We start from the raw sequence: 551353 nt of genomic DNA on the forward strand, positions 1-551353 counted from the left end.
CAAGATGTCACTTGGAGGCACAGTCATTTGAAGCCTTGGCTGGGATGGAGGATCTGCTTCCACATTCACTTACATGGCTGTAAGCAGGAGGCTTCAATTGCTCAACACCTGGGCCTCTCCATAAGGCTGCTCATGACATGACAGCTGGCTTTCCCCAAGTGAATGATCCAAGAGAGAGAGAAACCAAGACAGAAGCTACAGTGTCTTTTATAACCTAATCTCAGAAGTGACATACAATCACTTCTGCTGTTCTCCACGGGCCACACAGACCAACCCTGATACAAAGTGGAAGGGACTACACAGGAAAAAGTACCAGGAGGCAGAGGGACTATAGCAGGCCATTCTACCTGAGGCCAACTACCTCAATATGTTTTTAGGAGTTTGTTTTGGTTCTTTCAATTAAAAGCCATTAATTAAAACCTCACTTGTCTCGTCTATAGAATGCGAGTAACACTTATACAAAACCTGCCTCATCTTACAGTCAGATGGGTAGAACTCCAAGCATGCAAGTAAAAAGGAGAAAGAAGACAAAAGAACAATAGCATCACAACAGTGCTGCCATCCTGAGGTAGAAGCCAGCTGTGGACTGCAGAAGGCCAACAGAAGACCATTCATCTAGTGAAGTTTCTAGGAGTGCATGAAAGCCAGGAATTTCAACAGGACAAAGTAGCCATGGTGGAATTAGCAGCAGACCCCAAATGGGCTGTGTGCAGGAGAAAAGAAAACCTGAGCTTCAAGTGACCTCTCCACACAGCAGTGTAAGCCCAAGGGGCCCATCCACAGAGCCAGACCAGGATGATGGTTTATTAAAAGTCCAAATAATCAAATACGAATAATCTGCTGGTGCAGTTCATAGGATTCCAGGAAGCTGTGGTGATGTGTATCATTCCCTGCCTCTCGAACATATGTGCTTAGGGTAACCTGGCAATATTGTTACAGTGTAGATTCTGAGCCAATAGATCTGGGGTGGGATAGAGATTCTGCATTTCTAACAAGTGCTCAGGTGATGTCACTGCTACTGGCCCACAGATCAAATTGAAGAGCCAGGGTACATACCTGTTCATGTTAGGAACAATCAGGGCATCACTGCAGGGTCTGGAAGACAGGAGCCACCTAAGAACATCTACTCAAAGTTTCAGAATCATTTCTCTTCATCCTGGCTGCCAGCCACCCCTGAGCTAATACATTGGATAAACAAGTCCCTGTAGAGTGTACTGATTCTTCAATCTTTATAAAAACAGGTTTTAAAAAGTAGAAAAAAGTCAAAAGATTAATCCTATACAAATAAAATCTGGTTTCAGAATAAAATGCTCACTCATACTGGGTAAATAGCTCCTTCAAGGCTAAATGATTCCCTAAATGGAACTTCCTTTTTTTAATCTCACATGTCCCTTCTGTCCTTGGAACTGCTTTCCCTCAAGGGAGTATTTGATTTCTTAGAAGTGCGTCATATTTTTGATCTTTGATTCAGTCTGAAGTTAAGCTAAATGTTTAAACGTGCCATAAATATTTAAGTAAGACCCTCAAATTTTGTATGTACACAGAAGTCAAGTATTCGAGTTGCTAAGAGCAATTAATTTTGGGTAGATATGAAGATTACAGAAAATTTTAATTTTCTTTTTTGTGTACATCTATGTATTCCAAATTCTCTAAAAGTAGAATGAGTTATTTTCATATTAACAACCATATAGTTATTGTATATGCAACTAATTTTTCTGGTCAAGCCATACAACCATCATCATATTTTGTCACCTCCCAAGATCCAGACATTCAAGAAATATTAATTGGTTTCTACTATGCTTTAGACACAATACTAAGAACTGAGCATGTGTACACACACGCACACACACACACACGCGCACACACACACACACACACACACACAGTCCCTGTTTTTAAAAAAGTCTGTTCCAACAGACCAACCACAAGCACTGAAACTGAAACTGTGATTAAAAATCTTCCAACAAACAAAAGCCCAGGACCAGATGGCTTCACAGGCGAATTCTATCACACTTAGAGAAGAGCTAACACCTATTCTTCTCAAACTCTTCCAAAATATAGCAGAGGGAGGAGCACTCCCAAACTCATTCTACGAGGCCACCATCACCCTGATACCAAAACCAGACAAAGATGTCACAAAAAAAGAAAACTACAACAAAATACTAGCAAACAGAATCCAACAGCACATTAAAAGGATCATACACCATGATCAAGTGGGGTTTATTCCAGGAATGCAAGGATTCTTCAATATACACAAATCAATCAATGTGATGCACCATATTAACAAATTGAAGGAGAAAAACCATATGATCATCTCAATAGATGCAGAGAAAGCGTTTGACAAAATTCAACACCTATTTATGATAAAAACTCTCCAGAAAGTAGGCATAGAGGGAATCTTCCTCAACATAATAAAGTCCATATATGACAAACCCACAGCCAACATCGCCCTCAATGGTGAAAAACTGAAACCATTCCCACTAAGATCAGGAAGAAGACAAGGCTGCCCACTCTTACCACTCTTATTCAACATAGTTTTGGAAGTTTTAGACACAGCAATCAGAGAAGAAAAAGAAATAAAAGGAATCCAATATAGAAAAGAAGAAGTAAAGCTGTAACTGTTTACAGATGACATGATACTATACATAGAGAATCCTAAAGATGCTACCAGAAAACTACTAGAGCTAATCAATGAATTTGGTAAAGTGGCAGGATACAAAATTAATGCACAGAAATCTCTGGCATTCCTATATACTAATGATGAAAAATCTGAAAGTGAAATCAAGGAAACACTCCCATTTACCACTGCAACAGGAAGAATAAAGTATCTAGGAATAAACCTACCTAAGGAGACAAAAGACCTGTATGCAGAAAATTATAAGACACTGATGAAAGAAATTCAAGATGAAACAGATAGATGAAGAGATATACCATGTTCTTGGATTGGAAGAATCAACATTGACTCTACTACCCAAAGCAATCTACAGATTCAATGCAATCCCTATCAAACTACCACTGGCATTTTTCACCGAACTAGAACAAAAAATTTCACAATTTATATGGAAACGCAAAAGATCCCAAATAGCCAAAGCAATCTTGAGAACGAAAAACGGAGCTGGAGGTATCAGGCTCCCTGACTTCATACTAAACTACAAAGCTACAGTAATCAAGAGAGTATGGTACTGGCACAAAAACAGAAACGTAGATCAATGTAACAGGATAGAAAGCCCAGAGATAAACCCACGCACATATGGTCACCTTATCTTTGATAAAGGAGGCAGGAATGTACAGAGGAGAAAGGACAGCCTCTTCAATAAGTGGTGCTGGGAAAACTGGACAGGTATATGTAAAAGTATGAGATTAGATCACTCCCTAACACCATGCACAAAAATAAGCTCAAAATGGATTAAACACCTAAATGTAAGGCCAGACACTATCAAACTCTTAGAGGAGAACATAGGCAGAACACTCTATGACATAAATCACAGCAAGATCCTTTTTGACCCACCTCCTAGAGAAATGGAAATAAAAACAAAAATAAACAAATGGGACCTCATGAAACTTCAAAGCTTTTGCACAGCAAAGGAAACCATAAACAAGACCAAAAGACAACCCTCAGAATGGGAGAAAATATTTGCAAATGAAGCAACAGACAAAGGATTAATCTCCAAAATTTACAAGCAGCTCATGCAGCTCAATAACAAAAAAACAAACAACCCAATCCAAAAATGGGCAGAAGACCTAAATAGACATTTCTCCAAAGAAGATATACAGATTGCCTTGCCAACAAACACATGAAAGAATGCTCAACATCATTAACCATTAGAGAAATGCAAATCAAAACTACAATCTTACACCGGTCACAATGGCCATCATCAAAAAATCTACAAACAATAAATGCTGGAGAGGGTATGGAGAAAAGAGAACACTCTTGCACTGTTGGTGGGAATGTAAATTGATACAGCCACTATGGAGAACAGTATGGAGGTTCCTTAAAAAACTACAAATAGAACTACCATACGACCCAACAGTCCCACTCCTGAGCATATACCCTGAGAAAACCATAATTCAAAAAGAGTCATGTACCAAAATGTTCATTGCAGCTCTATTTACAATAGCCAGGACATGGAAGCAACCTAAGTGTCCATCATCAGATGAATAGATAAAGAAGATGTGGCACATATATACAATGGAATATTACTCAGCCATAAAAAGAAACGAAGTTGAGTTATTTGTAGTGAGGTGGATGGACCTAGAGTCTGTCATACAGAGTGAAGTAAGTCAGAAAGAGAAAAACAAATACCGTATGCTAACACATATATATGGAATCTAAGAAAAAAAAAAGGTCATGAAAAACCTAGGGGTAAGGCGGGAATAAAGACACAGACCTACTAGAGCATGGACTTGAGTATATGGGGAGGAGGAAGGGTAAGCTGTGACAAAGTGAGAGAGTGGCATGGATATATATACACTACCAAACGTAAAATAGATAGCTAGTGGGAAAGTAGACGCATAGCACAGGGAGATCAGCTAGGTGGTTTGTGACCACCTAGAGGGGTGGGATAGGGAGGGTGGGAGGGAGGGAGACAGAAGAGGGAAGAGATATGGGAACATATGTATATGTATAACTGATTTACTTTGTTATAAAGCAGAAACTAACACACCATTGTAAAGCAATTATACTCCAATAAAGATATTTTTTTTTTAAAAAAGGCTGTTCCAGTCAGTGCTCTATCACCAGGTACAGTGGAAACACAGGACAATGCTTACAACAGTCCAGCAACCCAGGAAAGTCTCGAAGAAAAAAATCAGAGTTTGACAAGCAGAAAAACAAGGAGAGGACATTCCAGGCCGAGGGAAGTGTCCATGAAAGACACCTTCACTGCCTAATTTTTCAGCAAGTCTGATTTTAAAGCACATTATCCTCATTAACTGGGTAGTGCATGTCAAATCTCTAAGGGTTATTTCTGTGAACAGTAAATCTGGTTGACTAGACTTTGATGTTAATGAGAGCCTCATGTTAATTTGATGGCTTGCCAAAAGAAAGTGCACAGAGAAACTAGGGTGAAGAACCCTAAAAGACTTTAATCCCAGCCCATAATGGCATTCTGAGACAGGCAGTCCCACGAATTTATTCTCTGCTGCTCCCGAGAGCCGGTTTTTGAGGCTGTCTTTAGAAAAGTCATTTTTCCTGCGGCCTCCCCATCCACAAACACACACAGGCACACACTCTCCCCATCACCCCCAACACCACCCAACATATGCATATAACACTTAACTTCATGGAAACCAATAGAAAGAAAATTAACTGGTCAACATAAACCAGCTCCACTTCTGAATGGAAAAAAAAACTCAAAATTATGCCCCATTAATATTGGTAGAGCAGCTTTGGTTATCTCTTCCTTTATTCATTTATTTAACAAACACCTACCAGGTACTAAGGATTTAAATCTGACTGAGACATGGTGTTTTCCCTTAGGAAGCTACAAATCAGACCATGGCACAGTGCAGTCAGTGCTGTGATGGATGGATGGAGATGGACAGTGTGTTAGAGGCACAGGTATAGTGCATCTAAGTCGTCCTGGGAGGATTTGTCCTGGAAAGTTGTCCGGTTCCCTGGGAAACTGCAGAGGACTACAAATTGCTCAATACTGCTGGAGCCAAGGTTGAATGTGAAGGAGTGTGGGCGATAAAGCCGAACATATAGAAAGAAATGGGGTCACAAAAGCCTTAGATACTAAATGAAAGAGTTTGAACTTTCTCCTTGAAAGCTGTTGGGAGCTACTGAAGGATTTTAAGCAAGGAAATGGCATGATTAAAAAGATCAGTATCACAGCAGTGGGGACAGATTGAAGGGAGGCCACACAGAGGACAGGGAATGCAGTTAGGGGCTATTGCAAGGATCTAGAGATGTTTAGTGAGTCCAAATCAGGGGAGCTGTGTGAACAAAGCGGAAGGGAAGAATTCAAGAAATAGTGAGGAAGAGGATGTTCACAAGAGAGTGAGTCACCAAGGATACCTACCCCAACTCCATGTATTTAGTGTAAGGCGAGAAAAATTACAGGGAAAGCAATAATCTCATCTCAGGGCAGTTTTCAGTTAGAGTAAAAGGTGAACGGAATATTCACAGAGGAGATTGAAGGTGTAAGGCAGTTTGTTAGTGATAGGTCATGAGTTCTGGAGGTCCCAGTGGAAAGTTCTGGAAGGTCAGGTGGGCGGCGTGATGGAGCAGGTTAGGAGAGACATAGAGCAGCTAAGAAATGAGCATTCAGGTAAAGATAGGTTATCCAGAAGTCTTGAACAGAGATGTGGGCTTGATGTTGTCAATCTCAGATGTTCGAAGGATGTGGTATATCCGTGTTAGTCAAACTTACCTGACTGTGAAATGTTTTTAAAGTTATAATGTATTGCTGGAACATCAAAAAGAGTTCATGAAATATGATGAGCTCTTTGATCAAAGTAGGTAGTTAAAATGGTCTTAAGGGGGCTTCCCTGGTGGCGCAGTGGTTGAGAATCCGCCTGCCAGTGCAGGGGACACGGGTTCGTGCCCCAGTCTGGGAAGATCCCACATGCCATGGAGCGGCTGGGCCTGTGAGCCATGGCCACTGAGCCTGCACATCCAGAGCCTGTGCTCCGCAACGGGAGAGGCCACAACAGTGAGAGGCCCGCATACCGAAAAAAAAAAAAAATGGTCTTAAGGATAAATTAGTTGCTACAAAAAACGATCAGAAAGCTTTTATTTGTGTCATTTCAGTGTCTAACAGAGGGAAAAATTAGAGGAATCAAATATTTTTGTTTTTAGTAAAAACGGAAAAGAAAAATCACAGGAAATGATAAAGATAGAGGTCTTTTGCAGCACAGGGGCCCTCCTCGCATATGCCCAGAGGTTTACTGTGATGCCATCCAGGCTAGGTAAGTTCTCACCACAGTGTCCCGGCCCTTTTCCCTGGTTGGTATCAGCCTTTTAGTTTCCTCAAAGGAATTAAAGCTGCAAAAGCAGGTTTGAATTTAGAATGAGTGGACTTTTGGAGTTTTGTACTTGAAGCTGGTGCGGAGGTAACCTCCAGTCCTGGCCCCAGTCCCCAGGCTGAAATCCCTTCCTACTTCCAAGCCCAAGTTTCCCTCCAAATCACCAGGGGCAGCAACATGGTCTTCCCCATTAAAAAGTCACAATCAGGCCCTTGAAGTGGGCTCAGTGTGGTTGGTTGGGGCATTCTAGGGACCAAAGCAACCAGAACACAATTTAGATGGAGGGGGAGGGAAGGGCAGCAAGGGTTTCAGTTCAGCCCATCCTCTTGGGCCCACAAACTCCTAAACCTCAGGGGAGGAGCCCTGCAGGAGGAGGGCCAGAGTGACATCTTCTGAAGTGCATGATTCAGAGCAGGGACCTTCCTGCCCAGGTGAAGTGAGGAGCTGCACCCAGAAGTCAGAAAAGGCAGAGTTACTTCTCACCATGTGCAGACTTCACCAGCAAGCCATAAGAAAAAGAGTAACCGTTGTTAAAAGCAAGACAACAGGACCAAAATGAAGTCACTTACGCTAAGCCCCACATAACCAACCTGAGAATTAATTACGCAGATAGCTGCTGAGCCCCTTGTGCTAGCCACCTGCACACTGCCTCAGATGTGGGTGAGCCCTTCTAGGATCCTAGCAACACAGCTTTCACATTAGGACATTCCAGACTTTATTGGAGCATTTCTTTTTCCAGACTGGGTCCAGAAACCAGTATGAGTCAGACTGGGTCCAACTTAAAAATCAGACAGGGTTCAGAATTGGACGGGATCCAACTTAGAAACCAAACTGAGTCCAAGGTTAGACTAGGTCCAACTTAAGCAAGGCTGCATCCAGTGTGAGGCCTCAGGTGAATAAAATCTTGTTTGAAGGGGAAACAAGCAGGTTAAACTTACCAAAGATAATCTTGAATTACAGTGGCCATAGTGGAGAAAAATTCTAACCTAGATAAGTTTATCCATTTATGAGGTGTCTTAGAGAAAAGGGGGTGTCAGCCAAGCACTCACCATTAAGGGTGGAGTGAAAATTGTTTTTCATCCTCTACAGTGTCTGGTGACCAGGCTGAGAACTGCTGGGACAAGCCACTCCATCCAGAGCCTACAGGCAGAATCCTAGGAAAATTGGCAGAAGCCAGCAAAGGGTGAGAATTCTTACCAAAGTCTACTCTCCCAGATCTGCGGTGCCTGATTGAGAGGGGGAGGTATAATTGTATAATCTTTCCTTTCCAAATTCACATTGGCAGGCAAAAAACATTTGTAAGAATTAAATCTTTGAACTGTGACATTAATTTGCTGCCAGGTACCCACTGGTGGCCAATCCTTTCTCTCCCAGGGTGTTGTCTGCTTGTTTGTCTCATTTCATGTCCTGAGAACTTGACTTGGCAACCATCAAGTTATGGTTCCCCCAGAATACTGGCCAGACAGAAATATGGGATGCACCTTACAGTGGCTACCTATTGTTCCCAACAATTTTCTAAGAATGTTAGTTGAGTGTTGGCTGCCATTACAGGAGAGAATTTTTCTAGTAACGTGAACTAAAATTTCCCCCCAATTTCATTCAGGCTTCTATTTTAAGTAACCAGAGCATAATTATATATCTGGAAATTCAGAGTCAGAGAAAATATAAAATGCTCTTTTAATCTTTTGTTGTTGCCAAGGTTGACATTATACTTGCCTATTCTTTCCAAGGACATTGAAAGCTGTGGTTAAACTTTGTCCAAACTTTTCTTTTTTTAATTCTCTAATGAAGTCTGATGGCAAAACAGATGAAAAGAATGTATCTGACTATGACCTCGGTGATTTTCTCCCTAATTTATATTTCCAATAATCTGATTATCTCCTCCCTTGCCCCAGTTGGCTGAAATTCTAGAATGAGAGATAGAATCTCTGTTTTCTGGAACTATCGCTCAGATTTGGGAGTAAATCTTCCAAGTAAGTAAGTCAGTAAATCTTCCTCCACCCTCCACCTCTTTTTCTGAATATGTCTACCACTTCTTTGCCCTCACTCATGATTCTCCCATCAGGACTCCATGTTCCCAACAGCCTCAGTGTCAGCAGCTGGGATCAAGGTCTCTTCTCCCATTGCCATTTCCAAACTATTCTTCTCCATCTCTGCTTAAACGATAATAATATATCTACTCCCAGGGAATGATGAACACAAGTTCAGGAAGGTGGTTTTCTTAGAGTGGGGTTGGCAGGTGAGCTCCAGACTGCCTACTCAACATCCCAACTTTCATGTCAACTGTTCATGTTGACATGAACAAGCGTAACACTCCTCCACAGATTCATTCTTACTTTCCAGATGTGGAACCAACTATCATTTAGTTGGTCAAGTCATTAAACCCAAGAAGCCTCCCTCAGAAGCCAAATACAAAAGGTTGTGTTTCCTTGCTGCCTTTGCTTCCTATAGAAACCTTGAAGCCATCTGCTTTCTTCTATCTCCACAGCCTCTGCTAGTACAACCACCGTCATCTCTAGCCTCGTCAGGTACAATATTTGCCTAACTGGTCTCTCCACTCTAATCCAGTACCACCACCCAACCTGCTCTCCATCCAGAGCCCAGAGTATTCTTTTCAAAATACTAATCTGATCATGCCACTGCATAAAAAGATTTCAATGGCTCTAAAAACTTGTAGGGAAAAAAACCTCCCAAATCTTTAGCAAGGCCTTGCATCATCCTATGTCTACAACACCGTTACCCTATGGGCTCCAGTCACAGTGGCCTTCTCTGTGGTCCTGGAACATGCTACATGCCTGTTCACCACAGGGTTGCTACACAGACTAGTCCTTCTGTCTGAAATACAAGAACAATTTCTCCCACTTCACCCTACCTTTCCCAGACCCCCAAACCCCAGTCCATCATCCCTCTGTTTCATCATGACTTTCTCTTCATCAACTCTTACGTTTCATTCAAATCTCAGATTCAATCACATCTTCAGAAAATCTTCTTTGATTCCCATGGGTAGATGAGGTCTATTTCTTGTATGTTACAAGAAGTATGTTTTTCCCCCTAGAAGTATGTAATTTTATTAACTACTGTCTCCTCAAATCAACTGTAAGTTCCATGAGGTCAGAAATCATGCTTGGTTTTGCTAATTATTATATTCCTAGCAACTAGGTTAGTACTCAGGACATAGTAGGCTTTCAATTAAACGTGTTAAATTGTATAGCACAGTATATTCATTAACTTTTGCCTCATAACAAACAACCAAAAAAAATTAGTGGCATACAGCAATAAGCACTTTTTTCTCACACTCATGGGTTTAATGGTAACCTAGTATAGACTCAGTTGGGTGTCTCCACCTTAATCTCATCTGCACTTGCTTTAGGTTGAATATTGCACTCAGGTCTGCTTCATATGTCTTCCCCAGGACTGATCTCATGGCAAAGTCAGAAGCGCAAGATCCAAGCCAAACCACACAAACAAACTTATAGCCTCTGCTCATGTCAGGTCCACTAGCATTCCTTGGCCAAAACAAACGTCATAGCCCATCCCAACACTGACGGGGCAGAGAAATATATTCCACCCAGAAGGGGAAAGGGAGGGGAGTGAATATTTGCAGGGCAATAATTCAAACTATCATAGATAGTTACAGAACTTACTGTAATTCAATTTAAAAGGTGTTAGATGACATAAAGATGACATATTAATAAAGGTCAGTGTAATTCAGTGAAAAATTTTTTTAAAAGGGTAGGGCATCATAAAAGAAAAAAAGTTTTATGAAAGAAATTTCATTCCAGGTAGTCCTCGAATAATGCAAGCATTTGAACTTGTGGAGACAGAGGTCCGTAGATATCTCAAGGGGCTGAAACAGCAAAAGTAAAGGCCTAGAGATAGGAATGTGTGAACATATTGAACTATTAAAAGAGTAGGACACATAGAACCTGTAGGGCAGTAGACATAGAAAATGCACAGTGATTTTCTTCAGCAGTGGATAGCCAGTAATGGCTTTTAAGCAGTGGAGTGACATGGTCAGGGCTGGGCTTTGGGACTATCAGTTTGGCAGTAACACACTCATGAGACTTTTTGGAGGAAAAGAGATTGAATAGAGGCAGAACCATTAGTAAATTCTTAGAATGTTTATGAAGGTGTGACAACTGCTTGATCCAGAAAACTATTAGTAAGAAATTGGCAATTAGTTGACAGTGGAGAGTTAAAAGAGAAAAGCACCAAAGATACTTGGGATTTTTTAATTTAAGAGACTTGGATAAGAGTAGTAAAGTTATCAGAAATCAAAAAGCTCTGGAAGAAGAAAAAATTTCGAGAAGATGAACAGTTAGCTTTTGATATATTTTTCTTGATGCCTCAGCATGAACATCCAGATGAAGATATCTGACAGGTGTGGAGATTAAAAGTGAGACTAGGCTGAAGACAGATACTCACTCATCCATTCAAGAACTGTGTATTACTATGATCATTTCATGGGTCACCCCATCTTGTCACCATTGGATTTCTAGTATCTAGCAGGTTCCTGGTTTAGTACAGGCTCTTGGAACGTACTAATGGGATGAATGCCAGGCAATGAGCCTGCGAAGGTGAGGGAGATACAGACCATGCTCTCAGTAAGTTCACAGACTAGATTTGAGTGTTATCATAGTAGAAGTTATGCTGAAGCTATGAGAAGAAATATAATTGCCTAGAATCCTTTACCCAACCTTAACTGCCCCAAAGTAAAATCTTGGTAAATATGAACATGCAGGGATGGAGGGGGAGAACAAGAAGGAAGCTGGAGCCATCGAAGGAGTAATTACAGAAAAGAAGGAAAGCAAAACAACCAAGTCTTATAGAAGCCATGTTAAGAGAAAACCACCTTAATGTCACAGAGGTGAGGATTAACAGAACTTCTAATAGGATAAAAAATACTAACATGTTATTAGACTTGGCAATAGCAGGTCCATGATGCTTTTTAGGAGTTGAACAGCAGGGGCAGAAACCAGATAGCAAGAACTTAAAGAAACAGTAAATGCTATATGAGTCAAGGCAGTAAGTTCAGTCTCAACTTTTAAAAAGAAATTTGGTAGTAGTTGGAAAAGAAGGAATAAAACAGTAGTTCAGGAGGTTCTCAATTATTGTACTAAAATAACTCACAACCATGCATGAATGACTAAAATCCTTTTTTTTTTTTTTTTGGTTCCCTGTTCAGTTATTCCATAATCCATGCCAGGTAAATCCCTACGTCTAATCTTGTGACTTTCTTCCTCATAACATTTCCATTGGTCATTACCTCTTAAAGTCCTACATTAGATTTTTGCTTTGGTTAAGTGCCAAACCTGTATTTAAGGCATTTTCATCCAGGTCTTTTCCTTATAATATGTATTCTATACTCCCAAAACATTGAATAATTTTCTATCCACTCCTTCCATTAAAAAAAATTATTCTTATGCAGGTAACTGTTCATACTCCTACTTACATTGCCTTATTCTTGTAATCTTCCTTTCCCCATAAGGCAACTGATCCAGGAAGTCTTTGTTAGTCTCCTCAGGCCACTGTCTTTTTCTCGTTTCTGAATAGAAAGATACAAATACCAAAATAGTGAACAGAGGCAAATAAGTACAGACACACAAACATTTTTAAAATAATAAACAGATGAGTTGAACAACTTCTATGTTAAAAAATTTAATCTAGATTAAATGGACAAATTATGTGCTCTACCAGAACATAAAATGCTGATATTTATGCAAGAAAATATAGATACCTCAAACGGATACATAACAATGCAGTTAAGCTCAGACCCAGAGGGTTGCAGGTTAAGTTTAAGAAACTTCAATGAACAGGTAACCCTGTATTGTACTAGCTGTTCCCTAATTTCAAACATGGTTGGAGAAGGAGTTGTCTAACAGATTTTAGGATGCAAGTGTAGCCTTGATTCCAAAATTTGTTTTGAACTATACAAAAAAAGAAGATTATAGGATCATTTCACTTATGAATATAGATGCCGAAGTTTTAAATAACATATTAGCCTACCAACTCCAGCAGTGTATTCTTAAATGACAATCAAGGAAAGGTTAACCCAGATTGAAAAAAATGATTGAATAATGGAAAATTCTACCAATCGTAATTCACCAAATCAATGAATGCAAAGTGGATTACCATGTGATTTTTCCAATGATACAGGAAATATTTGAATATTTATTACTTAAAAACTAAAACAAAGCAAAACATTTCCTGAGACTAGGAATAGAAAACTTGGAACTTCCTTAATTTGATAAGGCCTGATCACCAAAATTCTATACCAACATAAAAATAACATCTATTAGAGCAATTTCAATAAATCAGCAAGTTTTATAAAATCAATTTGAAAAAGTAAAAGCTCTCCTCTCCACCAGCAATAACCAGCTACCAAATGGAGATCCATTCACAAAAGCAACATGAACTGGAATTAACCTTATAAGGAAAGCCCAAGAACTTTATGGAGTAGATACTCCACATTCATGGTGGGGTGACTTAACATCTATAATTTCAGTGTCATCTCAACCAAAATTCCAGTCAGATTTTTCAGACTTTTAAAAATCCTCCCCTCTGCATCACAATTATATATATGTACACTTGTCTTCTTTCCTCTCCTAAATCCTAAGTCATTTGAAGACAGTAATGTCTTCTCCATTTTTAAAATTCTTCGGCATGCCTAATAACACAGAGCCTGGAATGATAGGTGCTTAAAGAAATATATGTTGAAGAAAAAGGAGGAAAAAGACTGTGAAGGTACCCTTCCCAGTTTTCATGATTTGTCCTAGGAAGAGTTCTTAAAAGAGGTATGTAAAGTAGACATCAAGGTTGAAAGGCTTCTCAATTTCTTTTCTTTTCCTAAAGTTTTTAATATTACGATCGACTCTATCCTAAACTGTCTGAAGTTCTAATAAAGGTTTGGCATATTTATATATCACTTTTTATATTTTAAAGAAATATTTCACTGACAGTTTCACATTGATTTCGAATCCAATTTCCCTTTGGATTCTCATGTACCAGCTATTTTCTTGTAATAGAAGCTTTGGGGAAATTATGTCATTTAAAAAAATTATTTATATTACTGTTCCTTCTCTTTTTCACAAAAAAAGCCCCACATACCTCTACTTTGTTTCTAAATTACTTATCAGTGTCTCTTTAAATAGCATATGAATCAGGCAATGCATCTGGCAAATTACTAGCTTGTATAATGTCCAAATATTCCTCAATAGAAATAGAACCAGAATACTCACCAATTATCCAATGGTATGAAGATTGTGTCTATTTTATGAACATTTTTAAATTCTCAGGAGATTTATGAGCCCTGAACCATAGACTCATAAATATTAGACTCATAAATATTAGAACCTGAAATTGATCTCAATAATTAGATGAGGAAAGAGAGAGGTTAAGTTAGTTTCTCACAGTCAAAAGAAGTTGGTGAAAGAAAACACAGCAGACACAATCAATCAATCAGTTATTCACTGACTGCCCATACCTTTTTGTTCTTATGACACTGTTATTCACGGCAGGGTAAATTTGGACAAAGTCATATAGAACAGCCAGACCTGAACGAAATTGTGAGGTCATGAATATTTTCCTTTCTTTCACAAATTTCTCTTCAGTGGAATACCAGTTCCTCACTTGGAACCATTACCTTGGAACCATTACTTAACCTCTGTGAGCTTGTTACCTTACATGTACACTGGAGATAATGCCTATTCATAAAGCTGTTGGAAAAATTACAGGACAAATGTAAGTCCTTGCTTCATCGTAGTTGATGAAGAGCATTTTTTCTTCCTTCCTGTCTTTAAGACAATATGGTTTCTTAGTCTCTTAAATTTTACTTCTGTGAAAACAGGAAAAATAACTCAACTTAACTTACTTTTTGATGAAACTAATTTATATCTTTTTCCAAAAATATTTCTGTTATTTTATTCTAAAATAAAAATTATGATGACTATATAAAAGAAATATTGGATGGGTCATTTATGTGAACTCCTTCTTTGTGTCTATATATCATACTGAAAAACACTTATTTATATCCTAAAATTTGACGTTAGCTTTATTACAAATTTCTGACAATCCAAAGGGAAGGTATGGTAGAAAGAGCACTAGATTAGGAGTGAGGAAAACTTGCCTCTAACTCTGGCTCTGCCATTATTAATCATGTCATTTGGGGTGAATCACTTAATCTCCCTGACTGCTCTTCTCCCCATCTGCAAACTCAAGGAGCTCAGCTAGGTGATTTCCGAGGTTCTTCACCCCAGAAGTGTCTCTATTTCTCAGTGCTTTTACAGATGCTCTAGTCTCCCTGAGATTCCTCATATACTTGCAACTTATACAAAACTACCAAGGACCTTACCACTTCTCTGAGATTTGCTCTTGGAAATTGGAGATATAGCCTAAAAATTAATAATAAAGGAATATGAAAACATTATTATGTTTAGGCTATGCTTATGGTTACACAAATGCTCAGATATATGTAGAAGAATATTAATCTATTATCTCACCTGAATTGTTAGAATATCATAGCAGTTTCCCTCAGAATATGTGTTAGAAGTAAAAAGAACTTGAAGGGTAAGAGTACCTACCTTTTGCATTTAGAGAATGGAAAAGGCTAGGCCAATTGTCAAAGTTGATAGCATACGTAATTACCGTACTGCATCTCCAACTTGCACAAGATACTTGAGGTACCCTAAATTTTTTTTAATTCCCTAAGTATGGTTCTCTCTGAAGCCACAATTACCTTCTGCTAACCTAACTACAGTTATCTGAAGAGAACACTTTTCATTCATTTCATTCATTTACACACTGCCTCATCTATTCAAAAGCAATTTTAAAAAAATTGAATCCCTCCACTTATGCACTGGATTCCAACTCTTTTATCTACTCAAGGAAATTGCTGCAGCAATTCTTCCCTAACCCACATAAATTTGTCATCTTTCCTGAGTATTTCCCATCTGTATAAAAATGCTATAATTTTCTCCCATGAAAATATAAACCCCTCTGGACCTCACAGCCCCTCTAGCTTTTCTTCTCCTTATGAAAGAATTCCCCCAAAGAACTGCCTGTATTTCTTCTCTCCAGTTATTCTCCTTCATTTTCCCTTGACTCCTACCCTAACTAGGCTTTTGCCACCACTGCTTTACCCAGATAGCTCACGCCAAGGTCAACAATTACCTTCGTGTTGTTAAATCCAACAGCCAGGTTTCGGTTCTCATTTTAGTTGACATATCAGCAGTACATGCTGTAGATGATCACTTTCTTTTCCTGGAAACAGTTTCTTCATTTAGCTTCCAGGATAACTGTTATAAAAACAATAATAATGACTCACACAAGACAGCACTGTTCCATTTTGAAGTTCATCTGCATCTAGCATGACCCATCTGGTTTTCCATAAAGGTGAATACAGATGAATTCAACTGTGATATGATGAAGACTACCACCCCTCCACCTTGTGAGTCTCTTGTAGGAGTCCTGTAACTCCTCTTGGATGGAGTCCTGTGGTACTATGATTTACTACCTTAACCGAGAGGACAGGGTGGGAGTTAGGAGTTAGAGGGCAATTTCAGAGGCTTTCACTTGCTTAATTGTCTACCAAGGCAGTTACAGCACCTCCACCTCTTTTACTACATCATTGTTATCTCCACAGTTTCAAGGAGTGAATAGAGCAGCATGTTAGGACCAGATCCAGGTGTTATTGCCACTACGTTAAACCCTGAGTCATGAAAGCATCTCCACAGCAACAAACCCTTCCCTATCCAGTTTTATAGTTTGCCCCACTCCTAACATATACTATTCCCATACATGCTCTCCCAGTTCCTGTCCATTTTAGCCACATACTACAGCTCTTTAAGTAATAATCCACTTCCTCCAATCACGGAAACCGTACTTCTTTCTTCCTTTCATGCTAAGACTTGACCCCAGCTATTGGTCTAGAAACAATAAGAAAAGGTGTAAGCAGACCTTGAGGAGGGCAAGCATCATCTTGGAAGTCCTCAGGTGAAGTCTTTGCACAGCTTCCAGGCAATAGGAGCTGCTAGCCCGAGAGAAGGGCTGCTTCTGCTGAATTTTAGGGTTCCTGGAAACCTCATAATAGCAAATGCTGCATGCTACCACCACCCCAATTAGTATCAGCCATTGGGGTCTTTATTTTATCTGACCCAGAAAATGATCAAATTGCAGACTCTCATTCTAAAGGTCTTCTTTCTAGGACCACTTTTCATTCCAATTGTTTTAGATTGGGTTTCCTAAAAAGCAGGATCTGAGTCAAGGATTTGGATGCAAGTAGCTTCCTTGGGAAGTAATTCTAGAAAGCATGTTAAGGGTGTAGGGAATTGTGAAAGAGAATGAAGGAAATCAAAGAAGCAGAATGGTAAAGTGCAGGTTTTCACAGTAAGCAACTGATATTCTCTGGAAAACTACAGAATACACCTCAGAATTTTCCCACCAAGGGGCAAAGAAGTTGAGGTATTTATCCACAGCTCCTGACCGTCACTGTTGCTGGCTCATAGGAGTTAACTCTCAGCCCCCTTCTGGCCCATCCCCAGGCACAGGCCAAACAAGCTCCCTCGGTCAATTAGGCAGAAATAGTGCATTTGTATAACCCATAGAAGCTGTAGGAGATCCAGGTAGGTCAAGGAAAAATGATGAGGTACTGACAGCACCTGCTACATACACTACGCTATACTGAAAACCTGTCTCTCCTGCCTTAAAAAGAAGGTGTCAACTACATTTTTTAATACACACAAAAATAAATATTATTTTTAAAATTTTTATCCATTTCCTACCTAAAAATCTTGTTTTATTCCACTATTAATATGCACTCTGCAGATTGGAAAAGATTGTAATGAACAACCACTAAAGAATTATTTATGGATACAACAGATAGATAGATAGATATAGATATCATAATTATGGATATTTTATATAGATATGGATACAATTTATATATAATATATAGTACTCTGTGTAATAGAGATGATGAATTGAAAGAGAGAAAGAATACATGCATGTGTAGGGAAACCAGCTGGGAGGCTATTATAATCTCCAGAGCATTAACCAAGGCAGTAACTATGGGTGGAATGGAGAAAGGGACACTTTTGAAAGATCTTAATGAGATGTAATTTGTAGAACTCATTGACTGATAGAAAATGGGGATTAGATGAATAGAGGAATCAAAATATAGTTAACATCTATTCCCACCTTTTAGATATGCAAGTAAAGTATTGCATTGGCCAAAATGTTCATTTGGATTTTTCTATAACATCTTACGAAAAACCCAAACGAACTTCTTGGCCAACTTAATACCTAATAGCAATCAAGTGAAAGAGAAATTATAGACATCCTCATAAAAATCTAGTAGAAATCCTCATACTGAATTTTAAACTAACTCCTCAGGTTGTTTTGATACTTTCCAAAGTTTGAGAACCAAGGCCTAATAGGATACTACTAGAATTCCTTCTTAAGAGATTTGAGTGTCTTTAACCATCCTACAGGTATCAATACCCAGAATATCATCTATTTCAGGTGTTCAAAGTTTCTATATGGAAATTTACAAAGTCATATTAGTCATATCATAAACCCAAACAATTTAGCTGTACATCTATCAGACTTCCAGTAACTACCTTGACACACATAGCCAAACGGTGTGTTAACCACTGTCGGACACCATTCTGAGCAGAAACTTCCAGCAAAAGGAGGTGAACTGGGAGAAACATTGAAAAACAAACAAACAAAAGATCCAAATAGCAAAATATAAATGCTTCCTACTCTGTTTGTAATAAGCACTGAGTGAATATCAACTGAGGCAGCTCCAGGATGAAGCAGGATGGAATCATGACTGGCCGTTCTAACTTATTAATTGCCCTGTGTTAAACTCACAATATGGTACAATCTGGTTGCCATGTCACTAACACAAACCAGCTGTGACACATTCTTTCCACTTGAGAGACTGATTTAATGCACCATTCAACGGAAGACTGTATTTCTTTCAACTTTGCATGAGGATTTCTTGTAACAAAAAGAGGCCAGTTTTTCTCCAGCTTCCTAATGACTGAAAAGGTTAAAAATCTCACCAAATTTCAGCAGAAATAAAAAGCATAGGTTTGGTATGAGAGGAGTTATTGAGGTTTTAGGGATAGTGATGGTAAAATATATATCCTGGAAAGATCTTCAAGAAAAGTGGAAACAAATGTTTATTTCTGACTGGTTTAGTACAACTTAATGCATTCAACAAATATTTACAGAATGTCCATTTTATATTTGACTGGCACTTTCTCTGAATGCTGGGGACATAGCATTGAATAAGATAAAGTGTGTCCTATGAAAACCACAGTGGTAAATATTTAACCACCAGCTCTCCAGAGGGAAACGTTCTGATCTGTAAACTTCACTGATTCCTACAGTGTAAATACTCCGATCATGGCCAATTTCAAGCTACTTACATGACATCACTGAGGAGCTGGGAAGTTGGCTTTCAGGAGCCAGTAGGAGCCAGCCCCAGCACACCTCTGGAGCATAGGGACAATGAGCTTTCTCAGAAAAAGGGGTGGTTGATTTATGTAGAACATATTAGTTCTGAAAAACACTATATCCCTTTATTGTATACTCTATCCTTCTCTTAGAGGTGCTCCAAACACAGCCCAATAAAAAGTCCCACAGTAAAGACTCATTCAGAATGATCTAGCCCGTGTTTCTCAAAATGATATAACCACAGAACTAGCTTGCCAGCCTGGTAATCTTTAAACTACATAATCAGCCCTTGAAGTTGGCGCATCTGACTGTGAAGGACTTAAATGTGAGGATCTCAAAATCCTCAGGACTGGCAGGGGCAGGTACACCTTAATGCAGCCAGAATGACATTTCCCAAAGTGATTGTGTACTCCAAATACATGGAAAATCTGCTCCAGACATCATTTGGTTCTCACCACCAAGACTTGTTTCAGTCACCATTTACATATCTATTTCTCAGTCATTCAGGGAATGGTCAGGTTATATCTTTGTTTGTGAATTCATAAATCCTTCATTTCCTTTTCCTAAATTCTTCCTTGTCATCCATTTAAGGCTGATAGGATAAAAAAAATTAAAAGTCAAACTAAACCAGTAATTTTATTTGATAAGAACTTGACAATAAAAATAACAGCAACCATAACTTAGGCTTCAAAAATATTGATTAAAAGACTATGATTGGATCAATAATTGAGACTTTTTTCCAACCAGCAGAGATAACTGAGAAATTGTGATAAATCACTTATACTTTTATGACAAACAAAATTATGGAGATAATTGAACATTGATTTTTTAAACTTCATATATTAAAAAAAAGAAAAAAACGCTGAGACCCAGAGCAATGATGTACACTAGAAAATATCTAGTAGTGATTTTGTGTTGCAGGTTTGGAACATGTATAATTCTGAAAACCCAAATTCTATCACATAATGTAGTTTTCCATTTGAGGCTTTAAGAAAATTCCAAAATGGTGAAAGCCTCTTGGAAAATAATATTTCTTTCTATCTATCTACCTACCTACCTACCTACCTATTTATCTGAGTTTTGTGGTGGGATCAAGATACTAAAAGACACAGTATGTTTACATACACTCATGAAAATATTTCTAGACATTCTTAAAGGATTTTGGATATATTTAGCCTTTTTAGAAAATTGTCCTAAATATCAGTTATGGAAATTGCAATGATTAAGCTTCAGACTCCAGAAAATGAGGCTTCAAGAACAACCTGGATAAATGATAAAACATGATGCTAAATCAAACAATATTTGAATTTAATTCAGTAAATTTTGACTAAGAACATGCTACGAAAGAGGGCCTGTGCATGACAAGGGGGAATCAGTCCTAGCTGTCAACAGTTCGCGTCTGTCAGAAGCTGAAGTGTTTTAAAATCTTTTGATGATAATTTGTCCAAGGGGAACATTGACAATGAAATAAACATTTGCTGCATAAAATAGAAGATCAAGTTAATAATCTAAAGTCATTTTAGTTAAATTAAAGACAATCCATACAAATCTGGCTTTATCAATAGCGATGAGTTTAAGCTGGAGAGTTAAATTATTGACTCCACTCACACAGTTTTTGTCAACTTATGAAATGAAATCGCTGTCTAGAACAAAACCTACCAAATATTGTAGAATGCTGACCTCACCCATCTTGGTAATGATAGTTATTCTGCAAAATCTTGTGGAGCAATTGATTGTGGCCTTCTTAAATTCTGTTTAAAAGGTTTCCTGTTGTGAAATAGATGAATTTGAATGAAACATTGCTCTTATGCTTTCTGACCATTATTTTTCCCATATAAAGGGGAAATTTGTTATCTACATCCTCTCTGGTTGCTAAGATACAATGTATCCTTAAGGTTGCTAATACTAGTAGCAACAACAGCTGTTGAATCTAATTTGCATTCAATGAACAATTCACAACTATGTCCTTCAAGTCCCAGGGTGCTCCTGAAGGATTCTCTGTGCACCAATGCAGTAGTAGCTGCAAGATGGAAATGAAGTCAATGGTACAATCTAAAAGCTGCATCAGTTAATGGATCAGTCACTCTATGAAGGGCTGCTGATATATTCACAACGCTTTTGAAAAAACAATCATCCCAAAGCTAATGTCAGATCTCCATGCCAGGCCATCTTCTTATATTTCAGGCTGTTCATGGGTTAATTGCAGCATGACTAGAATTGACCTGAGTTATTTCACCACCTAATAGGGATACCAAAAATCCTTTATCCCTGGTCAAGGCAGGAAACATATGATTATAGTGTTGCCCTGTACCCTTGTGTCCAGGAAATTTCAGAGAAGTTTGGACCAACTTGTTGGCATTGTTTATTGGTAACAGTGCGACTGATGATTTGTACCTAATCTTCATGAAACCCCTGAAGGTCTCTGCCATTGGTGTTGCCAGTAGTGACAGACAGGTTTCAATCGCTAGAGAACATTCCCAGGACCCAAAGTGACAGTATTTTCCAATCTACAGTTTTCCAAGAAAAACGTACAATATAGCAACAGCATTAAAGTGCCACTGGTGCTCGTCACACAGCAAGACTATTGCTATGTGACCAGCAGATATAAGAAAGCATATTCCTTTTAGTGTTTTTGGCTCTGAAGTGGTTCTTGATCTGAGGGAACAATTGCATCCATCTAGCCTTTACAGAGGTAGAACAACTGGAACTCCTACTTGCCACTTTGAACTCCTAATATTAGTGAGACAGCTATGGACTGTGATGCATATTCTAACTTTAATCCTTATTTTAAAATTCTCCTTAATAATCACCTTTAAAGGAATCACCGTTTTTTTGTTTTGGGGTTTTTTTGTGTGTGTGGTACGCGGGCCTCTCACTGTTGTGGCCTCTCCCGTTGCGGAGCACAGGCTCCGGACGCGCAGGCTCAGCGGCCATGGCTCACAGGCCCAGGCACTCTGCGGCATGTGGGATCTTCCCGGACCGGGGCACGAACCCGTATCCCCTGCATAGGCAGGCTGACTGTCAACCACTGAGCCACCAGGGAAGCCCCAAAGGGATCACAAATTATTATCTGCTTATCAAAAACTTAGAAACTATAAAAAATTCCACTGAACAAAATTGAAGTTACTCATAATCTTACAATTGAGAAATAACTATTAATAGTTTGAGTCCTCCTTACCCCTTCCCTGCCAGATTTTCTCTTTGCTTTATTGAGAACTTGTACTGATAAGAATTCTGTATTCTGCTTTTCTTCAGGTAGCCTTTATAACATTAGCATAACACTTAGTAATGTCATTTTACTGACTACATAATACTACACCATAAGGGTATCACATCATCATAAAAAGAGCTGTAGAGTTGAAATTTTCATTTACTTTTATTTTTCTTCTTGCCAACTTAAAGACAAACACACAACATAAGAGCTGTGAGTTTAAGTTTTATTCAAGGTCTTACTGAGGACCATAGCCTGGAGACAGCTCTGAGGAACTGTCAGAGCTGTCTTAATTTCCAAAACGATAATATCTATGTTTACACTCACAAAAATTGTATGAGTACTTTGCCAATGTAGTCACATATTTTGGAAATATTTATCCCTTCTCCATTATATCTACTGGAATAAATTTTGTTTGTCTTTTATGTTTTTGGCATATAGACATTTTATGATTTTATATAATCAAATCTATTATCTTTCCTTTCTGATTTCTTGCACTACTTTTAAGTCTGCAAAATCTCTCATACAGACATTTGATAATGTATTCTTTTTTTTTCCTAGACTTTCTACAATCTGATTTTTCACATTAAACTCTTTAAGCATTTTAAATGTTTCCCCAAATCATAAACGAATTTTTTTCTAGTACCATTTATTGAAAAACTTTAATATATGTTAATATATGTATCACATGTTGTGGGAAAACAGATCTTACCTGGATTTCTCAGTGTTCTTGCAAAGTCCTAGCCTCCTGAGCCATGGAAATTGATACACCATGATTATTTTTATTTTCACTGGAAACAAAATTGCTTTTCACTTGCCTGAGTATTAGATATTCAGCCAGCTGTCTCCTTAATGGTGGAGCTTATTGCTCCTATGCAAAGGATCATAAGACTTTTATCCCTAAGAACCAAAAGATTCTATTCCAGGACAGGCACCTGAATTAAAGGAAAAGGAGACTGAGTAAAGCCTAGACCACCAAAGGGATTTAGAGTATTGTCTTTCTATGTGTTTACATTTCAAAAGACAGAACCAGAATCCTGGGTTGTAAATGTTCAGAACTGGTCTTATCTTCCCCCTAAAGAGATTTATTTGCATTCCAAAGTTAAGAACCCAGAGTCCTTCCCCGCTCCCAGGAGGAGGGGCAGCTACAGTCCCCTTCTGTGTAGGGGAGAAATTCATAGTTCTGGATCCCTAGCCAGACACAATCCCACAGCACATGTAGGATTTACCCATCTACCTCTAATCATGTCATCTGCGGGTTTAGGCAGGGAGCAGTGGGGGACCGACTCTGGGGACAGTTTCAGCTGTGAGTGAAAAAAACCTCTGATGTCTAACAGAGTATCTGTAGATGTTTCTCCGCTCTCTCCCTCTCCCTCTCCCTCTCTCTCTCTCTCTCTCTCTCTCTCTCTATATATATATATATATATATATATATGTATATATACATATATATATACATATATATATACATATATGGATATACATAAAATTATGCGAGTAACACCTCAGAAACTTCCCAGTTTTCGACAACATATATTACATTTTTAGGACTCTTGAATCTCCTTCTGGACTATTTTCTATCTATCATTTTCACTCAATTATTTGGGCTTTATAATATTTTCTAATGTTTGATAAATTTCACGTAATTAGTGGGGTTTTTCCCAATTTTTAAGCCTCTCTCATCCTTTCATTTCTTCCTCAAGAATTTAGAATCCCTTCATCAAAATCTAAAAAGAAGTTGAAATTTTTACTAAACCCATAGCAATTGGTAGATAATTAACATCTTTATAATATTTCATTTTCTTATCCAGAAACACAGTATATTTCTTCATTTATTATAATTTTTATATCTCAGTTTTGCAGTTTTCTGTATATAAATTCAATAATTTCTATTTGATATAATTATCAAGAATGTAATGTTTCTGTTGCTGATGTGTATGTAATCTTATTTTTTTTACTATACTTCCCATCATTATTGATATGACTATAATCTCATATTCAGTCTTTTTTTAACTCATTAATTTTTACAGATTTTCAGCTGATAAAGTTTCTTAACTATCCAATCATAACTGCTGCATATAACCATTCAGTTCTGTTTTATGTTTTTTAGCATTGGAGAGAATTCCTAAAATACATTTAATAGTAAAAATGATTTGTCCAACCATAGAACTAAAATTTTTTTCTTGTTGATCTAGTCATGTATCAAATATATTCATCATGAAAATCTGTAGTTATCAGGTACAAGAATGCCAAATTTTGTAAGATGACATAATCATGGCCTTGAGGAAGGTCACAGCCTACTAGAGAATAGAGTAGCTTCCAAGGAAAACTCTAAAATGTATTCTATACACCTTTACATCAGCTGCAAACTTCAGTCACCAGAGAAAGGAGATAGCAAATGATCAAGAAATAGGCAGACAGAAATGTTCTTGAGTCTATGGGCTAAAATTCAATCAATATAGCTTATTACATTTACTGAGTTCAAGACAATTGTTTTTTAAAATTATTGCTTTAGTGAATTTTAAAATGCATAATTTTAATTTTTAAAGAGAGGAACAATTTTTTTTTTTTTTTTTACTCATTTTTAACTCGGGTCAAGGCATATACAGTTCAGTGAAGAGTCTAACAAAACCTAGGTGTGGCAAAGAAGAAATTTCTTCCCTATAAAAGTACCACACCATGATTCAACCTTTCTGAAATCCTAGGGGCCTTTGGAATTTAGTTTCTTAAATTTAAAGATTATTGGTCAACGTGAATTATTTCCGATTTTTTGAGTTTGTTCCTACCATGTGTGGATTTATAGCGGAGATTAGAGAAAACATATAAAAGTAACTAGCCGAATTTCTGGCCCAAGGAAAATTCATAATAAATATTAGTTTCCCATTACTGTGGTGCGTGTGTGTGTATGTGTGTGTGTGTGACTTGAATTAAACTTTTAGTTTTACTAAACTTGGACTCATTTTATGGTGGAAATAATCTATAATTTTTCCAAAAATGACTTGTGAATTTTTACTATCAGCTGTTAAGAATTCTAATTTTGGTAGTTATCAAGCAAAATATAACTTTCGGTGCACAGCAACCAATTTTTATTTGTCACAGAATGCAAAATTAAAACACCAGATCCCTTATAGAAATATATGCAAAATAAAGTTGATGTAAAGATTAATACATTTTCTTTTAAATTCCATGTATTGTTTATTTCTATTATACCTAAAATTGGGATTTTCTAAATTTAAAATAATCTTGAAAGCTCTTCTGGGGTTCTTATATTTGCCATATATGCACCTCTATTCGGATTGAATTGACTCAAGGGAAATGGATGGGTGGATAGGTAGATAGATGATAGATAGATAGATAGATAGATAACAAAGAAAGAAGAGAACAGAGAAAATTTTCCATGATACGTTTATAAATAAAAACTGTTGCTTCTTGGAATCCAATTAAATTATTGCAAAGTTGAGGTTAAAAAAAGTCACTCATGATCTAGAGTATAAATCAAACAGCTAATCCAGTTACTGCCCATTTCACCAACATTTTCCACCTTATCAAGGATTGATTTACCACAAATTTCCAGGAGGAAAATTTGTTTCCCAGTCTATTACAAGTATTTCTATTTTCTAAAACTTGGATATTCTCCTGGGAAAATTTGAGAATAAGAGTAAAAATTAATAGAGTCTGTTCTTCTCAAATGCTTGTTTTGAAAAGTACAAATTTGTTCCAAGGTAATTGGCATATTAGGGAACAATTTGGGCATAATGGAACTTCACATTTACTTATGCATGATTTTATCTGCAGAAAAAAACTACATGAAGGTAAAAAAATTGCACCCAACTGAACTGAGTCAGAACGCACAAAACACATTCACGCAAACACCTTAAACATCTGCTAACTACCTCTATTAATGCATGGGTTAAATTGCAAGGATTTTTTACTATTCTTTTGCATTTGTAAACTTGTTTTATTTTTAATCCAGCATCTTCAATATATCTAGATGGTTCAAAATTCCAACCTATGCATGTAAAAGGAAAGCTTTAAGGAATGAAGAGAAGCTTGAAATGATAATGCGTTTTGAAAGAAATGAGAGAACGTGTGATACTTCCTGAGCAACAGAGACAACACTGGGAAATAAAAGGTTATGGTTGAAACATTTCAAATGCTGAAAAGTCAGTAAGAATAAGGCCTAAAGAAGCAGAAAAAATAGAAAGATTGTTAAGCATATGGATTGACTACCAAATAAAAGTAAATCAGAAACAATCTTCTTCACAAAGAGAAAGCACTATCTATATACAAGGACCTTCAGCAGAAATCACCAAACCCTGAAAATGACCTCTTAAATCACAGCTTTCTTTTTTTGCGGTATGCAGGCCTCTCACTGTTGTGGCCTCTCCCTTTGCGGAGCACAGGCTCCGGACGCGCAGGCTCAGCGGCCATGGCTCACGGGCCCAGCCGCTCCGAGGCATGTGGGATCTTCCCGGACCGGGGCACGAACCCATGTCCCCTGCACCAGCAGGTGGACTCTCAACCACTGAGCCACCAGGGAAGCCCTTAAATCACAGCTTTTAAACACAGTGGTGCGGTTGGTGGTTTCAAACAAGGCTGGCATTTCCAAAGCCTTCAACTGTTGGATGAAGACATAAGCACAAACAAGAAAGGCACAAAAAATTTTTCCAGCAGTGATACAGAAGTTAATTGAAGAAAAAGACTATGCTTTAGATCAAATTTTTAATTTTGAAGAAGCAAGTATCTATTCTCTTGTATGCCTAGAAGGACCTACACCTGAAAGGCAGAAAAATATGCCCTGGGATTTAAGGTTGTGAATCGTTTAACTGTGATGTGTGGCTCAAGCTCAATGAGCCACACTTACCCAAACTTTCCATCTGACTTCAGGTATGGTACTGCCACAATTCACAACAACTCACAAGTCACAACACTTCTGATGCCCACTTCCACAAACAAACTTCAGGTCCTTCTCAAGATTAAGTGCCATATTTACTGTAGTACTTACGTATTAATCATTTAACATGTGTAAAACTATGCTACCATTTCTTCTTCTTTTTTATATATTTATAAAGTCACTGATGAAGTTTTAGAATACTGTGACCCACTTTTCCCATAAACTGTGTGCTTTTTATTGCACAATTTTCATAGCTTTTCCATTTTGAGGAATGCATGTATCTTGCTATAGCAGAACTGGCTGTATTTTCCTTTAGAGAAGGTCTCTAGCTTTCTACAAATACAACTCATCTATACTTTATACTTAGTATGACAACTATCCAGAAAGAGTCTAGTAAATAAGATTAATGGTTTGTCAATAATGAGAAGCAGGGGTGATGGTGATTTCATCTCTATGCTGACAACTCCTAAATTTATACATTGAGCTCAGATCCTTCTTCTGGCCTCCAGGCTTACATAATCAGCAGGTACTTGACATTTCCTCTTAGACATCTTGCCACCATCTCAAATGCACTTCATATGTCCAAAACTGAACTTTTCATCTTCTCTTGAAAAATTTTTCCTCCCCCAGTTTCCATCACCTGAGTAAACTTCCCCTCTGCTCTTGTTCTTTCTCCCACTCGTGCCTGAATCCTGGTCGTTCCAAACAACTCTCTCCGCCACCCCCAAATACAAATGGCATCTAAACCATCACCAGACCTGTCTGTTCTACCTCCCAAATGCATTTCCACTCTCTCCCTTCTCTCTGTCTGCACTGCCCCCACCTGGTCTACATCTCCCTGGGACCCCCACAGCCTCTTCCTGGTGCCCCTGCTCTAGGTTCTTTCCAGAGTATTTTGGGGGGAAACTAGGATCAAGTAACACCTCTGACTAAAAAAGTCAATGGTGGCAGAAGACCTAAATGGACATTTCTCCAGAGAAGATATACGGATGGCCAACAGACACATGAAAGGATGCTCAACATCACTAATCATTAGAGAAATGCAAATCAAAACTACAATGAGGTATCACCTCACACCAGTCAGAATGGCCATCATCAAAAAATCTACAAACAATAAATGCTGGAGAGGGTGTGGAGAAAGGGGAACCCTCTTGCACTGTTGGTGGGAATGTAAACTGATACAGCCACTATGGAGAACAGTATGGAGGTTCCTTAAAAAACTAAAACTAGAGCTACCATACGACCCAGCAATCCCACTCCTGGGCATATACCCTGAGAAAACCATAATTCAAAAAGGGACACGTACCACAATGTTCATTGCAGCTCTATTTACAATAGCCAGGTCATAGAAGCAACGTAAGTGTCCATCAACAGATGAATGGGTAAAGAAGATGTGACACATATATACAATGGAATATTACTCAGCCGTAAAAAGAAACGAAATTGAGTTATTTGTAGTGCATGGACCTAGAGTCTGTCATACAGAGTGAAGTAAGTCAGAAAGAGAAAAACAAATACTGTATGCTAACACATATATATGGAATTTAAAAAAAAACGTTATGAAGAACATAGGGGCAGGACGGGAATAACGACACAGACGCGGAGAATGGACTTGAGGACACGGGAGGGGGAAGGGTAAGCTGGGACGACGTGAGAGAGTAGCATGGACATATATACACTACCAAACGTAAAACAGATAGCTAGTGCGAAGCAGCTACATAGCACAGGGAGATCAGCTCGGTGCTTTGTGACCGCCTGGAGGGGTGGGATAGGGAGGGTGGAAGGGAGGGAGACACAAGAGGGAAGAGATATGGAGATATATGTATACGTATAGCTGATTCACTTTGTTATACAGCAGAAACTAACACACCGTTGTAAAGCAATTATACTCCAATAAAGATGTTAAAAAAATTCAACAGGAAAAATTGTTAATAAAATGTTTAAAAAAAAAGTCAATGGCTTTCCATTGCAGGTTCTATAATCCACAAAATTTCTTAAATTTGACATGGCATGGCCCAGACTACCTTTTAAATCTCATCTCATACTATTCCTCCTCACCACCCCCATTCCCTGCATCCTGAATCCTGGCTTAAAGGAGCCAGCTTCTTCCTCACACCTCCACTCAAGTTGTTCATTTTGCAGACATTTCTGTCCTATTTAATTTCTACTCAGCCTTCAGATCTCCAGCAAATATCACTTTTTCAGAAATACTTTTCTACCCCTTACTCTAAATTAGCACCCCTCATTCTCTTTCTGATCTTACAATTACTGTCTTTCTTAAGACTTATCACAATTTTTATGTATTTATTCATTTGTGTAATTATTTGTTAAATTCTCAACTTCCCACTAGACTATGGATCCCATGAGGTCAGAGAGCATCTCTGTTTTGATCACAATATTGCCTAATACATGACTGGCACCAAGTATACACTTAAAAATATTTACAGAATGAATAAACTCCTTCAGAAAATGTTTATCATACAATGTTTTGGACGTTGGATTAAGCTCTGGGACTATATCTAAGAACATATGATCTTTTGTGGGAGACATTTAATCAGATAATCATCATAATAGCAATAATTAGCATTTTGATGACTCGTGTTGGGTGATGCATTATCAAAATCCACCTTGACAACAACTTTATGAAGTTTGATACAATTGTATTATTATGCCCAGTTCACAGAAGAGGAAACTGAGGTTCATCAAGGATAAGCAATTTGTCCAAAGTTACAGCCAATCAGAGGCAGAAGTTTAATCACATGTGCTCTAATTACTCTCTACAGGGGCAGGAAACACCTACCAGTCCCTGGGGAGTTGGGAAAGCTTTCACTAAGAAGTGACATTTCATCTGCATCTTACAGAATGAGTCAGAGGTTTCCAGATAGAAGGAGGTGAAGGCACACTGGGAGGAAGAAAAAGCAGAAGCAAGTGTGTGAGGGGGCACGGGATATTTGTTGCAGGGCAAAGGTTTCAGAGGAGCTGAAGTGCTAAGTCACAGGGCAGAAAGTACATGGAAAGGAGGCAAGAGAAATAGGTTGGGACCAGATTGAGAAAGTCCTGTGTTAACTCTAATCTGATCAAGGGAAAGCCAGTGGTAGTTTTAGTCTAACAAAAATAAAAATATTCCAGGTAACTTCTCACCTCTTAAAATGCTATGTCCATAGAGTCTATCAAAGAAAAACAAAAGTGCCCGACTTACTAAAACATATGGCTAATTAAAGACAAAATGTTAGAAAGTCTTACTTACCAATAAACCAACAGGTCTTTTCCTCTTCCCTACTTCCTTTCCTGGATACATCAGTCCCAGACTATCAGGTGTGGCCAAGTGTGGTAGGAGTCCACCTACGAACAGGAGAGTCACGTGGGCCCAGAGTGGGATTTTGCAGCAAGAGCAGGGTGAGATGAGTGTCCACCCAGGAAGGCAGCCAGGGTGGGATGTCAGCACTCAAGTGGGGTGAGAAGACCTCCATGTGGGCGGGCAGCCAGGCACATGACGTTGAAGCCTGAGCATTTCCATGGAAGCTTAACCCAGGGTGTGATAGCTAAGGAGGGGTAAGGAAGGATCCAAGAAGGAGGGTGCCTGGCACAAGGTGTCAAAGCCCAAGCGGAATGAGGAGGGTGTGTGTGTGGAAAGGGTGACCTGGGGTGTGGAACTGGAACCCAAGTTGGGTGAGGAAGGAGGTCTGGGTGTGGGGATGATTCATTGCAGAATATCAGAGCCCAAAGTGGGTGAGGAAGGTTTCTAGGTGGAAGAGTGGCCCAATGTGGGGTGTAAGAGCCCAACTGGAGTAGAGAGGGTACCCATATGGGGGAGGGAGCCATGGCAACAGCCTAGCATGGGGACTTAAAACCTGAATGGAGTGAGGACAGTATCTCTGGGAGGAGAGGGGCAGGGTCAGTGATGAGAGTGAATTACATACATGCAGATGAATCAATAAATTAGTATATTAAGGGTAATGGTGCAGGTTTTTCCCTGCCAGAGAATGGAGTTACCAGTATGGAAAGATACCCTATGGTGCTGATTGAAATTGAAGGCTTCAGTGTAATCTCAGTGTTTTACAAAATTATCTATATGATAGATAGAGAAATAAGTATAGGTTTAAGTGTGTGTATGCGTGTGTGTGTGCTTGCATACATGTAATTCCCAGTTCTGTCCACTAAGATGGCATGATAAGGGCAAAAGCCATATGCACACCTAGCACTCAAACCTTCCTCTCTGAAGACCTTTATCCACTGGAGACAAGGCTTCTATGAAGAAATAGCTGATTCCAAGGCTGAGAAAGAAAAAATATAAGATGCGCCTAGAATATTTTATGTATCTGAAAGTGAGGAAGTATTAAAAAATTATGGGGACTTGTCAAAAGCCAGATTCAAGGGCTCCCACTGGCCAAGTCAGGGATAATGTGAAGGTCAAAATAAATACACAGGAACAGATTACAATCAATTAAATGAAATAGAATCATAAGAAATGTACCACTCAGGTAGGGGATGATGATAATGGAGGAGACTGCATGCGTACTTTCTGCTCATTTTTGCTGTGTACTTAAAACTGTTTTTTTTTAAAAAGCTTTAGAAATAAAATAGAAAATCATGAGTCCATATTAATATAAGTAATTGAATAAACAAATAAATTGAAAGTATGATGAGAAAGAGGATTTCACACTCTCAAAATACCTTCCCATAGGAAAATAAAAACCTTATTGACTACAAAGAGAAAAAGAGTAACTTCACAGTGAACAACGCAGGCAGACACCACCTTACTGAAGCAATTAAAGTGAACACCCCTAACAAGAGGAAAATGAAATCATGTCTCACCTGATAAAATGCAAAAAGAAGGCAGCATCACTTTTGCAGTATTTCTGCCAAAGACCCACAACCTGAATCTAAAGATAAGGAAATATTAGACAAGCTCCAACAGAAGGACATTCTCTAGAGTAATTAGTCTGTAATCTCCAAAAGTGTCAGGATCATCAGTCAAGGAGAGACTGAGGGGCTGTTCCAGATTGAAGGAGGCTAAAGAGACAAGACAACTAAATGCAACATGGGATTTTGAACTGCAGCCTTTAACTATGAAGGATATCACTTCAGTGTGGTCTCAGGGTGAGATGGGAGTACGGCATCAGTGTTCATTTCCTGATTTGGAGGGTTGGATTGTGGTTATGTCCTTCTTTGTAGGAAATACACATTCAAGTATTCAGGATGCTGAAGCAGACCAGCAATCTACTCAAAACAGATTCAGGAAAAAAGTTCTTTGTACTTACTGTAATCCAACTTTTTGGTGGTTGGAATATTTCTTTTAAATAAAGAAGCAAACAAACAAATAAGAATATCAGACTGATGTCAGCTCAATTCTCCAGAACTCAGCTTGAACTCAAATGTAATACAAGAGGATCTTCATCATTTAACCCCTGGCAATATACTGCTTCCCTTAGCAACGTACTAGACATCACATTCATTCTCACTTTCCTGAACAAATTATACTTGGCTTTCAATCTTTCCTGCCAATTACTTATTACATCACCACTATTGAGGCTGACAGATCAAAGACTACCAGGAACACACTTGAGAAAAGAAAAGAAAAAAAAATACCGGTGAGTTTATTTAGCTTGTACAGAAAGGGAGACTGCAAGCCCTCGGGAACCACAGGAGCGTCTCAGCAGAAGGAGCTGAGAAAAGATTCTTATGGGGTTTGAGCTCACATTGGAGGATTCTAAGGAGGAGTTAAGGAAGCAGGGACCAGTTCTGGATTGGAAGCTCTCAAGAAGCCAGTGAAATGCAGTGACTGGGAATCTTAACACATTTCCTCTAAGAAGTGGGAAGATTAAATAAGCCTAGTGTTGCCATCGCTAAAGAAACCACAATCTTTCACGTTAGTCAGAAGAGAAGGGTGTTTACTCATTTTTGTGGTCACATACTGGCCTTGTCTATGGCTTGTTCTCAGTATTGTTTATGTTCTATTAGGAATACTGTGGTCTGGTTGTCAGCAGGGCCATTTTTCAATTTCTCACCAAAGAAGTAGAATAAGGACATAAGTAGTACTATAAGGGGCAGACACAGTGTAAACAGAGGAAGTAATCACTGACTACCTGTTATTAAGGGAAGAGTCAAAAAATTAAAAACATGGAATTAAAAGAATAATATTAACAATAATCAGCAGCAGCAGCAGCTCACTGGCTGCCGGTTCTAAGGCTTTGCATAGGCTGAATATGTTTAATTCTCAAAACTACACAGCAAATTAGCTAATATTATTATCTGTATTTTACAGATGATAGATTAATTTGCCCAATGTCACTCAGCTAGTAACTAGCAAAGCCAGGATCGCTATATAACACAATGGTGGGTTTATACATCCAACGGCCAAATATTTACTAAAGTTACTATATATAAAGTATCATCTGGACATTCCAAGGAATAATAGGATGTAGCACCCTCTAACATATTCCTTAACCTCTCTCCCAAACATTTGCTACTCTCATCAATCCCCCTGCCTTACATTTTCAAAGGATATAATCTAGTCTCAGATTTCATGATTGAAATATGGGATCAATAATAACCTCCCTTTAACTTTGACATACCCTCAACCCAGTCCTTTATCTCCTTTCACTCTTTTCTCCATGCTTACATTGTTCTCTTTTTTGAACTCTATTGTCTCATGTATGCTCCATGCGTAGTCTCGCAACCTGTTTATGTATCTGCATCTTAGGAGACACATTTTAGCTATGGTTTTGTCTGTTCAGCATCCTCATTTCCTTTTGGAGAATTACTCATACCCAGTGATAGGTTGATAAATGTTGATAAATGTTTTCCTGGATCTCCAGGAAAAAAAATGTGAAGATAGATAGATATTTTATATATATATATATATATATATAAAACTATGTATATTTACACACACTTTTTTTTTTTTTTGCGTTACGCGGGCCTGTCACTGTTGTGGCCTCTCCCATTGCGGAGCACAGGCTCCGGACGCGCAGGCTCAGCGGCCATGGCTCACGGGCCCAGCCGCTCCGAGGCATGTGGGATCTTCCCGGACCGGGGCACGAACCCGTGTCCCCTGCATCGGCAGGCAGACTCTCAACCACTGCGCCACCAGGGAAGACACACACACACTTTTTATTATAAAGTTTGCTCATATAAGGAACGTGTAACAATTTATAAATAATAAAATATATAATACTCTATCTCTTAATTGTAAGTTCCATAGAGCCAATTTATTCTCACAACAAAAGAATGCTTTTGTTGATATTTTGCCAAACTCCTACAGCCAAACTACTGTTGTAGTTGATGAAAGAATGTAGTTATAACTCAAAGGTTGTTGAGTTTTTTGTGTCTATGAATGAGTAAGGCAACGTGAAACAACAAAGATGTATGTCAGAAGGTTCTTGTTCATCAATGACATAAATGAGTTCTTTGCTGAATCTGATAATGCTTTTGAAAATACTGGAAGACCATTTCCTCAATTTTTTGTGCTCTTTCACAATGTAATGGCTACAGGTGTGACACAATTTTAAGCTTAATCTGCATTATTTACATTTCAACACAGCAATAAATCAAGCACTTCTTTGTAGCACTTGCGAATCTCTATGGTATAAAACAGTTCTACCTTGGCCAGTTTTGAGCTACCAACATGACGTCACTTAACACAGAGCTGGGAAGAGACATGCAGGCACACCCATGTATGATATTTCTACTCTACAGCCATATTAGATGTAAATAACCTCAAGAACATAAATAATAGTAAAATAGTTTGGAAGTTGTAAGTCTTGAGTATTTATTACCTTTGTTTTAAATTTTATTTAATTGTAAGCTAGTATCATTGAATTTTAAATAATTACTATATTTACCAACTGGCTTATAAACTTTCTGAAAATTTAATAATTGGCTCTAGTGAGCAATACAAGACAGTCCTAACATACAACTGCTTCTTCCCCACTCATCTTAGCTAGTGTTGGGTGGGAGGGACCACTTTCTAACTTCCATAAAGGAGACCAAAGGAAATAGTTCAGTGTGTCTCCCCTCCACACTGAACCAAGGGACAGGCCTGGAACCTAAACTTGGTCCTTTGTGAGCTCTCTCATGGGGCTCTGAATCTTGACTGAGACGTTAAAGGAGGGAAGAAATAGTTGGAGATCAATCACCCATCATGGTGGTAGTTGCTAACCAAATAGCTCCTGCTATGGGACTGTGCCTGCTTCCCTTTCTACTGTCCAGAGTGCCTTTGGTTACTGCTTCTTTCTACACCTATTCTCAAGCCTGTGATTCTCCCATGTTCTTTCCATAAATTACATACAGTATGTTTCCATTGCTCACAAACAATAAATCTAACAGTTACTGTGTTTCTTAGGAAAAGGGCTGGATCTTCTTCCTATTTCTAAGCCTTGCACCTTACACGGTTCTAGGACCAGGTATTTTTCATGGAAGTCATACCAAACTAATTTGTATGTTATCAGAAACAGTATTTTTTTTACCCTTTACAAGTATAAGACCTACTTACTAATCAATCAAGATAATTGTTTTAGAAAGGTGCAGAGATTTAATATTCATAATGATGGTGCTGACTCATCAACAAAATGTAAAATTATTTCTACTTTCCTTTCTATATGACACCATTATATTTTCTAAGGTTTTGGAGCTTAATGATATAAACCTCTCTTATCTGGGACTACATTTATCAGGAATGAAACATTTCCATATATTGCTTTATAAATAATACATCTCTAGCTTGGCAGACTTTTCTAGCTTTCAGGTTTGGAAGAAGCATGCTTTTCTTATGTTTTCACAGAGAGAAGCATGACTGACTGGATGTTAATACTGAACATTGATAAAACCTGGGAAATATTTATGGATTGTGGAAAGTATTTCAGATTATGGAATAAAGAGGGTGAATTACATTTAGTGCTTTTCTGTATTGATTTAATGCCTCATTACTTATTCTGGATCATAAAGAGTTCCCAGAACACTCTGCTAAAGGCTCTCCTTCCCTTTTCACCTTTCCATTGATCCATTACCAGCCAACTGTGCAAGTGGATGAGCCACTGTTACTCTAGTAGGAAGGAGAGAGACGTGCAAAGGATGAAAGTACAGGGGAGGCCAATATGGCGAGGGCTGTGAGCTGAGCCAAAATGAATGAAAAGCAAGAGACTCTCTAAGGGGAAAAAATTATTTTAATTCCTTCTCCCATAACCCATACTTAAAATTCAGCATACAGGGATTATTGGATGATATTGATATCATAAGCAGAAATTTTATCTAAAACTGTTAGGATAGGAGGTTGGGACACGGGCATATAAACAAACATCTGTAAGCATCTGAGTAACTGCTACTTGACACCAACACAGCAATCACTGGTCACATTTTCTAAAACACCACCCTTAAACCCCTGAGTCACAATATATATTTTCTAAGAAAAAAAAATATTTCTAAGGAACTCTTGAGTCAAGTTTAAGTGTATTGCGTAAAACTGATTTAATCAAATAAAGTGTCTACCATAGAAACATAATACTGTGGAATTCTTTGATAATAGCAGAGATAGAAAAGTGACTTCAGCAGAAATGATATGATGTGGTAAATATATCTAGATATGCAGACCTGGATAAACTTATCTGGGTATCTAAATAAGCAGACCTGACCTGGAAAGCACGTGCTGAAGAGTCACAAGTCCATTGTCTACATGATCTCAAAAAGGCCAGTCACAAAATGTAAAATGTATAATACATCTCCCAAGGGATTGTTGAACTTTTTACTCGTTCCAGATTGAAGACAGTAAAGTTTCGGATATCCCACTATTTAATTTGTTTGATGTGTTTATAAGAATTTGGGGACCATTCTTTAAAGGGCATGTGAGAATGTAAATTACTCTGGGCTCCATCGGTTTGAGTGATGTGTGTGTGATGTGAAATAATTATATGATTTATTAGAGAACAGTAATGAGATTACTAGTTAGTGATTATTCAGGTGCTGGATCACTTTCATTTGTTCATCAATTTTTAATATCAGTTAAGGTATTTACTCAAATGGTATATTTAATTAACACAGATAAAAAAGAAATAAGTCATCAACAGAAAAAGAAGTGGCCATTGGGGGTTATCTAAATCACTATCTAGGATGATAGATGGAAAGTAACCTCATGCTGGGTTCATTAATAACCAGCCTTCATATCTAAGCTTCCAAGACTACTCTGAAATACAAATGTGTTCCTTCTTACCACAATCTGTGCTGCTTTTTCTAGTCTGCCAGTGAGCAGACTGTTTCTTTCCTTTATCCTTTCTTGATTTCATGCTTTTTTCCTTGTATTCTGAAGAAGTATAAGGGTTACATAAAATGTAACCCTACTTTATGTTACAGTTTGTCAAGAAGGTGGAGCAGATGGAATGGAAGAGGAAAGTCAGAGGCCCACATCTGAAGCAATGGACAGATGTTTGGGCATGATGTTCTGGAAAGTAAGGAAAAACCTATCTTGAAAATTCAGATACATATTACAAACAACTAACTCTAAAAGGGACAAGGGTCTGGATACAGTAAAAAGTTCTGGAATAGTTGACATTTACTAATAAATAGGCAATGCAATGCACAAGTAGGGCTTTAATAGGGCAGTACTTAATTATTACCAAGACAAAACCCAAACCAAGAAACCTTGGAGTCTACCTCTCCACCTGAATCAATACAAGAACAAGAAGACGGAAACACTAATACAGTTTCTCTACAAATGAGCAAATACACCAACTTTGGATAATATCCTCTGTATATGACAGCAAACCAGCAATGTAATCACTACTATTGCTCTCAGAGAAACTAGAGATACCTTTCCTTGCCTGTGCACAGATTTGGGTGTGCATGTGGTCTGGTGGAAAGAGACATTGAATTTAGACATACATGCTGACCACTGACATGCAATCTTGGCAAACTGCTTAACCTCTCTGAGAACTAGTTTTTTCCGTCAATAAAGTGAGGATAATAATAATATCCAAAAGAGCTATTTCCGAGGGGCTACTCACATTTGGAACTCGTTCCAAAATTTAAAGTAAAAAAATGCACTTAAACATGACTTAGTAGATAGATTCTTGAGGAATGTTAGTTCCAGTCTTTTTTTTTCCCTCCCCTTGTACCTATTTCCCTGTTCACAGTCATCTGTGGCATAATGAACAAAGGAGACAAATTAATCAACAACCACTTAGGCAAGAATGGTCAGATATTTGGACATTTCAACTCTGCCAAGAAGCCCCATAGCCGAGGAGCTGGGGGTACTATTTCTCCCCCTCCGCCAGTGGCACACTTTCAACAATTTCATAAAACTAATAGGTTGACATAAAGGATGAGAAAGAGTAAAGTATGAGAGCAAGACCTCCAAACTGGAGTTAGAAGGCAGTCAAGGGAATCTTTCCTCTCCAATCACAGGGGCAGATGAGGCCGTTGAAGCTCATTCATGCCCAGGCTCGCTCCCCCAAAATGTTAGAACTAGAACCTCTGTCAAGGCAAAATTACCCAAAACTAACATTAAAATTCTGGCCCCTCTCAAAAAACTAAAAATAAAATTACCATATGATCCAGCAATCCCCCTCCTGGGCATATATCCATGGAAAACTATAATTTGAAAAGATACATGCACCCCAATGTTCTTAGCAGCACTGTTTACAATAGCCAAGACATGCAAACAGCCTAAATGCCCATCAACAGATGAATGGATAAAGAAGATGTGATACATATATACAATGGAATACTACTCGGCCATGAAAAGAATGAAATAATGCCATTCGAGCAACATGGATGGACCTAGAGATTATCATACTACGTAAAGTCAGAAATAGAAAGACAAATACCATATGATATCACTTATATGTGGAATTCAAAATATGACACCAATGAACTATCTACAAAACAGAAACAGACTTACAGACACAGAGAACAGACTTGTGGTTGCCAGGGCAGTGGGGATGGCGGGAAATGGACTGGGAGTTTGGGATGAGCAGGTGGAAACTATTATGTATAGAATGGATAAACAACAAGGGCCTACTGTATAGGACAGGGAACTATATTCAATATCCTGTGATAAACCATAACGGAAAAGAATATGACAAAGAATGTGTATACATGTATAACTGAATCACTTTGCTGTACAGTAGAAATTAACACAACACGGTAAATCAACTATACTTCAATAAAATTAATTTTTTTAAAAGTTCTGGCCCTCAAATCCTTTTCTTAAAACTAGAGTAACAAGATGGACCTTTATGGCAGAACATTGGGAAACACACAGGAAAAACATATGGACAAGTGCTAACTTTCCTGCTCTAATGCAACCCTTTTAGATATGACTTAAAATCTTTAAATATCCTGTTTAGTACAATAGCAGATCTTCCCTGATCATTAGTGATCTTTCTTGTGAATACCCAAGATTATCACAAAACAAGTCATTCTTGTCACGTACTTCAACGCAAAATGGGGAGTGTAGAGGTGAAATGATTCAAACAACAGGTTTAAGCATAATTAAACATACGCTGGCAGTCTACAGCTGTATCTCCGCAGCAAACTTGGAAGGCCAAGTTTCCACAATATTTTCAGGAAAACAGATACTCTATAACCACAGTCTTATGCTGTTCTCATAATGATTTCATCAAAGTCCTCCAACCCTCCTGAAGTCTGAATTAGGTAAATCACGAAATCTCTTAAATTTCAGTTTTTAAATCAGCCTCTTATGAGCGGAAAATAATTTTAAACTATTAGGCATCATATACATAATAGTTGTTGGTAAAATTTATGTATATAGACCTTGCCACATATAAGCTTACCAAATAAAAACCCAGAAGCAAAAATATCAGCACAGAATGTCAAAATCACAAAGGTAATAAATGTGCACATATATAGGCCATAAGATCTACTAGTGTCAAAGTTGACGTATGAATTTGCCTACAATATTGTTGAAAGCCAAAGTGAAAGGGAAGCATTCAGTTCAACAAATATTTAAGTTGTTAGTATCTGCTATGAACCAACCATTGTTCTAGGTGCCAGGAATACAGCAGTTAAAATAGAAAAACGTCTTGGTTGTTCTGGCACAGAAGAGTCAATTATTTAATTCTCTTTGATAAGAAAAAAATAGCAACTCTTTAAGGGAAGTGAAGCCTTCCCTGGTGTATAGCAACAATTTCACTTGGAGCTTCACGTATGCAACACTGCTGTGCTATGAAGACTCTTGTCTCAATGACATACCTATGAAAGTGCAATATTAAATTTCTTCTTGCATCGTTCAGTGAAAACTGAAGACAAGACACCAAAGTTTGTCTCAGTAAAATCAACCCTGCAGGAAGTCAACACAGCCTAGAGCAAATGTGTAATTTTTAGCTGATCTAACTTAATTCAAGGATAGAACCTGGATTACTAGATAGAACCTATTTCTCAGAATCTGCATCAGAGTAATCTTGGAAGCTTCTGAATATTGTAGATTCTTGGACTGCACAAAATCTTAGTGAATCAGAATCTCTGAAAATGGGCCTAGTAGTCTGCATTTTGAAAGAGCTCTGGGATTTTCTTTTATACACCTAATTTTGAGAAACTTTAACTTTGAGAAAGAATTTTTAAACTGTTTTCATTCTTCAGGGGTTGTGAAATCAACTTAGGGGGAAAGAAATTTTCTATGAAATAGATTAAAATAAAATGGAAAAGTAAATATTAAAGTGTATTGCACTTTATTTAAATGTTTACCTAAATATTACTGATAGTAAGCATAAGAATATTTTATGAAATTTTTGCTTTTATGAATACATAGAGTATAATAGGTTATACATATATCTTACTCTTTCAATCAAAATACTATGAAAACACTAATCAAGAGGTATATATTGACTTCAGATCTTTCAAATATTTTCTGAAAATATCAGTCTTCTCTGGTATATTTGAGAATTAAAAGCAAACAGTGGCGGGTTTCCCTGGTGGTGCAGTGGTTGAGAGTCTGCCTGCCGATGCAGGGGACACAGGTTCGTGCCCCAGTCCGGGAAGATCCCACATGCCGCGGAGCGGCTGGGCCCGTGAGCCATGGCCGCTGAGCCTGCGCGTCCGGAGCCTGTGCTCCGCAACGGGAGAGGCCACAACAGTGAGAGGCCCGCGTACCGCAAAAAAAAAAAAAAAAGTAAACAGTGGTATTATTATATATTATATAAAACATACAGTTGCACATAATATATATTATATACATAATATGTATCATGTGCTTTTGTTCTAAACACACTAGTGAAGGAAAACATCAAATATCCTTTGTCTACTATGGTGTCCATCCATATTTTTTAAAATATGTATTGTTAGAAGGGTTGAGATGTCCCTGAGGATTAAACACTCACATACAAATTCATTACCACCAGCAGAAACTTCTGGCCGTATCCTGCTGAGATGTTTAGAACAAAATAGCAATAAAATTTCCCTAGACATTTTTATGTTCTTGATTTATTATTTCACATGAAACAGTAACTCATCCCAATTTTATTTATGATATTAGAAGATAATACTTGGAACATTTCAATGCATTGACTCTTTATGATTAATGAACCTAAATTTAATTTTCCATCCAATTCTATAGAGTCAATTCTCTGTAAATTGATTTTCTCCCCCAAATTATGATGCATGTCCCATTATAGTGGGTACTATTTCAGAAAGGGCAGATGTTTCCCTTAGATTCAGTGGTGTAATATGAATGCACACGAACTTTGCAGAAAACATACCTTTCAAAGCTTCACCGAGCAGAAAGTGGCTTTAGTACCTCAGTATTTCAATAAATAGATATTGTCAGTTCAGAAGTAAAACTACTAAGGCCGTACTTTCCATCTGAATAAATCTTCATGGTAAGCAATTTAGTTAACTATTAAACAATCTTTATTGTTGGGAAACTGTTCTTTAGAGCAAATGTTTTTAACATAGAATTTGTAGAAAAGTTTCAGCATGTTTGTGAAGTCCCTGAAATGCCATGAAGAATTCTGTGTATACTGATATATAGATTTCTCTAGGGAATGGATTCATAACTTTCTGCAGTTCCTGAAGGCGTCCATGGCAAACAAAAACATCACAAAACAAATTTTACTGCTTTAAAGCCAATCCTTATTCTCTCATTCCATAATTTAAACTCTAGAGCTTCTCCATCTGTCTTCAGACAAGCTCGAACACAGTTTTTTCCTTGTATTTGTACAATTTATTCTTGAAAGCTTTCATTAGGTAACAACACCCTGACATTCTCTTCTTCAAGAGAGACAAACAAAGCTTCATGGGAAAGAATAATAGTTGAGAGGAATGGTCTTAAAGGAAGTGAAATTGCCAGAGTCAAAGTCTCTTTAGATTTTTTTGTCACTCTGGAGCAGTAGAATAAAGTACCCAAGTTGCTGTTAAACAACGTGTAACTTCCATAGTACTAAATGGAATCGCAATGGAATGTCAAGCCAGGTAAGTCATCAGGAAAGTACCTTTGTTAAGTCAACATTTCCTTCAAATGGAGGAGGTTAATATTAACATGCCTTCCTAGAAAATGATCATCTCTTTACCATAAAGCACACAATAAATGCACAACAGAAGTCATTTTTGAAATATCTTTTAAAATATGTAAACAAGGAAGTGTAAGTATAGTAAAACATAATGTGTAGTAAAAGATACATGGCAAATTTCATAAAATGGTGATATTCCCAGGTAAAGCTGCTCTTCTTCCATTAGGCTGAGATAAATTCAGAACATGGTAACCTTATGTGGATTTTTATTAAGGAAATCCCAAATCTGTAAGAGTATGTCAGTTTTCAGAATTAATGCAAAACCGAAGTATCCTATGTTCAATATAAGTTTTATGAGACATTTTCAAGGAAATGTCAGAATTTTTTTCATTAACACTAAGTTTTGGTTTCAATATATATGGCAATAGTTAGGAGTGATACTTTGGTTTTCTTGTTCTTAAATCACAGAAATTAATCAATCATTATCACATTGTATCCCAAATGCATTCACTGAACAATCATCATTTGATGCTTATTGTGTGCCGGACACTGCCCTAAGTAAGTAATGGTACCTAAGGGCATGTAATGATGAAAAAGAACAGGAATGATTGCTTAACTAAACATGAACAGAATGGATGGTAAAAGAGTAAATCATATTGTCTTGGACAGGCACGGACAGTGATTAGGAAATCTGGATAACCAAAAGTCAGATATGAAAAAGTGAATTGTTTTAAACAATAACAAAATTCTGTATGCTTATTAAGTGCCAGATATTATACTAAGAAATTGAACGAGCTTACCATATCTACACTGCACAGAAACCCTAGGAAGTGGGTATTTGTAATAGGACTCTGGATCACAAGGACAGAAACCCAACTCACAGAACCCAGTATTTAGAATATAGTGAGAACTCTCAAACCACTGGCTCCAAACCACTGGTTCTAGAAGAACTGTTCAGGTTCCTTACTCTGTCTTCTCTGCTTCTCTTTGCAAGTCTCCCACACTATTCTTTCCTGGTCTGCAGATGGGTTTCCTCTGGTCCTCATGTCTATATGACAGAAAACAAGACCACTAATAACTCAACTCTTAAATTTTTAATACCAAAGAAAAGCTATCCTTTCTGAGTTGCAATTTTAATATTCCTGGCAAAGGACCACTCTTGGCCAAGGTTTATTCAGATGCCCAACATCAGACCAGCAGTGTTCAGGAGGTCATGTCTGTTATATCAAGGTAACAAGATCTTAAAATGTCAATCTTTCAGATTTCACTTTCTTTCATGCACTTTCATTCTTCCCCCAATTGGTCAGAGGAATCTAGAAACTTTAGAATTTTTATACAAGGAAAGTAAAAAGAAAAAAATGCATGTACTTTCATTTGTAGGTTTGGTTTGGTTGGTGGTGGTTGGCTTTGTTTTTTTTTTTTTAATGCTTCCTAACTAGTCTCTTAAGACTCAAAAGGAAGTCCCTGAAGGAAGTGGATCAAAGAGTTTATATAACAAAGATTGAAAAGCAAACAAGAGGGAAGGAAATGACTCCAACTCCCACACTTGGAAAAACGATGGTTGAGCGTTAACTGGGATGAGAGAAAGAGGAAAGGGAATTGTGGTGCCAAGACCTCAGGACAGAATTTCCAGACCAGAAGGGTCACAGGGGAGTTAGGGATGAGAGGGAAGTATTAGCAGGGAAATATGTCTAATCATCAGTAAGTGGCCAGCTTTAGGAAGCAGAGTGGAAGCCAAGATATTTGACTACTCTTATACTTACAGAAAAGCCATTTCAGTGACTATCAACACTCTTGGGTAGAGGATGGCTGCCATTACCAGCTGCCTCCACCTCTATCTGTGCTCTAAACTTTGCAGAGTCTCTTGTGGACACTATCTCTATCATCAACCCAGGACACTTATAAGTACCCCAAAAGAGAGCACAGGAAACTTCACCCACCATATGACAGCAGTGGTGGGAAAGGGAAAGCCCCAGTACAGGTATTTGGATGGGCTGAACAGTGGAAAAACTCACCCTTATTTCACCACTCTGGCAATTTCCAGAACAGTCATGTAAATGACAGGGTAGGAAGGGGAACATTTCAGGAAAAGTGCTGGCTTGCATTACAGGGCAGATTAAAAACTAGGTATCTCCTAGAACATAACTATTCTCATTTGACACATGAGGCAACTGATTCTTACAAATTTAAGTACTTAACCAAGATCACATGGCCAGGAAATGCTGAGCCACAATGCAGACCAAGCCAACGCCCTGAACCATGATGCTGCAGTGCCTCAACACTCAAATCCCTGTGGCAGCTTCTTTAATAAATAAAAATGAGCAAGAGGCATTTGTGAAATCTTTTTCAAATCACAGTTTCAACTCCTGGCACCATAGGAGGCAGATAGCTATCTGAGCAGCCTTGGAGACAGATGGTTCTAAGATATCGTGTACAGTATTGGGAGAAGGGGTTCATTTTTTTGCTTGTTTTTTGAAGAAAAATGTATTTATTGCTATCCATTATTTCTTTATATCTACACATCCTGAACTCAGTTGGGATCTGAGGTTATTTTTTGTGGGAAGTTTGTATATATGTGATTCCATTTTGATGAAAATTAATATATATATAGACTGGATCATTTAGCACATTAAAAGACGAGTTTTCAAGGAACAGTGGGGAATTCAAAAGCCATTGAAAATGTGCAACTTTAATCCATATGCATTTTTTTAACTTTTAAAAATCTTAAATAAAATTTATGGTAATTGAAGAAAAATCTTCAAATATGAATTATTATGCTTCCAAATCATCATCTTAATAGGTTTACAGGATTCTATTTTTTGAATATGTCAGATATGTACTAAATGGCAAGTTGGAAAAATTGTTGCTCAAGTTAACTTACGCAACAGATGGAAATTCTGGCTCATGTAGCTGTAAAAGATACTGAAAATATGATGATGTCAATCTCTCTCTCTCTCCATTTCACATCTCTCCCAGTCTCTGCTGGCCCTCATTCTGTCCCTTGAGGATGTTCTGAGTTTATGACATCACAGCTCATTATTCAAGAACAAAGAGAGAACTCATCTCCATTGTTCACATACCAAATTCCTTAGGGAGACCTTGATTAACCCAAATGGGTCACATGTTTACTCTTGGACCCATACCTGAGGCAAAGGGATTGAGCGCAAGGGTTGGCCATGTCTCATTCATGTGTCTACCTTCTGTGTGAGTGTTGCCAGTATCAGCCCCACCAAAGTTGGATAAGAGATAACAGTGGAAGGTGGAGTCAAGATGGTGTACTAGGAGGACACAGAATTCACTTCTCCTCACAACTAGGGCACCTACCAGGCACCGGTAGGAGACCAGAGACACCTAAGGGGACAGGAGGAACCCCCAGCAACTGGTGCAACACGAAGCTTGTGGGATCTTGGTTCCCAGGCTGGAGGTCAGGCCTGAGCTCCTGTGATGGGAGCTCCAAGTCCAAACTGTTGGACTAAGAGAGAACCTCACACCCCAAGGAATATCAATTGGACTGAGGCCTTCCAGAGGTCCTCATCTCAGCACCAAGATGCAGCTCTATCCAACTGCCTGCAAACTCCAGTGCTGGATGTCTCAGGCCAAACAACCAGTAACAGAATACAGCACCACCCATCAAAAAAAAACAAAAAAGACAAAATAATTTGTTACAGGTGAAGGAGCGAGGTAAAAACCTATAAGACCGAAAGAATGAAGATGAAACAGGCAACCTACCTGAAAAACAATTCAGAGTAATGATAGTAAAGATGATCCAAAATCTCAGAAAAAAAATGGAGAAAATACAAGAAACATTTAACAAAGATCTAGAAGAACTAAAGGCAAACAAACAGTGATGAACAACACAATTACTGAAATTAAAAATACTCAAGAAGGAATCAATAACAGAATAACTGAGGCAGAAGAATGGATAAGTGAGCTGGAAGATAAAAGGGTGGAAATAACTGGCAGGGAGCAGAATAAAGAAAAAAGAATGAAGAGAATTCAGGACAGGCTCAGAGACCTCTGGGACAACATTAAACTCACCAACATTAGAATTATAGGGGGTCCCAGGAGAAGAAGAGAAAAAGAAAGGGTCTGAGAAAATATTTGAAGAGATTATAGTTGAAAACTTCCCTAACATGGGAAAGGAAACAGTCAATCAAGTCTAGGAAGCACAGATAGCACCATAAAGGATAAACCCAAAGAGACACATGCCAAGACACATATTAATCAAACTACCAAAAATTAAATACAAAGAAAAAATATTGAGAGCAGCAAGGGAAAAGCAACAAATAACATACAGGGGAATCCCCATAAGGTTAACAGCTGATCTTTCAGCAGAAACTCTGCAAGCCAGAAGGTAGTGGCAGCACATATTTAAAGTGATGAAAGGGAAAAACCTACAATCAAGATTACTCTACCCAGCAAGGATCTCATTCAGATTCAATGGAGAAATTAAAACCTTTACAGACAAGCAAAAGTTAAGAGAATTCAGCACCACCAAACCACCTTCACAACAAATGCTAAAGGAACTTCTCTAGGCAGGAAACACAAGAGAAGGAAAAGACCTACAATAACAAACCAAAAACAATTAAGAAAATGGTAATAGGAGCAAATATATCGATAATTACATTAAATGTAAATGGATTAAATGCTCCAACCAAAAGACATAAACTGGCTGAATGGATACAAAAATAAGACCCGTACATATGCTGTCTACAAGAGACCCACTTCAGACTTAGGGACACATACAGACTGAAAGTGAGGGGATGTAAAAAGATATTCCATGCAAATGGAAATCAAAAGAAAGCTGGAGTAGTAATTCTCATATCACACAAAAAACACTTTAAAATAAAGACTATTACAAGAGACAAAGAAGGACACTATATAATGATCAAGGGATCAATCCAAGAAGAAGTTATAACAATTGTAAATATTTATGCACCCTACAGAGGAGCACCTCAATACACAAGGCAAGTGCTAACAGCCATAAAAGGGGAAATCAACAGTAACACAATAACAGTAGGGGTCTTTAACTCCCCACTTTCACCAATGGACAGATCATCCAAAATGAAAATAAATAAGGAAACACAAGCTTTAAATGACACATTAAACAAGATGGACTTAACTGATATTTATAGGACATTTCATCCAGAAACAATAGAATACACTTCCTTCTCAAGTGCGCATGCAACATTCTCCAGGATAGATCATGTCTTGGGTCACAAATCAAGCCTTGGTAAATTTAAGAACATTGAAATCATATCAAATATCTTTTCTGACCACAACGCAATGAGAGCAGATATCAATTACAAGAAAAAATCCATAAAAAAATACAAACACACAGAGGCTAAACAAAACATTACTAAATAACCAAGAGATCACTGAAGAAATCAAAGAGGAAATCAAAATATACCTAGAAACAAATGACAATGAAAATACAACAACCCAAAACCTATAGGATGCAGGAAAAGCAAAAAAAGTTCTATGAGGGAAGTTTATAGCAATACAATCCTACCTCAAGAAACAAGAAACATCTCAAATAAACAACCTAACCTTACACCTACAGCAATTAGAGAAAGAAGAACAAAAAAATCCCAATGTTACCAAAAGAAAAGAAATCATAAAGATCAGATAAGAACTAAATGAAAAAGAAATGAAGGAAATGATAGCAAAGATCAATAAGACTAAAAGTTCTTTGAGAAGATAAACAAAATTGATAAACCATTAGCCAGACTCATCAAGAAAATAAGGGAGAAGACTCAAATCAACAGAATTAGAAATGAAAAAGGAGAAGTAACAACTGACACTGCAGAAATACAAAGCATCATGAGAGATTACTACAAGCAACCCTATGCCAATAAAATGGACAACCTGGAAGAAATGGACAAATTCTTAGAAAAGCACAACTTTCCAAGACTGGACCAGGAAGAAATAGAAAATATGAACAGACCAATCACAAGCACTGAAATTGAAACTGTGATTAAAAATCTTCCAACAAACAAAAGCCCAGGACCAGATGGCTTCACAGGTGAATTCTACCAAACATTTACAGAAGAGCTAACATCTACCCTTCTCAAACTCTTCCAAAATATAGCAGAGGGATGAACACTCCTAAACTCATTTTATGAGGCCACCATCACCCTGATACCAAAAGCAGACAAAGATGTCACAAAAAAAGAAAATTATGGCCATATCTTTGATGAAGAGAGATGCAAAAATCCTCAACAAAATACTAGCAAACAGAATCGAACAGCACATTAAAAGGATCATACACCATGATGAAGTGGCATTTATCCCAGGAATGCAAGGATTCTTCAATATACACAAATCAATCAATGTGACACACCATATTAACAAACTGAAGGAGAAAAACCATAAGGTAATCTCAATAGATGCAGAAAAAGCTTCTGACAAAATTCAACACCGATTTATGATAAAAACTCTCCAGAAAGTAGGCATAGAGGGAACCAACCTCAACATAATAAAGGCCATGTATGCAAACCCACAGCCAACATCATTCTCAATGGTGAAAAACTGAAACCATTTCCTCTAAGATCAGGAACAAGACAAGGTTGTCCACTCTCACCATTATTATTCAACACAGTTTTGGAAGTTTTAGCCACAGCAGAGAAGAAAAAGAAATAAAAGTAATCCAATTCAGAAAAGAAGAAATAAAATTGTCACTGTTTGTAGATGACATGATACTATACCTAGAGAATCCTAAAGATGCTACCAGAGAACTACTAGAGCTAATCAATGAATTTGGTAGAGTAGCAGAATACAAAATTGATGCACAGAAATCTCTTGCATTCCTATACACTAATGATAAAAAATCTGAAAGAGAAATTAAGGGAACACTCCCATCTATCACTGCAACAAAAAGAATAAAATACTTAGGAATAAACCTACCTAAGGAGGCAAAAGAACTGTATGAAGAAAATTCTAAGACACTGATGAAAGAAATTAAAATGATACAAACAGTTGAAGAGATATACCATGTTCTTGGATTGGAAGAATCAACATTGTGAAAATGACTATACTACCCAAAGCAATCTGCAGATTCAATGCAAACCCTATGAAGCTACCAATGGCATTTTTCACAGAACTAGAACCAAAAATTTCACAATTTGTATGGAAACACAAAAGACCCCGAATAGCCAAAGCAATCTTGAGAAAGAAAAATGGAGCTGGAGGAATCAGGCTCCCTGACTTCAGACTATACTACAAAGCTACAGTAATCAAGACAGTATGGTATTGGCACAAAAACAGAAAGATAGATCAATGCAACAGGATAGAAAGCCCAGAGATAAACCCACGCACCTAGGGTCAACTAATCTATGACAAAGGAGACAAGAATATATAATGGAGAAAAGACAGCCTCTTCAATAGCTGGTTCTGGGAATGCCAGACAACAACATATAAAAGAATGAAATTAGAACACTCCCTAACACCATACACTAAAATAAACTCAAAATGGATTAAACACCTAAATGTAAGGCCAGACACTATCAAACTCTTAGAGGAGAACATAGGCAGAACACTCTTTGACATAAATCACAGCAAGATCCTTTTTGACCCACCTCCTAGAGAAATGGAGATAAAAACAAAAATAAACAAATGGGACCTAATGAAACTTAAAAGCTTTTGCATAGCAAAGGAAACCATAAACAAGACGAAAAGACAACCCTCAGAATGGGAGAAAGTATTTGCAAATGAAAAAACTGACAAAGGAGTAATCTCCAAAATCACAAGCAGCTCATGCAGCTCAATATCAAAAAAACAAACAAGCAATCCAAAAATGGGCCGAAGACCTTAATAGACATTTCTCCAAAGAAGATATACAGATTTCCAACAAACACATGAAAGGATGCTCAATATCACTAATCATTAGAGAAATGCAAGTTAAAACTACAATGAGCTCTCACCTCACACCGGTCAGAATGGCCATCATCAAAAAATCTACAAACAATAAATGCTGGAGAGGGTATGGAGAAAAGGGAACCCTCTTGCACTGTTGGCAGGAATGTAAATTGATACAGCCGCTATGGAGAACAGTATGGAGGTTCCTTAAAAAACTAAAAATAGAGCTACCATATGACCCAGCAATCCCACTCCTGTCCATGTACCCTGAGAAAACCATAATTCCAAAAGAGTCATGTGCCACAATGTTCATTGCAGATCTATTTACAACAGTCAGGACATGGAAACAACCTAAGTGTCCATCGACAGATAAAGAAGATGTGGCACATATATACAATGGAATATTACTCATCCATAAAAAGAAACGAAATTGAGATATATGTAGTGAGGTGGATGGACCTAGAGTCTGTCATACAGAGTGAAGTAAATGAGAAAGAGAAAAACAAATACTGTATGCTAACACATATATATGGAATCTAAAAAAAAAGAAAAATGGTTCTGATGATCCTAGGGCCAAGACAGGAAAACAGACACAGACATAGAGAATGGACTTGAGGACATGGGGAGGGGGAAGGGTAAGCTGGGATGAAGTAAGAGAGTAGCATGGACATATATACACTACCAAATGTAAAATAGACAGCTAGTGGGAAGCAGCTGCATTGCACAGGGAGATTAGCTCCGTACTTTTTGACCACCTGCGGGGTAATAGGATAAGGAGGGTGGGAGGGATGGAGACACAAGAGGGAAGAGATATGGGCATATACATATGCATATAGCTGATTCACTTTGTTATACAGCAGAAACTAACACAGCACTGTAAAGCAATTGTACTCCAATAAAGATGTTTTTTTTTAAAAATGAGAGAGATAAGAGCAATGGTAGCCTGGAGCCAGCTATGGCCCTTGGAGTTGACTGTATGTATCTCCTCCCAACTCCAGACAAAAGCTTGAAATCAGCCATGGTGGGAATATTTACACAACAGAAATAAGCATACATTGCAAAGCATACACAAGCATGCCAGGACTTTTTTATTTTCCCGGGGACAGGTTGTTAAATATTTATCAGAAATTCTTGAACAGGAGCATTTCCCCACAGCACTGTGGTTAAGGAGACAGAGTGCTGGGCGGAGACATCAGTATGCTGCTACCAGATCCACTTGTTCTCTATGAGTGCAATTAATAAGTAGTATTTATAAAACCAGCAGATTTATTAACATTTACAATGATTTTTCATGAACAGAATGCTGAGATTAAAGAGGTCTTTTAAAACCTTCCACCTGTTTTCAGACTGTTCAAAGCAGAGTTTTCAAACTGTTTTTTAACAGCATCTACTCACCTCTCCAGTGTTCAAATACAGAAAAATAGACTTACAAGTTCCAAGAAAAGAAAACATACCATCTACATTCCAATAATTCTGTAAAGACATAATCTGTAGACCATGGTATTTTGCTTGAAGTAAATTCCACATCAGCCTTTCCTCAGATCATTTATGGAAAAATAACCTTGTTGTTGAGTCTGTCTTTTCAAAGGGAAGTATTATGCCCTGATGCATGCCACCCACAGTAAATAATGTATTTCGATAACTACTTTCAAAACTTTTTCAACGACCCACATGCCATGCAGTAGCATTTATTTTACAAATATTATTTGACCTCTATCTACATACCAGTCTCCGGTTTCACCTTAATGCAAGAGTGAAAGTTTCCAAGAGCCAACTTCTATGATTCTCTCTCAAAGCTGATTTTTCTAAGATTTTTTGGAAGTTGTTTGTAAAATGGCCTATGATCATGAGCTCGGCTGCCTATTTGAGCACATTTTTCCTAGTCAGATAATACACAGTGCCTCCTGGTTTTGCTTCAGATCTTTTTTTTTTCCAGATCTTTTTTCTTCCTTTTGTTAAATTTATTATTATTATTATTTTTTTTCTTTTTGCAGTACGCGGGCCTCTCACTGTTGTGGCCTCTCCTGTTGCGGAGCACAGGCTCCGGACGCGCAGGCTCAGCGGCCAGCCGCTCCACAGCATGTGGGATCTTCCCGGACCAGGGCACGAACCCGTGTCCCCTGCATCGGCAGGCGGACTCTCAACCACTGTGCCACCAGGGAAGCCCGGGCCTTTTGTTAAATCTAAATGGACTACACTCATTGAGCAACTATTAATACTAGCTATGGAATAACTAATTGTGTTAACACAACTAATATTTATTGAACATTTACTAACTTGCTAGGCACCGTGCTAAACACTACTTTCATCACCTTATTTAATCCACACAACAGCCCTATGAGACAAGGAAATCTTATCCCCATTTAACGCACAGGGACAGGAGATGGAAAGAAGATGAATAGTTCTCTCAAGGTCACATAATAATTGAATGGCATTGCTGGGAATCAAACCCCTGTGTGACACCAAAATCTATGCACTCAACTACCTGAATATACTGGTCACATCATGCACTGAGGTGCTTGCAATTCCAACACATAGTCTCTGTGATGGGGGTTTTGTTATTCTCCTTTGCAAATGATGATACCATGGCTCAAAGGGTTTAAGAAATATGTCCAAATTTCTGAAGCCACAGGTAATAACTGCCTGAGGTGGATCTCAAATCCAAGTGCAACTTCTTATCCAGAGTTTTATCTACTATGATACACCTCTCAGCAGAGTCAAACTATTTGAATGTGTTTTAAGTTTAGTATTTAAATTTTTCAAGGGAACAGACTTTTAAATGATGAATGTATCGGTGTTTAGCTATATTAAAAACATAGCATTTATTCGAAGTCTTAATTCTATTACAGTTTGGGGTAACAACAGATATTAAGGACTAGAATAAATCACCAACACCCCACAATTTTGTGGGAAGGAGATGTCGGGGAGGAATCTATACTCCAGAAGGTGTAGAAATGCATCAGTATCAGCCAGTAGAAATAGAAAGAGTTGAACTACTAAATCCAGGAGGCACTGTGCCAGTCAGACAGAACTTGAGGATACAGAGAGAGAAAACAAGGAGAGAAAACAGGTAGAATCATTTGTATTCTTTAATCACAATAGTTAGAGTAACCAAGAACAGAGCAAGCTGAGTTAAATGTCCGTCACAGCTACACTGCACAAGTTCAACTCTCAGTCATTCCAGCCTTGCACCAACTCCTTATTGCAATGACTTCATAATGAGACGACCACACGCAAATGAAGTAAACAGTTGTTGGGGGCAGAGTCATAGACGTTTATTACCTCAATTTTGACGTATCTAGGGAGGATTTAGGGTGATGGTTTGCAACGCAGAACAAGACTGATTATCACGAAATGAAAGAATATGACAAATAGAAGAGTTACCTAGAGCCTGTGAGCCGAAGGGAAGGAAACAGACACTCTGGGTCCTGCCAACTTGTTGCTTCTCAAGCTGACTCTAACAGGAGGAAACCTAAGTCATGTATATATCTGCATTGTCTTGCTGCATGATCGTTGCTGCTTGGAAAGAAACCCTAAAAATCAAACAATCAGCCCGGAAGAAAAATTGGGAAATTACACCATATTTCTCTTAGCAGAATCAACATCACAGAGATATCAGCTCTCAAGTTGCTGGGAAAAGCAAATATAGTGCCCTCTTTTAAGGCAGGTACACAGAAAGCCAAGAACTAGGCCACTTTTAACCACCTTAGAAGCTTGAAATTACAGAGGGACACTTAAAGAGAAGTCACTAGTAAAACAAAGGTAACTGATCAGTAGGGTCCCTGAACATAGGTTGGGGAGGAGCTTAACTATCAGAAAATTCCATTTCTCAGTAAAAATTCGAACAAAGCAAAGAAAAAATATGGTAGTTAGGTGGTGGGAGGGGTGAGTGGGTGGGGGTAAGGGTGCTGTGGGAGGAGTTTGGGTGCAAAGAAGCCTCTAGAATTTGCAACAGGCTTTAGAAATTTTCAGGATCTATATTTAGATGCCCATGTACACTAGCAGATTCATGGACAAAGAAATGTGGAACTTGTGTTTGCTTTTAGGAATAATCAAAGATGGGATGCTTTCCTACACTCCTCCAGGCTGGATGAAGTGTCACTCCTTAGAGCTCAGGTAGTAGCTCTTACTCCATGGCCTGCTCAGATCTTCTTCCCCCACTAGATGTCCAACCCCTCACTGACAGAGAGGTCTCCTAACACAGCAAGGGCTAAACAAGTATTTACTGGGCTCGGCAACTGGAAAGTATAAAAGCCTACTTGTATTACCCTAATCTTAAAATTGTCCACTAGGGAAGAGAAATGGCAAGCGACTAGCTCCTACGCAGGCATTCCTTTCCTTTTTAGACCCAAATGAATTTAAAATCTGATAATCTAAGTTTTGAAATTTCTTTCTTTCTAGGGGAAACTGTTGCCTGTTTGAGTGACCCGGTTCGTTGCTGCCTCATGTATCCTGCTCTTAACTCTAGATTAGCAGCCAGAGTACTACAGTGTGGCTACCACTTCTCACAATAGGAGTGGGAACTGCATGGCCCAGGCTGCCCTTCAGCTGTATCATAAAATAACTGAAGTGGGACTGCCTCCCTCTCACCTCGTCTATCAGTGACCCTGATCAGGAAAACATCTTGTACATTTTCTTGGAACCGCGCCACTCCCATGAGTCTTTGGGGACCATAGTTTAAATCCATCCTTCTATTTCCTCATATCCCCGTTGACGGTACTGAGACTAGTCTAAGGGTTAACATGGCCACCTCTGTGACAGGGAGGGAGCAATGGACTCCAGGAAATAAGGAGAGAGAACACGAAAGTAGGTTACAGCGCGCATACCCAAGCCTGAGGTCTGCACACTTGCTGGAGTAGGATTTTGAGGGAAATGTAAGAGCAAGTGAATCGAAAGATAAGAGATAAAATGAACCTGGTAATAGGTTAATGACCTTACGATGTGTTCTGTGTGAGAAGGCAGCATCACTTCATTCAGCTCTCTGCTCCTGAGCCCCAATGCAGAAGCCTTCTGACTCTAGCATCTAGAACAATACGTGTCCCCTTGTCAATCCCACTCTCCTTAGCCTGCTCTATGCTGAAACCCCACATGGGCTAGTGATTAAGGGCCAGACTCCAGCCCCAAACTTTTTGGATTGAATTCCAGCTTCCCCTCCTCCGCTGCTTTATTAATTGAGTGATATCAATTTATTAAATCTGTTTTATAATTTTCATCTTTAAAAGGAGGGATAATATTATTTCATTGTATTGTTGTAATGATTAAATGAGCTAATATGTGAAAAGCACTCAGAAGAGTGTCTGGCACATAGTAAATACTATATACGTTTGTGCTGTTATTCTTTTTTTTTTTTTTTTTTTTTTTTTTTTGCGGTATGCGGGCCTCTCACTGTTGGGGCCTCTCCCGTTGCGGGGCACAGGCTCCGGACACGCAGGCTCAGCGGCCATAGCTCGTGGGCCCAGCCGCTCCGCGGCATGTGGGATCTTCCCGGACCGGGGCACGAACCCATGTCCCCTGCATCGGCAGGCGGGCTCTCAACCACTGCGCCACCAGGGAAGCCCCTGTGCTGTTATTCTTCACCACATTTATAACTGCCTGATTTTTATATTTGTTTGTTTGGGTAAGAGCTCTTAATATATGATCTACCCTCTTAACATGTTTCCTTCCCGTTTTATTGAGATATAGTTGACATACAGCACTGCCTAAATTTAAAGTGTACAGCATGATGATTTGACTTACATGCATCATGAAATGATTACCACAATAAGTTTAGTGAATATCCATCGCTCATATAGATACAAAATTAAAGAAATAGAAAAAATTGTTTTCCTTGTAATGAGAACTCTTTGGATTTACTCTAATTTTTTAATGTACAGCCATATTAATTATATTTATCATATTGTACATTACATCCCTAGTACTTATTTATCTTATTACTGAAACTTTGTTCCTTTTGACAGCCTTCATCCAATGCCATTTCCCCTCATCCCCACCTCTGGTAACCGTAAATCTGATTTCTTCTGTACGTTCGTTGTTTCTAAAGTATAATTGACCTACAATAATATATTAGTTCCAGTTACACAACAGTGATTTGTTATTTCTATATATTTCAAACTAATCACCACCATGACTCATGTGTTTTTGCAGCTGGAAGTTTGTACGTCTTTCTGTCCCTCACCTATTTCTTTCTTCCCCTATCCTCTCCCCTCTAGCAACCACCTGTTTGTTCTTCGTATCTATGATTCTGTTTTATGTTCATTCATTTGTTTTTTTAGATTTCACAAAAGGTGAAGTCCTACAGTATTTGTCTTCTCTGACTTATTTCACTTAGCATGATACCCTCTAGGTCCATCCATGTTGTTGAAAATGGCAAAATTTCATTCTTTTTTATGGCTGAGTAGTATTCCATTGTGTGTGTGTATTTATATATATATACCACGTCTTCATCCATTCGTCTACTGATGGGCACTGAGGTTGCTTCCATATCTTGACTGTTGTAAATAATGCTGCAATGTGCATAGGTGCATACATCTTTTCAAATTAGTGTTTTTTTCTTCAGATAAATACCCAGGAGTGGAATTGCTGGATCATATGGTAGTTCTAATTTTTTGAGGAATCTTCATACTGTTTTCCATAGTGGTTACACCAGTTTGCATTCCCACCAACTGTGCATAAGAGTTCCCTTTTCTCTGCATCTTTGCCAACACTGCTATTTGTTGTGCTTTTGATAATAGCTGTTCTGACATGTGTGAGGTGATATCTCCTTATGGTTTTTATTTGCACTTCCCTGTTGATTAGTGAGGTTGACCATCTTTTCATGTGCCTGTTGGCCATCTGTATGTCTTCTTTAGAAAAATGTCTATTCAGATCTCTGCTCATTTTGTAATCAGGTTGTTTGGGTTTTTTTGATGTTGAGTTGTATGAGTTCCTTGTAGATTTTAGGTATTAACCCCTTATCAATTATACTGTTTGGAAATATCTTGCCCATTCAGTAGTGGCCTTTTCATTTTGTTCATAGTTCCCTTCACTGTACAAAAGCTTTTTAGTTTGATGTAGTCTCATTTGTTTATTTTTGCATTTCCTTGAGTCTTACAAGTACTCTCCTCTGCCTTCTGGTGTTTAATGTTTTTATGACAAAATCTGAGGTCAGCCTTATATTAGTTTTTAGTGATTCTTCTAAGTGACTTAATGTTTTGTTTGTCTGTTTTCCTGCCAGGTTATTTCCATCAGAGTCCAATGAGAAAAACAAACTCCTTTAGGTGTTCCAAGCAACACTTGCAAAAGTGCTGGCAGTATTGGAAGAGGAAAAGAAATTAGATGGTGATATCCAGAGATCAGGAACTGCAGGCAGGTGCAGAGGCCTGCAGGAGCCTGCAAAACTATCCTTGCCATGGATACTGCTGGAGCTACTGCTCTGCACTGACCTGAGGCTCAGGAACCAGCACTCATTGCCATTGCTACTGAAGCCCAGTGTCCCTGGAGGAATTGCTGCTGCTTCTACCTGCTTCCGGCCTCCAAATCTCACAAGTGGCTCCCATCAGCAGACTCTAACTGAAACCTCTGGCAAAGGAGATGGAAAATGTGGCATACTTCCCTCTAGCACCCTGCAATACACAAGAGAATGGCTTCTGGGTAACAAACTATGTCTGGCATATTTCCCAATGGAAAATGGAAAAATTATCAAAGGACTTTCCTTTGAAGTCAACTTTACTAGCTATATATTCCAGCATTAGTTATTTTGAGTCAGTTTCCATGGTTCAAGATGTACTCTTCCAATATACAGACTCAAGTTTTATTTTATTTCAAGAAAGTTTTCCTGCTTGCATTTGTGAATATTTGTCCCAGTCCATTATTCTGACTTTCTTTTGGGGAGTTCCAATTGTATATATCTTGGATTTATGTTTCTTATATATCTATACTTTTTTCTCCATTTTTCTGTGATTTGTCCTTAACTTCATTTTATTTCATTTCACTTTGTATTTTTCTCTACTTTCATTGTTTTCTGCAGTGTCTATTCTGCCTTGTGTTCTTCTCAAATGTATTTTAATTTCTATACAAATTTTTCTTCTCTTTTTTTTTTTAGTTCACATTATATCTTTTCATGTTTTCACCACTTTTTCTCTGAGCTTTTCCATTTTTCCTTTGTGGTTTTCCACTAGAGTAAAACATTTAATCAAAATTTTCATCTGCAACATAATATTTTTTATGGTTAGTGTTCTTCTATTAATAAGAATTTATTACTACTTTCTCTACTTCCTTTTATTACTGTATCTTAGCATCTAAATTTTACCAGTTCCTTTTTATTACTAGCCATGAATACCTTGGATTTTGCTAGACCAGCTGTTTTCAATGGTCCCCTGGCCAAGGATAGATTGTATTGTTATATGAAAAAGTCCCTCCTATTTTTCAGCTACAGAGACAAACTGCTTCCAGCAAATATAGCTTTTCTGTGCAATTCCTTGGTAAACCTAGTATCTTCTGCCTCTTGGAACCAAACCAGCTCCAGGATAATTCTATCACATAGGTCACACAATTCCCACCTCTGTGGTCACAAAAAAATGTTAAGTCCAGAGTGGCCTTCATGAGCTGCTACCACTGGACTTCCCACTGTTAATATTTCTCTCAATTTTTTCTGATCTACATTTCTTTTCAAAAGAAATACGACTCAATCCTGAAGGCCTGTTGCGGCCCTTATATGTAACCAAAGAGCATACCTGTCTCCTATTTTTACCATAAAAGGTATTTTTACCATAAATGGTATTTTCAGAGGTTTTGATCCTTATTATTTAATCATTTGTAGGAGGCTCTTGGGTGGCACCCCGCAGGCCTGCAAGCCCTGTAGTTGCCCATCCTTGAAACTGAGGAGCCCAGAAACAGTGGCAGAGACATCAGTGGTTTATTGGACAGGGAATCTTACACATCTGAACTGAAAGGTCCTAGAGCAACAACCCACGGTGAATGGCAGACAGCAGGCAGGACTTGGCAGCCATATTCACTACTGGGGGAGAAGGAGGCTACCATTTATAGGGGAGAATTGACATCAGGTTGGCTCATCGGTTACCAGGGAAACCGGCAGCAGGGGCATGTCCCTCACAGCCCCTCAGGTTAACGACCATCACGAGGGCAGACGTTTCCCTTTAATCAACTAGCAGGTGGAGCCACTCTGGCCTAAGGATTGGAACAATCACCAACCGGAGCAGGGGAAAGCAAAGTTAGGTGAAGCAGACACTGGTCGAGCAGGAGATGTACAGAGAGCAAGAGAACAGCCATCTTGAATGGCCTGACCGTACACTCCACCCCTACAGACCCTGCATGACCTTTATAACCTTGGTCTGCCCGTCTTCTGCGATATCCCTGGGATCAGGTATGCAGAAGGGCACTGCAACCAAGTACCACAAATGCAATATATTCACCAGCATCTAAAGAGTATCATGAGTCCCAGAGGTGGGCAAACTTTGGAGCCAGGCATTTATCAGGTCCATTTTTCATGGAAGTCCAGAGGAGGACGACAATGGCATCTTGCTGTAGACCCAGCAATCAGACTCATTTCTCAGTGAGACCACTGTTGTTGACCAGTCGGGAACGATTCCCTTCGCTCTGACCAGGGACATATGTTAAGATGTTTAACGGGCACAACAAGGGAAGTTCATGACCATAACGCAAGATACAAGCAGTAACAGCATTCTGAGATAACACCACCCCTGCCTGTGATTTTTGTCCTGGTCTGCAGTACCATATTGCTTGTCCATCCTCAGTCCCCAGAGCCAGTGCTGAATACTGGACAGGCGGTACAACAACAGACCACAGGGTTAATACAGTAGTGTCTTTTTCCAGTAGGGGGCCCGAATTAATTGTCTTAGTAGCCTTAGATTTCACCTGTCTTCTACTCAGCCCCACTTGAGTCCCTGTCTAAATCTACTGGGGACTTACCTGCCCGTCCCAGGGCCATTTTATACTATGTTCTCCTCGGGGTAGATCCTGTGGCAAGGGCAGAAGTGAGTTATTGTCCTGACCAATAGCTGGCAGTGGTCCCAGCGGTCAAGAGTTGATGCTGTTGACTAGTTAGTTGCCTCTGGGTTAACATAGCATAGGCACTGGCATAGGCACAATTGCTCCTGGGATGTTCATTTATAGCTCTTAGGGCTTGAGTTAGGCTTCTGGACCATATGTTGAGAGAATGACATTTCCAGTCTCAATTGTTTGTTAAACAGTCCATTCCTCCTTTCAATTAGCTCAGCAGCAGTGGGGTTGTAGGGCAGGTGGAAATGCCAGCGTCTGTTATTTTTATCAGCCCATTCCTGAACTTCATGGCTGGGAAAGCGGACACCTTGATCATTATCAATGTCCTTGGGGGTCCCTATGGCACGCACAGCTGACCTAGACCCCAAGTAATAGTTTTCTGCATTGCTCGACAACATGAGTAGGCCTTTTGTAATATCTTCCACCTGTTGTGACACACTGTAGACTGTACACAGCTGTTCCATCACACAGTATTGTTGCTCTACCCCCTTCATAGCTAGGACCAGAAGCCCAAGGGTGCTCTATTTTGCCATTGCCACAGGTCCCAACCATACCCTTCCAGGTAGCCAGCCACGTCCAATTCACAAGCCTGTCTCTGAGTTAATATCCCTAAAGCCCATGTCTGTAATTATTCAGGGGTGGTGGGTCAGAGGTATGCTTTTCTTACCCAGCTAGATAACACCCAAGTATCTGACAGATAATCCAGCTCTTTGCATTTTGCCTGTATTCACCAGCCTTCTCCGTGCAGTTAGATGAGCCATGAATGCAGGACTGCTACTTTTTATTTTTGCGGTACCCGGGCCTCTCACTATTGTGGCCTCTCCCACTGCGGAGCACAGGCTCCGAACGCGCAGGCTCAGCGGCCATGGCTCACGGGCCCAGCCGCTCCGCGGCATGTCGGATCTTCTCAGACCAGGACACAAACCCGTGTTCCCTGCATCGGCAGGCAGACTCTCAACCACTGCGCCACCAGGGAAGCCCAGGACTGCTACTTTTAAACTGGAAACAGACTCTGAGACTCTCAGGCCCCACGTGCTAGTGGACGGCCACCTTGGGATTACCCCCCACACCCCCACCAACTCTCTGTTCCCCGTCCTTATTTCCCGACATCTCAGCACTCATGGGAGTTTCTTTGACATCCTGGCTGGCCAATTGGCTCACCAGTTGTTGGGCTATACCCCACAGGCCTACAAGACTCACAGTTGCCCAGCCTCAAGCCAAAATAACAAGCCCAGAAATAGACACAGAGACATCAATGATTACTGGATAGGGGATCTTACAAGTCTGAAGCAAAAGGTCCTGGGGCAACAGCAACACCCTCATGGTAAACAGCAAGCAGGACGTGACTTTACTCCTTTACTCCTCGGAGGAGAAGGAGGCTACCATTTATAGGGGGCAATTGACATCAGATTGGCTCATCAGTTACCAGGGAAACCAGCAGCTGAGGCACGTCCATCACAGCCTCTCAGGTTAATGACCATCACGTGCACAGATATTTCCCTTTAATCAACTAACAGGTGGAGCCGTTCTGGCATAAGGATTAGAACAGTCACTAGCTGGGGCAGGGGGCAAGCACATCCATGAGAGTAGGGTGTAGGGGAAGCAGGCACTGGTCGAGCAGGGGATGTACAGAGAGCAAGAGAACAGCCATCTTGAGTGGCCCGACCGTACAGAGGCAAAAGGGAAAATGGCGATTTATGCATCCAGGTTTATATATGGAAAATCCTTGTGCTGGTGACACACACAGTTACACAGAAAAATCTTATATATTAATTGCCTACTTGCTATGATACAAGGCAAAACATAGTAGGTATCAAATAAATGATACAAAAAAAAGAGTCATATCAAGAATGACACCAGGGAAAGCTTCATAAAGAGGGAGGTAGCATTTGATATGGGTCTTCATGAAAAGCCTAGTAGAAGGGAAGGATTTGGGGGCAGAAAGAATGCCTCCAAGGCACAGCTTGGGGAACTATGAGGCTAGCTTGGCTGAGAAGAATGTACACGCAGGTGCGTAGAGGGAGATCCTATTCAAAGAAGCAGTTTATAATAATCCCAGCACTATTTGGGTTTTAAAGAGGATTACTAACCCTGGAAAGTTAGATGGTGACACACCCGGGTTGAAGAGATATATATATATATATATATATATATATATATATATATATATATATATATATATATTGTCTGCGTTGGGTCTTCGTTGCTGCGTGTGGATTTTCTCCAGTTGCAGCGAGCCGGGGGCTACTCTTCATTGCCGTGCGCGGGCTTCTCATTGCGGTGGCTTCTCTTGTGGAGCACGGGCTCTAGAGCGCAGGCTGAGTAGTTGTGGTGCGCAGGCTTAGTTGCTCTGCGGCATGTGGGATCTTCCCGGCCCAGCGCTCGAACCCGTGTCCCCTGCATTGGCAGGCGGATTCTTAACCACTGCGCCACCAGGGAAGCCCCTGAAGAGATATTTTAAAGCAGCAGAAACTTCAAATGCTACCACATAGATAAATGTCTATTTTGACCAACTCTAAGATATATCTGTTCACCCTTGAATTATATTTAAAAGTGAGTCTCTGACTGAAGCCAAAGAAAGCACCATTAAGCAGTGGATAAATGCAGTAATGAAAGCAAATGAAAATCTAACATGGACATAATTTTAATTTATTTCCCTTCAGACTGAAAGCCCCATGAGGGTAAGGACAGCAGCTATTTTATTCAACAGTATTTATTAAGCGTATACCACAATACCTGGTAATATGCACTCAATACATAAAGGCTTCATTGTGAATAAATAAATTCCCTAAGTGCAGCTTCTGAGAGTTCCAGTTCTTTCTCATACTGTTTTATCATTTGTAATTTTTACTGGGATATATTAAAATATACACTAATTTGAAAGATTTTAAACTTGGAATTTAAAAATAATAACTTTTTCTCATCTCTCAAAATAGTTGCAGTTAGCCAGAATCACAAAGTCAGAACTGGGACATCACTGTTACAGGTAGTTATGCCAAAGAGATTTATATACTCTCTTAAAACTCTTCTTTTTAACCTTCAAAATGAAGGGTTTTCCTTTGTGAAAACTGTGCATGTGAACAGATGTACTCTGGAGAAACAAAATTTGATCAATATTGGCCAGAGAGCAAAGGGATTCAGACCCGAATGATTTCCACATGTGACCACTGCATATCAGTCACAGGTGACAGCAGTGACTGCTGTGACAGAGAGCTCTACTGATTTCCGTTAGACATGCTTCCACTAAAATAGATTAATTCTTAGTTATCAGAATCTGATTTGGGCACAACCTTAGCAGGCTAATTTTCAGCCTATGGGAATAAAGTCATGGTAATTTTCAGATCATTTAATGGAAGAGAAACCAGCAAAGATAAAAGAAAGACACCACACCAAGAGGCTACCAATGGCAAACATTTCCTTCCTCTCTGGTGCATTAAACATCATCTGATTAGGGTTTATTTTAAAGGCATAATTTCCCTGATAATTACTAGTGGTATAGTTTTCAGGGTGTATAATTTACCATTAGAAAAAATGTCACTGGAACGAGGTGAATTAAATCTTTTCTTTCCATCACAGTCTAGCGCTGGTTGCTATAGTTGCCTGTGATTTGAAGCAGTGTTCTTGGGCTGTATTTTACTTCCAAAGAAATATAGTATGTTTTAGAGCAAACAGTAAACAGAAAGGAATATTCCAGTGGGAACTTGATTTTTAAGGAAGTAATAACTGGTGACTACTTTTCTTCACTTTATTTCTTATATTGAAACGGCTATGCTCAACTACATAACCAACTTGGCTCAAACACACACATATTTATTAAATTTATGCATGGCTTCTGGAGGCATTTTGTCCAATACTGAACACAAAATAATGAAGGTCTTGCTTCTTGGTGCTATGTCACGTTGATACCATGTATTCCTGATCTGAGGCAATGAGGACAATTCACCTCTGTGATATTCTTCCCCCAAACTCATAATTCCAGCTTCATCATGAGAAAACATCAGGCAAATCCAAATTGGAATTTATTTTACAAAACACCTGACCCATTTTTAAAAAATTGTCAGAGTCATGAAAAATAAGGAAACATTGATAAACTGTTGCAGACTAGAGCAGGATAAGGAGGCATGACAACAAAATGCAATGTTGTGTCTTGAACTGGATCCGGGAATAGAAAAGGGACATTAGTGGAAAGATTGGTGGAATGTCAATAATGTCTGTTATTTACTTAATAGTATTATACCAATGTTAATTTCTTGGTTTTGATAAATGTGCCATGGTCATGTAGGATGTTACTATTAGGGAAAACTGTATTATCTTTGTTACTTCTCTTACTGAAGCTCTTTGTAAATCTAAGATTATTTGGTCAAACATTATTCTGGGTGCTTCTGGATGCGACTGACATTTGAATTGGTAGACTGAGTAAAGCAGACTGCCATCTCTAATGTGGATGGGCCTCATCCAATCCGTTGAAGGTCGAATAGAACAAAAAAACTGACCCTCCTGGGAGAAAGGAGAACTCCTCCTTCCTGACTGCCTTTGAGCTGGGATATTGTTGTGGTTGTTTGGTTGTTCCTGACGTTGAACTCAAAGTGAAACTCTGGCTCTTCCTGAGCCTTGGGCCTGCCTGCATTCAGGCTGGAACTATATCATTAGCTTTCCTGGTTCTCAGGCCTTTGAACTTGGATTGGAAATACACCATTGACCCTAAGAGGTCTCCAGCTTGCCAGCCAGCTCACTCTGCCCCTCTCAGGACTTGTCAGCCTTCATAATCACATGTGCGAATTCCTGATAATCAATCTCGCTCTCTCTCTCTCTCTTTCTCTCTCTCTCTCTCCAACCAATTGGCCCTACTTCTCTGGGATACTGGGACACCCTAACTAACACATTGATGCATACCATTGTAGTTTTTTTTTTTTTTTTTTTTTTTTTGCAGTACGCGGGCCTCTCACTGTGGTGGCCTCTCCTGTTGCGGAGCACAGGCTCTGGACGCGCAGGCTCAGCGGCCAGCCGCTCCACAGCATGTGGGATCTTCCCGGACCGGGGCACGAACCCATGTCCCCTGTATCGGCAGGTGGACTCCCAACCATTGCGCCACCAGGGGAGCCCCCCATTGTAGTTTGTTCATTTACTTTTCTGTATAGAATATATTCATCTAGGAGCTCCAGTGGCACAATTGGTTAGTGTGCCGTACTTATATAGAATATATTTACCTATTTTAATATTGATAGGTATTCATTTTGTTTGGGATTGTTATAATACCAATTTGGGGATTATTATAAATAATACTGATATGGACACTCCTATACATGCGTCCTGGTACACATGAGCATAAATTTCTCTTGGGTGTAAAACTAGGAAGAAGGTTCCTGCCAGATCTGTAGATTCAGCACAACTGTAGTTTTTTAAAGCTCAGCAAAAAGGGCTTCCCTGGTGGCGCAGTGGTTAAGAATCTGCCTGCCAATGCAGGGGACACGGGTTCGAGCCCTGGTCTGGGAAGATCCCACATGCCGTGGAGCAACTAAGCCCGTGTGCCACAACTGCTGAGCCTGTGCTCTAGAGCTCGCAAGCCACAACTACTGAGCCCATGTGCCGCAGCTACTGAAACCCACTTGTCTAGAGCCTGTGCTCCGCAACAAGAGAAGCCACCACAGTGAGAAGGCCGTGCACCACAATGAAGAGTATCCCCCGCTCGCCACAACTAGAGAAAGCCCACGCACAGCAATGAAGACCCAATGCAGCCAAAAAAAACTCAGCAAAAAAAAAGAAAAAAATTTAAGAAATTGACATGCTTATTCTAAAACATATATGAAGTTCAAAAGATTAAGAATAGCCCAAACAGTTTTTAAAAAGAAATTAAACTACCTGATTTTAAGAGTTATTATAACACTACAGTAAACAAGATAGTGTACTATTTGTATCAAGATGGACAAATAGATCAATGCAACAGAATATAGAGCCTGGAAATACACCCACACCCAAGATGCAAAGCAATCCATGAAGGAAAGACAGTCTTTTGATAAATGGTGCTGGAACAATTGGATACCCACATGCAAAATAATGAACCTTGACTGTTACCTCATATAATATGCATATTTATCTTGAAACAGACCACAGAACTAAATGCAAGAGCTAAAATTATAAAACTTCTAAAATCTCAATTATCTTAGGTTTGATAAAGATTTCTTATATACAACACAAAAAGCACAGTATCTAAAAAGAACAAAATCAGTAAATTGGCCTCAAAATTTAAAGCTTTCACTCTTCAAAAGATGCTCTTAATACAATGAAAAGGCAAGCCACAGATGGGGGGAAAATTTCCTAGCAATTTCATTCCTAGGTTTATACCTAGGAGTCTAGATTATAAATGACCACACACAAGAATGGTCATGGCAGCTTTACTCAAATACCTTCAAACTGGAAATAATCCAAATACCCATCAATGGAAGAATGGATAAATATATACATGATCTACTAATTTTACTCTTGGAATTGCATCTTAAGGAAACAACGAAGAATAGGCAATGTCTTGATAGAGGCTGCTCCATCAATCTATATTCAGGAATGAAGATAACCTGGTACAAGGCCATATTGGTTTGTAGCCTGAGAAACTAATCTTTGATGTTATAATCCACCGACATTTTGAGGCTATCAACATAGCATAATTTAGCCTAAACTGATTTATATACAGAAACTGGTACTTAGAAATGCAGCGCTACCCTAACAAAAACCTAAGCTATGTGACGTTGGTTCAGGGGCCAGCCTGTGCGTGGTGAGGAAGCTTTGTTAATGGAGTCTGGAAAGATGACAATCTATGCATTGGTAAAACATTTGGTAAAACTGTTGCATGCATTAACTTGGAAGACAGTTAATGTGTTGAGTGATCTTTGGAATTCTGCATAGAGGTTGGTAAACAAAATTAGTGGTACTCCTTCCTTCCTATATATTACAAGACAGAGATTAATTGGTTCAAGGGAAAAAAGTAAATTTGCAATCAGAGATGAGAGGGAATAGAATTGAAAGATTCATTTATTTCTCTTCCCCAAACGTAAAAGGCAAAACTAAGAGGGCATTTGACCTACAAAAGGACAAATAAAATTCACCTCACTCCAAGGACCAAATCAAATATGACCATAATGTCCTTTGTTAAAATTTTTGAATTAATTAAGATGGAGTCCTTTCATTTGGATGAAATAGCTCATGGATAAGAGATTAAAGGCATGAATCTACCCCACCTCCAAGAAACCTGATTAGCTCAAGTCGCCTGTAATTAAGTTTAGAGAAAGAGGCATGTCTTGAAAAGAATTGCAGATGAGTCTATAGGCACATGAAGCTGTTAGAATCAAGTAAATTAAATAGCCTTATTCTGAGAGTATTGTGTTAGTTGAGACTAAATACGATTGTAGCTGTTCTTGACTAAAAATTACCATTGGGGTCCTGAGTATTCCATGTAGAGAAAGTAGGCTGAGAAAGCTATCTAGTCCCAAGGAGAACATACTCCAATGTCCTCTTCAATTGTGGCTAAGAAGGATATTGGGGAAAGAAAATCTTTCCAGAGAGTAGAGCCAAGAGCCACGGAGGATGACAGACTGGGAGCTTATTCTCTGGGAACAGAAGAGGGGTTTAATCAAGGAGTATTCTTCATCCTCAGAGTAGGGGTGGTTCTTGAAACAATGACTCAGTGTGATTTCAGAATTGCTTCATGCCTCTCATTATTTCCCTTTCTTCCTGAAAGGAAATATCTGTTGTAATGAGCCTCGCTGTCTTCCATCATTGAATTGTGGATGGGAATTGTGGGGTCTCTTGAGAAAGAGAAACCATACTCAGACCTGACATAGTAAAGACAATCACAAAATTGTTTACTTTCATCTTGATGCTACTCCTGGACTTTTGGATTTTTCTCCTCTGGGAAAGAAATGAGTACATTTTGTGTGCAGTAGAAAGGGAAGCAAATATTTGTGAATAAGTTTGGAGACTGTGCTAGATTGTATTTTGTACTATTCTTCATTGGCTGTCTTTCCAATGTGGGAGGATTATACATCCCTCCCTGATGACCTAAACTTGGTCATGTGGCTTGCTTGGGACGATGAAACATAAGCAGAAGATTTAATAGCCATCAATGGTTCTCTTGTGCTCTCTTTTCCCTCTGCCATGAGTTCAGCTATATCCAGATGGAAGTACTCCATCAACCTGGGTCTTGGTGCAAAGATGACATGGAGCAGAGCTCCAGCCAACAATGGACTTGTTGCAGAAACCAGAAATAAACCTTTGTTCTTATAAGCCTATACGTTTTTGAAGCTTTTGTTACCTCAACATAATTTTGCCCAAGCTGACCAATATGGCTTTTCTCTCCCTCTTGAAGTTTTGCCAAACATACTGACCTTTTGAAAGATGTCCTTGAGCATTTATTTGAGATGTGAGTTTCTAATGTAGTCTCACCCCCACCAAACAGGTGTTTCAGCTGTTGGTTGGGAGCACGAGTCGCTCTATTGTGTCACAAGAATAAGTGCCAACATGTCATGTTGGGGGAACTAGACTTGCCTTCTCGTGTTCCTGTGAGATCACTGAAGTTGGGGAGAGACCTGTGGAAGCTGAGCTCAGTGGGTTTCCACTTGGGCTTGGGATCAGGATGTATTCCTGGGGAACTGCACAAGAGAGAAAACCCTACTTTAAGAGATGAGAAGGACCATAGGCATAATGCCTATACTTGTTTTGAACTGGAAAACTGAAGTCACTCTCATGGTGTCACAGACCCTCACAAGGCTTGAGTCCCTAAGAGGAATCGAGGAAGCCTGTATCGCAGAGCTAGTTCCCCATTTATTGGTTTCTAAACTCCCACTAAAAGTATATATTTATCATTCTCAGTCAGATAGCCTTTGTGGAGTCCATTGGCCTTTCATTGCAGTGAGACTTAGAGTGTAACTGACCTAAAAGATCTCAGAACTTTTATCCAGAAAAGAAACAAAAACAACTTTGCTTGTCTGATTAAATTGGGAGGAGGGCTGGATTCCTGAGAAATCTGTTTTATAGAATATTTCTGAAGTGAAAACTTGTACTTTACGAAGCATATTATTGAAGTGAATTGTTATAGTAACAACACCCATGGTTTAGTGGTTGGGGGCAGGGGTGGAGCGAGAGATCCTGGAGCCACACTGCTCCGGTCAGCTTGACCACTTATGAGCTGTGTGATTGACTCAGGATGGGCTCCTGGGAAACAGGCCACAAAGCAGAGATTTCCCTGTAGGAGGCTGGTCCGGGGTGGTGCTCTGGGGATCACCACTTGTGAGGGAGTGAGGGGAAGAGAGGTGAGTGGAAGTAAATGTTGGACTATGATGTAGTTGCACAAGAGGCCTCAGCTTGTCCCCATGGGGAGCTCTAGAACTGGAATGGCCTTTCAGAAATGCCCTGAATTGAGGTAAGGGACATTGGATGTGGGTTGTCCCTGAAGATGGGAATAATCTTGGATGAAAGCAGCTCCCTGTAGCCAAAGGAAGTTTCTGGGGAGGGATTCACCTGTGACTGTCAGCAGCCAGCACACCTAGAATGAGAGCCTGGGTCCTGAAGGAGAGCTGGAAAGTGCATCGCAGCGCTGCACTTACCACGGGCAATCCCTAACTTCTCCAGCCCTTGGTTTCTACGACTACAAAATGGGAGAAATAATAGTACCTCTCTCACTGGGTTGTTATGAGAACAAATTAATATTCGTAAAGCATCTGGAGCATTGCCTACCACACAGTGAGGCTACATATATGATTGTTAAATAATTAATTGTCCAGGGGAGGCTGTCAGGGACTATGGCTTAACAAATAGTTAGGCAAGTTTTATAATTAGTCTATTAAACTGTTTCTGTGAGGATGGTCACCCTGAAAGTGCTTTGATATGTTTGAAATCAGTTAATTCTGAAATAGTTTAGAAGTTCTGCATGAAAATCTTAAGCGTTAATTTGCTAGGAATCTACATGTTAGCAATCATGCAAATATAAAATTTAACTCAGGCTTTAGTCAAATGATTACAGATTTTGAATTGCTGGAATATTAATCAAAGAAGTATTATTTCTGACAGGAGCTGTACTAAATATTCTACGTATCTTAACTTCTTTTCTTATGCCTCATTCCGACCACCTTAAGAGATAGATACTATACTGTTATTACTTCTAATTACAGATGGGAAACTGAGACTCAGAAGGTTTTGCAAGGCTGGAATTCAAAGCTGACTCCAAAGCCTCGATGCTTAACCGCTGTACTCCACTTCCGTCCCTATAAGTCACCCACATACTCAGCTGTTCTAAGAAGTCTTTGAAATATGTTCGATCTCTTAAGGATTGCACTAAAAAAAAAGTAGCCTGCCAGTAACTCAACAGCATCATTTTGCAGCTTCTTAATGGAAGACTCAAGCCTCCCATCTCAGATAATAAATAATTAATATCGTGAAATGTTAAACCTAACTTGTTTTCATAATGAAGATGTCAGCTTGCATGGTATTCTAGAAGCACTATATAAAAAGACACTTTTTGTATTAAATTGCATATTTAGTATGAGGATATGTATCATGGCATCAAAAACATACTCAGCACTTTTCTAATTATAGCTGCTAATCACAGTCTCACCCTTCAAAAAGCTGCTCCTTTAAAAACAGCTTATATATAGTCACCAATCCACTAAGTCATAGTTACTTGTGGCTCTGCCCAAAGTTAGCAATTGTGTCTGCCAGTTGAGAAACCTAATCAATAATTGAAGCTCCACTGTGGCTAATGCTCAACTGATGCACCCCCTTGATAATTCTCTCACCGAGTCTCAACGTTTGAAATAACCTGACTAAGCTCAATTTTTACCAGGACAGCCTGACATTCAAGGTCGGGTGAAATAGGGTAAAAGAAGACAACAGCACTGCAGATGCTGGAGAATGGCTTGTTTTCGAAACAGAAGATATCACCATGCTTCTGCTCCTTTCAACACCCATTCTTTCCACCCCTTGACACCAATCCTGATTTGTTTAGATAGTAGACTGAGATACCCCAACCCCAACCTAGCCCCAGAAGATGCTGATCAAATTCCTTTTAGACAGTGGTTGATCTAAATGTGGGGAGTAATTCAGACCTACCCAACGAGACACAGGGGAAGTCTGCTGGGCAGAGCTCCCTTTCCCAAACGTGAAGGCGAAGGCTGGCTAAGAGAAAGTCCTTAGCCTGTCTACCTGCTTCTTCCTGCTTTGATATGATGACTGAAAGTACAACAGTTCTCTTGTGAATATGAATGAAACAACAAAGAGTATCACAAGAGATGCCAGCCCTGACAGCATCTAGACACTGAACAAAAGCCAGAAGCTGCCTAACCTCAGACTATTTAAGCCAAAGTTAAAATTTTTCAGTTCTTCCAAATACATTGCTGACATACTGTGTTCCCACACTTCTCTCAACCGTTTCTCTCTCACTCTTACTTCCCAACATTCTTTCAGCCTCCTTTTATGATGTCAAGGTTAATCTCATTTGCATGTGTTTCTCTAACATTTTTTGATGTCCCATGTTATTTCTATGGGTTGGTTCTGAATGTTGAAACCAATAAATAGTGTTTCCATTATTATGACTATGGTTAATATTCTAATGTTAGCATGATGGCTATCTTTTTAAGAATAATATTTAATAAGAAAATAATAATAACAAGAAACAAAGCTATGGGGAGTATTCCCCTCTATGATTTACACGGAAGGAAGTCCACAGAATCCACAAATCTCGTCTCAGCTCAGGGCACTGCGGACATTCTGCAAAGCACAGCGTTAGGCCCTTAGCCAGGGCCTATACAGGTCCAATACGTTCAGACATTAGGTATGATGGCTGTGTTAATATTCTAGTAGAGCCAAGTAGTGGGGTATAATTACAAATTCAATATAATTACTTACACCTGAGCCACTCATAGGAAAATGTCAAGTTCAAGTAAATTCTCCTTTCTTCCATTCCATCAAGAGTTCAAAACAAGTCTACTACATATTTGGAGTATTTACTGCTCATACAGTATTTATTTTTCCTGAAGTTTCTGATTGCTTTTGTTTTCTATTTGGGAAAATAAACACATGCCTTCTTCACCATATCCCCAATATCTTCCAGATTCTTACTCTAAGAATCTAGTGTATTCTTTTCCTTGATGTCTTCTAACTTCTATTCCAATTGGGACTGGTTTCTTAATTTTTAGACCATGACTTTCTTGTGCAACTTTTCTCTTTCCAGAACTTTCTAATTGCCCTTTTTTTTTTTCAAGGCCTTTATCTTACACTCAAGTTTTCCAAGTTTCCAGTCATTTTAACCATTCCATGGAGTAGTTTTTTAATGTTCTCTCCCAAAGCCCTCTGTCCTCTCTCATTAGTTTTGATTGGTCTCTAGGCCTGATGTAGATCTGTTATTCTGTGACTTGACTATTCAGTAAGGTTGGATCAATTGCTTTTTGTGACCTTGACTCTTTGTCTCAGTTAAATCCCTCACAGCGAGGTACCTTCTTAAGTAATTTTCTAGAAGCAGGTGAACAGAAGATAAACTGTTTGGAATTTGTTGATTTCTAAATATTTTATTCTGCCTTACACTTGATTGATGGGCTAGTTGGGTCAAAAATTTTCGGTTTAAAATTATTTTCCTCCAGAGTTTTTAAAAAACATTGCACTAATGTCTTCTAGCCTCCAATTTTGCTGTTGAAAAGCAAAATTGCTGTTGAAAAGAACCTTGGTTTTTATTTCTCTGTATGTGGCCTTTTTTTCTGGACAATTTAAAGATATTCTTTTATTCTTATGTTCTGAAATTTTTATTCTTGGTAATCTGAAAGCCAACAGTGCTATGCACATATATTTTAAATTATTTGTTCAGAGCTGTTCAGATTTGTATATGAAGATATGTAACAACCTTCATTTCTGAGAAATTTTCTTCACTATACATTGGTACCCTATACATTTTTTTGACTATTTTTCTTTTATTTTTGATTCTATATTTTGAAATATCTCACAAGCTTTATCTTCCAACTATTCTTTAATTCTTTTAAGATTTGGAATGGTATTTTAAATTTCCAAGTGTTACCTTTCATTCTTTGATTATTCTATTTTAAATGATCCTGTTCACATTTTGTACAGGTGTTTTCTCAAATGTAAAACAAATTACAATGATTTTTCTCAAGTTATCTCCCAGTCTTTGAAATGCTTGTTTTCATAGGCTTGATCTTTTCTACTAATCTCAGTCTTTCTCAGTAACGCTTAAAGGATTTCTTCAAACATATTGTGATTCTTATTGTCTACACATATCTACAGGGTGCTTTATGTCTGTGGGTGAGTCTTGTTGACTCTCAGGCCTTGCCTGAGTGTACAGAAAGATAATTATTTATTAATGTCAGATGAGGAGAGTTTTTTAACAGGAGCTCCCAATTTTTCCCAAGGCAATTTGTTCTGTTATCTTAGAGAAAAACCCTCTGATTTTTTTTTCAACTTAAAGATAAGAGCTTGGTATTAGGCTTATTAGCAAGCAGAGGCGGGAAAGGGGATGTGTATATATATATATATATATATATATACACACACACACACACACACACACACACACACACACACACACAACCTGTTAATATCCATTCTCAGCCCTCCACTTCCCATTCCCATCCTTGGTCCTACCTGCAACATCTGAGTCTGAGCCTGGCTGAGATTCTCCTGGCTGTCCATCTATGACCTTAGTGCAGGCTGCTTCACACGTGTTCTAGGCTGCAGCTTCCTACGCTCTGCTTCAGCATCCAAACTTGCATTTACCTTTCGTCATTAGAATTTTGTGGGAGTTTCTGGTCTACCTGTGCTACCTTCCGTATATATATATTTTTATTCCTTTACAATCACTTTAATGGCATTTTAGAGAGGAGAAGTCTTAGTTCACTAATACGCACAAACGGCAGTTTTACATTAAAATAAAATGATCCTGGAAGCAAGACAGGGAGTATATATTTCCAACAGGCAAACCTAGAGGAAGAGGCACCAGTGGGAGGCTAGTTCACTAATCCAAGTAACAGATGATGGAGTCTAAACTAATGTAGTGGCCATGAAGATATTTATAAAAAGTTAATTATTTAGATCTACTAAGGAGATAAAACAGAAATAGTGATTCACTGAATGAATGAAATGAGGAAGAGGCAGGAATTACGGATGACATTTAGGCCTCTGGCTTGAGCAGCTATCTGGCTGATGGCACCACCTGTTGACACAGAGAACAAGAAAGAGTAAGTTCTGGTGAAATAGGTGGATGGTTCAATTGGAGTATGTTAACACGTGTTATTTAAAGACAAATATTCCAAAATCAGTTGCGTATATAAGTGAGAAGCTCAGGAGAGCAATCTGGGCTGAAAGCGCAGATTTGGTAGTTATCCACACACAGATGCTATTTACTGCTTACCAATGGTTCTTTTTCCTCCCTCCTATTTGCTCCCCCGACCCTCCCCCCTCCACCCCACCAGCATTCTCTGATTATAAATTAAGACTGAACTGAAATTTCCTAGAGGGTTGTAAATATTACATGGAACCCTGGGGAGTCTGTGTTATGTATCTTTTGTGGAGCACCATTCCAGGATTGTAATTTGAGTAATTTTTAATAAGTGCTTATATTTAGTTCTATTGCTTTGAGAATTGATGAACTACATCAGTATCATATAAAGAGTCAAGAAAAATGGCATTTTCTATTTCACTAACTTTATAAAAGAAGAATAACAATACCATCTTCTCAGTAAACCATTTTGTTGATCTTAGTGGACATACTTTTTCTTGCTTTGAACCCTTGCATGATAGTACTTCGTTAAGACTTGAATAGCTATTCTTACAATTTCTTATTTTACATAACTTAAACATCTATTTTATCCTCCTGCCTAGCGTGATGAAAAGCAATCAGAGGTAGGGACTTGGACTTATATTTGTATTCCCACCAGCACCCAAAGACGTAAAATAACAGGCGCTTAATAATTATTTGAAGAGTTGAACAGAAGCACTTGACACTCATAAATGCATAAAGTTACTTTATTTTAAGTATACATTTAATTTTGAAAAATATAAATGCTAAAATATCTCATCTTCTTCATCTCTTAATTCCATAAAAGTCACAATAGAAAGCTTCATAAAACTGTAAAATACTATAATGTTATAGGAATTTTAGGTTTTATATTGGAAAAAAATTATTAGTAATATATTGAAATGTTCTGTACTTTATCATTTTGTTCCACCATGTTGATCTACTTCACTTAAAATAAAAAGATGCATCACTTCTCCAAAGTTAATAAAGACTTAAGAGAATAAAAATAAGAGTATCTGAAAGTGCGTATTGATTCTGAAAAGTAATGTGTACAGATATGTACCAGCCATAAAAATGGCTAAAAAGAGGCAACTATTCATTCTCTTCACATTGTAGGACTGGGACAAAGTTACTTATGGCTCTAAAAATTTCACTGGATGACTTTAGCCCTGAGTTGCAATATCTGCCTAAGAAACAGAATTCAGGATTTTTGTATGTACCCATAGAGCACAAAGAAATGAGCCAAAAAACAGAACATATCCAAATTCCTGGTCAAAACGCAACTTGACTGGTTAGCATATACCACAAAGCTTTTTTATTTCAGGCTGCAATGAAGCTTGATGAAATCATCATCTAAAAGCTCCCAAGGCCCAAGCAAAATATCATTTGACTGTATTCAGCCACTTGGTGCCACTGGGCTTCATGCTCATGCTGTGAAGAGGGGATGTGAAATCTCATGGAATAAATAAGAAAATCTCAAGTTCCTGCACCAAAATCATTAAGTGGTATGAAAAGGGTTGAAGAAAGCTTTGTCCCATCCCCTGAACAACGTCAACCTCTGTAATACAACTCAAATCGTTTTGTTTTTGTTTTTTAAAGATAGTCAGCAGTCAATACATTTCAAGTACTTAACACAGTTTAAAAAAAAGAAGCAAAAACTTGGAAGACAATCATTCTCTGTATTAAACACCAATATACAGCTGATAAAAGATTTACTCTGTGTGTGTTGGTTGCATGTGCATAAAAATACATACCAACTGAATTTCTGGCGGCAGACAATTGTTTCTCTTTCCCCCTATTAAAGGTTTGTTTCCCTATGTCTCTGACTTCCTCCATCCCCCAACCCCACTCCACTGCCTGCCTGGACCACAAAATGATTCCAGTTCCCAGTATGGAACACAAAATGATTAGGATTCCAAGTTGGTCACTGTTTTACATAGTAGAGTGACGTTGTTCAAGGAAAACAGTGTCTCCAAAAGATTTTCTTTCAAATGCAAAACCATGGGCCTTTCTGCTCTGATAAAGCAGACTCTTGACCTGGTGATGCTTTCCTTCCAATGGTTAAGTCTGTACTACCACAGGACTTCTAGTTAACAACTACACTTACTGCTTTACTTCTAACAACTTGAATCTCTTCTCTTTGTATTTACATCAGGAAGAGACACTTGGTAAAAAATTTACTGTTGTATTCGGTGTCCAGTTTACAGAGAAACAAAACCACCAAAAATCTGGTTAGTTCTTTATAGTGTGTAAATTCAGTTAAAATACAGATAATTCGGTGGCTCTGTGTGGACCTCAGGGTTTGTTTGTTTGTTTGGTAACTATCTGTGTTCCTCTGAAAGTAAATGATTTTTAAAATACTTCTCTGGGTTCCAAAATATTGAAAAGGTTTGATACTAACTGTTCCTTTAAGCAAATACAAAGTGCCACTCCGCATTCATATCATGAGTATTGACCTTCTGTCACAGAATATGGATCATAAATGAAGGTGCAGGTAGCTTTTAGATATACTCAAAGGCTGAAATACTGAGCTAAGTTGCTTCAGGAGTTCTTTGAAAGGGAAAGAGAGGGGCATGAATCCTCAAATACTTGATTCATGATCAGAAAAATAAATTATTCTATTTAGAGCTTTTATAAAAGTGAACAAAAGTGTTTTTAATTTAACAAGATCCTAGGTTAGACTAAATTTAATATGCATGGCTTTTATAAAAGTGAACAAAAGTGTCTTTAATTTAACAAGATCCTAGGTTAGGCTAAATTTAATATGCATGGCTTTTAAACATTTTATTGATGCTCAGGAGAAACAAAGAGAAAAACTTCATATAGTTTTATATTAAGGTAATGAAAAACTAGATAATACAGAGTAATCATTTTAAGGATAGCTCTAAATACAAACATGATGCCAAAATTTGGCATGTGAGGTTTTAACAAATAACATTCACTTTGCCACCTTCATTTTAATGAAAAATATTGTAGGTCATTTGTGTCTAATTTGTATAAAATTTGAAGTTTTAAGATTATCAGATATAAAAGTAACAGTTAATTTAGAACAATACAATTTTTATAATCAAAATTTCAACAGGACAGAATTGTAATTTAATTAATATAAGAATGAGTGGGAGTCAATATGTGCATATTATGAAACCAAAATAAGTGGTTTCGTTCTGCTTCTAGTACTCCTCCAACGACCGTAGTCAGCATATATCACAAATATAGTTATAGGAATCCAAAATGATGGATTCAACATTTAAAACGCTGTTTTTAATGCAGATTCATAATACATAATGCAGCCTATTAAAACACTACATTTAGATAACATGCTAAATTTGGTTAAAGATCTAATTTTCTTTTTTCTAACTTTCAATATGGTACTTTGAAATACACATACACACACGTATAAAGACATGTATATTCTATATGCCTCAATCACAAAGAATAATTGCCTTTCAATCTTAAAGACAAGTGTATTATTAAAATGTATATATATATATATATATATATATATATACCTCTGCGATCCAACTGCATTCTCATAGACACTTTATAAATGTAAAAATGGTCTATCACAGTCCTATGCATTTTGTATTGTAAATAAGGGCTATTGTATCAGTGATGGTGACTGCCGTCTGGGTAATAAAGTATATTTACCCTCATCTGCATAACAGTAAGTCTCCTGGACCTCTGGTGGATTTTTCATATGTGGTTTGGGTTTTACAAAAACTGACATGAGAGGCTAGATAACTTTGCCCTTCACCTACCATCACTCTGTCTCTTTCTACCCTTGCACATATGTGTACCAGCCACACACAGAGTACATACACAAACACACAAATGTTTTCAAAATGAAAAAAATGTCTAACAATACTGCATAGGACATCAAAATGGTAATACAATCAGCATCTTTGCCCGGATACTACTATTATCAAAACATCAGTTATTCCCATTACAAAGGAGCGTCTCCCTCCTCCCCCAATCTCCTTCATAGAACAGTTAAATTTCTCTTAAAGAAAGGGAAAAATAGATGCTTAGAAACATGGTGTTTTTAATCCGATCTAGCCCTCTGGCATACCCTAGAGGTGGTGTATCTGTGTATGTGTGTGTGTGTATGTTTATGTAAAAATCACATTATATACAATACAATTTTTACAGAAAGCCTGGCAGCTACAAATAAGAGGTAGAACTACTCAAAACTATGTTTCCTGCTGCAGGAAAAAATTCATTTTCTTTACAGTAATTAAAAAAAAGTTTAAAAAATTGACAAAAAATAAGTTGCAGGTTAGGCCCCATAATTTAAACAACAAAATCTAGGAAGAAAAATAGTCTTCAATGTACTCAACAGATAAGTTCATTAAAGGGTTAAAAAAAGTTGCATAGGAAAAAACGGACATTCCAGCATTTGCTACAATGATGGCAATAGTTTCTCTAGTGGGAGTAAAGTACCTTTAGTTTTTCTTCTTTTGATAACTCTTAAGAGATTAGTGTTTATAAGCAAGAGCATGTTAGAATAGCAGCACTTTTTCCAGTCCTGGAGAGTGCTATAAGCGAGAAGGGACTGTCTGGAGGTCAAGGTTTGTTCAACCAGACAGAGGGACAAGCCAGTAAGCACAGCTCCAAAGCTCAAGGGGGAAGTTCCTTCAATATTTTAATAAAAGGTGTTATAAAATCCTTAATACTTTTGCCCTCTGCTTAATAAAGGGAAAGGACAGGGTCTGTGTGTGTCTTGAGTGACAGAGGAATTTGGCTGTCAGAGGACACATTTGAAAGTATAAGAACAAATAGGGGATTCTTCAGATGTTGTTTTTAAGGAACGGTGCACTACTGTCTTGATTTTACCTATGCAAGAGAGAAGCAGAGAGAGCACTGTATTGTTTGGCCAGTGACCAAAACAAAACAAAAATTAAAAAATAAACAATTAGACAAAAAACAAGAACATAAACAACAAAAACTGTCAGTTGTAAGAAAGACAAACAGGTTACAATATAGTTTCTGTTCCCTTGCTCCTCCAGAAATAATCATTGTCTTCAGGCTCAAGTTCTATTCTAATTTGAGGCACAACTTTTACTGGAGTTCTAGAAGGACTAGAGAAAAAGAAAAAAGAAAAAAAATAAAGTAAGTAACTCAGAATTCCTTTACCGTCTGTCAAATGTTTATGCATTGTACAGAAGTCAAATGGGTTCTTCTTTGTTCTCTTTAAATACTTACTTCCTCTTTCTGTATTAAAAACAAACATTTTTTAAATGGGATGAAGTTACCAAATAGAGTTAAGAAATTCAAGTAAAAATTTCATAAGCTCTCACACCTAGGTTAGAAAAAAAAACAATCAAGGAAGAGGACTTCCAGGTGGGTGACACTGTCAGAAGTTGAAGGACAAAAAGACTGACATGAAGAAAATATTCAGAGATTTCACGATTTTGAAAATCAAGGAGGATCTGAAATCTCTAGAGTTGTGTTAAGAGGGAAGAAAACTATTGGAGAAGAGGCACCAGGAAATGCCAGCTACCCTTAAAACAGAGATGATGCTGATATGACAAGAGCTAACACTGATCCTGGGCTTTACCTTAATGATACTGAAAGATTCCATTATTTCTAAGAGTAAGTCGAGTAGGCCTCTTAGAATGTTTTCTACAAGTAAAAGCTGGGATGAGGTCTGGTGACTAGATAATTTATTTAAGAGAAATTGTAGAGGACAGAGAACGGGGCGTTCTGCCGATAACCCGCCATTGGTTCTCTTTCTGTGGGGCGATCATCCCACAGAATAACATAAAATACTGGGCTGTCCTTTACCTTGGTATACCGAGTGACTGAAGGAAAGGAATTTTATCAGCATGATGTGTGGCGTTCAAGGAATGTTGGTGATTTTTCCCCTAAAAAAGAAAAAAAATTTTTCAAATCATAAATAGTCATTGGTAAAGTATAACATTAGAATGAAAAATTTTTCAATCTTCACAAAAATGGATGCATCTTTCACAACTGGAAAGAGTAAGAAAGACAAGTTTAGATGATTTCAATAAACACAGTATCAAGCTAAGAATCTAAGTAGTGTGATGAAGTCAAAATCACTCAGTCTCTTTTATTCTAGGTTTTCTAGAATGGGCCAATGTTGTTCTTTGCAGCGAGGGGGCAGGGTAAATCATTTCTAGAGGGTGATAGCGCCTACTTAATGTCTAAGCCTTGTCCTTGGATTTCCTGCCATCTTTAGCATTCATAATTTTGTCCTGCTGTTATTCATGCAGGTAAAAAAAAGAAGATTTTGAGAAACTTACTTATACTGCAACTCTACTAGCAATTTTGTTCTTTCATGGTTTAATATGATACTGGAAAAGATTTTAGAATGATCATCGGTATTCTGCTTAAGTAAATTTCTAATATCATATCCACTACTTTCAATGTATCCTTTTAAAGCGTTTTTGAGAAAATGAAGAACAACTAGCACTAAATAACCAACTTGCCACAGACTTTTTCCAGGAGCCTCAAATTCTAGCTGATGATTTTTTTTTTAAGCAGCCTTTAAATTGTACTTAGAAGAGCTGTGCTAGGTTATGATGCCAACAGAAGACATCCTTTCATAGTCTCTTTTTGCTATTTAATGCTCTAGAAATGAAAAATGAAACCAGACAATGGTTTGGGGAGCTTGAACTTACAAAGAAAATATTCAACTAAAGCCTGTTGATAGGATTGAGAAGAAAGTAGCCTCATCACAAGTTACAGGCTACAGACTGGACACCAAAGGTGAGATTGCCTTAATTCTCTTTTCTTTAAACCAGCCTCCAAGATGGCCCCCAATGCACCCTGCCTTCTGGTATTCATGTCCTTATATAATTTCTCCTCACACTGTACCAGGGTTGGTTTGTGTGACCAATAGAATATGGCAGAGGAGATGGTATATGACTCCTGAGATCTGATTATAAAAGACTGCAGTTTCTGTCTTGGTTTCTTCTCTGTTATCACTAGCAGCCATGTCATGGGCAGCCCTAACAGATGCCCATGAGCCAAGGAACTAAAATCTCCTGCCAACTGCCTTGTGCTTGAGCTGGGAAGCAGATCCCCAGTTTCAGTCAGTCTTTCAGACTCAGCTCCAGCTAAGAGCTTGACTGCAATCTCACGAGAGCCCTTGAGCCAGAATCAACCCAAATCAGCAGCTCCTAAATTCCTGAACATCAGGAACTGTGGGAGGAGATACAGGTTTGTTGTTTTAAGCTGCTGAGTTTTGCGGTAACTTGTTACACACCAATAGATAACTAAAATACCCATTTTTTCAGAAATAGTCATTCATTTCAAACTTTTCTTGGTAACTTCTTATTGAAGTTGAAGTAGCACTATCAAACAGAAATAAAAGTACTTCAACTGTCTTTTCCTGTAACAAATCAGTATACTTTGAAGTGCATGTGGATCTAAAAGAATGTTTTCTTCAAATAAGAACTCAAAGTAAAGTAGTCTGGAGGCACTCGCTGCTTGCTATTGGTAAAGCTTGAGATATTCACTAATGTTACCACAGAGGTTTTTACCCTTTTCAAATGGCCTGTTAACTCAATTACAAAAGCAAAGATGACAGGTCAAAAACCATTATACTTTAGCCACCAGGCTACTACCCCAGAAAAACCAGCGCAGTTACAAAGATAATTTTGAAACAGCAGAAAGGGAATGAAGAAATTAGGAAGAAAATGCAAATATCTTATAAGCTATACCCAAAGAGTGGTTGTTAATATTTTATGATTGCCAATTTAATTGAAAATAACAATTATTCCAAATTCTCAGTATTAACAATTGATTCATTGATCTTTGAGAGACCCATTATGCAATTTCTCTTTTGAGCTGATTTGGTCATTGGTGGAAGCCTAAGGAAGACAAACAGTAACAGACAGTGATGTAGTACTAGAAGCTGCCATTCTACATACCAGCAGAAAAAAGGGAAATCAATTAAAAACATGGTTATGAATTTAGCAATTCAAAGGAAACGGCGATAACTTGGATCAGAGAAAAGATGACCAAATAAAAACTTAAATGGTTATGGATAAAAGAAAAAGGTAAGGAGTGAAGGTCAAGGAATGTAAAAACGAAGTTTCATAATAATCAATGTAAATCTTCACATAGAAAAAAAAAAAGAAAGAAAACAGAGGAAAAGTTAATGAAGATGACAGTCCTAAAGTTTTTTCTCTGTAAGTGCAAATCATATTCAAGCTGGCATGCAAGAGGTTAGTTCTACTCACTGTCGGAAGGTTTGCTATCACTTAGGAAAGGTTGCTGTTCCATGATGTCCATTGGAATTTTAATACTTGGAACTTTTTCTGAGTATGGGCAGTCAGACTGTGAAAGAAATTTATAACAGTTTTTAGAAAGCGTTTACTATACAGACCTCCCTACCTCCCAGTACTGATTAAACCTACCATATTGTCATTTACATTGTACTAAGGAGAACAGCCTTAGATATAATCGCTTCTCCTTTGCTGACTTTTCAAATTTTATGGCATCTTCCCCTCACATTTGTTTTCTTCTCTTCTGAGTTAAGGAGATTAAGTCAATTAAAACTAGAACCACACCAAATTGAGATCACTACAAATTAAACAATTGTAAAGCTTTCCATAAGCTGGATTTGCAATCAAATATTTATGGGTTAGTTGTGTGTGTGTGTGAAGGAAATAATCTCAAACGTGAAAGACCGTAATTTAGGAGACTTCCTAAACTATAATATGGTCTTGAAATTTTTGTTTCATTTATGCTTTCTGATTCCACCTCCAGGAATATGATGACTTATCTTTCCTTCCAAGACAGGTAAGAAGACATTTTCTAATATCCACTCACAAGGGGTCATTTACATAGACTTGAAAATAAACCATCTCCCTTACTCTAATATTCCATCAGAACTATTTTGTAGTTTAAGGCTCATCTCAATTTGCTCACATCAAATATATTTGGAAACTTAGCAAAACATGTCAAAAGGAAGGTGCCTATGATGGCCAGGTAGGCAGAGAAGAATCATAGCCAAAATAAAATGATAAAACCAGGCAGCTAATCATGAAGCTTCTTAAATTAGAGACCACCTAAGCCAAAACTGTAACGTATTTCCACAGGATGATCACTTTACTGTTTTTAGAATTCATTATATTGAATCTATGTCTATGCCTAGACTCAAAAGATGGAATTCATCTCTTAACTGAAAGTACCAAGGAGATGATGACCTTTAGCTGAAAGGGAAAAAATAGGAACTAGGGGTGAAAGGAAGTAAGAAAAAAGTGAATCTTAACATAAAGCTACTACGCACATTGAAAATTTCTTTATGATGAATCTAAAGAGGGTAATGAGCCACAATATTCTTTTCAAAGATTAAAATATTGCATTTTACTTGAAAAAAAATGAAGATGCCATGTGCCCCTACCTTTGTAAGAATGTCAAGGACAAGTTTTATTACAGTATTTCAAAGTTTCCCCCAATAATAGCATTTATAGATGAACAGGTTGGCAGCCAACCCTTAATCATAGCCTACTGGGCGGGTTCAAAAATGACTGAGCAGCTCAAAATATTGGCAAGCCATATTTTTCACTAATTCTGCTCACATATATTAGAGTTGGAACTCCCATGCCCTTGTGTGGCTCCCTACATCCATGGATTCCCACACCACACAATGACCAGGTGAACATCACAACAGCTACATTTCAAATGGAGAACCCCAAATAATGGCCTCAACACACAGAACGTATTACACAGATACACTCTGGCTGGATTCACTGTCTAGGATAAATATATAAGCTTGTTTGTTTGTTTGTTTTGGTGGGGTTGCGGGAAGAAGAGAAAGAGGAAAAGAAAAAAACAGGTATCACACATTATCTTCAAGAAATCTGTTGGAGATATGGATTCAAAATTATAAATATTATTAATAATATAAGAATAGCATTATTTAAATAAAATATGATTTGTTGAAAATCAAATCTAAGACTTAGAAGACCTTCTCAGGAGCTCATTTGATCCAACTTCTGACACTAGAGAGCACTAAATTTAAAACCTTCTTAAAAGTGGATATTTTATTACTATTTTTTTCTTAAAAGCCATTAGAGAAGAGGATTCTATAATATTATTTCATACATTTGTAATGTATAATGAATTTTAAGTTTGATGTCCATGTACATAAACTGAGGTACTTGTTTTGAAAATTCAAGATGAAATACTGCTTTGGGCTTCCCTGGTGGCGCAGTGGTTGAGAGTCCGCCTGCCAATGCAGGGGACACGGGTTCATGCCCTGGTCCGGGAAGATCCCACGTGCCGCGGAGTGGCTGGGCCCGTGAGCCATGGCCGCTGAGCCTGCGCATCCGGAGCCTGTGCTCCGCAACGGGAGAGGCCACAACAGTGAGAGGCCCGCGTACCGCAAAAAACAAAAACAAAAACAAAAACAAAAAAACAAAGACTGCTTTAATTATCTCAGTATTTCAGGCAGGTTTTTTTTTTTTTTTTTTTTTTTTTTTTGGTTTAGATTATCCTAGAAATTTATTTCAAATTTTGATTTCTATTCAATGTGTAAACGCATCGTTCTTTTTAATACTGCATCTTAATCTGTTCTGCAGTTTAAGCACATTCTCTCTTTTTCTGTCATCATTGGAAACAGAAAATCTATATACATGTTCTCATTGAAGATGGATGGTGACAGTCACAAAAGCTCCCTCAGACTCTTTTTCTCTTTAGCTAAATGTGCCTCATATATTTAGCCTTTTCTTATTGGATCAATTTATCTGAAATCCAATTTTGTCTGTTGCCTTCCTTCACTGTACTGTTTCCAAGTTCTCCAAAAATAATTCAATCAGACAGCCTGACCAATCGAAAATAACCAGACAGGCCTGGATGAGAGTTTTGCCTTTGCCAATATGTGTACACTTAGAAAAATGACTTAACATTTCTCAGTCTAAATTTCCCCGTCTGTAAAATAGGAACAAAAATATACTATAAAGAGCTGCTTTAGCAATTAAGAACAAAGTATGCCTGATCCATCAAAATGATCAAGTACACAGCAGACACCAAAAATTAACTAGACTCTCATGTTAGAATGAGATACTGGGGATTCCACTAGAATGGGGATACTGCACTGTGTAAAATCTAGAACAAACCTACAAATCTTCATATAGAAGGTGTCATTTTGGCTGTCCTTTCAAAAGGCTACTGAGATAAGCTATTGGGGTGTTTGTGTGTGTGTGTGTGTGTGTGTGTGTGTTAAAGAAAAGCAAATCCCAGATTTTCTCTTAGCACTGATCACAGACCCCTACTGAAACACCAAGATTTCTGTGAAATGGCTTCCTAAAAAGTGGACATTTTATTTCTCAACTTAGTTATGTGATTGCAAGAGGATCACCTAAATTATGACACTGACTGCTACAATTATGTAGAAAGACCCCAAATTCCAATTTCCGTTCCTTTTTATTGAAAGGTTACAGAGAAGTGATCTCAAATCATGTCAAATCCCAATGCAAGGATAAGTACAACAGCAGAGAACTTTGGTTGAGAGCCCACTCAAATAGATACACAGATCACAGGAGGTGAGATCACCAGCATTTGCCCACATTAGGCTTAAAATTATGTAAAACTGAGTTATTATCTCAAATTTAAATCCTGGATTATCAATAATAAACCCAATACATTTTATAGCATTATGAAACAAGCTTCCTTTTTATGTATGAGATCAGAGATTGAAGTTTTTTATATATGGTGGGCTTTGTTTTTTTAGAAGTCATTATATCATTATCAGTATATTCACAGTTACAGAAAGACTTCAGAAAATACTTAAAAAAAAATAAAGAGACAAAATAAAGGGCAAAGGAAGGTGAAAAGTGACAAGTAGCATGACCAGGTAAACATCCTTGAAATTCAGTCATACATCACACACAAGGGTTAAAAAAAATACCATTTTCACATTTGTTTAACTAACTTTGGAATTTTACTTCGGAATTTTAGAAAGCTCCTTACATCATCATTGTCACTGTCCAGACTTCCTTTCTTCTTTTTCTTTTTCTTCTCATCCTCCTTCTTTTTCTTATCCTTTTCTGGAATGACATCATCGAGGAAGCTGAGGTCGTGCTGGGAGAAGAGGTAGTCCATGCCTTTTCTGACAGCTACAAGTGCCAAGATCTGGAAGAATAAATATAAAAAGTAGGAAAGAACCCATGTCAGAGAAGTCAGAGTGAGTATTAATACTGCCCTAGCAAAGTCAGTAGAAACCTATTTTGTACAAGTCTAGAGTATGACAGAACTCATCTTGCTTGTATGGACTTACATTATGTAGACCATTAACATCTGCTTTATGGAGGAAGTTGGTTCATAGAAGTCTTACTTTAACTCACTGTATTTTGTATTTTGCTCACTGTACTGTATGATCCCTTCATTTGGAATTTCCATATGAAAAGATTATTTTTTAAACCATTTTCTTCCATGTCAGATTTTTAATAAAATAACTGGAAGTTTCAAGGGAAAAAACAGCCTGTGTATGATTTCTAATTATTCAAAATTAAAACATTACACAGGTTTTTGAAAGTCAAGAAAATCTGTACAACGCATAGTACACTGAGACATCTTCAAAGTATTAATAATGAGGGTATTTGAGTTTGCACAGACTATTTAATCTGCTGGGGCAACTTCAATCACCACCATTAACTGAATACTTATCTTGAGTCAGACGCTGTGCTAAACTCTTAGACAATATTTTCTCATTTATTCCCACAACAAACCTGAAAGGTAGATGTTAGTATCTATCCAACAGCAGAGGAAACTAAAGCTTAGTGACATAAGTAAGTTATCCAAGATCACAAAGCCAGATAAAGGAAGAATACAAAGGGTCCCAATTTTCTAACTCTAACCCCAGTATTCTTGAACTCTGTATCTTTGCTTTTATGAATTGCTCTTGAAGGTATGTTAAAGATGTCTTTGCTCAACGGTAAAATTAGTATGCAGTAGGACTCAGAAGTCCTGGCCCTGCCTCAAATGAACAGTTGTCTTTATCCATATTATGCTCTATGCCAGCCTCTTCATCTCTTAGAGAAATTAATAACAACTAACCTATTGATATTACATGATTCTTTTATGATCAAATAAAAGCTCTGAAAGATGAAAAATACTTTATAAAGGTAAAATATTTTTTATTATTATTTAGCACAAGCAATAAGTGATTTACTGGATATATTTCAAATTTATCCAGGTCTAACTTTGTTTTTCCTGGCTTTAGCAAAACTAATACATGGGTAGATTATATTAATAGGCAGATGGAAGTCTTTTCTCATACTCAGTGTGTTTTCCAATAAGTTAATAGAGTTCTTTTTCAAAAGCAGAACATAAGGGATCATCAAGAGTAAAAATCTGATTCCACAAATACTGTTAATATTTGACACCATTTTTTTCTGCTTTCCTGGAGGAAAAAACAATTACAATCAACCAGTATACATAAAATAAAATAATAATTCTGGATAAGAGTAAGAAAATTTTTGTAAAAAAAAAATATGGTTTGTATATTAAAGTTGTATTTCCAAAGCTACAGGGGAGACAGAGCCAGACCTGAGGTTGGCTTTGTGACTTGTTTCAAGCATATGCATGTGCATTTTCTTGCAACAAATGTAAGGCTACAGTAAAAATTCAATGATTATTCAAAAAATAAAGTCTTAATTAAAAAGAAAAATAAATAAAAATAAGCCACCATAGCATTATTTCACCCACACAAATTCAATGATGAAGCCAAATACAAAGTTATTGTTTCCTTTTGCCCTTCTTTCACTTGTGATTCAGAGTGCAATGTTAGTTGTTTCACTTTCTTTCTCATCGTAACATGGCAAGGAGAGAGAGCCCAGACTTATCCTTAAACTTAGCAGGATACAAAGGAGAAGAACTGCAAAAAATTAAGCTTCTCTCTCCATTTCTTCTATTCACTGGATGATCTCTCATAAGTTGCCAAACTGGTGCTCTATTATTTGGCCTGAAATGTGCTGTACTCTGTTATTTAGACAAATTCCAATGTACAGCAGTATTTTAAAAATAACTAACGTTATGTGCACTTGTGTCTACCATGTGTCAGGCATTGTGCTATATACTTTATATTCATTATTGATGCTCAGAATGAAAACAAAGATGCCGCTCTCATTTTACTGATGAGTTGATGGGAGCTCAGGGAAGTTCACTGATCAGCACGAACCAGAGCCAGTATCTGAACTCAGCTGTCTGACTCCAAGGTCAAGCCTAGATAAACCACAGACCTGGCAACCTTAAATTACAACCAATCAAACTGATTAGGTCAAAGCTAGAAAAAAACTGGAAGCCTCCATAAAAGACACATGTGTCATCAATATTACAATAACCACATGATATTGGTGTGACCTCATGGGTAGGTTCAATTAAAACAATCCATACCATGACTGGAAAAATGATAGCAGCCACAGTTGACTTGAGGATCCAGAGCAGGGCTAGACAGAGCACCTGCAGGAAAGTGAACAGGTGGACTCTGCGCAGGGGGACATGGCGCAGGTAGATAAAGTCAGGCTGATGCTTCAGGGGCATCAGAAGCAGCTTCAGACGATCCATGAACTGGAAGAAGAAAGGGCAAGAGAGGACAAGTACATTACTTCAAGAGCTGCAGCACCAAGTCATCTCTTTCTGTCTAACTAACCACTAGTGATTTATATTCTACAATTTAGGCAAGCGATGTCCTTGTTAGAGGACACTGGCCAGGGAGTGCAGAAATATAGTCTAACACAGTTAAGACGTAGTATGAGTCTTCCAATTTATGTTATTACTTTGCAGGAATATTATGCAGCTATGTGAGATAAAGTGGCCACCAAAGACTAAAGTTTCAAAGCCAAATATAAAATAAAGATGCTCATCTCCTACATTCTACTTGTATTGTCTGCATCTTAGGAGAGAAGATCTTGTGCCTATTATTCTAGTAATAATATGCTGAAGGGAGACATCAAACTCATGTATCTAACTGTGCCGCAGCTGTCTTATCTGAAAGAAAGAGGAGATGCTACGTGTCATATATATTTCAATAATGTTTCAAGGATATAAAGGAACTATCTGACTTGAAAATGGGAATGCATTGGTATTTTCATAAATTCCACATTATTTATCTATGGCATAACTTAACTAATACATTTAGCAATGAATTAGCATTTCTTTTCAGAGAAAAGCCACATGAACATTGCAGTGAGTTTCACAGCGTCAACAACTAGATACCTGATCTAGGAGAGGCTATTACACTGTCATGTATAAACAGGTACTAAAATGACTACTGAGCACCTATGTGCCAGGTGCTGTGCTTCAAAGAATAACCGCTGAGTTTACATCAATGCTGATGATAAGGATGATACTTAAGTACCTATCATAGGAACTTTCAGATGTAAGATGCTCACTAAATAGCTGTTGAATTGAATAATTATGTAGTAAGAACTCTGAAATAATATCTCTACTTTCTTGCTGGAGGGAAGAGAAAAATGTAAAAGTAAATAGACTATCACAATCTTCTCTGAAGTGATTTCCTATCTAAAGAGTTTTCTTTCTTCCTCCAGAGCTATTTTTGACTGGTAGAAGTATTCCCATTTATAAAGACTGGAGTAATAAAATTTTTTGCTAACTCAGATCTTGCCAAAAAGGTCTAAAAGAAGAAGAGTCAAGAGAAAAGTAAAGAGAAAAGGTGATAGGGCAGCACCATGGCAGAATTTAAGAAATCCACTAGCTGTCCCTTCAGCAAGGGATTTTTTCCCCCATTGTTATGGAATTGCTGATTTTTTCCCCTTCTATTTAACTTAATAAACGTGTACTAAGCTCCAACCATCTATTACACACCTAGAACACGTAAAATCAAACTTCTGATCTAGACTGACTTATTTAGGCCAAACAAAAATAAGAACTATTAATTTGGGGACCATATTTGTTTCATATTTTTCCATTTAAAGTAATAAAGAATATTTAAAACGTCAGGTAAAAATATTTTTACACATTTATACTTCCCCAAAATTTCACGGGCACAAATAAACCCACATTCACATTCATCTAGTCCCATCTATGAAAAACCATCTTGTATTTTGTAATAAATATCCAAATGGTGAAGAACTCTACTCAATGGACCTAAACAAGAAAAATAAAATAGCCTTTCCTCTTTTTGAGGGTCTGGCCAGTTGCCCAGCTCCATCTGACTCTAAAATCAAATTAATCTAAATTCAATAAATAAAAGCAAGGACTATTACGAAGGGGTTTAAATAAATTCTTATGATGTTCACAGAACATGCAGTTTTTTCCCATTAAAACATCACTAAGTGCTAAATAAGGCTACAGTTAACAAGGTGCCAGAAAGCAGCAGCAGTACTTCCAGTTTCCTGGTGCCAATTAAATTAAACCTCAACTGAAAGACAAAGTCTCCCTTACAAAGTTTCCCCTAATGATTTTTTTAAAAGAGGGCCAGTTTTATCCACGATGTGACAGCTGAAGTTTTTGACAAAAGTAGCACATTAACCACATTGACTTGATTCTTTTATTGGTGCAAAACTTTTGATCAATGATCTCAGCCATGCGAAAAGCACATCAAATAAGAATAGCCTGTTCTTAGTATAAGGTAAAGGCAAATGGATAAACAGTATCTCGAGCACACTGAAAGGTTAGATTTCCATCAAAGGAAGGAAGGGAGGAAGGTCAGAGATAGCTCTCTCACTTTCCTAGCCAAATGGCTTCTAACAGCTTATTTCGAGAATGGGTATGTATGATAATATTTGTTAACACAAGCTAACTTTACTAATTAAATCAGAAACACAGGTGAATGGTGGAGAAAGTAGGAAATAAATGCATTTTAAAAACTCAGCAGTTAAGGATTAGCACTTTTCTTCAATGACCTATTATTGGCCTGTTTTTAATACTACTAGAAAAATATGACTCTGCTCAGATTGCTATGGAAAACTTACCTGCACACCATTAAGAGATGCTACCCCCATATACAGGAAGACGCCATAGAGTACAGGCATGGGAATAAACTAGGATGGAAGAAAATTGGAGAAACGTTAAAAAACAATAATAATAAAAACAGTAAGAGAGAGCGATAGTTTAAGTAAAGGCTAAATCTGAGACTAAAAGATAGGACTTAATAATACAGTGACCACTGATCAGTGTGCTTAACTCATCATTGATAAACATCTAAACTCTTTGTACCAGAAAGCAACAAAGGAGGGTGAAGGAGACTCAATTTTCATTTGATTCTTGTTTGCATTTTTTTAACAATTAGAATGCATGACCTTAAAAATAACTTTTTAATGGGAAAAGAAGTCTCTTTTAAGAAAGGAATGACCGTGTGAACTAAATGCTTGCGTGGACTGTGAAGCAGAAAGAGAGGCAGAGGGTTGCCCCACTCCGGAGACCAAATTTCTTTCCCAATAGTCTGTTGACTTTTCTCTAAATAATTTTCACCAAATGATCTATCAGCTCGGTGTATAAATGCCTCTTTCAATTAAGTAAACATCAAACAACTGTCCCCTTTCTTCCTCTTAGGAATATTAAGAGGACTAATTAATGAGAACACTGCTTGAAAGGAGCATGGAGCATCTGGAAGCAATTAATTACACACACGGATTAATACACATCTTTTAAAATGGAACTAATATTTAAAATGGAATTAATACATTTCATGCATTAATTAGCAAGAGTCTTGAACAGTCATGTGAAGTGTTTTAACAATGGGAAGTTCCAAGATGATGTTCCTAAGTTTTGTCTATTCCTAGACCTTTGCAATGTCTCTAGTACTGTGGAAACCAAGCAAATCAGGGATGACTCTGTTTCTGGGAAGTCTTCTATCTGAACAACAATAAAAAAAAATGGGTTCTCAAGCTTGGATTTTGAAAAGAAATTCAAGTTCAGGAGTTTTCAAAGCTCAAATACTAAAACCACAATCAGTTAAGTCCAATCTTACCAAATCTGCACAAAGGAGACTACTGTAGCCAGAAAACAGTATAACTTTAGAGTAATTTTTAAAGAACTATCACATGTATTAAGAAATTGAAGCACAGTTTCTATCAGCCTTTCCTTGTGATCACCTCAAACAGTTCTGTATCTGAGACCGTTTGGCTACTACTAGAGAAACAGTAAATTCCAAAACGGGTCACAACTGCCTCTAATTGTTATTGGTTAGCTGTAAAAATTGTTAAACGTATATGGAATAAATACACTTCTTTATATAAAACATTGCATGCTTCTTCTAAAAAAGACTAACAATTTTAACATAATTAATTTGATCTTGAGCTCAGAAAAAAATAAATGATATTGAATGCTGAAGGTGGTGGGAGGGACAGTGTGAGTGGCAGGGAAGCCATGTGGGCTGTAATACCCAACAGTCACCACAAAGAGGTGAACACATTACATCCAAGCCACTTACGCTGGGACATGTGCCTTTATTTCCTTTAAGAATGTGCGTGTTTCCATTCCCTATGATGCCTCCGTACAAATTTACCAAAAAAATACAACAGGAAACTAACAAAAAGACCCTTCCATAGTTTTGACTTATTTCTCAATTTTAAAAATATCTTCTATAGACAAGGCCACTTCTATTCTTCCTTAATATATGAAGATTTCTTATCATTTCACTTCTAATTTCTTGGGAAGAAATGAAAGGTGGAAGGGGAAAAAAGAAGTATAGAGTTCATGGGAAACTAGTTAGAAATCCTGCAGTAGTTATTTTTTAATTTGAGTGTTTTTCTGACTTGAAAGAAAGTAATCACATAGATGATCTTGGACCTTAGCCCAACCCCTCACCTAAGCTTAGTTAAGTATTTTCTCTAATGTAGTTCTAATGCCAGAGTGAAGGCAACTTGTGCCTTGGTGCCTAGGTCTGTTCTCTCTGAACGGATGATGACAGGTTATTTGCCAAACCAACCACAAAATAAAATCAGAAGGCAGCATTAACTCAGAATGGGGAATGGGTAGGAGAACAGATTTAGATATGATAATGTTTTAAAAAAAATTATTCTTTGGTGAAAATAGTACATATAAAGGAGGCTATTAATTTGATTTTTAGCCAATTTCAAAGTGATACAAATGTCTTATGAAATTCACCATTTTCTTTATGATAGTGTAGTGTCTCAATAAAAATCTTCCAGTTTGGAAATTCTGATGAAATTTAACAGAATTACTGGGTTAGAGGATACCTTTTATTGGATTTGGTTCATGAGTCATGTTAGGAGGTCAACCCTTAAAAATTCATCACAATAGAATCATTCATCACAATAGAAATTTCCCAAAGGAAGGAAAAGAAGACTGTGATTTAAAAAGGTAGGATCCTACTTTAAGTTAAACTAGTATAATATACATAGTAATAGTAGGTAGACATTTTTATAAAGCAAGACAGGAGAAATTAAAATATAAAAAACACAGGGTAGGGCTTCCCTGGTGGCACAGTGGTTGAGAGTCCGCCTGCCGATGCAGGGGACGCGGGTTCGTGCCCCGGTCCGGGAAGATCCCACATGCCACGGAGCGGCTGGGCCCGTGAGCCATGGCCATTGAGCCTGCATGTCCAGAGCCCGTGCTCTGCAACGGGAGAGGCCACAACAGTGAGAGGCCCGCGTACCGCAAAAAAAAAAAAACAAAACACAGGGTATACTAGGTTCATAGGCATATCAAGAAGTGCCAAATGATAAAATTATGCAAAAAATTATATAAATAATCAATCATACCCAGAAAGCCAAAAAGCATAATTGTAAATAAATATTACAATGCTTTTAATAAAAATTAAAAATGAAAAAATTAAGTGCTTGATCCTATAACCAGGCAGAATAGTGAAACTGAGATGAGGTCAATATTTAACATATTCAGACTATGTTACCAAATTTTTCAAATTCTGGTGACTTAACCCTCCGTTTGATTTTCTGATGATGTTAGAGTATTCTCAAAAAAAAAAAATGTAAAAAGGGTTAATTTAATAAAAAAGAGAGGGTGTAGCATCCACAGCACAGAATTCAGTATAAGTGTGAGGTCTCCCAGCAGAATCATAGTCAGTGTGTGGGTGTGTGTGTATAAAACCCAGAATGAGGTCCTGATAAGATCGTGCGCATAAAAGTTAGACAGACCTGGGTTCCAATTCTGGCACTACTGATTGTGCAACTCAGAGAAAACGATCAACTTCCCCTATCCTCAGTATTCTCATCCATATAGTGCTTATGATAAAGATTACATAGAACAAACATTTAGTTCAGTGCCTGGCTCATAACAGATACTTTATAAATGTGGCACTGATGTCATTACCATCAGAACTTTTAGTAATAAGTCAAGAAGCCTACAAGTGCAAAGCACCACTTTCTTTGGCCCCTCTGTGGTGGGTTTGGGTGGCAGGAGTTTAGGACAGAAGGATGGCTACAGAGGTCAAACTTGAAGGCTTGGTTTTATCTAGGCTCTACAATATTGCTTTTTCAACTATAACAACTGTCTTCAGGAATATGGTATTAAAATAATATCCTAATACCCTTAAGCCTTAAAAATCAATGTAAGGAAGCTTCTGACTTGCAATCTGGTCCCTAGTCACAAGAAACTGTGGAGTGAGCTATGATGAGCAGTTTGTAAAAATGCCATCCTTCTCACTACATAAGAGAATCAGAAATCAGACCAGAGAAGCTGGGGAAGATCATCTCATGAGAAATGAAAATGAATAAGTTCTTAGAGGGCAAATACTGTTTTATTTAAAAGGTGGTAAACCATGATGGATATGAGATCAGGCTTTGGAGTCAGAACTGCCTGAGTTCAAATCTTGGCTCTACCATTTAAGAACTTTGTGACCCGGCAAGTTACTCATAATTTTTCTTATCTATAAAGTGGATTCAATCATAAGTAAGTATACTTTTTGGAGGTGTGACTGGAGAACTAAATATAAAAAACCTGTGCAGAGCCCTTAGTCCAAGGCCAAGCTCAATAAATGGAAGCTTCTATTACAATCAACTTCAACAATATCATCAGCAGCAGCATCTTCATTATCATTTCTCCTTGTTTTTCTGTTACTGAACAGAGTGTACGGCATACAGCAGGAGCTCAACAACTGTTGTCAAATACAAATTAAACACTATCCTCTACATTTTAGAACACTGAACAAATCTGAAAGATAAATTTTGGCCACTCCTCATGTTAAAGATAAACTAATTCAAGCAAAGGGAACAGAAGTAGCAGTGAACTTTTCTTGATCTTTATTTCTTTGGACTTGCCAGTAGTATGGAAAAAGTAAGCTCCAGCAACTGTCTTTCATCTATTTGCTGCTCTTTGGTCTACCGAGTCTCCCCATACAGAACACTAGCTTAACAGGCAGTATTTCTGCTGCAGAAACACAGGTCTAAACTATCCAGCCAGCCTAGGAAGCCAGTTATTCCTGCTTCCCAGCAGTTCTGTACTGAATCAGTGGTGAGATTTGAGGCATGCGCCACTGTTGCTGGCCAAGGTCAAGGGGTAGCCTCAACTTAAAGCTAGTACACTATGGTTCCTTACATTCTTCTATGTAAAAAGACAGATTTTGGCAAAGAGATCAAAACACAGGTCCATCAACTTCAAAGTAATCAATGTTCAAAGTAAGTCTGCCCAAGTAGGTACGGGGAACAACTACCCACACTGCTTAATGCATGGGAGAAAATAAGTAGCATCATTGGAGGCCACCAAACCTGTGATGGATGCAGGGAGTTAGGAGGGAAGGTGTTGAGCCATCTCATTTTTAAAAGTCACATGTTTCTCTTGATTTCATTCATTTGATCGGCCTTTCAAAGGCAGCTCTTTTAAGTAAAACCGTTCCCTAAAGTCATCACCTGTTTCTTTAAAACACAGTCACACAGTGGAGGAAAAATGATTCCCTCCTCCAAGGTAACTCATGACACCACTTTCTGAGTGAATTCTGAGGTTAATTGTTAATCTTGACTTCTTCTTAGGCGTAACTTAGGTTTTAGTTAAACTACTCTCAACATCTGCTTCTTCCTGTGTTGACTTTTCAGATGAGCTAACAAGGGTTCTGTAGTGAAAGCACATAACTTACCAAACTTCGATGCTAAGAAGGGCATCTGATCTGAAATTGGCTGACCTTTTCAGATGTGATTCCTGAAGTAAGGAATAGCCTCACTTGCTGAAGTAACATACCACAAGAGTCAATGCTAGACTATTTTACCCTTGTTGTTTTTAAATCCAGGTTCCCCACAATATGTTGGAAACTACACTAACTAAACAATTTCATTTCCCACAGTTTGGGCAAAAGATGGCCTAACAAAAATGTTTGCTGAACTGCCTTCTCCACTGATGCTTACACTGACTCTTTGCATTAACTCAAAGTTGCCAGGTAGAAATAGCCACAGTTATGGACACTAGTACCTGAATGAGGGTGAGCCAGAACATGAGTACTTAAGGAAGGTCAAAGCAAAAGCAAGTTCATACTCACTGATCCCTTACATCTATCTTTTTCCTTTCTCTGTATTATAATCTGTTCCCGTAGATACTACGGTGCTTTGCATATCAGGGGCAAAAAGAATCATTGTAAAATGAAGAACAAAAGTGCTTTCAGCTTTAACTCCTCTGCAGCCATAGTTGGGTGAGAAAACAGTTAGGAAGAGGCCTTGCAGCTCTTCCTAAAAATAGCAGTTTATACACTGTTTGTTCTCTGTGTCCCTTTGGAACCATGCATGATCATTCAGTTGACAGATTCTCCAAGATTAAAGCCAATTTGCTATAACAAACAAACAAAGAAGAATTTTAAAACACATCTGACTTTTCTGAGTTAGGATTTTATACTGCATTATTGCAAAGGAATAATATAAAAATAAAATTAAAGAAAGAGTGGGTGGTGATGAGTACATACGAACTGATGGGAAGATTTCTATTTATCTCTTACTAGTGGCTTAAGAACTAAGAGACCCTATAAAAGAGACTTGGCAGTTGTGTCGTGTGAATCCACCTTCAGGGGTCCCAGGGGCAAATTCCTTCCTAGGAGAGCCTCCCACAATGTGAGGTCATAATTACCTACAATGATCTCTACAAGTTGATCTGTCCAGATGAGGTCCCATTGCCTATGCGGTAAAAAGCTGTCATTAGACTTTTCCACCAGCTGATGTGCTGGCGTCTACGGGGCAAGAGAGGAACACAGAGCACTTTGGAAGTGGATTTGATGCTGTGAAACTCACAACAACTCGAACCTCCCCCACAATTCGCTCTGCACTGGCCAAACTGACAACAGATTTCCCTCTGTCCTCACAGAACATAAGATCTGTCCTTTTCTAAGGTCCTCTGTATATAACCAGAAACGAACTCCTTGCAATTACTTTTAGTTTTACTTCCCCACATATTACATGAGATACATATTCCTTCATGATTCCAGTCAGAAATTAAACCAGCTAATTGACACTGTAGAAACCAGTGACAAAAGATGAATATTTAAATCTTTTAACTGTTTACAAAGTATTTTGTGCATAATGTATGCAGTAATCTAAATACTCTGAAGGCAGAGTCAGTCCTAGCTATACGTTAAGAAATTACAGTTCTATTTTCCACAAATTCATCTGATTGGCAATTGACATATAAATGTGTTAATGGGAAAGAAATGGAGAGCTTTTGCCTTTCACTGTACTTCTGTATTCTCTGAATTCTTTCCAAGAATGTACTGCTCTATTACTTGTGTAATTAAATAAGCATTCAAAAAACCTTTTGAAAAATTAAAGTTGTTTAAAGATACACAAAAATTTTTAGAGAAAAATTTGGAAGGATATTGCTAACAGTGGGATTGTTGATAGCTATTAGGTGTATAGGTGATATTCATGCTTTGTACTGTGATGCAAGCATAAGATACAAATTATCAATAATTGGCTAGTTCTGTTATGTAATAAAAAAAGAATAAAATATTTGTGTCACAAAAGAAAACTGGAAGCTTCAATGACAGATATATGTTAATCTTTTTAAGTACTATCTCTACTTCTAAATATGCTTTCATATATAGTTTATATTTATCTATTAAACATTCACCCTGTCAATCAAACCTACACATTGACTCCTAACTTTCTAAATAATCTGCCATTTTTCTTTTTCAAAAGTTCATTTATAAAGTTTTCTAGTTACAAATCAGTAATTTTTTTCCATTCTTTCTTTGTGGCTATTAGGCCTTTTGATTCAAAGAATACAGAAACACAGTCAGCAGTAATTAATAATAAGAGGACAATTACAAAATGATCATTGTGAGTCATTCATGTTATCCAGGAGTCCAATGTGAGAAGGGAGGGCAGGATTTAGGGACAAGTAAATGGGAAGTGATGGGAAGAAAGGATGTAGGGAGACTAGGAGAGTGAAAAATGTCATGGGGAGTGGAGATCAGTTAGTTAGATTGAACTGTATGAAACTGCCATATGCGTAGGTCCAAAAATTTGAATAGTGGTAATTTAATATGGTTCAACCAAATAACTGCAATAATAATAATAATAATAAGAGAAGGAGTGAGAAGGAAATCAAGGTAGAAGTTTTTAAAGTCTTCATTCTACCTGACTCCTGCTTCCTTCAGTGTGTATGGATGTGATAACAATCTTGCAGATATTTCTTAAGAAATTCTACTGTTCACATATCCAATTATCTGTCAGTGTTCTGAGAAGGAGGAAGAAGTGAGTATTTCACATATTTACCTTCAAGATGGGAGCCATAAAGACTGACAGACCAGTCAGAATAAACACAAGGGTTCCAGTGACTCTTTGTTCCCTGAAACCAAATCAAAAGATTACCAATCTACCTTTTGTTTTCATAAACATGCTCTTGTCTTTTCACCTTCAGAAAATACTATACATGGATAGAATCACTGTTTGGCTAAGACAGCAAAGGTATGGATATCATATGTAATTAATACCTCAAGGACAGCATATAAGCTTAACAGAACTACAAAATTCTCTTAAAACTATTGCAGTATGTGATTTGAATTCATCAAGAAAAAGGTGATTCTGCTAAATCCTTTGTCCTTTTAGAATCAGGAGAGAAAAATCACTTGCTCTGGTTCCACCAATTACTGGCCTACTTGAAGCCCTTATTTTTTAAACAACTTGTACTGTTGTGTAATTACACCTTCCTTCATAGGAGATAGTTATTACATTGTTCCACATTCTAATTAACGAACAGCTCAGGGAAATTTCCTAAGTGCAGTAAATCCCATCAGTCTCATTTCCAAATCTACAACAACAAAAGTACTTTTTAACAAATACGATTCCCATACAACACCCCCTCACCCCAAGAAAAATCACCCACTGTTGTGGCATGGGAAACGATGGCTCTGTCATGTGAGCTATTCACCCAAGCTCTTAGGAGCAGAGTCCGCTGCAAAGCACGCAATAAGGTATAAAGGTCTCATAAGAGCTCTTCATGGCTACCCAGATTTAACTGCTGGAGGTCAAGGTTTCTCAGTGCTTATGGGACAGAAAATGAACTGGAAAATAAGAATTCCTCTCCTTTCACAGAATCTGATTTTGGCCGCGCGGCTTGCGGATCTTAGTTCCCTGACTGAGGGTCGAACCTGGGGCCCTGGTAGTGAAAAGGCCGAGTTGTAACCACTGTACTGCCAGGGAATTCCCTCCTTTCATAGCATCTTGAGAATCATAAGCAGACTCAATAGTTTTAGGGAGTCTCAACAGAGCCAAAAAATTAAAGGGTCTGGTTATATATATATATGATTGTGATTGAGTATGTACCACAGCACTAAAATGACCTGCGCATTGAAGAAAATGAATGACCTGTCTGCGTTTTTACTCTGCAAAATTTAGTCTGCTGTTAATCAAAGGAAATGTATATAAGATAAAAAGTGAACTCAAGAAATTATGGAAGACTCTTTCAAATGAAAATTTAGTCCTTTCTAGAACATCAAGTACAGGAATAAATTATTCATCACCAGCCCTTTCTCCTCCACATTTGTCCGTTTCTTTCTGACTGACACATAGATGTGAGCATGGTATGTTTTATAGAGCCATTTTTCTCTGACGTAACACACCTCACTCCTAGGAATTTTGGTTGTTCTCCAGGTGCAGAAGTCTCTGTCTCCATCTTCAAACTGTCGATGTGAGCAATGGAGATGACAGTAGCAGCCACGTACCACGGAAGGGCCATGAAGGAGCACACCACCATGAGGATGGCCACCCAAAAGAGATCCAGGTGATATCCAGCTCCTTTCTGTAGCAAGAGGTAACAAAACCATGTGAAGAAAGCACTCATACTGCTATCTAGTCATATTTCCAGATGGGAGTTAAGATTACCCAAAGAAACCAATTCGCTTTGCTTGATACTCGTATCTACCAGACGATGAGGTCCTTGAATGAGACGTCATCTTCCTCATACTATCCCCCTAACAATTAAACGCAAAGCTGCCACATGGCACACCTCCTCTAGCTTGATTTAAGTCACAGCTTATTAGTTGCTTATTGTTAATTATCGTCTCTGCATCCAATTACATAATTGGAACAATGGAGATATAGAACTACCTTGAAGAGCTACTGACATCCTTCAATGAAGTAATTGAGGCAAATCACCTTGTAGGAACTTAAATGGCAGTGATAGTTATGGAGTAGAAGCTCAATAAATGGCGACAGTAGCAATAGTAATACTGGTTGTTTTTAACATAAACAGGATAGGTACCTTAAAAACAGGCACGATGCCTTCTCTGCTTGACTAGCAATGTGCTGTTCACCCAGACAGTATTCAGCACATGTGGACTAATGATGTGAAAGCAACCTTAAGAAAAGCAACCTTAACACTTTTATGTGAAATCTAAGAAAATGATACCAATGAACTCATTTACAAAACAGAAATGGACTCACAGATATAGAAAACAAATTTATGGTTACCAAAGGGCAAAGGCGGGTGGGGAATTAGGAGTTTGGGATTAACATAATGCTACTACCTATAAAATAGAGAACCAACAAGGGCTTATTGTATAGCACAGGGAACGATATTCAATATCTTATAATAACCTATAATGGAAAAGAATCTGAAGAAGAATAGATTTATATATATAAATAAAAATACATATACAAGTATATATAAAAAATACATATACATTTTAAAAAACTGAATCACTCTGCTGTACAACTGAAACTAACACAACACTGTAAATCAACTACACTTCAATTAAAAAAATAAAGACAAAAAAGTACATAGAAGACCATTTCTCACCCTTAATAGTAGATGAAAATAATTGTTTAACAACATATGAAACATTATAATTAAGGTAACTGTACTTCCCTAATAAGAACAGGCTGATTTCAAACATTGCCAAATAGTCACAATAACATTTACTGACTGGAAGAGCAGACACTGTAACAAAAGGTCTAGCTCTTTTACTCACTAAATAAATATTGTCAAATGTGTCCACAATGTTATTCTCTGGTTATATTTCTCTGTTCTATTTATGAAGAAATCAAATACCTAATACCCCTATGGAGCCTGAGAAAATAGAGCAGTCCATTTTCGCAGCATGGAAGCAGCAGCGCCAAGAGGCTGAGTATGACCAATCTGAGGAAACAGAGAGGTTGGCTTTAAAAAATGAGAATGGTCTTTACACTAGGAACCCAGTGACTGTTATCATTGAGATCCTGTTACAGTTACTCAGAATACTGCTCTCTTCTCACTGAAACGCCAGGATTTCACCCCTGGCTTGCACACACGGGTCTAATCATGTTCTCAGAGAACTCATCACAGCTGACACAAGAAAGAAAAGCATATTTTTACTTAGTCCAGGTTTGGCTAAGAACGAAAATCTCCTTGAGAGACAAATAGATTGATACATATTCATAAAACCAGTTCACTGCAATACAAATGGTTTGAAAGCATAAGGGTTTGAATTGGGAGTGGGTTAAGGCAGCGGAAAGGGGGCCAAGGTGAGGATGAACTGAAGTAACTTGTTCAGTAGTGACTAATGTGGTGAATATCATGCTACATGTGGGGTCTCAGTCATTCATTCTTTCAACAAATTCTGACTGCCAACCTAGTAACCAGTACAGTCTTGGATGTTAGTGACATATCTGCAAATAAAACAGACAAAAATTCCTGAGCTCATGGACTTTACATTCTACTGACAGAGACAACAATAAACAACATAAACAAATAAACTAGACAGTATCTAAAACAGTAGTAAGCACTAAAGAGAACTATGAGAAGTTGGACTTGTATTCTGAGGACCGTCGGAAGCCACTGTAGGGTTTTAAAGGGAAGAATGAGATGATCTGCTTATGATCTAAACATCACGGCTGCTGTGTTAGGAACAGACTGAAGAAAACAGTAACCAGTTCGGAGGCTGGTGCCATGACCCATGCAAGAGACTGCCATGGTTAGAACCAGGGTGGTAACAGTGAACATAGCAAGAAGTGGGTGGATTCTGGCTACTCCGTCAGGTGGAGCATACAGGATTTGCTCACTCCTGCCTGTGGATGTGTTGGCCATTCATGATCTGGCCTCTGTTTACATCTGCAGCCTCATCTTTGACCTCTGCCCTACCTGGATCCTATACCACGGCCAGTTTCAACCATATGCAATTCCTTGAATATGTCTTACTCACTAATGCCTTTTGTGTCTTTGCCCATATAGCATCCCTACCTGGAATAACCTCTCTTTTCCTTCTTTCCTTGGGCCAGTCCTACTCATCCTTAAGACTTAAATCAGCCACCTCTTTTTTTTTTTTTTTTCTGGTAGTTTTTCCTTCCTCAGCCCAGGTGAGATAGGTGAGTTTAGTTAGGTTAGATCTCCTCCTTTATGTTCCCCTATTACTTTACACTTTCCTCTATCACAGGACTCATCACACTGTTTTGAAATTGTAGATGTGTTTATCTGTCTTTGATATCAGACTGTAAGTAACATGAGAAGCTAGACTCTATCCTGAATACCTAAGCAGAGTACATGATGCATAGTCAATGCTCAATTAATTAAAAAGTGAATGACAAATAGCATGTATACATTCTTGAGTGGCAACTATAAACTCTTAATTAGCTACACAAAAAATTAAAACTCATTTGTTAATTGGTAGAAATGTGAACCTTTTGGAGGGGGAAGAGGGGAGGTGAACAACATCTGGAAATACCACATAGTTTCAAGCCTTATTTAGACTAAATCACTCAAGACCATATTAGAGGTACCAACATAGTAATCAATGGGCAGGATCCCCAAATCTTGTCACCAAGTAAACTGTAATAACCTAAGGATGTGCACACTGGCCAGATCAACGGGTCAAAAGAAGACTGACTGCAGCAAAGTCATGCATGTTACCCCGAGCCACCTCCATGCTTTCTTAAACTATTTCAAGTAAAACAAGTTTGAGCTAGATATGCTGGAGACTAGCAAAAAGGGGCCGCATAATACCAAAGAAGGTGGAATGAGGATTTTAGAAAGTAGAATACAAAGGTAACCGCAAAACCACCAGAATAAATAAAAGTTCTGGGGCAAAATAATTACAGACATGTAATTAGTCTGCCTCTTGACATCACTCCCTTCAAAAAGTCTTCCTGGGCTTCCCTGGTGGCACTGTGGTTGAGAGTCCGCCTGCCGGTGCAGGGGACATGGGTTCGTGCCCCGGTCCGGGAGGATCCCACATGCCGCGGAGCGGCTGGGCCCGTGAGCCATGGCCGCTGGGCCTGCGCGTCCGGAGCCTGTGCTCCGCAATGGGAGAGGCCACGACAGTGGGAGGCCCGCGTACCGCAAAAAAAAAAAAAAAAAAAAAAAAAAAAGTCTTCCTTTCCCTCAACCACGCTGAGACTATTTGATGCTCTTAAAAGGAAGGGAAAATTATCAACTTGACCTGAAGGTCCTGCCTGATTTGCCTCTGCAGAGCTCCCTCTCCAGACTCAACCCTCCCTCTCTCACTGCAGCCACACTGGATTATTTTGGTCATTCATTCTTGCCAGGTTACCGCCTCTTATAAAGCCTGTTCATATACAGTGATTCCTGTGCCGTCCTGTGTTCCTCTTCCCACCCAGTCTCACTCAGCTAATCCTACTGTTGTGTGAGATCTCAGTGTTAAGTGCCACTACCTTGGAACTCCCAGCACCTTGGAACTCCCAGCACCTTGGGACTAGGTCAAACCCTCTCTTATAGACTCTTAAAGGACCATCACTTGTCTTTCGCGGTACCAGACACATTTGCAATGTCACATTTTGCATGATTATTGGGATGATGTCTGTCTCCCTCAGGGACCAGAAGCTCCATGAGGACAGGAACCATGTGCGTTTTTGTTCACCACTGAAGCTCTAGCACATGGCACTGCGCCCACTACTGAGTGGACACTAGACAAATGTTCATTGGATAAATGAATGCATGTTAATTCATCGTTCAATGGCACTCTGCTAGATCCTAAAAGTATAGCTAATGACACAGTCCTTGCCCTCAAGTTGCTTACAGAGTAGTAGTAGAGCTGGACAAATCAATAGGCATTCTCAGTACCACAGTGTTAAAGGTCTACAGCAGGGGTGAGCACCCAGGAGGGGCACTCAACTCAGCCCTAAGTCAAGGATAGTTTGCATAGGAGGTGGTATCTAAGCTGAGTCCTAAAACGTAAGCCATAACCAGCTAGGAGACAAGATATGGAGATGCAGGGGAAAATAACAGGCAAATGAGCTACCATTTTGAGAAAAGTAAAATAGAGTTGGTGCTTAGGAGGAGATGGGAAAGGTGGAAAATAAGGCTAAAGAAGTTAAGAACTTTGATGTTTTGTTGAAGGCTTTGGAATTCTTTCTATCATAGAGCGACAGGAAGCTACTGAAGGGTTTTAAGCAGGCAAGTGATGTGATCAGATTTGTGTTTAGAGGGAGGGCTCTGTTGGATTGTAAAAGACGTGTTGGAAGAGGTCAGGACTGAAGGCAGAGACGACAACACTGCCATAATCCAGGCTTGAGATGATGCAGTTCAAACTAAAGGAACAGTAGTGGGGAAACACAAAGGACAGATGGGAGAGATTTTAAGGGGACTGAGTCCAAAGAGGGAAAAGCAATGAATTTATTTTGCCTAATTTCAATGCTTAAGGCTTACAATGTCTAGTATGGTGTCCTACACATAGTAAACACTGGAGATACGTTTGTTGAACAAAATGATAAAAGCTATGCTCAAAAATTCATGGTGCCCCAACTATTGCCATAAAGACCCCAGAACGCAAATGGTTATGTTAGAGAAGTTGTTCCTGCAAAACAAACCTGTATGTATGAACATGAGCCACTTCTAAGGTATCTCTTTTAGCTACAAGTGTCTGAATAACTAGATTGAATGGAATGAAAATAATATTAAAATATCTGGCACTTCTTAATGGAAGTAATACTGTACGAAATATAGAAAACAGCATTTTTTCGAAAATGCCATGTGACATCTTTGCTTCTCACCCCTCCTCCCTACTGCCTCTTGCCTTCTTCAGATTCTGATCATCTCTCTCCTGGATTACACAGCAGCCGCCTAACCACTCCCTCCACCCTCCTCCTCTCTTGTACCTCTCCCATCCGTCCTTACTGCTGCCAGAGGGAGGGTCTAAAGTACAGCTGTGATGCCACCCATCCAGGCTGGCATGCTGAGGAAGCAGGGGAGGCCAGTGGGAGATGAGTAGCCCAAGCAGGATGGAGCAGGTCCCACGAGCCTGGCTTCCCACGCCGAGTCTCCTGCATCTGAGTCTGTGATGGGGGCCCTCACAGATTCCTGAAACGATACCGTTCCCTAAACGTGTCCTGCACATTATGTGCCACTCTTCAAACTGGCACTGTTTCTGCAACTTGACATCTGTTTAAATCCATCCTGTCCCTTCAAGGTCCAGCTCAAACTCCGAGGCCTCCTTCACATCCACTCAGCAACCCTCAGCTCTCGATGCCGCTCTGGCCTCAGAAGCCCCTGCTTTATTCTTGTCCCTGACAACCCACTCTCCTCATTGCTTTCCCTGCCCCAAATCCTTCAGTGGCTTCTTGTTTCACTTAGAATAAAACCTAAGCAGTGTAAAATTATCCTTAAGGTTCTACATCGGTGTTTCTCCCCAGAACTATTTTGCGCACCAGGGGACACGTGGCAATGTCTGGAGACATTTTTGCTTGTAACAACTTGGCGGGAAAGGGTGCGACTAGCATCTAGTAAGTAGAGGTCAGAGATGCTGCTAAATACCCTACAATACACAGGACGGTCATGACCAACAAAGACTTATGCAAAACGACAATAACGCTGAAGTTGAGTGATCTGGTGATCTGGTCCCACTCCCACTGACCTTATCTTTTTTTTTTTTTGCGGTACGCGGGCCTCTCACTGTTGTGGCCTTTCCCATTGCGGAGCACAGGCTCCGAACGTGCAGGCTCAGCAGCCATGGCTCACGGGCCCAGCCGCTCCGCGGCATGTGGGGTCTTCCCGGACCGGGGCACGAACCTGCGTCCCCTGCATCGGCAGGCGGACTCTCAACCACTGTGCCACCAGGGAAGCCCTGACCTTATCTTGAATCCCTGATTCCCCAAGGTTCCAGTTACACTGACCTGTTATCTGTTCCTCAATACACCAAGCTTCCCACCCAGGTCCTTTGTACCTGCTCCTATCTTTGCTTGGAAAACTATTTTTTAAATAAACATTCATTGAACACCTGTGCTAGGCCTTGTGTTAGATAAAACAATAAGAAAGGATACCTGCCCTTAAGAGGTTTACAGGTTATTAGTTGAAGTCAGGTGTGGAAGCAAATAATTTATTGTATGTGAAAGATACAAGGCACAAAGAAGGCAAGGTCATTTTCAACCTAGGGGTGGATATGAGTGGTGAATAGGGGAAATCCACTAAACTCCTTCAGGGCAGAGACCATAACTTAGAACAATTTTTATCTTCAACATCTAACACAAGTGTTCCATACAGAGCAAGGATTTAGTGAGCGCTCAAGAGGTTAAGTATGTCCTTTAAAGTTTATAAAAGTCCTTGTCTTCATGGATATAAACCCAAAAATGTCCTACTTTCTGAAACTGGAGATTATTTTAAGTACAAGGATAGGAAGTGAAACTTTACCTCCTTTTGATATTGTATATGATTTGTTAATACAGAACAAAGGTCATTCAGGAATAAGTCCACAGAAATCAAAATCTATGAGAGACAAAGATTAGCCTCACAGTTTACATCTGATAAATAGATGATAACAAAGGAGTCAGGAGCAGTACACACACACGCACAGACACAGAATAAACATTTGTGCTAGGAGCCCCCATGATTCAGAGAACAAGCTGGTTTATGGGGACACCTAGAACCATGACACAGTTTCTCCCACCAAGGGAGGGGACACAGATTTGCACACAAATTATAATGTATTTTAAACAGAGATTCAAAGAGGTTTGAGAAAGACACCCAAGAGTACAGAGTGTTTAGCTACGTCTAGTGTGAACCCACAAAATCTTCCCGCAGTGATGCCATCTAAACAGGGCTTTGACTAATACAAGCACTCACTATGAGAACTGGAGATGGGCAGGCAGGTTCTTCGGTTATCACCCACCTCATACAGTGCAACAGCTCTGAGAACCATGTGGCCACAGCTAACAAAATTCTTCAAGATGTATTTACTAAGTCTACCTTATGGAAATCATTGTGATGGGCCACACGAGAGCTGGAAAGAGGCCTAAAACATGGTCCTTGCCTTGAAAACGTTTGGCTCAGAAAAGAAAATAAGGTAATTACACAAAAATACTACTGTGCAAGACATTATGTGACCAATGCCACAGAGTAATACAGTAAGTAAGAGCAAAAACAACAGCAATAGAAATAAACATTATAAGTGAAGGTTACGCTGACAAGTTTTTATATTTGGAGGATCTTAAAGGATGGGGATGATTCTCATAGGTGGTAATCATTGAGGAGTGGAGAGGAGAGTTGGAATAACCAGCAGAAGAAACTGCGAGGTGAAGAAAAAACAACAATTCATTTGACCAGGGCATTGTATATAGTATGTGGAAAGAATCATCTTAAATTTTGGGTGAGATCGTATCGCAAAGAGACTTAAATTCCAAGCTAGGGCAAATGGACATTCTTCAAGGGGAGAAGGTGTAGAGGGCCAAGGTATAAAAGTTTAAGAACTACAGGACTGACATATCAAAAAAAAAAAATGCTTTAAAAAATATTCCAGCTTTTGGAATGAAGCAAGGGAGACTGGTTATTATTGATAACTCATGGTTAAACCATTACAACAGTCTAGACATGAGATAAAAGGACTGAATCTAAGGTATCATAGCAGAAATGGAAAGGAAAAATTAAAACAGGGCATGTTTTGTTTTGTTTTGCGGTACGCGGGGCTCTCACTGTTGTGGCCTCTCCCGTTGCGGAGCACAGGCTCCGGACGCGCAGGCTCAGGACGCGCAGGCTCAGTGGCCATGGCTCACGGGCCCAGCTGCTCTGCGGCATGTGGGATCTTCCCGGACCGGGGCACGAACCCGTGTCCCCTGCATCGGCAGGAGGACTCTCAACCACTGTGCCACCAGGGAAGCCCCAGGGCACATTTTGGAGTTATCCAAGAAAACACACGCAAATTAAGTGTTTTACCATAGAGTTTAACAGAGAAAATCTATTGCTACAACGACCTAATATCTATTTCTGGATACCGATTTCAAGCAATTTTTCCCTCCTGCGCCCTATTTTTAACACTTAAAATCACTTCCCTTGTGAGAAGTATCCCTTGCTTTGAAGCCTGAAGCTCACACTCTCTTCCTGCCTCTGCAATGACTCAGGGAAAGACCTTGGAGAAGTCATGACCTTGCTGAACCTGGTTTGCTTTTGAGTGCTCTGCAGGGATAAAGTGGGACACAACTAACCAAAATGATGGCCAAAAAAAGCCAAGTGCCTTGGCGTTCCTCATCAGTACAGAGCTGCTCAGCAGAGTGGGAAGGTGGATCCCATCCTAAACAGAGCAATCAGCCAGCCAGGGCCATCTGACACAGAGCCAAAGCCAATGCCACCCAAAAACATGTGTGCTTTTAGTATCACAATGCCTCCACCTCTCTCACTGTGTCAGGTTTCTCTTTTGAATCAATTTCATAGCAGTCAGGGCCCTTAATAATTTTAGATAGAATCTCCAGTTTTCACATTCCACAGCCTCTTTCCCTAATGAAAAACAAAATTATTTGAACAAAACGATATCCAGTGTGAAAAGCCTTTGATTCATGATGATATCCCCACTGGTATCTTTAGATTTGTGTCAAAACACTGGCATTTATTCTATAACTACTGATATTCAAAGGAATGATTTCTAATAAGCAATTCCAAAAGTGATGAAAACATTTTTTATTTCCTCAACTCCTATTTTAAGAGGTAAATCCTAATATGCCTTGATTTTCTAATGTTTTCTATAGGGAGTAGAATAAAATTTCAATATTTTATCAACCCCAAATTTGCTAAATTCAAAATTCTGAATTTTATTAGCAAGAAAACTTAATGAGCAAAAAGAATAGGCATTTGCCTTCAAGGACACATAGCAAATCTGACTAACTATATATCAAAAGTAAGAATATGTTTCCAAATTTTTTCAGAATAAAATATATTAGTCAACATCTATTTCCAGCCTTTCAAAAGCAAATCAACATTGAATTCCTCCCAGTAAAGAACATCTAAAAATGCTCAACAAAATACAGAAAATATCTTACAGAAATCATGGTTTATCTGCCAGAAAGTAAGAGAAATAACCAGAAACGAAAAATAATGGCAACAGGAAAGAGTAAATCTACAATGTCAGTAAACCCTTGAGGCCTGGGCCTGCCCAGCAAGACTATGCCAATCTTTGGCGGGGTAAGGCACGGGGTAGAATGACCATCTGAACTCTAGGGACAGGACACCAATCCTAGGGATATGGGGGTAAGGGCATAGATGCGAGACATCCCCTGAAATAAAACTAGGATACTCTAAACACAGCATACCCATTTGGTAGACTAGGGGGAAAAAACACCCTACAGAGAGAGACAGTGGGGATACATGCCTCTCTTGGCCTTGCCACTAGATGTAATGCCATTAAAAAAAAAAAGATTCTCCAAAGATATTTCTAACCATAAACCTACAACTGAGTTTGGGGCTGGACTTCACATTACCTCTGCAGTCTGAAAAACCTTAAGCTAAAAGTGTAGTGTGAATTAGTCCTAGCCTCCTATGAATTAGTCTTGCCACCACACTCTCAAACGCTGCATAGATATAGACATAAAATATTGAAACTATATTTCATCAAGCTTCTAGGGAAGCAGTCAAGACTACTGCAAATTCTTCAGTACAGATGTGGCAGATTTTACTTTCCCAAAATGGCTGGGAAAATATCTCCTGTCCCACATATTTTCCTACAATGTAAAATTGCCACTCCTCCGTCAAACAGTGGAGTCCTTCCTTATCTCCTTGAATGGAGGATGGTCCGATGACTATTTTGACCAGCTGACTCTGGCAAAGTAATGAAGTAAAACTGTGCCAGTTGCAGGTGTAACCACGATATGGCCTAATTTTTCACTTCTTAATTCTTGGAAGTCAGCTGCCATGTAGTAAGTGCAAATAACCCACTGCCATGCTGTGAGAAGCCTACACCACACGGAAAGACCCTGGAGGATGAGATGCCATGTGGTGAGAGGGGGAGAGGGGAGAGGAAGAGGGAGGGAGGGGGAGGGGGAGAGGGAGAGGGAGAGGGAGAGAGAGAGAGAGAGAGAGAAAGAGAGAGAGAGAGAGAGAGAGAGAGAGAGAGAGAGAGGCAGGCAGACACACCAAGGAATATCAAGGTATGTGAGACATGTGAATCAGTCCGGTCAACCCTTAGATGACATCAGCCCTGGCCACTATCTAACTGCAACTGCAGGAGAGACCTCAAGCAAGAAGTATCCATCTGAACCCTGTCAACCCAAAGAAACATGAGAAATAATAATAAATTGTTGTTTTAAGTTGTTAAGTTTTCAGGAGGCTTGTTATACAGCAAAAGATAAACAGAAAAACAACCTGGTTATCTTCAACAAATAAATTACAAGGGGAAACAAACAGATAGATGGAGGGGAGAATCTATGGACTGATAGTTTATGAAAGACTTAGGGGATTCCCTGGTGGCACAGTGGTTAAGAATCCGCCTGCCAGTGCAGGGGACTCAGGTTCAATCCCTGGGCTGGGAAGATCCCACGTACCACAGAGCAAATAAGCCCGTGTGCCACAACTACTGAGCCTGCACCCTAGAGCCCACGAGCCACAACTACTGAAGCCCACGTGCCTAGAGCCCGTGCTCCGCAACAAAAGAAGCCACTGCAATGAGAAGCCTGTGCGCCGCAATGAAGAGTAGCCCCAGCTCGCCACAACTAGAGAAAGCCCGTGCGCAGCAACAAAGACCCAATGCAGCCAAAGATAAATAAATAATAAATAAAAGTTTATGAAAGACTTAAGATAATGTTTGAACTTTATTTGGATCCTGATTTAAACAAATACATTATGTTTTTAAAGTTTAATATATATATGACACATTTGCAAATTTAAATATTGACTGGATTTTTGATGATATTAAGGAATTTTGTTAACTTTTAGACTGATAATGGTATTGTGGTCATGCCTTTCAAAAGAGATCTCAAAAGAGATCTTATCTTTAGAAATACATAGTCCAAAATTTATGGATAATATGGAATGCTGTCTACACTTACTTCAAAGTATTATAGGAAGGGGATAAGATCATGGAAATTTAAATGATACAAGATTGGACAGGAGTTGTTAATTGTTAGAGTTGGGTGATAAATACTGAGTTACACTATTCTGTCTTCTTTTGTGTATGTTTACAACTTTTCCATAATAAAAGATTTTTTCATGGGAATAAATTTTTAAAAAAGTGTTCCCAGGTTGGTTGGACTCTCCTATATCTCCCAGAAGCAAATAAAATCTCTGGAAGGCTCTGAAGCATTTCATAGGAAGATTATTAGCTCACATTTTTTATTTTTTAAAAAGAAAAGCACTAAATACATGACGAAGAAAGACACTACGGGTAAGAGCTGAGAAAACAAAGTTCAGAATCAAACCCACAAAGACAGCAAATATATATATATAAAATAAAGAGTATATGGAAGAATAATAAAGAAGGGGATTATCAAAATTGAACAAGAAGATTTGGAAGAGAACAAAACAGAACTTCTAAATATAAAAAAATTTATAATTCTTGAAAGGAAAAATTCAATGGAGTGGTTTGGTAGTAGAATACAACCAACAGAAGAATTAGTAGAAAGATCTGAAGAAATTATCCAAAATATAGCACAGATACTGAAGATAGTAAATGTGAAAACAAAACAGTTTAGTAGAATTGGGGCACAAGATGGGGATGTACAATAAAATTCTACCTGTAATTCCAGAAGGATGTGTTAGAGATTGAAAGAGTCAAAGAATTACAAAATTCCATAACTGATAAAAGACAGGAAGATTCAGGAAGCCCAGTAATCCAATAATAATAAAAAGAAATCTGTGATTATGTAAGTTATAATAAAACTCCAAAATAAAGACAAAAAGAAAATGCTACAGCACCCAAAAGAAAAGAATGATCACTTACAAAGCAATGAGAATTATACTGACAGTTCACTTTTATGGAAGTCAAAAATAATTGAAAATAGATTCTAAATGCTGGAAAAAAAATAGCTTTCAACCTAAATTATACATCCAGAGAAACCACCTTTCAAGAATGAGGGTGAGAGAAACATTTTCAGGCAAACATAAATGAGAGAGTTTACCTCCCAAAGACGTTCAAAGGAGAAAATTTCAAAAGTCTGGTAAACTAGTACTGTTTAAGGGAAATAATTCAGTCTAATGAAAAATATTCTGAAAAGGAAGGTCTGAAGTGCAAAAAAAAAAAAAACTTCTTTGTAATTCTAAAAATCTTGACCATGTCTAATTAATTGGATTTTAAAATTCAGGTAGCAATAAACTCTGGGTATTAACAGAATATGATATGGGAAGGAATATCAAACTTAAAGCATTCCTTAGCTCTTAGCATTATTCAGGAGAAGTATAAAAATACTGACTAACTTTGGAACTTAAAAATGCATATTAAAATATGCAACATAATCACTAAAAGATAAAGTATGTAACTTCCACCCTAACAGAAAAAAATGTAGAAAGCAGAAAATATGAAAAACAAACCTGTACCAACCTAAAACAGGACAAAAAAGGAGAATAAAAAAGAAAGAACATAAAGTTATAGAAACAGAAAGCAAAAATAATGTGCTAAAGATGAATCTGAATCTATCACTCATCACCATCAATTTTAATGGATTAAATTTAAAAGTAAAGATTGTAAAACTGGATTGTTTTAAAAGTCCAACCATGGGTTATCTACAGACGCAAGATACAAGGTATATTGAAAATAACAGAATGAATATACATAAGGTACCACAGATTTATTAGTACAAAATAAATTAATCTTTAAGGCAAAAAGCATTACTAGAAACAAAGAGAGTCATATAAAAATTCAATTCACTAAAAAGATAAACTATAAATGTAGATGTACTTAATAACATGGTTTTAAAACAAAGCAAATATTAGCAAAAAACAAAGACATAGTATAGAAAATCAATATAGTAAAAAATTGTTTCTTTGAAAGAAGACCAATAAAATTAACAAACCTCAGGCTAGATTGATCAAGAAAAATAAGAAGGACAAATCAATTATATATATATATATTTTTTGTGGTACGCGGGCCTCTCACTGTTGTGGCCTCTCCCGTTGCAGAGCACAGGCTCCGGACGCGCAGGCTCAGCGGCCATGGCTCACGGGCCTAGCCGCTCCGCGGCATGTGGGATCTTCTCGGACCGGGGCACGAACCCGTGTCGCCTGCATCGGCAGGCGGACTCTCAACCACTGTGCCACCAGGGAAGCCCAATAATATTAAGATTTTAAAGGGAAAAATAACAGATTCAGATTACAAAAATGACAAATGATAATGTTATAAACAACACTGCAATAAATTTTAAAATAGAAGAAAAAAGGGAAAATCTAAAAAGTATAAGTTACTAAAATTGAAAAATAGAAATTCTGAATGTCTCATAGCCATTAAAACATTTTGATCACCAGTTTTACAGTTCCATACAGAAACCACCTGGCCCAGGTATTTTAACAACTTGTCTGATCATTCAAAGAAAAGATAATTGACATATTATACACAATAAAGAGACTATTATATTCTATTTCAGAGAATGGGATGGGAGTGGAATAGAAGGAGAAATACTCTCCAGCTCATCTTATAAGGATAGTATATTTCTGATACCAAAACCAGACAGGGACAGTATAAGAAAGGAAAAATGCAGGCCAATGTCACTCTTAAACAGAGATGCAAAAATCCTATATATACACACACATATATATATACATATATACACATAAATATGTACATATACATATATAAGCAATATATATTATATTACATATTATAATATATATATTAACAAACCAAGTTCAATTGTGTGTAAGAAAGAAACTATATATCTGCCAGGTTTCAAGGTTGGTTCAACAGTACAAAATCTATTAATATGACTCACCAAGTCAACAGGTTAAAGAAGAAAACTCAAACTTTTATCTCAATAGTTTATCTCAATAGTTTCAGAGAAAGCATTTGTCTTTGTCTTCACTAAGGACAGTTACCGTATTAAAATCAGATGAAGGATAACAGTGGCTGAGCAGTAAACAGTTTATATTGCCCTCTCAGATGGTGAAGAAAATATGATTTGAAACAACTTTTTCAGGTTTAAATGAGGTCTTCCAAAAGTATTATATTGAGAAGATGTGTCCACACAGGATGATCTATGACTCTGCGAAGTCTTTAAAGAACATGAGCTGTAATTCCCATAAAACTATCTTGATTTTGAAGCATTTAATATTTTCAAGCACCAAAAAAGAAAGTAGAAGGCAGTGATAACCATTATTATGAAGATTTACCTTGAGTTTATGTTCTTTCCTGTTTACAATCACAGCTGTGATTTGCTGGTCCATGAAAATGAGAATGGTGACCAACAAAGCAGGTATAGCAGCTGCAAGGTACACCCACCAGGGGTTTCCTCCAAATGGTGGAACAAACCAACCTCGGTTTACACTTGTTGGCTTTAAGTAGAGAGAAAACATTTTTTAAAACAATATTAATACATACTACTTGGTGAAAAATCAGTGGGGGAGACACACTTTTATATATGGAGAGCCAACATATTAAAAAACAGAGATAGTTTTACTGATAGCTTGTACAAAGATTATTCAGCAAGAACTTCCTAAAGGAGGTTATTTTTAAGGCAATGTTTTAAATGAAGGAAACTGAGAATATAGAGTGATGGAAAAGAAGTAAATGCCAATTTTCACATTTAGGATGCTCCAAGATAAGAATCAGGATGGAAGAAAGTGATTTAAGTTTAAGGGGTAGCCATAAGAAAAACCCAAATGTAATATTCAGTAAGGAGGTAGGCAAGAAATTACAAAACAACCATGAATTTTGTTCATGGGTTTTAGCAATTATACAGAAGTTGTTTTTACTACTGCCAAATTGCAATCGTTTCATGATATAATACATATAAAGCTACAAATATTTTATGTTATAATTAAGCTTATTTAAATACCCTGATCTTTCTTATTTTCATATTTTCCTATTCTTTTCCTAATTTTAAACAATATAAATAAACTAAAACAGAATCCTAACTATGAATTATTTTCTCCACAATTAGTATGAAGAAAGCTTCACTTTTCCTCTGAAGATATTTCTGTCTCACTTTGCTCATAACTCCATCACTGAATCTGTTCACATTTTACTACCTTTACCAGGTTGTGAGCTTATAAGGAAAGGAACTTTGTCTTGCTCTTCAATGCATTTCAAATTCCCAGTATAGGGCTTGACTCAAAGCAAGCATTCAATAAATATTGACTTAACTAATGACTGAATAAATGAGTACTTACCTTTGCTAATAAATATATCATGGCAGAGAAAATGCAAAAAACATTTTGTTTGCTATAACACAGACATCCCTTCCTCATCAGGTAGTCATTAAGCTAAAACTGCAGTTCGTTTAATTTTTCTTAGCAAATATATGGTTCTCAGTGATGGAGAGAGAGGTTAGGAGTGTTCTAGAAAATAAGTGAAAGACTTGTGGTGAAAAATTAGATAGGGATATTTAAGAATGAATGAAATGTAAATATTACCCATTAGGCTTGTACATACCCACAGGTTTATAAAATGAATAATTCCTATATCTTTGTAATAATTAAAATGCACATTATATATACACATGTGTGTATATGGCAGGTAGTTTGGTGGCAGGAAAAGAGCACTGAATTAGTAATGTAACCTTAGGTATTTTACTTAATTTTTATAAGCTTCAATCTCAACTTCATAAAATCAGGATGATGGTAGTTACATTGCAACCTAGAATTATTATATGGGTCAAGGTTATAAGTTGATAACCTTGAAATATACAGTTGAAAATACTCTGGATATTTTTAAATACTCTAAAAATATAAAGCAGAGTTTATAATGTTACCATAAGGTATTTCCAATAAAAATCAATATAATGTGAACCTTGCATTTAGTCCTGGTCAGGCATTTAATTTTAGTGAAAAATAGACAAAATGTATATATGCACCTAGCAACTGATCATTTATAAAATAAAGAAACGGACAATTGTACAAAACTAACTCAAAGAGAAATACAACAAACTAGAATAGGGGAAAGGAAAGAAAACCGAAGAATTCCAGGAATGACCAAAAGACAAGTTCACCTACCTTGAACTCACTTGGCACAATCAGTTTTGGAGTATCCACACCTACCAGGGCATCTATTACACAAAAGATGAGAATGGACAAGATAATGGCGAAGTCACTGATCAGTTTCCTTGCCTGAGAAAATAAAAAAGAAACCAGGGACCATTAGGCACTGGATATATATATCTGCCTCTGTTTGAAGTGAATGAAGAATTCTATATTTCCTAACAGTTTATACTAACAGCTTTATTAACAAATTAAAGGAGGTGTCGTACTGCAGAGAGATTATTTTTAAAATTGCTTTTGCATCACTTTCTTACCTGGCCAGAAATAATCTAATTGCACAGAACAGGTGAGAGAGAGAGAGAGAGAGAGAGAGAGAGAGAGAGAGAGAGAGAGAGAGAGAGAGAGAGAGAGTGTGTGTGTGTGTGTGTAGGCAGTGGAGGGGAATCAAAGATAATATATCCTTGAAGTACTGTACAAACACTCTTCCTGTATGCAATACAAAGGAGACCGGAATAAGGATGAAATCTCAAGGCATATTATAAAATCTGCACAAAAATTCAGAATTCTGTTTATTACTTGGGAGGTAGCGTTGTGAGTACAGAGCAAGATAAATTCCACGGGTAACCTGAAAACTCCAAGAGCCTCCAAGAACCAAGCAGGGAAAGTGTTACAGTTCCAGTCCAATGAATGGGCTTAAAACCTCAGAGAAAAAAAAGTGATGAAAGACAGAAATCTGATGGTTTCACTAACTTTGCCAAAGAAAATATTTTTCACTCTACGCTAGTGCTTAAAATCTCTTGTATGTGGAGCATCTCTTTCTCCACCACTTCTTAAGTGTGGTCACCTAAACTTCCTAAGTACCTGCCTCTGGTCAGGACAAGGGCTGGGTTTTATGGGAGTGCATTAAACCCAAACCTTTCCCATGGAGTGGGTGCAGAATGGCCATTTCTGTGTCAGTACTGGAACATGGGACCATTTAGTTGGTTGGCGGTTCCTCTGCAGTGTCTAGCGGCACTGACAATGGCCTACGAGCATTACTATAGCACAGACAGCTGAGTTTCTCTGTAAGGTATGTACACATGGTTGTGCATAATTTGATCATTCAACAAAAATTTACTTAGCATATTCAGCCCTCTGTATTCACGGCTTCTGCTTCCGTGAAAACGGAGGGCCAACTGTAAGTACCTAATACTTTGCTTGGCACTAGGGATACCACAGTAAACAAAACAGACACAATCCATGTCTTCATGAAGTTCACAGTCAAGTCATACATGAGGAAGGCTGCTCCTAAACGAAATCAGGATTTATTCAGCAGTGATACCGTAATCTCAGAGTAAGCAGTCAGCTTTCTGGTGCTGCTGGGTGAAGAGAGATCAGTGATGGGCTGAGTGGCTGCACAATTCTCAGGATAGAGGGTCTTTGGAAAGAGTAGTAGGACTACTGCAATCAGGTGTTCAATAGAAACTGAAGTGGAGAATGGAATTACTTGGAGATGTGGGTGTGAAGGACATGGTAAAGGACATGGTAGTGCTCAATTTTTTTTTTTTTTTTTTTTGCGGTACGCGGGTCTCTCCCGTTGCGGAGCACAGGCTCCGGACGTGCAGGCTCAGAGGCCATGGCTCACAGGCCCAGCCGCTCTGTGGCATGTGGGATCCTCCCGGACCGGGGCACGAAGCCGTGTCCCCTGCATCGGCAGGCGGACTCTCAACCACTGCGCCACCAGGGAAGCCCGGTAGTGCTCAATTCTTGACTGTGACCAGGTATCAGGAGCCTTGGGTACTAGCAGCAGGATCAAAGATGGCCATTTGGCCAGAAGTTCCTTTCCCTCTTGGAGGACTGGTTTAGCTTTCTGGAGAAGTACACATAGAGGAGCAGAGAGCCAGCTATGGGACTTTTAGGGGCAATTTAACACCAAGCACAAATAGATGGCAGGGATCAATTTGGGGAAAACATATAGTACAGCAGTTAGAAGCACACAGTTTCTATAGTCAGATTACCTGGGTTGGAACTCCAGTACCATTATTTCCTACTTGTAAATACTTATCCTTTCTTAGCTTTAATTACTCCAACTGCAAAATGTAGCCAAGATAATCTCTACAACTTCATTGGTCTGTCATAAGAATTACATAGGATAAGCCATGAAAGTGCTTTTTAGCATAGCACCTGCAGCATCACAAACTCTCCTAATATACATTAACTCAGGTTATTTCAAGTTCCACAAAGCCTCTTTGGCTGCAGAAACCACTGGAATAACTAAATAATCTACTGTCAGGAGGTCTCTGAAAGAAATCTTGAATTCCAAGAAACAAGAAATAAAAACCCAGTAATAATATGAAACTGCCACTCAGAGCTCATTTTGGTTGGAAGTATCTGGAATCCCTGCAGAAAAAGGATGCTTCCCAGGGGCTCAATACGGGAGGAAACACCCATTTTCTTAAGTTTTGTGCAAGTAAATTTTCACACGGGCAGCTCAGGATGGTCTGGCAAGAGATGGTCATTGTTGAAACAGGCTCAGGAGTATATTAAGATGTTACAGCAGCCTCTCTGGTCCGGTAGGTCATGAATCACTGCAAGACCAGAGGTCACTGCCAAGGCAAAAAAGAAGTTCTCTCTTCTTTATCACCCTCCCAATCCTTACTCAGCAGATCCAACTTGTTGACAGCTCAGATATCCTACAAGTTATTCTTTCTAAAGAGGGTAATGGTTATTAAAAAGGCACTGCTCCTCCTTTTTTCCCCCCATAAACAGGAGAAGGGAAGTAGAGGGTAGCAAATGAATCCAATTGGCCATTTCTTGGTAGAAATGCCCCTAGGGCCCGCACCTCTGGCCCTTCTAGGGGACAGATCTGCCTGACAGGAATCACTACCAGGCACCGGGGAAATGCTGCTTCTTTACTTAGGAGAGGAGTCATTCTCAGCCTTCCATAAACCAAGCACTGAAGCCCTAAACCTGCTCTTTCAGTAGTTTTCTTCATTTTAATTAACGGCACATTATTTTTTTCCTATCGCTTAGGCCCAAAACTTTGGACTATCCATGCAACTCTTCTCTTTCTCTCACATCCTACATCCAACAGGTCAGCAAATTACGTTCAAAACATATCTGGGATCCTGTCTCTTCTCATCACCTCCACTGCTATTCCCACCCTTATCTAAACCACCACTTTATCTCATATGGTTCCTGCTTCCTGTCTCTATACTCACCAACTTGAGGACACTGCCAAGGTATCACCCAGAATAATCATGTTAAAATTTAGGTCGGATAATGTAGAAGGCAGAGTAATTCCCCTCTAAAGATGCCTAATTCCTGGAACCTGTGAATATGTAATGTTACACGGCTAGGGAGAATCAGAGTTGCCGACAGAATTAAGGCTACTAATCAGACGACCTCGCGATTAGGGAAACCATCCAGGACTATTCCAGTAGGTCCAGTGTAATCACAAGAATCCCTGTAAGTGAAAGGGGAGGCAGGAGAATCTGTGTCAGAGTGATGCAGCGTGAGAAAGACTTGACTGGTCACTGCTGGCTTTGAAGATGGAGGAAAAGGGCCAAGAACCAAGGAATGTGGGCAGCCTCTAGAAGCTGGAAAAGGCAAGGAAAGATAGTCTCCCTCAGAGGCTTCAGAAAGAACACAGCCCTGCCAACACCTTGATTTTAGCTCGCTGAGATATATTTCAGACTTCTGACCTCCAGATCTCAAGACAGTAAATGTGTTGTTTTAAGCCATCGTGTTTGTGGTAATTTGATACAGCAGCCACGGGAAACTACAGATAGTTTGGGCTTCCCTGGTGGCGCAGTGGTTAAGAACCTGCCTGCCAATGCAGGGGACACGGGTTCAAGCCCTGGTCCGGGAAGATCCCACATGCCGCGGAGCAACTAAGCCCGTGCACCACAACTATTGAGCCTGCGAGCCACAACTACTGAAGCTCACATGCCTACAGTCCGTGCTCTGCAACAAGAAAAGCCACTGCAATCACAATGAGAAGCCCACACACAGAGACGAAGAGTAGCCCCCGCTTGCTACAACTAGAGAAAGCCCGCACGCAGCAATGAAGACCCAATGCAGCCAAAAATAAATAAATTAAATAAATTGAAAAAATAAAATAAAATAAACAGTTTAAGTTTAATGATTAGTTTCACAAATTTATATATAATATATTTATATTATATATAAATTTGGTAGAACCCCTTGGCAATGGCATTCTTGTCAAGTGTGGCACAATTATTATACTATAGGTATAACAGTAGCTAAAAAGTCAAATGCTAATAATTCAGGATTACATTTCTTAAAATTATGGGAAAAGAAAGATACTCTTAATAATATTGCTTAACCTTATTAAAAATCACAGCTAGGGTGATATGTTCTGTACAGTTATACTCACTTCTATTTCCCCTTCCTTCCCCTTAAATTGTACAATACAGTTCAGGTACATCAGAAATCACTCCTGAAGAGTGTTTATTGTAAGACATTCATTTCTAAGATAGTGGATCTGGTTTGAACTTCATAGTCAAGGAAATTGATTTTTCCCAGGCCACTTTTGTATTCAACTCTAAATCCTCTAATTAGCGAAGGCAGGTAGGGGTGCTATTTTAGCAGGCTCTTCAGGTCTTACCCTGTACTAAAATTAAACTTTAATTTGAACTGCCTGAAAAATGTCAAGCATTGAGTATACAAGCTTACTAGATACACTCTAGGACCCAGGTACAGTAGCGTGGCATCGGACTTTAAGGAAGTAAGAATCACTCTATTTGGGTCCTTCTTACCTTTCCAAACACATTTAGCAAAAGAAACATGTATGAACTTCCTTTCAGTTTTTAGTTTATTTTATCTTCCCTTTTCATCAAACTCGATCTCTTGCAAAAACTCCACAACAGTACCCTTTTATGTGTCAATATATAAATAAATCAAATTAGAAACCCATAGTCCCTACTTCCCTACTAGCTATTACTGGTAATGATTAGAAGTGCCAAAGTTTTCATGAGAAAACTGTTCCCACAAGATTTCATGCCCAATCCTGTGGATTCAGAGGCCTCAACTTTAGCTTGGACAAACGTCATAACTAATGGGTCCATCCAATCAAATGCTAAGTCTCTCTAGGCTCACACTTCAATATCCTAAGAATATAAACTATCACAATCTAAATGAAACACAAGTTAACTAATATATATCAAAGACTAACTATAAAAAAGTTTGCTGGTTTTTTTTGGAGTGGTACACAGATGTGCTATGACATATAATAATTCCTACCTCCATTCATGAATGGGGAAAAGGAAAGTGTGTTTCAACTAAGATTCTTATATACCAGAATGGTTTTGAGCTCTCTTATTTTTTTTACCATTTTTTAATTATAAAATTGGAGAGGAGAAAAATATTTCTGTCCTCTGCAGAGTTACAAAATATCTCAATCTAATAAAAAGCAACCAGCTTAAATATTTAAACTATCAAAGCAAAGAAGAAATTAAGTGGATGGGAAGGGAAATTCAAATAACTATCTAATAAATCTATTATACACATACTCTTCATGAAGGATGGTACCGTATTAGTTATTAAGAGAGTCATAATCGTTGAGACACCAACAGTGAGAAGCTAGTTAATTTACAGGGGAAAAAAATGAATTGGGTTCCTCTGAAGCCCCAGAGGATATTTGGTTTTCACTTTGCAAGGACTGCAGCTGTTCCTAAATTAACTGGGGGGAAAGGCTGTGAGCCTGCAGAGCAGTTCTCAATGGATGGAGCTGTTATAAAGAGACAGCTACAGCAGCAGGCACTCTGGGGGTTCTCAATAAATATTAATTCAGGATGTCAATTCCTCGCATGATCACCGTGCTTGGAAAAAGCTAAACAACAGTGTAAAAACGCATTTATTCTAGATGAAAAAAAAATGTGTCAGACAAATATATGTCTTTGGCAGTCATGAAAAGGCACAAAATACTACGAAAGTTTAAAAATTTGATCCCCTTCCCCCCATAGCCAATGCTATACAGCACTATAAAAGAAATAAGCATTAATATCAGTACAGCAATCATAATACACCGTATTTTGAATCAATAATACCCACTATAATTAGAATTCAATAAAAGGAAAGTCTGATTTAGACTCCAGGATTTTAATGCCATAAGCTTGAAAGTCAGAGAAATTCAGGGAACAAAGAAGGGAATTGGATTGGGCAATTTATCTAGGCGGGGCTTAAGAGCCAGTGAAAGTCTACTAGAAAAAAAAAATTGTTTTTCCAAGCAGGGAACAGAGGGGAGTAGGCCTAATCAAGTGGTTCAGCAGGGAAGGTAAGGAGACTTTAGCAGCCATGGGCCTCTTCCTCTATTCTGCCTCAGACTGAGCAGTAGAACAAAAGACCCAAATGCGTGAGTGCCAGAAGCAAATGAGTAAATCACCTGGGAAATACTATGTCCCAATCCGGTCACTATATTCTAAGTAGAAACTGAAAATCTGGAGCTGACTCAGAGAAGGATGGCCAGTGGAATAGGAGTCCAGAAATCACATCTCATACAAAATGATAGGAGGCCTAAAGAAGCTGTAGGGAGAAACTGCCTTCAAATACGTGAAATCTGTCATAGAAAAGAAAGACTAAACTTGTTCTGTGTAGCTTCAAGGGCAACGGCAGACCCCGAGGACGAGGCTGTGGAAAGGCAGGTTTGTGTTTTCTATCAGGAATGCCTTCGGAGATGTGAAGTTCCTGTTCCGGGAAGCGTTCGAGCAGCGCACAGATGAGTGCTTGTCAGAAATGAAGAGGCAACGATGGACTAGATGGTATTCAAAGTCCTAATACTAAAATTCAATGATTAAGACCCAAGTGTCAAAATTTCTTGATCCTCTAATAAGGTCTTCTTGGATATAACCCCCCAAAACCATTACAATAAAGGGCTTTAAAAGGAAGGTGGTTTTATAATTTACATTAAGGTACAAAATTTTAAATTTAAAAAGAACTGGTAAGTCATAAGTCAGTCTAGAAATGGAGCAGGAGATCATTTTGTGTTAATGGATAGATTTCAATGCTGGTGACTTTTGTATGGTGCTTCTGACCAACAAGGTACCACGGTCAAAATGACTTCTGTCCACAGACTACCTCTATGCTGACATTAAAACCTCTCACATCACACAGCAAAAGGGACTCTGCAAACAAACAAAACTCTCAAAAACACTTTGGCCAAACAATGCTCCCAACCTTTTTTTTCTTTGGGCTCAATTCAGGTTGACTGTATTTTTTGTTATACATCCACAAAAACTTAAGTATTTGTAATCTTTGTTGAATGTTGAACAGATTGGATTGTGTTCAGAACCTATTACCCTCTGTCATTCTTAAGAAAAAAAATATGAAAGTGAGTTTTGAATTAAAAACAAATTTGACTTTAAAAATTATTTTCCTTGGTACAAAATAACACAAGAATTTGAAAATCTGATTCCCTTTCACTGACAAGCAAAGTCATTTTCCAAATGAGCTTCAATGGCAGGATGTGGTCTGATGTTTCTGCAAGAACCAGCCAAATGTCACCTAGTATTATTAACACTAGGATGGGACAAAGAATACAGGCCCACTATTTCTTCCTCATATTTGGATACATTATTTGTTTCAATTTGATAGTTTTTACCATTCACCAAAAAAATTTCTGAGAGAAAAAGAAAACAGAGTAGGGATGCTACCTGATTCTTGTAAAGAGTTGTTTATAAACTAAACTAAACACATCCAACATTAATAGAATTGTCACAGGCCAAAAGGCCAACTAAGAATCCTGGTTCCAAAAATACAGCTAACTGTAGAATCCTAAACTGTGTTTTATATGGATAAAAACTAACGTGTCACCTAACTAAAATGCTCATTGTGTTTTCACTGAAATTCCTGAAGCCCTACACTTTTTTCTCACCCATAAAGCCAGCTCCTCAAAGACCACCATCAATTTACTTAGGTCACATGAAGTCACCAAAGTGTGATCCTACAGTAGACAGTAAGCATGAACAGGGCAGAAGGATCAAAATGAATCATCCCATTTAAAAACTCAAAAAATCTAACTTATTCAACAAATACATATTAAGTTTCTACTATATTCCAGGCCCATGAATTACTTGTTTTTGTAGCCTTACCATCCAGTGTTGTATCAAGCACACATCAGACTCAAAATAATTTTTTTCAATATTGAATGAATATACTAATTAACTATAGAATTTAGAATACTGTTATTTTTTTAAGAAGGATATCAAAGAACATTCTGCTCAAATGTCATCTAAATAAACCACAGAAGTTGCCAAAGTTATTAACAGTACCTGGCACTTTCTGATCTTCTCTATTTAAATGACAATAACAACCAGGAGGATATTAAAGAATCTTACCATTACATCAATTCATGGGCGTGTTAGAACTCTTACTTTTTCCAAAGGGAGGAAAAAGAGGAAATTAAGTAGATCCTTAAGAAAAACATTTTCATGCCAATTACATACATCAACCAGCCACACTGCATCTGACTATATTAAAGTATCAATAATTCTGCCTAATTCAGAGGCTCTGTGGCTTTATGAGTTATACTAATCACAATCCTGCTCCATCTTCAAGCTGACTGCTTTCATTTTGCCACTACATATTGCAGTGATGGCATCTCTGCTCCGTGAGCACCACCACTTGTCGGTAGGGGACTCTGGAAGAACATTTCCTGGTAATACCCCAGGCCATCTGCCACAGAAGACCACAGATTATGCTGTGATGCTCCTTCAGGAAGTCTGGATGCCAAAACACTGGCAAAAGACTTGAGGCCGATGTAACAGAAGAGTAAATGTATGGGATAACAGACTAATGCACCCCTCTAAAAGGGGTGGGGAGCACAAAGGGGGCAGTCAGTGGGGTACTGTACTCCAACCTGTTCCACTGAGCATTAGGGCTCTCTGGAAGTGCCTGACAGACAAATCAAATTCCTGATGGACAGGCTAGCAAATGCAAACTGTTTCATCTTAAGTGTTCACACTTATGGACTGCCAGTGGCTTCATGAGGGAGGGGAAGAGTGGATAACCAACCCTGGTCTAGGCAAAGGCAATGAGAGACTGAACTAGGGGAGCATAAGTGTACATATAAAGGAGAGCGATTATAGCAGGATAATCGAGGGTGCTGACGAGTTTAACTTGATAAAGAAAAACTTGGAAAGGTAAATACGATGGATATCATCTTCTATCATACCAGATCCATTTCTACTCTTTTCCACCAGGCTCTCTGCCTTGGGAGGCTGACCTGTGTGGTCTACAATAGGCTCATGTGCTCTCCAGATTCCAGAAGCCTTCAGCCTGGGCAGGCCATGGGGGGAAGAGAGAGGTCAGAGCATTGATTCCCAAAGCTATATCCCTTTGAGGTTGCCTCAGACTGGCTAAACCCCTCAATCCAAAGTCATGGGGCCTTTCAGGAAAGCTCTCTCTACCATTTTGTCTTCCCCAGGTTCCAGCAACCACTCCTTTTCCACATTCTTTGAGTGAGGGATAGTAACAGTCCCACTGCTACCAGACACTACACTCTCCCTTGCTGTTTCCCTAAACCTGATCTCACCTTTGCAAATGATGCTTTCATTAAACCCCTCAGACTATCCTAATTTGAGTGTATAATTTGCTTCCTGCTGGGACTCTGACTGATACACCAAGTATGATTTTAAGATTTTGATCTTGGGTGGCTGTGAAGAGAGGTGATATTATTAGCTGAGGTAAGGAGTACCAGAAGATAAGGACGTTCCACTGTGGAAAGACAGCCCCACGTTTTGAATTTGCTACACGGCGACTGTGGATCATCCACAGAGAGAGGCTGGCAGCAGCTGCAAAAGCAGACCTGGCATAAAGATGGAGAAGATAATGAGCTTTTGGGAACCTGTAAGTCCTGATCATTGCTATAAGCACAAGTTGAATACAGAGAACTTATTTTAGGAGATGGAATCAGAAAACTCTCTTTAAAAGTATAGAATACTAGAGTTTAAAGGATGTTAACTGTCATCTATTAATTTCTTTAAGTCTCTCCCTTTACGCGTGTGCACTAAAGTCCACATTTAGCTATCAAAGGGTGCACTGTTAGTTAATGGCAGTGCTGGCACTAGCATCTACTGCTTCTGGGTTCCTACATCTGTGCTCTTTCCATAAATTGCAGCATTTATCTCTACTTGACTGGTTTCCACTAGTCAACAAATATTGAGTACTAGCCTGCATCCAACCTGGTGCTAATTGATGTGAGGAGTAAAATAAAAGTATAACAGTTTCCCAGAAGTTTACAGTCTTCATCGACTAACAACTCATGCAACAGTTTGGAAATGAGAGTGCAAGATAGCAATGACTGTGTAAGTTAAAGGAGAATCGGACATTTTGTACGGCAAGGACACTGCCATCCAGTATTAGCATTTTGCAATTTTAGAGGTTTCACGTAAACTTTTGGTGTGAGCGAGGAAGCAGTAACAGTTAGGCTTGATTACTGTCACAGTAGTCAAGGACTATCTAACTTACCATGTTTAAGCATATGTTTTCATTGTAGAATATAGTATACAAGTATAAGAATCTATAAACCTATGTGCTCCTACCTATAGAGACCATCCTTTTAAATGACAGTTTAAATGAAAACATGTTTTGGCAAATGAGAGGAAAAAAATGCTCTTATTATTCATGTATGTATGTTATGAATTTACGTATGTATTATTATTTAGCTATAAACGTGAAGTAAGTAGGGGAGATGACAGAGTGAAAGCCTACACACTGAAACATCACTCCTTAGAAATCACATATATTTTCTCCTGCCTGTTTATTTTATAATTTGGTGTAAACAATTGTAAACAATGCGAGAACCTTCTCAATAGGAATTGTAATTAGAATGCTATCATTATTCTATTTTCACATATTCAACATTTTTCAACATTTCTCAATTGCATTTATCAATGTCTAGAAATTACCTGCTTGGGCTCTTTATAAGGGGTAATTTCTTTTAGTCTAAAGAGCTATTATCAATTTGGGAATTACTGCTGGAAAAAAAAGGTGATGTCTATTAAAATTCATCACTATTGGGCTTCCCTGGTGGCACAGTGGTTGAGAGTCCGCCTGCCGATGCAGGGGACACAGTTTCGTGCCCCGGTCCGGGAAGATCCCACATGCCGCGGAGCAGCTGGGCCTGTGAGCCATGGCTGCTGAGCCTGCGCGTCCGGAGCCTGTGCTCCGCAACGGGAGAGGCCACAGCAGTGAGAGGCCCGCGTACCGGGGGGGGGGAAAAAATTCATCACTATTCATCTTAAGGTTGAAATTATTTTGCCAACTATGATTTACAAGTGCTTCACAAATTTTCTACCTTTCTACCTACTACTATGCCTAAATAATATCAGACTTTGGCAAATGAAAGATATAAAAAGGGTGATAATTCCCAAAGTGTGAGCCCCCCCAAAAAAAAACAATGCCCCATGAATTAATAATTAAGAAGGAAAAACCTCAATAGAGAAGAAGAAATCACCCTCAAAGACCTCTACCCAGGAATCTGTTCTACACGTAATATACCACTGAAGAGATGGATCAAGTAAGCACATTTCCCAGTGCGTGGACTGGTGTCACAAGCTCAAATGTCTTCAGGGATAGGCACTTAATCTGAATGTGTGAAGCAGCCAAGTCTTAGACAACAGAGAGTCGTGAGGACAGTAACTACCTGCAAAGGACAGGTTCCAGCTAAGCCTCCAAGTGTGTATGTGTGTGCATGTGTGTGTTTACAAACTGTGAAGTAAACAAAGAATGTCTGGGGGCTGAATTCTGCCTGTGGACCACCAGTTTGTGATGTCCATTTAAGGCAGACAAAGTTGAACGCTTCTTCCTACATTTCACTTTGAGGAAATGTTTCATTCTTTGGGCCAGCTAGCTCGGGACATTTCATTACAGCTGTGGTCTGAATGTTGCGACCCTCCAAAATCCATATGTTGAAATTCTAACCCACAAGAAGATGATATTAGGAGGTGAGGCCTTAGGAAGAACATGAGGATGGAGCCTTCAGGAATGGCATTAGCGTTCCTATAAAGGACACTCTGCAGAGCTCCCCAGCCCTTCTACCTCCTGAGGGCACAGTGAAAAGGTGCTGGCTAGGAACCAGCAAGAGGGCTCTCACCCAACCATGCTGGCACTGATCTTGGACCTCCTGGCCTCCAGAGCTGTGAGAAACAAATTTCCGTTGTTTATAAGCCCCCCAGTCTGGTATTCTGTTATAGCCATCCAAACAGATTGAGACAATCATCAAACCTTCCCTTTATTTTCCATTTTAAAAGAAATATCAGAGAGTCAAAAAATTTCCTAGCTGAAAGTGAACGTATTAATTGTCAGTTTCATTTCCCAGGAATTAAGAAAAGGAACTTTATCGACTGCATCTCATGTCTTCCAAAGTTCTCCTGCTCCTTCTACAAGAACACAGGAGGAGAGATTCATGAGATTTCAGCTGTGGAGAGCAGCTCATTGATAAAAATGAGGTATAATCAACAATACTAAGAAGTATTGACACCCTAAACAGTGAGAACTGAACTGTAAAGCAAAGGATTAGTTTTGTTCTGCAGGTAAAAACACAAAATGCCATTAACTAAATGTTGGTCTTATCTTGTAGTCTCTCAAGGAACCACATTTTTGACTTTGAGCTCACCTAAGCATATTAATGGGAGACGGGGTGTCTGCACAACTCAGCTCAATTATCTGTGTTTCCACAGTAGGGCGTTTGTCACTATGGGAAGGAAAGCTTGGCTCAGATGACACTCATATCTTACACCCGTACTAGTGTAACACGGCTCAAGTTTACTCCTACGGTCCATGATTCAACTACTCAGTTACTCTCATGTGCAGCTGATGAACAGAGTTCTATGTCAAACTTCCTGATTAATATGAAAAGAGTTTTGGCTTAGGTACTTAAACACACTACGGATTTAGAAGGTCTTTTCTTAACTTGTGCGTTTTTGTATAGAATACACCCCACTTTTTTCTTTCAGTACGTTTGGAATTACAACAGTCAGAATTTAGGGTAGAATTATGTGAGCAAAATCCTTGGATGGTTTTTCAAAGCTAGACTACAATTATATTAAGAATATGTAGGCACACAGACACAGACTGGAAAGCAATTTTTTAAACGCACAAATTTATATTGGAAAGGTTGAATTACAGGTGCCTTTTTCATTTTGTAAAGCTGTATTACTGTTAATACAGTGGGAATTCAATGAAAATTACTTAAAGCTCAGGTACTTACCGTGGTTGGAAAATAACGACTAGTTTTGAATTTTTTCAGAGCCATAGAAGAGGTGTAGGTGCCCAAGAAAAGGATGAAAGACATGAGAGTGATATCAGGAACAAAACCACAGTTGTTGCCCATGAGCTTTCCTCCATATTTCAAACACTCCTTCGTCGTCAGAAATGCCCAGTCAAAGGTAGCATTATGGTGCTGAAGAAGAAAAACAGGAAAATTTTTCTAGGGAACACTGTGCCACAACAAAAGCAGCTTTTGATACTTGATGGGCTATATACGGAATTATGCTAAGAGTCTCTGTAAAACAGCCTGAGGGTAAACCATTGGAAGGTGACACCTGAGGAGGTGTTAATGGAATAACAGGTAAGGGGGGGGCCAGGAGGCTATCAATTATTGAAAATACAATGAGAAGGATGCAATCCGTTACCTGGTTTGTGCTACAACCCTACAATCAACCATCTGTTCAACAGAAACAAACCACAAAGTCTTTCTTTCCTGTGAACCTTCCTGAGAGTAAACCAAGACACAATAATATCTTAAGTCTCCAAACGTGAGACTCTCTGAAACACCTTTGTTGTTCAAAAAGTAATGACTTCTGATGGGGCTTCCCTGGAGGTCCAGTGGTTGAGACTCCAAGCTCCCAGTGCAGAGGGCACGGGTTCAACCCCTGGTTGGGGAACTAGGATCCCGAAGGCTGCATTAGGCAGCCAAAATAAAAAAGTACTGATTTCTGTAGTGCACAGATTCTTGTGCTTCAAGCTGATGGCCATAGAGTTAATGCTCTCAAGGTTATATTTGGTTAACTAATTTACCCAGCGCTTTCACAAATGAGCTATTGCTTTTCTAAATAACTACAGAGATTGGTGACTTCAGGAACTAAACTATAAAAATGTTGGAGAGCTCTGCTTTTTTCAATTGCATAACCTAATAAAATACAGCTTTTCTTGTTGACTCCAGGTCAGTGTCAAGAGAATCCATTATTGGAGAGTGCTTTGATGGGCTGTGGAGTTGGGTATGGGATCTCTAGCCCTGTGTTACATGGCCTCAAGCTCACAGGTCAATTTTCAAATTTTCTTCTGGCTCGTGAACTGCTGTCATGTTGTCAGTGCTGTATTTCTTGACAGGAGCTCACTCCTGTTTCTGTTTCCAATATGCAAGAGAATCCTTTTGCTAGCGTAGTGGATAAGGCCTGGGCACCCATCCTCCAACTGCTGAGTTTTAGCTGCTATCAGCTCACAGCTGTCTCCTTCTCTAGAAAACTGCCTTTTGCTGCTTAAGAGCAGCCTCACCTGGAAGGTTATGCCCTCTTGCAGCCAGTTACTCACCAACGCTAATGGGGTGCTACTGTCTGAATATTTGGGCTCCCCTAAAATTCATATGCTGAAACTTTATCCCCTATGTGATGGTATTCGGAGGCAGGGCCTTTGAGAGGTGATTAGGTCAAGAGGGTGGAGTCTTCATGAATGGGATTAGTGCTCTTGCAAAAGAGACCCCAGAGTGCTCCTTGTTCCTTCTGTCACATGAGGACACAATGAGAAGACTGTCTAGAACCAGGAAGCAGACTTTCACCAGACACTGAATCTGCTGGTGCCGTGATGTTGGATTTTCTCTTAGGTGCAGGGCTAATGGGTATGTCATGTGCTAACAGAAGAGTAATTTGAGAATACCTTTCAAAGAAATATAGAAAGAAAAACTTTTCCTGTCCATTGGAGGCAAGAGTTGTCCCTCTCACGAAATGCATCAATATCCTTTACTATTCATGAATTCTCTTAATATAAGTCATCTAGTCATAAAAGAAGGTCACACACATAAAAGAAGGATCTCTGACCAGAAAGAGTTCATATTTTTATAGAGCTCAAAAGGTAAAGTTCTTACATAAGTCAGGAAAAAACCCCCCCAAAACTCTAGATCTTTCCCTGAAATATTAGTTTCAACTTGTAAACAGCTGAATTGCACAATTACTCTTTTGTTAAAGTCTGTTTCTGAGAGGTGATTAATCACATCTCATTCTGTTTTTCAGATTTCTGCATATGAATATTTTTTGCACAATACCTTTAAAGTTTAGAGGTCATAACAGGTAACAGATTTCTTTGGTTTAAAACCAGCAAAAATTTACCAAAATTTCACTTTATTTTCAGCACTTTAATATCAGCAGAATCCTTCTTTATAGCTGCAGCTCCCAGAAGAGGTAAGCTGCATTAAAACAACCCCAACAGGCAGTTTTATTGATTTTCTTACAGAGATTCAGGTTGAGGTGAAAACTATACAGATGTGCAGGACAGACATGGTTTCTTGTTTATATCAACTTAAAATGCCAGTAACACAATTTTGTATGCCTCAAACGATCCTTTGTGTCATTGTACAGAAATTTTAGCCTCCAACACCATCTTTCACTAAGGGCTTCAGTATAAAAACTTTAGGCAGCATGTATTTATATCAGTATCTGTACCTTAACACACAGTTTCCCACTCCCATAAAACAAACTAGCTAAAAATAATTCTACTTAAATATCACTGAAAAGACATCTATATTATTTGTGTTATTTCAGTGTTACTATTCTGCATAAGCTGGTATCAATGAATCTTAATTCTGTAAAACTTCAGGCAAAAGCCATATTGTAAACTAAACATTAAGACCAAGCATGACTCATTATTAATGATGTATATAAGTAGAGTGTTAGATAATTAGCTTATGATTTAATCATCACATATATCAATTTATATAATTTTTACTATCACATATCTCATTTTGTTATCTATGAAACAGATACTTCTGCGTAGAAATAACATCTTTTGCTTCAGAGGTCAATTTTGCCTTACCTAAGTAAAGGAAACATTAAAAACAACAAAAACTGCACTGATACAAGTTGCCACTTGCTAGAAGCTAATGGTTTTTAAATTTTTATCATCAGTGAAACATCTTTTTCATGTAAAATTTACCCAGGACCCCAATAATTAAAATGGACAAAACTGAGCTATTCTGCCTTTACACGGTTAGGAGGCCTTGAGTCTCTCTGTCTCTCAACATCCCTGCCTACCGCAAAGCAGCTCCTGACTCATCTCTCTGGAATCCTAGTTCAGTCTGAGAGGAGTTTGAGATTAACAGATACACCCTACTATATTTAAAATAGATATATAGCACAGGGAACTATATTCAGTATCTTGTAATAGCCTATAATGGAAAAGAATCTGAAAAAGAATAGATTTGTATACATATGTATAACTGAATCACTTTGCTGAACACCTGAAACTAACACAACACTGTAAATTAACTGTACTTCAATTTTAAAAATTGTCATCATCTTCACGGACAGCACTCTTTGCTCCAGGCTGTGCTCTCTTCACACCGAGTTCTCTAACGACAGGTTAGGGGCATGTGACGTGAAGTAAGGATGAGAATGGAGAAAGGTCCAGATAGGTCAACGTAAGGATGAGAACGGAGAAAGGTCCAGATAGGTCAACTTATTCCACTGATTGGGGCGATTATTCAACTAATCATTTTGAGCTCCATTCTGGGCTGGGTGCTGATACAGAGAAGTTCTAAGTGTAGCTTCTGCATTCAATAAACTGAAATCTACTCCATGTTCGTGGACACAAGAAGTTTTCTATGTAGGCAGCCTTAGGTCAGCAGCTTTAAAGCAAAGTAGGTGAACCTTGGAGGGAGGCCCGTGCTGAGCAGAATTATCTATCTACCTATCTGTTTATCTATCTACCCATCTCTTATTAAAAAGTTATCTACAATTACCATGAGTAGTTTAATCTAGGACTCAGTAAACAACATTTCACTGGCCAAATACAACCCACTACCTGTTTCTGTAAATAAAGTTTTATTGAAACACAGCCATGCTCATTCATTTACACACTGTTCATGGCTGCTTTTTGCTACAGCTGCAGCATTGAATAATTTCAGCAGAGACTGACACACAAATCCTAAAATATTTACTATCTGGTTCTTCATAGAAAAAGTGTGCCTACTGTGGTTTACTCTCTTGTCTAGGACTCCTATGTTACTTTACATTATTGTACTAAATAAAAATCTCATGATTTCATCAGAATAGTACATTACACATTTTTGTTTGGCAGCCTTTTATACTTATTATTTCATGAATGGTGTTTGTGATGCTGGTTGATTCACTGTAAATAATTCTGGTTTTGATCATTTGCAATTCAGTCATAGAATAAGCAAAAAGATGTAAATGATTCTTCTTTAGTTCATGGAAATACTGAACATGTATCAAAGCAGCCGACTGGGAAAACACCCTCATGGGTTTTAATCTCAACTCTATCACCGCTCAGTTGGAACACAGAAAAAAGTAACTTCACTTTCCTGTGCAACTACAAACAGGACTTTTTACTTAAATAGCTGCAAAAGAGTACCATGAAGATCACCGTGCTCCTAACTTTGGAAAATGCTCTAAAGTGAATAGCATCCTTCACGTGAAAACCACTTTGTTTACAGTTCAGTAAGTCATGGCGGAAAATGTACAACCAAATAACACTGGTTCCTGAAAGAAGGCAATACTGTGTTGGACACATCCAGCGTAGATGTCAAGTGACATGAAGAAGAAAGAAATCCCTCAATCCGCTGAAATATGTAAAACATTGTGTGTATGTACATTTATCTGGGAAGAGCGACCAACGATTTCATTAGAACCTCAAAGGAGGCAGTGATGCAAAGAAGCTTCAGAAGTACTGCCTTCGTGTTGTTATAACTGAGATAATTCTGTCCTCCTAATACGACATTCTCTGTGTATTTCAACCACACTCCAATTTTCATTCACTCTAAGAGCAACTTCCTGCTTTCAGGATTAACAGTGATTTCTTAATCTCTCAGCAAATGTTCTCCAATTCAGAGAAAGATTAATCATTTTGTACCTACTTCTTAGTAAACTATTCTACATCCGTACTTACATCCTCAGAGGCATGTTAAACTTAACCATGTTCAAAAACTAACTCCTAATCTTCCTCAAACCTGCTCCCCCTAGGGTCTTGCCCATTTCTGTTAATGGCAACTTTATCCTCCTCGATTCTAAGAACAGAAAACTTGAAGTCATTGTTAATTCTTTTCTTTCTCGCAAGTCACATTATGGTGAAGACTTTATATTAAAATACATCACATCTCACCCATAACTATGGCTAACACTCTCGTTCAAGCGACCATTGTCTCCTCTGAGCTTAATGCAGGAGACTTTTATCTCGCCGCTCTGTCCTTTACTCCTTATAGGTGATTCTCATTTCTCTATGGCTTTGATCTTTATCTCAAAAGTCTATGCACAGGATTTAAGTGATTAAATCAGAACTTTAATAACAAAACAGTTGGGAATATAATCTCAGAAGTCCTCTTTGCCTGTCAGAACTGTCATAGCACATGATCTCTAATTCTCACGATGTTTCTAACCTCCTATTGCAAGCACAGTGTAGCTCCCTTCAATGAGACCATCAGTGTTATAAGGTGCAAATGCTCAGAGAGATGTCCGGTGGGTCTGGTGACCTGCATCTAGGAGAGATATCAAGTTTGGGGACATCGACTAAGGAGTCAGCTGCAAAGAGCTGATCACTGGAGTAATAAAATTTAATAAAACTACAAAGGGAAAGTGTGCTAGAAGAAACGAGCGTAAAACATCTAGGGTACCTGCAATAGAAGTAAAAACACCACAAAAGACTTTGAGAGTGATGGGTAAAAGGAAAAGTACAATCACAGTGTTGAAAATCAAAGGACGAGAAAATAGTAATATCTGGGGGAGGGTTGATAAGGGTCTAATGTTGCAGAAATGATAATAAGGGATGAAGACTGAACAAAATCCATTGATTTATTTTCATTGCTTTTTTTGTGACTAGAATATTTTTGGTAATTTCTTGAGGGGAGTTCAAGTAAGGGAAATGAGTTGAGAAATATGTGAGGATGAAAAACTGAAATGGCAATTCCAGACAATTTTTAAGAAATACAGTAACAAAAGGCAAGGCTAGAGCATGCGAGCATTACAGGATCAAGGCAAGTTCTTTAGGGCTGGCGAAGACTTTTGAGATGCTTGTGGTGGATGAGAAAGAACCCAGTTATGGGTATGGAAGGAAAAAGGGGGTGCTGGGAAAAACAAGAATGGAGGAAGGAAGGTGAAAGATTAAGATGCAGAGAGAGAAAGGGAGATTGACAAGGATTTGGCCTCTTTTGACAGGATGGGTAAAAGCCAGAAATGACAAAAGTATAACGCCTGCAGACCAAAGGGACTGTGTGTCACCAAAAAATAAGAAAGAAGAGCAAAGACAGGGGAAGAATTCAATTTAGGATACAGCAGGTGCCAAAAGAAATGTTTGTTAATTGAATGAATGAAATCACTCATCAAGACACAGATATTTGACATATTTAAGGAAGATATCTATCAGTGTATCTACTCTTTCTATCTGGGGAACAAAACTAAAGTAAAAAAAATGTTCAATTTAGATCATCAGGTAAAATCCAGTATTCCCAGTTACATATGAGTTTCAAATAAACTGTGAATAATATTTTTAGTATAAGTATGTTCTATGTAATATGTAGGACATACTTACACTAAAAAAATTGTTCATTATTTACCTGAAATTCAAATGTAACTGGGACCCTATTTTTTTTTTCTAACTCTGGTGATGCTATTTCAGTTAGCTATAGGCTATTTTGAGTAACAAAAGAGAAAGTAGAAAAATGTGGCCAAAAGTAAACAGAAAATGCACTGGGCCCCAATTACATGACTAACTAAGATAAGCCTTAAGGGAACAATAAAGAAGAATAAAAACAACAACTTTTAAAAGTTTTATTGGAGAAATAAAATATGCTCACTTAAATATTAACTAATAATTCAAGGCATCAAAAGCAAGTGTCTAAATGAATGGTACACAGATGATTAGATCAGAAGAGGGACTGATTAATTTCACTCAGCACAGGGAAAACAAAAGTTAAACTGCACCTGGAAAAAAGAACTGGTCTTTGTAGAACTCTCATACTCAAAAGGCAGTAGGAAGAAGTGTGGCAGGACAACAAAACTAGAAAGGAATGACAGAGAGAGTAACAAAAGCCAATGAAGAGGGGAATAAAAGTGACAAACTTTGGGTGTATATTTCTTTCTGCACTGGCAGAAACAAAGAGGTAAAGCATTAGATGGAGAGACACCATGAGCAAAGATGCGGATTCGGGGACATATGATGCTTCATTCACTCATCCAGTAAGTCCTTTAGGCACCACTTATTGAATGCTCACCATGAGGAGGAACTCACAGTGAGTGCACCAGAGCAGAGTGTCTGTGTAAATGGGCAGTGAGAAAAAAGGTGCAAAGGAAATGGGACCAAGTTGCTGATGGTCTTAACTGAGGTCAATCTCATGAAAAGAAATTTCCACCTATTTTTATGGATCTCATTTTCTAGAGGATGACCCTATTTGTATTGAGTGAATATGTTTATAAATCTTAAAAGTAAAATGTATACTGAAGGATTAATTTTAAAATTTAAAACACCATAGTAGTCTCCGCAAAGACAAAAGTGGGGGATATATGAGAGGCAGTGGGAAAAATTTTGACAGACATTGAAGCTAAGTGATGTGTACATATGAGGATTTATTGTACTATTCTATTTTAGTGCGTGTTTTAAATTTTCCATAATATTTTTAAAAGTAGGAACATGTACTCTTTAAGGAGATTTAAGGACAGAATAGTTTTTGCACTTCACTTTCTTAATGAGAGAAAATCACAAGGATGCTATGCACAAGAAGATTAATATGACATTCCATTTCCCATGAAAATGAATGTTAGCTCCTAGAATCACCCTGAAGGTACATCAAATCAAAGCACTTTTACTTCCATGTCTGACTGCCAAGCGGTGTTTATGAGACTGTAACAGGCCTTAGGCCCATGATTAACAGCATCTCCATGTAGACTATCATGATATGCTTCATTGGGTAATACAATAAGCAAAAAAATTCAAAAATAAAAATTAAAGAGTCTACATTGCTCTCTTTGAGTATCAACTGGTAAAATATAAGCCTTTAAACACACACACACACGTATATTTATATACAAACATATATATAAATGAGGGTAATGCTACAAATAAAAGTCTCAAGGTTAAGTGGTTAATGTACTCATTTAGGACTTTTTCCCTGCAGTGGGTAAGCCAGACTTGCAGTGATCTGCAATCTTACTTTATGGTCTACAGGATGTATGTGAGCTGTGACTGTAGTTACATATACTGTTGTGAAATATCAAAACTAACTGGTTGCTTACTTATGATTAAGATATAGAAAGTTACAGGAGACTGTTAGTTGTGCCAACCTAACAATAAAAGCAAGCAGGATAAGCTATAAAATCATAGTTTAAAAAATTCCACCAGTGAGATGAGGATGCAAAGAAACCTAAATAAACTAAATTCCAAAGTTACAAGACCTTCATAGGAGAGAAGAGATCCATGGCTGCCTCATCCCTGGCAGAGTAGCAGGTGGAAGATAAATGCACTGTAGATGGAGGGATGGAGAAATAAGCCAAATCTTTAATGAATTTTTAATGGTTGCCTGTAGTCTGGGGTGACACGTTGGAATTCTGTGGAGTCTCAGGTGTCGACAAAGCCTGCGTCCGTCCACGCAGCAAACTTTCTAATGGTCTTTGTCAAATGCACAGATAGTTCAGAAAAGCCTGGAGATTCAACAGAAGAGCTGAGAGAAACCCCTCTTAGACACAGAGTCTCTGTCAAATGCAAGAAAGCCACTTTCCTAAGATGGGAAGCAGGGCAGGAGAGCAGAGAGAAACCCCTCCGTGGCATTCAGCTACTTCTGAAAGGGCTAAGGCATCTGCCCTCTGAAGGCGGCGGCGGCGGGCAGAGCAGTTTGGCAAAGAAAGATCTCCCAAGGCTCAAAAAGCTGGGGCATAAAACAGGAAATAGAGCATTTCATAGCACTTTCTGGGAAGATGGAAATGTTCTGTATCTTGTTTTGTGTGGTGGTTACATGAGGTAAAAACTTGTCAAAACTCATTGCAATGAGCACATAAGAACTGTGTCTTTTAAGGTATGACTCAATTTAATAAAAAACGAAAACAAAAAGGAATCTAACATGAAAGACAAATACTAACCGATCCATTCTATCACATCTTCAGAAGAGAAGCTTCTGACATTAGATTTTGAAATCTGTTCTCCCCCTCTAAGAGCTGGTAAGTGGAAGCCAGCAAATCTCAACACTAGTTGCTTAGATACAGTGTGGATAAGCTGCGGCTGGTCTCAAAGATTTACAGAGCCCTTTTAAAGAGCTGTGTTTTGCAGGCTGAAGTGAGAAATCAATGGGAAAACTGATGAAGGTGAGAAGATTTAAAGACACAATGATTCCAACAATAAATGCAAATAATGGAAAATCTGGCTTTTATCTTGAAGGGTGGTTATTCTTGAGTTCTAACTTCTGTCCAAATGCTCTCATGTCCCGTTTTTCCTGCTGTTTCCCCCAGAAAACAAACCCATACCACAAGGAAGAAGAAAGCTTGTCTTCATGCTAATGAAGCTGAAAAGAAAAGACCTTCCTTCCTCTGACAGAATGTTCTTAGGACCTTGTGAGAGGGCGTCTCATGGGTGCCCAGGGGCTGCATGTCACTCTTATAGCACCTTCTTTCATGATCTAATTATGGCCAAATGAAAAGAAGGAAATAAAGTCCTGCTGACTGTAGGTCTTAGGAAAGGCTCAGGGGAACTGAGCTAGTGTGGCCAAACACACAAGAGGACCCAGTAGGTGGTCAGAAGCAGTGGCTTTCAATTTCTTCTCTCCACCAGCCTGAGTTTTGGTGACAAACGGCCCAGTAGAATGATAAGAACACCTAAATAGAATAAAAACAGCACCTAACATTGATTGAGAGACAAGTATGTGCCAGCCACTCTGCGAAGTTTTGCCTATTTATTAATCTGGCTCTTCTAGCATCTTTGAGGGAATACTCTTATCATCACCATTTTATAGATGGGAAGCTGAGAAGGTTCCACAGCCTGTTTTTAAAGTAGTGGGGCACTGCGTTTGCAACTAGTCTGACATGAGAACTAAGTATCTGTAAATCCTTCTACAGGACATGCTATTCTGCTTCCCCCAAAGAATGGAAATATGCAGATTTTGGAGTTAGAAGGCCCTGAGTCCAAATTCTGGTTTTACTATATACTGGTCATATGGCCTTTGGAAAGTCAGCTAACCTCTTTAAGCCTCTGTTTCAACTATAAAATACAGGTAACATCGTAACTCACAAAGGTATTGTGAGGATTATAAACAATCGATGTAAAGAGCCTGGCCCCTAGTAGGTACTCAATAGTAGGTGCTATAAGTGATGATAATAAATCATATTACCTCTCTAACACTCATTTTTGGATCACATATATGTGTGTGTGTGTTTATGCAAAGTATACATAAAGGAATAAATACAGAGAGAAAAGGAGAAATAAAGAACAGAATAAAAGTGGTCCTTTATAATTACACACACACACATTATATATTTTTCCCTAATTTCTTCTCTAGAGGTGCTGGACATAGCAACTTAACATTTTAATTAAGGTGTGCAACTGATACACACATGAGGGGACTGCTGCCCTGGAGTATAGAGCATTCATAGGAACTAAAAAAGTAAACAATAGCAAACATTCCAATTTGCAAACACTGAAGCATCATGGTGCATTAGCAATAGCACAGGTCGTGGAACCATCCAAACTTCAGTTCAATTTTTGTTCTACTAACTTATCGCTATGTGACCTAAGCAAGAAAGGTTATTTACCTTCTGGAGCTTCAGTTGCTCTCATTTATAAAGTGGAGATAATTATGCCCAGTAGGTTGTGTTAATGATTACAATACATATTAAGGTTTATAATGATGATAATATGTATAAAACACCTGGTCTCTTGTAGATGCTTTATAAATGGTAGCGAAATTATCATTATTGTGCCTTTATGTCCTCTATCATGGTCGTACCAGAAGTCAACCACAACTTCCATTTGTTTTCCATGAAACTTATAGTGACATCTTATTATAATTACATATCAATTACTAGAGTCTCTCCAGGGCTTGCCCAAAGACAGGGCTTAAAAAATTCATTAATTTTAAAGCTTTCCTTGATTAGTTACAAAAACAAGTTAGGAAACAATCTCTTTTTAAGTCATTGGAAGTATTTTATTAATTTTTATTGCAAATGAACTTACTGTTTTAATTAGTTACATATATATTTTAAATTTTTAATTAGATTTAAATTCCTTAAAAGTCTAGAAGTAAGTATTTTTCTCTGTGTTTTAGTCACATCCTTTTAGGCACTAGGCTGGCTGACTGGCTTGAAGATTGAAAACTGAACTCTCTTCTATATGTGGCCTTTAAAACATATACATACTCTCTTTCATATACACATACACTCTCTCTCTCTCACACACACACACACACACACACTCTCTCTCAAACATGGAAGAAACAGAGAGGCAAAGTTTGGAGAAAGTCAGAGAAAACAGTAAGGAAAGAAGTCAAGAGAGCCATTGAATATGAAAACAAGAGAGAAACAGGGTCAAGTGAGAGTTGTCCAGGAAAGATACAAAGCATCATCTTTGAAAGGGATGTTGTGGGCACTGATTATATAATATCTGCAGAAGTGTTCTGGTCTCCTGAGAGATGGGCACTCGATCAATACAAAGTATTATGTATGGGTTCTGTCATTATAACTGAGAGATTGATATTCTTTGGTAAGATTCCATATCCAGTGTAGAAGGAACACAATTACAAGTCTGAAACAGCACTTTCCCCTTTTTCTCTAACACAAAAGTCTTCTTCCAGTGTGCGACCTTCCATGCAAAACAGCTCATTTTTAAAGCTTAGTTCCAGTCTCTTAAAGATCCTTGGTTACAAGCCATGGGAAAGGATATCATGTGACAGAGGCACGGTCCTTTCTAAGTGACACGGGAAGTGTCCTGCTACAGTCACCCTCAGTGAAGGGAACACAGCACCATCTGGTAGTCAGAAGAATTCGTAATCGTACTAGAAACAAAGAGAGAATACTACGCTCTCACTTTGCAACTTCGCTCACTTTCCCTTGTGAAAATATTTCAAGGTGACAATTAATGGACATAACAGTCAAATTCCTGAGAAGGTCTGAAAAGTATGTTGCACTTTAAGGGCATTTAAGTTTAAAAGAAAAAAGAAAAGGAAAAAAAGCTGACTAGAGTACAGAAAATGTTTTTCTTGTCCCTCTACCATCACTGACTATTAAATATGTGTTCAGACTAGGCCTGCTGAGTGGTGGGAGAGACATCATATTATGAATATTATTAGAGTGTACAATATGCAAATGATCTGAAATACTAAGCCACTTACTGCGTCAGTAGAAGAAACAGTTGGCAAATCTTCAGGAGCCAATGTGGTATCATTTGACATGGAGATATTAACTGTAAGCAAAAGACCATTTTTTACTGTAAAAATAAAATTAAAGTGACCTATATGCATATTTAGGAATCTAAACAGGCAGGCTTAGGCATTAAAAAAAATGTCTTCAATAACATAAAGGCACAATAAGTCTTTCTTTATTATAACTGTATTCACCTTTCACCTACATAAAACAACCAAAAATTTGGACATGTCTTTTGTGCTCTAATCTGATAAGAAACAACGACAAATATTTAAGGAGATGATATTGTACTTTGTTTCAGGTTTAAAAACAAAAACCCAACTCTTCTATGTTACTAAAAGGCACTCAATATATTTTGCCTAGTGGAAGAAATGGCTGTTAATAAGTGAGGAAGTTGATCACTGGCTTCACGCACAGTCAAATCTCATGAATTGAAGCTTTACTAATTAAGAATCAGCTGATTTTGGAACTTTGGAAATTTGGAATTCATATGAGAGTATATCTTTGTAAAATGTGTGAAAACAAAAAAGTGCTAAATAATCAATTATATATAATGTATTATTATAGTGAGCATGAATATTTAATCTAATTTTAAAATTATTTTCATACAGTTTGGCATCATTTGTAGATTTATGAAGATGTCACTTGCAGAACCTAGTTTATTTATTAAACCAACCCTCCTCTTTGAAATATTTCATTGTTTCCTTTCTACTTATGAGTCTAAAATTAAAACATAGGATTTTAAAAGTATTCTATAATTACAAGATTTTTCTTTATCCGATAAGCTCTTTTCCTATTATTTGAAGCTTTATGTATTAGAAAATAAATTGTTATGCAGAGACTATCCCTCATTTATGGAAATATTATGAAACAACACTTACCAAGTTTTTGCCTTTGAGGCTCACAAAGTTCATTTAACATCCAAATTGCTAATTATTGTTTGGTCCCAGAGTGCCCCCCAACCCAGCCCCCAGACCTCTAGCCTATCTTCTTAGTTTGCCATGTTTTAGGTCTCACTTATATAAACTTCTAAGAAGAAACAAACAGGTTTATTTGACTGTTTCAATTTAGAATATAAGATCCCTGAAGGAAGAAGAAAAGGGGCATGGCTTGTTCACTGCTTTTTCCCAGAATCTGCCTAGTTTGGCACTTAACTAACAGGAACTCAAAAATATTTGTTAATTATTCAACCTTAAAAAAGAAGGAGGGCTTCCCTGGTGGCGCAGTGGTTGAGAGTCCGCCTGCCGATGCAGGGGACACGGGTTCGTGCCCCGGTCCGGGAAGATCCCACATGCTGCGGAGCGGCTGGGCCCATGAGCCATGGCCGCTGAGCCTGTGCGTCCGGAGTCTGTGCTCCGCAACGGGAGAGGCCCGCGTACCGGAAGAAAAAAAAAAAAAAAAAAAAAGAAGGAAATCCTGCCACTTGCAAAAGCATGGATGAACCTGGAAGACATTATGCTATGTGATATAAGTCAGACATGGAAAGCCAAACACTGCATGGTATCACTTATAGATGGAATCTTAGAAAAAAAAAAAAGTCTGGTGGTTGCCAGGGGTTGGGTGGTGGGGAAAACAGTCGGTAAAAGGGTACAAATTTTCAGTTGTAAGAGAACTAAGGTCTGAGGATCGAATTATAACATGGTGACTGCAGGTGATAATACTGTACCAAAGAACTGAAATTTCCTAAGAGAGTAAAATGTAAGTGTTCTCACCAAATAAAACAAAATAAATATGTGAGGTGATGGATATGTTAATTAAATTAGTGGGAATCCCTTCACAATGTATACACATAAGGAGATCATCATGTTGTATGCTTTAAATATAATTTTATTTGTCAATTATACTTCAATAAAGCTGAAAGACAATTGTTTACTGTCAGTAAGAGAAGCTAGGAAAGGGGTCATTCAACGACTACAAATGAATGACAGCAGATAAAGGCAAAAGAATTGAAATAAGGAAAACAAAAGGGGAGAAAATACTTAGCTTCCGTCCTAGTTTTTTGCAATCCATTCTGATCTTTGAAGGCTCTGGAATTGTTAAACTTTTAACCTCTTGCTAGCTGCCGCCAGGGCTTCCCTAATTCATCAGTAAAACAAGCACACGTGCAGACTCTATTTTCTCATTCTTTGTGTTTCATTATAGGTCACAGAAAGAATCAAAATAGGATAAAGGATGCTTGGCCCAAAGAGTAAGACAAAACATAAATCCCTGAAGGAAGAAGATGTTAGTAAATTATTAGTAGTAAAACCTAGAATCTTATTACTATTTTGTTCTAAAAAGCTTAAAGTACATTTTCTTACATTATTCCATCTGTTCATTTTACAACATATAAGAGCACAAAACAGGTATACCGTCTTTTTGTTTTTTTTTTTTTACCGGTACGCGGGCCTCTCACTGTTGTGGCCTCTTCCATTGTGGAGCACAGGCTCCGGACGTGCAGGCTCAGCAGCCATGGCTCACGGGCCCAGCCGCTTCGCGGCATGTGGGATCTTCCCGAACTGGGGCACGAACCCGTGTCCCCTGCCTCGGCAGGCGGACTCTCAACCACTGTGCCACCAGGGAAGCCCCAGGTATACTTTTATACCCATTTTATGTTGGATGGGACTCTGAGGCAAGATATGCCAGGTTTCTTGCCCAGGATTACAGAGTCAACCAGAAGTAGAGCTGGTACCAAAATCTTGTCCATTATTCTTCCTTTTCCTACCCAATATTCCTATTCATCAAAATCAAGATGATTTATGTGGCCACAGAATTCAAGGTGGGAGATAACGATTCACCAACGTTAGATGATGTGGATCTCTCTACTATAAATAGAAATGTCTGACCTGTCTAAGCATTTGAAGGAAAACAGCACATGAGAAATCAAAGGCAGTATTTAGAGGGTGTCTGGGAAGCTGCCTTTCCTGAGCTAGATTCTTTGATGCAATTTTATGAGCTTCCTGTCGTAACAGAGTGAAGGTCTTTTTGCAACACACTTTTCTGCCTAGTGTGAAACAAGTAGTGAGGAGGGAGGAGGAAGGCATTCCAGGCTCTTTCCTTGTGAAATGAATGACAGATAATAAAGACCACGAGTTCCAATCCGAACTTTTAGTAACCACTCTCGAGTTCTGGATACATGTCAATTTGCTCATCCAAGTTTCTTTCATCTTTTCAGTATGCCTCTGAGACAAGCTATGCACATTGGCTCTCAAAATCCCAAAAGACCAGTATCAAAACAAAAGTAAGAAGTATATACTTTTCCTACTTATTTTAATAAGTAGCTGCTTCAAGAGAAAGACTTCCAAATAAATATATAAACAAGCACTTCTATAAATAGACATATTGGCAGGATATGGCAGAGCCCATAAATAAGATTAAAAGTAAATTTCTTTAAGCTCATAGAAGAGAGAATGATCAATTCCAATTGGAAGCTTGATCTACAAGAGCCCTTGGTCACCACTTGGATCCAGACACATACAATGCAAATATTTTGTCAACCAAATGCAGAATGATCTTGTGTATAGAATCTGTAATATCCTTAATTAGGATTCTGGAAAGGTGAAATGGAAAAGCCAAAAGACACTGCACTCTGTGTCTTCACTATTTGCTTAGCACCATGGCTTATGAAGAAAAGAAACATTTTGCGCTCTAGGAACCTGGTTAATTTAGAATGAGCCAATTGTCACTGGGACAGCCTGTGTCCCATACTTGGTTTCAGGTAATTTACACAGGTTGATCATTTTACGTTCCTTGGATTTTCACGTCTTGATCCTCCTTTCTGTGTATCAAATTCTAGCTGATCCTCTGGAATGGAGGAATGAACACAGTACTAGATGTTTAAAAATGTGTCTGTCATACAGATGGTCAACAGGCACATGAAAAGAGCTCAACATCACTAATTATTAGAGCAAATCAAAACTACAGTGAGGTACCACCTCACACTGGTCAGAATGTCCATCATTAAAAAGTCTACAAGTAACAAATGCTGGAGAGGGTGTGGAGAAAAGGGAACCTTCCTACACCGTTGGTGGGAGTGTAAATTGGTGCAGCCTCTATGCAAAACATTTTGGAGGCTCCTCAAATAGCTCAAAATAGAGTTGGCATATGACCCTGCAATCCCACTCCTGGGAAAATATCCGGACAAAACTATAATTCAAAAATATACATGGGGCTTCCCTGGTGGCGCAGTGGTTGAGAGTCCGCCTGCCGATGCGGAGGACGCGGGTTCGTGCCCCGGTCCGGGGGGATCCCGCGTGCCGCGGAGCGGCTGGGCCTGTGAGCCATGGCCGCTGAGCCTGCGCGTCCGGAGCCGCAACGGGAGAGGCCACGGCAGTGGGAGGCCCGCATACCGCAAAAAAAAAAAAAAAAAAAAAAAAAAAAAAAAAAAAAAAAAATATACATGCACCCCAATGTTCATTGCAGCACTATTTACAATAGCCAGGACATGGAAAAACCTAAATGTTCATTGATAGATGAATGGATAAAGAAGATGTGGTACAGGGCTTCCCTGGTGGCACAGTGGTTGAGAGTCCGCCTGCCGATGCAGGGGGCGCGGGTTTGTGCCCTGGTCCGGGAAGATCCCACATGCTGCGGAGCGGCCAGGCCCGTGAGCCATGGCTGCTGAGCCTGTGCGTCCGGAGTCTGTGCTCTGCAGCGGGGGAGGCCACAGCAGTGAGAGGCCCGCGTATGGTAAAAAAAAAAAAAAAAAAAAAAAAAAAAGGATGTGGTACATATATACAATGGAATACTACTCAGCCATAAAAAAGAATGAAATAATGCCATTTGCTGCAGCAAGAATGGACCTAAAGATTATCATACTAAGTGAAGTAAGTCAGAAAGAGAAAAGACAAATACCATATGATATCACTTATATGTGGAATCTAAAATATGACACAAATTAACTTACTTATGAAACAGAAACAGACTCACAGACACAGAGAACAGACTTGTGGTTGAGAAGGGAGAGGGGGAGTGGGGGAGGGAAGGCTCAGGAGTTTGGGATTAGCAGATGCAAACTATTATATAGAGAATGGATAAGCAACAAGGTCCAACTGTATAGCACAGGGAACTAGACTCAATATCTATAATGGAAAAGAATATGAAAAAGAATATATATATATGTATAACAGAATCACTTTGCTGTACAGGAGAAATTAACACAACATTGTAAATCAATTGTCAATAAAATAAATACTAAAAAAAGAAAAAATGTGTCTGTGACTTTTCCACCTTAAGCTGGCTTTTAGTCTTTGTGTTTAATGAGAGATCTAGAGAAAGAACAAGCTGCAGGAACTACGAGGAGAAAAAGGAGGTGATATACACACATCAATGATATAAACCTCCTACGTAGAGCATATCACCTGTACTGTTTAAGGCTGTTCTTTATCCTCTAGTGACCTGGCACCAGGAACTACCCCATGAATCCTCCGCTTTACATGTTAGCAGAAATGGTACCATCAGGAATAGGCACCAAAGCTCACTTGAGGCTAACAGGTCAAGTAGAAGCAACAACCGGCCAACGAGGCAGATTTGCCTGCTCTGAAGCACCATCACCTCACAGTATAGAGAAAGGAGCCCCAGGAGAACTGCGCTGGAATGCTGGCTGCTCCACCTTCTGAAGCACAGTGGCCCCAACTCCCTTGCCACATAAACTTGAGAACATTACCTCACTCCTCTTGACCACAGGTTCCGCACTGGTGAGATTGGATTTGATAGCATCCACCTCATAAGGTTACCGTGCAGATTAAATAAGGCAATATAGGCAAAACTGCTAGCACAGTGCCCAGTACCAGGTAAACTCTAAATAAATATAGCTAAGATTACTATTAGCTTCACCATCCAAAGATACATATATATTATTAAAATATTATATATATTAAAATATAGTTTATTAAAATCCAGTAGTAAAATGTCTGGCATTTGGATGGTGCTTAATAAATGTTAGTCAAATCTGAATTTATACCTTCTACATAGCTTCTTAGGGTGGAACTGATTAACCTGCTCTGAATAAGAAAAAATTTAAGAGTATTCTCCATGATAATAAACCTTTAATGTTTTATTCCATTCTATGTAAGCAACATCTTAAGGCAACTAAGTAACTGGAAAATAAATAGAGAATAAAATTTAGAGTATCTTGCCTGCATGGTCATGTCAGATGTATTTAAGGATTCTGGATAACTCGAGCACACGAGTGTCTCTTGATAAAGTCAAATATTTATGCTTTAAGTTTCCAGATCAATAAAAGGACAAAAATGGCTTTTGTAGGGATGACAAAGTGAAGGAGGAAAACTTTGGAAGAAGTAGCTCTTGGGAAATTACCTGCCACGATCTCAGCCTTAAGTCTTAAAACAAGCAAAATTAATAGGAAGTTTTTACTCACTATTTCTTGTTATTATCTTTTTTGTTTTCCTAAGTATGTTTACCAAAACTTCATGCTTGAGATTTCCACTGTCATTAGACAAGTTCAAGGTAAGATGTTCTTTAATCCGTGAACACTCTATTCACATGCTCACCTATGATGCTGCACTGGAGCTGAGCTATTAACTGGTAATAAGGTGGATATATTTAGCCACTACTTTCACAAAAACTTCTCTTCTATACCCACCCATCATTACACTTAGGATGTGCATAGACATTATTCTCGGGGACATTTTCCAAATCTGGGTTTTATTCAAACCCAAAGCTAGAGAATTACCCAGGTCTGGTAATTATCCAGATACACTGCTTCTCCTTTTCTGATCTCTGCAAGCTTTATACAGAAACTGCTAAAATATAGGTTAGGTCAATAAAAGGAAACTAAAATGATGGGTCTTTCAAATATCCATGGTTATCTCAAAAGACCATGTTACCATGAATGACAAAATGTCAGCTGCGCTGGTAAAGTATCTTGGCAAATGCAAGTCTAAGCAGTGCTACAGCAGAAGGCCTTGCACCTCCTGTTCAACCCTCGGTCTATGACTTAAACCCACTGTATAAGCAAAAGAGGGAATGACATAAAATAAAAATAAAACTGCATAGAATATGATGCAGGTCATGGAAGATGAATTAGGGTTATCTTTTATGTCCTAATTTTCTTTTAATGGGCTAATTATGAAGCACATATTGACTATAATATGGGACCACAGGAGACACGATCTAGCAGTTCTTTTTAATGGTTATGACATGCTGGTGCATAGAATTTATTAAGATAATAGAAAAATTATATACAAAAAAAGGTAATGAAATTCCACTCTAGTGACGATAGTTTTAAAGCATTTGGAAGCCTCCTCATGTTGTAAATATAACCAAGGTGTGGAAATGGAAGCCATGCTTACTTCCAATCACTTGACTTGGTCTGACAGTTTCATGCCAGGAAAAAGGCCATGTTTTACTTAGAGATACTACAGACAGTGATGCACTCGGTGCCTGAGAAAGGCTTTATTCTTCTTAATCATTCATCCATTACTAAGCATGTTCTTCCTGGAACAGTCAACACTGAATGGATAAGATATATCCCTGCTGTTAAGAGTATAGTGTCTATCCCCTTGAGGCAATTTTCCTTGCTTTTCTAATTTGTTTATCATATTTAGCAAGCCTTTTTCCCCTCCAGATACAAAACCAACAGCTGGTCAGAAAATTTATTTTGACCCTTTCCAAATAATAACAATGCCCTTGAGTATACAGTCACTGCAACCCTGACATATTAGGCAAATGAACAAAGGTACTAGGGTAGAAATTTACTTATAAAGTCTACGTCAAATGAATTTCTGACCTTATTCATTCAAAAAGTAATTAACACTAATTAAAAAACAACTCACTTTATAAAAAGCAGTGTGTATATATGTGTGTATGTGTGTGTACATGCATGTGTAAGTGTGTGTTCTGCTTCACTGCAAGTAGCACAATTCTTAAAAAGCAAAGAACTGCACCCTCAGTAAATTTTTGTTGATAGCAGAAGGGGAAGAAGAAAAGGCAGGAGAAGGAAGAGAAGGAGAAGGGGAAAGAGAAGGAGGAAAGTCTACCTCCTGTTCCCTATTTACAGAATTCTAGCATTAATGTTTTGTGGTTTTTTTTTTTGCGGTACGCGGGTCTCTCACTGCCACGGCCTCCCCTGTTGCAGAGCACAGGCTCCGGATGCGCAGGCTCAGCGGCCATGGCTCACGGGCCTAGCCGCTCCGCAGCATGTGGGATTTTCCCGGACTGGGGCAGGAACCCGCGTCCCCTGCATCGGCAGGCGGACTCTCAACCACTGCGCCACCGGGGAAGCCCGCATTAATGTTTTTGAATGAGTTACGTAGATAGACTCTTCTTAGAAGAACTAGGTATCTCACCTCTGGGACTTTAAAGCCTTTTTCTACATGACTGTGTATAGTGTACAACACTTTTGTAGTCTTGAGATTCCGGGGTACAGTATTAAATGATCTAACTATGATACACTGAACTCCTTAACATTTTTCCCTTTAAATACCACTTCAATGTTTCATATTTATCTACAACAGTACCTTGGTTTTTGTTTGTTTGTTGGTAAGCTTACAGTGAAGCCTAGTCAATATCTTTTCCTAGGAAAATTTAAATTGAATTTTAAAATGGAAATTTAAATTTAACTTCCATTTCTAGGGAAGTTAAACGTGTGAATCCCTTTAAAAGAATACAACTAAAAGACTTAACTGTTGGGGCATCTTTTGTGGGACAGTGAGAAATGAGAGAAGCAACAAATTTTTACTATTAGGTGCCAAACAAGTTTACATATCCTATTTCATTTAATCCTTATAGTAACCTCTAAGAGTAGGTACAATTACTAACCCAGCTCACAGATTATAAAACAATAACATTAGGAAATCAGCCTGGCCCAAGGTCACACTGCTAACTAGAGCTAAAATTCAAACTCAGTTTCCTTTACTCCAAAGAACTTATGGTTTATATTTTATCACACTAACAGTTTTCTAAATTGGCATGTTGGTGATGAATGAAATATTGTGAATTGTCCTTCAACTGGATATTGTTCAGTTTTCATTCTGGGCTTTTGAACTGAATCATCTTCTTTCCTATATACCCTCTGCTATGTAACCATCAAGGCATAGTGGGAAATAGAACATCTATTACCTCTATTAATACATTAATTAATAACTATCCTATTTCTAGGAAAAGAGAATTCTAGCACAAAAACCAGGTGCTAATAAAAACCTGACTGATATGTCAAATTTCATGGCTAACTTTCCTAGCAATTGCAACTGAGCTTCCTTAGTTCTTCAAGAAATGAGAACCTAGGTGTATGACGGGTTACTGAGCAGCAGATGGGGGCAGGAGGAAGGGACGAAAAGGTGCATTAAGAAAAGGAAACTCAGGAGATGATGAAGTTTTATGAAAGCAAGTAAGAACAAGAAAGATCAGGAAGGGGGGAAGAAGAGTTGTCTTCACAAAGCACCAAAAAAGCCACAATATTATTGTGGCCATGGATATAGTTTTCTTAGAGATTAAGTGACCCCTATTTCCTTTCCTGTAAAATCATTCCTCAGTTTGCAGGATCATGACTCCATCTGCGCAGTTGCTGGTTCATCCTTACATACTGTCCCAGTGTTGAAAAACAAGTCATCCGCCAGTTTAAATATTATTGGCTCATTGATTGAATTCTTTTACTAGGAGTGCATGTTGCGATGAAAGACTAGTCTTTTATTGTTTTTAGAACACGTACTCTAGCTGTATATACAACTGTATTATTCTCTCACTATTGGTTTTCAGTTTGTTGTCATGAAGAACTAAATTTATGGTGGGTCTGTGCAGTCTTCTTTCAAAAAGTATTAAGGTTATGGGAGAAATATATGATCATTCATCTTAAAAAGGGTTTTGTAAAACATGAGATTGTCCTGAAAATGCAAATATCCATTTGCCTTTTTGCATACCAGAAACAGATCTCATCTCCATGGATTAAATAATCCCTCACATTCACATACATAATCTTCTATGAGTGCCACTCGTCTGAACGACTCTAAAACTAAGGGGTGCAACCAACAGTCTTGCTGCAGAATGAGCCAGCTGCCCAACAACATTTGCTTAGAATGGAGGATGATGAAGTCTGGTTTGCTTGTCCTGTCATTCATACTTATGAACCCTAAATTTTAATAAATAACAACAGCAATAATAATGGTTGTTATATGGCTAACATTTAATTACTTACTAGAAACTGTCCTAAATGCTTTGTCTGTAAGACCTCATTTTTTTCTTCAAAACAATTCCTTAAGGAAGGTACTATTATTAACCCCATTTTATAGGTAAGGAAGATGAGGCAAAGTTTCCTTGGGTAAAGGAACTTGCCCAAAGTCACGCACTGGGCATTAGCCAAGAGGGGCTTGAATACAAGATTTTCTGACTTCAAAGCCCTGCTACGCTGCTTTATTGGTAACCCCTAGAGTTAGTGGAACTGTCAGAATCCTTCCAAGACAGCTCCTAGCTATTTAGGACAGACTTTTTATACAACCTAGGGAAAACAGGTCAAAGGAAAAGTTATCTATCACCCCCTCAGCCAGCACTTGCTATGCATGGGTAAAATCGGTTCAAGCCTCAATATCACTTTCTCAAGAAAACAGAAATCCTTCTTGGAAGGAAAATTACATGTAAAATTTTTGTTGTACTTTTCACAATGAAAACGCATTCAGATATGTCTTCCCTGGTTTCAAATTACCTTCTCTGCCAGCATCCAATTAAAACAATGAATGCAAGTTTCCAATAGCCCCAGGTAGGTGTGGGGCTGACACTAGGGAGATCTTTGTGACAGGTGTGCTGACAAAGTCCTCATTTGGTTCATGAACACTTTAAACCTCCAAACAGCTGGCAGTATACTTTTTCCTCTAGAAAGTCTTAACGTATGATTACTTAGAATGCCTAAGAAGTCAGCACACAGACTTTTCCACAAATAAATAAATATATAGATAGATAGAAACAAATAAGTAAAAAGAAAAGTTCAAAATCCCACAATTAAATATGTCTGTGATCTGATATTTTGAATGTGTGTAGTTTGGACTTCCCCTGCAATGTCCAGGATGCACGGTTAGAGAGAGTTTTACCCCCTTCTCTCCCAGGAAGAGTTCTAGGAGTTGTGTAATGGCAACACATTTTCTGCATCTCTCTGGGGAGGATATTTAATTGGTTCTAATCATACCTGTTATGTATTAAGTGCTTACTCTTTTCCAAACACTTCTTAAATTTTGAAATATTTCTAATCAGTATACATCTTAACAATAATAGGTCTTTATATCTACGGCAACCATGTTGCCTGAATCTTCAAATTTCCACTTTTTACCTGTCTCTGCTTGCTTTTAATAAGCATGGGATTTATTTTAATGTGAGCTGATTTTCCTTAAGCAAGACAAAAAGAATCCATAAGTGCAAAACCCAACAATGCCCCATCTTTTCACCAGTGTCACTGACTGACCCATTTTTAGGGAGATACTGTTCTCTTTCCTCTCACCTCTCAAGATGCATATGGGTCTTATAAGACTTCTCCACCAAAGTGGCAGAGAAGGTGGCAGATATACCAGCAAAATAGCCAGGAGTCATCTGACACAGCCTGCACAAGCATTACAATTCTTCATAGTTCTTGCTGAGCTTTTGAATTAAGCATCTTGCATTCTAGTCTGTAACAAAACCATGTTTGTTTTACTGTAAACAGTAAGTGGTTTTTCCTTAGAATGTATAGATAAATGGCTGTTACATGAATGTGCCCTATGTTTAAGCCCAGGTTTACACAGGCCTCAATACGCTGCTGTGCTTCTGGTGCTACAAGACCTTAGTCAAAAAGTATATCAATTTTTATTTTAAGGGACGATGACCTGTAGCTAATGTTACAACTAGGGATTACGAGCACTATTAGCATTTAATTGTCTGACACAAATGTCTACCCCTCATTCTACCAAAGCAGATGTAAAGCAACTTTCCCCAAAGTAAATCTTTTTTTCCCCAAATGCCTTCCATATTATAAAGTGATAATGAATTACTCCAAGAAAAAATTGCAAAGATCAAATTGAGCACTGTTCTGTGACAAGGTTCTGAGGCTGACCCAGGTTTAGCAAGATGGATGTTAAAGTGCTAAGATGTATAGAATCATATTCCTTACCAACAAGTTAATTTTATGTCTTTCCTAACCGTAGAATATAAATCTTCTCCAAGAACATAATATTCCTTCTTTTATTTCTTTCTTTTGTTTCTTCCTTTCCTTTCCTTTCTTATTTACGTGGTCTAGCCCAGATGAACTATAAAGCTCTACTTTATCACTAGGTGGCTCTAGTCTGAATTTCTTTCTTAATTTCATGCTTCAAATTATATAAAGTGAATTAGTATCTTGCTTCTTCTATAAGTTTAAGATAATCTATTTAGAATTTACTTAAGGAAGAGATCCCTACAGCAAAAAAGAAGCAGCAAAATAAGGAACAGAAGTTCAGAGGACTAGGTTGGTATGGTCCTTAATATGTTATATAGATAGCTGGTTTCCTCACCTATCAGAGAAGATCAAGAATAACGTACCCAAAATTTCCTTGCAAATACTGTAGCTTGAGTTAGTTTCAAAGCACTGAGCCAATTATGTTCACATTCCAAAGCTCCTGATTTCACTTCCTGGTTGAATCACATGGCTAAGATACCTCAGGCAATGAGACTATAAATTCAGCAGGATGATTTCTCAGAGAAAATAAAACCCTTTCCTGAGGATCGGGATACCGTGTTGAAAGTTTGCATGCATGGAGCCTACGGCTTCCTCCAAACACAGGGTAAGCAGAAATACCATAAGCATGCTGTCCTCACCTGGGTTGGGAGGCATACAAACACAGGAAAATTGAGTATTGTAGCCCACTTTGAAGTTGGAGTTGATGGGGTAGTAATCAGCTAGCTTGATCATCTTCTTGAAAGCATCATAGATAAAGATGAAACTAATCAGAGAAGAGAAGCCCTCTTCAGTGAAGCGAGTGAAGTACTGAACCAAGAAGCTGGCATCAGTGGCCACCAAAATGAGACACATGAAGGCTGACCACAGGCCAATCCAAAGGCGAAACTCCAAGTAGTCAAAATTATGGTCCCTGGAAAGAAGGCAGAAAGGCATTTAGACTCCTCCTCCAAGGAACACAAAGAATAACACAAAACTACCAAATGACTATAGAATGATTGTTAAAAATACAAGATCTCTTTTAGCCACTATATATAAAGCTCATTCTTGATTTTATCCAGAAAGTATTACCTTTAAGGATTTGGTCTAGTGACATTAGGCTACCACTAAGAAATAATTCCAGAAGTTTGAGAAAAGTACATCAAAAGTGGTCATAACATTTGAATGTAAATAACTCATTAATTTTCTTCTTGTATTCATCCTTTTATCATTATACAGTGTCCTTTTTTACCTTTCTTTATGGCCTTTGTTTTAAAGTCTATTTTGTCTGATATGAGTATAGTGACCTCTGCTTTCTTGTCATTTCTGTTTGCATGAAATATCTTTTTCCATCCCCTCATTTAATTTTCTCATTCAAAAAAGACAATCCCTGCCTTTAAAGAATTTACAGAATAAACAATTTGAAAGCATAACACTGGTACCCAGCATGTGCTCAATAAATATTTGTGGGCTTTCTGCTTAAGGAAGATGCTAAGATAAATATGTTCTCTGTCCCCAAGTCATCAAAGTCTACTGAGGAAGACAAACTGATAAACATAATCACACTATAAAATACTAAGAGACACCTAAAGTTCCCACAGAGTGTCACAGAAGAAGGAGTAACTAATTCGGGCTGGTGTGGGTTGGGGGACAGATAAAGTTGCAGAAAAAACTCAAGGTATTTAAGGATAAGCGGGAACTTTCTGGATAGACCAGGGAGGGCCAAGCCAGGAAGAGGAAAGAGTACTCAAAAAGGCAAATGGCATGAAACTGCGTGCAATGCTCCCTGTGGACCAAGTGCCACCAACACAGGGAGATGGGATCAGATATGTAGGCTGTAGTTAGATCAAGAAAGGCTGCATTGCCATGTTACCACTAGACACTACCACTCCTCTTGAAGCTCGCTCACAGGCATGATAACCTTCTGCTGAAGCTGTGTGTGAAGCACAGTTTTAGAATAGGTTGCCTCCATCTAAGTGGGCCATTTTTTTTTCAATGCCCTTTCCATTTCTTACAAGTAAATTAGTTTAAGATTCACATTTAGGAAAAGATGGGTCAAGTGTTGACATTTTACCATTTCATATTGATTCTTTCAAAATTATGTGGAGAGTGTTTTAAAATAGTTTTTTTTCCTCATCATTTGCAATGCAAAAGCAGTTACTGGTAATCTCATTTCTTGTGTGAGAAAAAAATAAATCAAGGATCATGCATACTTGAAGCTCGATGGCCTTGCTTTTAGACAATGAGTTTCTGATAACTGACAGCCACATATTTTAATACTTTCCCAAAGACATCGTATCAACACTTTCATCATCAACATCCCAGCCTGGGCCACCAAGAAGTCTTTGATTGATTCTTATTAAGAACCTCCTTACTAATATCCATGCTTGTCCTGCTCAAAGCCATTTTCCACATCACAGCCAAAATGACCTTTTCAAATGTAAATCAAACGTCCCAGTTTAAAATCTTTTGGTGGCTTCTCCCTGCTCTTAGAATAAAATTCAAATTCTCTACCTAGCACAGTGCCCGGAGCATAGAAGGGTTCCAATAAAGAGTTGGTAGATGAATTAAGCCATGCCTGCAGGTTACCACTTGACAGAGACAGTTACAGTACTGTCATTGGCTGATGACCTATCACAGGTAACCAGACGATGACCAACTAAAAATTTTACTAAATATTAGAATTAAATTTGCTTAGAGTTCATGTGTCAACTTGACTAGGCCATAAGGTGCCCAGATATTGGGTCATACATTATTCTGGATGTTTAAGGGTGGTTTTGATCAGATTAACATTTAAATTGGTAGACTTGAGTAAAGCAGATTGTTTTCCATAATGAGGGTGGGCCTCATCCAGTCAGTTCTTCAACTGAATAGAACAAAGAGACCAGCTTCCTTCAAGCAAGAGAGGACTCTCCAGCAGGCAGACTGCTTTTGGACTTGATTTGTAGCAAAGGCTCTTCAAGCAGACAGCCTTGGAACTTGAACTGGAACATCAGTTCTCCTGGGTCTCCAGGTTCTGGGTCACCCTGCAGGTTTTGGACTTGCCAGCCCTCTATAACTGTGTGACCCAATTCTTTATAATAAATCTCTTATATATGTATACACACATCCTATTGGTTCTGTTTCTCTGGAGAATCCTGACTAATCGCCAACTGGTCAAATATGCCTCATTTTATAGATGAGGACACCAAGGCCAATGGAAACTAAGTCATTTATCCAATGCCAAGGCTTTTTTTTTTTTTTTTCCCGGTACGCGGGCCTCTCACTGTTGTGGCCTCTCCCGCTGCGGAGCACAGGCTCTGGACGCGCAGGCTCAGCGGCCATGGCTCACAGGCCCAGCCGCTCTGCAGCATGTGGGATCTTCCCGGACCGGGGCACGAACCCGTGTCCCCTGCATCGGCAGGCGGACCCTCAACCACTGCGCCACCAGGGAAGCCCAATGCCAAGGCTTTAATGGCAGAGCTGGACCAGAAACCAAATCTCTGTACTCTTGGACTGCTCCTTTTAAAAATTCCAGCACGGTTCCTCCTGTCTAATTTATATTTAGCTCATGGTAGGGTGGGCCTTAAAGTCACTGTCCTCTGTTTCCTTCTCACCAAATCACACAAACTGGAATACATTACCAAAGCAGGAGATTAGTAACACTTGGGTAGAAAGTTATCTTCTATAGATTTCCTGAAATCTTTCTGAAGACATCATTGGCATTCCCTCACAGTTCCCTTTACGTCTGGAATCCCAGTATTTAATCTTATGCATGTCTTTCTGAGATAAGTAGACTCAAGAAAAAGCTAAATTCTAGGAATTTGAGATAATTTACATTATCACACAGTGAGTCAGAGCTCAGAAACAGTTTTATTACTTCTGAGCCAACAGACTTTTTCCTTAAAATAAAGTTTTAAACAATTATCTAGTTTTGCTTCCCTAACAAGATGAAAGTTAGAGCCATCTTAATTTGTTCTAAGAATGCTAATGGTTGTTTACAAAATTGATGTTTACAAACAGGAGGAGAAATAAATCTAATCACCAGCTAATGGTCAGGAACACTATCAGTCTGAATACAAAGGGGAAACAAATGCATGTATAAACTTAAATCTTAGGACCTGAACAATATGCCAAAATAGCTCCTCTAAAATACTTCAATACTCCCAGACTGGCTCTGTAAGAATAACCCAAATAAAATCACTAATACCAATCACTCCATTAGTTAGGAAAGTGATATGTTTACAGCAGCAAGAAGAAAGAGGAATAAAAGATGAGGAACTTCTTTAAACAAGCCGATCAACAGTAATGACTACAATAAAAGGCAATGTTACATCCAATAAGACTAGCAGTCCCCTTGGTGCCAAGTTTAAATAGCAGTTAAGTTATAAAAAGTTACAAGCTCTAAAAAGGAAATGATAGTAGAGACCAAAGAAGCTATAGTGAGTGAGAAGGAGAAAATGGGCGCATATCCTTTTGGTAACACTCAGTGTTTCTAGAGATTTTAAGTGATAGTTTTGAGCAGCATAAACCCAAGAGTACAGACAAACTGAAGAACTCACATTTGAAGCATGCTTCAGAAATCAGCCACTGACAAATAAACTCCCTAAACTAAATGATTAAATCCAGGAACTGAATAGAAGAAAATCATAATTTGAAGGCCAAAAGTAAACTGTTCATAGAATATAAGAAAGAAATTATTAAATGACCAAATGACAATTATACAGGCTAAAATCCAACTTTAATTATGAAGTTTCTAAGTGGCTTAGAACACTGTTAAAACCTCCTTCAGATCCTTCCTGAAGAAAAGGAAAAGGAATCTAATTCTCTATTATTGGGATAAACGTGTAAAAATAGTGCAAAAGAGACAGCAGAACTGGGGAAACAAAACTACATGTTCTCTGCAAAGTTGTGAGCTATTCCTTCATTCTGTTACTAATTTTAAAAGGTGACAGCATATCATTCATATGCCTTTATGATTCCCCAGTTTATAGGGCAAATATTAAAACCTGTATTCCACGTCAGAGATAAATCTGTGGATTATGTGGAGTTACTGTTTGAGTCCACTGAACTCATAAAACAAGGATTTACCTATTTCTCCCCAAAAAAAAAAAAAAGGTAAAATATGATGGGGGAAATCAGGGCAAAACAGTTTCTTTACTGAACGACTTCTCAGATCCCTCACTACGCTGAAGTGTAAAGTGAATGACCAAGAGGGGGATATAATATAATGTACAGCACTTCCCAGACTTACCGGGATCACAGAAGTTGTTTTTTCATGGGGCATCTAATGAAACTAGTAAATGATGAAACACACTTTGGGAAACAGTGATCTAAACAAATACTCTGTATCTGTATAAAATGTTAGCATTGCTGTTATGATATGTAAGCAAATGATATAGTATTGTGAATTAAAGAATAAGGTTTGCCACATAAGTGTCACATGTTGCCCAGTGATGGATTTAAAACACAGTTTCTCAAATGTTTCTTGTTGCTTTACAACCATTTGAAAATAAATCACTTGAAACTATGTTTAAGTTTCCAAATATGATGAAACAGAAGGGAAAGTGAGAAAGGAACTTTCTTAGTGAAAGGAAATAATCTCTATCCTACAATTATCTAAAGCAAACCATGATGCAAACATTTTCTGTAGATTAAGGCTCTGATCACATTGCATCCAATAAATCTTTCTGCAAAGGTTGCACATGTTTGTTCCTGTTTATAGTACATGCCTGTTTAATCTTTCCACAAAGGCTTTCTTGTCTCCCACAATATTTTCTTAAATATATATAAACTGTTTGACTCTTTCTATAAACTGACATGAGCAGAATTCTTTCCAATGGTCTTCTGAGAATTGATGGAGTGATTTGTAGTAATGATCTACAGAAAACATAACACTATTTAAAATTTGGGACTTTGAATTCTTGGAAGACCCTTGCTTTTCTTTTCAACCCAGTTCTCAAAACACTCATTTCAAATTCTCATCCCCTCCTCTCTTGTGATCTTTTTTGATGGCACACACAGTTTCAAAGGCATTATATGAGTCTTTATGTCCATGAGGCATTAAGTAGGTAATGACATTTCTAATATTAAAATCCTAGAAATGTATAACAATAGAAGTATATTTAAATTCCAACAAGGAATGTTAGCAAGTCGTATGAAATTCTGCCATCTGTCTGGGTATTGAAATCTGCCAGTAAAGGCAATTCTCTCTCAGACATATTAAGTTCATTAGAAAGAGATCAGAATTCCCAATCTGATTTTGAAACTATTTGTGTGCTATTGTGGTCACTTGGATAATTTGCTTAACTCAATTTTCCCCTTCTTAAAATGATCCATCAACTTCTAAAAGAAAATACTGGTATCACAACTGTCATGCCCAGTAGTAACGTCTAGTGATTCCATAAAAGGCGTAGGCTCTGGAGTCAGAAAGCAGGAATTCAAATCCCAGCCCTGCCAACGACTGGTGATGCAACCTTCAGCAGTTTGCTTATCCACTCCATGCCTGCTGTCTCATCTATAAAACAGGAGACAGTCCCTACCTCATAGGACTGCTACAAAAAATAAATGAGGGAGTGCCTGTAATGTGCTTAGGACAATACTTGGTACATGGTCAGCACTCAATAAGTGTTAGTTGTTACTCATTTGAGTCTAGAAATGTATCTTTAGTTAAGAACGCTGGAATGGGGGTTAGGAGCAGTGGACCACAGGAACACCCAGTCTCTTTCACAGACGAGCCACGTGACCTTGAACAAGCCACTTCATTTCTCTAGTGTGTCAGTCGGGATCATGGCAGGAAACAGAAGCCAATCTCCAATGCGATTCTGAGGAAAACTTAACACACGGACTATTTACAGAGGTATGAATAACAAAAAAAATGGCAAGTACTCAGGGACTAGCAATATCAGGAAGCCATTTCTGACCCCTAGCTTGAAAAGGCCAAGGAAGTAAGAGTCACCAGAGCCTGGTGAGGGCCAGAGGCAGGGGGGAGGAGCCACCTGACAGGGGCTACACTCAGAGGACACAGGCACACTGCCAGACTGCCTGGTGAAGCAGAGGCAGTGAGGTGGGAAGCAGACACGCCCTGACCTATCTGCCTGCCTGTGTTCCTGGGGCTCTGCAGGAAGCCAGAGGGCAAAGGAGCCTGAGTGCTGCAGTCCACAGCGGCCAGCTTCCAGAGGCACAAAGCAGGACAACAAGGCAGAGAATCATGGGGGAAGGCAAGAGGTAACAGAACATCGCAGCCTCAGCTGAAGCAAACGTAAACACGTGCTGGAGGACTTAATCTCTAAGGGCTTTTCAACCTCCAAATCTTACAATTCTCGTATTCTGTTATGCCTAATTACTACTCTGTGCTCTACCTAGACTACGAATGGTCCACAATTAAACAATTCTAATTTATAGTTAGATATGTATATACATACTTGCTGAAATTAAATAGAAGCCTCTCAAAAACTAGAACAGGTCCTGTGCTGCTCAAAATAGTGAGTGGTTGACCAGCGAAGAGGCAAAAGACGGCTCCAGAGACAGCGGTGCCCAGGAAACTCTCCAACACGCCCTAATAGAAAGAAAATATAGGTGTTAAAAGAAACTTGTCTTGTTTTCTTTTCATGTGTGATGTCACTAGGGGAATGAAGCCACGTGAATATGCTATTATGATGGCTATCGTAAACATATCAAACATAAAGAATAAAGATTCTTACCAATATGAATATTACCTTTTATTTCACCATACATGCGATGTACTCATTCCTGCCTACTCCAAGGGCTGAACTGCTCCAAAGAACTATAATGACTGTAATGACTAGCGGTTGATTGCAGAAGGCAAAGGGTGACTCTGATCTACTTTTAAAAGTATTAATTGAAGCTTCTGTACATAAAATTGTATTATAAAATCCCACCATGTGCGAAGAAGTGATTTAGTACTTTTGGTGGCATTTTTCTCTCTGTGGTTACTTTCAGTGTTTGTTTTAACCAGATTTCACCTTGCACATAGCAGGTACTTATAAGTAGCTACTTTTTTTTTTTTTTTTTTGGCAGTATGTGGGCCTCTCACCGTTGTGGCCTCCCCCCGCCGTGGAGCACAGGCTCCGGACACGCAGGCCCAACGGCCATGGCCCACGGGCCCAGCCGCTCTGCGGCACGTGGGATCCTCCCGGACCGGGGCACGAACCCGTGTCCCCTGCACCGGCAGGCGGACTCTCAACCACTGCACCACCAGGGAAGCCCAAGTAGCTACATTTTATGCATAAAAGCTATTTTCTACAGAGAAAAGCTTTTTTAGTGAAGAGGGAGCAAAGAGGAGACAAAAAAATGATTTGCCTTCTACCTTGCAATCTCTAAGACACCAATTCCAAACAAAATTTCTTAGTACATATTCAGTGTCCAATGTAAACTTATACAAGAGCTTCAAGAGCTACTTTAGAGGAAATAAATGCACGGGGACACGAATAACTAAACCTTTGTGGCCACATGTCCCTGAAGGTGTATCTCTGAGAAACAACCTATTATTTCCCTTTAGCATAACAAGAACAAACAATTTATATGTGTGTGTGTATATATATATATATATATATATATATATATATGTGTGTGTATATATGTATATACACACATATATACATATATAAAATATCATATAATATACACAAAAGTATGATAAAGAAATTGGTTTTTTAAAATCAACTTACAGAACTAAACTAAGTGCTATCCCCACTCAAAGGTCATCCTAGGAGAACCTTATTATAATGATTACTTGAATTTTTGTTTTTTAGGCTAACAAGAACCCTTCATTCAAAGATCAAACATCAAGGGGAAGAAATATGTTCTGTAACACATGCATATCCCCACCCCATGCCCCGCAAAAAAAGCATAAGCAATAGGATACATATTTTCCAAAAATTACTAACAAAGAAGTTAAATCTTTTCACCTTGAAGATACTGCATACACTAAAAGAATGCATCACTAAAGACTGAACAAATTAAAGAAAAATGTCAAAATATTGAAATATTTTTTACATGGCTTCAAAGCCAGCAATATTTTCTTTAGAATGACATTAGCAATAGTATATCCTCCTCTTAAGGGTAGGATTCAATTGGGAAAACAGGGAAAAATCCTTTAGCACAGCATTATGTAATAATGGGGTTGGGATGGCGCAGAAAAGCAAGAATTGACAAGTAATAAGACTGGCTCCCCACACAGTGAGCAGACACTTTGTAAACAACTCAGTACAACTACTTTCGTCCTCAGTGTCTAGGTCTGAAGTCTGGCAGGTGAGTCTCGTAAGTGGACCCCATTTATATACTTGTGAACTCCACTGCATGTTTGAATGGTGCCATCTCGTTATTTTATAGCCATTCCACACATAATCACTGTGTCCAGCTCATTCTTCCTCAGGGGGGCAGCAAGCAGAATAACAAGCAAGGCTAACAGAAACAGGCTGCCTTTATGCAGAGAGAGAGAAAGAGGCTCCCCTGTGCCCCCAAAATAGTATTAGTCTTGATCTCTTATCCGTGAAGATACTGAGTTTCAGGGGGTTAAATGATATGAACAAATCCACACTCACTGTGGCACAAGTCTTTGGAGTATGGTTACCTGCCCAACTACTACCACACCCTTGGCAAAGAGAAAAGGTATACCTTCGGCTGGGATTTTCTTAGACTTGCAGTTTTTTACCTCCTGTGCATTGACATTGGGCTTTTTATGTCTTTATCATTTATCTTTCTTTTTCATGACTTATTTTAGTGTGTGTGACATGAAAGGGTAGGGACTGGAAGGCTCTGCGTGGCAGGACAAGCCACACTCTAGGGACACGTGATAGGCAAAGTTTCACTGCATCATTCTCTATCAAGCATGGAGGAGTGACTATTTCTCATCACTACTGCAGGATCAAATTACAGCACAGCCTGAGTGTAAGAGAGAACACGAATGAAGAAAGGAGGAATGCAAGGTTAAGAATTCTCTACTTGGTCTGACGTGAGGGGCCAGGGCAGGGTCTCTGGTGTCATCCACGTTTCTCTCCCTCCCACCATGCTATACACTATCCCACCACATGCTCTGCAAGCACCCAGGAAACACTAAAGGAATCCAAGAAGACGCCCAAATCACACCCTACATCCTGCTTATCAAAGGCTAACAGCCATCACTGCTCATTCAGTAAAGATAACAACTCATCTCTTCCAGAAAACGGCTTTGATTTGTGGAAGTCATGTGACTGTTAAAAAAGTAGAGTACTTTTATTTTAGTACTTGCTCCTTTGGTAAGTGCTACAGTTTCCACTCTGTTACTGACAATTTTACTTTATATTATTTTTATTATTATTTATTTTTTTGCGGTACGTGGGCCTCTCACTGTTGTGGCCTCTCCCGTTGCGAAGCACAGGCTCCAGACGCACAGGCTCAGCGGCCATGGCTCACGGGCCCAGCCGCTCCGCGGCATGTGGGATCTTCCCGGACCGGGGCACGAACCCTTGTCCCCTGCATCTGCAGGCGGACTCTCAACCACTGTGCCACCAGGGAAGCCTGTTACTGACAATCTTAAAACAGAGACAGGTGATTTATTATACACATTGCACTGGAAACTTGCTTAAACTCAGAGATGTTTCCAGTGTTTTTGAGAAAAGAACTATTTTCACCACATTTTGACATGTTGCTCTTGACAGTACAGAAATTAAAAAAAATAATCTCATGAAATGAATAACTTTAACTGTAACTAGAATTTAAAGCAATTTACAAAGTGAACTATCAAAAACCCCTCTTCTGATTTATTATAGTCAGTGTTCACTAATATAAAAAAGGAAATAATGTGTGGATGTGTGTATTTTTAATAGCTATAGCTCATAAAGACACTTCTACACCTGATTTCCCACAGAGGAACAAACTCCCTAGCAATTCATGAGAATGTAGATGGCTGAGCTCTGAGGGGTGGCAGAATCAGGTGCCACAAAGCACTCCAGCTCCATTTGGATTTGGCTTTTATTTTATTCCATTTCCAATTAGGTGATGTCCACTGTGGAACAGAAGAAAGAGCTAACAACTGGCCCTCAGGAGACCCAGAGTCTAGACTCTGTTCTGTCACCAAAGAGCTGATGATCTTGGGAATGTCACTTAACCTCTGTCCATTTTGATTTCTTCATGTAGGAGAAAAACATCAAGGCAGTTCAGTATAACAATGGACTGTGGGGTCAGACCACCTCAAGTTGATATCTAGACTCTATCGTTTACTCCACTGATGACTTAAGCAAGTTACTTAACCTCTCCATGCCTCATACCATCTGTGTGAATATTAGATTAGATAATGTGTGTCAAGAGCTTAGCACAGTCATTGATAGATATGTTTTTGATGAACAGCAATATATACATAATGTATCTCTAGATATGAGATGAGGAGGCTGAACTAGGTCTCTTCCAGGTGTTTCAGCACAAAGAGCAGGTCTTGGACTCAGGGATATCTGAGTTTAAATCTCAGCTCCACCAGTTATCAACCTCTCTAAATCCTAACTCTCTCCACTATAAAATCAATGGCTATTTCACAGGATAATTATTTGGACTGAATATGACCATACTATAGAAAGACCTAAGAATAAAGTAAAGATGCAATAAGATGCTGGTTCCCTTCTCTTCCTGTTTCTCATCTCCTTCTTCCCAGTCTGCCTTTATTACTTCTCTGTCCTTCAAAGGAGGAAGGAGATGGAGAGTGACAGTCAAAAGGAGTGATATGAAAAGATGAAGATCAGTCCTCAGAGGAAAAGGGGGAGAAAAGCCTCTTTATAGATTCACAGTGTTTCGCAGAGCAAAACTCCAACTCAACAGAAGCCTTAGAGGGCGATGGCTACAGCCATTGATTTTGTTGCTTTTTTTCATTCCTTGTGTTACTAAACACATGGAATCAACTACAATGAAACAAAACAGTTTTACTTTACAGCAGTGAAGTCAAAATCCACATCTAAAACAATTTATGAACATTTTTCTGCTCACGTGAGGGTATGATGTTAAACCAAAGATGGTCCTTGTCTTACTAAAGAGCCAAGAAAATCAACCCAAGTCTCATAATAGAAAAATCAAGCATAAAAGAAATCTGACCATAGGAGCAAGGTTCTTTAGGAAAAAAAAAATCCAACCATGATTGGTAACACCAGCATTTTGTCTTTGAGCTACTTGTGACAAGGTCTGCCAGGGCCATCATGCCTGTCATGGCTAACACAAAGCAAACACATTCAAAATGATAAAACGTTAAAAATTTATGCTGTCTACTTTGACTTTATTGCAATTTAGTATCTTTAGTATCTTCATATAACACTAAAGAATGACCTTTGTTGTTTTATGTCCTTCTTATTAAGAAATGTATTACTTGGATTAATAATTAATCCAAATGCAAAACTGCCTTAAAAAACAAAAGATTTTCTATTTTTTTGACAATTTTCAACCAAGTAAAACTTGAGAAAAAAAATATTTTGGTGGCAATAAATGCTAAAATATTCACCAACACTACCGCCATATTTCAAGCCTTTTTAAAAAAATTGTCTTCTAACCATAAAAAGAAATTTCGGCACGTGTTGGTTGTAATCTATTCAAACTGTGTAGAATGTTGATTAATTAAACTTCTCTAGATGAGTTTTTGAATCTGAAATTTAGCCAAGAAAAATGATGCAGCCTAATGCCATTTAAACATGGCCACTGGAAATAAGCAGACAAATCTGAATTACCTATAGGAATTTTGATGTCAGATCCCCGACATAAATTAGCCAATGATCAAAAATAAGTGGAGAGATGATGCAAGTATCTAAATTAAATTTGAGTCACAGGAGAATTATCTGAGAAGGTTTTTTTTTTTTGCTTTGTTTTTTGGAGTTTTAAAAAATAAACAAACAAAACGTTCTTTATCTCTACTTTGAACAATTAAATCAGGATCTCCGAAGATCAGGTCTGGGGAATTCACAGTTTTTCAAAGTTCCCCAGGTGATTCTCATATGGTCCAAATCTAAGGTGCAGCCATTCAAGCAACCTCCCTTCCTCTATCAAAATAAGAACCACCTGCTAGCATGGTTAATGATCGGTGGTTACACAGACCATTCATGTATACTAGGGAAGAAGACTGGATATACAACCCTCATTTTTTACTTTACCTGTGTAGCTACAGACTATAAATCAATGATTTCTGTCCTGACAGATCACAGCTGCCAAGTCCTTAGTGTGCCATCTTCTCTGCCTGAAAGTGCTTTGTTGTCATAAACAGGATTTCTGTTTACACTGCCCAGCAGGAACAGCAAAAAGAGGGAAGACTTGAAAGACGAATTATCTCTCTGCTTGAAGAAAAGTATGAGCCAAAATCTTTACCAAAGAGCTTCAATTCCAAGTCCAAGAAAATAGATGAGCAAGTAAGGGAGGCTTTAAAATACTGTTTTGTTTGAAGAGCTGTGAATATGTATCTAGATCATCTGAAGCGTCCAAACATCAAATACCAGTATAACCTTACACAAAAATCAATTCCAGATGGATAAAAAATGTAAATGAAAACATAAAAGAACTAAGACATGTGGGCAAATATTTTTCTAATCTTGGGGTGGGGAAACCTCTCTAAATACATCACGAATATAAGAAACTGTAAAAGACTGAAGATTTTGACTACAGAAGAATTGAAATCTTCACAGCAAAAGAAATCATAAATAAGGTTAAAAGATATGGCAGACCTGGGCGAAAATGTATCTGTGATATTTCTGACAAGCAAAGGGAAAATATCCTTATTATACAAAGAGTTCTTATAAGTCAATGAGAAAAAGAAAAGAAAAAAGAATGCCCAAAAGGAAACTATTCCAAGAGTACAAATATAAAGATGCATAGGTAAGCAAGAAAGCGTGTAAGGATATTAACTCTCACTAAAAATCAAAGAAATTTAAATTGAATATGAATGAGCCATCATTTTTTCAAGCCACAGAATGACAAAAATGAGAATATGAGACAAATCCTGTTCTTGCAAGAGTGTGAGCAAGCCAGCACTCTTGTCATTACTGGGAGAAGTATAAATTGGTATAACCTTTGTGGAGTGTAATCTGAAATAAATAACAAAAATAAAATAGGTATATCCTGCAATCACATGCTGCTAGGAATTTGCTCTAAGGAGGTAATTAAGAAGAATGAAAATGTGGTTAAGCACCAAGTTTGTTTACAAATGAAAAAACTGAAAGTCTACTAATAGAGAATTTATTAAGCAGATTATAGCACACACATCATGTGTATAAATAGATGCAGCAGTTAAAAATGATGTTCAAGATCGTATTGAAGTGGAAAGACTTCCATGAAATGCTAGTCATGTATATGATCACATATGATCTCATTTACATAAATCCTGTACACTGATCTATCTGTTTACACATGCATTGCAAGACATACGGAAAGATATTCATGAAAAGGTTAATAATGGTTTTTTCTGGGTGATGGATTTAAGAGCAAAATTATCTATGCAGTGTTACTGTATTGTTTGAATTTTCCACAATGTATAATTACATCTCATTAAAAATAAAGCTACTTCAAAATAATTTCAAGCTAAACACAAAATAATTTTAGAATTTAGCATCATTTGGGATCTCCACTGCTGCCCAAATGACTATCATTTTCTGATCACCAAGAAAACAGAGTTGACAAAGGTCTTAATTAAAAAAACAACCAAAAAGGTTTCTGGCAAATGAAATTTGATAAAAAAATTATTTACCCTTCAATCAAACAGGTTTAATTCAAAACTTGTAAATAAAATGAAGTAAATTATCTAAAGTTAAAGTTCCTTCCAGGGAAAAGGATGACCAATATCCGTTGGAGTAAGCAGTGCAGCACCCTTTGCTTTGTCATTGAATACACATTTATTTTTTCTTACCACAGCAACCTAATTGGATCATTCCAACAGACTATCCTACCTAACTTTTTGAAACTAGAACATGTTTCTGGTACAGAATAACATGTCACCTTCTATTTCCACTTCAAGGAAGAAATGCACTTTGGTTCCAAAGTGCAATATTCGGGTAAGGTGAAATTATTGTACAGTCCCTCATGTAGTAAAGCAATTATCAGCTGCTTTAATCCTGCTGTTACAAAGAAGTATTTGTCTTATCAAGGAATATCATATATAAATAAGAAATGATACATTTGCATCTTGAGTAGATTGATCAAATATTCTCAGCACAGCAGTATGTTAAAATAAAGTCTCAAATTTGGAGATGCCAAATTTATATTTATAAATGTTCCTTATTATGAAACAAGTTCCCTTAAAATGTGCTCTGTTAGGCTCCATAAATATCACAAAACTCAACACAATTCTAAAAATCTTACTGTATTCTTTTACTAAAAGGTTTGTGAAAATAGGATTATATTTACTCCTGAAAAAAATTTAAATGACTTTCTTCACTCAGTCTTCCCTCTAGACTGTTCTCAGTAATTCACAATCAACAATGTCGATTTAAAGTAAAGCACTTTTCTGCGTTCCATGAAGCTCAAAAGAAGAACTTTTAAACAACATAAAGACTTGCTATAAAGCATCAAAAAACTGTTCCTTATATCAGTATCTAACCCATAGACTAAGCTATCCATAAATATTTGTTAAATCAACATTTAACAATTTAAAGCATCTAAATGAATAGGACAACCAAGAGTAGTAGAAATATAATGCAATGAGTTCGCATGAACGGTCACAGAGAGTTTAGTTGTGAAAAAGACATGTTTTTAGGACAGTGAAGATAAAAGCCCTTGTTTACTTGACAGTATGGCAAGGGGAAAAGAGGATTATTACAGTGGGACTTACTGAAAAGGACAGTAAGAGAACTGCACAGTTCTCAGACCTCAGAAAGCCTATGCTCTGGTCCTTTGTCTTTAACTCTAAGAACAGGGAACAATTACAAGCCAGGGATAGATCTCAGACAAATATAAGGTCAACTCTTGGCAAAGCAGTTCAGTTACTCCCAGAAGCCCAGGCTGCCCACACTTAACAAGGAATCCATGCATACCCACACTGGAAGACTCAGAGTCCTCTCAGAGAAGCATGATGGCCCAAATGTATGTGGAAAGCTGAAAAATACATACAGTTATCTATGTTACCATTATAATTTGATTATATTTAGAGCCACTGTAGCCTCAACTGTTTTATTTTGAACACAGTTCCATGGGAAATGATCCATGAGGCTCCCAAAATCTGCTTCTAAAGAGGTGTGTGTATATGTATATATACAAACACACACATATAATGTGTGATACATATATCATTACATATATATGTAATGATTACATATATATGTATGATTATTAAATATCTTTTATTATAATATATAATTAAATACATAATATACAAATATGACTCAGAATATATGTGTGTATACTAATTACATATATGTGCATATATATAATATATATACTTCTGCTCTGAAATGAACACTTAAATGTAAATTCCTATCTCTGAGCAGGCAAGACCTCCTGAACAGAAGTTGGCAGAAGAGTTTGCTTAAACAACACCAGTGCAGTGACTCATTTGTGTTTTCACAACATGCTTCTACCCAGCACCCATGTCTATTTGTAGCCTCAAAATAAAGGCTATGTGAACCATCTCTGAGCTGCCTGCCTTTAAAAGCAAGGACACTGTTCTCAGTTGACTCATTTGAGCTGCCCGTGCTTTTGAGAATAACCCACTGTCACATTTATGAAGACGTGATATAATTTAAGATTATTTCAGGCTGTGCCAATGCTTTTCTGCTTAGTCTCGACCTAATGTTTAGAAAGTCAAATTCACCCCCCTAATTAAGCCCACTACAAACCACTACTGGTATCTCTGGGGGGTATAAAAAAGATTGCTTTATCAACACTCTAGATTGTAAATACCATCAGAATAGGGATTCTTACTTATTTTGGTCATGTTATCTGTATCCCCAGCACTTAAAATAGTGTCTGGCACATGGTAGACACTCAATAAATATTTGCAAAGGAATGAACCAACCTCTGCCTTAGACCTGTGAAATAATAACCTGGGTCTCAGCACCAAATCCACAAAATATTTTGTTGTCCTGGTGTCCAAGTCAAGAAGACATCTACCGCCAGAGCATCAGAACCTCTGTACGTGTTATACAGATGGCCAACAGGCCCATGAAAAGATGTTCAACAACACGAATTACTAGAGAAATGCAAATCAAAACTACAATGGGGTATCAACTCACACTGGTCAGAATGGCCATCATTAAAAAGTCTATAAGTAAAAAATGCTGGAGAGGACGTGGAGAACAGGAAATGCTCCTACGCTGTTGGTGGGATTGTAAATTGGTGCAGCCGCTATGGAAAACAGTTTGCAAGTTCCTCAAAAAACTAAAAATAGAGTTGACATATGATCCAGCAATCCCACTCCTGGGCATATAGTCAGAGAAAACTATAATTCAAAAAGATAGCTGCACCCCAATGTTCACAGCAGCACTATTTACAATAGCCAAGACATGAAAGCAACCTAAATGTCCGCTGACAGATGAATGGATAAAGAAGATGTGGTACATATACACAATAGAATACTACTCAGCCATAAAAAAGAATGAAACAACACCATTTTCAGCAACATGGATGGACCTAGAGATTATCATACAAAGTGAAGTAAGTCAGAAAGAGAAAGACAAATACCATATAATATCACTTATATGTGGAATCTAAAATATGACACGAATGAACTTGTTTACAAAACAGAAACAGACTTGTGGTTACTGAAGGGGGGTAGGTTGGGAGAGGAATAAATTAGGAATTTGGAACTAGCAGATACAAACCACTATATATAAAATAAACAACAAGGACCTACTGTATAGCACAGGGAACTATATTCAATATCCTATAATAAACCATAATGGAAAACAATATGAAAAATGTATATACATATATAAAACTGAAACACTGAATCACTTTGCTGTACACCAGAAACTAAAACAACATTGTAAATCAACTATACGTCCATGAAAAAACAAGACAAAAAAAAAAAAACACCGCTGTATGTTAAAGTACACCCTTTCAGTTTTTTTTTTTTTTTTTTCTTTTTCTTTTTGGTACGCGGGCCTCTCACTGCTGTGGCCTCTCCTGTTGCGGAGCACAGGCTCCGGACGCGCAGGCTCAGTGGCCATGGCTCACGGGCCCAGCCACTCCAAGGCATGTGGGACCTTCCGGACCGGGGCATGAACCTGCGTCCCCAGCATCAGCAGGCGGACTCTCAACCACTGCGCCACCAGGGAAGCCCCCCTTTCAGTTTTGAGATACCCTTCAACATACTAATTCACCTTATTCCCTGGTCTTCAAAATAGATAAAACCAACAGATACACCAATCTAAGTCATCTACCATTGCAGGAAAACCTAATTTGATGACTATAGGTAAAATTTTTCCATATTTAAATACTAGGATATGTAAAATTACTATGTAACTATTGAGCTAGGTATGTGTGCACACACTAGTCCATTTATATTTATATATATTATTTTAGATCTATAAACTCAGCACTTGGATCTATGAACCCATTTACTAATAGCATTATTCCACCCTAAAGAAACTGATAATAGAGTACTCAGTTCAACAAATATCTATTAACGGTCATTAATTTTTTATCCCTGTTTTTCAGTGTTTCTGCCACTCACTGAATATCAAATTGTAGCATTTCATCAATGTATTTCTTAAAGAAAAAAGTCTTCAGAAATGAAAGGAAAATATGTCCATCACTATTTTCATTCAGAGAAACATTTAAAATAATGAATTCAGAGTTTCAGTGAAACTATCAATGGAGGTTACAAAACCTATTAATAAAATGACCAAACTATGTCTAGCAAATTGTCCTCATAGGTTTGAATTAGATACTTTGAATTAAGTCAACTCCCAGGAGTAACATCCAGCCAAAGGTCATTTTAATGGACATCTTGACACACTGAATGCATTTATATTTCTCCTAAAATCTTGAGAACCCAGAAGGAAGGATCACCAATAGACTTTAACAGATTTCTTCCTGTCTCAGATGCAGTGTTTTAAAGCTAAGTCTTATGAAATTGAAAAGGAGTTAAATTCAGTTTTAAAAGGTGATAAACTAACACATAAGAAGTGTCATACTGCCTCTGTCTCAATGAGAACATCTTTGAAAAAAAATGTGTTGAAAAACTATCTTCACAAAAAGTCTCTCTATATTCTGAAAGACAGAAGGAGGTTTTGTTCTTGCCGCCCTCTCAAAATCACATCATTCTTTGATTTTTTTAAAGATCTTTATTGGAGTATAATTGCTTTACAATGGTTAGTTTCTGCTTTATAACAAAGTGAATCAGTTATACATATATATATGTTCCCATATCTCTTCCCTCTTGCTTCTCCCTCCCTCCCACCCTCCCTATCCCACCGCTCTAGGTGGTCACAAACCACGGAGCTAATCTCCCTGTGCTATGCAGCTGCTTCCCACTAGCTATCTATTTTATGTTTGGTAGTATATACATGTCCATGCCACTCTCTCACTTTGTCACAGCTTACCCTTCCCCCTCCCCATATCCTCAAGTCCATTCTCTAGTAGATCTGTGTCTTTATTCCCGTCTTACCCCTAGGTTCTTCATGACTTTTTTTTTCTTAGATTCCATATATGTGTCAGCATATGGTATTTGTTTTTCTCTTTCTGACTTACTTCACTCTGAATGACAGTCTCTAGGTCCATCCACCTCAATACAAATAACTCAATTTTGTTTCTTTTTATGGCTAATATTCCATTGTATATATGTGCCATATCTTCTTTATCCATTCATCCGATGATGGACACTTAGGTTGCTTCCATGTCCTGGCTATTGTAAATAGAACTGCAATGAACATTCTGGTACATGACTCTTTTTGAATTATGGTTTTCTCAGGGTACATGCCCAGTAGTGGGATTGCTTGGTCGTATGGTAGTTCTATTTGTAGTTTTTTAAGGAACCTCCATACGTTCTCCATAGTGGCTGTATCAATTTACATTCCCACCAACAGTGCAAGAGTGTTCCCTTTTCTCCACACCCTCTCCAGCATTTACTGTTTGTAGATTTTTTGATGATGGCCATTCTGACTGGTGTGAGATAATATCTTACTGGAGTTTTGATTTGCCTTTCTCTAATGATTAATGATGTTGAGCATTCTTTCATGTGTTTGCTGGCAATCTGTATGTTTTCTTTGGAGAAATGTCTATTTAGGTCTTCTGCCCATTTTTCGACTGGGTTGTATGTTTTTGTTATTGAGCTGCATGAGCTGCTTGTAAATTTTGGAGATTGATCCTTTGTCAATTGCTTCATTTGCAAATATTTTCTCCCTTTCTGAGGGTTGTCTTTTGATCTTGTTTATGGTTTCTTTTGCTGTGCAAAAGCTTTTAAATTTCATTAGGTCCCATTTGTTTATTCTTGTTTTTATTTCCATATTTCTAGGAGGTGGGTCAAAAAAGATCTTGCTGTGATTTATGACATAGAGTGCTCTGCCTATGTTTTTCTCTAAGAGTTTGACAGTTTCTGGCTTTACATTTAGGTCTTTAATCAATTTTGAGTTTATTTTTGTGTATGGTGATAGGGAGTGTTCTAATTTCATTCTTTTACATGTAGCTGTCCAGTTTTCCCAGCATCACTTGTTGAAGAGGCTGTCTTTTCTCCACTGTATATTCTTACCTCCTTTATCAAAGTTAAGGTGACCATATGTGCATGGGGTTATCTCTGGGCTTTCTATCCTGTTCCATTGATCTATATTTCTGTTTTTGTGCCAGTACATACTGTCTTGATTACTGTAGTACAGTCTGAAGTCAGGGAGCCTGATTCCTCCAGCTACGTTTTTCGTTCTCAAGATTGCTTTGGCTATTCCGGGGTCTTCTGTGTTTCCATACAAATTGTGAAACTTTTTGTTCTAGTTCTGTGAAAAATGCCAGTGGTAGTTTGATAGGGATTGCATTCGATCTGTAGATTGCTTTGGGTAGTATAGTCATTTTCACAGTGTTGATTCTTCCAATCCAAGAACATGGTATATCTCTCCATCTATTCGTATCATCCTTAATTTCTTTCATCAGTGTCTTATAATTTTCTGCATACAGGTCTTTTGTCTCCTTAGGTAGGTTTATCCTAGATATTTTATTCTTTTTGTTGCAATGGTAAATGGGAGTGTTTTCTTGATTTCACTTTCAGATTTTTCATCATTAGTGTATAGGAATGCTAGAGATTTCTGTGTATTAATTTTGTATCCTGCTACTTTACCAAATTCATTGATTAGCTCTAGTAGTTTTCTGGTAGAATCTTTAGGATTCTCTATGTATAGTATCATGTTATCTGCAAACAGTGACAGCTTTACTTCTTTTTTTCCATTTTGGATTCCTTTTATTTCTTTTTCTTTTCTGATTGCTGTGGCTAAAACTTCCAAAACTATGTTGAATAAGAGTGGTGAGAGTGGACAACCTTGTCTTGTTCCTGATCTTAGTGGAAATGGTTTCAGTTTTTCACCATTGAGGACGATGTTGGCTGCGGGTTTGTCATATATGGCCTTTATTATGTTGAGGAAAGTTCCCTCTACGCCTACTTTCTGCAGGGTTTTTATCATAAATGGGTGTTTAATTTTGTCGAAAGCTTTCTCTGCATCTATTGAGATTATCATTTGGTTTTTATCCTTCAATTTGTTAATACGGTGATTTGCGTATATTGAAGAATCCTTGCATTCCTGGAATAAACCCCACTTGATCATGGTGTATGATCCTTTTAATGTGCTGTTGGATTCTATTTGGTAGTATTTTGTTGAGGATTTTTGCGTCTATGTTCATCAGTGATATTGGCCTTAAGGTTTCTTTCTTTGTGACATCTATGTCTGGTTTTGTTATCAGGGTGATGGTGGCCTCACAGAATGAGTTTTGGAGTGTTCCCCCCTCTGCTATATTTTGGAAGAGTTTGAGAAGGATAGGTGTTAGCTCTTCTTTAATGTTTGATAGAATTCGCCTGTGAAGCCATCTGGTCCTGGGTTTTTGTTTTTTGGAAGATTTTTAATCACAGTTTCAATTTCAGTGCTTGTGATTGGTCTGTTCATATTTTCTATTTCTTCCTGGTTCAGTCTCGGAAGGTTGTGCTTTTCTAAGAATTTGTCCATTTCTTCCAGGTTGTCTGTTTTATTGGCATAGAGTTGCTTGTAGTAATCTCTCACGATCCTTTGTATTTCTGCAGTGTCAGTTGTTACTTCTCCTTTTTCATTTCTAATTCTATTGATTTGAGTCTTCTCCCTTTTTTTCTTCATGAGTCTGGTTAATGGTTTATCAATTTTGTTTATCTTCTCAAAGAGCCAGCATTCAGTTTTATTGATCTTTGCTATCGTTTCCTTCATTTATTTATCATTTATTTCTGATCTGATCTTTATGATTTCTTTCCTTCTGCTAACTTTGGGGTTTTTTTGTTCTTTCTCTAATTGCTTTAGGTGCAAGGTTAGGTTGTTTGAGATTTTCCTGTTTCTTAAGGTAGGACTGTATTGTTATAAACTTCCCTCTTAGAACTGCTTTTGCTGCATTCCATAGGTTTTGTGTCGTGTCTCCATTGTCATTTGTTTATAGGTATTTTTTGATTTCCTCTTTGATTTCTTCAGTGATCACTTCGTTATTAAGTAGTGTATTGTTTAGCCTCCATGTGTTTTTTACAGATCTTTTCCTATAATTGATATCTAGTCTCATAGCGTTGTGGTCAGAAAAGATACTTGATACAATTTCAATTTTCTTAAATTTACCAAGGCTTGATTTGTGACCCAAGATATGATCTATCCTGGAGAATGTTCCATGAGCACTTGAGAAAAATGTGTATTCTGTTGTTTTTGGATGGAATGTCCTATAAATAGCAATTAAGTCCATCTTGTTTAATGTATCATTTAAAGCTTGTGTTTCCTTACTTATTTTCATTTTGGATGATCTGTCCATTGGTGAAAGTGGGGTGTTAAAGTCCCCTACTATGACTGTGTTACTGTCAATTTCCCCTTTTATGGCTGTTACTATTTGCCTTATGTATTGAGGTGCTCCTATGCTGGGTGCATAAATATTTACAATTGTTATATCTTCTTGGATCGATCCCTTGATCATTATGTAGTGTCCTTCCTTGTCTCTTGTAATAGTCTTTATTTTAAAGTCTATTTTGTCTCATATGAGAATTGCTACTCTAGCTTTCTTTTGATTTCCATTTGCATGGAATATCTTTTTCCATCCCCTCCCTTTCAGTCTGTATGTGTCCCTAGGTCTGAAGTGGGTCTCTTGTAGACAGCATATATACAGGTCTTGTTTTTGTATCCATTCAGCCAGTCTGTGTCTTTTGGTGGGAGCATTTAATCCATTTACATTTAAGGTAATTACCAATACCTACGTTCCTATTCCCATTTTCTTAATTGTTTTGGGTTTGTTATTGTAGGTCTTTTCCTTCTCATGTGTTTCTTGCCTAGAGAAGTTCCTTCAGCATTTGTTGTAAAGCTGGTTTGGTGGTGCTGAACTCTCTCAGCTTTTGCTTGTCTGTAAAGGTATTAATTTCTCCATCAAATCTGAATGAGATCCTTGCTGGGTAGAGTAATCTTGGTTGTACGTTTTTCTTCTTCATCACTTTTAATATGTCCTGCCTTGGGGCTACCCTGGTGGCCCAGTGGTTGAGAGTCCACCTGCCAATGCAGGGGACATGGGCTTGTGCCCCGGTCCGGGAAGATCCCATATGCCGCGGAGCGACTAAGCCCGTGAGCCATGGCCGCTGAGCCTGCACGTCCGGCGCCTGTGCTCCACAGCAGGAGAGGCCACAACAGTGAGAGGCCCGTGTACTGCCCCCCCCACAAAAAAAAAAAAAAAAAAAAATATATATATATATATATATATATACCCTGCCACTCCCTTCTGGCTTGCAGAGTTTCTGCTGAAAAATCAGCTGTTAACCCTATGGAGATTCCCTTGTGTTTTATTTGTTGTTTTTCCCTTGCTGCTTTTAATATGTTTTCTTTTTATTTAATTTTTGATAGTTTGATTAATAGGTGTCTTGGCGTGTTTCTCCTTGGATTTATCCTATATTGGACTCTCTGTGCTTCCTGGACTTGATTAACTATTTCCTTTCCCAAATTAGGGAAGTTTTCAACTCTAATCTCTTCAAATATTTTCTCAGTCCCTTTCTTTTTCTCTTCTTCTTCTGGGACCCCTATAATTCGAATGTTGGGGCTTTTAATGTTGTCCCAAAGGACTCTGAGACTGTCCTCAGTTCTTTTCATTCTTTCTTCTTTATTCTGCTCTGCAGTAGTTATTTCCACTATTTTATCTTCCAGGTCACTTATCCGTTCTTCTGCCTCAGTTATTCTGCTATTGATCCCTTCTAGAGTATTTTTAATTTCATTTATTGTGTTGTTCATTGTTGCTTGTTTCCTCTTTAGTTCTTCTAGGTCCTTGTTAAGTGTTTCTTGCATTTTCTCTATTCTATTTCCAAGATTTTGGATCATCTTTACTATCATTATCCTGAATTCTTTTTCAGGTAGACTGCCTATTTCCTCTTCATTTGTTAGGTCTGGTGGGGTTTCACCTTGCTCCTTCATCTGCTGTGTGTTTTTCTGTCTTCTCATTTTGCTTATCTTACTGTGTTTGGGGTCCCCTTTTCACTGGCTGCACGTTTGTAGTTCCCGTTGTTTTTTGTGTCTGTCCCCAGTGGGTAAGGCTGGTTTAGTGGCTTGTGTAGGCTTCCTGGTGAAGGGGACTAGTGCCTATCTTCTGGTGGATGATGGTGGACCTTGTCTTTCTGGTGGGCAGGTCCATGTCTGGTGGTGTGTTTTGGGGTGTCTGTGGCCTTATTATGATTTTAGGCAGCCTCTTTGCTAATGGATGGGGCTGTGTTCCTGTCTTGCTAGCTGTTTTGCATAGGGTGTCCAGCACTGTAGCTTGCTGGTTGTTGAGTAAAGCTGGGTGTTGGTGTTGAGATGGAGATCTCTGGAGATATTCGCTGTTTGATATTACGTGGAGCTGGGAGGTCTCTTGTGGACCAGTGTCCTGAAGTTGGCTCCCCCACCTCAGAGGCACAGCACTGACTCCTGGCTGGAGCACCAAGAGCCTTTCATCCACACGGCCAGGCACATGGGGAGTTTCTTGCCTTTTGGGAGGTCTGAGGTCTTCTGCCAGCGTTCAGTGGGTGTACTATAGGAGCAGTTGCACGTTTAGATGTATTTCTGATGTATCTGTGGGGAGGAAGGTCTGATTTTCTTTATGTGAGGCTGCCTGTATTATCTTCTCCATGCTGGCCTCCAGGTGCTTTTCCCATGCTTTCTTTTCCATTTGTTCTTTTGAATGATGTGCTTTAGTTATCATTATGCTCTCATTTAGATGAAGAATAGCTGCCCAATTTGAATACAGATCAGAATTTATAAAAAATACCATTCTGACAACACTGTTACAATTTAATTTATTCATTCTTGTCTTATGAATGAGGAATAAACGTGGGAAACACCCTCTTCATATACTTCATCTCTGTGTCCTACCATGCTTGGTTTCGATTCCCCATGCCTGGGGAATGTGCTTTCTGGGCAGAACAATGTAACTTTTAAAATGTTAATCAGTTGCCAATATTTAAGAATCACCAGATTTCATGTAAGCAATCGAATTTTCAACCTCTCTTTGAAAATCAGAAAATGAAGGAATCCTGAGTGCACATTCACATGCGAACTAGGAAAAGTCATGTGGGGAGCCCTCAGTCCCCAACTACCAGACATCCCAGCCTAGGCACCAGTCATGTGACTAAAGAAGTCCTCAGGCAACTCCAATCTCAGCTGTCATCTCACTCACAAGTCTATGAAGACCCAAGAGAACTACCCACCTGAGTCCACCAACCACCAAAAACATGAGAGAGAATAATAAAATGGTTGTTTGAAGCCTTGGATTTAGGGGTAACATGCTTTACAGCAGTAGATAAAGGCTAAAAGATAAAAGCTCTCTTAACAGACAAATTACAATTGTTTAAAGTAATGTCTCCCTTTTTGCTTGGGTCAACATAGATGTCATAGAGAGTCTCCATCTTAATTTTGTGTTTAAGCAGAAATCTAAAACATGAATGTGCCCTGGGGAGAAAACAGAAGTAGAAGAAAAGCAATCCTTTGGAATCAGCTGTATTTTTTTTAAAAAAATAAGCTGGTTGGCAGCACTTATGAATGTCACATAGGTTAAACAGTAATAAGTAGTAACATAGAAGGACAGAGTTTGAAAAGGGCTTGAATCCGGTTGTTTTCAGCTTCACTCGCTACTCACTCAGCACCTAGCACAATACCTATTTTTCCCTAATGACTGGATCAACTAAGAGAAGTTTTGTACATATTTTTCTGATTATGGGAATTTAAAATATCTTCTCTATAACTAAAGCTTCAGCTATTACTGATACAAAAGGAGGGTGAATGCCACCTGCAAAGTAACCAACAAATTGTGGTTTATACAAAATAAGTTAAGCTAGAGTCTACACAGCTTAATGAGAGGCAGATTCAGGAATAGGAAAATCAACACCTAGCTTTTATTCCTTAAAGCTGAGCTCTACCGATAGAGATGTAAATCCAATCTTGAGCAAATCACTCAATCGCTTGCTCACACGAAAAAGGAAGCTAACCAGGCATTCCCCAAAACTTGATATATCATCAAGTTTAATAGTATGGTCCACACACTCAAGGTAATAGAAGATCTTAACCTTATACCCAGCACAAAACTAAAGCAGCTGATATGCTTTTGCCCAAACAGAATTGTGTATCCTCATTTCCTTCCCTTCTTTTCCCCACTTGTGACTCAAGCCAGATTTCATCAAGCTATTTTTGTAATTACTAAAATGCTGGAAATACAGCAGCAGGCCAGAAGCAAAGTAAAATGCAGCATCTAGCAAAAGAAAGAAAATCATGCTGAGTAACTGAAAGGCCATCTGCTTCTAGCTGAGCTGTAGGGGTGAGGAAGGCAATCTGGGCTGTACTATTTGTGTCTTTCCCCAAACCAAACCCACCTGCATGTTGTCAGTGGCATCCCCAAGCAGTCCTCCAAAAGTGATAGCATTAGTTACTGTTGCCAGATAAATGAAGAGAATTGCTGAAAGAGCCTGAATATTTAAAGCATCATAAAAATCACTGGCAAAAAATGGTGCTTTCCTCTTTATGTCCTTAATTAGTCCACCACAGAACCTGCATAGGGAGAAAGCAAACACGTGACAACATAAAATAAATTACCATCAAATTAACCAAGAGATAACTTAGAGATAATTTAACCACAAAGAATTTGCATTTAAAATGTTTGAATTAGAAGATACTCTTCAACTACTTAAGATTAAAACCAGAAGACTGTGAATAATAAATCTTCTTCTGTCTCTTTTTTGGTCACCAAATTAGGCATCACGTTCCCTAAAGACTAGACAGTTGGTCTTTAGACGAGAATGAACTGTGTAGATGAATTAAATTTCTCACTGTCTGAAGAAAAACATCCAAACATGTGAGCAGATCATATAAGGCCCTTTATAATCTTGTCATAGCTTCCCTTCCAGCCTCATTCATTCATTCACTCATTCATTCACTCCACAAATGTTTATTGGGCATCTGTGACACGCCCAGCACTATTCTGAGTGCTGGAAAAACAGCAGTGAACAACACAGGAAAAAAATACCCACCTTCATGGAGTTACTTTCTGCGTGGGGGAAACAAAATAAGTAAAATGCATGGTGCTAAAACATCAAAGAAAAAATTAAGTGGGGAAGCAGGTTATTAAGTGCTAGAGTGCTATGCCTGAAATTTAGAGTGGCCAGATCAGGCCTCCCAAGCAAGTGACTTTGGGGTGAGGATTGGAAGGAATTAAGGAAGGGAACCATGCAGGTGTGTCATGGAAGAGCATCCCAAGCTGAGACCCATCACATTCGTCAGCAAGTCAGCTGACTCATGCATCTGTCAACTCACTCCCCCACCCACCCCGAACCAAACCTCACTCAGCCTTTCCCATGCTGTGCCTTCTGCCTATGATGCCCTCCCTCAGAGCTCAACAGCCCTCTGAGGTCTTGACCCTCCATTCATAGCTCAGACATTCACTAGGGGCTATCACGTTTTCTCAGGATTGCCTGTCTATCTTAACTGCACTCAGTGCCCTGTTTCAGTTTTCTTGGTATGCACAGGGCTGTGCATGGTACCAGGGATACTGCAGACATGCAATACACTTAGGGAAGGTAAAATATGGAAGAAGGAAATAACAGTCTGATTAAATTAAAAAGTTAAATCCCCAAAATTATATCTGTATAAAAGGAAAAGTATATTCCTAATGGAAATAGTTTGTAAAGAACTAGTCAGAAAAAAAAATGGGGGAAAGAGAAGGTTCTACTCTCTATTCTTTTTTTTTTCTTTTGCGGTACGCGGGCCTCTCACTGTTGTGGCCTCTCCCGTTGCGGAGCACAGGCTCCGGATGCGCAGGCTCAGTGGCCATGGCTCACGGGCCCAGCCACTCCGCGGTACGTGGGATCTTCCCAGACCGGGGCACGAACCCGTGTCCCCTGTATCGGCAGGCGGACTCTCAACCACTGCGCCACCAGGGAAGCCCCTACTCTCTATTCTTTAAGATGGAAGAGGAGAGAAATAATGTCCTCTTAATTTGGGAGAGAAACACAAGTGGGTCATCAGGGGAAGAAAATAACAATTTCATTCAGATTTGACTGCATATTAAAATGACTTGCTTTTGTGTTTTCCAAAAATCTGCAGTGTTTTTAAAAAGCCATATCTTCATAAATGAGTATCCTACTTAAAACTACAGTTAACCCAAAATGAAATGGAAAACCTAACCATGAAGGAAATCCTAATGTAAAGAGACTTAACCAAAGCGATCTGGGAAACTGGAATTCCCCACTGCAGGCCCAGGAGATGGTAGCCTGGGAGTTACTCATTTCTGTAACATGTTACCTACTTCTGAGTAAATGTACCGGGGAGAGAGGGAATCATGAAAGCCAAGTGGGGAAGACTGGCACAATACTCAGTCTTCCTGCAACACCCACCCACGAACTCTCTTTCTAACACCCCTCACTCATGGTAATACCTAATACCTTTCTTCCATCACAGAAACTCCCTACTTCTGCTTTATTTTGCCCCATAAAACCAGATCCACATTTCGTTATTTGCTCATTGTTTGTCTCCTACCACTACAAGGTAAGACCCATAAGGAAAGGGGTTTTTCTTTCATTCACTGCTGCATCCCAAGTGCCTGTGACTAACAGATATACCATAAATGTGTGCTGGCTGACCAAACAAAAGTACAAACAGGTGAATAAAATGCTGACAGAAAGATGAAGGTAAATTCAGATTGGAAGAGAACCTCATCATGAACGACAGACGAATCCATAAGTTACCTTCCAGTGCGCTGTAATTCCTCACAATCCGCGTGTCCTCCTCCTCCATGGCCTCCATCATGGGGCGTGTCCCCGTTCATCTGAACATTTTCTCCACCTGAGTACATATTCTTTCTAAGCAAGACAACAGAGCCCAAAAAAAGATTAGTTTATTTCATTCACCTGCCTCTTAGCTGGGTCCTGCACTAGCTGATAAAGAGATGGACCGAAAACCCTTTGGGAGAAAGATAATTATTTCCGGCTGCCATCCTAACAAACAACTTTTGAAATGTTCTGTTGAGAGCCAAGACAAATGAGTGGATGAACAGAAAGTTGAATAACTTGTATGTTGTATAAGAGGGAAATAGTTTCACCTGGAAAAACACAGATTTCTAGAAAATGGCTTCTCCTCAATTATCTCATCCAATCTCTTAACCTCTTAAATCTACAGGGAGTCATCTTGAGTAAACGAATCTTTCCACATGTACAAGGAGTCCCCGAAACAACCCAAAAAAATCTCTACAATGTATTCCAATATCATAATCTGAGATCTCTAATTTGTCATCACTGATCACAACATATAACATTCATTTTACAGTGTCAACGAAATGTCAAACCAAGGCACATGTGTGATTCATTTGAGATAATACCTCAAGTTGAATGGAAACCTGAAAATCTTAGGGCAGTTGGCTGAACCTCTTTCCTTTTCTAAACACAACCTCCTTCTCAAGGATGAAAACTCCCAATGGCCTGAAAATTTTACCTTTTGTCAGATGATGGAAGACTCTTAGGGGGCTCTATCCTGATCGCTGGATCCCATTCCCCGGGTGGAAGGACAATGACTTCATCTAGGAACTCGTCAATGCCAGCAATCAGGTCCTGCCTATCTTTTGCTTTATAAGCGATGTCATGGAACACCTAAAGAATAAAAAGAGATGTGCTGATCCAACAAGAGATCTCTCCACATGCCTCACATCATGTAGAGCCTGAAGAATGCAATCCATAATCCACTTTAATATAGCCCCATATTTGCTATTGTTCAGCTTACCCCAAAATATTTTGGTATTCAGATTATGAACCCAAAGAATATAGGCAGAGGCATGAGAACACAGCTGTGTTTCTTTTATATGATTTTTTCTATCAATACCATAAAACAACATTGCCTTTCATCTCCCACTAGTATGCACCATTACTGATATAGTTGTGATGGAAGCCAGATGAAAATGGTTTAGAGAAATATACTGAAGATCATTCCCCAAAATAAAAACTACTGCGCCAAACCAATGCTTATAATTCAAGAAGGGTAAGTTCAAGCTGATTGTTAAGACTGAGTTAAGACTCAGACACTGTAGCTCTCAAACACAAAAATAATGTGTGTTAAAGCAAAGGGCTTTAAGTAGGTGATCATCTGTCTATCTTTTAGCAAGGCAATAACTAAACCATCCAAGGCAGCAAATGTTCTGTCTTTTATGCAAATATCCAAAGAAGGAGCCTCCAGACGTCCATAATCCTCTTTGTCAATCGCTCCATTCCTCTAACCTGGCTGATGATCTGAAAGTCCTTTACACATAACCTAAGACTTTCATTCCTCGTTAAGTCAAATTCTTTAGTCTCCAGGAGAGGAGATGGCCCTTATTTGATACCCTTACTTATTCTTAAAGATCGCTACTAAGACTCTTCTCCTCAATTAGAATTTTTAAAAGCTATCAAGCAAACAACACCAATGGTCTGGGGGTTGTGGGGTTGAGGGGAGGGCAATACAAAGTGCCAGCATATCATCTGTAGTGGACACAATTGGCCACCGCCTTATTTTCTCTTGCTACTTCCCTTAGTAGAGGCTGGAAAGTCGTCATTTTCCCAGCCTACCCTGATGATAAGGATGGGCAATTCTGACCCATGAGATTAAAAAAGAAGGGGGATTGGGGGTAGCTTTTGAATACCTGTTAAAAGAGACAGACACAGCTAACACTTCCCTTCCTCCTTCCTCCTTCCTCCTGGCTTGCATACAGATGACGTGACTGGAGTTGACGGTAGTAGCCATCTTAAGACCACAAAGCAAGAGCCTTGGCACTTGATTTTATCATTAAGCAGTTAAATTAAACCAACTCCAGCAACCACCTACCTCCAAATTTCCTCATATGTGAACAAAATAAACCCTAAATTGTTTAAGTCACAATAAGTCAAATTTTCTGTCATTTGCAGCCTAAAGCATTTCTAATTGACACGTCTTAGGAGGAATCATATTTTTAAAGAAATCATAAATATGCAAAAATAAATGAAAGAACCCACTGAGATGCTTAGTTGCCTCAAGGGGAAAAAAACAGCATTGCTATTCATCAATGCTCTCAGATTAAGTAACCATCTGGTAATCACCATATAGAACTGCCATAGCTAAATGCTCTATTCTCCACTTAACACATGGAGAAGCTAACATATCAAGCAATGAAGCAAAAACAAAACATTCGGGAAAATAGTAAGCTACAAAGATGCAAAAGCAGAAATTAGTGCTCCTATATTCTCATAGTGTTTCTCCTCCTATGAGGCCAGTTTGGAGTTTCGTCATGTCTACAATGTGTGTAATGACATTCAAGCTATTAGGAGAGTATGGTCATAATTCCAACGTACTAGATGCTCTGCAGTAACAGTTGCTAATGCATTTTAGTATATGTATCATTCCTTCCCACAAAATAAGAAAACCACAAAAACAGGTACTTTCTGATACCTAAGGGAAAAAATGCATTATCCATTTTATTATGCATTATTTTATAGAACCCATCATTTCTGAAACAACACAGTATATGGACACAAGTTTCCAGAATTAATATATTAAACACTTTAAGAGATTAAGTTAATACAATGTCTTGAACCTTTTATATAATATTTAACATACCTCAGTTTAGAGGAAGAAAGGAAAATATGACTTATTCTAACATAAAATTTATTTTTTGAAAACTATCAAATGCAGATGTCAGCTCATTTGCATGAACGACTGTACCTCATGTTTTAAGAAGGTTGGTAACTACATAATTCTAACTGAATAAATTGTGACAGCCAACTCACAGTATGAAAACACAAGTAGGACATTCACAGATCACCATCTTCCCAATTCCCTACCTCATCAGACATCAAGGTGGCAATGGCTCTGCCAATCTCATGGTAGGACTTGGCTTTCCCCTTAGGACCTAAGAGAATGAACAAGAACCTAATGGAAGAGGAAAGAAGCAAAGGCTATAACACACATTTCATCAAACTCAACACACATAACACTGAGATACATTTACCCTAATTCATAAAACGGTTAGGTCTAGAATTCACCTTTAAAACAAAGGTAATATTCTTGCTAATATGAAAGATACTCTTTCACGCTGTTGTGAAACACAAACTGTTTTTCATTTATTTGGAAGCAAGGGAGAATTTAGCATGGAAACCTGAGAAGCTTCTTCACAGAGAAGGAAAGGTTCACTTTATGAGTCATTCAATCTTTCTTTTCTAAACCTTCTTCTCTCTCCCTTTCTTCTGACTCTCAGAATCTTTGGAGAAAACCCATTAAGCACAATAACGAGAAAGACTTAGTACATCTTCAGATTTCTCTGACGTTTCTTTACCCAATACAGATGATGACAAATGATCCTCTCCATATTTTTAAGAAATATTTCTACTCAGAAGTGGCTGGGAGTCAGCAAAAACCAAGTCTTCTGCAAGTAAGCCACATGCTGACAGCCAAAGTAAAGAAAGAAAAATATAAGAGAAATTCAAAATAAAGCACCATGCACAGCTAAAATTCTTTCATGGGCGCCAACAAGTTTCTTTTCCAAACTTGTTTTCTGGATAATGCACAAAGCACTGTTCCATAGCAAGCAGGTCCTGAAACTCGCAATAATGAGCTTATCTCCACTTAAGTTCACCCCTTATCATGTTGGAAGGAATCCCTCACTGATCATAAGGGCAAAGATGCATGTCTCAACTGGGGAGCAGGAAACCCGGTAAGTAAATGAATTTAAAAACATAGACAAAAGGCAACACCAGATAAATCCCTTCCTTGCTTATTTATGATCATGTCTTACCTAACATGGAGATAATGAGGACAATAAAAATGATCATATCCTATGTTTGCACAGCTTTTTAAAGCCTGTAAATCATTTCACATTCACACATCATTTAAACTCTTACTAGCCTCTGCAATAAGGACAGGTATCTTATTTCCATTTAATGGTGAAGAAACCTAGGTTCAAGGAAGTTATGGACGAGCCCAAAGACTGTCCCTAATAAATGACAGAGTAGATAGACAGGACTTCTTACCTCCTGTTTTTTTCAGCACACGGTTCTGCTTAATAATACCTGCCCAACCTATATACCAGAGTTGTGACTTCACAGAGAAAACCTATCCAACTATGACTTCCATACGTCACTCTGGGGAAAGATGTTGTGGATACTTAGCTGAAGACAAGAAAACTTCGGTAAAATTTTATGGGACCAGGAATGGCTTAGGACTTTTCCTAGTAAAATTTTATTTTTTTACTAATTTATTCCTATACACCTCATTTTAAATAAGAAAGGACTGATAGCAAGCACTCTTCAAGGTATTAGGGTCTGTTCCCAAATGCCCTTGAATAGGTAGTTCCTTTTTTCATCATAAAATTCAATCCAAAGAGTGAAGAAAAAGAAAAACCAAATTGAGAATGGAAGAAGGTAAATCTGAAAGTCTGAATACCCATATTTTATACCAGAATAACCATAAAACCATTCAGTATTTATTTGCTTAGAAACCAGTTCTGGAGTGGAGCGGTACACTCGCTTTCAAGTGTTATCACAGTAGAAGAAACAGCAAAAGCAATCAGCAGGTGCGAAAGTCTGTTCAAGTATGAAGGAAGTCATTATTAGAATTGGATTTTAGTTCTTCTAACTAGAACTTTTCTTCTTTTGAAGCTGGACCTAATTTATATACCACTACATACAGTATTATAAAGTGTTTTTTTATGGACAGTACAATGCACTTTTCTGAAGGGGCGGATCACTGATTTGAGTGCAACACCCGAAAAAAATATTTAACCACTACAGTAAAATATAAATCTCATTAAGAAACATCTACAGTGCTGGTCACATGTCCCAATCCTATTTACCTGTCTAGCAAGGGCCAGCTGTCAGGCAGGACAATAAGCCCATAGTTTTAGGCAGAAGAAGGCAGATGTGGTGCAGTAAGAGAAAATACATAACACCTGGATGCTTTACTAAATACATTTTTAGATAACGGATTTCCTTTGCTCGTCATTTTTTATTATTTCAATGTATCTAAATACTAGTGTCTAAGTAATACGCAATATCTAAAACCTTTCCAGAACCACTCTCTACCTCTTCCTACCTCTCCCTAGTATCTCCATCATGATTATTTTACATTTAGAAATACACATTATAGAAATGCACATTTATCAACTGACACATAAATTAATGATCAGGTTGACTAAATGGCAACAAAGCCAAAATAGTGTCTTGTTAGAAAGTGAGGAAGATACTCTCAGTCATTAACAGTCCCCAAATAAAAACTTTGGCAGACAATGGGTAACCAGTCCAAGAACTGATAGAATAATGGATCCTCTAACTTAAATACTATAAGATGAGGGCATACATTTTCTACAAGTTTTTACTCTGCTCTTTACTAAATAGTACCAAAGAATGAATGGCAGTAATAGACCAGTGGTGACCATAACATTTATTATAGCAATAAACCCAGCATATGAGAGCTATAGTGTTTTACTAACCTAGATACAAAGGCACAATTCCCCTTTCCTGGGAAATGTGATTTTTATTTAAAAAAATTATATATATATATATATATATACACACACTCATATATTATTATAAGTATATATATTATATTATATATCATATATATTATTGTATATAAAATATATTATAATTATTATATATATTATATAATATATATTATATATATACTTATATATTAGATTTTATATAATATATATATACTTTAATGGAAATCATCAAGTGCCAAATAGAAATAAAATATTACATATCAGTTAAAATTTTCACATTACTCCAGGCAGGAACCATTCAGTAAATCCATCTCCTTAAAATGATATAGAGAGGAAATCTGGACATCTACAAGTAGTAGGAAACATCACCTCTGGTCAAGAATTTCATCTGTAGGAAATCAGACCCTTAAGAAGCCTCTAATTTGAACTGCGTTGTTGAAATGGGGATGAGCAATCTGGGAAAACTAACAACACAGAAAAACGCATCAAGTTGAAGTTCCCTCTGCCTGAAACATGTTCTCTCCTCTTTAACCCTCAAAGAAGCAAAAGCTGTCACAACTTTTATGAAGTACCTCTTGCCAAACTCAGCTTTTATAATGTACTGAAAACTTCTTTCATGACTCAAGCTGTTTTTTGTCAAGGGACAGATGTTTTTTTCAAACAGAAGCTTTTTTTCTTTATTAACAAATTAGAGTAAACATCAAATTTGTGTGGCTGAAAGGGCACAGCTCATGTTGATGGCTTGGGGGAAATAATTTATGTTGCTGAGTTGTTTTTATTCACTTATAACTAGAAACAAGTCATAGTTAGAATTTTTAATAGTGCCTGGTTGTCTCAAGAATCTTCATGGGGCCCTTCTACTCTTATGCGCTCGCTTTTCCATACAACTAATTGTGCCTGGGGAGGATGTCTCTAGCATTCTCCACAACAAAAATCAGTACCAGATGATCTGTGTCCAGAACCACTGGGCTATACTCACATTCACAAAATAATTATAGGCAGAAACAGAGCATAATATCAGAAAAAGAGCCAGCCTTCCTAAACCACTCAATCTTTTCAGAGAGGATGTGTACCCCCATCCTTCCTGACATATCACAGCTATTTCTTTTTTTTTTTTTTTTTAAAACATCTTTATTGGGGTATAATTGCTTTACAATGGTGTGTTAGTTTCTGCTTTATAACAAAGTGAATCAGCTATACATATACATATGTTCCCATATATCTTCCCTCTTGCGTCTCCCTCCCTCCCACTCTCCCCATCCCACCCTTCCAGGCTGTCACAAAGCACCGAGCTAATATCCCTGTGCCTTGCGGCTGCTTCCCCCCAGCTATCTACCTTACTACGTTTGTTAGTGTGTATATGTCCATGACTCTCTCTCGCCCTGTCAAAACTCACCCTTCCCCCTCCCCATATCCTCAAGTCCGTTCTCCAGTAGGTCTGTGTCTTTATTCCTGTCTTACCCCTAGGTTCTTCATGACATTTTTTTCCCTTAAATTCCATATATATGTGTTAGCATACGGTATTTGTCTTTTTCTTTCTGACTTACTTCACTCTGTATGACAGACTCTAGGTCTATCCATCTCATTACAAATAGCTCAATTTCATTTCTTTTTAAGGCTGAGTAATATTCCATTGTGTATATGTGCCACATCTTCTTTATCCATTCATCCGATGATGGGCACTTAGGTTGTTTCCATCTCCGGGCTATTGTAAATAGAGCTGCAGTGAACATTTTGGTACATGACTCTTTTTGAATTTTGGTTTTCTCAGGGTATATGCCCAGTAGTGGGATTGCTGGGTCATATGGTAATTCTATTTGTAGTTTTTTAAGGAACCTCCATACTGTTCTCCATAGTGGCTGAACCATTTCACATTCCCACCAGCAGTGCAAGAGTGTCCCCTTTTCTCCACACCCTCTCCAGCATTTATTGTTTATAGATTTTTTGATGATGGCCATTCTGACTGGTGTGAGATGATATCTCATTGTAGTTTTGATTTGCATTTCTCTAATGATTAATGATGTTGAGCATTCTTTCATGTGTTTGTTGGCATTCTGTATATCTTCTTTGGAGAAATGTCTATTTAGGTCTTCTGCCCATTTTTGGATGGGGTTGTTTGTTTTTTTGTTATTGAGCTGCATGAGCTGCTTGTAAATTTTGGAGATTAATCCTTTGTCAGTTGCTTCATTTGCAAATGTTTTCTCCCATTCTGAGGGTTGTCTTTTGGTCTTGGTTATGGTTTCCTTTGCTGTGCAAAAACTTTGAAGTTTCATTAGGTCCCATTTGTTTATTTTTGTTTTTATTTCCATTACTCTAGGAGGTGGGTCAGAAAGGATCTTGCTGTGATTTATGTCATAGAGTGTTCTTCCTATGTTTTCTTCTAAGAGTTTGATAGTTTCTGGCCTTACATTTAGGTCTTTAATCCATTTTGAGCTTATTTTTGTGTATGGTGTTAGGGAGTGATCTAATCTCATACTTTTACATGTACCTGTCCAGTTTTCCCAGCACCATTTATTGAAGAGGCTGTCCTTTCTCCTCTGTACATTCCTGCCTCCTTTATCAAAGATAAGGTGTCCATATGTGCGTGGGTTTATCTCTGGGCTTTCTATCCTGTTCCACTGATCTATCTTTCTGTTTTTGTGCCAGTACCATACTGTCTTGATTACTGTTGCTTTGTAATATAGTCTGAAGTCAGGGAGCCTGATTCCTCCAGCTCCTTTTTTCGTTCTCAAGATTGCTTTCGCTATTCGGGGTCTTTTGTGTTTCCATACAAATTGTGAAATTTTTTGTTCTAGTTCTGTGAAAAATGCCAGTGGTAGTTTGATAGGGATTGCATTGAATCTGTAGATTGCTTTGGGTAGTAGAGTCATTTTCACAATGTTGATTCTTCCCATCCAAGAACATGGTATATCTCTCCATCTATTTCTATCATCTTGAATTTCTTTCATCAGTGTCTTATAATTTTCTGCATACAGGTCTTTTGTCTCCTTAGGTAGGTTTATTCCTAGATATTTTATTCTTCCTGTTGCAGTGGTAAATGGGAGTGTTTCCTTGATTTCACTTTCAGATTTTTCATCATTAGTATATAGGAATGCCAGAGATTTCTGTGCATTAATTTTGTATCCTGCTACTTTACCAAATTCATTGATTAGCTCTAGTAGTTTTCTGGTAGCTCACAGCTATTTCTAAAATAAACTCAGTATGTATCAGTCCTTTACTTCCTTCCTTCAAAACAACAGTGAATCAAATAACCCAGTGCTCATATTTAGTGGCTTTGGAAAATGTGGCTAAACTGTACCTTCCACAATAAATTCATGAGGACCGCAAGCCCACCATAACCAACCATATTACAGTGAGCAACCGGAAGACTGTCACACAAGACAGAACTGAACTAGCAGGACCTCCGTCCCAATTCCTCTAATACAATTTTTTATAGTTTTGACAATTAGGCATAAACAACGGCTTTTAGGCAGATCGTTATTTATAACATAAAATATATATTAACTTACAGTGATATAAAGGGGTAATAAGCATTCTAATTTTTTAGAGGGCTAGAGCTCCCTGAATAACTATTTGCCTTAGATGTGAAAATCAAGGTCAGAAAAGGACAAACTGATCAGGAACTTTGATTATTCTTCATGGGAAAACGCTCAAGTATTTTATTCCAATCCATTCTGGATATCTCCTTAGATTTTCCCTAAAAGCCTGGCCTCAGAGTCAGAAGTCTGCACTGGTAGTGAGTCGTCCCTGTGCCTCCACCTCTCAACTATGAAATGGGAATTATGTTCATCTCCATGTGGCCCCTATAAATGACTGAGTGGCAGCCTCTATGGACAGGTGTAAGATGATAGCAAGCAAAGTATCTGCAATATGCTAAGAAAATCATAAACGTATCCTACCAAGTCACCAGAGATCAAAGGACAGAGTTTATTTGCTTTCACATGGACGGCAAGAAGGGCCCCTACGTGGAGAACATCCATCCAGTTGGTAGGAGTCCAGCTGCAAGCAGAAAGCTAAAAGAGATCAAGCCAAGAGCAGAGTAGATAGAGAAACCTGTGGACTCTACACAAAAGGAGCAACTACCACCACATTTCCTAAAAGATGCACGGTAGTAATGCTGTTTATGATAAATAGTAATAGTAATAATAATAATAATAAGCCAAAGAGCCTAACATTCCTCCACCTTCAAAAGGAAAAATGACCGTTGTTACAAGTTGTGCACAGAAACAGACTTCTCGGGTCTCCCTGCAGGACAACAGGGAGGTATGCATGTTAAAGCACATGGCTGAGTGCAGAGGCATCCTTCACAATAACTACCACACTCCTTGTAGGATTTCCTTTATTGGATTTCACAGGATGCAGCCACTGTAAATGGCCCCATATTACTCATACACAAAAAAGCTAATGAGACTCCCTACTCAGTGATTACAGCTTGCCCTGGTTCAGAGGACAGCAAATGGATAAGACTACTTCCTGGAAAAATGTTAACACGCTAGGATATATTATTCAGATTACTGCCCTGAAACAGCTTTATGACATTATTGAATTACATTCCCTTGGATTGCCTGGGCTCCTTTTTTCTATTCAAATGATGCTGGATTGTACCCCTAGACTAGTATCACCCTCCAGTACAGAAGAAAATGAACCAGACAGGAACAGAAGATTAGAGGGACACAAAAATAGTCCTGACTTGCTACTCAATGAACTTCTATTATTGTTAAACAAAAAGCCTTTAAAAATATTTTTTATTTGTAGCTTCTAGAGAAAAGTAATAATAAAAATGAAAAAGCAAGAGAAATTTAACACTTCTGGGCACACTTTTTTTTCTTTCAAGCTCCAGTAAAGTTAGTCCAAAGAGACAAAAATAAAACCATAGGGACACACAAGCTGGACTTCGGCCACGATCTGAGTCAGCTAGCTGTTCGCCAGGTGATTGCTCAGATAGAACTGCAAGGCTCTGCTGGAATGTTTTCAAGCAAAAAGCTAAGTTACAGAAAACACAAATCATGATAATCCCATTAATTGAATATGATCATCGCCTTTCCTCTGCTATTTGTCCAATGACTGCTTATATTATTCCTATATTGTAATATGACAAATATTATTCCTATTTTAAGTGTCTAAGAAATATAAAAATGGAGTAAAAATGCCTGTATGATAAGAATGGCCTGTAATCTATAAATTGGGAGGCCATAGGAAATGTTCTCCTAATTTGCCTCCTAAGTTGGCTCAGAACAAACCTTGACCCCCTTGTCTTGTTGGTTGATCACACTCAGATCATCTGAGGTCACTGAGCATTCACAGCCCTTCCTGCTCATGTGGGAAACCTAAAGAAAACTCCCCTGGGACCCACAAAAGGCACGCTCCCCCAAAAAAAGGTCCTATTTATATGATAATTTTCTAATGTCAACCTGAAGATTATAAACTGCTCTTTAAACTCTTCTTAAGCACAAGTTTAAGTGAAGCATTAAATTCTATTGACCTATTGCACTTCGGAAGTCAAGCTTCCTAACTCCTCTACTGGGCTCAGTTACAGAAGGAAATAAAAGAGGATGACTTCTAAAGTATTGTGCAGGGTAATGAGTACATGATTGTAATAACAGTAATATGCTTCCTCTTAAAACTTTATGAGTCATAACACATAACAGTAAAGTGTGCCAATCATTTTTACATATGTGTATATATATATAATATACATATAGACATGTCTATATATGTACATATAGACATGTCTATATATATAATGTGCATATGCATGTATGTATGTACCCACTACCAATTTTCTAATAAAACAGAGAGCAAATGAAAGCAACTCTGACCTTTGAATCATTCACCATCTATATGATCTTAGAGAAGTTACTTAAACTTTCAAACTCAGTTTCTTCATCTATAAAATCCACATACCTATAATCGTTATGAGGATTAAATAGACTAATCCATAAGAAACTCTCCTGTAGCCCAATGAATTATTATAATTGTTATTATTATTACTACTGTACAAGTGCCAAGTAATCTGATAGCATGAAAATCAGACTGAACCATTATTTTGGGTTAAACCTTTCCAATATGCTTGCTTTGGATGTACCCTCATCCTCTTGGTTCTCTAGCCTGAGGAAGAGGAGCTGTCCCTATCACCACATTGTGGACCCCAGCGGGTCAGGGAGCAGCTTACCTTGTGGGCACAGGGACCTCAGTCAGGGCACCCAGCATGACGGCCTGCTGCAGCCGAACAAAGGCAATGAAAGGAGAATCTAAGAAGTTGACCTCGCCAACAAGCACGTTGGAGGCTTCGGCATCACGTGGCAGTTTTTTCATGAACTTATTCTTCAGCTGCACGGGAAGAGCCAAGAAAACACAACTTATTTCCAGAGAAGGGAACTCAAAGAATTTCCTTTATATGAGTCTACACGCAACAGGCAAGCCCTGGCTAGCTATTCTTCTATTATGTTTAACCATTCTATCACAATAAACATTTCTCTGTACTTTGAATTCAAAAACATTGAGAGTATAGTCACATGGTTTACATGAGGGTATAGTCACATGGTTTACATTGTTTTAACAATATTTACATATGTATCAATTCATTTACTTATTCACTCAATAAATGAGTTGAGAGTATCCTATGAGCCAGGAATTGATCTAAGCCTTAGGGATAAGGGATGCGTCAACTAATTACATGTCCTCCTTGAGCTCATATTCCAGCAGGGGAGAAGTAAAGTATGATTTAAAGTAGTGATAAGTGCTGAGAAGGAAAAATAAAACACGTAAGGGGGTACTTCTTTAGGCAGGGAGGTCAGGGAAAGCCTCTGAAGAAATACATTTGACACTGGAGAGAGGGGACAAGCCAAGCAAAGATCTGGGCAAAGAACACTGTAGGCAAAGAGAGCAGCAAGCGCGAAGCCTCTGAGACAGGCAAGAGCTTGGCAGTTAGGGGAACAGTAAGTAGGTAAGTGTGGTGGGAGCTGCAGGAGAAAAGGAGAGGAAAGGGCAGCAAATGAAGTTGCAGAGGTTAGGCGGGACCAGGTGGTAAAGGAAATGAAGGCCACAGAAGAAGTTTTGGATGTCTTAGACGGAACGTACCTACTAAAAGTCCAAGTGGAAACGTGGAGTAGAAAGACATCAATTCAGGAGATACCACCATGTAAGAAGTATTTAAGACCATGGGGTAGGATGACACAACCTCGGGTGTGAGTGTAGAGAAGAGGGAGAAGATCTAAACCCCAGGCTACTCTACCTTTTATAGGAACGGGAGGGGATATCAGCAGAAGACATTGAAAAAGAGCAGCCAGTGAGGTAGGGAGAGAACCAGGACTTCATCAACTGTCGGGTGAAGAAAGGGCTCAGTAAGGAAAGGGTATCAGCTGCTGAGTCAAAGCCTGCTGGAAGTTCAAATAAGATGAGAACTAAGAAGGAAACAACGAATCTGGCAAGGTGGAAGGGCTGGGTGATCCTGACAAGAGCTGTTACAGTGGACACCAGGCTACCCAGTAAAGAATGAGAGGTGAAGAAGTAGAGACAAGGAGTGGAGAGAATTATTTTGAGAAATGTTGCTGCCAAGAAAAGCCAAGAATTAAGGAGGTAGGTGAAGGAAGGCATAAAACAGGGGATTTTTTAAACGGGAAATATGATAACACTTTGGAGTGTGCATGAGGATGATCTAGTAGAGACAGATTATTGCTATAGGAGAGAGGGGATAAATACAAAAGCAGCTCAAGCAACCGTGAACTACTGAGATGATGAGATGATGTCCACAGCACAGGTAGAGGGATTAACTTCAGGTGGAACACAGACAGCTCATCAATCCCAGCTAGGGAAGGCAGGGTACAGATGGGGGTGATCTGGCAAGTTTGTGGGGTGAAGATGAGGGCTTCTGAGGACTTACATTTTTGCAGTGAAATATGAGTGATCTGATGGTGAGGAGGAGGTGGGATGTACATGGGAGCTTGAGGAGAAAGGTAAAGGGGTAAAGTGGTTTTCTTGGAGAGTAAACGTTGCTTAACAGTCACTTTGAAAAGTTATCTTGTAGCTGTTATTCGTTCATTTCCCCTCCTCCCCAGCTCCCACTTAGAGTAGGATTGTTCAAGCACCCTTCAGCAAGTGGGAAACATCTCCCAAAAGCTCAAGGAGAACGTCTCAACAATCATAAAAAGATGGAGATAAGAATTTTGCAGGACCTTATGAAACACACAGACTTCTAGGATACACTTATCATCAATATGAATGTCTCTCCCCTCAAGTCAAAAAGTTAACAGTGAACTTTTTTCGCCATGGATTATTGCTGATATGGGAAGTGGGAGATATGGCCCAATTTTCCCCAGTAATGAAAAATTATAGTAACATTTAATTTTCAATTTCCATTTAAAGAGTTCTTAATTAGGGAAAATAAGCATCATGACAGTTAATTCCCCCAAACTATGACCCTCAGTAGCATTTTTATGAGATTCTTTCATTTGGTACTTCATACAAGAAGAAAGATGTGAGTCAAAAAAAAAAGGAAGTTGGGGTTAATCATTTAGTGGAACCAAAAAGAAAAATAAAGCAAAGGCAAGATATATATTTTTAGATGTCAGAAACATGACTACTTCTAGCAGTAAAAGACTTTTCCAAAGTTTACACCATTAATCCTTCAAAAAATACTAATATTTCCAAAAAATCTGTTTACGTTCTACAGATATGAAAAGAGCAGCCACGGGAATGGTCTAAAAACATCAAATTGTTATTATAGCCTAAGAAAGTTACAGTAATGAATTGTTCTCTGTAACACAGAGTAGAGTGCGGGGTACAGTCAAGTGACACAAATGCGTAACAAACTATCACTGCAAGAGTAACCTTCTTCCACCTCTTTCCAGAGAAAGCTCCCATTACCAACACAGTGCAAGAAGCTCTATAGTAATCCAATTCTCTCCAGCACTCTTTGCTCTAGTTAGGCAAGCAATCTGATCATAATCTCCTTCTGTTTTATGTACTTAGTTTCCCATACTTAGGATCAAAAACTGTCCTTTCCTCATTTCTACCTTATCTAAATCTTCAGAACTCAGAACAAGCCTTTCTACTACTTCAGTGCTCCTCCTTGGCAATTCCAGATGCATTCATTTCTGAATCACACGTTCGCCGAAGGTGAAGTCTTTCTCCTGAGCTTCCTCAGGGTTAGGACAGTTTATTCCCCGTGGTACTAAACACTTACTTTGCACATAATTCAGCTGTAATAAATATTTTGAATGGCAGGAATGAACTCTGTAGCACTAAAAATCAGACCACAAGACCACCAAATGCCCAGGAAAGTTAGAGAGGTTTTAGATGCTCATTCTAGACCATACTAACTATGTCTGGATCTTCTATCACTAAGCAACTACCTGACCCACAACACACAGAGAATATTCCGCAGTCAACTATTTTCTTCCACAAAACGCTTTACTAGGACTATGGTACCTTTACTGAGATGACTGTACCATCTTGGAAAATCAGAAGTATACATTTACAGCTAAAGGAACTGTATACTATGTGCTCTGAAGAGAAGTAGTTATAAAGATATGTTCCTTTAGATCAGCATACCTCAAACTGTGTTTGTGGAATACTAGTGTTCTTGGACAAACTAATAGCTATTCTAAAACAGAAACGTGTGGCGCCTGAGGTGCCCCAGAACTAAGTCCTTTGATGGCTCTTCTCTTTCTACACACACTCCCTGGGTGATCTCAATCAAGTCCCATGCCTTCAAATACCATCTACATACTGATGACTCACAAATTTATATCTTCAGCCAGGACCTCTTCCCTGAACTCCAGTCCTATAACATCTCTACTTGGATGTCTAATAAGCATTGCAAAGTTCACAAATCCAAAACTGAGCCCCCTAAGAGTCCCCTCAAACTAGCTCTTCCTGGAGTCTTCCTCATCTGGTTAATGGCAGCTCCATTCTTCCACTCCTCAGGCCCAAACCTTGCTGTCATCCCAACACCTCCTCCTCTCACACCCCATGTCCATCTTATCAGCAAATCCTGTTGGATTTATATTCAACGTATATCCAGAATCCAACCATTTCTCACCATCTTCACTGCCACCACCCTGGACCACATTACGAGCATCTCTCTCCTGGGTTATGGCGTTGGTCTCCCGGCTGGATTATCTGCTTCTGCCCTTGCCCCCCAGTCAGTTCTCCAAAGCAGCCAGAGCAATCAAATCAGGAGTCAGATAAAACCCTCTGTTGGTCCCATTTCACTGAGAGGCAAGACAATATCTTTATGACAAGCTGCAACCCCAGAATCATCTGGCTCCCCGTCAGTTCCCTAACCTCCTTTCCTACTGTCTTTTCCCAGTCTTTTCCTGACCCCTCACTCTAGCCTCCAAGTCCTCCCTAAAACTCGCCAGGCACACTCTTACCTCAGGGCCTTTACACCTGCTGTTGCCTCTGAATGGAATGTCTGCAGGGCTTCCTCCCTCATTTCCTTCAGATCTTTACTTAAGTCACTTTCTCATCAGTCAGAATTTCCCTGGCCACATTAGTTAAAATTTCAACCTCCCTCTCCCCACAGATTCTTCTTACTCCTCCTTCCTGCCTCATTTTTTAGTTCTTTGTATTTATTATAGTCAAGCATGTTGCATGTTTTACTTATCTTCTTTATTATCTCCCCACTAGACTACCCACTAGAATGTAAGCTCCCTAATAGTAGGAATATACATTTCTTTTGTTCAGTGTTGTATCCCTAATGCTTAGGAGAAAAGCTGAATAAATATTTGTTGAATGAATGAATGATGGTTATTATTTCTGCTCTTCACAATAAGCTTTTCTAATGCTTCTTTTAAAGTAGTACGTACTGGGCATCCCACCACTAGCCAAGCCATCTAAGTGGACAAAAGGCCTAGATATGGCTTATCTTAGTAAACAGTGACTGGTAACAGTGTTACCATTCATACAGGGACCAAAATACTTTGGAAAATTAATACTCAAATGTGTAAAAACCAATATTTCCCTTTCACCTGAGGTTGTTCCCCTCTTTGTTGAAAGGGCCTTTCACAGTACTGTCCACACTAGGAGTGAATGAGGTCAATACCCAAAATGAAACACACAAAATCAGGAGAGAAAAACGGATGAAAAGAGAGACTGCTGAGTCCCCAGCCCAGGCCCTGAGGTCCTGCAGCTTCTCCATTCTGTGAACTCAACAAGAATTCTCACTAGTTATATAAGCCAGAAAATTCCATTTAGAGTTTATATTAATTTGAGGTGATTTCTGTCTACTGAAGTCCAGACCCTTCAAAAAAGTTTATTTGTCAAATAAATTTGAGGAATACCATGTTAAATAGAATTAAATAACTTTCTATACTATACACTCTCTTAGAGTTTTGAATATGCCTATACGCCTAGGAATGCTTTATCTCCCACTAGGAGATAAATAAGGCACATTTTGATATGAAAACAGATTTTAAAATGCTGTTTGAGACAGAAATTTTCTCATCTCCCATTTAATTCTACTCTCAGCTCCATTTAATTCTCTTCAAATTTAATGGGTGCCTCCAAGGTACAAGGCCTGATAGTGGGCACTGCAGAGAACAGACAGACCCTACTCTCCTGAAGTTTATAGTCCAACAAAGAGAAGCAACTATAGAAATAGCTCTAATGAAAGAAGAAACATGAAGCAACACGAAAGGTATATTGTTCAACGGAGGTCACAAAACATAGCAATCACACCCGGCAACAGAGTTCAAGGAAGGCTCTTCTCTGGATCAAGGTTTAAAGATCCCTCTCATAAAGGTGGGCTCATCAAATACTGATTCATATGGGTTCTCTTTTCCAAGTACCTCAATAATATTTGATAAAGGAAGAACTAATGACTGAAGTATAAAAACCATTTCTGGGCTTACACAATAAAATGTGAACAATAATAAAGTACTAACAAAAAAAGCCTGTCAGGGCTTCCCTGGTGGCGCGGTGGTTGAGGGTCCACCTGCCGATGCAGCGGACATGGGTTCGTGCCCTGGTCCGGGAAGATCCCACATGCCGCAGAGCGGCTGGGCCCGTGAGCCACAGTTGCTGGGCCTGCGTGTCTGGAGCCTGTGCTCCGCAGCGGGAGAGGCCACAACAGTGAGAGGCCCACGTACCGCAAAGAAAAAAAAACAACAAAAAACAACCTGTCAACATTACACAGAATGGTGAAGAATAACCATTCTTTTATTGGTTATAAAAGATAATGAAAAGATAATGAAAATAAGAACGGACTTTAAGGCTTTCAAATCAGGTTGAAGATCACCCAATAAATTCATCTGGATTGAATTCCAACGATAAAGTTTGACATTCTTTTCTTATGAATCATTAGCTGATTCTCCAAGGGATACCCAGCCTGGATTTTATGCAGGACCAACTATGAGAACACACACGGTGGAAAAAAATTCCTTTAGCCAAAGTTGATTCCAAAGAAATGGATTTCAAAGGGCTGCCATGTGGAGGTACAATTGGTAAAAAGATACTTTGGCTAGCTCAGCAATTTGGGGACACTTTTTTGTCTTTACCAGGTAACATCACCAACTCTGTGAATCCAGGGGTGTACATCTCAGGTTCCTTTTATATTAGCCTGTATTCTTTCTTCCAAAGTAAGGTCTTGCTACAATTACTCAGAAGTATACAGCTTGCCCTCTGCCGTAAATATTTACTCTTAGAATTTCTTAACCTTCCTTACTTTCTGAGCAGTTTTCTAACAACCCAGTGATCAGAGTACTAGCATATCAAGAAACTAGAAATTATGAAGGGATAAAGCAGAACAAGTAGACTGATTATAACAGAGATCGCTTACTTGGGATGACCACCCATGTGATGATGGGAAAGTTACTCATACACAAGCAATATGCATCACATATAGCTAACTGAAAAAAATCAACCTTCCATAGTCCACTCAGGTCTTAGATTCTCCTGCCCTTGCCTATGAAAACAGTTTGTATTACAATTTTAGGTTTTCTATATGGGACCTGTCACAATGTAACTGTAATCAATCTTGATTGACTGGGATACCATTATGGCATCCTCGCCTTCTTGCCATCATCCTCAGACCTGCAGCATCACCTGGTAAGTAGGTCCAGGCTATAATATTATTCCTCAGTCACTAGGCAAGTACCTAAACCCTACCTCTTTTTCTTTGCCATTATTAGCACATGTTAAAATAAGTGTAATCAAGTGTCATTTATAACCAGGAGTACTCACGATTTGTCATTTGAGTCTGATTTATTAGAACAGCCTATAGGCTGTTCAATGCCCTTACTACAAGTGTTATTTTAAAAACCATTTAAATTTGAGTACACTTTTTCATTATTTTTCCAAAGCTTACATCTACCCCCATTCCATACATTCTCATTTCCTCTCCAGAAGATTTTAATCTTCTAATCTGTGCTTATTCTCAATTCACCCTGCCTAATGCCTCATGTCAACAGGCTAACAACCACCTGCTTTCCTGAGCAAAGAGCTTATTCCCGGCTTCCTTATTGGTGTTCTTTTCTCTCTTATTTTCTTCTTCTTAGCTTATTTTCTCTTTTTCCTGCTGATTTCCTCCTTTCCATTCTCTTTGAAAATTTCCAGCTCTTATTGTTTCCCAAACAAACTCATCTGGTAATCTCAAAATCATTCTAGGTCACCCTAGTACCATGTCCTTCCAGTGCAAAGGTATCTGTATTAGTGGTAAAATAGGGTCACCATAATTATCAGTTTAGTGATACATATGACAGCCTCAGTTTACACCACTGTCTTGGTGTAATTATTAATATTACCTTCTTTCATTCTCAAAAGTGTTTTGGGCTAAGGAAAAAAGTTATATGATCACTCTACATTTTAATCTCACTGAGGTTGACTCCTGAGCAGTGTCTAAGATATGGCGTTGGAAAATAATTATATGCTATGAAAACTTAAGATTCAAAGAACTCAAAAGTATGAGGGATTGCCTGGATCAAACAGCATCTTAGTAAATTATGCTCTCTGAGTATGAATTTATTCATCTACTATATGCTAACAATATTAACTGTTAAGATAGGAAGAAAAGTGTTCTCTCACTCACCATAAGTGAAATGATTCTTCCTCTGCCCACTCCCTTTTTCTACACCTTGGGAAAAGTGGCCAATATGATGAATAAAGTTTGACAAATTCATTGGGATTTTTCCTCATGAAAGGGCTGCAATGCCTTGAAGACAAGAAGCAAGCTATTTTCTCTTACAGCAAGACAAATGAATGGATAAAAGAGACTTTACTTCCTAATCCACATGGCTGGTTAAATAAGAAGATTCAGAGTCAGTTTCCTATGCTCAATTATAACTCCATCATAACTCATGTTTCCTAAGTCTGCCAATCCCAGAATTTAGATTCTGCATGGGTGGTTTTAGACACGGAGCTGTATATTTGGTAAACTAGAAATTTCCAACCTAAATAATGTTTCTGAGAGACTTCAGTTCCAGTTATTGTAAATTAGCTTCCATCACACCAACCCGTCCAGTAAGAAAAACTGAAAATCTGGATTTCTATAAGCTGTTTAAAGGAATCAGAAAGTTACTATGACATTAAAAACCTAAGGAGCCAATGTCCCTGAAGAAGGAAACTGCATAAAGGTGAGGCTAAATTCAGCTCACCTTTTTCTTCTAAAGGCATTTGATGATTCCTAAGTAGCTGAAGAGATTCAAAAATCGAACAGAGCCTTCAGCAGTCTCAAAGTGATGGGCAAACATGCCAGGCATTCAGTTGGGATCCCTAAAGGACAAGACTAAAGGCAAAAGGGCAAACTAGTAATAAACCAACCCACATAAAGACTGAAACCTAGCTTCCAATCAGCTCAATTCCAGACTAACTATTAAGTTGGTCTGCCCCCAGCCTAAATGCCAGCCAAAAGCAAAAGAAATAATCTCTGAAGAAAAATAACATTATCATGTTATCAAATATCAAACAGAATATCAAATTAGCTCTATTATATATATAATATATATGTTATATTATATATATATATAAAACATATATACATAATATCTGACATTCAATCAGAAATTGCTAGGCATACTAGTAGACAAGATCAATTGACTAGAACCCAAGAGAAAAAAAATAGAAATTAGAAACAAATTTAAAGGAGCTACATATTATAGTTATCAGAGATAGACTTTGAAATAATCATAGTTTTAAAACACCGATGAGATGGAGACTTTCAGAAGAATCCATTTAAAAAACAAACCAGATGTCCTAGAGATTAAAACATGTATCAATGACTAGTTAAAGTCAGTATTATTCATAATTTGAAAATAGGATGTATCAAAATTTGTGGAATGCAGCTAAACAAGTGCATGAAGTAAAATTCATAGCCTAAGTGCAAACATTTCCAAAGAAGAAAAGCTAAAGTCTGACGATCTAAATACTATATATCTCAAGGAATAAGTATAAAACAGCAAATGAACTCAAAGAAGGTAATAATAAAAATAAGAGAAGAAATCATGACATTAAAAAACCAAACGTGCTATGCTGATCATGTGTCCATATTGTAAAAAAATATCAAGTAGATTTTATCACAAATATGTTTCACTTTAATAAAACAATTATACTACAATGGGTGTCTTAATAAACAAACGGTTATTTCATTCCAATTCTGCTTACATGTAGTGCTCCCTTGGCAGGAAACCTTTAAAGGAAGTCAAGGATGGTGAAAAACTAAAACTGTATTCCAAAGTCCTACCTCATATGTCAAAGGCTTTTGTAAAGATTAGAAGAGATAAGATGTAAAATGCCTAGCAAGATACAAAAACATGTGGGGCTCACTCCTCCCCCACCTTCTTTTTAGTTTCTCCAACATGGAAAGTAAACCTTTCTACTGCCTTCTTTCTTCCTACCATGCATATCCAGGAGACCACCTGATTGTGCTATGTCGGAGGTGACATATTCCTGCCTTTACCTTCCAATGGTATACAAACTCTAATCTCTCACTACTCAACATAAATATAATATAACCTAACCCAGTATACTTCTCTCAGGTTAAAATTAGCCTCCAACAGGGGTGGGAAGAAAAAGCAGTCCATCAAAAGCAGCCTCGTGAAAACTAATCCCTGGGATAATTTTGAAATAGATTTGACCTACCAAGAACTATGTGTATATATTTGGAACAGACCTACCATCTCAAATGCTGGGGGTCCTAGAGTATGACAGGTGGAGACCAGTGCACCTGCCCCCATTTGGCCCCTATGGTTAACTGAAGACTGTCCCTATCGTCCACCCTCACCCAAGTTTCCAGCAGCCCTCTCATCCCACATCCAAGGAAGAAGAGGACTGATCTGAACTAATCAAATTCTAAAAGTCAATTCGTTTACACTAGCTTTTCTCAGGTACTAGGAAAATAGTTCTTTTCACTGAAATCTCTATTCTAGCCTTTCTTTGTAGTAGGGGGTTGTCAGTGCAAAGAGCAGGCCTACTCTTGAGTTCCTAGTACAAGGACACTCTTTTGCTTCTAGGCTCTTCACAGCTACCAAGATGAGGCAGAAGGCTCTGCCTAGGTCACCAGGGTTCTGCTATGGTGTTTGCAGTCAAAGCCTCAGTCAGTAAGAAAGAGTTCCTTGGCCTTTGATGCTCTGTGTACATATTTCCTGGCATGATCTTCTTGGGAGTGTTGGGCTGAGAGCAGGTTTGGGTGTTCCTAAGTAGCCTAGACAAATACCATCTTAAACACACCCCAGCATTCCATTCCTAAATCCCACTTCTTTACTGTAAATTGTGTGGTTGCCCAACAAGGAAATGTCAGAACAAGGAAAAAGATAGAAATTGCTGTTTTATAAGCTTAATCGGGTATTGCTTTTTATTTTAAGAATATGCAAGAAAAATTATCTCAAAACTTTCCTGTTAAATAAAGACAGACTTTACTCATCCAGTAAGCAAATTTGTGGGATAGGACTTATTTGGTGTGATAGAGAGAACTGCCGGAATAATTACTTTAAACGTTTTTTGTATTGTCTTTATTGACTGACCTTTAGGTTACCTTCAAGCTATAATTTAGAAGAATATTTTCACTGGCTAAATTTAAAAACCATCAGCCCAATGTCTAAGAGGCTAAAAAGAGGAGCTATTGCTTGATTGCCTAAAGAATCCAAAATTTAGACAATCACTTAAGAACTTCTACGATATGGTCTGAGATTTCTAGAGTGTATAAAATATGAAAGAGGGCAAAGTCATTAAATAAGACAAAATGCCAAAAGGTTCTGTGGCTACGTGTTTTTACTTTCTGAACACTATTCTACTTTCACTTATTCCATTTTTTAAAATACAAAATGAAATCAGTCCCCTGAGGGTGATAATTTGATTTCCTAATTTTTCCTTCCAAATATAGACATCTCACCACCATTAATGCAAATGATTCTGCAAAGCAGCACATTCACAAATGGCTATTAAACTAAATATAACATTAAGTACAATCCATCAGTTCTGATTTCCTAAATAGGATGAAATTTCAAGTGCTGACCTAGTTTTTAAAAATCAACTTGTCAAAATCTCTAGTCACATTTTTTTGTCTTACATCGCTAAAAAATATCAATATGTTTATAGCTATTTACAGTGTTTAAAACATTTTCACATTTACTGTGTTACTTGAATTCTTACAGAAAGTTTACAAGAAACGTACTATTTAACCATTTTACAGGTGAGGGAAACAAAAGTTCAAACAGTTTAAAGGACTTCAATGAAATTCATACAGCTAAATGGCCAAGCCAGAATGTGAATCCTATCCACTTCACTACACTGTGAAACCGTTACATTTCTGATGCATATATTTTACTACCTGAAGTTTACAAGATATTGTCCTGAAACTTCTAAACCTTTTACATAGCAAACCAATGTTAAGCATCTGCAATGGTTTAGGTGCTGTACAGATATGCTTTAAAAATTTTAGGAAGCACATTTTAAAGTATTCAACAGGATTTAATTACATAAAATAAAATGAGTCACAGAGAGAGAGAGGGAAAGCAGAAAATCCATATAAAAAATAGCACTTTAAAAAGTATTTAAAGAAAATCAAGAACCTGCAAATTTTAGGTGCTGAGTTGGGTAACGTTTTTAAAGGTTCTTTTTCCTCTTTCATTGTTGTGTCATGAACTCCACCATACATAAAGGCAGGTCAGGGAAGGAAACTCGAAATAATCATTAATCTATCTGGTGGGAAATGCCCTCTACCCAGATGTCCCCTTAGATGCTAACTACAACCCTATGCCTCCAAACTCTAGCCAAGCCTGACCTGGACTGCCCCAACCTTCCCTGACTTTGTTCACAGGACCCTCACCTTCCCTCTGAGGTTATAGACTTATCACAATGCACTGATTGACTGGCTTGGTTGTGACTCTTCTTAGATGATAAGTACCTTTTAAAAAGCGTTCTAAAGTACCCTACGAAAAGAAACTACATATTATTCAACTTTGTTTCCCCAAAGCCTTATAAAGGCACCACCTTGCAGGAAATGTTCACTACATGTTTCTTAAATGCCTGGAATCCATGTGATCATGCCTGTGTTGTGGCATCTTTACATTCTGCACAGATAAAAGCAAGGATACTGAAGGCTCCAAGAAAAGTGCTCCATTTGGTGGAAGCAAATTTAAGAAAGGTCTCTGGTGAGAAGCAAAAAGTCTTTATCGATTCCAAAATTTATGAGCATAGGTCAATGAAAAATAACTTTTATTTTTGGGCTGCATGGTAGCTACCATTCATTGTGGCTTTTTTTTTTTTAAATCCCTGCCGAAGTTCCGTAAAGACCTACCTTCTCCAGGATTTATCAGTGAGATTTTGAAAGGGAGTCCTGCTTTTGGAGAATTACTGCATGTTGCAACCCTTCCTAATTTAAGATTTCAAATCTCTGATTAGTAAAACTGCACTTTAAAGGCATTGTTGTTACCAAGAGGCACAAAAGTCTCCAATAATAAGTTCAAATTATTAGTAGTAATACTAACGATTACTAACACTTTTTAATCAACAGGCACCAGACCAGGAACTTTGCATGCGTTATTTTATTAAATTCTCATCACTTTTCTACAAGCAGTTACTGTTGTCATTGTTTACACCAGAGGAAATGAGATTTAGAGATTACACAGCTTGACTAAGATCAAGAAACTAGGAAAGGCAGAGAGGATTCAAAGCAAAGTCTATCTGTTTGCAGAGCCCAAGCTTCACCATGCTAAACTTGGAGATTATACAGACTGCCAATAAACACAGGAAAAGATGCTCAACATCACTAATCATTAGAGAAATGCAAATCAAAACTACAATGAGGTATCATCTCACACCAGTCAGAATGGCCATCATCAAAAAATCTACAAACAATAAATGCTGGAGAGGGTGGGGAGAAAAGGGAACCCTCTTGCACTGTTGGCGGGAATGTAAATTGATACAGCCACTATGGAGAAGAATATGGAGGTTCCTTAAAAAACTAAAAATAGAACTACCATATGACCCAGCAATCCCACTACTGGGCATATACCCTGAGAAAACCATAATTCAAAAAGAGTCACGTACTACAATGTTCACTGCAGCTCTATTTACAATAGCCAGGACATGGAAGCAACCTAAGTGTCCATCAACAGATGAATGGATAAAGAAGATGTGGCACATATATACAATGGAATATTACTCAGCCATAAAAAGAAATGAAACTGAGTTATGTGTAATGAGGTGGATGGACCTAGAGACTGTCATTCAGAGTGAAGTAAGTCAGAAAGAGAAAAATAAATACCGTATGCCAACACATATATATGGAATCTAAAAAAAAAAAAATGGTTCTGAAGAACCTAGGGGCAGGACAGAAATAAAGATGTAGACATAGAGAACGGACTTGAGGACACAGGGAGGGGTGAGGGTAAGCTGGGATGAAATTAAAGAGTAGCATTGACATATATACACTACCAAATGTAAAATAGATAGCTAGTGGGAAGCAGCAGCACAGCACAGGGAAAATCAGCTCGGTGCTTTGTGACCACCTAGAGGGGTGGGATAGGGAGGGTGGGAAGGAGATGCAAGAGGGAGGGGATATGGAGATATATGTTTATGTATAGCTGATTCACTTTGTTATACAGCAGAAACTAACACACCATTATAAAGCAGTTATACTCCAAACAAAGATGTTAAAAAAATTAAAAAATTAAAAAAATAAAATAAATTAAAATCCCTCGTTTCTCTTTGATTGACGGTTCTAGCCCACAAGATAGTTATCTTGTCTTTCACTGAACTGCTGCAGTTTATTGTCAGCACCACACAGTTTATCTGGTCTCTCCAACTCCAAGAAAGATGTTAAAAAAAAAAAATTAGTGGAGAAAAAGAGAATGAGCTTTGGAGTCAGAGTTATCAGCAAATCTCAATTCTTCTTTTTCCTGGCTGTGGTTACCTTGGGCAAATTACTTCATGTCTTTAAGCTGAGTTTCCTCATCTGTAAAATGGGCATAATAAGTGACCCACTCATGGAGTTAAGAGGAGTAAATGAGATGATGTTTGAAAATGTTTCAGCTCAGTGCTGAGCAAGTAATAGACCTCTCAATACATGTGTTAAATGGGGGAATATTATGAGACTCTGAGCCTAAAAAACATCAGTGGAGACAGAATGTTGAAAACAGATTTGAGAAAAATTAAAAGGCAGAATATACAGGACTTGCTGAATACCTGGATAAAAGCAAATATTTCACCAATACTGAAGAATAACGGGTACACCAGTGAGAATCTGGCTGAGCACTAAAAATATCTGTGTCCTCAATTTTTATTGTATTATAACCTAAGCAACAGTTGCTGAAAAGATCACAGTAACTTATCTTCTGCATTTAGCCTCTTCATCTGTAAAGTGAGGTTGATAATAATACATCACATGTTATAAATAATATGTAAAAAGCTCCTAGTACGGTGCCTGAAATAGCACAGTGGATATTCAATAAATAGTAACAATAATTATGATGTCAGAGTTTTAATGTAATCCTAGGATCTATGGGAAACAGATGATTGGAAAAATAATAAAATTTCTCTCTCCCAAAGGAAAAAAGTAGTTATGTTGGCACCACATTTAATTCAGATATCCAATTCTCTGAATTTAGATAGAAATCTCTCTGCCCAGTCTGTATCATGGACTTAAAAACATATTCATCCAGTACAGTACCTCTCTAGGTAAGTTAATTCTACCAAGTGAATCACTGCATGAGTTTTAACTTCAAAAGTTTGCAGAGCTATTTTCACCATGGTACGGCTAGAAAAAATCAGATACACTGAAGGTTTAGGTGAGCGTGGGTGTATCAGTGCAGCTATACTGTAAAACAAGTATAATGGCTCACAGTAAGGGCACCATTTTATCTGCATTCCCTCAGAATGACACACTTGACCTTGAATGACTGTGTTTTCAGCAGGAAAAAAAAAATACATGACATGCTTTACTTCTAACTCTCACTCTAACTATTAATATCTTAAAAGCAGTGTCTGTTTACAGTTCTCCTTCTCCCACCCCAAAAAGAAAGATCCTAAACCCAGGGCTTCTTTCATTCTTTCTGCTCCACAACCTCCAGCTACCATTGGGAGAGAGGGATTGCAGAAGACAAAACAAACAAGCAAACAAAAATTAGCAGCATAGAGTTAGTGACTTCAAGAGAAAATTATAGTTTAAAGGGAAATGTTTCTTGTGCATTCTTTTCTGCACGCATCCCAGTCGGGGTAGCTAATAAAAAACATAGACTGCTCTTTTAAAAACAAAAAGTTCAAGACATGCGGTGGGGGGGGGGGGTAGGGTGGAACCATCAGAGGCAACATAGGCAACCAAGAGTCTAAAGTTAACGGCTTGGCAAACACCCATGCAGGGTGCTTTTCCTGCACGGGACTGAGCAGACACCGTCCGGTGCCCGCAACATCTGCTCCACCCCCGTGCTGTCCAGGAGCCGCGCAAAGCTCTGCTCTCAGCACCATGTGAACCTCAGAGCTGGTGGTCCAGGCTTCTCTGTCCCCAATCTGACCTGCAGTTCCCTGCATTTGGAACAAAAGAAAAAGGCAGGGCTTTTATCAAAGCACAGAGCAGCAGTTCTGAACTTGGGGTCCTTGGTAGGGACCCAGGGAGCCCATGGACACTTTGAAATTATATGCAAGCTGTTAGGCCTACACATTTATTGTGCATTTCTCTGGTGAAAGCGTCTGTTGTTTCACCACAAACTCAAATGGATTCTTGACATGGAAAAAGCTTAAGAACCACTGCACTAGAGAGTCTGAACTGAAAACAGTATGTAAGGAAGGCCCAAACTGTTACTCTCTGAGGTGTAGACCTCTACACAGTGTTCCTACTGAAAGACTTTTGTGGCCCAAAGAATGGAAAATTTGGAATTTCTAAGCAATAGGGAAAAAGACACACAGAATGCCACAGTGGGAAATGGAAAGACTCCCCTCTACTCTAGATGTGTGTCCTCAGCAAGAACGTGGTCCACAGCTGATTCTCGCAGAAATTTGAAACTGGAAGGGACGTAGAAAGGCCAGTTCTGGCTCTCCTGAGGCCCAGAGAAGCTAAAATTCATTCAAGGTCACACTCCCAGAATGGAGGCAGGGGCAGGACAGATGCCCTCGTCTACTCTGTTCCCACCACACCATTGGAACAGAAAATAATTAAAATAATAATCCATTAAAATACTTTTTTTAAAAAAAGCCATTGAGTGAAATTGTATAAATGCAGAAGTACCTTTCACTTAGCATATCCAATGTGGTAACAAAAATCAGCCTGTAAAACTAACAAGTAGACATAACTCTTAAGACCTGTCTGGGTGGGGTGCTTTAATATCTGATTACTTGGGGTCTAATAAGAAAGTATCAATAAAATGTCCATCTCCAGAGAGACAACAGAGGCAAAACACACTATCTACTGACTTCCAAACGGCTGCTGGCAGTTCCCTGAGAATTCAATACTATCAGCTGGGAAGCATTTAAACCAGGTCCTTCCAGGGCTGGGATGTACAAGGGACCATATGGTCCCAGCAGAACACTTCAAACAGACAGCTGTATAGCTATAATTAAATCTGTAGTAGTCATGCTATTATTTATTTAGCAGATTTTTTTTAATGTACCCTTCACTGAGGTCTCTGAGAACACACACCAAATTAGAACAATAGAAAATACTGAAGAAGCAGAGAAAGAGAATCAAGGGGCTGACAAAGGAGCAGGCAACAGCTTTCCAAAAACTTCCGAGGTTCCTCATTTGTACCTGATGAGCTCTGACTGAGCACCCGGAGGTGATGGTCACTTTACTGACATGAGTAATGAACCCGAGGATCAGCTCACTCCTTTGTTCCATGGTACACTCCACTGCAAAGCTCTACCTCTTTCTGAATTTTGAATTTTTGAATCCCTATCTGCCATTCATTTGACATTCATCGAATCAGAAAATCTTAAAAGAACTCTAAGATGATCTAGTCCAATTTCCCCCCCAATAACTATATTCTTAACATCGAGTCATTTGCTTCTTCTTGAACATGACTGTGAAAGAAAAAAGCATTCAACTCAAGAATTAATTCAAATGTCACTTCTGCCCAATCCCCAGCCCCTGGCAGAACTCATTCTCCCTTCTCTGGTCTAAGATATCTACCACCCTATATTATTTACAGATTTGTCTCACAGTCTATAATCAGAATCCCTAAAAGGCAGAGACTGGATCCTATTCATTTTTGTAGTCCTGATCCATTATATAATACTTACTGCAAAGGAGGACTTCATAAATAACTTAGTGATGAAGCTCTATTCCCTATCCAATTCTTACTTATATTAAAATAAAAACTGCTCCATGAAACAAGCACCCACAACCACAAGTTTATGTCTACAGCAACAGACGGTAAATCTGTTCTCTTTAACTGGAAGGCAAGCTTCATGAACTTTCTACCCCTCAAACCTTCTCATCTCTGAAAGTTATGGGTGAGGGACTTCCCTGGTGGTCCAGTGGGTAAGACTCCACGCTCCCAATGCAGGGGGCCCGGGTTCGATCCCCGGTCGGGGAACTAGATCCCACATGTATGCTGCAACTAAGATCCCACATGCCAAAACTAAACATGCCGCAATGAAGATCCCACGTGCAGCAACTAAGACCCAGTGCAGCCAAAATAAATAAATAAATAATTAAAAATTAAAAGTTATAAGTGAGTTACTTCAATTATTCTTCTCAGGCTAGTGCCCAGGTAGCTCACCATCCTAGTTCCCATAACCACATCCCCTCAACTGTTTTTGAAAATGGACACCTTTGGGGATTCCCTGATGGTCCAGTGGTTAGGACTCCACAGTTTCACTGCTGAGGGCACGGGTTCAATCCCTGGTTGGGGAACTAAGATCCTGCAAGCCGCACAGCGTGGCCAAAAATGATAATAAAATAAATTTAAAAGAAAGAAAATGGACACCTTTGAAAAATCTGAATCTGATGAAAGTTGTAACCTTTCTGTCCAAATAAAGTAAGATTTTCCCCATCATTCACTTCATGTTTGAACTTACACAAGTGCACATTTATTCTTGTTAAATTCTTTATGGGTTCAGGCTGTCAAGATCATTCTCCATCGTGATTCTATCATTTAAAATTTAGATAGCTAACCATGTCCACTTTGTGTCCTCTGAGAATCTGACAAACATTGTATCTTAATCCAAATTGCTAATAAATCTGTTCAGTAGGACAGCTAAAAAGTGCCACGGCATTAGAAATTCCTTCTACATTTACATTGGTTATTAATTTATACACTTGAGTGCAATTATTCTCTAGCTGAGAACCCCTGATGGTCATAAGCTCTCAGCTCATCCTAGCGCTTACAACTATATCATCATGGACCCTATGGATGCCTTACTACAACCAAGTGGCCTGCTCAGAAAAGAAAATGTGATATATAAATATACGTGTGTTCTTCTATTTAATATATAGATCAATAACTTAGATCACAGGTTGGCAAACTTTTTCTCTGAAAAGCCAAATTAGGCTTCGCAGGCAAGATACAGTCTCTGTCATACGTTCTTGTTTTTTCAACAACCCTTTAAACTTAGCTTACCAACCATACAAAAACAGACTACCAGCAGGCTATGACCCCAAGTCATAGTTTGCCAGACATCATCTCTTCAACTTTGAAGCAAATGGCCTATTGGTGAAGACAAACATTTAACCAAAAATTAAAATGGGCGTTATTGCATGACAGCTGGGTTAGGCATCACGATGGAAAAGCATAACGTGCAACAAGAGTTTACAACAGCAGGCTCTCTAGCCTAAAACAGGGAAGGAATCCCAGGAGACTTCCCTGCAGAGGTGACCAGTACTGAGAAATAATGAGTGAACCCCAGTTGCCTGGGTAGGAAGAGCATTTCAGTCAGAGGAAACAGCATGTGCAAAGGGCCTGGGGCAGGAGAAAGACTGGCACATTAGTGGATCTGGAAGGACACGTGTGTGGTCAGAGTAAAGTCAGAGAACAAGACAGAGAGCCTTGCAAAAGGACTCTGGAGAGAGACATTAGGCAGGATAACACAGGGCTCTGATGCATGCACCCCAATGTTCACTGCATCGCTATCTGCAGTGGCCAGGACATGGAGGCAACCTAGATGTCTGTCGACAGAGGAGTGGAAGGAGAATATGTAGTGCGTATGTGCAGTGGAGTATTACTCAGCCATGGAAGGGAATGGAATAATGCCATCTGCAGCAACATGGATGGACCTAGAGATTGTCATACTGGGGGGAGTAGGTCGGACACAGAAAGACAAATATCATGTGATGTCACTTAAACGTGGAATCTAAAAAGAAGGGTACAAAACAGAAGTAGAGTCACGGATGTAGAGAATAAACTTATGGTTACCAGAGGACAAGGGGGGGAGGGATGAATTGGAAGATTGGGATTAACATATACACACTACTATGTATAAAATAGATAACTAATAAGGACCTACTGTATAGCACAGGGAACTCTACTCAATATTCTATAATGGCCTATATGGAAAAAGAATCTAAAAAAATGAGTGGAGATATATATACATATATATATATATATATATATATATATATATATATATCTGATTCACTTTGCTGTACACCTGAAACTAACACAACATTGTAAATCAACTATACACCAATAAAAACTTAAAAAACAAACAAACATGGGGCTCTGAAAGCCATGCTAAGGATAAGGATTCTGGGGTCACTGCAAAAATGATTTTAAGCCATGAGTGATACCCTCTGTACAGTCCTTCAGTGCAGAGCCTGTCTTATAACATCTCTATACCTCACAGCACTTTATCAGCTTCTACATTCAAAGATTTAAAAATCCCAATGGTTTGTATGAATGTAAAAATAATTCTTAACGTACTACTACAGAAGACGGGCTAGTAGCTTGTTACTTTCAGGAAAGAAGAGAGGAAATAGAAAACACCACCGCTGTAAAATCTTACCTGTATACTCCTACGGAGACTATTTAATATAGAATCATAAAATTTATTCTAATGAGAACTTTTAAATTCCCCAGTGTTCTATTTTGCTACTTTCTCTTGAATCACTTCCCAAATTACAAATATGTTGCCTCATTTATTTCACTTGCTCCATTTTCCCCTACTTTGTTTCATAGTTTATCCTATCTTGTATTCACAAGGAGGCAGGAGAAAGCAGGTGGGGAAAGGGAAGTAATATTTTTTAAGCACCTAATTAATCTGTGCCTGAAGTACTTCACATATGTTACCTCTTTTTATTCTCAGGAGAACATGAAAGATGAGTTTTTTCTTTGATGAAAATCCTTTTCTCCTATTCTTTCCACACTGAGGTATTACAACTTGTGAGTTTAGATCAAGAAGGCACAGCTAAAATAAAGACAATATAGCCCATAGCATGTTCAGACCAGGATGGCACAGATTAAGAAATATACAAGCACAGGAGCATACAGCCCCTAGTATAACATTAGAGAAGAGAGAATCTTCTAAAAACTTTTTATTTTCATTTATTCTTGATTTTAATAAAACCTACATATTGTACTACTTCAGGACATCTTTGAAAAATGAAAAACAATACACAATTTTAAAAACTAGAAACCAAAATGTGACATGAATCAAGGTCTTTAAAAAGAACTAATTGCACTCCATTCCCTCAGCAGGACTTCATTTAGGGACTCCCACAAAGACAGGTGGGAATAAGAACAACATTGCCATCATCCCGCAAAAATCTCTTTATGACACATTTTTATGGATGTTTTCATAATGTCCTAATGAAAAGAGCTACTTACTCCCTGAGAATTCCACACTTTGAAAAAGAGTTTCACAACTATTTTAAGTAGTAGTTTCAATTGTTATCTTTCTAAACAAAGTCTTCCTCCAGAGTGAGTGCCTGGGGATGCCTTCTTAGAGACCGTAATTCAACAGGCAATGAATTATGCACCAAGTTTTTCTTCGAACAAAGCTTCAATGTGGAGGCTACTAATTGAAATGTCTCAAATTCCCTTTCCTTATTTCTCAGTGTCATAAATAAGCTGATATGGAAAACAGGCTTATCCATAAGTTTCATTTGAGAAACAATGAGTAATGCAGCCAAAGACACTACGAGAAGAGATAAACGTCTTTCATCTCTGACCAAAAGGTTTTTCTGAAACAAGTCATCCTAACAGATAGCTGGATTTCAGCTTGACTTGTTCCAATAATATACTTGGGTCTTTACCATAATGCAGTCCTTGGACTCAAAACTATAAGAAAAATGTAAAGTGAAACACAGTTATAATAATGTATAGAGTACATATATACAATGGAATATTACTCAGCCATAAAAAAGAACGAAATAATGCCATTTGTAGCAACATGGATGGACTTAGAGGTTACTATACTAAGTGAAGAGAAAGACAAATATTATATGATATCACTTATATGTGGAATCTAAAATAATGATACAAGTGAACTTATGTACAAAACAGAAACAGACTCACAGACAGAAAACAAACTTATGATTACCAAAGGAGGAAAGATGGGGAGGGATAAATTAGGAGTCTGGCATTAATAGATACACACTACTCTATACAAAATAGATAACCAACAAGGACCTACTATATAGAACAGGGAACTATATTCAATATCTTGTAAAAAAATAATAATGCATCGAACTAGTAAATTCTATAATAAATCACATTTAATGATAAATCCTTCCCAAGTCTGATTTGCCTTACTTCTAATTTCACACCATTTCATATCATACAAAATGAAGTAGCTCGCATCTAAAAGTAGAATGTTGGACAGTACCTGATTTGAAATGTGCCATGCTTGGGAAAACTTAGCAATACCATGTCATCTTGCAATAGAACATCTTTCTGTGCTTGACAGTTGACTTTTCCAATATGTCCTTGTGATACACTACATTTTGTTTTAAACAAGTTAAAAAAAAAAGATTCAGAGTTTTCTCTAAGCTATGTCAATCCGCCAGGAAACTATGTTCATTGACCTTTCAATTATGAGAAAAAATGTATAAATGGATTTTAACAAATGAAAGAGTAAACTATATTTCAAATGTTAGCATTCACATGATTGTTCCAGCTGAAAAAAAATTTTTTTAACACATGACATGGGCAAGAATGTTCATTTCAAGCAATTGATTAACCTAATGAAACACTCTATCAGTGCCCATAAGAAACAGTAATTTTTAAAGCTGCCAGAATTATAATCATAACTTATTTATATAACTTATTTATATATAATTTATATAACTATAAATTATAAGACTTTAACAATACTTTCAAAAATCACCCTTCTCTGAGAAATGCTCATAGTCACAGTCATTTTCTCAGCCTTTAAAAGAAGATTTTTTGAGAAAAAGGATAAGGAGAAGCTGATTCTCCCCAATTAGTCATTATTGTCATTACATCAGCAACTAACTTAAAAGACTCCTATCCCTCCCTCCACCCCAGACCCTCTGCTGTCCGGCCCCCCCACCCCAAAAGGAACATGAGACATACAAATAAAAAACAATAACAAACAAGTGAGTCCCTGTGAAGTGACAAACAGTAAGAGCTTAGATGGTGTTAGAATTTGAGACAGGTGTTAATTAACATGAGCCAGAATGTCCAAAGACACGTGTAAGGCAAAAGCAGCACTTGACTTAGGTCCTGAAGAAACGGTAGGAATCGGAAAAGTAGAGAGAAAAAGAGATATTTGGGTCCAGTGGAAACGTGCATGCAGTACCACTATTCATGGAAGGCCTGTAAGACACGTTTCATGAGAGCGCAGGCGGAGTACAGAAGAACACAAAACCCCAAAGAGCCAGATTAGCAACGTAAATCTGAGAAGCGAGGAATGACATCTAAAATGAAATTGACCTCCATCCTACCCAATCTTCCTGCAAAACAAAGCCAAAAATAACAAGCAGTAGTACATTTAAATAATGAAAATGACAGTGATAAATTAAGACTCGTATAATATTTAAAGTGTACTAATCACATTCCTTTTCACACGGAAACCCTGTGGAGAAGGCAGTTCAGACTGAATTATATATAAGACCTGTATTATGAATCAGGTTCAGAGGAGTTAAGGTTTAACATGTTTACTTAAATCTTCAAAGCTATTCCTGTGATCAGCTTAAAGAAAAAGTTCAATAATAATTGCTTTTTCTTCTTACCAGAAAAAAAAAAAAGTTACAATGATGTGTATTTATCAGACTTAATGACCTAGAAGTGAATATATATCTGTAGCAAGAACAAATACTGAACAAATACTGAACTGAACTGAACTTGCCCTTAACTGAAAGTTAAGGGACTATGGGGTGTTTCTCAAAGTTCAGGTAAAATTTTGTAAATCAAGTGAGTATCCACCATAGTCCGTGGACAAGTCAACAGGCTAATTAATCTAATCTACTTTTGCTAATTATACAGGTAACTCTAATTTAAAAATAAATTTTAATTGAAACCCTGTTGTATTTCATCAAATTTGGGGGATTACTGGCCATTATTCAAAGAATTTTAAAAGTCACAATATTTTCCATTTGTTGGATAAATCAAGTCATTCACTTGTATTGTTAATCTGCAGAAAGTTACATTCCAATTTATTTCACACATTTCCTACCTAACTCTTTCTCCAAGGAAGAATGCTTTATTTGGCTAAAGCTCTTATCTTCTGTTATTTACGTTCTCTAAAATGGAAAGATGCTTCTAAAATCCTTCGTTTCAAAATTGAGTTATGTGTAATGAGGTGGATGGACCTAGAGACTGTCATACAGAGTGAAGTAAGTCAGAAAAACAAATACCATATGCTAACACATATATATGGAATCTAAAAAAAAAAAACTTCTGAAGAACCTAGGGGCAGGACAGGAATAAAGATGCAGATGTAGAGAATGGACTTGAGGGGGAAGGGTAAGCTGGGACAAAGTGAGAGAGTGACATGGACATATATACACTACTAAATGTAAAATAGATAGCTAGTGGGAAGCAGCTACACAGGGAGATGAGTTCGGTGCTTTGTGACCACCTAGAGGGGTGGGATAGGGAGGGTGGGAGGGAGATGCAAGAGGGAGGAGATATGGGGATGTATGTATATGTATAGCTGATTCACTTTGTTATATAGCAGAAACTAACACACCATTGTAAAGCAGTTACACTCCAAATAAAGATGTTTTAAAAAATTAAAAAATTAAAAAACTAAAATAAAATAAAATCCCTTGCTTCTCTTTGATTGATGGTTCTAACCCACATAGTTATCTTGTCTTTCACTGACCTGCTGCAGTTTACTGTCAGCACCACAGTTTATTTGGTCTCTCCAGCTAGATATAAACTCACAATCTGAGACCATATTTTATGCTTTACTTTTATTATATCAGCCTCTTCTCATTGACCTCCACCAATACCACTCAGAGTATGGACACAAAACAAACAGTTGATTCACCAAGTCTTTTAATCACTGTGGCAGCAGAAACATCCAGTCACCATAAGACCCTTAAGAATTTTTTAATTGTTGGTTTATTTAATAACAATTCTGTAGATTAGCCTATTCAGAACGATGTGTGCCTCAAAGACAAACCTAAGGTCTAACTATTATTAACCTAACTATTAACTGGACACCTGGGGATTAGGACCTAAAAAAGACCATAATGCAAATAGGCAGAATTCACCATACTCATTAAGAGCACAGGCTCCAGGGCCAGAAAGCAGCTCTACCACTTAGATGCTATTTAACTTTGGAAAAAATTACTTAATGTCTTTGTGCCTCAAGTTTACCAATATATAAAACACGGTTGATAATACCAACCAAAGCACTAGTGTGAAAAAGTGTCCAATGTATGTTAGTCATTATTACTTATTCTTTATAAAAGAAAAGGCTCAATACTTTCAGAGCCACTGAATGATCAACAGTGCCGCTAATACTGAACTTACAATGGCGTCCTCTAAAATTACTTGGGTTAGTTTCTAGCCTCTTGTATGCATATGCATAGAACACTGATAAGGCAGTAATGTCGACTGGGTATGATTAACCACTGGCTTTCGGATTGCAGAAAAAATTACTGCTACCATTTTAACATGGTGGCAGAGAAAACGGAAGTATGATTGTTTTCACTTCAGTTCAGTTCTAGGGAGTGAAACCAGACGATTGGTGGTAACAACAGGAGAAATCAGTAAGCTCTGCTGGCGACTGATAAGGTCATGAGATTCTACAGAGGCAAATAAATCAACTAGCCACTGGATCAATCAGACAAGTGACGTGGAAACAGGAGGAAGCCCTTCTCTTTCTGAAGAAGAGCAAGGAAAACTTCCTCCCATGGCTTGGCCTCTTCGTAACTCTACTCTGCAGAGACTCCCTGTTGCAAGGGAAGTAGGGAAGCAGAAAAATCTGCAAATATCTCCCAACATGTAATTAATGGTTCGCTGATCTTTTTATCAATTATCCTAGATGAAACACTCCATCAAAGCTCCTAATAAAGGTATAAACTTTTCATTTAACTAACTTTACAGTATGTACGTAAGTTCACTTAGAATTCTCTTGAGGGTGGAGGACTGGGGAGGAAGGAGATGCAGGGCCAAGCTGCAAATGTGCTGGATAGTGCTTCAAAGAGAACACTTGTCCAACTCTTCTTGTGATTTTCCTTTTTGTTCCAAATGCTGACCACCAAGAAGGGCTCTTAAGAGGAAGCCATTTTTGGTTGCCAAGGAAATTCTCACAAAGCCAAAGGATTTCTCTCAGAGCTGAGAACAGCCTCTCCTTAAGCAGAAGCAATCAGAAACATACAGGTGGCCAAGTCTACGACCACTGGACTTTTCACCTCCTTACCTCAAAATATAGGCAGATTAGCCAGCTCAGAGATCCAATTAGACCAGGAGAATAAACCCAGTTTTAGCCTTGATATTTTAAGCTTCTGAAAAAAGCCCCCAAAGTGAGCTGGGAGGCAGATGCTAGTGACTGTGATTCTTTTCACGTTAACTGAGTTGCTAAGCTTTTAGTGGAATGAATCAGAAAGGAGAAACTCAAATCTGACTGGCAAACAGTATTCTAGCAGTGGAGGAGGATTAATTAAAGTGTTTAAAAGACCTAGGACACAAATTGATATAATCTTTTGAGGAGGTAATTGGCAATACATGGTGACCCAGCAATTGCACTTACAAAATTTCTCCTTCAGAAATACTCATGAAAGAATGCAAAAAAAAAAAGTTACAATGAGGGCATTTCTTAAAGGCCTGTTTGTCTAACTGCAAAGAAATGAAAATAAGTAACTATCTATTAATAGAAGACCATTTAAATAAAATATGATTCATGTATACCATATAGCCTTCAAGGAAAATTAAGGTAGATATCTGTGGTATTGTTAGTTTTTTTAAAAATCCAGTTGCAGAACAATATGATCCCATTTGTATTTTATATAAATATATACATTTTTATGCATAGAAAAAGTCTAGAAGACTACATCAACCTGCTAATAGTAGTTATATTGAGGGTGAGAATTTGTGAACTTTCACTTTCTGTTTTATTCATTTTTCCTTTGTTTGAATTTTTACAGCAATTTTGTATAATTATGAATCAGAAAAAACTAAAGTTTAAAAAACGTCATAGATAATAAAATGTTACTACAGAAAGTAAAGAATTAGTTCATGTTTATAGTTAGAATTATTATAAAGGTTTTTAATCATGCCCTTAGGGTGTTTACCACAGGTGCTGCTGCTTTCTGGTTTGCCACTTCTAAGGGGAAAAAAGTGGTTTTTTTTTTTAAAATGAAGTTCTGGTCAGAGGTAGGTAACGTGTGACATGAGGGCAGACATCCATTAAAGATAATTGTTGATGGCATTCTACTACTCTCTGCAATCTATTCTAAGTATATTTATGGTATTGGGATACAGGCAGACTGCTACATACTAGAAAGAGAAAAAAGTGACATCAAACATAAATCATGCTAGATAAGACATGCCATTTAAGACATGTAAACCCTGCAATCTCTTATGCTAAATGTTGAATACCGAACACCCTGTGGTGCTCCTGGAGTTCGATTTTCCCAGGTACCGGTGAGAGTGTGGCTCAGGACCCCACGGGGCGGTTCTGTCCTCCACCTACACATTCCGATGCCCCTTTTGGAACAATAAGGACTAAGACACTTGTCACTGTTCCTTAGAGAGACCTCTGGTGAGGGTTTCATGAGTCATGACATCAAAAAGAGAACTGCAGGTAACAGATATAATCACTCAAAAGCTCAATCTCACTACTCTTGGTGACCTACATCCATTTCTAGTGCATTAAAATATTTTATTTTTAATAATATTAATTAAATAACTATTAATTCTAACTAATAGTGCATGGAAAATATTTTAACTCGGAAACTCATTTTCTTTCTTACAATACTTCAGTGGAACAGAAGAGCTCCCTTTGCCGACAGGAATGAGGTCTTGACATCTATGTCAAACACATTAAGAAATTGGCTATTGGGTCTGTTGAGCTGTTTAATGCACTGCGGTGCTCATCCAATGTTTAATTATAGGAACAACACCAGATGATCCAAAACATTAGCAAATTCCTCCATCTCATCACACGCTATCCCCAGTGATCTTTTTTCAGTGTAAATCACAACACACAACTCTCCAGGTAGAACTCCTAAAATAGTGTCTCACTGAACATAGAATAAAATTAAAAGGTCCCCCTGGGGCTTCCCGGGTGGCGCAGTGGTTGAGAGTCCACCTGCCGATGCAGGGGACACGGGTTCGTGCCCCGGTCTGGGAGTATCCCACATGCCGCGAAGCAGCCGGACCCGTGAGCCATGGCCGCTGAGCCTGCGAGTCCGGAGCCTGTGCTCCGCAATGGGAGAGGCCACAACAGTGAGAAGCCCAAGTACCGTGCAAAAAAAAAAAAAAGGGTCCCCTGTATGAAAAGGTCACGTGGCCTTATGTACCTCTGCATACCTGCTACCCCTGCTCCAGCCACTCTGGATTTTTTTTTTCCTTCTTCCTCTGTTATGAATATACCTTATTTATTCCTGCCTCAAGGCTATACTCTTGCTTTTTGCTCAGCCTAGAAACCTCTTCCCCCAGACTGTCTCTTCTCTGGTTAATCTTCTTACCTAAACCAGCTTTCCTGTACCTCTCCACATTATCCTACTGTATTTTCTAAATAACAACTATCATTGTGTAAAATTAACCTATTCATTTGTTTACTTGTTTTTTTTGTTTACTGTCTATCTGTTCCCAAAAGCACGGAAGCTCCTTGAGTCCAAAGATTTATCTGTCTCATTCACCTCTGGAACCCTAGCACCAGGAACGCTTTCTAGTACAGAATATACTCTTTAAATGAATGAATGAATTCAAATCATAGCAGCCTACAGTTATGGGGTGATTTAGAATTTAACATTTGTTGCAGCTTGTTTTAAATTTTACATGGTTCTAAGTTTTACAAAAGACTCCTGAAACACCTGAAAACACAAGACAGAGCTTAGATTACCTGAGATAAGTTAGACAGAGCTTAGATTACCTGAGATAAGTTTATCTCCCTTCACTTTCAAGCTGACACAAAACCTGTTTTTAAATGAAGGCTAGTTTTCTGTTCCAGATAAATGGCTTTCACAGGAAGTATATCATTATGAAAATGGTAAAATTCAATGAGCAATTTCAACTGAGACCCAGGTCTAAGAACACAGGTTCTTGGAAATCACTATGAGTATCAGTGTTTCTCAAACTCTATTAATAAGTATTGGTTGTGAATTCTTTAAAAATATAGGAGGGCTTCCCTGGTGGCGCAGTGGTTGAGAGTCCACCTGCCGATGCAGGGGACACGGGCTTGTGCCCCGGTCCCAGAAGATCCCACATGCCGTGGAGCGGCTGGGCCCGTGAGCCATGGCCGCTGAGCCTGCGCATCTGGAGCCTGTGCTCCGCAACGGGAGAGGCCACAACAGTGAGAAGCCTGCATACCGCAAAAGCAAAAAAAAAAAAAAAAAGGAATATGGGAGAGAGCATAAGGTGGGAGGAGGACCCTACAAAAAGTCAAATTTCTTATACAAAGGGAAAAGGAAGGACAAGGCAGTTTTGTTAACCATCTAAGCAGCAAGCTAACCCCCTTGGAGCGGGGCTCCACAGATAACCACTGCAATGGCTTCACCAGTTCCCATCAAGGACTCCTGGCCAAAGGAAAGCTGTAGCCACTGAACCACAGTTACCAGTTGCAGTCACCAATACTGCAGTGACTAAGGACACCTAACGACTGTAACCTCCTCCTCAACAACATGCCTTTCTTATCAGGTTTTCACAGATGTGGTTCCATCTGGATCTTTCCTGACACAGCAGTGTTTCAGCAGGCCCTGAAAAGATGCTAAAGACAAGTATCATAACCTCAGCAAATACGAGCCTTTCTCTGCCACTGCGTCTTCTCTGAGTAATGGAGTGAGACCACTCGGTGACCAATGCCAATCGGAGGGTTTTCTGGCTGAGCCGTGAAAAAGAAAAGCAGGTGCTATTGTACTCTTCCATCACTGTGAATATGACATAGCTATGAATGCTAAGGGAAGCTGTATGTGAGCCTCAGGATGAAAATCGAAACGATGAAAAAGTCATCTCAGCTGAACTTAGTTGACTCACTCCTGTATTACACACATGTAAGAAAAGGATTAGGAGGTCGTACAATCACAAAATGTTTCTTTCTAGATTTCACTGTAAGGTAGTCATGGCTGAGCAGTTTCAAACTTCTACATGGATTACTGATTTCATCCTCTTACTCTCTGACAAAAATATTTAAATTTAGGTCTATCTCTACAAAAGACCAAGATTTCAAAAATAGATATTGAGACAACCAAGTATATTTAAAGATAACAGGCAACAGATAGTGTGAAAAATGATTACCATACACTTTAGAAATTAACCTTAGGCCAAATTCCACCAGGACACCAATGGATAGGTTCTCCGATAAGCTGGCTAAATAACGAGTATCAGGGAAGTGACAACCAGATAAAAAGTTACAAGGTTATATAAGTGCAAATGTCTCTCTAAGAATCTTCAAGGGATTTCTACATTTACTGCATTCACTACAGTCTACAGACTGCAATTTCACTTAAGGTTGGTCATATAATTGTGAGATGGTATTACATTATTGATAATCTTTTTTTTTTTTTTGCAGTACGCGGGCCTCTCACTGTTGCGGCCTCTCCCGTTGCGGAGCACAGGCTCCGGACGTGCAGGCTCAGCGGCCATGGCTCACGGGCCCAGCCGCTCCGCGGCATGTGGGATCTTCCCGGACTGGGGCATGAACCCGTGTCCCCTGCATCGGCAGGTGGACTCTCAACCACTGCGCCACCAGGGAAGCCCTATTGATAATCTTGAAAAGAAAAAAGAGCCCCTTTAAAAAAGCCATTGTACCACTGAGCACAGTATTTCCTCCAAAGAGTTAAAGCTATGAGGTAAAATAATAAGATTTTCTTATCCTCATAGCTGATTCCATACTCACATGAAAAGTAGAACTAACCCACTGCATTTGATAAGCACCCGTGGCAGTTGTAAATTTTTTCAAGCACAGAAAAGAAATAAAAGGTGATAGAAAAACAAATCAATCTAAGGTAATTGGGGAAGATAACTGGATAAAGAAGAAAAAAAATCCTCCATAGCAACAAAATAGAGGAGATTATTTATGTCCATTTACAAGTAGATGAGCTCCAGATGTATTTTCTAAAAAATCTACTTCTCCCCGGGTGTTTTTTTGCTTAATAAATATAACATCCAAGTTGGAATACTGTTGAAGCATTGAATCACCTAAATTTTGGCGATGCTCTTTCTTCTGCTGTTAACTATTTTGAGCTATTTCTCAATAAAGCAGCCGCTACTGAAATCATAAGTACATAGGCTTGGCACAGCCAGAGAGAGAAAGTGCAGTCCACGGATTTGTTTCTTCTGTTTTCCCAAAACAGAATCTTATAAAAAACATGCCCTCAAATTTTGTCACTATGTAGCTGTCAGAAAGAGAAATTCTGCTCCTCTTCATATCTCTGAACATGAAACCCATTTCTTGTGCTACTGGGAAGTTATACAGCTCCAGGAAGTCGTGAGGCACCATCGCAACTATTCGAATTGTATCCAGGCAGAATAATCAATCAGAAAACTTCAGTTCCCGTTGGATGGAAGTTTCTTGGGCCAACTTGGAAAAGCATACAGAACAAGTTTGACTACTGCCAAGATCATTTCCAGGACATTGGCTAATTAATTATAAAAGCTTTTTCAAAACAAATTTAAGCCTGGCAACCTTTTTTGCCTACCCAGACAGAGAAAAAAACAGGTTAAAAAAGAAAAGCCCCAGTTTATTGTGTGTGTGTGTTTTGGGGTTTTTTTTGCCATGGCTTCATCTTCTTAGCAAGCCCATTTTCTTCTTCTCACCCGAAAATGATCAAGGAGCTTTTGTATTTGAAGTTAATAAAATTGTTAAGTATAGAAACAGGAAATAATTAGTTTGAATTTGTACTCTACCTTTAGTTATAGAGGAGATGAATGGGTCAATTACAAAGCTTCTCTTCAAACTTTTTGGTGGGAAGCAAAGAATGGAGTTTCTTTCTCTTTGGAGGAATGAAGGGCTCATTGGATGAGCTATGCCTATTGTATTAGATAAATGAAGATGGACAGTCGCTCTTGTAATGATATACTCATCAACTACATCTTCTGGCTTTGAAAACAAAAAGAACAAACCTCCTGAATCAAATCTTCCTGGTTTCATCTTCACATGAACCTTGATGAATATGAGATGTCGGTGACAGGCATCAGAGATTCTGGTTTTAAGGACCACAAAGGCTTTATAGTGTTGACTTAAAAAATGCACAATGTGAGAGTTGCGAGTTAAGTTTTATCTGGGGCACAATGAGGACTGCAGCCCAGGAGACAGCAGTTTCAGATAACGCTGAGAAACTGCTCCAAGGAGGCAGGGGGAGGAGCCAGGATATATAAGAGTTTTGCGACAAAGGGCAGGCAGTCTGAACGTCACAAGATTACTGTTAATTAAAGAAAACCAGACATCTCAAGTTAAGGAATTTAGCACTTTTCTATATATGGGAAGATGCAAGAGTCAGAGCTCACTGAAATCATTCCTTTGATATGCACCTCAGCTATCTGGGGCCAGGATCCTGTTTTTTCACATCCTGAGTTTCCTCAGGACTCACCTTAGGGAGTCTGTTGGCTGCTAGATGGCAGGTGTTCTTTTCAGCCCTGAGTTTCCTCAGGGCTCACCGGCTCACGATGGAGAGCTGCAATCCTTGATGACTGTGGCATCCTTTGTTTATTAATATGGCACGAAATATTCCATTTATAAATACCCCATTCCATTTATAAATACTCCATTTATCAATAGCAAAATCAACACCCTAAATCATAATGTTCTAACCTATTTCTTCTAACACTGGAATCACAATCTCATGTAATACACATCATAAGTCATCAAATTTCTTCTGCATATGCTCAGATATGAAGACACCCAAGAAGGTAAGAAATTTCTCTCAGCATTTACCAGCGGCAATTGACAAACTCCTGACAAGAACTGTCCCCAGTAAAAGAAGCCTTCCTGAAAAAGTGTCAACCAGATATTCCTGACTCTGCCTTATCCAAGCCCCTGGCAAATCTCACGATCAGAATGTCGTTTGGTAAATGCTGTATGGAGCCAAAATGTACAAAATAGTTTTGAGGAAAATTCTCAACAAGTCCTAGTGGACTGAGGTTTCCCTTTCACTACTGGTATGAGCCTGCCAATGAATCCAATATTTAAATGATCTTCTCAGAAGCCACTGCAATGAGAAGCCCTCGCACCACAACGAAGAGTAGCGCCCACTCGCCGCGACTAGAGAAAGCCCACACGCAGCAACGAAGACCCAATGCAGCCAAAATTAAATAAAATTTAAAAATTTATTTAAAAAAAAATAAATTAAATAAAGGGTTTCCCTGGTGGTGCAGTGGTTGAGAGTCCACCTGCTGATGCAGCGGACATGGGTTCGTGCCCCAGTCCGGGAAGATCCCATATGCCGTGGAGTGGCTGGGCCCGTGAGTCATGGCCACTGAGCCTGTGTGTCCGGAGCCTGTGCTCCGCAACGGGAGAGGCCACAACAGTGAGAGGCTCGCATAACGCAAAAAAAAACCCCAAAAAAACCCAAAACACATTTCTTTAAAAATAAAATAAAAAATAAAAGTGAATGTAAACTGCCTCCAGGAAGCAATAAATAAATAAATGATCTTCTCCCACAGTATTTCAAGAGGTAGGCCAATGGTAGAGAGGAGAGCTAGCCATATTAGCATTTAAGGTGGGGGGGGGGGGGCAGCTGTAAAAGTCAAGAATTAATCTCAGTGCAGAGGTGGAGGTAATTAAGCCAAACCAAAGCAGAGTCTCTCTTCTGGGAAACACATGTAAGTTATGATGAGAAAGATTACACCAGATTTCAGAGAATCTTAAAAGTCCGGATAGTCTGAACTTCACTTGATATAAGCCATTATAAGCTTTTGATCCAGGGGAGAAATATAAGAGCAATGATATGAAAAGTGTATTGAATTGGGAGAAAATGGGGACAGGATTAATTCCCAAGGCTTTTCTAGCAATCTGTTCTGAGATAATGAAGGCCCTACTAGGGTGCTGTTGTTTAGAAGGAGAAGGAAGAAAGAATCCAAAAGCCATTTCACAAGAACATAATTTCACCTTCCCTGCACTTTTGAGAGTTCACCAAGGTCTAAAAAACCTCTGTCAGTTAAAGAAGAACATTGTTGTAAACAAGGCTTCATTGTCTTAGAAATATATAATTCAGATTTCTTTATTCAGGTAGAATTTTCAACCAATTAGTCCAAATAACTCATTTCATTTTTTAATGTAAAGTGCAAAATTATACCCACTCACCATTTTCTACTAGTTTCAAGCCCAGATACCCACCCAACTAGGAAAATGGACCAGTTTCTACCATATTCTTTTTAAAAGAAAGCAAATCGAGATTCAAAACCTAATTACTTTTCATTGCAAATAGGTTACTTCCTATATGCTTTAATAGACAAACATACAGCTAACAAGACTGTCATTACCTTTGCCTGAAATATCCCCTCAAAGTTAACAACTGCCAGCATTTCCTAGCCCTTTACAGTTTACCAAACCAGTTTTTTCCACAAATCATCTTATTTAACCATCACAATAAACTTGAGGTAGGAATTAGTATTACTATTTTAAAGCTAAGAGAACTGTAGCTCCAAGATTTAAACTGCCCAAGTGAATTCATCTATAAGAGCTGGAGTAGACTCTTATCTTCTGGACTTCAAATCCCTTCACACACTGCTTCCCCTTCCCTCAGAGAAAGTGAAAAAAACAAAACAAAACAAAACAATCTACACATGTTGGTTCATTTTAAGTTAGAGGACCATCATTTCTAATCTTCTCCCAGCATCTTCTAGATATACATTTAGTCTTATATTTCAAACAAGCAGAATTCTTTGCTTACCTGGTCCTTCTCTGGTTTATCAGAGATGTCATTCAGACTGGAAGAAGTCAGATTCCTGTGGGCCATGGCTGGGCTACCTGGAAAAACAGAAGTGAACCCTAATTAAAGACTTCTTGTTAACAATACAAAGAGTTTGGTTGTACATTTCATGACCACTAGTAGATGACGATGGGAATGGTGATGATGTTTAAGCTACATTAGGATTCTCCTGAACAGGTTTCCAGAGTTGAAAAGTTAGTTTAGAGCACTAACATGGTTAAATGAAAAATGTATAAAATCCCATATACTTTCTTTAAGTCTTCTGGCTCCATTTCAAGATAAGTTACACTTTCAAAGAAATGTGTAAAACAATAAGCATAAAAATAAACTCACTCCTGTTTTTGGTTTGCCTTTTGTTACGGCCCTTTACACACATCCTAATCTACCTATTTCTATTGCCTATAGAGATGGGCTTTTTCCTCCTCTCAGTAGAGCCAGCGCCAGGGGAAAAAAAGGCCTGGACCTCCTCTCCCCCAGCCTCTGCAGTCCTTCCTAGGGCACCAGTTGCTCTGATCAACCCAAAAAGCCATCTGCACTCCATTCTCTGCCTAACACTTTGATCAAGAATATTTCTCCGTAGTGGGCATCTGATCCAGAATCCCCATTCTTTGCCTCAAAGCAGTGTTATCACAGCTCCCCTTATTTCCTGCATTCCCATTTGCCAGACTAAAGTAAGTGTATCCCTTCTTCCCCTTAACACGTCTAACTTCTTATTAAAGTCAAGCGATGGATTTCATCAGGAATACTCCATGGGAACCAAGCTCCCCCCCGGCTGTAAAGCTGCCGTAGGTAAAATCCATTGGCAATCCAGCCAGTGACTTCAGACATGGTTATATGAGAACAGAGAGGAGGGACATCTAGAAGAGGGATAGACCATTTTCAAATAGACTGGTTAATCAACAAAATACTGAGCTTTCATTCTGCAGGTGAACCTGAAATTTCCAGGCTTACTAAGCAAAAGAGTAATTCTTCAAAGCCAGGGTGTTTAACCGCCCCCCCACCCCCCGCCGCCTGCAGGGTGCTGAGTAATGGGTTCACCATTTAATCCCCTGTGATCTGACTCAGGCTGGTCTTCACACCAAGAGGACAAGGGTTGAAAAACAAGCATCAAGGTTCGAACACAGCTTCACATTTACTTCCACATAATTCTTTAGATTACAGATTTCCATTCCTTCAGACCAAACCTTCTACACATAATTTTGCAAAAGACTCAAATCTACCCCCTAATAATTTAATGTCTATATAACAGCAGCACTTTAAATAATATATTTGTCTTTAACTACTAGATCAATTTTCTTGAGTTGGCAAAACAGGATATTTTCCACTCTGCTGCATTTCATTGAGTAAGCATGGCCTAGATCTCTTAAACACTTTACCTGGTAGGATGTTTTATTCTAGGAAAATCTGAGCACAGGGCATTCTTCAAAGGAAAGTAACATGTGAAAAACTGCTTTATGAGCAAAATTAAAAGAAGCTCTTTGAAAGCCACATTTTCTTCTCTGAACCGCGTACTAGGTTTCTAGTGTCCACTCAATACAAAAGACACCAAGACACCAGGCCCAAACAAGAATGCCTCCAAATAATGCTGGGCTTGAAACTAAGGAAATGATGAGTACATACAATTTTATACTTTACATTAGAAAATAAAACTAGTCTTTTGGACTAAATGGGTGAAAATTCTACCTGCATAAAAGTCTGAACTAGATATTCTTAGTGCAATGAAGTCTTAGCAAATCCTTAATCATAAGTTAAAAGCAACTTATGTAAATGAATAGATGAGATTGATTTCTAATTATTAAATCAACTGTACATAAGCAGCAATACTGAAATGAATTTGAAAGCAATTTTTCATTAAGTAATTTAAATTTCCTGGGCAATATTCTAAACTCCCTGATTTGCTTTGGAAATTCTTTATAAATACTACAAAGGTACATTTCAACTCAAGCACTGTCCTAACTGCTGCAAAATATGAATAAGTAGAAGCCAAATGAATGAAGTTTCTGTTATAATGGTAATCCTAACTGATGTCACAACTTCTCCAAGAAGCCTCATATACTGTCTCATTTCTCTCATTTCTGAAAGACAGTTATAGGATGGCTATCTATTTTCATACTATATGGGGGAGTAGGGAGGCACAGGGATAAGGAAGTTGCACGAACCAGATGGGGAAGAGGAGGCCAAGGTTAAGAAACAATCACATCTATTGTTCCTCCCAACCTTATCTGATTCTCATTAATAAAAGTAATATTAACAGCTTCACTGATGTTTAACTTTGTACTACACTGAAAGAATTCAGAAGTCAACACTTTTAGGTAAACCTTAAGCAAGATGATCCGCATTCTTGCATCTTTTCCCATCTCCCTCCCTATCAAACTCTCCACCCCTACCCTGCAACACCCTGAACCAGGGACAAAAGCTTCCCAATGTTCTAAATCAGTGGTGGCCAAAGTGTGGTTCCCAGACCAGCAGTATCAGCATCACCTGAGCACGTGTTAGAAATGTAAATTCTTGGAACTCACCACAGACCAACTATATCAAACTCTGGGCAAGGGGTCTAGCAAGGTGGGTTTTAACAAACCTTTGAAATGATTTTGAAGCAAGCTAAAGTTGGAGAACCACTGCTCTAAATAAATCAGTTATCTTAACCGGAGGCTGTGTCCAGGTCAGAACTGAATTGAAAGAAACATATAACTTGATGTAGCAAGAGAGGTAGCTTTGATAAACTTGTCCTCCTCCAAGCCACTGCTCCAAACTATCATATCTCAAGCAAATCATTAAGTTAGCACCCTTGCCACATAAACACACACAAAAAGATCATACATGGCCCTTCCTCTAAATCCTCGCCTACACAGTCAAATAAATAACTTTGTTAACAGAACTCACTGTTTAATCAGACTTTTCCAGAAACATATCACCCAAATCAAAGAAGACAAGGACAAGATATTACAAACCAGATTATATCTGGGAATCAGAAATTTCCGTGTGGCACTTTAGCAAGCCTGGGAAACTTACACAACAGGACCCTAACAATGTTCTACTGTGGATATTTTGCACCTAACAGTCAACAAGACACATTGTCAGGATAAGTCAGTGCTTTCTAGAGTTTTGGCCTATGATGTGAACTCATTATACTGCAATCTTGAGTGAGTGGGGGTAGCAGAGGCAAATGTCACCTTGTAACAAAAAGGTGAAATACAAGCCTACCCCAAACCATACTACTTATTGTGCAAGTGATGATTCACCTACTCAAAGCTACCACTAATAGGCCTTTTCTATCTAATATCCAGGGTGAATGAACATCTCATAACTGGTCTCGGTTCAAAGGAACTTTGTTTATTTATTATTGTTGAATTTTATTTTATTTATTTTTTTATGCAGCAGGTTCTCATTAGTCATCCATTTTATACACATCAGTGTATACATGTCAATCCCAATCTCCCAATTCATCACACCACCAACCCCACCCCACCGCGGCTTTCCCCCCTTGGTGCCCATACGCTTGTTCTCTACATCTGTGTCTCAATTTCTACCCTGCAAACCAGTTCATCTATATCATTTTTCTAGGTTCCACATATATGCGTTAATATACGATATTTGTTTTCCTCTTCCTGATTTACTTCACTCTGAATGACAGTCTCTAGATCCATCCATGTCTCTACAAATGACCCAATTTCATTCCTTTTTATGGCTGAGTAATATTCCATTGTATATATGTACCACATCTTCTTTACCCATTCATTTGTCGATGGGCACTGAGGTTGCTTCCATGACCTGGCTATTGTAAATAGTGCTGCAATGAATATTTGGGTGCATGTGTCTTTTTGAATTACGGTTTTCTCTGGGTACATGCCCAGTAGTGGGACTGCTGAATCATATGGTAATTCTATTTTTAGATTTTTAAGGAACCTCCATACTGTTCTCCATAGTGGCTGTATCAATTTACATTCCCACCAACAGTGCAAGAGGGTTCCCTTTTCTCCACACCCTCTCCAGCACTTGTTTGTAGATTTTCTGATGATGCCCATTCTAACTGGTATGAGGTGATACTTCATTGTAGTTTTGATTTGCATTTCTCTAATAATTAGTGATGTTGAGCAGCTTTTCATGGGCTTCCTCGCCATCTGTATGTATTCTTTGGAGAAATGTCTATTTAGGTCTTCTGCCCATTTTTGGATCGGATTGTTTGTTTTTTTAATATTGAGCTGCAGGAGCTGTTTATATATTTTGGAGATTAATCCTTTGTCCCTTGATTCATTTGTAAATATTTTCTCCCATTCTGAGGGTTGTCTTTTTGTCTTGTTTCCTTTGCTGTGCAAAAGCTTTTAAGTTTCATTAGGTCCCATTTGTTTATTTTTCTTTTTATTTCCATTACTCTAGGAGGTGGATCCAAAAAGATCTTGCTGTGATTTATGTCAAACAGTGTTCTTCCTCTGTTTTCCTCTAAGAGTTATATAGTGTCTGGTCTTACATTTAGGTCTTTAATCATTTTGAGTTTATTTTTGTGTATGGTGTTAGGGAGTGTTCTAATTTCATTCTTTTACATGGAGCTGTCCAGTTTTCACAGCACCACTTATTGAAGACACCGTCTTTTCTCCATTGTATATCCTTGCCTCCTTTGTCATAGATTAGTTCATCATAGGTGCATGGGTTTATCTCTGGGCTTTCTATCCTGTGCCACTGATCTATATTTGTTTTTGTGCCAGTACCATATTGTCTTGATTACTGTAGCTTTGTAGTATAGCCTGAAGTCAGGGAGTCTGATTCCTCCAGCTCCGTTCTTTTCCCTCACGACTGCTTTGGCTATTCGGGGTCTTTTGTGTCTCCACACAAATTTTAAGATTTTTTATTCTAGTTCTGTAAAAAATGCCACTGGTAATTTGATAGGGATTGCAGGGAATCTGTAGATTGCTTTGGGTAGTAGAGTCATTTTCACAATATTGATTCTTCCAATCCAAGAACATTGTATATCTCTCCAACTGTTTGTATCATCTTTAATTTCTTTCATTAGTGTCTTATAGTTTTCTGCATACAGGTCTTTTGTCTCCCTAGATAGGTTTATTCCTAGGTATGTTATTCTTTTTGTTGCATTGGTAAATGGGAGTGTTTCCTTAATTTCTCTTTCAGATTTTTCATCATTAGTGTATAGGAATGCAAGAGAATTCTGTGCATTAATTTTGTATCCTGCTACTTTAGCAAATTCATTGATTAGCTCTAGTAGTTTTCTAGTAGATTAGCTCTAAAGAATCCATCTTTAGGATTCTCTATGAATAGTATCATGTCATCTGCAAACAGTGACAGTTTTACTTCTTTTCCAATTTGTATTCCTTTTATTTCTTTTTCTTCTCTGATTGCCGTGGCTAGGACTTCCAAAACTATGTTGAATAAGAGTGGTGAGAGTGGACATCCTTGTCTTGTTCCTGATCTTAGAGGAAATGCTTTCAGTTTTTCACCATTGAGAATGATGTTTGTTGTGGGTTTGTCGTATATGGCCTTTATTATGTTGAGGTAGGTTCCCCCTATGCCCACTTTCTGGAAAGTTCTTATCATGAATGGGTACTGAGTTTTGTCAAAAGCTTTTTCTGTATCTATTGAGATGATCATATGGTTTTTATTCTTCAATTTGTTAATATGATGTATCACATTAACTGATTTGCATATACTGAAGAATCCCTGCATCCCTGGGATAAATCCCACTTGATCATGGTGTATGATCCTTTTAATGTGCTGTTGGATTCTGTTTGCTAGTATTTTGTAGAGGACTTTTGCATCTATATTCATAAGTGATATTGGTTTGTAATTTGCTTTTTTTGTAGTATCTTTGTCTGGTTTTGGTATCAGGGTGATGGTGGCCACAAAGAATGAGTTTGGGAGTGTTCCTTCCTCTGCAATTTTTTGGAAGAGTTTGAGAAGGATGGGTGTTAGCTCTTCTCTAAATGTTTGATAGAATTCACCTGTGAAGCCATCTGGTCCTGGACGTTTGTTTGTTGGAAGATTTTTAATCACAGTTTCAATTTCAGTACTTGTGATTGGTCTTTTCATATTTTCTCTTTCTTCCTGGTTCAGTCTTGGAAGGTTATACCTTTCTAAGAATTTTCCCATTTCTTTCAGGTTGTCCATTTTATTGGTATAGAGTTGCTTGTAGTAGTCTCTTAGGATGCTTGGTATTTCTGCGGTGTCTGTTGTAACTTCTCCTTTTTCATTGATTTGAGTCCTATCCCTCTTTTTCTTGATGAGGCTGGCTAACGGTTTATCAATTTTGCTTATCTTCTCAAAGAACCAGATTTTAGTTTTACTGATCTTTGCTCCTATTTTCTTTGAACTTCCCTCTTAGAACTGCTTTTGCTGCATCCCACAGGTTTTGGATCATCGAGTTTTCATTGTCATTTGTCTCTAGGTATTTTTTTATTTCCTCTTTGATTTCTTCAGTGATCTCTTGGTTATTTAATAACGTATTGTTTAGCCTCCCTGTGTTTGTGTTTTTTAGGTTTTTTTCCTTGTAACTGATTTCTAACCTCATAGCATTGTGTTCAGAAAAGATGCTTGATATAATTTCCATTTTCTTAAATTTACTGAGGCTTGATTTGTGGCCCAAGATGTGGTCTATCCTGGAGAATGTTCCATGCACACTTGAGAAGAAAGTGTAATCTTCTGCTTTGGGATGGAATGTCCTATAAATATTAATTAAATCTCTCTGGTCTATTGTGTCATTTAAAGCTTGTGTTTCCTTATTAATTTTCTGTTTGGATGATCTGTCCATTGGTGTAAGTGAGCTGTTAAAGTCCCCCACTATTATTGCATTACTGTTGACTTCCTCTTTTAGAGCTGTTAGCAGTTGCCTTATGTATTGAGGTGCTCCTATGTTGGGTGCATATATCTTTATAATTGTTATATCTTCTTCCTGGATTTATCCCTTGATCATTATGTAGTGTCCTTCCTTGTCTCTTGTAACATTCTTTATTTTAAAGTCTATTTTATCTGATATGAGTATTGCTACTCCAGCTTCCTTTTGATTTCCATTTGCATGGAATATCTTTTTCCATGCCCTCACTTTCAGTCTGTATGTGTCCCTAGGTCTGAAGTGGGTCTCTTGTAGACAGCATATATATGGGTCCTGTTTTGTATCCATTTAGCAAGCCTGTGTCTTTTGGTTGGAGCATTTAATCCATTCACATTTAAGGTAATTATCGATATGTATGTTCTGATTACCATTTTCTTAATTGTTTTGGGGGTTTTTTTGTAGGTCCTTTTCTTCTCTTGTGTATTCCACTTAGAGAAGTTTCTTTAGCATTTGTTGTAGAGCTGTTTTGGTGGTGCTGAATTCTCTTAGCCTTTGCTTGTCTGTAAAGCTTTTGATTTCTCCACCAAATCTGAATGAGATCCTTGCTAGGTAGAGTAATCTTGGTTGTAGGTTCTTCCCTTTCATCACTTTAAACATGTCATGCCACTCCCTTCTGGCTTGCAGAGTTTCTGCTGAGAAATCCGCTGTTAACCTTATGAGAGGTCATTTGTATGTTATTAGTCATTTTTCCCTTGCTGCTTTCAATAATTTTTCTTTGTCTTCGATTTTTGCCAATTTGGTTACTATGTATCTTGGTGTGTTTCTCCTTGGGTTTATCCTGTATGGGACTCTCTGTGCTTCCTGGACTTGGGTGGCTATTTCCTTTCCCATGTTACAGAAGTCTTCAACTGTAATCTCTTCAGATATTTTCTCGGGTCCTTTCTCTCTCTCTCCTCCTTCTGCGACCCCTATAATGCAAATGTTGTTGCGTTCAATGTTGTCCCAGAGGTCTCTTAGGCTGTCTTCATTTCTTTTCATTCTTTTTTCTTTATTCTGTTCCACAGCAGTGAATTCCATTCTGTCTTCAAGGTCACTTACCAGTTCTTCTGCCTCAGCTATTCTGCTACTGATTCCTTCTAGTGTAGTTTTCATTTAAGTTATTGTATTGTTCATCTCTGTTTGTTTGTTCTTTAATTCTTCTAGGTCTTTCTTAAACATTTCTTGCATCTTCTCAGTCTTTGCTTCCATTCTTTTTCCGAGGTTCAGGATCATCTTCACTATCATTATTCTGAATTCTTTTTCTGGAAGGTTTCCTATCTCCACTTCATTTATTTGTTTTTCTGGGGGTTTTATCTTCTTCCTTCATCTGGTACATAGCCGTCTGCCTTTTCATCTTGTCTATCTTTCTGTGAATGTGGTTTTTGTTCCACAGGCTGCAGGATTGCTGTTCTTCTTGCTTCTGCTGTCTGCCCTCTGGTGGATGAGTCTATGGAAGAGGCTTGTGCAAGTTTCCTGATGGGAGGGACTGGTGGTGGGTAGAGCTGGGTGTTGCTCTGGTGAGCAGAGCTCAGTAAAACTTTAATCTGCTTGTCTGCTGATGGGTGGGGCTGGGTTCCCTCCCTGTTGGTTGTTTGGCCTGAAGTGACCCAACACTGGAGCCTGCCTGAGCTCTTTGGTGGGGCTAATGGTGGATTTTGGGAGGGCTCACACCAAGGAGTACTTCCCAGAACTTCTACTGCCAATGTCCTTGTTCTCACAGTGAGACACAGCCACACCCTCGCCTCTGCAGGAAACCCTCCAACACTAGCAGGTACGTCTTGTTCAGTCTCCCATGGGGTCACTGCTCCTTCCCCTTGGTCCTGATGTGCACACTACTTTGTGTGTGCCTTCCAAGAGTGGAGTCTCTGTTTCCCCTGTCCTGTCAAAGTCTTGCAATCAAATCCCGCTAGCCTTCAAAGTCTGATTCTCTGGGAATTCCTCCTCCTGTTGCTGGACCCCCAGGTTGGGAAGCCTGACGTGGGGCTCAGAACCTTCACTCCAGTGGGTGGACTTCTGTGGTATAAGTGTTCTCCAGTTTGTGAGTCACCCACCCAGCAGTTATGGGATTTGATTTTATTGTGATTGTACCCCTCCTACTGTCTCATTGTGGCTTCTCCTTTGTCTCTGGATGTGGAGTATCTTTTTTGGGGAGTTCCAGTGTCTTCCTGTCGATGATTGTTCAGCAGTTAGTTGTGATTCCAGTGCTCTCACAAGAGGGAATGAGAGCACGTCCTTCTATTCCACCATTCTGAACCAATCTCAAAACTTTGTTTCTTTAAATTTTATTCTTATAAAAAAAAGAAAAAGAAGAAGAACCAGCCTCGAGTGTATAATCATAATTAATTTCTATATCAGTGTATTTGGGCCATAAGAAAAAGAAAGGTTTTGAGAAGTACATTTTCAAGCAGTTTCACACAATCAAAAACAATTTCATTTTCAAAGTACCCACTTGGCAGGTACGTACTGTCTTCTATAAACATTAATTGCATTCTGTACTAAGTTTGAAAATCATTGCTATTCTTTAGCACACGTGTAGCAATTCATAAAGTCCTTTGCAATTGTATCTATTATATACAATAAAAAGGAGTAAGGAGAATGTACAGCATAGAAAGGTGATGATACTTGTATGTGTACGTATTGGGTAAAAATATAAACATGTATGCCATGCAATGCACATAAACTGACCCCCCATCTCATACCCTTATAATGAGCCTATACAATATATTCTCTGTACCCCCGCTGACTCACTGATACTCTTTTCCCCCTTTGTTGACATAACAAATCTACTAGAAAATGTGTATACCTAAGATTAAGGGTCAACTCATCTTTTTGAGTATAAGTACGTTAACTTACATTATCTTACTTAATCCTCACATAAACACTTTGAGATTAGTATTATTATTACCACTTTATACATAAAATGAACTTCAAGGAGGTTAAGTTCATGATCACACAGCAAGTGGTAAAACTGTAATTTCAATCTGTATCTCATAATACCAATCCCACTACCTCTGGGCGGGGGGGGGGGGGGGGGTCTCTCTATGTTATTTACATAAATAAACATACAAACATCATCATTTCTAATGAAGAGAAAATATAATGTATAACCACAAAGAATATATTCTATTTCCATGCCAATTACATGCAATATAAAACCACCAAGGATGTTTAAGGCAGAAATGTTCTTGGTTTCCAATTTAGCTGTTCCCAAAGATGGAGTTTGCATATCTTTACTTTTTCATTTTCATAAAGAAAAGGAGAAAAAGATTGAACTCAGCTAATCTGCCTGCCAGAGTGATTAAATAGTAGCCCCAAACCACAGCTCTGTGACAAAGAAGAAAGGGTGCTAAAAGCAATAGCAAAGTAATTATAAAAGCAATAATGCCACATGCTTCTGAATGTCCTAATTCATAGTCATAGCCAAGGTGTCTGTAAAATTCCACAATGTAGATACAGCCAATTCTCCATTATTTCCATATTAGTTTTCTACCTTTCAAAGTACTCCAACTGCAATTTCTTCCAATTTCAACCACGAAAAGCAGGAATATAATGCGACAAGGAGAATAAATCACTTGGGATACTCACAATGAGTTTGACTGAGAAAGTCTAGAAGGAATGGCTGGGATAAGCTTGCGTTTTGTCAGATCAGTTTTCTAGTCTTCCATAGCAACAGACCATCAAGAGCTGTCCCCACCAAAAATAATTTTAAAATAAGCATGTCATCAAGACCTCCAACCCAGTGTCATTGCCCACCTCTAAATAAAATACAGAAATATTTAAAATATAAATATTAGGGGGCTTCCCTGGTGGTGCAGTGGTTGAGAGTCCGCCTGCCGATGCAGGGGACACAGGTTCGTGCCCCAGTCTGGGAGGATCCCACATGCCGCGGAGCGGCTGGGCCCGTGAGCCGTGGCCGCTGAGCCTGTGCGTCCAGAGCCTGTGCTCCGCAACAGGAGAGGCCACAGCAGTGAGAGGCCTGCATACCGCAAAAAAAAAAAAAAAAAAAAAAAAAAAAATATATATATATATATATATATATATACACACATATATATATATATAAGTATTAGACTAAGGAAAGTTTAAAATATTACCAGAAAGAGCTCTTTGAAAGAACTTCATAACTAACAGAAAATCAGTTTGGATATTTTTGCTTGTACAATTTTTAATTATTTTGTTTTATTTAGAGGCTTTCTATTGTTTGTTTGTTCATAATTTAATATAATATAAACTCCAAGAGTCCAGAGCCAAGGCCCTTGGTTTGTGTTGCTCACAGTTATAGCCTCAGAGCTTGGCACTAGTGGCACTTAATAAATATTTGTGAATGAATGAATAATAGCAACTGGGTATCATTTTACTTCCATTTGGAGTTACTACTATAAACACTACTGTTCAAACTCTATTTGCTATGGAGGGAGATGCTGTGTGCACACTCCAAGAAACTTTAGACTTGGAAAGCCTTAGAGTAAATAAGGAAGAAGTCTGTAGCTGGCCCAGAACTAACAGAATGGAAAGGCCCTGCCAAACTGGCTAACAGCCTGTCAGTCAGTCAGCAGTGGGAACAGAGGTAAGAAGCAATGAAAGGGAGAATAGGAAGCCCCGTGTGCAAGAAGAATCAGATGAGAATGAGAGGAGAAATACGAGAAGGTGTCAGGACCTCACTGAAAGGAAAGGAGAAGCTTGGGAAAAGAAAAGTCTGGGGGAACAGAAATAACTCAAAGAAAGTGATCAGCTTGGAAAGTAAAGCAAATTTGGAGAAAGGAAGAATACATCAAAAGATCCAGATAACTATCAAAGTAGTTGGGTCAAGCTCTAATCAAAAGCTGAAGTCATCCCTAATATACGGGGTAAGGATGATGGAGAAGACATCCTTATAGAGAGAGCTGGAAGTGTGCAGAGGCCAGACCAGAGCAGAGCAAACACAAAGACTATTCTCTTTCTTAAAGACCATTCTCTATTATTTTGAGACCTCTGCTGTCCACATGGCCCTTTGTAATCTACCCATCCTCAACTTCCTTGATCCTATTCTCTCCTGTTTTTGAATTTTCTGAACTACTCTGTGGACTTTTCCCAAGATTCAATGTTAGGTCTTAGACATCTCAATGTCAAATACGCAACATTCATCTCTTATAAGTCTTTTCAAATTTCAACCAGCAAAAGCAAAATGCTCTAACCCTAGTGACTCCCATTCTAATAATATTGCACATGATATTTAATTTTTATTATGATCTAAAATAGGAGTTTAATTTTTTAAAGGCACTTCATTCCCTTTCTGTGCACACACAACACACACATACACATACACATAACATTTTAAAAATCTCTACTCAGCTGAGGAAAAAAGTTCAGAAACAAACAAGGACTAGAAAATTTATTAAAATAGGAAAGTCCCCATAAAGGACTTCAGGGAATCTGTGGTCCTTGTGATCACATACAGTATTTGTAACTCTTCGTGTGTCACCTGTGCATGTGTGCACGCACACACGCACAATATAATACTATGAACCAAAAGTTATTCTGTCTAAAGAATATAGGTGGAAGTATATAAAATAATTTGTGACCTTATCTCATGAAAATAGAAAAAGAAAAGAACAATGCCATCGCAAGACTATGCTAGTCAGTAAAAGGGTAAGTGAGAAAGACTGATGGAAGATTATGACAGAACGAAACAAACATCTCACTGCCTTCATTCCAAAAAGGCATTGAACCAAAGTGATTTTACTAAATGTCCTTAGGCCAAGTTGAGGAATCTCAATAGGTCCCCACAGCCGCATCATTCCAAGCACAGGTACCAGTGTCTGATTTCCTAATTTGGGCCTATTCTCTTGAATCTATATGTTAATACCTGATCCAAAATATAGTAAAAGTTCACTAAGTCAGATTAATGGAGAAATTCTCTGAATTGATGAAGTGTCTAAATTTAAAACAATTTAAGAAGGCTACCAGTTCAACTAAGTATATAACTTGGCAAATGAGTTTATCCCTCTCCCTTCCTAGATACTTTTAAAATAATAGGTTAAAAAGTAGTGAAAACCAAAAAGTATAAAACCATATCAATTAAAAGAACTGGTAGAAGAACAACAGAGACAAGAGACTTCAAAAACTTTCTAGAAGAAAAAGAACAGATAAGAGTATTAGACCCTGATACTATTTGCACTATACAGAAATGGCAGTGTAAAATACACACAGAAAGGCATGGAGTCAAAAAAGGGGTCTTCCATGCAAAACCCTGAAGAAGTGCCACACTGGAAGAGACTAAGTACAATGGAGGCCCAAGTAAGATGCAGGCGGAAAGGGATGAGTTCTTGGAAAGTCAATATGCCAAAAGTTTACTACGACCCCAGTGGGCAGCACACCCCGCAGCTGAGGCACCACAGGGCTCTCTGCTGCAGAGAGATTCAGAAAAGACCGGGCAATCAGTGCAGGAGTTTGCACCTCACAGCAAAGTCTTCTGAATTCTAGAATTTAGGGGACACCTCAGGATGACATTTCCCGCTCACTCTAAAACAAATCCTCTTACTTAAATACAAATGGACAATTGAGAATCATCAGACGTTTAAGAGAGGAAGCCCAAGACTAAAACACACACACCCACACAAAACCAAAACACCACAACTTCAGTAAAAGGATTACAATTTAGAACATTTAAATAAAAATTCTTACTGGTTTGTGAGATTTGAGAAGATATTATACCCATAAAACATGGATAGGATGTTAAGAAAAACAGAACAAGGAAAATGCTTTAGAGTTATACTTTTAAAGACTATATATGATTGCAACATATGTATATATACATGGGTTAGAAAATAAAATCAAGCAAATCTTCCAAAGAAGTAATGGTCGAGGGGGAAAAGATCCAAAAAATATGAGATAAAAGATCAGAGGTACGGAGGATCAATCCAGAAGGCCAATTAGGAGGGCTATTAAGAGTTCTACTAAGCCAGAAGAAGGAAAATGAAAAACAGAATATTATTAAACAGAATATCCTACAAGTAAATAAAGGACATATTTCTTCAAATCACAAGACTGCCTAGGGAAAAATAAACAAAACAAACCACATACAAAATCCAGCCCTGTATGTAAATGAATCATTGCATCACTTCACAACACCAGGAACGAAGAGACTACCCTAAAATTTCCTATCTAGAGAGAAAAGCAATAAGAATTGCACTTTGGAATTCTCTTAATCAACACAAAACAGAATAAGAGAATGGAATTACGCTTTCAAAGTTCTGGAAGAAAAGTTATTTTCAACCTACATTACTATACTCATCCAAACTATCAATCAAGTGTGAAAAAAACAATAAGGAAACTTTCGGCCAAAAAAAAAACAACCCTAAAAAATGTCAACCTTTATATGTCCTTTCATACAAAGTCACTTGAAATGCAATTTGGAAAAATGAAAAAATAAACTAAGAAAAAGAGATACATGGTCTCCAGCTCAGGAGAGCAATGAAAGTAAATGCCAGAAGTGCAGCTGTGCAGCAGGTCTGGGGGCAATGGTGTCTTATGGAGCAGAAGGGTAATGTAAGGTAGAGAGGAGACAGCAAGGAGGGAGGGACCTGTGAGAAGGAAGTATCTACAGGGTTTATTAGTGCCACTGAGGTATTGAAAGAGCTTGGGAATACAGTAACAATAGGTAATTTGAAAAAGAAATGCAATTTAAAACTCCAGGTTAAAAAAAAAGAACTGTACAAGACAGAAAATGTAATTATAACCCATGATACAGCTTTAAACTATTTTCATATCGTCATAATAATATAAATATTATTTATGAATTTCTGACTTTAGATTCAACTGATAAAGCACAGAATGTATTTCTAGATAACAAGGATGTAAATCTAACCAATATTTACAATAAATAGAAGTACCAGTGACAGAAATCTGAAAGTAAAATTGGTGAGGAGAGGGCCAAGGAAGGGTAGGGAAGCCAATATCCTTTTCTGACAAGGTAAGAAGTCAAAAGATTCTGTCCATACTTGCTACAAAAAGAAAGAAAACTTAGATCTATTACCTAAAATTGCAAATGTAATTAATAATGGAACTAAGAATAATGACACAAATGTATTTGGAGGAAGGAAAAACGTTTGTAGAAAATAAGTAAAATCTTTTCTAGCAAAGAAAAAATTAATAGGAAACATCTAAGACTGATAAATCAGAAAAAGCAAAATAAACCAATTATATGAAGATAACCATGACAAAACTAAAAGAAAAGAACAGAAACAACTTAAAGGGTTAAAGGTGACTGCTACAAGGGCAGGTCTGGGAACAAGGAAGATGAAGCAAAGGAGTTTCTTTTTCATTAGAAGTCCTCTGTGCTCTTCAATTTCATAATCATTTGCACGCAGCACTTTAGTAAAAAACATAATACATATGTCTATTTATCATAGGATAATGTTAATTAAATCTACTTTTATTATTTTGAAGTACCTGAGATTAAGTTGAAACATTACTGACTAGTAGACAACCTTGGGAATTTTCATTAAATCAAATTTTTAATATAAACATGGAGATCAAGATTTTTTTAAGAGTTTAAAATCAATTTTTGAGTAGTTTTAACATGCTCCATGAAATAATATTTACACTATTTTTTTTTTTAATGATGGCAAGGAAAATCTTCCTGAAGGCTCTGTGTGATTATCAAAGATTCATTTCAATAGCTTTAGTCAACAAAAACCCTTATATCAAAAAGTCTATGCAGGGGAAAAAATAGTATGTGCAGAAAAGCAAGCTATTTAACGTAGTCCTGCCTCTGCAGCCAAATAAATATATAGATGTGAATGTTGCTATCAATGTTGATACAGATATAGTTTATTAGCATTATATATAGACATAGATACAGATATAAAACTTTAAAAGAGTAATAGACACATTCTCTGGGCCTCCAGCTACAAATGCAGCCCCTCCTAACTACTCCTGATTTACACTCACAAAATGTGACCTGGAGAAAAGCCATTCAATTAGCTTCCTGGTGCGGTAACTCCTCATGGCCTTGCTGATGCACATCCAGTTAGCTGATACACATTGGGCAATCGGTGGTCACAGGTCACCCACAACTCAGAGGACAGCCTCTAGGAAAGAAGGGAACAAGGACCTTTGGGGCCCATCATGTCCCTATCACAAGTGTGGCCCTGAACACTCTACACATTTGAGTGTCTCAGCAAGAGCAAAGGCACAGTGTGTAACAGAAGAACAAAACTGACTCCATACTGGATCTATTGCTTTAGCTCTAACCTTTGTGCTCTGTTGCTTGTGCTTAGTCATGCTGGGTCTGCACTTTTGTCTAGTCAAACAGTAAAAGAATGTTACCTATAGCCTGAAATATACATAACAGCAATGTCAAGCCTCTGCCTCCCAGGCTGGACCTTCAAAAGCATAACACTTTTCATTCATATAGAGGTAATAAGTTGCAGAACAGAAAATAACATTTGTCTTGTTGAAGGTTTTCACGGACAGTAACCAGACCCTATATGGGCGGCTGTAAGAACAAAAGATGATCACACCCGCTCCAGGGTCTGGCCAGCACCAAGAGGTCTGCAAAAACCAGTCATCCCCCTCTCCCCTTTTAATATAAAAGAAGCCTGAATTCTAATTCGGGTAAGATGGTTCTTTGGAACACTAGTCTGCCATCTTCTTGGTCTGCTGGATTTCTGAATAAAGTTGCTATTCCTTGCCCCAATGCCTTGTCTCTCGATTTATTGGTCTGTCGTGCACCACACAGTACTAGCTTGGACCAGTAACAGGTATATCACCTTTCCCAGTGTGCACTGGCTCATATACTCACTTTCTCTGCCTTGGAGAGGTTTATTATGCAATTCAGCCAAAGTGACATCTAGGTTTCAAATGATGGGGCCTCAAGTAATCGTAGGGTTACTCTGGGGAATTCTGGTCAGAACTAAGATGGGCCCAGGATTTCCTTCTTATTGGAAACCTCAAGTTGAACTGAACGTCTACAGTTCTGAGTTGACAGTGTCTCACTCCTAAATCTCATCTAGTCATCTTGTTCTAAGAAATCCCAAGGGTGAGAGTCTGTAACTCCATGACACAGATTTGCATGACACCAACTGCCGCGGCCATGATTTTTCTGACTGGTGGGTGGGGTGTATGTGGTGGTAACTCACACCTCACCCTCTCTCAGATGAACCTAATGGGTCCATAAGGAAAAATATAAAAGGAACCCAAGAGATAACCTATGTCAGCATAATATCATGGAAAGAAGACAAAGGTAGAGCAAGAAAAGATTATAAAATAGAATAATAATCGCTTACAGAATTGCTGTAGGATTAAGCAAGGAAACACATGAGCAAGTGTCCTGCAGAGATGTTCAATAAATGTTAGTTTCTTCTCTTTCCTTTTGGCCTATAATCACATGCATACATCCCCTCTGAATTCAAGATCCTCAGAAAACTGTGAACTACAAATTGCAGGGTAGGATCTTATCATTCATAATTTTCCAGCCTAAAAGATCGTAGCTGGGGGTTAAAATCATCTGAGCTGATTCAAGAAATGACGATTGAGGCCCAAACATAGGTGTTACTCATCACACAGAGGGTATGCAGTGACCTCAAGCAAACCAAAGTTAGAGAGCTCCTTGCAAAAGTGTTACATGTCTCCCTGAGTGTAGAGGTCATTAGTAATTATTTACTTGAGAAACCTATGTAATATGTACCTAACTTACTTATGTGTGTTCCATCGTGCTGATAGGAAATTCTTTAGGTAATCACGAATGTTTTCTGAGAACACTGTGGTCTTAGTTCATTCTAGCACCTATCATTCTGATTTGAGGGCAATATATGCCTTTCTCTATTTCCTCCTGAAGTGGAATGGAGGGTGAACTGGATGGGAAAAGAGACAGTGGTAAAATATATGAACACTTGAACAATAACAAAAAATGATACAGACTCTAAGAATACTCCACTGGGTCTAGTTATACTGTTTAAACATTGCTTAAATCAGTGGGCAGAGGTACTTTCTAGAAAATCCACTTTCTGCTGAATCAAGATGAAGAGGGGAAAAAGCAGAGGATGAAAAAAACTCATATCAGTAATAACCTGAATCAGTATCAAAAAGTTAGCTTCAGAAATTACTTCAGTACAGTACTACTGGAAATTTCTCACTGTTATACATATCTCTTGCAGGAAGATAATACAGAGGGTACAATAAGTGCAAACACCCCACAGGGTAGATATTCTGGAAGGCTGGCTATGTTATTAGAGATGTGGCTCAGAGAATCACAGAGTTAAAGGACACCAAGAGCACTAACCAACTTCTCTCCCAAGCAGTTCTTCTCTTATAACAAACAGACATAGCTAGTCTCCCAATGTCTGTTTATATACTTATGATGACAGGAAACTTGCCACTTAATGAAGCGATCTATTTTATTATAATTAAGCTCATTCTTACATGCAGTAAACCACTTCAATTTCCCAGGGAAGCAGTAGCATCTGGATGGACCAAGAGACAGTGAGTGCCAACCAAAGCATATACATGCTTAGAAAGAGCTGGCTTTCATTTAAATACACAGAACTTCTTAGAAATAATGTACATTCTCATATGTTCCCAGACTTAACTACGGATTTTCATAATAGAAGCCCTTGCTTTAGAAGCCCTTGCTTTACCCTTTACAATTCTCTAGCACTGGGGAGTTGGTCCCTGCAGCCCTCATTCCCTCCCAAGAAGCTAGTAAACAAAGGTCCCTTGATGAGAAAACCCTGCATCCTCATACAAGAGGAACAGGACTCTATCCTTGCCAACAGGGCCTGAACCTGGATCAAGTCACTGATTCTTTGAAAAATCATTGAAATTCATAAATCTTTGAGTCACGAAAATGAAAATTACACTCAAATCCTCATCTAAAACATTAGGAGTCCAAGTCAGTATCTTATTCCCTAAAATATTCACCCATAGGGCCTGATTATTCTTTGAAGCAGCAGAGCAAACTCTACTTTCCTCTGTGTGTTTATATTAAGCCCACTCTCATGAACCAACTACGTTGCCTTTCTCTGATTCCACTCATCCACACTCAGATGGCCGAGGCACATCCCTCACTATCTAATCACATCCCAGATGGTTTCTAGGTTCTCAGTCTCTGCCTTCAGATGTGACCCACCCTTCTCTACAAGCATTTCCCACTCTGTTCAAGAGAACCAGCTTATCACCAACCTCACTCTCCCTTTGGTAAAAGCAGGTCTACTTAGGAGGTCTCTGAAGTAGGTGTCTGCCTTGTTCACTGTATTTTACCAGGACTAGCTAAGCACTGGCCAAAGAGTGGTACTTAAAAATATTTAAGTGGGGCTTCCCTGGTGGCGCAGTGGTTGAGAGTCCGCCTGCCGATGCAAGGGACATGGGTTCGTGCCCTGGTCTGGGAAGATCCCACGTGCCACGGAGCGGCTGGGCCCGTGAGCCATGGCCGCTGAGCCTGCGCTTCCGGAAACTGTGCTCTGCAACGGGAGAGGCCATAACAGTGAGAGGCCCACGTACCGCAAAAAAAAAAAAAAAAAAAAAAAAAAAAAATTAAGTGAATGAATGAATTGATGATTTGAATAAATTAATGTAACAGCCCAAAACTCTATCACTGCGACTTCATATAATAAAATTATCACCACTATAGGGGAAGGGATACTTCCAATCCAAGGTAATAATAATCATTCTTACAAAGACAATAGTTACAGCTATCACTGAAATTATTACAAATTATAATAACAACCTACACAGCCTAAGTCCCTAGCTGGTTAAAAGGATATGCCACTTTCATACAGGCGCTAGGCACTTACCTAGAAACACAGACAAAAATTATTCAAAGATGTCCTTTGGAAACCGGGGAAATGATTCACCCGTGACATCTACAGCAGTTCCTAAAAAGAATATGCTACAAGAACTGATTTTTAAAAGACTTTTATTGAGGGAAAATTTTGTCATTATAATTAAATTTATCCTGTTCTTCCTCCTCAAAAGGATGCTGACATTAGTCTCTCCACTACATGCACCTAATGAGACTGTTCTTTGATTTGTAACCATGGTTACTACTTGCAGAACCCATCATACTGTATGGCTCTTTCTGAAGCAAAAGCTGATCATGGCCCATAATAGTCTGTGTGATCCAGCTGCTTCCTGGAGTCGATAAGAATCGGCCTTAGAAAATAGAATCATTCCAGAAAATTACACTTCTGAATGCTGACTTGTTGCCTCTCATTGAGAATCACCAGGAATTTCATTTTCTGATTTGAAAGAACAAAGCCAAGTCATCAGTGTTCACACCTCTCGTTAGCAGACAACAGCACTATCTGTGGCTAAAAGCAGTGAGACCTGAGGGCAGAAAGAATGAGAAGCAGAGAGGGAAATAAAAAGGAACCATGTCATCTGGAGTCTACACACCTGAGTTCAAACCCTGGTCCTTCACTTATTGTGTGACCTCAAACATTCCCCAACAGACAGGCAAGGTTATAGCAAAAGAACAACCTCAGATTCTCATGGCTTAAAACAACGGTGATTTATTTCTCTCTCATGATAATAATGTCCACATGGATTTGCTTGGGTTTTGGTTCTACATCTCTGTCCTTAGGCCAGGACCTAAATGCATGGAGCAGCTCTCACTAGACACACTGCTGGTTTGAGAGAAAAGAAACTAGTAAAATACGTACTGGCTCTTAAAACCTTTCCCTGGGAATGATACCCATCACTTCTGCTTATGTTCCATTGGCCAAAGCAAGTCCTGTGGTCACACCTAACTTCATGTGGGTGAGGAAGTAGAGTATTCACATACACCCAGGAAAAGAGAGAGTACTCATATATGCCCAGAAAAAAAGAGAGCTGCAACAGTTGTGAATAGCCCTAAAGTACTATGGTAGCATAAGTACTTAACCTCATTGAGCCTCAGCGATTTCATCTATAACAAGAGTCAGGGATGCTTACTTCATAGAATGTTTTGTGGGGATTAGCTGGGACAGCACTTGCTTGAATAAATAAATGACAGCTGGTAATAGTCGCAGTTGCCTTGGTAGTGGTATCTCAACCATGGACAGAATGATCTAGTCAGCAAGAAATGGATGCCCTAGCCAAGGAATCCAATTCTCAAATTCTATCAATACTGTCAGCAGCTACAGAAAAGCAGCAGAGCTTCCCATGCCAGTAAAGCTGGTGAGTTGGGTATGATATGAAGACTATGATCTGACAAATTTAAAACAATCATTCCTGTTCTACGTTTTCACATTACCTCTCTTTTCCATCTTTTTTCCCATTTTCAGGTTAAGTGTTCAATTAATCAACAAATATTCACAAAGTGTGTCAGGCACTACATTAGCCCCCTGAGTAAGAAACAAATCAGTTTTCTCCAAAAGAACCCCAGTCTAGGTAGGAAGAATCACCATTTATGGTCCAAAAACAGCCTGCACACCACCAGCACCCCTCACCAAAAGGAAAAAAAAAAAGTTAAAGAAAACTAAGTCATACAAATAAGGAAATGTAGATATATTTGAGAAGAGTATCCAACAGTCAAAAACAAAAAAGGAACTACCTATTGTTCAGAAAGTTTATCTCAAGCAAATGGATACTACACATTCTGGTTAAGTAGATGCTACGTATTCTATTTCCTTTCTTATTTGTTTTCAGATCGACTAAGCTCTTAAAGATGATAAGAGCATATCCTGTCCATACCAACCTAATGGGGACAAAGGAGATACAAGTGTGACTGACAGTGTATGGTTTGCAAATAATTTACGCATGGCAAGAGCTGGGTGGATAAATGAGTCCAGTCCAACGTTTACTAAACCTCTACTAAGTGCGCAACATTGTGCTTGGCAGAGGGGATTGAAAGATGATGGGATGTGGTTCAGGCTCTTTGAGCACCTTGCCAACCGTGAAGGAAACATATTTGTACCATGGTGTGGTGATAAAGTAATGGCAGGGAGTATGAGAGCAGAAATGAGGAAGGGGCACATTGGTGGGAGGGAGGAAGGAGAGAGAAATGAAATAGAGTCTCCTGGAGGAAATAAGAGCTTCAAGGATAGATTAAATTTAGAAAAGTGGGAGAAGCTGCAACAGCAAGAATAAGGGACAGAAAGACTGAAAGGCATGTAATCTAAGTATATGAGAATCCATATATTACTGGAGCTGGTAGTACCAGAGTAGAAATGTCAAGAGATGATTACAGAGTTAAGCAGAGACCAAGTCAAGGAGCATCTCACAGGTTAGAGAACTTGGGCTTGACCTTCCCAACATGAGCAAGGCTATGATGCTTGGGCTTGGGCGTACAAAAAATAGGGAGTAGCCACTAATGGTTTTTTCTTTGCGGTACGCGGGCCTCTCACTGTTGTGGCCTCTCCCGTTGCGGAGCACAGGCTCTGGACGCACAGGCTCAGCGGCCATGGCTCACGGGCCCAGCCGCTCTGCGGCACGGGGGATCTTCCCGGACCGGGGCACGAACTCGTGTCCCCCGCATCGGCAGGCGGACTCTCAACCACACCACTAATGTTTTTTAAGCAGAGGGAGTGATATGTGTGCATCTGTGACTTAGGTAAGTCCTTCTGGCGGTTGTGAAAGATGGATTTCAAGGGGCAAGAATGAAGGCTAGGAAAGGAGGAGGATATTAAAATAGTTCACACAAGAGATAATGAGGATCCAAAGTAAAGCAGTTGTAATGGAGAGTCAGGGAAAGGCAGGAATGAATAGGAAGGAGATGAAGGATGAAGGACAAGAAGGAGTACAAGATGATCGGGGATTCTGCTCTGACAAGGGATGGAAGAGGGGCTCCTGAGGGGGAGGATGCATTAAGAGGACTAGAATTGGGATCTGAATTACCAGGACAACTCTAAACACCATAAACATTCAGTTTACCACAGAAAGAAAAGCCATTATTACTGAAGATTCTGCCTGTAATTTTCATCAAAGTAAAATTCTACTACGTGCTGCCAAGAAGAAATTTCATTATCAACTTTGAAATTGACAACTGCAGCTAGAATATTACATTTGCTTTTCCTTCAGTCTCTCTCACTCACATGTGGACAGACACACTAATTCAAGTAGTTAGATCTTCAGTGGTCTCCAAGAATTAAATCCAGACATTGTTTGGTCTAATAAGAGTGGTTTACTATACATCTGCATGAAAGACCCTCCATTAGTTTCAAATTAATCCCGTCTAATCTCAGAAGTCTCCCATAAAACCACAGCCCCAGCAGTTCTTTGGGAGACCTTGAACAGGTAACCCTAGTCCTTCCTCACTATGAGAAAAGCTCTCTTCTTCCGTCTATACAAGTAGGCAGGAGGAGAGTATTTTCTGCACACCAGCCTTGCATAGCGTCACATGGTTCTCAGCATTGCCCAGAAGGGCACACTCCAAAGTCAAGGTTACAATTTCCATTATAACTGGGTGGGAGCCATTGGTGCTGTCCACCAAATAGCTCTGAATCTTTACCTTCTGGGCACATGGTAGGATAACAATTCTTTGAAGTTAGGTGTGGGCATATGACCCACTTTGGTGAATGAAATATGAGTGAAAATAACATGTCATTGCTGGACACAAGTTATTGAGGCAGCCCAGGAGTCACCTTAACTCTTTCCCATGCTACAGTGACTGTGGAACCATGAACCAAGATAAGGCTTCCGTTCGCCTGGATCCTGTATAAGGATGATGAGCATGGCTCTCACAGTTCCACATTAAGCATGTAGTAGTTTAACAGAAGCTTCTGTGGTATTAACTGAGATGTTTGGGGTTAGCAAAATCCAGCCCACCTACTAGTTGTCATGAAAGCAGTGAAGAAAGGTCAGGAAGACCCAAAACTTAAGAGTGTTTATTTATCTGGTTTAGACCATGTTAGGAATTAAAAGTAAAGTTTTAAAAATATTTATTAATTTAAAATAACATAATAAACCCATTGCATGTTAACATAAGTAATGTATTTTATGAAAAATAACTGTATTTTCCAAAACTAAAAATTTGGCAAAAAGAATGGCATTGTTTCACATTTTTACAAATATCTTGAATGTATGGCTTAATGAAAATACACCTGGATTCTCATGTCTGCTTCTATGTTCAATCTGTTGAGATATGCTGTTTTGGTTGAGTGATATAAAGAAAAACCTAAGACCTTTCAAACTCCAGGGGTCCCCAGTCCCCACTTTGAGAACTAGTTCCGTAGTGTAATTGGTCAGAAAACTTTTTCTGTAAAAGGGGCAGATAGTAAATATTTTAGGCTTTGTGGGCCATACATTCTCTGTTGCAACTATTCAGCTCTACCACTGTAGCATGAAAGCAGCCATAGACAATACATAAACTAATGAGCATGGTTGTGTTCCAATAAAACTTTATTTACAAAACCAGACAGTATGTCACATAGGCCTTAATTGTCCATCCCTGCAATGGAGGATACCTAAGTCAATTCGACACGGGTCCCGCTTAAGAAAGGTATAGCTAGTAGAGGGAATAGGACGTACCCACACACTACAACTCAAAGCAGAATGAGATAAAGGTCATGGGAGGAGGCGCAAAAAAAGGTGCTTTCAGAATTCAAGGTCAGTAGAGAGTACTTCAAGTTGGGAATGTTTCAAGGAGAATGTGGGCCTTGAACAACTGGCAGAATTTTGACAGAAAGTCTCAGGAGAAAGGAAAGTATTTCAAGTGGAGAGACTGTTCAGGGCAAAGACACTAACAGAGGGAAATATCCAGCAGCTTCAAGTAATGATAAGTAGCTTCTGAAATGTGTAGATAAAGGGAAATACAACAGCATGAGATGCTGCTTCCTGAACTTTAGGTCACTATGCAATGGGCCTTGAGTGCCACGATCAGGGGGTTGGATGTGACCTGAGATGCACTGAGGTGCCACTGACCATTTCCACGTGAGGATGTCAGCTAGGAATGATAAGATTAACTGGAAGGCAAAGTATAGGATGCATTTGCCTGTGCCCAGCTATAAGCAGTGACCCCAGATAACAGGCCAAGCAAGAGGAAATAAAGACCTGAACAAAAGCAATGAGAGTTAAGACCAGAAAGGAGACAGAGGCGAGCAACATGACAGACGTACCATTGAACAGATTTAGTCCTTCACTGCGGGTGCAGGGGAAGAGAGAATGCATAATCAAAGATGACTCTAAGGTTCCAGGTCTAAAAGAGGGAGAAAGATGGTAATGGACAGGAAAGACAGGAAAAGGCACAGATTTGGTGAGGAGGAGAAGACTTCCATTGTGAACATATTCCACATATACCACCATTTGGCCAAATACAAGTTTGAATGCTCACAATTCCCAAGCTCTCCTTGCTGGGGAAAAAAAAACTCTTATTTCATAATTCCAGCAGATGGTCACAATTTTTCGAAATCTGTGCCTCTTAAAAGCTCTTCCAAGTTCCCAGTACTCTGAAATACAACAGAATTTCTAAGTTTTTATTCTTTCTCCACCTTGATTCTTTCTATTAATAACTTCTAGAGCCAGCATCTACTTTAGTCCGCTGTAAATACCATATTAGATAACAATGAAATAACTAATGAGCCCTTCGTCAGAAGCTCAGGATAAATAGTAACTAACACCCCCTTTTTGAAAGTGGTTAGGACTGTCTGTATTTGAAGAATGTTATAATTTATTCTTGGATACCACATACGTTTTCTGAATGTCTTATGTTAACTAAGAAGTCTGAAGGTAGATGTGAGGTTGCTGAAAGATTTCATTTCCTACAGTCTTTTCATAGTCTTTCACTATGAAAAGCTACAGTGAGAGAATTTTGAAAGTTATACTTGGATTTCCTTTTTGCCCTTGAAAAGACCAAAAAGTATATGTGAGAATGGTACAATAAATGACCCAAATAATATTCCCAATCAAGAACAAGCCCACATCTTGGACACAGGGATGGAAGGTGAAATGCTGGGAATCAAGATGAAAATGATCTATACTCACTAGTTGCCTAAAGAGAGCTGTGATGTGGTGGTCATTCTGCACCCCAAAGACAGGTTTAAATGGATCCCCAAAACTAAGGTGAGAATGTGCTAACAAAGCAGAATTCTAAAAGAGTCTTGGCTCATGATACACAATCTAACCATCTCCTAGTCAAATGGATCTTCAAAGATGGTCCCAGCAGGCATGAAAGGGGCAGAAATAGGGACTGTCTTGTTTCTGTAAACCCCATCACCCTTTTCTATGACAGGTTTCCTACCACCTCCCTGGTTGCAAGCTCAAAACCTAAGGCATCCTGGATTCCTTACTCTGCGTCCCCTGACATTCAATGGGTGCCAATTCCTGCAGATGTCGTCTCTACAACACGTCTTGCAATATCCCCTCCTTTCCATTCCCACAGGCACAATCCTAGCCTGGATGCTCGTTCTCTTCAACTGGTCTCCTACAGTCACCTCCTAACTCTCTCCTTACCTTCAGCCTTTCCCCCTCCTAACCCATTTGAAACCACTGGCATATTAATTTCCCTAATACACAGTTCTGACCAAACTACCTCCTTGCTAAAAAATGTTCACAGACCTTCCACAAAACAGCTTAATGATTTCGCCACCTTAACACCCACATGTTCCGTTCTTATGCCCTCTCTGCTAATTAAATGTGTTGACTGACTCTATGTCACACAAACTCTTCTCTATTCTCAAAAACCTGGTTGCTTGTACACTTTTCTCTCAGCCTAGTATTACCTTTCAATGTCTCACTCCTGCTTTTACCACAACCTCCATGTATGGAAGGACAATCTACCCTTTATGGCCCATTGAAAAGTCTGCCTCCTCTAAGAAGAATTAATTCCCCAATATTTTTTTATGCCCCACTATCCATTCTTCTAATAAGCATTTTCAGAGAGTATAATGTAAGCTACTCTGTTACACGCTGTAGACAAATAGGTCCCTCCTCATACTCTTCCGGGGGCTCTGTCTCTCTCAAATTGTTGTCAGCTGTGAACTTCCCTCACCTCTCTCTCTCACTGGACTATGGAACTAGAAATGGAAGGGCCCAGGGAACATTCGTTGACTTGAATGTGTTAAAGTGAACTCTCTGGGTTCAAGACTTTCCTAAAGAAGTTTAAGTACTCTTTAAGAAAACTCATGAGCCAGAGAAAATTATAATTTTTATTGGGTCAGTAAACTTTCCAACAGTTGAAAGACTTGAATTGCTTAATTCCAGAAATGCCCCAAAAGAAAAAATACAATTTTTTTTTCCTAAAGCAAAAGAGTCCCACTTGCATTTCAGTTCTTTCAATTCTAATGTTAACTGTGTAACCTGGTTGTAAGATGAAACAAGAATCTACAGGATTATACCACTGTGGTTTCATTAAAAAAAAATAGTACTATCTAATATTAATACTTGGGATAGTAATAATATCACACACCGGATAAGTACCTACAAAACAAAACAATACACTGAACTGGACCGGGGGTCCCTGCTTGGTAGATTTACAAACCAGACAGAAAGACACAATATAAAGCCAAGTGATGACGGATGCTGGAATGTGCAGAAGATGATAGGAAAAAAAACCCTAAACCTCATTTTCTTCTCTGAAGTTCAGACCTAACAGTCTGAAGCAGCTGATTTCCACTGCCAATAACTGCAAAAGGACACAAGTGTTTTCTAAGGGCTCAGAGGATGTGGGCTGTTAAGATGTCAAACTGAATTCACAGATAAGCGCTCAGAGTGAAGAGCCATTCTGGATCTACCAAGATAGGGCACACACCTACGCTCTAATAATGGCAAAGCATTTAGGTGGGTATTAACTTGTCCTGAAAAGTAGAGGTAAAAGCTCCTTTGTTCTCAGTAGCCCAGACTGGTTTTAGATGTGCCGGTGAGATCTCTAAGAGGAAGTCATTTTTGGTTTTGTTCCAACTTCTAATTCAATACCGTGGCAGCATTTGAAATGGATAAGAGCTGTAAGCTCACATCTGCTTCAGGTGACAACTAAGATAAGAAGCACACAATGTAAAAATGGTGAGAGCTAACTCCCCAAAAGCAACTTTAAATGTAGCTTATTAGAGGTAGTAGTTACTTCAAGTTAACACTAAGTCTGAAAATATCTTGCTGCGAATACTAAAAGATAAGGAACCTTGTCCATAAACCTGTTTTTTAGGTGATATTTTGGGTGGTGTTTCTGAAAAAACAATTCCATGTAAACTATTAGAATAAACTGATGACAAAATTCATCAGACTGCAGTGAGCAGAAATACAAGGAAATAATTTTTCCAGGTAAACAATATTCACTTCTGCTTAATAGTTTACTGTGGTCAAGATAGGCCCTAAAGAAAACTGAGCTATTGGTGTTTTTAAGGAAATGATAGCGTGTCAAGGATTAATAAATATTTCCTGTACAGCTCCTATGTTCCAAATACCTACACTGCACTGGAAGAGACACAAAAGCATGAGATCAGGCTCCCGACCTAAAGGAGATTTTCTATACAGTGGAAATGAAAAAATACAAGTCATGAAACATCAGATGGCAACATAAAACAACATACAGCAAATCCTCCACTGTGAGACACAGACAATAGGAACTAGGAAATTTAGGACCTGAAAAGATCTTTTATGTTTATGAGAACAATTTTATAAAGGAGATGGGACTTCATTCGGGCCCTACTGAATACTTTTGCATGGGCATACTTGAAAAGGTGTTCTTAGAAAGGCAAAGGGATCAAGGCACCCACAAAACAAACCAAAAGAAAAAGGACAAGCTGCTTAGACTAGAGCTTCATACTGAGAAGAGATGAAAATGAGGAATAGGTTGGTAGGACCAGCAGGACTTAACACCACTTTGCACATCTTCATTATTTTATATATTATGTATATTAAGTTTATTGAACTGATGTGGTAGGTAATAGGGAGCCCTGGGCTTCCCTGGTGGCACAGTGGTTGAGAGTCCGCCTGCCGATGCAGGGGACGCGGGTTCGTGCCCCGGTCCGGGAAGATCCCACATGCCGCAGAGCAGCTGCGCCCGTGAGCCATGGCCGCTGAGCCTGCGCATCCGGAGCTTGTGCTCCGCAACAGGAGAGGCCACAACAGTGAGAGGCCCGCGTACCGCAAAAAAAAAAAAAAATAGGGAGCCCTGGGGGAGGTGACTGAGATGATACATCAAAGTCGTTTGTTTAGGGAAAGAATATGTCATATAAATAGACAATGAGAAGAATCATCTCATGACTAAAATGTGTTTTCTTAGAAGGATTGGCCCAGGGTGTGATCTTAAGTTAATTTCCAAATAGGTGCCATATTTCCACAACATGAGCAAACTGAACGTTGTGGTCAATTTCCTCGATACTTTATCCACAACAGTCTATCAATGTCTAGATGTCTGACATGGAATAAATAAAACTTTAAAAGGATAACAACAGCTACATTTTCTTGAGCAATTCCTATAAGCACTTTCCTAGTAACGGTAAATGCTAGATTTACTGAGTGCTGAGCAATACACTAAACACTTTACATATTTCTAAGTTAATTCTCACAACAATCCTATGTTGGTAAGATTAACCCAGTTTTACAGTTGGGTTTTATGTAAACCCAGATTTCCATTAGAGAAGTAACTTGCCCAAAGTGAAGAGGCCAGTAAGTGGTAGATGCAGGATTCAAATCCAGTTCTGCCTGACTCCAAACTCCAATGACTAAACTTTGTACCTGAATTTATTTTTTCCCTAAGAGGCACCACTGAGAAAAACGTTTACTGAAAGAAATGGATGATTTTTGCAGAGAAAATCATGTGAATGCTGAAGGTTCACTGCAAGGTGAGTAAATCTTTCTGGCAATGTAACCATGTGAGTTTCTTACACTTTAACTTCAGTAAGACACTATTTGTCAAAGTTACAGATGAAACTACTACATGATGAAGTTCAAGTCCTGCCCAAGACACTTAATGATCTGTTATTAAACCTCTCTAAGCCCCATTTCTTCACCTGTAAACTGTGGATAACAAAAGCCATTTCACAGGATTGTTCAGAAAATTAAATGGTATCCCATAAAGTACTTAGCTCAGGGTTTGTACCAAAAAAAGTGATGAATTAATGTTTGTAACTCTTACCATTATTCAAGACAAAATTATTATTCAAGCTTCTTAGACCTACTGTACAGCAGAAATAATTACAAAGTTAGTAGTTCAATAAGTGGCCCTTCCCCCCCAATTCTCCTGTCACCAAATTCTTACTTTTCCTTTAAGATTTAGCCCCAAGATCATCTCCTCCAAAAGCCTCTTCTACCATCACAACTCCCAGGCCCAGCAGATGTTTTCGGTACATGTTCTTTTCTCTTCTGGTTTTAGGTATATAAATCTTGTCTCTTTAACAAAACTCTTTATTTTATAAAGATTCTATCTTATGCTACATTTTCATTGTCTGTATCACCTACTGCCTTTTTGTCACTTAACAGGTACGGGGGGGAGGGGAGATTTAGACCACTAACTTAGTTTTTCCTCTCATCCAGCATCTGAATGCTTTCACATCACCTTCAGAGACCTCATCTTTAAGAGATCTTCCTCCCAATCCTCTGAAGTAAGAAGATCTGGCGTCATCACCACCACGAGGAAACTGAGGTTCTGTAAGTGTTCCGTGGAGGGAGCACTGCCAGTGCCAAGCCCAACCCTTAGTCTCCAACTCTTTCCAATGCCTTACAAGGTACTTGGCTTAATGCAGGATGGCAGACCACCCAGAGAATGCACTATTACTGTCCTCTTTGCTAACAGAAGAAACGAAACCGTAATTGTGAATTTAGGAATCTGTGAGCCTTACCCTTCAGGCATTCTTGAGGATGCCCTCCACTCAGTAACCATGAGCCCCATCTTCGTGCCCTCCCACGCCCACCACTGCCACCATCCTTGCCCTTTCCCGGTCATTGACTTACTCAGCCATCCCACGCTGGGAAAGCGCCGCACTCGGGGGTCATCGTCCAAGGTGCGGGTTGCTAGGCAGGGCACTGAGTTCTCAAGCGGGCTGCGGGCTTTAGTGTCAGAAGCAGAAGACAGGAAGAGGAGGAGGACACATGAGCAGCCACAGCAAGGATGAGGATGAAAGCATTAATTAAGAAGAAAAAAATACTAAAGCAAATCACACAAGCAGGTTAAAGGAGAACAATGACATATTACATTGACACACACACCCCTCCCATGACCCTGCATCCTTAGATGGAACAAATCCCAACACAGAATTTAAAAGCCTAAAACAAATTACATTCAATCATCATAGTTCCCCAAGTACCAGTGGATGATCCGCCCTGAAGTTCTAACACAAAAAACATGGATTATATCCAGAGGAAAGATTTACATAATGAACACTAATCTCAAGATGTACGATCAAGACTGTTAATAACCTTGCACCACATGAGCACACACAGAGGGAAATTACACACACTTTTGTAAAGCACGGGGAGCGGGGTGTTACATTAGTAACGCGCTTTCTTGTGATTTACCCAACAGACCCTTTTATGGATCTTGTACACAAAACAGAAAGCAACATTTCAGGGCTTCCCAGGTGGTGCAGTGGTTGAGAGTCCGCCTGCCGATGCAGGGGACACGGGTTCACGCCCCGGTCTGGGAAGATCGCACATGCCGCGGAGCAGCTGGGCCCGTGAGCCATGGCCACTGAGCTTGCGCGTCCAGAGCCTGTGCTCCGCAACGGGAGAGGCCACAACAGTGACAGGCCCGCGTACCACAAAAAAAAAAAAAAAAAAAAAAAGGCAACATTTCATACTCTGACTTCGGAAATATTTTCCTTGATGAATACAGAACTGGTTTTCAATTCCCTTTGCTTCCTGTTTTTCAGCCCTTTGGGAACATGAGACTAGGATACAGACAAATCAACCAATACAAATCAATTTAGAAATGCATGTTATTTCTCATTTTCTGGTGCCCTTTAATACTTAATTTTACTATAATTTTAAAATGTGGTGTACCCATGCCAAATGTTAGACCACATCAGAGACAGAATAATGATGTAGGCTAAATATACAGCATGGTGCCTCCAGATATTTTTAATCAACTGGAGAACACCATCAACTTCAGCCTGAAGATAGTTCCATTTGGGTTTCATGTCATCTGTTTCGCTATTCTCATCAAACGCCTCACTCCTGGTAAGACAGGCAGCATAATTATCCTTCAAGGAACAACAATGAGGTTGGAAATAACTAACCATCAGACTACATACATTTGACTTGAGAGAGTTTTTTTCTCCTAAATAATATAGTCATTAAATGATCAAAGCAACAAACAAAAGCATATCCAACCGAAAGCAAAGATTATCTATTGACACAAGTGTGCAAATGACAGGGTAGACAAATAGTCCTCTTAAGGCTATTAGTGACTGGGGAGGTCAAGTTCTAAATTGAATCAATTATAAATTAATGTAAGTTGATGGCCAAATTTAGGCATTCAGCACATTATAAAATCTAGAAACATTTTTGTCAATTTATCTGTCTGTGTTTAAAAGCTGTAAATAAAGCCAGGACTTGTGAGCGGGCCATCTGTGCCAGCACCTGTTTGAGGCAAATCTGATGTCTTTTCTTTGCAATCTGAATTTTTGTTTCCCATAATTGAACTTCTTTGCAAGTTTTTATTGCACTAAGAAAAATGAAAAAGGGAAATGAACCAGTTGAGATTATTCCAAAACTGCTTTTGTTAAGAGGGAGGCATTTAGAAATATATATTATCATACGGGCCAATTTTCACCTCCTATTTCTTTTGACAACTGAGGGACCTGCTTAGCGAGCCAATATTCCTGCAGGCTTAGCTAAAGGAAATGGAAGGGGTTGGACAACTGGCAGCCATTTATCTAGGACCAAGAAAGGACCAACTAAAATTCCAGATCAGTGAGAACAGAGGGAGGTTAGGAATGCAAAGTAAACTCAAAAGAGCCTTCACATTCTTCAGCTGCTGAACAAGTACAAAGCCACCCAAATTCTATCACCAGTACCATGGCTTGCTCCTAAAATGAGTACAAGAGGTCAGCAGCTGCTCCAAAACTCAGGTGCTGATGACTGCCGTTCCCCAACAGCTTCTCTCTCCTCTACACACCCCCCCAACCCCGCCAACATGTCAGTGCGTTATTTGTTGGGAACTAAAGCTGGGAACTCCTTTTTGCATATACAGCCTCCACTGATGCTAAGCCTCACCATCCAGGGGACAATGGAATGGAGCCCGGCACACACTGGCAAAGAACCTGGCTCCAAAGACAAGCATGAAAACGAAACTGCCCATAGAGACTTGGCACCTGTGTTTTAGTAAAGCTGATTGGAGCCATCTGGCTGCTTACCCTCATGAAAACTGGAAGGCTCACAGCATCCATTACTCATATTGGCAAATTCCAACATTTTGATTTGTTAGACCTCTGTGTACTTCTGTGCAGGAAGAGATACAAACTCTGTAACCTTTTCATGCTGCTTTTCTTCTCTTCACAAATTTACTCCAAAGATAAAATGCTGAAAAGTCATTCTTAAACATGAAGCCAAACTTTCTATGATTATAGATAGCATAGTAATGATATATTGTGTAAGCCTTTTCCAAATAATGCTTTCACTGTACCTCTTCTACACTTAAGCTACAAAATAAATAGCTTTGCTACTATCCTACATATTCTCTTTTAAATCACTTTTGCCTGACTTCTGGCATAAACAAGGTAGAAACTGGTTTATATTATTGTGACTTGATGAGGAGACATAGCTCTAAAGATTTTCGGGTGATGGTTTCCAATATCTAGACTGCAGAAAAAGGTGTTGTGAGGAGGATTTTGGGTTGGGGGGGGTGGGAGTAATGATTCATCTTTCCCTTGAGAATCAACTTGTTCAAAACCATCAGTCCTAAATCTGTTCAAGTAAGGGTGTCCCTACTTGAATCAGGCAAATAAACCAAAAAGAAAAAAAAACAAAAAAACCCTATCAAAAAAACATTTTCTTAGCAATCCTATTAAGAAGAAAACAAATTTTACTCGTGCTAAAAGTTTAGGACTCTTTCCAGATTGCAATGTTGTACGTTCAAATAGTTATTCAGCACGTACTATGTGTTCCACACTGTTATTTAGCCAAGAAATTTAACTCAGGAGTTTAGCAATATTTCACCTGTAAACACATGACATGTTGCCTAGAAATCTCCATTTAGAAAGCGAATAAAGACATCCGACTGCCATGTTTGGCATGGATTCCTGCCTAGGCACAGAATGACCTCAGAGCCCTTCAACAACACAGGGTTACACAAAGTAAGAGCTGTGGAATCACTGATGTGTGGGAAATAAATTATGGTTGAGGAAGCTCATTACCACTGTAGCTGAATATGAATATTGTTATCAAGGGCACTAGGTTCCCCCACTTCTCTATCTTGAGGAAAGTTATTTTACATTTCTGAGCTTCAGGTTTTTCTGCAGTTGGAGATAATGATATAGAAACATTAGAAACATCACAGGAAACAATGCCTGGTGTATAACAGGTGCTCAATTAATGGGAGGTATTATTGTTGTTGCTGCTACTACTACAACCATCGATGGAACGATACTTCCTTTGTTCAACATCCTGAAGGGTGATGGAAAACATGAAAGACAGCAACCTTGGCTTAATTTGATGCAACTTTAATATCAAAATGTGATTTTTAAGAAATCAGGTTCATAAACCTGAAAAAAAAATCTCCTTTTTGTCCTTTGTATTTATACTGAAACAGGGTTCAAGTAAAATGAGGCATGCTTTATCATTCTTGGAAGACTTTGATTTTCTTCCCCCTTTTTTCTTTTGGGAAGACACGGCAAAGAGTCCACAGTGCTCACGTCTCATGTCTCTATTTTGCCTTCCCTCATCCCTCATGTTTTCTTGTCCTTCCCTCTCCTCTCCTCTCTATTTCTCTTTCATAGAGACCAGGGCAGGGAGTAGGATCTACACCTACCCTCCTGTCTGCTCTCACAGCAAGCTGAGTCTGGGAAAAGCAAGACTTCACAAGGGCAGCTCTATCAAGGATCTCAAGCCTGGGAAGAAGATTTACTCGAGGCTGGCAGCAGAAAATCAGTTAAGGGCTCTTTTCCAGAGAAAGAAAGAAATGGAGAAGAGAATATTCATATGTGGTAAGATACGACAATGAGAATCATTACATTCCTTTACTCCATCACAGACCGTGGTTATGTAAAACAGACTGGCAATTAGTAAAATTTTTAAATATGTTTATTTCATGGTAACATCCTGCTATACATATATTATTTACTGATAGCTAAGAACTGTCACTGCTCAGACATACTAATCAATCTTTATACTCTAAGTTAAAAATATTATAAAGCCCATGAGTGGCACCTCTTTATGTATTATTTGGATTCTGTAAAGTTGATAATGAAAGTTGTGCTGTTTTAAAAATAAAACTCCAAGAATGTTTTCATATATGGAGTGGTGGGGGAAAAAAATTAAAAGACACAGAAAATGAGAAAATACAAAATAATGGTGGGGAATTGAAGCTCTGTCTTCAGTTTTAAATCTGAAAGGCACTAAATTTTCCCCTTAAAATATTTCTGAATAATAGCTGTTCCTTACAATGACATCTCACATTATGATTATTAAATACTTCTCACAAACGTATCTCACTTACTCCTGGTTATATACATAGAATAAGACATTAGTACCCTTATTTTACAGATATAGAAACTGTGGCTCAAGGAGATAATGTAAATTGCTCAAACTCATACTGCTACTAAGTATTACTCCCGGATTAGAATGAAGCCTTTGGAAAAGATGGTGCCATGTCTTCAAGGAGAAGATTGTAAAGTAGGCCTTCAATATCAAAAACTAAATACTCACTTGTGTTATATCTCTTAAGACTGACTCTTCATTGCCATAAACAGCAGACTAGACTAGCAAATACTGCAAGGGCATGACCCTTGGAGAAAAAATGTATTATTGTTTATTTAAAGATCTGAACATTAAAAATCTTAGAAGATCAGTCACCTGTCTGGGGAAAGAAAAAAAAATAAGAATAGTATCTGATAGATGATTTAGAAACACTACAGTTATTAAGGAATACTTTTCTTCAGACATTTTTCTAGAAACTTTCCATGGATTGGTTCATTTAATCTAAGACTGAGAAGAGCTTGCTCATTCACTGAATTCTAGCCAGGACATTCATCTGTGCTGTGCAAATGAACGGAGAATTAGAGTTCTGAACAAAACAGATGGATGTGTGCTGCTGGTTTTTGAAAAGAGCTGGTTATACGCAGAAAGGCACCTGGGAAGATGACTCTCCTCTGAAGGTGATGTGAGCCTGTCAGCTGACCTATCTCAGAACTGGAGAAGCACAGTAACCTGCTTCTGGAACAGAATCTTTGAGAGAAGTCAGGGAAATGTCTGCCTTACCCACTGATTCAGGGAGCAGGTCTGAATTCAAGGGTATGGGGGGAAAGGGATACTGCAAAGTAGAATAACCAGCCAGAAACAATTGGGGTAAGGTGGAATCCAAAACAGACAAAAGTTGAGAATGTCTAAAGTGACTGAGAAAGCTGCCAAAACTGGCAATGGTCCCAGCCAGATCCACCACATGCCAGTATCTAGGCAGCTTGATCTAATACCCAAACCAAATAGCTGGAATATGCCTAACCTCCAATCGGGTGCAAAGCAGCAAGAGCCTAGCTAATCCTACTTACATTTCAGTGGGACCTAGAATTACTACTAACGGAAAAAACATGATTTCTTTTCATTGTTTGTTCTATGTTGCTAACCACTATCTATGTTATTATAGGTAACAGCAATAGACTACACTTTTTAAAATACCTAAAGGTGTTGTGTGCTAATGCCAGAAACAGCAGTGTGGGAAAGAGTTAGGAAGCAGCATCCTGCCTGGCAGATAACACTGAAAAGAGGAATCCGGGGAGAAAGTAAAGGGTGGGCAATAAATGGTGGGAGCAAGTGGACTGCATTTCTCATACCTGATAGACAAACAGAAAGTGGTGAATTCAGATAAAATTTGGAGGTTCAATCAGGAGCAGGCCCTGAGTCCCCATAACTACAGAAGAGGCCAAAGTGCACCAGGAGAAAGCCTGGAGGAAGCAGCACGAGGCCCAGGAGCCAGCTGCCCTGGCTTGGAGCTGCCACCTTTTCCAAATCCTCATCCACCTGCTGCAGTGGCTTTAGGTCTTCGATTCTCAGTGTGGTTTAGGGTTTCCCTGATAGCCAGCAAAGAGGAAAATCAATGATGCGGACAGACTATTCTGTAAGAGGGCTGTAATGAGAAAGGGCTTCTTCCTCTCCCATTGCTAATGAAATGGTATTGGTATCATTTATCAAAGGGCAGAGAAAATAAATCAGCACTATACCCATGAGATTCTTCCAAAATAGTTAACTTACAGAGCAAATAGCATTCCAGAAAATACTCTTACTCAATATGAGATTTTTCTTCCTTACTTGTGCCTAAACTTATTACATATACTTTAGTATTATTTGTTGAGTGATTACTATGTACATTTACCATTCTAAACATTTTACATTTATTATCTCAGTTAATTTTCATTATCTCTGTTTTACAAACATAGAAACTGGGTACTAAATTACCTTTCCAGTTTTTTGCTGAAAAAACTAATGAATATTGGGATCATAAAATTGGATTGGGCAAAATGAAATTCATAGTCTAGATGCAGTTGGATAACTAAAGTCACTTCTCAGTAAAGGGCATCTGTACTCCCAGACCACGGAAGGAAAGGATTTTTATGATAGTCTAGGGGGAAAAAATGAAGCCACGAAAAGACCAGGGACAAATTCATAATGTCTTCGCCCAAATTTCCATAAAGGGAGTGAGAGCCGAATACTCGAATTATGGTTCTTGGTCCTTAAGTTGGGTATTACTCATCTTTTGTAAGATTAGACAATGCATATCAAAAGAATCCATTTAAATGGTAAATTATACTTTTAAAAATCAGATAATCCTATAAAACATGACTTTTTAAAACAGAGTTATCAGGTAACCTTGTCAATTTATTGACTGAATACAGATTAGGTATAAACTTTACTTTCACTTTCTAATAAAACATAAACTAAATACATCTTATTTGATTTTTAAATACTACCAAGGAATGTTCCTAGGCTTCAATGTTATTCTTTCATAGTAAACTAAAATCATACAGAACTATTATCTAAGTATCTCTGACCAAATTATTAAGTAGAACCATATGAAATTGCCGATAGTCAACTTTATTTTACCCACAAAAACGGCAATTTCATATGGTTCAACCTAAAATAGCTAAACGAAAGTCTAACACCAGAGGAAATGAAAACTTCATTAATTTCTTCATGCGACACTAACTCCATAGAAATGCCTCAAGTGATATATTGAGAAAATATAGCACTTGCCTAAAATTTAGTACCTGGCAGACATGCCCACCAGAATTCACAGATGTCTTGGATAAGTGGCAATTTCACAATAATTAACACCTTGGAAGCTAGCCTGATTCTCCCCTGATTTATTAAAAATAAAAATGTTTTTCATTTCTTTTCAAAATCATTAAATCATCTGGAATCCAAAGCCACATCAAGACCCAAAAAATTAGAGTTAACCTTTGGCCATGGCTAGACAGTGGTGGGCTGTAGTGCATGGGCTGGTAAATGTTTGAAAACCAGCTCTCTGGTGGAAAAATGTGTGTGTGTGTGTGTGTGTGTGTGTGTTTGTGTGTTTGTGTATGTGTAGTAAACTTTACTGCTATAAAAGATGCGCAGCACACGTACAAATAATAAATACACAATGCTCCACTGTAAATTGCCTACAGCCAGTTGATTCTCACAGAAAGCTCTTGTTGATTTTTACCAAACTCTTCTATCAGTAGCCAACTTATGGTTTCAGCTGGCAAACAAGCATAGGCCCAACATCCATGTTGAACATCCAGTATCATATATGTTAATGAGTAAGACAAAAGTGAAACAATGAAGATATATGTAAGTATGAGTGTACTGACTTCACTCAATCATCAATGATGTGGGTGAGTCCTTCGCTAAACTGGATAATATCTTTTGAATACTGAAAGAATATTTCCTCAATTCTTTGTGTTATTCACATTTTAACAGCTGTTATGGACTGAATGTTTGTATTCTCCCAAAATTCATATATTGAAATCCTAACTCCCAATGCAATGGTATTAGGAGGTGGGGCTTTGGGTGCAGAGTCTTCATGAATGGAATTAGCACCCTTATAAGAAGAAACTCTCTACCACGTGGAGATGGAATGAGAAGGTGACCATCTACAAACCAAGAAGAGGACCCTCACCAAGAACCACATTTGCTTTATCTTAATCTTGGACTTCCCAGCCTCTAGAACTATGAGAAATAAATGCTTGTGTTTAAGCATTTATACCAGTCTATGGTAACATGCTATAGGAGCCCAAGCTAAGATAATGGCTATAGACACTACCTACTTTTAAGTTTAATCTGCATTATTAGCATTTCCTCTATCCCTTTTTTAAGTCTAGAAACAATTGACAAAACAATATATCAAGTCCTGATTTGCAGAGTTTGCTGATTTCTATGGTGTAATACTACCATCGTGACTGAGTCCAAGCTTCCAATATGAAGTCCCTGAATACAGAGTTGGGAAGAAGTTTTCTACTTCCCACTATTTTGTAGCAGAACCCTATTGTGTAGCATTTTGACTACACCGACACAATAGATGTAACCTGAAGAGCATAGCCTATAGTAAAATGCAGTAAAATAAGTAGGAGATAATGAATTTTGAGTATTTATTACCATTGTTTTTAATAATATGATCTAACTGTATATATTTATGTAATTTATTTTTAATAGTAGCTGTGTTTTACAACCAGCCCTCAAAATTCCCAATAGCAATTGTGAGTACGTAAGAGGTAGCACACTACTGGGGAATGAAAAAATTTCCAATTCTACAGTATGTCCATAGATTTCAGCTATTAATTGCAGTGCTGCTATCATAACTAAGGCTGGCATCATCCTGAGTCTATTTTCTAAGGCTGTGATAGAAAACCAAGGTGACTTCAGTTTATCTAGGAGTTTACATGGGGGTATTAGAATCTAGCTTCAACTACAATCGATATATTATTCTGATTTATTAAAGTAGTAGCAAAAGTTCTATAATTTTTTATTTTAGAATTTTACTTTAAGAACATTTCTAACTGTATAAACTTTCAAGTTAAGAAAAAGTGCCTCTAGATAACCAAAAAGTTCCCATCTGATACTTTATAATAATGTACCTTGGAGGCACATGAAACTCATTACTATAGAATCTCTTAGAGCCAAATCTTGCCTCTGGATATTTAAAAGGAGTTAGGTAACACAAATGCCAATAACATCTTTTAAAAGGCCTAATCATATTCCATGCTGTAGGGTGTAAGCTGAACAGCTGAAGAGTCAGAAAGAAAAAGAACTGCCTGCCCTTCCTACTTGCTTTCTGCCCAGCATCTGTGGCATTTCACATGTGAGAAGGTGAGTGACAAATGCAATTTCAACTTTCCTCTGAAGTACAAAGATCTACCGATAGGATAAAAGATTGAATGACCGAGCAGTATCAACTCATTAGTTGTATTCCATGTCCAAATGCTTTCCCCTAAAGCACAAGATTCTGGCTTCCAAGACCCATCTGTTCCTAATTTCTCCTCTGCCTATACTTCCGTGAAAATGAAGCTCACCCTCACACCACACTGGCAGAAGGCACCCTTGCTCTACAATATTCATTCCTCTTCTCGTTGCAAACACAGCAACATTTGAAAACAATGCACTTTCTTGCTTCTTTATACTACCACCAACTTCATGATAAAAAAAGTAAGTCTCCAAATCATAAAATTTCATTTTATGTGAGAAAGAGGATAATAAAGATATTAAAAAACAGACTTGTACTTTAAATGCCATAATTTTTAAAATGTGAGTTGTTTTTAAAATTATTATTTGTGACATCAGTTTTAACAAACTGTTTATCACATAACATTTCCAGCCATTAAACTCTTCAAAATGCTATTTAAAAAATAAATAAAACAAGAGAGATACAAAAATCAAAACATTTCCAGTCAGCCTCAATATTCCAGGTAATGGTAGAACCATCAAATTGTCACAGGAATGTTCTAGATTAGATTCTTCCTTTTGTGAATGTTTTTTATAAAGAACATTTTAATGTTAATTATTTATTTATAACCTGTTGTGCTTCAAGAAAACACTTACAGCAGCAATTAAATCAATATAAAAGTCGCTCAATAAAATTGAACTTTTCATTTGGTTCTGCTTAAGGACTAGACACTCATTTAAAAAACTACATAGAATGGTTCCAAAATATAGCAAAGTTTGCTAACAGTAAGCTCTCTCCCAGCCAACCATTAATTTTAATATTAAGTCAGAAAACCCGATTTCCAGAAATGGAGTGGCTGAGTTAGAGTTCAGTTTATACACTTCACTTAGTCCACCTTTTCCGTGACAACATGCTTTATGTTATTCTGAAAGTACAGCTGAGAACAATGAATTAGAAGCTCCCTTATCTACTCATTTCTCTTAATACTAAAATGACTGGGGGTGGAATGGGAGAGACCTAGTTTTACCAGCCCAATGCCTAGCAACTCTTTCCCCGCAACTTCATTTTCCATACCTCATGGAAATTAACTTCTCCCTTAGACTGCACCAAATCATGAAATTTATTCGAAACAAAGACAATGATACAGAGGATAGACACTTTGCAAGAAACTCTGGTAAATGCAAGAGAGTATAAATAAAACACAGTGCCTTTCCTATTGCTATATAATGGGATTAATATCCTACCTTGAATAATTATTCTCACATCTAACTATCAGTATATAACAAAAGAGTAGATTGGTCTTTTAAGCAGTAAAAGTAATACTGAACCTTACTTTTATGAATGATCATTTACAGGCTGGACACCAACTCAGTACCAAGCAAACACTTCATGATACGCGATGTCAGAGTATCATATCTTAGTCTATCCTCCTAATTCTGACAAGCCACCATGTCAAAAGCACTTTCCTTGATGTACTCAATAATCTACAAGTTTGCTGATTCATTGGAAACATTCAGTTGTTTTATCATAGTGTTATCATAGCGTTATTACCAAACCCTCTCAGTCAATCAGAATAGATGTGTGTGGAACAAGCAATGCATCTGCAGCCTACAGTAACTGCTGACATCTTTCCAACAGGACTGCAAACCTGCCCAATTGGATAAAAATTGTCATTATGAAATGGCTGTGGCATATGAACTTGAGAAAAGAAGAAATAAGAAGAGGGATTTAAAAAAAAATAATAAAGGTGACAAGAGGTGGAATAAAGGTGAGTGAGGCAGGTAAGAGAGAGCAGCAGCCAGGCGGCCCCTGCATTACCATTATCAGGGTTGGTAAACATCCTACTTGCACTGGAGACTGTCTTCCCAATGTCAGCCAGGGATCGAAGGTTGGATTTCTTGGTTTGATGCCGGTGCTTCCGGAGCAAAGTATAGGTCACCTTATCCTTAAGGTCAGGTTTCAATAGGCCTGTCTCAATCTGATGGTCAACAATCATCTCTGATACAAAAACAAAGCAAAACAAAAGCAAAAAACGAAACTCAGTCACAAGACCACAAAGTTCATGTTTTACTGTAATTTTATGGATGTCATCCTCAAATTTAATATCAATATATTTATCTTCCAAATTTCTAACTTTCCACTGACTGTGAAGGTAAAGATACAGGGTACAGTGCTATTGGCATTAAAGAGAGAGTTATAAATATTCTGGTATTAATTACATGTTTAGAGAGGAAGAACTGTCTTGTAATTTTTTTTCAATCCCAGTTAGTAGTGAATTCACATTAATCACATTCTTCTCTTAGTAACACAATAAGTCATTTATATTTTCCAATTGTTTTGTTTAAAAGTAAGATTAGAAAATTTCATGTACTCTTATCATAGCAACTGTGCCAGAAATATAAATGATATGAAAAAATCTTGAAGAGAATATGCAAAATTTAACATTACGACATTATTTTTAAATCTGCTTTCCCAAATTCTTCTGTAATGTTATATTTTCTTTATAATAGGACAAAGTAAAGAAAAATAATACCATATCAGGTTATTTGAACACCAATTAATCCAATGAAAGAAAGATTAAAGTATAAAATTATGCCTCAGTCTTTTCTAAGAAGGGAGGTTTATTCTTCTTGTTTAGATCCAACTAAAGCCTTTCCAATATATTAGTCATTTAAAAGTATAACCTGATCAGAATTTTCTAGAAATTTTAATATATTAGTCTTACTAAAAAAAAAAAAAAATCACTAAAATTTCTATTAGCTTTAAGTCACTTTCTTACACTATTTACAAAAATAAACTCAAAACAGGTTAAAGATGTAAAGGAAAGACCTGAAACCGTAAAACTCATGGCAAAAACATAGGCAGTACACTCTTTTGACATGTCTTAGCAATATTTTTTTAGCCCTGTCTCCTCAGGCAAAGACAACAAAAGCAAAAATAAACAAATGGAACTACATCAAACTAAAAAGGTTTTGCACAGCAAAGGAAACTATCAACAAAACAAAAAGACAACCTATTGAATGGGAAAAGATATTTGAAAATGTTACATCCAATAAGGGGTTAACATCTAAAATACATGAAGAACTCACACATCTCAATATCAAAAATACAATCCAATTTTTAAGTGGGCAGAGGATCTGAATAGACATTTTTCCAAAGAAGACATACTGATGGCCAACAGACACACGAAAAGATGTTCAACATTACTAATCATCGGGGAAATGCAAATCAAAACCACAATGAGATATCACTTCACACCTGCCAGAATGGCTGTTATCAAAAAGACAACAAATATCAAGTGTTGGTGAGGATGTGGAGAAAAGGGAACCCTCCTACACTGTGGGGAATGTCAATTGGTACAGCCACTGTGGAAAACAGTACCGGAGTTGCCTCAAAAGATTAAAAATAGAACCACCACACAATCCAGCAATTCCATTTCTAGGTGTCTAGCCAAAGAAAACAAAAACACTAATTCAAAAAGATAATATGCACCCCTATATTCATTGCAGCATTATTTACAATAGCCAAGATATGGAAGCAACCTAAGTTCCCACTGTAGATGAATGGATAAAGAAGATGTGATATATACATATGTGTGTGTGTGTGTGTGTGTGTGTGTGTGTGTGTGTGTGTAATTGAGTATTACTCAGCCATAAAAAAGAATAAAATCTTGCCTTTTGAACATGGATGGATCTAGGGGGTATTACACTAAGTGAAATAAGTCAGATAGAGAAAGACAAATACCAAATGATTTCACTTATGTGTGGAATCTACAAAACAAAATGAAGAAACAAACAAAACTGAAACAGGCCCAAAGATACAGAGAACAAACTAGTGGTTGCCAGAGGGGAGGAGGGGAGGTGGGTGGGTGAAATGGATGAAGGGGATTAAGGGGTATAAACTTCAGGTTATAAAATAAGTAAGTCATGGGATGTAATGCACAGCATAGGAAATATCATCAATAATATTGTAATAACTTTGTATGGTGACATAATTACTAGACATTGTGGTGATCAATTCATAATGTATAATAATGCCAATTCACTATGTTGTACACCTGAAACCAATATAATATTGTATATGTCAACTATACTTCAATAAAAAATAATAAAATAGTCTTAGAAAAATCTTTCCCAAAAAATTTCTATGAGCTCTTTTTTTCAGAATGGTTCTAAGTAGAAAGGATGACTGTGCTTCACAGAAATTGCTCCATGAGTGGGTCTGCTGAAGGATATGTTTTACTCTAACAGAAAACAAAAAGTCCTCTTTCTCACAAATCAGCATGTCTGCAGTATGACATAAGAGTCTCCTCTAACGTCACATCACAGGTTGACATATCCACTGTCCAGAATGGAGCACAGGACAAAATATCACAGAATCTGTGCAAGATGCAATGGCAGGGGACTTCCCTGGTGGCACAGTGGTTAAGAATCTGCCTGCCAATGCAGGGGACACGGGTTCCAGCCCTGGTCCGGGAAGATCCCACATGCCACGGAGCAACAAATCCCGTGTACCACAACTACTGAGCCCATGTGCTGCAACTAGAGAAAGCCCAGGTGCAGCAATGAAGACCCAACGCAGCCAAAACAAACAAACTAACTAAATAATAATAATAAAAAAGATGCAATGGCAGGACAACACCTCACTGTCTGCAGATAGAGCTTTGTCCCTGGCAGAGAACTAGAACAATAGCTCCCAGGCCCACCTGTTCAGGCACATGGCTGCATCAAAACACGTCAATATTTTCCTCTTGCGCAAACTCCTCCACATACAAAAGTGGAGAAGAGAACAAAAGCTCTTCTTTTGCAAAAGTCTGAAAGAAAATTGATGGATACTGATAGGATAACAGCATCTCCCAAACATTCCCATCTCTTCGTAAAGTGAAGTTACAGATGTTCAAGGGGCTTTGCTTGGGCATGACTGCACCTCTCATTAGTCCATCTTTTTAACAAGCAGTCATGGAACTGGTCTCACAGCCAGAAGCTGACGATTCACACAGTGTACAATCAACTACCTGGGAGCCAAGTAGAGGCTGAATCCAGGATTTTCCGTCACATGCCTTACACAGATGCTATAAATGTCACATAACACTGGACCACTTGGTAGAGAGCCTGGGCAAAGCAGGAAGAGTTTCTCCCATAGGAATGTTTTGGTTTGAGAGTGGCCTTTAGCTCTGAGTATTTTTAACTACACAAACCTTACTCAGTAAAACTCTCAGAACGGATTCTGTAATTATACTTAACCCTCTGTTCCACAGTGAAATAATTAAGTGCTACTGAATACAACCCATCTATTTTCCCTGTAAGTCTTAATGAAAGTGGAAAGTCCATTTTACAGAAGAACCATAAAAATAAATAGCCCTGGCATATCTGCTGCAAGTGTTATCAAACTCCTACTCTAATTCCAGGGTTGTGGATTAAAGTGTTTCTTTATCTACCCTTCCTGGCAGGGCCTCCCTCTATTCTTGACCTCCCCTGTAATCTCAAACCAATGCATATATATGCACAGCCGGCCCTCTGTTACTAATGTCTGGAAATCACCAATTAGAACAGGTTACAACATCTGTGTGGCTTATGCCCTTCATTAGGTTTCCATAAAAATGGCCCACAGGGATCTCTTTAAGCATAAACTACAAAACCCTTCAAGGAAAGTGGAGGCAGTAACATTTCATAGCTACACTAAAATTAAGCCTTCAGTGTTCAAAATCCCACAGACGTTACCCAATTGGGAGAGAAAGTGCCAGCTCAAGATGACCGCAGAGCTGAAAGGAATCTCAGGAAGCATCAGGTTCAAGCTCTTGTTATACAGATGAGAAAAGAGCGCGAGAGGGGAGATGCTCACCGATACAGCCTAATTAAAGGCAACACCCCCCCACAAATTAAACCAGGTTTTCTGATTCACTGTTTAGATCTTTTTCCGTATCACATGATATTTTTCTTTCTTTAAGAAGGAAACTCTAGACCAAAAAAAAAAAAAAAACCTTGAAGAGAAGATGGTCATGCAACCCCCCAAAAAGGTCAAAGGTAACATTCTTTTTTTTTTTAAAACATCTTTATTGGAGTATAATTGCTTTACGATGGTGTGTTCATTTCTGCTGTATAACAAAGTGAATCAGCTACATGTATACATATATCCCCATTATCTCCTCCCTCTTGGGTCTCCCTCCCACCCCTCTAGGTGGTCACAAAGCACCGAGCTGATCTCCCTGTGCTATGCGGCTGCCTCCCACTTGCTATCTATTTTACATTTGGTAGTGTATATAAGTCCATTCTTAAAAGAAACACAAAAGGCCCAAGAAATATTCAACTTCAAGACTAACAGACAATTTAATCAAATTTATACAAATTTCACCAATTTTATGTTAATCTATCAAAGTGGCAAAATTTAAAAGACCAGTCTCCAGTGACGTGAATGTTGTATGCAATAGACAAGGCCATATACTGATGATGACAGTAACAAACAGGACAACCTTTCTTGAAGGCCACTTGGCCAATGCAAAACAAAGCCATTTAAAATTTCAAACCCTTTGAATATTTCACCATAAGAAATCTATAATCAGGATATAAGCAACTTCACAAAAGTATAACAAAAATGTTCATTTCTTTTCTTTACGATAAAAACTTGAAGGCAACTTAAATGCCCAACTATAGATTATTAACTATTTTGCAGCCATTAAAATGATGTTTATACTTATATTTAATAACATGGAAATATTCATATTATGTTTTTAAGTTAGAAAGGGCAGATTAGAGGGTTATAGTATGATCCCAGTTTGTAAAATAAATTTCATGTGTGTAAACAGAGATGTACCGAAAAACTGCTGGGAGGATAGCTCTGAAAGATGAGATTAGTGGTATTTTGACTTCTGCGTGTTATATTTTTCTGCATTACCAGAAATGAACATGTTTTAGTTTTGTGATAAAAAAATAAATATATTACCATTTTGAAAATATAAAAGGTGTTAAAAGCAAGAAACAACATGACTAATATATCTGCCAACATGCACAGCCCAGGAATGCCTTTAAATATAAAAATGAGAGAGAGCTCCAAAAATAGAGCTACATTTTCCTAATCCATTTCCCATCATAATAAAATACCTGAAATGGCTTATAATTGTTTTTTAACTAAGGAGGGGAGAGAAATTCTCATGTACTTGGCTTCATATGTGAGTGATACTTTAAATGTAAAATTGTAAGATGACAGCAATAATAAAGTGATTAAAATAACCTATAAAAATGATGTTTTATCCTTTAAATAATACACATTTTCTATTAGGGTTCAGAAGGGGATCTTCATGAAGAAAACTAGGAGAGGTCCTGAGGAGAATCAGAATGAGGCTGAATTTTTACACAAGTGTGAGAAGTGACACCCCCTTAGACAGCGGCCCACTGCTCATGGGCCCCCATGTGGCAGTGGCTTTGCACCTGCAAAGGGAGGGTGCCCCTCGGAGGCCACTGAGAAGGAGCAGCAAGTGGACTGCGAAAAAGGAAAGAAATCGTGCTATTGTTTGTTGGATATAATCACACTCATCATGATTTCTTTTTCTTCTTGTTTGTCGAAATAAAAGTCGGGTGAAGGGGAAATGCATCTTAAGACTTAGCTGCATGTAATTCTCAAGTCTGAATAACACCACCATTCAGGAAACAACAAATCCACTGCATCCTCTGCTAGAAAAAGATTTTTTAATAATCAAGTAATGACAGTAACTGAAGTTACCATGCCATTTTACCACTTGAAATCAGGGCAGTTTTTTTTCTTTCATTTTTTTTAACCTGCTGTAAGGATTTGACTCTTTCAGAGGATTTTTAAGTATTTCTTTTCAGCCACTTACACTCTCTCAAACATGCTCTTCTCCCCACTCCTCCAAATCTAGTCCATTTTTTAAAAATTTCTTTGTTTTGCTTGTGATGTGTGTTATTTGCCTCTGAATTGTTTCTCTGTGTTATCAGCTCCAGAATGACAGCACTGGCTCCCTGCCTGCTTGCCTCAGGGATGGCAGAGCAAACACAGTACTGAGTGATGACACCTCAAAGTGACCTAGTGGTGTCCAATTTTAAAATTTAATGACATTATTAAAGCAAACGTGTGGAGGTTAGAGAAAAAAAGCCACAGCTGATAATAAAAAGTAACGGAAAATTAAACTGAGAATGTAAAATGTTTGATGAACCTTTCTTAAATGTAGTAAATACCAGAACCTCTCTCTTTGGCCATTGGCTAATGAGGCTCCAGTGTAATGTGGGACTCTGTCTTCTACTACATGGAAAGGGTCAGTTAGTTACTGAAGACCAGAAATGCCTTAAGATGGCTCTTTCTGGTGCTGAAGACCTCGAAGACAGTTTTACAGAAAAGCCCAAGTATATACTTCAACTTTAACGTTCATCACCCATCTTGACCAGCCAGCTCCAGGCACAGCAAAGAAGCTGTGAGGTTTTTTTCTAGCTCCATCTACTACACCTTTCAGAAGTTTTCCCCTGCTCATGAAGTCCCTGAGCATCTCTTGACCTGACTCAGTCTACACTCAGCCCCTGCTAGGTGACATGAGAAAGATCTGGATAAACTCATTCATACTGGGATAGTCATCAAAGTAAGTACAAGTACACCTGAGATCCTCATTCAATTCTAACGACGCCCTGAGAGGTCTACCTTCATCCACTTTTTACGGATGAGAAACAGAGACTGCGAATAAGTTAAGCAATGTGCCTTGTCTGTGGTCACACGTGCTAGTAGGGGTAGACTTTAATTAACCGCCACCCCCACTTTAAATCCACCATTATTTCTACAACACCACTCTGCATCTCATGGAATGAATATATATAACATCTGCCAAAGAGTATGTATATTTTAATATAAAACAAACCCTGGGTTCAGTGAAATGAATCTCCAAACAGTGGAAGTTCAGGCAGTAACCATGGTCTATGGTAGGACTTTTTTTTTTTCAATACAGGGAACTTCCCGATGACCCTTAAACCACAACACACAGATTGCGATCCATTGCCCAGTCACAAGTTTAATTCCCATTTTGCTTTGCACTTAGGCACTTCTGACTTCTAACTTCAAACATCTTTGCTCTAGATTAGTTCTTAAAGCCTGAAAATTGCAAATCTCGCTCAGAAACTGGACTGATTTTTGCTAACCACGATACTTTTTGGGATAACAATCTCTCTTGCAGCTTTAACAAATGAAGAAAAGTCAGTGAAACAAATAGCCTGGAAAACCATTCATTCCCTTTGCTTCTCTCTGTCTTCGTAGATGGGCTTCATCTTCCCTGCATTCAATAATCCAACAGCTCTCCTCATATATCAGGTGTCCTTTTTCAGTCTCACCTGCCTTGTCAAATACAAAAAATTCTATGTAAAGCAGTATTTCCAACATTATCTTCTCACTACCTATGCGGACATGGATTTGTGACTTATCCCATTTACAAAGTGGTAGATTTGCAAACCTAATTTCAGGGCCTAGAATAGTGTCTGGCTCATTGTAGAAGGCCATGTACCACTGCTGAATAAATGCATAAACTACTTCATTCTGTCCACCCAGCATCTTCACATTAGTCTTTCTCCCTTCTCCACTTGTACCTTAAGCACTTCAGATGCAAGGAAAGCATGGAGCTGCTTTGTAAATCTAACTAACAAGCTCTCTGAAGAAGAAACAGATGTGTATAGGTCAGCAAGATATATGCCTGATTTGAGAACGGATCTTCTCTTCCAATACAAATACTATAGCCTTCCCGTTGTCCATAAAGACACAGATGCCATAGACAAGCTCTCTGCCTACAGATATTCAAAGAAATTTCAAGATTACACAGGAATTTTACACTGGTCATCAGGGCCACGAGCCACATCCTCTCCTCACAATCCCAAAGTAGGCCCACTGCAGACCCTTAAGAAAGTGCAGTCATGCAGTCACCGAGTTATGGAATTTTCCTAGGAATAATAAGCAGAGCCCCTGCACCTCTCCTTAAGGAACACATGATCTTTAGCACACCAACCTGAAGGATAATAAGGCAGCTTAGGCCAGTCTCTTGCTAGAAAATGAAAACAATAACCTCTCTTTGGAATGTAGCGACGTGTGCTCAAGGTGTTCAACATGGTGAGTTGACATTCACTACACAACACTAATTACAAAGATGCCAAAGCTGCTCTGCACCATGAGGTTCAGTGACTTGTCCGGGGTTGTACAAATGATCCTCGGCACCACCATGACCTGACTCAGTCATTAATCCATAACGTTCTGCTGGCTCCTTGCCCCCACCCAGTTTGCTCTACCTACAGCGAAAAGAGCTTGACTTTCACCTACAAAATCAGCCCAACTGAGGGACTAGACCTAGACCAGTTTCCTTCTTACAGAATATTCAAACTGTATTTTACAGATGACAAAACTGAGGCCCAGAGAAGCTCAGTGCAATGTCTAAGGTCAAGGAGTTCTAGAAATCTAGTGTCCAGATTTCCAAGGACGAAGGGGGGGGTGTTCTATTTAAAATATTAATCTTATGCTAATAAGTGGAGGAATGCAAATCTGTACATATAAACATGGTAATTTTTAATATAACATAAAAGTGAAAAGCATAAGAGAGAGGACTGAGAACCAAAACTGGATGGAAATACACCAAAATGTTAACAATGGCTATGTCCAGATGGAAGTATGATGGATGATTTTTAATTTTTTTCTCAATATTTGTATTTTCCAAATTTTTTGCAATAACCCTTACTAGTTTTATAATATAAAAAAGAGAGAGAATAAATCTTATAGAATATTCAGCTCCGCTTACACTAGAAGTCATCTGCATTGAAAGAGACTCATGGAGAGGTAGGTAGAGCAGAAAAAAATGATAGGAACTTAAGACAACATACTTACCCACCAACTGCGGGAGAGAAGAAGCCTCCCTGTCCAGCATGATGGATCCTTTCTCCATACATGTCCTCAGCTCAAATAAGCTATGAAGGGACAAGGTGGCCACGTGGGGCTTGCTCCATCTCTCCCCACCCTGTTCCACTTTTTCTTCAAACTTAATCCACCTAGAAACATGAGATTAGTGAAGAACCATTAGAAGTGTTCTCATCACCTCTGGAAATAGCAACACCAACCCCCCAGATCCACCCCCACCAGCACTTCCAAAATGTCTCCTTTTGTGGAGTCTTAAAAGCTTATTCTATCATTAACTGCATTACCTTTATAAATACACCAAACAGACTCACTAGACCGCTCCTCCCCCTGACGTTAGAGAGAAAGAAAACAAACCAAAAGGAGCCAACGCCTCCTTGGTTTTATATCTGTCTATATGTAACCATGAAATCCTTAAGAATGACTACTGAACCAAATTTTTCAAATAATGTAGGAAAACTATGCATTTCAAATTCTCCATGTGGGTAGAGTCTACAGTGTGTAAAACAACCACCACTGTGAGAATTCTGTTGTGACTTCACAAGGCACGTTTATATAAGGTAAAATATCAGCATGAATCGATGCTGATCTTAAATATTTGAAAGTATGGTGCGTGAAGTGGTCAGACAAATGAAATTCCCTTTTCATGCTTAAAGAGTGCCAGCATGTGTTGCTGTATCTTACTTTAATACATCTCTCTCAGTTGACACATGTTCCCCTCTCATTGAGATGCTAATAGCTTTACCCCTCATGTTTGGCTCCACATGTGTTTAAAAATACACAAGCTCAGGGAACAATGCATCTACTCTGATAATAACAGATCTCTTATTAACCTTAGTAATGGAACAAAAAACCCTCTCTTATAGTTTCTTCTTTCTAAGATTTGTAGGCATTTTGATAACTTAGCAATATATAGGAATGAAAAAAGTTTAATGGAAATGAGAGCGAAACACATTTGACAGTCTGTATCCCACATATTATACATACTGACTCTTCCTACACTGGTAAAGGAAAACAAGAAAGCATTATCATTTTGCTATTCATCAGGACCCAAAGAAAAATGCTGCTTTCTATCACTTCAAACCTCTGAAAGATACTGAACAAGATAAAGAGGGGGTTAAAAATTGTTTTCCTACATTCTTCATGCAAAGGTTTAATGATTGAAAAATGTTTTCCTAGAAAAAGCTAAACACTCACCCAACTCATTAAAGATGAGAACAAAGGGCAGAGATCAGAGGAAGCTCTACATAAGGTATTATTTATAGACCGCTCACCACCCCCAGAGGAAGAAAAGAACACATTAGTAGAACCATGAGTGAAAATAGATCAACAGATCAGCCACAATGTCAAAGAAAATTCAGAATTTTAATCAAGCCCAACACTCATGTGATTCATAAGTACATGAGCCATATCCCAAAACTCCCTCTTCCCTCTCCCGGCCAGGAAACTTCCACACTTCAATGGCAACCTTAGCCCCAGCTTCACCCTCCACTTTAAGACCCTCCTCCTTTCCCCTGTATCCCAAAAAATGTAGGGAGTAGAGATTTTTACATGTTTTCCTCACATTAAAAAGCCAACACCAAAGAGGTTCTAAAACTTCAGAACTGGACCTTGTTTATTCTACAAAAGTGGTTGTGAAACATTCTGAGAGAAAGACCTTTAATATTCTTGTGTGTGTGTGTGTGTGTGTGTGTGTGTGTGTGTGAATTAGTAGTTCTTCACCTTGGTTGGTATTAGAACCACAGAAATAGAAGGAAGTGAGAGAAAAATGACAACTTTATATTACATTCTTATAGAATTCCATGGATTTGCCAAAACAATAAGAGGTAATTGGGTTATTTTGAGGGCAATCATTTTATGGAGTATATTACATAGGCTAACTTTAGGCATATTATCTTTTCAGGCTTATTCACAGAACCTCTAACCATGTTGACTGGGAGCTAGTATATGAATCATATTTACATCTGATGTTACAGTTTTTTGCTCAAGATGAGACTCTAGAAGATCCCATAGTATATGAAACCTAGTCAGGGTTACATATAATTATGTTATTGATAAAGAGTATAGTGACCTTGTTTTTATTCCTAGGAGTATTCTTATTAGCTGAGGGATAGAATCTTTAGTCACAGAATTTAAGTCCAAGATGAATGACAAGGGCCAGCTAGAAACTCAGTAAATGGGAGTGTTCTATACATACAGCCTTCATTTCCCTCTTCTCTTTCCTAAATGATAACCAGTTGCCCTTCTATCAGTCACCATCAATCTGTATGGCCAAATCCATTTTGTAAAAGAAAACTAAGCCTCACTTACATACGGTATGTGACAGTAGCTCTTTTCTGCTATCATCTTCAACTGTCCAAACAATATAAGTTTAATAAAATGTTCTTTAAGAAAAGAAAAAAAGGAACAAAACCATTGCATTCTTCTGTGACCAACCTCCTCTCCACAGTTTATCTTAAATATGACTTTGAACAAGTTTTAGAAGTACCTTTAGAAATAATAAATCCCAACTAGCTTGGATTTAGGGAATAGTATTACTCACCCTCCTGGATTATACCAGCCAAGATTAGGTCAAGCTTTAACCATAATGGAATGGGAATGTAGTCTCAAAAAGCCAGTTCCTTAGAATCTACATTCCTAAGAGACAAGTATTGTCTCATAGTTCAGTTTAAGCATCTATTTCATTTTGAGTTCAGTAAATATTGTATGTTGAGATGATGTCATATCATAGTATAGCTAATTGCACAAGGTAACTCTGGGATAATGACTATTAAATTACTTTAAAATACATTGCTCTAATTGTTCAAGGAACTGACTATACTTCCAATATACACTTTTACTCAGAAAGTAATGATTTACCCACTTAAACAGATTGTTTGCAGGTAGTTTCATTCCAGAAACTACACATGCTATGTCTATCCTCCTCACATATCAAGGACAAATTTGGAAAAAACTGAAAACGACTCAGTTCAAATCAGAACCCATTAAAGAAAAGGCTAAGGCAAAGGTACCAAAGTTCAGGCTATTGGAGTGTCAATGAATTTGTAAAGGTGCCTTAGAACCATGTAATTACATTTTTTTAAAAAAAGACATTTTTACTGTAAAATGTACTAAAAGCTACTATCTACCCTTCATAACTATGAATAACCATGTATTTGCAATAAGTTTCCTACTTTTCCTTTTGTCTCAGTACTTGACATGTTATAAGAAAATTAATTTCAGAAGCTGGCTTTTTAAATGCTGGCAATTACAAAACTGTTGTAACCTTGAAGGAAGAGTTTATTAGGTGAAGTTTATTTATTCCAAGGTCTTTGAAGAATAATGATAAAGTACACTGCACTTTAACCCACTCTGAGTGACTGCCAACCAAACAGCATTTCACTCATTTGTTGAAGAAATAGAAAGTCCACTGGGAAACACTGGATTTTGCAACTTTCCAATCATATGATTAAATATACTTAAGAAAAGAAAAGACCTCTAACTTTAAAACATGCCAGTTTTACAGTGGAAAATAGACATGACTTTTGTCTTGGAATATAATCCAACTACGTAAAGCTATTTTAAAGCAATAATAAATTTCTTGCTAACTAGTAAGTGCCTCATCGCACATAAAAGAAGCCAACGCTAGTGTGCATCTGGGATAAATGATGTTTTTAAGGAGAATTCTTAAATATCTAGATCAACTGTGAAAGTTATTGCAAAACAGTGTAGTAAGCACATATAATTACATAGATGATTAAATTCCTTATTCTTCAGACTTTTTCTTACAGAAAAAGTAAACCTGGTCTAAAATGGAATTTTCCAGAGCCATCCAGTAGAGGAGAGATAGAGGGGTCAGGGTAGATTGGGAACAGAGAGGGACCTATGCAAAGCCCCAGGGTAAGTGCATGTGGCTGTGTTTGATGGCCAGGCCCCGAAGTCATGTTCTCCAGAGGGAGGCAGGGTCACTCGTGCTGTCCCACTAGAACTGAAACATCAGTACCCTTTTCCTTTGTTGGCTTGTTGGGTTTATTGAAACTTGTGATGTCTTTCCTTTTTACCCAGGTTTGGCCGTAAAATTTGAATCGCAGGGAAGAGGGGAAGTGATCTTTAACATACATTCTTATAACAGTGATAAATTCCAACATGGCCCACCTGAATATTCGCTGTGGGAAAACTGAAAGCCAATAACCATGTTTACAGACATCACTGACTCAAAGGAATACAAGCGTTTGGAGTGGTAGTGATAGCCCTTCTTCCTGGCTTTGGGCCAACACCAAAGCTGGACCATGACTTATTCTTCTACCAGTCTTCTTCATGAATCCATTAGCTAACGCCTAGCCACCTAGAAATTGTTAATGAGAAGCATAGGCTCGTTCACTAATACCAAATATTCCATTATAACTACTGCTACACCACTGAATGTCAGTATTCTAATGACCTAACACTGAGAATACTCCTTTGAAAAAGAATATTCTCTGCATTCCACTGATTATATACATTTCTCAGGTCTGATCATTCTACCCGTGGGAGAGTCCGTGAAAATTCAAAGTTCTGACTTTCAGGAAAGGGAACAGCAGGGAAAAGATGTGAAAAAAGAGGGTGGTAGAATTGACTTCAAACTTCACGTAAATAAAGATTTCCCTTGTTTATAGTTTTACATGACTACTGTGCTTTGTGAGACTTCAATGGGGATATTTTTCCTACCACTGAAAGCATTTTCCTTATTTTTTAAGACACACAGCTAACCTGAACTTCCTGAAGTAAGACTAAAACTGCAGTAATGCTGAGACTCAATGTATGATATTCTTGGTCAAAATCAAATCATTAGTCAACTGAAAAAAGTATAGAACATGAAAAGGGAGAGTACTAAAGAGGGTACTGTTGTGTTCTATGGGGTGTAGGCTCACAGTAGAAACTACACTGAGCTTGAGAAGTCTGGCAGGCTAGTTCTCTATGGAATAAAATAGTCCATTTAATTGGAGTTTTCACAAAAAGCAAATAATTCTCCATTTTATGCTAGCCAAAAGAATATTCATGCTGCATTTTCATATGTAAAATGAGCTCCTTCTAAGCACTAAACTTTTATTAGTCTGGTAGGTTTGAGAGCTTTTCATGGGGAAAAAAAGCCCTATCAGGTCTGGAAACTGGACATCATAAATGGCAGTCAGAAATTACTGCAAAAAACATTCAGAAGCAGAGTTACGTTGCAGGAAGTAAAAATCACTGTCAATTTGAATCATTTCTGGAGGCACAACCACCTCCAAACTTTCCAACAGAATTTAGGTAGAACAGTAAACTAAGAATCAAGGTTCTATTTCTCTATTCTTTCATTCTATAAGCACGTATTTCTCGATTGTAGACTGTGTGCCAGGTAGTTGTAGACACTAGGAATATAGTGGTGAACAAAACAACCAAAAATTCCTCCCCTCATGGAGCTTTAATTTTATTGGAAAGAGACAATAACAAGATATGTTAATATGCTAACTGCTGATAAGTGCCAAAGACAAATAGAATGGAGGATGAGGGATAAGAAGATTTGGGGAAAGTTTCTATCTTAGACAGGGCAGTCACTGAGAAGGTCATATTTGAAAAAAGACCTGAAGGAGGTGAGGAAATGAGCCAGGGAGATGACTGTGGAGTACAGCAAGGAGAGCATTTCAAGTGCAAACCGCATTTGAACAGCAAGTACAAAGGCTCTGACACAAGAGTATGACCAGGCCAGTGAGGCTTGAGCAGAGTGAACCAGGGGGAGAGAAGTAAGAGATGAGGAGATGAAGTCAGAGATCATAGTGTATAGTTCATGAGGGAGGCAAGGGCAGGTTCAGGGAGATGGACTAATTAGGAAGCATTTGCAGTAATCTAGATGAGAAAGGATGGAGGCTTGGACCAGGCTTGTGGCAGCACTGAATGTGAGATATGGTGAGATTCTGAATATCTGAATAACATTGAGGGTAAACTAAATAGGATGTGCCAGTGGATCAAGTAAGGGGTGTAGAGAAAGACAGGAGTCAAGGAAGACTCCAATCTTTCTGGATTGAGCAACTAAAAAAATGGAGTTGTTCATTGTGGTGGGTAACTCTGTAGGAGGAGATCTGCAGTGGGTAGGTGAGAAGCTCAGTTTCTGACACGTTACTTCGAGATGCCTACTACCCAACCAAATATTTGTTTTCAATCAAACAAGGCAAGAAGTCTGGGCTAGAGATCTAAACACAGATGGCATCAGCATATTGATGAATTAGTTGGAAACATCAAACAAAGGTCCTCTCTTGGGCTTTATCAATGGTGTACTCGGTAACTTGGGTCTGTCATTGAGCTGTCCATTAGTCAGAAAGAGATGGATTATCACCGAACTCCAGCTTTGATCACGTAATATTTCTAAGAAAGTATTATATTTAGAACAGTAGATTCTAAGGTAATGAGTTCTCAACTAATCACGCTCAGCAAATGTTACTGAGCACCTATTACGTACCAAGTGCTGCAAAGCACTGGGAATACAGTAATGAAAGACAGACATGGTGGTCTCTCCCTCTAGACAAACTAGTGTAATGAGGGAGACAAAATGAAAACAATACTATCACATATATGATTAATTAATTAATAGTAATTGTGGCAAATCCTATATGAGAAGTTATAGAAGGTAGACTATTTGTGAGTATGTTTCTTCCTGGACAACTTCCCCCGATACATGGTGTACTCCCACCGTACTTCCTCTCCAGCTGTACATACAGTCTCTCAGGGACCAATGACATCACCAAAATGACACATATGTTCCTAAGGAAATAGTAAGTCTTTAAAGATGGTAAAATATTCATGACCATCTTAACCTTTAAGAACCTTAAATGAAAATACTATGTCCATCTCATTCAATGTTGAACTACCTATACAATGAGCTGTGATCTCTTCACATTTCTGGGACCAGGGGTCACATAAAATAAAGTGTAGTCTGCATTTGGCTGAAAGAGAAAACAGAATGCTACACCTGAATTCTACTCTATATAGTTACTCACACAGAATTTTAAGATGAAAGTAAGAATCAAAGGAACTCTTCTAGTCGCAGCTGACTACACAATTATACGCACAGGGATGGAACTTTAGAGCTATAAAATATGCATGATGTTAGAGAGGATGTAACCCAGTATGACCCTCATTTGATAGTATAGAAAACACAAGCTCAGGGAGACTACATGACTATATAACTTGCCCAAAGTTAAACAGCTAGTTAGCAGCAAAGCCAAGACTAAACCAAAATCTCCCCAACACTTAACTCATGCTGCACCAGTATAATTCTCACTCTGTTTTTTTTCTATTAGAAAGAATGAAATGGAGATACTGGTACAAGTTTTCACTTTGAGAGCCTTCTTTTGGAGAATGTTTTATGAACTGAAAGTATACTTTATGAAGGACTTTTAATATCCAGGTTATTGGTGCTGAGAGGGGAATAAGAGACAATTACTATATCATGGAAAGTGGCCCCAAAAGAATAAAGAGTGAAGAGCTTCAAGTGGCAGCCTCAGAGATGGAGGAGCAGAAACGAGTTGTTGCCCACTTCTGTATTCCCAGTACCTAAAACAGTGCCTGATGTGTACTATGCATTCAGAACATAGTTGTTGAATTTAACTGATCTGAATTAAATGACTATAAAAGGCATATGTTAACATTATTTTGTTTGTGAAAGTCAAATGCACTGAATCCCCATATAATGATGACAACGAGAGACCAATAACTGTATTATATCAACGTCTTTATGGTACACAATTTTTATATGTTATAGAAGATTTAGTGTGGCATATATAACTAAATATAATGCAGAAAGACAGAAAGAAAAGCTCTTATTGTGAGATTAAAGAAACTTTAGATATTTGTGCAGTGCTTAACAATTTACAAAGCATTTCCATATATATACCTGTATGTATGTATATAAATATCCATGATATAATTCGATATCTAGTAGAACCTTGTATTTACATATTATATATCTTATATCACATACATATATGCAATAGACATTATTATCCACTATTTGTTGATGATGAAATCAAAGTTCTGAGAAACTGTTATGCAGCCGGCAGGTGACAAAAGTCTGAAATAGAACTCAGGTCTCTAACACTTCCAATTCAAGTGAACCTTCTATTCGCTTTCACTGGATGTTTAAAAGATGACAGGTTTTCACCTGAAATAACGGCAAGTTTGTGTGTAACAGTCATTGTCTTTGCAACCTCCCTCCTAACAGGGAATGGGTAATATAAGTCAGACATGGTTTCACAAGATACCTTGGCATGTGGAGACTGTGAACACATATCACTAGGCTATCATGTTTAGGTGCTGGAGTTTCTCTCTTTTAAATATTTTACTATTCAATAGCATACAAACGGAGATTTACTTCTAATTCCTTATAAAGGTTAAAATTATAACAATGCAGATCAATGACTTCAGCAGTGAAATAAAGGGTGTGTCCTGCATCCATGTCAATGTCAAAGTCGAAAAAGAATCCTTTTACTCCTTAACCCAGCCAACCTCATGCTCATCAATCATCTGGGCTAGAGAAAGGAGCTCACAGACAAGAATCCTGCCCTGCCCTTATTTCCCCACGTCAGTTCTACACAGTCAGCTATGGCTCACCTCGCTGTCTCCTTCCACTCCATCTCCTGTCCATCCACGGCCAGCAGCTCATCCAGTTCCGTGAAGAGCTGAGGGGGTGCTGGACTGTCATCCTCCTCGCCCAAGATGAATCGGATGCGTTCTGCGGCAGGAGAGACTGCAGAAGTGAAAATACTGTGGTTAAACATTGGCTGGACAACCCTGAGGAAAGTGTAACTCCGAGCTCTTCCTCCGTCCCCAAAGCTGATGGGCTTCCCTTCCACATTTTCAGTGGACATCTTCCTTGCTGAGCCTTCCTTGTCCCCAGTCTAAAGACAAACAGGAATCCAAGGCCTTCTCTAGTCCTTTAGTTCTGAACTGTGTCTCAGCTCTCCACCACTCTCCAGAAGGACAGTGCTCCAGTTCTGTGTGGCGACTGGCAAAGAACCTTTAGCCCTCTGATGAGCTCAGGTCCAACCACATGACCTTCCCTCCTTCCCCACTGATGACCCATCCAAAAGTATAAGACAGAAACCAGCTTGAGCCAATCACTTTTCCTACAACAGTGGGAGGGGGCAACAGAGCACCCCAATGCTGGGTTTCCCCCAGGCCCCCGCCTCCCAGCCACCCTCCCTCTGTCCAATGCCCAAAGCAGCCCACACCCTCGCAGGTTCCTCACTGCCCATAACTGCCTAACTGCAAAGCTGATGAAGGAATATTTAACAAGATGGAGCCTCTTCTTTACATAAGGGCAGTACCCAAAAATGTTTAGTCACACTTCAGTGCACTTGAAAAACAAGCCCAAGTAAAATATTGTACACACGAAGGGAAAAAAAATTTCCAACACACTCAAGCACATAATTGAATGCCCTACTAGCTCCTTTTGACCCCATCTCCTAAAAATCATGTAATGAAAAATTAACTAGAATTTCCCCCAGGTTGTGGGCTATTTTCTCTTTCTTTAAAAAAATGGAAAGCATTTGGAAACTGATGGCTATATTACAAAACTAAGGCCCACAGATACTCCTTATAATCCCTGGGTAAAACCAAGAATATACATGTAACTGCAGTCCGAGTACACAGATTTATTCATATGCAGAACTTTGTAGAAATATATGTACTCAACCTAAAAAAACAAAAAACTTCCTACCATCTGAAAACCACTATAATCAGGACAGAATAAAATTCCGTAGATGACAATATATTTACTACAAATAAACCCATGAAAAAATATTCAACCTACCTAGTAATCAATACTAACTATTAAAATAAAATACATGTTGTACCTATAAAAATGGCAAAAACTGGGCTTCCCTGGTGGTGCAGTGGTTGAGAGTCCGCCTGCCGGTGCAGGGGACACGGGTTTGCGCCCCGGTCCAGGAAGATCCCATGTGGGCCCGTGAGCCATGGCCGCTGAGCCTGCGCGTCCAGAGCCTGTGCTCCGCAAAGGGAGAGGCCACAACAGTGAGAGGCCTGCATACCGCAAAACAACAACAATAAAAAAAAAAATGGCAAAAACTTTAAAGAATGATCATCTCAATGTTGGCAAGGGTTTAGGACACACGTACCAGCACCTTCCAATTTATGTCGCTGGTAGGAGCCTAAATGCGAACATCTCTCTGAAAAGGTATGGAAATGTTTTTAAAGTTTATCTATCCTGTGAGTCAGCAATTCTACCACTAGCATCTACCACTAGCAAGATGTTCATTCTAAACACATAACAGTTGTTATCACAAAGTCTTAACTACAGAGGTGACCACTACAGCATAGTTTATAATTGAGAGAAACAGAAAAAGCTTAAATGTCCAAAAAGGAGGATTGGTTAAATAAACTATATTACAACCATTCAATCAAATACCACACAGTCATAAAACATGAAGATGAGATTATTGTTTTTTGACATATATATCATATAATATTAATTGAAAAAAATAAAATTACAAAATCATATGCATAAAGCAATCCCATTTTGGTAAAGAAAAAATTACACGTATTCCATAAAATAGTCTGGAAATGAGACAGCCCTCATTTTGCATGGCTCTAATGAGTGTGAATTTCAGCTACCACAGTTTGGTTAAAGAACACTAGTCCCCCAACAACACAGTTCAAATTTCAGCTGGATGGTAAATTAACTGTGAGTAATTGCATAAAATACAATTACTGTATTTTATGTACTGTATTTTACGTATATGTACGTAACATATATGCATCATGATCGTGACCAATCATAGTGCTCCTTTCGAAGTCTGCCAGTGATTGGTCACTACACATTTGTTATCCAGTTCATGCACAGACAGCAAAGTGTGTAGCTGTGCTGCCTTCTTGTCTTCCAATGATAAATTCATATGACATGAATAATCAAAAGAGGAGCTAGCCAACAAAGATGAAAGTACAGCACAGAAACAAAAAGTACTAACACTGGAAGTGAAATCTATGTCAAATACGAATGGAGTTACAGAAGACCTAGCTGATTATGGGAATGTAGATAATGCTCCCGTTCCCCATTTGAGAGACTCTAGATGTACAGTCAGAGGAACTTAGTGAAGGCGAGCTCATTAACATCAATAGTAAGGCAAGTGGTTGTAACAGGATGCTAACGATGTCCCAGAGGGAGTGATGCTGGCAAAAATCTTTCATGTTACAGGAACCCTCAGAGACATTCCCTAACACGGAAAGCGCAAACGATAAAATGTTGGAAGCTGATCCAGACTTAGAGAGGAGAATGACAATTGCTCTGGGCATAGAAAAGATGCTCACTCCATTTCATGAACTGTACTGTAGGAAAAAGGCAAACTACTTCCGATAAGATTTTACGAAGAAATCAACCACTTTAATCTCAATGTTTCTAATGTTTTAAATTAGCAAATACTAAATAAATAACTAGTTTTACTATTTTTTTCACTTCCCTATACCTTTATAGCCAATAGTAAGAGAGATTTTAATGATTTGGCAAATTTTTTTAAAGGTCAAAGGACAATAATAACTCTTCCCATTGATCATTAGGATTGTTTTGTATAATTTCAGCTTGTATAGTCATTTTTATGGTCCTGCGCTACAGTGTAAAGCGAGGACTGCCTGCATACATACCTTTTAAATGTTATGCAGTTTGTTTCTAGGACTTCTATTTTCTTCCTTTCACTTTCCTATCAATTTTAAAACGTGCACAACTCATTCATGTATTCATTCAGCAATATTTATTGAGTACTGTCTATGTTCTAAATAGGCTCTGCTTCAGGCTTTGAAGATAAAGCAAAGAACCTGACAAAAAGGTCCCTATTCTTACTGAGTTTAAATGCTAGGAGGGAAAACAAACATTAACTAATTAATTAATTACTTAAGTGAATAAATAAATTAGTACATAAACCAATAAACAAGAAAAATATCTGCAAACTGTTTTGTGTTCGCAGAACATTAAAATAAGGTAACCGAATACATATTAATATAAGATACAATATGTTTTACTTTTGTAATTAGAAAAAAAGCTTTGAAATTTCTTAAATCTCCAGGAGAAAAAAATCTAAAGTTCCAGGATTTTTATGTAAAAACATTTGCAATGCCTTTCCAATCAAGAAATGGGATGTGGGCTTCCCTGGTGGTGCAGTGGTTGAGAGTCCGCCTACCGAGGCAGGGGACACGGGTTCGTGCCCCGGTCCAGGAGGATCCCACATGCCACGGAGCAGCTGGGCCCGTGAGCCATGGCCGCTGGACCTGCGCGTCCGGAGCCTGTGCTCCGCAACGGGGGAGGCCACAACAGTGAGAGGCCCGTGTACCACAAAAAAAAAAAAAAGAAAAGAAATGAGCTAAATACAAGACACAGTATTGCATTGAGACTCTGGAGCCAAACTGTCTGGGTTTGAATCCAAACTCTGCTGCTTAATTGCTGTGTGATCTGAGAAAAGCTAGTTAACCTCTCTGTGTTTCAAGTTCCCCACCTGAAAAATGGGATGATGATGATCACCATAGTAGCTAAAATACAAGGTTTAAGTTCATTAAAAAATTGTTGACCCTTACTAGCAAAACCTGCCTAACTTCTAAGAAAGAAAGCTCTCATAGATATTAGCCTTGACAACCCTTATAGGTTGAAAATATATAAGGTAAGAAAGAAAATAGCCCAAAGTTCTGCATGTTTTACTTCTGCATGTTTTACTTCAGTGAATTAAGTGGCTTCAGTAATGAGAACACAAAGGTGTGTGTTTTAGGAAACAGCCAATGAAAGAACAAGGGGAAAATAAAGAAACCCCTTCCGCCTCACTTTAATACTGGGGGGGGGGCAGGTGGGGGGCAAAAACATCAGAAAATCAACTTGCTTTACGGATGAATAGATTATGATTCTAAGTAATACCTAATCTAGTTTCATCATAAAAGAGAACCTGGAGAAAAAAATAAGACAGGGTGACACAGAGGAAAGAAAGGAGAGAGAGAAACTCTCAAATTCATCCAATCACCTTTGTCAGAACAGAAGGCCCCTAGATCAAAGTGAAGTTAATGTCTCTAACCTGCCTTGATTTTTTTCTTTTTTTATTCTGCCCTCTGGTTAAAATGTGTTTTGGCTTTTTTGAGTAGCTCTAGAATTTCCTGGAGGGTCCTATATCAACATGGTTTCTCTGACCCAGGTCCACCTGTTGGCAGACCACGTGATGGTCTGCAGGGCTTGGGGACACCCAGTGCTCCCAAACCCCCATTGCCAACAAGAAGAAAGCAAATGTAGGGCAGGGATGCTGTCCACACTTACTGCTGCCACCAGCTACTGCAGCAGACATCACTTCCACACCCGCACTCTATCTCCTGTGGAACTTGAACTTGGCCTCTGCATTTGCCTTTCATGTAACTCTGGCCTCAATCTGTGCATTCAACCTTTTCTCCCACAGCAACCCAGAAGTGTCTTGTGACGAAATATACCTGCTCATTTTCAGATCTGTTCCTTTTTCCAGTCTAGAATATTCTTTTCTTTCCTCTCTAACTCTGATTCAATTTCTAAGGCCCAGATGGAGAGTCTTTCTTTTCCAATAACCTATACTAACCATTCCCAGAGACATGAATCTCTCCTTTATTCAAACCATAACAACACTTTATGTCTGAATTACTCATTTAGGCACTAACAAATATACAGCTTGCTCATTAGTCCCTAAACTTTTGTAGATGCACCTTCTCTCTCCAACTAGGTCACCAAGGCCCTGAAAGACAGGGTCTGTATTTTATGCACCCTCCTTAAAGACCAACACAGTAGTGTGCACCTAACAGTCACTTTGAGTATTAATGAATTAGACATGACTAAATAAAACTTGGACATTTTCAAATACACAAACTCACAACCGCTTGCTTGCAAAAAGCCACTTACATTAAGAACTCTGAAATGGAAAATAAGTTTGGAAAACTGTCCTTATTCTACTCTTCCCCTTAATCCATCTTTGCATGAGCTGCACCAAAATATAGTCGCCATTCCCGGTACAGAAAGTCACAAATAAAAGAATGAATACTTCCGGTGAGCTATTTTCCTCTGCTAGATGCAATCTCCTCCTACCCTGAGGGACCACAACATTTAATGTGCACATCTATTAAGACATTTAATATCCACTGCTTGGTGTGTTATTCATTGCTGTACTTTGTCTTTGCAGCTTTTCATGCCTTACCTAAACTGCTCTTGGCACCTATCTTGGGCACAGTGAAGTTATACAAAAGAGAATGGATGGAAAAATGAGTAAAAGAATGAATGAAACAATGAATAATATATATTCTGCCCCAGTTCCTCACAAGCTATCGTTCTATGCTTCTATCCTCTACCTCTTTTTAAGCACAACTAGGAAAATGACATGATGAACAAAATGAAAACCCTGGAGGCTTAGCAATATTTGAAGTATAGTTCCTACACTCTCATTTGATAACTTAATTAATATTAAGGGCACACAAGCTATCGTTCTATGCTTCTTCACAAGCTATCGTTCTATGCTTCTATCCTCTACCTCTTTTTAAGCACAACTAGGAAAATGACATGATGAACAAAATGAAAACCCTGGAGGCTTAGCAATATTTGAAGTATAGTTCCTACACTCTCATTTGATAACTTAATTAATATTTATTAGTTTTTATTGCATGCAATACACTATGGTATTTGTTGAAATGACACAAAATGTTTTTTAAGATAAGATCTCTGTCCTCGAGGAACTTAAAGCTGGAAGATAACACATAATAATGGGGAAAAAATGCTATCAATAAAAATGTAACACTCAATAACTAACATTTTTGAATTGTTACACTGTACTAGGCATTGTGTTTAGTACTTTCCATTTACATCATTTATTTTACACAAGCCTGTGAAATATCCTCTACTATTATTCTCTTGTATTACTCTCACATTACAGATAGGGAAACCGAGTATTAAGAGGCTAAGAGACTTCCGCAAGATCACACAACTAGTAAGTGATATGAACTCAAACCCACTTGTGTTACTTCCAAGCCCATTTCTTGGCCACCATACTCTAATGGATGATCTCACTTTTCAAAATGGTCAGATTTCCATATGAACAGTACAGACAGTAAATGTACTGGATTTCAGAAGAGGCAGAAATCATAATGGCATATGAAATAGTCCTAAAATAAATTAATTTAACATTTGGTTCATTATCCACTGAAAGGCAATTTGCGAACATGCCCTTTTATTTTTGGTCTGCGAAGCATCCCAATGTGGTCACCCTGCAGGCTACCCAAGAAAAAAAATTTTAATAGAAATAATGATCATAACGAACATTCATACTGTGCATGAGAAGCTTACATGCAAATTCCCTTCTGTGGGTTAAGTGAGGACTTCTGGATTTTGTATTTTCTCCTTGTCAAAGTCCACCATCTGGTAAAGTCTTAGATCTCAAACCAAAGTATAAAAAGAAATAACTATTTGTTTCTTTAAGTTATTAATGTGCTATCACCAACTGGTTTACACAGTTATCATTTTAAGGATTCATTTCTCTTCTTCATTCTGAGATAAAAGTTTGTAGGTAGATACCATGGTTGTTAAAACTTCCACAATTTATCTGATTATTAGGCCATCGTAGTACTCTATAAATGCACTTAAATGTATATATAAAATCCTCAAACTTCTTTTCCCGTTCATAACTATAAGAAATGATAACTAGCTAAATGAATAAATCTCCATATACATATAAATCTTTAACGTACATCCACACATTTTAGTGGCATCTGTTACTCCTGCCCACCTAGCAACCCTAACCTCTTTTTCTGATAACAGCACCCCATTTTCCTTTGGAGAACCATCTTTATCCTTGTAAGTCCACCAAGGCTGAATTACCCACTGTGACACAGGCCTGGACAATGAGAATATCACAACTCTTGGCCACAGCAATTAATTTTCGAGTGGACACTTCATCTAATCCAGGCCAATCAAAATGAAAAATCATCAGCTGTTTGTTGGAACTTCCAGGAAATAAATCTTCACTTTATGCTAAGGTGATAAGATGGTAACAAAATCTTTGAGTGCAGTTGGTCACCTTGCAACCCTAAGGGAAAAGCCTGCCTGGGAATAAGAAACTCAGAACCAAGACAGAAACAGGCTCCTGATGCCATCATTTAAGCACCTAGGTCCAGCCATGCCTGAAGTCAGTAATTTTTCAATGCTATGTAAGGATTCCCTTCTAGCTAAAAGTAATGAGGCAATTTTTCTTGTCACTTACAACCAAAGATTTATGATATAGACATCTATGATTCCATTTGAATGAGTTAGGGTAGAACTAACTTATATTAGCCATCCACATATCAGCATCTTCAAAATAATTGCATTGAAGAACCTGTTCTTTTAGTGGAGTAATCTGTACGAGTTCACCTAGAGTTTCTCCATGCCCTAATCTACCTCTACTTCAACATATCCAGAAAATGACTGCTGACTTACATGCTGGCAGGCTCTAGACAGGTAAATTAGATGGTTACTTTTTCTGTTTCAAGTTACCTAAGAAATTGAAACAGCCAAATAGTATTCATTTAGATGGATAATTTTAAAAAATACTTAGGTATCCATGTATTAATAAGCTCCCACACATGAAAAGCTGTCAATTATCACAATTATCCTTAATATGCCATGAAATTATTATGCAGCCATAAAGAGTCAACAGCACAAAGACCCTAGATTTCAGAATACTACCAAGCAATCTTACTTAGGGGCAGAGTAAGCTCAGTTTCAGCCAACAAGAGGTGATAAAAACTGGAGATCGCTGAGATATTTTTGGAAAATACCTGTGTCTTAGGCTTTCATCTTCAAAATGTTGAAAAAAAAATTTACCTACAATTTACATTACAAAAATGTTATCAGAACTCAAGTCACATTTACAAGATTATTCAGAATTCTTTAGAACAAAAAGGTGGTAGCCCTTACATTCCCCAATTTACTCTTTCTCTTTCATAATTTCTGCTAACACCGTGGGTTGGAAAAATTAAAACTAGGCTTTTCAGTGGTGTTAATACATGTACTTAAAATGCTGCTAAGCCATTCACAAAGAAGTAGTCCCAGTGATGGTCTACCAGTCAAATAAATTTTATCTATGAAACTTCAGGGCACACCATATTGAAACATTGGCTCAAAGACTTTTGGGTCTGCTGATGCTTTTTATTAATCATTCCAATTATATTAATTATATTATTAATATTATTCCAATATTTCAAGAATCTCTATCAGAAAGACTTAAAATTCTAATCAGTCATTTTGGGGTTTAGCAGCCTCAGTAGGGACCTAAAGTAAGTAACTATTACAGACTGAATTGTGTCCCTGGCAAAATTCATGTTGAAACTCTAAGCCCTAATGTGATGATATTTAGAGATGGAGCCTTTGGGAAATAACTGCGTATAGATGAGGTTATGAGAGTGGGCCCTTCATAATGTGATTAGTGCCCTTATAAGAAGAGACACCAGAGAGTTTGCTTCCTCTTTCTCTCTACCATGTGAGGACACAGGGAGAAGGCTGCCATGGAACTGGGCCCTGACCAGGGAACCTAATCAACTGGTACTTTGAGTTTGACTTCTCAGCCTCCATAACTGTGGTAAATAATTTCCTATTGTTTAAGCTACATAGTCTATGATATTTTGTTACAGCAGCCTGAGCTAATACAGTAACTAAACTAACTAATGGTGAAACTAAACTTTTTGGCTTTTTTTCTGGATTTTTCTCATCACCATATCATTTTCCCTACTTCATTTAATCCAAGTTTGCATGATATTCATGAGCCCTTGGGGGGGATGGGCTCATAAAACAGTAATAACCCAATTTCACTGACATTGCCCTAGTTGCATATCATGCGACTGCACTCCACTGATAAATCTACTTCCCAAGTATTTTCCGGGTCCCCAAGGGATGTTTCACACTTATCCTTTTGGCTCCAGCCCCACTGTTGCTGCCCTCTGTCTGCAAAATCACCTGCAAAGGGTACCACATTTTAGACACTGTCACTAGGGCCCAGCATGGCAATGCCACTACCCTGCCAAGGAAGTCAGCTTCCAAAGTTCCCAAGGAGGCAATATCCAAGGTACCAAAGCAACACAGTAGTGAAAAAAAAAAAGCAGGTGACCAAGAAGTCTGGTGGAATATCATAACAGATAATGTGGATTTTGATGAGTCAGTACATTGTTCAGAGTGTTGTCTGGCCCCTGCTTGAGTCTTAAGTTATGTCTTTTGACATCTACCACATGCCAGAGAATTTACAGAAGAAAAATGATTCAAGTAAGGAAGAGAAATTCCTACAACTATGTCTATTCACTCAAATTTAACCACCAGGGTGTATCTGCCTTGTTACAAGGTACCTAACACCTTACATATCTGGATAAGCATTAACTTTTGGTTCTTATTTTTAACTCCCTTCTAGTCGTTTGTTCAGATCAAATTCCCTTCCCCAAAGAAACAGCTTTATCCTGACCTTTCCTTCAGTGAATCAATAAATTCTGTTTTGCTTATTCCAGTTATAATTGGGTTTCCTACACTTGCAACCAAAGGCTAATTTATATAATATATATATATTAAAAAAAAGAACCAAATGTTAACAATTACTATCCCTAAATGATGGAATTATTGATTATTCTTGTTTTCCTCATTTTGCTTACGTGTAATTTCCAAATTTTCTAAAATTAACATTAATGTCATTATAATAAGGAAAACAAACCTATTAAGGTATTCTTAATTGCTAACTTGAGGACAGTCATGCCAAATTAGTGCCAGACACTTCCCTACCGTACTTGAAACTACAGAATCTCAATTATCTTTCTCAAAAATGTCCAAAAGAAGCATAACCCTCATGCACTTGCCTTAACAGCTGTCTAGGGATTCAAACAGACAGTTCTGAACCATATAACAGGACTGGCCATGGTTCTGAAAGGCATACAGGCCTAAAAATAACTCCATAGGCACAGAACAATGGAGACAGGGTGAGGGGCTTTCCATGAAAGTGGCATGGAAAAGTAAGATGCTTTCTATAAAGAGGAACTCATCATTTAATTAAGATGGTGAAAAATATGGCCACCAGCAAGCTCTTCCTAAAAGACTGAAAAGTTCCTAACGCATGTCACAGTTCCCATTTCCATTTTCCTTTAATTTCTCACTCCCTACTTCACTTCTCTTTGTTCTGCCAGAGCTGTCCATGATAAGGGTTATATGATGAATCACTCTGCTTAAGAGTGAATACATCAGCATTTTCTCCAGGCTCAACTCAGAACAATTATCAGCACAATTTATACCCTAAGGTTTCCAAAGTCAGACTCAATTCTCATCAACATTAGGAAGTCTTCCCGATTCCCAAAATAAACTCTACAGACTTGCTGGAGCGCAACTCTCTTCTATACAAAGTAGCTAAATTTACCGCTCCAATATTAGTGTCACAACCACCATGCTAATGCTGCTATTAGATGCCTCCACGTACAAAAGAAGGCATCCTCCTTTCTGTAGACTGTCGTTCAAAATGCCTAGGAATATAAAAGCACCAAGCCTTAGAGAATCTTTAGGACTCCATCCCCACATGGCCAAAATATTCCACCCATCTTTCCTGGATAGCAATATTGAGAAATGTGATTCAAAACATAATCCCGTTAAAAAGGGAGCGTGGGGAATAGAGACATCAAGGAAACATTACATAGGTGCTGATTTTTTCTAAAGAAAAAACAAGTCACATTCCCCACAGATATATCACTGCTCTAAAGATTTTGATAGAACTCTGAACGCAATACAGAAATGTCAGCAAGATTCTACAGTAAGCTTTTCCGCCTTAAGTCTGCTCTGAGTTGAAGATCCAAAATTAGTGGCAGTGATCCCCCAGTTCTCTGAAGCTTAATTACATTCTCGGCAAAGAAAAATATACATAGCAGGTCCTCCAACACTACCAATTTGACATTAATAGTTTCACTGTTCTCAGACAACACGATGCTTCATTTGCCTTGTTTTATCTACCCAGAAGGCTCTGCATTATTGAAACCAACCAGCAACATATGTCCCCTGGCCAGCAAAGACCTCAAAACCAGGCCAGAATCTTAAAGACCACTTGTAAAGCCTAAGAAATGGCACATAGATGACAAGAGTCTAATTAATATAAACAGTAAGTTTTCATGCTATTTCATTAAGTACCTTCCCAAATTATCAAGATCATTTAAAACATGCTAAATCCATTTTCAGTAACAAATAAAATGAAATCAGCTAAGTTTTTAGAACCATATTTTAGAAGAGAGAAGCATCATTTGTTACAGAAATAGACTTCCTTCTAGCTTATCCATACAGCTAAACCACACAAAGCTGATAGAAAACATAGATCAGACTGTACATGTGGGCTGGTTAGGGACTTTGACTTCATTAAAGTCTGCTATGAACATTCTATGTATTTCACAGAGTATTATCAACAAACGTAAGGAAGTCACCCTTTTCAACACAATATGTTTTCACTATAAACTTTCCATGCAACATTTCTTTATCCCTTATATAGAAAGTGTATTTACAAGACTTCAAGTCATCTGGAGATAACCTCAGTTCATTAGAGGGAAGTAAATGAGCACCACTTCAGAAGTCATTATTAACAGCTTCCTGTTCAGAAAGAAAAGGCAGAGAAAGTATTTAGTCACTTCTAAGGCTTGTGGTGATGTGTAAGGCATGGCTATTCCTTAATTGGCTGCAGAATTTCCAATTAATTAAATATCAATCACAAAATTTAGAGTTCCTTTGCCTTCTCAGACGGTCACCTTTTCTTTAGATCCATCACGGGTCAGTTTAAGCTGGTTTAGAAATACTTTTGTCAAAATCTGTCTTTCCTAGAACTATGTTCATAAAATGCTTTAGTAACTTCATAAAGTAGAGATTACGCATTCACCAGAAAATTGTCCAATTCCTCTGTCACCTTCCTTATGCGGAGGGGCAGAAAAGAGCCATGAGCAAAGTGGGATATCTGGGACTCAGATATAGAGGGATATATAAAGAATGAGACAGGGAACTCCTAATAAGACAATAGAAGGTGCTCTGGGTATGAAAAATGAGACAAACCAAAATCTCTAAGAGGAAGCTAAGATCAAATGCCAAAGCCAGCAAATATAAACAGCAAACCTAAAGGAAGCAGAAGGAAGAATCAAGATCAAGTTACCAAGTTAAGAGTGAAAAGCTAGGGTAAACTGAGATAAAAGCAACCCAATGTGGATATGTAGGTGAGTCAGTAGGCCAAGGCAAATATTAAATATAAATACTCAAGTTGTCTAATAATGTGAAAATGAACTGAAGAAGTATTATTGTTTTGGGGGCTATGATGAGAGGGGGGGATTGTTCTCAATGCATTTTAAGGAGGACTTATGTAAGATACTTAAAGACCCTCCAAACCTTGCAGATATGTTGGCAAATTCCCCCCATGTGATCAATGAAGTGTTCACAGGAGCTCGTTCTCACTTCAGGGAAACAGGTCTTTCTGACTTAGGAAGCATTCATTGTTCGGATGGAGTTCTGCACATGCCCTCCTGTCTAGTGATAGCCAGGGAATTTACTTCTTGAGACAACACAACCCTGAGTAAACAATAATCATGGGTGGGGTGATGGAATCAGAATTGTAAGTCCTAGATCCCGCGCTCAGCTCCAATCCCAAATGAGCAAATCCCCCTTCACCCTCTGGCTCAGGTTCCCCACCTGGCTGACATATAAGAACAACAGGAAAAAGGAAGAAATTACAAGACACATCCATGGATGATGGAATTGAATTTTACTCTTCTGCCTTACAAAATCTATTCAGAAATACAAGACAGTGCTATTAGATTCAATGATCTACTAACGTGCTATTCATTCTGTCATTTTTGATCTCATCTTTCATTTGAGAAACAATACCTATCAACAAATTTTCAAATGCAAAGACTAAAAAAACTGAATTTGGCATTTTTGGAGGGAAAAACTAGTAATCCTTAGCAACATTCTCACCCTTTATTTACCCTGCTTTTCAATCAAAGATGTGTAGTGAGCAGTAACTAGGAGTATTTAAAAACCAGCGATAAAGGAGTTATAAAATGAATGAAGATATTTACTCTTCTTTTTTCAATGAATTTATCATCAATTGTGGTAACAAAAATAAACCTCAGTGAAAATGACCTAAAGAGATAAAGGCACATAACCAACTCCAGAGACCGAAGTGAGCAGGAAATATTTAAGATAATTTTTAAAACTGAAACTTCACTGGAAGAAGAATAAAGCACGTGAATAAGGATGACGGATTCCAAACACAGAAAGGGAAAGGCATGCATGATGGTTCACAGATTAACAAAAATACACGGTAAAAGGAAGTAAGCTATGCACAAGGGTGACTTACTGAAATGAATGTGGAAATTCTATATAGAACACATGTTTTGATGTACAGGTCCTACTGACAACCAGCTACTTTTTCTCTTCGAGTAGTGTCTGTCGTCAAAGCAAATACACATCAGCAACCCAAGAGATAATAAATGTTAGACAACATTGGTTATTTCTGAGCTGCACCCAAAACACATACACATGAAGATTATTATACCCTTAGGTATACCCACTCAGTCTCTACTCTTGTCTAACAGAGATTTTAGGAAGTGTGATTCTCTACTACAGTAGAACAAAACTCATGTTTTGTCACCATGTTCCTTTAAAAAGTCTTACTTTTTCGAAACAAGAGCCCAAACAATTTTACAGATTCTATTGTTGGTTTACATAAAAATAAATTACAGTTATTAAATACACTCTGAATTTTTGCCTTATATACTCAAAGAAAAACTGGCCAATGCCCAGTTCTTACAATGTTATATTCATCTAATCCTACATTAAACCACACCCCAAAATGCCATCTAATAGTTACTTGTGATCCCAGCTAAATAAATCCCCTAAACAGCATTCTGAAAGTCAGTTTCTAATCATTTTTCCTGGCTACTAATATAAAATAGACCTAAATATTAATATTTTATTTTTTGGACATTAAATTGGTGGCTACTAAATTTTCTCCTACAGAGTAATTCATCTGAGTCATACGGATGGCTATGTCCAAGAATTCACTTCAGAAACATCAACTGCAACTAAAATTTTTTCTGAAATGTTTGTATGGTATGTCCTGCCATGAATGACAGTCAGTTCATTTGCCTATGAAATTAGTATGCTCTGAGTCCAAAAAAAAATTTACTCTTCCACATGCTGAAATCAAGCTCACTTCAGAAATGAGTTTCTCTTCTCTCTTGAATCTATTACTATTTTAAGTGATCAAAGACTTTGAGAACAATAACTTGGCTTACAATTCATTTGGGATAAAATCGCATGTAAGCAAACTGGGCTACACACCCACTGCAGTCTTTTCTTCCAAAATTTATACTTGTATTTTCCAGAATCACAAGATTTCATTCTTCCTCTGTCAACTGATCACCACTTGCAAGCCTCTTCAAAAGAGAGTTACTAATATGGGGTGTTCTGAAGAGTCTTCAACTTGCTTTCCATTTTTTCCAGCCAAGCAGTATAAACTGTAATATTTGCATTAGTTAGGGTACCTGATTGGAAATATTACTTAATAAGAACATCCATCAGTAAATAGCACAAACTAGGATGATATTATCTCTTTTAAGAACACTCCTATAACCTAAGTATTATTATCTCTATATTCATAAATGAAACGTGTTCAAGGAGGTTACATACATTACTCAGATCACAAATCTAGTAATGGAGGAATCTAAGCTTTAGAATGCAGTTATGTGGATTTGGCTGACTATAAAGTCTGTACTTATTTTATTATAGTGTGTTTCCCCCTTCATTTCCATTTCTACTGTATTTCTTAACACAGGGTACCCCTTCAAGAGCCCATGAACCATTTCTCAAAAACATATCTGGCCACTGACTGAACTTTTTGAAAGTGAGTCATGTTAAAATCTTGATAATAACAATGTTTATTTTTCTCTTTTTAAGTAACCAAGCACTATATACTACCAAATGCCTTCCAATGAGTGCTAAACTTTTGTTACACTAAGCTTGGGATTGAGCCATTATTCCTTTACTTTTCACCAAGCCATCCATTCTATTGCTTTTAATTTATTTTCCTCTGATTATAAATGACTTTAAGAGCTGTCTAAATTCATTCCAGAGCTCAAACAACATAGCCTATAAACTTGTCAGTTTTAACTTTGGGGGTTACAGATCTGTTTGAGAGTTAGATGAAATGTGTACAAACACATACAAGCAGAGTTTTGTAAAAAATGAACGCAGTTGCTTTGAAAAGTAATTTTCTTCAAACTCATCAAACAACTTTCAAAAAATATAAAGACGACATTCATGCCAGGGAATAAACTAACCTCCTAGGGTTGCATGTGCCTAACTTCCAGTGATGGGTGTACACTGGAAAAAAAGAATAAAATTAACTAACAGCACAGACACACACACTCATAAAATCTTAGCGGATTAAAAAAAAAAAAAAAACAGTATCCCATAAAAATTAGCCAAGGACCATTACAATCTTTAAGACTAACTGTCAGGGGTCAATTAGTGCTTATAATAATTCAGTACATTAACTGAAAAAGTACCTTTCCATTTTACAGCTCTGTCTAGAGAACTTTAAAAACAAATGTGATCTGTGTTTTAAAATGGCCTGTACCGGGCTTCCCTGGTGACACAGTGGTTGAGAGTCCGCCTGTCGATGCAGGGGACACGGGTTCGTGCCCCGGTCCGGGAAGATCCCACATGCTGCGGAGCGGCTGGGCCCGTGAGCCATGGCCACTGAGCCTGCGCGTCCGGAGCCTGTGCTCCGCAACGGGAGAGGCCACAGCAGTGAGAGGCCCGTGTACCGCAAAAAAAAAAAAAAAAAAAAAAAAAAAAGGCCTGTACCACCATGGTGACCAGCTGACCACTCTGCTTTATGGACTCATTTCCCTAATCTCCACTACGGTGAAATATGTCAGACAGATGTTTCAAGGCGCATCTCTAACCAACATATTCAGGTCCAATTAAAAACATCTGCAGATCTACATTACAAATGCTTTCAAATAGAATTATTCGCTAAGGTCCAGAAATGTTAGAGGGAGGATTTTCTTCTCTACTTCAAGTGCAGCAACTCTTGTTTCAAAAGTCAGGCTGCTGGCGAATTAATTGAAGCCCAGTGGATGACATTCTGTCAAAACAATCTGCAAACGTTTATTTTGCTGCCACAGTTCAGCTGAAACCAGTTCCTACTGCGATACTGACACTGCTATAATGTTGATTCATTCTTTTGTGTCTTCAAAAATTAATAACCATAACTTTTGTTTTTTAAATGGTTTGCAATTGCCAACAATATGCTACCTCCAACTGGCTCTAAATAAAGCAGTTCATGATTTAACTTGTTCTCAAAAGCAGGAAGGCATCTCTCTCTGAAACTCTGGGTCCTAACTGGTTTCTCATGCAACAAAGTGAACCTAAAGATCCTACCGCTGTCCTTTATGCCCAAGAAGTGGTGAGAGAGAACTTCAGAGCCATCAGCAAAGAAGTCAAAAAAGACTTTAAAATGTGCACTTTCAGTTGAAAATTTCTATGTTACGATCATTAAATCGTCCATGTTACAAACCAGTCCTCTCATCTAATGTGTGTGTTCTTCAAAACTTTAATCAGAGGGGATAACTGAAGTAGCCATCCAGCCTCAATGTATCTCGGTAAATCTCTATGCTCTGTCTTTAAATTTTAAACAGTCTCATGAATTTTGCACTTAAAATTAATGACTTTATGTTTATTTTATTATAAAAATATTTCTTTCCAAATATCCAAGTAAAAGTAATGCCTTCAGGTAAATATATATTTATCCTGTGTTCCGTACCACTCTATCTCAAGAGCAGGTGCAGCCCAGTCTGAGAAGGAAGTTTTCTCTGTGTCCATTGAAGAAGGTCTAAGTCTATGTCAGCACATGGCTCTGCAATGGCTCGACACCCATCCAGGTGACTATGACCAACTCTCAACCATTCTTTTCAGTTCCTCGTCATAACCAAACTGACTATGATAAAGTAATATAATGACTATCCGAAATCTCGTCTATTTTTGTTTTCCCAGGAAACGCAACTCAAGTCCAAGTCCTTATACACCTCAAAACACTTACTTGCCTTCTCAACCTTGATGAGGTGTGATTTTGGACAGGTCAGCTCTGCCTAAATCTATGGTATTTGCATGAGTTTTAGGTTTGATGCTGTTGGACACAGACGAGGGAGAAAAACAAAGAATTCCATGGGAAAGGGAGGAACCTAGAAAGTCAGCCAAATTTCCAGTCTCTCAAGATTCAGATAGTCATTGTTTGGCTTGATAATTTTATAAATTCCAAGAAAATCAAACATACTATTATTTAATATGGTTGGCTTATTCAATCTCCCTTCAACAGCATGGATAACTAACGGTTGACCGTGAATGTGCAAAGTAGCTGTAGTCTATGATCCTATCAGGCAGGCTATTGATTCATTCACATTCATAAGTTTCTACATACTCATATGTATACTATATACATTTAATGAGTATACTCATCTATATACACGATAGTACTCTGAGTGGGCTCACATCCCACAAGGGGGAAAGACCCACATGTAAACAGATAATTACAGTAATTGTGTTAAGAGCTTTTGATTTATTCATTCATCCAACTGACACATTAAACATCTACTGTGTATTGAGCCCCTAGTGGGCACTATGCTAGGGGCTCTAACAGAATACTGTCGTTTGTTTTCCTTAAAGCATTTTGGAAGCCTACAGTTCAGTGTAGCTAGAGCAGAGAGCATGAAAATGTGGTAAGAGAAGAAAGAGGAGAGTATAAAAATAGTATGAGATAAGTTGTGAATGGCCCTACATATTTTGATAAGGCATTTAGACTTTATCCTCTAGTACCAATAGGGAAGTATTGAGGGCCTCAAGCAGGGAGTGGTAACACCAGCTGTGTGTTTTAGAAAGTTGTTTACGGCAGTGCCATAGTTGGTGGGAGGGAGGGTAGCCAGCTGTTCTTACCACAATGAACATACCTATAACGCTGTGATAGGAGCTGTGGACACCTATTCAAGTTCACTAATTTTTGTATCTCAGCATCTTTGTTTTCTTAGCTGCACACACCTTGAGAATGCAGCGGCTGCTTCTGCTTGCTTCTAACAATTTAATGACCTGTGGTTAGGCTACGCTGATTCAAAACTGTACTCAGCATTTCTTTTGCCAATCTGTTCATAAACGCACCACTTCCACGTATCAGACAACATCTGATAAGCTTACCTTATTTTCATCCATACTCTTCACCCACGTAAAAAACCTAAACTAACTTGTGGCAAACCGAGACAACAGTTCCTGCTGTAGTCAGATAATGGTGGTGTGGCTTCCAATGTCAATGGCTTAGGAAGGTGATCCCAAACTCAGACTTCATTCTCTCAGCTACTCTCATTCTACATTAACCACTATTAACCCTTGGTAACCAATTACACTTGAAGTATCTTTAAGTGCTTTTTCCGATGGTTGAAAGCAAAAATCTAAAGCAGGCTTTTAGCCAAGACAATACCTGAGTTGTGTTTTCCAAACAGGCCTGATCATCAATTCACCTGAGGTGATTAAAAACACAGATTACAGGGTTTCCAGGTCTCAGTAGGTCTGAACAGAGGGGTGAACCAGGAATCTGTATTTTTAACAGATCTCCTGGGTGAGCTTATGAATTAGGCTGGTTGATGAATCCCAGATCAAAGCTACCTTAATGAGTTCCTTATAATTAAAGCAGCATTACGCACATATTTTTCTCTTAAGTACTTTAATGAAACTCATGCAATCACTTTAAGTAATTGCCACCCATTTAATGTTTACTGAAACAGTTTACAACTAATTCCCATGCCATTTTCTAAACGCTTCAGGCTTACTTGGCTTTCCTACTGCACATTAAACAGTTTGTTAACTATTAATAAAGAGTGAAGAGAAATCAGAATCTGGAGGTCATTTCAACAGTTAAAGGGGCCGCCAAGAAGCATGATTTGTAATTAGCAAAGCACATGTGAGATCCTTGTGGCATTAACCAGGTCCTTATGATCAGGGCTTTAAAGCAAGAGCAGCCCACGAATAAACAACTCACTTCCTAAAATAAGTCACTTTCTCTTTTTCTCCCGGTCAATCAAAAAACATACAGGAATATTAACATATTGAAGGAGAAAAAACATATGATCATCTCAATAGATGCAGAGAAAGCTTTCGACAAAATTCAACACCCATTTATGATAAAAACCCTGCAGAAAGTAGGCATAGAGGGAACTTTCCTCAACATAATAAAGGCCATATATGACAAACCCACAGCCAACCTCATCCTCAATGGTGAAAAACTGAAAGCATTCCCACTAAGATCAGGAACAAGACAAGGCTGCCCACTCTCACCACTCTTATTCAACATAGTTTTGGAAGTCTTAGCCACAGCAATCAGAAAAGAAAAAGAAATAAAAGGAATCCAAAATGGAAAAGAAGAAGTAAAGCTGTCACTGTTTGCAGATGACATGATACTATACATAGAGAATCCTAAAGATTCTACCAGAAAACTACTAGAGCTAATCAATGAATCTGGTAAAGTAGCAGGATACAAAATTAATACACAGAAATCTCTAGCATTCCTATACACTAATGATGAAAAATCTGAAAGTGAAATCAAGAAAACACTCCCATTTACCATTGCAACAAAAAGAATAAAATATCTAGGAATAAACCTACCTAAGGAGACAAAAGACCTGTATGCAGAAAATTATAAGACACTGATGAAAGAAATTAAAGATGATACGAATAGATGGAGAGATATACCACGTTCTTGGATTGGAAGAATCAACATTGTGAAAATGACTATACTACCCAAAGCAATCTACAGATCGAATGCAATCCCTATCAAACTACCACTGGCATTTTTCACAGAACTAGAACAAAAAATTTCACAATTTGTATGGAAACACAGAAGACCCCGAATAGCCAAAGCAATCTTGAGAACGAAAAACGGAGCTGGAGGAATCAGGCTCCCTGAATTCAGACTATACTACAAAGCTACAGTAATCAAGACAGTATGGTACTGGCACAAAAACAGAAAGATAGATCAATGGAACAGGATAGAAAACCCAGAGATAAACCCACGCACATATGGTCACCTTATCTTTGATAAAGGAGGCAGGAATGTACAGTGGAGAAAGGACAGCCTCTTCAATAAGTGGTGCTGGGAAAACTGGACAGCTACATGTAAAAGTATGAGATTAGATCACTCCCTAACACCATACACAAAAATAAGCTCAAAATGGATTAAAGACCTAAATATAAGGCCAGAAACTATCAAACTCTTAGAGGAAAACATAGGCAGAACACTCTATGACATAAATCACAGCAAGACCCTTTTTGACCCACCTCCTAGACAAATGGAAATAAAAACGAAAATAAACAAACGGGACCTCATGAAACTTCAAAGCTTTTGCACAGCAAAGGAAACCATAAACAAGACCAAAACACACCCCTCAGAATGGGAGAAAATATTTGCAAATGAAGCAACTGACAAAGGATCAATCTCCAAAATTTACAAGCAGCTCATGAAGCTCAATAACAAAAAAACAAACAACCCAATTCAAAAATGGGCAGAAGACCTAAATAGACATTTCTCCAAAGAAGATATATAGACTGCCAACAAACACATGAAAGAATGCTCAACATCATTAATCATTAGAGAAATGCAAATCAAAACTACAATGAGGTATCATCTCACGCCAGTCAGAATGGCCATCATAAAAAATCTAGAAACAATAAATGCTGGAGAGGGTGTGGAGAAAAGGGAACACTCTTGCACTGCTGGTAGGAATGTGAATTGGTACAGCCACTATGGAGAACAGTATGGAGGTTCCTTAAAAAACTACAAATAGAACTACCCTATGACCCAGCAATCCCACTCCTGGGCATATACCCTGAGAACACCATAACTCAAAAAGAGTCATGTACCAAAATGTTCACTGCAGCTCTATTTACAATAGCCCGGAGATGGAAACAACCTAAGTGCCCATCACCGGATGAATGGATAAAGAAGATGGGGCACATATATACAATGGAATATTACTCAGCCATAAAAAGAAACGAAATTGAGCTATTTGTAATGAGGTGGATAGACCTAGAGTCTGTCATACAGAGTGAAGTAAGTCAGAAAGAGAAAGACAAATACCATATGCTAACACATATATATGGAATTTAAGGGAAAAAAATGTCATGAAGAACCTAGGGGTAAGACAGGAATAAAGACACAGACCTACTGGAGAACGGACTTGAGGATGTTGGGAGGGGGAAGGGTGAACTGTGACAAAGCGAGAGACAGGCATGGACATATATACACTACCAAATATAAGGTAGATAGCTAGTGGGAAGCAGCCGGGTAGCACAGGGAGATAAGCTCGGTGCTTTGTGATGACCTAGAGGGGTGGGATAGGGAGGGTGGAGGGAGGGAGACGCAAGAGGGAAGAGATATGGGAACATATGTATAACTGATTCACTTTGTTATAAAGCAGAAACTAACACACCATTGTAAAGCAATTATACCCCAATAAAGATGTTTTAAAAAAAAACATACAGGAAAGTACTATTTTTGCTGGTTACAATGAGTATTTGTGAGGAGACATTAGAGATAAATGAACTCAGGGCAAAGATATGTGTAAACAAAACACAAAAAATTGCTAATGGCTACTAAGTGATTACTATTCTTTTTTTTTGGGGGGGGGGGAATTATCAGACCAGGAATTTATTTACTTTAACATCTTTATTGGAGTATAATTGCTTTACAATGTCGTGTTAGTTTCTGCTGTATAACAAAGTGAATCAGCTATATGCATACATATATCCCCATATCCCCTCCCTCTTGCGTCTCCCTCCCACCCTCCCTATCCCACCCCTCTAGGTCATCACGAAGCACCGAGCTGATCTCCCTGTGCTATGCAGCTGCTTCCCAGTAGCTATCTATTTTACATTTGGTAGTGTATATATGTCAGTGCCACTCTCACTTCATCCCAGCTTACCCTTCCCCCCACCCCATGTCCTCAAGTCCATTCTCTACGTCTGTGTCTTTATTAATGTCCTGCCCCTAATAGCCAAAGCAATCTTGAGAAAGAAAAACAGAGCTGGAGGAATCAGGCTCCCTGAATTCAGACTATACTACAAAGCTACAGTAAGCAAGACAGTATGGTACTGGCACAAAAACAGAAATATAGAACAATGGAACAGGACAGAAAGCCCAGAAATAAACCCACACACATATGGTCACCTTATCTTTGATACAGGGGGCAAGAATATACAATGGAGAAAAGACTGCCTCTTCAATAAGTGGTGCTGGGAAAACTGGACAGCTACATGTAAAAGAATGAAATTAGCACACTCCCTAACACCATATACAAAAATAAACTCAAAATGGATTAAAGACCTAAATGTAAGGCCAGACACTGTAAAACTCTTAGAGGAAAACATAGGCAGAACACTCTATGACATAAATCACAGCAAGATCCTTTTTGACCCTCCTCCTAGAGAAATGGAAATAAAAACAAACAAATGGGACCTAATTAAACTTAAGAGCTTTTGCACAGCAAAGGAAACCATAAACAAGATGAAAAGACAACCCTCAGGATGAGTGATTACTATCCTTAATGCTTAGTCTTTGCATTTAATTTTTTCCATTTAATAATGCTAGGTACCATTATTATCCCCATTTTATAGATGAGTAAACTGAGGCACAGAGTAGTTAAGTAACCTACCCAAGGTCAAACAGCGCCAATAAGTAGCAGAAATAGGAACTAAAACCAGAGTCTATGCTTTTAACCACCCTGGTGTACTGATGGAAAAAGAATTACAGGCTTGAACTGTGCTTGAGAGAGGTACAGAGCTATGACCAGAAACACGGGAAGGAACAGATCTTCAAACCAATTCAGGCTTGCAAATCAGTATCCAGTTCACTACTGGGGGCCTATTATGTGTCACACTGCACTCAGTACTTTGGGAAATATTAATACAAGGATGAATAAGACATAATCTCTTCTCATTTTCGATGCATGATTTAATTGTCAACACTTTCATAAAGCCTTCTCTAACTCCAGATAGAATTAATCAGTGCCTTCTGGAGGTGCGCAAAGTACTGTGTGTGTCTCTCAAGCAGTATGATATCACTTTTCATACTGCATTATAATTAAGTCTTCACATGTCTGCTGCTCCTCCCATTAGGGTTGTAGGTTCCATGGCCCAGGCTGGGAATAGGGATCATGTCTTAGCTCCTTCTCCAGTACCTGGATTCCTAGCAGTGTGCCTGGGCACACTGCTGTCTCCCAACAGATGTTTGATGAATGAATGAACAAATGAAACACGGAAAGAGGGACACAGAAGTGAAATAAACGGCTCTAAGAGTCACAGTATGCTAGTGGCAAAGAGGAGAAGAATTTGTATATTCAGCCCTAGTCCAACATTCTGTCTGATACACCACATGCACCACACTAATCTTCTCTTTTGCTAAAACTTCATGATTTAACATTTTCTCATATATCATGAAACACACAAAATTTGCTCACATTTCATCTTTATGCTTCATCTCATTTAATATAGTAAACCCTTGTAGGCAGGGGCCAGTGTACACCTCACTTACTGTGTCAGGCCATGCTAAAGGCTTCCATAACTGCAGTTTAATTTTCAGAAGAGCCCTCTGAAGGAGCTCATTCTAAAAATGAAGGTTTAGGGATTTCTCTGGCAGTCCAGTGGTTAGGACTCTGCACTTGCACTGCAGGGGGCACGTGTTCAATCCCTGGTTGGGGAACTAGGATCCTGCCTGCTGCACCGCAAGGCCAAAAAATTAAAAATTTTTTTTTAAATTTTAAAATGAAGCTTTAGAGAGGTCAAGCCACTTGCCCAAAGTTACACAGCTAGTAAGACACACACGTGGGACTTAAATCTAACTCCAAATCACACAGTAGTAACCACTGTCCTACTTTTGTGCTTTTAAAGATCCAAATCCCAGCCCTTCCCCCTACTACTTATGTGACCTTGGGGAAATTATTCAACTTTTCTCATTTTTTCCCAGCTTCACTGAGGTATAATTGACATATAACGTTGTATAAGTTCAAGGTGTAAAACATGATGATTTGATACAAGTGTTGATATATATTGTGATGGTTACTATGATGATGATTACCACAACAACGTTAACATCTCCATCACCCCACATAATTATCTGTGTGTGTGTGTGTGTGTGTGTGTGTGGTGAGAACATTTAAGATCTGCTCTCTTAGCGACTTACAGGTATATAATACAGTGTTGTTAACTATAGTCACTATGCTGTATCTCCAGAACTTATTCATCTTATAACTGGAAGTTTGTACCCTTTGACCAATATCTCCCTATTTCTCCCACCCCTCAGCCCCTGATACCCACCATTCTACTCTCTATTGCTGTGAGTTCATGAGCTTCATTTTTATCATCTGTGAGGTTGGTGATTGAGAACTCACAGGAATGACATAACGATTAAATGAAAGAATAAATGTAAGTTGTTGGTCACATAGTAGGTATTCGGTAAGTATGTACCGATGGGCCCACTGAATAATCAGATTCTGCTCAGCAATTCAGCACATTTGTTAATGATCAATTTAGATAATAAAACTTCTATTAAATGCTATGCCGTAAAGACAACTATGTTGGTTGAAAGTTGCTAAGACAGTAGACCCTAAAAGTTCTCATTACAAGAAAAAGAATTTTTTGAAACTCTATGAGGTAATGGATGTTAACTAAAGTTATTTTGGTGATCATTTCACAGTATATACATATATCAAGTCATTATGCTGTACACCTTAAACTTATACAGTGTTGTATGTCAATTGTATCTCAGTAAAACTGGGGAAAAAAATTTACAACTATGTTGTGATTTCTCTCCCAAATGATGGAGTTCCAAGTGTTCCACAAAATTTAAAGTATAAGTGAAAGTAAGATTCTACAGTGACTAAAGATACCTATAGGTTAACATTCTTCTAGGATACCTTTGTACCATCCCTATTTAATAAGTAAGGACTCTAAAATACAAAAGCAAAAAGCTTGGCCAAGGCCAACTCATTAATTGGGGAATTTGGAACCTGCATCCTGCACTCATTTAATCACAGCTACCTTGCTCCCATACTAAGGTGTGGCTCTTTTTCTAAAACACACTCCCAAACTGAATCACAGACTTTCGACCCAACAGAGGAAAGATTCAGAAGACCTAATTTCAGATTCAGGCTCTACCACATACCAGCTCTGTGAATCAGGCCAAAGTTTCCTCATCAACAGAGTAGGGATGAACAGCTTTCTCACAGGACGCTATGGGGGTTAAATATACAATGCATAGGAATGGGCCTAGCGTAAAGTCAAGAATATAACAGGCGCTTGACAGATGCCGATGAAACAGAAGCTGGAGCTCATGAGATGCAGCAAAGTACTGGTGCCCCTTTTCTTGCAAGTACTTTAATATAGCAAGGAAGAAGGGAAGAGAGGAAGGAAGGGAGGGGGAAAGAGAGGGACAGGGGATGGACAGGAAAAAGAAGGAGAAGAAGGAGGGGGAGGGAGGGAAAGAAGAGGAGATAAAAACACCTATCTGGGATGTTATAGCTGCAACTCGGTTGAGACACAGCAGGCAGGCTTCGAATTCATATAGTCTTGTGATTGTGATTGGATTACAATGTTAAACTAGGGCCTCCTGTTTTAATCTCTCCGGTAAGAGAACAGAAATTGTGATTCCTAATCAAAAAGTAAAATGGGATGGGTCATAAATAGCTACTTTTCATCCATATATACTAGAAGAGTTGTTTTTCAAGCGATGGTCCATGGGAAAGACATCAGGAGACAAAAAAAAAAAACGCCTTTAAGTCTGAGAACAAAGTCATCTGCAGACATTCTGACAGCGCGACAAAGAAATGTGTGAAAACACTAATAGGCATATTGCTGCTGTGAAATGACACTTACAACTGTGGAAGTGCCATTTGGGCTAAATTTTATTATAAGCAACCAATCTGCTTTTCTTTACTCCCAAAGAAGGATTACATGAATAATCGATCAACTGCCCCTACCAACCCATCTTAGCATTTATCTATCCATCCCTTCTGCTAAATCCTCAGATTTGTATCTGTAATGTCCCTCAAGTTCATGAGAGGTACCACTCAAGATCACTACCACATTCATAGCAGAGATTAAAACAGAGGAAAATGAGATCTGATGGAAATTACTTTAGAGAGAGAAACAGATGGGAACAGCCTGATTTTTAGACTTTTCTTTTTGTAGATGGAAAACCTCATTTATAATAAAATGTATTGTAAACCTCAGGAAAACAATTACCACTAAAAGTGAAAAAGTTTAAGGAAACCTGACAGAGTTTGAAAAACAACCCATCTAAAACCCATTTACCAAAATCTATGCTTAGATAGCGTATGTGATGTTTTTTCATCTCCAAAATACCCTATTTAAGCCTAACATGGCACCATCCTCCTTTCCCATAGGGTCGCAAAGTCCCAGTCTTAGTGTTACCAAAGAGTCATACAATGAAGGCTGCCACTGAAGGTCACCATTGAAATACACGTGTCCTGCCTAGAAACAGGCGGCTGAAAACTACGCATTGAGGATAGAGTGCCTACCTTTCAGAATATCAGCATACCTGGGGGTGGAGAAACAAACAGCCAGGAGTCAACAGTGCAGGTAGCCCACATCAAAGAGAGTGCGCCACTGACAACCAGTGAGGTTCAAGACCCACAAGTCCATGTCCACACATTCCCTTTGCTGCCTTACATCTTTAAAGGTCATTTTCATTGATACGGAAGGTCTCTTACCTTCATTCTCTGTGGAAGGAATCAAACAATTGTGGTCATAGAGAAAAATCACAGAGTCAGAGAATTTTAGATCCGGAAAGGACCTTAGAAATTACATAGAATTATCATTTTACAAACAAGAAAATAGGTTCAGAGACATTAAGGGAAACATCCATGTTCAGCAAGACTTTTTTTAAATGCATGACTCTCAGCTCGTTGCTTCTCTACCACCACGATACACTTTTCTCAATAACCGGGTTGTTTTTAAAATATTTCCTTTGCTAAGACTGAAAAAGAATCACCATTATTTCCAAGCCCGCAAGAATAAATATATAGCTCTCAACTCAGATACGTGCCTCCTCCCACATCCACAACGATCACTCCTACCTAGAAACTGAAATAAAATAGCATCTTACGAAGCTATACCATTCTTTCTCAATAAAACAAAAGCACCAAACACCAAAAATAGAGAACAAAACTGGGAATGTGTCAGACTTATCATAGTAATTGTTATTCATTTCCTCAGCACCTGTCACCAAATGCCCTATTTCCTATGGCCAAGAAATCAGGGAGGCTGGTTGTCGGCCAGTTGGCTGAAGTCACAACACATCCTCCCGCCACTTTTCTGCCTCACGGAGAGCAAAACCGAATCTCGTAACTTGACTAATTCAACACTTCAGTCAAACCCAGAATAAAACTTTTCTTTGGAATTATAAACAATGTTCACATTGCAAGCATCTAGATGTGTGAGATGTCCTGCTTCAAAAAAGAAGTTTTAAGGATAAACATAATAGCTAGACTAATAAATAAAACTTGCTAAGATTTCACTAAAGTTGAACCCCAGAAGATATTTTCAGCAGAAAAGTTTCCAATGAATAGAACAAGCAAATAAATTGAAGATGAAGCCAAAAAATGAAATGAAACCAGCCACTCATCTATGAGGCTGGATGGAAGAAAACCAAGTCCCAACTGATAAACAGAAGCCCTTCTACAAAGTGGGAAACACAGAACCTACCTATTCCTGAACCAGAACTGTTTCCTGTTGACACTTTCTAACCTGAAGATGGCCCCAGCGTCCAACTGAGGAAACACATTTTCCAGGATGGGAAACTCACCTTCGGAAATCCTGAATCTTCTTTCCTCTACTGCTTATTTTGTAACCAAAGGACTCTCACTTTTACCAAAACAGCTAGATAATTTCCCTGAAAAGTGTAATACACATCTGACCATATCTGTGTATTTGGTGACTCACAAAATTATTGTTTTAAAAGTTGTTAAATGTTACTCTTTAAGCATCAATGTAAAGTATAAAATACTATCAACCTTAACAGCTGAACCTAATCCTTCAAAGTGGTCTTTCACCGGGCTGTGCAGAAACTAAGCCATTACTGATCTCTATCCTCAGCCTCCTTCCTTTTCTCCACCCAAGGCTGCTTGAGGAACCCCAGCATATCTGTGATTTTTCACTCCTTACCAGTAGCCCTTAACATGAATATACCTTTTGACCACCAAAGCAGGGTATATTAAGTTTATGTCTTCTCTTCTCTGGGATTAAGACGACTCATGAGGCATTCATTACTAATGCTGGATTATACTAGAGACAGTAAATTTAAAACAATAACAATAATTAACATTTGTGTGGCAGTTTACAGTTCACAAAATGTTTTTAAATATATTGCCTCATTTGAGGCTCACAAGTCCCAACCAGGAAGGGAAAGGGAGATGGAAACAGAGCCTCAGCAGGTCATAGTGCCATTACGTGGCAGAAGCAAAACTTGAACCTAGGTCCTCTGATTTCAAATACTATGATGCTATCTTCTCTTTATACTATGGCAAAAGAAACAAATGTATTGGTGAATTTAAAAACTTTATTGATATATGTGTGTATACATATACATGGCAAATATGAAAGTTAGATGTGAGGATAAGTGATTATCTTCTACAGAAACAACCACACGTGAGAAAACGAAGAGTAAGCGGTTTTTAACAATGAATGTGTGACATGATTTTGCAGAGAAGGCACGTGATGTTACAAGGGCAGCTCCAGTATTCAGGAATAATAATGAGGACAATAAGCTAAAGAAGCTCAGAGTATTACCTGGAGACGCAGACTCAGTCCGTGATGCTGATGGTTTACGGCACAGGGGCTGTAGCAGCCTGCCTCTGGGCAGGGCACAGTTAATGCAGATTCTGCAAGGACTCTGTCCCATGGCCAAGTCTCTAGCTGAGTTTTACAAGGACCTCTTTGTCTTGGGCCCCCTCCCAACACATGGGAAACCTCAGAATGGCTCTTGCCACTGAGTGCAACTAAGCTGAGCCACTTGGTATTACTGGCTCTCGAGGGTGGCCAGCTAGTTGAGCCAAGACATATTTCCAATATTTCTCAGTCCTGCAAACAACCTATACTTTGTAAGAGCTTGTCTTTTATCTTTAATAAAAGATTAGGGGGTACTTTTTTCCAATAATACTTTAAAATCCAGATAATTTGAGAGAACAACGTAATATCCAATGAAGGATAATTTCATATTTTCTGCCTTTTACTTCCTATCACTCAGCCAATATGGCAAACCAACATGTCTGTGGAAATGACGTATCTACAAGGACAGAATACTTCTCCTTTTTAACCCGAAAGAGCAGATTTTTAAGTAAGTGTAGTAAGTAGAGAATTATTTGAAACGATCAACTCCAAGGTATGCCAAACACACAGAAGTAAGCCCCTTTTTGAAATTAGGAAAACATTAAGGAGACAATACAAATAACCAACAGAAATTATCAAATCATGTTTCAGTCTTTCCAAATCCTTTTTTGATGTTTAAAACATTATCATTTAGTCTAGTGTGTCTAAAAGTAACTAATGGCCCCCAAACAGAAAATACATCCAACTCAATAAAAATAAATCCAAGGAGCCTAGCACTTTGCCATTTACCCAGACATTTCTTATAACATAGAAATGCTGCATGCTACTAAAAGATACAAATTGGATTTTTAGGCTCAAAGTTCATGGATCATTACACATGAGCTAGGTCAATTTCTAACTATACCTATTGCAAAACACAAGTTATTATCTTTCTACATGTGCATTTAAATGCATATAAGTCCAAAGAGAAAAGAGTAGACAGATAACCCTGGAGAGGACTCAAGAGCAAAGGGATGAAGAGAGGCTTTGATTTTCTGCTCCATTACTTATTCTGTATTGTATTGCTTTTGACTCCATTCTGTTTCAACTATGGAAATAAAAATACATTAAAATTTTATTTGTACGAGATAAAGAAAGAAAGTTTAAAAAACAGAACAAATTTAAAAGATTCTGTTCAAGGCAGGACAACTAAAGACCTGGAAACAAGCACTGAATGGCACAATGCCTTAGAAGTGGAGGAGTGGGCAGCCACTGCCATGGATGAGCACACTCCCATTGTGAAGACTCAAAGTGAAAAGGCAGGAGGGACTACAAATATTTTCTTCTCCAGTCAATGCTGAAGAAGGAATTGGTTGTGATTGCTTCCTCTCTTAGGAAACTCAAGGTAAAGCCCCTGAAAATCCCGTACATGGGTATTAAAAAGGATCTAAAACTAGAGGTAAAAGCCAGTCCAGAGTTACTGCATAAATACGTAAGGTTTGCAGCTCCAGGGTCTAAGCTGTCCTTGGAGACAAGGATCAAGAGATAATTTTTCTCCATCTCTAAGTCCAGAGGCAGAGCAACAGTCCCCAGTTTCTGTGTGTTAGACTCAGATAGGAAATGACCTAACTCTCAGCAGGGCAAGAAGATCAGTGGATAGCTCTGAAGGAGAACGTGAAAGAAAAGCAGGTGTGGGGAGGAGAAAAGGAGCTTTTCACTTTGCCACAGTCCATGACTGATCCAAGAATGTCATTTTTTTTAACTAAATTTTTAATTTTTAAATTTTTTTGGATGTGCCGGGTCTTAGTCGCGGCACGGGGGATCTTCGTTGCGGCCTGCGGACTTCTTAGTTGCAGCATGCAGACTCTTAGTTACGGCATGCATGCGGGATCTAGTTCCCTGACCAGGGATCGAACCCAGGCTACCTGCACTGGGAGCGTGGAGTCTTAACCACTGGACCACCAGGGAGGTCCCAAGAATGTCATTGTAAATTGTAAGGAGGAGGAGTCTGGCTCAGAAAGGACTCAGCCTAAAATATTCCCAGACTCAATCGAGTAGGAGCTGAAGAACGCTCCAACTCCCAGAAGGGTTCCAGGTGCTCAGCTGAACTGTCAACCATACCAAGTTACATTAACGGCAAAGCCTTAGCTATTTACCTCTAAAGAGAATGCCACCTCCATACACCCTCTCATATACCACTGATCATACTGCAAATTGATAAAGACTTTGTGGAGGATAACTGTGATGATGCATACCAGAAGCTTCCAGTTCTGCTTCCAGACCCAGAATTGCGCGTTTTGCAATTTATTCTGAGGAAATAACCATGGATGGCCTCAAGGATTTAACTACAGGGCAGTTTGTTAAGGCACTACTTACAGTAACCAAAATGAGGAAGAACCTAACACCCCAAAACAGGGGAATGGTTAAATAAATTATGGTACATCTGTGCAACAGCCTTAAAATGACACTGGGTTGGCTATAAAACTATATAATAATCTAGGAAGGTATTCATGAGACACTGTTAGGAAAAAAAGAGCAGGTTTTGAACATAGTATGTATTTATAGTATAATACCATTTTTATCAAAAATATATACATTTAATATACAAACTTAGGAGGATATACCTAAAACATTAATGGCCTATCTATAGATCCCAGGTGATTGTTACATTTTTCTTCTTTCTGATTATTGATATTAATTATATTTTCTTCAATATAAATACATATACATTACTTTTGCAATAAAAAGTATTCTGAAGTATTGTAAAATAGATAACTTCTAAATCTACATCTATAATTATGATGTTCCTAAACTTTAGTTCTTTGTCTACAATTATCATTCCCTACAGAAACAAGCTCTATTCCCCACTTCACTCATTGAAATTATTGCCCTCGGTCATCCATACCTAAAAACCTAAGGTCTGAATACGCATACTTTATAACTTCAGCATACCTAAATGGTCAAATTGTAGAAAGGTAAATAAGCAGCCTCATAAAAGCAGTAAGTTATAAAGAATCTGTTTTATGGAACAAGATTGAATGTTTTGCAAAGGAAAAACTAAACTACCCTTTTGACTAGTGATTTGTCGCGTTTTCAGCTCAATATAACCGTACACATAATATTTGTAACAATTGTGGCTATCATTTGCTTTTTCCATATCATTGGCTGAAAAAAACAAACTACTTTTAAGACAGCATCCTGAAGTTTAAATTAAAAGAGAACATACAGTAGACAGAAATCAGTCTGGTAAGGGGTAATCTCTGTCTTTCGTCCTTAAATCGGTGGCATGTGTATCTTCTATAATTAATGGCAAAATCTCCTTCACAAGCGGTTTCCAGATGCCTTCCTTAAACGAGAGCTAATCAGTCTCTGATTCATTATGTGTTCAGGAATGCTCTTCTAACAGGCACACTTGCTAGCTCAGTGCAAAAGAAATATTACTACCCACTCCACTGACATTAAAAAAAAAATTCAAATAAGTTTAATCTCTTTCAGGGCCAGTTGTAGACATACATTCTTCCCCTAGCCAGGTCCGAACCAATTTAAAAACATCCAAACATGAACTTCCATCAACCCATGATCTAATGTGATGAGTTCACCAAGGTGTCCAAGAACCCGAATCACGTGCCAAGGGAAATACAATGAACAGGCCGCTCCAGAGTGAACACACGCTTCATACCTGGCAGGGGAATCTGTTCCACTGCAGCACTAGACAGCTTCACAGAGGAAACCTTTCCTAACTGGAGAGTTTGCTTCTCCCTTAAACTCACAGAAATCTTACTTCTATTTTATGTACTTTATTCTTCTGAATGTTCCACCTTGTTCCAGAAAAAACTTACTGTAGTTACTAGTATACTCCTAGTTTGGGAAGGAACATGAAAACTATTTCTGGAAATTTTTGTCAGGTTTAGTTCTCCTTTAAATCCACAGGGGAAATGAAGACCCTAACTTTTTCCTTGGAATTTCTTTATCATCTACTCCAAAAATCGATTGTGTAACCATTACCTCACCCTTCACTAATGTGATGAAAGCTCATCCTTCCCGCTGGTTCACAGTAAAAGGACAGCTCATATAGTGAATGCTTTCAATTATGAGTGCTCAGACCTTAACAGTGACAGGGGTATGTCCTGGGTTGCAAATGGATACCCTGACAGCTCAAAACACATGAAATGGAAAAAAATATAGTTACCCCAAACTTAAGCACTAAAAGAATTATCTAACTGACCCTGGAGACCCGCCATTGAATAGATTTTGCCAAGGGACATTTTCATGTGACACCAGCAGTCAATGGACTCATGGAGCCAGCTCATGAGAACTTGCCGGGTTTCTAATCAAGATGTTGTTAAGGGCATCGTTCACTGCATTATAGAAAGCCCTCTTTATTTCTTTCTGGGTCTGTGTTGGTTATACCTGTGCTTCTCCTAAACAAGTGATTTGTTTTTAATTCATGGTCTCTATAAGTGGAGTAAGAAAACAAGTTCCACATTTGCCTTGGTTGATAGAAAACTTAAAAACAAAAATGAGGTCCACATATACCACATGGCCATGACTACTCACTGGCTTACATTTGTTCTTTCTTGACTCCATTTAAGTCACTTTTTTCCCTTTAGTTTTCCCACTTATTTATAATTTATTCTTTTAGTGTATGTAATAACTATATGTCACCTGGTTTTTGGTAACAAGGTGGAGTTCAAATAAGTAAACTTAGAAAGTTCCTAGACCTTTTGAAAACTATTGGCTCGATTCAATATACATCGCATACCATACAACAGCTTTTGGGAAATGAAGAAGAAACACACTATCATGAATATCACAATCACATATCAACCTGAATAGACAATCAGGAAATTTTCAAATTCCCATGCAATCCAAGTTTAAGCACAGTTCCATGTTCACCCACCTAAGTTATGTTTTATAAAGCACTTGGAAAACACTATATTTTATATCAGAGATACAACACAAGCAATTCACGTTTTGCTGTAGAGACATGAAAATCTGTAGAAACATTAAAGTCATATCCTCAATTATAGCAAAATTGTATTTAGCCCATAGTTAGTTCTGAACATAAAGAAAAATGAGCTAAAGACCAAAAAGAAGTTAATCCCGTCTCTACTTCCCTTCATCCCTTCTCAACTAGTCTGTTGTGATTATAAATCCAAAATCACATATTTAACTCACCAGAAAAGCAGTATATTTTCATCTACTTACATCTGTCAGACCATGTTACAGCTATCGTTCCAGGTTTTCTAACTAATGAGACTACCACTAATTAGCTGAATAGGAGATAAATTGAAAAGCCTGTTTTCTTACTACAAATGTCTCCCTTTAAAGTCATAAAAAAGTGTCTCCTGCCTTTTAAAATTTGAGGTCTTCACCATGTCTAACCTCTCACCTCCATTTATTTATAATAAGTCACTAAATTTATAGCATTGATTCAACATTGACCAAAATTTCTTCGGTGCCCCCATTTCCATGTTAATTAATGCTACTTTTCATAAACGTCAATCTGATTCTTATTGTTTTCCACAGCTCAACATTTTGACAAATCCTTTCAAGCTCATCCATCAGCACACACCAAATAACAGTACCCATGAAGAAGCTTTCAAACCCTGGATTTTCCATTTTCCCAAGGATTTTCCCCAAAGCCAGTATGACCTTGTGAATCGAAGTAAGCCCAACATTTCAGCTTTGAGAGCTTCTCTGTCACATAACCCACCAAATCACCTGACCGGTTTGCATAATATGAGAAATCTAACCTCACCTTCTTCCTGAGGTGTCCTCATAATTTCCCTTGAAATACCAAAGACCCAGTTACCCAGTCATATGTGCTAAAGCAATTACAGAAGGGATTTATTTATTAAACATTAATCCCCTTGTCATGCAGAGTACATAGAAAATCCCTGATGCACTTTTGCTCTGAAACTTCACTGGAAACACATTTTTCTAAGACTCCAAAGACCTTTCCCTTGACAAATCCGATAGGCCTTTCTCAAGTTTTCAATCCCCTTGACCTCTATGCTTCATTTAGCACTGCTGAAATTCTCTTCTCGCATGGTTTCCCTGGATGTTCTCTGTGTTCTTCTACCACCTCTTTCTCTCATTTGCTGACTTTTCTTTTTGCCTGCCTCCACCCCCTTGGCTGGCAACAGTTTGTAAGGTTTGAAACTGGCTTTCTGCATTTCTCCCTCAGTATTCACCACTATGAAGCATATACCACAGGCGTTACTGAACTATCCCCTTATGCGGATGCCTCAAAAATCAATGATTAAGGCTTGACCTCTCAAATAGTGATCCCATCTCCAGTTACTGACTGGTCAACTCAGGCTACGACCCTGACACCTGAAATGTAACATCTCAAAACCTGAGCTCATTTTTTCCAGCCCAGCAGACTTTCCCAACACAGCCCACTAAGCCCTCATTACTTACGCCTGGATTACAACAACCCCTTAACACTCTCCCACCTCTAGCTCCACCACTCCAATCCATTGAAGATATTTATGCTGCCTAAGTAACTTCCTTATCTCAACACATTGCATGTATTCAAGAACCTATGGAGGGACTTCCCTGGCAGTCCTGGTGGTTAAGATTCTGTGCTTCTACTGCAGGGGGCGCAGGTTCGATCTCTAGTCAGGGAAATAAGATCCCACATGCCACACGGCGCAGTGGGGAAAAAAAAAAAAAAAAAAAAAAAGGACCTATAGCATGTTCCTACTGCGGTATCACGTCAAAGCTATAATCAAATTCATCACAAATTATCCATGACCATGGAAGTTCCATGTCAACCAAGCCAGTGTGCCTGACTTGTTCATTGTCATTTCCAAAACTGTGTCCTCACATTTAGCTTTCTTCCTACTCAAAATGCCATCCTCACTTTTATTTGCCAATGTACGTTTCTCTCTTATCCAGTTCAAAATTCATCTCCTTCCTCTGTTAGTCCCACATCTTTAGTACCACTCCCTTCATCACTCAATACTTACAGATTCTATTTACACTATTTTTTTCACTTACTGATAGGTTACTTGGCAAGTGCTCTCAACTGGTGTCGTATGTACACATTATCTTTACCCCTGCTAGATTGTAAAACTCCTTGGAAGCAGGGATTCTCTCCTATTTATAATAACATCTTAGTTTGTATATAAAAACATTTAGAACATTTTGGTATTCTATACAGTACAGTACCAGCAGGTATCCACTAACTAGTTGTTAATTAATAACATAGTTGTCATGGCTGACTAATGTCTTAATCCTATACCCAAATCCTATAATACAAGAAATATTATATACACATCCAACACACATTTCAACCAACAGTCCAAAAAGATACAATTTCCTTTAATAAAAAGTTTGTAAATATTCCACTATAGACACTTTCCCTCTTCAAATCAGCTTAATTTCCTTTCTCGTATTTTCCTCTTTAGCTTTTTCACCTGCCGGAAGGAAAGGGAATAATTTCTTACCTAATGTAAATTACTTACGCCTGTCTGTATTGAAATCCTGGCTCCTCCAACTGCTTCACTCTGTGCTATTCTCAAAGGCATAAGAATGCACCTTCTCAAGGTTAGCCTAGGCCTCTGCTAAGTCCCTAAAGTTTGAGAACCTAGAATGTAATTCCACCAGCCACCTTAAAAGTCAAGAAGCAGCCTCCATTTGACTGAAAGGTACAAAGGTCATGCACATTTTGCCAGTCACAGAAAGGAGAAAAAAGGAAGAATTAGAATTGACTTTCTCTTACCTATAGCATGGAGCGAGGAAAAAAGCAGAGTACTCTCCATAGCATTTCCATGGAGATTTTTTTAACTGAATAAACAACTGAACCACACAAGATGTCCCGAGTGAAGGTATCGGCCTGAAGGCTCGAAATGCCCTCAAAAGCTCCTCTAGAAGCCTACCCTACATTTGCTCTCCAACTCCTTGTTTTCAAGCCAAACCATCAAGAGCTGCATGGATTCACTGTCTCCATCAGAAAGTAGGGCCTCTGACACTTTCAGCAATCCATCCTCCCTGAAAGAAAAGCATTTAGAAAAAACACATGCCTAAACTGATATATCCTAGATCTTCACTCATGGCTCTCAACAGGGTACCAAGCAAGACAGAACCAATTTGAACAGGACATCATCCTGAATGCTGCCCCTTTCTGGCCCAGTCCCCTAGACGATCAGAACCAAAACATGTTAATATGCAATCAGTACATATTAAAAGTCAGATGGACATGGATAGCTGCTAAATGCACTTTCGTAGATACAGAATTTTAAAACGTCAGGGCAATATATTACATCATGGGCATTTTCATCACCATCAGTAATAGATGACATGAAGTCATGATAAAAGCTTGACTTGAGATTACGAAAAGGTGCCTTGAGTCATTTATTCATGTGGAATCTTGGTGACATTTAGTAAATAGAAAACACTGTTTTACCTCATAGTTCAAAGTAGGATTCAGGGCCCAAAAAAATATTTAAGCATTTTGTTTATTTCTTATGTGTTAAAGCTGATCATTGGATTATAACCAAAACTACCAAAACCAAAATTTTTAATTGTGAACTTTCAACAGGAAGTCTAGGATAAATATAGTATCACTGAGACTTTTCTATCAATGGGAAGAAATCACTAGCACAAAAAATACAAGATGTACCTGATGAAAGCAAACTTCTGACTCAAAACACAAAGGCCATACTGTACACTGAAGATATAGAGACAGTCACTGCCAAGGGCACAGGCATGAAGGTCAAACGCCAGGTGGTATTAGTAATGGAAACATGATCCCATAAATGAAAGACTGAATGACACACAAAAGCCTATAAAACACAGGACAACTCTATGCTTCAAGAAGAATGGCTAACATTATCAGAATGTGTGTAGACTACAACTTATGCCTTTCCCACCCTTTATACTTCCGATGTCTAAAAAGCATAAATTCCTATTTTTATCAAGTTTTCTAAAAATGTACAATTCTATTTCCTTTCCTTTGGTTTTAATTTTTATATTTTGAATGTCTGCTTTCCTTCCTATTAGATCTTTCTTTCTGTTACTTTCTGTTCTTTCTAGAATGAGTTGCAGCATGGCTTTCTATTGTGTATACTGGTAACTGGCTGTAATGTGTACTGGTAACTTGCCTGGAAATACTACCACCCAGCTCCCAGGGTAAGAACCTAACTCAAATCTTGGCCCTGCCATTTACTTAAAGGCGTCACCTCAAGAAGTTACTGCTACTTAACCTCATCAAGAGCCAAATTATTTAAAAAGACCATGATAATAATAAAGGTATTCATAATACCTCACAGTTCTTATGAAGATTCAAAGAGAGAATGAACAAAATGTACATCATAGTCCCTGGCACATAATAAATCCTGCCTAATTTTTTTTTGTGTGGTACGCGGGCCTCTCACTGTTGTGGCCTCTCCCGTTGCGGAGCACAGGCTCCGGACGCGCAGGCTCAGCAGCCATGGCTCACGGGCCCAGCCGCTCTGCAGCATGTGGGATCTTCCCAGACCGGGGCACGAACCCATGTCCACTGCATCGGCAGGTGGACTCTCAACCACTGGGCCACCAGGGAAGCCCTGTCTTTGGTTCTTTTGGAAGGCCCAAGACTGCCACTGTAGCTACCAGTTTCCTCCCCGCAACACTGCCCTACCACCATATCCTCTATCTTGGATTATATTTTCCACTGTATTATAGTGTCTCAAATATTTTCATATAAAGTACATAGTTTTTCTAAATATAAAAATATACTTGTCCTCATATGATAAATAATGTGGTTAACTATAAAAAATTTAAGTTCAATATTTTCCCCCAAATGATGAAAATACTGCTTCACTATCTTCAAGCATTCAGCACAGTTGCTAAGAACTCAGTTATTTGATTTCCCTTTTTTTTTTTTTGCGGTGCGCGGGCCTCTCACTGTTGTGGCCTCTCCCGTTGCGGAGCACAGGCTCCGGACGCGCAGGCTCAGCGGCCATGGCTCACGGGCCCACCCACTCCGCGGCATGGGGGATCTTCCCGGACCGGGGCACGAACCCGTGTCCCCTGCATTGGCAGGCAGACTCTCAACCACTGTGCCCCCAGGGAAGCCCCCCTGCCTAATTTTGAAGTATAAATGATGTTGGTTAGAGTATCACTTCTACCATTTACTCACAATCTTAAACTTCCTACTTCAAAAATGGAATACCAATTGCACAAGATTGTTATAAAGATCAATTGAGACAATGTCAGTGAAAATACTGCTTAACTGTATAGCTATACACAAATGCAAGGTGATGTTACTCTGTCCAACTTAATAAGTTGAGTGTTTTCTGAATGGCATAACCAAAAACAACATATAATGATTGACCTGACTTTGCACAAAGTTATAGAAACTGCTGGTGATGATCCCAGTTTGGTTGGGTGTCTCTGTATTTCGACACAGCATAAGAAGAAACACATGCTAGGGGAAAAACACAAGCCTTCAAATCAAATCTTCCTTTGACAGTACAAAAAAAGTATCCACCACCTGATAAGTAGGAAAGCATCATCCTTCACATCCAATGCTTTCCAATGTTTGGTCTTCTGACCACTTGCAAGAGAATCCACATGGCTGCTTTTATAAAACACTCCTGAGCCACACAACTTACTTCTTAGTCAGATCTCTGGGAGTGAGGCCCAAAAATCTGAATTTTTAACAAGACCTCCAAGGGATTCTGATGTCCACTCGAGTTTGAGAACTGCTGCTTCAAAGTTTTTATTATGAAAAATCATAATAAACAGAGCTAGCACTTGTCACTATGGAAAACTATTTATCAGAAACAAAGGAGGTGGACTTCCCTGGTGGCGCAGTGGTTGGAAATCCGCCTGCCAATGTAGGGGACATGGGTTCGAGCCCTGGTCCGGGAAGATCCCACATGCCACGGAGCAATTAGGCCCACGCACCACAACTACTGAGGTTGTGCTCTGGAGCCCGTGAGTCACAACTACTGAGCCCGCGTGCCACGACTGCTGAAGCCCACACGCCTAGAGCCTGCGTTCTGCAACACAGGAGGCTACCGCGATGAGAAGCCCACGCAGCGCAACAGAGTAGCCCCTGCTCGCCACAACTAGGGAAAGCCCACGTGCTGCAACGAAGACCCAACACAGACAAAAATAAATAAATAAATTCATTAAAAAAAAAAAACAAGGAGGAAACAGATCTTACCAAAAAATTTTAATCTAAGTACAGATTTTGAAATGCACAGGATGGGCGAATTTCAAAAAAATTAAGATTTAACGTTTCAATGACATTTTATAGAGTAATACAAGAATTGTTTTACACCTGGTCGTTATTGAGCAGTCCAGTGTCTCTAGTGCCCTAGCTATTGACTTTGCTTCCCTTAACGCTTGCCCACTTGCCTGTGCCAGCCATATGAGCAGGAGTTGAAAGTCAGCATACTTCCAAGTTCCAATGTTTCATCAGGCCCCAGCTTTCACTGAACTTGCCTGAAATACTAGCACCCATCTTTTGAGCCTAGAGACATCTAATGAGAGGATTATCATCAGCACGGGCATCTGCCTTCACACTACCCAGGTGAGCCTGTAGGGGGTATCCTCACACAAGAGCACCTCTGATAGCACCAGTTCTTTCAACCCAAAACGTTACCAGGAGCCGGGATGGGATCATAAAGAATATGCTATGCCAAGAAAGCCTCATTTCCTTTTCTGATTAAATGACTGCCTCATTTATCTTGAGTTAAGCAAAATATCTAATCCTATCCCATCACTAACTAGTGGCACTCTAGGTCAATTCCTTGAAGCAGTGCTTAGGGCTCTGGCCCATCATGGAACACGTAGAGAATGACATTGGTATGTCACACTGAAGTCTACAGAGGAGGCTACCTGACACCTGGGTCCACTGAAGCCCTGCCAGGCTACCCAAGAGCAGCAGAGATCAATTTCTCAGCATATCCGTAACCCACTGCTGCAGGACACCCATCAGGAAACACACTCCAAGGAATATTACTCCATGACTAAACAGTTGCCTAATCAGATTCCCCATCGAGGGCAGCAGGCTGATAACTATCAGTGAGAGAAGTAAGGTGGCAGGCTAAAGAGGGAAACCCCAGAAAACCAGAGGCTACTGAGGGACAATCTACAACCAAAAAAAGAACCCAAAGTGTAAGAATCAGAAATATGCAAGAAAAAGATGGGGAGCAAAAGCACTGGTGGGAGCAAAGGGGTTCCAAGACCAGGACCCATGTGGGTCATTATCCTCATTTAAATGCAAAGGTTCAGAAAGATATAAACACAGAGAGAGTTGACCGATGAACCAAGATCAGCTTGGAGAAGTAATGCACTGCTGCATTCAACATTGTCAGCAATGACTTGGAAGAAGAGAGATAAATAGAATCTAGCTTATCAAGTCACACAAAGCTGAGAGATGTTATGATTCCTTCTTGTTTTCAAGGGCTGTTACATGGAGAAAGGAGAAAGGATTAAATGTATTAACAAGGATACAACTAAGACCACAGGGTCAAAATTACAGGAAGGTTGACTTTGATCGAATGTAATGAAAGGCGTCTTAGTGATTAAAACTGTCCATAAACGGAATGGACCGCAGTGCAAGAAGTAAGCTCTCTGGCCCTAACAGTGTGAATTATGACCAGTCAGAAAAGTCGTAGCAAGGATTTCTACTTTGGTGAGAGACAGAATAACTGGCCCTTTGTGCTCAAATTCTATGAAAAATACTTTTGGTAGAAATCAAGTCTTTCCATTATTAAAGGAGTAGCAATGAATCTGGCAAAGAGTATAACATCTAAAATATCCCCAGTGTGAATTACAAGTAGAAGCCCTTCATTTCCATTCTGGGAAATATAACTGATAGAGGCTTATTTTTACCTTATGACATCATACTACTACCAGTCTTACTCCTATTACCCTTATCACTGTTGATTAAGTTTCCAACAGAAGTTTATAGACATTACAAGTCAAGACAAAGAAAAAAAGTGATTCTGCTCCTGAAAGCTGACTACCTAGAAAATTCTAAGATGATCATTTCACTCTCCTCATTTAGCATAAAGAAGCAAAAGGAGGAGGGATCTGCAGCCAGAGGACTATAAAAAGCTCACTTGGGTCTAAAAGGATGACACCGTGGACCAGCCTGGTATCGGCTTACACTGAACTCTGCACAGAAGTTCCCTTGGACCGGAACACTTGCAAAACCAATGGAAATTTTGTAAAAGACAAGGAATCAGTTTCATATCCAACCTGATTTCTGTAAATAACAGTAAGTTCTTAATGGGTACAATCTGGTGATCCATAAATCTTAAGGAAAGAAAGTGGGGATCATGTAGCAATAATGTTGATGCAAAAGCCACTCCCCTGACAGCCTCACATTTCCTTCCCCGGAGCTTAGGGTAATGAGGCTACCGCCCTGCACGTAGGACACAAGAGTGGCCTTCATACCCGATCCTGTCGAGATTCTGCTGACTTCCCACCCACAAAGGCCAAGACATTCAGCGCAACTGAGGCAGAACTAGTTTGGCCCTGTGTGACTCTGATGACAAGAAAGAGAAGCTCCTTCTGTGAATCAAATGTTAGGGCTGCACACATTTCAGCTACTGCAGGCAGCTCTGTACCTAGAGTGGCCTCTTGTTCTGGGAAACGTGACCATACAAGAGCATGCAAAGATCAAAGGTGGAATGGGGTTTTCACCCAAAGGCTTCCTAAGACAATGAAACAGAAATGAGGGTGGAGGAGGAAGGAGAGAGAGGAATGAATATTGTGATGATGCTAAAGAAATATAAAATCAGCAGAGCCATGGTCACTGTCTATAGCTGCGCTGAGGCAGAGAAACAGTTTTAGGTTATCACAGAAGACAAAGAGTGACAGAACTTTTCCAAAACGCATGACAGGACATTTGGTAGGTATTCTCATTAACAAAACTCTGCTCATCAGATTCACAGACCAAGGCCATTTGGTATTGTCAGGCCTTACTTAGCTTTAAACGTAATGTGGTCCCTCTTACTATACAGCACAGGGAACTATACCCAGTAGTCTGTAATAACCAATAAGGGAAAAGAATTTGAAAAAGAATACATGTATATATATAACTGAATCACTGTGCTGTACCTGAAACTAACACAACACTGTTAATTAACGATACTTCAATAAAATAAAATATATATATATTTTAAAAATGTAATGATCCCCTTTTCTTTGCATATTTGAAACATCCAGTGACCAGTCATAGGTGTTCCACTCATTAACACCGACTGACACCATACTGGTCCAGTTAGAATCAGCTTTAGAGCTGCCCTTTTTCCTAATTCAGCTACCTGTCTGCTTGCCATACACTATAATGCTCTGGCCAAACAGGTTATCTTCTGGCTTTCCAAGAGCCTGCTTGTAACTTTATCAGCCCACGGCTACTTTTTCTTTCCTAAGAACTCAGATCATTTTCCCATTCCTTTTCTGTTCAAATTCCAAACCAAAGTTTTCAAGGTTTTTTACCAGGGTTCGTTAAAAAGTTGCTCTTTTTCAGAACTTGTACCAGTGAGGAAGAACTAAGATTATGTAAATAAGAAATATAAGAACAAAATAACGTATAGCATGCAGTCATCTCATTCAGAAAATTAAAGGGAAATTTTAAAAAGGGAAAATAAGCTGAATGCCCCTTGCCATCAGTCACTGCTGTTGTGCATTGTTCAAGACAAATCAACAGTTCACATGTCATTGACAGTACTGGGATACTGCTAAGGGGACATGCAATGTTTGACATAGATTATAAGCCCTCAAATATTTTGCGAAGAGAATCAGTCAATCAATTAACCCACTGTAGCATCAGATGCATTACATGTAAACACTTAATATAGTACATATTTTAAATTAAAGGGGGCATATCCATAACACATTTAACAAATGTACTATTAAACATCAATTATCATTTCTCATATCAAGGTTTTATATTCCAACCAGCAAGAGAAAATGAAGATCATACCACAGTCCATTTTATTTTTTTATAATTATTTTTACAAAACCATGAAGTGTAAATCTGGAAAAGACTCTGGAGATCACCTTGGGTCCAAGCTCCTTGTTTCACAAAGTAGAAAACTGGGGCTCATGTTGGTTATCCGAGCTGCAGAAAGTCATAAGACCACTTACTGCAGAACTGACACTAATCAAGACTTCCTGACTCTTACCCTAGTGCTTTTATGCTACATTATGTTGCCCCTCAAAATCAAATTCTAGTGCAATCTTCTTATCTAATCATTCTTCAGCACTGTATTAAATACAAAGTTGAACTCAGGCCCTGCTTTGCGGCCCTTAGGTAGAACCTTCAGCTGGGCCTCCAGGCCCACTGCAGGATCTTCAGCCCCAAATACAAGCTCTAGTGTCTGCTTTGTAGTCAGCATCTACTGTCCAACTCCCAACCAGCTACTACAGTGCATCCGAGCGGTAATCAGGAAGTAAACTTTGGGTTGGGAGATGTACTCTTAAATTTAGATTCCTGCTCTGCCTGAAATCTGCTCTCATCTATTTAAATATTCCCCAGCCCTCCCGAAAGGTAACCAGCTTATGTCTTTTCCTTTTTATTTCTCTGCAGTGACCACTTCTCTGTAGGAGACATTGGCTACTATAAAAAGTGGGCAACATAATAACTTTACATGGAACTTATTACATGTATCTTTTCATACAGATAATATCTTTTTATTTAGAGGAAAAAAATATATGTATATGTATAGCTGAATCACTTCGCTGTACACTTGAAACTAATACAACATTGTTAATCAACTATGCTCAATATAAAATAAAAATTTTTTTTAGAAGATATTGGTTACAGACATTTTGGTTCTTATTTAGTTTAAGCATAGGATGAAAATACTACTCAATACAAGAACACTCTAAAAAAAATAAAAATCAAAAAATTAAGTTAAGTTAAAACTAAACCTTGATCTAAACCTCACATCCTATACAAAAATTAACTCAAAACAGATCATAGATTTAAATGTAAATTTGTTTTTTAAATCTTAGATGATAACAAAGGGAAAAATCTTCAGGACTAGGGCTTAGTGAAGAGTTTTTAGACATGACACAAAATGTATGATCCATAAAAGAAAAAAAGTAATTGATAAATTGGACTTTATCAAAACTTAACATTTTTGCTCTGTAAAAAACCCTGTTAAGGGCTTCCCTCGTGGCGCAGTGGTTGAGGGTCCGCCTGCCGATGCAGGGGACATGGGTTCGTGCCCCGGTCCGGGAAGATCCCACGTGCCGCGGAGCGGCTGGGCCCGTGAGCCATGGCCGCTGAGCCTGCACGTCCAGAGTCTGTGCTCTGCAGTGGGAGAGGCCACAACAGTGAGAGGCCTGCGTACAGCAAAAAAAAAAAAAAAAAAAAAAAAAAAAAAAAAAAAACCCTGTTAAGAGAATGAAAACACAATCTATAGGCTGGGAGAAAATATTTGCAAATCACATATCTGACAAAGGACTCATATCTAGACTATATTCAGAACTCTCAAAACTCAACAATAAAAAAAAAAAACTATAACAAACAATCTCACTAGAAAGTGGGCAAAAGATACAAAGAGACATTTCACCAAAGAGGATATACAGATGGCAAACAAGAACATGAAAAGCTATTCAACACCATCAGCCATTAGGAAAATGCAAGATAGGACCCAGAACAGGATTATCACTACACACCTATTAGAACAGCTAAAACAAAAAATAATGACAGCACTAAATTCTGGGGAGAACGCAGGGAAGCTGGATTGCTCATACACGGCTGGTGGCAGAGTAAAATGCTACCACTACTCTGAAAAATAGTCTGGCAGTTTCTTTAAAACCTAAACATACATTTACCAATACAGCCCAGCAATCACACTTCCTGGCATTTATCTCAGAGAAATGAAGTGGTATCTGTTCCAAAGCCTATACGTACACAATTGCTGGTGGTACCTTTATTTTGTAAAATCCTGAAACAGGAAACAATCGAAATGTCTCTGAGTAGGTAAATAGTTAAACAAACTGGTATATCCATAGTGTAGATTTCTACTCGACGATAAGAAATGAACTATTTACAACAACTTGCGGACGGATCTCAAGGGCGTTACACTGCTCGAAAAAAAGTCAATATAAAAAGTTAACATACTGTATGATTCATTTATGTAACTTTCACAAAACGACAAAATTACAGAGACGGAAAACAGATTAGTAGGTGCCAAGGGTTAGGGATAGTGTGAAAGGAGAGGGTGTAACTATAAAGAAATAGCCCTCGGAAGATCTCTGAGGTGGTGGAACTATTCTGTATGTTGATTGTGGTGGTGGTTACGTGGATCCATACGGGGGACAAGATGACATGGAACTATACACACACTTTGCACCAGTGTCAATCTCCTGATTCTGATATTAAACTATAATTATATAAGATGTAACCACTAGGGGAAATAGGATGAAGGGGACATGGGACCTCTCTGTGCTATCTCTTGCAACTTCCCGTAAACCTAGCATTTTTTCAAATTAAAAGTTTAAAAAAAACCCACATCACTCCAGCTTGTGGTGCCACGGGATTATTCCAGAAGGTCTGCCACATTCTCAAGCTTTGGAAAAGGTCTCCTATCTGAAGTTAAATCCCGCGTGCTCACTAACGGTCACGGAAACTTTAGTCCCGTCATGTATGCTTTCACTTTGCTCTTCCGGTATCTCTTAGTTTCAGGAGAGTCTGGCAGCCACAACCTCATGGATTTGACCCCTCAGAAAGATGGAAAATCTTTTCACGCTCCAAAGTCCTGATGTTGGTGGAGGATGGGCACAGCTGTGGCAAATTCAAGTTTTTCTGTAAGAATTAGGAAGCCGCAGCCCAATATAGGAAGGAAATGTGGCGTGGGAGAGAAAACACTCGCTTGAGGGAAAGAGGCCTAAGTTAACTCTTTGGGCCACCCCGGCCAAGTAACTTTTCCCCAGCTGTCTCATATATTAGATGTGGAGGTTTAGCTAAGTAATTTGTGACATGACAGCCTGCTGGATATGACTACTATTCTCCAAGCACTACCACAGAAAGAAGAGCTACATTTCTGAGAAGCATCTTATTACCTTGAAACGTTGAAAGGCAGAAAACCAGTTCTAGAATGTACTCTTTAATCATCACTCTCTGTCACCATTATTTTAAGGAAAATTATGACAGCCAGTTTGAACAAGTCCCAAATGAAAGGGAAATTTTTCAGGAAGTATTGTAGAAAGAAAGTGACAAGCCTTTCCAAGGCATCATGCCAACTATATCTCCAGTTTAAATGACCCTTTGCTCAAGACAAAATTGTTCTTTTGGAGGAAAAAAAAAACAACTGTTATTTGGACTTATCTTCCCTATTCATCTGATTCATTCATACATTCACTCTGGTGACAGCTCAAGGCAACTCAGAAAAGGGTTGTACTGCCACTGGCAACGATTATAGTAAAGACGTTTCCTGTGCCTCCATCCTTTGGGGCCACTCCTGCTGTTGCAGTGAAAGAATTTAAAAGAATTTTTTTCAATCAAGGAAGGAAGCAAAAAAGTCTAAACTTGTGAATGAGCTGAGGACATTTCTCCAAAGGAATCAATGAAAGACAATATAAAGGGTCATTTGGCCCTAAGGGACATTTTGGAATGTCCAGCAACCTACTTAGGAGTTTTTGTTTTGTTTTCATTTATTTCCTTTCTATTTTACTTGTGACTATCTGAAAAAGAAGCTCTTTTCTAGCAACTTTTTTGTTACTGGTTAGTTTATGTAGCTTCAAAAGCCTAAACTGATTTACAGTAGAAATGTGAGAGCTGGAAGAAAATTTTAAAATTGCCTACACCAACCCCTCATTCCATGACTCAGTAAACTGAAGCCCAAAAAGATTCAATGAAGTGCCCAATGTCAGAGAGCTGGTAAGTGGCACAGATGGACGAGAACTCCATCTCCTGAATACCAGCTCAGGGCTTTCTCTGCTCCATCACAGGACCACTCCGTCCCTTTCAGCTTGGAAAAACTTCTGCAGAGTCTTATAATTAGAGCCTCCAACTCCTTCAAAGATACAGCATGTGGAAACTTTAATTCTAACACCTAAATTACTCAGGAATATTCTATTTGGTGACCCCGAATCCCTATCAAATTGTTCACTCTAATTCTTCATGTATAATTCTATCTGAATGGACTCAGAACACAGTCTATCCCATTTTTAATGGGCATTCATATGGCACATATTTACTGAAAGCTTATAATATGCCAGTCACTAGGCTAAGCACTTGATATTGATTATCTCATTTAATCATCACAACTCTATGAGTTAGGGAGTCTTATCCCCAGTTTTCAGATGAGAAAACTGAGACTTAGAGTAAGTCAGGAAACTGGCTCAAGGACACACATCTAATCCAGGTCAATCTGATTTCAGCATCCAAGGCTTACCCAGTACGCTTCTCAGAGCTACAGACTTCTTAATCACTTAGCTATTCCTTCAAATCATTATGCCAATTTTTTCTTTATCAATATACACATGTAGAATTCTCAATCTAACATTCAGCTTAAGGAGTAAGTGGACTTTAGGCAAAAGCATGCTGCTTTTAATAACTGAAACAATGTGTATTACCTACTAAAGAAACCTCTCAAGAACAATGTCACAAGATTAGCTTTTGACACTGAACTGAAACCAATTCTGAACCAAACTTCTTGTGCTCAATAGAGACTCCCAGTCATCTGGTACTTGCCCCACTGTAAGAGTTAGGCTGGGCAGGAATGGTCTCCTCCTAAGTGAGTTAGCAATCTTTCACTGTTCTCTGCATCCTTGTCCCCATTATTTTTTATTTCTATTGTTAAGGATTTAAAATCATTTGCATATGAACTGGTTGCATTGTAACCTGCAACAGAGGAGTATCAGTATCTTTATTTGATCCACCATATATAAAGAGCAGACTATTGCAGTGAGTAAACCATTTATCAGCTGTGTGTCTTGGATGAGTTACTTAACCTCGCTACATTTCTTCATCTACCAGATGGAGTTAATAGTTATACCCCCTTCATAGGTTGGTTATGAGGATTAAGTGAGGCTACTACTTACCAAGCATTCAGAAAAATGCTCAGTGAATGTTACCTATTCTTACTGTGGTGATGGTTATTATTATTAGAATAATCACAAAATGAGAGTGACTTCACTTACATCATTGATCACAGTACTAAAGGAATAAAAAAACAATTCTGTATTAACTATTCTCAACTAAGATCATTACATTTCACTACATGCTCCAAAATTAAACTTTTTCATATCGATTCTTGACAACCCTATATCTAGCAGTTAATTCACCCTGGGAGTTCCTCAAAGACCCCATGAAATAAAATCCACTGAAATGTGTTTAAGCTTTTCCTGTGGTTTTGAGAGTCATCCGGAACACCTCCTTTAGAGATTTTGCATGTCAAAGTCATCTCACTCATGCTCCACGATGTGAAACTCTGCACGTGAAAGCCACACACGGGACACACGCTAAAGCTGACCCGACTACCTTTCGAGGAAAATTCGCACTTGCCTGTAGCTACCGCTACAGCCACCTCAGTGCTGAGGTGAGATGACCTTCCTTCCAGACAATAGTCTGGATTAGGATCTCAGTTTTTTCAAGAGGTTACAACTTTACCACTTGCTTAGCAAGAGGCCCACTAGTACAACAGTAAAGCAGGAGCTCATCAGAGCCAGAGAGATCTGTATTTGAATCTTGCCAATGAGCAACCAGATGACACTTTCTGAGTTACTTAACCTCAGTGAGCCTCCCCTTCCTCATCTGCAAAATGGGAATAATAACGTACCTTCTTCCTTGAGCTGCTGGAAGGACTAAAGAAGATAATGTATATAAAGTGCATAGTATTCAACAACAACAAATAACCATTATTCCAAGTTTAGGGAAACAGTCTCAAGCAGCAACAGAACACAAGCTTGTCTACTACTCAGTACCAAATTCAAATGAGAGAAGTGATGTTTACAGAAGACGATCCTCCATTCTAGGTCTGCAGAACTTAACGATATACTTGCTTTTAGTTAACTTATCTCCGTAAAGCACTGTAAGAGCAAGACAGAGTGGGGAGAACATGGGCTCTAGAATAAGCAAGGCTTGGGTCTCTCAAGTTTACTCCTTACTAGTTATGTGACTTCGAGGAAGTTATATAAATTCCTTGAGGCTGTTTCCTTATCATTAAATGGATATAATGATACGTTAAAAGACAGTTGCAATAATTAAATCTTTATGAGGGTTAAATAAAGCAAGGCACACAGAGTCCCTAGTACTGTGCCCGCCACATAATAGGTACCCAACAAATGCCTGCCCTCTTGCAATGAATTTTATGTCACTGCATAGTTATAAAATTTGGTTGAGAGCATTACCTTCAATTTTTCTTACTGCCCCTTACCTCAAGTGAAACGTTCCCTTTAGAATCCAATTCTACTAAAATCTTTGCTTCCCTTTAGCATACTTTTCCTCTTCTGACAAGAAATACCTAACTGATTGTGTCTCTCTTTTTAGCTGCCAGGAAGCTCAAAGACAAATTCTACTCCATGACAGTACTGGTCTAAGTGGTTCTGCATATTCTATGTTCTCCCTGGTTTGGGCATATATATTCACCCATATTTAATTATTACAAGACACCTACATCTTCTGTAGAATGTGAGAAACTATTAACCAACCAACTAATTAATTCAGTCAGGAGGAAAATATTGATCTAAGTGTTAGGAAAAGGGCACCTGACTTGGGATATTCAAGACCTAACTACTCTTCACATTTATCCCCTCTCCTTGGGCAATTCATTTAACCTTTTGGATCTATAGTTTCTCATGTCAAGTAGGAATAATAATCTCTAAAGACCTCTCAGAATCATTTACATATTTAAGTGTGCTTTGTCGCCTGTCAAGTGCTGTATAAGGTCAAGAATTATTATTTTCACAATCAAAGAAGAGGTGAATGTTCACATGAGTGAAGGTGTACACATACGCTTGGACTCCAGTGCAGCACTGGGGACCCCTGCAGGCAAACTCGGAAGATGAGTAGTGATGGAGCTCCAAAGTAGCCACCATGCTATAGGCTCACTAGAAGACTCTAGGAGAACTCTCTGAGAAGGAAGAGGCCTCATGGAAATGAATGTAAACACTTCAACGGACAATCCCAATTCAGTAACTATCTTAAGCCCATTTGTTGTTTGGGGGTCACTAACCAACGTTGATTTGCTTAAAGTACAGTGCAAATGAGACCATGGTTTGTTCCCCAGGAGCCCGTGGACTGTACCCCTCACTCTCACCAGACTCATCACGGGAACAGGCTGTGGGTCACAAGGGGCTTATAATGTGGGAATCCCACATCTCTCCTTAATCCCCTACCAGCGACAGTGGATAGATCACATCAATGTCCCAAAGTACTCATACACTATTAATGTAATTCAAAGAGGGGGATTTTTTTTTAAAAAAAGCTAAATTTGGGCTAGAATCAAGCAGCTCTTAATAACATGGAGGGTAGGTGTTTCTCCATTTTTAGAATAATTTGCTGATTTATTCCAAGGAGTTCAAATGTTCTCTCAGCATCTCTAAGTCTTTTATTCCAAAACCCCTCCCCCTCACTAATCACTTAGTGTAGCAGCTGCCTGCCCATGGAGGAGAGAGAGAAGGAAATTGCTGCAGAATGGCAGGTTGGAAAGATGATGAGGGAGGAGATGAAGTTGAAAGTCACAGGTTCACGTCCCAACTCCACTCCTTGTGAATGTGTGAATGTCATCAAATCACTGAATGATAATAACTCATACACACTGAGACTTATTACTTGCCAGTGCCCTTTGAGGGCCTCATACAGCAACCCAATGAGGTAGATACCTTTCTCACCTTATTGTATAGATTATAAAAGCTGAGATTTAGAAAAGTCAAGTGATTTGCCCTGCATCAAAAGGCTGGGAGATAAGGCACGCTGCCATCTGAGCTCAAACTATGATTCCAAGCCCATGGTCTTAACCACTGTGCAATGCTGTTTTTTGTAAATCTTGCTTTCTTCATCTGCAAGACAAGTGAATGATAAAACAGGCAGTAGATTTCCCACAAGGTTGTTACGAGGATCAAATATATGTACTCACGGAGGTGACAGCCCTTTATGAAGTCTAAAGTGCTATACAAATGTGACATGTTCCTGTTCAAGTCAGCATGCGTTTCCTAACACCAACTACTTCTAAGCAAGGCCAAAACGAAGTGACTTCTACATACATTCTGAACTCAGAAGAGAAACAAAGACGACGACGACAGAAGATTTTTAAAAGGCATCTGTGAAAATGAGTGACTTCTGTGATAAGAGCAAAGACGGCCAAGCTGACGGGCAACGGGAAAAGCCCGTTCAGGATCTGCCCACGTCCTTCAGAAAGACACAACTATCGCCTAAACTGCTGGAATTTCAGTAGACAGTAGAAGCTATTCTACTGCAATGCTCATCCATCCATTGCCAAGGCAACCCACTTTCAAAAGGAGTTTTCTCCAGGCTTAAGTTGACTTTAGACCAGTGAGGTGGAAGGCAACTATTCATAGCTGTGATTTTCTAATTGTGAATATACCCGCCCCAGCTTTGGAGAAATGAATAGCAGAATCCGCTGGGGCCTGACTGCACCCGATGAAGAAATGTGTCCTCATTCTTGGCCCAACGACTCCAAGGTCACAGTGGAATGATACAGTAGAAAGGGAGCCAGACCAGGGGTCCGAAGACCTCATCCTAAGCCTGACCCTGTAACACAGGATGTGTGCCTTCGGGCAAGTTGGTAGCCTCTAGGAAGCTCTGATCAGTATCCCTAAGACAGAAATCATGCTTGGCTCTCAATGCATCAAGGGTTCTGGAACAACTGCACAGGGGTATAAAAGCCTCTCTAAGTTATATGGCACTACACAAAAATAAAACAGCTTGTAACATATAGTCAGCTCAGCTTCCTCAACTCTCCGAATGCCCTCTGAACTGCACACGAGGGGCCCAGGGGAAACTTGCGATGCCGTCTAAAATAACTTTGATGGAAAAATGCAACTTGGAGAAAAGGGGGAAAAGGCGAAGTGTAAAAAAACAGGAAAAGCGCCATAAAAAATACATTCTGCTGTAGTCAATGAGGCCCTCCTGGGACCTCTTCTGGTCTCTTTTTAGGGAAGACACACATTTCCTGATCACAGACTTTGAAAGTACAATCGACAAAAATATACTGATGTACTTAGTACATGAAAGTTTCAAAATTCCTCTGGCCAAACAAAATCTCACTCACATCAGAAATTTCTCTTCCTGCCCTGGGTATGACAGAATAAGCTAACAAACCAAAACCATGGCATTAATCTCCACGGTAAGATACCATTCTACACTCTGGTGACAGATGTTAAGTCACTCTGGAAGGAAATCATTGAGTAAGCAGAAGCACCTGACCCCGTCATTCGATCCTCCTTCTCTTCCTTATATCATGTGAGTCAGATAGAAAAGGCATATGTATGAGTTAAAGTCAATGTTCCTGATACTTTCCCCAGAATGGTTTGCCCCTCCACCCTTCTGCACTCTAAACTGTAGAACTGGTATCCTCAGGGGATGATCCTGACTGCCAGTAGAGTCTTATTACGTCAAAATGGACTGTCATGGAGCCACTAGAGAAGGTAGGAACGCACCTCTCCTGCGAAGGCCAAAAGCTTTTGCTGAGACTCACTAGTGGCTCAAAAACAAATGCTTTATTTGACACACTGATACAGTAGGGAGCAATATTCGCAGAAAAGAAAGTAACAGCACGTAAACAGAAGCCAGACATGATTCAGTAGACAAAACAGCATTGGGGAAAAAAAAAACATGATGCCAGAAAACAAAACATTCTATTTAAACTCAGATAAAAAAAACCTGATGCTTTCATTTGTGCGTTTGACATTTTATATGCTTAATCATTAACCTGAAATTGGTACCTTTTATTTTCTCAAATATTAGTCAAAGGAAATGGAATTATTTTCTAGATGGAAGTTTTCTCAGTGAGGCATTCCCATGCTCAGGCAGTGTGGATGGCATGTCTTTTTTTTTTTAATTTTTGCTTTAATGATCTCTGCTTTTTTTAAAAAAAGTTTTGTTAAAATATAACTCATATAGCATACAACTCACCCATTTAAAGTATTCAATTTGATGTTTTTTAGCACATTCACAGAGTTGTACAACTATCACCACGATCAAATTTAGAACTGATTTTGATCACCCCAAAAAGAAACGTCATGCTTATTAGCACTCATTCTCTTTTCTTCTCCCAACTCCCAGCCCCTGGCAACCACTAATCTACTTTCTTTATAGAGTTGGATGGCATGTCTTAAACAGGAGTGTTTATGTTCACTGTGCTTCTTCCTAGCACAGAGCCTGATTTTGTGCTCTCCTTTTTACCTGCAGTGTTCTTCTCTTCAAACTTCACCAATTTTTTTTCTTTCTCATCCTTTAGATCTCAACTCACTATTGAGATCCCACTATTATCACCGTGGGCCACACTCCACCACAGCACTTACCATAGGTACAATTTAACATTTATTTGTATGGTATTTGATTAGTATGTGTCTCTCCCAACAGACTACAAGCTCCCTAAGGGCAGGAAGTGTCTTTAATTTTGTTCATCATCATATCTCCAGCATCTAGCACCATACTTAGTACACAGTAGACCTTCAATAAATACTCTGGATGAAGGGGTAGATGGATGAATGAGGCATCTCATCCTTCCTGATACTGATGTGATCCTGGGGGTTTACTGAGAGACTCTCCCTACAGGTCTCAGTACTGAATAACTTTTCCATGACTTCATTTGTTCAGAAGGAACAAAACTTGGAGCGCTAAAGATTTCCCAGAGCAGGGAAGCTGAGTAACATTTTATACTAAAGTTGCTTGAGACCAAAATATTTTCAAAACATGCAACCAAGATAACTGACCAAATTTTAAAACTTTAAAATTAAAAAAAAATTTTTTAAAGAACAAAGAAATGAATGATAAAGTGACAGATGAGAGATTTTAACATAAGATAAACAGGTTCACATTTCACCCAGAAAGGAAAACTACCTGTGTCCACAGCAAAATCTAGTCATATTACCCATTGCATCCAGTCAATTTTAGCTACTTTATAGTTTGTTTTGTGTACTTTCTTAAATAATAAATGTAACTACTTAGAAAATCAGTAATAAAAAGATGCACAATATGACTTCTGATTCTAAGCCAAGATTTCTGGATTAAACATGTAGGATTTCAAGGGAGAAAAGGAAAGGCTACTTCATCTATTTTGCTTAAGTTCTTAATCACTCTGTAGCTAAAGAATAATAAAGAATCGATACTGACAATGCAAATTGAACTTGGATGTGTACAATGACTTTTAGATCTCATTCACTCAAGCTAGAAGCTGTGAAAAACTCTGATCTAACATTCTACCTAGTCACGTTAGTACAATGGTTAAGAACCTTTGCCTGGAGTCAGAGAAACAAACACCAGTGCCCCAGCAATGCCACTTGCCAACCATGCAATGTCAGGTGAGTCACTCACCTCTGTGTCCCTAACCCTGAAAATGAGGACATTAACCTCAGAGGGCTTTGATGAGGAAAACTAAGATTACAATTTCTAGGTACTGGCAGAGTACACAGACCAGATCTTGTGTCCAATAAATGTTAATTGTTATTATTATCAGCAACATTTTATCAACAAAATTCAAGTCACCTTAAATAATGAGATTTATTCTCATTACTTCTCACAGCTCTCCTTCATAAGAAGAGAGTGAAAGGACAGGTAGACATATAAACAGACCAACCTAGAAAATATGAGGGGCTGCTCAGGCTCACCAGCAATAATGACAAAATTAAGAGATTCCAGGTCTTACTTCCTCTAAGTAAAAACACATTTTTTACCGTTTATGGAATAAATAATGGAACTAAAATATTCATTCACCAATATTCATTCAAATATGTGTCAGCCACCCATCCTTTTCCATTAGGAAACATGCATTTCTCCAAGTACCACCCAGTTCACTTAAGCTTACATCTCATTGGTCAGGACTAAGTCACATGCCCCCCCCCCGCCCCACCCACAAGAGAACCTGGGAAACCAATGTTTTCAGCTGCCACACTGCTGTCATGAACAAAACTGGGTTCTGAGGATAAAGAAGAAGAAGAGAATGGATATTAGACAGTCTACTAAGCAGAGTCTCCTAAAATGGACTTTCATGCTCGTTTAAGTACAGAAATATGATGACCACGTTCTTTCCTTCTAAAGGGGGAAGGGGTCTTTTGGTAGAAGCCCCTCAGCTTGTTTACCCTCCATGCTGATCCATTCCTGGGTGAAGGAGGAGTGAAACCTAACCAGTTCCTCACTCCTCTCCCCTACCATCCTGACATTCCTGATGCTCCAAGGCTCAATTCAAGTGCTCCTTCCTCTGTGAGGCCTTCTCCCACACCCCCTGCCAAACCTAGGCATTTTCCTTGATGTCCTCATACCACCTTGTGTATAACTCTACTATAGCAATTACCATAGTCTCTGCAATTTGTCTGATTTGTGTCATTTTCTCCACTTAACTGTCAGGTTTCTTTACGAAATTTTCATCTCTGCAGGCCCAGTGCCCAAGTCTATGCCTAAAAAGAAGAAAAGAAGCAGTACTCCCTAAATAAATATTCCTTGGATTGGATCAAAATGGATTAAATTGAATTGACTTGCACTGCACTGCACTGAAGGCTCAGGGATCTGGCTGCAACTCTTTTCTCACCCTGCTGTGGTGGCTCACGGGGTGCCTGCCCCAGAACCATGAAGGATGATGACAAGCTTACAAGCTTATGGTTCATACAAATAGATCATGTCTCAATGAGATCATGCATTAGCTTGGCTTGCTGGCCAAAAAGGAGAGTCAAAAAACAGTTACATTAGCTTATTTCCTCTCAGGGGAACTGTGGAGAAAGGAGTAAAAGTCACTGTTTACCAAACAAAAGGCTGAGAAAACATTTTTTCATTTAAGACTATGACAAATTAGTGAAAGTGACAAAAATAAATAAAAACCTACCACATACTCCAAAAGTTGCACAACTGCCTAAAAGCCAAACTGTAATTGTAAATGTGCTGGCATTTGGCACAGAGATCAGGATTTCAAGGAAGCGAGCCACTCTTTTATGAACACTACTAAACTGAAATGTCACAAGCAGCTTTTGATTAAACTATGATTGTCACAGTATATAGGAATGAACTAACATATGGTGTTTTTAAAATAAACTACTAACCACATCCAGTGGTTTCAATTAAAGAATGGTTCATTGCTTACAAAAATTCCCCTAGATCCAGCTGTCTGCCAGAAAAGTCCCATTGCCTCACTGAATTTCCACTGTCATCAGGCAGATTACTAAAGGGCCAGTCTTGGATTTGATGTGGACACTCAGGGTAACCTCTGTAGAAAGTACTTTCCCCCAGCTTTGTCTTGTGGCTGAACAAATCCTGGGGGTAATCTCCTATAAGGAGTATAAGTTGAATTGCAGTTATATTACATGGCCTACTAGAAGACGTAGAGAATACTTAAAAGAATTTTTTAGAATGCTAAATAAAGTTATACCATAGTGTTCTGGAATTTTTAAAAAATAATAATTAAAAAGTATTAAGAAGAGGACTAGTAAGCTGTAAGACCCAAGTTCCTGATAGAAGAAACATCTCAGAGATGACTCTAAAACCAATACAAGGAAGTAATGTAAATAGATGAATGACAGGAAGCTAGTTAGAGAATCACTGTCATCATTTCATAATCATGAAAAACTATCCCTGGGGAATTAAAGATAAGGCAGGTAGAGGCCACTTGGAACTTGTTTGAGGAGAGCATGTAGAGACCTGGTCCTGCTAAGAAATGGGGTTCTATTATGAGGGGTGAAATGTTAGCCTCTGGCACTCACCCAGTGATTTTTCTGTTCTTTGGTCTCACCGTCTTTCTCGATAGTAAGGGTCCCTCCACGTTCTCTCCTTCTCAGAATTTGTCATCGCCTCTCTCTCCTTACCTTCAGTGCCATTCATGTGCTTTCTTCCTCTATCCCTACGACTGGCCAAAATGTAGAACTCAATGACATTTTAAAAACTCAACTGTTATTTAAAATAAATACAAACTTCACGTTGGTTTTTCTTCTTATACATTGCCCTTGACTGATCTCTTTTTCGTCTAAACTAGTGTGAGCCTTCTATTAAAATAAGGTTCTCCACGCCTTCTATTAAAATAAAGTTCTCCACACCCACTCTTAAAGGCAGTGCATTCTCCCCACCTGCCAGACAAGGAAAGCATCTCTGTCACTTCTACTGTATATAAAATATGCAAAGCAGATCCTCAAATTTATCCCATTATATTCACCACTTAGATGTCTTTACAAATGTCAGAAACAATCATAAAATAACAGAATAAGAGGATCTTAAAGAGAATGTGTCATAAACGTATTTCCAGTCCATTTCATAGAGGAAAAAAAAATCTATAAACCTTCCAAGTTTGGTTCAAGCATGCAAATAATAGCTCAGAAAAAGTTTCCTCAAGCCACACACATCTGATCTAAATGAGTGGCCAGTGGAACACCAGTTATCCACCTCCAGCCCTTCTTAACTACAGTATCTTTTGCTCAAAATCTATATTTAAAACTTGGAGGAACAAGGGAGAGTATTAGCTGTTTCTGGGTGTGGACATCAATAAAACAAGAATCCAAAAATCTTTTTGAAATTCTTTGCTTGTTTGTTTCCTTGGTTTTTGTCTGTTTGGGGAATTCAGCAGTTTCACAAGCAGTAACGAAGTAGAGTCAAAGAACTGACAGGATTTTAGAGTTGCTCATGCATGCATTCTAGATATTGGGTAAATCTGCAGCGAATTTCTAGTTAAAGAAATTGCTATCCCCATGACTTGGTAACAGAAATCACCCTATTTTCTGCTGAAAACAGCTTCAGTTTTGAACAAACACAACTTGCTATATGGTCCACATATTTATTGGAAATTTGCATCCAGAGGTCACATTTTTCCATTACACCTAAGTTATTCCTTCCCAAAGCCTCGTAAAGGAAGCAGAATCAATGAAATATAATTGCTTTCTCTGTGGCCCTTGTGGCAAAATTTGGTAACAGACAAAGGATAACTTTAATACAAATTGATGGATCACAGTAAAACAGCTACCAGAAGTGGCTTCTAAGGGTATTGAGTAAATCCTGCTTTTTAAAAAAATGGAATTCTGCTTAATTGGCAAATAGCAGAAGAATAAAAAATTTCAGGGATGCTCTTGTTTCAAAAACATTACATCATGATTCTGAAAAGGATGTACAAAGGTCACCTAAGTTCATCTCTGCAGCAACATGGACTACTCTGTTTATCCATAATAAACATACATAACAATTCTTAAAATTCTCTATGTAAGACACTCCACAAACAGCCTTGGTGACATCAAGTGATTAACAAATCTCACTATCATAAGTAACCTCTTTTATACACTATCCTCACTCAGCACAGTGGAATATGAACCGCAAACAGTCATGCAGAGGCAAGCTTACACCAATTCAACATGTTAATATGGTTCTTTAGAGAAATGTCATCTAAAATAATATTTTGCATTCTTGCATTGACATGCGTATCTTCACACATTTTAATACTTTTTCATGAGAAAAAGTACGTGCAGGGTAGCACTTTTATTTCTGTTTCGAAAACATGAACAATTTCTATTTTATTTACGTGCTAATTAATCATTGCAAAACAAAGCTGTAGAACTATATAGCATGAGAAAAATTACTTTTCTCTCTTTTCATTTCACCATTATTCAACTCACCCTCTTACACAACTCTGGTGATTTCTATTTTAATCACATTTCAATAAGATTTAGGTGGGGGGGATAGTATTTTTTTTTAACTAAGGTCGTTGTTAATACTAAATAATTACATAACCTTTCCTCTTCAGTTTTTATTTCTCAGACACAGCAGAATATTTTAAACTAACTGGTAATTTCTAGACATTTTATTTGTGCATCCACTCAAAGGATATGCTATTTCAGAACATGACTCAAAATAAGTACGAAATATTGCTCCTGCCCGTGAGGCTCTAATGATATGGCTGGAGAGACGACACACAGCTGAATGAAAGAGGTTAAGTCAACACTTGAAGCATCACAGGCCTAAGTACCAGAATATGTAATGTACTTGTAAAATACTTGCCACAGGAGTTCAAAAACTGGGGAAGTCATTATGAGTGGGTGTAAATGCTCTCTTTAAGGCCTTGCTGAAACAGAAGAAACCTATAATTTTCATTAAACTATTGAAAAAAGTAGAGGAAACTCCATTACATTCTCAATTTCTTTTTAAATGTCTATGGACCTCAAGTGAGGAACCTGCTTTCAGTAATGAGAAGCATTAGAAGGTTTTTTTTTATTACCATTATTGTTTGTTTATTTAAAGAGAGACTAGATGGAAGGGACATTTTAGATACCTGGAAGCCTTGTCAGAAATAACTCCCTCCTAGGGAATTCCCTGGCAGTCCAGGGGTTGCGAGATACCTGGAAGCCTTGTCAGAAATAACTCCCTTCTAGGGAATTCCCTGGCAGTCCAGGGGTTGCAACTCTGTGCTTCCACTGCAGGGGGCATGGGCTCAATCCCTGGTTGGGGAACTAAGATCCCACATGCCATGTGACACCCCCCAAAAAAAGAACAGTGCATTTTGACAGTATGGAGGTTCCTTAAAACACTAAAAATAGAATTACCATATGACCCAGCAATCCCACTACTGGGCATATACCCTGAGAAAAACATAATTCAAAAAGACACAGCACCCCAATGTTCACTGCAGCACTATTTACAATAGCCAGGTCATGGAAGCAACCTAAATGTCCATCGACAGACAAATGGATAAAGAAGATGTGGTACACATATACAATAGAATATTACTCAGCCATAAAAATGAATGAAATTGGGTCATTTGTAGAGACGTGGATGGACCTAGAGACTGTCATACAGAGTGAAGTAAGCCAGAAAGAAAAACAAATATCGTAAATTAACACATATATGTGGAATCTAGAAATATGGTACAGATGAACCGGTTTGCAAGGCAGAAACAGAGACAGAGATGTAGAGAACAAACGTATGGATACCCAGGGGGAAAGTGGGGCGGTGAGAGGGGGATGAATTGGGAGACTGGGATTGACATATTTACTCTAATATGTATACAGTAGATAACTAAGAAGAACCTGCTGTATAGCACAGGGAAATCCACTTCACTGTACAGTAGAAACTAATACAACATTGTAAAACAGCTATACCCCAATAAAAAAAATTTTTTTAATTAAAAAAAGAAATAACTCCCTTGTATTTCAAGTTAGACACTAAAGGCAGAAAATCCAAATAAGAAGATAATGCCTTAGGAATTCAAAGGAAAGGGCAGACACAAGAGATACTTAGAAGGAAAAACCAATAGGACTCAGTGAGTGGCTGATTATGGGAGAAAAAGAATAGGGAAGAATCAAGGATTACTGAGATTTTGATTATACAGGTAAGAGGATGATGGGGACTCCGTGCTCACAACACCTCTATAGAAATGTAATGAAAAGTCAAGCAACACTCCCCATCCATGGGAAAGTTATTAAAAGAACCCAACATTCCTGCTTCCAGATTGTGGTCATGGAAGAATTCCAGAGAATTTATTTATAGAATATACCCATGGTCCCCCATGGTCCCACATCCCAACTTCTGCATCAACAGTTCAAACCCATAAAGCCCTGAATCTAAATCCTTGGTATTAAGAACCCATACAGTCCTTTAAGAATCTTTTTTTTTTCTGATATGAGAAATTTCCTGAACAGAATACCATTTCAAGAAGATCCCTACCAGTATCTTTCATTTTTTCAGTGCATTCCAATCACACACATTCTCACACACATACTCACAAATACACTCACACCCCCAAGCTTCCAATCTTATCCTTGAACCCAAACCACAGGATGAGTCCTGCCTTCTGCTGAGGAAGTAATACCTGTGACAGATAGTCATTTACACCCCCTTCCCTTCTCTAGAGTATACTTCACATCTTAAATTCCATATACAGCTCTAGTTTTCCCCCATTTTCCACCTCAAGTCACAGTCTCTTTTTAGCCCTGAGTACCCCAGCACCTGGAGCACAGTGGAACCCTCTGAGGCCTCTTGAACTCATGAGTCACTATAAATAGCAGCAACATCAACTCTCCCATGACACACGTAAATGCACTATTCATAACATCTCACAGCATGATAAAATGAAATAACTATTGTAATAGAATAGGCAGAGGCTGCGAGAAATGACACCCTTCCATAGTGTAAAGGACTGCCACTTGGAGGCCACTTCAAGGTGATTTCAAGAGAACTGCGTTTCCAAAATGCAAGGCTCCCTAAGAGGTTTATATAGTTAACCAACTGGAGAAGGCAGAAGAGCTAAGACACAGTGCTCCTGTACTCATCAGCATCACAGAGGAATAAACAGCAATTATTTGTACCACACAAAACACAACATTGTTGAGCCAGCTTTGTGCCACCAAAAACAGAAGTATGCCAAACATTTTTCCTCTCTGCACAGCACTGCCTTTGAGTTGCTGATGCGTCCCACCCAACTGCCCTTCTTAACCAGATTAATTTCACTGAGAAACACCAAGAAAGAGCCAGAAAGAGATCCTTTTCAGGAAAGAAGGAACAGCCCATTTGCTTGCTGGGGCCCAGAAGTGGGAATTCCAACTGTTGACTGAAGTCAAGGGCACATTTGGTAAGCAGAGTCACTTGCTAGTGCCCCTATGTTACACAAAGGCACAGCACAATAGGTATCACCTCTGCCCCGTGAAAGTCTCATTTCCTTGGTCCTTTCACCTGCCAGCCAGCATCCAGCCTGTACCACTGGCAAGTTAAGAGACTTAGCTCTCCCAAAGATGCCTTTGGGAGCCAGGAGCCAAGCTGACAGCCAAAGCAAAGGAAGAACTAGTGGGATTTTATAGTAGAAAAGGCCAGAAGAGCTTAAAAAGCAGTGATTAATGTTCACAGGGAATTAATCTCTGCAAAGTTTTAGTCTGAAGCTTTGGCATTACCTGTGTACAATGGATGGGAAAAGATGAGCTTGAAGAAAATGTTCAGAATAACCCAAAATAATAATTGCTAACCAGATACACTTCCCATTTAATACTCAGAGCACTATGAAGTAACCTCTGTCATTATTCCCTTTTTACAGGAGAGGAAACAGGAGCACAGAGAGCTTAAGTATCTTGCCAAGGCCACGCTGCTGGTATGAGCTGGGATTCGAACTCTGTGTGGCTTGAATATGTGCTCCTAACTGATATGATACACTACCTTTCCAGTAAAATTCCATCACAAGTGGCCCTTCTGAAAAGGCAAACTTTAAGTTTTCAATTACTTTTAAATACCAAAAGCCTTTGTTTCAGACCTAAAGATAAAGTACTTCCTCCTACGTACATAAGATGAAAGATAGAGAAGAGGATGAAAAAGATGGCATATTTCTTTTGTGTTTTGTTTCCTAACAGGGACAGAATCTACCTCCTTTCACATACATTCCAAAGACTCCCTTCTCTCCTACATACTGCTTCATTTGGGGGATACACAAATGGCACACAGAAAATTTTTTAAATCTTACTTTGTGATATCAGCATTAAGGGTCTTGCCTAAAAACATTTAAGAATCAAGAAAAAGTAGGAATGCACCCAGAAGAATGAGGTCAGGTGTGGGGAGGGCGCAGGGGTGTGTGTGCGCTGGGAAAAGGGGAAGTCAAATGACAAAACCCCAAATAATCTTGGCTCTTATGAAAAGGTACTCTGTTCATTTCCCCGGAAGCACCGAACAAAAGCAGCTGCCCATTTCTCTGCTTCAGTTTCCTGACTATAACTGGATCACCAATGGGCATCCATTGTTCCAGGCTCACAGAACAATGTTCACTAGCATAAATGCATCAGTTCTGGTACACATCCAAAGAGCTAAGAAAGAATACCACAAGACTGAATGTGTGTGCGCATACCCAGCGACCAGATTCCACCATGGGCAAGACATAGGTGTGCGAGGCAGTTAGCACCGCCCAGAGCCGATGCATGTGCAAGCTTGTCAAGAGATATACTACACATCAGACCACTATGCTGAACAGGATGTTCTGCTTGTAGCTCTGTTTCCCAACATTCTACACATCTTCAGAGTCTCTGCAGTCACAGAGCAGCCTGTGATTCCCCCATAAGCATCCCAGGGCACTAACAAAACGCAAAGCACAGAGGTCAGAACCATCGATGGAAGGTCACTGCACTGTGTTTGCAGAGCCTAGCTCATCCAGGACCACCTTCCCACCCAGAATGGGCAACCCTCAGAGGATGGCAGCTGCTAACTTAGGGGGAAAAAAAGTGTATGGTGGGGGAGGCGAAAGGATTATTTTTAAGGAAGAGCACAATCTAGCTTTTCTCTCCACCACCTACTCCACACACCACCTCCTCGTTCCCTTGTCTCTCCTCCTGCCTGCTCTTCCATTTCACTTGTCTCCCCCAGCCTCTCTCCCCATTGCTCATGTACCACACTTCTCACATGTGCTTTCTTCTCTGTGTCCCAAGCTGAGACACCAGCTCAGACACCACACTGAGAAGAGCAGCTGTGTGAGGACTCAGAGCTGCCACTGAGCTCGGAGGGGAAACGAGGGTGGCTAGCCTCCTCCTCAAAGCTCCAGATGCATGAGATTCAAAATGTGCATCCACTCTTTAGAAGCCCTGTCTTGAGACCAGAGCCACAGAGAAGAGAAAAAAGCATCTGTGTTATAAGTTAAATGAACCCGTTAATTATGTCATCTTCCTAATGTGCCTAAATACTGGAGGATATTTGGCTTACGTCTTGTTATAAATGTCCTTTACTATTCATTCTGTGCCTCCTTAATATGGCTTCTGAAGCTGAGCTGCCATTCTCGTCCGGAAGAGTAAGCATTTTTTTTTCTTTTTTTTTTTGCAGTACGTGGGCCTCTCACTGCTGTGGCCTCTCCCGTTGCGGAGAACAGGCTCCGGATCCGCAGGCTCAGTGGCCATGGCTCATGGGCCCAGCCGCTCCACAGCATGTGGGATCTTCCCGGACCAGGGCACGAACCCGTGTCCCCTGCATCGGCAGGCGGACTCTCAACCACTGCGCCACCAGGGAAGCCCCGGAATAGTAAGCATTTTTAAATGTATGGGATGAATCCATGTGCTCTGTGGATCAATCCCTTCCAACACCTGTGGGTGACGAGCAACTCAACACAGTCAGGAGTCGTGTACCCAGACCAAAGTACCACTTTAGCAATAGTTAAAATAATGAGGCACTTCCCAAAGTAGCATAATTAAAAGTTAGGACCAGATTGAAATGGCAAGAGAAAAAGGCAGAGCAGGGAAATATAAAAGATCATGTGTGAGGATTAAAAACAAGAAAATCAACTGGATCTTTACCTATAATGTGGGAAATAGACCAACAGAAGCAATGTCTTCCGCTGTAGTAATCAACTGCTCTTCAATAAGCATTTATTAGGCACATATATACTATGTACCAGACACTGTACTAGCTGCCAGAGATAACATAGGTGAACAAAACAAACTTGATCCTAGCTCTCAGGGAGCTTACGGTGTACCATCAGCACAAGACAAAACTGTAGGCTAACAAAGTCCCAAAGTGAAACATGTATTATGAAGGAAAGAGATAAGAAGTGAGGGGGGGCTAACACTGGAGAACCTACGTCAGAGAGAGCAGTAGGAAAAGGCCTCTCTCAAGAGACCAAACTTTAAAGCTGGAACATAAAGGGAGAGAAAAGCTAACCGGGGCCAGAATGAGTGCCCATTCCAGAAAGATGGGATTGCATGAGCAAAGGTCCTAAGGCAGAAAAGGTTTGGGCACCACTGAAAAAAATCACCGTGGCTGAATTAAAGTGAACAAGGAGCAAATAACACAAAGGACTCTGGTGAGACACGGTGGGCCCTAACGCCCAACCGAGATTTCATTCTAAGGAGTGAATGGCATGACCCAATTTAAACTTCATGATGATCACTGCTGCCACTGTGTGGGAAGAGACTTGAAAGGCGGAGTCTGTTGCAGTTGCCTTAAGCAAGAAATAAGGATTCCCTGGACCACACTGTGGCAGCCAAACCAAAAAAGAGTAGACAGATTCAGACATATTTTAGAAGTAGAACCAACAGAAGTCATTGATGGATTGCATATGGAGGTGACAGCAAGGGAAAAAAATCAGAGATGATTCTCATCAAGTTACTCTATTTCCACGTGGGGCTTCTTCAGAAGTTACAAGCATGACCTGCTACAATGCCAGGCCCTTGCAAGAATCTAGTCTAGAGGACCTGGTATGTCTGTAAACATAAGTTAACTCAAAAACCCAAGATCCAAGAACAACATAAACTGGGTGGGGCTGTTCCTGACAGACAGTAATGGCAGGTATTTCAGTGAGTTTTCCCATAAGAATTTTATCTTCATGTTGGTGTCAGAGCCCTGTAGCTTCCGCCAAATCACAGATTGAAATGTCTTTCCATATCTGAGTGCAACAATCTTAAGTAGAATTGCACCAGATAAACCAGCGACCAATCTCGTTAGTCTCCATGATAAGCAGTGGAGAAAATACGGTAATTTCTAAGAGGATCTTCATGTCAAATTGGATGCCTCATGTCAAATATGTCACAGGCATATGACAGCATAACTTAGTGACTAGCAGAAAGTAACAACTATAAAATACAAATTTATAAATCATTTCTTTATTATCATTGTCCTTAACAATGACGTCTCCATAGGATCGCTTCAGAAACCAAGTATACAACCCAATCCAGTACTCCCCAGGGAGGAGACCTCTGAGGGTAAAGAGAATGAACTGCCTTCCTTATTTTACATGTTGTACTCAAACTGGTCCCCCAAATGCCACAGAAAGCCACAGGAACCCCGTGGGAGAGACAGGTTCAGTCTCAGTACCTTTCTGACCTGTTTATTCACTATTACCTACTTGAGTATTACTGGCATTGTTTCCACTGCCCTTCCTAAAAAGCTATTACATAATTATCATCTCAAAATCCCTTGGCCCATTTGTGTAGGTGAGCATCTCTTTCCTTTTTAGTATTTATAGTGATGATGCACTCTTGTTCTTAAATTGCAGAATGAGAGATTATGAGAGAGAGAGAGGGAGACAGAGAGAGACAGAGAGACAGATCACACACACACACGCACACACAGTGGAGACGCACCTCTGATTCTGGCTTAGGCCTTGCCAAAACAGATAGCAAATGGAGATAAATAGTAGTAATTTATTTGGAAAGGGATGTTATCTTTTGTTCCTCCAGACTATTAACTGTGAACTTTTTTGGCTGCATTTCAAGGAGTTTGCTTGAAACAGACCCCATTTTTTTAGTCAACATATGAACAGTTCCTTTCAGAAAGGCTCTCCCCCAACATTCCAGTGAAAAGCACAGAACTCTTGCCTCCTGCCCTCTGGTCCCATCTAAGTCTTACATTTATTCCAACACTTTAAAATTATAATATAGTGGAACATCTCCAAACTGTCCTCAAAACTTTCCTCTTCAATTTGGTGGTCCACCTGATGGCTCCTCTCAGCATAAGTACCTCTCTAGCTGCTAAGCCACCTGTTCAGCTCCAGGAGAGAGACTATAAAAAAAAATTCACAGATCCACACCACTACACTTCACACCCTCTTTAATTTAACTCTGTAAATTCACTTTTCAACACACCTGAGCTGTTAATTCTAATTTGGCCTCTCATCACCTGCAAAGACTGAACTGGATCTTTATCTCCACCACCCATAATAAAGCGTTCTATTGCAGGTTCCAGACTTCTGCAAGTGTAGCAGAGAGGAAGAACTGTGCTGAGAGCTCTGCCAACATGAAAAGCTGTCACTATGTAACTCCTGTTGGGGAATCTTCCCAAATTGGCATATGTTTCTACTGCTTCTCCCTTCTACAGCATATATTCATGTTCCCTTCAGCCACAAAGCTGCCCCGATAGCCAAACGTTCTCCATATCAAAAGGAACCAAAGCAAGAGACACATACACCTAAACACACATCCACCCTAGCGTTTGAATCCAAGGATGTGCTTTGACCTCCTGCTATTCTGTTCCTAATAACACCTCTATCCAAAGTATGATATCTAATAGGTTCAACCTTTCAAGAGCTGTGTCACTCTATATCCTTCTCTGATTTTCAGGATGCTTTCCCACTATTCCTTTTTAAATCAACCTGGCTAAATGCCACCTATATTCCTATAAATGTCATATATATACATATATATATATATATTTCTCATCTTGACCTACTATCTTAATACAACCTATTGCTAAGCAGGAACAATCCAAAAATTTCTTGAAGAATCTCCCAGTTACTGTTGGTAACTGCAGTTAAATACTATCTATAACATTCTGTCCTCCTTCACTAGTCAAAACACACAACCACGCCTAAACTCTGTCACATCTTTTCTGACCAGCTCAGAATTTTACCAGATCTCCTCCTAGACCAACCTGCTGGGACAAGAAAAGCCTCTCCAGAGACATTACGCTTTAGAGGCCACCACTCCAGTATCGCTGCGTCCCTCCCTGTTAGCCACAAGATCTTGACACGTGTCTTTCCCCAGGCTGCGGGAGTGAAGCAGAGAGAGGCACCCACACCCAGGGAGTACTCACTGAGAGGCTTTAGGATGCTGCTACTGGACTCATCCGCGTTCTCCACATCGGACTTGTCAGAGTAGTTCTCAGAGATTCTCTCCTTTTCCTTCTTTTCTCTGTGCCCTGCCTTTCTCTTGTGACGTCTCCTTCTCCTGTAGCTCTTTGGCACATGGACCCCGATGTAGATGGTGTGGTGGCCTGAGGAAGGTACACAAATCACCAGTCATTTCAAATCACAGTCTCCTCTGCACAGAAATTGCACAAGACCCACAGGTCAGAAAAAAATGTCTATGAATTCAACACTACCATTCCATATTTGACAAATAAACTGGAAAAATAAAATCTTCTCCCAATTTTCATTGCGCTAGACTGTAAATCAACCTGTTGGCTGGCACTAGGATTCAGTGACGGTGTGCTCTAATTCTATCCAGAGAGCCCTCTTTGTTTAGGAAAGTCAAAGAATACTGAACCGGAAATCAGGAATCCTTGATTCTGGCCATACCTCTGCCATCAATGAGCTATCTGACCTTGAGCCTGTCCCTTAGCCATTCCAGGCCTCAATCTCATCATTTATATAAAGAGAGGCTTAAATTGGGTAATCCCTAGAGGCCCTTCCAGTGCTAACTTTCCTGGAATCTGTGATTATACTGAACACAGTGATGAAAAAGGAGCTCTTGGAACTGTAGGGAGGGCGGGGGTAGGGGGGAGATCTAACTCAAAGGTCAAGAGGTCATTCTGCTGGGTATAAGGTTTTACACTAAAACTTATTTTACCCAATCAGCAGAATAGAGACTTAGAACTGGGACAAACTAAGAAAAAATAAGACATACTTGGAGAGAAAATTTTAGAAATACTCAAATGTTCACACTAGGAAACAGCTAAAATGAATGTCAGCTACAGTGCCATTCTCATTTTTCTTTTTTCGTTTGCAAAAGTTTCTAAAAACTGGTTGTTGCAGTGATAAAAATAAACCCAGCCCAGTAAAGATTGCCTTGAAGAGAAGGGCATGAGGAAAAAAGATTGTGAAATGCTTTTAGTTCTCTAGATGGAAGGAGCTGCAAAACTGACAAGTGGTATTATTTTTACAAAATCTGATAAGACAGAAAAAAAAAGGGAACTCAAAGTTCTACATTTTTTTTTTAATTGGAAAACTTTTACTTTCACTTTATATACGGTCTAACTTCTGAATGCGGGAACCACCATTTCGGAAGTAATGTGAAAACTACTTTTTTTTTTGAATTGCAAATAGGAATTGCAAAAAAGATGAGATAATCTACGGATTTCCTTTCCCATTCTGGCATTATTCCTTGATGACCACTTTACAGTGCTGCAGACAATATCACACACCCACATGCAATACACATACATGCAAATGTCTGATGTAAATGCTGTGAATTCCTTTCCACGGTAACTCATCAGGCATATCTAAAAACACCATAATCCACAGGGTTGTTCCCTTAAACTGGAAGGATTAAAACAATTATATCAAGAAAGAGGTTCCAACCAAGGAATGCAGAACCCTAGGTTAATGGGTAAGCATTCAAAAGAAAATATCTCATACTTGGAATGAAGTTGGAGGCATCTACATAAAACATGAAGCACCAGCCCCCAGCACACACACAGATATGCACACAGACACACACGCCAACTCAACTACTAAAAAGCACAGTGAAATTCTCCTCACAGAATGTGTGCCAATGAGAAATTTATCATGTCTAACCATTTACAAGCAAATTGTTCTCATGGGAAAGCTATATTATAGTAGGAAGTAGGAAATGTCTCAGAAACAATGTGAATTAAGAAACAGTGTCAATTGTTTCCTGCCCTCCAGTTACTGAGGGAGTCCTGCAGCTTTATCTCAAGTCACACAATATATGTAAGCAAAGCCAACCAATTTCTTCAGTAAATCAAACTCTGAAAGCTTGATTGCCTTCGTTCAAGAAATAGGAAAACATCATGAAAAAAACTAAGAGGTTGAAAAAAAATTTTTTAACCTGTCACATTAAACATTTTCTTATTTTGTTATACAGCAGAAACTAACACACCATTGTAAAGAATTATACTCCAAAAAGATGTTCAAAAACATATTTTCTTATTAAAAAATGGTAACCAAGCAATAAAAAAAAATGTAGTGGCTAAGCAACAAGCAATAAAAAAAAATGTAGTGGCTAAGCAACATGAGTCAAATTGATGTTACATAGAAAGATTTTTTTAATGTATTTACACAAATCTGCATAGTATATTTGATAAATCATTTAAAAGACAGTTTACATGGGCTGATAAGATTTTAAGGTAAGATTTCTGGCTATAAAGTGTTGTTGTCAACCCAACAAAAGAGTTGGGACGATTCAGAAGGTGAGTTTTCAAAGCCCAGGAGAGAAAGGTACCTTACCTTCAGAAACCTAACCGGAGTCGTCATCACCATAAAAATGGTGCCACTGTATACGCATCATGATCACAGGCCTCCTCCCTGCCTTAGGAATAAGATTCAGCTTATCCCCATCTCTTCCCGCCCCTCCCTCAGATGCTCCCCCAACCCCGCCGACTTTCCCACAGGTGGGGAAGTTTCAGACACGATGCTGCACCATGAAGCCCAGGTACCAACAGTGAATATGGTTCCTTTTAAGACAGCCCGGGGCTTCCCTGGTGGCGCAGTGGTTGAGAGTCCACCTGCCCATGCAGTGGACACGGGTTCGTGCCCCAGTCCGGGAAGATCCCACATACTGTGGAGCGGCTGGGCCCGTGAGCCATGGCCGCTGGGCCTGCGCGTCCGGAGCCCGTGCTCCGCCACGGGAGAGGCCACAAAAGGGAGAGGCCAGCGTACCGCAAAAAAAAAAAAAAGACAGCCCCTATTTCAGACATTTTTATCAGCTTTATTAAGGTATAATTCTTCACATACCATAAAGTTCACTCATTTTAAGGGTTCATATTCAATGACTTTTAGTATATTTACAGCGTTGGGCAAGCATCACCATAATCCAATTTCAGAACCTGTCGACCAATCCAAAAAGATCCCTCATGCTCATCTGCAGTCACTCTCTGTTCCCTGTTCCCACTCCTATCCCTTACTAACACTCTTAGGCTTTTTTTTTTTTTTTTTGCGGTACGTGGGCCTCTCACTGTTGTGCGGCCTCTCCCGTTGCAGAACACAGGCTCCGGACGCGCAGGCTCAGCAGCCATGGCTCACGGGCCCAGCCGCTCTGCGGCATGTGGGATCTTCCCAGACCAGGGCATGAACCCGTGTCCCCTGCATCGGCAGGTGGACTCTCAACCACTGCGCCACCAGGGAAGCCCTCTTAGGCGTTTTTTTATACTCTCAGTGATGGCCTCTGGGAAGCTACAATTCTCTGGTAACCACACGGCTATGAATTTTGGGGGGGATCCTTACAGCACAGTAAAATAGAATACGCCTTGGGTGAGGAAGCTCACGCCTTGGGTGAGGAAGCTCTCGCCTTCCAAGAGCTGCCAAACGAAACCAGGGCACTGAGCTGAGCAATTCAAAATGCAAAGCATTTTCCTTTTCCTCTCGTACATTACTGGTAACTACATTTTCCTTTTCTGTCTTTGTTCAGATAAAGGAAAAGGAACAGGGTCCTGAGGTTAAACAAGCCTTTAGGACCTCAGAGGCAGTGTTTGTGTTTCATCAATTACTTCTCAACCTCTTTTCATTTCAGCTTCTTTGCCCACCAGAAGAGAGGAAGGCAGCCTCACTTTGGTGACTGGGGGAAAGGCATGCTTTCTCAAAATGATGACCAAATCGTTCATAAGCTGTATGTGCTAAGTACCAAAAATACCAGAAATAAAATAAGCTGGAATGAAAGCATTCTTACCACCTCCACAAAATACCTGTCTTTAGAGTCAATAGAAGCAGCATTACTGATTTTTTTAAAAAATGCTATTGTTGATAAGAATATCATAGGTGATCTCAATATTTATTTTCATTAAAATATCTTTACCTGTCTCAGAGATAGGCCATGAAGATTGATGGCTATTTTTAAAATTACAACTCCCCAAATGACACCAAGCGGTGGAAGGTGTAGTATTATTTTACATGTAAAATGCAAAGGAGAAACTTGATAGACAAGATTTCTAATTCAGCAAGAGTCTACAAAACAGTAAGATGCTCAGAGAATCAGGGACGATTACCTGCTTAATTTATGAGTGAATTTTAGGCGCAAAAGAAAAAAAATTCTCTGGTAGAAATGTCAGTAAAAACTTCTTCCAAAGATAATGTAAAAAGAAGAAGGAGCAAAAGAAAAATTTTAATAGGTAGAATTCAAAAGGAAATGGTGATTGTTTTAAATGTTATTAAAATAAAGGTTACATTCTTGCTACTCAAAATTTTGTAAAGTAAAACTACTGGAATCTACATTTGACAGTGTTCACTTAGGTGTGAGTCAAAGGGCATTCAGTCCTTGATTTGGCAGTGGCCTCAGTAACATGTGTTCAAATAAATACCCTGCATGCCTTTCTCTGACAGATGGTGCAAGTTCCCAACAAACTCTAAATGTCTTGGGAATATCTCACAATCCATCCACAGCCAGTACTACTGGGAAGAAAACATGGTTTTCCTGGTTATCTCTGACCATCAGAAATCATCACTAGGTGATCCCTGTTTCTTCCATCCTCACGTGCTCCACCTCAGGTGAAAGCAGAAGTCCTGCCATGTTATCATGTCCACTTCTCCCAATTCCTAAAATATTTCTAAACTAACAGCACTGAGAGCTGCTATCATGATTTCAGGCCACCAGAGAACTTTTACAGCTAGTAACTCTGTAGCCATTCATGTTAAAGAGGCTTTCACATATACCCACTTCCCTACCAATGATGATTTAGGACTTTGTAGAATCAAACCCATCAAATGAGCCAAACTAAAATTTTTGCAGTGGACTGAGTGGTTAACAACATATGCCTCTCTATGCAGGATAGATCATTAGCTCCTTTAGGAAACATGGTGCTGTGTTTATACATACAGATGATAGCAGCCATTTATGGAATTCTTACAAATATGCCAGGTTCTGGCTAGGTCTCCTACTTCTATTACCTCATGCAATCCTCACAACTGCACGAATTAAATACTGTCATTATCCCCATTGTACAGGCAAAGAAACCAAGGTTCAGGGAAGTCAAGGGTATTGTCACCCGCTAACCCAATAAAATCCCACAGGAGAAATATCTCTCAGGTCTCAACATCAAGAAGAGTGAGTGCTTCATTACTGCTTTGGTAGTGCTTTGTTTGTTTTTAGTAATGTACACTATATTTACACTACCTTATAATTGACTGTGTTTCCTTCCTCATGCTGACTGCTAGAAATAGAAGAGACAAATCTCGGGCCAACCGGTAATAGGTAGACAGAGTTTCGTGACGTGAATTTTAAACATGAACCTTGCTATTCCAACTTTTTACCCGTTATTTTCCCTTCACATTAAACCTTTTTGGAATAAAGCAGTATGTAAATATTTTTTAAGACCTGAGATGTCAGTACGGGGGGTAGAAGCTGTGGATGGCTGGGGGTGGCTGTGAGGGAAGGTAGATTTCTAGGCAGAGATTCTACTTGTCCTCTAGTGATCCTTTAGCTACAGTTAAATCTATAGGCCTAAATCTCTGCCCAGAAATCTACCTTCCCTCACAGCCACCCCCAGCCTCCTACAGAACTTCTCTAATACTGAGGGATGTTCCCAATTTGATTTTTATCCACATTGTTGCTCTTTCTATAATCAATGGAATTTCTGTTCTCTCCAGTTCGAAGCAAAGATTCCATGACACTTGGCAATTTACATCATTCTTTCAGAACTAATCAGCAATATTCCCCAAATATAAATTAAATTCTGCCTTCTTTGGCTTATCTAAAGAACAAAATTGAGTTATTTGTAGTGAGGTGGATGGACCTAGAGTCTGTCATACAGAGTGAAGTAAAAGAGAAAAACAAATACCGTATGCTAACACATATATATGGAATCTAAAAAAAAAAAAAATGAAATAAAGATGCAGACCTACTAGAGAACAGACTTCAGGACACGGGGTGGGGGGAAGGGTAAGCTGGGACAAAGTGAGAGAGTGGCATGGACATATATACACTACCAAACATAAAATAGATAGCTAGTGGGAAGCAGCCGCATAGCACAGGGAGATCAGCTCGGTGCTTTGTGACAACCTAGAGGGGTGGGATAGGGAGGGTGGGAGGGAGGGAGATGCAAGAGGGAAGAGATATGAGGATATGTGTATATGTATAGCTGATTCACTTTGTTATATAGCAGAAACTAACACACCACTGTAAAGCAATTATACTCCAATAAAGATGTTAAAAAAAAAGAGAGAAGAAGATAAAATAATGATAATTAAAAAAATAAAGTAACCTGGTCTTATGCCAAGATGCCTAAAACACGTTGTAGCTATTGCCGAGGGGGATATAGGGGAGGGAGGCAAATTTAAGAGATATGTATTATTTCTTTTCAATTATGAAGAGAACACTGTTGGAAGAGGAGGCAAAGACCCTGGATGAGTGATAGATTATTAAAAAGATGTTGTGAAGACTTTACTTCTTGGACCAAAACGAATCATGAAGGTTTTTTAGAAGTACATGCATAAGAAACCTTAAACAGAATCACAGTATCAAGTCCAGATGCCACAGACGTTGTGTGTTTGGCACTTTATATAATAAGAAATAGATCAGTATGTCTAATCCTAAATACTTTAATAAATGAATTGCTAGTGTATTACTCACAAACCCATAAGAGTGTCCATAACCAGTTCTATTAAGAAATAATCATAGCAACACTGCTAATTTACTTGAGCATAAATACCAGTTCATGAAAAGAAAACTCACTTTGAAAGGCATGATGTAATTTTGCAGTTAACAGAGGGTAAGTCAGCCCTTGGTTAGATGTTTGCATGAGGGTCCACACTTCAAACTGACACCACTACTCAGGACAACAGATGATTTTTATTTCTGTATTTTGGATAGGGGCAACTTTTCACATAGAAAAAAAAATAATAATGCATGTGTTTATTAATAGGTAATTGCATGCTACATATGTAATCTATTTATAGGCCATTTTGAATGCTGATTAGTAATCTATTTTATTATTAATGCTACCAATTACACTTAGGAGCAGGCATGCAAGTAAATAAATAGTAAAAGTGATGAAAAACAGGGAAATACTTTTCTTCCCGCTGAACTGCATGGGAATTTTGTTCACTGAAACCCTCCCAGAAATCCTTAAGGCAACTTGGGGTTCCCCCAAGCAAGACTGATAAGAAATCTTAGCTTGTTACCTGGTGTTTACTGAGCACAGTACTTTTAATATTTAATATTTGATGCTGATAATCACGATGATGATAACAACCTCTAGGCAAGAACAAACAGCACAAGGAAAAGGTCTCAAATAGGAGATGAGCTTATGGTGACTTAGCTAAATTCTCATCCTAAAGGACAAGCGAAAGCTCAGGAAACTTCTGCACCTGCCTTATAAGTGCTCATTTTTAGCAAAACAGTCCTAATCACAGTGTTTAGGTAAAGGTGAGGACCCTATGACCACACACTGAGGTTAAGTTTCCATTACAGCTTCCATTACTAATAGCTGATAACAGAAGCTAAACTAACCAGCACTGTGTGAAGTCTGAATTAGTGAGTATTTTTTAAAGAAATGCAACCTTATTATACTCAGTGGTCATTCATTATTTGAAGATATCTAGGCCAGAACAACCACTTGAAGGCAGTACAGGAACCTACCTTGATGAATAAACAGGACTAAAAATCACCTTATATCATTTATAAACTGCAGCTCCTGAAGTGCTCCACAATCAATAAAAAGCTGCTTCTCCAAAGTAATTTTAACTTTGCTCTAGCAAAACCTCTTTTATATTCATATCTGTAGATATAAAATACCTATATTTATACCTACGGCTATACATTTATATTGAGATTTTTATATATATATTATATTATGTTCTATTATATATATATATAATCTCTATGTATAGAGATAGGCATTTTTAAGGACAATCCGAATCCAATAGTGTCAATAAAGTGTCTTTTCCAATGTGTCTGGTGCACAAAGGTAAGTGTTGTTCTTATATCTCCCTCCTATTTCCAAAGGGGAGGAAACAAAGTACTATTTCTCCTCCTTCCCACTCCCCTTGAGCCCGGATAATAACTTGTGAACACTCTCTGTTCGCCAGCTAAGGCACTCCGGAACACTCACTCTGCGCAGGACGAAATAGCCAACTTTGGATCAAGTCTGACTCGTCCCTCAGCTTTTTTTTAGTCATTATGCAGAGCTTAACCGTGCAGCAGAGGCAATACCTTCCATGACCTCAATCTTCCCTCACCCGGCCCAGGAACAAATGCCGTGCCATGTCCACCCTGCTCTGGGAGGGTCTCCCCCAGAGCTTTCATGCCGTGAGTGCCGACCCCCAGGGCTCAGGTCTGTTGTCCTTTTACTTGACAGCACAGAGGAGAGTGGAGCCAAAAGGCCTGGGAAGGCCAGAGCCAGGCAGGGCAGGGCTAAGAGCCAAGAGGAGCCACCCAATAGGAAGAGGTGAAACCTTGACTCATCCTGACATCCCAGAACCCCGAAAGAGCTGGAGCATTTTAATGTGCAGTACACATGCAGTCAGACAAAATCCACCTGTGAGCCAAACACAGAGAAATGACAGTTTCCATTATCTCTCTTGTGGTCACCATTTGCACAACTGAATGGCAAGTGGGACTGGAAGAGAGAAAACAATGGCTAATCCAATGGTCATTGATAACCGGATTTGCAATTGCAGCCAGAGAGGCAGCTTAGACAGACACATAAATGCGCACATTCACACTCTCATTCTAACCACATTGTTCATCTCCGACTCTATTCTGGCTTCCCTTTTAGCACTGGCCTAAGCCCTGGCTGGGCAATAGGAAGAGTGGTCTTTAGTCGCTATAGACAGATAATCCACCATATAGTCAATGCACTCACGGCTAATCAGGTATCACTAATATTAGTTCACATAATTCCTTCCTCTCACATACCTGTATATAGGTAAATGAGATGTGGATAATGCCATGGGGCTAAAACAATGACCAAGAACTAGGGAAAGTGCTTCGAGAGACTTAAACGAGCCTAGTTAAGGCCAATCCCAGAAGCTTCATGACTATGGTTTTCCACATGTACCCAGAATAGAGGACAACATTCACTGACACCGCAGCTCATAATCATACTTTTAGAGTTGAAATGACCTTAAAGATCACCTGATTAAACCTCTTCATGTACCAATGAACCAACTAAAGCCAAATAATTAATGACATAGAGGCCGGGACTCTTGGTGCTCCTGGTTATATAAGGTTTCCTTTCCTACTTTCCTACTACCATGGTACCAGTCCCCGACACTACCCCCCATTTTCCATTGTCTGCAAAATACAGTCAAGGAGGGAAAAGGTAATCGATTCGGCCTTTCAAGTTAGCAACTACCTAGAAGACAAAAAGGGCTCAGGAATTCTTGAAAATGTTTCTGTCTTATAACCAGAGAATGACAAGTTTAAATCCACAGCCCTTAGTAACCATAAACGGCCCCAGAACATGAAGACGTTCTGGCTCTGACATCTGTCCTCCCACGAGCATCTGCGGTCATGCAAACAATGAGGCCAGCCAGGCTTCTGTCTTCTTTCTCTCTCACCTTTTCATAAGCTCTCCCAACACCTTTTATTCTTCTCCAGTTAGTTCTTTCTACCGCCTATTCTTCCAGGCGCTTCTTTAAGCTCTCATCCATCTCCTTTTCTAAATTCCTTTCCCGCTCCAGAGGAACCAGACTTCAAGCACACTTTTTTGGAATGAGTACTGCCCTGGGAAAGTCAAGAAGCTTGCCTTCCTTGTACTAGTTCTTCCCAATTACCATCAGCGTTACTGCAAGCAAATCACTTTACCTTCTCCAAGGCTCATCTCTCCATGTGTAAGGTGAGAACGTTGAGCTACATTTTCTCTAAAATCCTTTCTAGCTCTAAAAATTCTACAAGAATTCTAAGTATTCTAATTGGTTAAGTGTAACGGAGCACATAGGGGAAAGGCCAAAAGTTTTCTACTATTTCTCCAGGTCCCTTCGCCACTTCTTTTTTTTTTTTTTTTGCGGTACGCGGGTCTCTCACTGTTGTGGCCTCTCCTGTTGCAGAGCACAGGCTCCGGACGCGCAGGCTCAGCGGCCATGGCTCACGGGCCCACCCACTCCACGGCATGTGGGATCTTCCCGGACCGGGGCACCAACCCGTGTCCCCTGCATCGGCAGGCGGACTCTCAACCACTGTGCCACCAGGGAAGCCCCCTTCGCCACTTCTTATGAGGATAGCTTTCTCTTCGGGCACTCTTCAGTCTACTCCGATTTGACTCTTTACTAACCATGCCACCCAGATTGCTAACAAAAGCCACCAAGCACTTTTTTCTGCCAAAGCCACTGGTTACTTTTCGCTCCTCATCTACTTGACTCCAGGCAGCACTCAGCACTGGCGGTCACTGGCTCCTTGCTGAAAATGCTCTTCTCTTGGCCTCAGACACACACTTTTCTTGGTTACCCTCCAGCTTCTATGATTGCTCCTTCTCAGTCTCCAAAGGTTGGCAGAGCAGAGCCCCGCCCAGTCCTCTTCTCATTCTATTCTCTCCCCTTGGTAATGTCATCCATTCCTATGGCTTGAAATGCTAGCTATCTCCCTGGGATTCCAAAACTTACATCTCCATCCCTGCCCTTTCTTTTTAGCTCCAGTTGTGTAGCCAAGTGCCTGCTTTAGAGTTCTACTTGGATGTCTCACAGGGGCCTCAGACTCAAAAAGCTGAATGCCTACCATCCTCCACTACTATTCCTCCAGTGTTCCCCATCGTACAAATGGCACATAAGTCTCCCAAATTGCTCATAGCACAAATCCAGAAGCAATCACCCCCACCCACCCATCTGTCCATCAGCAAGTCCTGGCAATTCAACCCATCTTTTTGTCCCTCTACTCTAACCCAAAATCATCTCTCAGCTGAATCTTGTCTCCACTTTTATCTTTGCCCTGTTGGGAAGCTCTCTCCACCCATGAGCCAAAGAGATATTTTTTAAAATGCAAATTTTGTCTTGTCACTTCCCTGCTTACAACCCTCTGCAGTGGCTCCCCAGTGCACCCTCAATAAAATCCTAAATCCTTAGCATAGTATAAAAGGCCATGAATTATCTGGGTTCCATCCACTTCAGGCCACTCTCTCCCTATTCATGTAGTCTAGCCACATGGGCTTTATTTTCACTTCTCAAACAGGTCTACCTCTTTCTCACCACTGGGCCTTCACACACCCTGCCTGGGAGGCTTCCCTCATTCCTGACCTAGCTAACCCTCTTCACCCTTTAGGTCTCAACTTAATGTCACTCTATGGGAGATACATACCTTGGTTTCCCATGTAAACTCACCCACCTACATGATACACTCTCTAAATTATCACATCAAACAACCTTGTGTCCTTAATTAATGACTGGTTTATTTGACCGCACATTATGTCCCTAATTGGAATATATTATCACTTTCAATGATACATATGAGCCTGAAAAAGCAACATATTAAAGCTTATATATCTGCAACTGTAGGTTACCATTTTGATAAGCTTAAAGAAAAAGTTAATAAAAGCACTGTCCATCAGAGTTAATAAGAAGAGTTAACATAGATATTAACCAACTAATTTGTTAATCACCAGTTATCAGTACTAGCTTTAGTCTGAAAGCATTCTGCAGTCACAACAAGCCCTGGTGAGAAAGGGTTAAGCACAAAGATAAATCACCTGCAAGGAATATAACCAAGGAAGATAACATCTTAAATTTACAGGGTTCATTCTGGGGATTTCAAATTAGTTTCCTTATATCCCTAGCAAGACTAGGAGATAAGGAAGCACCAATGCTGTTTCTTTGTATGAAAAACTGAGATTCAGAAATTAAGTAATTCGTCAATGGCTTACTGCAAATATCAAAGTATTTTTCTGGTGTTATCCAAGAATCCTTAGAGCATCTCTAGCAGGTGGATAAGAAGATAGGTTATTAACTGCACTCTGTACAAAGGAAATATAACCACACAAACATGATTGGCCTCATGTTACCCAGTAAGGCGGGGCAGAGCCAAGAACAGAAATAGGTCCTGAGACTCCTGGTTCCCCACCATGTTCTTTAACCCACAGCAGACTGAATAAAAGTATCTCAACCCAGATACCGACAGAATTTGCCAAATACCTATATCCATTGGATTTGACTGTGAGCTTTCATTTAACATCCAAGACATTGTCTTTATTTTTCAACAGGGATAGAATCGTGTTGAAAATTTAATAATCAACTGGAGAGTAGGGTGGTGATTTAACTAATCCATAAATGCGAGATTCTGGCCCTCTAAAGCTGATATGTTGGCCAATTTTACTAAAATTCAAACACTCGTTTTTATTTCCAGAAGTTTTGGCCTTGTAAAAGTTATTGAGTATCCCACCATGAAAAGAGTTGGTAAAATCACGTCCGGAGAGGTTTAAGTAAAGTCTGTTCTCCTTTCAAAGTCAATACAGTATCAAGAAAGGTGAACATGTTGGATATTGCACTTAGGATAGCTTGCCTTGTAGTTCTAACTCTATAGAAAGGTAAAAACAATTAACCAGATTTAAAAGCTTTTGCAGTTATTCAGGGAAGGGAGTTATTTAAGTCGCCTCTACTGCTGATTTAATGGATGTCACTCACCACCCTCCCTCCCTTCACCTTCATCCCACCTGGCAATCAGCAGCTTCAGAGGTACAATATTTGGAACCTCCTGTGAACTCCTGCCATGGCAGGCTCTCACCTCAGTCCCCTAAATGCTATCAGGCAAAAAAGTAAAACAAAACAAAACAAAACCAGATCCCAGCAGTATGCTCACTGGAGCAATGGGAGAGCCTCAAGTGAGCTTTATTCAGTTTTATTCCATTCTTACTCTACTCTCCCTCATCAGTCCCAATTTTCAATTCCCCCAGTGACTCTGAATCTTGTAATGATGAAAACGGAGAAATACTTAGCTCAGGTTTGAATACTTGGTATTACTTCTATACTATTGAATAATCTCATTGAAATGGCACCTAAATTACATAACAGCCAGTAGTGGACAGAATTACCCTAGTCTATGCTGCAGAGCAAGGAAGGGAAAAAAAGAAAAAATATATATATACATATTTATACATATTACATATATAATAGACCCTTGAATCCTCCTCATTGGTAGGAAAATATCATACACTTTAATCTGTTTTCCAGAAAAAGTAACTTTGCAGGTTTTATTAGACAGTGGGCATGCGTTTGTAATTTACCCTGTATGCAATCATAGTTAGTGTGTCTCTTGAAAAATGAGACAGTTTCACAAACTAGGGGTAATGTCTGTCGGAGCAGACTAACCATGGAAATCAGATCTCACGCCCAGAGCTTAAAGGGAATCAGAATGAGTCCAAAGAGAAATAAACAGCAGGCCTCAGGAAACTTCTCTTGACCTTTCTAGCTTTCCTTTTCCAATACAAGAAGCAGTAGGTAAGCGTGGTTATTAGGAAGGCAAGGGATAGATGCCTTGCTAAGATGAATTAAGCAAATAACAAACATCATTTCGGTCAGTTCGAATTTTTTGGAATGATAATCATCATGGAAAATTATTGGTGAGGGGAATTCCCTGGTGGTCCAGTGGTTAGGACTCTGTGCTTTCACTGTTGTGGGCCCAGGTTCAATCCCTGGTCAGGGAACTAATATCCCACAAGCCACAATGCGCCAAAAAAAAAAAAAATTATTGGTGAGACTGTATCAATCAGAAAGCAAAAGGACAGACAGTGGTACAGTATAAAGCACTCCTATGCCTAATGCCAGGTACAGCAGCAACATTATTTCTGTTAATTATTTAAACAGTTCTACGGTGAATGACATGTTCTATTATTCTCATTTTACAGAACTGAGAAATTCAAAATCCAAACTCTAAGTTTCGTCCTTCATTTATGCAATGCTTCAGCAACACAGCAAGTTTTAAACTTTTATTTCCAAACCGATGCTTAGCCACTCTGCTTTAATAACACATGAATAACACAAATGACAGAGACTCCCAAAATTAAATATGAAATAATATGTCTCAAAAATATGAGCAGAGGGGCTTCCCTGGTGGTGCAGTGGTTGAGAGTCCGCCTGCTGGTGCAGGGGACACGGGTTTGTGCCCCGGTCTGGGAAGATCCCACATGCCGCGGAGCGGCTGGGCCCGTGAGCCATGGCCGCTAAGCCTGCGCGTCCAGAGCCTGTGCTCCGCAACGGGAGAGGCCACAGAAGTGAGAGGCCCGCATACCGCAAAAAAAAATATGAGCAGATACAAAGCTTTGAAAAAGAAACTCAACTATAGACAAAATATGCTCCAAGTGTATTATTTCTGAATCCTTGTAAAACACAACTCAAGTACCAAGTTCAATTTTGTATGCCTCTTGCCATAAAAGAATGTAGTCACCTAGGACAGAAAGTGGCTTCCAGAGGGCTTTAGCCGGTACTACACTACCAGGGAATTCTCTACAACTGGAAAACTCTGGGAAGGGATGTCTGACTCCAGTTTCAAAAACCCATGGAATTACCATCCAAGAAATCTATATACAAATATTTAATGTCACTGACACAGCAGGAGGTGTCAGAGAGCTAAGTATTGCCTGCTTTAGGCCCTCTGGCGGGCTTTCAGCTGGAGCCACAAGGAGAAAGCAGCAGGACACTGGGAAAGGTCTGCGTGGGCTCAACATGCTCTGGGAACCCAAGCATCAACCCTTAAACACCTCACCGCATTTCCTTCAAGCTCTCCAACGTGTGGATACATTGTCTCTTTCAAGAAGCCTTTTCCTTCAGCAATATTTGCCCAAGTATTTCCTCTGTACACACTGTTTCGGAGCAATTAGAGGGAACAGGAGGGAGGAGGTCAGCAAAATGCAACCGGACACTTACATCCTGCGCTCAGAATAGCGCCAGCTTGGACTCAGCCCCTCCCTTCCCAGCTGATAGGTTTTCATTCACTCCTTCTCGGCAATTACGTTTTTGACCATTGTAATTATTAACAAATGTCCACCAGGCCCCACTTTTTCTTTAGCATACTACCTCCTCCAATACACATAAATACATCATCACAATATCCTCTAGTGAAAAATAGGTTTAAGTCATTATGATTTCATGTCTGTAAAATGTTGAGATCCTGACCTCCAAAAATACAAAAGCCACCATTTCATCATTTTAGTCTCTCTCCTTAAAATACAGAGCAGAGGAAGGAAGAAGAATAAGGTTGGAGGTGCTTTAGGGGCTTCTTTTTCTTATCAATATAAATGATATAAATATATCAATGATCTTTGCAAAATCAAATGGGATTAATAGCAAACATAGGATCATCAGAGACTATATCATCTCATTTGACTAAGAGAAGTAAGAGAACCAAATTTCTAACTAAAAAAATTTAAACAAAGATTTTAGAGGACTATATAAAGTAATTCTATATATGCTTCATTTAGTTTATTTACACATTCATTTATTCATTCTTTTTTTTAACAAAATATTTAGTGAACGTCTACTTTGTTCCAGACCCTGTCCAACTTTTTAACTTTTATTTCCCTAAAAATAACCTTCCTGTAAATTCCATGCATTTTCAACCATACTCTCTCTCTTAATATCCATCAGTAGACATGAGAATTTGTAGAATTATTCTTCCATTTGGACAGATGGGAGCACACTTCCTTTTGGACTTGGTTTTCAATGGAAGAGGAAAACCACGCCAATATATCATAATGGCATTTAGAGCACCGATCAAACTTCAGAAATGCAGACCCATTTCAGCCAATATTGTCTTGCTGTACTTTATGCTTCCTGAGTTGCTGGGTAGGCTTGATGTTAAGAAAAGGCCCCTCCTCATGAAGTCAGAGTTGCCAAGGCTTGCTGGGGAGTTACCTAGCCTTGCAGAGCCAAGGCTTTATCTCGAGGATAAGGTGGAGTTTGCTCTTTTTCCCCTATTGCAAAATATGAGAATATTAAGTAATCTGTTTATATCATACAGATCCAAAATCCTGGCTGACTTTTTAACGGATAAAATATCCACAGAATTTCTTCCTCCAGAAAAAGCTACCTGGGATCTTTCTTCCTATCTCAACCCCGGTTCACCCAACAAAGTTTGCCAATTTCCATTAAGTGTGTTTGAAATGAAAAATCAGTCTTGTTCGTCATAGTGGGCATTTCTGGGTCACTCTGGTAATGTCAATTTGTCATTTATAGACCAATTCTGTGGAAATGTCTGGGCGGGAGCCTTTTGGAACAGAAACAAATAAGATATCTGAAATGTTACAAATTTTAAATGAGTTTATCCACAGTAACCACTCTATGCCAAAAATGTTAGCTTTACAAAACACAGTAGAAGGTAGCCACTGAAAGAACAGACATACAAGCCTCTCTTTATTTTAAAGATTAAATTCGACACTTGGTTTCCTTTCTCAAGAGTATCTTTTTAAACCATTAACACAAATGCACAGGAGGCAAATTATGTGAAAACGAGCTTTGGGTCTTTAAATATATATCTCACATAGATAAATTCATTATTTAAACAGAAGATGACTCCTCTTCTGACTCACTCTATTCTTAGTGAGTTTTGCAGCTGATGGTTTTCTCTTGAGTTTTTAGAATGTGGATTAAGTGTCACACCACCCACTGAGAGTAAAGTTGAAGCAGGTGAACTGAGGGTATGGTTGGAAATCTCAACCTGTCTCCCCTGCTCAGAGCTACAGCATTAGAAAGAACTACCAGGGAGCATCTGACTCTTCTTGCCTTCAGGCTGAGCTGAATCCAGTCACCCCAAACTGAGCGACCTTAAGAAGAATTTTCCAAGCATAAACATTTCAGAGTAACTAGAGTTACTGGAAGTCACCCTAATAATCATTTAATGGGAGTGCATCTTATTTGTGCAAATTACTTTAAGAAACAAAGTTTTATCTTAAGTTCACTTGTGCCAAGTGTGCTGCAATATACTTCAACCATGTTTATCCAAGAAGCCAAGAGAAATAAATACTTGGATAAAAGGAAACACATTTGATAACAGAAATGTTAGGTGTTCCAGCTCCTTCTTCTTCACCACACACATGCTTAAGGAAGGAAGCCCCTCAGCTCCTTGCCCTTTGAATTTCTGATCCTTAAACCTGGAGCACTTACTTCCGCCATAAATGTACCAGAAACTCAGCTACTTCGTAACAAAAATAACAGTCTGCTTTCCTTCAAGTACACTCTATGCAATTAAAAATATGAGACAGACTCACATCCTTGTGGAAAGCATTCCCATCAAAATCTTGATTAGAAGTCTTGACAGTCAAGTCATCTGTTTCTTCACTCTCAACCACTGGGACCATGAATAAGCCATCAAGCCCATCTCCATTTCAACCTCTTTACACTTTCACCTAGAGTTACTACAAAATTTAAGTGCTAGGTGAGAAAGTGGATGAAGCCAGGTGAGAAAATGGGAGGGTCAACTGGGAGGGCACTGAATTAGAAACAACAGTTCCTAATTACTGTTTCATGACTTCTGCTATAAGGAGCCCACACTGTTGGATGTTCTCCACCAAATAATGGCCATAAGCAACCATCCTACAGGGCCTCAGGATTCAACCACAGGCAGCTAGCTAAACATGCTTTGAAAGAAATGTAATCAACCCAAGCTCCACTCAATGTGAAAGATAATCATTAAAATAGAAGTCTTACCAGAAGAGGAAAATACACAAAATCCGTGTGGCAAGTTGAGTCATCACAAAGACAATTTTACAGATATCTCTACCTTTTGCCTTTTTTGTTTCTCCATAAAGAAACCCAGCTACAGATTTGTGTGCTATTCATTACAGTGTTGTCTTTTTTTTTTTTTTTTTTTTTTTTTTTTTTTTTGGCGGTACGCGGGCCTCTCACCGCCGTGGCCTCTCCCGCTGCGGAGCACAGGCTCCGGACGCGCAGGCTCAGCGGCCATGGCCCACGGACCCAGCCGCACCACGGCATGTGGGATCTTCCGGGACCGGGGCACGAACCCATGTCCCCCGCATCGGCAGGCGGACTCTCAACCACCGCGCCACCAGGGAAGCCCTACAGTGTTGTCTTAATTTTGTGCTTGAAAATCAAGGGAAAAACTTCTTAGTCAAAGGCTTAAGAAACCCATGTACAATATCCTACTGCAGTAGAGTGCTGTCAGTCCTATAGACCTTACAAATTCAAGAGGTGATTTACATCTCCTGTGAACTTAGGTAGAAGGTTATTCTCAAGGAACACACACACACACACAGTACACATCTCACCCTCACGCTTTCTCACAGATTTTTCTACTTTAATTGTCCTCAAATTATAGGATATTTGCTCATTCCTACAATATTTCTTATATTCATATGCTATAACTTTAAGATTCTTATCTCCCCTTTGACACTGGGACAGTGACAGAGTCAGCACAATGAAGACTTAGCAGCATGGGTTACTAGAATCTTCAGACAAAAGTTTCACTATTTTGCTTTCACTAACTTGGCATTTTCCAACAGTCATGTTGTAAAAGTGCAAGGAACCCATAAAACAATATGAAAGAAAATATTGTGGTTTCCTTTTTCCTAAGAAACGTAGGCATCAAATTCTTATTATTCAGTCTCAAGAGCATACATGTGGCAGGTAGGGAGATGGGGGGCTGGGGGAACCAACACTCGAGCACTACAGGGTCAGAAGAAACTTACCAAGGAAACATAATGGCCACACTATTCACACTATCCCAGGTGGCACAGGAGTATCACTTGCCTGGGACCTGGTGTTCAGTCTGGTTGACGAATCACTCCAGAACACACAGCATCCACCTTCTTTTTCCCAACTCCACCACCCGTCTGGTCCAAGTCTTTGGTAGGCATTAAGTAATTACCAAATGGTACCCATCAGACTGGAGTTTCCAAAATACATATGAATCCTTTCTCAGGTGATTTTAAAGGGCAGAATTTAAGACATGGTTCACCAGGAAGTCTTACTTAACTTTATGAGTACTTTCTAGAACCTTGATTATTTTTAAAACTGTCATTATAAATGTTGTATACCTGTCACGCCTTCAAATAATTATTTTAATAAATATTAATTAAGCCCTGCCTTATGACTGTCAAATAAACAGTATTATTCCCACATCATTGATAAGTCAAGAGACAAGAAGAAGAAAAGGCACACTGAAAGCACCGTAGCACCAGCTAAAATTTAACTCTTATTTGATTTTCAACTGGCACTAGAGAACATTAATAAAAGAGGTCCTAGAGATTTTTTAAGTAAAAACTGCTTGTCTCAGAAACACACCATTGTAAAGCAATTATACTCCAATAAAGATGTTAAAAAAATAAAAAGAGTAAGAGCGACAACATCAAGAAAGGGTCTGCAGATATAGATATTGAAAAGATAATAATAGAATATTATAATAGACTTTTGGATAGTAAAAAAATAAACTACCCAAACTCAGTCCAAAAGTGTATAGATACAGTGAATAGATAAATGTATTCATTCATTAAATAAACTGCATTTGTAATTAAGAACTTTCCCACAAAGAAAAGTAGCCCCAAGTGGCTTCCCTGTAAAAAAAAAAAAAAAAAAAAAAAAAAAAATGCTTGTCCATCTTTTCTTAACTGAGACACATCCATAATTACCACTCTTTAACTCCTCGCTTAGCCCCATGTTTCCTGCAGTAATGGTATCGTTCTCTCTCTGCAACATCTGTTTTTCTACCCTGCAGGCTATAAGAAAGAATATTAGAAGATACTGCCAAATACATTTATATAAATCTAGCAGCTTCCTTGAATTAGTCATTGGAAGGTAGTTAATATTATCTGGCAAAATATTTATTTTTGACAGAGAGGCACAGCTAACATAGGCACCTGCTTCAAAGTAAGACCTTTTTGTTGTTGTTGTCAACCATGCGGGACAACACTGATTCAGATTCTGATGGTCCACGGAAGTTCTTAGAATTACTCTGTGTTGAAGCAAAATGTGGAGATTAATGAAACTCCACAGATAGGCTTGGGTTTTTAACTTCAAAATTATAAGATACATGAAATGCATGAGTGCTATTATTTACAAAGACATATGTATATGAATATACACTTCCCCAGACCCAGCGAGCTCACCTTCTACTTCTTCTTCATCACACACATGCTTAAGGAAGGAAGCCCCTCTGTCCAGGACAGCTTCATCCTCCATCCTATAGTAATAAAAAAGAAAAAAAGAATGCTCAGACTTCTCCTGGAGTGAGCCACTGGACACAGCCCAGCTTCTGGGCAGGTGAACCTGCAAGCTGCTGTTCATGTTAACAGGGCAGAGTCCCTCTTCCTTTGGTGTCTGCTGCTGCTTCACTCCTTCAGCTCCTCTTATTGGTGCTTGAGAATATGCCGGTCCCACATAGCTTCAGTTCTAACCTTGACAGGGCACCCACAGGGACAGGTAAGAGAAAATCATCTCGATCCTTTAGGCTGGATGCTGGGGGTTCTCCCCTTCGGGATGCGCCCCCAAAAAAAGATGAAAGGAAAAAAAAATACCAAGAGAGGAAGTTTGGTGTGCCTGGAGTGCTCGTGATGATCGTTTGTGGAAATCCAGCTTCAGTGCTTAGCTCTTTAAACACCCACTGCATAAAAATGTATACCCTCACACACACACGCACACATGCACACCCACCCACGCACAGAAAGCGACAGGGAGTCAGGCTAGTGCACAGTGGAAGCCTAGCTTCCAGCCAGCCTCTTAATACCAGCACAGCCCAGTGTTCTCTGTTGAGTGGCAAGCTTTGAGTCACATGTTGGCCTTACGGAAATCTGACATCTGAGGATTATCCAGCAACCCAGCTTCGGCAACAGTCACATATATATGCCACCCATTCATTCATTTTCCACATTCTTAATCACACGTCTCTCTCTATGTATATCTGTCCCGTTAACTCTTCCCTGAAGGGCATAAAGTTCTTCATTTTGTAGCCACATTATGCTGTCCTCCTGTCTCCTTACATAATAGGATGTCTGCAATTTCCTATGCTAAATAAGACTTCAGGATCCAACCAAGTAAGGACAGCGTTTGTACGGCCTCCAGATGCCAAACATGTCTCTGGTTTATAGAATAAGTTAAGGTTTATTTCCATATTCTGTGACTTCTTTTCATTGCATTAACTTTGACATACAGAATTCCATGAACTCTATTTATAGTGAAAGCAGAAAGAAATCCCGAATTGCTCAAATGCTGCTTGTGTCGTACCGGTCTAGAAACAAAGAACGTTCTCTGAGGACAGCTGTCCTATGTCATACCGTACATGAGCTCTACCAGAGAGTGAAATGTTCACTCTGTATTCCATTCATCCAATTATATGCTCGGGTATTGAATACTGTACTGTAGGTCTGTTTTCCATACTGTCTGTATAACTTATTCTTGTGCTTCCCATATTTGTTATCATCTATGTGATATGCACTGAATCTTTTTCTTCCTTTCTATTTTAGGAGCATCTCACAAAGCAACCATCTGAGCTTAAAAAGTCAGAAATATGGTGTCAGGTAGACCCGGATTCAAAAAACCTAGTTCTACCTCTTAGTATTTCTATCACCTAGAGCAAAGTATCCAACTTTTTTGAGCCTTGGTTTTACCATCTCCAAAATAGGGGGAAATAATATCAACCTTGTAGGAAATTCAAATCAGGTAACACACATGAAAGCACTCAGTTTTGTGCCTAGCACCTGTTACATGTTTAATAAAGGTTTGTTTCCTTCCTTTCTTCTTCACCTGACCTTTATTGGTAGACAATGCCATTAAGAAACTCATTACTTTTGGAAACTTGCAGAATATCCTTTTTCAGGGATATGGGTCTTATACGTAAAAGTTCATCTTTTTTCCTTTTCTCTACTCAAATTAAAAATATAAAGCTAAATAAAAACAGGACATGGATCAGCCAGCAGGATCACAGTAGAAAAGAAAATGCCTTGAAGATCTGAGAGGTCAAGTCAGTTACCGGCCTCTCTGAGCCTCTGGTTCCCATGAAGATTAAATAATCCAACATATTTACTGATTCAGCAAATATTTATTTAGTGTCTGCTATGTTCCTGGCACTCTTGAGAGGGAGGGGAATACATTTTTGAATAAGGCAGACAAAATGTCTCAAAAACTAATAATAAATAGATGAACAAGGTAATCTTAGCATTAATTGCTTTGCAGAAAAAAATAATAATAAGGCAGGGGGCTACTTAGCATAAGGTGGTTCAGATGTGGATTCTGAGGAGGTGACATTTGAGCAGACATGAAAATGACAGGAAGGAACCAGGCATTTGACAATCTGAGGGCAGAACATTCCAAGCAAAGGGAATAGCAAGGGCAAAGGCCTTAAGGTGGGAAGAAGTTTAGCATGTTATAGGAACAGAGCAAGGTCAGTGAGCCTGCACAGATAGACAGGAGATCAACTGGAGGTGACAATGCAGGAGGGAATCAGGGACATGCAGCTCATGGTAAGAAGTTAGAATTTTAGGTGTTACAGCAGCCTCTGAAGAGTTTCAAGATGGAAAGTGACTTGAGCTGTTTTGCCTTTTAAAGGATCACTCTGGGGCTTCCCTGGTGGCGCAGTGGTTGAGAGTCCACCTGCCGATGCAGGGGACATGGGTTCGTGCCCCCATCTGGGAGGATCCCACATGCCGCGGAGCGGCTGGGCCCGTGAGCCATGGCCGCTGAGCCTGCGCGTCTGGAGCCTGTGCTCCGCAACGGGAGAGGCCACAGCAGTAAGAGGCCTGCGTACTGCAAAGGGGAAAAAAAATAAAATAAAATAAAAATAATAATAAAGGGGCTTCCCTGGTGGCGCAGTGGTTAACAATCCGCCTGCCAATGCAGGGGACACAGGTTCGTGCCCTGGTCGGGGAAGATCCCACATGCCGCGGAGCAACTAAGCCCGTGCACCACAACTACTGAGCCTGCGCTCTAGAGCCCGTGAGCCACAACTGCTGAGCCCGGGCGCCACAGCTACTGAAGCCCGCGCGCCTAGAGCCCGTGCTCTGCAACGAGAGAAGCCACTGCAGTGAGAAGCCCGCGCACTGCAACGAAGACCCAATGCAGCCAAAAATAAATAATAAATAAATAAACTTATAAAAAAATAATAATAATAATAAAGGATCACTCCAGCTGCTATGTGAAAAGTGCATAGTCAGGAGACAAAAGAAACTAACAAACTATCTCAGGAGCCCAGGGAAGACTATGGGAGAAACAGGTTTCAGGGGAGGAACCAAGGGTTCTTTTCTGGCCACTTTATGGTTGAGATGCTTATTATATATTAAAAAAGAACTGTCAGGCACACAACTAGATGGAGGTCTAAGGCTAGAGCTCAGAAGCCTAAGGTTGGAGATAAAAATTGGGGAATCAATGAATAAAGCTAGTATCTGAAGCTATTACTAGATGAAATTCAGGAATAAAATACAGAAATAGAGGAGTTGACCTAAGATCCTATGCCAGGCATGCCAACATTTACAAGCAGAGCAGAGGAACAAAAGCAGTCAATGAGGTAAGAGGAAAACCAGGACAGAGTGATGTCAAGGAAGTTGAGGAAAGAGGAGAGGGCCATTATCGAGAGGCTGAGAAAGACCGAGACAGAGAAGAAAAACTTGGGTTTGGCAATATGGCGGTCATTGGTAACGATGACCAAAGTACTTCAAACATACCATGCACAGTGCTAGACACACAAGCAGTATTCAGTCATTCCCTCTTCTCTTTCCTGCCCTCCTCCATTCATTCATTCAGTAAATATTTGCTGAGTACCTACTAGGTGCCAGGCACCCTTCTGGGCACTGGAGATACAGTGATGAGCAAGACAGACAGAGGCTCTAGTGTAATCATATCTGCCTTCTCGAAGACTTCCCCTAGCAATCTGAGGGCTGGTCCAAAGAACAAGACCCCATCAGTAATGCAGCACTCATAGACCTAGGTAAGGATGACAGCTTAATGGAGAAATTTCCTTAAAAGGCCTTGGAAACACAAAAAAATCCTGGAGTCCTGTACTACTGCATCTACATTCATAGTACTGTCTCCCCTTCAGGAAACAAAGAGTAGTGTGGCCCACATTTCTTCTCAGAACAAACGCTTTCCATTCCTATCAACCTACAGAATCCAACACAATTTCCTGCAGAATATCATTTCTGCACCCCACCATTAATCACGCTGGTCCCAAAGTCATTTACTGACTTTTCACACATTTCCTAAATAAAATGTTTACTAGCCTTTGCACCTAAGCCCTTCCCAAAATCACATACAACAAACAATCAAAGCAGAATTAAAGGAAGAAAGCAGTAACAATTGAAGGAGACCGTACAAACGTGAATGCCCAGAGCCCTCTTCCTGGGTGGAGAAAACCATCCAGCCTAACTGAAGCACTGTCCCCAGGCTCTGTCTGAGCTAGAGAGAGAATAATGGTTGGGGCATTCTTTGGCTCTTTGATACATATTTCACATTCCCTCCAAGACTATACATAGCAAGTAATTAGAAACCTAGTTCTTTCTGATGGACAATGCAGAGAATCTGTAAGCAGCCTCCTCCTCCCTGTAGGAAGTGAAAAAGAAAATGCAAACTGAAAATATAAAACCTGCATGCCCAAAGCAGCCCTCTCCCGGTCAAGACCAAGTGCAGCCTGGCACATCTGGGCTTTTGCACCAAGTACAGGGATTTTACAGCTTTCTTCCATCTTTACACCACAAGCGTCAATTATTTGGGTTTGTGTTCGCCCTCCCCACCAAATCCTCTCAGCAGTTGCTTGCTATTATTAGTAAGACAGAGATATCTTTCAAAATGACGGTCTGACCCAACCAGGTTTCCCCTCTACCAGTAAGAAGAAATGAACTCATCTGGTCCCTAATCAGGCCCCCAAATCTATTCTGAAATGTTCCTTTCACACGAACTGCACTTGCTGAAAACAAAGAAGGGAAGGAGCATGCTTCTAAACAGCTCCCTAGGTTGCTCGCATCGCCAGCGTGAGGCAAAGTTCAGAACAGATTTGCAAGCTTCTCACCATCATCACGGGGATAGGGTCATACCAGTCAGTATAAAATCCACACGGGGCCGATACTGCCTTCCTTCAACAGGGCCTCTGACAGTAGAAGTTCGACCCCTTCCCCAGAAGTCCACACAACGTGGGGCTTCTCTCATCCTCCATTACTCTGGGACACAAAAGTGATTTAACTGTAACACATGTCAAATCTGCTGCGAAATGGACCGGCTCTCAGCAGCCGGTCCTAATCGCCGAACAGGCTTGTAAGGGTGACTTAAGCCCGGCACGAGAAACATGTGTGCAAAACTGTCAGCCATTGGGCCATGGGCACCCATCTACATTCCACTCCTCTGAGTTCCCACCCCTAGAGCCCTCGCCAACTGCCAACGTGCTCACCAGCTAGTCCACACAGCAAGCAGCTGCCACGCAGCCCGTCAGCAAGTGGCAGGCCGCCAGCACACAAGTTTCAGAATGCGAGCATGCCCTGTCACAGTGCTGCTAAAGGTTGAAGGTCTTTGGTGTGCTAGCCTTTAGATTAGCCTCACTTGCCCTCCCACCTCCCTTCTCCCATCCCTCCCCTGTTCTGTCTCCCACGCCAGCATTTCACTCGTCTCTATAGTAACAGCATCTGGTTTCAGGGTTATAACTTTATGCAGAGCAATTCTCCTCCTAACTGAAGGCTTTTGCCAAAGGATGCACTAGCAGCAAAAAGGCTGCTGCTTAAGGTGGAGCCACGTGTTCCCTTGCCACCCCAGGACCGCGGCTATGTTCTGAGCTGCAGGGTCACAGCCGCAGCAGCACCCAGACCCAGGAAAGCGGAAAACAGCCCTCTGACCTTGGCACACTGGTGTGTACACAGAGGAATCATTCTGGGGCTGTAGCCCCACTCCCAGAGCCAACCCCCTCTCCTCCACACCCTGTTCTCCACTTAACCAAGCCGCACGTGGATCGAATGAACAGTGGGGCTTTCTGACTGCTTCCAAAAAGGCACCAGACCATGGCACCCTAGGGAGCAGAACGGCTCCAGTTGTTCACAAGTCCATACCCGACTTGGACACCACCAGTTCTTTCCATGCGTACAACTTAAAGTTAATCAGTTAACCTCACATTAAAGCTCATCTCACTTTATCCTCACTAGCTGTTTACAACAGCAAGGGAACCCCATAATCTCTCACTTTACAACAGCTTTCCTGTGCACAGCAAATGTTTACACACATGCCCGCACACACCGAAGTGACGCACGCAGAGGAGTGGACAAATACCAGGAAGTGAAGAGTTGTATTATTAGTATTAGCTGTTGCTGTCGTGAAAATTATATTTACACTGTGCATAAGGGCCTTTCCTTGAGGACTAAAAGGGGTTCATCTCAAGTCTCAGAGCTCAATTGCAGGCTCTCCTTGCTCCTTGGCTGGTCTTAGATCAGATGGGAGGCAGAAAAAATCAGTATTTTCACAGGTCTTTTTCAGGAGCCACACAGAATGCAACCACCAGTACTGACATCTAAAATTATACCCTCACACACACATCCCCGAATTCTATTTCCTATTTAACTCATCTCTAAGAAGTGGGGAACCGTTTTCATCACCCATTATTTGCCAGCGTGATGTTTTCTTTCAAAGTTTGTAAACCACACAGTGTTTTACTGGTGCCTTTGTTGTTTTGGAAAATCTGCTGTCCACATTTTCAACGTACACATAAAGAACAACATCGGTTCTCCAAAGCACAGGCGACAGGGGAGAGCAATCCCAGTGGCTGCAAAGAGCACTGCCATCTCTCGGCAACACGTGTTCACTACAGGGAAGTGGACAGCAGGGGCGGAGGAAAAGCTGCAACTGTTTCCTTCCCAACTTCACCTCGTCGGGTGCTGAGAGGGCCTTCCACTCCCGCAGGGAGGAAGGGAGAAGGACGCGGGTGTGGGCTTAACTGTAGAGACTCCTGGAGCTCTGGACGTAGGTGCTGGGAGAAAGAAACATCAACGTGGCAAACCCGACAAGCATGACTAATGGCAGAGGTGAGTCCCAGCGATCAGGCGGCAGCAAAGCAAAGCAAATCCCCTCCACAGAGTTCAGGAGTGCCCTCAGCAGTCTGGAAATGTACACAGGCCCGAGGTCAGGGAGAAAGGGGTGACAGCCCCACACGAAATCAGACTGGATAAAAGGTGAAAATGGAATCCAGAGCAGGATCACGCCAAACATAATTCTGGATTTATGAACTGCATTAAAAGTTCACTTGCACTCTTGGGCATTTATCCTAAAGAAGTGAAAACTTATGTTCACACAGAAACCTGTACATGAATGTTCAGAGCAGCTTTATTTGTAACAGCCAAAAACTAGTAATTAGCCCAGATGTCTTTCAACAGGTGAATGGTTAAACCAACTGGTATATCCATACCATGGAACACTGCTTAGCAATAAAAAGAAACAAACTATTGGTGAAAAAAAAGTAAATTGAATGAATCTCCAAGAGATTAGGCTATGAAAAAGGCCAATCCCAAAAGATTACATACTGTATGGTTCCATTTATACAACATTTTTGAAATGACAAAATTTTAGATGCAAAGGACAGGTTAGTGGTGACCAGAGTATAGAGATGGCAGTGGGTGGTGCCCACAGTTATAAAAGGGCAACATGAAAGGTCCTTGCTGAGTTGGTCCTGTTCAGTATCTTACCTGTGGTGATAAATACACGAATCTACATAGGTGATAAAATTGTACAGAACTGAAAACACACACATACACCCATACAAAGAAATGACTACAAATAAAACTGAGGAAATCTGAATAAGTGGATCATAAGTGATCAGTGAATCATATCAGTGCCAAAATCCTGGTCGTGATACTGTACTAAAGTTTTGCAAAATGTTAATGGTGGGGAATACTGGCAGTATACAAGTGATCTCTCTGTATTATTTCTCAAATATACATGTGAATCTACAATTATTTCAATAAAAATTTCAATTTAGAAAAGGTCATTTCAAATCTGCTTTTTAAAATTTCCCCTGGAAACTTTATTTAATATGATGGCCAGTTACAGAAGCTGGTCCATCTACACATATGCAGAATCAGGTAAAAGTGACTGCAAATCCCAGATGTGCCCTTTAGTAACTGTGTAACCTTGGGAAAGTTAGTTAACCTCTCACTTCAGTGTACTTTAAAATGACCCTAAAACACTTCATAAGTGATTTAGGGTATTAAGTAAGTAAGTTCCCAGAGTAAATATATTCAATTAATTTTAGTTGAATCTAAATCTAAGGTCCCAAGGGTCCAGAGAGTATAGTAGAGTTATTAACAATCTTACAACCCCAAAGGCCTAGTTCTGTCCCCATAAGCAAATGCACGGGAGTGTCACCTGGGGAGACCAGCAATAAACTGCCCCTCAAGGCCAAGGATCAAACTCCTCTCTCCCATCTTCTGCATGTTGGGGCAAGGTCTCCTGCACTGTCCTCAGACTGCTGACTGAGCTCTGAAAGGCTGGAGCAGGCTCAGCAATAAAGGACAGGGAAAGAACTAGTAGCAGGATGGAGACAGCATGAAGGGAGAGGAAGGGCCTGGAGGCTCAGGGGAGGTGACAGATGAAGGGAGAAATTGTAGAGAGCGTATTAAGTGCTGAAAAGGGAACGGCTTGCCTGACCCCCTGGGACATCCGCCTGACTTACCCTTACACCCTTTAATTTTTTTTTAATGGGCTGATCCACTTGCTTCCGATCCATATACTTCTGCTTCTGACCAGACTTCCTACATCAAAAATTCAGCACTTTGCCCACCGAAAGTTTTCTCAGAGTTTTGACAGTTAGGAACAGGAAAAGGAGGCTCCCTTCTCAACTCTTAACTTTCAACTGCCCTTCTTCAAGGGCCCAGGTAAGAAAACAGAAAGGTCCTAAGAGAGAGTTCAGGAGAGAACTGGAAGGCTGAGGCTACTCCATGGGAGAGCCAGGAGGGAAGCAGTGGGCACATCCATCCTGTCCCCCAAATCCTCCCTGCGGCCAGCCCTCCAGCCAAGAGCCAGACCGAACCAGCAGCCAAGTAAAGAAGGCAGAGCAAAGGAAAGAAGGGGAGGCCCACAGGGTAAAAGTTGGGGAAAGGGCATCTATAGCTGGAAACCCATCCTGCAACGCATGCGCCAACATGTCCAGGCTTAGAAGTGAGTGTATCGGGGCTGGAATGCTACCTGCCCTCCCACCAATGGCTTCTAACTGATCTTCCTGGCTCTGACCTCACTCCCCACTTATCCATCCATCTACAAAACAAATCTGGTATCATTCTTCTTTTAAAAATCATTCATTACATTGAAGATGAAGTCCAAACTGCTCAACATGGAATTTAAGGCTTATCATGAGCCCTTCCACACATAGCTCTGGCCACTCTCCACGCCATTCCATTCCCTGAAAAGGCTACCATACCTTCGTGTACATGCTGTTTCCTCTAAATACCATGTCATCCTAGTTAACCCATTCTTCAAGATCCAACTCTCTAGAATGCTCTCTACACTCTCAAACACACCCTTCCCCAAGAAGAGCCATGCTTCTTCCTCTGTTCTCCATTGGCTCCTTGAACGTGTCTGCTTCTCACGCAGCAGGTACAACACTGCACTATCATTTATTTAACCTCAAGCGACTGTCCTTGGACACATCATGGCAGTTGTCCCCACCACCGTATGAGGTCTTTGAGAGCAAGTATCATCTTTCTAGAGCCTTTCTACCTCCAGGGTCAAGCATAGGCGCTACACATAGTAAGTACTCATCAAATGTTGATGAATGAATGGATTGATCAATCAACCATTTGAGGAAGGGGTACAGTGAGGGTACACACATGTTTGGTACTAAGTGCATCTCTAAGTGTAAAGACCCTATATGTAGTTTTCAAACATGAACCCCATACATAAGCTAACTTTCAATTACTTGTCAAAACACTGATTTGCTCCAAAGTCAGAGGGGGAAATGGCTATGTTGTATCCCTTGAAAAATGTTACGTCTATGGATGAATTAAGTGATTTTTTAAAGAATAATCTTAACTATCTAATTTTTTCCTTATTGCCTAACTTTAGAATTTAACCTTTCACATAGACCGTAACTGCACTGTGATATGCAGAATTAAGTTCAAATGAGAATTTCCCCTTGTCTGCTTAAAACTAAAAACTTAAGAGGTACCTAGATCTGTCACATAGTAGGTTCTAAGTAAATATGTGCTTAACGACTATATGAATGAATGAACTTAAATCACAGCTTATACTGCTTTAAAAATCCAGAAGAGGGCTTCCCTGGTGGCGCAGTGGTTAAGAATCTGCCTGCCAAAGCAGAGGACATGGGTTCGAGCCCTGGTCCGGAAAGATCCCACATGCCGTGAAGCAACTAAGCCTGTGCACCACAACTACTGAGCCTGTGCTCTAGAGCCTGTGAGCCACAACTGCTGAAGCCCGCGTGCCTAGAGCCTGTGTTCCGCAACAAGAGAAGACACCACAATGAGAAGCCCGCACGCCGCAACGAAGAATAGCCCCCGCTCGCCGCAACTAGAGAAAGCCCACGCACAGCAACGAAGACCCAATGCAGCCAAAAATAAATAAATAAAATTTTAAAAATAAATTAATTTAAAAAAAATCCAGAAGAAGCATGAGAAGCTATAAGAAAGCTCAATTTTGTTCCTCAGGCCTGAAACTGGACAAGTAAAACTCTGTAATGTGTTTAGGTAAACCAATACAGAAGCTGGATAGCAACTACCTGCAAAAGGAAATTAGGATTTGAAATGTCAACATAAACTTTGAGCTCTGGAAATTGCAGCCTAACTTTAAATTTATACATAGTTAATGTTAATTGTCTGTAGTAATTAGTACAGGGATAGCCCGGATATCCAGAGTTAATTCATACTTCTCATTTGAGTCTGTGACTTTGCATACATTCATTGTGGCTTCTACAGTGACCTCAGGTCAGATCCAGGTTGGCAGGTGGATGGGGACTCCAGAGTAGGTGTTTGTTCCAGGACACAGTGCTGGGAGTCAGCTGGATGGCATCTGCGCAGGTACAGCTCCTGAGATCCCACCTCTGACAGCCAGAGCTAACAATGGAGAAAGCAGCCTTCCCTTCCCAACCCTACCCAAAGTGGCAGCCACACCATTCACATCTTCCATCTTGAACCACCACATCTGCTGGCAAGGACAAGGCTCCTGGCATTTTATTGAGCTCTTGCTACATGCCAGGCAATGTTTTAAGCACCATGCACGCATTATTTCATTCATGATGCTGTAAAATTTTGCCCAGCTGGCTTAATAATAAGACAGGGATGAAGGTTTTAGCTAAAGGACTTCAATACCTGTAACAATGTAGGGACTGAGAGTAGGGATTCTCATCATCGATTAATTCCTTAAAAGTCCCATGTTTAAAACATTTTCTACATTCCAGGTATTGTGCTAAGCACTTTACAATGCTTGTTTGATTCAATCCTCATGACAACCCCATAAGGTAAATACTTTTAACATACTCAGTTACAGTTGTAATTTGAAGTTAATAATTTGCCCAACATCACCCAGCAAGTGTGACAAGAAGACCAGGCAGGAAGTTTAACTTAACCACTCTCTCATACTCCTTCAAAATTAACCAACCGATGTCCATCAGGGATTACCTTCAAGAATTTTTTTTCGTGTTACTTAACTTCAGTATGCCTTCCTATAACTTCAAATTATATCACTTACACTCACCTCTTTCCCTATCTTGGTGTATCTATGGGCCAGAAGTTGAAGTATCCTCTAACAGGCTTCCCAAATAAATGTCTTTATTTTTATTCAGCAAACACTTAGGTTAAGCTTACTATGTGCCAGCCACTGCTGTATCTGCTTTACAAATATCATCAGCTCATTTCATTCTCACAATAATCTAATGAGGTATGTACCATTTTTATCATCAACATCTCTGAGGCACAGCGAGATTTAGTTACTTACCCGAAGTCACACAGCTAATAACTGTCGAAGTCAGGATTGAAACCCAGGTGGTCTAGATCTATAGGTCTGTACTCTTAACCACTACAGGTCATGCTGCCTCCCTTTAGCTAATTTGATTGATCTGTTCCAAACTCTTTAGGAACCCAGGATCACAAATTTAAACAGACCTTTGGTGAAAGAGCAGACTCACCAGAACACCTACAGAGTATACAGACCCTTGACATTCATAAAACTCCTCCCCAACCCTGTTTTGCAAATGCTCAAATTCACAAATATCACCGTAACATACAATTTCTGATATAATGTGTGGTCAAGTGTAACTATACAAGTTTCTGAATTCCCAAGGAAAAGAAGGCTACCAGGACGACAGGCAGTGCAGGGGGTGGGCCATCCACCAGGCTCAGACTGGGCTCACCAGTGGCACAGGGGGTCACCACTAATGTCTCTATAAAGCACAAATGACTACATGGTATGACCCTTCAGGGCTCCCCACAAATAGCCGAAATCACAATGGTTAGGTTCACACAGGCCAAGGATCTACGGTACCAAAGTCAGAAGAGTACATCGCTCATGATACGGGCTCTACCATTAAGCAGAAAACCGACTTTATCTCATAAACTTTATAAGCACAGTTCACTGTTTCATGAAGATACTTCTCTAGTCTATTTTCCTTTACCAATGTCTCTTTCCACAATACTGTTCAAAGTTTATCCTTCATTTTCCTCAAGGAATCTCTCAGTGTATATACTTGTGATCAAATTTTCCAATGTTTAACTTCTCTACTCATTCAGTTAACCAATTTATTGAGTGGCTACTATGAATAGGCCTTATTCTAGGCACTAAGGATAAATCCATAGTGGAAAAACATACAATCAACAAAATCCAAAAGTAAATTGTATAATATGTTAGGGGGTGATACTGCTACGGAAAAATGTAAGCAAGGAAGAGATTTAAGAAGTGCTGGTGGGATGGGGTGAGAGCAGAGTGACTCCCAGTGGCTAGAGCAGTGTAGGATAGGAGATAAGTCCAGAAAGGTCAAACTAAAGGAGGGGCAGGCTGCATGGCCTGGGAGGCTATTCAAAGGTCTTTGACATTTACTCTGAGCAACTAGAAACCACTGGGGGTTTCTGAGCAGCCATAATATTTCCTCAAGCTTACAGTCTTCTTTACTTTTTAAATCTTTGTCATTATATAAACATTTCCATTAAGGTCCTCCCCGGAACCTACTTCTACTCAGAAGGTCTTCCAAGGGCCACAGCACAGAAGGTACAGGCAGGGTCTGCTGGGGCAGCTTCCTACAGCAGCCAGGCCGGAGCCGGCTTCAGTCCTCTGTGTGCAGATCAAGGAGCGGACCAACCCACCTTAGAAGACTTTACCCCCCGCGTTTAGCACCTACACACTGACTTCCGCCTCATGTCAGTCCTCTGAACTAAGGCCAATCTGCATTAACTTATTCATATACTCATTATTAACTTCTGCCAAACTAGCCTTGAAGTTCATGACTTATGTAGTTGCCACCTGAATCCTCACCTACCTAAATTTGCCCCAGGGATGGCAGCTCTCAGTGTTAGAAGATGCCAAAGCAGATGACTAACACGTAGGTATCAAGAGAATAATGTGGAATGGATTTTTTGGTGGCTTTTTAACACCCATGACTCAAATCTATGCTTTAAATAATAAAGGAATATGTTTAAAGTTGTTTTTAACAGTAAATTTTCTGGATTAATCTTGTAAGAACACAAAGGACATAGAAAGATTGCAAATTCCTTAGTTACATCTATTGTATTTTAGGAAAAATGTACTCAGCTTGTCATCCCTTGTCTAATGATGGAAGAAATACTTGTATGGCTCTAGTGGCTTCTTAGCAAGGAGTGGGCCACCCCACAGAAGCATGGTACTCCCTAGCTTAAAAACACCCTCTTTAACTCTGGTAGATTAAAAAGAAACCTACCAGATATAACTATCAAATGCAAAATGCAGGTTGAGATCCTGATTTGAACAAATCAACTGGTTTTAAAAAAATAGGGGGGACAATTAAGGAAGCTTGAATATTTAATTGAGTATTAGATGATACTAACAAATTACTGTTAATTTCTATTAGGTATGATAATAGTATTGGGGTTTTTTTAATGTATTTATTTCTTAGAAATATTTTATTAATTGGTAAAATAACACAATGTAGGATTCGCTTTAAAATCTTCCAGCCAAAAAAAAAGCTGGGGGTGTGTGAGACAAGATTGGCAACATATCGGGAATTGTTGAAGCTGCATAATGGTAGATGGGAGTTCCCGTACAATTCTCTCCTCTTTTGTTCATGTTTGAAATATTCCAAAATAAAAAGCTTTTTAAAAAATTCCAGGTGGCCAACACTTTCTGGGGGGAAGGGGTTGGTGGCGCCGGGAGCAGTTAGTGAGCCGCACAGTAAACAAGAGTTCACACACACACACATACAAACACACAAACACACAGCTGTGCGCACGCGTGCACATCCACACGTGCACCCACTGTGTCTCCAGGCGGCGGCCATGGCCGCATCCCCGACAGCAGCTCCAGGCAAAGTGACAGAGGACAGTGCTGTGATTTGACTAAGTGGACCTCACCTTCAGTCAGTCCCCAGCCATCTGCTGTGTGGCTGACAGGGTCTTGGTGCTCCGGCCAGGTGTCAAGCCTGAGCCTCTGAGGTGGGAGAGCCAAGTCCAGGACATTGGTCTACCAGAGACCTCCTGGCCCTATGTAATATCAAACGGCAAAAGCTCTCACACAGATCTCCATCTCAACGCTAAGACCCAGCTCCACTCAACGACCAGCAAGCTACAGTGCAGGACACCCTATGCCAAACAACTAGCAAGACAGGAACACAACCCCACCCATTAGCAGAGAGGCTGCCTAAAATCATAATAAGGTCACAGACACCCCAAAACACACCACCAGACATGGTCCTGCCCACCAGAAAGACAAGATCCAGCCTCATCCACCAGAACACAGGCACCAGTCCCCTCCACCAGGAAGCCTACACAACTCACCAAACCAACCTTAGCCACTGGGGGCAGACACCAAAAACAATGGGAACTACAAACCTGCAGCCTGCAGAAAGGAGACCCCAAACACAGTAAGTTAAGCAAAATGAGAAGACAGAGAAATACACAGCAGATACAGGAGCAACGTAAAAACCTACCGGACCAAACAAATGAAGAGGAAATAGGCAGTCTACCTTAAAAAGAATTCAGAGTAATGATAGTAAAGATATCCAAAATCTTGGAAATAGAATGGAGAAAATACAAGAAACATTTAACAAGGACCTAGAAGAACTAAAGAACAAACAAACTGATGAACAACACAATAAATGAAATTTAAAATTCTCTAGAAGGAATCAATAGCAGAATAACTGGAGCAGAAGAACGGGTAAGTGACCTGGAAGATAAAACAGTGGAAATAACTACCACAGAGCAGAAAAAAGAATGAAAAGAATTGAGGACAGTCTCAAAGACCTCTGGGACAACATTAAACGCACCAACATTTGAATTATGGGTGTCCCAGAAGAAGAAGAGAAAAATAAAAGGGACTGAGAAAATATTTGAAGAGATTATAGTTGAAAACTTCCCTAATATAGGAAAGGAAATAGTCAATCAAGTCCAGGAAACACAGAGAGTCCCATACATGATAAATCCAAGGAGAAACACGTCAAGACACATATTAATCAAACTATCAAAAATTAAATATAAAGAAAACATATTAAAGCAGCAAGGGAAGAGCAACAAATAACGTACAAGGGAATCCCCATAACGTTAACAGCTGATCTTTCAGCAGAAACTCTACACGCCAGAAGGGAGTGGCAGGACATATTTAAAGTGATGAAAGGGGAAAACCTACAACCAAGATTACTTTACCAGCAAGGATCTCATTCAGATTTGACGGAGAAATTAAAACTTTTACAGACAAGCAAAAGCTGAGAGAATTCAGCACCACCAAACCAGCTTTACAACAAATGCTAAAGGAACTTCTCCAGGCAGGAAACACAAGAGAAGGAAAACATCCACAGTAACAAACCCAAAACAATTAAGAAAATGGTAATAGGAATATATATATCGATAACTAACTTAAATGTAAATGGATTCAATGCTTCCAATAAAAGACGTAGACTGGCTGAATGGTTACAAAAACAAGACCCGTATATATGCTGTCTACAAGACACTCACTTCAGACCTAGGGACACATACAGACTGAAAGTGAGGGGATGGATAAAGATATTCCATGCAAAAGGAAATCAAAAGAAAGCTGGAGTAGCAATTCTCATATCAGACAAAATACAATTTAAAATAAAGACTATTACAAGAGACAAAGAAGGACACTACATAATGATCAAGGGATCAATCCAAGAAGAAGATATAACAATTGTAAATATTTATGCACCAAACAGGAGCACCTCAATACATAAGGCAAATGCTAACAGCTATAAAAGGGGAAATTGACAGTAACACAATCAGACTAGGGAACTTTAACACCCCACTTTCAGCAATGGACAGATCATGCAAAATGAAAATAAATAAGGAAACACAAGCTTTAAATGATACATTAAACAAGATGGACTTAATTGGTATTTATAGGACATTCCATCCGAAAACAACAGAATACACATTCTCCTCAAGTGCTCATGGAACATTCTCCAGGATAGATCATATCTTGGGTCACAAATCAAGCCTTGGTAAATTTAAGAAAATTGAAGTCGTATCAAATATCTTTTCCGATCACAACGCTATGATACTAGATATCAATTACAGGAAAAAATCTGTGAAAAATACAAACACATGGAGGCTAAACAGTACACTACTAAATAACCAAGAGATCACTGAAGAAATCAAAGAGGAAATCAAAAAATACCTAGAAACAAATGGCAATGAAAACATGATGACACAAAACCTATGGGATGCAGCAAAAGCAGTTCTAAGAGGGAAGTTTATAACAATACAATCCTACCTCAAGAAAACATCTCAAATAAAAAACCTAATCTTGGGCTTCCCTGGTGGCGCAGTGGTTGGGAGTCCGCCTGCCGATGCAGGGGACACGGGTTCGTGCCCCGGTCCGGGAGGATCCCACATGCCGCGGAGCGGCTGTGCCCGTGGGCCATGGTCGCTGAGCCGGCGCGTCCGGAGCCTATTGCTCTGCGACGGGAGAGGCCACAACAGTGAGAGGCCCGTGTACCGCAAAAAAAAAAAAAAAAAAAAAAAACCTAATCTTACACCTAAAGCAATTAGAGAAAGAAGAACCAAAAAACCCCCAAAGTCAGCAAAAGGAAAGAAATCATAAAGATCAGATCAGAAATAAATGAAAAAGAAATGAAGGAAACAATAGCAAAGGTCAATAAAACTAAGAGCTGGTTCTTTGAGAAGATAAACAAAATTGATAAAACACTAGCCAGACTCATCAAGAAAAAAAGGGAGAAGACTCAAATCAATAGAATTAGAAATGAAAAAGGAGAAGTAACAACTGACACTGCAGAAATACAAAGGATCATGAGAGATTACTACAAGCAACTCTATGTCAATAAAATGGACAAGCTGGAAGAAATGGACAAATTCTTAGAAATGCACAACCTTCCAAGACTGAACCAGGAAGAAATAGAAAATATGAACGGACCAATCACAAGCACTGAAATTGAAACTGTGATTAAAATCTTCCAACAGGGGCTTCCCTGGTGGCACAGTGGTTGAGAGTCCGCCTGCCAATGCAGGGGACACGGGTTCGTGCCCCGGTCTGGGAAGATCCCACATGCTGCGGACTGGCTGGGCCCGTGAGCCATGGCCTCTGAGCCTGAGTGTCCGGAGCCTGTGCTCCGCAACGGGAGAGGCCACAACAGTGAAAGGCCCGCGTACCACAAAAAAAAAAAAAAATCTTCCAACAAACAAAAGCCCAGGACCAGATGGCTTCACAGGCAAATTCTAATCAAACATTTAGAGAAGAGCTTACACCTATCCTTCTCAAACTCTTCCAAAATACAGCAAAGGGAGGAACACTCCCAAACTCATCCTATGAGGCCACCATCACCCTGATACCAAAATCAGACAAAAATGTCACAAAAAAGAAAACTACAGGCCATTATCACTGATGAACACAGATGCAAAAATCCTCAACAAAATACTAGCAAACAGAATCCAACAGAACATTAAAAGGATCATACGGGCTTCCCTGGTGGCGCAGTGGTTGAGAGTCCGCCTGCCAATGCAGGGGACACGGGTTCGTGCCCCAGTCTGGGAGGATCCCACGTGCCGCGGAGTGGCTGGGCCCGTGAGCCATGGCCACTGAGCCTGCGCGTCCGGAGCCTGTGCTCCGCAACGGGAGAGGCCACAACAGTGGGTGGTCCACGTACCGCAAAAAAAAAAAAAAAAAAAAAAAAAAGGATCATACGCCATGGTCAAGTGGGGTTTATCCCAGGAATGCAAGGATTCTTCAATATACCCAAATCAATCAATGTGATACACCATACTAACAAACTGAATGACAAAAGCCATATGATCACCTCAACAGATGCAGAAAAAGCTTTTGACAAAATTCAACACCCATTTATGATAAAAACCCTTGAGAAAGTAGGCATAGAGGGAACCTACCGCAACATACTAAGGGCCATATATGACAAAGCCACAGCAAACATCATTCTCAATGGTGAAACACAGAAAGCATTTCCTCTAAGATCAGGAACAAGACAAGACTGCCCATTCTCACCACTATTCTTCAACACAATTTTGGAAGTTTTAGCCACAGCAATCAGAGAAGAAAAAGAAATAAAAGGAATCCAAATCGGAAAAGAAGAAGTAAAATTGTCACTGCTTGCAGATGACATGATACTATATAGAGAGAATCCCAAAGATGTTACCAGAAAACTACTAGAGCTAATCAATGCATTTGGTAAAGTAACAGAATACAAAATTAAAGCACAGAAATCTCTTGCATTCCTATACAGTAATGATGAAAAGTCTGAAAGAGAAATTAAGGAAACACTCCCATTTACCACTGCAACAAAAAGAATAAAATGCCTAGGAATAAACCTACCCTAGGAGACAAAAGACCTATATGCAGAAAACTATAAAACGCTGATGAAAGAAATTAAAGATGATACAAACAGATGGAGAGATATACCATGTTCTTGGACTGGAAGAGTCAACATTGTGTAAATGAATATACTATCCAAAGCAATCTACAGATTCAATGAAACCCCTATCAAACTACCAATGGCATTTTTCACAGAACTAGAACAAAAGATTTCACAATTTGTATGGAAACACAAAAGGCCCCGAATAGCCAAAGCAATCTTGAGAAAGAAAAACAGCTGGAGGAATCAGGCTCCTGGACTTCAAACTATACTACAAAGCTACAGTAATCAATACAGTAAGGTACTGGCACAGAAACAGAAATATAGATCAATGGAACAGGATAGAAAGCACAGAGATAAACCCACACACATATGGTCACCTTATCTTTGATAAAGGAGGCAAGAATATACAATGGAGAAAAGACAGCCTCTTCAATAGTGGTGCTGGGAAAACTGGACAGCTACATGTAAAAGAATGAAATTAGAACACTCCCTAACACCATACATAAAAATAAACTCAAAATGGATTAAAGACCTAAATGTAAGGCCAGACACTATCAAACTCTTAGAGGAAAACATAGGCAGAACACTCAATGACATAAATCACAGCAAGATCCTTTTTGACCCACCTCCTAGACAAATGGAAATAAAAACAAAAATAAACAAATGGGACTAATTAAACTTAAAAGCTTTTGCGCAGCAAAGGAAGCCATAAACAAGACCAAAAGACAACCCTCAGAATGGGAGAAAATATTTGCAAATGAAGCGACTGAAAACGGATTAATCTCCAAAATTTACAAGCTCATGCAGCTTAATATCAAAAAAACAAACAACCCAATCCGAAAATTGGCAGAAGACCTAAATAGACATTTCTCCAAAGAAGATATACAGATTGCCAACAAACACATGAAAGGATGCTCAACATCACGAATCATCAGAGAAATGCAAGTCAAAACTACAATGAGGTATCACCTCACACAGGTCAGAATGGCCATCATCAAAAAATCTACAAACAATAAATGCTGGAGAGGGTGTGAAGAAAAGGGAACCCTCTTGTACTGTTGATGGGAATGTGAATTGATACAGCCACTATGGAGAACAGTATGCAGGTGCCTTAAAAAACTAAAAATAGCACTACCATATGACCCAGCAATGCCACTCCTGGGCATATACCCTGAGAAAACCATAATTCAAAAAGAGTCATGTACTGCGATGTTCATTGCAGCTCTATTTACAATAGCCAGGACATGGAAGCAACCTAAGTGTCCACTGACAGATGAATGGATAAAGATGTGGCACATATATACAATGGAATATTACTCAGCCATAAAAAGAACGAAATTGAGTTATTTGTAGTGAGGTGGATGGACCCAGAGTCTGCCATACAGAGTGAAGTAAGTCAGAAAGAGAAAAACAAATACTGTATGCTAACACATATACATGGAATGTAAAAAAAAAAAGCGTAAGCTGGGACGAAGTGAGAGCATGGCATGGATGTATATACACTACCAAATGTAAAATGGATAGCTAGTGGGAAGCAGCCTCATAGCACAGGGAGATCAGCTCAGCACCTTGTGTCTACCTAGAGGGGTGGGATAGGGAGGGTGGGAGGGAGACACAAGAGGGAGGAGATATGGTGATATAGGTTTATGTATAGCTGATTCATATTGTTATACAGCTGAAACTAACATACCACTGTAAAGCAATTATACTCCAATAAAGATGTTAAAAAAAAAAACAGTAATGTCATACATTGCCTAATAACAGGTTCTTGCTATTGATTATATCAGGTAAACTTTACACCTTTGCTGGAATATGTGAGTTTGAAAACTTAAGATAGCAGATTCAGCAGACGCAGGTACAGAGAGACCAGACATTTCTCTGTTTAATCATCACTCAACTCCTAAATGAAGGTATTAGGAGACAGAAAGGATTGTGATGCTAAAGTTAGCATTGGCACTTGAATTAGAATGTCTTAAAAATATCAGTTTTGCTTTGAAGCATGCTACACAGACCTTAACCATGTTTCTGTATGATCCTTTGTGAACTGAAAATGCCAATACAGAATGAACTGTTTTGATAAGCTTCCTCACAATTTTAGAGTATATTTAAAGTTAATCCCTAAGAACTAACATGCAATGATGCCATTTTCCTGATTTTATTGTTATGAGCCACAGTTTTATATCCTACAGCTTATCTGATTTGAAAATGGTTGTCATGTTTGGAGAAAGTTAATATTGAGTCATGCCAAAACCTTAATAAACTTAGCCTTGAACTAATATTTCAGGCTCATGGGCGATTTCTGTACGCTGAGATAGATTTTAGTATTAAAGAAACCCAATAGTGACCTTTCCATAAAACCTTAATAAAATTACTTTGTGATATTAAAATAAAAAATTTTTAAATAAATAATAAATAGTTCCAAACTATCCTGTATAAGCCTCCCTTCTTCTATGCCCAGTGCATTCCAGAAAACATGTATTAATATAAAATTATAACAAATATATTCACGTTATAAAGATGGTTCCGTTCCCAAAGATTAAAAAACTCTAACGCCCAGACTCATGTCCCTCATTTTAGGCATAATAAATAAAAATGCATAGGAAGGATTTCAATGTGTGTTTTCTTTTCCTTCACACCTTAATCCACAGGCTCTCATCCAGCGAGTACTGGATTGACTCCGGCGTGTCCAACCCTTTCCATCTTAGTCAAAACGAAATGAAGTTTATGGTATGTATGTTTAGTAGCATCAGCATTTTTAATTGTTCCCCTCATCTGTGTAAAGCTGCATGGTAAAATGCAAAAGTATTCATATATCTGCAGCAACAAACACTGACTGAGGCGCAAATATACCTGGTGACGCCGACAACACAGAACTGCGGGCCGTGTGCAATGCACTGCAAATTCACCGCAAATGTCCCTCCAGCTCCTCGCTGACGTGCAAAGAAACACAAGCGCAGTGTGAAAGGCCAATTACGGGGGTGGGGGCCCGTCTTATATACTAAAGCGCAGTCTGTATCAAAGCTGAAGCTAGGAAAGTCAGGACTGCCTGTATGTACAAATATATGATGTCTATGCACAAGACAGTGAGCTATCTTTGGGATCCTGGAAGAACAAAAAGTACCCCAAAACCACCACAGTCCCTTCTACTGCTAGACACTGGTGACGTACAAGGGAAAAGGCAAAGAAGGATGTCCTGGTGACACCATATTCCCTTCTTGCCAAACACAGGACACCTATTTTTTCCCAAGAAATAACATTACATTTGTTGGTTAGGTTCCAAAGCCAACTCACATAAAACTATTTACTGCAAATGTGGCCAAATTATAGTAATAATAATAAAAGCTAATATAAGTGCATTGTATGAATTGTTTAAAACTTAATACCAGTCTATGAAATAAGTGCTATTAATATCCCCATTTTATAGACGATGAAATTGAGACTTTAAGATGTAAGCAGTTGTCAAGGTCATACAATGATGGAATCCATACAGGTTATCAGCTAAACAGTATTGAAATAACTAATAAGAGTATCGTGCTGGAAGTATTGTTTCAGGTACAGAATGGGTGAAATAGGCTTGTGTGGGGTAGAATGGAACCCCACCATCATTCTAATATTACTTTCTATGAAAAAATGCATTTTGAGCTTCAAATAACCATATATAATGATAGCATTCCAAAAATGGGTAGGAAGCAGCCTGCATTTGGTTAGAAAGGTCATCAAACAAATAACTGAAACTAGAGGATAAATATCAGTGTTATCACTAATAGATAAACACAAATAAATTAACTACCATCAGTTGAGACAAACCTACTCCAAGAAGAAATTACATACACATATTGTCTAAGGCAACTTTCTACATTTGCTTTTCCCCTTATCTCAAAAATCAATTATCTGCATAAACACATGACAGCTACAAACCAAAGTAAAACACCAATCAGTTCTTAAAGATCTGCTCTGTGTCATAACATTCCCTTTCTGGAGACTTGGGACTTGCTTGTGAACTTTTACCAATTTGAATCAATTTCACAAATCACTAGTTAAAAAGGAAGAATTATCTCTTCATTTAAATATCAGAAGACAATTCCCTTTGCCAAGAAGAATCTTAAAAGTTAAGATGACTTTCTCTCCAATCTGCATTTGTTTTAACTTTTACAATCCTCCCAGCTTACTAGCTGCAGCCAAGCTGAAAAGGAAGAGCCAAAAACAGTGCAAGTCAGACTGTCACTACCACATTCCAGCCTTGATGGAGACCTCTGAGTGTGTTTTGTAAGTCTTCCTGCCTGTGCTTATGGTTCTGTAAAGCCAAGAGTCAACACCAGGCAAGGCCAGCTAAGTACAAGTGATGGCTCTCATGCCAAATGGAAGTGATGACCAGCTGAGAGTTGCCTGTTTCTGTTACATTCACAGAATCATTTTTGCTTTGAAAAGCAAGCAAAAAATAAGTACCTACAGATAAAAACTACCTGGTAACCTATACAGATGCCATTTTGCTAGTAGCCAAATCATTTATTGCTTCATTACACTATTGATTTGCACTGTTTTGTCATTGGCTCTGATGGCCCATGCATTAGAGGAAACATCTTATTCACTCTCAGTAAGGATTAGTCTACTTAAGGAAAGAAACTTTGACGTCTGGGCAAATCTAAAGTGGTATCTCTTGTCCAATTCTGATTCTCCCAACCTTATTCCACTCTCACAGTTTCTCTAAAAAAAAATTAGTAATGACTTCTTATACAATTAAAAAATGAGCGGAAGACCTAAACAGACATTCTTCCAAAGAAGATATACAAATGGCCAACAGGTACATGAAGAGATACTCAACATCACTAATTATTAGAGAAATGCAAATCAAAAGCACAATGAGGTATCACCTCACACCTGTCAGAATGGCTGTCATCAGAAAGTCTACAAACAACAAATACTGTCAAGAATGTGGAGAAAAGGGAACCCTCGTACATTTATTGTTGGTGGGAATGTAAAATGATACAGCCACTATGGAAAACAGTATGGAAGTTCCTCAAAAAACTAAAAATAGGACTACCAAAAATATGATCCAGCAATCCCACTCCTGGGTATATATCTGAAGAAAATGAAAACACTAATCTGAAAATATACACACACACCAATGTTCTTAGCAGCATTATTTACAAGAGCCAAGATATGGAAGGAATCTAAGTGTCCATCAACAGATGAATGGATAAAGAAGATGTTATACACACACACACACACACACACACACACACACACACACAATGGACTATTACTAAGCCATAAAAAGAATGGAATGAAATTCTGCCATTTGCAACAACATAGATGGACCTGGAGGCTATTATGCTTAGTGAATAAGCCAGGCAGAGAAAGACAAGTACTGTATGTTATCACTTATATGTGGAATCTAAAGAATAAAACAAATGAATAGGGGACTTCCCTGGTGGCGCAGTGGTTGAGAGTCCGCCTGCCGATGCAGGGGACACGGGTTCGTGCCCCGGTCCAGGAGGATCCCACATGCCATGGAGCGGCTGGGCCCGTGAGCCATGGCCGTTGGGCCTGCGCGTCCGGAGCCTGTGCTCCGCAACGTGAAAGGCCACAACAGTGAGAGGCCCGCGTACCGCAAAAAAAAAAAAACAAAAAAAAACCAAATGAATATAACAAAACAAAAACAGACTCACAGAATACAGAGAACAAACTAGTGGTTATCAGTGGGAAGAAGGAAGGGGGGAGGGGTAAAATATGGGTAGGGGATTATGAGGTACAAACTACTATGTATAAAATAAATAAGCTACAAAGATATATTGTACAGCCCAGGGAATATAGCCAAAATTTTATAATAACTTTAAACGGAGTATAATCTATAAAAATATTGAATCACTATGTTATACACCTGAAACTAATATAAGATTGTAAATCAACCATACTCCAATAAAAAAAGAATCTTTATAAAATAAAGTAATTCAAGTTATTAACTCTCTAAGTCTCAATTTCCTCATCTGAAAAATGGGTTTAGTAATAACTACATTGTTCAGTTGTGGGTAAGCTACAAGATACATACACAAAAGCACACTGCGAGGTAGGTGCTGGGCATAGAGCTGCAGACCACCCAGGCAGCTAGTTTTATTGTGCAACAAGGTCCTTAACTCTTCCCAGACAGGCACAAGTTCATGAAGGTCACATTGCTAGCAACTGGCAGAGAGGGAATTCAAACCCAGCTCTGCCCGATTCCAGTACCCTCATGCCATGCCTCCTCCCCTGAACCGAATATGGGGAATAGCCAAGTAGTTCTTCCAAAGTCTCTTCTAAGCTTATGAGTCCCAGGGTGGGAGCCAGGAACATGCGAGAGTTTCCCTCTTCTAAACCTTATGTGAAGTGCAGGGGCATCAAGGAAAGAGGTCATCAGGCATGTACCTGTTGACATGCCAGAGGTCCAATTTGTCAACTGGTTGATAATACTCAGAGGACTCACTGGGAATGTGGCTGAGGACTAGAAAGCCGGCAGAGTATTTTTGAAAGGTGGTCGCCCTGTGAAACATAGACCTGCTGATGTAATTTTTGTGACTAGGAAAATGCTGAAAATTACCCCAAATGCCAATTTTTTTTAAATCAGAAGAAAAGAAAAATAGAAGTGACAGAGGGATGTAGGCAATAAAACAAAGAAAAAATGTATCCCGGGGTCTTCACTAACATAGCTTTGGTAAGAACTAGTTTTCTGAAATTAATGATTTCCTAAAATAGAAATGACAGACTTGGTAGATGAGCAATAATAATTTATTGTGTTACTGAAACTACTGACTCTGTATGATGCTAAAGAATTATCAATAATGGTAATTATATGTACACTTAGCTATTCACCCACTATGTTCTGGTCCCTATAGATGGTTCACTTTGTGATCTTCACAACAATGCGCAAACCCTAGAGTGACTTTAAGCTCCATTTTACTTAGGAAGAAACCTAGTCTCAGAGCCATAAAGGGAAAGGCCCAAGAATGCACAGCCTAAGACAGGAAGAATGGAAATTCACACTCAGATCTGTCTGACTTGAAAACCAAGGGTCTCCCTCACTGGCTGTAAGAGTGCCCAGCACAGGGTCCATTTGCTCTGTCCTCCCACCTAAGTGACAAGTGAAAGGTTCGAGGTAGGTGGAGGCTACTGGAGGAGCAGAACTGGAGCGTCAGTGGAAGAACATCACCTGCTCCTCAGAGACCAAACAAATGATGCCGAATATAGGGAAACTGAGCGCATGTATTGATTTTAAATGGGCGCTATTATGACAATAAGTTGTTTTGAAAGCATAGCCATCTGCACCTTGGACAGGACCAGAACACAAAGTTCTCAGAAAACCCAAAAAAAAAAAAAAAGCAGTAAAGAGCAAATTAATGAATACCCCCCACCCCTGCAAAAAACAAGCCCATCTGTGAGTTTTAGTATACAATCAACAGGATTGAGTAGAGCACAGGAGGACAGACAAAATGACTTCCAAATTTCTGTGATACCACTGTAAACATCTAGAGTATTATTTTCAAGGTGCTTGAGGAGTTCACACAGTTTAATTTCTCAGTATGCTTAATAGCTAATAAGATAGGTTAACTAGGTTAGAGATAAGACAGTTCAGACAAAAGGAAGTTCTAAGCATGTGAAGAAATACAGCAAAAGCAAAATCATAATCCAAGCTCCTAGTATAGAATTTATTTCATTGATAAGACGGCCACTGTGTCAACTGTGAATCCTGACGGTTCCCAGCCAGTGTACTGGAATCACGTTCCAGGTGGGCTAAGATGTCCATCCTCACTCCAGGCACGGCCAGGCACAGCCAGGGCCCAGGCCAGTTACCTCCATCCACAAGATGTCTAGACTGCTTACCCAGAGTGCCATACAAATATTATTACTTACTAAGCATGCTATGATGTGACAAAGGTTCAAAAGCATTAGCAAATGAATCCATCGCTTCACCAACTTTTTGATCAGGAAATGCTAACAGAAAGTCCACCATGTCCCTGGAGTAGTGCGAATAACCACTCCCCCTCCATCCTCTTCCCTCCCCCATGGGGCCATTATTTTTCTAACAGCTGTTGGCCAGCGTCATCCCAGGCTGAGGATGACACACTTTCTGAAGTACTATATACAAGGCTGTGTAAACCTAGGTAGGCGGCCACAGCTGAAGGCACTTCTACATCCCTCAGTACAGGGTCAGTCGATGCCAAAGGGGGAGCCCCACACCGTTCAGTTCTGCACATGGACCACTCACAAAATGTACTGGGATGCAACTGGGTGCCTGGACGCCACATTAAGAAATGATTGAGGGGACTTCCCTGGTGGTGCAGTGGTTAAGAATCCATCTTCCAATGCAGGGGACACGGGTTCTAGCCCTGGTCTGGGAAGATCCCACAATGCTACGGAGCAACTAAGCCCGTGTGCCACAACTACTGAGCCTGCGCTCTAGAGCCTGCAACCCACAACTACTGAAGCCTGTGTGCCTAGAGCCCGTGCTCCACAACAAGAGAAAACACTGCAATGAGAAGCCCGCACACTGCAACAAAGAGTAGCCCCCGCTGGCCGCAACTAGAGAAAGCCCGCACACAGCAATCACAGCCCAACACAGTCATAAATAAATAAATAAACACATTTATTTAAAAAAAAAACAAGAAATGATTGACACATACTAAGTGAAGTAAGTCAGGCAGAAAAAGACACATATTATATGATATCACTTCTATGTGGAATCTAAAAATACAAATGAATTCATTGACAAAACAGAAACAGACTTACAGACATAGAAAACAAACTTATGGCTACCAAAGGGGAAAGGGGGGAGTTTGGGATTAACAGATACACACTAAAATATATAAAATAAACAACAAGGATTTATTATATAGCACAGGGAACTATATTCAATATCTTGTAATAACCTATAACGGAAAAGAATCTGAAAAATATATATATATGTATAACTGAATCATTTTGCTATACACCTGAAACTAACACAATTTTGTAAATCAACTACACTTCAATTAAAACAGAAAGAAACAATTGAGGCATGAGTGCCAACTGAACCATCACAATGATATTGCAAGGGGGCAGCCTGAGTGGGAGCAGAGAAGAGGGAGGTTTCCATCTCACCTTTCACTGTATTTATCGATACCCATCGTAAGGACAGCCAAGGTAATGACTGTTTATAAAGAGCAACCAGTGTGCAGTGAAAACTCAGCTCTCCACAGTAAGATGGGCCTGTGTGGTGGCAAAAGAGGTCCCTGGCTTCAAGCCCACCACCCAGGTAGCAGAGCTCTCTTGTGTCTGCAGATCCCAAAAACAAGAACAGAGACTTCCCCACTTCTGCTTTACTAACTCCTTATAACATGTCAGGAGCTGTACTCACAGGCCAATCCTTTACCAGACAAAGTTCAGGATTACTACTAGTAATGAAAATAAAAGAAGGTACAAATTATATGCCAGTCAGCAACACAGTGCATGTAGGATGATACATTAGTCTGAGATGTCATCAGCCCTTATACTCCGATCTCATTTTTAGAAAACTTTCCCCAGCACTAGAGGAGTTTTGGCTTCATGGCAATCACTCTGCTTGGCTCTCTAATATCTATCCCATCCCAGTTTCCATAATGTGACCTGGCCTGCCCAAATCTGCACCTGGTACCCTATTCACATGTGCACACATACACACACACAAAGGCAGTATCATTATCATTTCAGAATATAGGCCAACACCTCATTCCCCTAGATTCAACCTCTGCCTCACACTTTCACTTTTTCCCCATAGTTCTCCAACCCCAGCGTAACTCTGCCCTGTGGAACCCGACTCTGGTCTTAGTGACTTCCTGGCTTTTCTCTCATTTCTGGTGAGACCCCCAGACCACAGCAAGTCAGCCCTGGTATTCACCTTCTGCTCCAAGCAAGGGCAACCCCACCTTCTGCCCAGCCCTAGAGGACTGGACCTCTTCCTTGCTGCTTTCCCAGCCAGGTACAATTTTGCTTAGATCCATTCCTTATCCTGGGGATTAAACACAGTAGGGTGACTATATTAAAAATAACCCCGAATCTAACCAAGTGAGAAACCAAATGCAGTGCATAGGACACTAAGAAAATACCAAAGTATTTCAAATCAGAGAAGAAGAATAGAGATATGGACCTCAAAATTGCAGGGGGAAATTAGATAATTTTGGAAAGAGGTCTGAATTAATTATTTCAGATGGAAGACAGACTTTCTGAGGGCAGACACACTTGGACAAGCAAAGGTTGGAAGGTTAGATTTTTCTTAGATGGCATCTAAGTTGTCTCTGTAAATGGCCCATGAGACATCCTGACAGTTGGCTGACTTCCTTGGTGATGTAGCACTGCAGTCATCACATCCATGAAGCTGGTTGTTAAGTCTCACAACCCCTGACTTGGATAACTCCACACAAGCCTCTGCTTTCTTTGTATCTCTTTCCTCAGCTTTAAGAGACAAAGGTCACTTTTGTACAACCTCAGGCCTAAGAATGCTATGTGGCTCTGAAAAGATCCATGAAGCTCTTCACACACACACAAAAAAGCATCAGATAAATTCTAGAGATATAATACCAATGTGTGTTTATTCCCAACCTATGCAGGTTTAAATTGACAAATGTTCCACCTTCTGAGCAAGAGACACTGATTTGTAAAGGTCTGTCTGCCTGATGAGGGCAGGGGTCCAACTCTTCAGGTTCATGCCCACATTTATCAGGAACTTGTGTTAAACCCACATGTTTTTAAAACTTCCAAATGCAGCAACATTAAGGTCACTGCTATTTTGTGCCAGTATATTCTTAATAATATGGAGAGAAATACAACAGAAATCTGTTATAGACCCAAAATGTCTTTCTATCTACCTGATGAAAGTACCTCAGGAATGGTGTAAGCTATCATTTACCATTTCTATGTTTTAATTTTGCAAATTGTCTGGCGTTTCAGAGGCAGTCTATAAAAACTTCTGTATTTTAAATAAAGCACAGTAATGACAGATTTAAATTCACCATGGTATAAAATCGTAAGACTATCACTATGTCTTTATCTTGTTAAAACAAATAAAAATTATAAATCCTTTTACAGCCACCAACCAAAGCCCAAAATCTGTAGGAGCAAGCAAAGGAAAAGAGGGAAGCTGATTATGAAATGAGAAACTGTTTTATGAAGGTGCTTTTGTGGTAAAAGTGTATGATGCAGTCACCCTGGCATACAAAGGTGGTATTTGAAAGCAATCTAAAAACTACACAGATCTGCAAATGAATAAATGTTCCCAAGATAAATTACAAAGAAAAACATTCTGAATGTGACTTTTCTTTGTAGTACATTTAGCTGGAAGTCTGTTCAGATTTTTTAAACAATTCTTTGGAACTTTGATTATCCAGCACTCTTTCTTTTTCACTTTTCGACTTTGTTACTGTGGCTGTACACCTCCAGTTCAGCTCACTTAACTTTTTATTGAGGACCTACTCTGTGGTAGTCCAACCCAGGGACTGGTGACACAAAAAATGAAAAATATACAACCACTTCATAGAGGAGATTATAGCCTACTAAGGTAGAGCCTACTAAGCTTATTACCAGATAATTCTGCATAGCTTCAAACTCCAAGAAATATACTTGTTCAAGAATAAGAAGAGATATTGCTTCATCCTTTTTGTCTACATACACAGGATTCCCAGTAGCAAGAAGAAAGCATTCTCCTCAGTTGGGTTAATTTCCCTAAGCTTCTACTTGGGGTGTGGATGAGGAGTAGAAGGAAAGAGGCAGAAAAAGAGAGAGATCAAATAATACATTCTTTAGTGAGAAATAACCCATAAGAAAAGGTTTCCTGGGCTTCCCTGGTGGCTCAGTGGTTGAGAGTCCACCTGCCGATGCAGGGGACACAGGTTCATGCCCCGGTCCGGGAAGATCCCACATGCTGAGGAGCGGCTGAGCCCGTGAGCCATGGCCGCTAAGCCTGCGCGTCCGAAGCCTGTGCTCCGCAACGGGAGAGGCCACAACAGTGAGAGGCCCACGTACCGCAAAAAAAAAAAAAATACAAAGATGTTTGGAAGACTATGAAGTGATTCATAAAGAAGACTTTGAAGTAGTAAATTCTGCATCACTCTCCCACTTCCAGAGCTTCTTTTACCACTACAGAAAGATGAAACTTAAATTGTTTTTTAAATTTTTATTTATTTATTTACTTGGCTGCACCGGGTCTTACTTGCAGCATGCGGACTCTTAGTTGCGGCATTCGGGATCTAGTTCCCTGACCAGGGAATTGAACCCGGGACCCCTGCATTGGAAGCGTGAAGTCTTAACCACTGGATCACCAGGGAAGTCCCGAAAATTAAGTTTATTCACTAAATGATCTGATCTCAACATTTTAAAATTCATTTTACCGTCTGTGACCTTTGTTTAGTTTATGTGTGTGTGAAATGATGTGAAATCATATTTAGTTTTAAAAGCAACACTAATATGTACCTATAGGCATAGTTTTCTTTAAGGTTATGGAAACATATCCTAAAACTTTCTCCTCACACATGGTTACAGATTTTTTTAATTTTTATACCTCTGAATTAATAAGCTCAGAAATATTGTTTGGAAGACCCATGTGTCTAGACATATTAAATCAAATGAAACTCTCCGAGAGACTTCACACCAGTGTCAATAACATAAACCATCAACTCTCATTTATTCAAGGGAAGATTATAGCATTTGGAGCACAGCCAACATCTCATTTCTTCTTGCTGTCCTTTCAGCCTGCAGTATCTTATCTATCTTATTGGTAGGCATCACTCCAAAAGCCGTAATAAACTAACAATTATTAAGTCCTTGCCATGAGACAGGCACCACTGTCAATATATGCTAGAGCATTTGATTTTCCACAGCTACCCTATGAGATCAGTACTATTGTTATGCTTATTTTACAGATGAGGGGCACAAGGATGCTGTTAATTGACTTGCCCAAGACCACAGTCATAAATGGCAAAACAAAGTGACCATTTGGTCTGTTGCCAGGGCCTGAATACTTAAGCACTGCATGATATGCCTCCAATAGATAGCCATCATAGAGGAAATAAAACCTAAACCAAGAAATAAAACCCAAACCAATCAATAGAGTAAGAAACCACTCTCCTTTTTTTATATATACAGAATCAAAATGAATGTGCATTTCATGGGTGAAACTGTTCCAACTATTGATCATAATGAGATTTCAGGTATAATCCATAGATTTTTTTAACCCACATATTCAATCCCAGGCCCTCAGTTAATTGAGAGGCGCTGGTTTGATCTTTCTTATCTTCTTAGGTATTTGTCAAACCTAATACATATTTATCAAGCACTGAACTCAGCCCTAAATTTTTTTTTTTTTTTTTTACTTGTGGCAAAAAACACGTAACAAAATTTTCCAACCACCCATTTTTAAGTGTACAGTTCGGTAGTGTTAAATATACGTACAATGTTGTGTAATGAATCTCCATAACTTTCAGCCTTAGTCCCTTCGGGCTGCTATAACAAATTATCACAGATGAGAAGCTTATAGACAACTGAAATTTTTTGTTCACAGCTCTGGAGACCAGAAGTCCTAGACCAGTCCATGCACCAGCATGGTCAGGTACGAGCCCTCTTCCAGGTTGCAGACTTCTCACTGTATACTCACATGGCAGAAGGGACTACAGAGCTCTGTGCAATCTCTTACAAAAGCACAAATCCCATTCACAAGGGCTCCATCCTCATGACCTAATCACCTCCCAAAGGCCACACCTACTAACACCATCACCTTTGAGAATTAAGTTTTCAACATGTGAATTTGGAGGGGGACACAAACATTCAAACCACAGCAGCCCTAAACCCTTTTGAGGTCCATTTTGTCATACCATTTTATTCTTTATCAATGACCCCTCTTTAAATTTCTGAAGTTGAGCAAAATCTTCAAAATAGAAGCGTTCTTTTTAGACAAGCACATATAAGACTCTGACATTATAAGTGAGTGATTCTTAACCTCTTTTGGGGCCATGGTCTTTTGAAAATCTGATGAAAGCTATAGATAATAACCTCAAAATAAAATGGATAGATGAATATATAATTTAAATGGTGCTCTATTTTTATGAGGTTATTGAACCTCTGCCCCGCAAAGGCCAACTCTGAACTCAAGTAAAGAACCCTAATTTTCTGGTATTATTTTGCACTAGTATTTACCAATCTCTTATATTGCAGTATTCTTTTAAATATCAAGCTTCCCCAAATGAGTGGTAATCAAGATCTTATTTGTAAAATTTCACATAAACATGATCTTGTTTACAAAAATTAAATTAATCTACCAATATTCAGGAAAATAACTACATTGCTCATAAAAGGAACCCCACAGAGGCAAGGAATTCCCTTACTTCCCATAGGTATCACATATTCAATGTGCAGTTTCCCACAAAAATGCTATCAAAGTACCTCATGGCTGAAAGTAAGCTAAAGTACAAATGCAGTCAAAGCTGCCGATCCTTATGGGCATACCTTCTTCAGATCTGATAGCAAGAAAGCCGCATGACCGATTGTAGATAAGCTGGACTTGATCACTACCTTTCCAAATTTAATGCACTGTAGTTAAATAACCATGTTCACTGGTTTTGATTGCATCATTGCACTTTCTGATGTTTCTGATAACATAAAACATTAGATTTTTAGAGGTGATATCCTAGAGCTGAAGGGCTCTCATTTCCTTTCCACCCAGACTTGGGGGGGAGTAGATAGCTAAAAACTAATGTTTTGTTTTGTTATTTGTAGGGGACTAAGTAAACATTGTTAAGGGACACTAGTCCACATTAAATATAAAATATTTTGTATATGTCACCGCTTTAGCAATACATGAATCCTTTGGATGCACTCTTCCAAAAACATATATACATACAAATTCTGTATACAATATCTGGGGGTTCATGAGCCCCAGCCTAAGGTCCAGCTGTGGACCCCAGACCTCAAAATTAAGAACCTATCTCTGCATTCAGTAGACAAGTGTAAGCAGACACTTCTAAGATTTCTAGGACTTTATCTCCTTGAAACGACATGAAGAATCGAACTCTGGCTGCCTTTAAAGGTGTTCATCATTCGCAAAGAAACTCAGCACTTATCAGAGACAATCACCACAGCATTCTCTTTGTTATCTGGTCAGTTTCTCAAAACATAAACAGTTTAGTTAACTGCTCTTAAAGGAAGGCCCTGGCTCTTTTTCTATTTCAAAGGCTGAGAACCTGAGGGATGGATAGCCTCCTGCGTCTGCCACAGTGACTTCATGCTGCATCTCTCCAGAGAGCTAATCAATCAGTAGACATCCTGGGGCTGGCAACACAAACGAGCCAGGAATCAGTCTGGCTAATGTAGGTATTGTCATCTGGTAAGCCGTGGTCGCCACCGGAAGCCACCCACCCTCCTCAAGGCTCTTGTCATATTGGTCATATTGCACCTTCACTTAAGACGTCCCTCTTCTCAAGCTCCTTTCAGATTTATTAACGCCAGTGTTCAATTATCCATTTCATTCTATACTAAATTAGCCTCTTATCTTCTTTCTTGTGCTCTAATTTTTTAATGTTTGTCTTCTATATAATGTCACATAGCTCAACTGTCTATAATACACTATTCAATATATATACATACTCCAAGGTTAAGTTAAAGTTATAAAAACTACTGTTTGAAAGATTCATTAATTTATTAAAACTGTTTTCAGAATGTGACTTTTTTGCCACTTAGATTTGTTCCCATTGCTCCACCAGGTTTCCCAAATTTTGAATTTGCCATATGAGATGAGAGTGTACTAATTTCAGAGACTAAACTTACTGATACTTACTATTCCATTTTTCTTTTTTTTACAAAAAAAATTGTATTCCAAAATGATGAGCAGGCAGAAGTGAGATGAAAACAATGGGAACAATGAGAAGAAAAAGTTTTCAAGTACTCAACATCCTTGATTACTTTTCCCATGACCCTGTGATTGGAAACCAGGACAGCATTTAAAAAGCTGGTCACCTTGGAAAGCACAGAAACCTCTAAAAATAAAAATCAACATTTACAGACTCTGCCATAATGGTTTCCTGGTAAACAGAGAGTCATGCCTGCGATTCTACCCCCCACACAGGGGTTGTGGCAATTAATTATTCAGCATTTGGAAAGTGCTTTGGAGATAAGAAGCTAAGTGCTAAAAACCATCATCAATTTGCAGCAAACCGCACTTAAAGCGAACTCACCAGGTTTACAGCTGGAAACTGAACCATTAGTCTAAGTCCATGATTTCTTTTTCATTTTTTTTCCCCATTTCATTTAGACCATTAGACCAAACAGCTGACACCCATCTGGAACCTTCCTTTTCCTTTTGGTTAACCTTTGAGTATCACTGAGTAAAAACTAGCCCTTAATTTTCAAAAAAAATGTAAATTCTAATAATGTGGTTTCACTGGAATTCACAGTGAGATGCTTATTATGTATCCTTCCTCTTCTATCTTTTATTTAAGTAATATAATAGTGATTTTACTAAAGATTTCATATGTAAAACTCTGAGAGTAAAGTCTAGTTTAATGTATTTCTACTGTATTAGTGATCATTTAAGCAAACATTTAATGTCCATGACTGTACTACACATATAAACTTAGATGAACAAGCTAAGAATTGGTTAACCTTGAGTAATACTCTATATGAAAGTAATGTCCTTCTATTTAAATAAAAAATTGGGTGTTGTTAGACAATTTTTCCTTCTTATCTACAATATATTCTGGTTTTAATTTATTCATTTTAAAACTCAAAACAATGGCCCAAGATTGAGAATTTTTTTTCACCAGACTATAACTAAAACCCACATAAAAATCCACCTGCATTCATGCTAAAAAAAAAAAAAGAGGAGGCATGAAGTGGCTTCTAGAGAGTCAGTAGCAGGCCACGCTCTGCAAAGCAATCACATGGTAATTGTGGTTGGTCTGGGATTAAATAGACAATATACAAGATACAATCACTCTTACCCATGTCCATTTTAGAAACAATAAATAATTTTGTCCAAAATATTCATTTTTTACTTCATGTCTCCTACACATTGAAAGATCATATATACAAATGTCATAATTTCATGTTTTAGAGAATTAAATTCTGTACTGACATAATCTTCTTGGATATGAGACTTGTTTCCATTACACGGAGCTCAACAACATTTCTCTGAAAAGAGGGTTTATGTATTTTAATCCCCAAAATGCACAGTTTTAAAAGTCATCTTTGGTTTTAGAAAGGGCTTATTATGAGATGAGTTTTCACCACTTTAAACAGTAATACCTTTTACACATCTATTAGTCAACCTTAAATCTTTTATCAATATTCACCTCCCGAAAAAATAAAAACAAACAAAAAAAAAACGTGGAAGTAAAATCTTAAATGTACTTGACATTCCTAATCTCAATAGGGAAAAAAAAAAACCTTGCTGGTTGCTGAAGTGAGATTCTCCATAAGGCTCCCGGCTCACATAACAAAACTAACTATGGAATTCTGCATGGAACCCACAACGCACTGCTCAACCCAAATATAAGGTAACACCAAAGCAGCTAAGATAAATTTTCTCATTGGCTGGGCTTGATATTTACTATGTATTCCATATAATCTTCATCATCTATGGTTCACTGTATAATAAATATGTAGATAAATTATTTTTCATGGTTTACTCCAAATATTCTCATTTCTTTAAAAGAAATTGAGAATAGCTACAAGCAACTTAAAACTAAGGAAGAAAATGAATCCAAGGAAGGTCTTTTTTTAAAAGAATTCCATGAAAGGAAGTATCACAGTAGTTCCTCCTCTGCTCTGCTGGCTTTATTAGGATATGCCAATAATGGACTATTGGTGCAAAGAGAAGAAACAGACAAACTTTATGTTTTAAAGAAGTGTTTTGTGGCACACATAATTAACTATCACTGCTTTAACGTTAACAGGGCAAAATAAACAACTTACTATGATATAGTTGCCTGGTGCGTAGGGGGTCAATCAAGTAAGTCATTTCAAATGAAACGTTTTCCATCCATACAAATACGAAGGAGATAGAAACTGCCCAAAGGAATTAGCCATGTCCCCAAGTGAATAAGAAATGAATTGGCAGGGACCGAGCCTCCATGAGAACATTACTTTGAATCAAAACCAAATTTCTAAAACACTCCAGGTGACCCGCTCTATATTTATGGAATTTAAATACTGCAATGTTGAAAAGAATGATTCTGAAATGTTTAAGAAATGAAGCAACTTAATTAAGTTGGCAATGCTGTATTTACTGATTGTGTTGTAATGTTCAGATCTAGAACCAGAGTGACAGGAAAGACAAAGATCAAGACTCTGGGGACCTTCTGAGACGGACACTATCACCTGGCCATGAACTGCTGTATCCTACCACTCCCCAATGCAACAGCAGAGGCGGGTCCATGTCCCATAAACTTGGAAGGTCCTCACCTAAGTTACTCTGAGGGAGGCTAAAAATGACACACACACACCCCTACCTAAAAATTTCATTCACCATATGCCCAAATCCTTCCAATTTCATCATCAGTGATTATTTCTTTTGCACCTTTCTTCCAGTAAAAATTAAAAATGCGAATACTACCAAAATACATAGTACACTAAATTAATGTTCTTACAAGGATATTGTCAGACTTTTTCCTCTTGCAAAGAAAATTAGAAAAAATTAACAATGAGAGCATTAGCTTTCAAACTCAAATTGTATTAAAAGAACCATATTATAAAGGAAAGGTAGAGGTGATGAAGTCAGGTATGATCATAATAAAGAACACCTAAATCATACTATGTGCTACAAACTTTTCTAAGCATTTCACATATATTAACTTACTGAAAGCCTAGGACTTAAAGGAGGTAGATTCAGATGAAGAGCTGGAGCACTAAGGATCTGGGGGCCATGCTGTATCACCCAGATCTCCCCTCATAAAGGAGGGGCTTCCCCGTGGGAATGTTGGGTGACTGACAACGCCCAGCTCAGACTTGCTCTGGAGAGCCACCTGATTCAAAATCAGTGCCCTGGCCAAGGGCAGCCCACATCTCACGACTGGTTGACATAGGGTAAAAAGGCCTGGCTCCCTTACCTCAAGAGGAGGCAACTCTGAAGGGTCTCCTCTGCTCCAGAGCTCCTGAGGGCATCAGCAGAAGCCTTTGCTACCATCGAATCGACTTCAACTCCTCCTTGTGCCCAATCTAACTTCCTTCACTCCCTCACAGGTATTATACCTCAGCGCAAGCCCCAATAAACTTCCTGCCCAATCAGAACCCGTTTCCCAGGGAACCCAACCTAAGACCGTCCTGGAGGCAGGGCTCAAGCCCAGGCACTCTGGCTCCAGCGTCCTCATAAACAGCACACTGAAATCCTGACAGTAATGCAGATTCAGAAAACAAGCTCAATGGGAGTCTCCACAGGCCTCAATACCTGCAGGTACAAAGAGGTCTTGGTAACAATAACCAAAATTTGCCACAGGACTGCTGGATCTCAGCAACCTTCTCTCATTTCTGGAGTCTGTCAGTTGTGCTCACCACCAGTCCTTTCATGACCTTCTATTTGGGCCTCTTCACTGAAGGCCAGTGACTACTGGAGAATGCCACTTTTCTGCCCAGGATGCTCTCTCCGGGTGCCCTAATGCTTTAAACCTTCAAGGCACTGAAGCCCACAGCTACTGCCTCAGGCACCATCACCCCAGAGCTACACTCTGCTACCTGGATCCTGAAGCAGCCCTCTCCCGGCCCACACTTCTCAGACCACCTCATGAAAATGGGTCCTTCGGCTTTGTCTTACAGTCTCTCTCTCTCAATATGGCTAAGGCCTCCTTCCTAGGGCACAGTACCCTCCATTCCCCTCTCTCATCGTGGCCTCTAGTCAAAACAGCATTTCCTCATATATGTTCAACTCATGAGAACAGATACTTTGGGGGTCACTGCCCACCATTTAAGCAAATAGCAAGATCCTCAATCCCTGCTGAGACACAGCTAAGACACCCTCTTTACAACATAAAGGATAAGCAAAAGAATGTATAAAGCACAGCAATATGGGAACACTTGGCACAGGATCAATAGCTCCACACATCTCCAGCCCAAAGAGCATCACTGAACTATATAATGACCATGAGAGATGAACAAAAGGGAAAATTATATTCAATAGATTGTTAAGAAAGGAGATAAGTGTGTGCAATTCAGAAACATATTTTAAGACAATTTTTTAACATCTTTATTGGAGTATAATTGCTTTACAATGGTGTGTTAGTTTATGCTGTATAAAAAAGTGAATCAGCTATATGTATACATATATCCCCATATCCCCTCCCTCTTGCATCTCCCTCCCACCCTCCGTATCCCACCCGTCTAGGTGGTCACAAAGCACCGAGCTGATCTCCCTGTGCTATGTGGCTGCTTCCCACTAGCAATTTTAATTGGATGCTTAATTAGGTAAGCTTCAGTTATCAGAAAATTCAATTAAAGTGAATGCTTCATACTCTAATGACAGTAGATAAATAGATTACTCCTGCAATTTAAGCAGACAGATTCACAATTTCCCAGAAATGGGCTCTTCAAAATATGATTTCCCCTCCCTTGATTCCACAGACAGCAACCCATGGTACCTACTGCCCTTACTTCAGGCATTCACACCATCCCATCACTGCTCCCCAAATCGTCAGGGTCCTGATAGATCCCTTATCCCTGGACACCCACCTTAGAACCCTCACTGTCTCTACAGGACTAGGAAGTTATTCCACCAGCTCCTGATTCAAGCAGCAACCTGCTTGAAGTCTGAGCCACGTACTCTAGCCTGGTTTTTTCTGCTGCTCTGGTTTTTATATAAAAGACACTGTGTTATTCAAGCCCATACACCCGAGTCCTTCCATCACAGAAGCTAAAAGCTGTGGGTCAAAAAGAAATATATGGCATTGGGCTTTCTAAGCTCTCTATTTAATCTGTGAACATAATATTACATCTAAGGTATCTAACACACCGATTTTTAAACCTACAAAATAAATTTCATTTAGTTGGGAAAGCAAACTCTTTCAGAGTACTGGAATTATCCCAAATGAACCCTGAACCAAAAGTGTTGGTTTTAATTCAGAAACACCCAATTTTATTTTATCAGCAGCAAGGGGTGGACTTGATTTAGAGAAATTTTACAGGGAGTGTTAAATGATTTGATCATTTTATAGCCTCAAGTGTAACAATGCACTTATACTAGTACCTTCTGGTCAAGGTCAATAGCTGAGATAAGATCTGCTGAGGCAGGTAAAACTTTACAGGTAACGTCATGTGAGGTCAGACCCACAATCCCTTAGACCACCCTTCAGTGACATCTGACAGTGACATCAAAAAGCAAGAAACCATTCTACAAAATGATAGGTGACTCGAACAAAGTGCTGTGAGAGAGCTCTGGGTCAAGAGAGAATACTATCCAAAGAGGTCTATTTACCAAACATATCCATATTCTCTTTTACATTGTATAAATACTTAATCTACATAAAGATTTGTTCTGTGCCTCTTTAGAAGCCAGTTTCTCCTCTTAGGGTAAAATGCTGTTCACAGAAATATCCACTACATAAATTTAAACTCTAAACCTATTTCTCTCAGTTGTAAGTGGACCTCCTAGCACTGATGTTCTTGGATTTGGGGCAGAGTGTTCATGACTTTCCCTAGGCTTGGACTCAGACGTAAGTGAGGTCTCCTTTCAGACTTCATTGTTCAAGATAACAGCATTCAAGTCAATTTCTGTCTGTTCTCCTGAAGACAGCCCCCTATTCTCATGATATGCAGTGCACTTCTCTAGACCTTTCCCAGTTATGTCTGTCTTGAGGTGCAAGACCAAACCTTCGAGGGAGCCATATAGGTAAGGCTCATAAGGATGAACACAGACATTCAACATTAAAAGACCCCTATTAAGAGGTGATAACTGAATTCAAAGAGTATGTGTTCAAATGTAATATTTATCAATATACCAAAAAATAATCAAACATTGAGATTTCACTGGAAATACTATTCTATATATAACAAGTAAAACATCTATTCTAAAATGTCTCAGTATATTATGCATTCACACATATTATAAGGCACATAGATGATAAGGCAAATAATATACACCTAACACATAGTGCAATGATATTCTCTCACCTTTACATAAAGCCCAGTATTATCATAGTGCCCTAACAGCAGTACCATAGAGGAGTCCTATTTTCCTCATTTATATTTGTATTATATCTTCCAAAGATTTTATGAGAACAACATCTGGATTTAAAACTCCTAGTTCAACACGATCAGTACAATATAAAAGAATGATTCGAGTGAGGCAAACACCAAATTCACAGATGTGAATACATAAGTGAATAAATGACTCTCCCCTTGCCTACCACAGGAGATGCCCACTCAGATTTGCCAATTGAAACCCAGAAAGCACTAGATGTGCCTAATTTTGCCTTTTTTACACTATCTGCTACATATTCTTCAGAGAAGGCACAAAATTACAATTCCTGGGCTTCCCTGGTGGCGCAGTGGTTGAGAGTCCACCTGCCGATGCAGGGGACGTGGGTTCGTGCCCCGGTCCAGGAAGATCCCAAATGCCGCGGTGAGGCTGGGCCCGTGAGCCATGGCGGCTGAGCCTGCACATCCGGAGCCTGTGCTCCGCAACGGGAGAGGCCACAACAGTGAGAGGCCCATATACCGCAAAAAAAAAAAAAAAAAAAAATTATAATTCCTTTTAAACTTTTTTTTAGGTAAATGGCTCTTTAGAAATCTTAAAAGTAGTGCTCACTGGGGGAAGCTGGGTCAAAGCTATGTAAAAACTGGACTATATTTTTCTAACTTCCTGTGAGCCTACAATTATTTCAAAATAAAAAGTTTTTTTAAGTGCTAGCAACTCATTTTTAATCTCAAAAAATTAGTGCATAAAACTGTGTCCAATTCAGGGAACAGATAAAATAGAGTCTTATCTAAATAGAACGGTTAGGTAATTTTTCCAAGGAACTATAAAACATCACAACCCTAATTACAAAAGTTTCATCCCCAAAGTTACCAGATTCCAAACTTCATGACAACGAATTTCACCAAAAGTATTTGAAAGACCTAACAGCAATGATCAGAGCTACTACACTGGAGGAATTTCTCGAGAAGAAATAGACTTTAGATTAATTTGAGTGTAATGACTGGGCATCTCTGATTGGTCTGTCCAGATTTTTTAAGTAACTAATTATAATTCCACTAAATAAGTATTTTCACTATAAAATATGCTATCCACTGTGAGGACCACAAAATATACCCTGACACAATTCTTACAGTGAGGAAGCAGAAAGTGTAGAAAGACAACATGAACCCATATGAAACAGGGCAGTGCAGAGCAGTAAGCAATAAAGTGATCAAATAGAATGTACAATTCACTGCCTAATGTTTTGGCAGGAAAAAGTGGGAGTGCTTGAATTATATTTTCTTCTGATGTTTCTGGATGGGTGTTTTAGTTTCATCTCTTAATGTACTTTTCAAGGGAAATTATCTGATCTCATTTATCTAAATCTTTTGAGACACTTCCTATCCACCTTCTCTCATTTCCCTGGCAAAGGAGTTCAACTTGTAAAACTGCAAACGTGTGAGCTGTGTGTTTCTTCTCAATCTGTTAACGCTCAGCAATTTTCTAAAGGTGATTGTAATCAGTACTTTAGCCAGCTCCTAACATGAGGCCCTACTCTCTGCTAACATCATGAGTGCTCATCTCACATTCCTAAGGACACAGTCTCTAGAGGTCAAAGGAATGAAGGCATTTCTGAAGCAGTTCTGCTGGGAGGTCTCACGGCAACTGCAGTCAACATGCAACACGCAAGGGGAGGGTTTGAGGAGGGCAGCCATCAACACTCAAGATACAGTCAAACTTCCAGGCTGATGATCTCACTCAGTCCTCACTCAGAACAAACATGTTTCACAAATTACACTTTCAGAACTTCATTCATGATCATTGTGGGGTAGAAGGTACCAAAGCCTGGTTTGTGTTAAAGACATTAGGAATCTCCCCATCAGGCCACAGAGACCAACAGATTTCCATGCTGAAAAGCAGGAGATATGGAAGAGCTAATCTCACTCCACTCTCATGGGATATCAGTTTAGATACTATAGTTGTCACAATCCTATTCTTTAAATAGTTGTTCTTCCTTAAATCCATAGCCTCAATTTCTTTTTTAAAGTCACATGTGCTGAGTAGACACCAAAGGGAGGAGTCCTGCTTACAGCTTTTAACACAGCAATAACCAGACATGACTGGGTGCTTTTGTTTTTAAAGGACCCACTTTAACTTCTCACAGGAATGAAATCACCCAGAACAGAAGATGAGGTTTTCTGAAATTCACTATTTTTAAAACAGTAGTGTAACAAGACTCACTATAATTACCCTTTGTATTTATTTCAATTTTCCATAGCATTATATCTGTAACAAGAAAACAAAAGTTGTCTACTATTCCAGATGATTCCATTTGTCCAGTAAATCACCCTAAAGCAGCCACATTCGGGTCAAATACATACGAGGGATGCTACCTAAAATGTAAACATCCTCATAAAATGTACACTGACATGTTATTCTGAAGCAATACATGTTAGATACTCAGTAATCTGAGTACCACAAAACAGTTATACTTAAATGATAAAAGCCAACCAACCAACACTACCACCACCAGCTCTCAAAAGAAAAGACAAAAAACTCAAATATAAGAAAAAAGGGAAAAACATCAGTCTTTGGGTAAGAAAATCTAATTAGATTTCCATATCAAAGTCCAAGTTTCTTCTGCGGCAAGACTGATTTTGCAAAGGGATGCCTACTGTTGTTTATCATGTAATTCTCCAAAAAAAAAAAACATACAAATTTTCATTCTATTTCATTTAAATATAAATACAGGGCACTAAACTCCTTTTCATATGAAGAAAAAGGAGGATCAGAAAGTCAAACCAAAGTTGAGAATCAGACCTTTCAAGGGATTAAGAATTGCTACTTTACACAAATGTTCATAAGGTATATGCTGCATGTTTGCTTCTGATAATAGAATCAACATATCCGAGAACCAACTTAACCATAGTAAGCTGAAAGGGCTCTCTACAAGCTCCAGTTTTCAGCTGTTATTCATCTTTAAATATTCCATTTTTCACGAAACATGGTTTCCAAGGTATCAGCACTGGAAAACCCACTACAAGATTTTAAATCTGGAAATTGTTGGCCAGCATTCTATTTATAGAAGCAAAAAATATTCCATGTGTAAGCTCTGAGGGCTCACCCATGGGGTAAAGAGCACTATAATCATTTTCAAGGATTCTCCAGGTCCTGTGTGTGTTATTTGGAGGCATAAATTTGGTATGAGCTACATAGTGAAATGGGTGATCTCAAGCTGCTGGCTACTAGACTCAATTTTTCAAGCTGATGTTTAATAAACCCTGTTCCCAACTCAGCTTTAGCAATAAAAAGTAAAAGTTCTAGAGAAAAAATGTAAAACACAGTTCGAAGCATGCAGAGTTAACAGCTCAAAAAGGGTGCTTAAGTGTGTTGTTCATTCATTCAGCAAACAAGCATCTATAACTATGTCAGGAACTGCTCTCAGTGTTGGAAATTCAACTCAAAAGTAAGATATGTTTAGAACACAACAACAATAAAAAAATAACTAATATATGTATAGCCATTTACAGTTCTGAGCAAGGTTTTATAAATACCACCTCATCTGTCTCCCATAATACCTCTAATGAATTAGGTTTTACAGCCATTTTAATACTAATGAAAAAAACAAGAGATCTATTACAGATGATTTTCTAAATTCTCCGAATCAAATAACTCACAAATAAGAGAGCCTGGTCTCCAGCTCATACCTTCCAAATGCACATTTCCATCAGTCACTGGGCAATACCACATAACAAGGTATTCTACTTTTATGGTAAGCACAGAGGCCACATTCTGTATGGTTTCGAATGTTATGTTAAAGCTGTTTTTTTTAGGGACACAGTTTCACAGATCCAGACTACGGTGTTTACAAGTTCAAAATGTTTCTCATCAAACAGGATACTACAAAAACTGGTTAGAACCGACTAGGCCCAAGATGGTTGTAAGATTCGACTTCCAGGAGACCTTGAACCTCAGTATATGCTCATCATAATATATTAGCATATGCTAAACGACACACCCACAGGTGCCAGTCCAGAAGCTGATCATAAAGGGGCAAAATGTGGGCAGTGGCCCAATTCCTGGAAATCCCCGCCCCTTCCCCAAAATAGGTGGAATAATCCTCCCACTTGTTAGCCTATGAAATAACCCAGCCCATAAAAGCTAACAACCCTATACCCCTGGGCTGCTCTCACCTTCTGAGATGGACCACATTCTGCCTATGGAATGTGTATCTCTGAATAAACTCACTTTCACTTAAAAAAAAAAAAAGATGTTTCCAATCTCTTCACCCGTTTATTTCATTTATTATACAGAAACACTGATGAACGAGTTTGTCTGGTTAGCTTAGCTTTCTAAACAAATAAGGTAAGTTTACCCGCCAAGTACTAAAATCTGTAACTTGGGATAACATACTGGGCAGAAACTCCATGAGCAAAAACCCTGAACTAGTACTTCACAAAAGAAAAACAAAAGCCAATCAACATATAAAAAGGTACAAAAGGTACTCTGGGAAATGTAAATTAAAACCACAATGTGATACAACTATACATCCACTAGAATGGTTAAAATTAAAAAGAGATGATACCAGCTGTTTGTAAGGATGTGGGGCAGCCAAAACTCTCATAAGATGCTGGTACCACTTTTGAAGGAAGGCACTATCTACTAAGTCTAGCTCACCAATCCAACTCACAACACACACATACCAAATTCCCACATTTACCAGAAGACATACGTAATAATGCTCAGAGCAGCACTTTGCATAATAACCAAAAACTGGAAAAAAACTCAAATGTCCATCAAGAGTGAATTTATTCAAGAGTCCATCATGAATAAATTGTGGCATTCTTATAAAGTGGAACACTGTAATGCAATGAGAATAAACAAACTGCTGCTATGCACAAAACGTGAATAATTCTCACAAACATAACATTGAGCAAAAGCAGGCAGGCACAAGGATATACAACTTTTCTGGTAGAAAGTTCAATAAAAGGTAAAAGTAGAGCTTCCCTGGTGGCGCAGTGGTTGAGAGTCCGCCTGCCGATGCAGGGGACACGGGTTCGTGCCCCGGTCTGGGAAGATCCCACATGTCCTGGAGCAGCTAGGCCCGTGAGCCATGGCCACTGAGCCTGCGCATCCGGAGCCTGTGCTCCGCAACGGGAGAGGCCACAACAGTGAGAGGCCCGCGTACCGCAAAAAAAAAAAAAAAAAAAAAAAAAAAAGGTAAAAGTAACCTGCAGTCCCAGAAGTCAGGAGGGAAGCTACTCTTGGCGGGGAGGAAGGAGGGGGTTTCTGGCTGCTGACAATGGTCTACATCTTGGCTTTGGTGCTGGGTCAGGGCTGTATTCACTTAGGTAAATCACTGAGCTATTTACTTATAATTTAATGGCATGCATACTTTTCTATACACGTTACATTTCAATAAAAATGTAAATAGATAGGAAGACGGGAAGGAGAAAGAAAAGAAAGAAGGGGAGGAGGGGGAAGGGAATGTATGAAGTGATGCTGTCAGGGCAGCGCAGAGTCCAAACCAACATGCTTTCTTTCATTCTTACATCTGCTATTAGTAGTTAGTCTACCTCTTCCTTTACTACCAAGCTGTTCTCTGGCACTTTTCAATATTATCCATGCAACTGCCGATATCAGGCCATTTCTATCTTCTAATTTGTAGTTTTCTGTTTGCTGTAGGATTAGAAATGTTATAATCAGCCGCTGGAACTGTATCTGAATTAAAGAGTAAACAGAATCTGAGAGATGTCTTATGAGTAAAGTGAATCCTCTTTAATGATGTCTTTTTTTTTAACCCTCTATTTTGCCTGCTCAGAGGCTGTTTTGCTGGAAGAATATGCCAAATACAGGAGTTCCAAATAGATGGAGTTGTTACTGGGCCCTATCCGTGAATACTAGGTCTCCAAGCCAAAGCTAGAATTAACAAACATAAAATTGCAGATCCCACAAGTTTACTTATTTGCAAATAGTATAAGAGAATATCAGGCAGTAAATATATTTATAAAAAAGAAAAGAAACTGCTAACTTTTTTTTTTTTTTTTTTTTTTTTGGCTGCGTTGCGTCTTCACTGCTGCGTCCGGACTTTCTCTAGTTGCTGCTAGCGGGGGCTACTACTCTTCGTTGCAGTGCACAAGCTTCTCATTGCGGTGTCTTCTCTTGGTGTGGAGCACAGGTTCTAGGCGCGTTTGCTTCAGTAGCTGTGGCACGCAGGCTCAGCAGTTGCAGCTCAAGGGCTCTAGAGCGCAGGCTCAGTAGTTGTGACGCACGGGCTTAGTTGCTCCGTGGCATGTGGGATCTTCCCCGACCAGGGCTCGAACCTGTGTCCCCTGCATTGTTAGTCCAACTGCTAACTTCTTACCCAAGACATTATGTACACTTTTTCTAATTGTGTCACTCATAGAACATCATATCAGTTTCAAAGAATATATTCCTTTGTCATTTTGTATTTTTATTAATTTTGATTTTTCAAATCCCCCAAAAATGTATACTAAAAGTTTTATTTTAAACTTTTTTAATGTTTCCAATACAGAAATTCAAGTGAAACAAAGGATACTCTTTTTCTACACAATAATCTACAAAGTAAAAAAAAAACAAAAAGACCTTGAAATACTAGTTGGTGATTATTTCCTTTTACATCCTAATTTCATGTAACTTCTTTCTGTATCCAGTCTCCATGAAAAACAAAAGTTAGCTCTCAAGCCTGGAGCTAGAACGGGCACAAACTGAAAGCTTCACCCGCAGGCACTGCAGGACCTGAACTAAAGAGGAGACAGGTGGGTGCCTCCACTGAACAGAATTACCTACAGGAATGGAAACTCCACTTTACACCAAGAGCAATGTTCATCTGCTTTAGTATCTTAAAAGCTGTGACTAAAAACAATACTCGTTCATTTGATAACAGTCATTCAATAAACAGGCGTCACTAGTTCAGAGATGAAATGTTCATTCCCACCTCCACCAATAATTTTCCACTTAGTTTAAGAAAAGCATACAAAGTTCGCTGTGTCTTAACTTCCTCATCTTTTCAACAAGCATGATAATCCCTTACGTCTACTTAATTTTCAGGGAAGCAGAAAAAGATGGATGTTTTGGCTTCTGAAAACAACTATAGATGTACATGGTTTCACCATTATTAGTTCTATCATCATCTTTTCGAACATATAACTTAATCCAAAGGCAAGTAAGACCTTATCATTGAGGGATGAAATTATGAACATCATGAAGAAGATTGGAAGAAAAAGTTTTCTCTCTTCTTTTTCACAGCAGGTAAATAAATCCATCACCATTCATAGCTGGCTGTCCTTTTGATGCCTTGTTTGAAATGCCATTGCACTGCTGAGACTAGAGAAATGCAATAAAAGTCATTGCCACAAAATCATTATGACAGTCATAAATATGGTTTCAGATAAAATAAAATCGGCTACCTCTACAAATGAGTATTATTCGTGCACCTGTGCATGTGCATGTGTGTAAATGTACATCAGACAAAAGAACTGGGTAAAAGGTGGGTTAAAAGAATCCATCTCCACTGCTGCAAAAATAACTAACGGTGTGCACTATAGGGGATATAAGATATCATCTTAATGTTAGAAGGACAGCAGCATATTTTCTATTTGTGACATAAACATATCAAATGCTTAGCTCTTGGGAGAAAGGCAAAGTGTATGTGAGGGGCTTCCCTGGTGGCGCAGTGGTTGAGAGTCCGCCTGCTGATGCAGGGGACACGGGTTCGTGCCCCAGTCCGGGAGGATCCTACATGCCGCGGAGCGGCTGGGCCCGTGAGCCATGGCCGCTGAGTCTGCGCGTCCGGAGCCTGTGCTCCGCAAAGGGAGAGGCCACAACAGTGAGAGGCCCGCGTACCGCAAAAAAAAAAAAGTGTATGTGAAATACAACTGAGCCCTGACCTTATATGAAAAAAACATTATTCTTCCCCTCTCTTAGAATTCCTGCATTATGCAAAAAGTTCCTGAAAGTAGCAAGATCTAATTTAGTTTTGTAAAAGTCTTACTAACTTCCTGGATGTTCCTAAACTATGTGTTTTGCTAAATGGCTTCCCCAACATAGATAAACGTCATAAATCACAGGTTGGCCTCAGAAACTGCAGCAACAGTGAGAACCAAGATAGGTGTTCCGCTTACAGCTTCTTTTGTCCCATCAAATCATGTGCCCTGATTCTTTCCATTTAGCAATCAAGGAAAACCTCCTTAGAAACTTTCATCATCATTAGATTTTTCTCTTCTCAGTTTGTTCTTTCCACTCCCAATCTTTATAGCTATCAACTCCAGTCTTGGCTTCTATTCACATTAAAAACAAACAAAGAAACGCTCCAAAACAAGTAGATGATGTGCGTTGCCACACTTAAGTAGCAGTGAATTCTCACAGGACTCTCTCCCCTAACAATAGTCGTCCTCGCGGACTGCAGCGCCCTCAGAGGCAGGCAGAGAAACCTGATTAACTACATGATTCAAAAACTTATGTGTATTTCCTTTCCTTAAGTGCTGTGTTTTCTTTAAGATGTAAGCTACGGCCTGACCTTGTAAGCTATCCACCTTGTTATCAACAAAGGATCAGAACCTTAAAATTATACTTGCCGGAGCTAAGTGGAAAATGAAATTACCACCAGAGTGTGCTGGAAGTTGTCCCAAAGGTTACCCGTTTCTATCACAATGTTTTCTCTAAATATGATTCCCTGTATCGCTTTCACACACTGTTCTAAACCCAAAACATATTCTAATCATTTAAAAGACTAAACTAATAACACTAACATTCAAACATTTAAAGGCATTTTACGTTAACAAAATGAACTGAAAGAGATACATATATGTTAGTAAGGCTCCAGAATGACCCCTAAACATTAAATGATACCCAAAACCTCATTTTGAAAACAACTTCATGCAAAATGTTGGGGGTTTCTTAGTTTTCTGTTTTCACAAAGGTAGACATGCCTGGAACTATCAAAATATCCCATCTTATCCCTCCCACCTCCACTCTGATAAATACCCTATGCCTCAAGAGTTCATGAGTACTACTTTCCTCTCTCTATCCATATATGTGGGAGGTTTTTGTCATCTTACCAGAGACCCTGAGATAAAGTTAAAACTATTCAATTTCAAGATGTAATAGAAAGAGAACAGAATCTTATCACTACATTTAACTTTAAAATGAAAGTAAAAGGTTTTTTTCCCCAGTTGTTAAAGCTATAGAAAAAGAAGTAGGCATGCTTTCTTTGACTGAAGTTATACTAATAACCTCAATCTAAGTGCCATAATGACCATGAAAATTACTTAAATGTTAATGTGATGGATACAAGGAAGAGAGTTGTTAAGTCAGAAACCTTTTCAAAAGACATTACATTGGCCATAAGAAGCTACTGAATACTGCTCTCACTGCTCTGAACAATCTATTCAGACCAAAATGAAAAACTAAGCCGTATTGAGCAATGTACACTTAAATTTAATTCAGGTAGTATTCGAACTCCAAGTCCCAGATACATGAGAAAAAGGGAAATATGTTACAATGCAGTGTCTCTTAGGAAAGGAATTGTTCCAGGATTTGAGACAATGTGTGTTTGGCACAGGCCAGTGTTCATGATTTCCCATTGGGAGCAACTTTCTCCAGCACTGAAGTGAAATGGGGAAAGAAATGAGGAGGGTAAACCAGAATTATAAAGTGCTCTTCATCATCAAGCCTGGAAAGAGCTTGGTGCAGGCCAATTATGAAGGCAAGGCCTGGAATGAGGGGTGGACAAAACAGAAGTTTTAGATGGAACTTTTTTTGAAAACGGTTTACGATGGTAGAACAGAGGTAGAATGGCTTCCTTCTCCATCTCTCATGTCAAGTTCCGGGCTTTTTTGTTGTTACTGTTCTTTTGTTCTTTAATAACTTTCCTGCTTGTGGTGCTTGCTGCAGTTTGCTGATGTAGTTCCCAACTCTTGCCTTTCTTTGGTGACTCTTATTAACGGACTGGCAAAGGCTGGGTAAAATGCACTTAAGAAAAAAGAAATCACCTCTTCTTGCCAAGACGCACATGCTGCCCAGTACCTGAGGAAGAGCTCCACTGTCGCCGGCCAAGAGAAATCCCAGTTTAACCTCTGCCTACCCTTTCCAAATCCATTGCAAATAATTGTGTGTGTGCCACTTGCAGAGAATCTGCCTGATTCACCCCCGCTTTCGGCGTGCCAGAGAAAGATGTGAATGTTCCATCTCGGAGCTGGCAGTGAAGTGGGGGCCGCGGTCTCGGCGGCACCTTAAGTTCCCCCCCCCAAGCCTCCCCCGCTAGTGGGTTTGGGGACGTTACCCTCTCAAGCAGGTGCCCAGCCACACTGGGGCCACCCAGGCTCACAGGAACACACGTGTCACTGCGCCGGAGCCCAGCCCGCGGGGTACAGTGGCCCCCCAGTCCGGGCGGCAACGCCGGGTTACGAGCTGAGGGCTTTACAGTGGGGGAGAAACAGGACCACCCAAACTCTTCCTCTAAACGCGAAGAAGAAAAAAAGTACTTTTCCGCGTCCTCTGCTTGCACACTCCGCCAGCGCCCAGCCCCGGGATGCCCGGCCCGCAACTGACCTCTCTGTCCCTCCCGGCGCGCGCCAGAGGCCGCCTGAGCCCGCCTGAGCCCTCTCCGGGACCTGCCCCGGGCCCGCCGCCCCAGCGCCCGCCGCCGCCGGGAGGCGGGGGAGTCGGCCGACCCTCCCTCCCCGGCCCCGGCCGGGCGCTCACCTCCTCGGGTCCGGCTTCCGTCGCTCCTCCAGTTTGGCGGCTGAGTGTGGGGCTGCAGCCGCCGCCGCCGCCGCCACCGCCTGCGCCGCCGCCGCCGCCACCGAAGCGCTGCCCGGCGCGCCGCCGGAGCTGGAAGCTGGGGGCCCGCGGGATCCCCGGAGGCGCGGGCTCGGGGCGCGGCGGGGCCGAACCGCGGGAAGTTGGTGCGAGGCGCGGAGCGAGCGGGGCGCGAGCCACCCGCGCCCAAGTAGTCACAACTTTGCCGCCCGGGTGGGTGCGCGCTCCGGGGCGGAGGGAGGCGAGGACGGGGCGAGGGCGCTGGGGCGGGAGGGTCCTCGGAGCCAGCAGGACGGGAACCTGAACGGCCCGCGAGAAAATGGGGGAGATAGCGCGGGGGATAGATATCTACACGGCCCGCGTGGTGAGCGGCCAGTGAGTGTGGGAGAGCGCGGGCGTCTACTCTACTTTGCCTTCTGCAGCTCCTGCATATTTATGGGGATCGCCGACGTTTCTGCCAACGTTTCTGCCAGTAACTAACACTGCAGCGATGGTGCCCGGCCTGGACGCCCCTCGGGAGCGAGCCCGGGGAGGGCGGGGGGACCGGAGAAAGCGGCGGTGGCGGAGGTTGTGCCACGAGCGCGAGCCCGCGATCCATATTTAAAGCCGCGACTGGCCTCGGCCAGCCCCCTGCCCTGCCCTCGCTCGCGCGCGCCCGGCCCCCACCGCTCCGGGCCGCCGCTCGGCGTCAGCAGCCCGGGCGGCGGCGGCGGCGGCGGCGGCGGCGGCGGCGGCGGCGGCGGGGGGGGGGGGGGAGGGGCCTCGCGCCGCACCGCCTCTGCCGGGGGCCCCGGCTCTGCGCGCAGCGCCCGGCTGGAGCTGACCGAGGACCCGGCTCCCAACCCGCCGCCTTCGCCTTTCTGGGTTCCGTCTCTCTCACGCCCTGAGCGGGCTGCGAGGACCAGCTTTTTGCCCTGTTCGCTAGAGTTCCCCGCTGGGGAGAGCTTATTCTCTCTTGCAGAACTGAAGTTGCTGGCATTTCCCAGCCCCAGGTCACTCTTGACGCTACTTTATAAAACTTGAGGAATATAGGTAGGGAGAGTGCTGCCAGCACACAGTATTAAGACATCGTACACCTTTAGCAGAGGATGCCTGGGGAGGGCACGGCTCTCAACCTTGTCCTTCGCTTATGTCACTGGACTTCTGTCGTCCTCAAGCAGTTTGGGAAACATCTTTAAGCCATCCAAGGGAGTTTCTTGAGGATATAAAGGGATTATTGTATTTACTGTGTTCCTAAGGCCAATTAAAGTCCCCTTTGCCAAGCACATACTACTAATAATATATCAATGACCCAGCCCCATCGTGATCAGTTAAGTAGACCATTAAGCTATAAACAGACCGTCAGCACAGGCACCATCTAATGTTTTGAATACTGCTAGAGAGAAGCCACTTAATGGATTTGAGCCTCACGGTATATGACGTAAGCCTATTAACACATATTATATATATAATACACATGTGAAAGTCACTGACCAAACTGCATCTTTGAGGATAGCCACCAAAGCACATAAAGCCCAAGAGAAATAATATCACATACTGACAACCTGCTCCAAAGATTTGGTTCCAAACCTTCCTTCAGTGCTAAGCTGTAATTAATAAGACTTGGGGCGGGGGGGAATCTGGAGGGAAATAATTTGGGGACAAGGCTTTTTTTTTTTTTTTGTCTGCGTTGGGTCTTCATTGCGGTCTGCAGGCTTTTCCCTAGTTGCGAGGAGGAGGGGGCGGGGCTACTCTTTGTTGGGAGCGCAGGCTCTAGGCGCAGGCTTCAGTAATTGTGTCACACGGGCTCAGTAGTTGTGGCTCACGGGCTCTAGAGTGCAAGCTCAGTAGTTGTGGCGGTCAGGCTTAGTTGCTCCACAGCATGTGGGATCTTCCTGGACCAGGGCTTGAACCCATGTCCCTTGCATTGGCAAGCAGATTCTTAACCACTGTGCCATTAGGGAAGTCCCAGGGGAAAAGACTTTTCTTTCCAGTATTTAAAACTGGAATAGATCTATTGTACCTCACCACTGCTTGGGAAGCAGGTATATACTCGTATCTTTTTAAAAAACGTGGTGTGTTTAAAATCCTTAGTCAATGCTCAGGAGACACTAGGAACCACCAGAAGCTGTCTAATGTTTAAAATTAAATTGCATTAATGTTGTGTGTCTGGGTGTTGTTACATCTGGCTCACATATATGCTCACACATTCAACATGACCCACTGCAGTGATGTGGGAAATTCAAAACAAGATTTTTTTTTTTAGCTTTAAAGGTTTTCCCTACATAGTTATATTTTGTTTTTAGACTAATGTTAAAATTAACTTTCAGTCCCTGAGCACACAGTTAGCAAGAATCAGCAACCCCAAAGTAAGCTCACAGAAAAAGAGAAGACACTTTTGTATTAAGAAATTTACAACTGCTGTTCAGCAGTTTTTCACACTGTGGATTATGTATTTCAACATAGCTGACAATTTCTCATTATAATCGTGAACCAGCCATGGATGGTCAGCGTTGGTGACTGTTTGGGAAAGGAAAAATCCAAGAAGCTTATGTTTTCCAATATTCTGCTACAAAATATATCTAACTGTCCTTCACACAAACCAAGTAAGTAACCCCTGAAGGCATTTCACTATCAAGATTGACAAAATTTTACCCTGAAAGAGTATAGGGCTGGAGTGTGGGGTGGGAGGCAGAGAGGGAACTAGAGCACTTTGGGCTGAGGTTTTGTGTGTGCCTTAAATTAATGAGAAAAAGAGCTGTCACTGGCAACAAGCCAACAACCTGTTATCTTTCTCATTACTTGATGTTTGGTATCCCACAATTAAAAAAGCATGTTCCATTTCCTTTCCTATTGATTATTGTCCAGTAATTGAGATGCAAGTGTTTTTCTTTTGAAAGGTCATTAACTTTTCTCGTTATCTCTGCATGTGGTCACCTTTGCTATTGCTATTCTGAGCAAGGACAATGAATCCTGAGATCTTTTTTTCACTGATTCTAAACCTTGAATTATGTCCCTTGATTCTCATGAGCCCAAGGAAAGATTTATTTGTTCATTTTACACTGGAGTTCACACAGCTTGGTAACAAGAAGAATGAACAGAAAAAATTAGTGGAATTAGAAAAACAATATAAGTAGTCTTTTTGGATAATGATTTTTTTTTTTTTAATAAGTAACTCTCTGTGGGGCTTCCCTGGTGGCACAATGGTTAAGAAGCCACCTGCCAACACAGGGCACGTGGGTTCGAGCCCTGGTCCAGGAAGATCCCACATGCCACAGAGCAACTAAGCCCATGCTCCACAACTACTAAGCCTGCGCTCTAGAGCCCACGTGTCACAACTACTGAAGCCCGTATGCTTAGAGCCTGTGCTCCGCAACAAGAGAAGGCACCACAATGAGAAGCCCGCACACAGCAATGAAGACCCAACGCAGCCAAAAATAAATTTAAAAAATAAAATAAATAACTCTCTGTGCTAAATGACCTTCTAGAATATTAACCCACTACTTAACTTATCAATCAAATTTCTTTGATATCATCCAACGTCCTTATAGGCACCTAAAGGAAACAAAAGATGGGAGGAAGAACCTTTGTTTCAATGACAGGCACCATCTAGTGGCAGCAGGTGATGAAACCTCCTGACGACATAATGTCTCCAGCAAGAATGAAGATGAAGGTTTTCGAATAGGCAGTCCAGGCATTCCTGGTCTTGGAGAAGCTTGGCACTCTTTGATTCTAAAACAAGAAGTTTGTATGTTAAAAAATAATGCAACTAGTAGACCCTGTGATGATTATTCACAGAAGTAGGGCACAGATCTGACCTGCAGGTAGAATTATTGCCACAAAGAGTTTTCTCAATCTTTGTGTGATTGTGTATAGTCACACCTCTTTATAAAGACCTCTGTATTTTTTTTTACTTAAAGACCTCTGTATTTAAGTTTCTTTATATAAACCAAGGAGAGTGATGGCTTGTCACTGAATATTATCTATAAAGCATTTTTTTCAACAAATAGCAGAGCCCATAAACTATTATTTGGGGTTTTTTATTATTCTGTTTTACTAGAAAAGAAAAAAAGGGTGAAAGATATAATTGAATGCTTATCCTGGAGTTATACAAAATTGCAACATTCATACACATCTCATTTGGGGCCCTAAACCAAAGGAGGTAGTATAGATATGTTATATCCTGTTACTACAAACTTCAAAGAATAATCTGAAATGTTTCTCAATATCAGCTGCTTTTTAAACACATGGCTCATTGGTGGAAGTCTGATAAACATTTTGCTACACAGAATAGAGATTTTCTTTGTGCCAATACTTGTTTTGACTTGTAGTTGTTTTGTTATTAAGCAATATTGCTATCTAATGCTCATTAAAGTGGCTGCCCTGGAATCAGTTTAATCAACCACTTCATAATGTAAGAGTAAGGAAAGAGAAAATCACTTTTTCTTCCCATCCTGGGACTAGTCTGGGATGAAACTGAAGATATAGACAAAGAGAGACAAAGAGATCACTTGAAGACTTCATTTTTCTTTCACTTACACTCCAGAAATTACATATTCAGTCTGAAAAATTCCTGAGTAAATTCAGCCAACCTTGATATATACTCTATATTCCCTCCTTCAAATTCCAGGTTTAAAAATAACTGTAGTCCCATCGACGTAGAGAACAAACATATGGATACCAAGGGGGAAAGGGTTTGGGGAGGAATTGGGAGACAGGAATTGACATATACATACTATTGATACTATGCATAAAATAGATAACTAATGAGAACCCACTGTATAGCACAGGGAGCTCTACTCAGTGCTCTGTGGTGACCTAAAATGGGAAATCCAAAAGAGAGGGGATATATGTATATGTATAGCCTATTCACTTTGCTGTACAGTAGAAACTAACACAATATTGTAAAGCAACTATACTCCAATAAAAGTTAATAAAATATTTTTTAGAAATAACTGTAGTCCTTTTTATGAGTGAAGCAAGATGAACACAGGTTTTGTAAGCTGTAAGCATGGCACGAGCTAGGGAAAATAATTTTATTTGGTTAAATATGCGTCATAAGTTGCTTCACAGCTTAAACTACTGAAATCTCAGCCATATCCAAATGTCACTTTAAAACAACATGGGACTTTCCTGGCTGTCCAGTGGTTAAGACTCCGCGCTCCCGATGCAAGGAGCACGGATTTGATCCCTGGTCGGGGAACTAAGATCCCATATGCCATAGGCGCAGCCTAAAAAAATAAAATTAATTAATGAATTAATTATTTAAAAAACCACATACCTATCATCAAATATTAGAAGAGGTTCTAACTTGTAAAAACAGGAGACTATATCTGCTCATGTAGAGTAAGGCAAGTTATTCAACCCTTCTGGGCCTCAGTTCCCTCAGCAATAAAATCAAGGGGCTTAAGATAATTACCCAAAAACCCAATAATTCCAATAGGATACTACAATATTTTCCTTTAATAAAATTTGAACAATATGTTTGTGATAGAGAGAAACTTGCAAATATTTCAGAAATAGTATTGACACATTTATTATGAGTGCTCTGTTTAATAATGCTAGGCCAGAGTTTCAGCCTCTTCCTCCTACAGGAATTCTCCCATGGATCAGCCCCAACAGCAGGACATAGGCTTCTCTGTTTGGAAAGGAAAAGGGAAAATTAAATTGAGCTACTAAGCCACTACAACCTATGCCCTCTATGATTAAAAAGATTAGTCTGTTTTAGGTAAGATAGTAGAGAATTACATCAGACTTTTCTACCAAAACCGACTCCCAGGGCCCTTGGACTCTGCTAATCAGTGTGTGTGTGTGTGTGTGTGTGTGTGTGTGTGTGTGTGTGTGTGTGTGTGTCTGTCTGTCTGTCTGTGTCTGTGTGTGTCTGTGTCTGTGTGTGTCTGTGTGTCTCTGCCTGTGTCTGTGTCTGTGTGTGACCCACTAGCCACATCCCACACACAGACAGGTGCTTGTTCCTTTGTATCCTGCTGGCCTCCCGCCTCCTGGAGGATGAATAAGCCCAGATGGCAGGCTGCTTGCTCTGAAGTTGCTCTTCCTTTTCTCCTATGGACTGAGTCACATGGACATAGCTGTTCCACTGTGTGGAGACGGGTTTTCTACAGATTAACCAACCACTGGATCAAACTGGTCCATGACCATTCTCATCCCATTGGTCTACTCCCCAGACCAGGCCTATCCTGCAGCCCACAACACCCCCCATCTCCCTGCAAATATCCAAACAGTTGACACTTCCAGTGCACATCTGCAAGACTGATCTCTTTACACGAAATGCTGCAAGATATTGAAATTTGAATATTAAAAGTTGCCTCTTCTTTTTCCCCCTATCCTGAGGGAGGACACATTCTGAGCAAATTTGCCCTTTATGACTTTTCAGTTTCCCCTTGCTGACCAAAAGATGCTCAGTTCTACACAGAACATGAAGCATGATTGGGTTACCCATTCAGCCCACAAATATTTATCAAGCACCTACTGTGTGTCCAGGACTCTTCCAGGTGATGGGTTCCTAAAACAAGCAAAGTCCTGGCTTCATGGAGATTACAAGTGGACAAATATCAATAAATAGACAAGATAATCTCTATTTCCTTGGAATGCAAAATGCTGTGACGTAATCAACGGTATAAATAGGGTGGCCAACCATCCCAGTTTATAGTTCCAGTTTACCCTCTTATCCCTGTGTAATGATAATAGCACTCCATTTCATTATCAAATGAGAAATTGGTGAGAAGTTATAGAATCACCCTAGCTCCAGAAGAAACAAAACACAGTGAGAGGGTGAGGGAGAGCCATTTGCAAGTGGGTATTAGGGAAGGCCTTTCTGACATGGTGATGTTTGAGCACACAGATCTGAATGACAAGATGAATACATATGAAAAATTTTAAAGGCAACTTGACAGGACAAACAGCATTTGGCACAAGTCTTACACATAGTAGTAACTCGATAATTACTCATAGAATGATCGATTGCATCCACTCTTTTTGGAACATTAAAAAGAGAGACCCTTACTCAACCAGAATACTTTTCTATTACAACAGATTCAGGCTCCACAAATTCCTTAAGACATCATTCTTCCTAATCTATAACTTGTAGACTATATCTATGTATTTATTTGCATGTGCATAAAACATCTCTGGAAGGATATAAAAGCAACTAAAAGCAGTATTTGCCTCCAGGAAAAGGAACTAGGCATAGGGAGAAAGACTTTTCAGTGTATCCTTTGTAATTTTTTGAATTTTGAGCCATGTGGATCAATAGCTTATTTTTTAACTTAAATTTGAATTAAAATATATAAATAATCTCATTTACCTGCCTATAACTATTTTCCATACAAGTACTGTATAATTATATATTGTATATTATTGTAATATATAATTCATAGAAAGCCTTCTGATAGTAAGATTAATATCCTTACAAACTATGAAACAGAGGCTACTGCAACACCAATGACACGACAGGAATGTCTGAACCCTTTCATAGTTATTGGATGCTGTTCAGTGCTGACAGTGTTTGCTCACTACCCACCTGGGCTTTGTTCAAGTTAGTGTTGTGGGATGAGAAGATCTTCAAAAGAATATTGCTGCTTTTCTTGCACCTTGGCATATAAAAATACAGTACAAAATTTTAAAGTAATGTTTTATTGGGCATCTTGTTGTACCTTTGATTATAGCTGTTGGTTTTCAAAAATGAAAATCTGTTGCTTTTTTCTGTTATGATAGTAATATAGTTTCATTATAAAAAAAGTTGTGCAACAGAGAAAAATAGATGGAATGGCAGGGAGAAATATCCCCTTTCAGAGAAGACTGCTAATATTGGGGCATATTTTCCTTTTTGCATAATTAAGATCTGTGGTTTCCAGTTGATTGATCACAGTGTATTTTTTTTTTTAATGATGTGGTCATCGAGACTAACTTTAAGTGAGGACAATCTCTTTTGGCATAAACACAAGTTTTAAGAGATACAGCTAGAAAAAAAGGAGTGTGGAGCCTGAATTTGGTTCCATCTTCCTAAACCCAGTTAATAGGTGTTACACTCTTATGTCAGCACAATTCCAGAATTGCCCTTCTGCTCATGAAAATTCACATGAAATAGGCTCTCTATTGACAGTTTCTGCTATCTGGCAATGAAAATATTGATAGCCCCACTAACAATACTAATACATGCTAATGCTGCTAATAGCCAACACTTACATAGCCATTACCACGTTCCAGGGATTGTTCTAATTACTTAAGATAAATGAACTCCATCTTCATAATAACCCTATTATTAGTAATGTTATCACTCGCGTCATCAAGAGAAGCAACGTGAATACCAGAACTCCATACATCTTCTTACATGTCAACTCTGTTTCAGATTTCCTCAAAATTAGTGGAAGTTTGGAGTTGGGGGTTGGTCTTTTTCTGTGAACTTAAACATCTGATCCAGACAGTTGGCTAATTGTTGGGGAAATCCACACAATATGATACTTCAATTACATCTACTACTCCAATTTCAACTGAACCTGACAGAGCACATGTACGCTAATATCAACACCTGCATATACTTTCTGAGAACTCAGCTGTCCAAAACCAGAATGTTTGGAAGTTGAAGCCACTATAGTTTGGTTTTATTTTCTTTTTTAACATGGCTGCTTTTAAATCACAACTATTTAAAATGAGATTTTTTTGTGCTATTTTCTTTTAACTTCAATTACATGTATGTGCTTTCTAGCCACTCATCCCTAGAGGGCACAAAATAGACATACAACATATATGTTTGAAGGTCATTAATAACATCTCATGAACGGGTAACACCATGGTATTTGCTTGTTCCATCCCTCCTTAACTTTTAAATTTTTCATACTGAAATAAGTGGTAGAAGAAAATCTTTTTCTTGGTATTCTGGTATGGCTATTGTTGTTTTGGTATTTAGGCCCTGGCCTGGTACTAGCAATCTTCATCCCTAAGTTAAATTTTAAGACTTTCACCTCTGTTTACCAAAAATGAACATTTCATCCAGCATTACACAGAAATTGGTAACAAATTTCCTTCAGCACTTCTTACTTGCTTAAATTTAAAGGTTAGTATTTAGCAAAAATTGTTCAGAAACTTCTGTGCTAGCATCTGTAATGGTAAGATAGAAACTGAAAGAGAAAGGTAATTTTCAAATAATTAAAAGGTAAATTCCTTTCCTCTCAATTTTCCATTTGAGTACTTTGGTAACTTTGATCCAGGGAAAGTAACCCCAGATCACTCCTAGGTGCTCACATTTCTTCATAGATTCAGTGATGCCTTACAACCAATACCCTGGTATCCTAGTCCAAGGATGGTATTAAAATAAACCCTAAAGAGGGACAAAGTGGAAGAAAGAGCGCTAGACAGCTCTTGCTGCTCCAGCCAGTGGCCCTCAAATTCCATTACCGCTTCTTTGATTAAATTAAAATATAATAAGTATTGAGTACTTATTTAACACTTTGTCTATCCTGGCAAAAGTAAAAGACATTCCATTTAGAGAAACAACTATTCAAAAGCTTCTGCTGATGCTGCAGTTACTATTTGGAATAAAGAGCAGAGTAATCAAGTAGATGGAGGTGATTTTTCAGAGAATACAGAAGAAAATATTACATACTAGGTATAGTGGTTCTGTCCTAACTGCTTTCATAATCTTGCTTTAGCACAGACTACCAATTAAGGCAAACAGAAGTAGTCCAGTATAATGCTAAAGTTGAAGCAAATAAATTCAGTGCTGCATTCAATAATTAATAATAGCTACTATTTGTCAAGAACTTCCTAATCCTTGTCGATAAGATAAAAATTATCCCTATTTTACAATTAAGGAAACAGAAGCCCAGAAACAAGTACCAAAGTTATGGGGCCAGGGTTCTGAAACCAGGCCTAAACCTCCACTCTTTCCACTCCACCATGTTTCCTCAATCTACGCCTAGGAGGTACACGGAGAAAGTTAAGATTACATGGTCCTTGGTCTTTGGTGAAAAAGTGTGGGCTCTTTACCACCCACCCACCCCAATTTTCAGTCTAAACTACACACAAAGCAGGTGAGTCTTCCTAAAGCACTGTTTTGATTAAGCTACTACCCTCCCGAAACAACAACAACACTTTCGAAGCTCTTTATCAACTACTGAATAAAGTTCAAATTATTTAGCTTACAGTTAGTGACCTTTCTTGACCAGGTTTCAACCAGCTGTATTTGCTACTGATCCCATACATAGCTTGATGTATGGGACTTCTCACCACTCCCCAAGCATGCATTTCATTTTCTTGGTCCTGGTTACTGGCTCAGGCCAATTTATTTTATGAGGAATGAATTTCTTTCCTCCACCTCCATCTCCACCTATTGAAAGCCTTTTTATTTTTAAACGCCCAATTAAAGTGCTACCTAATCCATATTATCTTCTCTGATTAGTTCAGTACAGACGACCTCTCTCTTCTCCATACGGAGAGCATTTAGGTTGTGCCACTTACATCTCAATGTAATGAGGCTTTCAGTATGTGTTCCTCATTTCCCCCACAAAACTGTAGCCTCTATGAGAGTAGAAAATGGATCTTACACATTTTTACATTCTTCATCTCCTCTAGTGCAGTCCCATGAATGTAATAGGCTCTCACCAAAAACTGAATGAAAAAATAAAGAATGAATAAATGAAGCTTAAGTTGAGTTAATGACAATTACAACTTCAAATATAGTAAGATCTCCCTTGAAAGGTCAGATTGAACCCAAAAAGCACTTGTGAGTTTTTACTTTCCTGTGGCTATTAATTTAAAAATCATCTTGTGTGTTCAGTCATGGGCTTTAGTACAATATGGATAAGTTTTCATGAGAAATTAGGCTTAAACATATGATTTTTCCTTGTTTTAAGCAATCTTTCATTTATTTTTTTCCAAAAAAAACATTTTTGGAATGTCTATTATGCACCAGATCCAATGAAGTACTGAAGAAATAGGGGTGAGCAAGACAGAAAAGGCCACTGTCTTCAGGGAGCTTAAATTTGAATTGGGAAGAGAGGCAATAAACAAGTAAACAAATGTATAGAATAAGTTCTACTACAGAAATTAATATGATGATAAAGGAGAGAGTAATGAGATGGAATACTTTCGATTGGCTCATCAGAGAAGGCTTGAGGAGGTAACAGCTGAATTTAAGAGTCAGCCATGCAGAAAACTGTGAAGAAAACACTTCAGGCAGATAAAAAGCAGGTTCAAAGACCCTTGGGGGTTGAGGAATAAAAGGAGACTGGTGAGGGTAGAGCAAAATGAGCAAAGGAAAGAGTGGTATGGGATGAGATTTGGGGAAGGCAGGAGCCAGATCTTGCAGGGTTTTGTAGGTCCAGAAAGAAATTAACATCATATGCTAAGAGCAATCAGAAGCTACTGAAGACTTGTAAATAAGGGTATCACATGATCAAATTTAGGCTTTGGGAAATTCATTCTTAATACTAAATGGAGATGGATTAGACAGGAACTGATGGCTTGCATTTGGGGGAGAGCACTAAAGATGGGGAGAAGTGGGTGAATTTGAGAGGCATTTTGGGTAGAACTAAGTGGACTTGACAGATTAGATATACGAGTTGAAAGGACAAGAAAAATCAGGGATGACTCCTAATTTTTGGCTAGGAAATGGTGCTGTTTCCTAAGACGGGGATACCTGATGAGGACCAAGTTTGGAGAAGACAGAAACCACTGTTTTGATTTGGGGAGAAGATATAGAACACTGTTTTGAATGTAGTAGGTCTGGGATGCCGTTTAGACATCCAATTCTAATAAGCAATCAATATCATAAAAATGTTAACATTTCACTAAACACTTATATTTTCTCAATTTTGTACTCACTTTTTCTTTGGCCACGGCGGCAGATTCTATTTCCCAAAGACGGTCTCAGTAACATCTCCCATTTCCACATCTTCTTCTGCAATGTGACCTTAACACTCCCCTATAAAGAGGTAGAGTCTAACTCTCCTCTCCTGGAATCTGGCTGGACTTGGGACCGCTTTGACCAACAGAACACTGTGGAAGTGAGGCTGTATGGCTTTCAAGGCTGGGTTATAAGAGATGATGCAGTTATCACCGTGTTTGCTGGAATAGTCATGCTTGGCGACTTGAGCTGCCATGTAAGAAATCCAACAGTCCTATAGCTGCCATGCTTGGCTCCAAGCCAATTCACTTGGAGCATCCACATGAAGAAGCCAGCTGTAGGCAGTCCAGGTGGCAGTTCTAGTCTCCAAGTCTTCCCAGCGCAGGACCCAGCCATATGAGCGAAGGGGCCTCCAAATGATCCCAGCCCTCAAATCTTTTCAGCTGAAATCCTAGACAGTGTGGAGCAGAGACAAGCAACCTTGCTGTCCCCTAGCCTGACCCACAGAATCCATGAGCATAATAAAATGATTATTGCAAGCTACTCAATGTTGGGGTAGTTCATTAAGCAGCAATAGTACCCAGATCAGCCCGTTAATCAAACATTCGGGGAATAGATACATATAAGCTATACTCCGACCAATTTGCTGCCTGTACAGTTAAATACTACATTCCGAGCAGAGTATGCAATTCCCAAACAAGTTTCTTAAACTCTCATTTTACTTCCTCTAATAAAGGTTGAGTAGCCATATTAGTGGTGACTATGGGACAGACAATGAATCAAGTTCAGACGTAAATTTGGCACTTGATTCTTCTTAGCAAAATTAAGTTTGGTAGTAAGCATATTCAATTTTGATAAAAACTCAAGTCAAATGAAGTCACCTTTTAAAGCCCTGATGCACATATCCACATTTCAAATGTTGTGATTTCCCTTATATTTCATAAGCAGTCTTCCTGCAGATATCTCTAAGGTCACATGAGTGGAGCTACAGATAGAATAGACTACTAATGGATAAAATTCCTGTATGACAGATGGTTAGGAAATTGGAACACACAGTTGTTATGTTTTCAGAAGCAATCCTCTATGTTTTTTTCTTTTCTTAACAATCAATATTTTCTCTTTACCTTCCTTTCAAAAAGTGTGAAATAGGAGAATTTGGCCTTGGATATTAGGATGTTTTTTCAAAATAATACCTTAATTTGAAAAACTGTCTTAACACAATGTACTAAATTTTGAAATGAATTATTTTCCCAGGAAATAGCACCTGCCATCCTATAAGTGAATAAAGTCAATTTGCTTTGCCTCTACAGCAATCAGAAATATTTAGTGACTGATCACACCTTCCTATGAGTGACTAGCAAGCACTAACAATAAATTACATGGCTGAGATAGCAGTTATTTTAGCTGGTCTTTAATCATATTTTACCCCTCAAAAAGTTTTAATTACTCTTGCAGATCCATAATCAATATGAAACTTTTAGCCTTGTATGGGCAAAATAAACTGAACTCAAGAATCCTGACCCTACTCCCTGCTTTCACTATTAAGCCATATGGATAATACCAATATTGATACTCTATTTGGAGTGTTAAAATTCTGGAAACCCCTATAAAACTGTAACTATGTGTGTTTACGTATATTTTTTTTCCGTTTCTTTCCAAAGAAATAAACTGACATACTCAGTATTTGAAGCCTTAGAATGTTCCGGCTGCCATATGGAAATTTTTATTTTGGAAATTATGGGGTCATGTCATTTTTTTTTTTTTTTTAATGATGTGCTATAACAACTTCAAAACAAATAAATGTTTGTTTTCCGAACCGTTTAAATTTAGGGGCTTGTTACATTTCATGAATGTATATACCCAATAAGAAATAGGATAAGAAATTACTTTAAACCAGGGGTCACCAAACTTTTTCTTTAAAGAGTCAGTTAGTAAATGATTATGTCTCAACTACTCTCAACTCTGCCATTGTTGTGAGAAAGCAGCTGTGGGCAATATGCAAATGAATGGGTGTTGCTGGATCTGACCACAGAAGGCCAAACTTTGCCAACCCCTGGCTGAAACTAAAGGCAAGCTACATTAATAAAATATACTGGAATGTAAACATGCTTATTTATGAAAAGATCTTTCAAGTCTTGTTAGTGTCTCTTTATACCTCTTGTTTTGTTTTATTGCAGACTATACCATGCCACCTCACTCAGCCAACCTCCACTCTTGCAGCCAACTGAGACAAGTCAATTATCATATTCCATCCATGACTGGAATGCCACAAAACCACTCTGGGACACCACAGCAGAAAGAAACAGACCGAAAGACTATACCTAGCATTTTAGAGTTGGAGGGAGGTGTGAAAATACTAATTCAAACTACTTAGCAAAGCATTCTATTACCTTGTGTAGATACATTTAAATTTAAAATGATGGCTGATGAGGGCGGGTACACTGCTCAGAGGCACTAATATCCACACAATGAAGTGGACACTCCCATTTTACTTAAATTAGAGAACCTAATAAAACTAGAATAACAAAAGTTAAGCCCACACCCTAACCAGTCTCACTATTAAGTAAAACTGACAGAAAATGGTAGATTAAAATAATACCTTTATAAAGTATTTCTACTCCTTTGGCTAAATGATGCATCTGATGTAGTCAACCTGGCTTAATTTTATTTTTTTTCCTCCCAGTTTGTGTTACTAATCACTTTCTAAAAAGTCATCTCCCTTGTACCTCTATGACTCTGATTTCTAGCTCCCTGACCCCATAGTCTCCGTCAAAGATTGAATCATTCCTGATAAAGAACCACAGAACGATTTTAGGAACACTGTTGAAAAAGAATGTTACCAAAAGTAGTAAACAGCAAAATCAGGAGCAATAGAGTAGGTGAAAAAAATAAATGGAGCTGAAATATCAAATAAATGTGTCTGATGAATGCTTGAGTGCCTTGTCTTCCTAATTTTACATAAAGAAATTTTGACCATATATGGTAGACTTATTTTGCTTTTCCTCTGTCTTTCCAAGTTTTGATCCAAAATCAAGCACAATGGTAAAATGCTCTTTCAGAGTAATAATCTATAATTCTTTCTTGAGCTAATCCACTAATCTACTTTTGCCTGTGCTCTGCAGTCCTTTATGATTCACACCAATTCTCATGAACTACGACTCCATTTAAAAGACGGTAATAAAGACACAGACCTACTAGAGAATGGACTTGAGGATATGGGGAGAGGGAAGGGTAAGCTGTGACAAAGTGAGAGAGTAGCATGGACATATATACACTACCAAACGTAAAATAGATAGCTAGTGGGAAGCAGCCACATAGCACAGGGAGATCAGCTCGGTGCTTTGTGACCACCTAGAGGGGTGGGATAGGGAGGGTGGGAGGGAGGGAGACGCAAGAGGGAGGAGATATAGCGACATATGTATATGTATAACTGATTCACTTTGTTATAAAGCAGAAACTAACACGCCATTGTAAAGCAATTACACTCCAATAAAGATGTAAAAAAAAAAAAAAAAAAAGATAAAGACAAGGGATCAGGGCAAGGTCTGTAGGGACTGAACTCAGGTGTTCTGCCACTCAGCCTTGAACTAAGACCACTAAAACCTGAGAATTATCTGGTTAACAATCATGCACTTACCTGACAGTGGTGGTATCAAATGGGATGTAACTGTTCTATTCCTTATTGGAAGATCTGCCTAAAAAGAGTATGCTTTGTAATAACAGTCAAACAGGAAAGGGCATGAGCTTTGGAGTCAGACCAATCTGGGTTTGAAGCTTCACTCTACTGTTTATTCTCGGGGTAACTTCTATTATTAGGTTGATGGTGGGCTCTCAGTGCAGGTGGTAAAGGTGGGGGTATTTCTAGTAGCTCAGTAACCATGCAAAGAAACGACAATTATAGAGCCAAAATACTATTAAATAATCTTCTTGGCCCATCAAACATACTGAATGCCTCAATCTATGTTCTATTGAGTAAGCAAGAATGTTATCTCCTTAAAGTGACGTTGGCTGATTTAAGGCCACTGCTTGGCATGGAAATAAGCACTGGAAGAGTCTTCACTATTAAATTCATCTTCTTATTTCCTATAGAACTGCAAACCTCACTGTAATCCCACTCTCAATTAGTAGATTGGGATGGGAGTAAAGTCAGAGTTAGAGAAGAGAGAAACAGATTTATTTCTATACGTTTTTATTACTTTCTTAAACTCTGAGAACAGAATTAAATAATCCATGAGAGTAGACATTATTCTCTCCCATATTATCATGGTTGTCTTTCCTTCATGTCTTAAAAAGTCACTATAAATGTGTCCTAACACAACGTTAGACCTAGAGTCTATAACTGCCACACTCCTGCTCAGTTTTTTGCTTTTCACTCTGAACTTTGTTTTTCTGTTCACTCAACAATTTATACAGTTTATGTGTCAAACACTAGGTTCAGCAGTGGGAATAAGCAACAGTGAACAAGACGTGACAAAGTCCTTGTCCTCATGGAGCTTACTGTAGAGTTCCTATGGAAAATAGATACTAAAGAAATATACAAATAGGCAATTTATTAATTGGATTAGACAACAGTCGTCATTGACAGAATAGAAGGAGATCTGCTCTATGAAAGTCCGGTGAGCTATCACCTCTATACCTAATGGGATGGCAACTGAAGACATCTTTCCTATCTCCACATTCCCTGCCACTGACGTCATCCTCTCAGTAAAACCCAACAGTGGGAGACAGATGATGATGCTCGGGTGGGGCAATAAATGCTCTTGTATAGTAAGTTAATGAAATAATCATACTGCCGCGTGATACCTTTTCTCACCCTGTAACACTGTACTTGCCTTCAGGGAAATCACACAAATTGTTTATTTAATGCACACTGAGAGGCTTATTTGTTTTGTGGAGAAGAGCTCAGAGTGATGTTTCTGTCAGAACCCTATGGCTCACTCATGTTTTCATCTTTGTAAGAGAAAGAAAGTCCAGTTGGAAACACTGAAGTCTCTTCTTCTGCCTCTTGATAGACACAATCCCCGCCTCAGGCACAGAGCCGTAACCAATACTGCAGAAGTATGGTTTCTTTGCAGTTTTAGGCAGTCCTAGAATTTTTTTTTTCTTTTGGCCCACGCCATGCGGCATGTGGTATCTTAGTTCCCCCACCAGGGATCAAACCCCTGCCCCCTGCAGTGGAAGCATGCGTAATCTTAACCATTGGACTGCCAGGGAAGTCCCAGTCCTAGGATTTTTATATTTATCTGGAGGGCAAATACTTACTATCGAAGGTACTACTTCTTCAAAATATAGATCTTCCTTCAGAGTTCATCAAAGCCTCATTTGTAACATCTAGCCAGTATATGAAAGGAGAGTGTGCCAGTAAGGAAAAATTAGTCAAAACCCTCCGCCACCTTCTTTTTTCTTTTCTAATTATCAGGATTGTTGTTGTGCTGTTGTTTTGACTTTTCAAATGTGGTAAAAAGATATATTCTAAGCCATGGACACTGTGTTCCTAGTCTGTATATTTTTGTCAAACCGCCTTCATTTATGTACTTTCTTTAGACCAAGGTTGTTTTCGTTTTTCATAGCTCCCTTCCTTTCTGTCTGCTCCTAACTTCTACCTCTTCCTTCACCTATGCTGTCTTCCATCTTACGATACTAATGACATTACATTCCCTTCCCTCTGCCCCATCCATCCCCCCATTTTGGGTTTCCTCTCATGATTTAAGCTGGTTTCTGAATATGTAAGGTGAACGTTCCTTTGCTTCCTATTAAAGAGCTATAGAAATAAAATGGAGCTCCACGTGAGCAAAGCTCAATATATAGCAGAAGAATTACAATTTTATCAAGCACCCAAAAAATGGCATCGAGTAAAATTTGACATTTATTATGGTTGTCCATGTGTTCTTGGGGAAAAAAGAAAAAACAAACGCTGAGAGTTCACACTTACCTGGACATATGTATAACATAAAACAATAGGGAATGTGTTTAATTCTTTTCAAATAGGTATCAGTAAGAAAGAGGAAGTACTGGGTCATGGTTAGGACTCAACTCTAGAATCAAACTATATGGGTTTAAATCCTGGCACATTCATTACTACCTACTTGACCTTAGCCAGTGTTATCTAACTGCTCTGAGGCTCAGTTTCTACATTAGTAAAAAGTATCTACTTCATCTAGTTATTGTAAAAATTACATGAATTAAATAGATGTAGGGACTTCCCTGGCTCTCCAGTGGTTAAGATTCTGTGCTCCTAATGCAGGGGGAACAGGTTCAGTCCCTGGTCAGGGAACTAAAATCCCACATGCCTCAGGGCTTGGCCAATAAACAAACAAACAAACAAACAAACAAATAAATAGATGTCGAGTACTCAGAAGGTGTGGTACATAGGAAGCATTCAATAAATGTTAGCTATTATTACGATAGATTCCAAATTGCAGAAATCCACATCTTTCTTTTTTAAATTCTAATACGATAGAAAATTCAAACCAAATGAATTGGAAAACTACCCAGATTTTTAGAGAGGCTTACTGATCATCATTTAGCAGTACAGGAAAGTCATATATATTTTTTCATTATATAGACATAGATGTATAACTATACACACACATTTTGTATCTATATTTTTCTTTTATAATTAAAGTTATATCTCATTTTTATTTAGCTTTTTACTATATATGTATATTTTTAATAAATTACACATGAGGTACTGTGAAATTCACCCAGGTGCTTCCTGGGTAAAAACACTGGACTTTTAAGATCTCCCAGGTGAAAATAATGGAACATGTTACTTCAGGACTCCGTTTTCCAATTCACATCAGATTCCCCTCTGGATTCTTGCAATCTGAGAAGCACACACAAGCTAACTCATCTCTTACTGGCCCGCCCACACTTTACCCATACTCTCCCTCTGCCCTGACCCAGAACACCACAGGTGGCAAAAAGGGATAGAGATTGAGCAGAATCCCTAGAATCAAGTCTGATGAGGAATCAGAATCCATATTGACATAAGAAGTGCCTGCCAACACCAAATACCCTTCTCCAAGCCAGCTATTCCTTTTTCAGCACATTGCTACAGGGCTAAAGGGACTTAGGGACTCATATTTAAGGGGAGGTGCTTTGCCATTCCAAGTAAGTGGCTGTGAGAAGGTCACCATGGAAACCACCACTTGAATTTTGGTGCAATTAAAACCTGAATTCAGCGTTTAAAATCTATAGTTTGCCCTTGAGAAACATCCCAGCTTTGGTATCCCAGCTTTCTGGTAAAAAAGCTTTGGGTAAGTGGGAGCAGAGGTGATTAGTCTGTTTATTTAGCTAATAAAACTAAACTATTTCTTTTAGGCACAGTAGTTGGTTTCTCTGCCAGTGTAAGCAGGAAATTGGATTCATTATGTTTAGACATGCCCTTTTATTCAGGTCACAGTTGTACATTCGTAAATCTTTTTATCATATTTAATATCTATGCAGACGCTGTGTGGCTACATGTTTATTTTACTCCTTCCTAAAAAAAAAAAGACAGAATCAAGGGTGTGTTTGCCTGGCATTCCAATTTTTTAATTGGCTCTTTTCCCATAAACCTAGGTTGTTGTTTATAGTTTCTTTCTCTCACAAACACCATGGTAACCAGGGAAAGAAAACTTTTCATGAAATTCATTTTCATCATTCCATAGTCTGAAAATTGCATTTAAATTCTGAAAAAATGTCTCTGAATCAGAGGGTGCCAGTTTCTCTGGCATATAAGGTTTCCTAGTTGGTCCTGTTTTCCTCTTGCCGCCATTCCTCCTTAACAGAGATACCAGTAAGCAAGGAAGGTGGTCACTGTTTTTCCACATTTCCCTTCTGGAGGCCTTCTCTTATAAAAATTCTTACATGTGTAGAGTAATATCCAAAAGGCAGGTGCAAAAGGCAAACTGAGGTACACATAATCCAAAGATTAGAAGGTCTCTGAATAATCAAAAGTTGGTTGAAAGTTGTGTACTGAGTTAATGTAATTAGAACATTACATTTCATTTCAAACTGCCTAATTCAGAGCTTTGAATTTGTACACTGAGCTCTGTAATGTATGCAAAAGTAGTAAATGCAAAGTCATTAACATATTTATTATGCTAATTTTGTGTCCTTTTGGTATGCAAAATCTAGAAATTCCATTCAAAAATAAATATTCCAATGACAATATTGATTCATATCATGTGAAAACATGTTTTCCAATTATCAGTTTGATTTATAACAAACACATTAATATATATCCTACTAATATGTATTACTTTTATATAATTAAAAGTATTATTTGATACTCTTGAATTCTAATGGCATGGCAGCATTACTACTAAATTTGGATTGTCATTAGTGTCTAATAATTTATATCATTACTCCAACTTCCTTTTGCTTTAATAGTGTTTTAGCCATAGACACATACTCAACTTTACCTCAAGAATTCTTACAGATATCAGTTGAATGTCACAATTCAGGTTTGTAGACCTTTCACAATTGCAGGTTGGAGTGTGGGGTATTTACATCTACAGATTAAGGAATAAATAATTAAGAAGCTATGAGTAATGCCACCATAATTATGCTATTTAGACAAACGTTGGGTAGGCATAGTCTCCTTTCTCAAACATGAAGCATTTTCTTTATGACATTCCATTCTAAATCTCAATTTAGAATAACTAATAAAAATGATTATAAATTGCTTTGCAAAAATAAAACTGCTAAGCATGAGCTGAATAAGTACTATTAATTAAAGCGGTTAAGGGTTTGGAGTAAAAAGGAAATGTTGCCTCAGCATTGCTAAAATGAGGCCAAAAACAACTGCTGATGAAATGTGAGAAATCCATAGGAGAATACTAGAGGTAGCAAAGATGGCTTCACTATAAGATAAGCCTCATATTATGTCAAGGGCTGTTATTTTCTTTTGATAAGGTATTTTTATATCAGCTGCCTACAGAATCACTATATGTGTCCTTGTTTGGACATAAGCCAACTTCTCTCAAGGTATAATTTTACTGTTTTTATACGAATACGTTTGGTCGTATCAGAGTCAGTTGTGGTAAAAGTCCTATAAATTTTACTTGCAAGATTTGTGAGCATAGTATGGTCAAAGACCATAAGACATACCAAAAACATGTTATATATACATGAGGTGTGCACATAACTGCACAAAGTGAAAATTCATCAGAGTAATGAAATTTTGTTAAGGCTACAGATCAAAAAAAAAGAAAAAATTCACCTCACCCAACTGTGGTCAGGTGTCAAGAGTCCTTCATGAGGTTCACCAAAATCTCTGACTGACGCACAAGTAGAACAGGCTATTAGGAAACTAACTCACTTCCCTCCACCACAGCTTCTTTGGCAGCATTCTGTGGAATTACATGCCACAGAACTGGCCTGTTTACACAGTGCCTCATCATTCCCACAAGTCCAAAACTGGGCTTTTATGGATAATAACAAAGAAACATAACAATGAAGGATAGACTTGAGCTCCTTTTTATTAAATTAGTGTGTGAAAAGCCAGCAGAGATCATGTGTATTCTTATAAATTCTGCACCAACTGCTCTGTAAAGAATCATGATGTACAAAGTTTATGCATATATATAACCAAGAAATGCAAATAAATGCTTCCAATACCTGTAACACCAAATGTACTCTTTTTAAAAATCACATATTTTTATCCTAATTCATGTATTTAGAATGCCTCCAATTAAATGGATAATTCTGTAAACTCATGCAGAGAAATATAGCAGAAATATTTTCATATGATGGAGTTTCCCCTAAATTATAGCCACCAGCTCCATATTTTTGGACTGCCTTCAAGATGAGACCAACAGTGTTTATTCCTTATTTGGTTCTTTAATAATTAAACGCTCTTTTTTTGTGTTTTGTCCAAAGTGGAGAGACACGTTAAGTCACATTCCATTCAACAAAAACTAGTGCTATTCCCAGATGGAAGAACTACCTGAAATCCTACAAAACAATTCCCATCTACAGAACTCAATGTGTTTAACATACAGAGTTGTTATACACCAGAATTGGAAGGATTTATGAGAAGTCATATGGGTTGGTGGCTTTCAAACTTTTTCAACCATACACACACACACACACACACACACACACACACACACACACACACACACACACACCAAGTCTCTTATCCTATGAAATGCACTCTGAGAGTTTCTATTCTATTCTATTTTCAAATGCTCATTGTCACCCGCTAAATTGATTTTGTGACCCACTAGTGGGTTGCAACCCACAGTTTAAAAATTTAGGCCACACTCCAGCCTTTGGCAATTGATAAGAATGAAATAAAATATAGATGAAATCCAATTGTTTTCATTTTAAAAATGATGCAAACGTGGACTTATATATCAATCTTTTCCAGAGCATGGATCACCCAATTTTCCTTCACAAATATAAGAAATAATAAATGATTGTTATTTACAACTACTCTCCCTTTAATTGGCATAGATTTCATTTTTTTCCAGTTTCTTCTTAATCTATAATATGTATCAACATGACCTTTGTCTTCCTGACATTGTCACTAATGTATTTTAGCATTTCTATTGAGAGAGAATATTTATTATTCTCTTTCTATTTTCCCTTTAATCAAGTCCAGTATACATTTTCATAGTGATTTTCCAATTCTATTAACCCTAACTGTTAACAAACTTACCCAGATTCTTTGTTGATTGTACACTGGAGGGTCAGGTGCTCTTGTGATAATTCTTTGCAGCACCCTTCCTTGTACAAACATCTTCTCTCTTCATTCCTCTAAAATGTATCATTAAATTAAAATTTCAGGGTTTTTTTAAACTTTTCTTTTGCTTTTGTATTTTTTCATTTTTTTTAATTTCTTTTTAAAAGTGCAGTTTTTTAGTCACATATGTTAAGTGTTTGGATGGCTACATGGGGCCAGTGGCTACTGTACTAGATAGTACAGGGTATCCTGTCTCCCCACAACTAGGAATGAAATATAATCATATAAGAACAATTTGGGGCATGGACTTTCAAGCAGCAAAATATTTCTCTGACACACCTGAATCACACCATAACTCTTCTTCTACCCTCATCCCCACATTCCTTTAGACTTATGAGAAGCTAGAAGAAAAACACAAGAAGAAAAATGAGGAGAGCTGATGGAAAAGGATGGTCAGCTAAAGCCAGAGAGAGTGGTCCCAGAGCACTTACCAACCTAAAGGACAAAGCAAGCTGCCAAAAGGGAAATTCAGGTTGCCTTCTCCACACCCCCCAATGCACCCACACCTATCCTTCCCCTATTCCCTTCTCTGCACACTTATTTAAAGAGTTGCCAGTGGAAAGCCGTTGATGCAATAAGGAAAAGGATTTCATTTTTTAAATTATCTCTTCTGCTAGTCCTGCTGAATGGCAGGACCTTTACAGCATTTTGCAAATTGAATTTACCTTTCCATTTAGGTAACACACTTAACTGAGCTTCCATTTGCCTACTGTGGGCTAAAAAAAAGTCCTATGTATTTACTGGCTCAGTTCTCTGCGTGCACATCAGGGAATCGGGGTGTTTACATACCACTATTTCTGGCTGAACCTACACTTTGGTTCCCAGAAGAAGGCAACTTGCCGACCATCTCCATGTATGAGAAGGGCATCTGTTTTCCCAGCCACATCTTACCGTATGGCTCTTGGTTCTCCCCAGACCCTAGTGGCTAGCTTCCCCCTCCCACCCTCAGCCAAACTGGTTTCTCAGTTCTCAGATACTCTCTGTTTCCCTAGGCAACATCACTGTGTACAGAAACTCATTGCTTGGACACTCCTAGGATTGTCAGGGCTCAACATTTATTTTTATAATGATACTCAAGATTAACAACGCATTTTCTTTTTCAAGCACAAAATTTAAAGGGTATTGAAGTATAAAAAATGGTCTTATGAAGATATACTATAGATAAGTATTTGTAAGCAGGTAATATAAATATATATTTCACACTTAAATTTATGAACCATTAAATTAAACCAGATGGCTAATTGGATTTAGGGGCTCCATTTGGTGAATCAAAAAATAATGCCATCTTTGAAAGTAGGCCAGTAAAACTCTGGCCCCACTGCATTTTCATAGTGATAGGAAGAGAAAAGCCATTAGCGAACAGCAAATCTCATCCAAACCTATCAGCAGAATTGACAAAACTCGTCCCAAGTTAAGCTTCAGAAGGTAAACAAGAAAAAATTGCCCATCTCCCACCTCCATCCATTTGGAGCACAGTACCTGACATGTGATTGGTGCTTAATAAACATTTGCTGAACAAATAAATAATGAGAAACAGAACAGAAAGTATCTCCATACTTCTGAGTACTTAAAGAATTTCAGACTCACACCTGAAAGAAGTTTAGAGGTCTCCTCTCTAGTATAATCCATGAGCTGAAGGAATTTAATGCTCTCACACTCCCTGCTTTTAACACACAAAATTTAGGACTTCCTGTTCTCTGCTAGAAAAGAGCTGTGTCTTATTTCTATGTCCTTTTTGAACCAATGCCCTAAATCATATCAGAAGAGAGCCCAGAAAAAGACTATCATTTGGAGGAGAGAACCTGCATGTGATTCTTTTCTTAGTGTTGCATCAATTTTTAGGCCTTTAGTTTTAAACTAATCATAGTAATAGTAAAGAGTGCCTCCATGCCACCTTCTAAAGAATTAATAGTGAGAAAACTCAACAAAGAGAATTTTACCATTCTGACCACACTCACTGAGCTTATGGTGCATCTTGCTTCAACTGCTTCCTTCAATCCCAGCTTCCAGGGTTGAGGCTATTTCTACTGAGGACCTTAGGAGAGTCATTCCTGTGGAGGGTCTTGAGAGACCCTATTTCCTTTTAGACTGACCCAAGACTCGTTTCACAGGGTCTCAGAAGAGCACTAAGAAGGGCCAATGGGAAAACTTTAGGCAGAAGAGGGATGTTGACTCAATAGGTAGAAGAACTGTCTATGAAATTACAAATATTGGATGTGCTATCTCAGGACCCTGTCACAGTTCAGATAAAGGGCAGAAGCAGAGAGGAAGGAAGGTGCATCAGTCAGCAGTGAGGGTGAAAACTTTTAAAGTCCTTTTTAGTCCTAAGCTCCTGTGATTCCATGAGCCTCCCCTCCCGGCCTTCTGAAATAAGTTTCTGAATCTAGTCTCTTATCTGAACTGCAGAAAGTAAGGAGGAAAATGGAAGAAAGTATAGAATCTCACATGGGTCAGGCCAGGGCTTTCTTGAGACCAGCCTAGTTACCTCTCGAGTCACTGCTTATTGGAAGTACTCAGTCCTCCCTCAGGCCACTGGGACAGACCAGTGCTTTACCAGGCATGTGAAAAACAAACCCTGCCTTAGAACTGTGGAAAACAGCGATTTTTCTGGCTACAATGCAGACAGATGGCTGCAGCGCCCTTTCAGGCCCCCTCCTCAGAAAGACCATACCTGAAAAACCATGAGATCCTACTTGATTTAATCCCACGTCCTGAAACATGATGTTCCGTGTCACAAGGCTATAAATTAACTTGGTATTCTGACAAATGAACTCCTGGTGTGATTAAGTCAAGCCCCGTTTGTTTACTTTCTCCTCTTTCTCCTGCTCCACTCCATCACAGGGCACTGGCAGAAAAACCCAAGTCCTTGGTTCAAGCAGAGGAGAAGTGCAAGGAGAGAGGAAGGAAAAGCATCACTATGGTGCGTGGTTTGGTTTCTCACAGTTGACTTTGGAATTCATCTCTCCAACTGCTTATTACTCATTGATTGTCATCAACCACCAGCACCAGGGAGTTGGGGAGATGGCAGACAGAGGTGAGGAGGATGAAAAGAGGACAAGAAGAGCAGAGGAAGGAGAGAGAGAGCAAACATAAAGGAGAAGGAAGAAGAGTAAGAGAAATGTGAAAGGAGAAATTTGAAAGGAGATGAAGAGAAAGACTTCTTGTTAACAACAGAACACACAATTCCCAACCCCCCATGTAAGTCTCTTAAAAAAAATAGTTGGGCTTCCCTGGTGGCGCAGTGGTTGAGAGTCCGCCTGCCGATGCAGGGGACACGGGTTTGTGTCCTGGTCCGGGAAGATCCCACATGCCGCGGAGCAGCTGGGCCCGTGAGCCATGGCCGCTGAGCCTGTGCGTCTGGAGCCTGTGCTCCACAACGGGAGAGGCCATAACAGTGAGAGGCCCGCGTACCGCAAAAAAAAAAAAAAAAAAAAAAAAAAGTTGATTACTCCTTTGGAATGACTGCAGAAAGCTGAGTTTATGCTACTGTATTTCCAACTGCTAGATATCATCTCCAAGAAGAACATGGGAAGGTGCTGCAAAGAGGCTGAGACTCAGGTTGGTGAATTCCCTGTAACGGGATGCAGCTACTGCTATAAATGACATTGCTGACATTGGTGACATCACTGAGAGGGACGTCACTCAGGTGACATCCCTCTATTTTCTCCTAACACAGAGGGACGGCAAGAACCATGGTTAAGTTTGAATGTCACAGGTACCCAGAAATGGCCCCACAGATTCCCAGAAAAGTTACCCCAGCAGATTCCAAATCATGTCACTTTCTCCTCTGTTTCATGCTTAAATGCTTCCCACTCTTTTATGCACAGTGTTTAGTTTTACTTTTAATATGTTTATTTTGGTTTTAGCAAAAGGAAGCGGCTGCTCGTGAAGCACACTTACAACCGGCAAATCCACTGGGGAGTTCCAACCTAGAGCTAAACTCTAACCACGTAGTAATTTATGGCATTTCTATACATTAGGTCTGAATACAAAGCAAGGACTACCTGTAGTTTGTGGAAGTTTCCTTACTCCTTTCTGAATAAGATCTGTCCCTCTTACACAAACACATCCCCCATATAAATGTGTGAGGCCATGTGTTATGCAACTTTGTATTCCCTGCTCCCATGATTTGGACATAATAAATTATCAATAAATGTTATCTTGGGACTTCCCTGATGGCACAGTGGTTAAGAATCTGCCTGCCAATGCAGATTGTCCAAGGGGACATATGCTCGAGCGCTGATCTGGGAAGATCCCACATGCCTCAGAGCAAGCCCATGTGCCACAACTACTGAGCCTGCGCTCTAGAGCCCAAGAGCCACAACTGCTGAGCCCATGTGCCACAACTAATGAGCCCGTGTGCCACAACTACTGAAGCCTGTGTGCCAAGAGCCTTTGCTCTGCAACCAGAAGCCACTGCAATGAGAAGCCCGCATACTGCAACGAAGAGTAGCCCTCGCTTGCTGCAACTAGAGAAAGCCCACATGCAGTAACGAAGACCTAACGCAGCCAAAAATTAAAAAAAAATGTTATCTTAGTTTAGATTAAGCCTTCTGATGAAAAGATAGGTAAGGTTAGAAAGTAGCTACCTAAGCAGTCAGGGCTGTCTTCTTCCTTATTCACTTTCTTATTATTCTCCAAACATTGAACCCTGGCTTGAGAGCTTTGCTGATCTTTAATACATTTAATTCTCTCTAGTTGAGTTCTCAGTATAGTATATACACAAATGGATTCACCCATTCATTCAATATGTATTAAGCACTGATATGTTCCAGGCACTGTTCTAAGTGCTGGTGGGTGTACTAATGTGGAAGGTAGACAAGGTCTCTGATTTCTTGGAAATTAATTCCCAGTGGGAAAAACAAATTATAAGCAAAGTTTTACAATTTATTTATGAAAAGGTGGCCAAGAAGATTTTCTGAAGGGGTGAAGATATTGGAGCAGAGACCCAAGTGAAGTGAGAGAGCGTCAGGTGAAGGTGTGAGGGAAGAACAGTCCAGGATTAGAAAAGAGTAAGAGCACAAGCTCTGAGACAGGCAAGTCTTAAAATGTTTAAGGCTGTGTGACTGGAGCAGCATGAATGAAAGAGAGAGCAGAAAATGAGCATAAGAAGATCATAAGGGCCTTGCAGACATGGTAAGAGATTTAGATTTTATCCTAAATGTAACATGAAGTCATTCAAGGGTTTTGAGCAAGGAAGTTGCATGATCACTTTAGCTATCAGGTTACACTGAAGGAGGACAGGTGTGGAAGCTTAGGAGTCTCTGCAACCATCCGGGTGAGAGATAACTGATGGTATCTTTTTTTTTTTTTTTCGGTATGTGAGCCTCTCACTGTTGTGGCCCCTCCCGTTGTGGAGCACAGGCTCCGGACGCGCAGGCTCAGCGGCCATGGCTCACGGGCACAGCCGCTCCGCGGCATGTGGGATCTTCCCAGACCGGGGCACGAACCTGTGTCCCCTGCATGGGCAGGTGGACTCTCAACCACTGCGCCACCAGGGAAGCCCGACTGATGGTATCTTAAACTACTCTGATAGTAGTGGAGGTGATAAGAAGTGATCATATTTGACACATGCTCTGAAAGGAAACCACCAATGGATTGCCATGTTGTGGGGAAATGAGGAAGAAAGGAATCAAGATTGAGTCTTAGGTTTGGAACCTGAGCAACTTCGTGAAATATAAATGATCCCATTTAATGAGACGGGGTAGTTAAGGGTGGGGAGGAGCAGTTTTGGAGGAAAAATCAAAACAATGTGTTTGGGCTTCCCTGGTGGCGCAGTGGTTGAGAGTCCGCCTGCCGATGCAGGGGACGCGGGTTTGTGCCCCGGTCCGGGAAGATCCCACATGCCGCGGAGCGGCTGGGCCCGTGAGCCATGGCCGCTGAGCCTGCGCGTGTGGAGCCTGTGCTCCGCAACGGGAGAAGCCACAACAATGAGAGGCCCACGTACCGCAAAAAAACAAAACAAAACAAAAAACAATGTGTTTATGATGTCTGTTACACATCCATATGGAAAGCCAAGTCAATTAAATATAGAAGTCTGGAGATATAAATTTGGAGGTCATTAACAGATTTTATTTATTATCATTGGATGCTATGATGGGTTCAAAAACAACCCATTTAAAAATATTTTACTAGAAAATCCAAGAAAAGGGAAACAGAAAATCAAGCACCTCTATTATCCCCAAAAGAAGCAGTTTAGCTTGACGAAGTAGATTTACCACCACTTCCCTCCAAACTTGTGTTAAATAAAGAAAAATGAATCAATCATCAACTCACTGATTTTTTTTTACCTGTACCCTTTTTTCTGGCCCCACAAATACCCCACCAGCCTCCTTCCCTTGCTGCAAAATAGAAAATCCAGTTTCACAGGCAAGGAAGTGTGAATCACTGTGACAAAGGTAGAAGGATACAGTCAGTACAGAGAAGAAATAGTGTTTGGATAATCTGTGAACCTTGAGATATGCTTGCTCAAGAGAACTTTGCTCACTGACTGTACAGATCCTTGGAGATAATATGAACTGAGTGAGATTTAATTATAAGCTGATTTCTCTCACTGGAAAGATGGAAGGTCTTTGTGTGCCCTTGTTTGCCCCTTTCTTTTCCTGCTAAGGACAGTTCTTTCCCATAGACCCTATCTGGTGTTTTGCAAGAGTTGACACTAGCCATGACCATTATTTGATGTAAATGCCACCTGTGATTATCTCGTTTGCCTGGGCAAGCTTTGGGAAACAGGTTGGCCTAAAAACTAAATTAATATATAAAAAAAGAATTGATTAGTGAGGCAGCCAGGGAATGGATAGTGTTAATATTTTAATAGGGGTGATAACACTGGCATCCAGAAAGAGTTCATTTATTGACCTCTCTGACTTCCTTTTATTCGAAGTGGTGACTAAACATTCCCTTCGTTAATCAAATTAACTACCTGGTCTGTCATTCCAAGGCCACAATGACATAATGCATGAAGTCTGTCTTTTGGAGCCCTGCTATGACACTGTTAAAAGCGGAAACAAATATGGCAAATACATCCATGGAGGGTTCTTATATTGAAAAGTAACAAGATCACTTTGTTAGAGCCCACTATCAGAAAAAGGAAAAAATCCACAGGGCATTTTCCCTGTGTGCTAGGAGCCACCCTTGCCAAAGTAAAGTATTGGGTCCTATTTCATGAAATTGCTTGGTAGATGAAACTTCCTAGTAAAGTAGACACTTTGCCTTTAAGCTCGTGAGCAGAACAAACTAGAAACCTAAGAGAGAGTCTTTCCCCATGCTAATAGCACCTTTATTCAACTCTACTTCTTTTTTTAGACAGAACCAGTGGTTAGCATTGCCCTCAGAGGTCAAGTAGAAACCACTTGAGAATTTTCTATCCTAAGATTGTTGAATGTTCAGGAGATAATACAGAAAGCAAATAAGAATGAAGTAGTAATAGAACCAGGACCTATTTCTCAGGAGAAATGAGGGTTTGTTCAAGCTATGAGAAGGCTCTAAAAAAGAGGGTGGTTAAAGGACCTTGTGAGTGTCCTGAGATCAAGAAGCTTGTAGTCATGTTCACTCAATATTTTTCAATGTATAAATGAAAAGGTCTTTTCAAAGTAAGAAGCTAACCCAGGAAGCATCACTTTTTATACCACAGAAGGAATGCTGAGCAGACTCTTCAGGTATCCTGGCCAGAGAATAAACTGATGTCTAGATAGAAGAGTGATCAGGGTAAGAAGTTTCATGGATTAGCAATCAGTGGAGAATGACTCTTGAGGAACTAAGGCGCAGGGTGGAGTATAAGGTGGGGCCAGGAGGAAATATGACAGTTTATCAGAACTTGGGTCCAGGATGGAGGCTTCTATCACAACTGTGGTATAGAGTCAGAGCAGATTCAGCAGTAAAATGCCTCTTGGCCCAGAGCTAATATTCCCCCTGATTAAAGTGGAGTCTGAGCCAGACCTAAGCTTAAGTGGGAGCTTTACTCCAACTCTGGGAAATGGTAGTTAAAACGGTAAGGAAGCCAGATTGGTCATTACACCATCTTCCTCTCAAGGATTCCTGTAGCTAGTTTTATGGGAAAGAGCTACATAAAGATATCTCTTTATGACACAGAAATATCTCTTATTTGGCCAAGAGTAAGAGCATAGGCTTTGGATTCAGGCAAAAGCTTCAGCTTTCTCATCTATTTGCTAGCAAGATCCTGGTGATAGCAACATAGTCTCTTTTTATGTAAAGCATGCAATGTGCTTAATACTGTGCCACACTTAAACTAAGTTATACCAAAAAATGTTACTGTTATTATTTCAGAGGGCTTACAACATGCCAGACATGTCACCTCATTTAGCCCACCCAACATCCCTTGAAGTAGGTCTACCACATGTTTATGAATGAGAAAAGTGAGACCCTCAAGAGATATATAACTTGTCCAAGGTTACACAATTAGTACAGGAGGAACTGGTATTTCAAACCAGTTTGTCTAACAGCAGAACATTTGCTCTTATAATATACTCATCCTTGAAAGTATTACGTGATAATAGAGTCTTCAGTCCACTTTAGAATCTCAGATGGCCCCTCCCAGATAGTTCCTCAGAGGATGGTGTACAAAACATATGGGCGTTATAGGCAACCCCACCCTAATACTGACTAAAGGGCAATAATTAGCTCTGCTTTAATCTGTTCCAAGTGACAGGTGAACTTCTGACTTTCTCTCAAGAGAACTCAAGACAAACATTCCCATGTAAGATTCGTGAAAAGAGCATTCAGCTATGCATGAGGGTCCTTCTCTAACTATATTGGGCTTGTAGCCAGTTCTGCTGGTCTTTAGGTCATCAAGGACATGCTTAGCATTGAGTTCCTGAGCCCCCAGAGCACCCAGCTAGAGGTCCTGGGATGAAACAAACACTAAATCCGAAAGCATTAAAACAGGGTCTGTGATGAACACCTGAGCTATACTGGCCTCTAAAGCTAGCCATCCAAAGAGACAGGACAATGTATAGACAAGAAAAGGAGGTTTGAGATCTTGTGGTGCCCCCTAATGCCTGTCTCTGCAGCACTATGAACCTCTAAGAAGAGAAGCTCTGAGGGTTTGAAAACTTAATCAGAACAGCATTAAAAGTGTTGATGGGGGCTTCCCTGGTGGCGCAGTGGTTGAGAGTCCGCCTGCCAATGCAGGGGACACAGGTTCATGCCCCGGTCCGGGAGGATCCCACATGCCGCGGAGCGGCTGGGCCCATGAGCCATGGCCGCTGAGCCTGCGCGTCCGGAGCCTGTGCTCCGCAACGGGAGAGGCCGCAACAGTGAGAGGCCTGCGTTCCACAAAAAAAAAAAAAGAAAAAAATGTGTTGAGGGTCTCAGTTGAGTCCAAAATATTAAGTTCTTTCAGGAGGCAACTGGGCTGGGCTTCGACGACTCAACAGCTCAAAAAAGACAAGTATTCACCTCTGGGATCTAGTGAAGATATCTGAGCCATGTTAAAGAGCAACCTCAAATGAGCTTAGCAGTTGACTCCCAGCAACCATAATCCCCAGCAAGCACTGACCACAGCCCACTGCCTCATGTCACCCCCTTCAGTAGAGGCTCCATCATCCTGGCTCTCTTAGAGATGAAGACCCCAACCTCTACTGCACACAGAGGAGACAAAGCTTGCTGGCCTTCCTGGGGCCTAATATTCACCACTAATCTCTCTAGGCACCACCCTTTCCCCACGGGGGAAACAGGACTGGGTTCCATAGTAACTGACTCAGCCTGGGGGGCAGTGCAGCCTTCAGAGACTTCACAGAACACCAGGGAACCAGAAATGAGGAGCTGCTGAAGTTCCCAACTGCCCTACTGGAGCCTCTCAGCCATGCTAACTAAGGACAGCAACAGAGGAGAAAATCCCTGGCCTCTGGGTCTTCCGTTCAAAGTAATACAATTCAGTATTGTATTGACTGAGTATTCTTATTCAGTGATATTGAGAGGCTGGGAAAGCAAGTGTCGGGGAGGTATGCAGAGTAGATGGCAGGGTCTGCTTTTAATAGAGCAAAGTTTAGAACAGGATTTGGGCTCCAAAAAGAGGATACAGAAACAATATACTGTTCCTCCTCTTTCACGGAACAATTTTTTCCCTTTACAGGGAAGTTGCTGTAGACAAGCATCATTAAGTACCACAGTCAGGGCCCAGGCCATAACGTAGTCTAACCTGGACCTAGATGGATGGCAGGATAAGCAAGACAGGAGGAGTCTCTATTAACAAAAACTGGACAGATCTACAGTGACATGAGAGAATATACCCATGACCCCAGCAACCACACTAAGCTTTGAATGTCCTTGAAGCCTTCCTTGTCTTCTACCTTAAATATTCAATAGAACCACATTTTATTCCATATTCACGTGCTCTTATATAAAAAACAATGATTGAAATGAGAATTTTTTAAATCTATATTTTTGAGTAAAATCAACTTTCAGGGAAAATGATTCATGTTCTTCTCATGCAATTCCACACACGTCCTTGGGCAAACTGTTGCGTACATCTGTATTTAGGCCTCTGAGAGTCAGGAACACAGTGAAGGCCCAGGAGATCTGGTACACAGCCTCCAGAAAACTTCATGGGGGAAATCAATGGTTGTGCCCATGAAGCAGGGCAAGGCATTTGTTAGCTGCCACGAGAACAAAGTTTGAAGAGGAGGGCTTCAGTCATTGGAAGTTCTGGCAAGAGGAAAGCAGAACCCTAAAAATGTGAGGAATGAGGGTGCCAAGTTAATAACGGGGGTATCACAGCAAGGACAGCCACTAGAATCAGGGAACCAAACTGAAAGACTGTTCTACTGATAGCCTCCAGTGAATCTCACTTCTGGTATTCACAGCCTTGTACAGCCCCTCCCCTTGAATCTGAGCTGCCTGCAATCTGGCAGAAGTGATGCTGGGCTAGATCCAGGACAAAGCCTTCAAAAGGTCTGCAGCTTCTGCTTTTGCACTCTGGGGGGATCTAGCCGAAATGTAAGAAACCTGACCACCCTGGACCACCTACTGTGAGGAAGTTCAGACTGGCCACGTGGAGAGGAACCCAAGAATCCTGCCAAACAAGGTGTCCTTGGCTGGATGCCCCAGCTAAGTACCAATTTGCCAGCCATATGAGTGAGCCGTCTTGGAAGATAACACCACAGGGGGCACAATCACACTGTCCTTGCTGAGACATAGTCAAAATAAAGAATCGTAAGCAGGTATTCCAGTTCCACGTGTAAGCAGCTTGTAAGTTGCCACTCTGTCCTAACAGTAAGTAAAAAACTAAACAGACTGAAAAATCAACAACTCTTCTTGAATCCTTAGAAGAGGGAAGGGCATGAAGCAAAACACTGCCCCCCAAATGGGAGAGACCAAAAGGAGAACACAGAGAATCACAATTAACCAGAGCAGAGACCCCTAGGCAGGTACCACCGTGGGAACCAGTGCTTGGGTAGGAAAAGCTGAACTGTAATAGAGGAATTGCTGGAGGCTCCGTGCACAGAACTCTGAGAGCTCAAGATGCCAAGGGGACCCAGTCTTGGAGAGGTCCCCACAATATTGTGAGATTTACCACCAAGAACTCAACCAGATTCCCATAGTCAATACAGGAGAAAAATCTCAAGTTTCTGGCAGGAAGAGAGAAAAAGCAACCATTTGGAAGAGCCAGAGAGCTCTGTTCTTAACAAGGCCTGCCCTCAGGGGCAACTAGTTAACCAGAGTCTAGCCTGCTGTGGTATTATCAGACCCTAACTGATTTGGGGGCAGGAAAATGCACAAATCAGGTAGCTCTGGCCTTCCACCCAACCTAGCCATCTTGTTTCACCTAAGAGGGGAGAAAAAAAAAAAAAAAAAAACCCTGAGGAGTGCTTGTGAAATTCACAGTCCAAAGACACAGACCCACTGAAAGACTGGACCTAATCACAGGGCTATAGAACACTTCCCCTCCCCACACCTCACCACCACATTACTAAGGCCCATTTACAGCCGTTCTTTTCACTCAGTACAACATGCCCGATGGCCAAGAAAAAAATTACAGGGCATACCAAAAGACAAAAAACACATTTTGAAGAAACAGAGCAAGCATCAGAACCAGACATAGCAGGGATGTTGGAATTATTAGACTAGGAATTTAAAACAACTATGATTAATAGGCTAAGGGCTCAAATGGATAAAGTAGACAGCATGCAAAAACAGATGGGCAATGTAAGCAAAGAGATGGAAATCCTAAGAAAGAACTAAAAGAAATGCTGGAGATCAAAAACACTGTAACAGAAATGAAGAATGCCTTTGATGGGCTTATGAGTTGACTGGACATGGCTAAGGAAATAATCTCTGAGTTAGAAAATATACCAATAGAATCCTTCAAAACTTAAAAGCAAGAGAACAAAGACTGAAGAATCATAAGCAAACAACTGATTGTTGCTTAAACCACTGAGTTTTGGGGTGAATAGATACCAGGAACACACAGTGAAGCATCAGCCTTACAGAACTAGCTGGGAAATAGAGTCCAAGTGGGACCTTGAGAAGATGGCTTGATGCTTCCATGCTACTAATCTAAGGCTCCTAAATTTCTTCCTGGGGAGTTCAGGGTCAAGGAACTAAAAGCAGCTCAAGTGCTTTCACCCATTTCCAAATTATAATGAAAATATCCTAAATTTCCACAAATCTCACCCTGATAAATGTAGAAATCACCAAATGTACTTACATAAACTGATAAGCGATGCAAATCTACAACCTTGTCTATTCCTCTGGTGCTCAGAGCTTGCTAGTTCCCACCACATTCTCCACATCTCCATCAGCACTGGGGTGGTCTTGAGCTCTCTGTCTTGCCTATATGGTGCCCAACACAGTGATCACATGTGCAGGTACTTAATATCCCACAGAGGACAAAGGTAGCAGAGATCATGATTTCTCGATGGTTTGGGTCAGTCAACACTAGTTGTAAAGTAACGCTGGAAAAGGAAGTACTACTTAAAAATTCCAAGCAGGTACACATCTGGTAAAGCTACATGGGGCAAGACATGATGACTTTCTCTTACCATGCAATACCTGTAAGCAATCGCAAAAGAGATAACAGTTATCAAGGTCTTATTATGGAATGCAAAGTTTTGAAGGAAATCTGTAAGATCCGTCTATCCCTCTGTGTCTAGGCAGGGTCCAACCCACTCTTCACCCTTGCTATACACACCACTTAGAGAAAAGCATGAGATATTATTCAAGAGGTAGCATCCGTCCAACTGAACTTGCTGTAACTGCTAAAACCAACAGGATTCTCAGCCACAGGATGTCACTTCTATTTCCATAGAAATAGACAGGCTTTGGGCAAATTCAAAGTACATGCTTAAAAATAATTTTGCAGCTTCCTTTGAGCCGAGACACACCATCAGCTGGTATACATTTTAGAGCCCCCGTCGACATGTGTCTAGAGAAGGAGTGGATTAATAATAGCTTACATTTCTATAGTGCTTTTCATCCCAAAGGATCCCAAACAAGGGAAACAAGCTGAATCTTTTCTCCTTGTTTAAAGGGAAAAACCCTAGTGAATTTCAAAGCAATCCTAAACATGAGAACTAATTACAAAGAAATTCACTTTTTTAAAGTGTCAGGACATAATTATTATTTTTTTAAACTTAAATAGTATCTACATTCCTTCTGAGAGCTCACAAAGAAATGCCACCATCTCCATCTCAGAAGGCTATCATCTCTTTGCAACAAAGACAACAGTTGCAGTGCGGGAGATTTAGAGACATTATGGGTGAAGAGATAAAAATAATAATAATAATTAACAATTGCACAGGAAGCTCCATCTGGAGCATCTGATAACACAGTAGGAGACGGATACAGATGGCAAAAGGTGGGTGGCACAGGGTAGAGCCTGTCCTGATCTCGTGGGCTTGGGACCTCAGACACACTCAGATTAGTAGCTTAGTTCTTTCCACTCCCTGTGATTCAGATGGAAGTAGCTAGGGCATAGCCAGCATGTTTTACCAGTGTCCAGGAAATCTGGGCTCTAGATCATGGTATTATTCTGTCTGGCACCATGACAAGGTTAATAATACATTTACCAGTGTTTGATAATCCTAGATTAATATAGCTTTTCATTCTCTAAAGTACAGAGTCTTTCTTATCTTTAACCCACGTAGTTTGCATATACTTCCACATAGTAATTCTAGGCACAATGCTGCCTATTCTGAGCTTTTTACCCTGATTGGCAGATAATTAGAACCATGAGATGTCAGCAGGTGTCGAGATAAAAAGACATCATAAACCCAGTTACAGCACAGACAATGGCTTTTTAATAACCTGTTTAAGTCACGCAGTTCCCAACTATCTCACACTTTTAGGATGAGTAGTTACTTGATCCTGGAGGACTGCTGAGCTAGGAGGACCTCTGCTGTTAAAAAAGAACCAACATCTTTAGAGGGACAGTGAAAGTTCACTTCCAAAGAGGCAAAACCGAAAAAAGCCATCACAAAAATACTCAGAAAGGAAATAGGATTTCTTTTTCATCAATTTGTTTCCTCTCTACAGAGATGCCAAACCAGCGTGAGGTGGACAGACACACCGCCACCCTCCCATCTGCTACTGTTAGTGAATATGACCATATGATGAATAAGGCAGAAAATTAAATTGCTGAGAAGATAAAATTATCTCGTTTGGGAAAGAGAATATATTAATCTCATTGAGACTCTAAATAAAGCCATTCTTTCTCTTTAGTGTCATAATTTGAGATTTGAGTGTATACCACTTACTTCATATTCTTTATGATGACTATATTCTCAGCATGGGATAGATGTGTAAAGGGGAGAACTTTCTGCCACTGTGTCACTGGGAAGAAAAACGCTGCCATTATGACACACACCCTCCCTCAGAGAGGGTTTTGTGAACACAAAAGATATCTCCCCTTAACTTGATTTTTTCCAAAAAAGGTATTGATTCCACAAATCTTCAGAAAGGATCTATTATTTGAATAGCCTTGTGTTAGGTGCTGCAGGGATACAAAAGTCTAAGAGAGAGGTTTTGCCTTTGAGAAGCTGCAAAATAAGATATACATGCATTAAAAATATAATACAATAAAAGAGGTGCCTTAAGGTAGGCTATCATTTGGTGCTAAGAGCATATTAAAAATAGTAAGTACTATTCATATAACAAAATGAGAGAACTCTGAAAACTGAAGAATCCAAGGGAGTCTTTGAAAAACAGGTCCTTGAAGATAGATAAAATTTGAGTTAGCCAGAAGAAAAGGGGGTATTCGAAGTTGGAAGCTGGGGTAGAATTTACTCGAATAATGACACTAGGATAAGAATATAAAGACTTGATTTAGGGACTGGGAATTCAGGCTAGCTTAAGAGATGCTCTCCTTTAGGGCCAAATTTTGAGGCTCCTTAATGCTTAAATCAATGATACTCAAGTAGTTTGGATTGTGCAACCTATTAGCAAAGATTTTTAGCACACCCCCAATTATTTGTATATACATAATACATGTACAATGAATGGATATATCATGCATTTTAAAGAACATATTTTAAAGAATGAAATAAATAATAGTTCTTTTAAATTTTGTATTTATGGTACAAAAATTCTTTTGTCATAAGTGAAAAAAATCAATATTTTTAATGAGAGTAATATGATTTAATATACTTTGTTAATCTTTTTTTTTTTTTTTTTTGGCGGTACGCGGGCGTCTCTCCGTTGTGGCCTCTCCCGTTGCGGAGAACAGACTCTGGATGCCAGCGGCCATGGCTCACAGGCCCAGCCACTCCGCGGCATGGGGGATCTTCCGGGACCGGGGCACGAACCCGTGTCCGCTGCATCGGCAGGTGGACTCTCAACCACCGCGCCACCAGGGAAGCCCAACTTTGTTAATCTTTTAATAATGTTTGGTGACATAGTGATCCAAAAGTCTGGCTCTACATTTATTTTATTCTGATAGTTGGTTTTAGTGGCTGATACAGGTGGCAAAAGATATGTGAGTGGTTTGGGTTTTTTTTCACTTTTAAGTAAGGAAGGACTCTCAATAGAATTTACCATTAAGTTCAGCAACATTCTATGCTTTGTGTCAAATGCCTTTAAACACCATTAAAATATTTTTGTTTTCTGAAGTTAAAGACAAATTTACCATGAAGCTAATGAAGCTTCAGTGCAAGACCCCTCACCTGCCTGAGCATCTCCCCTGTAATATATCCACAAGGTCATATATTTCAGTAAAGACTGCAGAGGTGAGATAAAGGAATGACATTTTGAGCACAATTAAGACCAGTGTTTCTTCCCACTCTGACTGCCTCTATGACACTTCCTTTGTGTTACATGTGGCATAACGGGCTGCAAGTACTTTTTGGTTCTGAATAAAGGGAAATAGAGCTGGGAGCACATTTAGCTCAGGTTTAGTGGGATATATTTATATGGTTCCTAGACTCTTCCATACGTACTTAGGTTAACACTAGCCACTCCAATAGAAGATGCCTTCCAGGAACGTTCCTGCCCACTGTGTTTACTCGTGTGTGGTTATGACATGAAGATGCAATATGAGTGTGTTCTATGGTGTGCAGGGTCAAAAATATGTGAAAGTGGAAGAGAAACAAGGTTTGAAATTATGGAACCAGAAGCGAGTCTGTGGAAAATTCTTCCAGGCATCAGGTGTGTAAGATTTTAAGCAAAGGATCTGGTTTTCAGTGGAAATTATCTCTGTCATCATATTCAATTTTAAATAGCTCATAGATTTTTTTAGTTTTGTTTTTTACTATATTCACGTGAAACAGAATTTATCATAATTCCTGTGTTTGCAAGACACAAACCTATAGCAATCCTACAACCAGTGGGTATGTCTGTATGTGAAGTCACATATTTTGTGTATCCAGCTATCAGAGCACATCTTACCATGTCTCACATATCTTGTCCTGGTGCAATCTGGCAGTTCCAGATAAAGTGGCTACAAGTTTGCCATCAACATAGCAAAACAAATAAAGAATGAGTTTTCCTATGACAGAACTCCTACACATGTTTATCAGTAAGTCAGAATATATAGCATAAGAATAATTTGATTATACAGTTATATAGCTCACTACAACATAAGGGCAGTTTTTAAATGCACTTGAATTTCCTCTAATAAACTAGTATTGTTCATTCAAAGAGCATTTAGTCTTGCATGATAAAATATGAAACTCCCCCAAATCTTACATCTCAAACATAAACATGATAGAGGGTTCCCCAAATTTGACTATAACTTGAAAAATCTGTGTAACATTATTAATAGCAATTATTGTCAAAATAAAAAACAAATTTTGATCAGTCATGCTAAAGGAAGTATGAATTATCTTTCTATTTTGTCTTTAGAAAATATTGCAAAGTGATTGTCATATGAAGGGGTGCTCAAAGAAGATGCAGCTAAAAAAGTACAGAAAAAAGGTGTTATAGAGGCATGTCAACAGTTCATTTATAAAAACATTATGTTATTTTTCTGGATCTTGAGTTGTTTTGGTGTTTTCTGCTTTTTAAAATGAGTAACTATTGTGATTTCTTTTCTCATTCTAAATAAATGTTCATTTTCACACTTGATTTTACATTTTCAATTTTATCTTTTTTCTCTTAAAGAGGCTTCCAAAACTAACTCAGGTTCAAAGTCCACAAAACCTGAATATGCTCTTTTTACCTGCTCAGTTTATAAGTATCTTGCAAATTTAATGGCTTCATACTATCACTAACTAAAAATTCAAGCACTATGTACACTTAAAGTGAGATGTATTATTAAATGTAAGAATTCATATTTCAAGTTGTCAGTTCAGTAATTTTGAATCATTTTGACCAAATTTTTGTCAGACCTGATTAGTTGCATTATTTTTACTGCATAATGTGTCTTGCAAAGTGTTTACACTATGAAGAGAAGTAACAGCTTGGCCTTTTTTTGTTGCTCTCCTATACTTGCAGTTACTATTCTCTTTAATCTGTGATTTCTTTCTAAAACCTTTTTAAGCCACTGACTCATTCATTAAAGCATACAATCAATAAATCATAGCTAGATGCATTTAAATAGAAAAACATCACAGTATGCTGGAAGCTATCCCCCAAAATGAGGGTATAACTGCTATCCTCAAAGCACTTTGAAACTTCAGCTATTACTTCAAGATATCTCAGGTACCATGAGTGACATGGTCATCTGTCATAGAGTGTGAAAGATAGTACCTGTATCAATCTGCATATGACATGTTAGCAAAGTTTAATTTCTTTTTTTTTACTTAAAAATATGTATAATTATTTACCTAGTATAGAAATAGGAATAAAAAGTTCTACCACATTCTCGTATTCCAGTGGATTGTCTTTCACAACCCCTGAGTATACCCACCTCACTCTGGAAATTACTGGTCTAGTGAATGGGTGTAAAGTATTTTGAAAAAAAGAAACCATAGAAGATTTTTGAGCAATGGAGAGACATTAGAGCAGTATTTGGGGGAACTATTTTAATGAGGCTGTCCAAGATGGATTGAACACTTGAATTTGGAGGTAGAAAGATGAGTTAGGAGGCCAGAGCAAAAATCTAAAAATGAGGTAATATGAATGAAAATTAGTAGTGTGGAAATGAGAATAAGAAACAAGACACAAGACAAACTGACTTGATAAATGAAGAATAAACAGAATTTACAATGCACTCATTCACCAGACAGGTTTTGAAGGTGTGGGTGGGTTTAGGACATTTGATTACCTGGTATATTTCCTGTGATTACATCCAGTAGCAAATTACCAGACTATGTCCTCTGGGAAAGCAGAGTGTTAAAGTGCCACAACCACGCAAAATAAACATACTAGAGAAATTAAAACAGTACACATAAACATATGGGATTCAGCTGTCTAATTAAAATCCTAGTGAGCCAATAATGGCCTAAAACTGTAAGAATTCAGTGACTGCCAGAAGAAAGCAGCAAATCAGACACTCAAAGTGGAAACAGATTTGTCTCAATTGACACTTCCTATCAAAAATTAGCAAATTTTAAAACACCAGTTAAAACCAGCTCAGCCATAAATATCCAAAGGCTATATCAAATTTTAGATCTTTAGAGTGATTTGATTCAGAAGATCCTCAAACAGTGAACTAGACCTTTTTCCTTATTGATAGACTGGAGCATTGAATAAGACAGGACAGAATGAGCAAAAATACCAACTCACACTAGTTCAAAACGTCTATATTATTACATCTTTTTTTTTTGCATTTAGTTATTTTATTTTTGTTAAATTTTTTTCAAATTAGTAAATACTCAGGGTTAAATATTAAGTGAAAGTATAGCTGATTCACTTTGTTATACAGCAGAAACTAACACACCATTGTAAAGCAATTATACTCCAATAAAGATGTAAAAAAAAAAAAACTTCTAATAAAAGCTTTGTCCTGCCCTACAACCACTTAGTCTCCCAATCCTTCTTCCTATAATCATATTTAAATAATTCAGTAATTATATAAAAATCTTTAGAAAACTTGCTATTTTTTCATTTAACATTTTTAGTCATGACATTTTTGCTTTATGCTATGAGAAATGAAGATTTATCTGTTTGTTCCACTGCCAACCTAGTTTTCCACAATTCACCCAACAGCACTATATCTGGTTATGTGTTGGAATCTTCTTGTACCAGATTGCAAGAGCCCATTGTTTTAGGAATATTGCAAGCCAACTGCTAAACCATTATTAAAAATTAAATTACACAGGGCTTCCCGGGTGGCACAGTGGTTAGAAATCTGCCTGCCAATGCGGGGGACACAGGATCGAGCCCTGGTCCGGGAAGATCACACACGCCGCGGAGCAACTGGGCCCTCATGCCACAACTATTGAGCTCACAGGCCACAACTACTGAAGCCCGCACTCCTAGAGCCTGTGCTCCGCAACAAGAGAAGCCACCGCAGTGAGAAGCCCACACACCGCAAGAAGAGTAGCCCCCGCTCGCCGCAACTAGAGAAGGCAGCAACGAGGCCCCAGTGCAGCCAAAAATAAATAAATAAATAAATAAATTTATTAAAAGAAATTAAATTACACAAACTTATAGTGAAATTAATTATATTAACAACAAAGGCAATGAATACTCAAAACTTACACTTCTTAATTATGTTACTACCTTTTACTATTATCTATGTTACTGAGGTTATTTACATTTATTGTATCTGTATGGTAGAAATACTATATAATGGCATGCTACTACACATATCTTCCCGACTCTGTGTTTAGTGAGGTCACAGTAGTTGCTTGACATTGATCATAGTGGAAGTATTTCACCACATAAATCAGCAAATGCCACAACTCCAGGTTTGATTTATTGACTTGCTGACTGTCTATACTTGTTTAGAGACAAGAAAATAATGGAGAAAAATTTTAATAATTTAGATAAAATGGGGACTTCCCTGGAGGTCCAGTGGTTAAGACTTCACCTTCTGATGCAGGGGGTATGGGTTCGATCCCTGGTTGGGGAGCTAAGATCCCATAGGCCTTGTGGCCAAAAACCCAAAACTTAAAACAGTAGCAATATTGTAACAAATTCAATAAAGACTTTAAAAAACAAAGGTCCACATCAAAAAATAAATAAATAACATAATAATTTAGATAAAATGTAAATGTGTGTTATGTTTGTATCCATTGCATCATGAATAGATAAAAAAATGAGGGAATATTTTTCCATTATTCAAAAAATATTATACATTTCAGCAAAGCGGTTGCTCATGTCACTGGTAAATGAGTAAAGTTCTGACGCCTTTATTGTTTCGCTTCTTTCTTTTTTTTTTTTTTGCGGTACACAGGCCTCTCACTGTTGTGGCCTCTCCCGTTGCAGAGCACAGGCTCTGGATGCGCAGGCTCAGTGGCCATGGTTCATGGGCCCAGCCGCTCTGCAGCATGTGGGATCTTCCCGGACCGGGACACGAACCCGTGTCCCCTGCATCAGCAGGTGGACTCTCAACCACTGCACCACCAGGGAAGCCCTTCTTTCTTATTTTTTAAGGGAAAAGAAAATTCAACTAACATTCATATCAAAAGAATGTTCCTTTTTCAATTGCAACCATAGGTCCACAATGGTTCAAGAATTCAGCAAAAATCAACAAAACATGTGAGAATCAATTGCTTTGTGGAATTTACAAAATACAGTTTTGTATATTTTATTATTAAGTGTATATTGTGGGCTATGTATCCTTTATATAAGTAAAATTTATAATAAATGTATGTATATAAATATGTCAATTTTTGAGAGCTATTTGTTAAACATTCACTAGCATATTACTGGTTACATAACGATTTTTATTAAGTTAATAAACAATATTTGCATAATGTCATAATATAAATATTCACTGAAGAGCTAAATATGTTTTCTTTCTAGGATAAATGTTTTTCCTAAAGTTTCTGTCTTTCTTTTTTCCTTGCAGAATTTTTATTATAGTAATTCTCCACTTTTATTTCTGAAAGCTCTATCGTATTAGGAATACTATGGAGTCTTTTACAGGTATGGGGAGAAATAACTGCCTGCTAGAGCCCTCTGGCATTTCACTGCAATTTGATTATTTTCTAGGCCTATGGGACAGGAGTTATCCTGGGACATTATTGACTCTTTTCCCCTAGCATATTGCAATGTAACATTTAACAATGTTCCTTGACATGGATCTTTTGCATGTATTTTATAAGACATTCAACGTACCCTTTAGATCCAGAAACCTGCTTACTTCAGCTCTCATATTACATATTTGATAAATTCCTCTCTCATATTACATATTTGATAAGTTTCCTCTGTTATCTCTTCCTAGACCACCGATTACATTATTTCTCCTTTAAGTCTCTTCTCCCTTATTTTCCATATCTTTGACTTTTTGTTATACCATCTGAGAGATTCTCTTTTGTTGATATTTTTTCAGCCATTATATTTTTGCTTTTCAAAATGCTTTTATTGTTCTCTTTTATCTTTTTATTTTACCCTTTTCTTGCTTTATGAAAGTAGTATCTTTCTTATCTCTATAAGGTATTCATTTTTTTTCTCTTTTGAGGTTCTCTGCACTACTGCTGTTTTCTCTGGCTTTATGTTATTTATTTGTTTACCTCTGTCTCTTCTGTCACACAGTAAAGTTTCTACAATTCTTTGCTGTTCCATGGTTGCCGTTCATACTGACATGAGGCACAAACACATCAAAAAATGGTTGGGAGTTCTGTGTATGTTAACAGTGTTTTAATCAATGGATTTCACTTTGTGGTAGGCATGTCCAAGGAGATGTCTAAGGGAATCATCTGGGGAAAATTTCAAGGCCAGCATGTGGAAGTCTATGACAGTTGAATTTCTTCAGAAATTAAACTTCCTATGGGGCAAAGTGCAACTGCTGTCAGTGTTACGCTATCAATCTCTTTTAGGCCCTACATCTCACTTCCACCGTCCTCTTTATCTGTCATCTCTAAATCTAAAGGCTCTGTGAAGTTCTGTGGAGGCAAATCAAATTTCTATGATTCTATGTCCTCTTTTGAAAACACTCAGTGGTAAAATTCCACCTCTTAGCTATACTGGTTATTTCTATTCCATCTACATTTATTTATTTGTTTGTTTGTTTATGGCTGCGTTGGGTCTTCATTGCTGCACACGGTCTTTCTCTAGTTGCAGCGAGCAGGGGCTGCTCTTCGTTGAGATGCACAGGCTTCTCATTGCAGTGGCTTCTCTTGTGCGCAGCACAGGCTCTAGGAGTGCAGGCTTCAGTAGCTGCAGCACGTGGGCTCAGTAGTTGTGGCTTTCAGGCTCTAGAGCACAGGCTCAGTAGTTGTGGCACACGGGCTTAGTTGCTCCGCGGCATGTGGGATCTTCCCGGACCAGGGCTCCAACCCGTGTCCCCTGCATTGGCAGATTCTTTTTTTTTTTTTTTTTTTTTTTTTTTGCGGTACGCAGGCCTCTCACTGCTGTGGCCTCTCCTGTTGCAGAGCACAGGCTCCGGACGCGCAGGCTCAGTGGCCATGGCCCACGGGCCCAGCCGCTCCGCGGCACGTGGGATCCTCCCGGACCGGGGCACGAACCCATGTCCCCTGCATCGGCAGGCGGACTCTCAACCACTGAGCCACCAGGGAAACCCGGCAGGCAGATTCTTAACCACTGCTTCACCAGGGAAGTCTCTCCATCTACTTTCTGATTCCAGAATTACATTGAAATCTTCCTAGTTTCCAATAATGGCAGAAAATGTTTTCAGGCCACCCTCCCACTGAAAATGACTAAAATTGCCAGTTCAAATATTTGTTCAATCTTCTTTAGAGAAGCAAAGAAATCACAAGTTATTATGCAATTTTCAGGCCAAAATTGAAAGGAATGCAGAGACTAGAGAGATAAGCCAGCACAGAAGCAGAATTGTCCTGATGGCATTGACAACCAAAGGGGATAAAATCAAGGTCCAGGGCCCACACACTGTGGAGATTCTAGTAAAAGAAGCTCTTCTCTGTAAACTAGGGCTCCAAAGGACTACAACTTCAGAAAATAGTAAAGCGTTATCAGCTGGGTGGGTCAAGGAACGCTGAGCCAGTATTTGCTGCTGCCTGACAGAAACAATGCAAAACTTCTCTGGAGGTGGCAAACAGGATAAGTAAAAAGAAATTCAAATCAACACACGTCATAGTGAAAGAGCAGAACCTCAAAGATAATAATAAACTTAAAAATCATAAAAGAATCCAGGGATAAGAAGGAGATTAAAATGAGCAATAGGCTGACAGTTAACTTCTCAACAGCAACATTGGAAGCCAGAAGATAGTGGAGTAATATCTTTAATGTGCTAAAGGCAAATATTTGCCAACTGGAATTCTACAACTAGTAATTGTTCAAGAATAAAGGCATGGGCTTCCCTGGTGGCACAGTGGTTGAGTGTCTGCCTGCCAATGCAGGGGACAGGGGTTCGAGCCCTGGTCTGGGAAGATCCCGCATGCCGCGGAGCGACTGGGCCCATGCGCCACAACTACTGAGCCTGCGCGTCTGGAGCCTGTGCTCCGCAACGTGAGAGGCCACGACTGTGAAAGGCCTGCGCACCGCGATGAAGAGTAGCCCCCGCTTGCCGCAACTAGAGAAAGCCCTCGCATAGAAATGAAGACCCAACACAGCCAAAAATAAATAAATAAATAAAATTAAAAAAAAAAAAAAAAGAATAAAGGCATAATAAGGATATTTTCAGAACAGCAAAAACAGAGACACTTCGCCACAGATAGATCTGCAACAAAGGAAATTCTAAAGGGTGCATTTGGGCACAAGGAAAATACTCTTAGAATGCTAAAGACAAAAGAAATGAAGAGCAAAGTAAAGTGGTAAGTATGTAGATAAATCTAAATAAATATTATCTATATAGTATAATAATAGTAATATCCTTGTGTTAATCAATTCATGACAACAGTACCATGTAAGACAGAAGCAAGGTATGTGAGGTGAAGGTGTGTCCTAAGGACCTTGTATTGTCCAAGAAAAGGATAAAGGTTTTGGTTAACTTTAGACTATGATGAATTAAATATTCATGTTGTAATTTCTAGGAAAACCACAAAAGGAATAGAAATAGAGCATAGGATTTCCAGATGCAATTAAGGTAGAAATCAATAACAAAAGATAACTAGAAAATATGTTTAAAAGTTAAGAAATAAACCTCCGAATTTTGCACTGGTCAAAGAAGAAGTCATACTGAAAACGGAATTATTTTAAACTACAATATAGTGCTACATCAGACCCCTTTCATCTTGGAAGGGCTAGCCGTTCACCCACAGAAGGGTAGATCGCTAAGTCAGACTAATTTTGTGGGCATTCTCCCGCTAGAGGATGGCCTCTACCCCATTCTCTTTGACATTGCAGGTATAAAGAGTTTTTGTTTACTTTCATTTTAGAGAAGTCTCTAGAAGAAAAGGAGATGAACACATGTTTCAATCGGCCACTTGTAGCCTAAATTCCATTATGTCATTTAAGCAGCTATAAGAAATAACACAATATGATGTACTATTTCTTCCATTTTTCCTCTCTTTAAGCTTTCAAAATTTTGCCATTTAAACAAACAAACAGTCCCTATCTACATTTTTATTTTCAAGTACAGGACAGATTCATTCACCAGCTATCTATATTTCTGAGAATTTTCACTATTTTGAAAGACTTTCTAAGGATAAAATTCCACTTATTTTCATTAAAGGAATATATTTATACTTAAAACATTTTTACAAGCACCCTTAATGCACTTTCAAAAAATTCTTCTTCACATTAACTCAGGTAATAAAACCAGCTTCCTTGCAATGAAAACCAGCTGGTGTCTGCCTCCTGATTTTTTTTTTTTCTCTTTTATCCAATTGAAGTGAAGGAATATTTATGGTGGGTTAGAGAAAAGATGCACAGAAAATGGTCACAAAATCCTATGTACATACAGAATGGGTGTATGTCTTGACCCATTCTGTGTTAAAGGTAGGAAATTTTGAGCCAAGTGTATTATCTGAAACAGAAAATCAGCTTAACAATAATAACAAAAACAATCTCCAACTGGATGTAGTCTCAAACATGTTGACAAACCATAGAAACTAAAGACTACATTTTGCTTTCCTGGATATGTATGAGTTAAGCTGCATACCAAATAAAGGCCTATTTTGGTCTATTAACAGAGTGTGGGTTAAATACTTTTCAAATGGAAAATTATTATCCACATGAGAAAATAATATTTCATTCATATCTTTAAAAGTATTTCAGAGAAAAATTTAATTTCCAGAAGCAGACAACCTGCTAAATAAAAATTTATAGGAGTTTGCTCACCTTACATAACAGTACTCTATTTTCAGCAAGTACACAGTTCACTGAATTTTCATTCGTTTGAAAAAAAATCTGTATTAATAAAACAATTTGTGGTAATAAAATACAACTGTTAAGATAAAGCAGGCCATACTCCAAACCTCCCCACTTTGAAAAAACGTAGTAGAAGATTAGAATCAGACTAATTGTATATAGTGAAGAAACATGAGGTCAAATTCTGCATCAACATATTTCAAGCTAGCAGTACGTCTTGCTGTTCTTATCGCTACCTCTATCCTAGACACTAATTTCAGTCTTTTTATATTTTGGTTCTTTTTTTTTAATTAAACACATGGATTCAGTCTACTAATAAAGTATGCCTATTAACTACTTTGTTTTTAGAAAGATATTCTCCATAAAAAGAAAAGGAAAAAACTTTTAAAAGACCTCTAAAAGTTAATAGGACATATATTTTAATTATACACGAAAATGTTTAACAGGTTTAATTTTTCAGGAGTGGTACCATGTCTCTTTAGATGCCAATCCAACAATTTGTCTTTGTACAAAGGGTGCCTGCCTATCCACCACTAGCCCAGTGAATCTCACTCCATCAATTAGGAGACATTGTTACTTTGTTGCAGTCATCTGTAGAATCTAGTGGTTCTCCATTAATGTACTAGGTCCCTGAAATTAAAGATGGAAAGGGAACAGAGTCCAGTTTAAAGTGTAAAGGGAGGACTTCCCTGGTGGCACAGGGGTTAAGAATCTGTCTGCCAATGCAGGGGACACGGGGTCGAGCCCTGGACTGGGAAGCTCCCACATGCTGCAGAGCAAGTAAGCGCGTGCACCACAACTACTAAGCCTGCGCTCTAGAGCCTGCGTGCCACAACTACTGAAGCCCGAGAGCCTAGAGCCCGTGCTCCGCAACAAGAGAAGCCACCACAGTGAAAAGCGTGCACACTGCAATGAAGAGCAGCCCCCACTCACTGCAACTAGAGAAAGGTGGCTCGCAGCAACGAAGACCCAATGCAGCCAAAAATAAATAAATTTATTAAAAAAGAAAGAAAGACAGTGTAAAGGGAAGCTGGGCACAACCTAATTTAATTATCAAGGTTGGAATTATTCCAGGACTCCATCTGCCCTACGGAAAGTACCCTGGGATCTTTAATGACCACACGTGGTCAGGATTCCAGTTTTACAGCTCATCCAATTAATTGCAAGCACATCTTCTGCTATACCATTAGGTGACAGGACTGGGGAATCCACTCTGCTAATTAAAAACTTCGGGCCTTGTGTTAGTTTCCCAGAGGACTTTTCAGGGTCTCTGGGTATGCGTACATGGCCACATAAATGTACCCTTAATAAGAGATACTTCTATCATAGATCGTGAACAGGAGAGACTTCAGACAGTTCTTCTCCACCCTATTAGGATTGGATAATCTCTACAGCACAAGTCAGACTAGAAAATGCTGGACTCTTGGGCAGTTCCCAAGAGCCAACCCCTACTCCATCTCTTTTTTATGGTCAAGGGTAGAATGTACAAATTGCCTTGCATAGTCCTACATGCCCTCTGGAGGAATTCACCCTCACTCTTTGCAGCAGGTCTCATTTCAAGACCTTAATATACTCTTAAGGAGGGTAAAAATCCTCATTTTCTCATATTCTTACATTAAAATGTAACTCTATCTTCCTCAATTTTCCTGTCTTTGAAGGCAGCATAATGTTACCTGCCATCTCAAAAAAGTGAAGTCTGAAGAATATTTTTCCCAAAGTGAAAAAAAGGAAAACCTCTTCAAATAGCCTAGCTCAGTGGTTCCAGACATCATTCCATTGACCAATGGCATCTGAATCACTTTTGAAATTTGCTAAAAATAGAGATTCCCAGGTCCCAATACAGAGCTACTGAATCAGAATGACCAAGGATGGAAGCCAAGTATTTGAGTTTTCAACAAGCTGGTGAGATCAATCTGCTTGTTTGAAAACCACTGAGCTCTGACTTCCTTTGGAGGGAAAATAACAAAAGCCTATTCTGTGATTTTGAAAAGAAAACCTTCTTCATCCATCACACACAGTACACACAATATCTTTCTCCCTTTTCTGTGCTTATTTTCTTTCTTTCGTGCCCCTTGCGTTGCTTCTATTTTAGATCCCATCATCTCAGTTATCAAGTTTAATTTCTTTCTTCCCAGGAAGCACTGTATAAAATTACTTTGGGATCTTATTAAAGTTGATGCTAATTAACCCAACCATATTTATTTTCACACTCAGATAATATGAGTAATCTACGAGAGACACTGAACTTTAGACACGAGGGATGTTAAAATGCCTATGACGCAAATAGAGGCATTAGAAAAGGATTATTGGACAATTTAAAACTAACTGAATGCTACTTTTTCCTGTTACTGTAGCTGATGTTCCAACATAATCGTTTGTTTTTAATTTGTGGGAAAAGAGATGTTTGAAGACATTGCAGAAAACTGGTACCATGGCAGCCAGAGTGGAACAAAGACGGCAAAAACTTTCTAATGCAATTGAGATTTTATTCATCTGTAAAATGAGATGGTTTGTAGTGCAGGATCTCTTAACTCCCTTCTCACTCTAAACTGCCAGCAGTCCATGAATGTTCATAATCATTGAACAAAATCCTCAGCAACTTAGCAAGAACATGAACATGTAAAATTATCAACGTCACCTGTTACTCTTAGACCTGGAAGAAAGAGGTGGCTTTAATAAAGGAAATATTTCTAGGACAAATAGGGTGGCCTATTGCCCAGGTTTGCTCAGTACTGAGGGATTAACCAGGACATAGGATTTTAGTGCTAAAACCTGGACATTTGTAGCCAACCATGATGGTTGGTCAGCCTAAAGCCAAAAGTTGAGTTCATGAGCTATAAATAAAAAATTTTACCTTGTATATGTAATTAAGCTTTTGACACACCGAGAGGTGAAGATGGAGCTCCCCAGATTTTAGACAGGTGGCTGGGATATGATAAGTTACTTCTAATCTTCTGAGGTATCCCAACCATAATTAAAATAAAAATAGCATTTGAGCATAAAAGGACCTAAGGTATGATCTGAATAAAAAGCAACAGAGCACTTGAGAAGGAATGTAAACAATACCTTTATCAGAGAGGGATCTGGGGATTGTATTGTACATAGCAATGATTTATACATGGCACTTCAAACTGAAGAGGCCATCAGGGAGTGATTTATTTAAAAAGAATCTAGTGCCTCCCAAACAGTTACAAAAACCTACAAATAAAACGGCAACTGACTTCTCACAGGGGTAAACGCATATATGCTTAGCAACTGAACCTATTTACCTGGCTCCCCAGTGTGTATTTCTGACCCTCAGATAAGCCTGCTCCATGGATTTAGGCAAGAACAAGGATCCATCCAGAGAACTTATAAAGAGATGGATTCATAACATTAAGGAATTATTTCATTTTGTGTTAGAGTTGATACAATAGACATTATGAGTTTAAAAATGTATGTCTGGGGAGAAAGGATCCCGGGAAGACGGTAGAATAGGAAGTGCCAGGAATCTGTCTTCCCACAGACAACAATCACACTAGCAGGATCTGTCTGATGTAACTATTTTGGGAACTCTGGAGTCTATTGAAGGCTTGCAGCTTTCAGGGGAAGACTTGGACAGTAAATTGCAGTTGATTTCAGTCAGTTTCAGCTCTTACCACAGGAAATGAAAGACAAAAGAACTGTAAGGTATAGAGAAAACAAATAACAGACTGACAGAAGTTCTTCCTTATTAGTAATTACTTTAAATGTAAATGGATTAAATTCTCCCATCAAAAGACAGAGATTGGCAGTAAGGAAAAAAATATCATGATCCAACTATATGCTGTCTACAAAAGACTCACTTTATATTCAAAGACACTAACAGATGGAAAGTGAAAGGATGGAAAAAGATATTCCATGTAAATAGTAACCAAAAGAGAGCAGGATATTGCTATATTAATATCAGACAAAATAGAGTTTAAATCAAAATAGGTTTCTAATGGGTACAGAGTTTCAGTTTTGTAAGATGAAGAGAGTTCTGGAAATGGATGGTGGTGATGGTTGTACAACAATATGAAGGTACTTAATATCACTGACCTGTACACTTAAAAATGCTTAAGATGGTAAATTTTATGCTATGTGTATTTTACCAGAATAAAAAAACAATTTTAAGAAAAAAAATTGTTTGTATTTATATAATCTCCTAATTCAGAAAAGGACTCAGCTTTTTAGGAGGTGGTAATCATGTTTGCAGAGACAATAAGATAAGCTCCATTATGATTTATTAAAACATGGTAAAGAAAAGATCTAATAGTAATAGCTTGTCCATATAACCAATGAACTAGCTTTTTTCAACCCATTTTTTGACTGACTTCTCGGCTACATTTAACACAGCTTATCACTTCCTCTTTTTATATGAACAAAATATCAAACTTCTAAATATAAAAGTTTCTAAATCTAACTGTGTAATAGTGTCCTGACAAGCCCTATTGGAGCCTGAGGCAAAAGGAGAATTCAGTAATTCTGACCTTGCCTTTATTTAAAAGTTTGATGGTTTAATCATCATGGACTTTTTGCATTAACTAGGTTTTTTTTCAAACACCACATTAAAATATTATTTATCATAATTACTGGGGTTTTGGGCACGCCCCTTAAATTTTGTGTCCTGAGGTGAGTCCCAGCCCTGAAAGGACTCTTCCTGTCACTTCTATGATATCACAGTTTGCTAGTTTTCCCCTCTCTTTCTGGCCTCTCCTTCTCAATCTTTTTTGCAGTTCTTCCTCGGTCCGTCATCTAAATGCCAATGTTCTTCAGGATTCTCATTAAGTCTTCTCTCCTTTCTCTATACATATAGTCTAGATTATCTCAGTTACTTCCACGTTCTACTGACTCTCAAACTGTTTCCCCTTTGCTTTACCCTCAGCCATACTAGCAGCCACACTATATGGATAATTTAACCCTAATCTAAGCCCAATCCTCTGCGTTTTGGGTCAATTTCTGTTCCTGTGATGCATTTATGGAGATGTACTTCCCACTCCCAATGATGTACTTCCTCTTGCCATTAAATCTTTGTGCTCACCAAAAACCCTCTCCCCACCTCCCTCATGCCCACTTCATACCCTAGGGTATAGGAAGGGAGAGAAAGAAACAGAAACCCTCCAGCCCTCCATTTTATCCTTTCCTCCACTTCAACCTCCAATTGCTCAGCTCTGCCAAAATATCTCTCAACTTCACAACTTCATACACTCTGTCTTCTCTATTCTGGCATATTTCCTTACTTGCTAGCAAACTCTTACTTATCCTTCAGGTTTCAGCCCACATATCCCTTCCAGAGAGACCTTCTCTGCCCTCTAGATTAGATTAGGTTCCCCTGCTATGTGTGCCTATAGGGCTCTGTACCTTCTCTTTCATATTTCTTATGTTTTATTGTAACTACTTGTCCCATTTCCTGTCTCCCCCACTAGACCATAAACTCCATGAAGGCGGAAGCCATGTCCATCTTGTTCATTATTATACACCCAGCTTTAACACACTGCTCGGGATTTATCAGCCACTTGGTAAGTAATTATATAAGGAAAAGAGGGTAGTCAGAGAGAATCAAACACCATCTAAGCAGAACCAGTGCAATCAATGAGCAGTAGAGCAAATGAGCAAAAGGCAGCAGATGCAAAGATCACAAAATCCAGCCACTATTAGGAAGCAGCTAAGAAGGAGCTCCCAGTTTTTTCTAATCCTGTACACATCTTTTCTGATAAATAGCCTGGACTCCTTGCCCTAGTACTATCTGTATAATAGGCACAGCACAATCCATTTGTTGGCTTGGCTGATCTGGGGCCTCTGAAATCTTGGCAGACATCTGCAGGGCCATCTGGCCTTTAGCATCCCTCCTGAAACTCATTTCTGCTCTTCTGTGATCAAATGCTCTGCCCATTGATCTTTTCCAGGATGTAGGGTTTTACTTGCTGTTTGCTGGCTATTGCAGCTCACCAAAGAGTAGTACAGAATGGCTTCACACAGCAGTAAGGAAGAGATTCAAGCTGGCCAGGTCGCAAAAGCTCACTGTGAAGCTTAGAATCCCTTCTTAACAAAGTTAGGTTTATAATGTTCTTCCAAAAAGATTATGCTGCTCAAACAGGAAGCTCATATTGTACAGTGTGTGACTAACACATATGGTTTTACTGGTCAACAATTTGAAACAAGTTCAATTCCATAGACTAAAGAAAAACAAACCCTCAATTGCTTAACTTTTAGCCTGTTCATTGAAAACTGATGGGGTATATATAAAACAAAAGGCAATAGAGTCAAGCTAAGAAATGTAGAACTTGGCTCTGGGGGACTTCACTGAAGACTGCAGAAGAAAGAGACTTTTCTCATCCCAGGAGAATGAAGACTGTCACATGAGCTGGACATAAGCACAAAACATCCAGCTTCCTGTAATCCTCAGAAATGTGCGAAGTAAATAAATAAATAACAAAAAACACAGAAGAGAGAACTTCATTAACTTCACTGTGTGTGGTTAATACTCCCTATTAGCATGTGAGGATTTGTCAGAAGACACTCAGAGCTTCCCCGACGACACATAAGGGCTAAGACTCACACAGCTAATAAACCTCTCTAACTAGTTAGCATCATCTATAAAAATACTGCAGCCTTAAATATTATAAAATGGTAGAGCTGAATGTGAATCTCATTGAAAGCATTTTTTCTACATCATAATAAGCACGAGCCCTATTTATAATGTGATGCCAAAAACAGACAGACACTGCTTAATGTTTGGGAAAAGATCTTATATGTGCCACTCCACTGCAGAGGCTCTGCATAGTAAATATGAGTACATTTCCGATCCATTTTTCCTGGGGTCTTTCCCTCTGAACATCAATATGTAAGCCACAGGAGCTTCGAAGCAGGCAGGAGGAGACATCCTGATAACAAAAGACTTGATATTCTGACTGCTTCCCAAACTGCAAAGGATAAAACTCCCTTGCAGCAGAGTCCTGCATTTTATTACTATGTGCCCCACTCCTGGCTTTCCTTGCAATGCCATATCCTCATATTTTCCTTCCAATTAGAAATTCATAAGGGAAATCTGTGTACCAAAAGGTATAATCTGGGATACATGTTAGATCTTTTCCCCCACAGAGGACAGAGTTACCAGCCCCTTGAGATTTTTTTTTTTTCAAGTCTAGCTGACATTTTGGTGCCAACAACAACTGCTGGTTAAATAGCTAATCAGCCAAGATGAGGTCTTTTGTTCTCCTGCTTTTGTGACTTCTTTGTTTTTATTTTTATTTTTGAACATTTAAAGTTGCCAACAGGACTTCCTTAGTGGCACAGTGGTTAAGAATCCGCCTACCAATGCAGGGCACACAGGTTCGATCCCTGGTCCGGGAAGATCCCACGTGCCGTGGAGCAACTAAGCCCATGCACCGCAACTGTCGAGCCCACATGCCCCAACTACTGAAGCCTGCGCGCCCTAGGGCCTGCATGCTGCAACTACTGAGCCTGCGTGCTGCAACTACTGAAGCCCGCATGCCTAGAGCCCGTGCTCCGCAACAAGAGAAGCCACCGCAATGAGAAGCCCACGCACAGCAACGAAGAGTAGCCCCTGCTCGCCGCAACTAGAGAAAGCCCACGCACAGCAGAAGACCCAACACAGCCAAAAAATAAAAAATAAAGTTGCCAACAATTCCAAATGGTGTCTCATTATTTCTTTCCAATTTGTTTCCATGTGAAGATAAAAACTATTGTATCCAGACCAAATTACAATAGGATGCATAAATGACCCACCATAAGTCCTACAGATAGATATCCTCCTACAATGGTTTGAAAAGGAATTTTTTTACATCAAGTCACAAAAGGTAAAAATGCAACTCCATACTCCTTTATTACCTATATTCATCATCAACAACAAGAGCAAAGATTTATTGAGTACCCCCCAGTATCACAAGAGGAACTCTCGGAGTTTAAATTAGTAAAGCTAGACCTATGCAGTTTATCAATTCAGAACAAGGTCAGACATTTGCTTACAGAAACAAAAAGGTTTTCCTCTTCCTAGCCATTTATGATTTAAATCTTTTTTTTTTTTTTAAGTAAAGACAGGAAAGAGGTTAAAATGCAAAGCTGGTTTTTTCCCATACATAACTTTTTTACTTACAATAGGTCAAGCATCGGTGCTCAGGTTTACAGCCAGGAGAGGTTATGAAACAGGTATGGGTATCTGTAAAAAGAAAAATAACAATTATTTGATGAATCTTAAATGATATAAATTTTTCATTGAGAGTATGATACCTCATGATACCTAAATCCATATAAGAATCTCTTCATGTCTTCTCTTCTTGCCCCCCTTTCAGGTTCTATTTTTAGCATTCTATTTTTAGATTTCTGCACTCATTGCTGAGGTAATATGATGTGCAAATTTCCATTAACTGGCAAAATACTGAAAAATCAAAAGATTTCTTCCTAGAAAATATATAGGAAATTTGCCTCAGCAAATCTCTGCAAGAACTTCTATAAGGCTATCTACTCCTAATCTCTTACTGAGATTTGAAACACATAAATACAAATATTTCTTTCTAAATGTTTGTCAAAGTGAAAAAGTCCCTATAAGAAAACGTGGGAAAATAGAATCCTATTGAAATATAGAAAAATAGAAATCTACTGGAATTCATCAACCATAAGGATTTAGGTTCTCTTAAAAACAAAAAACAACAACTCATACTTAAAATAAGTTTTAGTGTAGAATTTGTGGCCAGATTTACCTTACTTAACCAGCAGACTGCTGGTTCTTGTTTATATGTTTACGTGATCTTGCATCTTGTCCCTTAATGAAAAATCATCTTTATATGGTCTTACTGAGTAGTTCTACATATAATCCACATATGGTTCTCAAAGATTTAATAGTTATTGTATAAACGCAATAAATTTTTTTCATGTTATCTTAGTTGTTATTACAAACACTATCATATTTGCAAGAGGAAAGTCTCCAAAATGTATGCAGTTTTGGAAAATGGGTGCAAAACTAGTGTTAGAAGCCAGGTCCTGACAGAGACATGCAGTATTTCCCAAAGCCCATAACTGTTTATTTTCTGTCCCTGTGAAAGAAATGATAATTTCAGAATGCCCATAGAATAAAGAGAAAACGAATTCAGACTGTGAAAGGACCATGACCCATTGCTGATTCCTTGAGAGTTTGGGACTTAACCAACACATCCACCCTCAGCTCATCCTCAGGATTAGCGCATCACCATTTAAAATACTTCCACGATGAATAGTCTTCTGTGTGAATTTTCCTTGTGTGCAAGTATTTGGTATTACTTTCTTCTGTGTCTCTGACTATAATCATCACAGTCACTGTTTCGTCTTACTAGAGCCACTTGAAATAACCAATCTCTGAGTAACCCCTACTAATTATTTGAGACTTGGGAAGAAAGAGCCATTCTGAAGAGGTTCCCATTCTACCTTTAGCCTTCGCATTTTTCCCAGAAAAGAATAAACTGTGTCTCTTTCAATAGCATCTGTGTGTGTTTGGCCGAATAATGCCTCAAGGAGCAGTGATACAGCACAGGAGTTATGAGAATGAAGCCAGAGTCACTGAAATCCCTCAAGCCACAAAGTATTCCCCCTGAACTTGGTGGCCTGTCACTATCTTTATCTGCATATATACATGTTTATTTTCTAATAAAAATTTTCATTTAGAGGTAGGTTTAAATAGAGAGTTGAATAGGTTCATGGAAGCCTCAGATAAGTTAAAACATACATACGAGAAAACCCCTTTAAATTATATTTAATGTAGTAGACTTATTGAAGTTACTCTTATAGAATATATTTCAACACAATCTTTCCTAAAAAGGATATTGAACTGTTTTAATTAATATAGAATTGAATTCTATATTAATAGAATTCATATAGAATTCTCAGCACATCAAAAAGCCCATCTTGCCTTTAAAGCATGTTAGAGAATTTTCCATATAAGCTTAAGGTTATAAGAGCTTTATACCAACTCCCTCCTCAGTCCTCCTTGAACACACATAAATACACACACACACACACACACACACACACACACACACACACACACAGCTCCAGGGAAGAGGCAGAGTTAGATCCCCATATAGACTCCACTGCCAAAATAGAGGTTTCTGCATTCAAGTAAGCTAATAACCATTACTCATAACAAAGATGAACAGAATACTTACTCTGAGTCAGGCACTGCATTACAGCCTTATATGAATTCTTTCATTTAATGCTCAGAACAACTCTATAAGCTATCATGATTTGAGGTTTAGAGAGTGTTTGTAGGTTTAGAGAGAATTGCCAAGTTCACATGGCCAAGGAAGAGTGCAGCTAGAATTCAAACTTGGGCTGTCTTACCCCAGAGCCCCATGCTTTTGCTGTCCCAGTCACAGCATTTTTAGCAACCTCATATAAACCCATGGAGCACCTTTAAGTCACCATTTCAGAGCTTAAAACTTTGTACTCCTTTCTTGTCCTTAAGTTGCCATGTTTTTTAGTTCAAGTGTCAATTTACTTCCTTCAACACTGGAGCCAAGTAAGCCAAGAAGGCTTCTAGAATTGAGCCAATGATTAGAATCAGGAAGTAATAATGAAATTTTTAGGCTGTAAAATTGGCAGCGTGGGAAAGAAGGGAGCTTCTTTTTCAAAGTAGCTAATTGTCTTATCAGCTGAGAAATGGATATATCCAGTTGTGGTATATTCTCAAATAGTAGTTAAAGGAATTATATCTAATGTAGCAACATGGAAAATATCTGGAAAAACTTAAGCTTGAATGAAGAAATCAAGTTGGAATATGTTATGTACTGAATAATATTATACCTTTAATTCTTAAACCCATAAAATAACATTATATATTGATATGGACACAAACCTGTAAACAAAATACATAAAACACTGATGGGAAGGGGAAAAAAATCTGCCTTGGGAATGGTTACTTCTGGGGAACTTGGGGAGTTACCGGCAGGGAGTAAATAGAGGACTTTGACTATATCTGTAATGTTTTATTTATTTCAAAATGTCTGAGACAAAGATGGCAAAATGTAAATACTTGTTAAATGTAAGAGGTGATTACATGGTATCTGTTATATTCGTTTCTATAAATTCCAGAATATATGAGAGTTTGTTATTTCAACATAATGTTCTGAATATTTGAAATAGTTTATCATTTCAACTGCACAACTGAGGTGGGAAAAGTTATGAGAAATAGATAATTATGTATTGTGAGATAGGGAATGTATTGATATATAATTCACGCTCTCTGCTGAGGAAAGACAAAGACCAGCCACTGTTGAATGCAAGGAGCATAGAGCAGTTTTGGGGCCATCTGAGCATGCAGTCTGGGGAGGGGGAAGATGTCAAAGTAGTGGTTAGATAGAACACGGGAGGAGAAAAGGCGATGAGAGAATATATATATGCGGGCATGGTGGGGGGAGTCATATGTAAATGAAATGTTCGAAACCTGAACTATAACTGACTGCAAATGCAGAGTCCTGGCTGGGCTGGAGCTGAGACTCAGACACACCCAAGTTAGGGAGAATAAGAGGACACCCAGCACCCTTTTTCCCTCCTGCAGACACAGAATTTATTGAAATAAACTGGATTACTTGAGACTGTGGATCCGCCTGGGAAAATAATTAAATCCTGACCCCAGTTAGTTTTCACACATATACAACTATGTCTGTTTAATTGAGGGAAACTCAAGTAAAATCAGAAATAACAAGAGACAACAGAAAACTTACCAAAGGGAGCTAAGTGTCTGATGCAGTAAATTCAGCAAAAGAACCCAGTGGAGGGCAGAGAATTTAGCAGCTCGGAGCAGAACCCAAGAGGAAACAGGCATTCCAGCAGCATATTCGAGCCCTGTACCTATGAATTAACAGCTGTCTCACAACTTAGAAACTCTGGGGCACAAGCCTTTGTACCATTCCCAAAACTGAAGAAAGAAAAACTCTATTTTTCATTCTCAAAAACAAAATTGGTGAAACTATTAGCAAAGATCCCAAATGAGAAGGTGTTGGTGGCAGCAAAAGTCCCAGCTTACCAGGCTCAAAGGCAGCTGCAACATCAGAGTTCCAACCAGATTACTTCCAGGTGGAAGTTCTGGCTACAGCAGGAGCAATGCAGTTCAACTCAAAAGACAGCACTATTTATCTAACTCATTGTGTTTTAAGCCTCACCAAGCCTGTTCTAGAACTCTTTGTCTTCACCGTGAACACAGAGCAAGGAAGCATTCCTTCTCTGACTTTGCAAAAGCTCCACTGGCTGAGGTGCCTGAGACAAGAGCCATACCAAGGCAGTGATGGCAGCATTGTGGCAGGCTGGCACCAACAAGGCGGCCCTTCCCAATGAGGCAGCCCTTCGCTGGGATCTGCAGCTAGACTGCAGTAGCAACGGCAGAGTTCCAGTTTTCGCAGCTGTGGCGATTCAGTTTAGGAAGCCCCAGAAGTGAGCTCTAGCCCGCACTCATTATGGATAAAGGAAAAGCATCTTGTGGGGGAGTTTCCACAAATAAATGGAGGAGGGGGACTCCACACAAAGCATAATGGGTAGGTGAGGTGTAGAGGAATTGAGATGTGAATGTTTTTGTGCTCCTAAGGTGGGAAAGGCTGAGATGTTCAAGTTACCTTAACTTGCTACTTGAAAGACGGAACGTTTATGAAAGTCTTTGTGCTTCAGAGGGAAAAAACCATAATAAAATAAAACAAAACACAAGTTTGAATTAGATCATTCTTTGCAATGTTTTTGCATCCCTCTAAGATATGAAATCTTCTAAGAGGATTTTTTTTGGTTAAGCAAACAAGGAATGGGAAGGGGGGAGGAAAAGAATGAAGAAACTGCAAATGATCAAATATATCCACTTACAATATGTTGACAATCTCTTCAATTGTAAGCAATGAGAAACATGTAATACTTGAGCCTGTTTTAAATGAAACTTGGTGTAATAGCTAGAATTTTAGCCTGAAGCCTGATGGTATAAGGGGAGAGGTGACAGCACCCCTGCAGCAGGGATGACAGAAGACAGAAATCCAGGTGAAATGAGGAGGGGCTGAGCCATAACAGTGACCACAGAGCCGGCTCCAAAGATAAAAAGCCCCCCAACTCACCCCCAAACATTTAAAAGCCCATAATACAAGCCATCCTCAATTTACAAAGCATTTAAATATACGAAGAACGGAAAAAGTATGGAAGTGAGAAAGGCAGGACAAGTAGAAACACCAGAGATAATTCTGATGCAGTGTTGAGCATTGTCCAGAAACATGGGTGGAAAGGGAAGCTAGTCATCCTCTTAAATGTGTCCTATGTGGAGAAGCATTTTAGCCAATTGGTTTGTTGAAAGTGCAGGTACCCTTACTCACCCAGCACTTTGCCCATGTCAAGAATCATGCTGGCTTCCCTGAGAGATCCCCCTCTGGCTTAAGCAGTTCCATCAGTTGCTGTCTGAGAAGGCGGCAAAGGGAGAGTGCACACCGACCCTAGCGGGCCCAGCCCAGCCTCCTTAAGAGGGCAGACGGGACACATGTGAGCTGTCTCTACCTTCCTGAGTCTTGCACAGGTATAAACGCATAAGCATCACAGCAAAGGATCACATGGGGACCAGAAGAGGCGCACGCATGCTGAACTCCTGCTGTCAAGGTAACAACTACCTTCAATTCCTGGCAACAGGATCCTTCCGGACCTGCTGTCAGAGAAACTAAGGGATTAGCCAGACGTTTCTCTCTAGGGAGGTCACTGCCCTCCAGAGGGCAGATCAATATATTAATCCCCCCAGAGAAGACTGTCAGCATTGCTCAGCTGTGGGGGACACAGCCCATAGCCCTTACACTTCACACCTTCTTACTGCTTCCAATACAGACTTAGAACCCACAGAGGAGTCTACCTCCAGTTAGTGACATACGATGGCTTGTTGGCATCCTGGTCTCTGTGGAAAATGGTCCATCATCAAATCACAGCAATTCCTTTTGGTGAAATTCAAATCTTATCATAATGGGACTTGAGGATTTGATGATACCTGGAGATCATTCTGGCTACAGAATCTTTAAAGAAATAGCATGCCTGAAATTCAAAGCACAAAAGGACATACCACTTCTACAGCCATAGGTGTTTTAACACATTGCATATGTGCACATGTTTCCCCTGTCTTGACCAAATAATAGGTTTGGAATAGGAATGCATAGCAATTATAAGACCCCAAAGCCCCGTCCTCTCCCCAGGAGGTGTCTCGAGAGCAATATCAGAATTCTCTGAGCAACGAACAACTGACACCACTTTCCTGCAATCCTGTCTCCCTGAGATGACTGCCAAGGCCTCTGAGAGCTTTACCTCTGCCATAGAAGCACCCTAAAGCTGACAAAGAACAAACATTATGTCACAATTCCACCAAAGTAGAGAATAGCTCTTCATGACTCCGTTCTTAAATTATTATACGGATCCCAAAACAGCAATGCTTTGTTCCTCCAATGTTCCCAAGATTTTCATGAAAAAATCTCTTTGACATTTTACTCGCAGGCCCTCCCTAGCACTCAGACAGGGATCCGTGGGAACTGGACAGAGTATGAGCTTAATGAAGAATCCTCAACGTGCCCGCAGATTATCCCACCCCCACCAACCCTAGGCTGCCGCCAGCCCTTATTCCTTTAGGATGATTTATTGCCGAGCAGGCTGCTCAGGCCACTTTGTAGATAGACTCCTAGAGACCTTGCAAATTTAAGGAAGCCTGAGACACAGACCTCCCAGAATGATCAAACCTGGGATAAACACAGTTAAGGTGACTTTATTTATGACCATGTACATCATTCTCTCAAGGAAAATGACTTCCTCACAATGGAAGACAAAACTATCATTAAACAAGAGAGAAGGGCTTCAACTAAGCAAGAGCAAAGATTCTGCACATGTCCACATTTACACACCTGAGAGAGGACTGGAGTGTGCTGAGGAAAATCAGAGTCAGAAAGCTCATAGCTTGAAAAATTCTTCCTTTGGGTGACCTCTCTAACCAAGGATCAAGGCTCTTCTATTGTCAGACACATAGAATCAAGGAGATGTCTGACAACTATCTCTCTTAATCACAATTTCCTCAACTGTGAATATCAAGGGATGTTAACTTTTGAGAATCTGAGAGCTACAGATCTTCCCCCCAGAAAAACAAACACAAACACTTCTATACAAAATTTTTCACATAATTTTGGGAGGATAAGTTTCACAGATCTTCAAATTCAGGTTAAGGAACCCCGAACTAGATGATTTCTGAGATTTCTTCCAACTCTAAGATGAGTTTATGGAAGTCCTGGTTAAACTTGACAGATTAAACAATCTCATTTTTCTCTACTCCCTCCTAAAAACTTACCAGAAAAATGAAAACAACCAGAAAAATAATAAAAGGTGAGGAGACGTTAACAAAATAACAGAAAGTAGAAAGTAGATGGACAAGTCAAACTGACTTAGCTAAGCAGAGATTTAAGCAGCTGCACAGAAACCATTCAGTTCACCCACCCAGAACACTGGAATGGCTCTGAAATTGAAGGCACTAGTACCTATGAAAGTAAAAGTGAGAAGGGAAGTCAATCAAGGTTTACTCTCTTGTACAGGCTCTACCAAAGCCCAGTAACTACTTTTGTATTCTTTTTCGTAAAGAAGAGCCCCTAAATTGTATAGCTTTATGCCCCAATAATCTTGAATTTGTCCTTCAGTGTGGCTGAAACAAAGATAAGTTGAAAGTCTTTATTAGAAAAAGTTAGATTCCAAGATGCTCTTCCTCAACCAGGGAATTACTGTGTTGTACACCTGAAACTAACATAACGTAAATTAACTATACTTCAGTTAAAAACTATCTATAACATAGTGGACATTCAACTAGTATGTGATAAGTAGATGAAGAATAAGTGAATTAATGAATTAATGAATGCCAATTGTACATTCAACAATGATTTGATGCACTTTGAGGGCCCCAAATGTGTTAACTTCTAGAACCCCTTCATGGGACCACAGTACTCCTATATCCAAATCTTTTCTCATGCTATCTTTTCTCCACAGAATACATCCTTTTTTCTTATAGTTTCTAGAATCTCGTCTTTTCTTATCAAGGTTTTTCCAAGTAATGAGCTGAAAAGAGGCCCATTCTATCTAAACATGCATTTTCCTGCAACTCACACTTGATTAACATAAATACGTTTGTACTGATTTTTCTAAATAATGTATAATCATTCAGTATATATTTGCAAGATAGTAATTCTTTTGTCTTTTAATGTACAGAAAAAAGTCTTAATTATCTATTTTTATTGGAAGAAACTGAGTGCAACAGGAGAAAACACAAGAGAAGTACGGTCCATATCAAATCTTGCTTTCAAATTCTTAGGCATCATTAAGCAGAATACATAACAAAACCACCTGCTACAATGTTCATTATTTCTTATTTACTTTTCCCCCTATATAGTGTATAACCAAACTTTGTCAAACAAAATATTGATCCTCTTTAACTGGGGAAAAGTATAAAAACAAATACAAGCAAAATAGCAAGAATAGCAAGTAGCTTATTCATTAGCATGGATACTGAAGAGTTGAGTAAACATCTTATTTTGGTCTATCTTTGTCTACCTAACGTAGAGTGTGCTGGGTAGAAAAAGATAGAAACCAAAATTAAAAGTATATACTCTAAGAACTCCAGGATCATTTTTCACTAACCAACTTCCTACAGAGCCTTCACACATATCCTATTATATTTGATTTTTTAAAGTTCATATTTATAAAACATTTCAAAAAATAAATGACTTCTGATGCTAAGGGACAAATACATTCCCATATGCTACAGAAGAATCAAGTACATTACAAAAAAAAAAAACAAACCTGTACATTAAAGTGCCAAGGATTAAAGAAAATTCTTTTATTCATTCAACCAATGTTTATCTGGCATCTGCTTCATTTTCCAGGTACCATTCTAGGCACTGAGAACACAGTAGTAAACAACACAAGTCCCTGCTCTGGTGGAGTTTACATTCTAGTGTAGGAAGACAGACTATAGACAAATACATAATTTGTCAGGTGGTGATAAAAACAGTAAACAAACACAAAGCATGGTAAAGGGAACAGTGGGAGACAGAGGCAGGTAGTCAGGGTAGTCAGCTAAGACCTGATTAATAAGATGACATTTGAGTAGAGACCTGAAGGAAGTGCTGGAGTGAGCCATGAAAAGATCTCGGGGGATAGCATCCCAGGCAGGGCAACCATCAGGACAAAGTCCCTGGGACAAGTGTGCTTTGTATATTCAAGGAACGGCAGAGTCCAGTCTGCTGTGAAGCCAGCAAGGAAGAAAGCAGTAAGAAGTGGAGATCATGAAGTACCTTATAGAGAATAGTAAGGTCTTTTGTCTTGCCTCTGATTGAAATGAGAGACAAAAGAAGGGATTAGATTTCCCTTATCCTACTGAAGAAGTCAGTCCTTCATTTCTACCTGGGATGGAGTAGAAGGAAGGAAAGGAATACATTAACAGGAATCACAATACCAAGGAGGGAAGAGACTAGTCCTGGTGAACAAGAGACTAATTGGAAATCCACTTAAGATCATAACATGTGGCTCTTGCAATTTTTATCTGAAAACACTGTTAATAGCAGGCTGACATTCGTGATTTCCTTCCATCCTAAACGCAGTAACCGCCTATTTTCCCATCAGGTGAGACAGGAATGCTAGTCTAAATTCAGCCTAATCATGGTGCCAATAATAGCACAAGTGTGAAGAGCACTTCTGAGCTGAAGATCCCCAATTTCTGCTTCTGAATTAAGCCTTGTTACATGTCCTCCAGGTTCAGGTTAATCACCATCCTGCGGTGAGCAAACTCAAAGGAGAGGCATCGACACTCTAACAAAGCTAGACCTCAGAACAAATTACCAAGCACTAGCCAGGCAAATGTGCCAGCATGCAGTAATCTCGTCTTTCTAGTTGCTGTATTTTTAGCAGTCACTGCTGAGCAACTCATTTTCCCACACTGAGGCTACTAGAGTAATTTTCCAACAGAACTTGCACAAAATATCACCAGCCTAATTTGTTTAACCTTCATAAGCTTTCTTTCGCTCCCTTCCTTCTTCCTTCCTTCCACCCTTCACTCCTCCCTCCCTTCCTTTCTTTTTCTTAGTAATCATAGCTACATTCTGGGCCTAAATTGTCTCCTTTAGAGGTGAAGTCTCTCCCTGCTTTAGGGAAAGAACTTTTCTGTGTTTAATTTTAATGGTAAATTAGGTTCAAAAAAACAACATCTGTTTTGAGCAATATTAAGATTGTACTGTGAAGTTCAAGTCCTCCTGGTGAATTCTCTTTCTAGTGAAATATTTTTGTGGTTATTGCTGCAAAAGAAAACTATTTTGTTCTTCAAAACGGATGCCAGTCAGGGAGCTCTATGGGAATTCCTGCCTCCTCAAGTTTCAGCCTATTCTCCTCTTTACAGCTACCATCACCTGGTCCTTATCTTCCCACACCCACTGGGATTTGAAGACTCTCATTTATTGTTCATCACTATGCAGAAAAAGAAATGTAACAGAAATTCAAATTGCGATGATGTCACAACAAAATTTTAAATCTCACCTAGTTCTTCAGGTAATTAATTCCTATTCTATACTGACATCTTACTGGAGACAAGCAAACCTCTTTAGCACCTTTCCTGAATTTTCTTAGGAAGTGTCATCCATCAAGTGTTTATTAGGCATTATTATGTGCCAGGTATTGTTCTAGGTCCTAAAGATATAAAACAAAGCAAACAAACAAACAAAGATTAATAAATCCCTGCTATTGTTTCCAGTGGAAGGAAACATGGGGGACTGTGATAATACCATAGAAGAAAATGAGACAGGGAAAGAGGATAGGAAGGATTGGGGCAGGGGGCCGGTGCAATTTAAAACAGGTGGTCGGTCATACTGAGTGAAGTAAGTCAGACAGAGAAAGAGAAGTATCATTTATATGCAGAATCTAAAAAGAAATGATACAAATGAACTTATTTACAAAACAGAAACAGACTCAGAGAAGGAATTTATGGATGGGCAGGGGGAAGGGTGGGGGGAAGGGATAGTTAGGGAGTTTGGGATAGACATGGACACACCGCTATATTTGGGCTTCCCTGGTGGCACAGTGGTTAAGAATCTGCCTGCCAATGCAGGGGACATGGGTTCGAGTCCTGCTCTGAGAAGATCCCACATGCCGCGGAGCAACTAAGCCCGTGAGCCACAACTACTGAGCCTGAGCATCTAGAGCCTGTGCTCCACAACAAGAGAAGCCACGACAATGAGAAGCCCGCGCACCGCGATGAAGAGTAGCCCCCGCTCGCCGCAACTAGAGAAAGCCTGCGCACAGAAACGAAGACCCAACACAGCCAAAAATAAATAAATTTATAAAATACAATAGATAACCAACAAGGACCTACTGTATAGTGCAGGGAACTCTGCTCAATATTATGTAACAACATAAATGGGAAAAGAATTTGAAAAAGAATAGATACATGTATTTGTATAACTGAACCACTTTGATTTATACCTGAACCTATCACAAAATTGTCAATCAACTATACTCAAATATAAAATAAAAAGTTTAAAAAATAAAATAGGTGGTCAGGGAAGGTATCATTGAGAAGATTCATTTGAACAAATACATGGAAGATTTGAACATACAAGATACCCTTTCAGGAAGCATTTTGACTTCCTAAAAGTCATTTCCTTTCTGAAAACGTGTCCTCTGTGGTGGTTTTAAGGAAACGTATTTTATAGCCTTTTTGATCACTTTACACAAATTTAACTATGTTAGCTCAAAGATGACCATTCTCATCATTATTATCTAATATTGTTCTGGAGGAAAACAGTGGCCAATGCAATTGGTCAACGAAGAAATTAGTTATAAAAATAGAAAAGGAATAGGTAAACATTATAATTTGTAGACCATCTAACAATTGCTTTCAGCTTAAAGAAGGAACAAAAATCAATTAAAATTAAAAGAGAAATCAGCAATGTGAATGGTTACAAAATTAATATGTAAGTATTAATTGCCTTCATATGTATTAATAGCAACAACAATCAGTTTAAAAATACAAATGGGCTTCCCTGGTGGCGCAGTGGTTGAGAGTCCGCCTGCCGATGCAGGGGACGCAGGTTCGTGCCCCGGTCCGGGAGGATCCCGCATGCCGCAGAGCGGCTAGGCCCGTGAGCCATGGCTGCTGGGCCTGTGCGTCCGGAACCTGTGTTCCGCCGTGGAAGAGGCCACAACAGTGAGAGGCCTGCGTACCACAAAAATAAATAAATAAAAAAAAATAAAAATACAAAGGAAGATAAAATCTCATTTACAATAACAACAGAACATGGCAAAATATTTAGGAATAAACTTGACAAGAAATGGGCAAGAACTTTGAAGAAAATTTTGAAATACTATTAAGGAATGCAAAAAATAACCTTTAATACATGAAAATGAATATCAAGTTCGTAATTAGGAAGACTCAACATCATGAAGATAGCAATTCTCCCTAATTTAAATCTATAGTTTAATATGATCCCAATAAAAATACCATCAGGGGCTTCCCTGGTGGCGCAGTGGTTGAGAAGCTGCCTGCTAATGCAGGGGACACGGGTTCGAGCCCTGGTCTGGGAGGATCCCACAAGGCGCGGAGCAACTGGTCCCGTGATCCACAACTACTGAGCCTGCGCGTCTGGAGCCTGTGATCCGCACAAGAGAGGCCGCCATAGTGAGAGGCCCGCGCACAGCGATGAACAGTGGCCCCCGCTTGCCACAACTAGAGAAAACCCTCTCACAGAAACAAAGACGCAACACAGCAAAAATAATTAATTAATTAATAAACTCCTACCCACGACATCTTCTTTAAAAAAAAAAATACCATCAGAATTTTTGTCAGAAAAACAGTAAGGTATATTTAAAGTGCATATGGAAAAGAAAAAATGCCAAAAGGCTGTGAAACTCTAAAAATATAAAATTAATAATAAGAGGGGAACAAGCCTACTAAAATTATTTTTATTTTGAAACTTCACCAATTAAAATAGTGCAGTGCCACTGAATGACTGACAGATAAATGAAACAGAATAGAAGGTCTAGAAATACACATACACATACACATTAGGGAATTTAGTATAAAGGTGGCATTACACATCATTAATGGGAGATGGATTATTAAGTAAACAGTTCTGGAACAAGTAGGTTAGCTATATAAAAATTTTTGTCATATCATTTATACCAAAATAAATGTTTGGTACATAAAAGTTTTAAACATTAAAAAAAACCATAAAGCATAGACTCAGAGTAGGGAGGGCCTTACTAATTATAACACAAAACCAGGAAATCATTAAAAACTGATCAATTCAAGTACATAAAAATTTTAAATTTCCACATAGCACAAACACTGTAAGCAAAAAAATTTTTTTTAAATTTCAACAAGTATAAAAAGGAATACCCACACATTGCTGGTAGAAGTATATAAATTGGTACTGGCTCTATTGAGAGCAATTTGGCATTATTAAAATTAAATCTTAAGTGTATACATCTTTGACTCAGAAATTTCTTCTAGGAATTTGTCCCAAGTATTTATTGATAAATGAGAGAAAAGACATATACAAAGATATTTATGCGTTATTTAAAATATCAAAATATTGAACCAAATGGGATACATCTATGTAATGGAATCATATGCAACCTTCTAAGAGTAAGGCAAATCTGTATGTACTGATATGAAATGATCTCCAAGATCACTATTATCTTCCCTTAGCCCAGGAGCAGAAACAGAGACCCCAAAACCCCAATGGATTAAGTTTGAGACAGAAAAAGTATGGATGTATGCTTCTAGCTTAGCTTTTTTGTCCCCAAAGAGTTAATATGCCTGAAGCTAAGATAGAGACAAGAGAGATGGAGAACAGACCTGGATGGGGTCCAGGACTGGAGGCCCTTTCAAAGTGGGAGTGGGAAATTTTTAGTCCCAGAAACATAGAGAAAAGGACTCCATGATGAGTTATTCTTGTGTACCCCACACTGACACTTTGCCTCTGAACATTAACCATCTAACCAACCTGGACACTCTTAAGATGTCCCTTGAAGAGTGAGTGGGACTTAATGTGGGGAATCTGGACATCCTATGTGGAGGTGGATACCTAAGGGAAAACTCTGCCCACTGACCAGTGTGGAACTGAATAGAACCAGTTGGGAATTTCTGTCTTTAGGAAATGATAGATGCACCACAACTGTCATATATGTCATCCCAAGGAATTTGAACTTACTCTCAATTCCCAAACTTTGTATCAATCATTCCCATTCATGATGTCTTCTGTGAAAAACACTGTGAAAGATGGCTCTCCTGACACAACTAATTTATGGTGATGGAAATGAGAATAGTGGTTATCCTAATAATGTAAAGAAAATGTAGCGTGGGACTTCCCTGGTTGCTCAGTGGTTAAGAATCCGCCTGCCAATACAGGGGACATGGGTTCAAGCCCTGGTCCGGGAAGATTCCCACATGCCACGGAGCAACTAAGCCCATGTGCCACTACTACTGAACCTGCGCTCTAGAGCCCGCGAGACACAACTACTGAAGGCCGCGCGCCCTAGAGCCTGTGCTCAGCAGCAAGAGAAGCCACTGCAATGAGAAGCCTGCGCACTGCAAGGAAGAGTAGCCCCCGCTCGCCACACTAGAGAAAGTCCTCGTGCAGCAACAAAGACCCAACGAAGCCAAAAATAAATAAATAAATTTATTAAAAAAAGAAAATGTAGTGTGAAAAGGAATTCAAATGTTGGTAATGTCAGTGGGGGGCACATCTAAGAGCCTTCTGTGGTACTGAAAATGTTCTGTATATTGATGGGAGGCAGTTAGATGCATGTAAACATACTTTTAAATGTTTGCTTAAAATTTACAGATCACTGTATATAAATTACACCTCAGTTTTAAAAAACTAACCTGGGATTTCCTTCTATTCAGCCACAACCTACTTGGGCCTGAGTTACCCACATTCCTCTCTTTCTCCCCCATGAAGGGTCAAACTCACCTGTTCAGCAAAATTCCAATGCCAGATAGTACAAATGCAAAGTCACAAGGAAAACAGAAACACAACCATATTTAGCTGGTGTAGAGATCAAAGAAAAGTAAATAATGAACTGTGGCTTCATCAAACATTTACAGACAAGTACAGGGCAGAACAAAGCAGCCAATAATCAAGATATACGTTGGGATTATATTTACTTTAGAACAATTTATTTTCAAATTTGCGATTGGCTTTTAAGTCTTTCATTTAACTCTAACATTTTATTAAAAGATTATAACAAAATTTTGGTTAATTGTGGTTTTATAAAACTATAATCTTTTAGTGCTTTTAAAAATACTTCTTAAAATTTTTAAAAATACTTTTTTGAAATTTTGTACTTGCATTGCCCTACAGTCCAGTGACCTATATGTGTCAAAGCAGCTGCAAGAACTCTAGTAAGACTAAGAAAAATCTGAATTCCTTTTCACACTACATTTCCTTTTGTCTGCACGTGTAGGAGACTTATCTACTTTCGGGAAGGTGTTGTGGAGATTTACTTTCCTTAGTTCTGAGCCTCTTCTTGTTTCAGTCAAAAATACAACACTCCCTACTATCCTATTCCCACTCCCCTTACTTCTCAACAGAAGTAATTTTTGGTGTGAGGGTAAAGAGCAAAATAAAGTCATAGGCCAAGGGTGGCCAAAGTCAATGACCTCTGTGGCAAACCCAACTAAGCTTGCTCCTACCAGAAACCACAATTTGAGGGGTGTGGGATAAGCAAAGTAACTGAAAAACAAACTGTCACAAGAAGGAGGGCTAATGGTAGGAAGGAGCTGCATTGAATTCACCCAACAGCACCATTCTGTCCTACCAACTATACTTTCTTCTGTAGAAATCCTATGAATTTTGAGCTCATAGCAATATGAGGCCAGGAAACAATCAGATATCAAAGAGAAGAAAGCATTTGATAGTATTAATAGCAATCATTCCCAACTGTATTCATTTTTTCCCCCTCTTGGAAAAAAATGACAAAGAAAATACAGCATTTATTCCAGCCCTGCTGAAATACATCTGACTGGAATTGTTTCTATTATTTTTGAATCAAAAACATCTTATCTTTTAAACTTTTATTATCGCACCATTTTTGTAAAGACCTTACACCACTGAATCCCCCCAGAATGGACAGCTGTGTTATTATGGAAAGGAAAAGAACCTGGATCTAGACTATCTAATTGGAAAATCATGGCTTTGCCACTTACTGGATATAAAAAGGAAGATAACATCTAGCTTTACAAAGGTGTCATAAGAGGTAAAAACTTTTGTACCCTGTAACAATTTGCTCAAATGTAAGGCATGAGAGAGGCAGTATTAAAGTGGAAAGGACAGAGGCTTTGGTCTAGGGAAACCCTGGTTCAAAACTCAGCAGTATCACTTTGACCAAGTTAAGTTCCCTGAACTCAATTGCTCCATCTGGATTGTTGCAAGGATTAAATATTAACTTTTATAAAGGCCCAGACACTTAACAGATATCCAATAAATGACAGCTCTTATTTTGAAGATTTTTTTCCTTTCCTTTAGTCACTTTTCATTCATTTATTCAACAAACGTTTATTGAGTAATAGGCACTGCACTACGGTGTAATGGTAAGACATATACAATTCCTATCTTCATTGAGTTATTGTCTAGTTGGGAACTCAAACAGAAAATTACAATATAATTTTATATGTATTATAGTAGGGAAAGTATAGAGTGCTATGGGAACCCAGATGAGAGACACTTTGTTCAGACTTAGGTCAGTACTATAGAAGCTTCTTGGAGAAAGTGACTTTGAGCAGAAAACATAAGTAGGAATTAGCAGATGAAGGAGAAGGAGTAAGGGAAATTTTCCAGGCAAAGATATGTGCAAAGGCCCAGAAGCAAGAGAAATGTTTGTTAAAGAAACCTCAAAATACCCACCAACACATACACTCTGTTCTGGGATTAGAACATAAATACTCTCATACAGATATTTCTGTCCTTTTCTTGTCCAGTGACATCATGTCTTTCAGCCTTTCATCTGACAAATATTCATCGAAGACAACAGAAGAAAACATATTTTCATCTTCAGCCAAAATCCTTCCATGACCAATTACCATTATCAAGTATAAATTCCTGGTTATGTGGCCCAATAATTCACAACACATATTATTCCAACCTGGAGATCTAGGAGCATAGCATCAGACTGGATGATGATGGATAAATACCACTCTCTACTCTCCATGAGCTTAACCATCTAATTAAAAAAATTAAACATAAAATTGATTAGGACACAAAATAGTATGTGATTAAATATTACCTGAGTGATTGTATAATAAATGTAATAGAAATTTAGACAAGGATAGATCATGATAAAAATCTTATAAAGCCACTGCAGCTTGGGAGTATTTTCCTCACATCATTCAAATGGGCTTACTGTATTATACACATGCGCACGCGCACACGCACACACACACACACACACACATACACACAAACACACTTCGACAAGTTTGTTTGGTCATTCAACAAATGTTTAAGGATCTACTATTACATGTATACAACAGATACAGGGACAAAACAAAGGTCCTGTCCATATAGATTTTATATTTTTGTTGGCAAAGGAAGCAATAAACAAAAAACAAGAAAGCACTTTACACATATATCTTATTTAATCTTTGAAACAACTCCACGAGGTAGGATTTATCATCCCCCTTTTACAGAAGAGACATGGGATATCAAATAACTTGTCCAAGATCAAACAGCTAGCAAGTAGCATAGCCAAAATTTTAACCTAGGTCTATCAGATTATAAAGCCCAAGTCCAACATCAGCAATTCCACTCCACTGCTGAAACTTTCCATTTCCCTGAATGACAGAGGTTCCTGGAGACTTCTCTGATACACGGTCGGTCCAGAAACAGTTTGCCCAGGATTAGCCAAGTGATTCTCATGCTTTTTGCTTCCACTGAGCTAGGTCACAAGCTCTTTCTTGTCCTGCAGTGTTCTTTCTTCCATCTGTATTGCTTTCATTGAGATTTTACTTTCCACCTCAAATATATATCCATGGGTTCCAATCTATGCAATTCCCTTCTCTGCTTTACATCTTCAGTAAATTCTCCATTCATTTTCCTCATTTACCAAAAACAGTTGCTGATTAGTAACACTATACTCCCCTTCAAAAGTATGGCTTTAATGGGCTATGTGGCTACGGTGCTATGTTGGAAGGGTTACTGTATTTGGATTTATATGAATTAACAATAGTTCTATCATTAAGCAGTTCAGTGCCTAGTTCTTTTCTACATTAACTCATTTTATCTTTTCAATAACACTGCAGACCTAGAGGGGTGGGATAGGGAGGGTTGGAGGGAGTCTCAAGAGGGAGGGGATATGGGGATATATGTATACATATAGCTGAGTCACTTTGTTGTACAGCAGAAACTAACACAACATTGTAAAGCAATTATACTCTAATAAAGATATATTTTTAAAAAAAACACTGCAAGTTAATAAAAAATGTTCCTATGTTACATATGAGGAATTGAGGTTCAGAGAGGCTGAATTACTTGCTCAAGGCCAGGATATAGTAAATTTAGGTCTTCCCAGGTGTTTCCTACTATATCATGTTGCCTCCCACCTAAAACTATACAAATCACAGAAATATAGTTTTGAAAGGACACCCTAGGATCCCTTACAAGTTCCCTTTTGTGCAAGCACCATTTCTACAGAACCCTTTCCAGTGATCCAGTCTCTTGTAGAAATACTGGCTTATCACATTCAAATTGTGACCTCTGTGAGACTCAGTTTTCTCATGTATTAAACGGAATACTTCTATTTATCTCACAAGGTTATTGTGGATTAAATGATAAAGTATGTAAATGTCCTTTGCAAACAATAAAGCACTTTATAAAATGTTCCCTGAACTTTCTTTACAAGTATGTTAGACCTGAAAAACAAAATTTTATCTTTGAATTTAAGTTATTGTAAATGGATTCTCCTTAATATATCATTTCTGACTTCATAATCACAAATTTAAAAAGAGCAATATATCCACAACTTTTCCTAGTAGGCAAAATTATTTTCCGTTACTACTAGACATAAGACTAAGATTATAGTATAAGTTTTTCTCAAACTCTTTTGGAGATGGAGGAAAATATCAACTTTGGAACAGCTATGAGAAAGTGAATTTCATCTTTTTAATGCACAGCTATGTAAAATAATTAATATGGCTTGCAATAGGACAGGCTTTAAATAAACTTTCTAATATAATTAGAAAGTATAATGATATAATTTCATTAGAATTTGTGCCCATATTAAAAATATCAACACAATTGTAATAAACATTTATTGAGCACTTAACATTTGGTAACTCATTTAATAAAATTCTTCAATTATAGGAAAATGATAATTTAACAGTTAAAGTTTAACAGTTAAAGGAAAGTTAGTGTAGGAAGCTAGTAAAATAATAATATAGGCAAAAGAAAAACTACCTACAATATATAACCTGACTTTTACTAGACCTTTTGGTAAGTTACTATATCCAACAATAGAAATGTTTCAGAACACTTTATAGATACCACAGATAAAACAGGTTAAATTTTATTACCTATAAAATGCCCAAATGTATGCTCATTTAAAACTAACTGATCCATGGGTATAATATTATGTCCCTTTATCCAAGTAAATGGAAAATTAGATTTCTCTATTTACTTTCTTTAGTTTTCAAATTCATCTTAGTACATTAATCTTAAAATCTGTCATTTCCCAGATTGTTTCTGTGCTTCTTTCCTTGACATTCATAGTTTCCCTTTCTTTTCTAAGAATTTTATTCTAAAAGGCCATAAAAATATATAAGCATATATTTGTATGTATATGTATATATATGCACAGTATTTACATCTTTTTCTAAACTATTATTTCTCTTGATAATAAATAAAAATCAAACCAGAAGGTTCATACATTCTTCACCCCCTATTAAGGCAGAAAGGTGGAAATACATCATGTCTTTTGTGTCGCATAAGCCCATCTCACTAAATGAAAACACTTATTGTTTTACTTACAGCCAACGTCCTTCAAATTGCTTGTGGTGATATATTTTTTCAACAATGATGACTGGAAAATCAAAGAAATTCAGTTTTCCACCTTCTAAGCTTCTTTTATCTCTAAATGATGCAGGCTCAAGAGTTGCCAAATGACATGGGCAAAGGCGGCCAAATAGGGCTTCCTAGCCAATCTAAAAATAGCAGATGGTGGTGGGCAGATATACCATTTCTCTCGTTCTTTTTATTTTTTCTAAGAGCTAGGTACCATAAACATGGCTTGTTCAAAATTAAAATGGTACAAAAAGAATTACATTCTCTCTTGCCCTAAGATCTAGACATGTGATCTGTTAGGATAATCTGTACCTTCTGGTAATAAGAAAGATGCGAAATTCAATGCAAAACTATATTCCGCGTTTCTTACAGCAAGGTTCCCATACCCAATTTCCACCTACCTTGATAGGAAATCTGACCATAACTTGATGGAATCAAGGACTGCCTTTGCCTTTTATTTTTCTTTCCTAGAGCCCCTTAAATAATAACTATTAACATTTGTATGTTTTATAATTTAAGAGGTCCTTTCACAGATTTGGAAAGGTCCTACCATTACAATCTGAGAAATGAGAAAACTGAGGCTCACAGAAGTTGAAGCTTACCCAAGCCCAGCCAGATAAAAAAGTGTGTCTTCAAATTTGTCACACACGTGCACACACACACACACACATGCACACACATGTACTCTCTCCCTAAAGATTCCAACATAAAACAGCACTTAAGGACTTAACTTTCACATACACATGTAAGCATGTACAAATATATTTTAAAGAGAAAATGTTACAATAAATTCGAATTAGAGGTCCTTTACAAATGCAAAAGTTCTACAAAGTATGAAAATATGAATTTACTAATCATATTAGTTATATAAAGATAAATTTCTTTAAAGAAGTTCATTTTTCAAAATGATTATTCATTTAACAAAAGAAATTAAATAAAGAGTTACCATGGATATTTAAGTTTTGTTTGAAGGTGGGAACAAAGAAACAGTTTAGCAGGAAATACTAATGTGTAAGTAGCTAACTCTCAGTGGCAGGATTACAGATCTTTTTTCTTCTCATATTTTCTAACATTTCAAATTTTACAGAGCCGAGAAATTATGGGTTTAACTAAATTTTCAAAAATAACTTAGATGCAAGAAATTTTTTTACAATATACATTAAGGTAAAAAAAAAGCAGGACATAATATTGAATCTATAGCATGAACTCAATTTGGTAAAAAAGAAAAATGTTTCTTTGTAGATGTTAAGTACATAAAGCTGGAAGGCAACAGTCTGCTAGGTTGGTACCTCTGAATGATAGGATCTAGGGATTACCTTATTTCAATATTTCTGCAATGTCCAAATTGTTTTAATGGGAGTGTTGTACTTTTATAAAGAAAAGAAAAATGTTTAGGTTTATTCTCAATGCCAACAGAAATCAAGTAAAAAAAAACTCAAAAAAAAAAAAAAACTCAAATTATCAATCAATGGAAAAAATTAATATATCAAAAGTCTAATTTATAACTTTCAATTTATGCCCATTAAGTATCTATCACTAAACATAAAAGTCAATAAATTTTGCTAATAATCCAATCTTAGTTTTAAAAACTCTGTATTATTACATTTTCAATACGGAATTCAGAATTTTGGTTTTTATCACTTCCCCGGGGCAGAAATATTGGACTCATAACACTAATCATAATGTTCTTTTACTTAAATAAGAAAATAGAAAGAGCAAGGGCAATTTCTAAACAGACTAAGGATAATTTATAGACATTGAAAGTTCTTTGTTGCAACATATCTTCTAGGAAGGGGTACAAACATCCTTATACATCTTGCTTAAAAACAATAGATAAAAACCATAGCCTATTTTTTAAATGTATTATATTGTAGTTGATTTACAATGCTGTGTTAATTTCTATTGTACAGCAAAATGATTCCGTTATGTATATAACTCCCTTTCCCCCTTGGCAACCACAAGTCTGTTCTCTATGTCTGTGAGTCTGTTTGTTTTGTAGATAAGTTCACTTACGTCATATTTTAGATTCCACATATAAGTGATATCATATGATACTTGCCTTCCTCTTTCTGACTTACTTCACTAAGTATAATCATCTCTAGACCCATCCATGCTGCTACAAATGGCATTATTTTATTTTTTATGGCTGAGTAGTATTCCATTGTATATTATGTACCACATCTTTTAAATTAATTTTTATTGGAGTATAGTTGATTTACAATGTTGTGATAGTTTCTGCTGTACAGCAAAGTGAATCAGTTATACATAAATCCACTCTTTTTTAGATTCTATTCCTCTATAGGTCATTACAGAGTATTGAATATAGTTCCCTGCATTATAGAATAGGTTCTAATTAGTTACCTATTTTATATATAGTAGTGTGTATATGTCAATCCCAATCTCCCAGTTGATGGGAGATTTCCCCCTTGGTAACCATAAATTGGTTTTCTATATCTGTGGCTCTTCTTTTCTGTAAATAAGTTTGTTTGTACCATGTTTTTCAATTCCACATATAAGCGGTATCATATGATGTTTGTCTTTCTCTGTCTGACTTACTTCACTCAGTATGACAGTCTCTAGGCCCATCCATGTAGCTACAAATGGCATTACTTCATTCTTTTTTTACTGCTGAGTAATATTCCATTGTATATATGTACCACATCTTTTTTTTTAAAACATCTTTATTGGAGTATAATTGCTTTACAATGGTGTGTTAGTTTCTGCTTTATAACAAAGTGAATCGGTTATACGTATACATACGTTCCCATATCTCTTCCCTCTTGCGTCTCCCTGCCTCCCACCCTCCCTATCCCACCCCTCTAGGTGGTCACAAAGCACCAAGCTGATCTCCCTGTGCTATGCGGCTGCTTCCCACTAGCTATCTATTTTACATTTGGTAGTGTATATATGTCCATGCCACTCTCTCACTTTGTCACAGCTTACCCTTCCCCCTCCCCGTGTCCTCAAGTCCATTCTCTAGTAGGTCTGCGTCTTTATTCCCGTCTTGCCCCTAGGTTCTTCATGACCATTTTTTTTTTTAGATTCCATATATATGTGTTAGCATACGGTATTTGTTTTTCTCTTTCTGACTTACTGCACTCTGCATGGCAGATTCTAGATCCATCCATCTCACTAAAAATAACTCAATTTCGTTTCTTTTTATGGCTGAGTAATATTCCATTGTATATAGGTGCCACATCTTCTTTATCCATTCCTCCGTTGATGGACACTTAGGTTGCTTCCATGTCCTGGCTATTGTAAATAGTGCTGCAATGAACACTGGGGTACATGTATCTTTTCAAATTACAGTTTTCTCTGCATATTTGCCCAGCAGTGGGATTGCTGGATCATATGGCAACTCTATTTTTAGTTTTCTGAGGAACCTCCATACTGTTTTCCAAGTGGCTGCACCAATTTACATTCCCACCAACAGTGTAGGAGGCTTCCCTTTTCTCCATACCCTTTCCAGCATTTGTTATTTGTAGACTTTTTAATGATGGCCATTCTGAACGGTAGGAGGTAGTACCTCACTGTAGTTTTGATTTGCATTTCTCTAATGATCAGCAATGTTGATCATCTTTTCATGTGCCTGTTGGCCATCTGTAGGTCTTTGGAGAAATGTCTATTTAGGTCTTCTGCCCATTCTTCCACTGGGTTGAAAAACCATAGCCTATTAATCTCATCTACTTACCAAGAGAAGGAAGTTCTCTTGGTGTTAGAAATATCAAGCATCAAAATCTCCTGAGAGTTCTCCATAACAAATATTTATTAATTTTATAATCTGAAAATAAAGCTACTTTATTTCAAAGAACATTTACATTCAGAAATGAAAAATCATAATTTTCTGAAACATTAATGGAGATATCAAAAATGTTTATATTCAGCGCCACTCAAAAAGTAAAAGCACAGAAAATAAAAATAAAGGAAAATGCTAAGAACTTACACAATTTAATCTCCTTTATCACTCCAAACTTACTCAAGGGGAAGAGTGACTCCTAACAACTTAGATGTTCTTTCATCAGTCCCTGGCATGCAGTAGGAGATCAATAAATATTTGCTGAATGAATAAATTTAATATTAAATGAAAACCTTCTCCCAAGAATCTCAACCACCATTCCAATCCCACTCACCAGAGGTAACAACAATGAAGTTTGGTGAATCTCTCTCTCCACACACCATAGCTATTTCCACTCAAAAAATACAGTGATTATCCTACTATAGTTCCATTTTATTCACTTTTTTTTTATAACTGCACAAACTTACCAATTTTCCAGATGCTTTCAGCAACCAAGATGTTGAATGAAAGGAAATAAAAGTACTAATAGTAATGGCTAACATGCATTGAGCATTGTTCTAAGTGCTTTATATATACTACACGTTAAAATTGCACAACTTTATAAGTAGGTACTATTACTTATGGCCCTCTTATAAAGAAATTTAAATATATTACTTTCCCAAGATTATAATGACTTGCCTAACGTTAGACAATAAGTGGCAGGGTCAGGATTTGAAGCCAGCAGTCTGTCTTGGGAACCTGTGTTCTTAATCATTACTGCCTCTGTGATGTTAAAAATACTAAAGATAAATTCTTACTTAACAACAGCTGACTGTGGTATATACCGAATGTAAACATAATAGGACACAATGTTTGGGTTTGTTTGGGTTTTTTTAACTATACCAGAACCTTGTACTGAGGATTGCCTTCAAAGCAACCATACCAATAGATTATGTGTTGTTTAGAGTCTGCCGTTAGTCATAAACATTTGCATTAGCAAAAAACGTATGAATTTCCTTCACATATATTTCATAAACTGAACAAGAAATCTAAGTGCCTTATTGTTACCTTCTTTTATGGCCAAAAGCAGCTTTTTTCAAGTTTTACTATCCATTTTGTTCATTAGACTCGCCACTAAATGATTTATGGTTATTAAAAACAAACAAACAAACTATATCCAGTCACACACACAAAAAGAACCTGAATCACATTTAAACAGTTACATAACTCAGATTCTAAACTCAGATCCAAGAGTGTTTTGAATAATGGCAGAATCTTTGGAATAAACGTATAGTCTCTCAAGGTAACTATTCTGAAAAGGACAATATTCAATTGTCTACTTAAGGTCAGTCTGTTAAAAATTAGTTATCATACTTAACTGGTTACTAATCTAGCAACCAGTTCATGTCAACCATCAGCAAAATAATAACTTATGCCCATACTGTCTATTCTGTCCCCAAGGCAGGAATTTGATAACTAGTATTCTAAGCTCTGTACAACATATCAAAATAGTGTTGCTGAGCCAAGTGAAGCATAAATTGTTTTATAACATTAGCCAATTTCCTAATTTACTCTTCTAATATAAAATTATTCCACTCTAGCTGACAGTAACAGCAAGGACAAAATGGCAGCTTTAGAAGATGCCTTATCTTTGAATGAATCTTATTAGTTTAAGCAAGGGATAATGGTAAAAACAGTGCATACACACACATATAAATATATTCAATATCACCAAAATACCACCACCATTTTGAAGTGATGCCAAGTAACATTAAAAGGTGATATGTTTCAGAAGATGGGTCAATCAAAAATCAGGTTTCACCTAACTCTGTTACTGAATCACTTTCTAGATCATGGTTTTGTTAAGTAAAACTTCCTTCTTGGAAAAATAAGCATCTCTGAGCTCCATGCAGTTCCACAGAACAGTAAAAATAACTTAAGTTTCTTTGTATACATAATTGCTAAGTAAATGGGAAACAGTCTTGCAAGATAACCCTTAACAAACAGTCTAATGAGTGAACATTAGAAAATTAAGTTTCCTGGCAACCTGTTAGGCATAATTATCTAACCAATCACTCTCCCATAAAAAAACAATTGGTATTATTCAATCTAATACTTAGAGAAGCCCCTGGGAGTTGGGTACCAGACTTTCTTATAGTAAAATAATTCTAAAAGTATTACCTTTTTGATTGCCTGTATTTATTCTGACAGCTCATTTTCTTCCCTCCCCAACATCTGTACACATAAAATCTCACTCAATAAAGTTTTTATTAATCAATTAATGCTTTTGCCCTGGCAATGCAAAAGACCTCTCATCAGCTCCTATCTTTTCCCAACCACTCATCATCAAGATTATGATGCTTGGATTAGAGGCAGAGCAGAGGAAAGAACCAAGTATATAATGACCTCATGTGGCAAAAGGCTACAATTACTGATTTCACTATAAAATAATCATGGACTTAAACTACTTTTGTTATTGGATTTTTATTTTCAAATTGCTATTTTAAATGGGCATGAAATACTAGACAGAGTTAGGGACGGGAAGAAAAATGACCCTAGATATAAAGAGCAGAAGTAAAACTAGAGTCGCTACTCACTAAAATAAAATGAAACCCCACTCTAGAGAGTCAAAATATCTGGGTTTTGTTTCAGCTTTAGTCTTTGTGGGATCTTGAGAAATCCCTCAGCCTCTCACATCTGTAAAACGGTAATAAATTTTGTCTACCACAGAGTCTAAGTTACAATGGTTAAGAAAGGATTTTAATATCTGATATTTGATGATTCTTTAATTCTATTTATAGTACTTGTTATTTTATACCTAAAATATTTTTAAGGTAATCATAAAAACATAAACCAAAAACTAAAGTACTGTTACCTAGTTTGACTTCTAATTGTCACCTTTTATATTCTAGTACAATGGACATTGATCTGTGTAGTACTTATTTTATTCTAGGCACAGAACTAAAATTAATGAATTCAAAGAGTAGCCATATTGATAATAATCTTCTTTGAGGATGGTCTTAATTCTTAAAAGAAACACTTTGATATTTATCAATTCAAAATCTGCCAAAACAGAACTTGGTGTTAATTTTTTGTGAAATCTCTGAACCAAACCCAAATCTTCATTCATACAAAATATTCTGAGAACATCAATATCACATTAAGAATTTATACCTCATTAAACATACAATTACAGAGCTGCAGTCACAGTAAGTTTTTAAAAGGTGGGGGAAAGGGAGTATGTAACAGAATCAAATTCAAATTACATACCTGTCCCTCACTTTATGTCTTTTATTACTGAAAAAAAAGCTGTCACTAATTAAAAAGCTTTAAGTGAAATATCTTCCATTAATTCTAATGGGGCACATTATATTATATGCTAAGATACCAAAAATGTATCGATTGAATAATAACAAGTTTACAAGAAATACACAATATAGATTGTGCATAAAATATATTGTAAACAAGGTTTACTGTACTTGCCAAGAAAGAAAATTTGATAATCAGTGATGGTTGGTGGAGGAGAGGAATAAAGAAATCATTCTTTGGAAGGTGAGTTCTGCTTTCTGTACTATTTTCCCCCACCAATCTTCCACCCTTTTGGGGACTAATGGTTATCTGGCATTCAAACTCCACTTAAAATTAAGTTATAACACAAAAAAACACCTTTAGGAAACTTCAAAACACATGGAAACGGCATCTACATATAACAGACGAGAGTTCTAAAAGATATAACTTTTTCACTCCTCTCATTTCACATACTTATGCAAAGCAAAATTACCTGATGTACAGTTCAAGTGTGTTCAAAATGATAATCTCTGTGTAGTATCAAGTAAATTATTATGTTTTTGTCTGAGCTGGAAATGTTTAAATATTGTTCTTTATTGCATACTTGTTTAGTATATTTTAGCGTAGGAAGAGTCTTTATACCCAAGGAGAAAAAAAAAAGGTGATTGTCTCAACAATGATATAATCATTTAAAAGATGTTATGGTAGAAAGTTATTACTGAACAGCTCTTATGGGGGAAGACTGTATTTAAACATTTTTGGCATTACTAATCTCAGTACTAATAAATTTTATAATTGATAACAACATTCCAAGGTACTACACAGAATAAGGAAAAAAATGAATTATATCAAACCTGCCTTCATTTTTCAATATTCTACTCTCTAACTGAAGATGAGGAAAAATGATTTCATTATACAAATAAATTCTTAAAAGGAGAAAAAGCTTATTAGGATAACCTCAAAAAGCACCCAAAGTGTTACTAAACCTAAGTAGCTCATACCTCTAGGAAATGCAAAATTACCCAACTTCAAGACTTAATATGAAGCTACAGTAGGGACTTCACTGTCAGTCCAGTGGTTAAGACTCCACGCTTCCACTGCAGGGGGCACAGGTTTGATCCCTGGTGGGGGAACTAAGATCCCACATGATGCGTATCATAGCCAAAAATAAAATAAAAAATAAAACAGAATAGAGAGCCTAGAAATAAAGCCACATAATTATAGTCAACTGATCTTTAACAAAGGAGCAAAGGCAATTCAATTAAAGCTAGTCTTTCAGCAAATGGTGCTGACCACTGGACTTCCACATGCAAAAAAATGAATCTAGATGCAAGATCGTACACTCTTCATAAAAATTAACTCAAAATGGATCATAGATCTAAAAATAAAATGCATTAATTATAAAACTCCTAGAGGATAACATAGGAGAAAACCTAGATGACCTTGGATACGGCGATGACGTTTCAGATACAACACAAGGCATGGGGCTTCCCAGGTGATTAAGAATCTGTCTGCCAATGCAGGGGACATGGGTTCGAGCCCTGGTCCAGGAAGATCCCACATGCTGCGGAGTAACTAAGCCCATGTGCCACAACTACTGAGTCTGCACTCTAGAGCCCACAAGCCACAACTACTGAGCCCACATGCCACAACTATTGAAGCCCACACACCTAGAACCCGTGCTTAGGAACAAGAGAAGCCACCGCAATGAGAAGCCCGCACACAGCAATGAAGAGTAGCCCCTACTCGCTGCAACTAGAGAAAGCCTGCACGCAGCAACAAAGACCTAACGCAGACAAAAATAAATTAATTAATTAAATTAAAAAACAAAACAAAACAAAAGGTATGATCCATGAAAGAAATCATTGATAAGCTGGACTTCATTAAAATTAAAAACTTCTGCTCGCAAAAGACAATGTCAAGAAAATAAGATAAACCATAGATAGGAGAAATATTTGCAAAAGACATATTTGATAAAGGACTATTACCTAAAACATACAAAGAACTCTTAAGCCTTAGTATTAAGAAAATGAACCCAATTAAAAAAAGACAAAAGACTTTAACAGACACTTCACCAAAGAAGATACACAGATGGAAAGACGGTTAACGTCATGTCATTAGGGAATTTCAAATTAAAATAAGATACAACATACCTATTAGAATGGCCAAAATCCAAACCACTGACAACAAATGCTGGCAAGGATGTAGAGCAACAAGCACTCTTAGTCATTGCTGGTGGAAAGGCAAAATGACACAACCATTTTGGTAGACAGTCTGGCAATTTCTCAGAAACCTAAACAAACTCTTACCATATGATCCAGCAGTTGCACTCCCTGGAATTTACTCAAATGAACTGAAAACTTATGTCCTCATAAAAACTTGTACACCGATGTTTAAAGTAGTTTTATTCATGACTGCCAAAACTTGGAAGCAACCAAGATGTCCCTCAGTAGGTGAGAGGATAAACTATGGTACATCCAGACAAGAGAATATTTTTCAGTGCTAAAAAGTAATGAACTATCAAGCCATGAGAAAACATGGAGGAAATTAACTGTAAATTACTAAGTGAAAGAAGCCACTGAAAAGGCTCCCTACTGAATGATTCCAACTCTACGACATTCTGAAAAAAGGCAAAACTATGGAGACAATAAAAAGATGAGTGATTGCCAGAGTTTAGGGGAGAGGAATGAACAGACACAGAGGATTTTCAGGGCAGGGAAGCTATTTTGTATGATACTACAATGGTGGTTACATGTCATTATTCATTTGTCAAAACCCACAGAAGATACAAGACTGCGTAAACCCTAATGCAAACTATGGACTTTGAGTGGTAATAATGTGTCAATGTGGGTTCATTGATTATAACAGACATACCACTCTGTTGGGGGATGTTGATATTGGAGGAGGCTGTGCAAGTATGGGGGCAGAGAGTATATGGGAACTCTGTACTTTCCACTCAATTCTCCTGTGAACCTAAAACTGTTCTAAAAAATGAAAATAAAAACTATTAAAAATAAGTTCTGTAGTTTAGTTAACAGTAGTATACCAAGTCAATTGCCTAGTCATGATAATACACTATTGTTAAGTAAAATGTTACCATGGGTGTACACAGGAACTCTAATAATTTTGCAACTTATGTGAATCTAAAATTATTTCCCCCCCAAAAGAATTTTTTTCAAAGGAAAGAGGTAGGGGCTTCCCTGGTGGCGCAGTGGTTGAGAATCCGCCTGCCAGTGCAGGGGACACGGGTTCAAGCCCTGGGAAGATCCCACACGCCGCGGAGCAACTAAGCCCGTGTACCGCAACTACTCAGCCTGCACTCTAGAGCCCGCGAGCCACAACTACTGAAGCCCGTGGACCTAGAGCTCATGCTCTGCAACAAGAGAAGCCACCACAATGAGAAGCCCGCGCAACTAGAGAAAGCCTGCATGCAGCAAGGAAGACCAATGCAGCCAAAAAATAAATAAAGAGGTAAGATTTTTCAAATGAGGAAGGCTATTATCTACCAGGATTTGTAAATACTTTAAGCAACTTATCTAGCATTTTTCTGTAGGTAATGAGATTTATACCTCTACGTAAAAAACACTTTGGGACTTCTTGTCTTTTAAAATATAACAGACCTGATTCCTAGGGGCTTGGTAAACACTGCTCTAAGTTTCAGGCATAAAAGATGAGAAAACTCTGAATGAAGGGATAAATCCTGTACAATTAATCACCTTCTTAGAAGAGTAAACTATAAAAAGTAGTACATATACTTTGAAGAAAGATGATCTGATAGGGGAGACAGGATTCAAGAGATAATGCAGACCACTAGGCTCAATACCCTTGTGCTCACCCAGTGGTACAGCTTTTATTTTAAGTCATAACAAATAATAATTTTTTAAGCTTCTTTTCAATTTTACAGATTTAAAAAGTCATTAAGCTAAACATTTTTAAAGGTTATGGAAAATCTCTGAAATATGTCTCCACTTAAAATAGACTCAATGTTAATTTATATAAGCCACTATCAATCTTTATATATTCATAATTTTCTCCAAAAGTAGAATAAATTTTAATTCTAAAAGAGATGCAATCATTTCAATGAGTGTAGCTCCATTAGAGTTCATGATATTTTTACTTATTTATTTAGCAAATATTTAATTTAGTAACAAATTCATTTATATCAAACAAAAACAAATCTATACAATATCATGAGACAATTTAAATATTTATGGTAATTACAGATTTGAAACAGTCTCTTTTTCAAAGATCAGTGCATCTAAACTGTTTAACTCACTAAATTATCATCTTTGAATATCAAGAAACCAAAAACAAGAAATGATATTTTAAAAAGGAACATGATAGTTTCAAAGTAAAAGTAACTCTTCCTCTCATTAAAAGCCACAGAATTTTTCTAAAATGTCAAGTAGAAAGGTTAAATACAAAGAAAACACACTGCACACTGCACACCTTAACTACACAAAGTTGAAAGAAATCTATACGTACAGACTTAAATCTATACATACAGACCTAAAATGAACCCATGCAGATTTTTTAAATTACAACTATTTTACCCCTTGCCTTCTTTATTAATATATGTATTTACTAACATATAATCAACAAAAAATGATAATGCTTTCAAGATATATAACATAAAGCAAGATCATTTTTATCAGTAATTTCTCTTAAAGGAGGGGGAAAATACTTCAGGTATAATCCAACAGAGAAGCAAAGCAAGCTATGAAGTGAAAAGTGATGATGATGTTCTCAAAGTAGAAATGTGTGACTTTTATTTACTTTTAAATAAAACTTTAAATAGTAGGCTGCCTAATTAATCGAGACAGTAGGGAAAGTAGGAGGCAGGAAATAAGAGCTGGGACTAACTAAACAGACTTAACTGCTATGAAGAAAATCTACCTTGTCTTCAGTTTCCCTTTTGACAGCTCACCAAGTATAAAGAAAGACTACTCATTCCCAGTATAGCATCAATAAAAAATAAAATGGAAGAATGTATCCCTCACTATGTCCCACTAACATTTTACCTATAAAAATGGGAAGAAATTAAGGAAAACTATAATTCCACCTCAAATGACTTAAAGACAATCATAGATTAAGCCAATCTTTTAAGTATAGTAGTAATACTCCATTCTAAAAGAATGGTCTGAGAAGGGAAAAAGCAGGTAGCTATTTAAGTTCCAAATGAATTCAATCTTTCTATTCATGTAATAATCTTCAGTTATCTTTTAAGTATAGAAACATTTTCTCTTTAATCCTACAAAATCCCATGCAAAAGATGAAGCCTCACTCATACCACAGATGTAGAAACAAAGGCAGGAAAAAGATTAAATGATTTATAAGTTATGCCATTACAAACCGGGAACAAAGTCTAACCTGCTTCTCTACAAATGTATTATAGACACATTAATAAATCAGTGAAGTAATTAAATACTAAACCTGGTCTTATCTTCCACATAAATTAAGGTAGAAGGGAAGGCACCTGATCAAAAGTATTTAAAATAAAACCTCATCATACTTTTTTCTAAGGATTCCTTAAATTCCACTTTTCAATTTTTAACAGGTACACTAATTTACACAGGACATCTTACTATTTACTATGTAACATTAAAGTCTGTAGTTAAGAAATTGGTCAGTGAGATGAGAAGCACCAGAAAAAAAAAAAAAAGTCAACCGGCTGAGGAGGATAATAGAGGAGAAAGACAGAAGGAGGCTGGGTCCTTTATGATGCAGCTTAGCCACTATAATGATTCTGGAACCACCTACCCCCAGACTTCTTGTTGTAAGGGATACTTAAATGTATTTCTTTTTTTAAAGCTCCAAAAAAGAAAAGAAGAAAAAAAAAAAAAGGAAAAAAGAAAAACTAGCTATAAACTTTTATATAGGATTCATTAAAAAAAATTTTTTTCTTGAAACAAAAATAGTTAAAAACTTGGGTTTAGAAGAGAGACTTGTATGAATATGGACCTATGAAGATACACAAAGCTGAAGTATGTGCAATCATTTGGCTGCCTGCAGTCTTCAGCAAGATCACAAAGTGCTCAAAAATTCTTTTACCTGAGGGGAGGAAAAAAATATTAATATAATTCCTTGGCTAATTTGAGATATCTAATATTCATTTTCAATTAAAAGTATCTACACAGTTGAAGACCTCAACTGTATAAGTAACTCTATCACAAAGCCATATCATTTAGTTTCAAAAGAAATATTAACAAATACTTCAGTATTAGAAGATGAATGACCTAAAATGTCATCACAGGAGTCATTAAATTTACATTTAAGATTGATACAGTTCTATAACAGCCATAACACTAATTTTGTTATCTCTTTATAATACCATAGACTACTGACATGTGCAGCTTTAGTACTGATAACATTAATAATTGCAACGGTTTAATAAGTCTAAAGGTCCTGATTATGTATGTAACCTATGTAACAGATTTATAATTTTTCTGAAGCACAAATCTGAATCATATATACACACTGTAATATTAGTATGTGAGGAAAGGTCATATAAGTAGCAAATGAACTTAGCCAACTGGCCAACGTCACAATTCAAGATACTGCTCTCTACGTATTCTAGGCTGCAGAGTAATTCTGAATAGACAAAAATTACCGCCTTGCAAAAATACCTGAGAAAGAAAGCAAACTTCTAGTAAAACTAATTAAACCAAAAATAAATAATAATATGAAATGGTGATTATTAATCAAAATACAGAAGTGTTAGATAAAATTAAAAAGTGGTTTTACAGATTCATCTAGTTAAAATGATGGCTGGCTGACTTAATTTTATTTATTTTATTTTAACAGTATCACAAATGAATTCTGTACTAGGTTTTTAAACATCATTAAATTAGTATGAAGAGATCACTTGAATTTTCCAGATATGCTTTTCTTTATATCATGGGAAAAACAACTATATGCTTCAGTAGTTATCTATAAATGGTGAGATTTTCAAAATTCTTGAGATACATCCCTTATAAATGTTAAATACCTATTATAGTAAACAGCAGACATTTTGTGACAGGAATAAAGAAAAATAAGATTTCTCTCAAAACTAAACAAACAACAAAAAAATGTGGCTTCTTCTTTAGCTCTTAGATCACTAAGTTAATTAACATGGATATAAGGATATTTGTTATACAAATCCCATTACTATTCTCTCTCAAGTGTTCATCAATAGGTTCTCTGCCAGTCCCTTTATGAATATGAGCACCACTCACTTTATAGAATATAGTCAACTTCCAAATCTATGGAGGATAGATCAACTCTGATTAGGACAATGACTCAATGATTAGGCAGTGCCAAGTTATCACTGACAAGGTCCCAAATAGAACTCAAAACTAAAAATCTTTAATCTCAAGACTCTAGTTAGTAGAAAAATGGATGAGATCCATATCCTACAGCTTCAAACATCTTCCATACTGAATTTAGTTGAAAAAGATTAATTTCACAAATAGTTTATTATTATCTAAAGATTGGTGGTATAGGGAAGAGGGGAAGAAAAGGGAACAAAGCAGAGGAGAGTGAGCAAGAACTTTTGTTAACGTGGTCACCCCTATAATACAGATAAAGAAACTAAAGGATAAAGAAGGTCCTAATTTTAGCTAAGGCTACAAAGCTAAAAGTTGAAGTTAAGATGAGAATCTAAACAGTCTAAATCCCTCTAAAGCTCTTAACTGTCTCTTAATATAACTTTATGTAATCTTTCCTTAGAAAATTGTTTTCTCACCAAGTTAGAACACTTCTTTAGACAAGACAAAACAAATATTATTTATAGTCTTTGTATAAATCTACCTTTTCAACCAGACTGTCATGTTTGTCTTTAAAGTCTTCATTAACATCCAGTGTTAAGATAGGCACTTCTTGTAGATAATCAAAGTTGGTTCTGTTTGAAAAGAGAGAGATGAACAAAATAATTAGAAAAAGCAACAAATAAAAGAGAAATACTAAAAAATTATTCTTATGTCTTCACTGGAAAACAAAATGTTATCAATCATTTTATATTAAAATTATCCTGCCAAGTACTTCATCTGGCAGTCCCTTCTTTCTCACCTAGATTTACTATACATGTCTAAAAATCTCAGGTATAAAATATATAAAGTTAGGCATTGTGAAATGTAATTCTCTTCAAAAACCAAAATCATACCATAAAGTAGGAATGTTTGCTTTTTCTTAGAACTTTGCTGCCTTTTTTTAAAAATACATTTATTTATTTATGGCTGCATTGGGTCTTCGTTGCTGCACAAGGGCTTTCTCTACTTGTGGAGAGCAGGGGCTACTCTTCATTGCAGAGCGTGGGCTTCTCATAGCGGTGGCTTCTCTTGTTGCGGAGCACAGGATCTAGGTGCGAGGGCTTCAGTAATTGTGGCGCATGGGCTTAGTTGCTCCACGGCATGTGGGATCTTCCCGGATCAGGGCTCGAACCTGTGTCCCCTGCATTGGCAGGTGGATTCTTAACCACTGCACCACCAAGGAAATCCAGGAATATTTGCATTTTATACATGAGAAAACTAAAGCCCAGGGAGGTCACTCTGAGGCTCAGAGACTGTCTAAGGTTGTATACTAATAAGTGAGATGCGTCTGAACCAAGATCTGACTAATGACAAAGTACAGTGATCTAAGAAACAAACTTGAAATATCTTAAAATTCTCTCTGAAAGAGTATAGGTATATCTCAGAGATACTGCAGGTTTGGTTCCAGACCACTGCAATAAAGTGAATATCAAAACAAAGCAAATATTGCAACAAAGCAAGTCACACAAATTTTTTGGTTTCCCCGTGCATACAAAAGTTACATTTACTCTATACTGCAGTCTATTAAGTGTGTAATAGCATTATGTCTAAAAAAAATGTACATACCTTAATTTAAAAATACGTTATTGCTAAAAAATGCTAACCATCATCTGAGCCTTTAGAGAGTCACATAATCTTTTTGCTGGTGAAGGGTTTAAAATATTGCAAGAATTTATAAAATGTGATGTAGAGACACAACATTAGGAAATGCTGTTGGAAAAATGGTGCCACCAGACTTGCTTGACATAGGGTTACCACAGACCTTCCATTTGTAAGAAATGCAGCATGTGTGAAGCACAATAAATTGAAGTGCTATACAACAAGGTATGCTTGTACCTAAATAATGTATACAGATATATTTCCTACTTTATCCCTTAATGTGAAATTCCATATATTATGCTGTAAATACTGCTGGGGGAGATTAGCTATAAAAACTTTAAGAAAATAGGATCCCATTGCAGTAAAAAGAATCAAAATCCATACTTAATTCTGGGAGATCCTACAATACTAATAAATAAAAATGGCTGAAAATGAAAAATTATACATGATTTGGATTAAAATTTGATAAAGGAGTTTAAAATGAATAGTAAATAAGAATAAGGAAGTCTTACTTTACTGTTCTATGCAGGAGCCAGCTTTCATGCTTATAGTGAAGCTTCTCTAAGTATTCAAGAGGAATGCCTTGTTCTTCATTTCTTCCCCGTAAATATATTCTATTCAAGCATTTCTAAAAGCAAGCAATAAGAAACAGGTAGGAGGAGTGGAGGAGGCAAGGAACAATTATTCTTGACAGCTGCCATTAAATTTTTCCTTAGTGTCTCTTTAGTTATGCTAGCCAAAATCTCTATTTATTTTCCCTAGGAAGTTGATCATTTTCCTCTCCTTGTTCTTTTCAACCATTTGGTAGCTCTAAACCAAGTGTTACTCTCAAAAATAAGTCAAAATATGTGTATAAACTTTTGGCATCCATACTTGAAATAAACTGTATAAAATAAGTTTAGTTAAAAATCAAATAATTTACCTGTGATAAACCATGATGGAAAAGAATATGAAAAAGAATATAAATGTGTAACTGAGTCACTCTGCAGTACAGCAGAATTTAAACACAACATTGTAAATCAACTATTCTTCAATAAAATTTTGTTAAAAATTTAAAAGTTCAGGGACTTCCCTGGTGACGCACTGGTTAAGAATCCTCCTGCCAGAGGAAGGAACACTCCCAAACTCATTCTATGAGGCCACCATCACCCTGATACCAAAACCAGACAAAGATACTACAAAAAAACAAAATTACAGACCAATATCACTGATGAATATAGATGCAAAAAACCTCAACAAAATACCAGCAAACAGAATCCAACAACACATTAAAAGGATCATACACCATGATCAAGTGGGATTTATCCCAGGGATGCAAGGATTCTTCAATATATGCAAATCATTGTGATACACCATATTAACAAATTGAAGAATAAAAACCATATGATCATCTCAATAGATGCAGAGAAAGCTTTTGACAAAATTCAACACCCATTTATGATAAAAACTCTCCAGAACGTGGGCATAGGGGGAACCTACCTCAACATAATAAAGGCCATATACGACAAACCCACAGCAAACATCATTCTCAACGGTGCAAAACTGAAAGCATTTCCTCTAAGATCAGGAACAAGACAAGGATGTCCACTCTCACCACTATTATTCAACATAGTTTTGGAAGTCCTAGCCACGGCAATCAGAGAAGAAAAAGAAATAAAAGGAATACAAATTGGAAAAGAAGAAGTAAAACTGTCACTGTTTGCAGATGACATGATACTATACATAGAGAATACTAAAAATGCCACCAGAAAACTACTAGAGCTAATCAATGAATTTGGTAAACTTGCAGGATACAAAATTAATGCACAGAAATCTCTTGCATTCCTATACACTAATGATGAAAAATCTGAAAGAGAAATTATGGAAACACTCCCATTTACCATTGCAACAAAGAGAATAAAATACCTAGGAATAAACCTACCTAGGGAAACAAAAGACCTATATGCAGAAAATTATAAGACACTGATGAAAGAAATTAAAGATGATACAAATAGATGGAGAGATATACCATGTTCTTGGATGGGAAGAATCAACATTGTGAAAATGACTCTACTACCCAAAGCAATCTACAGACTCGATGCAATCCCTATCAAACTACCACTGGCATTATTCACAGAACTAGAACAAAAATTTTCACAATTTGTATGGAAACACAAAAGACCCCGAAAAGCCAAAGCAATCTTGAGAAAGAAAAACGGAGCTGTTGGAATCAATCTCCCTGACTTCAGACTATACTGCAAAGCTACAATAATCAAGACAGTATGGTACTGGCACAAAAACAGAAAGATAGATCAATGAAACAGTATAGAAAGCCCAGAGATAAACCCATGCACATATGGTCACTTTATCTTTGATAAAGGAGGCAACAGTATACAATGGAGAAAAGACAGCCTCTTCAACAGTGGTGCTGGGAAAACTGTACAGCTACATGTAAAAGAATGAAATTAGAACACTCCCTAACACCATACACAAAAATAAACTCAAAATGGATTAAAGACCTAAACGTAAGACCAGACACTATAAAACTCTTAGAGGAAAACTTAGGCAGAACACTCTATGACATAAATCACAGCAAGATCCTTTTTGACCCACCTCCTAGAGAAATGGAAATAAAAATAAACAAATGGGACCTAATGAAACTTAAAAGCTTTTGCACAGCAAAGGAAACCGTAAACAAGACGAAAAGACAACGCTCAGAATGGGAGAAAATATTTGCAAATGAAGCAACTGACAAAGGATTAATCTCCAAAATTTACAAGCAGCTCATGCAGCTCACTATCAAAAAAACAAACAACCCAATCCAAAAATGGGCAGAAGACCTAAATAGACATTTCTTCAAAGAAGATATACAGATTGCCAACAAACACATGAAAGAATGCTCAACATCATTAATCATTAGAGAAATGCAAATCAAAACTACAATGCGATATCATCTCACACCAGTCAGAATGGCCATCATCAAAAAATCTACAAACAATAAATACTGGAGACGGTGTGGAGAAAAGGGAACCCTTATATACTGTTGGTAGGAATGTAAATTGATACACTATGGAGAACAGTATGGAGGTCCCTTAAAATCTAAAAATAGAACTACCATATGACCCAGCAATCCCACTACTGGGCATATACCCTGAGAAAACCATAATTCAAAAAGAGTCATGTACCACAATGTTCATTGCAGCTCTATTTACAATAGCCAGGACATGGAAGCAACCTAAGTGTCCATCGACAGATCAGTGGATAAAGAAGATGTGGCACCTATATACAATGGAATATTACTCAGCCATAAAAAGAAACGAAATTGAGTTATTTGTAGTGAGGTGGATGGATCTAGAGTCTGTCATACAGAGTGAAGTAAGTCAGAAAGAGAAAAACAAATACTGTATGCTAACACATATATATATGGAATCTTAAAAAAAATGGTCATGAAGAACCTAGGGGCAAGAGGGGAATAAAGGCCCAGACCTACTAGAAAATGGACTTGAGGACACGGGCAGGGGGAAGAGTAAGCTGGGACAAAGTGTGAGAGTGGTAGTATATATATGGACATATAAACACTACCAAATGTAAAATAGATAGCTAGTGAGAAGCAGTCGCATAGCACAGGGAGATTAGCTCGGTGCTTTGTGACCAGCTAGAAGGGTGGGATAGGGAGGGTGGGAGGGAGGGAGATGCAAGAGGGAAGATATATGGGGACATATGTATATGTATAACTGATTCACTTTGTTATAAATCAGAAACTAACACACCATTGTAAAGCAATTATACTCCAATAAAAATGTTAAAAAAAAAAAAAGAGTAAACCAAAAAAAAAAAAAAGAAGAGCCAGGCAATACAGGATCCACAAGAGATAAGTGAATAGGTGTCTCAAGAGGATAAGAATAAAAAATCCAAAAACAGCAAATTTGAAACAGAATGGCAGAACAACCAGCCCAGGTTGGAGCATGGAGCTTTGAGGTTTTGAGTCATTCCAGGAGATTTGAGGCAGTAGGTTATGTAGTATAAGGAACTGGAGCTGATCTTCCTGAAGAAAACAAAGAGTCTTGAGAGGTTGTGCCTTCATTAAAAGAGAGCTAGTAAAATTCCATCCACAAGCCCGAGTGAGAGAGAGAGTCTGAAAACATTTCAAGACAATGACTTGAAAATAAATAATTCACCAGTGAGAACCTGAAATCACAGGCCTCAGACACATGTAGCATTGGGGTGCTAATTCACACAACTGACACTGCATGTGAATCTTCAAGATGAGGAATTACTATCGAACTGTTCCATACCCTTGAGGCTCTTATCTCTAAAGACCATGGGAAAAATAGAAATGAGTTAAAATGGGATAGACTGTAACAAAGAGTGGTAACCAGAATAGAATGTTTTTTAGTTTTGTTTTTTTAATAAATTTATTTGTTTAAAAATATTTTAAAAATAAAATAAAGTTTTGTGTTAGACTTTAACATATTGACTATGAATGTTTCTAGCATAATGAAATTATTAGTATTCTTCATGTTTTCTTCTATATTTGTATTTACTATTTTCATAATTAAAAACAAAAATTCTTTTCAAAAATAAAAGTGAATTTCAAAATTATTATTGTTAAATTCTGGCTTACTTGACATTAGAAGAGGAAAAAAATCATCTCTTGGAATCAGAAACCTAGTTTCTTTGAAAATTCAGCTTCAATAGCAATACGGTATTCTTTCAGGCTAGAAGTCATGGCATTTACATTCACCAGAGCCTACTTTGTGACTTAGGGAAGAAACAGGAATAAAAAACAGAGAAAAACGGGGATGCAAGCACCAAAACCAGAAATTCCTTAACAAATGTAAGTTCTTATTTAGGTTACTTTTATGAAAGGCATCTATCTACTTGGTCTTCCTGGATTCATAACATAATTTCATATGTAAACAAGAATAGCTATTTACAACCTATGACAAAAGGCACATTTTCAAGCTTCCTTAACTGAAAATGGCAAGGGTCCTCTAAGGCTCTTCTCAACTACAGCTGCTACTGCCCACCCATTCCAAGCCACAAACAACCATAAAGGATTTCTTGAAATGGACCTCCACCAACTTGGCCAGTCCTTCAGCAAACATTTACTGATCTCCCACTATGTACCCAGGCCCTATTCTAGGCACTGGAAATTCAACAGTAATTAAAATACCCAAACTTCCACCTCATGAAGCCTACATTCTAGGGGTTGCTTTAGAAAGTTTCTTAATGCAGCTGTGATAGATGACAGACCCTGAGAAAGTCAGGAAGAAATAATGAAGAACAGAACTGAGGAAGAACAGAGAAGGGGCCTAAAAGAGCAACTTCCAAATGTGGGCTTACAGTTTGCTTAGAAAAAAAGAATGTTTCTATCTACACAGTTATGAGTGTCTAATTTGGAGGTGGGGAGTAGAGTTAAACTAAATCGCCTTCATTGCATACCACTGAAAGGATTTCTAAATATTATTCTGAAATGTCAATGGACAAAACAAATTTTTATTGTTTCTCACCTCTGGAGTGGCTCGAAGATAAATGATTCCATCCAGTTCAAGGCTTTGGCCAAACTGGTTATTCATCCAGTCATGCCAGTCTTGATAAATGGTCCACTCTGTTTCATTCATGCAGTCAGATTCATACAAATTAGATGCAAAAATATACCTGAAAGAGAGTCTATATCAACACATAAATTCTTTCCAAAAAGCACAAAGAAAAAACGGATCTACTAAATGGACATGAAACATTCTCCTAAACCCATGGATAATGCCTTGGTTAGCAGAAAAAAACAACAGAAGAAAACAACACATTATCTCCAACTATAGAAAATATGTACTTGGCCAGTGGTTCCCAAAAATTTGGTGTGAGAACCCCTGGTGGTCCCCAAGACCCTTCTAGGGGTTCTGTGAGAGACCAGATTACTTTATATACTGTACTTCAACCAAAAGCTTACAACTGCTTAAAAGCAGAAGCACAAATGAGAATACAGCTGACTTCTATTAAGTCAGACACTGAAGAGATCTGCAAAGTTTCAAACAATGCTACTCTTCTCCCTAATTTTTTGTTGTGAAAGATATAATTTTCACATCTTTCTTATGTTTATATGTAATGGATTTATTATTACTAACTTCAAATAAGTTAATAAATCTTTTTTATATTTCTCAACCTTAATATCTAATAACATAAATATCAGTAAGACACGAAGCTCTTTGGGCTCCTTAATAATTATTAAGAATGTAAGGGGTCCTAAAGTTTGAGAACCTCAGATCTAACTCTAGTAAAACAATCCTTACATAATAAGCAGGGTAATTCTAAGCCTCCCTTAGAGATATATGATCTCCTAGCTCCAGGTGCAAGTCTAGAATACAGATCCAGATTTAACCAGAGCAGATAAGAATTTTAAGAGGGTTGGAAGAAAAAAAACTTCTCTGCAAATTTGAATGAGATGAGATGGCCACTATACCAGTTTCTATGGCAGCTAGCAATTATGCTAGAACTTCCCTAATGGCATTAGTACCAAACTGCTGAAGGTATTAAATGTCATTTTCCATCTCAAATCTCCAACTCAGCCTCTCTTATTACTTTGATTCCCAGGAAACAGGAAAAAAAAGTCCACTTCTAAGCCAAGATTCCAAACTGACAAGTACAGTCATTTATATATACCTGTCACTATACACAGATCGTTCAAAAAATAATACAGGTTTCTCTGCATCTTTGAGCTTGCCATTGAGAGCAGCAAGCTGAGCTCGTATTCGACTGAGGCAGGCATATGACTGGAAGGTGAAAGACCACCGTTCAGGTTTCTCATACATCATCTGAAGAACATTCCCACCACTTTTCTGAGACGTTGTCAGTTCCTATTTTGAATTTGAAAAAGGAAACAAAAAGCAATGATCAATAGGGCTATTTTAATGTTTATTAAGTTAAAAAAATTGGATAAATAAAAAAACCAAACAACCCAATTTAAAAAATGGGTAGAAGACCTTTATATACATTTTTCCAAAGATATACAGATGGCTAATAGGCATATGAAAATATGCTCAACATTGCTAATTTAAAGAAACACAAATCAAGACAATGAGATATTCACACCTGCCTCTGAACACAGTGAAATTACTTACTGCTGTTACAAAATATCAGAAAAGTTTACTAGTAACACTGCTTTGTTCAGATTTCTAGCCTAGCACCTTCCCTGGACAGAGTACAATGTGTTTAAGTAATTAAACAGGCAAAGCCATCTTAGGTCCCTTCCAGTATTCCTATCACACTGAAAAACTCCTGAGATACCTTGATGGTATCTACTTGCTATTCTCTCTCCAACCACAGCATCCACTTTTCTATATTCTGTAAAGCCAATTTCCTGTTATTAGATTTTTATATAATCTGATTAAAGTCGTTTATGTTAGGGAATATCTGATTTAAACCATGAATTTTTTTTAAAGAGGCTTGGTATCCTCAATGAATCACTTGCAAAAAATATAGAAAATAATTGTGAGCATCTATCCATTGCCACTTCACTACTACAGGCCAAAGTCAGCAAATTCGAAGCTTCCCAATCAAAAAAAAAAGGGGGAGGGTGGGGGTAAAGAGAAAGAAGCCACTGAAATTTCTTCCTTTTTTTATTTTATAAATTTATTTATTTATTTTTGGCTTCACTGGGTCTTCGTTGCTGAGTGCAGGCTTTCTCTAGTTGTGGTGAGCGGGGTTTACTCTTCATTGCGGTACATGGGCTTCTCGTTGCAGCGGCTTCTCTTGCTGTGGAGCACAGGCTCTAGGCGCACGGGCTTCAGTAGTTGCAGCACGCAGGCTCAGGAGTTGTGGCTCGTGGGCTCTAGAGCACAGGCTCAGTAGTTGTGGCGCACGGGCTTCGTCGCCCCACAGCATGTGGGATCTTCCCGGACCAGGGGTCGAACCCGTGTCTCCTGCATTGGCAGGCGGATTCTTAACCACTGCGCCACCAGGGAAGTTCCTAAAATTTCTTCCTTTGAGTGACAGTATTTTCTTTCTTTTTAAATTAAAATTGATTGCACAGTAATAGAATACATTAGAATACTTTTGATATTAGAGTTGTCAGATTAAGAAAGAAAAAACAAGGGACTTCCCTGACGATCCAGTGGTTAAGACTCCACACTCCCAATGCAGGGGACATGGGTTCGATCCCTGGTCAGAGAACTAAGATCCATCCCATGTGCTGCGTGGCCAAATAAAATAAAAATTTAAAAAAAGAAAGAAAGAAAAAACAAAACCCAGAACCCAGGGATGCTTCATCATCTTTTCTATGTCAAGCTATATAAAGAGTCCCCTAACAGTTATACAGTCTTTAATCTTGTTTTCTAACTTTCAAGGAATAAAATATGACTGCCTAATTCCTATTCTCAATCCTAGTTCAAATACCCCTGAACACTTCCTGAAAGTTCATGCTCAAGGTAGGTGGTTTTCCTCTGAGGAAAAAAAAAAAAATCCAGAAGTGTAAACATTACAACGGACCTCAGTTTCAGTTAAGAACTAAAAACCACACAAACACATGGCACTTTGAGGCAGAATTTAAATTTCATACCACAAACCACATAATTAAGTGAAACTTCTCAAAACTGGAAAAAAAAAGCATAAAATGGCAAGAGGCTAACAGTCAACAATAGGGCTGTTTAGAAATACTGAGCAGATGATGAACTGAAATAAGGGTAAAGTAACTGCCTTCCCAAACTGCTTAAAGAATAAATTTAATTTTATTAGAGTTTCAAGGGCCTTTGTTAATTTAATTATAAACTGACTTTCCACTTATTCATCATCATCCAGGGAGAAAATGTTTCATACAAGTGAATTTTTCCAGCTAAATGAAGTATATCAACTCAACCAAAACTTTCGTGTAGTTATTTTTATAAAGAGGACAGTAGTGTCTATTTTATTTTCCTACCCTAGTAAGCATAGCATTTTGGAAATTACTCTTAGTAACAGAGACAACTTTATGAACACTGACTGCTGGATTTATAAGAGAACTTAGCTAAAGAGCACAAGCTGCTATTCCACACATTAAAAAAAATTAATTTTTAAAAATTTAAGAAAATATATCAGGCAGAGAAAGACTAGTATGAAAAGATATATGTACCCTTAGGTTCATTGCAGCATTATTTACAATAGCCAAAATATGGAAACAACCTAAGTGTCTGTACGCAGATGAATGGATAAAGATGTGGTGTATGTATACAATGGAATACTACTTGGCCATAAAAGAGAACAAAATCTTGCCATTTGAAACAACATTAATGGAACTTAAGGGTATTATGCTAAGTGAAACAGGTCAGACAGAGAAAGACAAATACCACATGATATCATTTACATGTGGAATCAAACAAACAAAACCAAATCCCCAGCCTCACAGGTCTAGATGGGGGGTTGCCAGAGTGGAGGGAGGTAGGGGATGTGGGGTGAAATGGGTAAAGGGGATCAAGAAGTACAAATTTCCAGTTATAAAATAAATAAGCACAGCATGTGGGATAGAGTCAATGATATTGTATCAACTTAGTATGGTGACAGACAGTACCTAGACTTCCTGTGGTGATCATTTTTACAATGTATACAAATGTTGAATCACTATATTGGACACCTGAAACTAATACAATATTATATGTCAATTATAGCTCAATAAAATATATGTAAATATTAAATACATAATATTAAATTATTAATTATCAAATAATCAAAAAATATACATTAAAAAGTTTTTTTACTTGACACTAAAAGAGGGGCAGAGGTGTAGTGGTATTTACGTATACATGGAATTCTCTGCAGTATAAATGTTAATTCAAAACACAAAATTTAAGTCTTGGATTAGTCTGCTCTATCCCTGGTTGCATTATCTGTAGCTTACTTAGCATATTTTCAAAAAAGAATGTGCTTAGGAATGTGAACACAAAGGCCATATTTAAGTTTTCTTAAAAGTTTATTTTTTATGTCTTAGATTTAGAAAATAAAGAATTTTCGTTGAAGAACTAGTAAGTTCATTACACAAAATATCCCTTCATTAAGAAAATATACTTCAATTTTAATGATAATTATAATAATATCTACTGTTTATTATTTATTTTATGCCAGGGACTACATAAAAAGTTTTACATACATTATCTCAACCCTATGAAATAGTCATTACTGACACTATTTTATAAATTTTAAAAATGGGGCTCAAAAAGGTTGAATAACTCATTAATATCAATATATCTGGTAAGCAGCAAAACTAGGATTCAAGCCTAAGACTGACAATAAAGCCATATTCTTTCCAAAATGTTGATCTGCTATTGAATACTGAAGTTATATCATATCTATAAAGCAAGTAATACTTAATTTGATTTCTTGAAGGGGCTATTCAGATACTATGTGGATAATTAACTGGTGCTGGTACTCTGTATTTTAATTATGTTATCTTAGACATGGATAACTTTACATAATTATACAATGGAGAATTCACTAATGACATAAATACAAATTCACTAGTGAAAATACATCTGAGTTATTTTTATAAATAAAACTAACCGTGAAAAAAAATTTTTTGTCTTTATCATTATCTGGGCTTACTATTTCAGGTTGTCTTTGGTGCACAAATACCTATTACCAAAATAACCATCAACTTTATTTTGTTTTGTTTTGTGTCTGGCTGCGCCCCAAGGCTTGTGGGATGTTAGCTCCCTGACTAGGGATCGAACCCGTGCCCCCTGCAATGGAAGAGCGGAGTCCTAACCACTTGAACCACCAGAGAATCCCCTAAAATAACCCATTAACTTTAAAATAAACTTCAACAACTTCTACACTGATTAATTAAACATGGCACTTTTGAGTTTAAGTTACATTAACAAATATATTTAAAGTACTTCTATTTAGAAATTGCGTGTGATAGATACTACTATGTGTTCCCTAAAATCAGGTTGTTTTTCTTCCTGGACACACAGCTAGGCTTTATTTCCCAGTCTCCCTTGTAATTAACTACAGCCAGAAGACTCAGTTCCAGCCAGTGGAAGTAGGGCAGAAGCAATGTTTATCATGTCCAGGCTGGACCCATAAAAACCTCTCAAAAGCGATGATTCTTTCTTTATTCATCAACTGGAAGCAAAAGACACCAAGTCCCTAGAGCAGCGGTTTTCAACTTCAACTCCAGGGCAGGGGTACCAAAGTATGATCCCCATAACAGCAGCATCAACCTCACTTGGGAACTTGAGAGAAATGCACATTTTCAACACCCCACTGCCAGACCTATTAAATCAGAAACTGGGGTCGAGGGCCAAGTCTTTGTTTTAACAAGTCCTCCAGGTGACTCTGCTGAACACTAAAGTTTGAAGCACTGTCCTAGAGGTTAGATGAGCCACACATTAGAAGGGGTCTAGGTCTCTGAGTGACAGCATGGTATGCCATCCACTCAATACCATATTGTACTGTACACTGCCTGAGAAATGAAATTTGATCATCTTAAACCACAGAGACTTTACTATAGCAGCAAGTATTACCTTAAATTTACCTGATACGGACTTCCTTGGTGGTGCAGTGGTTAAGAATGCACCACAACTACTGAGCCTGCGCTCTAGAGCCCACGAGCCACAACAACTGAAGCCTGTGCTCCCACAACAAGAGAAGCCACCACAATGAGAAGCCCACGCACCATAATGAAGAGGAGCCCCTGCTCACCATAACTAGAGAAAGTCCCCAAGCAGCAACGAAGACCCAATGCAGCCAAAAATAAATATTAAATTTAAAAAAAAGAATGACTTATCAAAAAATATGCTGTTGTTTCACAGATAAGTATATTTTATACCTTCTTTCACAGAGTTACTAATTTTTCAGTGACTTCTTAGTGGTAAGAAGTGTTAGATAAAAGTAAAATAGCATTTCACAGTAAATAACAAAGATCTCCCAAAAGAATTCAGCTCACTGAGAGAAACAGACTAAAAATATCTTCCTAACAGTCTGCAGACCTCAAAAAATAGGCTAAAAGAAAGCAATTAAATCAAAGCTTTGGGCTTAAATAATAACATAAATCACCAAATAAAGCACACTGTTATTTGAAATAAATCTTTAATACAAAGACTGATAATCATCTGGGTCATATGATTTAAAGATACTCTTTCCATGGGAGGAGAAGGGAGGGGAGACTACATAATCTTCCTAGGTACTTTCTCCCTCTTTATTTTGCTATAATTGGTGGGAGCTCATGGATAGTATAGCAACATTTCAGCCACTAGGTGGCAGGTAAAAAACAAAACCAGCTAAACATGCAGGTGCAAATTAAATTACTGACTAGGGGAAGAGATCAAAGGTACCAGCAGCCCAACTCTTCCCATCCCAGTGTTACTGCCAAGAAGTGTGATTAAATGGAGAACATTCGAAGTAGGACTGGCCTTACCAGAGTTGGGTCTGAAGACAGTCTACTTCTCACTATTGACAGCATGCTAAGAAAGCTTAGATTTGGATAGTGGTTCACACTATAATCCCAAGGAATAGGTCAGGGATGGGTCTGGGGAAGAAGGGCCCCAGGATGAGGGAAGAAATTCCATTTCTTGAGGTCCAGGAAAAAAGAAAATATCCAAAGATACTGAGAACCCACCCACTCATTACTACCCTCACACTCCGCTACCTTATCCCCAAAATACTATCCCCACAATCTGAAACTCCACCTAAGTAGAGAGGATTAACAACATAGTAGCCTTTAATACACACACAAAATTAAAACTATCCTCCAAGAATGTACACAAATATACAAAATCCAATGAAGGTTACCAAATTGTAACATGGTGGAGACATGACTGGATTACAGGAAACTGATGAAAGTATATGTTAACGAAAGTATATGTTAACAATAATAGTAGGTTCACTTGCATGGTAGTTATAAAGAAAGTTTGGAATTTTGACTCTAGTACACAGGAAGAAAATGCTCCAGCCCATAAACATGAATATCAGATCCATGAAGCCAATTCTTAAAATGGAGACAGATGCATCAATGCATCTTAGTGTGATGACATCAGTCATTAAGATAATATAACTAATTCCCCTGAGCTCTGATTCTAAGCTTAATAGACAACCTTCTTATTATAAATTGGCTTCCCATGTATATTAATGCAATGTTTTCAACCTCTCCTCTCCAACATAACTAAAGGGTTCAATACACTCCTAACACTAACAGTGATTCACTAGGGCAGTCATTTTTAACCAGGAGGCATCCCACATATTTAAATTCCCAAGGGATTTTTTGTTGTTTGAAAAAGCACCAAATCCTTGAGATCTTATAAGTTCCTTCTACTAGGCCTATATAGAGAATGGGTTGACCTACATCAATGAATCTGATAATTACATTTCTCTCTGCAAATTAAAATTTTTGACATTATAGTTTTTATATATGTTCCTGTGTGCTTGGTTAATATAAGGTACACTGGGAATTCCCTGGCGGTCCAGTGGTTAGGACTCTGCGCTTCCATTGCAGGAGGCACAGGTTCAATCCTTGGTGGTCGGGGAACTAAGCCATGCAGTGCAACAAAAAAAAAAAAAAAAAAAAAGTAAGGTACACTGAGAGGCAGAAACATTTAATGTGCCAACAAACCAGTTATACATGTTTAATACGAGTTAGAAGCTATGATATTAAAACTAGAATGGACCTTAAATGAAGGTCACCTAATCCAATCTAGTCTAACATTCCCCCAATAAAAGAGTTCCTTCAGTTCCTTCTGTATTTCTCACATTGGTTTAATTTGGCTACTTTCTACCTAACCCCTGAGAATGACTGCACTGACAGCTGACCCCAGAAATGAGGGGGAGAAAGATTATTTTTAGAACACAGGTCTCTCATTTCTAAATGTAAGCAAACTTGAATAGGGCACTTTGAAAGAGGCCACAAGACATACTTTAAGAGGTAAAAATGCAGGGTGAGGGAAGACAGAAGATCCAAAGGAAAATGGGCAAAAGGACCTGAAAAGGGACTTTACAAAAGAAATCCAAATGGCAAATAAATTAATTAATTAAAGGAGCACCATCTCATTAGCAATCAGGAAAATATAAATTTAAACATAAAAGATATTAAATGTTCAACAGAATGATAAAATTTAGGAAGCTGGACAATACTAAATACTGGCAAAGGGGTGAACCATTGACAGCTTCAGTACACTGTGGGGAATGTAAACTGGTAAAACCACTTCAGAAAACAGGAATCAAACACATACCCACCACCCAGTAATTTTACTTCTTATTCCAAGAGAAACTCTTGCATGTGTACACCAGGATTCATATTCCTAACAGGGCTGTTTTTACAGCAACTAAAGTAGGAACCGCTCAAAAACTGATCAAAGGTATAGAATGGACAAACAGTGATATATGAACACAATTGAATACCATATGGCAATGAAAATGAACAAGCTATAGCTGCATGCAACAATATAGACAAATTTCACAAACTTATTAAGCAAAATAAGCAAGAGGAAAAGGAATGCAAACAGATGATTTCATTTATACAACATTAAAAAACAGACAAAACATTATGTTTCTTAGAGATATGTTCATGTACATAAAATTTTTAGAAAGCAGAAAAATTATTATCACAAGAATTATTTTATGTGAGTGATTACCCCTAGCGGAGTTATTACCCTTGGGAAGGAGATACTGTGACCTGAGAAGAACAAACAGGGACTTCTTGAACGAGAAAGTAATGGTCTATTTCTTGACCTGGGTGATGGTTACAAAGATGATAGCCTTCAAATTGTTCTTTAAACTGTACATAGTTTATATACTTTTCTATAGTTATATCATATGTCAATAAAAAATGTTGAAAGAAGCAAATAAATTTACCCACTTTAAAACTCTACTTAAGGCTAACTCTGCCCTTCCTCAAAGACCAGACTGAAATATCAATTTCTTAAGAAGATGGAGTCCATATGGGAAGGAAGTCCCTTCAGGGTTTAGTCCTAGATTATTCAAAGGATTGGGGTGTAGTGAGCTGGGTCCCAGACCTAAAGTTAACTATGTTTGGCCAACAGGTATTTGAGAAAATACTTTTGGTTATTAAAAACCAGTGTCCCCAAAGTCTGCAGAGTACCTTGGCTGGTGACTCCTCCTTGTATATATGATTTACATTTTAAATATTCAATTATTATTCCTAGATTCCCTAGACCAAAAGCTAAACTTTTAAAATGAGACTTTTTTTTCAAAACCTCTCTGTCCTCCTCAGACCTAACAAAGTAAGTTTCTAGCACACATTTCCATTTTTCCATTTCTGCTATGCTGCTTTCAATTTCAATTCTCATTTCTCCAGAAATAAAAATCTTAGCAATCAAATCTCTCTTCATACACATACAGTAAAGTTTGCTGTAAAGAATGGAATTTAACGATTATGCCCTCTTTCTCATTTGTAGTGTAGGATGGAAAGTTCTGGGAAATTGAAACTTGTGTCCAGGGTGAAAGTCCAACACGAACGAAAGTACAAAAATAATGGCTGTCTCTAAGACAAAAGTCCTGAAAAATAAACTAGTAAAATTCAGCTATTGGGTAGCTGTTTTTGCTTTTCTTATTTACCTATTTTTAAACAAAATGTAAAAAGCCATGCAAGAAATTTAACTTAAAATTAGATTTTTTTAAAACGTTTTAATTGGGCTTTCCTAGTGGCGCAGTGGTTGAGAATCTGCCTTCTAATGCAGGGGACACGGGTTCGATCCCTGGTCTGGGAGGATCCCACATGCCGCGGAGCAACTAGGCCCGTGAGCCACAACTACTGAGCTTGCGCGTCTGGAGCCTGTGCTCCGCAACAAGAGAGGCCGTGATAGCGAGAGGCCCGCGCACCGCGATGAAGAGTGCCCCCTGCTTGCCACAACCAGAGAAAGCCCTCGCACAGAAACGAAGACCCAACACAGCAAAAATTAATTAATTAATTAATAAACTCCTACCCCCAACATCTTCTTTAAAAAAAAAAAAGTTTTAATTAATTTTTAAAAACTTTTAAAATTCTACTTAGATGCAATGGAGTGCATAATCTTAAGTGCATAGTTCAATGCGTGTTATACATATATATATACTTCCACATAACTACTGCCCAAATAAAGATACAGACTTAGAGCTATATTTGAAAGTTTGTTTGTTTGCTTTTTTTTAATTTATTTATTTTTGGCTGCATGGGGTCTTTGTTGCTGCGTGCGGACTTTCTCTAGTTGTGGCGAGCGGGGTCTGCTCTTCATTGCAGTGTGCGGGCTTCTCACTCCAGTGGTTTCTCTTGCTGTGGAGCATAGGCTCTAGGCACACGGGCTCAGTAGTTGTGGCTTGCGGGCTCCAGAGTGCAGGCTCAGTAGTTGTGGTGCACAGGCTTCGTTGCTCCATGGCATGTGGAATCGTCCAGGACCAGGGCTTGAACCCGTGTTCCCTGCACCGGCAGGAGGATTCTTAACCACTGTGCCACCAGGGAAGCCCTATATTTGAAAGTTTTATTGCAAAAGGAAAAAAAACAAAACAAAAAAAATCCAAGAATACAACTGTTCTCTAAATCAAAAATTTTTATTTTATTAAATAAAGTTTATTTTCATACCTCAAATTCATCCTGAGTACTCTGAACATTGCACCACCTGGCAACAGGTTCAGGAACCACTTCCCAATCCTCACAGACTTGTTTAAGGATATTCACAAATGTTGACTTCCCAGCAGCTGTTGTGAGAGGAAAAGTGAAACTGAGGAAGGAAATTTATCAGGAAAAAAATGCCAAGACAGCCATCAGCTTTTACAAAATTTATAATAGCAAACAATACAAAAAAGAAAAGCAGTCGATTTTCTAAACTTTCTCTTTTAGACTTTATTTAAATGAAAAGGAAAAGGATCCCTGCCCACCTGTATTAAGCTCCTTTGTGTGTTACTGTTTTTAGTTTACCAAAGCCATGGAACAGAATTTTAAACATTCTAGGGAATTCCCTGGAGGTCCAGTGATTAGAACTTTGCACTTCCAATTCAGGGGGGATGGGTCCCATCCCTGGTCTGGTCCAGGAACTAAGATCCCGCAAGCCGCTCAGCGCGGCCAAAAAAAAAAGTAAAAATTCTAGTCCTAGACTTACTTTCCTTAACAAAACAGAGATAACTGGAAAGTGGTTAAGGCTATTATCCCACTTAATTAGGTATGTAATTTTGGGCAAGTCACTGAACCTCTCAGAACCTGTTTCCTCATAATACAATGGAGACTGTAATAATAATACCCTCCTCATGGAAACTGCTGTGATAAATAAGTAAACTATCACAACAGTGACAGTCATTCCAGGCTCTTGCATTTTCAAAATTTTCCTCTCTACTGGCTCTATTTGTTCAGTTTCCAAACAAACTCAGGTTTTTCCTATCTAAAACCAATCTAGAAACAACCAAATAAACCACAAAATTAATATAAAGATGCATCCAGGGAATTCCCTGGTGGTCCAGTAGTTAGGACTCTGAGCTCTCACTGCCGAGGGCCAGGGTTCAATCCCTGGTCGGGGAAGTAAGATTCAACAAGCCAAGCAGTGTGGCCAGAAAAAAAAAAAAAAAAAAAAAGCATCCAATTCCCAGAGTTTTAGGATGGGAAATAATATGATTATTATTATATGACACTAATTATCATATGACACTATGGCTAACAGAAATTATAAAAATATTTTTGCAAAACACTTCCTACAAGCAATAGCCATGTTTTTTCTGCTTCACTTTTATGGTTCTGTGCACTCTATCAAACTCCTTAAAAAAAAAAAAAAAAGTTGTATAGACTTTACTTCTCCCTGATCATTCACTAGTTTCTGAGATATCTAGAAGGAAAAAAAGAAAACAGTTTGGGTGTAACTAAGACATTATATTCACTATTTTAAAATTATCTGGGAGGGCTTCCCTGGTGGCGCAGTGGTTGAGAGTCCGCCTGCCGATGCAGGGGACACGGGTTCGTGCCCCAGTCCAGGAAGATCCCACATGACGCGAAGCGGCTAGGCCCGTGGGCCATGGCCGCTGAGCCTGTGCGTCCAGAGCCTGTGCTCCGTGGGAGAGGCCACAACAGTAAGAGGCCCGTGTACCGGGGAAAAAAAATATCTGGGAATTCATTCAATTTAATAGTAGGGAAAGTCTTGACCTAGAATTTGACAGGGTTTAACAATACTCTTAATGACCACCACACCCTTCCTATCTGAAGTCACCAAATGTGATTATATGAGTCACCTCTGGTCAGCATGATGTTTTCTCTCTCTCTCCATATATATGAATACAAATGCACACGCACATAGATAAACATTTAAAAAACAGCAACTGAAGCAAAGCCTCCTCTTCCTTATAAACTGGATCCAAAGAGGGCAAAAAGAACTTACCTTTGACTTGAAGAACTATAATCAAACCTAAAACATTACATAGGTCGATAGAAAAGAAAAAAAAAAAAAGAGGGAGGGTCAATCAGAAGGTAACATAGAGAGAAGAGTTAAGAAGCAAAACACAAAAGTCATATTACCACCAGAGGACAGGCAAAAAACTTTTAAGGATAAACTAGATGACCATGAGGTTTAATCATAGGAAAAACACTGGTGGACCACAAATTTCATGTGAAGAGGGTAAGCATAGAAACTGTAAGGCATTAAGAAGTGAACGGAGGCATATAAAACGTTCACCAGACATTCACTGAGCTAGATGGAGGAAGGAAGGAAAACATGATGTTCAGAAAGAGCACCCAAGGAACACATTAAAACACCAGCCATCAGCTAGACTCTGAAAGCACTTAAGGCTAGAGCATTCAGCTTTCTTCTGATACTGCTTACAAACAGAAAAAGTTCATGCGGTCATACTCTGAAATTTTAAGAGTAATAAGTTACTCTCTAAAATTACTCTTTATTTCAAGCAGTATAAAAATAGTTACCTGCAGTTCCCAATCAGACTAATATCCAGTTCCTTAACTTATGAGGAGGAAATGGGGGGCTTGAAAATAAGCTAATTAATAAATTTAAATTCTAGGAAGGCAAAGGAGAACAAGAACCAAGGACACTGATGTTAATACTTTAAAAAGTCATGGGACCTAACAAAATTATTAATGCCAAGTAGGCATAATGATGCCAAAAATCATTCTATACAGACCATTAAGATGAGAAGTAGGTAAGGACTCCAAAATCTAACGTAAGAGAGTAATTTAGTTAGAGAACATGAGAAAACAAGTTACATGAGTATGAAATGAAAATGACCAGTTAAAGTTCAAATTCTAGAAAATAGACGAATCATGAAATAGTCTTCTATAAACAGATTAGCAATTTGTACATATATGGCTTATTTGGGTCTGGCAAATAAGGCGGAGGGCACATGAACAACAGTATAAGAGCATTAATAAACAGCAAATGACAAAGCTGCAGTGTCAGGGAAAACCGTTAAGTGGTAAGTGACATATCCCATCTAAAGAGCAAATGGTTCTCTTACAGAAACACAGTGCTACCAGATCTTCAGATTTTTCAAGAGAAGCCAAGAACCTAGATGTTTATGGGAAATCTCAACATTTGTAAATGCTAGCAACTAATTAAAAATGTTTTTTTCAAAGTTGGGCATGCCAATATTGTGTAACTGCAGGCCATCAGTTTGCAGCTCCTTCCAGTGTAGGTAATGGGGAGGTGAGAGAATTTTAAGCAAGGGATAACACAATCACATTTGTATACACAAAGACTGCTCTGGGAGAATTTTGAGAAATTGGAGAGGAGGTGATATATTAGAAAATTATTTTAGCTGCTGAGAAGATTAAAGATGCTTGGAAGGAAGTAAATTTCCAGATATGATACATTGCTTCAGTGGATTTAGGAAAGGGAAGGGATTGTGGTATAAATCTGAGAGGTTGTTCATTCAAATTTACTTTTGAATAGGTTTTGTTCATCTACTTTCTCCTGTCTTTATACATCGTCTTCTATATCCAATAAGTAGCTGTGAGGAATCATACTAGTAAACATTCACCTTCAAAGAACTTATCCAGCTAAGAAGAAATGAGAGTCTATTACATTGATCTTTCCCACTGGTGCCTTAATATTGGAGCAATGAAACAAGATGTCCTCTTTGAGGGTGTGTCCAGCTTTTTCTATTCCTTGGAATGCTGCTAGAACACCTGTTTGCCTTGCCTTTTAAAAGAAGTACAAGTGCTGTCAACACAGTGAGAATTAAAATTTGCTGTATGCATGAATGACCAGTACCTAACTTGGAACCAAAAAAACAAAATCCTATCAAAACAGGAAGTACCAGGCGTAGGTTTCCTGTGGTAGGAAATAGGGAAGAATCGCAAGTTCTCATGTATCCTGCAAAATGACATCTGGGTTAAGAACAGAAACAGCAGTGGTCTTTGAATCATAACACAATGTTTACTTGGATGTTGGGTAGGGAGTGAGGAACTCCTTCTGCTAAGATCATTTAAAAATTCTTTCCTTGTACTTGAATGTTTACAGCAGTTTTATTCATAATCTAAATACTGGAAACAATCCAAATGTCCACAATTGGGAGAGAGAAACTGTGGTATATCCGTGCAGTGGAATACTACTCAGAAACAAAAAAGAACAAACCACAGATACAAGCAACATGAATAAATGTAAAAGCATTATGCTAAACTAGAGAAGCAAGACACAAAAGGCTACATACTCTATGAATCCATTTATATGACATTCTGAAAAAGGCAAAACTTACAGGATTAGAAATCAGATTACCGCTTGCCAGGGGATAGGAATGGAGAGGAGACTGACTACAAAGAAGCAAGAGGGAACTTTCTGCAGGGATGGAAATGTTCTGAATCTTGATCATGGTGGTAGTAAAACATTGTATGTTTGTCAAACCTCACAGAGGGGTATACCTAAAAAGGGATCCTTTAACTTATGTATATTGCACCTCAAGAACTGACATACAGACACATCCAAAAAAAACACCACACACCGCAAAAACAAAACCCTTCCCAAACAAAGAGGATGAAAGGGACCCCAAGCGCGCCTCACAAGGCCCGCAGGCCTAGGCCGGCCGCCTGACGCCCAGGGGTCACGAACACCCTCGTGGCACGGGAGGGAAGCTGGAGAGGCAAGAGAAGGGTGCTTTCGGCGGCTGGGGAATTTGAGGGCGCGTCTGCAAGCACAGGAGCAGGCTGGGAGGAAAGCCCTCAATGAGGAGGAGCAGGGATGAAGCGAAGGGGCGCTTCAGCCGCCGCTGCCGCGACTACCCCTGCTTTGGGACCAACACTTCCCGAGGCTCCTTACCGATGTTCCCTTCGATGGAAATTTTCTTGATGCGGGTCCCCTCAGAGCTGGCTGCGGGAGATGGGCAGCTCCTCTTGGGTGGGGTGGCCATGCCTCGTCTTGTGGCGGCACCGAGCACGTCGGGCAGGGAGCGCTGGGAGGTGGTCAAAGGTGTGCGCCACTGGGCCGCCGCCGCCGCGGAGCTCGCCTTGAAAGGCAGGCTCTCTGGCCGGCGGGTACCCGGGTTTGATTTTGGCGCGCGGCTGCAGCTGCCGACTGAGGCGGGACTGTGAAGTGGCCGCCCGCCCAGCGGGGAAGCCACGCCCCCGCCTTCCCCTAAACCAGAGTTCCCTCCTGGGCCGCTCCGCCGGAGCCCGCCTCGCGCGGGGCCCCTGCGTGCGCGCCCAGCACGAAGGGTCACGGGGAGCGGAGGAGGCGGGGCCGCGCGCGCGCAGGCGCATCTCTGCCCAGAAGGCGGTGGCAGGGAGGGTTCCCTGAATCTTGTGGGAATCCGGGCGGGTGCCCAAGGTTGAAAAGCGCTCGAGGGTAGAGGTCGCGCCACCTGCCCTCGTCACCAGGAGTGGGCCGGGCTTTGGGGAACTCGTTTGTCCCGTGGGGTTTGTGGGTTCTGAGCGTCTGGACCGAATTGGTTGAACTTGAAACTTTGAACTTGTCAGGGTTGAGGCAGTGAGTAGTAGAAAAACCAAACGGATTACCCTGTGTTCTCAGCCTGGAGGCTATCATCAGGCCAGGTGGCGCTGGGAATGTATTGCAGTCTTACTGTGTGCCAGACATTATTTTGAACGTTTTTCATTGGGTAACTAGCAATCAAGTGCCAGAGATCCTACCGTTAGCCCCATTTATCAGTGAGGAAACAGGCACTGAGGAGGGATTTTGAAAGTCTCAAAGTCAGTGTGAGTGGAACTGGGATGGGAATTGAAGTATTCAGATGCCACACCACAGGAAGCCTTTTCTGATCTCTCATATCCTGATTTGGATGCCCCATTTATGCTGAAGGGGAGAAGGTGCCACCCCCAAATTTGCCACTTTGGCATATTACTTTGAATTAAATAAGGACACTCTGACCATCCTTTGTTCCTCCTGAAGGCAGGGGCTAACTCTCCCATATAAAAGTTACCTTCCCTGTACCAGGAGGGTAGAAGGCAACCTATCGCCAGACTGGGAATTTAGGGCAGAGAAGACTGGATAAATAAACCTTGTTACTGTTTCAACAATTTACTACACCAGGCCCAAACCCCTTCGTCTTGTCAATTCATCACAAATTTATTGTTTTTTTGTCTAAAGGATATAAAAGCTTCCTGCTTTAGTCATTTCATTGAGTCTTACATTTTTATGGGGCCCCCGTATGTAATTAAATGTTTTTCTCCTGTTAATTTTATGTCAACTTCATTATTAGACCAGCACCTAAAGAGGGAAAATTTCTCTGCCCCACAATGCTGTGAAGAAGTTACCACACTGGGTAGGTTTCTGTTCAGCATGACTATAAGCTTAATTAAATCTGCATACCCTACACCTAGCACATAGTTAACAAATGTATGTTGAATTTTTGAATGCCTACTTATGTGCCATGTCCTCTGCTAGATGACTCATCTAGCTGGGGACAAATGCAGTGTAGAAATGCCCAGAGGAATTTGTTTTTAATCACAGTAAAGACTTAGTAAACAGGCCACTCCCCAGTCTAGAAGTTCCCAAGTTCAAATTGTCTACATAAACCATAGGCCCTATTATTCTTTCCTACCTTACAACCAACATCAGACCTGAAATGCATCAAAAGGTGGAGTAAGAAGAAGGGGGTAAATGGTGAATCTGTTCTCAGAAATAGAAGGCAGAAATCAAAATGTGATTCCATGGGGAACTCTAGGATGAAAACAGAAAAAATCATTTTTTGTAAATTCCCTATTTCATTATGGTAGTATTTTATGTATATTACTTTTGTTTATCCCCACAGTAATTAGTAGCAGGGTCCTTGAAATGAAAAAGGCCTGAATACTTGTCATGGGGATGGCAAGGAAGTTGGGGAAGCTACTAGGTTTTTGTTTTGTTTTATTATATTTTGGTCCCACTGAGCAGATTGCGGGATCTTAGTTCCCCAACCAGGGATCAAGCCCAGGCCCCCAGCAGTGGAAGCTCGAAGTCCTAACCACTGGACTGCCAGGGAATTCCTGCTACTAGGTATTATATTCCACACCCAAACTTGGGGGAAAAAAAACATGTAATGGTAAGGGTTTTTGCAGCTACTGAGAGAGTAATAAGGCAAGGTAAGTCTCTGAGACCTTCAACAGGAGGAAAGTGGAACTCAGTAAGTCCCATGTGGATCTGACAAAGATGTTTGGGGTTGAGGATTAGAAATCTCCAAGTGTGGTTCCCCCTCCACCAAACCAAACCAGACAAAAAACAACTAAACAAAAACAAAAACCACAAAAGAAGTACTTGTATAGTGCAGTGACTGAGAGTTTAAGCACTGGAAAATTAAAGACTGGTTTCAAATCCCAGTTCTGCCAGTGTCTGGCTGTGAGAACTTGAGTTCCTCCAAGCTGAAGAGTGTACCTCAAAAATACAAATGGGGAAACAGGAAACCTAGCTCTTTTGACATCAATTTCAGCATAATTTCCCATTATGGCGCATAACCAGTTGATGACACAAGAAAGAGACTAGAGAAAAGCACTCTCAAAAGTATCTCCCTGATTTTTGTCCACAATCCCTTATCTGAAACTCTTGTAGTCAACTCTGTTTCAGAATTTTAAAAATTTTGGAATTTACGGGACTTCCCTGGTGGCGCAGTGGGTAAGACTCTGCGCTCCCAATGCAGGAGCCTTGGGTTCAATCCTTGTTCAGGGAACTAGATCCCACATGCATGCCACAACTAAGAGTTCACATGCCACAACTAAGGAGCCCACCTGCCACAACTAGGGAGCCCACCTGCCACAACTAAGACCCGGCACAACCAAGTAAATAATTTTTTTTTAACTTTGGAATTTAGAAAAGAAATATAGTTATATACCACATATATTATGTAACCATTCCTCACCCTCCTGCAAAAGTGTTAAGTACACTAACATTTTGCAGTGAAACATGTTTTCACATTAAGTAGAATAAAGGCTATTAACCTCAGATCAGGTTAAGTTTGCAGTGAATTCAAGAAAATACTTTGTTTTCTGAGCGTTTCAGAGTTTGGAATTACAGATAAAAGACAGGGTATTAGAGCAGGGGTCCCCAACCCCCTGTTAGAAACCCGGCTGCAAAGCAGGAGGTGAATGGCAGGTGAGCGAGGGAAGCTTCATCTGCCACTCCCCATCACTCCCCATTGCTCACATTACCGCCTGAACCCCACCCCCGCTCCCCCCCCCTGTCCGTGGAAAAATTGTCTTCCACAAAACCGGTCCCTGGTGCCAAAAAGGCTGGGGACCTCTGTATTAGAGCACTCAATCAGGTGTGAGCATGCTACCATCTTAACCCTTCCTTGCCAGAAATTTTACTACTCCTTCAATTTAGGAATTCCTTTTCTCCAGCGGGAATGCTGGTATAACTAAAGAATGAGACAGGGTCTCCTAACTGATAACATACAAGTTTATTAAGAAAACTCTAGGGCTTTCCCTGGTGGTCCAGTGGCTAAGACTCCGAGCTCCCAATGCAAGGGGCCCGGGTTTGATCTCTGGTCAGGGAACTAGATCCCACACGCCCCAAATAAGAGCCCGCATGCGCAACTAAAAAAAAAAAAAAATTTCCGCGTGCCGCAACTAAGACCCGGCACAGCCAAATAAATAAATAAATAAAACTCTAAACCAACTGAGAAAATGAGAACAAAGGCTGAAAAAATAAGAGGTCTTGAACATTGATAAGTAGTGGTTACACGCCCCCTGCATTTGTGTACACCAACCCAACAACTTCTGTAAAAGGATGTTTATCAACTTAATAAACTTGCTTATAAATTTCTACTTGCAACCTTCATTACTACCTAGAAACAGAAGGATGCAGAAGCCATCATAACAGCAAGATTGGGAGAGTGCTTCCAGCAAGTCTGAAGTGTGACAGCAAAATAACATACTAGCAGGGCATAGGAGCAAGCCAGCAGCCCTATATAGCTCCTTAGCAAAGGAACATATATTTTGCTGCATGCTTGTAAAGGCGAACTTAAGTCATCAAGAAAACATGACACTGTAATCATTATGCTGTTTGTAACAGTATCTATGAAGCATGGCTGTTTAAGCATTAAAGAAATAATTTAGAACGTTTGTTACCAAAATGCATCATTCCATACAATATTATATAGTAAAGAACCATATAAATTCAGTACAGTAGAAGGAAATGAATCTAATTAGCAAAACAGTTAATTTTTATATGTGTATATTTCTTTACATACAGTAGACGCTTTGTACGTACTATATATGCATAATAACATTTTTTTTTTTTTGCTGTACGCGGGCCTCTCACTGTTGTGGCCTCTCCCGCTGCGGAACACAGGCTCCGGACGCGCAGGATCAGCGGCCATGGCTCACGGGCCCAGCCGCTCCACGGCATGTGGGATCTCTCCGGACCGGGGCACGAACCCGTGTCCCCATCATCGGCAGGCGGACTCTCAACCACTGTGCCACCAGGGAAGCCCTAACAAGGTATTCTTTATTAAAGCATGCAGGCACAGTCCACATCAGCATGGACTAGCATTTTCTACTCCTAGTCTTCATCTCAAATACCAATTAGTGACACTGGGCAACTATGGCTACTACCATCAAAATATTCTCAACCTAATGGTCTAAACACAATTTCCTCTAAACATAAATACCTCTAAATAATGATACTCTAAGAATACTCTAAAATACACATTTCCTTTTGGAACTTAGGTATCAGGGTAAAATGAGGATTCTCCCATACTGTTTATTCTTTAATGGTCTGTAATGAAGACAAAATATTAGATAAAAGCTTAATGGAAAGGTGAACAAATAATTATTTTGCTAATTATTCTCATGGTAATAGTACATTTAAAGAAAATAAACAAAACCACTGGCCTCAAGGTCAAGCATATTTGGGTTTTCACACCCTAGTGCTAATCAGTGACTTCTATAATTTCTAAACTTTAGTTTTCTAGTATAGAAGACACTGAGCCACTAACTTCCAGGGTTGTTGTATTATAAAAAATAATGCCTAACAAGTTTTAAATGTTCAACATATTTCATATACCTTCAATATTTCTCTAGGAATCTGTACAGTGTGGGAACACCTACAGCAAAAATAAACAGTAATGCAAAGTCAGGATTCATGGCCAAACATAACTATTTATTATTTTTTTAAATAGACATTCAGTTTCTTCCTTTAAAGAAAAAAAACCCTAGAATTTAAATATTTCCAATCCCATGACATACAAGTCTGTATACATTATTTACATCTCTCAATTAAAACATATTACAGATTTTCTGACATTCAGTATCCCCTTTTATTTTTTAGTTCTTACCACACTACATGGTTTGTGGGATCTTAGTTCCCTGACCAGGGATAGAACTTGGGCCTCCAGCAGTGAAAGCGCCAAGTCTTAACCACTGAACTGCCAGGGAATTCCCTCAGTATCCCCTTTTAAAACAAAAACGAGAAAACAGTTGAAGTCTGATCAAAAGTAACTACAATTTGAGTAATCTTGGCACAGTTTACAATATAGCCCCCATGTTGCATTTCATGTTTTAGATTCAGCTACTTTAATAGAGAGAAATTGTCCATCTCCATTAGAGCAGGATCCTGTCTTACTCATTCTCTGCAACAGTTGCACAGTGTGAATGCTGCCTCACGCTTCCATTTATGGCACTGGCAGTATTCTGGTTTTGTCCTCAGAAATGATTCTATTAAAACTTTAAGTATTCTCATGTTTATTGTATTCTCTCTCAACCTAGATCTCGTGATGCTGTTCCTACATAATTTTTAGTAATAATGTATAGGGAAAGTTCAAATAAAACAAATTTAAGTTTTCCCCACAAG

General features: G+C 38.8%; 2 protein-coding genes across 5 annotated transcripts; both read right to left on the reverse strand.

The window, feature by feature from the left end:
- Positions 1–80121: 80121 nt before the first annotated feature.
- Positions 80122–432046, reverse strand: SLC4A4 (solute carrier family 4 member 4). Of its 3 annotated transcripts, XM_065878165.1 has the most exons (27): positions 431843–432046; positions 380108–380181; positions 359993–360172; positions 291066–291201; positions 282438–282598; positions 273402–273581; positions 231328–231404; positions 196666–196823; positions 187837–187924; positions 185486–185640; positions 184744–184857; positions 182377–182551; positions 162836–162969; positions 156095–156366; positions 143317–143384; positions 142947–142949; positions 130996–131187; positions 117801–117914; positions 115980–116141; positions 101101–101279; positions 99755–99827; positions 92057–92125; positions 89517–89690; positions 87093–87254; positions 83357–83453; positions 80934–81013; positions 80196–80227 (listed from the first exon to the last, which is right to left on the reverse strand). In XM_065878165.1, exons 2-26 carry the CDS (start codon positions 380178–380180, stop codon positions 80970–80972), a joined length of 3240 nt encoding a protein of 1079 aa, XP_065734237.1. In that variant the 5' UTR covers position 380181; positions 431843–432046; the 3' UTR covers positions 80196–80227; positions 80934–80969. The 3 variants fall into 3 exon arrangements, with proteins under 3 accessions (XP_065734234.1, XP_065734237.1, XP_065734235.1); XM_065878162.1 differs by lacking the exons at positions 83357–83453; positions 142947–142949; positions 431843–432046 and having other exon boundaries at positions 80122–80227; positions 143314–143384; positions 380108–380180; XM_065878163.1 differs by lacking the exons at positions 80196–80227; positions 142947–142949; positions 431843–432046 and having other exon boundaries at positions 80970–81013; positions 143314–143384; positions 380108–380180.
- Positions 432047–519424: 87378 nt separating this feature from the next.
- DCK (deoxycytidine kinase) lies at positions 519425–545588 on the reverse strand. 2 transcript variants are annotated; one of them, XM_065877729.1, is made up of 7 exons: positions 545393–545588; positions 540733–540848; positions 530859–531052; positions 529712–529859; positions 524732–524847; positions 523123–523213; positions 519425–521382 (listed from the first exon to the last, which is right to left on the reverse strand). In XM_065877729.1, the coding sequence occupies exons 1-7, from the start codon at positions 545481–545483 to the stop codon at positions 521356–521358; spliced, it is 783 nt and encodes a 260-aa protein (XP_065733801.1). In that variant the 5' UTR covers positions 545484–545588; the 3' UTR covers positions 519425–521355. The 2 variants fall into 2 exon arrangements, with proteins under 2 accessions (XP_065733801.1, XP_065733802.1); XM_065877730.1 differs by having other exon boundaries at positions 521186–521382; positions 530859–530968; positions 545393–545578.
- Positions 545589–551353: the final 5765 nt, after the last annotated feature.

This window comes from Phocoena phocoena, chromosome 5 (genome assembly GCF_963924675.1).
Source record: "Phocoena phocoena chromosome 5, mPhoPho1.1, whole genome shotgun sequence".
Classification (NCBI taxonomy): Eukaryota; Metazoa; Chordata; class Mammalia; order Artiodactyla; family Phocoenidae; genus Phocoena; species Phocoena phocoena.

Bases quoted from the DNA above. Each gene is read 5' to 3' on its own strand.
- DCK (XM_065877729.1), bottom strand. From the start codon at position 545,483: ATGGCCACCCCACCCAAGAGGAGCTGCCCATCTCCCGCAGCCAGCTCT. The intron at 540,849-545,392 runs GTAAGGAGCCTC...CTCTCACAACAG, and splicing joins TTCCATCGAAGGGAACATCG to CTGCTGGGAAGTCAACATTT. The intron at 531,053-540,732 runs GTATGAAAATAA...AATTCAAAATAG, and splicing joins GTACTCAGGATGAATTTGAG to GAACTGACAACGTCTCAGAA.
- SLC4A4 (XM_065878162.1), bottom strand. From the start codon at position 380,180: ATGGAGGATGAAGCTGTCCTGGACAGAGGGGCTTCCTTCCTTAAGCAT. The intron at 184,858-185,485 runs GTAAAATTTTCA...TGTCTTGCTTAG, and splicing joins CTTCCATCATCTGACAAAAG to AAAGAATATGTACTCAGGTG. The intron at 81,014-87,092 runs GTAAGGAGCTTT...TTTCTTTTTTAG, and splicing joins TGGACAGTGACAATGATGAT to GGGAAAAATCACCAACATTC.